Here is a 576,716-nt window from a genome sequence, read left to right on the forward strand (position 1 = left end):
AAATTATTGGGAATTGAAGTTGACAAATCTTCTGGACCTGATGTCCTGCATACTAGAGTTTTAAAAGAGGTGGCTACAGAGATTGTGTATGCATTGATTTTGAGCTTCCAGAGTTCCCTAGACTCTAGAACAGTTCCCATGGATTGGAAGGTAGAAAACATAACTCCACTATTCAAGAAAGGAGGGAGAAACAGGGAACTATAAGCCAGTTGGCCTGACATCAGTAGTAGAGAAAATGCTAGAATGTATGATTAGGCACATGGTAACAGAGGACTTGGAAAATCATAATATGATTAGGCAGAGTCAACACTGACTTATGAAAGGGAAATATTGTTCAACTAATCTATTAAGAGTTTTCTGAGGCTTGAACTGAATAAGGGGGAGCCAATGGATGTAGTGTATTTGGATTTTCAAACAGCAGTTAATAGGTGCCACACAAGAGGTTATTACACAAAATTAGGGCTCATGGGATCAGGGTAATTTATTAGCAAGGATTGAAGATTGGATAAGGGACAGAAAACAGAGCAGGAACAAAAATAAGTAGTTTTCCAGTTGGCAGGCTATAACTAGTGGGGTACTGCAAGGATGAGTAACTGGGCCTCAGCAATTTACAATCTATATGAATGACTTAGATGACAGCATCAAGTGTAAGGCATTCAAGTTTGCTGATGATACAAAGCTAGGTGAGAAAGTAAGCTGTGAGGAAGACGCAAAGAGACTGCAAAGAGATATTAAGTGAGTGGGCAAGAATATGCCAGATGCATTATAATGTGGGGAAGTGTGAAGTTATTCACTTTAGAAGGAAAAATAGAAAAGCAGAATTTTATTAAATGTGAGAAACTGGGAAAAGTTGGTATTCAGAGGGACCTGGGTGTCCTTGCACAAAAATCATAAAAAGTTAACATGCAGGTACAACAGCAATTAGGAAAGGAAATTGTATGTTCACCTTTATTACAAAGGGACTGAATTAAACAAGTGACAATGTCTTTCTGCAATTTTATAGGGCCTTGGTGAGACCACACCTAGAGTTGTGCATGTAGTTTTGGTCTCTTTACCTTTGGAAGGATATACTTGCTTTGGAGGGTGTGCAGTGAAGGTTCACGAGACTGATTTCTGGAATAAGGGGAGTGTGCTATGAGGAGAGATTGAGTAGACTAAGGTCTATATTCCCCAGAGTTTAGAAGAATGAGAGATGATTAATTGAAACATATAATATTCTTAGGGGCTTGAGAGTAGATGCTGGGAGGATGTTTCCTCTGGGCTAGAATCTAGTGGATCTAGAACACAAAATAAGGGGTCGGCCATTTAGGACTGAGATAAGGAGAAATTCTTTCACTCAAAGGGTTGTGGATCTTTGGAATTCTGTACCCTAGAGGATTCTGAATGCTCAGTCATTGAGCATATTCAAGACAGAGATCGATAGTTTTTTGGATACGAAGGGAATTATGGGATATGGTGATAGTGCAGGAAGGTTACAATATGGTTACAGCACAAAAGAGGTCCATTTGACCCATCGAGCCCATGCCGGCTCTCTGAAAGACCAATTTAGCTAGTCCCACTCCCCCGCCCCCTCCCTTTAGCCATGCAAATTCTTTTTCCTTCAGGTGCTTCTCCAATTCCCTTTTGAAAGCAATGATTAATATGCATCTACCACCTTTTCAGAAAGTGCATTCCAGATTGCAACCATTCACTGCATAAGGAGGTTTTCCCACATGCTGTCTTTAGTTCTTTTGCCATCACTTTAAATCTGTGTCCTCTGGTTCTCGAAGTTTCTCTCTATCTCCTTTCCTAATTGCTGTTGTACCTGCAAGGTAACTTTTTATGATTCATGTGCAAGGACACCCAGGTCCCTCTGAATACCAATTTTACCCAGTTTTTCACCATTTAATAAAATTCTACTTTTCTATTTTTCCTTCTAAAGTGAATAACTTCACACTTCCCCACATTATAATGCATCTGGCATAATCTTGCCCACTCATTCAACCTGTCTCATGATTTTGAACTTCTATCAAATCTCCTCTCAACCTCCTCTTCTCTGAGAATAACCCCAGCTTCTCCAGTCTATACACATAACTGAAGTCCCTCATCCCTGTAACCATTCTCGTAAATCTTTTCTGCTTCCTCTCTAAAGCCTTCACATCCTTCTTAAAGTGTGGTGCCAGAATTTTTTTTTTTTTTCTTGGGATGTGGGTGTTGCTGGTTGTGCCAGCATTTATTGCCCATCCCTAATTGCCTTGAGAAGGTGCTGGTGAGCTGCCTTCTTGAACTGCTGCAGTCCATGTGGTGCAGGTACACTCACAGTGCTGTTAGGAAGGGAGTTCCAGGATTTTGTCCCAGGAACGGTGATATAGTTCCAAGTCAGGATGATGTGTGGCTTGGAGGGGAATTTGCACGTGGTGGTGTTCCCATTCATCTGCTGCCCTTGTCCTTCTAGGTGTTAGAGGTTGCAGGTTTAGAAGATGCTGTCGAAGGAGTCTTGGTGAGTTCCTGCAGTGCATCTTGTAGATGGTACACACTGCTGCCACTGTGTGTCAGTGGTGGAGGGAGTAAATGTTGATGGTGGTGGATGGGGTGCCAGTCAAGTGGGCTGCTTTGTCCTGGATGGTGTCGAGCTTGTTGAGTATTGCTGGAGCTGCACTTCACACTTATCTGTGTTAAATTGCATCTGCCACATGTCTTGACCATTCCACCAGTCTATGTCCTCTTGAAGTCTATCACCATCCTCCTTAAATTTCACTATACTTCCAAATTTTGTGACATCTGCAGATTTTGAAACGGTGTCCTGTACACCCAAGTCTAGGCCATTAATATATATCAAGAAAAGCAGTGGATCTAGTACCGACCCCTGGGGCACAGCTTCCTCCAATCCAAAAAACAAACATTCACCACTAATCTCTGTTTTCTGTCCCTCAGCCAACTTCATATCCATTCTGCCATTTTCCTTTTTATTCCATAGACTTCAATTTTAGTGACAAACCTATTATGTGGCACTTTATCAAATGCCTTTTGGAAGTCCATATACACCACATTATTGGAGTGTGGAGTTTGCAAGTTCTCCCTGTGTCTGCGTGGGTTTCCTCCGGGTGCTCCGGTTTCCTCCCACATGCCAAAGACTTGCTGGTTGATAGGTAAATTGGCCATTATAAATTGCCCCAAGTATAGGTAGGTGGTAGGGAAATATAGGGACAGGTGGGGATGTGGTAGGAATATGGGATTAGTGTAGGATTAGTATAAATGGGTGGTTGATGGTCGGCACAGACTCGGTGGGCCGAAGGGCCTGTTTCAGTGCTGTATCTCTAAACTAAACTAAACTAAACATTATTATGGACAAGTGGTAAGTGGTTTGGATGGCTTCCACTATTCACCTCCCAACTGACTGCAGATAGTGTTTTGTTAAAAATTTTGCAATAGTCCCTGAATGTTTTTAGGGTCAAATAAACAGACAAATGACAGGTTTTCTCATATATTAAAAAAGAAAGATAACTGTTATTAAACAATTCCCAAAATTGTCGCAACCTCACCCACACACATACTCACACACACATGCATACACAAGAATAGATAGGTAGAGAGAAAAGGGTAGGATGCAATTAAAATCAAAATTACTGTTCAAGAGTCCGTTGCTTAAAGAACCTTCAGAGTTTCTTTCGGGAGGAACTTTTATAATGGTGTTGCAGGGATGAATGTTCTTTGTCTTGGAATTGCTGAAGTGTTGTAGTCTTCTGTGGTTAAAACTCAGCCCAAAGTTGCTGGTGTGAATCTGGTTTACTTTCACAGATGGCAGTCTCAAAGTCACCTTGCAATTTCTCTGCAGCAGTGGTTGTTCAAGTTGTTATTCAGCAGGATTCTTCTGCTTAGCTGGACTGTATCTCACAGCCTCTGGCTGGAACTGGCTTCCTGTGGTCCCTTCTCTAGAGAGCTACCTCTTGAGGTAAAAATCCATCACATTTGAATCTCTGTCAGGTGAAAAAAACACTCTCCCCTGATGTGACCACACAATGGTTCAGGATATGTTGGCATCTGGATAGGGACCATTCTGTTACAATGATGCTACTTCACACTTATTCATCTTGGTTTGGCCTGTGGAGTCAGTCTGTCCACAGAACCTTTGTTAGTTCATTCCTGTAGCTAGGAGTCATTAATATGTAATTGTCTCCTTTCAATTTCAATGGGTTCTCCCTAGAGCTAATTCAGACAAGGTTAACAAGTTTCATCCTCAACAGACAGATATGTTTATTGACAGTATAGGAGCTTTACTCAATTTTGTCTGCAGCACAAATGTGTTCATTTTCTTTTGGTTCAGTTCAATGGTTGACTTTTATTTCATAATTCCTACAGTTCAGTGTTTGTTCATCACGGCTCCTTCTCAGCATGACAATATCACCCACATTACCTTCATCAACCTTCTCTGCCACCTCATCAAAAACTCAATCAAGTTAGTTAAACACAATTTGCCTTTAACAAATCAATACTGGCTTTCCTTGATTGATCCACACTTATCCAAGAGATGGTTAATTTTGTCCCGAATTATTATTTCTAAAAGCTTTGCCACCACCAAGGTTAAACCGACTGGTCTGCAATTGCTGGGTTTATCACTGCTCCCTTTTTTGAACAGCTTTTCAGTCCTCTGGAACCACTCCCATATCTAAGGAGGATTGGAAGATTGTGGGCAGTGTGTTCTGTAATATCCACTTTTACTTCCTTCAGGATCCTAGGTTGCATCCCATCTAGTCCTGGTGGCTTATCAACTTTAAGTACAGCCAGTCTTTCTAGTACCTCCGCTTTATCCATTTTTAGCCCATCTAGTATCTCAACTATCTCCTCTTTCACAATGGTTTTGATAGCAGCTTCTTCCTTGGGAAAGACAGATGCAAAGTTCTTATTTAGTACCTCTGCCATGCCCTCTTCTTCCATGTGCAGGTCTGCTTTATGGTCCTTAATTGGTCCCACCCTTCCTGTTTCTACTCTTTATAAACCAATAGAAGACTTTTGGATTCCTTTTTATGTTAGCTGCCGGTATCTTTTCATACTCTCTTTTGCCCCTCATATTTCCTTTTTTGCTTCCCTTCTGAATTTTCAATATTCAGACTGGTTCTCACTTGTATAAACAACTGACATACACTCCCTTTTTCTGTTTCATCTTACTCTCCATCTTTATTGTCATCCAAAGAGCTCTGGTTTTGTTTGCCCAATGTTTCCCCCTCATTGGGATGTACCTTGACTGCACTTGAACCATCATGTCTTTAAAGGCAGCCCGTTGTTCGATTACAGTTTTGCCTGCTAATCTGTGATTCCAATTTACCCGGGACAGATCCATTCTCAACCCAATGAAATTGGCCCTCCTCCAATTAAATATTTTTTACTCCAGATTACTCCTTGTCCTTTTCCATCACTAATCTAAACCTTCTGATACAAAGGTTCTGTTCCCTAAATGTTCCCCAACTGACACTTAACCCACCTGAACCACCTCATTTCCCAGAACCAGATCCAGCAATGATGCCTCTCTTGGGCCAGCAATGGTACTACTCAAGGAAATTCTTCGAAATACACTTCAGAAACTCTTCCCTCTCTCCTCCCTTTACACTATTACTATCCCAATCTAAGTTAGAATAATTGAAGTCCCCCATTATCGCCACTGTATAATTCTTGCACCTCTCTAAGTTCCTTCCAAATTTGCTCCTCTATACCATTCCCAGTTGGTGACTTATAGAATACACCCAGTAGTGTAATGGCACTTCTATTGTTTCTGAACTCCAATGAAATAAATTCTATCTTCTCTCTCCAGCACAGTAATATTCTCCTTAATCAATACTACCATCCGTCTTCCTTTCTTACCTTTGCCATCATTCCTGAACACTTGTATCCAAGAATACTTAGTACTGCACTTCTTTTTAATCGAGGTCTTCATTATCACCACAACATCATGTTTCCATGTGGTTATGTGTGCCTGCAGCTCACCAACCCTATTTATCATATATTAACATAGACACACTGTAAACCAAATTCAGACCTTAATGCATTCCCTTTTACTCTGACCCCCTGCAATACCTTGCTATTTCTTACTCTAGTGCCCTTTGTTTCTTCCAATCCTTTGTGCACCTTTGTTTATGCTTTCTAATGCTACATTTCAGATCCCACCCCCTGCCAAATAGTTTAAACCCTCCCCAACAGCACTAGCAAACTGCTCCATGCAGATATCAGTCCCAGCTCTGTTGAGGCGCAATACATCCTGCTGGTATAGGTCCCACCTCCCTCAGAACTGTCCCAGGACTCAAAAGCACTCCCTCTTACACCATCTCTCCAGCCATGCATTCATCTCCTCAATCCTTCTATTTCCATACTCACTAGCATGGGAGTAATCTGGAAATTACTACTTTTAAGGTCTGATTATTTTGTTTCCTAGCTCCCTAAACTCTGCCTGTAGGACCTCATTCCTCTTTCTATGTATGCTGTTCATACCGATATGGACCATGACCTATGGCTGTACTTCCTCCCCCTCAAAATGTTCTGCCTTGGACCCTGGAACCAGGTGAATACCAGTTGGTGAGTGAGATGCACTCAGGGGACTACCTGCCTGGTCCTCCTTGATTGCCTGGCAGTCGCCAATTCCCTTTCTGTTTGCACACCGTTAAGCTGCAGGGTGATCACATCCAGAAATGTGCTATGCACATAGCTCTAAGCCTTACAGATGCACTACAGTGATACCAACTGCTGTTCAAACTCCAAAACCTGGTGCTCGAGCTGCTCCGGCTGTCGACATTTCCTGCACACGTGGTTATCCACGACATGAGAAGCTTCCTGGATTTCCCACATGGAACAATATGTGCACTCCATGGGACTGAGGTACCCTGTGATGCTTCTATTTATTAGACTAACAGAACAGAAATAAACTAAAGACTTCTTAAAGACTGATATAAAAAATCTCACCAGCTATTCACCAATCAGCACATTCCCTTGTGCTGATGTCACTTTTAGTTTTTTTAACCTTGCCCCCCAACTCTTGCATTCTCGCCCCTCTGCTGCTTCTCCCCCAAGTTCCTTCAGGTGTGCTCTTCTTACCTCCAGGCTCTTTGATCTTGTCAAAGAAAAAAAGAAAGAAATTGCTTCCCTGATTTACTTACCCTCAGAGCTTCACCTGTGTATTTGCTGTGACATCAATGTTGATGTCACTTTTTCAGAATTCAAGAACCTGACAGCTCCTCCCTCGATGCTCAGTGCTAACTGGGGATTCTCTCTACTGCCTCTCCTTTGTAAACTCACTGGGTTCCTCCCTACGTGCTGGGCACTGACTCTTAGTGGCGGCCAGCGTGCCGGTTTTCCGTCGCCATTCCTGCCACTGGCAAGTTTCATCAGGACATGGAAAAGCGAGCCCTGGAAACCTACCTGATTCAGGAATGAGGCCAAGTAAAGTAGTCAACAAACTCACTGAGAGCTCGTTGAAGGCTAGTTTGGGATTTTGGTGGGGGCACATTGTTGCACGCTGGGTCAAGAGCAGACCAGTTGCACGGAGGCGGCAACACAGTAGGGAGCCAGTCATGGCCACACCATTAACTTAGTTGGACCTATAAAAGGGAGCACAGCTGAGGGGGCACTCAGCCATTGGCACACAGGTGCCATCAGGTGTGCAGAGGTTGTGGGGAATGTTCTGTACATGCACAGGCAGTGCAAGGGGTCATCACCCTCCTGGCATCATAAGACAAGGGGCTAAGGCTTCCAGACATTATAGGGAGTTGACCTGAGTGCAAGAAAGGCAATAGCTGATAATGGGAGCACAACCCTCAGATATTGGGTCCAGTAGTGATGAGGAGCAATATCTTCATCAGGAGAGACAAAGCCCCAGGCATGAGGAGGGCAGTGGAAAGGAATGAGAGGTTGGAAGGCAATTGAGGCCATACCCTCAGCGTAGGATCTACCAGCGAAGGTGGAGCTACCTGGAGATGTCAGAGAACCAGTGATGCAGGCAGGTGGTCATTGATATTTGTGCCCTCATCATGAAAGGCCTCACCCCTAGCAGCACTGCTCACCATGCCTTGCCAGTAGCTGGTAAAATCATTGTGGTCTTGAACTTCTTCGCCTGCGGCTCCTTCCAAGGATCAGCAGTGGACCTTGGTGTTGTCTCGAAAATGGCTTCCCACCATTGCATCTCAGACCACTGATGCCACAGAGGCACTACAACCGAAGCCAACTACTCACAAGGACCACAATCGACTAGGCCATCTGGCTTCTGAAGATGTGGTTCTGGTGCCTGAACCAGTCGGCTTGCGCCCAGCAGTACACTCCTGCAAGGGTCTCAGGCATTGTGGGGGTCTGCTGTGCTCTCCATGACATAGCCCTCCAGAGAGGTGTGGACCTTGACGAGGGTGAGGCTCTTACAAACAACACAGCTTATCGGAGGAAAAGGAAGGGCAGGATGTAGAAGAGGAGGAGGAAGATGCAGAACACAGAGGTGTTCTGGCTGCATGGGAAGGTGGCTGGGTCTGGCGCAGGACTTGACTGTCTCATCAGGGTACCGTCAATGTCAGTGATCATCTAATCCAGGCACATTCCCTCTGAGTCCTTCTAACCCAGGAGGACAGCATGTTCTGGAACTCACTTTGATCTGCCTGTGAAAGGATGTCATTGAAGAAGCAGCCTGGAATAGATCCACTCTTACCGCCTGTCATATTACTTGTTCCATCTTAGGAAATACATTAAAAGGTATGACAGTACATAGGCAAGGGATAGCTCAAATTGGACAGGCTACACCTTAACAGGCCTGGAACTAATATCCTCACAGGGAGATTTGCTAGTGCTGTTGGTGAGGGTTTAAACTGGTTTGTCAGGGGGATGGGAACCTGAGGGATAGTCTTTAAAAAATTATTATATAGTTTAAAGCAACTGTACATTCCTTCAGGGCACAAAAGCCAAGAAGAAAAGTCAGTCAACTGTGGCTAACAAAGGAAGTTAAGGATTATATAAGATTAAAAGAAAAGGCCATTAAAGTTGCCAGAAATAGTAGTAAATCTGAGGATTGGGTGGATTTTAGAATGGCTGCATTGGCTGACAATGCAACCACTAGGTGGCGCTGCAGTGCACAAATGCAGCCTGTGCCACTAAAACTGTGATGTCAAGCAGCTGCCAGGACTAAAGATGGCGCTGCTCAAATAATCACACAAAGGCAACGAAAACACATGGCAGCAGACAATGGCCGAGGGAGAGAGCGAGCAGGCCGGGGAGGGAGCAGGCGGTGGGTTCGGGAAGGAGGAAAGTGCACCCGTCACCACCAAGGTCTTCGGCCCCGCTCTCCCTGCTCCCCCCCTCGCTTCCCCCACCCCTGCGCTCTCTCCGCTTCCCCAACCGCAGACGTCATCTGCGCGCGCACCAACTAGCAATGCGGAACGCAGCGCATGCGCAGAGGGCAGGAGCCAATCTGCACATGTGTGCAGATTGGCGCAGTCTGATGACGTCAGCTGCCGGCTGCGTTGTTAATAATCACTTCGTTTTAGAATACAGCAAAGAAGAACTAAGAAACTGATAAAGAAAGGAAGAATAGAATATGAATGTAAACTAGCAAAAATCATAAAACAGATTGTAAAAGCTTCCATAGGTATGTAAAAATGAAACATTTGGTTCAGACAAATGTGGGTCCACTACAGGCAGAGCCAGGAGAATTTATAATGGGGAATAGAGAAATGGCAGAGAAGTTAAATGATTACTTTGTGTCTGTCTTTACTGAGGAAGATACATGAAATCTCCCAGAATTAGAGATCCAAGGTACTAGGGAGAATGAGGAATTGAAGGAAATTAGTATTAGTAAGAAGGTTGTATTGGAGATATTAATAGGACTGAAGGTTGATAAGACCCGGAACCTGATATTCTACATCCCCGAGTGTTGAAAAAGGTAGCTATGGAGATAGTGGTGATCATCTTCCAAAATTCTATAGATTCTGGAATGGTTCCTGTAGATTGGAAGGTAGCAAATATCATCCCACTATTTAAGAAGGGAGGGAGAGAGAAAACAGGGAACTATAGACCTGTTAACCTTACATCAGTAGTAGGGAACATGCTAAAATCTATTCTAAAGGATGTAATAAATGAACACTTGGATAATAATGATCTGATTGGGCATAGTTAACATGGAGTTATGAATGGGAAATCATATTTGACAAACCCGTTGGAGTTTTTTTGAGGATGTTGCCTACAGAATTGATACAGGGGAGTCGGTGGGTGTACTATACTTAGATTTTGAGAAGGCATTTGATAAAATCCCCCACAGGAGGTTGGTTAGCAAAATTACAGCACATGGGATAGGAGGTAATATACTGGCATGGATTAAGGATTGGTTAACAGGCAGAAGACAGACAGTAGGAATAAATGGGTCATTCTCACGTTGGCAGGCTTTGATAAGTGGGATGCCACAAGGATCAGCAATTGGGCCCGAGTTGTTTATAATATATACCAATGATTTGGATGTGGAAACCAAATGTAATATTTCCAAGTTTGCAGCTGACACAAAATTAGGTGGGAATGTGTGTTGTGAGAAAGATGCAAAGCGGCTTCAAGGGGATTTGGACAGACTTAGTGAGTGGGCAAGAATGTGGCAGATAGAATATAATGTGGAAACATGTGAGGTTATCCACTTTGGTAGGAGGAATAGAGGTTTTAGATTAGATTAGATTAGAGATACAGCACTGAAACAGGCCCTTCGGCCCACCGAGTCTGTGCCGAACATCAACCACCCATTTATACTAATCCTACACTAATCCCATATTCCTACCAGACATCCCCACCTGTCCCTATATTTCCCTACCACCTACCTATACTAGTGACAATTTATAATGGCCAATTTACCTATCAACCTGCAAGTCTTTTGGCATGTGGGAGGAAACCGGAGCACCCGGAGAAAACCCACGCAGACACAGGGAGAACTTGCAAACTCCACACAGGCAGTACCCGGAATCGAACCCGGGTCCCTGGAGCTGTGAGGTGCAGAGTATTTCTTAAATGGTAAGAGATTAGAAAATGTAGATGAACAAAGGGACCTGGGTGTCCTCATCAATAAGTTATTGAAAGCTAACATGCAGGTGCAGCAAGCAATTGGGAAGGCTAATGGTATGTTAGCCTTTATCGCAAGAGGATTTGAATACAGGAGTAGCAAGGTCTTGCTTCAATTGTATAGAACCTTGGTTAGACTGCACCTGGAGTAGTGTGTGCAGTTTTGGTCCCCTTAGCTTAGGAAGGATATTATTACCATAGAGGGAGTGTTACGAAGATTCACCAGATTTGTTCCCGGGATGGCGGGACTGTCCTGTGAAGAGAAACTGGGGAAAGTGGGCATGTATTCTCTAGAGTTTCAAAAAATGAGAGGTGATCTCATTGAAACCTCCAAAATACTTAAAGGGATAGTCGGGGTAGATGCAGGTAAGATGTTTCCCCTGGTTGGGGAGTCTAGAACCAGGGGACACAATTTCAAAATAAGGGGGATGCCACTTAGGATCGAGATGAGGAGAAATTTCTTTACTAAGAGCGTTGTGAATCTTTGGAATTCTCTACCCAAGAGGATTGTGAAAGCTCAGAAATTGAGTATGTTTAAAGTAGAGACTGACAGATTTCTAAATATCAATGATATAACGGGATATGGGGATAGTGTGGGTAAAAGGCGTTGAAGTGGATGATCAGCCATAATCTTATTGAATAGAAGAGCAGGCTCGATGGGCTGAATGGTCTCCTCCTTCTCCTATGTTCCAAAGCTTATGTAGGTTTTTAGTATAACGTAACTGGAATACATACATATCTACAGCTATTACAGGAGCCACATCTACACACGTCTCACTCTGTCGGGATACACACACAACTCCCTGGTCATGAGTGACGCGACATCATTTCCTCCGGTAATCTTCACATACAGCCTCTTATGGTGGTCGTCTTTTAAGGTGGTCCCACAATATACCCCTTTTTTCCAACGATAGAAACATATGTGCAATATACAATGATGTTGTGGTTCAGACTAACTATACAAGATTAAAACAAAATGTTATTTACAAGTAAGCAAGTTTAACACTCTCTAAAAGTAGAGGAGGTTTGCTTATTTATCCCGATCTTGTTATTTTCAACCTCTTCTCAGATCTGAGCGCGTCTTGACGACTCCTCTGTGACTCAGAACTCTGGTTAGCGTGTTCTTCTTCTGTGCTCATAGCCTCTGTACGTTCATCTTCAGACTTTGTCTTTGAACGTGTCCACAATGCCACAGGGTTGTCACATTTAATGTTGTTGCACAGCTCTCTGAGTTAACTTTGTTTCCGTCTGAGAATCGCAACATTGGGTGTCTGGATCTCGTATGATCTGGGCTGGTCGCACATCCTAGCAACCTTTGCAGGATACTAAGTTCTTGATGCAGGATTGAGGAATCTGATCCTCTCTATTACTCACAATCGAGCTAACTCTAATCCTATGTGCCTGCCATATGATGCCCTCATTTTCCCTTGTTTGGAAAGCTTAGAAAAATGATGACTGGCAACTTCACCAATCACTGGCAAACCTTCTAGCCTCTGGGTACTTGCTGCAATGAACTGAAGCCTGAGGAGAGACTCCTGGTCATATCACCCTTTTGTGTCAAGACTCCCAGATTTTGTGTAATCATTTACATGGACCAACCCGATACACACCACCAGGATATTTTGTACCATCTTTGGTGCGTTATTGACATCATGTATCATAATAATTCCTAAACCTCGTCAGACTTGAAGTCTTGCGACAGCTGGTCCAGTTGTGTCTGCAATATAAAACATTTGTGGTAGCCATTCAGAGCTCCCATAGAGCACTGCAAGGTTATCACTCCAATGCACTTGATTAGAGAACGATTGTAGGCAGTCAGCCTAGCTGTGGTGGGTCATACCATAGATTCCCATTTCTTTAAATACATGTCCTTCAGTACAGATGGGCAGAATATTTGCACTTGTCCGTTGTTGATCTTTACTCTGAGCTTATGCTTGCCACTTTTCTGTGGACGTATAATCCTAATCATGGTGAAGACCTCAGATTGTGTAATAGCATTGGCATGTTGATCCAAATTAACTACGTGAAATGCTTACTCGCTGTAGGCACGAATGCATTCTTCATCTATGTCCTCCTGGCAATCTGTCTCTCTGCTGACCTGTTGGACCTGTTTGGGATTTTGTTGTCTGTTGGGATACCTTTTATTGCGTTTTCCATCCTATCTTGCAGCCAAGACTTGCAGGTGATAGGTAAATTGGCCATTGTAAATTGCCCCTAGTGTAGGTAGGTGATAGGGAATATGGGATTACTGTAGGGTTAGTATAAATGGGTGGTTGCTGGTCGGCACAGACTCGGTGGGCCGAAGGGCCTGTTTCAGTGCTGTATCTCTAAAAAAAAATGTTCTCTCTGCATGTGATCTGCCACCATTCCCTTGTGCAGTATCTGAGCTCGGCCTTCTACACTGCCTTGCCCAATGTCCTCGCCTGTCACAAGCTTTGTACTGGTCCTGGTACACCGGACAACTGTGAATTGAGTGAGTCAGGTCACATTTGCCACAAGACTTAGCAGACTTCTAATTTTGTTCCATCATTGAGTCGAGCATCTATGGTGTGCCCTTTCTTCTTTTCTAGCAGGTCTTTCTGGAAGGCCTCTGATGGGGTAGATGCGATTACTAGCTCTATAACCTGTTCCAACATTTCAATATCTGCAAATATCGCATTCTTAAGCTTTGTCTCAGCACCTTGCAACAAACTGGTCAATCGACTCATCTTGTCCTTGCCAGTAGGTCATAAGCTGTACTCGGAAACTGACCATCACCTTGAGTTACTCCTCCAGGAATATCTATACCTTGCTAGGGTCCTTCTGATCCTCAGCTGACAATCTGTTGCGTGCCTTCGTTGCCCAGTGCGATCTTGATTTTCACGGCTTGTTTCTCTGGTTTGCTCACTTCTTCATCCATTGGCAAAACAATTTAAATTCAGACACTATGTCCAATGCCTTCCAATCCATAATTGAATACCTGAAAGCCATCATCTGGCTGATCCTAACTAAAGACAAGAAATGCTGGAAATACTCAGCAGGTCTGGCAGCATCTGTGGAGAGAGAAGCAGAGTTAATGTTTCAGGTCAGTGACCCTTCTTCAGAACTGGCTGATCCTGCTTTTTTTTATATCGGACTTTTACAGGTTTTCTTTTTCACAGGCACACATATTTTACAGGCTCTCTGTTTTACAGGTTTTCTGTCTCAGAGGTATAGCTTCCTGTTTCTTTTTAGACAGGTTCATTTTTGCAGGCCTGCCCCTTCTAAGAGTGAGATGACAGCTGCTTTCTTTGTTTACACAGCTTGTTCGGTTTTTTAAAACTGAGAGAACAGTTTTTTTTCTGTGGAGTGCTGCAGCTTACAGCCTTTTACTTTCTGCTAGACCTCCAGAAGCTGCTGCACCAATGCAAGGGCAGCTAGGCCCTGTTGCACAGATGGGTCCTCCATCAGAGGGCCCAAGGTGTCTAATGATGATGTTGGTGTTCTATGAGGGGTGACACCCTCATCCTCTTTGGTGACAGCCTCAGCCCTTGGATGGCACTTGGATGGCTGGAGGGGAGCATCAGCTGGGGTGCAACTGGCATCCATTCCAAACATCTCTGCACCATCAGCGCCATTGACTGGTCAATGCTAGAGCGTGGCATGCATTCTGTGCTTGTAAGTATACTGCTCCTGCATCTACTCTGAGTGCTGCTGCATATTGGCTCTCCATGAGGTTGGCCACTCTCTCAATGGAGGAGCTCATGCGCAAAAGCCCTGAGCCATTATGGTGCTCATGAGCTGAATGGACTCCTCCATACTGAGTCTACAACCCCACACTGCCTCAGGACACTCTGACATCTGTTGCTACTGTCTAAGTAGTCTCCTTTCTTGTGACTCCCAAGACCCTGCATCTGTGCACAGCCAGGTAGGCTGTGTTTGTCCTCCATTCTCTGAGGGGGTCTGCCCTGAGCTGCCTCCTCCTCTATTACCACCTGCTGCTCACTCAAGACATGCCCTTCACTCAGTGCAACCTATCGAGTCGCGCAGTAGGACCCACTGATGTGAGTGCATCTGCGCTGGGGGAGGGTGCGCTTGTAAGATGTGATGGTACTTGGTCTGATGTTTTCGTTTCCAGAGCTTGACCCAGTGTCATCCCAGGGCTCTGTCATTGTCCCTCCACATTTGAGCCTGTGGAAGACACAAGAGATCACGAGAATTAGCTTTTCAGAGCAAAAGCCTCTGCAGTGCTGAGGCTTTAGAGCTATAGAGTCATAGAGTTATACAGCACAGAAACAGGCCCTTGCCCATCGTGTCTGTGCCGGCCATCAAGCACCTATCTATTCTAATTTTCCAACACTTGGCCCGTAGCCTTGTATGCTATGGCATTTCAAGTGCTCATCTAAACACTTCTTAAATGTTGTGAGGGTTCCTGCTTCGACCACCCCTTCAGGCAGTGTGTTCCAGATTCCAACCACCCTCTGTGTGAAAAAGTTTTCCTCAAATCCCCTCTAAACCACCTGCCCTTACCTTAAATCTATGTACCCTGGTTATTGACCCCTCTACTAAGGGAAAATGTTTCTTCCTATCTATCCTATCAATGCCCCTCATAATTTTGTATTTCCAATGCAGCTGAGTCTTTGGCATGCTGTCAGACGGGAAGGAGTGCACTGCAACTCTTCATCTACAGATTGCAATATATTTTCACCATTCCACCAGGAATGCCCAACTCACCTTCCCCAACTTGCTCCTCGGGGCTGGGGTGGTGGGGGGAGGGGGGGGGGGTGCGGGGTGTGGGGTGGTGATGCCACACTGGCAATCTCCATTAGGGTTAACCCTAACCCTCCATTGCAGTCACAATGTGGAGACAGAGCACTCCTTCTCCTGTCAGCACCCTTTTCTCCTGCAAGGACAAAAGAGAGATAAGGCAATGCTGGCCACTTTAGTCTATGCCAGGACTCATTGACATAGGAAGTTGCATGTCTCAGCGCAGGCAAACCCTCAACAGCGCGAGGGCTCTCAGCCTTGCAGAGGAGTCAGTAAGTTTCCTGGGCACACATTGCTCCCATGTTCAGCAGCAGCATGCATCCTCAGGCTCCCCCTCTGGTCTGGGGTCAGGACCCAGAAATGGTCCCGACATCAGTTTCCCGACCCCGGAAGGAAAATCAGGCCCCTAGTCTCACCATGTAACACAAGGCCCACATCCCTTGTGGCATTCTAGCAAATCTCTTCAATCTCTCTGAGTCCATATAGAGTCTTATAGTGCCCAGAATTGGACACAGTCCTCCAGCTGGGACCTAACCAAGGCTGCATATCACCAATTTGCATTTTTATAGCCCCTTTAACATAGTAAAATGACCCTTCATACCCTTGGCTCGCAAACATCTAAAGATTTCAGATTTAAAATCATGAATTGAGCTAGCATGTACTCTTTTTGTGGGAGAGATTTCCACACTTTTATGAACCTTTTCGTGAAGTTTTTTTTTAGCTTACTGAGTGGCCTGCCTCTGCTTTTAAGGTTATATCCCCATGTCCACGTCTCATCTGCAACTTTTGAAATTATGCTCTGTATACCCAAGTCCAGGTTGTTCTCTATTATTTGGGGAGGATGTCGGTGCACAGTAAACAACAGACTTGGAAATCCATTGCTGGCGCTACTCCCGGCACCTTTACCAGGTGTAAACAGCGGAGAGGCAACTAACTGAAAAACACATCTGTAATATTCATAAAGGCCTTGTCCAGTGAAAATGCGTGCAGAATTCCTGAAGGCCCGATATAAAGGAACTTCGCATTCTCTTTCACTCGTGGAACTTTTTTATGAATGTCCCTCTGGGACATTTGGGCCCGACGTTAACATGATGCCGGATCTCCAGTCATGCTCCAGCTTCTCAGTATTGTGGCAGTCTGCTATGCTCAGCCCGAACAGCTCATCCCGCTTGTCCAAAAATCATAAGGACTTTAAGATCCGAATTGCTAAATCGAGATTTGCGCAAAATTATGGCCAAACATTGCTTTGCTCAAATGCTTTCCCCGTGCACAGCTGGACTATGCTTTTTTTCCCTGTTTTGTAGCAGTTAAGCACTTTGAGAAGTGTGAAAATACTTTTCATTTCTGCTTCTGTCTGGCTGCTTTATGCCAGGCGCATAGAAAGAATTTGTAAATTACGAGCAAGGCGTGAGGAAAACATGGGAGCAAAATATTCAGAGGGCAACTACTCGTACTTCGTGGCACTAACCCGCTCTCCTTTGAATAAAACACTGGAGGACGCTGTTGTATCGCACACAACGAATTCTTAACTTTGCTGGGAAATGCCCCATTAACGGAAAGATATGCCGCATTGAATGACTTGCTAATTATCTCAATATGGTACTGTTATGTGTCAGAAAGTTGATGTTTCACAAAATCTATATTCTTTGCTGTGGCTTAAAACTTTTTCAGTGGTCAATGTCCTTATCGTTAAATATCGTTCGAAAGTAGCGAACTTGATCTTTTATTTACCTATTTTAAATGCGAGTTCAATATTTTTGTCTTTAATATTTGCAAAGGGGTGTATTCTGTAAAATTAAAAGTTGTGGAGGTTATTTATTTTTCGGGTAAAGCCTCATACGGACGTGAATGGGTAAAGAGTTCAAGACGAATACGATTGAAAGGCAGCTACGGGTCAACTCTCGACAGCTGGGAGTTTGACATCTTTCGTCGCTTAAAAAAAAACTATGTGAAGCCGTCTAAACCGTCCGACCTATCTATCAAAGTGGAAGACATCTTTCTGACCAACACATAACAGAAGTCGATCGTCATCGTACAGAGCGCTATTTACATTTATATTGGTACAGATTTAGAAATTCAACTTTCACTTTAAAAATATGTCCCTCCCCCTATGAAAATCTGGAGCAGTTCGCAAGCCCTGGACTGAAGCAAGTCGTGTACAGCCCATTGCCACACAAGCCAGAGCCGCAAATCCCTGGAGTTATTCCTGTAACCAGCTAACGGTTCCAAGCACACGGCCTCTTTTAGCCTCGCCCCCTTCCTCCTCATTTTTACCCCTCACCTCGCGTGTCGGCTCAACCGAGCTTCCCGGTGGGGTGGAGGAGTCAGCCGCCACTCATTGTGATTGACGGGCGCATTGACCACAGGGGGGACGAAGGCTGGGTGGGAGGGGGCGTGGCGACACGCGAGCGCCAGCCAATGAGAGGCGCGGTGGCGGTAAATTGGGGGGCGGGCGGAGTCTTCCTGTGCTCCGGAGTTTGGTTGCGTTGGGAGCGAGTGGGAGAGAAAGCAAGATCCCGGGGAATGACCAAAGCGAGTCATGTCTTCACTGTTGGCAGAGCAAAAGCGGCAGTGCGCCGAAACTGTATCCGAGCACCCTCTTCCACTACAAGCTGCGAGTTAAAACATAACAGAGGGGGGCAAGAGAAAAACTGCATTAAAAAAGTTGGACTGGGTTAAAAAAAAGTTTGCAGAAACTTTATGAAAACGCCAAAAGCAGCTTTGAAAAACTCTATGAAGAGAAGCGGTGGAAGCAAAACAAATTAGTATTCAAAAAAAGACGTGCTCCCCCCAAGGTAACCCTAACGGTACCTGAACTGGAATTCCCCCCCCCCCCCCCCCCCCCACCTACCTCCCCCGACCCGGCTTCACTCAGATTTGATGCATTTTTGGAAAAGGTGCACTTTGCTGGAAAGTTGGGATCAGAACATTTCCTTACCATGGCACCGTTAGGTCGAGGCTGCAACTGTTTCGCCGTTTTGCTGCTCTTGCTGAGCTTTTGCTGGGATGCCGCGTCCAACCAGCTCCGCCAAGTGTTTCAAATCGAGGAGGAGCAGCCGCCCGACACGGTGGTGGGCACCATCCTCACCAAGCCCGACTTCAGCTACCGTTTCAGCGAGAAGCACGCGTTGTTCGCCATCAACGCCACCACAGGTGTCATCTCCACCACCTCGGTGATCGATCGCGAAAGTTTGCCCAGCGACGTGATCAACATCGTGGTGCTCTCCAGTCAGCCCACCTACCCCACCGAGGTCCGGATCATCGTGCTGGACATCAATGACAACACGCCCGTCTTCCCCGAGGCCACCTTCGTGGTGACCTTTAAAGAGGACACCAGTGGCGGCAGGCAGGTGATCCTGGACACGGCCACCGATGCAGACACCGGCTCCAACGGAGTTGACCACCGCTCCTACCGGATTGTACAAGGGAACGAAGAAGGGAAATTCCGTTTGGATATCACAGTCAATCCGAGCGGGGAAGGCGCCTTCTTGCACCTTGTATCCACTGGCGGGCTGGACAGAGAGTCGGCACCTTTCCATCAACTGGTAGTGGAGGTGGAAGATCGAGGGATGCCCAAGAAATTCGGCTACCTGCAGGTTAATGTCACCGTGCAGGACACCAATGACAATTCTCCGAGCTTCTCCAAAGCTCACTACCACAGCAGTGTTTACGAGGACGTGGCCATCGGCTCGAGTGTCCTGCAAGTCACGGCCAGCGACCTGGACGAGGGCGTCAATGGAGACATCATGTACTCTTTGGACGAAGGCAGCCCTTTCCAGATCGAGCCGCACACCGGCATGGTGACCGTCAGGGAGAAGCTCAACTACGAGACCAAGAAGCAGTACTCGCTGGTCATCCGAGCCAGTGACGGCGGCAGCCCTTCCCTGACCGGCCGCACCGAGGCCACGGTCAAGCTGCTGGACGTCAACGACAACGAGCCGGTGGTCAAGTTCAGGTACCTACCGGCCGCCTCCAAGTTCGCGGCGGTGGATGAAAACGCCTCGATCGGCACCGTGGTGGCCCTGCTGACGGTCAGCGACGCCGATTCCTCGGCCAACGGCAACATCTCGGTCTCCATCCTGGGGGGGAACGAGCAGATGCACTTCGCCGTGCAGCAGTCGCCGGTGCCGGGGCTCAGCCTCATCAAGGTGGCCAGCGCCCTGGACCGGGAGCGGATCCCGGCTTACAACCTGACCGTCTCGGTGTCCGACAACGGGCTGCCTCTGGCCAGGTCCTCGCTGGCCAGCCTGCTCATCTTCGTCAACGACATCAACGATCACGCCCCGGTGTTTGACCGCCCGCTCTACCGGGTGCACATCGGCGAGGACGTGCCGGTGGGCAGCTACATCACGGGCATCTCGGCCACGGACGGCGACTCGGGGCTGAACGCCAAGCTCCGGTACTCGGTGGTGTCCGGGAACCGCCTGGGCTGGTTCAACATCAGCGAGGGCAGCGGGCTGATCACCAGCGCCGCCCCCCTGGACCGGGAGACCGTGTCCGAGGTCACCCTCAACATCAGCGCCCAGGACCAGGGGCTGCACCCGAGAACCTCCTACACCAGCCTCAGCATAACCATCAGCGACGTTAACGACCAGGCGCCTACTTTCACTCAGCACTCGTACCCTACCTCCATCCCCGAGAACTCGCCCCCCGGGACCCAGCTGGCCATCTTCACCGCCGTCGATAAGGATTTAGGCGCTAACGGCACGGTCCGCTTCCTCCTGGATCCCGAGAGCCCACCCCGTTATCTCCATCTCTTCCGCCTGGACCCCGTTTCCGGCCGTTTAACGTGTGTCACCGAGCTGGACCGGGAGGAGCAGGCGGAGTACACCTTGTTCGTTCAGGCCCGGGACAAAGGCAATCCTCCGCTCTCCTCCGTGGCCCAGGTGACTGTCACCCTGGAAGACATCAATGACAACAGCCCGACTTTCTACCCGGTGCAGTACTTTGCCAACATTAAAGAGAACGAGCCCCCCGGCACCGACATCAGCACCGTTTCTGCTGCCGATCCGGATTTGGGGAGAAATGGCACGGTCAGGTATTCCATCACAGCGGGGGATACCTTCAGCTTCCAGATCAACAGGAATACAGGGGTCATCTCCACCAGGCTTTCACTGGACAGAGAGGAGAAGACAGCTTATCAGTTACAGGTAGATCATTTATTTAAAAAAAAGATTTTCATTTTTTTTAATGTAAGTATGTAGTATAAGCATAAAAGTACAGAATATAACAACACACGAGTCACCAGTCTGATTGTACATAGTGCAAAGTGAAGCAATGAAAAGATATATATAGCACCAGGGTCAGTGCCAGCTCCCAAGGCTGGTGTCAATAGACATCCCAACTTTAGACGTCCAGTTTCAAGGACATACTGCCACAGCTGTTGTCCCTCCCCCACCACCACTTTTGGAAAAGCTCCAAACATATTTTCAAGGTATGTTTTTTCTGAGCATGTGCAGACCACTTTTTCATATTTTTCCATGGAGATTGGCCAGAAGCAGGCATGAACATTTTCACTGAATGTTACATCTTGTGCCAGAAACTGCTTCAGTCAGAGATATAACTGATCTAGCTGGGGATGAAGGACAGCCAGGAAGAAGGAGCTTGGAAATTCAGAGATGACTTCTGTGTTAATAATCTTACATTGGGAGAACTTGTAGTTTCCTCACTGTCTTTCGTGCTTGTACTGACTTTTGATCATCGGCCTTTTCCTATACCACACATATGCAGCTCCCACAAAGAGCTGCCATGGCTAGTTCTCCTGATTTTCATTCACCCCCCCCCCCCCCCCCCCCTATAGTGAAGAATCCTGTCTGGCTGAGATAGTGAGCTCGTATGAAGAATCATAGATCCTAGCAATCTGTAAGAAACAATATTAGTTTAACAATGCACTCAATCAATGGAGCATCAAGCAGCTTATTAACTTTGAAATTTACTTTGAAAGTCAAGATCACCAAAAAGACACATTTTTCTTGTGGTGCACACCATAATTTTGCCTGTTCCATCCTCAGTGATGACTCTGGGCCATGCACCATCTGAGAGGGGTCAGCCGATATCCTGCTTACAGACCACCACCAATGTTGATATTGGCCAGTCGCCAGGAAATAACTGCCTGCTGGTGACTCATCTGATTTTTCCAACCTTTCTCCAGAGAGGTGCTTCCACTTGGCTTCTTTCATGTAGACTGAACAAAATTGGAGGTGCTCAAAGGGTATTGGAAAGTTAAAACTCCAACCCTTCACTCCGTGGGACCACACTTGGTGCTCCCATGTTCAACACTGCTTTGCTCCTACCCACATAACTTTAACATGCCAAGTTAGAGTTTTGCCTTGTTGCATTTTCTTCATTAAATACTTAAAAGAATTCAGATCATTGATTAAATTAATAGCATTTGACCACCCTAGCTGGTTAAGACTTTATTTATGCTTTTCGTCCCTGCTTTTCCCTTCCTGCCTCCTTTTTTCTGGAAGGCAGTATGTTATATTAGGGTACAATTCTACAGTCAGTGGTGGCCCACTGATATCTCATCCAAATGAACAATTTTCCCAATTCATTGTTGAGAAATACTATGTATAAATGCAATACCTCAACTGATGCCCAACTGAGATTGGCTAGTTCAGCACAGGTAAGGGATGAAGCAGTTTGCATAACTCAGTAACAAACACATACACTGAGAGATGATAATTTTTTTTTACGTGGAGCAACTTAAGCAGGACTGTGATTTATTTTCACACCATACTGAATCTGATTATGATACACCAGTCTTGATATTCCTTCAGTTTTGGAAAGCAGGATTCTTCATTGTATATAAAAACAGAAAGTGCTGGAAATACTCAGCAGGACTGGCAGCATTTGTGGAGAGAGAAACAGTTAACGTTTCAGGTCTGTTCTCACTGACCTGAAACGTTAACTCTGCTTCTCTCGCCACAGATGCTGCCATACCTGCTGAGTATTTCCAGCACTTTCTGTTTTTATTTCAGATTTCCAGCATCTGCAGTATTTTGCTTTTATTCTTAGTTGTGGCTAAGCAGTCCTGTTAAACAAGTTCGTAACTTCCATAAATTGAGTATGTAGGATTTCATCTAAAATAAAAGCAAAATACTGCAGATGCTGGAAATCTGAAATAAAAACAAGAAATGCTGGAACCACTCAGCAGGTCTGGCAGCATCTGTGGAAAGAGAAGCAGAGTTAACGTTTCGGGTCAGTGACCCTTCTTCGGAAGAAGTGGTTCCAGCATTTCTTGTTTGCATTTTAGGATTTCATCTAGTTCTTTTGCTGTATTGCGTTTCTAAATATTTATTTCCAGAAGGGGAAACTTTTTATTGGACTATCAATGTACTTGGGAATGTAAAGGACTTGGCCTGATTCCTCATATTCTTCCAAGTTCCTGAAATCAAACGCAGTGCTGCGTAGAAGCATAGAGCGGAAATCAGGCACTTTCTCACAAGGAGATTGAAAGAATGTAGCAAAGCCACAGCTACACAGCTCCCAACATCTAACTAAGAATGAAATTGAAGTCGGCCTTGAGTAGCTTTCCCTCTTTGGATGCAGGAATTACATTGTCCAAAGAGGCCTACCCAGACAGGTGAAGAAAATAAAAGAGAGATCTCATGCATTCAAAAAATACATGTTTGTTGATCAGCATCATTTTTATCTTGTAGATTCCTTAGATAGTTCAGATTTTCTCAGTGAGTATTTCAAATTTAAGAATGAAAGGTGATAACTTTGGTTTTCACTTATTTTAGTGAAAAAGTCAGTGTGCATACAAAGTAGATTGTATGTTGCCTTGTTTTTAGGAAACATGCCAACTGAGTGAATAAATTACATCAGGAACTTTTTTTGTTTTAAAAACAATTGAAAATAGTCATTAACTAGATTGTCTAACTTGTCTGGAAAATCTATAGTCGTCAGTTTCTGAGGCCACGTGGTTGGAGGTAGATATGGCCTTGAATTCTCCCCCGTCCATTGTAATATTAGGCAGGGTTGGACTGATGTTTCCTATTCTGTGTTCTAACATGGATGAAGTAAACATTTAAACTACAGTCCTGTGATGTTATGCATGCTTCTGTAGTTCAAATTGTGCATACAGCACTGTTCCCAATCTCAAAACAATCATAATGTTTGTGGTAATTAAAAAATGCTTGATATGGAGGTCACTGAACATTTTTTTTTCATTTGTTCTTGGGATGTGAGCATTGCTGGCAAGGTCAGCATTTAATGCCCGTCCCTAATTGTCCTTGAGAAGATGCTGGTGAGCCGCCTTCTTGAACCGCTACAGTCCGTGTGGTGTAGGTACACCCACAGTGCTGTAGGTACACCCACAGTGCTGTTTGGGAGGGAGGTCCAGGATTTTGACCCAGCAATGGTGAAGGAACAGTGATTTAGTTCCAAGTCAGGATGGTGTGTGACTTGGAGGGGAACTTGCAGGTCGTGAATTTCCCATGCGTCTGCTGCCCTTGTTCCTCTAGGCAGTAGAGGTCGTGGGTTTGGAAGGTGTTTTTGAAGGAGCCTTGGCAAGTATGTATTTTTCTCCCTTGTACCCCCTCTTTTATCCATGTCTTTGCTGTCTTTTGATTTAAAAAGTAATTTTGACATTATTAGTGGCAATAAAATTATTCATCTTTTATGCCTTCCAATTTTTACACACATTCCTAAACAGAATGGCAGACATCAGAATAATGAATGACAATGGAATATATATATATAAATATACAAAAGTTGTGGTTACAATTTCAGGAAAGATGACATGGAAACAAGTAGTTTTTCACTGCCTAACGAGTCCCCTCTGCCTTATTGAAATGGTATTTTTTCAGCTCCACTGCAATTTTCCATGGTTTGTGCCTCAATTCTCTCCTATCTCAGCCTATCTGCTGCTGAAACCCTCATCCAAGTTTTTGTTATCTCCAGGATTACAATTCCAATGCTGTCCTGGCTGGCCTCCAATCTTTCAACCTTCATAAACTTGAGCTCATCCAAAACTCAACTACCCATACCCTAACCCACACAATTCCTGTTCACTTATCACCTCTGTACTTGCTGACCTACATTGGCTCCCGGTCTGCCAACGCTTTGATGGAATTGCCTCTCCCCATCTCTGAAACCTTCTCCAGCCCTACAACCTTCCAAAATCTTTGCATTTCTCGAGCTCTGGCCTCTTGCATATCTGCCAGTTTTTTCACATCACCACTGGTGGCCATGCCTTCATCTATCTAGGCCCTTAGCTTTGGCATTTGCTCTCTAAATCTCTCTGACTCCACCACTCTCTCCTTTAAGATACCGCTTAAAATCTACCTATTTAACTAAGCTTTTAGTCACCTGTCCTAATAGCTCCCTGGCTCTGTGTCAATTTTGTCAAATTAAGCTCCTACGAAATGCTGCGGGATGTTTTTACTATGTAAAGGCACTATATAAATGCAAGTTGTTGTTGGCACTGCAAGGAAGTGTCAAAAAAGGCCAGGTATTTTTTGATTGGAAAAAGAGCCACTTTCTTCTGCACTACTCTGCGCTGTCTTCTCATGACTGGTTTTGGAGGCCTGAAGCAGGTTCTTCTACCAGCAGATTTTAAAAAAAGTTATTAATTTAGAGGGAGAAAGAAATGTGTACAAGCAAGATTGATGATTAGAATATATAAGTAATTTGTTTATAGGTTATCTGCTGAGATTATTATTCTTGCACAACTGTCCCCAGTTAACTATGGTGCAAGGAGACATAAGAATAGGGAAAGAGGAAAAGAAAATCCCCAAAAAAGAGGCAATTTGACCAACAATTAAAAAGTAACCCTAAGGAAACTTAGTGGTACAATGGATTAGACTCTGGTCTTTCAACTTTGGCACCTAGATTCAGATCAAGACCAAATTGACAGGATGTTGACACTTCCCACAGTGACAAAACTGAGATTATGGAGAGCTGAGGTATCAAACTGTTCCCTACTTGTTTCTGGCAAAGTACACTATAGCTGACAAAATCCAATTTCAATACAATTGACAGGAATCATTAAGTACTAAAAAAAAGCATTGTTTCTATTCCATCTTTCCATTAATTGATGGGACAAGAGTCTTCTTTGCCCGCTTACTGTAAGGTTATGTAAAATGAGTTAATCTAGTTCCTAATAGGCATGGACCTAAACCACAAAACTGTCCCTAATTCAGAACTTGTCAGTCATGTTACTTTGACAGGCTTGATTGGTGTGGAAGTTTGAAAAATTGTCAAACTGGTACAGTAAGAGGTGCTTTTCGGAGGTTGTGGCTGGAATACAGTGTTGCGGCAGAGTAAAGGAAACTTTTCTCTGCATCTGGCTATGCAATTTCTGACTAGGGAGTCTAACATTGGGTGCCTGAAATGGCAACTGTTCCTTGCTCCATTAGCATGCAGAACCTTACAGTGGGAATGGGGTAGGGGAAGGAGAGGCATGGGATGGAGCAGAAATGCAGCTGCAGGCTTCAGAAAGTCTGGGACTGCAATTCCTACCTTATTTCAGTACTGCAGATACAGGCCCAGTTATATGCATTTGGGACCTTGGGGAAATCCTGATGCAGTACATTGGGCTGAAGACCTGATGCCACATCAGATAATCCATATTACTTTACAAATTCCAGTTATCAGCTCCATTTTATATGTTTCTTTATTCTTTTAATAAAATATAATGATTTGATTATTTCAAATAGAATTATTTTTTTCTTACTAATTACAAACCAGTTATAAAATCCTTTCTTATTTATTAAACTTTATCATTCAGCAATAAGTCACAATAAATGCTTGTCAGTTTAAATCATCCTCTTTTAATTTTTTTCTGTGTGATTTTTGGTTGCAGGTAATTGCCACTGATGGTGGAAATCTCCGCTCCGAGAGTCCAGCTATTGTAACCATCACAGTTATCGACACACAGGACACTCCTCCATCATTCAGCCAGAGCAGCTATAGTTTTGTTATTTTTGAAAACATTGCCATAGGTTCTCTTGTTGGCACTGTATCTGCATCTACACTTGATCTTAATACCAACATCACTTACCTTATCACTTCAGGAGACCAGAGGGGCATGTTTACCATCGGTGGATCGACAGGTCAAATTAATACTGCCAGCAGCATAGACAGAGAAGAACTAGCATTTTATCAGTTAAAAGTTGTGGCAAGTGGTGGTACTGTGACTGGGGAGACTTTAGTCAATATCACTGTCAAGGATCTGAATGATAATTCTCCACATTTCCCTCATGCAGTTGAAAATATTAATGCAGTTGAAAACTGGGGTTTGGGACACACAATTTTCCAGGCTGAAGTAAAGGATCCTGATGAAGGCATCAATGGCATGGTTTCATATTCCTTGCGACAGAATCCTAAAGATCTCTTCCACATTGATGAGAAAACTGGAATAGTAACTTTAAATGGACCTCTTGACATAAATGCAGGTTCATACCAGGTGGAGGCAGTAGCATCTGACATGGGTGTTCCTCAGCGTACATCTAGCTTAATCTTGACTGTCTACGTGCATGATGTGAATGATAACTCGCCTGTATTTGACCAGCTTTCATATGAGGTCACAATTTCGGAAGCGGAACCAGTAAACTCTAGGTTCTTCAAAGTCCAGGCTTCTGACAAAGATTCAGGAGTGAATGGGGAGATCACCTATGATATTGCACAAGGAAACAGAGAGAAGAAGTTTGGTATTTTTCCTGATGGGCAGTTATACATTAAGGCAGAATTGGATCGAGAATCTCAAAGCCATTATGTCCTGATGGTTATTGCTGCAGACAGAGCAGTGGAACCTTTGAGTGCAACTGTGAATGTGACAATAATACTAGAAGATGTAAATGACAATAGACCTTTATTCAACAGCACAAATTATGTATTTCATTTTGAAGAGGAACAGAAAGCTGGTTCAACAGTTGGTTATGTCAATGCTGCGGACAATGATTTTGGATTTAATGGCGAAGTGAGGTATACACTTGAAATGCCCCAACTTGATTTTGAGCTGAATGCAGTCACTGGTGAAATTACTAGTATACATCAGCTTGACAGAGAGGCTCTAATGAGGCAAAGAGGGGCTGCAGTTTTCAGTTTTACAGTAATTGCATCAGACCTAGGGTTGCCAAAATCTCTTCAGGACCATGCTACAGTACAGCTATATATCAAGGATGTGAATGATAATGTACCTAGATTCACTAAAGACCTATACCAGGCCACAATATCTGAAACAGCAGGAAATTTGACACAGGTACTTCGTGTCAGTGCTTCAGATGTTGATGAAGGAAATAATGCTTTGGTACATTACTATATCATTGAAGGGAATGAAGAAGAGCAGTTTACGATTCAAAGTGCCACAGGACAGGTGACATTGGTAGGAAAGCTGGACCATGAAGCTACCGCTTCCTATTCTTTGATTCTTCGAGCAGTGGACTTGGGAAGTGTACCTTTGAGCTCCACATGTACCTTAATCATCAGTGTGCTCGATGAAAATGACAACACTCCTTCATTTCCTAAGTCTGTGATGCACATTGATGCATTAGAAAATATGAGAGTTGGAGAGCTTGTAGGATCTGCGACTGCCACTGATTCAGATTCAGGGGACAATGCTGAGATCCATTACAGCATTACAGGAAGTAACAACCATGGAACATTTAGCATTAGTCATAATACAGGTAGCATCTTCCTTTCAAAAAAAATGGACTTTGAAACCCAATCTGTTTACCATTTGAACATAACAGCAAAGGATAATGGAAGGCCACCAAGATCCTCAACAATGTCAGTAGTGATTCAAGTTAGGGATTTTAATGATAATCCACCTAGTTTTCCTCCTGGCGATATTTTTAAATCTATTGTGGAAAATATTCCTATTGGTACATCTGTACTGACAGTAACTGCCCAGGACCCTGATGCCGATATTAATGGAGAGTTGCAATATTGCATAGCCCAGCAAATACCAAGAGGAAACCATTTTATAATCAGTGCTTCAGATGGGACACTGCGGACCAATGCAGACATTGACCGTGAATTTTCCAATCTGTTTGAGCTTACTATTAAAGCCATTGATCAGGCAGTTCCACTAGATTTCAGGCGTTTTGCTTTAAAGAATGTCACCATCTTAGTGACAGACCAGAATGATAATGCACCTGTATTTATATCACAGAATGCTCTAGTTGCAGATAGTGCTCTTGTGATGGGTTCCATTCTCACAACTATCAGGACTATAGACCTAGATGAAGGACCAAATGGAGAAGTTGAATATGAACTAGTCAATGGAGATAGTGACACCTTCATGATGGATCGATATAATGGAGATATTAGAGTAATAGCACCTTTAGTTCCTTCCAGACTCACATACCATCTTGTTGTGTCAGCTGTGGACTTTGGACCAGAAAGAAGAACAACCAGCACTGAGCTGACTGTTATTCTTCAGGGTGTAGATGGACCTGTCTTTACTCAGCCAAAATACATCACCATTTTACGTGAAGGAGAGCCTGTGGGTACCAGTGTGATCTCTTTAGAGGCATCAAGTCCAAGAGGTTCTTCTGCATTACTGGAATATTACATAGTTTCAGTTCGTTGTGGGGGGAAACCTGTTGGACGCCTTTTCACAATAGGACACCACAATGGTATCATCCAAACAGCTGCTGTGCTGGATCGAGAACGAGGTCCAAATCTATATCTTGTGGATGTTTACGCAGTTGAGAAATCTTCCAGTTTCCCCAGAACACAAAAAGCAGAGGTAAGTGAATATTATTTAAATTTACTTCCATAGGCATAATGGGTCATTCTGGACTGACATTTCTATTATCTGTGTTTGGCTGCCAATGACTAAATGGGTTTTCTGCATATTGAAATAAGTGGACTAATAGATACCATTTTAAGCACCATGGCAGAGGCGGCATTTTAGTTCTTTCACAGCATATATTTTCATATTGTAAGTCTGCCCTTTTAACAATGGGAGGGACACACTGACCAGTGCTACATGAGAGAGCTTTACAACTAAAGCTTACAGTAATATACATATTATAATTAATTGTTCCTTTTTGCTACCTTCACTCTTTGAAAGAACTAAGTTTTTATAAAACTGATTACTGTATCCCACTTTCTCACAAGTCATGAAATTTTCCAATACAAAACTATTATTTTATAATGATTGCATACTTGGAATTAAGCAGTACACTTTGGATAACCTAACAATCTGTATGACAGAAGGTTTTGTTTGTCAGTGAACATTTCCATTCATTTCATCAGGTTTGTATCTTTTTTTCCGGTAGCGCATTTTGTATTGATGCAAAAGGTTTAGCAGAGGATGATCTGAACTGTTGTTTTGCATATGAGTGCCCTGCTTCTTTGAATTGGAAACAGTGATATAAATAACCAGTAACTGGGAATGTCAAGGTTTGACATGGTGAAGAATATGAACCTAATTCTATCCCATGAGTAACATTGACCTTATAACCTACAAATGGCAAAGCCACAAGTGAACCATCAATGTCTTACTTCGCACCATGTAACATTAATTCAGTTTCTACTGTCCAACATTGTATATTCTATTTTCACCACAGTGAAAAAAATCAACAGAACCTAATTTTAAATGCATTAATAGGTTGCTTTTAGGTCTGTTGAACACCGATTGAAGACAATGCAGTAGCTTTTTGACATCAAAAGGCATGTTTGCAGTGTCAAGAGAGAACAATTTGACATCAGAGCAAATAGTGTGAAGTTTATAAAGGGATTTACACTTAAGAAATGTGCATGAACTGTCATACAAGTTACACAATGTAAAGAAACAGATGTCTGATGATAGAGAACAAACAATGGGACAGGAGCAGTGGTGCCAGACGTTTCACAGGAAGAGGTCTGAAGTTTTCTTCATAGCTTCTGAATTTAGTTTGTGCTTTCAGGCGTGATGTACATGAGAGGTGTGAATGGCATTATAACCTGTAAAAGCAAATCAGTCATCTGATTCCTGATGATGCTTTATCAGTTGAATACATACTTAATTAGTTTACATTATGGCTGCTCTTCTTTCCCATGTGGCTCTACATTAGAACAGGAGTGTTTTTTTTCAACAAATTTGCTGAAGTTTGTTTGTTTCATTAAGGTAAGGGCATTTTACTGATGTAATAATATTCTGATACATAACAGATATATAAAACATGGTGATCCCAATAATATGATGAGAAAGTGTTCGCAAGAACTCTCTATTCTGTACTGTAAAAGTGTACAAAGTGAATGTTTTTTCCAAAGACTGTCTCATGCCACTTCCTGTCACATGCTGTTATTTCACTGCCACAAAGGTATTTCTTGCTACTTGTGAGATATGATTTCAGGCACAACCCTACACCTCCTAGTCCAGGGGTCTGCAAACTGCAGTCCATTAAGAATTCCTGTGACTCCCGACCTTGATTGATCAAATCCAATTTGAGAGTAAATTTTTTTATTTGTTTGTGGGCTGTGGGCATCGCTGACTAGCCCAGCATGTATTGCCCATCCCTAATTGCCCTATAACTGCGTGGTTTGCTAGGCCATTTCAGAGGGAATTTAAGACTCACCCACATTGCTGTGGGTCTGGAGTCACATGTAGACCAGACCAGGTAAGCAGATTTCCTTCCCTAAAGGACATTAGTGAACCAGATGGGTTTTTACAAAAAGTGACCATAGTTTCATGGTCACCATTAGACTAGCTTTTTAATTCCAGATGTATTAATTGAACTCAAATTTCACCATCTGCCATGGTGGGATTCAAACCCATGCCCCCAGAGCATTAGCCAGGGCTCTAGACTCTAGTCTAGTGACATTACCACTACATCGTCACCTCCCCTAAATGGCTTGTTTTGTTTTTTTAAACTTTTATTAACATTATACTTGTGAGAAAGTATTTTTCAATTAACAGCTTTTTTGGAAAAACTTTTAAAACGATGTCAGCTGAAATTTTATGTTGGACGGGAGGCCTTGCCCACTGGCCAAAAAGTCAGGGGTGAGCCCACCTCCGCCAGGCCTGGGGAGCCACGCTGGGATTTTTTGCTCCCCAGGCCCTTAATTGGCTTTGGGCGAGACTTCCACCTCTCTGAGGCAAGAAGTCCTGCCTAATGGAGCTGCTGGCCGATCAGCGAGCCGGCAGCTCTCAGTCCCAGCAGCGCCACCAGGAGCGGACACTGGCAGCAAGAGGGATGATGGCCTGGAAAGAAGGTAGGTTTTTGGGGCCTCGCCATGGAATATTGGCCGGGCACTGGAGAGGCAAGTGCGGGGGGAGTGTTGTGCAGTGGGGGTGGTTGGGCCGTGGGAGGGGCGCCTTGGTTGGGCACAGGGTGCCTGAATAGGAGGACCCCCCCCCCCAGCCTGCAAGGGGGTCGCCAGATTTTACCTGGCGGCGTTCTGGGGGCCTTTGCTGGCCAGATGCCGCCGGTAAACTGCCAGCGGCAGCAGAAGGAGGCTCCTAAGTGGCAGTTAATTGGCCACTTAAGGGCCTTGATCAACCTGAGGCGGGCAGGCAGTTTGTCGCCGCCGCCAACCCATGTTAAATTGCAGCGGGTGTGGGAAGGCGTCGGGAACGCCACACCCCCACTCAATTTTACAGCCCCCACCCCCCCCCCCCCGCCACCTGCCCGCTTCTGTGGGTGGGGGGGCCGGGGAGGGGTTGCCGTAAAATTCCAGCTGTTGAAATGTGTCTTTATGTCTCTTTTTTCTTGATGTGAATATCAGCATTGCGGCTCTTAAGATATTGCATTTTAGACTAAATTTTAAAAATGGCTCTTCTTGTTCTTAAGGTTGCCGACCTCTGTTCTAGTCAGTAATTGGAGCGTTTAGCATGAAGAATAATGATAATTGAATTGTACATGCAAGACCTATTGACTATTAAAATGGTGGGTGGCTACAACATTGTGAACGTGTGCTTGTAAGTGATGCTATAAAGGGCATGTTATATGACCCATTAAGTACAGTGAGACTCATCTAATATTGCAAGATAGCCCCATTGTTCTCACCAGGATTTCATGCTGCATCTCAAATAATGTTGTAGGAACACCTTGGATAGTAATTCGACAAATTATTGGTACTTATTAACTCCTTATCAGCACCCAATGTTTTGATCATAAACATCACATCTGTACATCCAGTTACATAGTCTGTTGACCCAGTCTGTCTGCTGTTCCCGAATCCTCCTTAATTTCTCTCCACCCTTCCCTCTCCTTTTTTCTCATTTTCCAGCTGCTGTGGGCAAAATGTGCACATGTGACAAAGAGATTCATCACTGGAGTTGTAGTTTTAACTCCACTGGAACTACAGACAACACTGGGGCAATCAGGTGGAGCATTTACAAATAAAAGTTAGGAGGCATGAGCAGCAGGAAATTTCACAAGCAAGAAGCTTACAATTTTATCAGCATTTTAATACAAATTACACCATTCAGTGGAAATTCTGAGCCAATGGTATTGTTTAAATGCGGCTTTTTTTATCTTATTAAAGCAAACTGATGGTTTTCTGGGGCCCAGGGGGGAGCATTTTGATGATAACTTTAATGTTGCAACTGGAATCAGTCTATCAGACAGGGCTGAATCATGGCAAATGACCACCTGTTCAGGAGCTGATCACTGGAAACTAGACAGTGAGAAAAATGTCTCTGGTTTGTGCTACATTAGTAATAACTCCAGCAGGGATTACAGATCCATTGTGAGAAGTAAGGGGGTGGGTGGGGGTGGCGTGGTAGGAAACTGTCTATTATAATGTGAATAATCAAGAAAAAGAAGCAAAAGATAAAACAAAAAAGATACTTGCATCTTGTCCAAAGACTGTAAATGCATTTTGAGAGGTCAAGCAGAGATTCTGAGTTGTAAGAACAAGGAGTTTTTGTGAAGTAATAAGTAAATAGTGACAATAATTTTAACCAACCCATTCAGCAGGAAACTCATGGGTTTTATCGGTCACCCAATTTTACTTTCCATTAAGTGTGTGAGATGGGCAGCCAATCCAGTCCAAAACCACTGTGAGGATTGGGTTAAAATTACCCTCAGTGTAGCTTTATTTATAGCTTTCATCATAAGTAAGGTGTGCAATATTTTTAATCTTGTGTCAGTCACATGATGCATTGCTTTCGTAACTTTGTTGTGTGACTGTAATGGGTGAATTACTGACATATAGCAGAAGGGTGGCACAGTGGCGCAGTGGTTAGCACTACAGCCTCAGGGCAACACAGTGGCGCAGTGGTTAGCACTACAGCCTCAGAGCAGCACAGTGGTGCAGCGGGTAACACTGCAGCCTCACAGCTCCAGCGACCCGGGTTTGATTCTGGGTACTGCCTGTGTGGAGTTTGCAAGTTCTCCCTATGACCGCGTGGGTTTTTGCCGGGTGCTCCGGTTTCCTCCCACAGCCAAAGACTTGCAGGTTGATAGGTAAATTGGCCATTATAAATTGCCCCTAGTATAGGTAGGTGGTAGGGGAATTGAGGGAAGGTGGGGATGTGGTAGGAATATGGGATTAATGTAGGATTAATATAAATGGGTGGTTGATGGTCGGCACAGACTCGGTGGGCCGAAGGGCCTGTTTCAGTGCTCTATCTCTAAATAAATAAATAAAACTGCAATAACATCAAAAACAGCAGCTCCCAAATTACCTGGGAGCATTGCTGTGGGACATTGAAAAGACATAATAAGGATTCTCACCATTAACTTCTGCAGGGTTTCTCCAGATCATGTCTTAACTTTGGCAAAAGATTCATGGAAACCCCAGAAAATGGTGTCTGGGCTTTCCACTGATCTTCCGCTGGAGCTATGGGAGACAACTGGGAGAAACCTCACAGAAATTTTACCCCTTTCACTTCTTATTTTTTTCCTTGACTCCTTCATTATAAGCAGGCTAGAGCTGTGCAGGATTGCTGTCATGGTTATTCTGCTGACAACATAAGTTGCAATTTATATTGATTTTTATAAATAAAAGGTCTGTGTGACATTTTTCTCTCTACAACATGCAGATTGTTTGTTTATGCTCGGGTAAGATTACCAGTGGTGTGCCCTTTTCCTTAAACCAAATGTTTTTTATTACCACCGGTCTACATTTCCATACTCACAAACTCCTATCCTTCAGAAATCCTTGGTATTTCAATTCCCTTGAGTGTACTGTAGAAGGAAATTGGTAGTGAAAGATTTTGAAACGGGAAAGTAAAAGAGGCTTTTACATCTGGATTATGAGGCGTACATTGCCTAAGATTTTGGCTGATTATCCTCTGCTGTGAAGACCTATTGATTGTGTTAAGATATTACAAACTATATGTGGCACTAATTCAAAGTGTGGTTTTCACTAACACTCAGATGGTGTGCAAGTAGGGATCTGTCCACCTGAGATTCTCAATGTACAAGTAGCAGGGAAAAGATACAATGGGGATAATACAAAAATACAGGGTTCACTTTGATGGAGAGCAACTGCCGAGTAGCAACAAGGCTGCCAATGGCCAAGGAACAACACATTGTTTTTGTTTTTACTAGACCTTCCACGAAAGTGGGAAATGAGAGCACACAGGAATAAAAAGAGGCTTTACTTTTCTGTTTGAATGATAGTCTGATGGCACTTTTCCATTATTAAGAAGGCTCTGGAGGAATATTGCTCAATTAGAGACCCACAATCTCCTTGCACAGCACTCCTCATTCCATTCTTTTCCCTGACTCTGCCCTCAATCAGAAGTTAGTAAGACCCATCATTCCCATTGCTAAAAGAAGGGAATCTGATTCTCTGCTTGTGTTTGAAATGGAAACCAGACTGCAGCTTGTAAGACTCACAAATTTAGAGTTTCCTTGGTTGGTGGGTATCAAGAGGGTGGGTTCCTTACAGAGCCTGAGAGACCATGAGCTAACTGTCAATGGCACTACAATGTAAAATTGTCTTCAGAAACTCCTAGTTAAAATAGTGCAAAAATGCAGTGCTGGTTCCCTCCTCTTATGTTATTTGAACGTACGCCTAAAGTCAGCCTTAGAAAAGTACCCCATACTTTGAAACAAATTATAGGTTTGAGTTTTTGGTTTGTTCTGAAAAATCTTTTTGTGCACAGAGAATAGATTGCTTGGTGTGCCTTCAAAAAGAAGTTGTGATGACGTGGTGCAGCTGTATTTTACATTTATCACCACATCGTCTACAAACAAATCTGGTTTTATCAACTTCTTAACTGTAAGATAATATTTTATATTGAGCATATAACTGTATTCCGTGGATTAGAAACAATATAAGGAAAGGAGCATGCACCCAACCACATTTATCTGCCTATTAGAAAATCAGTTCAAAGTATGGTCAGTTAGCATGTTAATACATGGCACCAGTGCAAAGGTTGAGAAAGAAACCATAATTTTGAATCCTGATTCACAATTAACAGTGATTCTGTTTACAAGAAGTAAATTATCCCCCAAAATTATTTGCTTTAATAGCTGTTTAATTCGATAATGCAATGAGAAGGCAGAGGGTTTTTTTTCATTACTTAAATTTCAAGATGGTTTTGTTGAGAAACTTTAGTGAAATGCCAAAGCCACAATGCAGGATGCCACCACTACTGAAAAGAATAGGAGAGAATATAAAACAAGAAGTGTTAGAGATGAGTTGATCAGTGCTGTTTTTAAACACTTGCAGAGGAAGAGAAGACTGCAAGAGGTAAAGAGTTTTAAAGTTTTTAGGTGCTAGTAATTAATGAGTTAGGGCTGCAAATTTGGCTATGGGTCTGGATGCACCACTTGTATAACTGCCAGATGGAAATTGTATAGAACCTGGTTCCCTGTGATGAGGAAACTAGGGAATTTTGTTTGGGTGAAGGGAGAGAAGACGGTGGATATTCTGTCTGCTTCTCCTACCTCGAAGTGGAGGAGTTTCTGGGCTTTTGCAAGATATTCCACTCAGTACTGTATTGTTAAGCCCAATGGAGCCTACCCATTAGGGGACTAGAATTGGCCTGAGGAAAATACCTGTTCCCTATTTCTCCCTGGGCTTCCTGCACCATGTGGTTTCGACATGGAACCCTGTTAACTTTTGGGACATGGACTGCTGATGTGGTCATAGATGCATCCACTCCAGTCATGCTAATGACCACCACCTCTGCAATTTGGGATGACCCAGCATGCCTGGAAGTCAATGCGCTTCGGAGCTACTCCACCACTCTTCCACTGACAGAGCTGGGCCCTCAGAATTTTCACGATTTAGAGTAAGCAAGGCTACAGTAGTTCCTGGTTTCAACATAGTGAGAATGCAGGGTAATCTTGGTAATACTGGATAATTTGTAAAAAGATTATGAGAAACAATAATTATACTCTGCATTTTCCAATTTGTCAGCTGCTTCTGTTTACATGGTCAGATTTTCTTCCCAACAGCCGTTAGTCATTAGGGTATTATCTGGCTTGGCATGTACATCAGTCATCAAGAAATTCCAGAAATGATCAATATTTTCAGGCTTTGGCATCTGCTGTGAGTACTGAAGTTGGGATAAGACAATGCACGCAAAAAGGCTGCTATTATTCAGGTTTACACTTTACATGCTACCAATCATATCCAATGACCCATATACTGGAAAGGCTGCATTTGTGAATGTCAGGGCAGGTGGTCACTGTTAGGATGTTTATGGTAAAATAGCCTGCTGCCATTCACAGCCTGGTATCACACGCGAAGAATGGCTAATTTGGTTAAGCAGGCGAGGACAGCTGACGTGTATCTGCACTCCCAACAAAAGTCAGCACTTCAATTAGTAGGCGGAATAAAACATGTTTTAAAAAGAAAGGTCCAATGATAATATTAAACACCTTTTCCTTGTAAAAGAAAAATGTTGGACTATGACCCTGAGTTTTTTTTTGATGTTAATTACACCCTGGTTACACCACAGTTGAGCTGGAAATTTATGCTGTTCACCAGCAGAGGGAGTTACACGCAAGTTACTTGGGGGAAGTTAATTTAAATATTTCAGTTGCAGCTCTGAAGCAATATGCAACTTTGTGAGTTTCTGATTCCACCCTCCACCCTGCCCCCTGGAAGATGCTGAGCAACAACTTACCTCTTTAAGAGCATGTTTCATGCCCATTTAGGCACCACTTGTCCCCACAAGACACCAGGCCAGGGCAAGAGGCAGAAGAAGCTCTGATGAAGGCTTCCAAGTGGTACGAGATAGGAAATTCACACTCCTAGATATCTTCTCACTAAGCTAGACACAAACATCAGTTGTGCTGCCTGCATAGAACTATTACTGGCACTAATACCCAGCTCCCTTACACTCAGGACTGATCAACAGTGCAGAAAGAAATGAAAATTCTCCACAAGGGTAGTCGAGTTATCATGTCGCCATACTGTCCCCTTCCTCAAACCATTAGGTTCTGTACGCTCGTAAAGCGGCACTCACACTGCCAACTGTTTACACTACACTCTGAGTAAGGGTCCCTACAACTCCTGTAATACAAACTAACTGCTCCCAGTGGCACTACTGATAATGCTGATATGTCAGCCCTCTGATTTCTAAAGGGACGGAGATCCCAGCTCGTGAAATTTAGAAGTTAAAAGACCAGAGGATTGCTCTAGGGTGTGCGAAAAGGCCAAGGTGGGATTCCCCCTTTCTTTTGGCCCAGAGCCGGGAGCCCCGGCTCCAGCACAAAATCCAGCCCTTCACCTTTCCCATGATAATTGTTACACCCTCCTTAACTGACAGCCTTATGCTCACACATACAACCTTCTACTCCTCACTCTCACTTGGATTGCAGAAAAATAATTTTTTCCTTTGAAATACACTGGGCACCTGACCAGTTACTGATGAACATTATGGTAGGTAGATCATCATTCAGGAGGTTCAGACTTCTTCAGACAGGTGAGGATTTTTGGCAAGGTCTGCTTCAGTATCATCAGGAAGAGGTGCGTAGGAAAAGATAAGGCTGAGCTGCTGCCACTGCAGTTGATTAGTCAGTGAAGATGTTCTGCAGAATCCACCTAGCATGCACATGAGAACACCACCACCTGCAAGTTCCTCTCCAGATCAGACACCATCCTGACTTGGAAATATATCGCCATTCTTTCATCATCACTAGGCCAAAATCCTGGAACTCTATCCCTAATAGCATTGTGGGTGTACCCACACCACATGGACTGTAGCGTTTCCAAAAGGTAGCTCACCACCACCACATGGGCAATAAATGCTGACCTTGCCAGCGATGCCCACATCCCATGAGCAAATGTAATAAAAGTCTGCTCCCTGATGCCTCTTGCAGCAATGAGTGAGAATATATGCTGGTTTGCAGGAGAAACAAGCTGTATTTCCCTTCCTATTCACATACATCAGTGGCTGTTCGGTGGCCCCTTCAGTGCCATGTGCATGCGAGTATGAGAGCTTGCAGCTTGGGGAATTTAGCTATTGTGTAGGAGTCCCTGTCTCTGTACTTCTGCTGCCTGGTGCAAAGCTAAAATGGATGAATTCAACTGCTCACTGAAAGAGGGCATCAGTCACCTGCAGGATACATACCCTGGTTAATGTTGCACCAGTCTCCTGCGGCAGCCTGCAAAGAAGCAAACCTATTAAACATTTGGAATGCTGTATACTTTAATGGCCATGGACAGAGGTGGTGGTATTGGAGCGAGTATGCAAATCATTGTTATGAAGTTTGCACACTGCCCTTTAAACTCTCGGACTCAAATTTGAAACCATACTTATGGGCTGAAAGTCACTTTTCTCTTTGGTGGGTATTTCAGGAACCCATTTGAAATATGTTGGAACTCTATCAACTTAGTTCCTTGTGGGATAAAAACAAGAAATGCTGGAACCACTCAGCAGGTCTGGCAGCATCTGTGGAAAGAGAAGCAGAGTTAACGTTTTGGGTCAGTGACCCTTCCAGCATCCGCAGTATTTTGCTTTTATTTTAGTTCCTTGTGGGTATTGGTCCACAGTACAGAGTTGCTCCTAATATGGAATTCTGGGTAAAATCTTAATGACACTGTCATTTAGGAAGTTCAAGGAACTTCACTGAAAATTCTGCGCCATAATTGGAATAAAAAACCATCAAAATGGGACTATTTCATGGACACTTACCACACAAGAATTCTGAAGAATATGCTTTTGCAGTTGGAAATATGATTTCAGTGTCCCTGGAATGCAAAATAATTCCTTGAACTCACTAACTTGCTAAAAATTACAATCAAAAAATAACAAAATATGAGTCGTGAAGTATTAAGAACAAGCTAACGTTCTACTTTTAAAGAGTTTTTTTTGTTTTTAAGCATAGCTTGTAAATTTTTTTTTAAGTTGCGTTTTATAACATTTCCTAAAAGTAACATTTACATCCTGGTGCACAGATGTATTTGCAGAGTAATTGAGTAAGATTTATGTTCAACTTTTGCTCTTAGTCATCTGCAAAAAAAGAGACTATTATTAAAGGGCGGCACAGTGGCGCTGTGGTTAGCACTGCAGCCTCACAGCTCCAGGGACCCGGGTTCGATTCCGGGTACTGCCTGTGTGGAGTTTGCAAGTTCTCCCTTTGTCTGCATGGGTTTTCTCCGGGTGCTCCGGTTTCCTCCCACAAGCCAAAAGACTTGCAGGTTGATAGGTAAATTGGCCAGTATAAATTGTCACTAGTATAGGTAGGTGGTAGGGAAATATAGGGACAGGTGGGGATGTTTGGTAGGAATGTAGGATTAGTATAAATGGGTGGTTGATGTTCGGCACAGACTCGGTGGGCCGAAGGGCCTGTTTCAGTGCTGTATCTCTAATCTAATCTAAAAAAAAAACATTGCAATTAGAATAATGAAAGAACTAAGGAGGGGAAAAGCACAATGATTCAAAGATTGACTGTCAGTGTACAGCTGTGTACAGCTAAAGCTGAGAAATATATTTTCGCCTCCAGACTTCTCTTTTCAAACTTATTGCAGACTCTTTAATCTCAGGAGTTTTTTAAAAATTAGTTTTATGCCTGTTGTCATATCCAGATGTATGTAAAGAATCAGTTCAATTTTCAACCAAAGCAAAGTCTTTTAGGCCAACAATTTCCCATCGGTTAAAGTTGTTATGTGCTATATCTGTGATACCAGTATTAGAGTAATAGAGGATGAAAAATGCTACCCGGTTAACTCCCATTTATAGAGTAATGCAAGACATCTAGGAGTGAATTTTAACTCAGAGCATGTTTTTGGCTACCTGTAATCTTCCATTAGCAGGGAAAGGGGTTTTGGGAGCACCTTACGGGAAGGAAGGGGGGCCGTCTGGGGCAAGGGAGCCTGCAGCTTTCGTTATGGGCTTCGGTTCCATAAAGGAAAGATTTATTTACCTGAAGGGTCTTGCTGTCTGCAAATCAACTGTAGAGCTGCTTCTGCCAAGCAGGAAAACCACAACTTAACCCATATGGCCCCAGTTAAAATGCCACTGGGGTCTAGTGGACAACATAAGACTCCAATTAGCATTTATGCATGATGTTCCCGCCTGAGTTCAGCATGCAGACTCATCCAGCACCAAAACCAGCATGTTAAAATCAGGAATTGGCGGGAATGGAGCAGGAAATGGAACTGCTGCCATTTAACTTCTTGCCCACTTTTTTCCTGCTGAGTGGGGCAAGTAAAGGCTCCTCCCTAATGATTGATAATTTTCAGCTTGTTTCAGAGCGATCGAGGCAGGATTTTCATTTAATGACATTCCCAGTTATTTGACCATTTAACAACAATGTATGGTCTTTTCAGGGTGAAAGACAAGGAAGTGGAGTAAATTTGACATTGAAGGGTTGGCTTGTGTTTTAGGTTGACAAAGCTGTATACACCAGATAATGAAGGCTGCTACAGCCAGACTAAAAGGACACAGATGGTCAAAGCTGATAAAAATAATAAAATTGCTATTGTTTTCTTAGTTCAACATTCTGCAGACTCTACTGCCCCCCCTCCTCAGCCTTACCCATCACAGGAACGTATAGCAGAGACTCAATGAATAATAAACCACAAGCACTTTGATAGTTTTGATGGTTTTGTGGTCGGGAAGAAGTGCCAACAAATCACTTGGGTAGAAATAAACCTTGTCACAGATCTATATGGAAGCAAAAGATTCTTTAGCATTCAGAACAAAGCCTGTTTCATTTTCTTATTTTTACGTGAAAAGTAGGCTAATATAGCATTAAATATAGCATTATTATTAGCTACAGAATCTAAAGCAGCACTGGGGCATAGATTTAAGGTAAGGGGCAGGAGGTTTAGAGGGGATTTGAGGAAAAACATTTTCACCCAGAGGGTGGCTGGAATTTGGAACGCACTGCCTGAAGGGGTGGTAGAGACAGGAACCCTCACAACATTTAAGAAGTATTTAGATGAGCACTTGAAACACCATAGCATACAAGGCTACGGGCCAAGTGCTGGAAAATGTGATTAGAATAGAAGGGCTTGATAGGCCGGCATGGACACGGCGGGCTGAAGGGCCTGTTTCTATGCTGTATAACTCTGTGACTGTATAGGGCCTTTTGGATTATGCAGACCGGTTTCCACAACTGAAGTGTCAAATCTGCAGATATACTGTCAAGGGTATTGACAAGAGTAGGACCAGAATCATTTGGTATCAGTATTTGCAGCAGCAGTCTTCCAAGCAATGAAAATACTTATAGAAATCCTGCTAGGTCATGGTCCACAAAGAAACTACTCTTTTCAATTGATGTGCTCTTCCTGCAAAGCACCATACAGTTAATTGTTAGAAAAACAGTAACAAAGAAAGTTCTACATTGTGCTGAAAGAGATATGTGCATCAGCATCACTGGATAATGTGTCTTATGGTCAAATGACATGAATATCAATGCAACTAAACATTTGCGCGTGGGACTAATGCTAAAGAAAATAATAGCTGTGTCTAAAGCGGAATTCTTTATCCCTGGGGATCCACTACAGCGATTTGATGGAGAGTGCATGCCGGTTAGTAATAGGTTGTTAGCTTCTTAGTGTTGAGAATAGAAGCTGGGTATATCATTATTTTGTGGTAATTGGTCAGAAACTCAAACTAAAACATGAAACATTCTTGCCCCATGCTTTACAAAAGCTCTTTCAGTAGGCAAAATCCCACTAAGGTGAGCAAAGTCTGTTTATGTTCTATTGTTTTAATCTGTGTTTTAAGGGTAGTGCCAAAGTATGATAAGAATTTAGGTTGTTTGTGGCATTATCAAAAGTTACCAAGTACAAATGCTATGTTTCATGTAAATTTAGGATGAGAAACTGAGTAGCTGATCTGACTTTTTCCAGATTTTTGCCAGTTTCACTCGATACTTTCAGGAAAAGGACAGATTAATTAATTTTCCAACTTTCATCTCCCTTTCCACATGAAAATATTTTTTATTGAAAGATGGGCTAAGGTCTATTGTTTAAGGCACCAAGAACAAAACCAATAGGAATGATGAATTAAGGGTGATTGTTGACACTGAGCATGAGTTTTAAAAGCTTGGTTTCTACTTAGCATCTTCTATAATGGCATGTCTAATTTTGTGATCTTGCACTGGGGTAATCTTGGGGGAAGGTCAGACTGTGCCTTACTACTCAGGCACAGGGTCTGTAAGTATTAACGTGCTGTAGCACTCTTCCATTTTGTCAGTCTGTTGCTTTTATCTAGTGTCTTTGTAGAAACTGGCAACACTGGTTGTGTAGCGAAGATATAGAGACTTTGTGCTTTTCATTACTTTCTCTAAGCTGTTTCCTTTTACTTCAACTGAATAAAGATGGCAAAATGAATGAAATAGATTATAAAAAGTAAAGAAATGAGAAAACTGTGACTATTCACAAATAAGAAAAAGAAACTTGGATTGTTTGAAATTATTTATTTTAAAAAACAGTTGCACTTCATTTTGCATTTATTTTCTAACTCAACTAAAATCCTTTTGGGATGGCTAATGAAATAAAACTTACTGCTGTTCCTACTGTTTATTTTTGTTCCACACCAATTCACAGTACATTAATCTTTCTGGTCGACTTTTACATTTGTTTTAGGTTTCTTCATCCTTCTTAGTTTCCTCCACTGTTGCCTCCTGCCGCCACATTTCCTTTTTCATGGTGGGACTTTTTGTACCACGTACTTCATCATGGCCACCATGAATGCCATTTCATGATCCTGCTAGTTTTTCCTTCCCCTGCCCCAAGGTAAATCACTTCACTAGTATAAAAGCATTCTATTTAACTGCTTAGGTGAGAACTCCCAAAAGTAGCTTAAATAAAGGCTATTGGAATGACAGTGTAACCTGGAACTGGATTTCAGGCCTAAGGGTATGAGTCTAAAGCTGTACCAGTGCAACTTGATGAGATTATATTTCTCATATACGGTTCACTTGTATCTAATTCAGCAGATCTTAGTTTCAACATAGGAAAGGTGACAGTGAAAGCAATACTCTTAATTAATCTGTATCCTGCCCACATTTTGGAAAGCAATCACATCCTTAAATGTGCCTCGAAAAGTTGTGTTGTAACATCATCAGAATTCCAATACGAGTAACTTCATACTTCTATGTTCAGTAAAGGCCATGGACCTCCATAATATTGTTCACTAGTTAATTGTTTCATTGTGTTCCCTTTTACTCTGAGCATTTAGCTCTGTCTACAGCTCAGTTGGAAGTACAACATAAACAAAGTATAGGTATTTTGGTCTGTTCCATGGGTTCTGCCTCTATCATTGATAACATATTTCAGGAATCTAAAAGCACTACCTGTTTGTGGTGTCTGATATATCATTCATAACCAACAAACAATACATTCATATAAAAAAGAAAAATGTCCTGTCAATCTCTTGTTGCCTTGGGATGTATAGACTCTACATAATCTAGTGGATGTTTGCAAAAATAGATATAGAGACGACATTTTAGTAACATAAAATGAGAATAAAAACACTAATGAATTGAGAGGCGATGGCAGATGAGCATTGATCTCAGTTCCAACTGTTCCAAAGAAGTGCTCATACCTGTAATTCAGGACTTTGAGGTAGGAAGAGATAGATAATCACAATTCCTACAAAAGGCTTTAAACAGTGAATCAAGGAACAGCAGTATATTTTCTATTACAGTTAGATATGAGGATTGGCTATATTATGCCTCCCCATATCTTTTAGTTGTCAGATTTGCATTTACCCTTCCAATTCAAATATACCACTTTAGGTTTAATAAAATTGCATCTCTAAACAAAGATTCCAAGAAGCCAAAAAAGGTCAATCTCCAAAAGATTATGGAGCTAACCAGTATGTGGCTAAGCTATCAGCTCCATTGCAGAAAGCTTGTTGCTTGACTTTATACTTGAAAGTACACCCATACCAGCAGTTCTTTTCAGCCTCGTATGCCAAATAACTCCAGAGCACCAGGTCAGACATCCCCTCCACTGGACTGTGTCACAGGTATGCCCATAATTACAATTGCTTAGTGACTTGCAATTTATGTTTCCCAGAAAAAGTTAGTCAAGGATACTGCCTTCAGTTCAAGGACACTCATCTTTTCAGAAATTAGTTAGTTCAGATCGTTTGCAGAGGTTACCCTAGAATTTGAAATAGGCAATCTCCAGGCATTAGGAGCTATTGTGTGTATTCTTGCTGAACAATCAACCACAGGTTTTCAGTCCAGTTACTTCATAATACCCAAGAAATTATGAAACTTTTCCCCATTTTTTGATTACAGGAAACTGTCAGTTCCTATGCTAAGTCCCATTTTTCTAGGAATTAAGTTTTGTGCAGTCCAGAACATGGTTTTCTTATACTTGGACAGGTTTAAGGTGTTCTGGGTTCTCCAATCTTCCCTAGCGAAAGGTTCATATCTCACAGTTCAGGTTTAAGTATGCGTACTAGTACTAATGCCAGTGGCCATCTTCATGGTTTTCAATTTAACTTTTTTTATTAGAGCATTTCAGTTGAATCTGCTCTGATTGTGGTCTTCTCACAGATTTGCCTCTTCCTATCTAGTAGATGTAGGTAGACCATTAGTGCAGTTTCCGTTATGAGTTCCTGTTCAGCCAATCTGCCAGAAATGAGGATAATGATGGATATGTTTGGATTGGGTTGGAAAGCTCATCTCTGAAACTGGTACGATCAGGGGAAGTTTCACTGCCCAAATTCACAACACTGCTAGTGTTGTGCAGTTACCTCTTTAGTTACCTACACAAAACAAACCATTATTACAAGCAACAACATTAGAGAGTTATCAGCATTGATAAATGAGAATAAGACTAGGCTGAGTAGATAGGACATAAAGCTAGAGTAAGAAGTAGATGGCACAAAGAAGAAATAAGCTTTCAAGAGTGAAATGTGCAGAACAAATATAATATAAAGGATAAGATACAGTAGAGAAGACAGCAAAATATACGTCCAGAAAAAAGATGAAAACAGCATCAATCAAATTCATCAATATAAATAAAACAGGACCAATAAAGACATTAAAAATATGTTTATGAAATATTGAGGCCTTTTGACCAAATGATTGGAATTGATTGCTACCAGTTTGATCTTTAAATTAATTTTACTTTCTGAAAGGTTGAATGGCGGAAATGAAACTTTCAACTGTCGATAGTTTTACCAGCTAGTATCATAAAATATTATTGTTCAGATCACTCATCAAATTTGCAATAAAATTACAAAAATGTTGCTCCTATTTTCTGTAAAGCATAATGCAGGGCTGTGCTGATTTGAATTTTACATTTTGTTACCAAAAATAAAAAGGCTTATATTGACCATTCAACACAGTTGCATGCCAAATTCCTTTTGGGAAGTTTATTTTTAAATCATGGGTAACCTTACTTTCTAATGTGTTTCTGACTGTCAAGCCTCATTAGCAATCTATGAGTACACATATGGTTAGTGTACGTTATTACTGCTTGGTGCATATTTTCTTCTCTGCAGGTCACCTGTCTGTCAGGCATTGGTATGTGTTAATACAGAAATAAGACACCTATGGGGAAAATCAGCTTAGAACTGCTCATAATTTTTTTACTGAACTGTTTCTCTTTGATTTTCATTGTTGAGTTTAAATGTCCTCTGTGATTTTTAGAATGTAATTTTTTGGGGCGGGACGGAACTGAATGGCACAGAGGTTTTGTAAATGTACTTCCTCCTTTAGGACCAAGGTTCATGTCTAGCCTAGAGAAGTGCGATGAAGGATTCTTCTATAAGGTTGCCATGTGAAATGCATTGGGCAGTTTCACCTTAGTTGCTCATTGGCACATAAAACTGTTATAATTTGTGACTAAATGGTGCTAAATCTCACTCAAGAGATCATAAGGGCAGCTGGTATAGGAAATGGAAGTGCAGTAGGGAGTGTTATTCTGAGGTTGTTGGATTTAAGAGACATTATTGGAGGAGAGTCGAGGGAGCTTTCCTTCACATCTGACCTGTGCTGTCTTTGACCCGGGTGTGCTTCTTCCTGCGCAAAACCTGACCAAAACATTTAAGTGTAATCCATATAATATCGCTGGTATTCAGAAGAACCTTGTCCAAGGAAAGCTAAAACCCCAAAGTGTCATTCTTACATGTTTACATGGCACACAATCAATTCCATCATATGCTTGCGGAGCAGTATAACCATTCATGTTAATATACTTTTAAAATATATTTCAAAATATCAAATCTAACATTGTGGGATTGGTGTTAAACATTCTTTTTTTAAAAAGACAATGCAGAGGCACAACACATTGGAACACCAACATGTGATTCATGAGATACTAATAACAATGCTGTTATTAGGAGGGGCCTTGTAGAGGCCAAGTTCATCCTTATGAGGATAAATAATCATAGAGAATGAGTTATTATTCAGCTGTTATTGCTCACTGCAACCCTCTATGCTGCAAGAAGTGTATAGCTGGACCAGACCCTTGGGTAGAAAAAGAGAGAAGGGAGATAGATTTCAAATGCTCATTTAAAAAAAGACGGGACATTTTTGAAAAGTAATGACATTAGAATTGGTGATAGTGTGGTAACAGTATGTGCTGTAGCTAAGTAGTTACGTACACAAGCCACAATAGGTGTAATTGTGCTTGAAGGCCTCAGTGTGACTTCATGTCAGGGTATAGTAGCAAGTATAGCTTAGTCTAATGTTTGTATTTTGGCAAAGGAGTAACTTGATTCTAAGTTGTAAATTCTTGTTGCAAAATTCAGACTTAAATTTCTGCCCCCTCCAAAGCAGCTTCCTGTCTGCTGTTTTTCATTTTTCCTTCCTTTTGAGTCACTTCTCCTTTGAGAAAATAGTTTGCCTATAGATTTATACTCTTCATAGTTCCAGCTATAAATCTTTGTTTATGCACTGCTGGGAAACCTTATTGTTCACTTCCTCCCCAGTTTCTCCCTCTACAAATCCACAAATCTTTATCTTCAACACAAAATACAGAAATAATCCATGCTGAAACAGCTTGGTATATCAATTGTGTTCAGTTTTAAAGTAAATGGAGAATTAAGTCTGCTGAAGCAGGAGAAAGGGGCAGTTATCGTTGGTCGTACTCTATCAATTGAGTTTTGCAATGTATTATAAAATACAGTGTGTATTGCATATTATGAAAATGTAACTAAAGACTGTTGCTTGAGTTAATTAGAATCGACAAACACACTGATGCTGTGCATTTGAGGATTTATGAATCAAATATTACTGCTGCTAGTTGTGTGTGGATTATCAAGGCAACATTGTGCTGGGGAAGTGGAACTATGGGCTGGATTTTGTGTAGGAGGCAGGGCTCCCGATGCCGGGCCGAAAAGCTGAGAGGAACTCCACCTCTGCATTCTTCAGCCCCCCGGAGTGATCCTCCGGTCTTTTGCTGTCACAGTTTTAGGAGACGGGATCTCGTCCCTTTAAAGACTGAATAGAGACGGGGATCCTGTTCCCAAGAGGGCCAATCACTGCTGATACTGCAGAGGCCTCAGACCCAGGCCCAGCGCTGGCACCCCGAAGAATACTTAAAGTATAACTCCTGTAACTGGACCTGAAAACAATACAAAGAATTTACCTCAAGAAACAATTAAATCATTTGCTTGCAGCTTGAAGTAAAAGACATACTTCTTTCGGTGAGGCTCTGTCACTGAGGCCTGTCCGGAAGGCCCCGGTGAGAGGGGCTGCTGGGGGTGGGCGTTCCGTCCAGGGGAGAGGGGTCCCGGGTACAGTTGTTCGCAGTGGGGGTCCTTCGTGGGTCACGAGTTGCCCACGAAGGAGGTACCAATCCACACACCGCCACCCCCCCCCCCCCCCCCCCCCACCAATCATGCAGGGAGGGCATTTTGTTTTCCAAAGTGTCCTCCCTGCGCGGTGGAGGCCCCCCCACCTCCACCCCACAGCTGGTAAGATCGCAGCGATGGCAGGAAGAGGCCCTTATTTGGCCTCTGGGCAGGTAGGTTGTCGTTGGCCTATCCTGGCCCCAGGAGAATCGGCACCAGGATTCCCAGTGTCGGGCTCCATGGCAGGCGACTCTGCCCCGATTCTCCAGTCCCTCCTTACCACAAAACCCACTGTCAGCATGAGAACAAATTCTGGCCCTATGTATGTTCGAGGAGGGTAATATTTAAATGTAGTGGTTGATGAGAAGAAAGAGGAAATGTGCTAATGCAGTATATAGGATGGAGAGTAACATAGAAAAGAATATTTCAGAAGTATAAATAATAGGTTGGTATCATGTATTATAATCCTACCCTTGGCTCCAATCCAGCACAAGTGCAACTAAAATTACTCTGGCAACTGCTAATGCTGACGCCCAAGTTTATCAAGTGGAGGCCATCAGCCAGCAAAGAGCAAGTATACATCCCAGTACTTGAGTGGTAAACTTGAATGACACCTAAATTTATCTCTCCAAAAGCTGGGGTCTGCAAGACTTTTACTTGGAGCTGTATTGAACAAACTTTCAAGCAGTTATTATTTTTAAGCCCTGAAAATGAGCTTGAAATCAAATAGTTCTAAAGATCCTCGCAGAGCATTAAGTTAACAGCAAAGCCTGCCCACAATAGACCATTACAATTGAGGTTCATGAATGGTACAAAAACATAAATATAATATTTCACCTCAACTACAAATATTAAGGTAGATGAAAAGACATGTTTTATGATTTATTTGTTAGGCTGGAAAAAAATCAAACACACAACTGTACTTGGCTGTTGCCAACTAGTCATGTATCTTTAGCGATGAACCACCCTGATGTTTTACTTAAGTGGCGAGATGGCTATGGAAACATTTTTGCCTGGTTTATGGCATGTGTAGGCAAATGCTCTGATCTTGAATTCTTACAATGACAAGTATGATCAAAGTTCATTCCCTTTATGTCCGAAACACCTTTTAAAACTAATATTGTCCTGTGCTTAAAAAAAAAGGTAATGGCAGATGGATTGTTTGGTATAGCCTCAGTGAAAACATCTCTTTGTAATTTTTATGGATTAGACTTCCCTCTTGGTGATAATGCAAAATATTTTTTTTCCCCATTCCACGCTGCTGGCACCAATCTTGAAAAATGGCTGCCGCTCTGCCAGAAATCCCTTGGCATACATTAGATGTTAATTTATAGTGGTAACTGGCAGAATTGCAAAAGTGCTACTTTTCTGCTCAGGACTAAATCCCAGGGTGCACTAATCGTTCACATCTTTAGTGCTGGGTCCAGCAGCTATCGCGCAGCACATAAAAATGAAGAGTTACTGGTGTGAGACAGAGTTACATCATTGTTTCTCATCCTTCATTCCTCAATAGGATATGGTCAAAATGCATTTACTTTTTCTGGTGGGAATTGAAATGAAAAATTATTCTAAAAGTATTAACTGGTCTTTCATGGAAGACAGCTATGTCTTTTTAAAGGGAAATGCTTCGTATTTTATAGTTAAAATTTCAAAAAGAACAAAATAATCTCTAGAGTGATGGATATGAGTAGTTTGGGGCTTGCCAGTGTAATAACCATGTATTTTGGAAGGAATATTCTTCTTGGGAAAAACTTCTACTGGTGAAAATATATCACCCACTAAATAAAAGAGGTTCTTGAGAAATAAAGCCAACATTTTCTAATAGGGGAAGGACTTTGAATGCTAAGCATTTGCATATATTTAGTCTACAGTTATTTCAAAAGCAGTATTTTAAGGGTTGCTCTGCAGAGTCTGGAAGAGGATCCCTTTGGTATATTGAACGTCAAGCAATCATGCTGATGATGACAGTCAGGAATATCCCCATGGAATATGTTAGCCATCTAGAGTTGGTATCAAGTTGATCTCATTCTGGAGCAATTATCAGCCATCTTTGTTTTTTAATTAACTCAGGTCCTACTAAGACTTTTATGTGTTCCCCTAAAAAGACTTAGATAGGCAAGAAAAGATTGCCAGTGAAAGAGAGCACTCGGTCCTTAAGCATAGAGCTTGCAAGCCAACATTTAGGGCCAACTGAATAAAATGAATTCATGACACCATTAGTGACAGAACCAGCTGCTACAACCTAAGTCAGCTGAAGTCAGTGGCTTCACGGGTTGCTGGCAGTATGTAATAATAACTGTCCTCTCTTTGTTGAAACTTAATCATTTTTTCTTCCATACTTTACTTCTCTGTATTCTGCTTAATACTAACATCTTTATCCTGCTAACAGCAAGAAAAATACTTCAGATCAATGAGAGATCATACTGTTGTTAAAATGTAAGGCAGAAGCTTGGAAGTGAAGAATTTTTCTTGGTCCATATATAATAAATATGATTGTTTGTACAGTTGCTGCCTATGATGTCAAGGTTCTTCAAAATGTCAGCTGCTATCATCTCAACTTACCTTAACAATGTAGACAATTCAAAATTGTCCATGTGTCTTGAGTAAAAGACAAATGAGTTGTTTTAATAATTTCCTCAGCAGATTAACTATATGAATAGGAACTTATTGAAAGTTTTATTGCAGAGCACCAAACATGGTATGAACAGGTGTGATGTCAGTATGCTAAGGGGGAAAATACATTCACGTAATACTGCTCCAAATAGCGTTATGCAGACTACATCAACTCCCAGGGGGCAGACAGCGCTGCAGGCTGTTACTTGTGCAGCCCATGCAGGTTTCTTCATTGATATCATTGAAGAAACCCGTGCTAGCCATGCAAGTAGCGGCCTACGGCGCTGTCTGCTGCCGGGGAATTGATGTAGTCTTCATAGCGCCACTTCAAATAACACCATGCGAATGAATTATTCCCTCTAATTTTACACATGCTTTGACATTCCTGTCCAAACAGATATAGTCAGTGAATAGCTTCCACTAGTAAAATGCACGATACTCATTGTAACCAGGTAAACTGTTATCAAGCCTTTCTAATTAAGTGCCTACAAAAAAAACCTTTTTAAAAAAATTAGGAATACGTTTCTGTGCACAGTGTTACAAATGCTTTGTTTAAAAAATACAAGAGGTGTGTGCCTTTAAGACTGAGAAAAGGATTTCTCTGGGAACAGTGAATGCTGAACTGGGAAGGTCCATTGTAAGGTAATCTGTTTTTCCAAGCCACTCAGCAGGGAGAAATGACTGTCACATGACTGGCAGCTGGGGAGTTTTTAGTTTCTCTTTTGCAAGAAAAGACCAGTTTTGGCTGGAACCTGTTTTGAAGACCAGAGAAAGAGAACTGTCTCTGAAAGAAATCAAAAGACCAGTTTGCTGCTAGAACAGAGAGAGAAAGGGCCCAGGAAGAGGAGTTGCAACACTCTGTGGAGAATCACTGCTTTGGAGAAAGGGTCCTTTGCCGATAGAAAGCCTGCATTGCTGAAGGTAGTCTGCAGTCTCTGGAAAATCTCTACCTCAAGGGTGAGTCCTGTTGCATTGTTGTATATTCTGGAAGCTCCAGAAATCTCAAGAAAGTTTCTACTGTTAGACTGCTACTTAGAAATCCAAGTAGACCTTTTGCTGGGAGATCTGTGATGCCTGCTGCAGATGAATTGCCTTGAACATCTACCCATCACAGACTGTCTATCAAATTTGCCTGCAGAGATTTCGAGTTGCATCTGACTATTCGACTCTGGGACACCTCGCCACTCTGGAAATATTCTATCAGAAGTTACAACCCAGTTATTTTATTACACCTAAGAAATAATTCTAACTTAAACCAATCTTTTAAAACTGGTTAACCATTGGTTTTTGAATGTATGTGTGTGCATGAAGGTTAGGAAGAATAAGAAGTTATAAAATCTGTTCATACATATAGATTTATCTCATTATCGTTTAAAATTGGTTTATTAATTAATAAATAGCTAATTTGTTGTTGAAAGAAATCTGGTTTGGTGTTCTTTATTCTGGAAAATAAATATGGTGTTTAATTTGGCGAATTTCCACTAGGTGGGAAACTTTATTTGATATGCTATGACCTGTGGAGTAGTGGGACTGAATTCACAGTGCATTACTCCTACCTTGGTCGTAACATATTAATTGGGGGCTCTTGTCAAGATTCAAATCCAATGCTAATTACGTGAATTATAAGGGGAAGAATAATTTGAAAGAGAAAAAACCTGGTTTTTTGTATAAGGGTAGAGGCTATACCATCAGAATGACATTAGCAATTGCTGCAGCTTCTCTGGGAAAGGAGAATGTGTCCCTCAGTGACTTGAAAACTTTAACCAAGGTTAAATTGTTAGAATTGGCAGAAAAATTCAGGTTGAAATTGAAATCATGTGCTAAAAAAGCAGAAATAATTGACAAAATAGCCCAACGTTTAAAATTAGCAAAAGGACAAGAAGATAGCAAGTCAGAGGGTGATGCAGTGGAAGTGGCTAAGATTCGGTTAGAAATGGAAAAGCCTAGGTTTCAATAGGAAAAATAAATAGCAATAAGAAATCTTGAACTTCAGAAAGAAAGTAAAAGAGATGAGAGCGAATTTAGATTTAAAAAGATGGAACTAAGACAACGGGGTAGTCTTGACTAAGGAAAATTTTGTTCAAGAAGAATCTGAATCCAGCCCAGGAGCCAGCGAATAGCTGTTTAAATTTATGCAAGCTTTCCCTAGGTTTGAGGAAAGGGGTGTAGAGGCATTTTTCATATCTTTTGAAAAAATAGCCAAACAAATAAAATGGCCAAAGGAAAGCTGGACACTGCTTATGCAAAGCAGGTTGATGGGCAGAGCTCATGAAGTTCGTGCCATGCTTCCTGAAGAGTCTTCTGCAGATTATGAGATGGCAAAAAAGGCTATTCTCGCTGCATATGAGTTAATCCCTGAAGTTTACAGTCAGAAGTTTTGGAACTTATAGAGATTGGCTGGACAGACTTATGTAGAATTTGAGAGGGTGAAGCAAGTTAATTTTGATCGTTGGATAAGGGCAGTAAAGATGGAAACCAAAGAATGAGAACTTTAGAGAACTGATTCTCTTGGAAGAGTTTAAAAATTCAATCCCTCCAGTAGTGAGAACACATGTAAAGAACCTGAAAGTTTTAAAAGCCAGGCAAGCACTGGAAATTACTGATGATTTTGAGCTTGTAAATAAGCCAAAACCTTTTGTTCTTCACTCCCACAAAACTGAGAAGGACAGAAAGTGGGAGAGTGAAAGGAAGGCAAGTAGCTAGGGACAAGAAGGAACAGCTGGGAACTCCCCAGGATCCCCTCCTCAGGCCAGAAAGGAAAGTGCTAAGGGTAGAAGTGAGGTCCACAAGCCAAAGTGTTATCATTGCCACAAGGTGGGAGGTACACAAAGCTAATGCGGAGAAAGGAGCTCGGACTGAGGGTGCAACAGATCAAGCTGAAGCTTTAACAGCAGCTGTAAAACCAGACACAAAACCAGAGTGAGTGTAGATATTAAGAGTAAGATACATGAAAGTTATAATGAATTCTTGTCAAAGGGAAAAGTAGCTCCATATCCCTTAAGTGAGGCAGGAAAACCAATCATAGAAACATAGAAAATAGGCGCAGGAGTAGACCATTTGGCTCTTTGAGCCTGCTCCGCCATTCATTAGGATCATGGCTGATCATCCGACTCAGTAGCCTGTTCCGGCTTTCGCCCCATACTCTTTGATCCCTTTAGTCCCAAGAGCTATATCTAACTCCTTTTTGAAAACATTCAATGTTATGGCCTCAACTACTTTCTGTGGTAGCGAATTCCAGAGGCTCACCACTCTCTGGGTGAAGAAATTTCTCCTCATCTCAGTCCTGAAAGGTTTACCCCGTATCCTTAGACTATGACCCCTGGTTCTGGACTCCCCCACCATCGGGAACATCCTTCCTGCATCTACCCTGTCAAGTCCTGTTAGAATTTTATAGGTTTCTATGAGATCCCCCCTCACTCTTCTGAACTCCAGCGAATATAATCCTAACCGACTCAATCTCTCCTCATATGTCAGTCCCGCCATTCCAGGAATCAGTCTGGTAAACCTTTGCTACACTCCCTCTATAGCAAGAACATCCTTCCTCAGATAAGGAGACCAAAACTACACACAATATTCCAGGTGTGGCCTCACCAGGCCCTGTATAATTGCAGCAAAACATCCCTGCTTCTGTACTTGAATCCTCTCGCTATGAAGGCCAACATACCATTTGCCTTTTTTACCGCCTGTTCCACTTGCATTCTTACCTTCAGCGACTGGTGTACAAGAACACCCAGGTCTCGCTGCATATTCCTCTCTCTCAGTTTATAGCCATTCAGATAATAACCTGCCTTCCTGTTTTTACTATCAAAGTGGATGACCTCACATTTATCCACATTATACTGCAACTGCCATGCATTAGCCCACTCACTCAACTTGTCCAAATCACCCTGAAGCCTCTCTGCATCCTCTTCACAATTCACCCTCCCACCCAGTTTTGTGTCATCTGCAAATTTGGAGATATTACATTTAGTTCCCTCATCTAAATCATTAATGTATATTGTGAATAGCTGGGGTCCTAGCACCGATCCCTGCGGTACCCCACTAGTCACTGCCTGACATTCGGAAAAATACCCATTTATCCCTACTCTTTGTTTCCTGTCCGCCAACCAATTTTCTATCCATCGCAATACACTACCCCCAATCCCATGCGCTTTAATTTTACATACTAATCTCTTATGTGGGACTTTGTCGAAAGCCTTCTGAAAGTCCAAATAAACCACATCCACTGGCTTCCCCTCATCAACTCTACCAGTTGCATCCTCAAAGAATTCTAGTAGATTTGTCAAGCATGATTTCCTTTAGTAAATCCATGTTGACTCTGTCCGATTCTACCACTGTTCTCCAAGTGCTCTGCTATAAAATCTTTGATAATGGACTCTAGAATTTTCCCCACTACCGACGTCAGGCTGACTGGTCTATAATTCCCTGCTTTCTCTCTACCTCCCTTTTTAAATAGAGGGGTTACATTAGCTACCATCCAATCTGTAGGAACTGTTCCAGAGTCTATTGAATCTTGGAAGATGACCACCAATGCATCCACTATTTCAAGGGCCACTTCCTTAAGTACTCTGGGATGCATACCATCAGGTCCTGGGGATTTATCGGCCTTCAATCCCATCAATTTCTCCAACACCATTTCTCTACTAATACTGATTTCTTTCAGTTCCTCTCTCTCACTAAGCCCTGTGTTCCCCAACATTTCTGGTATGATATTTGTGTCCTCCTTTGTGAAGACAGAACCAAAGTATGCATTTGGTTGGCCAGCCATTTCTTTATTCCCCAATAAATTTCCCTGTTTCTGACTGTAAGGGACCTACATTTGTCTTCACCAATCTTTTTCTCTTCACATACCTTTTGCGCCAGACAGGGATAAACAATTGTTGCAGTTCATCCATGCACTCTTTAAATGTTTGCCATTGCCTATCCACCATCATCCCTTCAAGTAACGTTTCCCAATCCGTCATGGCCAACTCGCGCCTCATACCTTCGTAGTTTCCTTCACCAAGATTCAGACCCTTGTCTCAGAATCAACTACGTCACTCTCCATCTTGATGAAGAATTCTATCGTATTATGGTCGATCGTCCCCAAGGGGTCTCGCACCACTAGATTGTCAATTATTCTTCTCTCATTACACAGTACCCAGTCTAGGTGGCCTGTTCTCTAGTTGGTTCCTCAACATATTGGTTCTGAAAACCATCCCGTATACACGCCAAGAATTCCTCCTCTACGGTATTGTGACTAATTTGATTTGCCCAATCTGTATGCAGATTAATGTCACCCATAATTACAGATGTTCCTTTATCGCATGCATCTCTAATTTCCTGTTTAATGCCACTCCCAACATCACCACTATAGTTTGGGGGTCTATATACAATCCCCACAAATGTTTTTTGCCCCTTAGTGTTTCTCAGCTTTACCCATACAAATTCCACATCGTCAGAGCTAATATCTTTCCTCACTATTGCACTAATTTCCTCTTTAACCAGCAATGCAACTCCACCGCCTTTTGCATTTTGTCTGTCCTTCCTAAATACTGAATATCCCTGGATGTTCATTTCTCATCCCTGGTCACCTTGCAGCCATGTCTCCGTAATCCCGACTATATCATACCCATTTACATCTATTTGCGCAATTAATTCATCCACTTTATTGCGAATGCTCCACACGTAAAGGCACAAAGTCTTAAGACCTGTCTTTTTAACACTACTTGTCCTCTTCCCAATATTTTTCAGTGTCTCTGTTTGATTCTGGCCCTTGATTTCTCTGCCTATCACTTTTCTTATTCCCTTTACTGTCTTTTGTTCTTGTCTTTGATTCCCCCTTCTCTGACTCCTTGCAAAGGTTCCCATCCCCCTGCCATTTTAGTTTAAACCCTCCCCAACCACTCTAGCAAATACTCCCCCTAGGACATCAGTCCCGGTCCTGCCCAGGTGTAAACCGTCCAGTTTGTACTGGTCCCACCTCCCCCAGAACCGGTCCCAATGCCCCAGAAATCTAAAACCCTCCCCCTCACACCATCTCTTCAGCTACGTATTCATCTGATATATCCTGCGATTTCTACTCTGACTAGCACGTGGCATTGGTAGTAATCCTGAGATCACTACCTTTGAGGTCCTACTTTTCAATTTACTTCCTATCTCCCTATATTCTGCTTTTAGGACCTCATCCTTTTTTTTTACCTATGTCGTTTGTACCAATGTGTACCACGACCACTGGCTGTTCACCCTCCCCCTTCAGAATGTCCTGTAACCGCTCTGAGACATCCTTGACCCGAGCACCAGGGAGACAACATACCATCCTGGAGTCTCTTTTGCGGCCACAGAAATGTCTATCTGTTCCCCTTACAATTGAATCCCCTATAACTATTACATTCCCACATTTTTTTACTCCTCCCCTGTGCAGCAGAGCCAACCATGGTGCAACAAATTGGGCTGTTGCTGCTTTCCACTATCCCCTATTGTTATATTTAGGGATACAGGAGCAACCCAAACTCTTTTGCTAGGGAAAGGTATAAAATTTCCAACAGAGAGCGCACTGAATGCTAAAGTTTTAGTTAATGGTGTTGGCAGGGAGTATATACCTACAGTATGCACCTAGAGTGTGAACTAATATCTGGGATGGTAACTGTAGGAAAAGTCCATAGATTTCCAGTAGAGGGATTTGACCTACTCCTAGGGAAGGATTTGGCCGGAGCAAAAGTATCAGTTTCTGCTGTAGTCACAGAGAAACCAAGTGAAGTTAAAGAAATGGAACAATTACAGGAACAAGTTCCAGGAATATTTCCTGCATGTGTAGTAACCTGAGCAATGGCTAAACAGGTTCCATTGCCGGAGGTAAAATTGGCAGCACAGATAGCTGAGTATCTGAAACTTTATTTGGGGATTTGGATAATCCAGATGAGATGTTTAACAAATCTTCTATAATTGCAGCACAGCAAGCTGATCAGACTTACATAGAATAGCACAATCGGCTCTGACAGAAGCTGAGGCGAAAGGAGTTCCAGAAGGCTATTATATTGAAGACGGGGTTTTGAAGAGGAAATGGAGACCACCTCATAGACCTGCGGATGAAGACTGGACAGTTGTTCGACAGATAGTTGTACCACCTAAATATCACCAGGAATTATTAAGGTTAGCACATGACAGTCCTCTAGCAGGACATATGGGGATTCAGAAGACCAAACCACATTTCAGTCAACACTATTACTGGCCAAGCCTTACATAGGACATGAGGCAGTTTTGTAGGACATGCCATACGTGCCAAATGGTGGGAAAACCACAACCTACCATAAAACCGGCACCTCTAATTCTCTTACCAGTTATTGAGAAACCATTTAGTGCAATATTGGTAGACAGCATAGGACCCTTGCCAGAAACAAAAATGGGACATCAATATATACTCACTATCATGGATATGGCTACTCAGTTTCCAGAAGCCATTCCTTTGAGGGCAATTACTGCTAACGTAGTAGTAGAAAAGTTAACCCAATTCTTTACGAGATATGGATTACTACTTGAAGTTCAATCGGATCAAGGTTCTAATTTCGTGTCTTAAATATTTCAAGAAGTCATAGGTAATTTGGGAATCAGACAGTTGAAATCTTCAGCATATCACCCACTGACACAGAGAGCTTTAGCGAGGTACCATCAAGCACTCAAAACAATGATTCGAGCAAACAGTCACGAATATCCCCATGATTGGGATAAAGGGCTAGACTTTTTTATTTGCCACAAGAGATTCACCAAATGAGTCTACAGGTTTTAGTCCTTTCGAATTAGTTTACGGACATGAAATAAGAGGTCCTCTAAAACTCATCAAAGACAGATTCTTAGAGCAAAGGAATGAATTTTTGATACTAGACTATGTATCCGTGTTTCGGGAAAGGCTCATGAAAGCTTGCAAAGTGGCTCAGGAACACCTCAAGGCATCCCAAGCCAATGTGAAAAAATGGGCAGACAAGAACGCAAAGACCCGAACTTTTCAACCAGGGGATGAAGTATTGGTATTGTTACTGTTACGGGGTGAACCATTAAAAGCATGGTTCAGTGGTCCATATAAAGTGGTCAAAAGAGTGAGTAAAGTAAATTACTTGATTGACACCCCTGATTGCTGGAAAAAGAATCAGCTGTGTCATATCAATATGTTAAAGTAATATTATTGCTGGGAGGAGGATAAGCCAGTACAGGAATGTCAGGTAATGGGGACTGTTGAGAAGGAAAAGGATAGTGAGGATGAGGCAGAAGGAGATCTAGACAATTCTCAAATTGAACTTCTTACTATCCGGTTCGCAAATATAGAATGGCTAGGAAAATTGGACAACATGCTTTTGTACTTAAATGCAGGACAACGTGAAGACCTAACAAGGCTTCTCACAACATTTAGAAGAGTTTGTAGGGATAAGCCGGGATGTACAACCTTAGCCACACATGATGTGGATATAGGGGTATCCGTTCCTTTAAAACAACATCCTTACTGCTTAAGTTCAAACAAACAGGTCCAAGTAAAAGCAGAAATTCAATACATGCTGGAAAACAACTTAATTGAACCTAGTCAAAGCAGTTGTAGTTCATTAATAGTTTTAGTGCCTAAACCTGAAGGGTCAACTCGACTTTGCATAGACTACAGAAAGGTCAGTGCAGTAACGAAGGCAGCATCCTACCCAATTCCTTGCTTGGAAGACAGTATTGACAGAGTGGGCAGTACCATGTGTCTTACAGAAATAAGTTTGTTCAAAGGATACTGGCAAATTCCTTGAGCAGACCGAGCTAAGGAAGAATCCGTTTTTGTTACACTGGACGGGGTTTTTCACTATCAAGTGATACCACACAGGTTAATGGATACTCGAAAAACTTCTGATAGAATAGTGAACCCAGTAGTGGCCTGTGTTCCTAACTGTGCAGTTCACCTTCCTGAGGTGATGGGTGGAGGTGTTACAAATGCTTTGTTCTTTAAAAAAAAAAGAGATGTGTGCCTTTGAGACTGAGAAAAAGATTTCTTTGGGAACAGTGAATGCTGAACTGGGTGGGGCAGTTGCAAGGTAATCTGTTTTTCCAAGCCACTCAGCAGAGAGAAATTACTGTCACATGACTGGCAGCTGGGGAGTTTTTAGTTACTCTTTTGCAAGAAAAGACCAATTTTGGCTGGAAGTGTTTTGGAGACCAGAGAAAGAGAACTCTCTCTGAAAGAAATCAAAAGACCAGTTTGCTGCTAGAACGGAGAGAGAAAGGACCTAGGAAGAGGAGTTGCAACACTCCATGGAAAATCACGACTTTGGAGAAAGGGTCCTTTGCTGATAGGAAGCCTGCATTGCTGAAAGTAGTCTGCAGTCTCTGGAAAATCTCTACCTCAAGGGTGAGTCCTGTTGCATTGTTGTATATTCTGGAAGCTCTGAAAATCTCAAGAAAGTTTCTACTGTTAGACTGCTACTTGGAAATCCAAGTCGACCTGTTGTTACACTCTTTGTTGGGAGACCTGTGTGATGCCTGCTGCAGACAAATTGCCTTGAATGCCTACCCATCATAGACTGTTTATCAAATTTACCTGGAGAGACTTCGAGTTGCATCTCCCTATTCGTCTCTGGGCACACCTCACCAATCCGGAAACATTCTACCAAAAGTTACAACTTAGTTATTTTATTACTCCTAAGGAACAGTTCTAACTTAAACTAATCTTTTAAAACTGGTTAACCATTGGTTTTGGAATGTTTGTGTGTGCGTGAGGGTTAGGAAGAATAAGAAGTTATAAAATCTGTTCATACATACAGATTTATCTCATTATTGTTTAAAATTGATTTATTAATAAATAGTTAATTTGTTGTTGAAAGAAAACTGGTTTGGTGTGCTTTTTTCTGGGCAATAAATATGATGTTTAATTTTGCTAATTTCTGGTAAGTGAAAAACTTTATTTGATATGCTATGACCTGTGGAGTAGTGGGACTGAATTAACAGTGCATTACTCCCACCTTGGTCATAACAATAGGAACAGGAGTAGTCCGTTCAGCCCCACAAGCTTGCTCCACCATTCAGTTCGATCATGGCTGATCACTGCCTCATCTCCGTTTAACTACATTAACTCCATATCCTTTGCTATCCTTACCTAACACAATTGAGTAATCTCAGCCTTGAATATTTCAGTTGTCCATAGCATCCACATTTTGGGGGAGAGAATTCCAGGTTTCTACTAAATTTAGTGTGATAAAGTATTGTAAGGTTATTTCCCCTTGTCCTTGACTCCCCTACCATTGAAGTAGTTTCTATAGGCTGGATTTTACCAACCCTCTGAAGATGGGCAAGGAGACGGAAGGCCTCGTAAAAAGGCGGCGGAACACATCAGTAGGGGAGCCTGATGTCTTCCCGCTGCACGGGATATTCTGAATGGTAGGAATGGCAGCGGTGCAGCCACCCATTGAGAGGAGGCAGGCAGCCAGTTAAATTAATTAATAGGCCAATTAAGGGCCACTTCCTGCTCCCGCAGCCATTTTACCGGTGTTGGGACAGGCCCCCACACATGGAGATACAGTGAGGTAAACCATGGAGACGTCTCAGCAAGTTTGCAGGGTGGATGCCTTCCTTAATGGCCGCTCCATGGCTTGCAGAGGGACATTGCCGCTGGAGGGTTCACCCCTGCCACATTAAATAAAAAACTTACCTGTCCTTTGAGGGCAGCTGAACATGCAACTTCAGTAGTGGCCACTTCCTGTCGGTGGCGCTGCCTTGCAGCCGGCTCTCTGAGTGGGCTGGCACCTCTGAAAGGCGGGCTGCCATCCTCGATTGAACAGCAGTCCCGGTGGTGATCTCTTAATTGGCCACCACCGAAAATATACTGCCCAGGTTCCTGCCAGCCGTCTGCGCAGGTTCATGACCCATTTTCGGTCCCGGCAGCAGGAAAACCTTGTAGTCGAGAAAATTCCAATCTCTGTGTCTATTCTATCAATTTTTTTTAACATTTTAAACACCCAAATCAAATCACCCCTCAATCTTCTATACCCAGGGGAATAAAAGCTATATTTATGGAAGCTGTCCTCATAATCTAATCCTAAAACCTGGTGTCATTCTGGTGAATCTTTGCTGCACCTGCTCCAAGGTCAGTATATTCTTCCTGAGGTGTGGAGCGCTACACTGTATTCCAGGTGTGATCTGGCCAGGTCTCTATCATCATCATTGGCAATCCCTCGTGTTGAGGATGATTCTTCCTTGTGGATGTCTGGGTGCAAGTGAAATGTCAGTTTTGTGTTATGGGTTCGCAGATGACTTATGAGCCCTAACTTAGCCTTGCAGGATTTCCCACAGTGAGGACGCCAGTTGTCATCCATGGGAGGTGGTGACGGATTGTTGGCTCGAGCAGCTGCACTCTCTTTCTCTCTCTCTCCCTCTCTGTTGCTATTCTCTCTCAGTGGCTGCTCTTGTTGATTGGAAGGTCTTGACACTAATTTTGATGATGGATTGCCATTTTGATCATGATTGGGCATCTGCTTCCCATGTGTTGATGTTAATAGAGCAGACCTTCATAGAAGCTTTGAGATTGTTTTTGAGATGTTTCCTTTTGCTCCTGTGTAAATGGGCTCCCTGGCGCAATTCTGAGTAGTGCATCTGTTTGGGCAGTCTTGAGTTTGGCATTCTGACCACATGTCCTGTCCATCTCAGCTGATGTGAGATTATCATGGCCTCTATACTTGGCATATCTGTGTCTTCAAGAATGCTCATGTTTGTTCTTTTGTCCTCCCACTTAATTTTTAATATCCTTCTAAGACAGTGTTGATGCTGATGTTGTTCTGGGGCCTTTATATGGCCAAGACGCTATACAATTGAAGCAGGACTTCCTCCCCTTTGTAAGCCAGCCCCCTTGAGATAAAGGTCAATATTTCTTTTTGATTACTTTTTGTACCTGTCTATTGGCTTTAAATGATGGGTTGGATTTTGTGCAGGACGCCTGTCCCACCCCTGGGAAGATCAGGCATGGAAGATCGGAAGGTGAACTGAGCTGCCACTTAGAATTTCTTTGATTCCAGAACAGCTCCCAAGGACTGGAAGGTAGCAAACATAACCTGCTATTTAAGAAAGATCGATGAGAGAAAACAGGCAACTATAGGCCTGTTAGCCTAATATCAGTAGTAGGCAAAATCTATTACTGGGGATCTAGTAACAGGGCATTTAGAAAATCATATGAGTAAGCAGAGTCAACACAGTTTTATGAAAGGGAAATCATGTTTGACAAATGTGTTAGAATTTTTTGAGGATGTAACTAGTAAGATGGATAAGGGGGAATTAATGGATGTAGTGTATTTGGATTTTCAAAAAGCAAAGGTGCCACACAAGAGGCGACCACGCTCTGGAAGTGGTTCAAGAGTTCACCTAACTTGGCTCAACTATCACCAGTAACCTGTCTCTAGATGCAGAAATCAACAAGCGCATGGGAAAGGCTTCCACTGCAATGTCCAGACTGGCCAAGAGAGTGTGGGAAAATGGCGCACTGACATGGAACACAAAAGTCAGAGTGTATCAGGCCTCTGTCCTCAGTATCTTGCTCTATGGCAGCGAGGCCTAGACAACGTATGTCAGCCAAGAGCGACGTCTCAATTCATTCCATCTTCGCTGCCTCCGGAGAATACTTGGCATCAGGTGGCAGGACCGTATCTCCAACACACAAGTCCTCGAGGCGGCCAACATCCCCAGCTTGTACACACTACTGAGTCAGCGGCGCTTGAGATGGCTTGGCCATGTGAGCCGCATGGAAGATGGCAGGATCCCCAAAGACACATTGTACAGCGAGCTCGCCACTGGTATCAGACCCACTGGCCGTCCATGTCTCCGCTTTAAAGACATCTGCAAACGCGACATGAAGTCCTGTGACATTGATCACAAGTCGTGGGAGTCAGTTGCCAGCGTTCGCCAGAGCTGGCAGGCAGCCATAAAGACGGGGCTAAAATGTGGTGAGTCGAAGAGACTTAGTAGTTGGCAGGAAAAAAGACAGAGGCGCAAGGGGAGAGCCAACTGTGCAACAGCCCCGACAAACAAATTTCTCTGCAGCACCTGTGGAAGAGCCTGTCACTCTAGAATTGGCCTTTATAGCCACTCCAGGCGCTGCTTCTGACCACTGACCACCTCCAGGCGCGTATCCATTGTCTCTCAAGATAAGGAGGCCAAAGAAGAGTGTATTTGGATTTTCAAAAAGCAAAGGTGCCACACAAGAGGTTATCACACGAAATTAGGACTCATGGGATTAGCACTCATGGGAGAACTCTGGAAGATCAAAACCAATGCATTAATGAGTTGATTCACCATGCTTTCTTATAGATGCTCTGTTAGTAGCCACTAACCAATGGTTGGTATACCACCAAGAAACATTAAAAAACTATTTTTACATTGTGCAAGATCCATGCAAGTTCTGCCAGCTCCCAGACCTGTGGGTCTCATGTCATTGGCTGCAAGCTGAACTTAAAACTACCAAGATGCACTGCACCCAGCTGCCAGGAACACCGTCTTACCAAATCCAGCCAGTTTTACAGTCGGCTTGGAGCTGGCTGCATAAGGCCCCCACTTCTAGGAACTGGCAGCTATAGATTGAGTCTCTCAGTGCAAAAGCATACTGGAGAAAGAATTCCTCTTTGCCCTTTGGGTAATAAAATCATTAACCTGTTCTTTATAAATAGATTTACGATTTCATTATTATAGTATTATATTAGCATGGACTGAGGATTGGTTAATGGTCCGGAAACAGATAGTAGGAACATCTTGGGACATCATTGGTTTGGCGGGCTGTAACTAGTAGGGTGCCTTAATGATCAGTACTTGAACCTCAGCTACTTACAATCTATATTAATGACTTAGATGACGGGACTGAGCGTAATAAATCCAAGTTTGCTGATGATACAAAGATAGGTGGGAAAGTAAATGGTGAGGAGGGTGGAAAGAGGCTGCAGAGGGATATAGACAGGTTTGGGTGAGTGGGCAACTACATGGCAGATGGAATACAATGTGGTGAAGTGTGAAATTATCCACTTTGATGGGAAAAATAAAAAAGCAGAATAATTTTGAATGGTGAGAGATTGGGAAATGTTTGCGTTCACAGGGACCTGTGTGTCCGTGCTCATGAATCACAGAAGTTATCATGCAGATACAGCAAGTAATTAGCAAGGCAAATGGTATGTTAGCTGTTGTTACAAAGGGATTGGAGTATAAGGGTAAAGAAGTCTTAGCGCAATTATATACAGGGCATTGATGAGACCTCACCTGGAGTGCTGTGTGCAGCTTTAGTAAGGAAGGACATACTTGCCCTAGAGGGAGTGCAACAAAGATTCACTTGACTGGTTCCTGGGATGAGGGGATTGTCCTATGAGAAGAGACTGAGTAGGTTAGACCTGGAACTTAGAAGAATAAGAGGTGATCTCATGGAAACATAAAATTCTTAAAGGGCTTGACAGGGTAGGTGCTGAAGTTTTTTTTCCCTTGGCTGCGGAATCTAAAACACTGGGTTACAGTCTCATAATATGGGGTTTGCCATTTAGGACTGAGATGAGGAGACATTTCTTTACTTAAACGGCTGTGAATCTTTGAAATTATCTACCCCAGAGAGCAGTGGATGCTCAGTTGTTGAGTAAATTCAAGGCAAAGGTTGATAGAATTATGTGTGCGAAGAAAATCAAGGCATATTGAGATGGTGCAGGAAGGTGGAGTTGAGGTAGAAGATCAGCCACGATCTTGTTGAATGGTGGAGCAGGCTCAATGGGCCAAATGGCCTACTCCTGCTTCTTATGTTCTAATGTTCTTATGTTCATCAAGCCACTCCTACAGACCGTACGTGTCATTTTTAAAGAAGTACAAGGAACCTTCTGGAGAGGGGCTGGATTTACAATCTGTGTAGGCATTGTATAAATAGTAAACTGTATATTTTTAGGGGAATCGGGGATTAAGTGAATGCAGGCTGTCTGTACTATTGTGAATTACAACAGTTTTGGATGACACGTAGCAGTGATTTAGAATCCTAAACTGTGTGTTAGTTGTGACTGCATTACTTTGTGTGTTTATTGGGGGAGGTGTGAGTGAGATAATCACCATCATCTACTAAAGAAAATACAGTTATCTGTTTTCTTGACTACAGAACTGTGACCCTCTGAGTGCTCTCTGCCAAATGTTGTCTCTCGGGGAATGGGGCCTCCTGACTGAGAATAGTATCAAAATGTGTGTTATATTGTTCTTATTTTATATAAGAAAAGCTACTTTTGTAATGATACCCAAAATGATTTGGAAAAACACTGCAATGATTGGCGCACTGCCAAGTAAGACTAAGCACTCTTAAATCATATTACTTTTTAATCAGCATTTTTTGTGGGCCATTGCAGCTTTAATTTGTTCAACGTGTGCCTAATGAATATGGTTATAAATAATCTATTCAAGTTTATGCTCCTTAAAAAAGTTTGTAAGGTTTTTTTTAAAAGCAGCAATGGAGCACTCTCTTACAATAAAGAACTCGCACATTTACTTTTCTGTTTGTACACAAAATATATTAAGTACTCTAGCACAACACTTCTACTACTTATCATCTTTAATTTTTGGTTGTTAGTTGATGGACAACCAGGCTTCAAGCAATAAGCAGCTAGAAATGGTCTCTACAACCACAGTTCTGAGGTTTACCAGCAGCTAGTGCTCTAGACCATTGGGGTGACAGTTTACAACAAACACTGGTTTGAGACTAGTACTTTATTAGAATGATACAGGGCCAGCAGATAGAATGTATAGTGCATTGCTCTCTACTTTATTGAATTATGACAGTTTTGAATAACTCCTTGCAGTGAGTTAGAATCCTAAATTGTTTGTCAGTTGCTTATAGAGTTTGCAGATGGAGTGCTTCACTCGCAGGTATCTGTGAGCTCATTAAATTTAAATGTTTACAAGAAGCTAACAGCAGAAACAGCTCTTTGATAGTACACTTTTTTTTAATTTTAAAAGGTTCTTAGACTATCAATTGTAAAACCTTCATATGGGTTGCTGTTATGCTCCATTGTGTGACTATCAGTTGGAGGTTGTCTATCACTGCTTGACCAGATTTGATTACCATAACTTTACAATGTTACATTTTTGTCGATATAAAGATAAAATTGTTTTATAATTGCTGCAAACTGTGCAGTATAACTGGTCAATAAGACACTACTCCAGTGTACTGGTCATTAATTTCCTTGAGTATTTCAATATTTATAGTTCAGCAAATGCTATACTTTATATACTTTTTAAAAGATCACAGATACTAAAAAATAATGAAAGACCATTTGCCCCAGTATAATTCACTATGTAGAAAGACTACAGTTCCTCCACCCATACTACTGTATCAATTTTTTACCTCCTCCACTCTATCTGGAAATCCATTCCAAATTACTCTTAATTACTCTGTGGTTGAAGAAGAACTGCCTAATATCAGTCGTAAAATTACCTTGTACTAGTTTGAACTGTGCCCCCTTGCCCTGCTCTCACAGTTTAACTTAAATTAATGTCCCAGATTTACATTTTCTACTCTGTTTACGATCATATATACCTTGATAAGATCACCTCTTGCCTCCTTTCAAAATTGAAAAGCTCAAATTTCTGGAATCTTTCCTCATAATTCAGAATCTTGACACACGGGATCAGTTTCGTGCCTCCAGTAACTGAATGTTTACCATGCTTCTTGGCAAGTGGATCTGGACACAGTACTCAACATGCTGTCTGACCACAGCTCTATAAAGTTTGATTACTTTTATTCTACTGTTTTAGCTATGTAGTTCAACATCTTATTGGTTTTGTTGATTGATGCTTTGAATTGTTTGGAAAGATTGAGCATTGAGTGTGTTAAGACTCAGAGCTCTTTCATCTTCATCCTTTGCTGTTTCAGTGCCATTCACAGAGTGCATACATCACCCATTTTCTTTCCTGTTTGTAATAGTTTACACTTTTTTACATTAAATTTCAGCTATTGTTCTGCAACTGTAGAGGCCAAATTTTAAAAAGCCATCGATTACACTTACCTCGATGTTATTCCTCTTGTAGAGTGAATGCTTATGATTTTTTCATTTTTCTCTTGCTTTTAGCTAAACTATTGTTACACCCAGGTGAAAAAGGGGTATAGGGTTCCCTCTCAGCCTTCACCTGGTCTTACTTAACAGAGTTTAATTTTAAACACACCATTTTTTAAATGTTTTAAACTCCCCCTTAGTGAATCCTTGTTCACTAACTTCCAATTATAAGGCAAAGAAACTAGCCAAACAGGTTTTCTTAGGTTTAAAGAAAAAAGATTGAACTTTATTAAACTTAACTCTGATTCTGTTAATGCCTATGGATATGCGACGCACCCACGCTAGCATGCATACGTGTTACACACATGCAGATAGAGACAGAAGATAGCAGAAGAAATTAAGTGGAAAAGTTTGAGGCAATATCTGAAGATGGTTTTGGCTGCTGTTCTTTGAGCTTACTGTAAAGTCCTTGACTGTAGGTAGCTCTTGCTTTTTGTTGGGGCCTAGTATTCTTCTTAAACCTCGTTCGATGTAGGAGATTTTTACGTCTTGAAGTTCATGTGCCCTCATTGGGTCCAGAGACTTGTGAGAAAGAGATGGGAGAAGACAGGAGAGGTCTTCTCATTCCAGGAGCAAACAGTCTTTTTTTTCAAACTCATTGTACAATTCAGAAAAACTCAGGTTGCCAAGCAGGTTAGTCATGTGTCTAGCTGGTCTGACCACATAATTTTGTGGATTCTCGTGTCTTAGCTGACCCTGGAATGTCTCTTCTTACACACAACACCTGGTGCTCAAAGTCCATTGTGGGTTAAATTGAAGCAGGAACTAGCCCCTTTGTCCCTCCAAGCTTTGTCTGTTAGTATGCAAAAATGTTTTTCCGCCAAGTGTCTGGTAATTTTTTTTAACAAGTCCTTTCTTCACTCCAGTAACAGTTTAAAATCAATGTTCATATGACAACATTAATATGCCTCTTTTTTGGCAGGTGGGGGCCTGCATGACACTATGCTGGGAAATTCCTCGGAGTTGCTCCCACAACACTGGTGTTACTTCACTAGAAGTGCAGCAGAAACCACTTTAAAGGAGCAGAAGCAGTTTTAAGAAATTTCCGGGCCTAATTTCTTTTTAAAACATTGCACCCGATGCAGTTGTTCATACTGTGATGCTGCATATCATGCCATGGTCAAGTAGATACTGTTCCTTTAATTCTGCACTACTTCCTGCAACAATTTAATTTGAAAAGGAAGATTTTTCCTTGTCTCCTACAATCTCGCACTTGGATCTGGAGCCTGACTGTTTGATTATATAGATTAAAATTTTTATATCTAATCAGATCATGACACAAGTCTGCAATGTTAACCTGTTGCAGGATATGGTGGCTCTTTCAGTGAATGCTTCAGTCAGTGTTAGAATATGACTTATGAGATTCACAGTTCGATGGCCGGAATTTTATGTTGGGCCGGAGACCCCACCCACTGGCCGAAAAGTCCGCCTCCACTTGGTCTGGGGAGCCACAGCGGGATTTTCCACTCTTCAGGCTCTTAATTGGTCTTGGGCAGGACTTCCATTTCCTTGAAGCAGGAAGTCCCTCCTCATGGAGCTGCCCGGTCAATCAGTGGGCCCGCAGCTCTTAATCCCAGCAGCGCCACTGGGAGTTGTGGCCACTGCTGGAACTACACCCAGCCATCGGAGGCAAGAGGTCGGACAGCCCTGGAACTCAGATAAGTTTTTAGGGGGACAATCAACCAGGCCCTGGTGAGGTAAGGGGGGGTCGGTTGGGGGGGCGGGCGTGGGGAGTCTGGTGCGTTGGGAGCAGTTGGGGCTTCGGGGACAGCCCTCCGTGGAGCATAGTTCGATCAGGAGGGCCCCACACCCAGCCCGCAAGAGGGCCACCTGGTTTTACCAGGCGGGGTTCTTGGGGCCTTTGCCGTCCCACTGCCGAGGGCAAAATACCTGCAGCAGCGGGAGGAGGCTCTTAAGTGGCAGTTAATTGGCCACTTAAGGGCCTTGATTGGCCTAGGGTGGGTGGGCAGTTTCTTGCCACCGCCACCACCCCATGTAAAATTGCAGCGGGGGCGGGAGGGGGTTCGGAATGGCCTCTCCTGCCTCCCACTCAATTCTGTGCCCCCCCCCCCCCCAACCACCACCAGCCCACTTGTTGGGGGGCTGTAAAATACTGGCATTGTCTCAACTTTACCAGGCATCAATCTGTCACCTTAATTCAGCCTCAGTTTAATTCTGTTTGTGGATTTTACTGCTTTTGTAATCACAATTATGCCATTCACTAAAAGATGTGCTAGTCGGTGATTTGATTAGAACCCACCAGTCAGCACTTAAAACTGCACAGAAAATTTGTCGTGTCCGTGATGAAAGAACATTAGAAAATGCTTTTGAGAAAGTAGCAGCAAATGCCCCACAGCACTAATTCCAGGATTTGACACTCGTTGTACATGAAATTAGACAGTCATATGAAGGGCTAACAGCGGCAAATGTTTGCAGAATGCATGTTTACTTTGGTTGAACTGCTATACTGAATTTGCCATGAATGTATTTGTTTTAAACATAACTTCTCCAGATGGTTTTACTAGAAATCCAATGCTTGGCTTAAACCAGTATAAATCAATACCCAAAGTCACATATTAGCATACAAAACAATGACTTATAGTTAACATATGCCTGCTGTTTTCTAAACACAAAAGCTGGATTGGTAAAGGATAATTGGTTTCAGGATTATGTGACCATTTTACAGCTTATTATATTTAGGATATGTTGAAAAAAATTGTTAGGATTTCAGGATGGCACCTGGACTATTATTTTAAGTTAGACAATGATGTAATGTTTACAGGATGCATATCTATGGGCTGGATTTTAAGAGCACGCCGCTGATGCCTGCAGCGAGCTCACAAAATGCCAAAGGGCCTCCGCAGTTTCAAGCGAGGTGGCTCATTTAAATAGCCAGGGCAGCCTGCCCCCCCACAAGTCTTGTGGAGGGGGTGGACTGTCCATCTCCGACAATGGCGTCAGCTGCCTTTGCGCAGGTGCTGGTGCCATTTTTAAAGGGCAGCCAGCCCTGCCACCCAATTTAAATTTTTAAAGTCCTACCCACCAAAATTAAATAAATAAATTTCTAACCCCCCCCTTTTCCCACCCCACCAATAACAATTACAATAACTGTTTTCCCTTCCCCCCTAAAAAAACTTATCTTTTACATCTGACCTTTCCCTCTTAAACTGCACAAAGTTTCAGGTTCAACCCTTCCCACGATGCCCTCCACCCTTTATGTAACTTTGACCCTGATCCTCCCCCCCCCCCCTCCCCCGCCACCGCACTGACAAACCTACCTCCTCCCCCCTCCCCACCAGCGTGACGCTGCGTTTCCCCAGACGGGGATCTGAAGGCGCAGGAGTGCCGGCCACCATGTCGAAGATCATGGAGGGCCCTCAAGATCACAGGTAGGTCCATGTAAATTTATTTGTTTTATTAATTTGTGTATTTAAATTGTGGTCCCGTCGCCCAGCGATGTGGGGGCCGCCACAGAACCTAGCTGCCGCTGGGAGGATCGGGCTGGGTCCTCCCAGTCTCGAGTTCCGTGGCGGGCCTCATCGGAGCCATCTTCAGGCCCCCCCTGCCATGGAACCCAACACCTGTGGGAGAACAGAATCCAGCCCAAATGTGACTAAAACAGCTGCATATGCTTTTGCACTTCATTTGCACTCTGGGACACCTATGTCTGTCAGATGCTTAACAGTGCTCTCTTTTAACAGAAATCTTTTAAGCTCTGGTGTACATCCAGCACATTGCTTTTCATGAGTCCCCAGCCTAATTTCTATTTGATCAGGTTTCTTAGGTACTAATATGACCAACCCTGTATAAAACAAGACGGTACATTTAACTCTGGGTCCTCTGATTAATTGTTTCCAGTATTCCCTCTGAGGTGCGCATGTACGCAGCCATGCAGCAATCTGGAATGCACCATGCATTGAAATAAACGGGCCACTCACAACAGCGAGCTCGATTGGGGGCAGAGCTGAGCATCAAACCCAAAGGCAAAAGTGTGAACGGCTGTAAAGAGTAGGAAAAAGTGCAGCTGTGATTGGAGGAGGCATGAGCGCAGGGAAGAGGGAATTAGTGATTGGAGGAGCCATGAGCATGAGAGAAAGGGAATCCGTGATTGGAGCAGCAGAGCGCTTGAGTGGGGAGTGGAGCGGGAAGTGTATCTGGATGTGAACAGTGCGTGGTGAGAAGATGTCTAGCTTAATGGTTAATGGAAGGGTGATCAGATTATGTGAGTTTCATTTCATTGTTTGGAGAGATGGATGAATTTTTAAAGTTGTTTATGATCTAAACCGATACTTTCCAGCGGTGTACATCCTCCTTGCTCCTTTTGCATTTCATCTACTCTCCTTAAAGTGTGAACTCTTGTATCGGGAAAGGAGAGCTTACACGCTAGTTTTAGGATGTGTAATGGGAGGTAGAATGGGAGGGAAATGAGGATGGAAAGATTGAGATGTGTGAGGAGAGGGAGAACACAACCAGTGAGTAGAGAGTTAGAATTAGACGTGAGAGTCGAGGTAGAATGGGATGCCTGAGGAGAAGTAGAATGGGAAGTTTGAGCAGAGGCATATTGGGGTGTGTGTGATGTAGTAACATGCGACTTGGCAGGAGAGGGAGAATGGGATGTCTGTGAAGCAATAGATTAGGGCATGTGAGAAGAGCGAGAATGGGATGTCTGACGGGAGGGAGAATGGGATGTAAGGGAGGAGAGGGAGAATGAGCTGTGTGAATAGAGAGAGAATGGGGCCAGTGAGAAGACAAGTGGATTGTGACGTGTGAGAATAGAAGTATAATGTGACCTGTTAAAGGAGTGATGGATTGGGACTAGTAAGAGGTGGAGGTGGAATGGGACCTTCGAGGAGAAGAAGAATGGGACCAGTATGAGGAGAACAACGTTTCCTCTAATGTATGCATATGCAGGGTCGTGCAGCAGTCTGGATCATACCATATATTGAAATAAACAGGCTGTTCACAACTTTGTGAAATTTCAGTGACTTTTAAAATATAAGCTGCCCATGGACAAAACCATAGCGCTCAGAGGAGTTTGTAGCCCACCCATTACAAAGGAAATTTAGAGGGAACATTGGTTGCCTCCCTGAACGAGTGGAAAACGACAGTTGGCAAGTGGGCAGGAGCATAATTTTGAGTGGCAAGAAGTGACTGACCAGGACCGAAGGAACAGTCACCAACACTCAGGTCAGTCACGGAGAGGGACTTTTCAGGAATGACTCATGTTCAGGAAGCAGGAGGACCCAGGGCAGGTGAGGCCTCTACATACCATATTGGGCCTGGAGAAGCATTTCTGTTCTTCCTGGACACATAACGGAAATTTCAAAAAGTTTTTTAAAAAAACTACCTGTTTGAACCTCTTCTGGTCAGAACCTTCTTTATATCTTCACCTGCTGAGAAAGCCACAATGGCTTCCCGCTCAGCCCACCAGTTAAAATTGCAGTAGGGCCAACAACACATTCAAGTATTTTGGAGAGGGAAGACGGTTGAAGAGGGCACAGTAACTTATAGCAAAGGGGTGGGTTTTTTGATGAAGTGGGCAAATGATGACAATTTTGAAAGAGAGGGGGCAGGTCACTGAAGAGGGGAAACCATTTTTAATATAAGCGAGTAAGGGGTCAGGATGGAAAACTGGGTCATCACAGATTTAATAGGCGGATATGGGTAGTGTAGGATACCAGAAAATGGTTGGAGATGGCTTTGTCAGTTATCAAGACCACAGGAGTAGAAAGTCCCAATCCCTTGGACTCCACTCTCATGGTCAATTGTGTAATCCTCTATGCTAATAACTGTCTTTCAGCAAATATTTACTCACTTCACATGTTTACATACAGAAAAAGCCATTTACATTTGACTTCAGTGGAAACTAAACTGGAAAATAAGAGTCACATAGGCTTTAAGAGGATGGAAACATTTCCTTTTATAGAATAGCATGAGTTCAGTATAAATTTATCATAATTGGTTTTCTAAGGAATGTAAGTCTCTGGCATCCAATGGTGCAGTCTCACAAAATCTCCACGATATTTGTAGACTTTATATTCCAGAATCTCCTGCAAACCTGCAGCAACATAACTATTCATCCAGCAAGTGAACTTTGACAATGGCGATGTACTGCAGATGGCATGAGCGCTAAGCCCAAACTAATCTTCATTTCATGCATATTACATGCACTTTCCAGGAATAGACACTGAATAGGGTCAAGACACAAGAGCCCCTCCCTAGCACAGGATCATTGAGCCCAAAAGATTGGATTTTCCCAGTGAGTGCTACAGATACAGCACCCTGCTTGCCAGGAGCACATATTGAGAAATTGCGTCTGTGCTCTCAACAATGGAAAATCGCGTGGAGCACTGCCACAGTTTCTTGGTTGTGCCAAGGCTCCATGCAATAACATATGTTTGGAAAATCAGCCCATAAATGTTATGTATTCATTACCTCCCTGGTACGGGAAACCACCTCATATGCCCTCTTCCTTAGTCATGCTCATCTCTCCTGGGTAGAAAAAAAGAACAGAGGACCTACCCTTGGGCAGACGACCACCATAGCACGGCACCACCCTGGGGAGACCAGCTAAGGAAATTACCAGCAGATATTGAAACTGGAATTACTGCCACTGCATCAAATGATGTAATTGTTCACTTAGGAGCCCTGTGCAATTTGTGGCCTCTGCAGTACTAGCAGTGGCCACCATTCCTGGTGACACTGTCGATACTGCTGAACTGCCGGCCCTCCAAATGGCCGACAGCTCTTGGCGGTGGGATCCTCGTCTTTAAAGGGATGGGGATCCCGGCTCGTGAAACTTTGATTGAGAAAGACTGGAGGATCGTTCCAGGCTCCCCCCACCTTTTCGGGCCGGTGCCAGGAGCCCCGGCTCCAGCACAAAATCCCGCCCGAATAATGTTGGAAGACCTAGATCTGTTCCTTCAATCGGCTCAGTTCAGACTTTAATCGACACAACACTGAGATCATTGATATGGGTATCATTGCTGGGTTGCAATCTTATGTCACCTGCTCAAGTAAAATGGATATTATTTATTTATTTATTATTTAGAGATACAGCACTGAAACAGGCCCTTCGGCCCACCGAGTCTGTGCTGACCATCAACCACCCATTTATACTAATCCTACATTAATCCCATATTCCTATCACATCCCCACCTGTCCCTATATTTCCCTACCACCTACCTATACTAGGGGCAATTTATAATGGCCAATTTACCTATCAACCTGCAAGTCTTTGCATGTGGGAGGAAACCGGAGCACCCGGAGAAAACCCACGCAGACACAGGGAGAACTTGCAAACTCCGCACAGGCAGTACCCAGAATTGAACCCAGGTCCCTGGAGCTGTGAGGCTGCAGTGTTAACCACTGCGCCACTGTGCCGCCCCTGAAGCTGGAAGATACCTGGCCAACATAGGCATGAAACCTAGGAAGGATCCTGAAACATGGTGGTAAATTGAGGAAATACCCTTCATTGGAATAAAATGTTCATATTTCTTTTTCTGAATTTGCCCACTATGCTGTCATCAGTTTGGTAGGCATGGCTGCCCATTTTTTAGATTGGCTACTGCGTCAACGCATGGCATCTTGCATGGCTGTTCACTCTTCCTAGCCACAAATGCCATTTGTATTGATAAACTGGCCATCAGATTTTGTTCCTAATTCTTTGCCATTATGGCCATTAAATTAACAGCTGCACTATTGAAAATCTAAATGAAATGAGCTTTGGGAATTGAACTCAGATTCTAAAATTTGATTTCTATGAAAGTGACACTTACCCATTTATTCAAATACAGAGTTTTCTTTTGATGCTTTATCATTAGCTGGGCACCCACATAACAACCAAAGTATCCCACAAATGCATCTGAATTCCAGGTGCCCCTTTGCTTATGTAAACGATGAACATACTTACAAACTGTAATTCACTAAGTCCCCAGACTCGGCAAGACTACTGTTTCACACAGTTTCTTTCATTTTAGCAGAACCAAGCTATACATAGACAGATACAAGGTTTAACCCTGAGTGGACGGGAGCCAGCCACTGACTGAAAAGTCGTTGACGAACCCGCTTCCGCCTCACCTGGGGATCCGACCCTTATTTTGCGGGTCGCCGGCCTTCAGTTGGTGTGAGGCGGGACTTCCACCCGCTTGAGGTACAAAGTCCCGCCGAATAGAGCTGCCGGCCAATCAGCGGGCTGGCAGCTAACTGTCCCAGCAGCGCCACTGGGAGCAGTGGCAACTGCTGGTACTACAGCCCAGCTCGAAAAAGATTTTGGGGAGCCAGGAACAAAGGTAAGATTTGGTTGCCTCGCCGGGAGTAATCGTTCGGGCCCCAGTGAGGCAAGGGTGGTTGATTGGGGGGACAGGGGGGCGCGTTGGGTGGCTGGGGCAGCGGGGGTGGCCCTCCATCGGGCACAGTGTGCCCGATCATGAGGGTGCTCCCGGACCATCAGAGAGCCGCCTGCATTTGTCAGGCATAAAATCCGCATTGAGGTGGGCGAAAGCCCTTAAGTGGCCATTAACTGGCCACTTAAGGGCCTTGATTGGCCTGGGCGGGCAGGCCGTTTCGCGCCACTGCTGCCCTGTGTAAAGTGGTGGTGGAGGCTGGAGCGGGTCGGGAGGGGCACCTGGAGCCTCCTGTTCCATTTTACACCAGCCCCCCCTCGCCACTATCCCGCTCTTGGGGGGTGTAAAATTCAGCCCAAGGTCTATGTGGTTATACATGGATGCTGAAGATTGCCAATTCATTGGCAGGCAGAGACCATCATTTTACCGATTAGAGGTTTTCACAGTAGGCCTGCCTGGTGATCAAACACTACACAGCATTATTGATATTCCAAATGGGATATAAAAAAACAAGTTGTGTAACGTTATTTGGTCCCAGTACTCACCATTAGGAATATAAGTTATCAAGAGCATTGCAAATATGCTTAGCAGATTTATGTTGGCTTTTAGCTCTAAAAATTTTAAGGGGCCAAGAGCTAGCTGCCTGCTGAGAGACTGAAGCAGTGCCTAGGGTTGATTGTGGTTTGGAAACTAGTGAGTAGACTGCCTTGCTTCTTTCCAAAGAACTTCCAAGGCCAATTAATCAGTCACTTTATTTCTTGTAAAGCTAAGATTCCATTAACCCTTTTTTTGTTGTTATGATGTGAACGTATTAAAATGTTTTCATTTAAAAAGAGGATGTTATCACCTTAAGACGGTGTTTTTGATTAGGTTCAGGTCATGGAGCAGATGCTAGGCCACCTTGTTGGCCAAAGGGTAAATTATTGCTCCAGCAAGCATGATAGGGTAAATACTGTGAGGCTTTGCTGTTGGCACAGAGCTTGCGCAATGTGAACCTGGAACAAAGAATCTGCACCAACACAGGGGTCATGAAGATTCTGCTCCTGTATAATGACAGTGCAGAATTCTACAGCGCATTTTTCTACTTACATGTTAAATTTTGCTTTTTTAAAAAACAATTCTGCTGATCTTCTCTCCATCTAGATTTACTCTTCGGAAATGAAGCTAGGCAAGTGGATGAAGTAGCAGTGGGTGACCATTTTGGAGATAGTGACCATAATACAGTTTGTTTTAGCATAATTATGGATAGGACAGAGATAAAAAAGGAGTAAAAGTTTTGAATTGGGGGAAGGCAAATCTTACGAAGCTGAGAGGTGATCTGGCGAAAGTGGACTGGATACAGCTACTTGGAAGAAAATCAGTGGCAAACAGTGGGAGTCATTCAAAAGTGAGATTCTACAGGTACAGTGTGGACATGTCCCCACAAAGATAAAGGGTGGTACGGCCAAATCTAGAGCTCCCTGGTTATTTAGAAGCATACAGGGTAAGATAAAGCAGAAAAAGAAAGCTTAAGACGGTCACAAAACCTTAATACTTTAGAAAGTCTAGAGGAGTATAGAACGTGCAGGGGTGAAGTAATAAAGAAAATTAGGAAAGCAAAGAGAGAACATGAAAAATTATTGGCAGATAAAATCAAGGAAAACCCAAAGATGTTTGAACAGTACATTAAGAGCAAGAGGATAACTAAGGAAAGGGTAGGGCCTATCAGAGATGTACAAGGGAACTTATGTGTGGATGCAGAAGATGTAGCAGGGTTCTTAATGAGTTTTTTTTTGTCTCTGTCTTCATAAAGGAGAGGGATGATGCAGACATTGTAGTAAAAGTGGAGGAGTGTAAAATATTAGATATGATCAACATAATGAGAGAGGAAGTACTGGAGGGTCTGACATCCTTGAAAGTGGATAAATTGCCAGGGCCAGATGGATTGTATCCCGGATTGTTAAAGGAAGCCAGGGAGGAAATAACGGATTCTCGGAGGATCATCTACAAATCCTCACTAGATACAGGTGAGGTACCAGAGGTTTGGAGGTCTGCTAACGATGTACCATTGTTTAAAAAGGGTGCAAGGGATCGGCCAAATAATTATAGGCCGGTCAGTCTGACCTCAGCGATGGGTAAATTATTAGCATCAATTCTGAGAGATGGAATAGACTGCCACTTAGAAAGGCGGGGATTAATCAGGGATAGTCAACGTGGATTTGTTAGGGGAAGGTCGTGTCTTCCCAACTTAATTAAATTTTTTGAGGAAGTAACAAGGAGGATTGATGAGGGTAGTGTAGTGTATGTGGTCTACATGGATTTTAATAATACATTTGGCAAAGTCCCACATGGCAGACTGGTCAGAAAAATAAAAGCTCATGGGATACAGGGGAATGTGGCAAGTTGGATCCAGAATTAGCTCAGTAACAGGAAACAAAGGGTAGTAGTCAACGGATGTTTTGTGAATGGAAAGCAGTTTCTAGTGGCGTTCCACAGGGCTCAGTGTTGGGATCGTTGCTGTTTGTGGTATATATTTAATGATTTGGACTTAAATGTAGGGTCATAGAGTTATACAGCACAGAAACAGGCCCTTCAGCCCATCGTGTCTGTGCCGGCCATAAAGCACCTAACTATTGTAATCCCATTTTCCAGCACTTGGCCCGTAGCCTTGTAGGCTATGACGTTTCAAGTGCTGGTCTAAATACTTCTTAAATGTTGTGAGGGTTCCTGCCTCTACCACCCCTTCAGGCAGTGCATTCCAGTTTCCAACCACCCTCTGGGTGAATTTTTTTTTCCTCAGATCCCCTCTAAACCTCCTTCCCCTTACCTTAAATCTATGCCCCCTGGTTAGTGACCCCTTTACTAAGGGAAAAAGTCACTTCCTCTCTAACCTATCAATGCCCCTCATAATTTTGTATACCTCAATCATGACCCCCCTCAGCCTTCACTGCTGTATGGAAAACAACCCTTGCCTTTTCAGTCTCTCTTCATAGCTGAAATGCTCCAGCCCAGGCAACATCCTGGTGAATCTCCTCTACACCCTCTCCAGTGCAATCACATCCTTCCTATAATGTGGTGCCCGGTACTGTACACAATACTCCAGCTGTGGCCTAACTAACGTTCTATGCAGCTCCATCATAACCTCCCTGCTCTTATATTCTATGCCTCGGCTAATAAAGGCAAGTATCCCATATGCCTTCCTAACCACCTTATCTACCTGTGCTGCTGCCTTCAGTGATCTATGGACAAGTACACCAAGGTCCCTCTGACCTTCTGTACTTCCTAGGGCTCTACCATCCATTATATATTCCCTTGCCTTGTTAGTCCTCCCAAAATGCATCATCTCACACTTCTCAGGATTAAATTCCATTTGCCACAGCTCCGCCCATCTTACCAGCCCATCTATATCATCCTGTAATCTAAGGGTTTCCTCCTCACTATTTACGATACCACCAATTTTCGCGTCATCTGTGAACTTACTTATTATGCCTCCTAGTTTCACGTCTAAATTATTAATGTACATTACAAACAGCAAAGGTCCCAGCACCAATCCCTGTGGTACACCACTGATCACAGGCTTCCACTCGCAAAAACAAGCCTCGACCATTACCCTCTGTTTCCTGCCACTAAGACAATTTTGGATCCAATTTGCCAAATTGCCCTGGATCCAAGGTGGGAGGCATGATTGGGAAATTTGCAGATGACACAAAAATTGGGCGTGTCGTTGATAATGAAGAGGATAGCTGTAGAGTCCAGAATGATATCAATGGTTTGGTTGAGTGGGCAAAAAAGTGGCAAATGGAATTCAATCCAGAGAAGTGTGAGGTAATGCATTTGGGGCGGGCAAACAAAGCAAGGGAATACACAATAAACTGGAGGATATTGAGAGGGGCAGAAGAAGTGGAGTGCATGTCCACAGGTCCCTGAAGGTGGCAGGATAGATAGATAGTGGTGAAAAAGGCAGATGGAATGCTTTCCTTTATTGACCGAGGTATAAAATACAAAAACAGGGATGTAATGCTGAAACTGTATAAAACGCTGGTTAGGCCACAGCTGGAGCCAGAAAGGGGCTGTGTTGGTTGCCTCTTCCCTTCCTCCTCCTCCTCTTCCTGCTCCTCCACCTCTGCTGGTAACCATATAGCTGGTGGCAAGAATTGTGCCCTCGTGATGGTGAGATTGTGTAGCATGTGGCATACCATGACAAATCTTGACGCATGCTGTGCTGAGTACTGCAGAGCTCCTCTAGAGAGGTCCAAGCAGCGGAAGCATTGCTTAAGTACCCCAGTTGTCTGCTCGATCACATTTTATGTGGTAGCTTGGTTTTCATTCTATTAATGCTACCCACATATGTGTGGGTTGTGCATCAGAGTCATGAGTCATGTGGTCAGCAGATAGCTCTTACCCTGTACTCACCCTCAGGTATGTTGTGGTGTCTCAACTGCAGATGGAACTGCAAAATGAAGGGATTATGACTGCTGCCAGGATACTGAGCATTAACCTGCATGATAGCTGCGTTCAGTCGAACACCAGCTGGACATTGAGGGAGAATCCCTTATGGTTGCAGTACATCTCGGAATTGACACGTAGTGTCCGCAAAACGATGTGTGTGCTCCCAGTGGCACCTTGCACAATGGGAAAGCCAGTAATCCTCGTGAAACACTGTGCTCCCTCCACCTGCTTCTCTCTGGTAAGAGAGAATGAAATGTATTCAGCTCTCTTAGAATACAGAGCCTCAATGATCACTATGCAACAGTGGTTGGTGAACTGGGAGGTGTTGCAAATATCGCATATTCCACCTTGAAAGGAGCCAGGCACATAAAGGTTCATGGCTACAGTCACCTTTACAACGCTGGCTCTGCCATCCTCACTCTGCTCTGAGGCTGTAGTTGTGGCAGCAGCAGGTGGCAGATTCCAGTGAGGACCTCCAGAGTGAAGTGCAGCCATCTGACACACATTTCCTCACAGGTTCAGGTAGGAGAAATGCTCTCTGGAGAGCCCGAGCACATATGGCCACCTGCTGAGAGCCCTTTGCCCTCTCCTCCTCCTCTCTCTTCTAGCAGTTTGTACTGCTCTGTGTGCCTCTGCTCATTCTCCTTGTCATACTGTAGGCAAGTGGGCTGCAAACTGCTGCACCCATGTCTGCGAACAAGTGTTATGTGCAGAATCCTTGAAGTACACAGCCCTTTAGCACATGCTACACCACTCCCTGTAGAACTTAGCAACTTTATGCAACTCTGGAAACTACCAAGTATTCTCAAATTGCAGCAAGAGTCAGTGGAAATCAATTAGCAACTAATTTGAAAGTAGTTGATGATCCCTTTAGACATCTCTGGTGGGGAGTCCCTCATACTGCTGAATGCACGTTCAGTTGTGTGAATTAAGAGAGCGCATGAGCTGGAGCATTCAGCTCCAAAATTGCAATGCTGGTATCAGTCCGGCATTACACCCTGATTGATGCCATGACTTGCCTCCCCTGCATACTTCGGCGGATGCTTGCTGCACGAGGACTAACGCCGTCACCAAAATGCTATCCAGCAAGGCCAGGCCTGGAATTATCCACACGCACTGTGGACGCCATTTTGGAGACAAAACATTCCTTTAGCACCGAAAAAATGGCGATACATCTCTGAATTTTTGTGGCCTTTTTTTTATTTTTAACCTATCTTCAATTTGGAATATCAGCCAATTGGTAGAAAAATGTAATACTTGTGCCATTAAATATTTTTCAAAAAGACACCAACATTTCCAGTAGGTGAGAAAAGTTAGAATTTGGCAATATAATACAGGCTGTTAAACTGGTCACTGGAGAAGAGAGCTAATAAAAGGATGTGGCACAGGATATGCAATATTAAACTTTTTTGCCTGTTTGACGGCTACCTGTGGTTTATGAGCTGGAAAATCACTGTATTGTTCTTGTATCAGCTGCAAACATGACCTTAACCATGTTGGGTCAGGGCTGTTAAGAATCAGAGTGGAGCTTAGCTAATGTCCTAAGTGGGAAAACTATTTATCAATTTCAATTTGAAAAGATTGAATTTCAGTTACCAAAAAAAGCACAGTGCAATTTAACAGTTTGCTGAATGAATGGAGATTTTTTTTTTGCTCTCCAGAATGAATCATTGTTTTACCAGTTTAAATGCCTCTGGGAATTGTCCCTTATATTTGTTAGACCATTACCTTTTTTAATTTCTAAATTCCAGGATTCTCACAGTGGCAAATCTGTGAAGATAAACAAATGTTTGCTCACAGGTGGATGCGGGCACAGTATAAGACAAGGGTCAGAGCCAGCTGTTCCCATATCAAAAAATCATGTGTTTCGATTGAAAATCCCAATGGCACCTGGACTTTGGGAAAGAGATGACTTTTTCTGAGCCCATATTGTACATTGACTCATAACAACATATCATGAGAGGTAATTAGAACAATTTACTCACGATGCTAGTGCTTAATGTATGTTCAAAGCATTTTGGATGCTGTTACTGAAATTGTTTGCCGACTGTTTTCTGCTGCTGGCAAAGAGCATAACGTTGATCCAGATGGGGGAATCTGTTGCTGTCAAACTGCAATTCCTGTGAATCTGATCCAAGCCAGCTATAGGTCACAGCAGACTGGTACAACTGTCGAATTGGGTGAGGTTCACAAGCATGTACATTAGCACTGCTCACTTCATGAAACTGGTACCGGGACACAGCCAATTGCGACCCCTACCTTCAATAAGATAGCTACCAATCACATGGAGTCAAGTAGTAAGTGGCATTAGAAGGTCATAAAAGGATGCAATGGTTCAAGTGGCAATTTTAACCCTTCCCACCCAGTGGAAACTGAGCTGGCGGGCTGTTAAAAAAGGCTTGAGTGACTTGCTCGTATTGATCCCACTGTTAAAACTATTTAAAAAGTTATTGCAGCAAATTTTTGGACGACAAGAAAGCTTTTACAATTCTTGTCTATAAAACAGTAAGACTGAATTGCAGCTTCACAACATTTGTCCTTAATTTATTCCTATTTGACACTAATGAACATGTAGTTACTTTCTTGTGAATATACTTAAATGCTTGTCTACTAGAAAATTGAAGTCATGCAAATTGCAAACCTTTTGTAAATCTACAATTTAACATAAGCCTTCAGCTTGATCCCTGTCCACCCCCCACTGCACAAGATCTATGATGGACATAAATCTTTGATTTCTCTTCTCTTTCAATCTATATTGAAAATCAGTTGAGAAAGATTTGCCAGAGGTTGCACTAATTCTTTGTCAGATTAGTGTAAAATGTAATCTCTGTTGTTGTGACAATGTGTTTGTCCATGAGAGATCCACACTGGGGGTATGTGAAAGATCTTTTTTGTTTATTGGATTGGGTTGGTAATGTGTGGAGTTGTCTGATGTAAATCAACCTCTGCATCCATGAATGCTTTGCCACGAGAGTCATATAGTCCTTTTATAGACTAAAGAGACCTTTATAAAGGTTTCACTAGCAGTCTATGAATAATCCTTTAGCAACAAGTGCCTTGGCACTCATCTGCTTGTTGACGATGGAATTTGGTATCTCATTTAAACTATTAACTTTTCTCCAATTTTATATTAAGTAGCTGAAACATTGCTCTACTGTTAATACCAGACTGGCCTGTTAATATGAAAATTATCAGTAACTAAACCAAAACTATCTTTTACAAACAGTTGGGGTTGCTTCTTAATCTTTTATTACGACTGCTATACAATTACTTGAAGAGTCTTAAAGTCTTGAAATAATCTGATATGTGTGAAAACACTTGCTGTGCTTGTATAAAATTCTTTAATCCACTATTTTAACGAAGATATTAACTATTAAGTGATTGACATCTCTCGTAAAATAACAGGCAAAAGAATTTCTATTGGATCAGCACCAATCTGTCCCATTCCACCCTGTGTTTGGCAAGCTGCTTCACTTCTTTTCAGGTGATGCCAGCTGTATCATATTATAATAGCTTAATAGTTGCGTGAGCGCTGGCTGCGATAAAGCCAAGTTCACAATAATTATGTGATGCTGCTTTTTGGAGCCACCTGCTGAATAAGAGTGTTATAAAGGCTGTTGCAGGCAAGGTATTAATGGGAGGATGATATTGAATTGGCTGCCCACTATACATCTCTCCCGGTTTTCATTTCGATTGTCTTCCATGGAAAGTAAAGTCGGGAGAGTGTTTAATAGGTAGCTGATCGATATTGCCCATCTTACGCTGTTGACAAAATTTAAAATAACCCCCTATAGGGGTTATATCAGAGGTTGTGCTGTATCTGCAAGAGAGACAACTAAATTTGCACGCTGGTACAAACTTGTACCCATTGCATATAAATTATGCACAACTTATATGAATAGACAATATGAAAACACTGAAAGACAATGCCTTATTCTGTTACAGTCCCAAAATCCTTATTGTGAAAGATCATCTAAACAAAAAAAGAGCAAAAAGTCTGCTTTTTTTGTCTTGCAGCTTTCTGTAAGCCATTCTTTATTTTTTTTCCCTTTGAGCCCTAACATCTCTTTGTGTTTAAAGTCAGTAGTTCAACTGGATGCTTGTGATTTGTATAGGACTAATCTTGAGAGCGAGTAATGAGCATTTTTCATTTAGCGAGCTGTTGACAAGGCATTTAAACTAATGCTCTTAGAGGGTCATTAGCCTTTTCAGAGTTATTCTGATAGTTAGTGGAAACACTAAAACCCTGTGTCTTCAGGCCCTGATTAGTGACACTTTGATAAAGTCATCTGAAGTTCCTTGGACTGAATTTTCTACCTTTTCTGCTGTTTCTATGGTCACTGTGAAACGACCTGTATTCAAGCTTTTATGCGATCTTTTAAATGCAACTCGTTTAAAAATTCTGTGTAATTCTGTGCATAAGATTTCTCACTTGGCCTCAAAAAGTGTATTTATAAACAGCAACAACAGTGAGTTTTTCTTCCCCTTTGGTTTTCTTAAAGTGACAGAGATTGACGAAACAGCGCCTTTTAAATTGACAAAAGATTGAGAAAATCTTTACACTTTTTATTGCCGAAAGTTTCTTGAGGGCCAAAGGAAACAAAGATGTTTCTCTTCCACTCGATTTGATAGGAAGGCGAGGATAAAGTTTGAGGGCGAGATATATCTTAACATTCCCTGAATTTTTCTAAGCAGAAAAAAAACTATGGCTAATCAGTCACAATCAAATCATTCATGGCTATCTAAGATAGAAGAGATTAATGCATTATGTATTGGATAACGTGCAGGCTCAACATTTGAAACACGTGAGAACTCGGTAAAAAAATGACTGCTGGGAGTTGTTTCACAGGAGATGCGGAGTCAGGTCATTGACTTGATTTTCATGGGAAGACTAAGGACTGGGAGCTTTCAGAGTGTGAGTAGCACAGTATTGACAGCTGCAGTTTTGGGAGGGGAGCGTGCAGCATTGTGATATGGTTTGTTGAGAAAAAACAAGAGATGGTTTGAGACAAAGCAGTGAATGGAAACACTGGGTTCTGTGTCCCATCACTGACTGACTCCAACTTATTATTGCTTGATAAATCATTACTGCTCCAATATAAATCATTACGTAGTAGGGGCAGTAAAAAAAATAAACAAATGTTTGTCTATTTATACGAAAACAAATGCTCCTCTGTGCATACTTAAGAGAACTGCTTGAGTGCAAGCTGCTTCTTTTGTAGAAAAGTATTGTCAGAAGAAAAGCTTGTTTGAAAGTAACAGCTTGTTTTTGAAACTGTACCTATCTTCACAGATTGTGTTAACTGAAATTCACCTTGGCTATGAAGGAAGAAAGCTTTCTCATGTTTTGTTCATATTAATTTATATTTCTTTTTAAAGTTTTGCCACATAACTCATGCCTTTTGCGATAGAATGTTATCTCACGAAAGGAGTCCCAATTTGTACTTGACTTTGAAGAGCAAAGACGTTGATGTGGTTTCTTATTTTTGCTTTGAAATCGAAACTTTCTTTACAACTTTATTTTTGTCAAATTTCTGAAAATAAAAAGAAAAAGAAACATTCAGTGGAGCAATACTACTTCCAATGTGTTCAAAAATAGATTCAAATGGTGCATACAGCAGCACTGCCGATCACAAAAGGGACAGAAATGGCGAGAGATTTTCTCTGTGCAAATGTGACATAAAGGGACAAGTTAATTTTGTTTTATTCATTCACGAGATGTGGGCATTGCTGGCAAGACCAGCATTTATTTCCCATCCCTAATTGCCCCTGAGAAGGTGGTGGAGAGGTGCCTTCTTGAACTGCTCCAGGTGTAGGTACTCCCACAATGCTGGTCGGTAGGGAGTTCCAGGATTTTGACCCAATGACGATGAAGGAATGGTGGTATTCCCGTGTGCTTGCTGTTTTTGTCCTTCTAAGTGGGATCCAAACAGTTCACAGTTCGTTTGACCTGCAGTTTAGCAATAATTTAGTTTTTACTAGGATAGTTAAAAAGTGAAATATTTACAGTACTTTATTACAATATACTTTATTACCTCATACTAAGCTTATGTAGTGTCTTGAGATTGATATTCTGCTTTTGCATGGACTATTGACATATACGCCAGCCCTGGAAAATGTATTCTCCAACCCCTTTAGTCAACAAAATGCTGAAACTAGGTGGGCAATTGCACTAACAACATTGCCAAGGATTCTTTTCAGGTATGGTTTCCAAATAAGAAAATATGGTTCATGTTTGGCAGAAAATAATCTCAGCAGAATTCCAGACATTACCTAGGCTATATGAATGATTATGCTATACTTCTGAAAATGTTGTTTTCAATTATGTTACCTGTGTTCAGTATTAAAACAAACACATTATAATATAGAAACAAAATAACAAGAAATTTACCAAAGCAAATATATTTTGTAAATATTTTTTTCAAAACAGTATGGCTGATGAGACTTCAGTTTTAGTCAGGGGGAGTATTATGTTAGTATTCTCAAGGTCAGTGTTTTAGTTTATGAATAATTAGAAATATGGGAATTAGATGCTTAAGGCTTTATAGACTGCCCCTGACTTGGTTTTGATTCTACCTCAGAGAGATAGAGTGATGAGCGAAAGCATTCTTAAGACAGATATAGCATGGTTAGTTAGGACCAAGTGCAATGCATCCAAGTTTGATGATGATACAAAGTTAAGTGGGAAAGTAAACTGTGGACAGAAAGAGGCTGCAAAAGGATTTAGACAGGTTAAATGAGTGGGAAAGAATGTGGCAGATGGAATGTGATGTAGAGAATGTGAAATTATTCACTTTGGTACGAAAAATAGAAAAGCAGAATGTTTTTAAATGGTGAGAGACTGGAAAATATTGGTATTCAGAGGAACCTGGCTGTTCTTGTACATGAATAACAAGTATGTTAATCTTGGTGACACCACACCTGGAGTACTGTGTATAATTTTGATCTCCTTACCTAAGGAAGAATATACGTGCCTTAGTGGGAGTGCAACAAAAGTTCATTTGACTGATATCTGGGATGAGGCGATTATCCTATCAGAAGAGATTAAGTAGATTAAACCTATATTCCCTAGAGTTTATAAGAATGAGAGTTGATCTCATTGAAACGTATAAAATTCTTCAAGGACTTGAAAAGGTGGATGCTTGGAGGATGTTTCCCCTGGCTAGGGGAGTCTTAGAACTATAGGTCACAGTCTCAAGATAAAGGGTCAGCCATTTAGAACTGAGATGCAGAGAAATTTCTTCGTGCAAAGGGTTGTGAACCATTGGAATTCTTTACCTCAGAAAGCTGCAAATGCTCAGACATAGAGTATATTTCAGTCAGAATCAGTAGATTTTTGGATATCAAGGGAATCCAGGGATATGGGTACAGTGTGGGAGGTGTAGCTGAAGATCAGCCATGATCTTATTGAATGGCGGCACGGGCTCAAGGGGCCAAATGACCTGCTCCTGCTCCTATTTCTTGTGTTCTCATAGTGTCAAGCTCCTCTACGTCATCAAGTTTATCATGATCGTCATCATCACCATCAACAACAGCTTGTATTTATATAGCACCTCTCACAGAGAAATGCCCAAGACGCTTTATATTAGGAAAATGAACATTGAGCAAAAGACGGAGTTTGGGAATGGTGACCAAAAACCAGGTCAGCAGTGTGTGTGAATGAGGGCATTCAAGAAGAAGAGAGAGGTAGGAAGGCAGAAAGATCTTGAGAGGAAATTCAAGATTGTAGGACCTAGGCGGTTGAAGTTACTGCCACCAATGGTGGATGAAGGAGGCAAGGGATGTACAAGAAGCTGAGTCAGAGGCAGAAATAATTCAGGGGGTGGTGGTGGAGGTTGTGGTGGGAAAGAGATTTTCAATTATCAGCCTGGGCTAGATTTAACTCCAGGTGCCAGAGGTAGAAGTGTGGTGTCAAACCCACTGAACATCCATTGCCCAACTTAAAAACCTTTGATGGTCAAATTTGAATCGAGTGCTCACAAACACTCTTCAGCTAAGTGTCATTTTTTCACAGTAAGCTAATACATGTCTGTGCTTTGTCATTATAGTAATTCTGATACATACCACTTGTCTCACTTCTCTCTAATTTGCCCAATCTCACTAATTCACATAAATAGATTGTGGTTAGTAATTATGTGGTGCTATGTACTGCTTGAGAGCCCTTTTGTCTGATTAGAGTTGCTGTGGTCTGGTAAAGCAGTGTTAAAGTTCAATATCATTATTACGCAAACATCTAGGGCAGAATCATCCAACATTGTTTTTAAATGCGGGCTGGAACCATTTTCAGGTCCTGACCCTTCTGGGGTCTGCCTACCTGTGCGATCTTCATGGAGGCAGCCAATTAACAGGCTGCCCTACATTCGCTGTCCAATTAAGGATAAGCAGGCGGGCAGTGCAGGCGGGAGGCCAGTTGGAGCACCGGAGGCTGTACGCGGCTGGCAGCCCCACTAGGTGATGTGGGCACTGCCAATGTAATTGGGGAACTGTGAGGGTGCCTCAGGATGGAAATACCGTCTGAACACTTCTGAATTTTTAAATAGAGTGTCGCTACAGCTGTCAGGTCATCATTGTAGATGGAGAACCCCTCCACAGGATGGCTCATGGCTGCAGCTGTGGCCTTCTGAACCCTCTGGCTCTGGGGGGGAAGGGGAGGGTGTGGAATTAAAGAAGGCCTCACTTGGCCCCCAGTCTTCCACTGGGAGGTCACCACCAGATACCTGTCAGGCTTTGGCCTCAGCGGGGCGGCCCATCCGCCAATGGGAAGATCTCGCTGACATCACCAATTTGTCCCCAAGTGGGCACAATTGATTTTATTTGGCTACCCGCTGCCATCGCGTGGGTAGCCGGTGCCGGTCTGACCCTGCCTCTGGCAAGATCACTCGGAGGTGGGATCGCGTTGGGTAAATGATCTGATGAGCAACTTTCAGAAATTCCCTGCCCTCCTGCCTCCAAAGCTGCCTCCATGTGACTGATTAGATTTCGTCCCTAAACTGCTTCTCCCACTACCAAGCAGGCTATCAGATATTGACAGACATCATTGTGACTTCGGCCAGTACAACATTACCCCAATCTGGAGGGATGAATTAGTGATCTCGGCCTCCATCCACATTAGCCTTTGCATAGCAATTCTTGACCTCAAGCTTTTCTCGTATGACAGTTAGAAATCCAAACTACCTCTCTGCTGAACTCGCAATCCTGTTTGTCTCACGAGGAGCCTTCATAATCTCCCTGCCCTTGTTCCGCCATCACTGACACCTTCAGATGCACCTCACAATGCCTCTGTACTCTTATGTCTCTGTATTCAATCACCAAGCTCTATATTGTAGCAGTTTTTTTCACGTATTTCCTCTAACCTTGTCTCTCATTCCCCATGTGCACCTTGTTTCCCACACTTTGACCATGGTAACTGGTTCGATAATTGTTTTGTTTTTTTCAGACTTCTTTGAAACAACAATGCTGTGCAATATCCTGTTTCTATTTAGGTAACCCCACGATTTGGTATTCTTATTCATTATTTCCTTCCTCTATGTGAAGGTAGGTTGGCGATTAAATCTGAGGAAAATACTGAAAAATGGCAGTAACTTAGAAAATAACTTTTAAAAACAAATAGGTAAAATAATGATCATTGAATCAGAGCTGATGCTTCACTTACCGTTAATCTGTTAGCTGCATTGTCTCGCAGAGAAAAATATTTTAGTTATGCAAATATCTTAAAGTGGAGAAAAACATTTTAAAATATGTGACATTAAAACAAAATTACACACTTAAAGGGCTGAATTTTTAAAGCTCGGTGGCGGCGTGAGATGTGTGCCGCTGAGCCATCGTGATATTTAGCGCGGCAGCTCATTTACATGGAAGGGGCAGAACGCCGGCCCCAATAACGTAGAGGGGGTTGACACCCTGGCAACGGCGTCCATCACCACCGCGCAGGCGTCGGCGCCATTTTTAAAGGGCTTCAAGCCCTTACAAGTATTTTCAATTTTTAAAGTGAAATGCATGTTACAGTTTAATTTAAAAATTTAATAAAAGATCGAAGCCCCTCTCCCACCCAATAACCAAACGTTTTATTTATTTCCCTTTCTCCCCGCCCCCAAAAAAAAACTTTTGATCCGATCCTGAACTTTCCCCCCCAAACTTAATTAACTTTGACCATAAACCCCTTCCCACCATCCCGTCAACCAATAGTAAGAATTTCTCCTGCTCCCCCCGCCCTGAAAACGTCACTTCTCCCCCGTCCCAACCAGTGCTCCGCCTGGGATTTCCGAACGGAGATCGAAGGCACGGGAGTTCCAGCAGTCAGCTGGAATATCAGAGTGGGCCATCGTGAAAAGGTAAGTGTTTATTCATCTGCTTTAAATTGATTAACATATTTTAATTAGGTCCCTGACGCCGAGTGGCGGTGGGCCGCCACGAGGCCTCGCCACCGCCGGTAATATGGGGTGGGGCCTTCACAGCATCGAAGCCCATGGCAGGCCTCTCCCGGAGGTATCGTCCGGGTCCCCCCGCCATGACCCCCGACGTCGGGGTGCTGGTAAAATCCAGCCCTTAGTCAGATTCTGCTAACTCCAAATATGCTATGAGGGCACATAAATTACACATTCTCCCTATGTCTGGAGAATTTTAACAATTTAAAGGGTATATTACTCTGGAACTCAGAGGTTGCATGTGGATAGAATTTTTCAGTCAGAAGTTCTTCTTCAGTAACATCAAGAAATAGCTCCACTCATTCATGATGTCACAGTGGTAGAGCTTTCTAAAGAATATTTAAGTTGCATTCTGTAATGTGTACAATAAGGAAGAGGGAATAAGGAAGTGCCAGTGAGCAGTTCTCAATACCTGCAGAAATTGATTACTGTGCTTAAAACTCCCCAAACCAAAATACTGAGAAATCCAGATGGATTTATTGTTTGTCTCTTATGGACTACACATTCTCTTCCTATGTGCAGGTCAGCAAAAGGCAAAATTTAGGGACACTTAAGTGTACATCAGAGTACTGCTGGAGTTTAACTAGCTGAAACTGAACATCTTCACAATACAGAGCACAAAGCTTCCACTTCTTTTCCAGCTAGAATCACAGTTTTGTGTTACAGAATTATCTAGATGTGCAGAGTGACAGGTAAACACTTGCAGGGCTCATCAATGAGTGATGTTAATTGCTCAGTTATCAAAAGGTCATTTATTATTGCGTACTGCCTGTTGATGGAATCAGCCAAAGAATATCAACTTGTTTTCTTACCTTTCCATTGCCAGGCATGTTTGGAGTCAGTTCAACCCCATAAAGATCCCAGTTACAAACATCTTTCCAATATTTAGGGATACCTGGTAGTTTTATGTTATATATATATAATGCGTACATCTTGCATGCTCAGGTGTTTTTTTTGTCAGTGCAGTATTACTGAAATTCAAGTCTGAATTTTACCAGTTCCCGACTGGTTGGTGCAGAGGTGAGAGGGCCAGTAAAATGTGCGGGAGCGGAGATGGGCAGCTAATTGAAGCAATCAAGGCCCCAATTAGGGGCTATTAAGTAAGGCTACTGGTATTTTGTCAGCGATGGAGCAGCACCACCCGCCACGTGGGGAGGTCACCAGCTTCATGGGGGTGGCCGCCCTCCTGCGTGGCCTCCCTCCTGCAGCCGGAGGGGCCATTGGAGCCAGAGGGGGGGGGGCTGCCCCTGTAGTCCCAACATTTCCCCGGAGGGCATTCTCCTCTGATTGGTGGAGCCTACACCCTCGGCCACCTGATTTTTAACATTTGTAATTACCTGTCCGAGGGTGCCTCCATTTTGAGGTGCCCTCCCGTCTCTGTCCTGCCTCAGCGTGACCACCTCTCTCGAATGCACTCTTGAGGCTTCAGAGCTGCCAGCCAGCAGCTTGGAAAGCCCATCTGCCATCCTTAACTGGATGGTGGGCCTGGGGTGGGCTATTTATGAGGATGCCTCTGATAAAATGGCCAAGCTGGTTCCGCTGCCAGCCAGAGCAGGCTTGGGACTACCATTTAGTCCTGATGTTGGGCTCACGAAGCCCTTGGGAAAATTCAACTTTCAAAGTTAGAGAAAAAAGATAGGGTTCATAAGTCTCAGAAGTAAATCTATTGGATGTACCCACTTCCAGACCCAAACATATCATTATCCAACTATTTTCTTATCTCTCAGATCTTCCTCATCTTTATTCCCTGCTACCTAATCCTGGATAGTGTTTGAGGAAAAACAGGGATGATGTCATTTTGTGTCAATCAGCTTTTTATTTGCTGTACTAAAAAAACACACACAGAGATGGATCATAACAACATATACATGCTTAGATCTGGGAATGTATCATTGAACTGTTTTGCTTTTCAAGCCTTATTAGGGACCCATCTTTTATTTATTTATGACAATGAGGCAGTAATCATTAACATCAACCAACACTGCTCCTCTGTTTTAAATTTATTTTCATTTTTTATTAACTAATAAAGAAACCTCATCAGCATGCAGACTTTAAAGATAAAAAAAAAACAGAAAATGCAGCTAATAAATGAAAACAGAAAATGCTAGAAATGTGCAGCAGGCCCATCAACAGATGAATAGAGAAAAGAAAAGCTTAACATTTCATTTAACGCTAACCTGTCTTTTTATTTCTGCAGTTGCTCATAGGCCTGTTGCACATTTCCGTCATGTACTTTATTTTCCTTTTAAAATTGAAAACACTTGGTTGCCCTGAAGAGGAAACCATAAGTGTCCTAATTCAACTCAGATCCAGATAATTCTGCTCGCCTTCAACATGCTTTACTTTTCTGTTTCTGTTGTGTTTTATTTTGAATTTTGAAAATTCTTTCCCAATTCTGTCCCCTCCTCTTGAGTTAGCTGGTCTCAGCCAGGGACACAATTGCATGGGTACCAACTGCCATTTGGTACCTTGCTTATGCAGGAGTTCTCCATGGGCGAGCAGTGTTTGCCAACAAGCTGTTCCATCATAGCAGAACCCAATTTTGTCCTCATCCTATTTTCTCACACATGCATTTTCCAGCAGGGCTCACGTGTATATCGGTGAGGAATGGGAATCCAGCTGAGTTCTCCCTTTCAGACTCCAGAGATACACAAGTCAGCTGTGGCAAATTAATACTGTTCTGGCTGGGATCAGTTCAGGACCATGCTTTGTGTGTATTTCTACAATGCTTTTGTAAATGAATAACTGAAACTTTTTTTTTAAAGGAATAACAGAATCCAATCATGCGAGGCTGAATTAACTTACTCACAACTGGAATTTCACAGTTGCTGAAACGGTTAATGACCATAGTTACTGATGGGAGCTCAGCTAGCTCATACTTTTGGACATGTAAATTTTACTGAACAATTTACCTTGTTGATGTCATCAAATGTTTCCCAGAAACCAAAATATCAGAGCATCATTCAAAACCAATGAAAATGATTAGATACTTCTAATGCCTTGGTGGGTAATGCACTATGTATTGATATTTGGGGTTCTTAGCCATTGAGAGCAGGAAGTGCTAGGTTTGATTCTCTCTCTGTCTTCCATTAGTCAATTCCATTAGCTCCAGAGTGGTATGCACTGAAACTATTCCCAGTAGCCACAGGGAGAGGGAGAAGAAGAATCAGCCAGGGTTCTTCTTCGCATTTGCAAGTTTACTTGAGTGGAGCTCCGGTGAGAATGGAAGCAGACTTAGCAGTCATATGATGGTCTGCAAACAGCATTTAGGAAGAATGTGAAGACATAGGAGAGAGTGCAGAAAAGATTCACGAGAATGGTTCCAGGGATGAGGACCTTCAGTTTTGAAGATAGATTGGAGAAGTTGGGGGGCGGGGGCTGTTTTCCTTGGAGAAAAGAAGACTGAGAGGTGATTTGATAGAGGTATTCAAAATCGTGAGCGGTCTGGACAGAGTAGATAGAGAGAAACTGTTCCCACTCATGAAAAGATCGAGAACGAGAGGGCACAGAAAAGAAGCAAACGTGATATGAGGAAAAACTTTTTCAGGCAGCGAGTGGTTAAGGTCTGGAATGCACTGCCTGAGAGTGTGGTGGAGGTAGACTCAATTGAAGCATTCAAAAGGGAATTAGACTGTTATCTGAAAAGGAAAAATGTGCATGGTTACAGGGATAAGGCCGGGGAATGGCACTAAACTCCTGTACTGTAACAATTCTGTGATTCAGTGATTCAGTTATTGCCCAAGGCCACATAGACTGTGGGCATTTGGGCAAAATACCAAAGGGTCACTACCATCTCCACAATTGTACCTGATCTGATAACAGCTTCATTGTCCAACTACTTTCATTGAATGGTCAATAATCAGACTCAAATCCTTTTCCTTTTCTTGATCATGTCCATGTGGGAATTATCGTAGATTTAAAATTTAAATTAGTTTGCCATTTCTTAGTTTATCAACTGAAATAGCCCTGATCACTTTTAAGTGCCATTTCAGATATGATTGTACAAATGGCTGAGATTCAGCACTGATGATTTATTCTCTCACAAGCTGCTAATTCCAGAATGAAAAGTAAATTAATATAGACACAAATAATGTAAATGAATCCTGAAATTATAGACAGAACAATGCTTTTGACCTTTGTTAAAAAAGATGGTATTTCCTTTATAATAATCCTGCATGTTCCAAAAAGGCCAGAAACTGCTTCATTTTTCAGTGCAAGAGACAAAGCAATTTGAGGGAATTTGATGGTAGTAGATAGAAGAGGGAAAGTGGACTGCATAGAAATGTTCTTTATAGGATCGATTCCTACTAATCAGTATACTGTAACTGCTCAGAAATTGTGATGCAGAGAAGGCCTGTTTTCTGTGCAAACTCCACCCAACTCACAACTGTATGATCAGTATGACCAATATCAACAAAAATTCTAACAAAATAAAGATGGGTGCCTGAAGGCCTCAGAATTAAATTGGAATATGGGTGTGTGGGAAAAGAGGGTGAAAGTACTTGCAAGTTAATTTTCTCATCATTATGTACCTTCTGTATTCTGAGTTTGAAAACATCTCCCAGTGGTGTGAGTGCATTCATATTAGCAAACTGGTGATTCTCAGATGTTGGAAAAGCTGCATTTTATGAGGGATAAGGTGCAACTTTGACGTCATGGTTGGCTGAGAACACAGTAGAATTCATCCGGTACTGATTTCAAATGCCGAATGCGAGCTTCCCCTCAGCATAGAAGGATTGCACAGCATTGTTTTCTTGCCAAACCCCTTGTGTGATGCCATGTTTTCTCCTTTATAAAATTTATGGTTCCCCTGGTTCTCAAGGAGCAGGGATTTTCTGTGGTAGTATGGGCAGTATCTTTCTACCACTGGGAAAAAGTTGAATGCCTAGTCAGCTTTTCCCTTCAGTCCTTTTGCCTGGTTGTCCTGTTTTGATAAAGAGCCTTAAAAGTGCAGAGAAAATTCATTTTTAACAGGATGGGGCATAAAAAAATCGATTCCATCTTCAGCCACCCAAATACTTCTTTGTTACTTGCTTATGTCAAATAGGTGTTTAATGTATTCATTATTCATTAACAAGTAGCGGTTAATTAATGTAGTATTACTATTAAATAGGTTATCGTAAAGTATCATTAATTTGTAAATTAGCTTTGTGCTGCAATATACATGTTAGTTTCTCCTGTTGTGGTAAGTGCTTACAATAATGGGAAATAAGTTGCTTGTCTCAGAGAACAGGACTTTAAATAAATAATCAAGGACCAAGTCACAGCTTAAAACAAATTGACAAAAACCAATGTAAATAAATATGCCAACATCTCAAATGCTAGTGCAAGCCAGATGAAATGCATCTTCTGACAAGACTGACTGACCTCGATTACAAGTCGAGTTGAAATGAGAAGCAGCAGTTAGAATATCAATTACAAATAACAGCCCTGCATCTGGACAATTTATTAATTCTGAGCATTGCCCTGGGATAAGGACTTACAGAGAAGCTATCAGAGCTGGAACACATAAGCAACAAGATTTTCCAGCAGTGGATTCAAAAGCAGTAAACAACTTGCTTAAAATGCGACTTATGCACAGGAATCAGCTTGAAACTCTCACTGCCAGAGGCACCTACAAATTCCAGCAGAGTGGTTTGCATTATAGCCTCAGAAAAGCAAACCAAATGGTCGGAATCCAAGACAAGCAAAGGCCACAATAAAATCAGTTCAATCCAATTCAAAACAAAGTAAGAACAAAATGTGGAATCAAAATGGAAATACATTTAGAGAGACAGCAAAGCTTGACAGTAAGACAGTTCCACTGGAGAGCAGAGCCAACAGCTGACAAAGGTTTGCAGCAACAAAAATATTATAGCTCTGGTAATACCACATACCACAAGAAAACAGAACTTGCCAATTTCAGTCACTTTTGATAAAGTCAGCTGAAGAACGTACCTTTTTGTGCATGATCCAATGCAGTTAGCTCAGTTTAGTAGCAGAACATGTACACTGATCCATCAGACTTGCTGCATTCCCAAATACTAGTCTCCTGCTAAATTTACTGGTCATGCTCTAGTCAGCCTATATTAATTTCAAACCCTGAAACAGTTATTCAGAGAAAAACCTCTGGATTAGAATTTAGATCTTGTAGGGAGCAAGAGCTTCAGAGAGATCACACATGTGGATTTTCCTTTAATTACTTTAATTTACTTGTCGGCATCATGCATGTTTGGATCAGTTTGGGTGCAGGCTGCCACACTGCTAATCTGCACAGATGTTGTCCTCACTGCTAAATTTGTGGGACCCACATTTTAAGCATCCCAGCTCAGGCCTCTCTGCACAGTGCTGAATTTGGGCCCAAAGCTATTCCCAGTCCAATTTCTACCTCTGTATATACAATATTTTTAGTTTAATTTGAATTGAGTTTGTTTCAAAAGGTTTTCCATTAAATTCAACAGTTTATTTAACAGTAAATGATTAATTGGAATGCTATTTGAAATAGATATGATAGGCTGGATTTTAAGAGCCAGACGAGCCAGCCAAAGAGCTGCCACAATCTCCTGCCCATCGGCTCATTTAAATAGCTGGGCGGCTCGCTCCCCCTCCCCCACAATCACGTGGAGGGGGCGGGCTGTCTATCCCCGAAATGGCGTTAGCTGCATGTGCGCAGGGACTGGCGCTATTTTTAAAGGGCAGCCAGCTCTGCTGCCACATTTAAATGCTTAAAGAATTAACCCTCCCAAAATTAAGTAAATACATTTTTATCGCCCCTTTCCCACCCTCCCAATAACAATTATAATAACTATTTGCCCTTCCCCCTCCCCAAACACCTTTTACATCTGAGCTTCCCCCCAGACTGCACAAAGTTTAAGGTTCAGTCCTTTCCACCAACCCCTACACGCATTACGTTTATTTCATCCTGTTTCCCCCCCTGCCCCCCGCACTGACAAACTTACCTCCTCCCCCTCCCCACCAGTATGGTGCCGCATTTCCCCGGACGGGGATCTGAAGGCGTGGGAGAACCGGCTGCCGTGCCAAATATCGCGACGTGCCCTCGAGATTGCAGGTAAATCTATGTAAATGATTAATTTTATTAATTTGGATATTTAAATTCAGGTCCCGTCACCCAGCGGCGGGTGGGCTGCCACAGAGCCTCGGCACTGCCGGGAGAATCAGGCAGGGCTCTCCTCGCATTGAGGCCCGTGGCGGGCCTCATCCGGAGCCATTTTCAGGCCCCCTCACCGCCATGGAATCCGACGCCTGGGGGAGAACAAAATCTAGCCCAATATGTGAAAGCGCTTTCACTGTTACTTGCACATGCCAAGATATGGTAGGATGCAGGATCATGACTGATTCCCCACACACAATATTAACAATTTCATAAAAATCTTGGTGGGAGCAACCACACAGAGGTGAAGGCATCCCCACAAGGAAGAGAAATATCAGCTATGACTGTGATTACCCAGCCCATAGTACATTAACTTCCAGTCCAGTTACATGTGGTGAATGATTATTTGAGTACAATAGTAAAGATCAGCTGGAGGCAATTAAACCAGACCTCAGCAAGAGTCTGGGAGCAAGAAATTCAATCTGCAGTGGCGCTTCTACTGGGTTGCTACCTGCGCAGCCCGCATGGAGTCCCATCACTGATATGGGTACTTGCAGCTGCACCCCTGCGTGTGCCTTAACACGTGTAAGTGGCACTATCCTGACATCACGCGGTCCAACCCACTGATGTAACATCAGGATAATCAAAACTGGACAACAGAGGTCCTGGCAACACCTACGTTGTTCACTCTTAAAAACAGAAACACGAGGAAGCAAATTGGGCCCTGCAGTTGTGTGATGTCAAGATTCAAGCACCCTAACTGCAGGTAAGTAAAATTTATTGAACTTCTTCCACAGGAATGTGTCTGAAATTACTCGGGTTGGGCGGAGGGTGGTGTCTTTACAGGTATTTTGACATATTTGCCGAAGAGTGTTGCCACCTCATCACAGGGATAGCAGAGGAGTAGGTGACCTGTTCACACAAAGGGGGCAGCAGTGAGAGTGGGCTGGATTTTTCCATGGGCTTCAGAACCGCAATGTCAGGACCAAATGCGGGTCCAGAGCCCGCACTTCCTGACAGCGAGACAGGCATCACGATCTTCTGGGAGGCAGCCTCCTAATTGTCCGTCTCCGTGCTCGCCATCCTATTAAGGACAGCGGGCGGGCTCCTGGGGGCTGGCAGCTCTGGAGCCTTGGCAGCCCCAAATGGAGAGGTGGACGCTGCTGAGGCAGGTCAGGGACTCCCGAAGCCAGAAGGGACATTAGGATGGAGGGAAAACTCCTCCACAGGATCGGACGTGGCCACGGTTGTGACCTTTCATCTACATGGCCCTGTCATTGGGGCATGGAACCTTTGGCTTTGGTGGCCCCTTGGCCTGCCATGGGGAGGCCATCTCTATTAAGCTAGTGGTCTCTGCACGTGGTGTGGGGCTGCTCCGCCAGTGGGAAAGTTCCCCTACTTGCCTCCGCGGAGTGGGCAGCTGATCCTATCACCAGCCTAACCCTGGGAAAGTTCCCCAGCGGTGGAAGTGAGTCCGGGAGCCGTCCCAACATGGATCCCCACTGTTTTCCTGGCTTCCCTGTCTCCAAACCCATAAGGCCAGGAAAATCCAGCTCTGCGCCTCTTGGTCGGCAGGACGACAGGGAGATGGAGCAGAGACTGCAGAGAGAGCAAACTCTGTCCTCTGCCAAGTTGGAGGTGGGCTCCTCCATGCTCCTTGACAGTGACTGGAGGCTGTCTGGCAGGCCAGGCAATGTACCCAGCATCTCGGTGTGCATGCCCATTCAGAGCTCTCCTGTATGCCGCCCCACTGAGGTCCTCATCTGAATCCTCTGCAGCAGAACTTGTCTAGGTTTTTGCCGTCTGGAGGGCTCACCAACAAAACATTACCTACCCCTGGCCTGCTTGCCCAGATGACTCACCATGTGCTGATCCCAACTCACCGCCAAGGTATGTGCAGTGTCAGTATCTGCGTTGATGGCTGCAAGTGTCAGATCGCAGAATGGGGCTTCTTCATCAGTGCTGTGCTGTTGCGGTTCCTCTTCCTGATTGAGTTGCTGTGGCTGGGCAGGTGGCATTTCTTGGGTGTCTGAAAGCAGAAAACCAAAAGGGGAGGGTGTTGGGATAAGGGAAGTAGGGTGGGGTGGAAAGCAAGAGGTCCATGGTCACATCATCAGCAGCTTGCTCATCATGCCAGATAGCAGGATGAGGGGGAGCTGAAAGTTGAGAAGAGGCATAAGGCAGGAGCATACTGTCATCCTCAATGTTCCCAATGATGTTGGATGCTCTGTGCAGTCGGCCTCATGATGCTGAGAGCATTCTCCTCCATAGAGCTCAGGCGATGCAGGCGTCCTTATCCCCCTCTAGTTCTACTCTACTCCCTTCTATTGTGTGCCATTTTGTCCTGCAAGAGAGAGCAGAATGTCAGTGATTGTGTAGCATGGTGTTTGGGTGATGTGCCTGCCCTGGTTGAGTAGCTGGAGGACTGTGGAGGCAGCAAGGGATGGGTGTGAGACTGGCAGCATTGGTAGGTGTGTGAGGGTGATGTGGAGTATGTGGATTTTAGACTTGAGTCCTGAGTGCCAGTGAATGCTGCTGGGTGAGTGATGGGGGTGTGGTGCATTGTGCGGCGTGAGAGGTTGGAGGAGCAGAGGGTAGCAGATATGTGAAGATGCATTCACTGATGTTGACCTCCTGAGTGAGCTCATTAGACCTCTAGTGGCACTGCTGTCAGGTCCTCTGGTCCAACAGCAGGAGTTGACCTTCCTGAGCACCTGCTCACACTCCCTTCTGAAGGTGGCCTTTGAGGGTCTTCTAACTCCCCATGGAACCATTGCATCTCTCCTACTGCCCACCTGCAGCACTAATACTTCCAGCACTGCATCTGTCAGTCTGCGTGCCCTGGTGTTCATTTTTCAGGAATTTCCGGTGTGGCAATTTTTTTTCCATCTTCCCTTTAAGAGGTAGGCTTCCTTTAAGAAAAAACAGGCTGCCTATACCATGTGATCAGGAGCAATGATGCCAGTTATTTTCAGATCATGCCAGCAGAGTTGAAAGGAGAAGACCAATGCTGGAGGCTTAGATTCCTGCACTGAAATCATTTGGATGAGGTGGGTAGACCAATTTTGTGTCTTATCCAGCTCGATCTGAATGGGTGCGGGCACGCTGCGAACCTTGGTTCCCATGCTGAAAAGTTGAGACGATTGAATTTCACACCCACGGTCTTCAAGACAGAGGGGAAAATGCAAAACTGGAAAAATGGTGCCAAAATTCTGTCTACACTCAGCATCATGACCCTGAACTTTTGTGATTTACACTATTTCTCTGATGTTCGCTAATCTCCTGCTGGTTAATGACAGGAGATCGGGTGAGCTCCTGTGGCAATTCAGAGTTCATGTATTTCCAGTTCATGTGCAAAAAGGGCACACCCAAAATACAGTTAACACAGACAAAACATTGTGCATTGCCTGGGTGGAAGGCTGGTACGTTGAGTGGAGTACGAAGAGGAAAAGAATGCAATAATATGCCGAGGTTTCACTGTCACTGTGCATCCTCACAACAATTCTGACATCAGTTTGCTGAGGTTCAACAAGACTATTGGATAATTTAATAATCCAAAATGTTAAGTGTTAAGTTTTTGGTTGAATAAGTGGTAACTGTGTGAAATCCTTGGTAATGGTAAACACGGATCAAAGAATCAGGGATATAGACTTTCAGCCATATCTCTGACCTGTGCTCGCATCGAGCAAAATGATTGTAACAAAATGATTTTCTATACTGTCAATGGACCATCACCATTATTCCACATTCATAAAGCCAGTGATAGGTATCTTTGATCATTATGGTACATCAGATTTGCATTGCACTGATACTTTATTTTGTTTGCTGAGAGATAGAGGAGCCCACTTGTCTATCAATAATGCTAACAGTTGCATTGAAGTTGCTTTATGGTGCTGTTAAGTGCTGATTGTCTGGTGCTCATGGAAGTTTTGGGATTGTTTCACTGGAGTTCAATAAGAAGTATGTACAGCTCTGAAGATATCCTTGGAACAGTACCACAGCAGCTGTGTTGCAAATGGAAAAATGTTACATGCGAAGATTCATATCGCATTTCAGTATCTCGTTGAATAAAATAATACTGCATAAAATGAATATTTGCACGCAGGTATGTGAGTAATAGGATATCACAGCATATGCTACATATTAAGTCTTTTACTCGTAGAAATTAGGCTCCTGATCAGAATTAATTATTTAGTTTATTTAATTGGAATTTCAAATACGGAAAGGCTTGGATTTCGCAGTGAAGTCTGCAGTGAAGCGATGGCACTCGCTGCTAACCTTGAGAAAAGCTGTCCACAAAGATCTAGCGATCTCTGTGGCTTGGATTTACCCTTTCCCAATATCAGTTTGAATCAGGTGCCATGTCAAGGGGATCTCCAGGAATCCAGCAACACTGATGCCATCAAGCAGACTAAGCCAATCACAGTGAAGTATTCTCACAAACAACAAACCAGGAGGTAAAATGCACTGAAATAAAAGCAAAATACTGCGGATGCTGGAAATCTGAAATAAAAACAAGAAATGCTGGAACCACTCAGCAGGTCCGGCAGCATCTGTGGAAAGAAAAGTAGAGTTAACGTTACGAGTCAGTGACCCTACTTCGGAAGGGTCACTGACTTGAAATGTTAACTCTGCTTCTCTTTCCACAGATGCTGCCAGACCTGCTGAGTGGTTCCAGCATTTCTTGTTTTTATTATAGGTAAAATGCACTGGTTAGCCTTCATTTTAATTAAATTTTACAGAAAGTGAAATAAATGGTTGGGACATACACATGGGATTAAGGTAGAAGCTGAAATATCATAAACAATCTTTATTTTTTAAAGGTGTGAAATGATTTAACATTATGGAGAAATTTGACATTCTGCAAATATAAAATTAACTTTTCAGGGCAAGCAAGTTTTTTTTTAGCATTAATTATGAACTAGTATGCTGTCAAAAACCCAGTAAAAACACATTCAGCAAGATGTAACTTTTTCAAGGGTTTTTACAGCAAGACTAACAGTGTAAAAGCCAAGTTCCCATCAGTTCAGTGATTTCTACTAATTGCAGGCGAGAGGGAATTCAATAGGACACCGTATTGGGAAGCATAGAATCGTTGACAGCAACTTCTGGATTTCTGCATTTAACTGAACATGTACAGACTCCAGAAGTTGCTGTCAGTTTCAGAGGAGTATTGATGGTTAACACTGATAAATTTGCCATCATTACAACTGCAAATTCTGGGCCAAACACTCTGGGCTGGATTTTGTGCAGGAGGCAGGGCTCCCGCGACAGACCGAAAAGGCAGGGGGAACCCAGCCTCTGCAATTTTTCAGCCCCCCTGAAGCGATCCTCTGGTCTTTTGAGGTCAAAGTTTTAGGAGGCGGGATCCCTGTCCCTTTAAAGACTTTATAGGGAAATGGTATCCCGCCTCCATGATCTGCCGGCCCATCAGAGGGCCAGCAACTCAGCAGTATTGGCAGCGCCACTGGGAGTGTGTGGCTACTGCTGTTACTGCAGGGGCCTTGGACCCATGCCCAACGCTGGAGCCCCGGAACACTGGTAGGTGAGGCGGGGTTGCCGGGGCCAGTCCGGAAGGCCCTGGCACGGTGGAGTGGGGGTTGGTCATTTGGTTTGGGGGAGGAGGGTCCCAGGGGGTACAGTTCCCAGGGGTCATCCTCCATGGGCCACAAATTGCCCACGAAGGAGGACCCCCCCCCAACAAGCCCGCAGCAAGGGTGCCTCATTTTATAAGATGTCCTCCCCATGTGGTGGAGGCCCCCCCTGCAGCTGGTAAGATCCCAACAGCAGCGGGAAGAGGCCTTTACTTGGCTCTTAATAGGCCACTTAAGGGCCTCAAATGGCCTCTGGTTGTCGTTGGCCTATCCTGCCCCCGGGAAGATCAGAACCAGGAATCCCGGTGTCGGGTTCCGTGGTGGGCGGTTTCACTCCAAGTCTCTGGCACCCCCTGTCACAAAACCTAGCTTTCGGATGAGCACAAGATCCGGCTCTCTGTGTCCCTTATAAAACCTATCTTGCCATTTAATGTAATATTTTTCCAATCCATGTGCTATAAATGTACCTTGGGCAGCAGCAAAAAGTGGACAATAGCACATAGGCAGCCTGTATTACACACTGCCCAGGTTTCTTTTCCTTTGAAGTCCTAAGAACAGTTTGTGTTACTGCTCAAAACAAATTTCATCCCCAAGGTCTCTTCAACCAACTTTCCTGTCTTAACTCATTTCCCCTTTTTGTACTGTTAACCCACTCATCTCTGATCTATCATCTGGTACCCTTTACCATTGGTTTAGCATATATTGGTGACCTACCGACTCAGTTAACCACCACCACCACCTCCAACCCCTAGCACAACCCCCACCCTGTCCATCACCACCTACCTATCATAGTAGAAAAATATTTTTTTTTTTACTAAATCCAAGGGGGTGAAATTGGTTTATGCCAGCAGCCTGAAACAGGCTCATAGTGAATCGGCAGCTGATTTTTCATTGTGCCAGTTTTTATTTTCCAGTGACCTGGAAAATATTGCCAAGATTTTTAATTTCAAACGAAGTAAAAGCGACAGTGAGACTACGAAGTGAGTCTCCAAAAGGAATCTGAACTATCCTACTGTGAACTTCAGCAGAAAGAAGATTGGGCACAATGAAAAATTGGCTGCCGATTCGCTGTGAGCCTGTTTCATGCTGATGTAGTCCAATTTCACTCCCGAATTTCTAAAGTTTCTCACTCTTCGGTGTAATGCTTCTCTAAGTTAGTTGCTAGTATAACAACAAATTTTGAATTCTCTATTTAGCTAATTTGATTTCTTGTAAACTCATATATAGGTTGCACTTTTGTGCGTGTTTGTTTTCTTTATGTCATATTAATACAGGGAGAATGACTTTATGCTGTTATTTACCAAACTAATAAATGAATGTAAAATAGGGAAGCAAATTACCCACCAGATTTTATGGCATTTCCAAGTCAGAGTTTGCTTTTTGTAACTGGCATTTACAGATTTGGGGAACGTTCTTCTTAAATATTCCAAGCAGTGCAATTTGCAATCAGCTGGCAATGGATGATCATTTGATCGGTTGCACTTCAAGCTCAGTGACTGTGCTTAAGATTTGACGAGAACTTCAAGGCAAAGACAGTATCCGTTGGAAGTCCATAGCTGTTCCACATTACAACATTGCTGCATCAACATCTGCTAACCGATCTCACATATCTACTGCGCTCATCTTAATAGCTCCCTTGCTTCTTCTTTGATGTTCTCATCCCCAACAAGTCCCTAACTATCTCCAACTGCTCCATTCTCTGAATACTGTTCTTATCTTTGTGCCTTTAGAGCTGAGGGCTGGAATACACCTGGCACGAAACTGCTCTAATTTACACCACCAGATCTGGCTTGATCGTTTAAAGCATGTGGTGACAGCTTTTCCTCAGCCAAATCCAACCATCACCTCAGTTTTATTCTGGAGGGTAAAGGCAACTCTCGGATTCCCTTAGTGACAACTCTCTTTCTCTGCCTACTCCATCTACACTACCAGTACTAAATGTTGGAGCTTATGGATTCCTTCATTTGAAAAATTGAGACTCAGCAGTCACAACCTTTTTCATCTCTCTTTACTCCTCCTGTTCCTGCCACGCCCTTGCCTGTTTCGATTTTTTTTACAGTTCTTCCTCCATCTCCCCAGACCTTTAACAAAATCAACTCATGACACCCACTTCTGTCCCCTTAACCACTGCCCAAACCACCACCTCATTATACATTTGTCTGCTCAATCCAACACTTTCTAACATCATCAGTGACTCCCTCTTTCCAAGATCTGTCCCTCTATCTTTCAAAACTACCAGCATCAATCTTCTCATCAACTAGCATCCTGTCTCTAACCTCCCCTATCTCTCTAAAGTCCTCAAACATGTCATTACCACCCAACTCCATGCCTACCTCAGCTATCATTCCTTTTTTGAATTGATTCAGTCTAGTTGCCACTCTGCCCACAGAATTGATGCTGTCTTTTATGACTATGTGATATACCTCTTGACCCTCTAGCCTTTCTGTGCTAATCAACTCAGTTGACCATTCTGTCCTTCATTATCTCACCTCAACAATTCACCACTGTGAGACTGCCCTAGCTCCTACCTGTCCTAGTGCAGTCTGTGATGGTTTCTCCTCCCACCATCACACAGTGATGTTGAATATGCTAAAGGCTCCATCTTTTTCTCCCTACCCTTTCCTTGTCGATATTTTGCCACTTGGAGACATCATCCACAGACATGCACCAGCTTTCACATGCCTGCTGATGACAGTGAATTTCGCCCCTCTGCCACCTTGACTTTCTGATTGCCATTGTGTTGTCCAAATGCTTAGCTAGTATGAAGTACAATACAATCAAGAACTTTCTTCAGTTCAATAGTTATAAAAGCTGAGGCCATCTTGTTTGACTCCTGCCAAAAACTTTGCACCTTAGCACCTCCTCTTGCATTAATCATTTTTAATCAAACTGTGCCTTACAATGCACCACCTTAATGCCATGTTTGAGCCATGAGCTGAGCTTCAAACCTCAAATCCTAACCAAGATTATCTATTTTCACCTTCTGAATATTGCCCAGCTATGCCCTCGCCCAAAACTCACTGCCTCTGATATGGTTATCTGCACCTTTGTCACCTCCAGATGTGATTATTCCAGTGTCTTCCTTGCCAGTCTCCTCAGTTCTGCCCTTCACAAATTGCAGTTTATTCTAAAACTCCACCCACATCGTCTCCTGCTGTAATTTCCTTCCTCGTTATTGTGTGCTCACAAACTTCATCGGCTCCCTGTCCCCTTTTGCATCAAATTCAACATCTTTGTCTGCCGCTAAGCGCATTGCACTGTTGAACTACAAGAAAGTCCCCAGCGAGTTAACATCCGTAGCACTTAAAGCAGCCAGAAGCATTGCACAAAGAACAGCCAGGCGCTGCGCAAATGACTACTGGCAACACCTATGCAGTCATATTCAACTGGCCTCCGACACTGGAAACATCAGAGGAATGTATGATGGCATTAAGAGAGCTTTTGGGCCAACTATCAAGAAGAGCGCCCCCCTCAAATCTAAATCAGGGGATACAATCACTGACCAACACAAGCAAATGGACCGCTGGGTGGAGCACTAACTAGAACTGTACTCCAGGGAAAATGTTTTGACTGAGACCGCCCTAAATGCAGCCCAGTCTCTGCCAGTCATGGATGAGCTGGACGTACAGCTAACAAAATCGGAACTCAGTGTTGCCATTGATTCTATAGCCAGCGGAAAAGCCCTTGGTAAGGACGGCGTTACCCCTGAAATAATTATGAGTGCCAAGCCTGCTATACTTTCAGCACTCTACGAACTGCTTTGCCTGTGCTGCGACGAGGGAGCAGTACCACAGGGACATGGGCGATGCCAATATCATCACCCTCAATAAGAACAAAGGTGACCGCGGTGACTGCAACAACTATCGTGGAATCTCCCTGCTCAGCATAGTGGGGAAAGTCTTCGCTCGAGTCGCTTTAAACAGGCTCCAGAAGCTGGCTGAATGTATCTACCCTGAGACACAGTGTGGCTTTCGAGCAGAAAGATCCACCATTGACATGCTGTTCTCCCTTCGCCAGCTACAGGAGAAATGCCGCGAACAACAGATGCCCCTCTACGTTGCTTTCATTGATCTCACCAAAGCCTTTGACCTCGTCAGCAGACGTGGTCTCTTCAGACTACTAAAAAAGATTGGATGCCCACCAAAGCTACTAAGTACCATCACCTCATTCCATGACAATATGAAAGGCACAATTCAGCATAGCGGCGCCTCATCAGACCCCTTTACTATCCTGAGTGGCGTGATACAGGGCTGTGTTCTTGCACCTACACTGTTTGGGATCTTCTTCTCCCTGTTGCTCTCACATGCGTTCAAGTCTTCAGAAGAAGGAATTTTCCTCCACACAAGATCAGGTGGCAGGCTGTTCAACCTTGCCCGTCTAAGAGCGAAGACGAAAGTATGGAAAGTCCTCATCAGGGAACTTCTCTTTGCTGACGATGCTGCATTAACGTCTCACACTGAAGAGCGTCTGCAGAGACTCATCGACAGGATTATAACTGCCTGCAGCGAATTTGGCCTAACCATCAGCCTCAAGAAAACGAACATCATGGGATAGGACATCAGAAATGCTCCATCCATCAATATCGACGACCACACGCTGGAAGTGGTTCAAGAGTTCACCTACCGAGGCTCAACTATCACCAGTAACCTGTCTCTCGATGCAGAAATCAACAAGTGCATGGGAAAGGCTTCCACTGCTATGTCCAGACTGGCCAAGAGAGTGTGGGAAAATGGCGCACTGACACGGAACACAAAAGTCCAAGTGTATCAAGCCTGTGTCCTCAGTACCTTGCTCTATGGCAGCGAGGCCTGGTCAATGTATGTCAGCCAAGAGCGATGTCTCAATTCTTTCCATCTTCGCTGCCTCCGGAGAATCTTTGGCATCAGGTGGCAGGACCGTATCGCCAACACAGAAGTCCTTAAGGCGGCCAACATCCCCAGCATATACGCCCTACTGAGCCAGCGGCGCTTGAGATGGCTTGGCCATGTGAGCCGCATGGAAGATGGCAGGATTCCCAAGGACACATTGTACAGCAAGCTGGTCACTGGTATCAGACTCACTGGCCGCCCATGTCTCCGCTTTAAAGACGTCTGCAATCGCGACATGAAGTCATGTGACATTGATCACAAGTCGTGGGAGTCAGTTGCCAGTGATCGCCAGAGCTGGCGGGCAGCCATAAAGGCGGGGCTAAAGTGTGGCGAGTCGAAGAGACTTAGCAGTTGGCAGGAAAAAAGACAGAAGTGCAAGGAGAGAGCCAACTGTGTAACAGCCCCGACAACCAATTTTATCTGCAGCACCTGTGGAAGAGTCCGTCACTCTAGAATTGGCCTTTATAGCCACTCCAGGCGCTGCTTCACAAACCACTGACCACCTCCAGGCGCTTACGCATTGTCTCTCGAGATAAGGAGGCTAAAGAAGAAGAACAGATGTACATGTCCTTGCTGCTCCCTATCTTTGCTTCCTGGTCCATTCTCCATTTCTGATTTCCTTTGCAATTCCCCCCTCTCTGCTCTCTTCAGCCATACACCTGTCTTCTCTCTCTCTTCCTCTCTCAAAAAGCTCTTCAAACACACCTTATTGATCTAACCTGCAGTCATTTCCCCTAATTCCCCCATCACTATTTAATGACCACATATTTTTGCCTATGTGAAGCTATTTGGGATACTGTGTTGCATTAAAGATGCTAAATAAGTGCAAGTTACTGTTGTCAATTAATTGCTTAAATACAACAGTGTTCAGCCTATTCATGAACAAACAATTCTAGGAACAATTTTTGATGTGCCCTACTGTGTAAAGAGAATGTACTAGAAATGGAAAATATATATTTAAATCTTTGCATGTGTCAGGAAGTTCAGACACTAGTAAAAACTCCTTGGAAGTCTGAAAAACAAAAAGGTGCCAGAGGTTTGGATTTGGGCCTAAATTCAGTGTTTGTGCTTTCACCATCCTAACCAGTTCTCCTTAACTGTTGGAGAAGGGAAAACTCTTTGTGGTCTTTGACTTTGGTTTGTGCTGTTCGTCTGAATTTTGTTGTGATGATGAAACTATTTTGCATGTGCTGCAGAGCAGTTTTCAAAATTAAAAACATGAGTGACATTGACTTTAAGGATCCTTTTTACAGAATTCCATTGTGATTTATATCATATTTATGTTTCAAAGTGCATTATTTCTGTTCAGATTGATTTGACTCTCTTCATAGATTTATAATTTTTACACTGTACATAGGAACAGGATTAGGCCATTTAGCCTCTCACGCCTGTTCCATCATTCAATGAAATTATTGCTGATCTGTGATCTAACTCCATATCGCCTCATATCGCTTTATACCTTCAGAAAGCAAAGATCTATCAATCTCAGACTTAAATTTACAATTGATCTCGCTTCAATTGCTGTTTGTGTAAGAGAGTTTCAAACTTCTACCCCACTTTGTGTGTGGAAGTGTTTCCTAATTTCACTCCAGAAAGGTCTGGCTCTAATTTTTACACTATGCCCCCTAGTCCTAGACTCCCCAACCAGTGAAAATAGTTTCTCTCTTTCTACCCTATCTGGAAGATTCGATCAGATCACCTCTTAACCTTCTAAATTCCAGGAAGTATAACCCTAGTTTATATAATTTCTCCTCATAATGTAACCCTTGGAGACCAGGTATCATTCTGGTACATCTCTGCTGCACTCCCTCCAAGGACAGTATATCATTCCAAGATGTGGTGCCCAGAACTGCTCGCAGTGCTCCTGGTGTGTAGCATGACTTCTAGCCTCTTGTATTCTCATCCTCTTGATATAAAGTACAGCATTCCATTACAATTTTTGATTATTTTCGGGACCCATCCATGACATTTTAGTGATCTGTGTACCTGGACCTCCACTATTTCTAGCTTTTCGCCATTTAGAATGTACCCTATTCTATTCTTTTGAGGTCCAAAGTGGATGACTCACATTTGCCTACATAGAAATCCATTTGCCATACTTTTGTCCATTCGTTAATGTGTCAATATCTCTTTGTAATTTTATGCTTCAGTCAACAATGCTTACAATGCTGCCTATCTTTGCGTCACGGCAAATTTGGAGAGAATACAATTTGCACTAGGTCTGCACCCTTTGATGCTGTCACATGTTTCAAAGCATTGCTGTCAGTGAGCTTTACTGCCTGTTACCTAGTGGAACATTTTGATTGATTTCTGAGGGCTGGCATGGATTACTCTGGCTAAGATCAACAAACTGACATGAAGACGGGGACGTGTCAGCGGTGTCGCGATGTCTTGTACCAAAGCTGTATGACGTGGAGTTGACATTTACTAACCCGGTTAACCACGCAGTCAGTTTCCAGGCCAGCTGCTTGGCTGGTAGAGTTTAGGGAAGGAAGGGTGAGTCAGTTCGGATGTTGGCACACAAATCCCAGCAACCAGTAACAGACTGGTATTGGGAGAGGCCGACACACTTGCCAACCCGCTTTGTTAAGGAATGATGAAAGAGAGAGAAATAAAATTAAAAACAGCATTTTAAACCAAAAAATACTGCAAAATGTCCATAGATATAGAGGTAGTTTTTTTTTGTTGCTTCTTGGCCTTTCTACCAGGGAATTTCATGCGTCAGCTGCATAGTCACATATGATGTAAATTTGCAGCTGCAGCAAAAATGGGGCTTTACTGTGGTAATGAGAGCCCTCCTTAAACTTGGTTTGTTGGAGAAAGTCTTTGGATGTTATCATGAATCATTTTTGATGTAGTCAGCTTCTTCAGAACTGTGGCTGCCCTCATTTTTGAGCAGTGACTCTGATTTTTGAAAGATTATATGAAATAGATCATGAGTGACTGCAGACTTTCTTTTATTACTTCTGCATATTATTTTGAGAATTTACTCTCCATAGTCAGAATGATGTGGCAACGAACTCTTGGCACGGCAGTAAATCTGAACAATTTACTCTGGGCAATCAAAAACAAAAAAAAGCACTCCTCTCTACTTTTAAGTTATATATTTTTAAATTTATTTTATTTTATTTAGAGATACAGCACTGAAACAGGCCCTTCGGCCCACCAAGTCTGTGCCGACCATTAACCACCCATTTATACTAATCCTACACTAATCCCATATTCCTATCACATCCTCACCTGTCCCTATATTCCCCTACCACCTACCTATACTACTGGCAATTTATAATGGCCAATTTACCTATCAACCTGCAAGTCTTTTGGCTGTGGGAGGAAACCGGAGCACCCGGAGGAAACCCACGCAGACACGCTGACGCCATTTTTAAAGGGCTTTGATTACTGTTAATTTTAAATATTTAAAGCGCAAGGAAATAAAAATAAAGACATTTTTTGCCCCTCTTCCACCCCCAATAACAATTGAATTAATTACTTGCCCTTTCCCCCCAAAACACCTTGTCCACCTGATCTTCCCCCTCCCAAAGTGCATAAATGTCAACCTGAAAACCCTTTCCACCATCCTCTACACCAATGATGTTAATTTGACCCCATTCCCCCCCTCCTGCACTGAGAAACTTACCTCCTCCCCACAAGTTTTCCGCCTCGTTTTCCCCTGATGGGGATCCAAAGGCGCGGGACTGCCGGCCACCAGGCTGAAGATCGGAGCGTTGCACTCATTTACATTTATTTGAATATGCAAATGGGGGTCTCATCGCCGAGCGGCAGGGGCGGGTTGGGGGGGGGGTGGTGGGTGCCGCCATATCGGGCTAGGCCCTCCTGGCATCGGGTGCATGGTGGCCCTCTCCCACAGGCATTTTCCGGCCCCCTCCACCACGAAACCTGACATCGGGGTCTGTAAAATCCAGCCCTTCATGTATGTTAGGCAGATCACATGATTGCCTGTTGTTTGTTAGTACCACTCTGCAACTACAACACTGGCATCTACCCTGCAATGTTGAAAATTGCCCAGGTATGTCCTGTACACATAAAACAGGACAAGTCCAACCCGGCCAGTTACTGCCCCATCAGTCTACTCTCAAAATCATCAGTATGGCATCAAGGAGCCCCAGCAAAACTGGAGTCAATGGGAATCAGGGAGAAAACTCTCTGCTGGTTGGAGTCATACCTAGCGCAAAGGAAGATGGCTGTGGTTGTTGGAGGTCGATCATCTGAGCACCAGGGCATCACTGCAGGAGTTCCTCAGGGTAGTGTCCTAGTCCCAACCATCTTCAGCTGCTTCATCAATGACTTTCCTTCAATCATAAGGTCAGAAGTGGGGATGTTCGCTGATGATTGCACAATGTTCCGCACCATTCGCAACTCCTCAAATACTGAAGCAGTCCGTGCAGAAATGCAGCAAGACTTGGACAATATCCAGGCTTGGGCTGATAAGTGGCAAGTAACATTTGCGCCACACAAGTGCCAGGCAAAGACCATCTCCAACAAGAGAGAATCTAACCATCTCCCCTTAACATTCAATGGCATTACCATCACTGAATCCCCCACTATCAACATCCTAGGGGCTACCATTGACCAGAAACTGAACTGGAGTAGTCATATAAATACGGTGGCTCCAAGAGCAGGTCAGAGGCTAGGAATCCTGCGGCGAGTAACTCACCTCCTGACTCCCCAAAGCCTGTCCACCATCTACAAGGCACAAGTCAGGAGTGTGATGGAATACTCTCCACTTGCCTGGATGCGTGCAGCTCCAACAACACTCAAGAAGCTCGACACCATCCAGGACAAAGCAGCCCGCTTGATTGGCACGCCATCCACAAACATTCACTCCCTCCACCACCGTCGCACAGTGGCAGCAGTGTGTACCATCTACAAGATGCACTGCAGCAACGCACCAAGACTCCTTCGACAGCACCTTCCAAACCCGCGACCTCTACCAACTAGAAGGACAAGTGCAGCAGATGCATGGGAACATCACCACCTGCAAATTCCCATCCAAGTCACACACCATCCTGACTTGGAACTATATCGCCGTTCCTTCACTGTCGCTGGGTCAAAATCCTGGAACTCCCTTCCTAACAGCACTGTGGGTGTACCTACCTCACATGGACTGCAGCGGTTCAAGAAGGCAGCTCACCACCACCTTCTCAAGGGCAATTAGGGATGGGCAATAAATGCTGGCCTGGCCAGTGACGCCCACATCCCATGAATGAATAAAAAAGAAAACTGGCCACGGGAAAGTGCACAAGAGTGTTCTAGAGTTGCTCTCCCATATTTTTTCCTGTCCTGTGGAAAAAAATGCCAGGTTTCCATTTGTCACCTGCTTGTGATAACATGGATGAGATTAGGAATTTGCTGCATGGAAAATAATAAGTTCAAACACGATGCACTGGCATCGCAATGAAGTGCAATGTGCTGCCCTCACTACTCGTACTTTTTATCAAAACTGCCAATCCTCCTATAAGATTTAGACTCATGAAATTACATTCATCCTTAAAAATAGAAACTGATGTAACAATGGAACAATTAAGGATTAATTTTGAGAGGCCAACCTTGTTAGACAGGAGCATGGGCTAAAGCCTCTCAAGATTACTCTTTCAATGTTGGAGTAGCATTTTGATTGATCAAACCATAGCTCATTAGTGCTTGTGATAAGAAATTCAGAAATAATTAAATAGCCTTTAAGTCCAAAGATTAATTTTTGATTTTTGAAGAGCCAGAGCATATGTGCTCTAGCCATAGTCCCAAAGGACCATAGGCATCTCTCCCCATTAGAGTGACAATTGGTGATGTATAGCTTGATGGTCACCACTCCTTAAGCGTGGGGCAAGACGAGGAGGCAGACCTCCATGAACTACCAAAGCTGGTACGGGGATTGAACCCGCGCTGTTGACATCTTTCTGCATCATACACTAGCTGTCTAGCCAACTGAATATGTAAAAATGACCTAAGGACAGTCTATGGATTGCGAGTTTTTTTTTTACATTGACTGTAAGTGCCAAATTTGTATAGAAGAGAACTTCAGTAGCTTCCTTAAGATGTGGAACCGGCTGGAACAATGAGGTAATTTATTGCCAGCTGGAGATACCATTTTATCACCCCAGCTTGGTGTTCTTGTAATAGTTTTACACTGCTGCTGATCAGGTTCCCATACAACCTTGTAAAAAATGTCTCTATAAATGTTGTCATTTCCCACCACAGATATTTCTGCTTACGCTGTTAAATGCTCTGAGAATGCAGAATAATTCTTGTGTCTGCAGATTTCTGCTTTCAGGCATTAATAAACATTTTTTTCCATTTATTTCACAGAAATGCATTACATTTTCTTTCACTTTTTCCCTCTCTCCTACTCAGGAACAAGCATGCAAAAGACTGAGAACAAACATCAGTTCATAAATACAGCCTCAAAACTCCAGCATCTGCATTACTTTGCCAATTTGAAACACTGGACTTTTTATCTAGTGTAGGAATTTCCTATTATTTTGCTTAGATCCATACCTGTATGCCTTAATGAACTTGAATGAATAACCTAACTTCACATAGAGCAATGATATTGTTGTATGGAATAATGACACAGTGGTGTAATTAGCTGGAATGTTAATAATTTTTCCAACAGTGAACCAAGGACACAGACAAAATAAGTCATATAGAAAGAAAATGGAAGAGTGAAAGCCTATTGTCATTCTGCTTCCTTCTGCCAGACATCGGGGAAATATTTCCTTTGCGCAATATGTAACAATATCATAAACCCCTTCATAAAGATTATGTTTGTGATTTGGTTACACATAACAGAGTGGAAATCTGTACTTATTTAATCAGAGGAAAATGGAATGGCAGTACTTGATGCAGCATAAATTTACAAAATAGCTAAGTGTGTATGTTGTTGGTGCTGCTAGCCCACTTAAATATTAATCTAAGATTTTGAGGTGGTATCAGTTATGACATTATAGATCTTGTAGTCATAGAGGGATACAGCACCAAAACAGGCGCTTCGGCCCACCGAGTCTGTGCCGACCATCACCCCCCATTTATACTAATCCTACGTTAATGCCATTTTCCCTCTCACATCCTCTCAATTCTCCTACCACCTACCTACACTAGGGTCAATTTTTTTTTTTGCAATGGCCAATTTACCTATCAACCCATAAGTCTTTGGCATGTGGGAGGAAACCGGAGCACCCAAAGGAAACCCACGCGGTCACAGGGAGAACTTGCAAACTCTGCACAGGCAGTACCCAGAACTGAATGCGGGTCGCTGGAGCTGTGAGGCTGCAGTGCTAACCGCTGCGCCACTGTGCCACCCATATTATAATCAGGATTGTTTCTGTTCTGGGAGAACAGGGAAAATTTCGGTGATCATTTGGCTCATAAGATTATAAGGGCTAATAAAGCCAGACTGTGAAGTGGTTTTTAGCAGAGAATTCTTCTGTAATAACCTCATGAATGAGAACAATGTGCCACAGGCAAAAGTTGCCATCCATGATATTACCGGGACTTGAATTCGTAATATCACTGTAGGGAAACACCAAGGTGTTTGGTCCTGGCTGCCAATGATCAGCCATTTTCCAAGCATGTAACCAACTGCAAAGTTTACCAGTATCTCCCTGTATAATAGTTAGGACTGGATAACATTTCAGAGAAATACAATTTCTCTTGAATTTAAAAAAAAATATTTTATTTCTTGGTCACTAGGTCTGAACTGTTGATTCACCCAGAAACACAAGTCTGAGAAGACCTTGTAAAGTCTTTAGACCCTGTTTTTAAACTTGCAGAGAATCACACATGTTGCAGCTGCGGCCCTTGATTGGCAGAACAGTGTCCTTAAAGCAGTAGTCCTGCTGTTTTGAACTTGTTTTCTCTGCTGTCAGCAATGTATAGCAAGCGGTCTCTGCTGTGTATCCAGCAAACCTAAAGTGGGATAATAAAAGCTGTCTCGCCATTGAGTCGCTCTTTTGAAAGATTTGAAAGGGAAGTGGAAAGCAGCTGTGATAGCGTTCACACAAATCTAGCATGGTGGTCTGCCAGTAGAATTGACAGGACACTAAATAAAGGAGAAAATCATCAATATTTGTAATCTTGATTATTGATATTGACCCGTAAACTGAGTTCTTTCCACCAAATTATTAACCTTTGATATAGTGAGTTGATGCTGCATTTTCCTTAAATTATATCAAAAAGAGTACCATTTGCTAGTTATCACCAGGGATCGGACCTACAATTAAAGAAGCCAGAGTTCATGTCCTATAGATGTGTTTACTCACAAAGGGCACTGCCCCACAACTCAGGGGGTTGTCACTTAAAATAGATGCAGCTGTGGATTGGTGTGAGATAATGAGTGTCAGACATTGTTTGTAAAAAGCCATAAATTAATGAAGTGACAGAGCTGGGAACTTCCTATCCATAGCAGTACTGGACTCCTCAGCATATTTCTAGGATTATAGTTTTCATTCATAATAGTTACAAGAATGCTTATGAAGTCAGTTAATCTTTGCATTTGACAGATCATAAACGTTTCTAAGTGGATCGTTAGAAAAGCACTGAAAACCATGTAACTTCAAAGATATGGAAATAACCGACATTCCTTTTTGTAATCACAGGTCAGTGAAAGGAAAATGAAATGTAATCAGAACATAACTTTGGGAAAAGGTCCTGCGTTGTCAGGAATTTCTAGTTTACAAGGCAGAAAATTCTGATTACAAACCATGAGATATCAGAATGTCAGTGATCTCTTTGTAACTTTCTGCCACTGGCATTCTGTGTTGCAGCAAGGGAGGTTTAAACTAATTTTAAAAGAATGACTATCCCATGAAAAATTTTAAATCAAAGTAGCAATTTTGAACTGATTTAAAAATCTTTTTGCAATACAATATATGGTACTTTCAAATGTTGTACTCAATCTTGAGCTTGATGCTCCAGATCATGCCACAAAAATTGTTGTTAAATTAACAACTTCAGCTATTCCAATTTGTTATCTGATGTCCTCGGCTGTTATCTGAATGTGGCTGCTGCCTGCCTTGTTTCCCCTGAAGGAAACACAAAGATTTTAAGCCCTAGCCACATTGTCACTCACTTTCATGGTTAATCACTCCTAGATCTCACCCTCTGTTTAACCAGTCGAAATAATCAATTCAAGCTTTTCTCTTATTTGCCTGTAGTTTATCAGAATGTTTAGTTTTGAATAGTTTAGCACTGTTAGGTTGGACTTTTCAGACCTCTATTGGTCTGATGAATCTCAGATGGATTGAATTGTTGTATCTGATTCAGACCAACGCAAGTAACCAGCAGCTGCAAGTTGTCATCCTGACTGAACTCAAAACATTTGAAGCATTCATTCAAGGAACAGAGTCCTTTTCGCAGGCCTGTGCAATTTTCATATCAAACTAATACTGTACAAATAAGATCAATATAGACCCCTCTAGTGTGGCACATTACCCCAGCTGGACAGATTTCCATCTGTTTTTGTTTATTTTTCTTTTCATTTTAATCTTTGCTTTGTTTTGGATTAGTGTTGCTATCCCAACATAGGAGACGCCTGCACTTGAAAATCATGATTAGCCTAAACATCATGATCATAATAGCATGGCCAAGTCATTACAGAATGGCTCACTGTCTCACTCAAAAGATGATTCAAGCAGCTTTTGTAGCCATCAGCTTAATGGTATGGATAAACAGGACATTTGTCTTTAAAAAATGAAGAAAATATCCATCAATATATTGGGGTGAGGTTAGAATTCAATTCATTTCCAAAACTAAGGCACTATGCATTATAATGTTGGCCAATCCTATTAAAGTAATTAACTAATATTGTGTATTGGTGCAAAATATCCCACGGCGCACACATGCCACCATGTTGCATTATTCACAGTAAGTTTCTGTGCATTACAGCTCAGTGAAAAAATATGATCAGTGGCTAGTGCCACAGTAACAAAGTTTGCTGCCATATTTTATTTCCGTTTTCCCAAATTGAGAAAAGCAAAATCTTTACTATTACATGTCAGCTGGTGGTCTGGTGTATGTGTATGAAGGAAGTCACATTCCTTGAACATTAGTACGTAGTAGAAGATAAAAGAATTTTTAGGAATCGGAAAAAATTGTTAGACCCAACAAACCTTCTCATCTGACTTTCTAAATCCATTCTCTGTCCAGTAACACATTTAAGCATTATACCATCCACTTCAGTCCCAGTCCCTGATCAGGCAATCTCATGCTTACAGGGCCCACTGTTTGGGAAATCAGCAACTCATATCCCTCGGTTTTCTGTCCAGTAATTTAAATGGACAAAAAGTCATGGGCTGTTGATCTACAATTACCCAACAAGCACTCTCTGTGAAAGCTGCTTCTCAGTGCGAGTATTTGGTGAGAGAATTAGCCCTTTATTCCATAAGAATCAGCCTTTTAGTCAACAAGTAAGTTTCATCTATGCTCAAGCCATGGTTACGAATCTGTGTTATTTAATTTGTGTGACATGATGTGAATATTTGGATATTTGGGTTTAAATTTGGCTTTGTGAACAACCTCTAATACTGAATTTGATGTGCAAGTCCAGATTAATGCCAAATCCTGATTTCCATCGAGCCGTTTCTAATTATATAACACATAATGGGCAAGAACTTAATCTCTGTAGCACTGCTTGAAGTGGCGCTAGAGAGGCCTAGTGCTGTTTTGCTAGGGCCTGTTGCACTTCCAACCGTTTCCAATGTGGCTCGCGCAGTGTGCCCTCTTGAGAAAGGCACCCGTGCAAATGTCCCCAGCATGTGCCGGAAGCCTGTGAAGGAGCACTATCCTGAAGTCACAGAGCGTTACTGGCTAATGCAAGGCCAGGATACCTAATTTGGGCCACAAATTCACCTGTCACTATGCAAACAACAAGTGCTAAGCTGCAAGATGGACTCTACACTAGTTTTTAAAGGGCCAGGCAACCAACACACAGGTAAGGTAATTTATAAAAGCTTCTGCTATTGCAGAGTATCTGAAAGTAGTCTGGAGTGTTGTGATATTGTGAGATCCTGTATTTGTCGGAGAGTGTTTCATGCATCCTCACAGGAAGGGCAAAGGATTAGGTGAACGGCAATAGGTATTGGGGCAGCAGTGGCAGTGCCTCTGGGTCTGTAGCACGACAGTGCAGAAGCTGCAGAGAGAGCCAGCTCAGCCAACTTGGAGCCAGACTCCTCTATGCTCCTTGACAGTGACAGGAGGAAGCCTGGCAGACCAGGCAATGCACCATCATCTCAGTATGAATGCCCACCAGCATTCTTGTGCATGCCAGCTCATCAATGTCCTCATCCGAGCCCTCTGCAGCAGAACTGGTCTGCGACTCACCTTTCAGTGAGCTGGCAAATGAATCATCCTTTCCTCCTGTCCTTGCTGCAGCCCATTCACCACAAGCTGATCCCAACTCTTTACTTGCCTCCAAGGTACATGCAGTGCCAGTATTTGAGCTGGTGGCTGCGAGTATCTGATCAAGTGATGGAGCTTCTTTATTATTGCTTTGCAATTGCTTTCTCTCTCTTCCTTGGGTTGTAGTGGCTGGACAGTTGGCAGTTCTTGGGTGTGTGAAAGCAGGAACTCAGAAGGGGAAGGCTGAGGGAAAGGTGTGGGGTGGGAAGCAAGAAGCCCATGGTCACACCAGCTCGCTCATCATGCCAGATCTCAGGATGAGGATGAACTGGGAGTTGAGAAGGGGCACAAGACAGGAACATACTGTCATCTTCAATGTTATCAGTGATGCTGGATGACACAGGTCCTGTCACGGTCAGCCCCATGATGCTGAGAGCCATCTCCTCTGTCGAACTCAGGAAATGCAGGTATCCCTCGCTGGTTCTGCTCTGCTCCCTTCTATTGTGTGCAAGAGAGAGGGAAGAATGCAAGTAATTGTGCAGCACTGTGTGTGAATGATGTGCCTGCTGTAACTGAAATGTCTATGGAGGTAGTAAGAGGTGGGTATGAGGCTGGTAGCATTGGTAGGTGTGTGAGGGTGAGGTGGAGTGTCTGGATGTTCGGCTTGAGTGCTGAATGCCAGGGACTGCAGATGGGTGAGTAATGATTGTGTGGTGCATTTTGTAGCATGAGTGATTGGTGATGTGGTGGGTAGCAGATGTCATGTGACGATGCATTCACTGACCTTGACCACCCACGTGAGGTCATTAGCCTCTTGTGGCACTGCTGCCAGATCCACTGGTGCAGACACTGGAGTTTTCCTCCCTGGCCCCATGCTCCCACTGCCTTCTGAGGGTTCTCCTTGAGGGCCTTCTGGCCGCCTGTGGAACCATGGTGCTGTTGTCTTGTTCACCTCTCTATCCTGGTGTGCCATTTTTCATGTTTCAAATTCCAGCAACATTATTCAGTACCGCTTCCCTTTAAGAGGTGTAACCTACCTTTAAGAAGAGCAGACTGGCTGCATCACATGCTCTCAGCACTACGCTGATCAGCCCCCTGCTGAGCACAGAGGCAGCTGGCAGTGTGAAGAGGAAGCCAGCGATGAGGAACCCACTGAGCGCCACAATACAATCATGGCAATAAGGTGGGAGCACCAAATGTGTGCGCTGCCCACCTCCAACAGAACTGGCTTGGGCAGGTCGCAAATTGCAATTTTTTTGCTAAAAAAGAGGGGAAATGAAGTTTTAGTCCAAAGCCTATATCAAAGAGATTAGAATTTGCAACCACCAAGGAGATAATTTGTTTCATGTTTCTTTCCTTATTCAGCGAAAGAATTTGCTTTTACATAGCACATTTCACAACTATAGTACATTTCCTCCTAAACAATGTTCCCTCTAAGCTGCGCGCCCACGCAACATCCAGTCCATACGGGAGTCCCCACGTAGGTCATGCACAAGTTGGTCACTTTACCTCACATGCGCGGTGCACAAGAAAATTTAAAGGGGTCGTGCGTTTAAATAAATCGCCCACACACGCCAGAAAATATTAAAGGCACATCGCAGCCAAATAAGTAATTTGAAACAAAACCAGAAAATGATGGAATTTCTGTTTTTGTTTCAGATTTCCAGCATCTGCACTAGTTTGTTTTTGTATAAGTATTTTGAAGTGATAATTGTTATAACTTGTAATATATGTAAATACAGCAAGGTCTCACAAACAGCAATGAAATAAATGACCCATATTATCTTGATTTTTAGTATTGGTTGACGGATAAATGTTGGCCAAGACACCAGGAAAATGCCCCTGCCAGGGGATCTTTTACATCCACCTGAAAGGGCAAATAGGGTCTTCATTTAATGTCTCATCTGAGAGACCGCACTTCCAACTGTGCGGTACTCCCTCAGTACAGCACTGAAGTGTCAGCCTAGATTATGTGCTTAAGTCTTTGGCGTGGGACTTGAACCCACAATCTTCTGACTCCAAGGGAGCATGCTTCCACTGAGCCAGTGCTGGCACCATCAACCAAGGCTGACATTTTAGAATGACATATGGAAATTATTTATATAAAAATTAAAGACAGCAGTGTAAACTTAAATATATGATTGGCACATCTTTTGTTAAAAGATACTTGTGAGTATGTTAGGCACGGCCATCTTCAGATAATTAGCATTATGATACCATGATGATAATGACACCACTGTATTTCATGGCTGGGAATTTTCTTGGAGCTGCTCCTGCTGCTCCAGCATAATTTCATTGGCAATGCGACAGAAATCTCTTTTACATAGGTAAATGAGGTTTTCAGCAAAGTGATGGCAGTGGAGCGGGAGCAGCTCCAAGGAAATTCCCAGCTTATTACTTATATAGCAATAGCTTGCTTGTTCAATATGGCAGGGAATTAAAGTAGATTGCCTGGGCAGCCCAGTTACTGAAGTTACTAAGCTGGCTGTCTGGATATTTCAAAAATGTACACTGGACACTAAAATTTTATTTTAAAAAATGCAACTCAATTCTTTCCACTTATTTTGCATCTTGAGGCGTGGAGACGTAAGTTAGCAAGATTAATAATGTTTTTAGGAAATGTTCAAAGCAAACTTCAGGGAGGATAAGTTGAACAGCCCTCAAATGGGGTTCACAGTGTGCGATTATCACACTGCCGTTCAATGGGATGCCAATTTGGCACTGCCTGCTCATTACCATGATTGAGGCAGGCATCCAGCCCTAACCACGCTGTTGAGCGGCTTCATCCCTCATCAGGGGCCCAAAAGTATGAGAGGCGAATGCGAGTCAAAGCTAGTTTGCATTACTTAAAGCCAGGCTGTGCGTCTTAAAGGGGAGGTAGATTGTGGCTGGAGCAGGTGGTGGAAGTCCTTGCACAAGTCCCTCTGATGTCGAAAAAGATTAAACAATGGCACAAATAGGAAAAGCTTGCTTCAAGGTTCTTCAGTGCTGTACTGGAGGCCTTGGTGCAGGAGGTGCAATGGGGTGGGCTACAGAAGAGGCCTGAACGGTATGCACAATGAAACACTTGATGCCCTGGCAGGCCTTCCAGAAGGTCTGCGTGCAATATCAAGAAACAAGGAGGAGTCAGACACCAACTTTGATCAGAGCTTGAAGGCCAACCTTTCTAGAATGGAAGTGGTGGACCACACCATGAGCACACTTCTGGACCCAACTATGATGCAGCATCTGATAGCCTACGTCTTAGTTCCTGTTGCAGCACAAACAGAAGTCACCCAACATCTGAGTGCTGTGGTGGAAGCTCAGACGCTGTCAGGCAAAGTCAGCCTGCTCCCATGCAAGCTTAGTCTGTAACCATCATGACTGGATTACAGTATTTTAAGGGTAGAGGGTGTCACTGCGGTCTAACAGTCTGTCCTCCAACCAGGCGATAGGCAGGAGCTCTATGGAGCACACCCTGCTTTCTTTTGTCAGAAAGGACCCATTGCACCTCCTACACCAGGGCCACCAGTAGAGCACTGAAGCATGCTTTTCTTATTTTTGTGCCATTGTTCAATCTTTTATCGACATCAGAGGGACTTGTACAAGGACTTCCACCACCTGCTGCAGTCACAATCCACCTTCCCTTTAAGATGCACAGCCTAGCTTTAAGTAATGCAAACTAGCTTTAACTCGCGTTAGCCTCTCACGCTTTTGGGCCCCCTGATGAGGGATGCAGCTGCTCAACAGCATGGTTAGGGCAATCATAGTAATGAGCAGGCAGCGCCAAATTAGCATCCTATTGAATGGGAGTGTGACAATCGCACACTGTGAATCCCGATTGAGGACTTATCCTCCCTAAAGTTTGCTTTAAACATTTCCTAAAAACATGATTAATCTTGATGACTTACGTCTGCAAGCCTCAAGTTGCAAAATAAGTGGAAAGAACTGAGTTGCATTTTTTAAAATAAAATTTTAGTTTCCAGTGTACATTTTTGAAATATCCAGACAGCCAACTTAGTAACTGTTCGGTTGTCTATACTGGCAACTCCCCAGTATCTAAGGACTATTAGAGGATTATAGCAAGCCCTTCCACTACCTCAACCCCCACATCCTTTAGCAACCTGTGATGCAAGCCATTGCTGGGGTGGGAGGGAGCGGTGCTTCAGGCTGACTCCACAGTCCAATGCCAATGAAGGAAAGGCATAAAAGAAAATGGATCCAGCTTCTCCAAGCTTTGTCCAACCAGCGATGAGGAGTAGCATCTGCCAGAGCAGAGGCAGACCCCAGGGCAGCAAGGGCGCAGGGGTGAGGAAGGAGGGGCAGGAAGACTCCAGAGTCTGCACCTAACAAAATCTACACCAACACATGCCATCACTCTGCTAATCCTCACTTCCCATTCTCCTGTTTCACCAACATGAAAGGGAAACACCCAAGTCAGCCTTAGCAACAACTTTCCCAGTACTTTACTGCTTAACAGTTAACTATTATTTACATCATAAACACCCACAAAGTGGCATTACCAACATGGTAACGTCTCTGTTAATAGAAATTCCTTTGAGGGTGTTCCCCCTGTGGCTGAGAATGAGGTGGAGGCAGGCTGCTCACCTGTGCCGGTCTGAGACTGAGATGCTCTTGGCGGCTGACCTCGTCATGGAGGTACTGGGGGTGTACTTCCAAAGGCTGCTGCACTGCAATGCTGCAGGGGCAGTCTCTGTCACAGGGTGTGACTCCACAGTTGCTTTGTCTGTTGGTAGGGTCATGGGGGAGGATGATGATGACAGAGCCCCATGAGCGGTGGGCCCCTTGATCACTATTCTTCGCCTTCTCAGCCCTTTAATGTGCCCTTGATTACTAAAGGGGACCATCAGCTGGAGTGCAGCTGGCATCCACTCCATGCTTCTCTGAGCCATTTGCACCACTTACTGGTCAATGGTACTGAGTCTGGCACGCATCCTGTGCATATCAGTACACTGTTCCTGCACTCACTCTGAGTGATGCCACATGTGTCTCTCCAAGAGGTTGGCCACTCTGTCAAGGGAAGAGCACACGCACTCAAAGCACTGAGTCATTGTGGAGCACATGAGATGAATGGACTTTGCAGAGCTTCAGGTAACCGACATGTGGGCACACATCTTATGATGGTTCTCCAGGTAGAGCCGTCTGTTTCGTGACTCCAGAGGCGATGCATTTCAACCCTGCCGAGGGAGTACTGGCTACAGCTGACTCTGCCTCCCTGGCATTCTCCTGCTCTGAAGTAGCATGTGCTTTACTCTGTGCCACCTTCTCTAATAATGTGTGAGGACCCACCCAAGGTACAAGTGCCTGCGCTGGTGGAGGGTACGCTGGTAATATGTGACAGTGCCGGCTCTGAGGCTTCTTCCTCCTCTGATCCTCGGGAACTTGTTCTCTGAGTGTGAATTCCTGAAGCTAGCTCTGTGAAATACATAACAGAAGATGGTGATGAGCGATCGGGACAGTCAACAGATGTTTCTGTTGCTTAAAATAAAAAGATGACAGCTTATGCACTGATAACACATGATTCGGGGAGCATTGGCATGCGTCCCCCAAACATGGAGTTGTTGAGATCTTTTCACCTTGTTTACAGCGGACTCCTGCTTCTCCATCCCCAGCATCCCTGTGGCTGGACACTCTGGCTACATCAAAGGCCTGCTGCTTGAATCGCATCAGTACTGCGAGCTGGGGCACCCCATCGTCTAGGTGTTCCCTCTCATTTTCCCAAGCGTTCAACTCTCTTTTGGTCTGCAAGGTGAAGAACAATGCAGTTATGACAATGCCTCCCTCCCTCACCATTTGCAGCTTCTCATTCGCAGATGATACTGCAGTCTGCACTCCAGTCTCCTGACCGGCAGTGCTAGGGCTCTGATCGATGCTTATGGGTCAACAAGGCGCCTGGGCACACTCCTGTTCCATGGTGCGGAGAACTCTAAGCTCCCTCAGGATGCCCCTCTCTTTTGTGCTCTGGTGACTGCTTACCAGGAAGCATACCATCTGCGTCTCTCTTGGCACACTTTGCCAGACCTAAGAAGGTATTGCATTTTGGGCACTGCACCCAATTCTTCCTCACCACTCCTTTGCTGATGACCATGTGTTCCACCTCCAGCCATGCCGTCTTGGTGAGTCTTGTGGGCTTTCTGATGACACTGGCAGGGAAGAGAATGTTCCTGTGCACAGTCACCACCTCCAGTAGCACCTCCAGTGAGTTGTCAGCAAAACTGGGGGGCTGCCCTGGCATGGGAGCCCTCCCTGCCCACTGCCCTCTGGTCAGGTTGTACTTCCATTCTTTTAATGAACCGCAGCCTCAGCAGTGGCTGCCCCTGCCCTTTAAATCGGGCCCACTGTCTCAGCCCCACTTCTTTCCTGTGTCTGTTGCTGCTATTGGGTGCAAACGCAATTTCAGGCCGATTAAGCGCTTTCTGATTAAAAACTATGTGCGTGCGCATCTCGGTGTCAGTGCAGGCTTGGACTCGGAAGTCATTGCAACGTTGGTGTTCCGACCTGTGATTTGAAATCCCGCCCAACATTGTCAGTGGAATGCCCTTGCCACCCAGTAGCAACCCTTTGGTTTGGTGTGTTGGCTGAAATGCAGATGGTCCAGGGAACAGCTGCAGAATGAAGGTATTATGACTGCTGCTAAGATACCAGACATTGATTTACATGGTTCACTGCATATAGTCACACAACAGCAAAATGTTGAGGAAGTGGAATCACTCCAGTTGTGGTACATCTCAAGAGTTGCTATGCGGTACCTGCAACGCAATGTGTGTGAAATCAATGGCACCCTGCAGCATGGTGAAGCCTGCAGTCCTCACAAAGCCACAAGCTCACTTCTGCTTCTCCCTTGCAAAAGAGAATGAAATGTAGTTAGCTTTCTGAATATAGAAACTCAGCGACCTTATGCAACAGTGGATGGCAAACTGTGAGATATATTGCAAATATCTCCAGCTCCAGCCTGCAAGAAGCCTGGTGCATAAAAGTTCATGGCCATGGTCACCTTCATAGCCATTAGCAATGTTTTCTGCTCTGAGGTTGCAGCTGTGGCCACAGCAGGTGCAGATTTCAGTGAGGATATCCTTACAGAAGTTCCTCACTGAGGTTCAGGTAGGAGAACTTTTCCCTGAACACCCTCAGTGGTTATGGCCTCTTTCTGAGAACTCTTCTACTCCACCCCCTACTCCTCCCCCTTCTAGCAGTTTACACTGATTTGCGTGGCCTCTGTTCATTCTCCCAGTCATGTTGTATTCCAAGGAGAAGATCTACTACTTCACCATGTCTGGGATCAACTGGTTTGTGCAGAAGCCTTGAAGCCAGGGCGAAGTCCTTCAGCACCTGCCATACGACTTTCTGTAGACTTGTGCAACTTTAAAGAACTCTAGGAAGCTCCAAACACTTGTAGAATCGAAATGATAGCCAGTAGAAATCAATCTGCAGAAATCTGAAAGTAGTTGATGATCCCTTTAAATAGGGCTGGTAGGGGTCCTTCCTGCTGCTGAACACGTGTTCAGCCATGCGTGATTAAGAGAGGCTGTTAGCTGGAGTGTTGAGCTCCAAAATAGCAGCGCTGCATCAAATCATTTTTTCATGGTCTGCCTACTCTGCATATTTCTGGTGGACGCTAACTGTGTGCAAGGTAATGCCCTCACAAGTATAGCATCCGCTGGACTTACACCCGAATTGTGTGTGCTGCAGATGCCTTTTTGGGCCTCTAAGGGCCCGTGTGCACTATGGATTTGAATTTTGCACTACAGAACTTAGTTTTCCCCTATCTTGCACGATGTCTCCTTTTGGGTTGGCATAAAGTGACAAGCCTAGTCAAAGTATAAGGACTACGGCCCATGCTCAATTTCCTGCTATGTTGAAGTACATGTTTTTGCTATTTGATCGTACTCAGAAAATCTGGGAGAAAGTTTGTTTTGTTGATGTTGAAAGAAAAATATGTTTACAATTGTCATCTAAAAACAGAACCGTTTGCATTTATATGCCGAGTTTCATGACTTCAGAATGTCTTAAAGTGCTTCACAGCCAAAAAGCACTTTTGAAATGTTGCCAATGTTGGAGTATAAAACAGCCAATTTGCACATAGTAAGATCCCAAAAAACAGCAATGAGATAAAAGACTCAGATCATTTTTTTTAACTGATGATGAATGAAGGATAAATGCCAGCCAGAGCACTGGGAGAACGCACTTGCCCTTCTTTAACTAGTGCTATGGGATCTTTTACAGCCAGCTGAGAGGGCAGATGGGATACTGAAACTATTGGTAATAGATGGCTAATCTTGCTCAGAAGTACCATAGGATGGGCTGGTGTTGGAAGTGAAAAGACTTTGCTCTTATGCAATAAGACTGTTTTCTGAGTGTGGGATAGAGTACAGAAATGTTATCCTGCATTTGGTTGTGTTGTACTTAACCTTGAGAATGCTTGATTTTCACTCTAGGAGATATAAATGTTAAATATTTCATTCCTAGCACTGATATCCATCACCTTCATGAGCAGAAAAATAGAAACAGAAACTTGACTCAGTTGACTTCACCCAGAGAGTGGTGAGCCTGTGGAATTCGTTACCATAGAAAGTAGTTGAGACCAAAAACATTGTATGTTTTCAAGAAGGAGTTAATATAGCTCTTGGGGCGAAAGGGATCAAAGGATATGGGGGGAAACTGGGAACAGGCTACTGAGTTGGATGATCAGCCATGATCATAATGAATGGCGGAGCAGGCTCAAAGGGCCAAATTGCCTACTCCTGCTCCTATTTATGTTTCTATGACTCAGAGCATGGCAGCGTGCAGCCAATCTGGTAAGAATATCCTCAATCATATCAAGTGGTCCTCTTTTACGTGAGGGAACTTATAATAAGGCTACTTACAACATCTACAATTAAATCTGAAATTGTGGTTGGGAGCCAGTTAGTAATCATGATTGAATCAAATCTTGGTTACATTTTGGTGAAAATTTAGGTCCAGATGCAAGCACAGTCCATCAAGCTCTGTCTGCTTTCTTTTCTATCTCATAAAATGTTATTTTCTAACTATCACATTGAATAGTAATTTACATACCAACTAGGGCTATGTGCATTAAACTGGTACTTGCTTATGAGATCTAAACCTTGATTCTAAATTCAGCATAGGAATGATTTAAAAAAGATATGTCATTTTTATTGCTCAGTAATTATTTCCAGAGATCTGCCAATGAGCCTGAAGGATGCCACTTGCATCTGCAAGTATGCATATTGCTGCTTTGCTTCTTGAGTATCAGTGGGAGCTCTGTTGTGTAAGCGACCCAGAGAAAGGAAGGATTGTGGTTTCAATATATGTTTAAAGCATATCAGCGACCACTTATTTACCAGTATTATGCCAATGATTGAACTTTGTTTTTACATAAGTGACTGAGAGGAATGCCTCATCTTTCTGATGTGGCTTACATCAGCCCAACTGAAATTTTAAAATTATTTCAGATTTGTAAGCTCTCTACCAGTGACATGGTTTGAGGATTAATTTGTAATGAATGAAGATGCAGAGATATGCCAATAGCAGTTCCAGTTACCAAATTTTACACAATAAGAACTTTTTTTTAAAGCAATCTCTGAATTGAGGGAGCTAAGTGAAAAAAAAAATCATGCTCTGTAAAGTATCTGGCCTGATAAACACTAAGGATCATTGGGAAGTGAACTTTGTAGCAACCTTTTGGCATTAAACAGGAAGCAATGTTCTTGCAACAGGTTTCCAGTTTCTTTTGTTTTAGACTCATGTTTGAGTTTTCTTGCTGTGCTGCAAAGGCAGAGCTGCTACTGATCCGCTCCAGTATTGTTGTCTGATACACTTCATTATGATTCCTGAAAGGAAAGCATGGCCACTCTTACAGCATATATGCTATTTCTTTCTCCGTTGTATTATCTTTAAGTGCCTTTTTCTTAAATGCCTTCCCTTTGAGCTTTCTTTCTGTTAATTCTCTTCTGCTTTTCTTTTTTTTATATGTGATCTACATGTTTTGTTTCTTTTTCTTTTCTACTTTTTTGCCTTCCACCTTCCCCTGATAGTCGGATGTCCCTGGTGTCTCAGAATGCTTTGCCATTTCAGTCTGTCTCTATTAATGTCTTTCGGTCGCTGTATTGATGTTTTCCTTCCTCTTTTTGCACAGAAATGAACCAAGGGAAAGCTGGCAGCAAAAGAATTACACAAAATAAAGTTGGAATGAAAGATTTAAAAAATGGGAAGTGAGATATAGCTATAAATTAATGATGGGATGAAGAGAGTAATGAAGGTTGCACATATAGGGCTGAATTTTATGAGCCCTCTGGCGTCGGGGGGCGTGGTGGGGGTGGCCAGAAAATTCTACCGGGAGAGACCTGTCATGACCCCCTACACCAAGAAGGCCACACCGCATTTTACCGGCGGCGGCAAGGCCTCGGTGGGGCCTTCATTTCGATATTAAAATTATGTTAAAATCATTCAAATGAACCGACCTTGACCCAGTGGCCGCTGGCCCGAATCCCCGTGCTTTCGGAACTATTTTTGGAGTTCCAAGGTGTGGCACTGGTGGGGAGTGGGGTGGAGTGAAATCTTCAGGTTTGAGGTGAGTGGGGAAAACCGCTCTGAATGGTTGTGGAGATGGTGGGCAGGGGTTGAGGATCAAATGTTCTGAAGGTTGGGGGGGGGGGGTTAAAGCTCGGCATTTTTATAAGTTTTTTGGGGGGGAAATGTCAATTTATTAAATGAGAACTCGTGGGGGGGGGTTTGGGGGAGAGGGGAATGAAAGATAAATTAAAATTTTCTGCACTTTCTACCAAAACGACACCTTTAAACATGTCAATGAAAGTGAAGGGCCTAAAGCCCTTTAAAAATGGCGCCGGCCATGGTGGTCGCTCCACCCCCTCCATTTAAATGAGCTCCCGCGCAAAATATCACGGGGGATCAGCAACGGTAGATCCGTGTGAGCGGGCCGCCGAGATTAGAGCGCACCGCCGTGATTTGCAGCGTGCTCATAAAATTCAGCCCATAGTTTCATTTGGAGATAAACAATAACCTTACAAGGAAGCACCAAGTTGAATTAAAAAGTGACAAAGAAACAGCAGTAAAAAAGAGAAAAAAAGAACATTGGAGGAATTTTTAAAATATGGCTAAGAAGGAACAATGATAAAGAGGTTTGAAAAGATTTTAAAAAATGGAAATCGGGGTTTACAGGAAAAGAAATAAACAAGGGAAAAATAAAATGAATCCATAATTTAAATAAAAGGGAACCTGACTGAAATGAGTACCTGCAATGTACTTTATGCAATGCTCAATAGGCAAAGTAAACAATTTATCCCTTGTGCTAGTGTACTTTGTTACACAGTAGTGGTGTTTTAATGGTGAGACCACCAGAGGCATCTCTGAAAGTATACTTCCAAATACTAGCTGGATAGTGATGTGTCATAAATAATTGGAATAATTAATCTTAATTTAAAAAAAAAATTTCTGTCCTTTTTTGGATGGTGGAAAATGTTTATTCAGCAGAAAATGCTTATCCTGTGACTAATTAACATGGAAGTGTTATTTATTTATTTATTTTTAGAGATACAGCACTGAAACAGGCCCTTCGGCCCACCGAGTCTGTGCCGACCAACAACCACCCATTTATACTAACCCTACAGTAATCCCATATTCCCTATCACCTACCTACACTAGGGGCAATTTACAATGGCCAATTTACCTATCACCTGTAAGTCTTTGGCTGTGGGAGGAAACCGGAGCACCCGGGGAAAACCCACGCAGACACAGGGAGAACTTGCAAACTCCACACAGGCAGTACCCAGAATCGAACCCGGGTTCCTGGAGCTGTGAGGCCGCGGTGCTAACCACTGCGCCACTGTGCCACCCCTATTGAGTCCTACTGTATGAAAGAGCTGAGTGAATTTAAATCATTGAAACTACACCACTACAGATTAAGCCAGGCTCCACTGAGATTAATTCAGCTTTATCATCCTGTTGAGTTCTTTGTTCCTCCAAGCCATTAACACCATTGGTGCCATCCACATTATTAAACAATAGGAAACATATATAAAAAAAGATTCATAGGAAGTGTTTATAACTGATAATGGCATCCACTTTTTGAACTTGTTATACGTAATCAGTTTAATTGGAGTGAAGGGCTTGTTAATTAGATATCTCTGCTGTAATCTTGCTGTTGTTACATGGCAGTGCATTAATGTTTTTTGCAGTCCCAAGTAATGTTTTCAATGTTATTTATTAACTGTATTCGTGAAGTGAATGATTTTATTTACTCAGTGTTCCAGTTTCACTACAGCCTGGAACCGTACTTGCTCACTGCTTGCTCCACAGAATTAAGCTTAAGGTTGTCGCAAAAATTAAATAATTCAGAAAAAACACAAAATTGATTACAGGAACATGATGCTTGAAAAGAAAATACGGGTTTCAGAGTGAATCTTGCTCATTATGTGTTCTGAGTGAAAAGTTTTGAATCGGTTATGTTCACCGCACCCACACATTTCACTTTGAAGCTGTTCTAAGTTTTTATACATATGTGATGGACCTGGTCTGTCTGCAGATCTGTTATGACATTTTAGATAACTGTTTTTGATTTACTTTACTAAGCCAAGGGAAATAGTTCATTCATTTGATTTATTTTCCTAACTCTACATTATTCAGGATCATTGTTCACATTGCTTAGTTACATGGTTGTATAATACTCCTAAGTACCACCATTATCAAAAACAGGATTAGTTTCATGTTTGGTTTGAAAGATTATCGGAATGAGATGGATACTTGCCAAAATTCACTTTTCTTGGGGTATTTGGCTTAAGATTGCCTCTGTTGACAGTGATTCGAGATAAGAGTCCAGTCAGTATTTGAACTCTTCCCTGCAAAATCAATATTTCTGTCTAATGAGTCTAACTACAAGTTCAAGATGAAGATGACTTCAGTATGAAACTAATTCTACCCTGTCAAGGAACCAGAAACTAATGTCACTCAAACTTGCCATTTAGAGATTTAGGAATCCAAATTTATACTCACTCAAAAGAAAATCGAATCAATTCCTGATCCGGTAAAGAGATATAAAAAGATGAAAATTTGTTACAGAATGACAGAGAGATAGTGAAGGCTAAATAGATGCTCCTTGTTCCAACATTCCTCAAACAATATAAGCTGCAGAGTAAAGCTTCCTCCACTCTGCCTAACAATGTTTCAGAATCTCAACCTCAGATGAACGCAGCCGAAGTGAAAAGAAAAGGTTAATCCTAAGCACTGTTTCAACTTGGATAAAAGGGAAGCTTAGCAAGTTGAATTCATACAGCACTACTTATGTGGAAGGAGATGTTCCAGAATACTGTACAATAAGGAAGAAAGGGATACAATGGACACAAAGTATAGAGAAAAAGTGGAGAGGCCAGGATGAGAACCAAAGGCATGGTCGAAGAGGTGATTTTGAGGAGGCCTTTGAAAGCAGGTTTTGAAGGAGCAAGGGGAGGGTGAATCCCAGAGGGCAATAGCATGGTAGTTGTTCAGGACTGATGTCAGGAAGTACTTCTTTGTGTAGTAATTAGAACTTGGAATGGTCTTCCAGGTGGGGTAGTGTCCACAGATACTGTGGAGTTATTCAGAGGTAGTTGGATGTTGTAAGGGGTATTTCCGTGGTAGCGGAGCTTCATGGGCCAAATGGTTTGCTCATCTGTACTTATATTTGTGACTTTTATACCATGAGCTGCATACGCAGCGATGTCCCATTGGTGAAACAATATTGACCAAACTCATCTCAATGGTTATGCCACCATGATTTAATCTCAAACATATTGTGAAGTTGATTGAGAGAAACTTACTTTTTTTTGGTTAATCTGAACTTCAGATAAAAGTGGCACCGACAGAAGTAGAAAGGCCAAATTCATCCAAGAATTAGCTAATTTACCATTTAAGCTTGGCATATGTTAATATTATCATCTTGCAATGGCATGTTAGACAAAAAAGCTTAATGGGTTTTCCAGCCAACAGGAATGTTGCAGCTAATCTAAGATTAATTTTCTGCCAATAACTCTTATCTGCACTCTGAACAGTAGGGTGAAGGGAAGGATAGGGAAGAAAGGTAAGAAGTATCTACAGAAACACAACACAGGTTGATGCTCTAAAGCAGCTGTATTTCATAATATGCATTTTGCAAAAACAATAGTAATTGAAACATAGTACACCAATAGTAATCTCCTGGGAAAAAGTGGCTTCATAATTACTTCAATTTTCCAGTCATTTTAATTTAATTTTTTCCTACAGGACATTCTGACACACGATACAAATGTTTCTGTATGCTTTTCCTTCTCATGTCAATCTGTAACTTGCCCTAATGTTCTATTCTGTCTATCATCATTTGAGTTATATTTTCAGACTAGAGTTGATGGTTTCTTTAAGTTGATGCCAGAGCTGAACTGATATCCCAACAGTACTGTGTCAGGTTACTTTATTGCTGGAGACAGAGAACGCTGCCATTTTTATATAAATAATAATGGTACAGTCCAAGCATATGTGTTTTCTTTGGTCGGATGAAACACAAATGAACACTGCTTGTAGTTCACTGTTTTAAAATGAATTGTTTTTACAAAACAATGAAACAGAGCAAAGAAATTAGTTCTCATTCATCCTTTGGAAAGTAATCTTTTAAGCTACAGCCATTGAACATTTTCTAGGATCTTTCAGGAAAGATCAACTTCATTGCCCTAGCTCCAGTTATCCTGAATCTTTAGTCCTGCTGTTTCTACAAAGCTTAATGTCTCTTTGTCACATTGACTGGTTGTTCCTGCACCTGACAATTTTCATATCATTTAAATGGTCCATCACATAATCTGCTGAAATTTGTGAAGTTGGTGGAATTAAAGATTTAATTACTTTACATTCAAGAAAGGGGGCAAAAATTTTGTATTCCCTAGTATTTCTTTCCCCGTTAGATAATAATTATTATGAATTAAGAATTAAGAAGTTAATATCTAGGAATTTGGAATTTCCCAACTACAATTGACCTTTGAATTGTAACCCTTCATTTGTAATTAAAAGTGAAGAATAAGATTATTCAAGAAATCCCAAGTTAGAACAGTCCACTAGTTCCATAAAGATGAGTAATCATTCCATTCATATTTGAGAGCGTATTGCTTTGATTGGCTTTGAGGTAAGTTTACATACTGGGCCAGATTTTGGTGAAAACAATAACTGCATCTGAACTGCGTAAATCGGTCCACAAATTGTAATGAAAAAGAGATACACCACGAATTGTGAATTGCCCACAAATTGCTGACTCATTTGTGCCACTCTGCCATAAGCTTTGCAAAAAAAATCTCAGTCTTAACCTCCTGTGAACTTCATGAAGTTGCTGAATTTTCACATTAATTGCCCATTACCCTTGCCACAGAAAGTTGTCTTTAACAGTGTCATTTTACCAATATCATTATTGTTAATAGCCAATAAACCTCTCATGCCCAGAAGGTAAAAAAATTATAAGTGTGAAGTCTCATTCCTTCAGGTTGTGAATTGTTTTCGGAGATTTTAAGAATACTATTTTTTTTCTTATATTTTTCCTGTCAGTCTCTTTTCTCTCTTTTAATCCAATCTTTTCCTCTCCAATACAAAAGCAAAATACTGTGGATCCTGGAAATCTTTTTCTTTTTTTTCCTCACTTCATTTCTTTTTCTGTACCTGATATAACATCGAATTCACCCAGTCTAATTCACCTTCTTTCTCAGTCCTTCCTCTGTTTATTTCCCAATCCTTCAATCTCATTAAGGAGATACACTGTTAGTCTCATTGTTCCATCATGTTCCAGATGCCCAGTTTTCCTTGCTGCACTATTATCAAGTCGAACTAAGATGGCCCACTCCAGCAAAATCTGGCCCATTAAGATTTGGAATGATAAATTTTCCTGCATAACCAAATTGTATTTGTTTGTTCAAATTGAAACAAAATGATTTTATAATTCTTGAAATGCCTGTTTGCAGGCTACCTCTTGTAGCCTTCATGTCTGATAAACCTAGCTTAAACAGGATTGAATATTTTGCTGGTGTGTAATTCATTCATGGTGCAAATAGAATAGACAGTATTGGCATTTGTTACTCAATCTTAACTGAAATAGAAAAATAGCACAGTATAGCTGATTGAGAAAATTAAATTTTTGTGTTACTTAATACACAGTAAATTCAAGAAGAAAGTTTTTTTTACAGCAGCCCTATAGTTTTAACAGTCATGGACCATTAGACCTCCAGCACCTACTGTTATTTCCATTTCCCTACTATCATTGGGTGAGTTCTGGCAATTGTTGGTCAGACCAGTAGATGGAGCACTGCACAATCATAGAAAAATACATCTCAAGAGGGAGATAAAACTGGCAGGACTGCCTTTGTCCTGCTGACAATACAAAGATAGGTAGGAAAGCAAGTTGTGAGGAGGGCACAGAATTTGCAAAGGGATATAGATAGATTAAAGAAAGTGGGCAAAAATTTGGCAGATGGAGTATAATGTAGAAAAATATGAGGTTATCCCCTTTGGTAGGAAGAATGGAAAAGCAGCACATTGCTTATGTGGAGAGAGACTGCAGAATGCTTCGTACAAAGGGATCTGGGTGTCCTTGTACGTGAATCACGAAGAGTTAGCATACAGGTACAGCAGGTAATTAGGAAGGCAAATGGAATGTTGACCTTTATTACGGGGGAATGGAGTATAAAAGTAGGGAGGTCTTGCTACAACTGTACAGGGCATTGGTGAGACTGCACCTAGAGTATAGCGTACAATTTTGGTTGTCTTACTTTAGGAGGGATATACTTGCATTGAAAGCAGTTCAGAAAAGATTCACTCGGCTGATTCCTGGGACGAATGCGTTGTTTTATGAGGAAAGGTTGGGCCTATACTCATTGAAGTTTAAAGAATGAGAGATGATCTTATAGAAACATATAAGATTCTGAGGGGGCTTGACAGGTTAGATGTTGAAATGATGTTTCCCCTCGTGGAGGATTCTACAACTAGGGGGAACAGTTTAAAAATAAGGGGTTTCCAATTTAGGCTGGAGATGTGGAGGAATTTCTACTCTCAGAGGGTTGTTAATTTTTGGAATTCTCTTCCCCAGAGAGCAGTGGAGGCTGGGTCATTGAATATATTCAATGCTGAGTTAAACAGATGTTTTGCTCTACAAAAGAGTCAAGGGTTATGGGGGCAGGCAGGACAGTGGACTATCAGATCAGTGATAATCTTATTGAGTGGCAAAGAGAATGGCTTACTCTCCTATTTCTTATGATCATATGAAGGGCAACTCAGATGGGCTGACCACAACACAACATTAAATGTGAGCATGGAGGAGTTCATGCCCAGAATATCAAATGTTTCTAGTTGCAGGAGAAATGATCTTCAGCAATGGTAGACCTTAAGGAAGGAAAGAAATGAAAGGCTGAGAATTTTCTGTGTATGTGCACCTGCTCAAGAGAGCAAAATGAAACTTTTGAAACTTTTGTTCTTTGTTCTATACACTTCAGAAAGTATGTTAAACTGTGAGAAAGAGTGGGGGTAATTTTACGTTTGGCCATGAACAGAAGACTTGCAGCTGTACACCCTGCCCAATTTTCCTTTCCATTGACCGTTTTAATTTGAAAGCCAACAAAGCCTCCTGAAAGAAATGGGAAGGACAGATGGGTAAAGATGCCGCCCCTCCAGGATTGTCCTGGAGTTTCATGAATTAAACATTCTCCTGGGCACCACTGCAGCAATCCAGGAGAAAAATAATAGAAGAGGAAGATCCACTAAAAAATATTAAAAGTCTTGGGTACAGTGCAGACTTTGCCATCACACTGTTGCTATAAAATAGTGTATCCTCTGATTCACCATAACCAATGCCAAAGGAGATTTTCTAGAATGTGTATATATAAAATTATTTTGGTTTAATCATTTTTCAGACTTCCTTGCAACTTATGGCTTTACTTGATGTAGACACTCTTCATTTTGTGTAGTGGTGTCCAATTACAGCTTTACTTCTGGAATATATTTGGCTACTGTTTGATTAGTTCTCCAGCAATAGCTGGACTATTTCTGAAAATTTCCATTCTTCTTATTCATCATTGTCATCCTTTTACCAAATCTTCACTATAGGTAATAAGATCAACTCTAATATTAAATTATAGTGCACAAACATCGCAAAATAATTTGCAACACAGTCAGGGGGCTGCTATTTTACATGGAATTACACTATCACACAAGCTTCCGAGTAGTGTTTTATAGTGACATCCTATTGTCAAGGTCAAGTGTATAGAACAATGCCACATAACAATTTGCTGCAATATGTTTAAAGCTTTCAGCAGGCACATCTTGTTGACGAATTAGCCCATCTTGTATTGACTTTTAATTTGATAATACATAAAATCACAGCATGTTATAACACACAGTCATCACCCTGGGTTGACACTGCAGAGTTACGTAGAACCTCTTTCAACTGTTACTGTTGAGCAGAACTATCTTTTTTTTAAAGCATACAGCTTTTCATTTTATGTAGATTTCTGAGTTTTAAGAGAATGAGGCCAGCCAGGCTACAGATATATTTTAGCCTATCTGCACAATGTAGATGCGTAACATTGTAAGCTCAGAGGCACTATTGTTTCAATGTTAGTCACTCAATTGTACCCGTGTGTTTTTAAGTATATCATTTTTTTGTGGCAGTGATAAAGGGAGCAGACGGTTCTGCAAAACGCATTTCATCTTTCACCTCTCAATACTAAGTCTACTCTTCAACTTTTAAGTCCAACTTACTCAACTGCACAAATGATTTATAAATCTGAACACCATAAAGTGGAGTTAGTAAAATGAAGATTTCTTAGTTCACTGCTATTTTCTTGAAGTGCTGTAATTGCATTGTATTTTATTTGGCACATGAATGCTACTGCAGCTGGATGAATTTTACATGTTTAGAAGGTAACTATATGTATTCAACATGTTTGACTTTTGCTGTGAAACATATGAGCTCATCATATTCATATGCTCATGACAAGTAATTTGCTGTGTCATTATACTAGAACCTTATGCTGCTTTTATACTGCCTCTCGGATTGGTAGAGCATTGTTATGGGCACTGATCCAGCACCAGAAGCGCAGGATAAAACGAGCAAATCGATGTCTGCTACCAAAATTGCTTGGAAAAACAGCCACGTACAACATTCTAGCATAAATGTGAATTTCTCGCAAATTCTTACTTTAAGATCGTATTATGTCAATCTGCTATATAGCCATTCGTACTTGAAATATGGAAAAGCATTAATAATGTATTAGCCTTTACAACCATTAGAGATTTTACTGTTTCTACCTGTGGATTGGAAGAAGAAAATAAAGTGGGTTTTGTTTTAGTGGCCAGTATTAGGTTTAAATAGGAAACCATTTCTGCAGTGCTGATTTTCTGCCACTAGGTGTGGCTAGTGACACTCTATTAGACGTTTACAAAAGGCCAGATTTTGCTGTAGCAGGGCATCTAATGGCATCTGCCGTTAATTAGAATTGTCTTGCACCCTTTGGCTTAAAAAAAGCCTCAAAGTTACTGAGGGCTAGATTTTGTTGTGGTGGCGGGGCTCCCGATACCGGGCCGAAAAGGTGAGGGGAACCCAGCCTCGGCCTTTTGGAGGCCCTCCCCTGATGCGATTTAACAGCACTCAGAACTTCTGATTGGCTGGCAGCTCAGTAGTATCGGTAACACCACTGGGAGTCATGGGCACTGCCTGTACTACAAAAGGCCTTGGACTCAGGCCCAGCACTGGAGCCCTGACCCAGGCTAAGTGAGGCGGGGTCGCTGGGGTCAGACTGGCAGGCCCCAGCAAGGGTGGGCGTTTAGTGCAAGGGGAGGGGGTTCACATAGGTGGAGTGTTTCCCGGCGGGAGCCCTCTTTGAGTCACAGATTGCACATGGAGGAGGTCCCTCTCCCCCCCGCCTCCCCCCCCAAGCCCACAGGGAGGTCGCCTCATTTTACTGGATGGCCTTCCCGTGTGGCGGAGCCCTCCCTCTGCTGGTTAAATCCCAGCAGTGCCAGGAAGAGGCCCTTAAGGTCCTCAACCTGCCTCTGGGCGAGAAGGCCATCATTGGCCTATCCCACCGCCTACTAAATTCCAATGCGACAGGAAGGTGATGGACCCTCCATACCCTGCCTCATGTCATAATTCTATGGGACCCCCCCACCTCCAAACCCATCTCCGGGGCGGCCTGTTAAATTCTGCCCTGAGAGTGTGAGCAAGGGAAACTGGGCATCTGGGACTGGAATGAATAGAGCAAGCCAATGAAGTTTAAGGATTGGGAAATAAATGGAGGAAGGACTGAGAAGGAGGGTGAACTAAAGAGGATTAATTAAATGTCAAACCAAGGACAAAAAGAGTGGGAGAGAAAGATTAGAATAAGAGAGAGGGGAAAAAAGAGACAGCAAGGAAGAGTAAGAAAAAAAAATTAAATTTGACATTTTTAAAGTCTCCCTAAAAATAAAAAAAATCCTGAAGGAATGAAACTCCACACTCGTACCAGTTAATGTTTGGTGCCAGAGAGGTTGAGTGGAAGTAATTAACACACATCACATTGTTAAAAGGATAATTCCACAGGAGGACCAAAGGATCCCTAACTTAAAAGACCTTAGTTATTCAGAGAGGCTATTCTCTGTAGAAGTGAGTAAACTACACGGTGGTTTTATCAAGGCTACAAATTTTAAAGGGCTTGATTATGCCTTCCTTAAGAGACTACTTCAAATAGATAGGTTGCGGAAGACCACAGATCATTTGTATAAGCTACCTAAGAATAGGGAGAGGTTAAGTATGAGATGGTTCCTCTTTTTCCAGAGGTTTGTACACCTGTGGAACAAATTACTGGCTCACTTGTCAGTTCTACTCATTGGGAGTAATTTTGATTTCGGTTGATAACGTAAAATGGGTGATGGCAATTCAGTCAGCCAATCAATGAAATCACTGGAAATTAAAATTAGCTAAGATGTACAATGGGTGGCTAATCCAATATCGCCTATTTTATTCTATCACTCAAAGTAAAATTAGCCCCTCTGTGCATTCAAAAGAACACTGGCTAAGTTCCTGATTGGAAAGAAGATGATAACATCAGTTAGATCAAATACCACATGGCATAGACATGGTCTGTTTCACCTCTTGGAGTAGTTCAGATTGTCTAAGGTGGTTGAAGAGGAATTTCCCAGCTTGTTTTTTTTCCATGATTGGTCTTGGGTTATTTATCTGTTTTTTGCTTCTCTCATGAGATTACATGACTGATGGACGGCACGTGAATATGTGTGCTAGTGGGTATGGGTGCCTAATCATGATTCTCCAGGTATCACAGTTGTGTGGGGGCAGGCTTGATGAAACAGCAGCTTCTTTCCTTTTCGTCAGTTTTGCATGTTCGTGGATGGTATTATCAATCAAACCAATCATTTCAGGAAAATCAATTCCAATAAAAAGCACAAGACAGCCATATTATTCTCCATTCCCCTGCTCATTGCCTGGGCCTTCCACTCCCTGACCAGCTTCAGCCCGCGCCTCCTGCTCTCTCTCCATCATGTCTCACAGCTGCTCTCTTGCATGCTCCCAGACTGCCGCTCGCTCCACATGTATTGGGGAGGCGGTGGCGTAGTGGTAATGTCACTAGACTGGTATTCCAGAGGCCCAGGCTAAAGCCTTGGGGACATGGGTTCAAATCCCACCACAGCAGATGGTGAAATTTGAATTCAATTCATAAAACAAAATCTGGAATTAAAAAGCTAGTCTAATGGTGACCATGAAACCATTGTCGATTGTTTTAAAAACCCATCTGGTTCACTAAGGTCCTTTAAGGAGGGAAATCTGCTGTCCTTACCTGGTCTGGCTTACATATGACTCCCATACCCACAGCAACGTGGTTGACTCCTAACTGCCCTCTGAAATGGCCGAGCAAGCCACTCAGTTTCTCTAGAGCAATTAGGGATGGGCCATAAATGCTGGCCTAGCCAGTGACGCCCAGATCCCTTGAACGAATAATAAAATATATATAAATAGAACTTGAGTATTGCTGAAAATAGAGACATGTTGTCGAAGCTTTTCATCTTGCACTCATCAGGACAATCCGCAAGAATACCAAAGTAAGGGAAAACAACAACTTTATACTGTATGAGAAGAGAGTGATGATTGGTTGGCAAGTGAACACTGATTGGTAGAGGCATTGCCATAGAGAATGCACCAGTTTATGGTGACTGACAGTTAACTGCCAAGCTTTGTTTGAAATTTAAACCAGGGAGCTTGACTCTTATTGGTCAAGGCATTGCCCTGAGGAATGAACCAGCGAATGGCTGTCACTTATTTTGTTTAGGTGAAACAGGCTCAATGTTTGCACATGTTCTTTCTGTCTGCAATATGAAGTGGAGAAAAAAGCACGAAGACAGTCCCTTTTTGTCCAGACTCCACATGATCAGATTATTCATTCGCGAGAGCATTAACTTCAACCACAACTCCGCATTCACCATCAGTCTCACAATCTTGATCTTTCCCCTATCGCTAACCATCACATTGTCCTCTTTCTGACAACACAAAGGTAAACACTACCAGAAAATGTACATTCCAATCCAATTTTATAAATTCATTCATGACATAATGCATACTAAATTAAACTAATCACATTTGTGTATTCTCTTAGTGTCTGTGTTCTGTGTGTCAATGAGATGCTTCTGCTGTGGCTGCAGCATGTGTGGTGTAAGGCTGTTGACCTTCAATTGAGGAGGCTGCGGATTACTGTGGAGGATGATTGCGAGTAGCTCTGGGACTTCAAGGCCCGACTTCAGACTGCACCATCTTGGCCTGGATGTAGCAGTCTGGGCAGGCTGGCTGGCTGGCATTACAAGGGCATTGGTGGAATGGCAGGGGTGGGAGCAGGCATGTTCTCATCCTGAGAGAGGACAGCAGTATTCCACTGCCACTCTACTGGGGCAGGGAGAGATTGCATGGAGCTGGGTGGGGTGGGGGGTGGGGGGGGGTCCTCACTGATCTGTTGGAAAACAGATTGATGGATTGCCGTGACACTCTGAAAGCCTGTTTAAACAGTAGTATCCAGAGCCATGATGACAGCAATCTGAGCTTTCACTGCAGCATTCAGGCCTTTGCTGGAAGCTGTTTGTGCTGCAGTAGAAACTGTGATATAGGCCATCGGACATTGTATTGTGCTAGGTTCCATGGGTGTGCTGATGGCAGTGACCACCCAGTTCATGTTGGAAAGCCCTGCAAAAAGCCCTCTGCCAGGTTAGTGCTGGACTCCATGCTGCTTGACATTGAAGCAAACTTTCTGACAGGCTTTCCAGTGCACTAAGAATTTGGGTGTCTATGCCCAATAGCCATTTTCTGTACGCTATCCCATTAGAATCCTCATTGGACTCCTTTGCAGCAGAACAAGTGTGCTACTTTGCCCTCCAGTGAGCTGGCATCTACACTATCCTTTCCCCCAGCCCTCACTCCTGCACACTTGTGCTGGTGTCTCATCTCATGCAGATCTCACCTCTATCTTAGCCTCTAAGATACAGTCAGTGCCTATCGCTGAGCTGGTGGCTGCGAGTGTAATATCAGGTGGTACTTTCTCCTTAGCTTCCATGTTTGCTTCCTCTTCCCTCCCTGATTGGGAAGGTTCCTGTTCTTGGATATCTGAAATGAAAAAGGGACAAGCGTTGGGTTGTGGTGAGGAAGAGGAGAAAGTAAGAAGTACTTATACCATCTGCAGCTTGTGAGAAGAGATTGTGCTGTAAGGGTGAAGGAGGATTTGGTAGACAAATACCCTCATCATCAATCTCCCAGCACTGCTAGTGAGCACAGCCTCTATGGGGGTCAAAACACACAGGCGCTCTGGTTCTCCTCCAGTTTGTTACTGCTGCCTCCTGTTATGTACAATTTTCTCCTGCAAGAAAGAGGGAAGTGTGTCAGTGAGTGTCCTGCAATATGTTTGGGTGATGTGGTCAAATAACTACTACTGTGTGTGAGCTGTAAGTTGTGGATCAGAGGCTTGTAATAGTGATAGGTGTGTGAGGATGAAGTAAAGCATATGAACTAAGGATTAAATACTGATTAATAGAGATTATTCGTGGGTGGATGATGGGGATGTAGTGAATTGAGCAATGGATGATGCTAGTGGTTCAGTTGATAGAATATGGCATTTGAAGATAGATTCACCTTGACAACTTTTGTCAGATTGTTAAACTTCATGCTGAACTGCATTCCTGTTTTTGGAGATACACTCCTGGTATTGTCCTCTGCTGCTGCTTGTTCCTACTACCTCCTGATCATAGGTCTGGAAGGCCTCCTGTCACCTCTGTAGATACAGAATGTCTCTTCTTCTTTCCACTTCTTCCACGAAAACCTCTGGTGCATTGTCTGAAAATCTTGATGCACATTTTCTGGCACATTATTGTAAAATCATCGAATGTGAATGTTCAGCCATAACTCAAAGTATCACAGTACCGATTCACTTTTCAAAGGACTCCCACCAATTCTTGCAACCACTCTGTGCTGTCTTTAAGTAGCACTAGCCAGTTGTGATATCCGGCCCTCTGCTGATGCATGCAGCCAATGAGCAGCACATTACAAGCAGAAATCATGTAAAACAGCAGGCAGCACCAATTTAATATGTTGCCTGCATTACAATAAACAGGCATGGGTTAATTGTATACCGCGAACCCCACACTTGGTTTCAGGGGTTATTCAATTTCACCGCCTTTTTTTCAAAGAAAAATACTTCAGTTCTCTGGAAACAGGATATTAAATCTTATTTTGAAAAAATTAATCGGCATGGAAAATCTTCCAGTAATGTACAGTCTCTAGCAAGTAAATGTGGAATGTGATCGTAAGTCGCCTTAAGTTAAAGGTACAGTGTAAAAATATGATCTTAAGTAGAATTACTGCGTCATTATAAAATGATTCAAACATAACATGGGGCGGCACAGTGGCGCAGTGGTTAGCACCGCAGCCTCACAGCTCCAGCGACCCGGGTTCAATTCTGGGTACTGCCTGTGTGGAGTTTGCAAGTTCTCCCTGTGTCTGCGTGGGTTTCCTCCGGGTGCTCCGGTTTCCTCCCACAGCCAAAAGACTTGCAGGTTGATAGGTAAATTGGCCATTATAACTTGCCCCTAGTATAGGTAGGTGGTAGGGGAATATAGGGACAGGTGAGGATGTGGTAGAAATATGGGATTAGTGTCGGATTAGTATAAATGGGTGGTTAATGGTCGGCACAGACTCGGTGGGCCGAAGGGCCTGTTTCAGTGCTGTATCTCTAAATCTAAATCATAACATTTGACCTATAGTGAAGGAATGGAGAAGGGGAGGAGTTTTTAATAATCGTTTCATTTGGAACAGATTAAAAATAACAACATTTAGCTAATCTGGTAGCAAAATTGCACATACAGATATTCTGTTCAACTGGAGAATGACAGGATCGGCAGTACTACTGTAGCCCTTTGGTTTTGACCCAGTGTCACCAGCTAACAGATGGAAATGTTTGCTTTTCAGTCAGTGCAATTCTGAGCTGTTTTCGAACGCCTTTTTAATATATGCTTCTAGGTGCCCAGACAGGAAGTGTGGCTAAGGGTGTGCACAGGAAGGCCATTCCAAATGAACACAAGCAAACATTAAATAAACTGATGTTGTAATTACTTCAGGTAATGGTAACAATGGGCTGTTTTGCTTTGGTCTTTGAAGCCAGGTTTCAAGCAGGTTACAGTGGGTGGGGTGGGGGAATGACCGCAATGCCTGAGGAGCCAGAGAGGAGCACCGCTGCACAAGAAGGACTTTCTATAAAACGTTTTGTAAACTTAACTGTAATCGGCAGCTGCTGAAGACCTTTATAGAGAAGTCCTTAAACAGAGACCTCTCATTTACATATTGGAGGGACTAAATGCTAGTTTTTGGCGAAAGCCTTAAAAAAGGGCCCCACAAGTTTATCAGTGGGACCAATGGTTGTTCAGATTGGGAGTAGGCCATTCCACAGCTAAATTAGTGTGCTTTGTGTCTGCTTTTTGGGCATAAAAAGGGCACAACAATTTCTAACCCATGCGGTCTAAAGGAAAAAAAAATATCCTTATACCATTGTTTTTTCCCCGAATCTAATTATTAGGTTTGTAAATAATCCTAGACTGTAACAACACAGTCAGCGAAATGTAATTTGCTGTGATTTACTCAGCATGTACTGAGTGACTAAATGCAGGTTTGCAAGATTTATCAGTGTCTGATGTGTGAGTTTAAACAAAATGAAGAAAATGTTGGAAATGAGGACTAAAATAATGTTATATTTACACAATGAAGAATCTGTTTTTGATAATTATTACCATTTAAATACGCTGTCCCGAATATTCTTCTGGGAGAGACCCGCCATGACTCCTGGCGCCGGGAAGGTTCCGCTGCATTTTACCTGAGACAGTAAGGCCTTGGGGCCTTAATCTCAATATGCTAATGACATTCAAATAAATGAATAATCACTGTCCCACGCCGATATTCCGGCCGGTGGCCGGAACTCCCGCGCCGTCGGATCTCCATTTGGAGATCCGAGGTGTGGCATTCGTGGGAAGCGGGAAGGAATGAACCAGGAAAAATCCTTCGATGAGCTGAGGGGATGGTGGGAAAGGGTTGAAGGGCAAAGGTAACCAAGCTCAGGGTCAAGGTTGGTGATGGGAAGAAAAGTTTTTGCTGGGTGTAAAACACATTAAATGGTCATGGGGGGGCTGGGAGAGAGGCTTTGATTGGTTAATAAAGTTTAAACTTCTAATTTGCCCTCCATGTGAGGGCTTCAAGCCCTTTAAAAATTTACATTGCCGGAAGGGCTTCAAGCCCTTTAAAAATGGCATCTGCGTGGTGGTGCCGGTCTCTATTACGAGGGACAAAGTGGCCGTCTACAGCATCGGGGGCAGCTGTTCCGCCCCCTCCATTTAAATAAGCCCTACGCAAAATATTACAGGGGCTCATCGGCGCACAAGTTGCGCGTGTGCCAGGCCTTCTTTCAAGCTTTCTGCCGTCAAACAGTTAAGATAAATGGCTGAAAGATTGTATAATGGTCTCTTGGCTGTGGCCCTGATCTGTTGTTGCACATGGAGATAGGGAGGAAACATGACTCCAGCAGTACAGTGTCATAATTTTTTTTTTATTCGTTCATAGGATGTGGGCGTCGCTGGCTAGACCAGCATTTATTGACCATCCCTAATTGCCCATGAGAAGGTGGTGGTGAGCTGCCTTCTTGAACTGCTGCAGTCCATGTGGATTGGTACACCCACAGTTGTGTTAGGAAGGGAGTTCCAGGATTTTGACCCAGTGATAGTGAACAGCAATATTGCTCCAGGTCAGGATGGTGTGTGGCTTGGAGGGGAACTTGCAGGTAATGTTCCCATGCATCTGCTGCCGTTGTCCTTCTAGGTGGTAGAGTCGTGGGTTTGGAAGGTGCTGTCTAAGGAGCCTTGGTCCGTTGTTGCAGTACATCTTGAAGATGGTACACACTGCTGCCACTGTGCATCAGTAGTGGAGGGTGTGAATGTTTGTTGTCATGCAGGCCCCCACGTGCCAAGAAGGAGACACATTAATTTCACCTTATGGACATTAAACTTCAAATTGTTGCTGGGAAGAAAAGAAGGTCTGTTGCAAGGAATTGCCAGGCCCCTTAGCCGGAAAGACATTTTTGCATACTAGCGGACAGTGTTGGAACAAAGGAACCAGTCCCTGCTCCCAATACACAGAACGGACATGGTCAGACCAGTTTAGTCACATGACTAACTGGCTGTTGCAGCGTTTTGAACTGTGAGTTTTAAATTGGAGAAACAGTGTTTGAAGACAGAACGCTCCTGGCTCCTGGATTGAGAACACCTCTCTTCTGTCTTCTCCCATCTCTTTATCACCAGCTTCGGAATCCATTGAAGACACAGGAACCCCAAGAGAGAAAAGTCTCCTACATTGAACAAGGTTTAAGAAGAATACTGGGCCCCAACAAAAAGCAAGAATTACCTGCAAGCAAGAACTATCTACAAAAGGACTCTACAGTGAGCTTGAAGCACAGTAACAAGAAACTCTTCAGATATTGCCTCAAACCTCTCCACTTTATTTTTCTTCTGCTCTTTTCTGTCCTATCTGCATGTGTATATCGTGTATGCATGCTAGCGTGGGCGCGTCGTGTATCCCTAGGCATGAACCGAATTAGAATTTAAGTTTTAATAAATTTCACTTTTCTTCTTTAAACCTAAGAAAGCCTGTTTGTGCTCATTTCCTTGCCTTATAATTAGAAAGCGGTGAACAAGGATTCACCAAGGGGGAGCTCAAAACATAGTGTGTTTAAAAATAAAACCCTGTTACAGTAAGACCAGGTGAAGGCTGAAAGGGACCCCTTGACACCTCACCTGGTCGTAACATTGTGGATGGGGTGCTGATCAAGCAGGCTGCTTTGTCCTCGATAGTGTCGAGCTTCTTGGAGTGTTGTTGGAGCTGCACCCATCCAGGCAAGTGGAGAGTATTCCATCACACTCCTGACTTGTGCCTCATAGATGGTGGACAAGCTTTGGGGAATCAGAAAGTGAGTTACCCGCCACAGGATTCCTAGCCTCTGACCTGCTGTTGTAGCCACACTATTTACATGGCTACTCCAGTTCAGTTTCTGGTCAATGGTAACCCCCAGGATGTCAGTAGTGGGGGATTCAGTGATGATAAGGCCATTGAATGTCAAGGGGAGATGGTTAGATTCTCTCTTGTTGGAGATGGTCATTGCATGGTACTTGTGTGGCGCAAATGTTACTTGCCACTTATCAGCCCAAGCCTGGATATTGTCCAGGTCTTGTTGCATTTCTACACAGACTGCTTCTATATCTGAGGAGTCATGAATGGTGCTGAACATTGTGCAATCATCAGCGAACATCCCCACTTCTGATCTTATGATTGAAGGAAGGTCATTGATGAAGCAGCTGAAGATGGTTGGGCCTAGGACACTACCCTGAGGAACTCCTGCAGTGATGTCCTGGAGCTGAGGTGATTGCCCTCATACCTCTATGACTATAACCACAACCGTCTTCCTTTGTGCGAGGTACTTCTCCAACCAGGGGACAGTTTGCCCCCGATTCCCATTGACTCCAGTTTTGCTAGCGTTCCTTGATGCCATAATTGGTCAAATGCTGACTTGGTGTCCAGGGCAGTCACTGTCACCTCACCTCTTGAGTTCAGCTCTTTTGTCCATGTTTGAACCAAGGCTGTAATGAGGTCAGAAGCTGAGTGGCCCTGGCAGAACCCAAACTGAGTGTTACTGAGCAGGTTATTGCTAAGCAAGTGCCGCTTGATAGCACTGTTGACGACACCTTCCATCGCTTTGCTGATGATTGAAGGTAGACTGATTGGGCAGTAATTGGCCGGCTTGCATTTGCCCTGCTTTTTGTGTACAGGACATACCTGGACAATTTTCCACATTGCTGGGTAGATGCCATTGTTGTAGCTGTACTGGAACAGCTTGGCTAGGGGCACGGCTAGTTCTGGAGCACAGGTCCTCGGTACTATTGCCGGAATGTTGTCAGGGTCCATAGCCTTTGCAGTATCCAGTGCCAATTCTGTCCTGCCTCCACTATGCATTGTCTGACATGATGATTTTGTAGCTTAACTACTCCCCAGACAGCAGAGCTATTTACTTGAAAACAAATGACAGGAAAGCAGCACCATTCATTCTATCCATGCATTCCCATATGGAGATGCTGCAGCTTGGTTGTTATCTCCCATACAATGTCGACCACTTCCTCCACCCCCTACCTTTTGATGGGACAGTAGACATGAATGTGACTCCAGAAGTTATCCTTTGTTGCATTATCTTGTAATCTCAGTTTTGACTGCTTTAATTTCCTTAGTTTAATTTTTTTTATTTACAGTCACTTCTCCCCCCCTTCTGATTCTCTCCTTGGTCTCCCACTAACTTCCAACCACCAAACAGATCAAAAAACAAATAAGACACAGTTCTGAAAAAAAGTGACTTAGTAACTTCGAGGCATTCCAGACAATCAGAAATGTTTTATTTTATTTGGAATTCAGAAACTGTGTGGATTAAATCCATGTTATTAGTCATAGTAGCATTTCCTGTAACAGCAGGAAGTAGGAAGGACGTACCCTGAAGCATGGCAAACATGCCTAATCCTTTGAGTCTTCACTTCCGTGGAAACATGCCAAATTTTCTTTCGGTGTTAATTATAATAAAATGTTACTCAAATGTGCATGTAAATTTTCCTGGAAAAATATTATCAACAAACCTGCTTTATGATTAATATAAATTATGGAGATATCACAATACGATAATTCCTCCCAACCCCTTCATTTCATTTATTGGTTAAAGCACAGTAAGTTCATTTTACTTTCTGGGGCCTTGCCAAAGGTAATATAACATTCAGAGTGTGGTAATAATGAGCTGTTTACATTTATCTGTAAGGAGAGTCTTTTCTGTCGTACAGTGAGCTTCACTATCAATAGCCAACATTAGGACACTTTTATTTTGATTTTATAACTGTAGTAATAATATTTAAAGTTTCTTTTTTGTTTATGAACGTTTAATTCACTTGAGTTCCATCTGAATTTATAGAATCATTCAGCCACGGGAAGTTTGCAATATATATAGCTATCAAGGATGTGGAAGCTTTGGAAAGGGTGCAGAGGAGATTTACTAGGATGTTGCCTGGTATGGAGGGAAGGTCTTACGAGGAAAGGCTGAGGGACTTGAGGTTGTTTTCGTTGGAGAGAAGGAGGAGGAGAGGTGACTTAATAGAGACATATAAGATAATCAGAGGGTTAGATAGGGTGGATAGTGAGAGTCTTTTTCCTCGGATGGTGATGGCAAACACAAGGGGACATAGCTTTAAGTTGAGGGGTGATAGATATAGGACAGATGTTAGAGGTAGTTTCTTTACTCAGAGAGTAGTAGGGGCGTGGAACGCCCTGCCTGCAACAGTAGTAGACTCGCCAACTTTAAGGGCATTTAAGTGGTCATTGGATAGACATATGGATGAAAATAGAATAGTGTAGGTCAGATGGTTTCACAGGTCGGCGCAACATCGAGGGCCGAAGGGCCTGTACTGCGCTGTAATGTTCTAATTATACAATGCAAATAACTGAGAATAAGATTTTCTGGAGGGAAGAACAAAGTTACTTGCGTTTCAGTCAAGTTTTGTAAAGTGGCAGGTACATATTCTTACAAATATTATACCCGTGAGTGCTGTGAGCCCTGTGCCTTTGATTATTGGTAAAATGTGCATGCTTTTATTTCATGCCAGTCATGTGCTGTATTGCTTCAGTGGTATGCTGTAACAAGTGACCACTCTCAAGAACAGCCTGTTTCATACCATACTCCAGCTCCAGGCTTTTTTTTAGAATTAATTCTTAGGATGTGGATATTGCTGGCAAGGCCAACATTTATTGCCCATCCTAGCTATCCTGAGGAGGTACTAGTGGGTCTTCTTGAACCGCTGCTCGGGGTTTGATATAATCAAATAATTTGCTGAGTCACTTCAGAGGGCAGTTAAGAGTCAACCAGGTTGGTGAGGGACTGGAGTCACATCTACGACAGACTGGCTAAGAACAGCAGGTTTTCTTCCCTAAATAAAATTAGTGAACCAGTTGGGTTTTTAAGACAATCCAGCAGCTTCATCATTACTTTTACTGACCCCAACGTTTTATTTATAGATTTAAAAATAAATCAAACTGCCACGGTGGGATTTGAACTCAGGTTCTCTGGATTGCTAGTACAGTAACCATATCAGTATACTGTTGTACCACAGTCAGCAGTCCTAGTGATGATATTTTGGTGGTGTCCAGTATAAGAGCATTATATCTCAGATACTACTTCCATAATTAATATGTTACATTATATGAAGCTGTGGTGTTGTGATGGGCTAACTCCATTGGAACTTATTTTCCAGCCAGTGGGATTGCTTCTGCCAGTGTAATTTAGACATATGTTGAACGGGACACCCCATGACCTTGCTTTGCTCTCACTGGAAGACTTCCACATACGATTTTGCTGTCAGGCTATGTTACTCTTGCACAGATGTGAGAGCTTCATTAAACATATACCTGCCTACAAGTAATGGCTTCAAAAATATCCTTGATTTATGTGTAAAAGTCATGTCCATTTAAACTGGGCATTAAAGGTAAGAAAAGAAAGAAAAACTTGAATTTATGTAGCGTTTTCCAAGCCTCAGGACATTCCATCGAGCTTCTTGGCTAATGAAGTATTTCATAGCATAGTTACCGTTGTAGGGAAAAGAAGTAACTGATTTGCACACGGTAAGGCCCCACAAACAACAACAAGATAAATGACCAGATATCTGTTTTAGGAATGTTGATTGAGGCATAAAAGTTGACCAAGAAACCAGGAAAACACTCTGCTCTTCATTGAATAGAGCCATTGGATCGTTTACGTCCACCTGAGATAGCGGATGAGGCCTTAACATGTCATCCAAAAAACGGGACTTCCAACAATGTTACACTCCCTCAGTCCTGCTCTAGATTATGTGCTAAAAATTTGGATTGGGGTTGAACCTACATTCTTCTGGCTAAGAGGAGAGAGTGCTGCTCCTGAGCCAAGCTTGACACTTTTCTTAGACCTTGGGTTGGATTTTACCAAGCCCTCGACGTGATCCGTGGCAGGGGGCTGCCTGAAGATGGCTCCAGATGAGGCCCGCCACAGACCTTGGCGCTGGCAGGGTCCAGCCCTATCCTCCAGGCAGTGACAAGGCTCTGTGGTGGCCCCCACCCCCACCGCTGGGTGACTGGACCACAATTTAAATATGCAAATCAATAAAATTAATAAATTTGAATACACTTACCTGCAATCTTGAGGGCCCGCCGCGATCTTCGGCACAGCGACCGGCACTCCCGTGTCTTCAGATCCCAATCCGGGGAAACAGTGCCACACTGGTGGGGAGGGGGGAGGAGGTATGATTTTCAGTACAGGGGTGGGTGGGGGGGACGGGGTCTAATATACGTAATAGGTGTAGGGGATGGTGGGAAGGTTTGAACCTTAAACTTTGTGCAGTTTGCGGGGGCGGGGGGGTGGCACGGAAAGGTCACGTAAAATGTGTTTTTGAGGGAAAGGGCCAATAGTTATTGAAATTGTTATTGGGGGGTGGGAAAGGGGCATAAAAATGTATTTATTTAATTTTGGGGGGATACTTCTTTAATAATTAAAAAAAGCCGGCAGGGCTGGCTATCCATTAAAAATGGCGCTCGCGCTGCACTCAGGGAGCTGATGTCATTGGCCGGAGATGGACAGCCTGCCCCCTCCACGTAATTGTGGTGGGGGGGTGGTGTGGTGCGGGCTGCCTGGCTATTTAATTGAGCCTCCGCGCTTGATATTGCAGTGGCTGTTTGGCGTGTGGTCCATTCGGGTGGGCTGCCATTTTTTGAGCTCACCGCCAAAATCCAGCTGCTTGATTCTGTGAGCTCTATACCGAATAAAAGAGGAACAGTTTTTTTTTCTGAATGTCCAGTTGCTCTTTTTCTTTTGTTGTTATTTGCCTTTCTGGAACTTTCTTCTGCTTTTTAGAATTCCTTTTGTTTTAGCTTTATATCGATATAAAATATTTATATTAAAGATATTTTTCCATAATCTCTGTTTTGTATAAATTCTTCATGAGATCTAATTGGCTACAGAATGTGGACACAGATAATTTTGCCAGGTTTAGTGCCAACAAGTAATGCTTATCCAGCAACTTCTGTCAAGTGTCCATGCTCAACAGCCTCTTCATTTTTTGTAGCTTGGAGTTATTAAATAAAATGAAAATTGTCATGCAACTGTAAATGTTAAGTACCTCCACTCTGTTCAGTCAAAGCACTTGAAGTACTGAACACCTGCTGTTTTTATAGTGCCAGCCTGTTAGAGGGCCAAGCGCACATCATTATGGCATTTTTAAAAATTGAGATATAGTGCTAAAATGAGAAATCCATTTATTTGAACCTCACAGACATTCCTAATTACTACCATAATAATATAATAAAAGCAAAATACTGCGGATGCTGGAAATCTGAAACAAAAACAAGAAATGCTGGAATCACTCAGCAGGTCAGGCAGCATCTGTGGAAAGAGAAGCAGAGTTAACGTTTCAGGTCAGTGACCCTTCTTCGGAACAGACAAATATTAGAAAGGTCACAGATTATAAATAAGTGAGGTGGGGGTGGGGCAAGAGATAACAAAGGAGAAGGTGAAGATTGGACCAGGCCACATAGCTGACCAAAAGGTCACGGAGAAAAGGCAAACAATATGTTAATGGTGTGTTGAAAGACAAAGCATTAGTACAGATTAGGTGTGAATACACTGAATATTGAACAGCAGCAAGTGCAAACCTGAAGAAAAACAACCTGAAAAAAACAGTGGGTAAGCAAACTGAACAAACTAAGATGAAATGAAATAAATGCAAAAAAAGATTGTAAAAAATGTAAAAAGGAATGTAAAAAAAAGGAAGAAAAAATAACTAAAAATGAAAGTAAAATGGGGGCTGTCATACTCTGAAATTATTGAACTCAATGTTCAGTCCGGCAGGCTGTAGTGTGCCTAATTGGTAGATGAGATGCTCTTCCTCGAGCTTGCGTTGATGTTCACTGGAACACTGCAGCAATCCCAGGACAGAGATGTGAGCATGAGAGCAGGGGGGAGTGTTGAAATGGCAAGCAACCGGAAGCTCAGGGTCGTGCTTGCAGACTGAGCGGAGGTGTTCCGCAAAGCGGTCACCCAGTCTGCGCTTGGTCTCCCCAATGTAGAGGATTACTAATTACTACCATGCTGTATGTTTTTACACAGCATCCAAACAAGATTACATGCAGAATTAATTTGCAAATGTTCCATAGTAACGAACAAATTATTTTGTCTACCGATTCTAATCCTTGAGTAATGAAAGCAGAGGATAACTACGGCAGACTGGTTGGCCCCGATTTTGCAGTAAAAATAATGGTGAGATGAGTAAATCTGACAGCAACTTCCAGCGACTGCACACGCGCAAGTTAAATGTAGAAATCAGGAGGTTACTGTCCAAATTGTCCTGCTCCTCCAAAAACTTTGCTACGCTGATACCTTGTGGAGAGACTCTGCATTGAAACACATTAAAGGGTGTAAAGTTGCAATACTTAAGTGATAGATTTGCACTAAAGACCCCAAAAATAGTTAGATCTTGTCCATTCCAGTATAAGTAAATTCTTAATGGCGTGATAAATCTTAATTACTACCAATCTATCTTTCTGGCATTGAAAATTAACTTTTACAAGTCTGGAGTCTCATGCCTTCAGATTTTAATCATTGGAGATTTTTAAAAATTATTTAATTTTTTCTTTCTCTTTTAAATCTCTCTCTCTCAATACTGTATTTCTTTCCTTCTCTTTATTTTGCTTTCTATACATGGTTTGGCATTGAATTAAATATTCTAACTGACAAACTCTGTGCACCTCATTAACATTTCTGATTGATTAAGGAGTACACTGTTGCTTGCCCTGTTCACACAGGTCCCAGATCCCCTGTGGAGGGTCCCATGCTGTTTTAGATTCCTAATCACCTTTAGCTTCAGTGCAAAAGCTGATAGAAAATCTGTGGGCAAGTGTATTTGTAGTGAATGGCTGGTGCCGTTCGTTCACTGCTGCCCACAAAATCCAGGCTGTGAAAGCCATTTATTTTACATCACAGAGGGGCAAACTCAAACCACTTCCAATACATTCAGAGCTGTTTTGAACAAACCTTGTCACATTAATTAGAGAGGTCTCCCCAATACTTCATAAACATAACTGCCAACTCCTTAGCCTCAGGCTCCATGGACCTGGTGTTGCAACCTAGCTCTCTGCTCTGTATTGCAGTTACTGTGGAAAAATGTAACACCATTTTCAGTATTTGGCCAACCAGCAAATCTAAATCTTTTCCTTATTTAACAGTGTGCAATCATTTTGTTAGCATTGATGCGCATTTCCTAGCATTTCTCAATATTTGCCATTTGTCTGTAAATCTCTATCAGAGGTAATCCTTTTCTTTGGAACATTCAGCTTTCCCACAGAACTGATTGTGGTTTGCAGACTTGTACATTCTAATTACTTTCCTTGGGACTATTAAAAAATGGAATGTATCACAACAGTATTTAGCTTATGGATAATAGGTATGAAAACTACATCTTGGCCAATTCTTCAATACTTGGGGCTAGATTTTGTAGCAAAAATGCCAGTGCTGCCGGAAGCAGGTACATGACATATTGGAGGCAGGCGTGACTAGCCGCATGCTATACAGCGGCAGCTGGCCAATTAAGGGCCTTGAGGTGCGGGACCCCACCAATTGCGTGGTCAGAGTTGGGTTCAGAGGCGGAGAGTCTGACATCAGCTGATGCCTCGGCAGGTGCTGGCACCACTTTTAAAGGGATGCCAGCCTGACACTTAATCTTGCTGTCTGGAGGCATAGGAGAGGCAGTGTTCAGTGCGGCTGCAGAGTGATGGCAGAGAGTAGACCCCAGGCAGCCCCACACTTCACTGATGTCTCCCTCCAGGTGCTCCTACAAGCTGCCAGGGAAAGGAGGGACATTCTATTCCCAAGGGACAGGAGGAGGACACCTGGCAGCCTGACCAAACAGGTCTGGCTGCAGATAGCTGATGAAGTCAGCAGCTGTGGGGTAACACCAAGGATTGGGTACAGTGCTGCAAGTGGCTCAGTGACCTCAATGGGCAGCGAAAGTGCCTCTTCATGCAGATGTGGGCAAAGGGTCGGGGGTACATACAAACTGTGCCATGGCGAAGTGTCCCTGAAAGGAGGCTGTTTGTCATTGCAGACCCTCGCAAGGTGCCTGGATTGGGGCCGCATGAAGGAGGCATCTGTGTGTTCCCATTAGTGGCAGCTGGACTACCAACAGCCTATGTCTTGGGATTGTTCTCACTGGGGACCCAACAGCTTCCATCCTTCTCTGCAGGCGAGGATTGCACACAATCAGAGCAAATGGGCCCAGACAGGCGGTGGGCTACCCATACCCCATGTCTTGACCCCAACGGAAGAGGAGGCCATGGAGCTGGCTGGATCTCAGGACGGATGAAGCGTTACAGACATTGTGACAGGGCATCTTCCCAAAACAGTGAGTAAGGTCATCATGGGCAATAAGGATGGATTTGCAGCAACGGAGCCATGCTGCTCATCAGGCAGGCAGTGCCTACAGGGATCTGCAACATAGGGGTGTGTGCTATGTCAGGAGGGGAGGCCCTTGACCCTTCAATGTCTCTGTTCTTTCATGCAAGTCAAATGTTGTCTACTCAAGGAGCCTCTGAGACTGCAGGAGAGCCTGCCACCTCTGAGGGGGTGAACGGTTCCTCAGAGGGTCCAGCATCACCTTGTACCCTTGCACCCTCCACCAGCACAGATACTCTCACGTTGGTGGATTTGCGCTCGCAGTTAGATTTAGGCAGAACCTGCTGAGCACAGCACTAACACACCCAAACAGCTGATGGAGGCTCTGACAGCCCAGGTCTCTGACAGTCGGAGGACTGTGGGAGGCCAGGCCAATGCTGAGCCCCAGGCTCATGATATGCCTCTGATATCGGAAGCATCATGGGAAATGCTACAGCTGCAGTGAGAGGCCTGTCAGATATGCCAGAGGTTATGCGCACCCAAGTGCGGACAATCGAGGAGTCCATCCAGGCCTTGAGCTCAGCATTGTCTTTGACTGGTACGCAAAAGGCATCTTCCATTGAGTAACTGGGGGCTCAGATGGAGATCCACATCCAGCAGTGCACTCAATGTCTGCAGACCTGCGTACCCTTGTCGGTTTGGAGTCACCAGCAGGTCCTCTACTCTCTCAGGTCAGCAGGGAGGCAGATGTCTACCTGCAAAGGAGGAGGAGCTCCTCCCTCCCGCAGCTGGGGACTCCTGTCAGGCTATTCCTGGCATGAGCAGCTGCTCCTCTTCCCCTCTGCCAGTGACTCCAGATCCTGCTTCATTCCTGCTGTCAGAGGGTGGTACTGCTTCTGTGCAGGAGGCCCTCTGGATGACGGGGCCCTCCAGGCCTAAAGCATGCAGTGGACAACCACCAAGGTAATATAGCCAAGAGACAGCAAAGTCAGCACCCTGCATCCACTTCAGCTGATAGCGCAGTAGGAGTACTTCATAGGAGTTCATGCAAAAGAATAAGGAAGAACATCTAGGTTCACAGGGTTATCACAGGTGATTGTGTGCTCTCCATGCAAAGAGTAGGGACTGCTGTAAAGTTGAATAAATCCTTTCTTTAAAGCATAGATGACCTCCCTCCTCTGTCAGACCTTTGGCTCTTCATTGAAACCCAGCTTCTATAAAGGGGCTGGAGGCAAAACATCGCTGCGAGGAGTCAATTCTGGAGCCTGGCCAGCTCTGTGCTGTGTGAATGATCAATGAGCAAGTGCTTCCTGAAGGAAGGAAGGCGGCAATAGGACTACATCAAGGTAAGCCTTTATTGGTGAAGATACAACTGACAGTGAGGATCAAAGGAAAGGTGAATGCATAAGGGCGTTGTGAGCCTCTTTTGCACTATCTCATGCCCACTATCCTGTTGTCCCTGGAGTACTTCATTTGGTGTTGCTTGCTCTTCTTCCCCTCCGCCTCCTCATCGTCTGAGGAGGCAGTCCACCTGTCGCTTTCCATGTTGCTCATCAGCTCCAACCTCTGCAGCGCCAGGTTGTACAGAGTACAGCACACCATCACGGTATGTGAGACCCACGCCAGGGCATACTGAAAGGCTCCACCGGACTTATCTATGCACCTGAATCTCATCTTCAGCAAACCAATGGTCTGCTGTATGGTTGCTTGTGTCGTCCTGTGACAGGTGTTGTACCTGTGCATGGGTTCCTCATGGGCATTAGTAGCCATGTCTTCAGTGGGTGGCCCTTGTCTCCAAGGATCCATCCCTGAAAGTGGGAGAGAGGTCGGAAAAGCTCTGGCACCTGGAACTGTCATCGTGACAACTTCCCGGGAAGTGTACACAGACCTACAGGGTCTGTTTACAGTGGTCACAGACCAGTTGTAAATTGACGGAGTTGAAGCCATTCCTGTTGATGAAGGCCATTGGCTGGTGTTCAGGAGCCTTGATGGCCACGTGTATGCAGTTGATGCCACCCTGCACCTGGGGGAATCCAGCAATGGCCCCAAATCTTATAGCTGTTTCAGCCTGAGAGTTGAAATCTGTGTGCAAGTGCACATAGTTGTAGCACTCCTGAAAAGGGTATTGGTGACCTCCTTGATGTACGAAGGGTTGCTGACTGTGAGATCCCACACATGTCCCCAGTGGATCCCTGGAATGATCCAGAGGCGTATAAGTTCAGTGCCATCTTCAGGGCCACTGGCATTGGATTTCTACCAAGTCCCCTGGGGCACAGCTTGTCCTGCATCACGGTGCAAAGGTCAATAACAGCCTCCCTGGAAATGCGGAGTCTTTGTTGGCACTGCCTCTCGGACATCTGCAGGTAGTTGAGCCTTGACCTGTAGACCCTTTCTGGAGGGTATCTCCTGTGTGGGGGAATCACCTCTCTTTCTCCTCTGTTCCCTTCTGAACCATCTGGAGGCCACGGCTGACCCTCCTGTGCATTCATAGGTCATTGTGGTGCGGCGCAGGTGCTTGGCCCTTCCTTCCACTCGGTCGCACCTCCTCTTCAACCAGGTCCCCGAAGCCTGGATGAATGAGGTCTCTCTCTAAATGCTAGTCCTTCTCTGCCAGCGGTCCCCCGTTCTCCCCCTCCCCACTTTTCACCTCTGATGAGATGGCTTGCCCGTTGCCCTTCGTGAAGTGGTCCCACCTGCAGTTCTGAGACCCTTATCCTCATTCCTCATACGATGCCCGATGCCCTCCCTTCATCAACCTGGCTGAAAGTTGATGTTTCCTCTCCTGATGGCTTCCCCTTCTTGCCAGCTATGATCTTCCACCTCTATGTTGCCTCCTTGAAGGAGTTGAGCCTCTGAAGCTCATGAATCCTGTGCACTGTTTACAAAATTCAAACCCAGCAAAATATCACTTTCAGTTGGCCTCTTAACTATCTTAATTACCTGCCCACACATCGCCGTACAAACTCCGCTCTCCATCTTTGCCGCCATCGGTAAAATCAGGATGATGTCTCCTGTCCCCTACTTAAAATTCTGCCCTTTGAGGAGTAGCACTATGTCGGAGTATAATAGCGAGTCAGAAGGGCTATCTGGAGCCTTTATACAAAACAGTTCACTTCATTTGTGTTTTGAAAACTAGAGCTGAATTTTACTGACCCCCGACATTGGGGGTCGTGGCGGGGGGCCCGGAAAATCCTTCAAGGAGAGGCCGTCACGGGCCTCAATGCCAGGAAGGCCTGCCTCATTTTACCGGCACTGGCAAGGCCTTGGGGCGGCCACCCCGCCACACGGCAAAAAAACCTAATTTACATATGTTAATAAAGCTTAATGAATACAAATTAACCTACCTTTCAACGACGGTCGTCTCACACCCATATTCCAACCAGTTGCTGGAAGTCCCATGCCTTCTGATCTCCGTTCGGTGATCCGAGGCGAAACATTGATGGGGAGGGGGGAGAAGTGAAGTTTTCAGGGGTGGGGGGGGGGAGGGGGAAACACTGTTACCCTTGGCTGAGGGGATGGTGGGAAGGGGTTGAAGGGCAAAGATAATAAAGTTCAGGGGGTGAAAGGTCGGGACTGGCAAAAAAGTTTTTTCGGGCGGCGTAGAGGGAAATAAATATCTTGTTTGGTCATTGGGAGGTGGAAGAGGGGCTTCAGTCTTTAATTGACTGATTAAATTTAAATGACAAGTGCAGTACTCTTTAAACATTTAAATTAGATGTCAGGGCTTGAAGCCCTTTAAAAAGCCCTGCAAGGTGGCGCCGGATGCTGTTGCCCCATCTATGTCATCAGGGGTGGGCACTCCGCCCATTCTATGTTAATGAGCCACCACACAAAATATCATGGTGGCACTACGGTGCACGTCTCGCGCGTGCACCGTGCACTTTTTGAAGTTTGCTGCCGAGAATGGGGGCGAACTAATAAAATTCAGCCCCTATTGTTTGCAAAAGCTTATTTCCCACGTTTCTACTGGCTTGACAATAATCCTTTAATAACATGAGCGCCAGTAAATGCCAGAAGGAAATAAATGACAGTACATCATTGGGCTGTCTCCAGCTCTGTTCATTTTGTTTCTCCAAAGACACTAAGGAAGAAATTAAACTCACCGCCACCCGTTTTGTAAAACAAAATCAGTGGGAAAAACTCTGAATTTGTGGCTCCAGAATTGCACCAGACACCACATTGGCTTGGCTGACTTTTAGGTGTTTAGTTATGCAAACACAAGAACACAAGAAATAGGAACAGGAGTAGACCAGATGGCCCGTCGAGCCTACTCCGCCATTCAAAATGATCATGGCTGATCTTAGGATTCAACTCCACTTTCCTCCACTTGCCATACCCCTTGATTCACTGAGAGACCAAGAATCTGTCTATCCCAGCCTTAAATGTATTCAATGATGGAGCATCCACAACCCTCTGGGATAGAGAATTCCAAAGATTCACAACCCTTTGAATGAAGTAACTTCTCCTCATCTCAGTCCTAAATGATAGGTCCCTTATCTTGAGACTGTGCCCCTCCGTGTTTTAGATTCCCCGACCAGCGGAAATAATCTCTCCCTGTCTACCCTATCCAGCCTCTTTAGACTCTTATGTTTCAATGAGATCAACTCTCATTCTTTTAAACTCCAGTGAATACAGGCCCAGTTTAGTTAGTCTCTCATCATAGGACAACCCCCTCATCCAGGGACCAATCTAGCAAAACCTTTGCTGCACTGCCTCCAATGCAAGTATATCCTTTCTTAAATGTGGAGACCAAATCTGCACACAGTATTCCAGATGTGGTCTCACCAAAACCCTACAAAATGGGTTATAGGACCTAAAATGCAAAATTCAGGGACAATGGGTGAAACTTGCATGATCTGTGTTTCTCCTAGTTGTATCAGGAGAGGAGCAGCCTAATCTTAAAGGGATTGCTGGAGGCTGTTCAAAAAATAGCCCAGCAAATTTTCAGTTCGTTTTTTGGGCCTAGGTGAAGTCAGAGTGATCCTCCAACCCTCATAAAAAACTCCTGCCCACTGCCTGTGCATTTGAGGCCCCAGCCCTTCCCTGATCAAATTGCTCTGCCTTTCATGACCAGTGTGCCACAGCACATACCCATTTGGTGCCCTTGGCCCTTTACCAAGGTTCTAAATAACAAAAAACTATTTCAAAAGTTAGATTTTTTCCTGAATGAACAAGATTTCAGGAGTTTGTCCGCTGCAAGTGGACAAAAAGTGAACTGAACAACTTCTAGTCAGAAGGATTATCTTGCAACCTTAGTAGAATTGTTAGCTTCTGTCGCTTTTTAATTGAGGACAAAGATACTGAGCAAGGTTTTCCGTTTTGGGCCAGAACCGCGAGGCTGACATCAAATGCTGGTCCCGACCCCACACCGTTTCAGGAGCAGTGACCCCACAGTGAATTATTTTCTTAATTGGCCAATTAGTGACCAGAGGCCATGCTCACCATTCAATTAAGGATGGCAGATGGGCTCTCAAAGCTGGATGGTCAATAGAAGACCCTCCAGCACAGAGGGAGCTGCAACCTGCAGTTCAGGTAAGAGAGACAAAGGGTGCCTCCATTTTGAGACACTCTCTCAGCACTGTTTAACTTATTTGAAATTAAAAATGGCCAGAGCTGCAGGTCCACCAGTGTGAAGGGGAATCCCTCTACAGGGCAGCCAGCGGCCTCAGTTGTGGCCAGGTAGGTATGGTGGCTGTGGTTGGGGGCCGAGGGGAGCCTAAAAGTGATCCTGGAGTGTTGGCCCCCAGTCTGCTGCCAGGAGGCAGCCTCCAGGTATCAGCCATGCTCCTGATGTGGCAAGGCCCCATAGGCCAGCTGGAAAATTCCAGCCAGCCTCTGGTCATTGGCCTTAGTTGGACTTTTAATTGTCTTAACAAGCTACACACCACTTGCGGGTGTGTAGTCATTCTTCACCCGATCCGGCCTCTGGCAAAATGGCTGGGATTTGAGACCATGGCTTGGAACTGACATGCCGGGCAGCATCAGGAAATCCCATGCCTGCCCACCTCCATTTCTGCCCCCATCTCGGGGCCAAAATCATGTCCACTGTTTCCACTGTGAAGTAACTGTTTAAAGAGAAAGGATAATGACTAAGCTATGTGAAAAATTAATGACTCCCAACAATGATATGATATTGGCTTGGGTTGCACAAATGCACTAAGTCTGTTAAAAAACCATAAATTTTAGTGGTATATCATTGAGGAATCATAATACCTTGAGCTGCGGCATAAAACATAGGAATATTTGAGAGGAAAGACAAGCACAAAGATGTTTACTTATAAAGAATGAACATTATTGATCTGAGGATCTAAAGCCACAATCCCCAAATGGTGCAAGCAACAGTTGTTTTGCTGTTAACTATTGGATTTCAATAGAGATAGGTAGATTTACTGGCAAGAGTATTTGAAAATGCATGAGTAACATTTGTGTTACAACAGACATAGAGCAGGGTTAGTGAGCCACAACTATTTTAGAATAGATGACTTTTTAGTGAGGTGATTGCATTTTAGCCTCACTGATGTTTCTTTTTACTCTCCTATCCATGACAGTATGTTCCGTACAGTTATGAAAAAACATAGGCTTAGAAATCGGATGCAGGGATTGTACAGGCACACCTGATATTGGGCTCTGGACCTCATTTACATATGACTGGTGAGCTGTAGCTGCCTGCAGGGTTTAGGCAGGAAGCTTGGTGGTGAAGTGGATCTCAATTTTGGGTAACTGCATCACTGGTAGCAGACTTCAGAGCTATTTTGGGAGAGGTGAGTAATTGGGGGCTAGTAATGATCTTCAACCCAGACCCAACTGCGTTCAGGGCAGTCCAATTTGGCAAAGGAGGCTTCAAACAGGAGTTATGCTATTTGCTTATGCAAAGACCATAATACCTTTTTCTTATGTGGGCGGTGGATCCCTCTTTTTCTGCCTTTGTCAATAAGGGATGTACCAAACTTCTGGCACAGCATATTGGATACTTAAACAACTATATTTCACATGAAAAACAGGTGTAGTGCCGTTGACTTTCAAGATCATTGTATAGGGGCTGAATATGTATTAGATCAATGTCATAACATAGGGTAGAATTTCCTTGAGGTTTTGCAATCTCCATTCATGACCTTGGTGGAAACTTTAGAGAATCAGTGGAAACGGCTTTACACCTTTTCTGCAAAGTTTTCACCAATTTCCTGGCAAAGATATGGTGTTAAATTGAAAGAGCTCTGTGGAAATTCTAGATGCATTTGCTCTTCTAGAACATTGGAAAACCGCAGCTGGTGCTCGGTGGAACTGGTGATATTGTGACGTAAGCAAGATAGGAAAGGCATTAGCCTGGATTTTGCTGTAGGTATAACAGTGAGGCTATCAGCGTTACCGTTATTATGGAGCAAATCATACAAAAAATTCCAGCGTCCATACATGCACAGTTAAAGATGAAAATTAAGAAGTTGCAGTCCAAGTTGCCTTGCTCCTCCAGAAGCGTCACTACACTGGTACCTCTCTAAAAGATTCAGTATTCAAAAAAAAGACTTGCATTTATGTAGCACTTTTCATGACTATCGGACATCTCAAAGCACTTTACAGCCAGTGAAGTACTTTTGAAGTGTAGTCACTTTTGTAATGTAGGAAATGCAGCAGCCAATTTGGACACAGAAACTCCCACAAACAGCAATGTAATAATGACACAGTAAGCTGTTTTTATGATGTTGACTGAGGGTTAAGTATTGGCCAGGACACCAGGGATAACTCCCCTGCTGTTCATCGAAATAGTGCCATAGGATCTTTTACATCCACCTGCGAGGGCAGACAGGGCCTCGGTTTAACATCTCATCTGAAAGAAGGCACCTCTGACAGTGCAGCACTCACTCAACACTGCACTGGAGTGTCAGCTTTGATTTTTGTTCTTAAGTGCTGCTGTGGGACTTAAACCTAGAACCTTGGGACTCAGATGAGAATACCACCAACTGAACCACGGATGATACATTCAAGCAGATGATGGGCATAAACATCTCTGGCAATAAAAATTTATTTTTGTGTGGAGTCTCATTCATTCAGTTTTTAATTATTGTTGGAGACTGTTAAAAAAAGTTAAAATAATTTGTTTTTACTTTTTCTTTCGGTCTCTTATCTCTCCCTCTCTTTATCCATTCTTGCTTTCCCTCTTATCTCTGTACATGATTTTACATTGAAATAAATATTCTAACTTATACTTTCTGCAGAACAAGGGACGAGTAATCAACCTGCTCCCAGCAAGCGGGTTGGCCAACTGAATATTTTATTGAGGTTGACAGCCTCTGATTTAACTTGACTTCCAGCTACATATCACTTGGTGACAAAATTGATGAAAGTTTTATAGCAGTGACATCCTTCATATTGATGAGCACAAGATTCACCCAAAACATTAAAGAGTATTAAAAGAAATAACTCTCGTGACTTTGAATAAGATAAATGTATAGCGCAACTGCAAAATAGCTTGATCGAGATAAGTATTTTTTTGAACAAAGTATTGATTGGCTTAGTGCAGCATCGACAAACTGAAATCATAACTTGCAGAATTTATTTCAGACGATGGTCTTCTTTCACATGTAAGTTAAAAGGGTTTCTGCATGTAGCAAGTGCAAGCTGGGAACAACTGTAATATCAGATGAAACATCTCCACAGAATCTGAGTTTGCATCAATGTTTCATAAGTTTTTCTGAGTAATTGGCCCTGGAAATAATTCTATTCTCATTGGCCATGCTGCTGATCTTATTCGACATTGTTTTGTAACTATGGCTTAAATTTATAAGATTTATTGTTCCAGCCTAAAGCAATAAATTAAAACTGTAAGGCACATAGTTCACTAAACCACAGACTTTACTGGATATTTTGCCTCGAGTTTTTGACCCTTGCTTGGCTGTTGCAGAAATTTAATGGCCAATAATTCTGGACTTTTATTGCCGAAACACATAAATATTTGGCAAATAATTGGCAAGAGCATGTGGAATGTGTTTTCAATAAATGCAGGCTGAAGAAGAATAACATATTGTCGTCCCAGTGTTGTGAATCACACGTGTTAACAGTTGTCTGCCATTAGTGCTGCAGCCCTCACTCTTTATGTGTTTTTCTTTTGTGGTTTGTTAATTGACCTCCCTGGATAAAATTTGTATAAATGAGGTGAAAACTAACATTTATCTGAAGCATACAAGGTATCCAAAGTGTGCAAGGAGACTGATGGCTCCCGCGCTAATTAAATGGCGAGACATTTAATCAAAACTGTGGGATTGTTTTTGCTGACAACCAATTGAGCCTGTTGCAATGATGCTGTGTTTCAATAAAAATTTGTATGGTAAATTATTGGAGTAAGACGTTTGCACACATCATGTACAGATTAAGGGATGACCGTGGGGTAAATTGCAAAAGTGCTTACAGACCCAAGTTGGATGAAAATCAGAAGGCAACTTAATACACATCAGTAATTAATGTTTCTCATCCAGCTAACAATCCTTTATTTAATCTTCAGACGTTGTATTTCCCTTCTTCCCCACACTCATATATCTTCCAAATTATTACCATTACATCTGGGTCAATTAGCTTCATGATATCAGAGATGTAAAACTATGAAGGATTTACAAATACGAATGTAAAAAATAGAGGAAAATAACATGCATTTTCTGATACTATATTGTACAAAACATACATTTTGCTCCTGGAATATCCTAATGAAGTAGCTCTTTGCTTGGTTTCCCTTTTTCTTGACAGTGGATGTCATTGATTTGGTGAAAATGCCCTCACTTGAATTCCAAGTTTTTAGTGAGATTAATTTTCATTCATCACTTTTGAAAGTAAATTTTGACAGCCTTGTGGTGATTTGCCCAGCTGAGTAATGGAAACTGACTGTTGGCAGAAGACGTAACTGCACCATTAAATGTACCTGCTGGGTTGAACAATAAATGAGATTAATGATGTCTGTGGAGCTAAATGGAGCCTTGACTGCCCTTCTCAATTGAAGAAGATAATAGTGGTAGAGGTTAAGTTTAAAATAAAGGTTTTTAAAGCTATTTTTATGAAATAATCTTTAAATTTTTAATTTTTTTTTATTTAGAGATACAGCACTGAAACAATTGTTTATTTTTCTCACCTTTAAATTGATTTATAGCCTACTTGTTTTGGTAGCTTGATTTCTTATAATAGCTTCTTTTAGTTGTGAGATATCCATCCATAAAATTTAAAGTTTTCAATCTAATGTACATCAGGAAGGAGGAGACAGTGTCCATCACATTTCAAAATACTGCACTTGCTAAGTGCTCATCACTTTTGAAATCCTGGTTCGTTCAAGTACATTAGAAACATAGAAAATAGGAGCAGGAGTAGGCCATGCGGCCCTTCGAGCCTGCTCTGCCATTCATTATGGTCATGGCTGATCATCCAACTCAGTAACCATTTCCCACTTTCCCCCCATATCCTTTGATCCCTTTCACCCCAAGAGCTATATCTAACTCCTTCTTGAAAACATACAATGTTTTGGCCTCAACTGCTTTCTATGGTAGCAAATTCCACAGGCTCACCACTCGGTGGGTGAAGAAATTTCTCCTCATCTCAGTCCTGAAAGGTTTACCCCGTATCCTTAGACTATGACCCCTGGTTCTGAACTCCTCCATCATCGGGAACATCCTTCCTTCATCTACCCTGTCAAGTCCTGTTAGAATTTTATAGGTTTCTATGAGATCCCCCCTCACTCTTCTGAACTCCAGCGAATATAATCGTAACCGACTCAATCTCTCCTCATATTCATATAAAAACTACTGAACAATGCTGATTGCTTCAAATATGACAAAACAATTAGGAGCATCACCAATTAGAAAGCAGCGAATATTAGGATAGCTATCAATGATCATTTTTCAAAAGACCATCCAGATACAGGTCTGTAGCTCAGGATCCACTCCTGCCTCATAGGGCGGTCCCTGGTGCGCCATACTCTTCATCCAAGCCGAAGCCCCAGAGTATGATTTGTTTTACATCCGTGCATGTTGCAGCACTGGTTAAATAATCTCTGCCTGCCACACCAGTGGTTTATTGGTAGCATGGTGGAGTACAATAATGGAAAATCAAACCTCCGGCACTATCGAGTGGCAAGACAGATGCTCATGCTTGCAGTTACCTGGTCAGAAATTCCAGTCTTAGCTTATTATGTGGTGAGGGGAGAGGTGGAAATGTATACTTACAGCAGCTGCAGCTTGAAAGTTAGATGAGATTGAGGGATGAGGGAGAAGTGGGGTGAGAGGAGGAGAATTTGGTATGCGAATACCCTCATCATCGATTCCTTCAGCCCCCCAGCCAATAATGCTCCTTCCCATAATGACTCTGGCTCCTCACTCGTGTGTTCAGCCATTACTTAAAATATTGCAGCCCAGACTGACTTTTGAACAAAGACCCACCACTTTTTGCAGACACAGTGCACCTCCCCTTTAAAAATTGCCCCTAGTGTAGGTAGGTGGTAGGAGAATTCAGGGAAGGTGGGGATGTGAGAGGGAAAAGGGATTAATGTAGGATTAGTATAAATGGGTAGTTGATGGTCGGTACGGACTCGGTAGGCCGAAGGGCCTGTTTCGGTGCTGTATCTCTCTGTGACTCTAAGATGAGTACTAGGAGGAGAACCATCCTCATCATCTCTTGGCACATTTCTGAGCAAATTGTTTGAAACAGTATTGTCAGTGATCTGTGGACAGGCCAGCTACCCGCTCTCTCATGTGCAACTGGTTAATGGCCTGGGGACACAGTAAAAGAAACACTTGCCTTCCCACACAGATTTTTTTTTAAGTTCCTTGCATTACATTTGTTTTGCATGCTTTGTTTTTATTTCGGGTCAAAAAACAAGCACACACATTTTAACTTGTAGAAAAATACGTAGGTAGATTAGGCATGTCTTGTTACCTGAGTATTAATTCTGTGAGATTATCCATCTGAAAGGGAAATAGACCTGAGTATTAAATCTGTTTTATAGCCCTAACAATATTTCAATAGGTATATCAACAGAACATGTGGAGTCGGAACATGTGGAAGGCTGGCTATAAAACAAAGCAGAGAGTAGGGATTAAAGGTAGTTACTCAGACTGACAAAAGGTGGGAAGTGGTGTTCCACAAGGATCAGTGCTGGGACCACTGTTGTTCATTATTTACATAAATGATTTGGACTCAGGAATCGTAAGTGCAATTCCAAAATTTGCAGATGGCACAAAGTTTGGAGAATAGTTAATACTGAGGAGAACTGTGACAAAATACAAGAAGGCACTAATAAATTTACAGACTAGGCATATAATTGGCAATTGAACTTCGATATAGATAACTGAGAGGTAGTACACTTTGGTAGGAAGAATAAGGAGGCCATATAGTCTTTGGAAAATAAATGTTTAAATGGAGTAAAGAAGCATGATCTGGGATACAATTAGTAAAAATAGTAATTGAGGTTATTAAGGCCATAAAAAGCAAACAAAGCACTGGGGTTCATTTCTAGAGGGATGGAACTGAAAAGCAGAGAAGTTATGTTAAACATGTATAAAATCTTGGTTGGACCACACTTAAAATACTGTGAACCGTTCTGATCTCCATATTATAAAAAGGATAAAGAGACAATGAGGAAGCTGCAAAAAAGATTTACTAGAACGATACTAGAACTGAGAGGTTATACCTATCATGAATGATTGAACAGACTGGGGCTCTTTTCTCTAGAAAAGAGAAGAATGAGAGGTGACCTGATAAAGGTCGTTAAGATTATGAAAAGGTTTACTAGGGTAGCTGTAGAGAAGATGTTTCTACTTGCAGGGTAGATCAGAACTAGGGGCCCTAAGTATACAATAGTGTTACTGATCAGGTGAGGAGGGGACGAAAGGCTCCCCTCTTGTCCCTCTCTTTGACTGCAACAGGGTTTATTTCTTTTAAACAGTGGATGTGCTTACCAATTCAGTGACTGTTTAACCCTTCAGTTGCTATGATCATAAAAGAACCAATTGGACAGGTTTTCTTGAGTTTAAACAGAAAGAGGTTTGTTTATTGTACTTAAAATCAAAACCCAATCTAAGTAAAATAATAAACTATGCTCTGACTTTCATGCACACACACACACACACACACACAGATAGGTTACAGAGTGAAGAAGGATAGTTTGGATTAGAGTCAAGAACAAATAAAATAATATACAATCTGTGGAGTCTACTGTCTTCTGACTAAATTCATGGTCCTGAAGTTCCTGGCTGGTAGAGGTGGCCACTTGGTTCAGGGTTTTCTTGGAGATATGATGTAGTTGGGTTTCTCCCTGGAGTCTCTGCCTGCAGAAATAATAGGCTTGGATATTTTGTAGCCCACAGATAGGGTTTGAAATGACAGTGTTGCCTGGAGAGAGAGAGAGACTGACAGACAGACCCACTTGGGTCCTGTACTGGTTAAAACCCAGAAGCTTGTCTGATGTGTCCAAAAGAAACCTCAAGTTTTCACACAGATGGAGAGACTGTCACATGATTGGCCCAGTGTATCCTCTTTTGCACTTTAAGAGATCCAAGTCTAAAAGTTCCAATCTCTCTCAGGTCTTATTGTTTCATTGTTTACCCCCTTGAGGTTCATCTCCACTAGTGTTAATGTTCCAATATGGCTTTGAATTTCTTGCTAACGAAGGCGATACCCAGTAGCTCATTCAAATAGCTCAAGCCATTGTTCTGGATGAGAGCTATTCAGACATATGTCTCCACCTCGTTATCTTGGAATGTGAGGTATTTCAATGCAAGTTGTGGTGCCCTCTTAGCTGCTTTCTTTTTAAAAGGTCAATTTGGTTTCTAACTGATGAATTAAAAATCATCATTCGGCCTAGCACATTCATGACAATAGTCACTAATAAATCCAATAAGGAGTTCAGGAGAAACTTCTTTATCCAGATGTGGTTAGAATGTAGAACTCTACCGCATGGAGTAGTTGAGATTACGGGCATTATGCATTTAAGGGGAAGCTAAATAAACACATGAGGGAGAAAGGAATAGAAGGATTTATTGATGTCGTTAGATGAAACAGGGTGGAAGGAGGCTCGTCTGGAGCATAAATAACTGCCTGGGGCTGTTGAGCAGAATTACTTGTTTCTGTGCTCTAAGTACTATCTAATACAATGTAATCCTTCTAGCAAATTAAGAAATTTCTAATTTAGTTTGTAAAACAAATGCGAACATGCATTTTTATGCCTGATTTCAATTCCTGTGAATTGGGCTTTAGAACAAAAAATTTGTGCTGGAGGCAGAGCTGCCAGTGCCGGACTACAAAGGCGGGGGAATCCCTGCCTCTGCCCTTGCTTGCCCACTCCCCCGCCCCACAGAGTGATCATCTGGTCTTTTGAATCAAAGTTTTAGTTTTAAAAGGACGGTGATTCCGCCTCCAAGAGCTGCTGGCCAATCAGAGGACCGGCAGCTCAGCAGTATCAGCAGCATCACTGGGACCAGTGGCTACTGTTGGTACTACAGAGGCCTTGGACGCAAGCCCATTGGTGGAAATCTGGAACAGAGGTAGGCGAGGCGGAATTTCTGGGGCCAGTCTGGAAGGCCCAGGCGAGCGGGCTGGGGGGTGGCCGTGCAGTCCAGCGGGAGGGGGTTCCTGGGGGGTAAAGTTGTTCCTGGTGGGGGTCCTCCGTGGGCCGCAAATTGCCCACAAATGAGGGACCCACTCCCCCACCCCCCCTCCACAAGCCCGCAGGGAGGTTGCCTCGTTTTACAAGGCGTTCTCTTGGGTGGCAGAGGCCCACTACCCGCCCCCCTGCCACTGGTAAGATCCCAGTGGCGGCAGGACGAGGCCCTTAATTGGCCGTTAATGGGTCACTTAAGAGCCTCAATTTGCCTCTGGGCTGGATGGCAGTCGTCGGCCTATCCTGCCCCCGGGAAGATCACTGGGCGACAGGGAGACGACAGGCTCTCGGCGCCCCCACCATTCGTCCTGATACTCCCCACCCCCCCCCCCCCCCCACCCCACTCCGATCTTGGCTCGGGGGGCCCGTAAAATCCCGGCTAACCTGTTTTGTGTTATTTTTGAAAGATATCACAGTTAAAAACTACAGAAATATGTGCCAGAGTGGAAGTAAAGAATAGTTGAAGTTGACAAACTGAAGGGATTTTTAAATGTTTATTCACATAAATTAATTGATCGAAAGAGGCATCTTGTGATTGATGCTGTCTTTTGGAGGAAACCAAAGCAAATTCAGTGGCAGCTTGCCCACTTCTTCAAGGTTGAACCATTAGGAAGAGGAAGGTGAGGGAAGGCAGCACCAAACCCTGCTTCCCAACTGCTTAGAAGGGCATTCTTTCCTCTGAGATGACATTGCAGACCATTCTTCCAGTTTACCAGATACTGCACACTGGCTTCAGGTTGAAGACCACTGGTATCAGTAAAGTTGAAGATATTGAATGCCAAGAGACCGTTCTCCCTTACACCCTGTTTTTAAATAGTAATTACTGGCTGGTTACCGAGGAGCAAATCACAGAAACAGACTGCTTTGTATCTTGGATGTGACTGTATCTTGACATGATGTAACATTAAATTAAAACAAGACAGACACTTTTGAGAAAGGGAATGGATGTATCAGCCTTGTTGATGTTAATCATCTGTATGCATGATATATAAATAAGGATCAACTTGAGGCAAACAATTGCAATGTGCCAAACCAAGTGAGGTGAAGCAAAATGTTTGGATATGAGCCTTTAAGAAGCTTGGCTTTACAGAAAACAGCATACCATATTGATTGATATAGATATATAGATGTTCATACATAAATAGAATGTTTAAAAATAGAGCTCTGTGAGCGAATCCTTTTGAAATAAGCAGTGAACATTTTCTTAATGGGGCATAGGTTTATCAAAAGCTGAAGTCACAAGATAAACAATGAGTCAGGACTGGTTTTGCTCATTTTCTTGAGGAAGCTTTTGAATAAGTGCCAATCTGTAAAATAAGAAATATGTATAAAACTAAGTAAACTGCCCTGAGTATCATTTTAAATGCCAGATTTTGTCAGTCTAGAAGAATCCGTGTTGTAAACCACTTTCTAAATCTCCAGTGTCCTAAGAGTTCATAACCAACATTTTGTTTTGCCTCACTAGGTTTAGCACACCCAAAAATGTTTGCATTGAGCTGATCTTTATTTATATATCGTGCACACAAACAATTAGCATAAACAAGACTGATTCATTCATCCATCTCGCAAAACAGCACAGCTTTATTCAATATTACATTGGTTGTATTTATTTTGCCCTCTTAAAATGCAATAGCCCATCCATTGTAACATCATAATAGTATGTTACATCAGGTGTGTGGCATCCTGGATACAATAACAAGCTGAGATGGTGGGACTTTATTCAATCACATTACATTGAATGTACAGTATCCTGTACCAAGCTGAGAAGGAGTCTTGTGACAGAGAGGTTGAGCTGAATGGTTATGATCATTTAAATTCTTTAGCTATTTTAATATAAAATGACAACAATCAGAAGAAATGGATTAATTGTTAACATCTAGACTGAGATTAGGTAATACTTTAAAAGGTGGCGAGGGATGGTGGAGATGGTCTCAAATGGTCTCAGTTAGTGACACAGATGAGCAGAGACCTTTAGTTTCCGCCTCAGCATGTTTATTTCCAAGAGAATCGCAACAAAATTAAGAGCAATGTAAGCTCTCCCAATTCAGAACTGATGAAAGGTCACAGACCTAATACGTTTACTCTGCTTCTCTCTCCACAGATGCTGCCAGAATGCTGAACATTTCCAGCACTTTCTGTTTTTATTTCAGATTTTCAGCATCTGCAGTATTTTGCTTTTATTCTAGTTGGTAGAGAACTTCACAGCATGATTGATAGGGAAAAAGTGGATATGTGTGTTTGTTTATCTAGAAGCCTGGGCAGAAGTGCTATAAGCATTTCCCAAATTTTTTTCATATAGACTGAGTTAAAAGGAAATTTCTGTCCATTGGTCTTATCCAAAGAACGATTGAAGATGTATGGTGTTACAGTCAAGTGAGGAGGGGTTGAAGAGCTTCCTTCTTTTCCCTCTCCTTGTTTGACCACAACAGGTTTAATACTTTCTTAAAGTGGATGTATTGGCCAATTCCGAATGGCAGGCAGTGACTAGTGGGGTACCGCAGTGATCGGTGCTCGGACCCCAGCTATTCACAATATATATTAATGATTTAGATGAGGGAACTAAATGTAATATCTCCAAATTTGCAGATGACACAAAACTGGGTGGGAGGGTGAGTTGTGAAGAGGATGCAGAGAGGCTTCAGGGTGATTTGGACAAGTTGAGTGAGTGGGCAAATGCATGGCAGGTGCAGTATAAAGTGGATAAATGTGAGGTTATCCACTTTGATAGCAAAAACAGGAAGGCAGATTATTATCTGAACGGCTATAAACTGAGAGAGGGGAATATGCAAAGAGACCTGAGTGTTCTTGTGCACCAGTCGCTGAAGGTAAGCATGCAGGTGCAACAGGCGGTAAAAAAGGCACATGGTGTGTTGACCTTCACAGCGAGAGGATTCGAGTACAGGAGCAGGGATATCTTGCTGCAATTATCGAGGGCCTTGGTGAGGCCACACCTGGAATATTGTGTGTAGTTTTGGTCTCCTTATCTGAGGAAGGATGTTCTTGCTATAGAGGGAGTGCAGCAAAGGTTTACCAGACTGATTCCTGGAATGGCGGGACTGACATATGAGGAGAGATTGAGTCGGTTAGGATTATATTCGCTGGAGTTCAGAAGAGTGAGGGGGGAATCTCATATAAACCTAGAAAATTCTAACAGGACTTGACAGGATGGATGCAGGAAGGATGTTCCCAATGGTGGGGGAGTCCAGAACCAGGGGTCATAGTCTAAGGATACGGAGTAAACTATTCAGGACTGAGATGAGAAATTCCTTCACCCAGAGAGTGGTGAACCTGTGGAATTCACTACCACAAAAAGCAGTTGAGGCCAAAACATTGTATGTTTTCAAGAAGGAGTTAGATATAGCTGTTGGGTTTAAAGGGATCAAAGGATATGGGGCGAAAGCGGGAACAGGTTACTGAGTTGAATGATGAGCCATGATCATAATGAATGGCGGAGCAAGCTCGAAGGGCCGAATGGCCTACTCCTGCTCCTATTTTCTGTGTTTCTAATTCAGTGGGTGTTTGATTACTTACTTTCTATGATCATATCAAGAACCAATTGGACAGATTTTCTTGAGTTAACAAAGAGGTTAACTTTATTGTACCAAAACCGAACTATTAAAATAATAAACAATGCGGCAACTTTCACTCACACACATTTTGGAGGTTTACACACACACCCAAATAGGTTAGAGTGGTGAAAAGGTAGATTGGTTGAGTTAGAGTCCATAAAAAAGATATACAGTCCATGGCGTTTGGTGATTCGGCTGGCTTTTAGCTGAATTCGGTGGTTCTGAGGCTTTTAGTTTGAAGACTTGTTCTTGTTCGGTGGGTGTCTTGGAGATAGTGATGTGGATGATTTCCTCCAACGGGGTTTCTGATTGTAGCTGGAGTATGCAAAGGTGGTCAGTCAACAAGCAGGATTTGAAAGCTTTCAAGCTGAAATGGGGAGAGAGAGAGGGAGATAGGGACCCCCACTTAGGATCTGCTCCAGTTGCTTCTCCTTTGCTCCAGAGAAAACACAAGCTTAAAACCACAGATAGGGAGGGGCTTGTCACATGACTGTCACTCAGTCATTCAAACATAGCAGTTAGTAGTATTTCTCTGCTTGCTAAGAGAACAGGTAGTTCCTTTAAACTTTCTGGGTCTTGGTTTTTGCTGCGGTCTGAGCAAACATTTTGTCTCTCTCCTAACAGTCCTTTGCAATGTAGGATACAGTGTAGCAAACTAGGAAATCACCTTAAGCTGAAAGGATGACTATGTTGGCAGCTCTTCTTTTTAAATATCTTATAAAAAATACAAAATTCAAATCTCCAGCCAGTGGATTTAAAAAAATTGTCATTCAACAAAGCACATTGGCATAACAATGGAATACAGACAAATGGAGAGATGCAGAGTTGATAGCTAGGAAAAATTGTGAGAGCCACACAGAAAGAAAGTGGAAGATAGGCTGTAAGACAGAGAAGGCTATTTACAAAAAAAGTGAGGCAGGAAGTTTTTTTTACTACTATCTATGAGCATGGGAGGTCAATTACCAGCCTAAAAACACTTAATACTTAATTTGTTCTGTAAAATAACATGTGACTCGGCAGATTAGCAGCTGTTTTAATACCAAAGGTTTTATTTAATGTAAGGGAACAGAGTTAGAGTTGGTATTCCTCAATGGAAATAGGATGATAAGACTCAGAACTCCAGGTCTATTGAGGGCATTCTCTCTCTCTAGTTCATCAGTGCTTAGAACCGCTGTAAAGAGCAAATAACTGTGCCAGAAATTTGCATACCCACTAAGGTTTATAAGAAAACAGTGTCCTTTAAAATGAAGCATTAGGTTATTACTGCGTGAGACACAAACTAGTCTGTCAAATTGATGATTATGTTTAAGGCAAAAAATTCCTAACAATTTTAAAAAACATTAAGCTGCACTTTCGGTGATCTGCCAGGGGCACCGTTTGTTTTGTGAACCTTGTGAGGGACTGTGGCTGTATATTTCTACCTCCTCAGAGTCTTAATTTCCTCAGCAATGTATGATGGTGGATTTGACCTGGAAACAAGATGGGCAGAGGTAAGCAACTATTTGGGTAAAGCTGCTGGAACCATTTTCAAAAACTTTAAAAGCTTTAAAAAGTGAAATATCTTTTTAGATTTGATAAAAATAGATAAAGCACGATGCTCTTTCAGATAAAAATAGCTTGTAGGGAGTTATTTGCCTACATAACTACCTCTGTCCCTACACTGCTGAAACTCTTATTCATGCCTTGTGCTTGATGACTGTATTCATGCTGCGATCGCAACTTTCTGTCTGTCCAATTCCCCATTCACTGTAATGCTATAACAGTGCATGTGTTTCATAAGAACATTCCTTGAGATTGATCTGGCAAGAGCCTTAATGATACCTCCCCAATGGGCTAATAAAAGTTGGAAGAAGAATCTTTAATAATGATCAGTAATGTGAAGCAAAGATATACTTGAGACATTCTGGAACAATTCCAGTGACATAATATAATTATATCTTGGAACAATTACTTAAATTGATAACAAAATGCTGGATTTTTGGGGATATATAGCTAAAATGTATGCAGTCAGGTAGTGCTGAGAAATTTTGGCAGAGCTTCTGGTTGCAAATTCCTCCCCTCCCCCCACACATAAAAAGAACCTCATCCATTAAATTACATCTTTCGGGAGGGTACTTTGCTGACAGATTGTGTGCAGACGTACCATAAAAGAAATGCATCACTCTGCAATAAAGGACTTATTTCTTGGTGTGTCTTATGGAAAGAAAGTTTCTTCTGGTTGCCATGTGTCATAAACCTAACAGGACAATTTCCTATGTTTGCCACTTCAAGTGAAATTATATAAGAACATTTAAAGAATGTGATTATTATTTCAGCAAAAGCAGAGATCAGAGAAACTCTTCTTGGTCTGCTTACAATATTGTGAACACTTGGTACTGCATTGTTGAAATATTGTTGGGTTGAAATTGCGCTGTGAAGTATGAGTGACAAAGTCGTTTATATGAACTTACTTTAATTACTATTTTAATGCAAGTGCTGATGTTTTTACAGTAAATTACAGGAACAGAGGCAAACATCAGGTGAGAGATAGGAAAGCACTGGTGGGGCTGGGGTGGGAGATCAAATACACATGTGGTTGATGAAAATGGATTTCAGACTGCTTTGAAAAAAGAGAGGTAGCAAGAAAACTTGTTTTGGGAAAGAGTTTCAAAAGAGCAGTGCACAATGACTGCAAACTAGGCCTTTGCTGCTAGAGTGGAGAAGACAGGGAATGAGCAGTAATCTGAAAAAAGAAGAACAAGTTCAGGTTGGAACATATGGCTGGAGACAATCACAGAGATATGGTTGGGAAGAGTGGAGAAGGATTTGAAAACAAAGTGAAATCGTTATCCTGAAGCCAGGAAGTCCTGTAGCCTTGTAATGGGTATTCTGGAATTTGGGGGAGAGAGCTCAAGTCACGGAGTTCTGCATTAACTACACATCAAGTAGGATGGAAGTAGGAGTGGTGGGTGAGGAGAGCGTTAGAAAAACCTAGACTTGAAATGAACTACGCAAAAATCAGCATTCTTACTGCACCCAGAATTTTTCATGTAAAATTGTGGAACTCAGCACTGTGGGATGTTATGTTACCTCGGATCACTTGCTCTAACTCTGTTGTGCATAATTCACTACCATGACTCAGAGGTTCCTCAATCCCACGTACACCAAAATTTGCATTGGTTTGTTGTCAATGGAAACTTACATGCAAATTTCCTGCAAAGCTCCTTTGCCAATACTGAAATGTAAAAACCAATGTTTAACCAACACAAATACAGTGTCACCAATGTGCAACATAGTAGGGCTTCCATCTTCTGCCATGGCGCCTCACTCACAGAACCTCTTACGTCTGCTGCTCCTCTTCTATTATTATGCAGAAAAGGAGTACGTCCATTGGGAAATGTTTTAATTTATTCATTCATGAGATATAGGTATCACTGGCAAGGCCTGTATTTATTGCCCGCCCCTAGTTATCCTTGAGAAGGTGATGGTGAGCTGCCTCTTTGAACTGGTATAGTCCGTGTGGTGAAGGTACTCCTACAGTTCTGGTAGGTAGGGAACGCCAGGAGTTTGACTCACTGACAATGAAGGAATGGTGATATATGTCCTAAATCAGGATGGTGTGTTACATGGAGGGGAATTTGCAGCTGGTGGTGTTCCTGTATGTCTGTGCCCTTGTCTTTCTAGGTAGTGGAGGTCATTTGGGAGTTGCTGTCGAAGAAGCCTGGGTGAAATGCTGCAGTGCATCTTGTAGATGGTACAAACAGCAGACACATTGCATCAATGGTGGAGGGAGTGAATGTTTAAGGCAGTGAATGGTGTTTTGATGAAGCGGAATGCTTTGTCTTGGATTGTGTTGAGCTTTGGGTGTTATTGGAGCTGCACTTATCCAGGCAAGTGGTAAATATTCCATCACACTCCAGACTTCTGCCTTGTAGGTAGTGTTTGGAGTGTTTGGAGATGAGTCACTTACCACTCATTACCCAGCTTCTGACCTGCTCTTATAGCCATAGTATTTATGTGGCTTCTCCAATAAAATTTCTGGTCAATTGTATGATGACATTGATGATGGTGATTCAGTAATACAAATGCCATTGAATGTCAAGGGAAGGTGGTTAGACTCCCTCTTATTGGACATGGTCATTGGTTGACCCGTATGTGGCGCGAATGTTACTTGCCACTTATCAAACCGAGTCTGAATATTGTCCAGGTCTTGCTGCATGCAGCCATGGACTACTTCATGTTCTGAGGAATTGCAAATAGCACTGGACATTGTGCAATCATCAGCAAACATCCCCACTTCTGACCTTCTGATGGAGTGAAGTGTGATAGAGTCCATGGGCTGAATTTTGTGGGCCCTCTGGAGATGGATTCAGAGGATGGGGTGGGGGCTCATAGAATTGGGGTGGAGGACCCATTGCCTTCCCATCGCACTGGAATTTAGTTAGGGGTGGGATAGGCCGATGATGGCCTTCCCGCCCGAGGCCAGATGAGGCCCTTAAGTGGCCTATTACCAGCCATTTAGGGGCCTCTTCTTGCCCCCGCTGGGGTTTAACCAGCGGCGATGGGGGCAGCCTCCGCCACATGGGGAGGTCACTCAGTAAAACAAAGCAACCACCCTGCTGGCTTGGAGGGTGGGCCCTCCTCAGTGGGCAATCCGTGGCCCACTGAGGACTCCGGCTGGGAAAAAAGTCCACCTACGCTAACCCTCCCTTCCCCTGCACTGAATGTCCCAATTTCGCCCCACCCCTTTCGTCAGGACCTGATGGTCATGTCCCATGACCCTACCTAACTTACCTTGGGTCCAGGCTCCAGCACCGGCCCTGGGTTGCAGCCCTCTTGCAGTACCGACAGTGGTCACCGCTCCCGGTCACATTGCCGATACTACTGAGCTTGGAGGCAGGATCCCCATTTTTAAAGGGATGGGAATCCCATCACCGGGCACTTATGTGCCTGAGTGCTGTTAGATCCCGTCGTGGAAGCTCTGAAAGGCCAAGGCGGGGTTCCCCTCACCTTTTTGGCCTGGTGCGAGAGCCCCGCTGATGCTGCAAAATACAGCCGCTCGTGTGCAGACTGTGTTCTGTGCAGCTCACGTGTTAGGTGCTGTGACTTTGTGTTTTTGTGAGACAGTCCCTGATTTGAAAATGAAGCTAAAAGCTTCAATGTTCTGGACGGCCAGAATCAGGTTAACAAAACAGTTTTCTTTTTAACCAGAGGCAAGTGATTAAAGTTTAGGTTTCATTTTTCACAAGAAGACTAAAAGCTGGGTGTTCTTTTTAAAAGCTTCCCAGAACTGTTTCTTTTAAAAATAGACAAGTCTTTGAATTGGAGCCTGATTTCTGGGAGCTGACCCTTGGAAGATACAAGTTGCTACCGTTGTTTTCAGTGTCTTGAAGAGTTACGTAAGGCGGGACCAGTGAGGCTACACCACCAGGACTGGTGGGAGCAAAACTATGGTAGTTCCGGAAGGCTGCGCAGTATGGTGGATACAGTATGGTGGGTGCAATTGGGATTGCAGAGAAACTGCCATCGAGTGGAAACCGGCATTTGGAAACTTGGGAGATGGGAATCTGGAGATCTACTTGAAAAGTTCAAAGACCTGAAGTACTTTGTGATAGTTCAGCATCATCCTCCTGATAGGACTGCCAAAGGACTTATGAGATGCATCCTTGTTGCATCTGATAGTTAATGTGTAACCTTTAAAATAGATATACATTGATCGTGGTTTAACTGTTAGTTCATGTTTAACTTATGTTGATTTTGGTTTGAGCATTAAAGTAAAATTTATAAAAGTAAAATCTTGTCTGTTTGGCTTTTCTTCCCTAAATTGGGGTCAGTCAGTGGATTTGATTCATTTGGTTTGTTGGTGGTCTCCACGGGGATCATAACAAAGGTAATGTTGAAGCAGCTGAAGTTGTGGGCCTAGGACACAGTCCTACTGCAGCCATATCTTGGGTTTGAGCTGGCTGACCTCCAACAATTATAATTATCTTCCATTGTGTTAGGTCTGATTCCAGCTCGTAGAAGGTGATGCCCATTAACTTCAATTTTACTAGGGCTCCATGGTACCACACTCAGTCAAATGTTGCTTTGATGTCAAGGGCAGTCACTGTCAGGTTGCCTCTGGAACTCATCTCTTTTCTCCATGTTTACACTATGGCTGCAATGAATTCTGGAACCAAGTGGTCCTGGCAGAACCCAAACTGAGCATCAGGGAGCAAGTTATTGGCGAGTAAGTGCCACTTGATAGCACAGTTGACAACACCTTGCATCACTTTGCTGATGATTGGGAGTCGGCTTATGAGATGGTAATTGGCTGGATTTGATTTGTCGTGCATTTTGTTGACAGGACATATCTGGGCTGTTTTCCACTTTATTGGTTAGATGCCTGTGTTGTAGCTGTACTGGAACAACTTAGCTAGAAGCGTGGCTAGTTCTGGAGCACAGGTCTTCAGCACTATAGTCAGGATGTTGTCAGGGCCCGTAGCCTTTGTTGTATCCAGTGCGCTTAGCTGTTTTTGATATCACCTGGAGTGAATCAAATTGTCTGAAGACTGGCATCTGTGATGGTGGGGGCGTCAGAAGGCAGCCAAGATGGTAGCAGCTTGTTCCTTCTGAAAGGTGGTGGTGGGGGCATGGTGGTGTGTGGTCTGAAAAATTTCAGTTCCATTGAGACTAACAGCACTTTGTTAATCAATAGTGCAGATCGCAGTCAATTAAAAAAAAGTGAACAAACTACGGAAATCTCAGTAAACATTGTTGTCAGGTGAATTTAGCCCTTCCTTTGCCGAAATATATGGGTATAAATCTGCACTAGTGCATTACTGGTGTAAATGGAGGGAACTCACGGGAGCTGCTGTTTTGCACAGTGTGGTGGCAGAGATATGTAAGTCAGTGGCAGAGGGTTTCAGCAGAAGTATCACTGAAACACTTGGAAGAGGAAATTTGCACATACCAACGTTTCAGTGTAAAACTGACATAAAGCACAAATTTAGCTGCAAAAATTGTAATCTTAAGCTCGATATACCCTCTAAGCTGCGTGGCCACATAGCGACCTGAAAGTTCTTGTGCATGTTGTGCACAAGCCATCTGATTTAAGAAAAGGTGCGTGTGCGGCCTTGCAAAATATTTAAAAGGGCGAATTGGCCACTCACTACAAAAAAAAGAGGGCGCATTGCTTATGCCATAGTTACATCGAAATGTTCCATGAAATTCTGGGCTCATCTATAGATAACTTACTACTACCCACCTGTTATCCTTGACATAAATTACTGTTCCTCATTCGTTACTGTAGATTTTGTTTCATTTTGTCAGTGATTGCTATTATTGGTGAATTTTCTACTTTTAAATGTGAACAGCTGACACAAAGTAATACATCATCCTGATCAAAGGTCAAGGATGCTAAGGAATCCCAAACAGCAGTGGAGATGAAACTAAATGCCAGCAACTTCTCCTTACCACCTCCCAACTGAACAAACAAATCTACCACAGGTCAAGTCCATAGCAGAATTTGTATCTCCATCCCACTCATTTATTTTTCAGGCTTGTTTCTCAGCAGTATGGCTGTTCATGCCCTCTTGTTCTTTCTGGCTTTTAACACACACACTTAAAACTCTTCTGAGGTACAATTTGTCATAAGTATCCATCCAAGATGCAAATTAATTTTGGCACCAACAAGTGGAACCATACCATACACTTAATTTGAAAATTAATGAAAACAACAGTAAGAAAGTACACAAGACGTTGAAACCAGTCAGTGAAAAAGCAGGAGAGTGAAAGAATTTGCTGATTTTTAAGCTTCCAGATGTTTTGAGTTCACAGTTTTGGGACATTTTGCTATGTTGAAGATGCTGTATAACTGCAAGTTGTTTTATGAACAAAAATAATAATTGCATTGCATATATGGTGATTATCTGAAGTTTCTCATTTTTTTGAGACAAATAAACTGTACCTTGTGAACTCATGGTGGGAATTTGATTATACATGGTCTCGTAAGCTCATATTCAATTCACTGTTCCTGGCTCTGTGCCACCTTGGCAAAAGATTGAATTGGTTAACACTATTGATGTGAGTAAATAGAGTAACAGACAGACAAAGCCTCTGCTACAGGTTGGTGTGTAAAATCATTAATAAACGTGGATATTTTTTGTCCTTTTTCTTGCTCATTTTTGGAAAAATGTAAACTTGTGTTGAAAAACCCCCTGGGTGGAATTTTATGCCCTCCCCACGGCGAGTTTGGAGGTGGGGAGAGCATAAAGTCAGGTGATGGCGGGGGGTGGGGGTGGGCACCACCATCCCGCCTCTGCCGAAATTTAGGCTGGGGCGGGAAGGCCTGTGAATGGCCTTCCCGTCCCGCCGCCAATTGAGGCCCTTAACTGGGTAATTAATCCCTAATTAAGGGCCTCTTACCTCTGTAGCCACAATTACCTGTGTGGCAAGTGGCTCTGCCGTTGCAGGGGAAGCACAACACGAAAAACCGTGCAGGCTGCTTCCCGGCTTTGGGGGTCGGCGGAGTGTGTGTCCCTTGTTCAAAGGCCTGAACAAGGGACCCGGCATCAGGAAAGGGGGGGCCCATTGAGGGCCACCCCCCTGCCCTTGCTGCCGATAGCCTCCCCTGCGACCCCCACACTGCAAGAACCCCCCGCACTCCACACCCTGGCCTACCTTAAGCCTGGCTCCAGCACAGCTCCTCAGTGTCTGGTCACTGCAGCTACAGCAGCAGCCACCAACTCCCAGGTGGCGCTGCAGCTGCCAGCCTCTGATTGGCCGGCTTCTTTGCAAGGCCAGGACTTCTGGCAATGGGGTCCTAAATCTTACAGAAGGACTGCCGCTGTCCAGTTAAGTGCCTAATTTGTACTAAATTCGGCAGGCCTTCCATAGAAGAGATGACGCAGGGATCTTGGCATCAGTTTCCCCTGACGTCGAGAACCCCGCTGCCAGCATAAAACTCCCTCTCCTTGTTTCAACGAACAATGGGGAAGGTTTGCTCTGGTTGCTCTGTATAGTGACATCATAATATATGAAAAAACATGGTCACTATGCAACGACCAAAGCAGTTCTTCACATGAGTTAGCTTTGATCCTGATTGTTGAAAACTCGTTACTTGGTTATAATAAACCTGCATGGCAGCCATTTTAATGTAATCTGCCTTTTCTTTCAACCTTGGTAAATCACACTGTTGTCAAAAAAAGTCTTAGCACTTTGTGTTCTCTCCCATTCAAAAAGTGAGCTATTAATGATGGACCTCCTTTTTAAAAGACTAGGAACACTTAATCGTCAATGTGCACGTGCCACATTGCCTTGTATTCAACAAAAGTCAACAATATTCTTAATTTACACTCAACTCCAATGGTGATACTGATTGATATCCTATCCCTTTCCTGTCACCTTCTGTTTGTGATCATTCTATGATTCTAACAAAAAATGTTTCTGATGGGTGTGATTCTATGGGGAAAGAGCAAGGGATTGGGACTGATTGGATAGCTCTATCAAAGAGGTGGCACAGACACTGATTGGATAGCTCTATCAAAGAGGTGGCACAGACACTGATTGGATAGCTCTATCAAAGAGGTGTCACAGACAGAATGGGCCAAATGGCCTCCCTCCTGTGCTCTATCATTCTATGATTCTATGAAATGTTGCTTTTGTTCATACTTGCAAACTTTACAATTTGCTTATTGTGTTGCAGTTTACATCTCTATCTCAGTTTATCCCCCTGATGCTTACAGGCACTGTATTACATAGAATGACCAACATAACCCATGAGTACTACACCAGATTGGAATAGAATTCAACTGATTGCACTGAAAGAAAGATACTAACAACCAAGATACTAATTAGCTTTAGCCTTGAACAGATGATTACCTGTTATTTCTATATTGAGAAATCAAGATGTAGGCTAAAACCCAGTGGTGAACATTACCCACAGCAGAAAAAGTCAAAGCAAAAACTAAATCAATCAGAAAGTAGGATTAACTGACGCCACACTTGAGTTTTAAAAGCCTGAAGATTGTAAATTGTAGGGATTAAAGGACAGAATTCTCATTTTTACAAGAGTTTAATAGTAACTTTACCCATCAATTTACAGTTTGATGAAAACTCAAAAGGTTACCACTGAATCTTGTCTATCCCTCTAAGCCAAGGCAGTTCTAGGCCATGGGCATCTAAAATATCATCTTAGTGGCTCCTCGAGACTCCTGGTAGAAGACAAATGGCTAATGCTGGAAGGTCTGCTCTCAATTGAAGGGTGAGAAACTGGGCTCTGTAACCTCCATTTTTAGGCACTATGCAGCCTCCTAATGTTTACAAATGGAGTCCAGAATGCACGCAAACACTCCTGATGGGAAGTGCGCTGGAAACCATCTTGGTAAACGGGTTTGAGTGTAAGCACCTAACCACTCCGGCAGAATGCAGAACAGGCAGATGATGGTGTCAATCAATGTGCAATGCTGATTTGACACCAGCGCTGCCATTTTTAAACTCTACATTCTGGTCTATGCCCTGCCTTAACCTCGCACAGTTGAACACGTGTTAAACGAAAAGAAGGATGCTGCCCCTCATCCACCCCCAGCACTATTTAAAGGGATCATGAACCACTTGCAGATTAGTTGCTGGATTATTTCTTCTGGCTGCTAATGCAATTTTATGTGCTTTTGGAGCTTTCTCCTACTTGGCTAAAGTTTGAATAAGCTACAGGGAATGGCCTGGCTGATTTTGAAATAGTGTTTTCATCATTTAAAATCTTGTGCTTCCATCTATGGATGGTCTGGTAGGGCTTCGTCTGCGAATTGAGCATGGCTGAGATAATAAAGAGAGGACAAGCTGCTAGAAGAGGGAGGAGGACGAGGGGGTGAAGGGCAGCAGGAATGAATATCCACCAAAGGTCTTCAAGATGCAATTCACTTTCCAGATATTCAGTGAGGACCCATGCTAGGGATGTCTTTACTTCACAAATGATGTCTTGACTGAAATCTGTCAACTGCTGTATCCACAACTGCAACCTCAAAGCAGAGCAAGGACGGCATTGCCTGTGGCTGTCAAAATGACTGTGGTTCTTAGCTTTTATGCATCTGGCATCTTCCAGGCTGCTGCTGGCAAGCTTTCACCTGTGCTTTCCTTTTCCCCAGCCCTGACTACAGCACATTTATGCTCAGTGTCTCACCACGTACAGATCTCTCCTCTATCCTAGTCTCTAATATAGCTGCAGTGTCTCTGTCTGAGCTGCTGGCTCTGATTTTAAGATCAAGTGACTGTGTCTTTTCATCTTTATTCTCTTCTTCCTTTTCCTCCAGTGACTGGGAAGGTTCCAGTTCTTGAGTATTTGAAATGATAAAGGGCAGAGTTGTGGTGAGGGGAAAGGTGAAAATGAATACTTACAGCAGCTGCAGCTTGAAAGTTCGATGAGATTGAGGGATGAGGAAGAAGTGGGATGAGAGGAGGAGAATTTGGTATGCGAATACCCTCATCATCGATTCCTTCAGCCCCCCAGCCAGTAATGCTCCTTCCCATGATGACTCTGGCTCCTCACTCGTGTGTTCAGCCATCACTTAAAATATTGCAGCCCAGACTGACTTTTGAACAAAGACCCACCACTTTTTGCAAAGTGCACCTCCCCTTTAAAAATTGACCCTAGTGTAGATAGGTGGGAGGAGAATTCAGGGAAGGTGGGGATGTGAGAGGGAAAATGGGATTAATGTAGGATTAGTATAAATAGGTGGTTGATGGTCGGTGCGGACTCGGTGGGCCGAAGGGCCTGTTTCGGTGCTGTATCTCTGTATGACTCTATGCTCTATGTAGGTTGCCTTTAAGTAGTACTAACTGCTTGTGAAATCAGGCCCCCTGCTGATGTGTGGAGCTGATGAACAGCATGAGAAGCACTGGATGCATGCAGCAATCATTTAAAAGAACAGGCAGCCCCAATTTAATGTGCTGCCTGCAATGCAATGAAGGAACGATGGTTAATCACGTACCTCGATCCCCACACTCGTTTTTAGGTGTTAGTCAATTTCTCCCTCTCTTTTTTACAAACAGGTAGGCATAGCTGATTAAAACTCGCCCTCTAGGGGGATTCCCAGTGATCACTGGTTGAAACTGTTACTTGAGCATTGTATTGTAAGCCCATCATTTAAGTGCTTTTGCTACAAGCATCTCTAACTTGAAACTTTTATAGATCATAAGATAGTGTAAATAACTTTGGTTTTAAGTAACAAAGGTGTAAAATGCATGCAGACTGAAGTGGCTCAATATTTTAACTGCATACAGGGTTCCCCTATGTCTGTGAAGCAGACAATGGTAGGAAAGAAATGCTTCTGTTAACTAGACAACTGGTTTATCTCGAGATTTTTGTTTTTAATCAGCATTCCCTGGATAAGAATGTGCACAGAAGTATCAGTATGTATTATTTATGTCAGAGTTTCCGCTGCATCTAAATTTAAAGTTAAATGGGAGTGAAATTGGTCAATGCCAGTAGTGGAACAAAGGCGTATAGCAAATCCACAGCCTGTTTTATACAGTGTCCAATCTTCTTTTCCATTGACTTCATGAAAAAAAAATTGAACACGATGTAAAACAGACAATTTGCTGTCACCCCTTTTTATGCTGCAGGCATTGACCATTTTCACCCCCAGTATGTCATGGTGGGATTTTAAAAAGTAGATCAAGTGCAGCAGCTATGCACACAGTGATGCAGAATGGATAGTAGCTGTATTTTTATCTCAAAACTAAAGTATTTGCTTATTTGCTATTTGCATATTTTAAGTGGAATTGACTGTAAGACCTAAGGCATTCTGCATGATATAATGAATGCTGACTCATAATGGAGTAGCACATTGAAAAGAATGCAGTCTATGGCACCAGAGAGCAAAGTTTTTTTTTCAAGAAATTTGGGTAAAGAATCAAAATCTATAATGTGAGACATCACAAAGATATTATAGAACAATAAGGAAATCTTGCTATGATATAGGAAAGATCTGTGATGTCATTGATTATACAGACTGGGTAGCGATTACCAAAGGTAATAAATTCAGTTCTGTTGGGAGGGAAATTGTCTTATAATTGTTTCTATATGGGTGTCACACTGTGAAGAACTATCCTTTGTCATTTTTCCTGTGAAGAGTGGAAAAACCATTGCCACACATATAATACAATTGAGGCATCAAGGCTCTAAATAAAAGAACAACCTACAATTCTGCTACAACTGTCTTAATAGTTTCTAATTTTAAGAAAAATGGTGTCCCTTTTATACTGCCTCACAGAAGCTGTCAAAACCCAAATCGACATTATGCCCATTATTCTCTGAACAGGCTACATACAATCTATCAACAGTTTATTTATAGTCACATTATAAAAGTTGGTGCAGAATTGGATGAAAAATAACAAATGGAAGAGTTTTTTTTGTCTCACTGATCTACAAAAGCTATGGCATGAAAGAAAGGCCAATGAGATTGATGATGACCTTCAACCCTGCTAAACTTTCCATGGGTGAGTGCATAATTAGATGGATTTAAATTGGCATTCTTTGATATGTGTGGAAGAAATAGAACACGTTTTACTAATACCTCCTGTGAGAACATATTGCAGATGGTGTAAATGAGTTGCCTTTCTTGGTCATTTGAGGTATTGCGACAAGTTTTCCTCATTAAATGGTATCTAATATTTTGAATATCCAGACAAATCGTTTGAAATAGATTCTACTTTTTGCTAAAATCTTCCTCCCACTGGTTTCAATTTATTAAGGGGTAAATGCAAAGTGTAGCTGTGATAATTTGTTGAAGTAAAATTCTGGGGTTTATTTTCATTGTCGCTGATATTTAACCTTGAAAGGGTGTAACTGAAAACTGACTTCATCCCACAGTACATTAGCACTGACTCATCTCCAACATCAGTGAATTTTGTCCATCAAATACTACATGCATGGAAATCTTTAGTCGCTGTCAGTGTTGGGAATGAAAGACTTGTAGAGCAAATCTGTAAATAAACTGGTCATATTTTATAGGTTTAAATGACCAATTGTCCCAGATTGTGGGATTATCAGTGTTCGTGACTTCGGGTAAATGTTTTCAGAGACGATGTATGTCTTTGCTTTTAATACTTCTTCCTATATATCATATTTATAATGAATTTAATTGTGATTTCCCCAGAAGTTGTAGGCATTTCAATCTAACCATCTTTTTCTGCCCTGGTGTAACAAGAATCATTTGCCTCATATGCTTCCAATCATTTCTTTAGGGAAAAACAAAAATAGAAGGTGGCTATTGCATGACATTACACATTTGCAATATCCATTTCTCCTTTCAAAATTTCAGAAGGAATTTTTAGATATCCATTTTCTTTATTCATTCAACCCCCTCTCTCCCATGCATGTTGTTAGCATGAAACCTAAAGAACAAAATTGCAGCATTGCACTTTAAAAAAAAATTAATTGCCAGGCTTGACTGTCATTTGGTATCATAATAACTGCACGATAACTGAATGTGCTTTTTGGGATATCAGTTTATTTTTTAAAGCCATTTTGGCAAACAGTTATATCCCAGTCTTTTTCTTATTATTAGTTTTAAATTTAGCTTTCATCATGAGCAGCAACAGTAATGTTGCCATCAATTTAGTGTTCCATGCATGAAGCAATGTGCTAACACTTTATAATAAGCATTGCCCAACTTTTCACTTCATTTAACATGTTAATCACTTGGCACGATTCCAGTTGCCCTATTCTGTGTCTCTGGACAGTGATTGAAAGTATGGTCTGGAATTTGGCAAAGAACCTACCAACTGACTTTTTAAAGCTACAGTAATATATTTACTATATCCTTTGAACTGACGAAGAAGGTGTAAGATTTCTGTTTTGACTTTTGTCATGGTGAGACTTATAAAATGCAATCTTACAATGAACAAGCTGAAAATCAATTCCAGTAGTCTGAGGTGTAGGTGACCAAGACAGAATTATACATTTGTGTCAGAAGTGATTTGATTTTTCATTGATATTTCAGCACTAAAGAGGGCTTCATCGGAACAAATGATTTACCTAGAGGCCGTAACTCTATTGTTACACTTCACTAATGCATGTGAAATAGAGACAAAATAATTGTTGGAATTTTTTTTTTGAAGTCACAAAGTACATGTGATAATAACACAGCCTACTGAGAAGCTTCAGATATCTGTGTGCATGCTATTTAAAACACAGTTGTTAAGAGTCATTTGCTAGAATGAACCAGACTTTGTGGATTATATCAAGCCAGACAAAAATAATAATGTATTTTATATCACCTCCCTCATCAGTTTTTCACAATAGGTGGATTGTACTAACTGCAAACTGGGGCAAGAAGCTAACATTTTAAAGGTTTTCATTAGATGCAGAATCAGATGATTCAGACTACTCAAATTCCTTCTTTTAAAACGACCACTGATTTTTCCCTTGTGTGCCGTAACTAAATCAATATCAAATGTAATGGTATCTTTCCTCTTTGTGATATTTTGCCTCCAACTATCAGTCATAGACAGGTTTTAGAATATAACTTTTAGACTTTCAAACAGCCAGCATTTTTACTGAACGCTGGGTGATGTGTTGCATTTCTCCTTTGCTTAATGTAGACTGTTTGCTTCGCTCATTGCCTCAGTGAAAGTCTAGACAGAATGCTCAAGAATAATTGTTTTCTGACATACTGCAGAACATGAACATGGAAACCCACAGTCCATTTCTGTGGTTTAATTAAAATGTTTAACTACTAACTGAAGTCACTTTGCCTATCTATTTGTCAGATTTCAAGGATATAAAGCTGCCTTACCTGTGGTAAACTCACCTTTGTGCTTAGATATATTGGCAAAGTTTGAGATCTTTCTCCCTGTTGTAATTTTTTCTTTCCCCCGACCTCCAACCCCAACTTCATCATAAGTCTTACACCTTGCTGTGTTTGCATTCAAGACTTCCTAGGTACACTGTCAGCTGTTAACTACACAAAATAGGAAGCTCAGCACATTTATGTTGTTATTCTAGATAACTGAAACAAAATATGCATTATTCCACTTTCTAACATTCGCAATGATTTATTGTACTACTGCACTGAGACCAATACACTAATAAAACGCATGTCATATTTCAAGCTAGGAGAAAAAATATATTTAAAAGTGATCAGCAGAAGATGACTTCTTGTGGTCAACAAGCTTCCAAAAGAGACTGTCTAGACAGTATCAGGAATGAGGCATTATTGAGAAATGAAATAAATCATGGTGGGAATTTTAACCTAAAAATTGAGTGCATTTGGGTCAGGTGGGGGTTTCAAATATGAGAACTCAGTTTCCCAATCCACATATGCCCCTCAGGCCTCTAATTCTCCTCCCCCTTAACTATGCGATTTTCCCCTCACCCCCACCACGAGACCTCCAACCTCCACCCATTCTCCTGGCCCCAACCTTGCCCCTCCTGGGATTGGCTGGCCACCCTCATGTCCACCTCCCAACACTTTGATCAAGACCCGCTCTTTTCCCCCATCCTCCCGATCAACCTCCTCACTCCTCCCTCCCAATCAACGTCCCCCCTTCCCTCCCAATAAGCCCTACCTCATCTTCCATTCCGCCACCCCCCCCCCCACCCCCAGTCAATTCCCTCTAATCACCACTCCCCAGCCCGCCTTTGCAATCTTCACCGCCACCACCTTCCCCCCATCCCTGGCCTGGGTTTACCTGCTCCTGCAGCCTTTACCCACTGGCTGCCCACCAGACTGGAGGCCAAGCCTGTCAATCTGGCCTCTGGGCAGGGCACCAATTGGTGACATCATGGATATGCTGTGGGGGTAAAACTCCAGAGTCTGTGGGGAAAATCATGAATTGTGGGTTCCCCTTGACTTTCTGATTGACCTACTCCCTGTGGATTAGATAAATAAAAATTCCTCCTTGTGTTTTGCTTTCTTTTTCAACACTGGTAAGGAGATTTTATTAACACTCCCATATTTATTTATTTGGTATAATTTACCCGCTCCATTTGTTTCTGTAATTTGGTACTTTCCAGTAGCAGAGCTGATTTATGTAATTTTGTTCTATGTTGTAAATTGCTCTAGCCATAGTCCCAATGGACCATAGGAATCTCTCCCCATTAGAGAGACAGCTGGTGATGTATAGCTTGAAGGTCACCACTCCTCAAGCATGGGGCAAGGCGAGATGTTGTAACTAGTTGCATTTATATCATGTACGTCTTTTGGAAATTTGTTTTTTCCTTCAAACCGCCAAAGCTACAAAGTAGGTTGAATGAATCATGAATATTACCAACATACATATGTCTGCAGATAATTCAGCATCAGTCCAGAATTTTATTAGCCAAAAAGGGAAGGTAACAAGGAAGAATAAAACAATCCACCTCAACAGAATTTACTCACAGAAGAGTCCAGCTGAAAAATAAGAAAACAGTATTACAAGTTCCCAGTGAAGATTCTTGGCCTTTGACATTCTTGTGAGATTTCCCACTTTCTCTTCTACTGATACCACATTGCAGGATGTGTTTCTCACAGTTTTCATTTTCTATACCCGTTTCACAGTTATTTATTCCAAGCAAAAGATAAGAGTTGCTGCTGGGGCAAGGTTTTTGGGACCATGGGAAGTGAATGTGTGCCAAACACAATTCCAAATCTGTAGTTTTACACAACTGCGGTGAGCACAGTCAAACGGCCTGAAAATGAGGAAACATTCCCAGTGAAAAGAAGCAAAAGCCTTTTCAAGTATTTGTTATTTATGACTGTCTGACAGCAATTGCAGCTTCCATTGTTTAAATTTTATAAACAATGATTGATTTTAGGAGAGATGAGGACAACAGAATATTTACTGCATGTTTTTGTCCAGATTTTTGTTGTCACTATTTTAAAAGTGATCAAATAAATTGCCATTAGTGTTCAGGGAGCTGGAAGTCATTTATTTTCTTTTTACTGTTTCTGATCATTGTTGAAATAGAACTTACTTAAAATGTGAATGACTTCCATTGTAATACAGCTATAGTGAATTGAGAAACTGCCCCTTTTTCGTAGCTGGAATACTGCTAAAGTCCTAAATACTGCTGCAGTTTAAGGCGTAATATGCTGCATAACCAGGACCTCTGAATAGTTCATGCAAAAAACACAGTGGGTAAAAAATTAACTGCCAAACGGGGGTCGGTTTGGGTGCAGGTGGGGGGTGGGGGAGGGCGTTAAATCTTCGAAAGATATTAGTGTGTCAGAAACCCAACATGATCCTGCTCACTTCCGACTTTTACCGGGACACTTTTGGAGATGTGCAGGAAATCCCCGTGAATGGTTGGGAACCAAAAACAGGGCTCCTTGAATGACGAGAGAGATAGAGATTATGAGGAAACAAATAAAAAGAGGGTGTATGATACCTGTCAGGTGAATTCTTCAAGCAAGAACCAGGCCAAATACAATAAGTTGAGAGGGGAGGTGAAGAGGAACATAACACAGGCAAAGAGAGACTATGAGAATAGACTGGAAGTCAACATAAAAAGGAACCCAAAAATCTTCCACTGGCATGTAAGTAGTAAGAGGTGGAGAGGGGCCCATTTAGGACAAAGAGGTTGGTATATACTTAAAGGCAGAGGGCAAGGCTAGAATACTTAATGAGTACTTTGTATCAGTGTTTATTAAGGAAGAGCAATCTGACAACATATCAGTAGAAGATGAGAGAGTAGAGGCAATGGAGAGGATAAAAATTGAAAGGGTGGTGGTACTGGAAAGGCTGGCTATGCTTAGGGTAGATAAGTCACCTGCTTGCATCTCAGGTTACTAAAGGAAGTTGGGATGGAGATAGCGGAAGGGCTTGCCACAATCTTCAAATCTTCTGTAGATATGGGGGAGGTGGCAGAGGATTGGAAAGTGCCACATGTAACACCCTTATTCAAGATAGGGTGTAAGGACAGCCCTAGCAACTACAGGTCAGTTGGTTTAACATCAGTGATGGATAAGGTTTTAGAAACAACAATCGGGAAAAAAAAATCAACAGAAACTTGGAGAGGTTTGAGTTAATTAAGGAGAGCCAGCAGAGATTTGTAAAAGGCAGATTGTGCTTGACTAATCTTATTGAATTTTTGATGAAGTAACAGAGAAGGTTGATGAAGGGAATGTGGTGGATGTTGTGTATCTGGATTTTAAGAAAGCATTTGATAAAGGACCACATAAAAAAGCTGGTTAACAAAACTGAGGTCCATGGAATCGGAAGGTCAGTGTCCAATTGAATAAAAAGTTGGCTTAAGGACAGAAAACAGCGAATTGTGGTAAATGGTTGTTTTTCAGATTGTAGGTTGGTAGACAGTGGTGTTCTCCAAGGGTCAGTGCTAGGAGTACTGTTCTTTTGCTACATATAAATGACTTGGATCTTGAAATACAGAGTAGAATTTCAAAATGTGGCCAATGGTACCAAACTTGGAGGAGTGGCAAACAGTGAGGATATAAACCGCCTGCCACATGACGTAGATAGGCTAGCAGAATGGGCAGACAAGTGGCAGATGGAATTTAATATAGATAAGTGTGAGGTGATGCAATAAAAACGGAAAGTGCTGGAAATACTCAGCAGGTCAGGCAGCATCTGTGGAGAGAGAAGCAGAGTTAACGTTTCAGGTCTGTGACCTTTCATCAGAACTGTGAGGTGATGCATTTTGGGATCGTATGAGGCAATATAGACTTCATGGCACAGTTTGAAAGAGTGTGCAGGAACAGAGGGAGCTGTGGATGCATGTACATTATTCTTTGAAGGTGGCAGGAGATATTGAGAGATTGATTAGAAAAGCCCATGGGATCTTGGGCTTCATAAATAGAGGCACTGAGTACAAAAGCAGGGAAATTATGCTGAACCTTTATAAAGCTCTGGTTAGGCCCCAGCTGGAGTATTGCATCCAGTTCTGGTCAATACACTTTAGGAAGGATTTGAGGGTCCTTGAGAGCTTGCAGAGGAGATTTACCAGAATGATTCCTGGGATGGGGGGATTTAAGTTACAGCGTTAGGTTGGAAAAGTTGAGGTTGTTCTCTCTGGAGCGAAGGAGATTGAGGGGAGATGCAGGGGGAATGTGACGAAGAATTTTTTTCCGTAGCGATTGGTAATTTCCTGGAACTCGCTTTCCATGAGTGTGGTGGAAACGGAGACAATCAATGATTTCAAAAGGAAATCGGATGGACATTTGAAGGAAATAAACTTGCAGGATTGAACGGGAGAGTGGTTCTGACTGGATTGCTCTGCGGAGAGCTGGCATGGACCTGATGGGCTGAATGGCCTCCTTCTATGCCGGATATGACTCTATGACCCTAAGAGATGTCAAGCCTCTAATTTAAATGTGTAAAGAGGCAATTACTTCTGTGTTTAACCTAGCATTCTGGCTTCAATAGCCAACGCATGGGTTTCCTGAATTGTGTGGCACTTGCCAGGGTCAACAAGGTGAGAGCACAGCGGGGACTCATTGATCAATGAAACTGACAGGCTGGGAAGCCTTTAAAGAGTGAAACTGCATAGCTGCTGCCCTGCCTATGGGAAAGGCTTGTGCTCACAGGTCTTCTGAGAGTGTGCTTTTACTGCTGGACAGGTGATTTCCAAATTTTTGGAAGTTATTTGCACCTATCTTGGACTTTGTGCATTTTGATCTGCACGTCCCTGCTATCAGCATTTACTGCAGCTTATGCAGATACACCATTGACCTCATGAGGAAGAAGAGGAGCAGCCACACAACACCAACACCAGCAGCAGTTGCTTTCTCCACTGCCACATGCTGCTCCACAAGACAGAGGAGATGGACACAGCACTCCAGCTCAAAGACGGCAATACCGCAGCATAAAGTACAGGCAGAGGATCAGCTTCCTTGGCATGATGGAGCAACAGTGCCTCAGAAGTCTCAGGCTTTCACTGATGGCTGTTACTGACATCTCCTCAAACAAGACCTCTTTCCAAGAGGGATAGGTGGGCATGCATTGCTGTGGTTATCAAGGTCATTCCTTTCAGGGATCTGCTGGTGCCATCTGCAGGATTTTGCAATCTGCTGCCATGTGATGTGCTCATAAAGGCATGGTTCAGATAACCTAAGTGTGTAAAGCCATAAGGCACTCCAATGTTAAACCCACTGCTCCCTCATCCTGCCAACACAAATTATTCCCACAGAAAAGCTCTTCATCAAATTCACACACTTTGCTTGTCTTCCGCTCTGGTCATACTATTCTCCAGAAGTCTAATGCCCATTTGAAATTGAGGAGGGAACAATGGAGATGGCAAGGCAATGGAAACTTCAGATAAAGTGCTTGATTCATTGAAATGTTCATGTACATAACAACATTGACATTGTGATAAACAAACATCTGAATCCCCTTGTGAAATTAAGAAGTCTTCTTCCACTTTCCATTCCTTCTATGTGGCTTCAACAGCGCTAAAGGCAGGCTGCTTATTTTCCTGCTCTGCTGGCTGAGATGCCCGTGTTAGACATTCTCAGGGTTTTCGAGCCCTTAAGGGTCCCACCAAAGACTGTAACTGTGTAGGGCCAGGCTCAGTCATTGACGCAGGAGGCACCATGTGGAGCGTGGTTGGGGGGGGCGGTGTTGGGGGGGGGTGGGGGATGGTGGTGCATGGGATCCGACGTGGGAGCACTTTGAAAAGAGTTCCCACTTCGAAAAGAGTCCCCACTTCCATGTGCCCTTTATACATCTTCCCTTCATGTTCCAGTTACACTTCCCTGCTAGTCAAGAGCTGGAGAACACTTTGCTGCACTTCAGTGAGGCGTTGAACGGCCGAAGCGAGGCTTTTCTCCAACCTATTTCAAGTGACAGACTGAGTGTGTAGGCCAGTGTTTTGAAATGCTGACAGAAGCACATTCAACTCCTGTTGCTTCTCCAGACGTGTCCTTTTCATGGATGACTCCTGAGACTCAGCATCTGAGTCCACCTGAGCATTGCATGGAGTATTCTTCATTTTTCAACAGGGACTTTCCATAGTGTCCCTGTCTCAGCACCTGCTCTTGCTGAAAGGGCAGGAGTCAAGCTCGCCACACTCAGGATTTTTTTCTCCAAAAATATACTTTATTCATAAAATTTGTAAATTACATTACATAATTCAGACTGGAAATTACATCAAGTGCTGTACAGAACAGTTTCTTTCATTACAGTACATGAGGTGCTTCACCACATTTGCCATTTCAAGTTATATTTACAATGTACATTTGCTTGCCAGTCTCAGGATTCTTCAGCACCCCTTGGCTACCTGTGACAGGTAAGTTGAACAACCCCATCTGTGAAGCCTGGTGGGGATGGAGTGCTCCTGCTCCACAGTAGTTGTGACCACCCCCTTCCACCCAGTAGCCCTCTCCAATCCATCCAATCTGTTATTACCTGAGTGCCACTGCCAACAAGGCAAGTTGCCCAACATTGATGTCTCTGATTCACCAAAGTGCCTGTTGAGGCTGAAATGTTAACGGGCCCCAAGGACCAATTGCTATCAATCCTTAGACCACTCTGTTCAGGCATGCACTGGTCATGCAGCACCATGTCCGGACCTGAAAACGAGCCCAGACTAATTTCGAAGCTATATTTTCTAGCGCTTTAAGGATTGGGTTAAACAGAGAAATGTTCTTATCTATTCCGCATTCCTAATTTCTCCTCAGTACATTTATTGCTTCATGTTGTGCACTAAAACCTGAGTTTTGGAGGCGGGGCTGATTTAGGAAATTATCTGCCCAATTATTCTGATTAATTCCTGTTTTTTGGTACTGTATCCAGAAGCATTCTAACACAGCCAGAAAACAAGGAACAATTACATTATAAGCAGGCAGTAAAATAATTTTGCATTGTCCTATTTTTGTACATAGGCCTGACTGGAGAATGACTTCTTTTCACCTTCTGTTTTATTTCATGGTTTGTAAATTTCTACGTATTCTGGTTTAATGATTTTGTGGCAGGGGAGGGAGACAAACCTTGTAATTGAAACATGCCACTCACAGCACTGTGGACTGTAAATTATTGTTTATGTTAGTCTATTTAGTTATTTCTCCTTTTTTGAGATGCAAATACTTAACTCAGGTACTAGGCTATATCGTATAGAAATGATTTTTTTTACATGTATTTTACGCTTAATCTTGCAACTTTCTCATGAAGAGCTTTGAAACACTAATGCCTGTTCCCTCTCCAGCACTTGCTTCCACACATTCCAATGGTATGAGTGTCCTGGTCTACGAGACAGCATATGTAAACTATGGCTAAACACAAAGTAACTTGAATTCCATACAGGATAACAGAAATCTTATATTGCAAGATGTATGTACAGTGCAGGAATTTTGAACAAATGGCAATTAATGACCAGCTTAGATCATTGGAAAAGACCCCTGATAATGGCAAAGCTAGATTGCTGAACTGGGATATTCCCATTCCATATTCATTCTTCTGTTGCAATCTGATCTCGTAGTGTACACAAGTACTATTGACGCCAACAATCTCTTACTGTAATACATCTGCAGGACGTTCCTAATAAAAGCATTGGTTGGCATCCTTCCATCTGCAAAAGATGATGGACACGCAGCAAACAATCCATGTAAGTGGGGCATCTTCTCTTGGTGCAATTTTGCTGATGACTGTGAAAGGCAATCCTTGAGAGGCAGGTTCTGCCACAAGTGCTGCACATGAAGCTGCCAAGTGACGCTGTGAGTTATTGTTTTTTGACGTTGGTGCCTGTTGCCAAGCTGCTGTAGCAACTCGTCATCGTAATAGTGCACACCAATCCACAGGATGTGGGGTAATTTCCCTCTTTTGCCAGCTAGTGACTCCCAAGTGTGATAGTCGACATTTAGGGCCTTCATGTCACGCTTGCAAGCATCCCTGAAGTGGAGCTTTGGGAGCCCCACTGGTAGTCTGGCCCTGGCTACCTCACCATACAGAAGGTCCTTGGGTGTGCGACCATCTTCCATCCTGCAGACGTGTCCGATCCACCAAAACCACCGCTGTTTGATTAGTGCCAACATACTTGGGAGCTCTGCCTTTGAGAAGACTGCCACATTTGTGATTTTATCCTGCCAGGATATACCCATAATGCGCCGCAGACAGCAAAGACGGAATGAGCTTCTTTTCCTGATAGCATTGAGATTCAAGAACACACCAGAAAACAAATGTGTAGATTGTACTGAATACTTTAACACTGCACTGGAATATCTTTGATGTGACGAAGAGCGGAAATATTACAAAGTTATGATGTGACAAATTGAAAATTAAAATGTTCTGTCATGGAATGGTTGAGAAATTCTTACTGGACGAACATCAGGATTTCCCAGCCTGGCTCACTTGCAAAGCTGGAACATTTGTTTTATGCGCAGTTCACCAACGTGATGTGACCTGAGCCATAAATCCCTATTTTGGCCTGTATAATCTGCAATACTGACTGAACAGGTTAATCCCTTTTGCTTGCTTTGTAAAGCCAGTTAATGTAGTTCATGGTTTCTGCTGTAGTTGGGTATGTAGGCAGTAACCTTATATGGATAGAATATCACCCATCTTTGCTTCCAATCCTTTGATATTTCACTTCCACTATCATCTTAGATGTTCTTGCTCTTTCTTCATGTGTATGGGAATGTTTAAGCAACTTCCAGCTCAAAAAATGTTGACAAGAAAGATGTAAAAAAAGAAAAATTTGAAAGAGCACATTCCTATTGGCAGAGTTCAAATAAGGATATTTTTGGAAGAATCACTGACAAAAAATGTGCTGTGCTAGAAAAGTAATCATACAACATACAAGGAATTCAATAGTTTGGCTCACAATATTAGAAAATCTGTTGGAAGATAGTTATTTTCTGGAGTGATCTTTTAACATCTATGATTGAAGAGAAATCAAGCACAAAAAAATAATACTCTAGAAGTTTTTGTTTTCTCCTTTCTTTGCTGCAGTGTATGTTCTGTCTTTCAAAATGAAGAAGGATGACATCAAGAACAGGTTATGACCTAGTAAAATTGCACATGATAGTTTGCACTGCAGCAATGCCAAAATTCAGTGCATCACTGTCAAATTCATTGAATTCAAATTGTCCTGTGCTAATTAAATAACATTGATAATCCTGCGTTAACTGAAGCAAAATCATACCTGGCATTCAAATATTAAAATTAATTCAAAAAGAACAGGAGATCTTCAGAACCACTCAATTAACTAATGTTAGAAGAGAGATGACTGTTTGAATTTTTGCTAGCAGTCAGAGGCAACTGAACAGAGCCCTCTGCATTCTTCTAAGTCCACTGATGCAGAGCTTTCCCCTGTTTGATCGTGGTGCAAACAGCTACTAGTAACTGCACTTCCCTGCAAACACTGATCTCAGCAATGGTCCTGATTCCAATCTGATTTTTTTTGTAGATATAGCAATCATCCTTAATAACACTTTGCTGTTCCATTTTATACTGCAAATTGTGCATCCTTTTGTTAATTTAATCTGATTTACATCTGATGGCTCAAATGCCAGGAATTTCCATACAGTAAATTCTTTCATAACCACCAACATTGATGCTCTGCCGCAAATCCATTTAAAAAAAAAACAGAATCATTCAGGATCAGCGGCAGGGCCTGGCAGTATAGACAGGGCAGGAATGAATTGACCTATTTAGGTCCAAATAAGGGCAATTCCACACTTGGGATTCACTTTCCATGAACTGGATAAAAGTCAAAAAAATCTTACTCTGTTTAGGATTCTTATCAGCTGTAGGAGATAGGAGGTCTTATCCTCTTCAGTCTGGGTTGGTTTAGAACATAGATCCCAGAGATGAAAGAACAAGTTTCTTACCCATTGCCGCAGAATCTCAAGCAATTCTTCCTAAAAAGTTTATTCCACCTCAATCTCTGCCCTATCCCAACCATTTTGGAATATAGCACTACCTCTTCCGTAGGACTGAAAGATATTCTACTTGACCATATTATGTGTGAAATTGCATCTTCATCGATTTGGGTGGTACACCGATGTTATAGAAACCGTTTCTTTAACAGGTAGGCAAAAAGCCCCACTGATTTATCATCCAAGTGAAGGAAGATGAAAATTGCCCTCTAATGTGTAAACTAATGTGAAATACTTAGAAACCCCAAAATTGCAATGTTAGCAATTTCAGGGTTGCGCCAGCAGGGAAGGAAGGCTTCACCAAAAACTGAGTGGGAAGCCCCTCCCCTTGCTAATTATAGTCGGCTCCCGGTGCTTGGAAAACAGTTTCCAGCAATCAAGAATACTATAGGAAACTAAAGTAATAGGCACAAATTGTAGCTTCCAAGTTAAAGTAATGTAATGCAGGGGAGCAGAATGCAAGTAAATAATATTTGCTCCTGTCAAAACAAGCACAACTTTTCAGTATATATTCATAACAGAAAGGTAGCATTGAGGATTCAACTGTAGCAGGCCAGGATATTGGCTTATCAATTTTCCCATTCTTTATGGGCATGAGGAGTTCTATATAAATTTCAGCAAGGCACTTCATTGACAGAACCCCCCCACCTTCAGAAGAAGGTTGATTCTGACCATTAGCACAGTCTCCCTTTGTCCAACTTTTTCTCTGCCACAGATTGCAGAGCACAGTGATTTGGGTATGCACTCACCCACACACTTACAATGTTACAGCAGCCGCTTATTATACAAGTGAGCAACGTTAGTCTATTGCAGTAAAGAAAATGCAATTCAGCCCAAATTATGAAATAGTCTATGCTATGAATTCGTTTTCAGGAAACATTTTTGGAAGAAACTTTGCTCTGGACTATTAACTGGTGATTATTTAGTTTTTATTTTCAGCGCAATAATCCTCATGTTTTGAGCCACAAAATAATGATTGGGACAAAATAACTTTTCAGCTCAACCATCTTGTCTTATTTAGATCTAAATATAGGATCAACTAAAGCCATTTCAAATCTCTCTGGATTCCTCCATTGTCTCGTTACTCACCTTGCCAATTTTCTCTCTTTCCTTTTTGGAAAGCATTGTCTTTTCCCTGGGATATGTTCTATAGATGCAGGTTATTCTCTGATACTATCCAAGAAGCCATTCATCACATGTGAGCCTTGACAATGAATGTCGTCAGTCTTTTCAGCAAAGCTGAGCATCACATTGAAGGCCAAAACTGTCCTCACTTAGCATCCATATTCCTCAAAGGGTCAGCAGATCGTCATCAGGAACAGGAAACCAGCATATATTTTTTTCCCTTCTTAAATCAGGGACACTGAACACAACTGTAGTGTGACCTAGCCTCACCCCCATTTAAGAGTACCGAACTGATCATAGTCACCGAATCAAACTTAGGACCTTCCTATTCCAAGTAACACAGCTGCTCACAATCAAACCATCAGGGGAGCACATCCATATTCTGTTTGATCAGGAATTTATCTTTTAGTTGCTTCAACCATCTCCCCATTCAGTGCAGTGGTATCTTCCTTTAAGTTAACAATTCTTAAATTAGCAAAAATTACTGTTTTAGTTTTCTTTAATTTTAAGTTTACATTGACTTGTAATATATCACTTATTAAACTCACATGGTTTAGCTGAAGCAATTTTGTTTATGCTAGTATAATGAATTTCTGTGTGATGTTAAAAACCTTGATTATGTGCTCTCCCAGAATAGTCAATGCCCAGAGAACAAATATTTTGATTTAATGGAAATAGTAAAGTACTCACTTTGAAAAGTGTCTCGTGTTTAAATATTCACAACTTGGAGTGGTTTGCAAACATTTGTTAAAACAAATCAATCATCAGTTTGGCTGAGCTTCACCTGAAAATGGATACTTTAAATGTTTCTAATTCTGCTAATTCTCGTTGCTTTTTCACTATATCATTAATAGTATTATCCTGGGGAAAACAATAGTGTCCAGAAAATCAGCCACCAATTGATAGAAGCCGAAGCTCTTCTTTCTGAAATGCATGCAGTTACATGCTTGCTAACCTTACAAATTGAATTGTTTTACCATATTTTGCTGTTTTCACCTCAGCAATTCAATGCTGCCACACATTTGACCCAAAACACATAATCTTCTTTGGCCTCCTTATCTCGAGAGACAGTGGATAAGCGCCTGGAGGTGGTCAGTAGTTTGTGAAGCAGCGCCTGGAGTGGCTATAAAGGCCAATTCTAGAGTGACAGGCTCTTCCACAGGTGCTGCAGAGAAATTTGTTTGTCGGGGCTGTTACACAGTTGGCTCTCCCCTTGCGCCTCTGTCTTTTTTCCTGCCAACTACTAAGTCTCTTCGACTCGCCACACTTTAGCCCCGTCTTTATGGCTGCCCGCCAGCTCTGGCGAACGCTGGCAACTGACTCCCACGACTTGTCATCAATGTCACAGGATTTCATGTCGCGTTTGCAGACGTCTTTAAAGCGGAGACATGGACGGCCGGTGGGTCTGATACCAGTGGCGAGCTCGCTGTACAATGTGTCTTTGGGGATCCTGCCATCTTCCATGCGGCTCACATGGCCAAGCCATCTCAAGCGCCGCTGACTCAGTAGTGTGTACAAGCTGGGGATGTTGGCCGCCTCGAGGACTTGTGTGTTGGAGATGCGGTCCTGCCACCTGATGCCAAGTATTCTCCGGAGGCAGCGAAGATGGAATGAATTGAGACGTCGCTCTTGGCTGACATACGTTGTCCAGGCCTCGCTGCCATAGAGCAAGGTACTGAGGACACAGGCCTGATACACTCGGACTTTTGTGTTCCGTGTCAGTGCGCCATTTTCCCACACCTCTTGGCCAGTCTGGACATAGCAGTGGAAGCCTTTCCCATGCACATAACATAAAACACATAATAGGCCATAACTTAACTGTCAGAATAATGGCAAGGTTAATGGTGCTCACTGCTATTTATGCACAAATGCTACAGCATTTTCAGGCAAAGGGAAGATGCGTGGTTAAATGCAGGAATTCAAACGTTGCTGTCTGAGTTGTTCTGCTGCACTGTTAGCTTCGCAAAATTGGCATCAGGTTGCCAGCCTCACCATTGAAATGCACTGAACAGTGTGAAGTTGTGTTTGCATATTAGATACGAACTAAAAAGTCACCACAAAAAGTTAAATTTTGTCCATTTCATTCTAAGTACCCATTTAATGATGTAAGAAGTATTAATTACTGCCTGTCAACCACTCTGGTACTGAAAATTAACCGTTACAGGTGCGGAGTCTCATTCCTTCAGATTTTAATTGTTGGAGATTTAAAAATGTAATTTTTTTTTACTTTTCATTTCTCTCCTTTTTTTGCTTCTCTTAATCCAGTCTTTCTTTCACTCTTTATTTTTCTGTATCTTATTTGACATTGAATTAACCCACTCTAATTTACATTTCCTTCTCAATCCGTGCATTGCTAATTTCTCAATTCTTCAATCTGATTGGTTAAGGAGATACACAGTTGCTTGCCCTGTTTACTCAGGTCCGAGATGTCTGATTTTCCTTGCTGCAGCAATTATCAGCTCGCACTTTCAGCAACTTGCAATGCAAAACTTTTAAAATTGAAATGTGCATGAACAAGTCTAACTAATGGCAAATGCTGTTCGATGGCCTGTTACAACAAAATATGCTCCAATATAACAAATCTGTATTTTTACCCCAAAATATTGATGGTGGTCTTGACTCATGTGACCCAACTCAATTGATGCTAACAGTAATGCTTCTAGATTACAAAATAAACTTCAAATGCCCCATTTCAATTCACAGTGGTATAAATGAAGTTCACAACCATGGATAAGCAGCTAATGGCCTATTAACCACCCTTCCCACCCCACCCCACAACAGAAGGGAGTACATACAAAAGTTTCTTTGTTGGAAGAAAAGTTGATTTTTCTCTTTTCAAAATGTCATAAGCATACAGTTTTGGGGAGTACTTCTTTATGCATAGTGACAAAATTATAAGATTAAATGGAGCACCATAAAAGGTTTTATCAATTCAGTAATGTGGTTTTCTTGTTCCTTTTTTGCAAGACACTATCTTTGTTAATGGAAATTCAGAAGAACCAAAACAACCGCGCATCCTTTCTGTAATGTGCAAATGACACTGAGCTTTTCACAATGCAGTGTTGTTGCAAGCAGTGTTTCACAAGCAAACAAAGGACTACCAAATACTGTCTGATGAAGACTATGCCCCTTTAAGCAATCCCTGCCTAGCAACTGTTGCATTTTCAATTTGACTGGATTCTGAGTGGCCTGTCAATCTGGGTGCATGTTTGCTAGTAATTAGTTTATGAATTGCTATCTGAATGCTTGATCCTTAGAGTATCACATTTCAAACAATCATTAATTTTCTTCTGTATAACATATTACTATTCTCTCTTTGGCCTCCTTATCTCGAGAGACAATGGGTAAGCTTATTACTATTAGAAAACCATTATCTCCTTGGATGCAACAGGAGATTCTGTGCCATATATGTTAAAGGTTGTTTCACCTAATATTACCCAGGATGTTACTCATGAGGATAAAAATGACTTCTAGGCCTGACAATACAGGTTGGTGATTTTCCAAATGAAAATAATGGTCAAATATTATTGGTGGTGATCATTTTTATTTCAGCATATAATGTCTGTCATTAATGCTTGTGTGTAAAAAGCATGAGAAATAGATAGTTTGGGCTGAATTTTACCAGCCCCTTGACGTTGTAGGTTGTGGGGGGTGGGGGGGGGGTGTTGGGGAGCCTGTAAAATGCTTGCAGGAGAGGCCCGCCACGACTCACAACGCCGAGAAAGCCCCGTCGCATTTTACTGGTGGCAGCGAGGCCTCGGTGCAGTGGCGGGGCCTTCATTTACATATTTAAATTAATGAAAACAAAATTCTAATTAACTTGCATGGTCCCGGTGGCCATCCCATGCTGATTTTACGGCCGCCAGCCACAACTCGTGCGCCTTTGGAACTCCGTTCGGAATTCCAAGGCGAGACACTGTTGGGGAGGGGGGAGGACTGAAATTATCAGGGTGAGGGAGGGTGGAGCGGGAAAAACAATTCTTATTGGCTGTGAGGATGGTGGGAAGGCATTGAAGGGAAAATGTGAAGAGATTTAGGGGAAAGTTCAGGTTGGGACTGAACTACATTTTATTCATATCAGCCAATAAAAAAAAACATTGTGGGGGTTGGGAAAGGGCCTCCAGCTTTTCACAAGTTTTTTAAATAAAATGACCAGTGTTAAACCTTTAAAAACTCAAATCTTTGCTAAGGGCTTGAAGCCCGTTAAAAATGGCACGGCGCCTGCACAGTGGTGCTGGACGCCATTGCTGGGGACGGAGCAGCTGCCCCCTCTATGTCATCGGGGGCGGTGGCCCCCTCCATTTAAATAAGCCCCCGCGCTAAATATTGTGGAGGCTCAGTGACGGCGCTTCCACGCCTGAAGGCCGCCAAGTTCAAAGCCAACTGCCGCAATGTGCGGCGCGCCAATAAATTTCAGCCCTTTATGTCTGAATCATTTGCTTATTTTTGTGCACTTCTATTTGCCCTATGAAATAGACAGCTGAAACTGTGTGTGGAGCTATACGCCTGACCCACCAAGCCCTGGAATGCTTGCAGCAACATGACTATAAATCTTTCATGCAGTCATTTGACAAAGCATTTAAACATTTGAGTAAGTTATGAAAAATATGGGAAATAGAGTACCCAAAGCACTGAGTGTCATTGTTTTAGGTCTATAAACCATTAAAATCTAATATATACACTCTTATCTAGCTATACCCCTAGCTTTAGCAGGATTGCAGTGCTTATTGTGACATTCAATTTACAATTCCCTTGTCAAAACAATAACATGCTTTAGTGATACTTCCACATATGTTTTTGTTTCCTTAAACTCTTTTTAAAATAAAATTTGATCTGCATTTTATCTAGAAGGACTTGCACGTATTGTCTGTGCACATCGATGTGTATTCAGAATAGGTGACATTCTGTGCCTTGTTAATGGAATGCAGATATAGCAGAAGACTGCATAACCCATGGGTCATGCTAACCAATTGATTAAAGTAATGAAAGCCATTGTTTTGCAGAGAAACTCCCCTGCCACTCCCAGAAAAAAAATCAGTATTCTGTAAGCACCATTAAACAAAGGAAATTATGAATTCAGTCATTTTTTTTTATATAGTTACCATTCACAAGCTTTTAGAGTAAGTGAAAAAGTGTTAACCAGATGAAACAAATACTTGGAGAAGTGCTCATGGGTTCTGCATAAAATAGCTTGTAAAACAGGAAATTTTTGCTGCAGTCACGCATATAAATTATCATATAGCTATAGCTACTGCATCTCAAAGTAGTTCATTGTATATGAGACACCTTAGGGCCTTTCTACAAGACATAACAAGACACTACATAAATGTAAGTCTTTCTTAAACATACTATGAAGTCAAGTGTATTGTATTTACCTCATTTACCACAAAGGTATTAGTAAGTTTAATTTTACAAAAAAGTGTAACAATCTTGCAAATATTCTTTGCACTGATATTTCCTGATTTGCAGTTGTTCTTTGAATATTGGTCCAATTATTCCACTAACTGGTGATCACACTGTACAGCTTCTGTAATATTACATGCTGACTATGGACTAGAATTGTAGCTTAATATATCAAATTTAAAGGGGGAGCCATTATGATACCGTTCAGTTACTTTTAGTAAAAGGTTTAGTGTGGTGATCTGATGCTTTGCCCCACAATTATTCCCACCACACAATCTGTACTCCCCCCTTGGCAATCTCTCCACTCCATCGATCTCACCTCTATGATCTTCTCTCCCCCAGCAATACTAGTTAACTCCTCTAATATAGACAATGTCAGAACATTTTAACAATATTTCATGCAAAATTATAATTAAGAGTGGAGAAATTATTGTGCAGTGGAATATATCACAGAAGATGTGCTCACTTTGCACACTAAAGTCGATCATAAAATAACCATACAATGGAACAAACCACGTCAAAGAAAAAATGCATTAAATTGACTCCAGAAATCTTTTAAGTAAATTAAACTAGAAATTCAAATTCTGTTGTGATTCATTTGAAGATTTACTTTTTCTTTTGAGTGGGTTAGAATCTAATACCCAGCAAGGCAAGTTATTCTTTTGGCTTCAATTCCAAATATAGTTCTGTGTGTACAATTTTTTATAAACAGCTCTGTGGTATGTACATAATTCCTGGTAGACATTTATTGTGTATTAACCCTCAATTTTTTTAAGAACAAAAAAATGCTTTTCCAGCAGTAAAGAATCCTTGGTTCTAAGCCTTTGTTTGCTCTTTTAAACAAAACATCAGTCATGGTTAATTTTGATTGTACAGAGAAAGGACTAGAATGAGTGAGACAGACCATTCTAAGTATGAAGGGACAAAATTGGGTTCAAGTGGAATACTGTAACCTGGGTATCAGAAGAACAAGATCATTATTGGTAAGGGTAGTGGATCATGGCTGGTAGTGGCATATTAGCAAGGGTGTTTGATTACATCTTGTAGTGATATTCATTTAGCATGTGTATGCTTACAATGGGAGTTAGATAAAACTTTCAAGATTTACAAGCACAACAGAAGCCATGATACTTTGCAAAAATTTGCTAAAACTTTATAAAAACTTGTGTTTATGTGTTATCTTTGTCTTAAATCATGTTCATGTGGGAAAATTGTACTAACTGCAAAAAATTGTGATAGCCAATGAACAAACTGCCAGCTCAGCAGTGAGAAATGCAACATAAATCAGCAGAAAACAACTGCTTGCATTATTTTCTTTAATCTACTGAGTAATTCATTTGTAAAGTGGACTCAGTGTTGTGACTGCTATTCTTCCAACTGGGAAAAGCTAATCCAGTTAGTAAGTGGTTCTGATTGACAGAAAGCATGGATGGAATAAGGGAATACAGCATTCTTTTAGTGAACTCTGCTTTCCTGTGCCTAGGGATTGAGCAAAAAGCAATTGCCCCCAATGGCACCATTGCTGCTGCCATTGCTCTCTTTTGTTGGACATAAGGCTTGTACCTCATCCTCTCAGCTACTTCCAGCATCCTAAACTTGATTACTTGATGCTTGCTTGATTACATTTGTGTGTCAAGATCTCACATTTCAGTTGGAATGCTGACTGAGGGAAATAATTTTACTGCTTGTCAAGGCAAAAATGGACAGCATATGAACCAAATCATATAGTACTTCAGTGTGCCAAGTTAAGATAACAGAGTGAATAACACAGCATATCATTCATTCCTGCTTTTAAATTAGCACTTACTGGAATTATGTCAACATGAATTTTGAAGTTACTTATTACTTTGTTTACCTTTGCTCTGAATGTGATCAGCTGCATTTCACTGCAAAGTTATGTAAGAAATTTTCTATTTGCCTAATCTTTGCTGGGTATCTGTTGTAAAATATTGCCTGGAAAAAAATTGCCTTTGTGGATTTTGAATTCATTCATCAGCTCAATTGCCCAGTTGAAAGGGTAGCATAACCAGACAAGTGATCTGCTGTGCTAGGGCTGCTTCAGTAAGATAACAAATATGTAAAAGATTCTTTTTAGTAATGCAATCTTTATTGGTTAGCTTATTTATTTCAGAAGAAAGTGACCACGGAAATCATTTTCAGGAGGCTGAGATTTATGCATTAAAGGGGAACTGAAATTGTTAACAGAGGAATGATAACATTTTCATTTATTTTAAACTTATTGTTACAGAACTACTATATTCTTCATGATAATTTGAAACAATATAGCCTCTTGCCAATTATCACAATGCACACTTACCCTCTTCAAAATTTGTTAGCTGGGAATGGATGGAACACTGGTGTAGGCACTGCCTTTCACCTCTGGGCCTGAGTTTGAACAAAGCCCAGAATGATAGGTAAAAATCTCAACAGTCAATTGGCTGTAAGGGCACTGTGAGTAATGGATTTGGGCTTGGACACACAGCAAAAAGACAGCCTTTACATTGGCACTAATTGGAAAATTCACTCAGTGAGGCCAAAGGATGGATGGAGCAGGATATGGAGGAATAAAAACTTAAAAACTATCATATTAGGGCAATGGAAGGCATTTGTGAGTTTGGAAATTAGATGAAATTTTAAGCAAGATAATGGAACTTGTAGGCTCTCACATTGTAGATCTGCTGTTGTAAATCTCTAAATAAGAAACACACGGTACTACCTTTTGGATTCCTGCTGTAAACTGAAACTTTATTAATAATCAACTCCGTCTAGTGGCACACTGCACATGCTAAACCAAGCATGTACAGTGGCCTCAAATGAGCAATACATGAACAATACACTACATCCCTCCCCTTCTTGGTAAATGAGATTTTCAATGCTTCTCTTACATTGTTCTGTTTGGAAATTACTTCACTTTGTAACATATCGCTTAAGTATGGCAGAAGTTTCCACTCATGAGTAGGATATTGACGTGTGGCATCAGGTACTGTCTCATTTAACTCATGTGCTTCATCTGAAGTGTTGATGTCTGTGTCTGACGCAATGCTTGCGGATGGTGTTTGCAACACTTTGAAGAATGATACATGTGTGATGACTTGCGAACCAAGGTTAGCAGTGATCAGTGATCCGTTTGTGTTGGTCACAACAAATGGCTGGATGTCATAGGGTTTATTTTTACTTCCCAACATAACAATCACGTTTTACAAGCACTATCTCTTGGTTTTAGCAGGGTAGTTCTGAATTTTATGTTTTGCGCTGCGTTTGCTTTCATGTGATCTTTCTGTTCTCAATCATGCTCGCGTAGGTGTTGATCATTAGTTTTGCAGGGTAGTTCAGGAAGACATGCGCATAGGAGTGCGAAGATGAACATAGATGGAGGCTTTCCAGTGGTCAAGTGGGGAGTCACTCTGTAATTGCGAAGAAAACAATACAGTTCCTGCTTCCACGACTTGGTCAGCAGTCTATATGGATCATTTTTTTCATGGTACACATGAATCTCTAAACTTCTCCATTAGCTCTTGGCCAACAGGGTGTGATTTTTCAGTGAGTGAAACCCAGGTAGTTTGCAAATATACTGAACTCATCGCTAGTTAAGATGACGTTCAGTAGTCTGTTCTTCACAACTACTAAGACTGATTGTTAGCAAAGGATGGCGAAAGGTAGTCCGCTGGGTTAGGCTTGCCTGACTAATAGTTAACACAAAACTCGTACTCTTGTAGTTTGAGTATCCAGCTCTCTATTCAAGTAGGTGATTTGCTATGCAAATTGTCAAACAGGCTCACTGGAGGTCTATGATCAGTTATCACTTCAAACTCACTTCCATACAAGTAGAGATGAAAGTGTAGGATACTCCATATGATTCAGAGAGCTTCTTTCACTGTGAATATCGCTGTTCTATGTGCGTTAACAATTTGCTTTCCATCACGACGATTGATGGGTGACCTGCTTTGTCTTTCTGCATAAGAACTGCACCTAAAGCAATGGCTCGCATCCACGACCAGCTGGGTGGTTTTCTTGGAGTTGAAGTAGGCATTTGTGTATCTTGTTGACAGCTGTTGTTTGATTTAGTGTGCAGCTTGTTTGTGCAATTTAGTCCACTCCCACTCTGTGGTCTCTTTTGTCAGATCACGTAGGGGGAAGACAACATTGCGAGCACAGGAATGAAACAACTGCAGTATGGGATGAGTCCAAGTAGACTCTGGACTTCATGCACATTCGTAGGATCTGCAACATTTGCAATGACTTCGACTTTCCGCGGGTCAGGTGATACTCTTTCACCACTGAATACATGAGCGAATAATTCGATTCTGTTTTCATTGAACAGGCACTTGTCTTTGTTTAGGGTGAGATTGTATTTTCTAAGACATTATAGGCATGGGTGTAGGCATATCTGAAGTTCACTTTCAGTGTGACCATCGATGAGAATGTCATTGTTGGTATTCAGTGTGCCATCAAGTCCTTGCTGTGCAGACTGAATCATGTGCTGAAATACCTCAGCTGCTGAATTGATTGCAAAGTTGAGCCCCTTGTATTAAAAGAGCCCATTGTGAGTGGAGAACACTATAAGATACCACAATTCTTCTGCAAGTTCGATTTGTTGGTAGCCTGCATCAAGATCAAGTTTAGCAAAACATTTGGCACCAGTCACGTTCTCTATGAAATCATCAATTGTCGGTGTCAAATGTCTTTCTCATTGTATTGCTTGGTTTGGTGATTGCATATCAACACAGATTTTGATCTTGTTATCGCGCTTGGGTTTCTTGACAACTTGTATGGGTGAGACCCAAGGGATTGGGTTCATGGCTAACATTCTCAATGATGTCAAGATAAAGCAAGCGCTGAAGTTTCTTCGCTGTCTGCTTTCTGACATGGAACGGTAGTCGTCTAGGTTGACGCACGACAATGCACCCTGGAAACTACATGCAGCTTGCATGCAGCACCCTTCAGTTTGCCGCTACCTGGGAAGTAGTCAGCATACAGTTTAAGAAAGTTCTTGGTACGCGTTGGAACTGCGTCTGTGACTCCAATTATATGAAGATTTGTTTCTGTGTGGAAACTGATGAGCGTGTCACTTTCTTCAGATATAACAGAATAAAGCATTCATTCTGGTGTCTTTGGATGTGACTGGCATTCCAAAAGTCCCAAGACCTTTCAATTGTTTGTTACTGTTGTAGGGAAGATTTTTGTATTCCCTGGTTTTCAAAGAATGGGGATTCCTGAAGTTTGTTGAACATTTTATCTCCCATGATGTTGGCAGATGCTACTATATATTTATTTATTTAGAGATACAGCACTGAAACAGGCCCTACGGCCCACCGAGTCTGTGCCGACCAAGAACCACCCATTTATACTAACCCTACAGTAATCCCATATTCCCTACCACGTACCTACACTAGGGGCAATTTACAATGGTCAACTTACCTATCACCTGCAAGTCTTTGGCAGTGGGAGGAAACCGGAGCACCCGGCGAAAGCCCATACGGTCACAGGGAGAACTTGCAAACTCCGCACAGGCAGTACCCAGAATTGAACTGGGGTCCCTGGAGCTGTGAGGCTGCGATGCTAACCACTGCATCACTGTGCCACCCTATAAGAGCATCTACTTTCCAGAAGCCAATGGTCACTGTCACACATAGTTGGTTGCTGTGTTCAGAAGAGAGCACAAAAGTATATTCAGGATCATCTGTCTCTATATTAGTTGCATTCTCTCACCCTTTTGGGGTGGTACGTGTATGTGGCACCCTATTGGTAGCATTAGACTTAACAGTTGATTTTGTTGATGAGCAACAAACGCGAGAAAAATGGTTGGCTTCCCACAAACTTTACACTGCTTGCCAGCAGCAGGGCATATTGTCTGGTGGATAAGCACCATCACAGTGGACGCATTGCTTGAACAAGTCATGATCCTGTTTTCTAGACTGCAGTCATTGCTTTTCAGGTGTTTGCCTGGCACATGAAGCTGAACACTGTTTACAGGAGTTGAGCTTGAAGTGTGGCAGTTGCTGTTGGCAGCCTCAACTTCAGCAGCTCTGGACTCTGAAAGGGATTGTGATCTTGCTAACCCTAGCAGCTCTGACAGCTTTCTGTCTTTCTTGAGAGCTTTTCTGCATATTTGACTAAGGCAACCTTCAATTATTTGTATAAACAAAAGTGAAATACTGCAGATGCTGGAAATCTGAAATAAAAACAAGACATGCTGGAAATACTCAGCAGTTCTGGCAGCATCTTTGGAGAGAGAGAAGCAGAGTTAACATTTCATGTCAGTGACCCTTCATCAGAACACACAGAGCATCACAAGTTGTTTCACACTGAGGAAAACATTGCAATTTTTAAATTTAAAATGCTTCAGTACCACAGAGTGGTCGGGATTAGGTATGGTTTCATGATTCACTGCACAGTGAGTTCTTCACTGCTGCCATGTAGAGCATTTACAGGTTCTTAGGAGTAGATGCGAGTCAAAAAGGTGCATAGTAAATTTGGGACTGAAACTGTGGAAAAAAAGAAGCATGCGGCAGACATTAAAATGCTGCACAGAGGAGGAACACTGAAAGGGAATGGACCATAAAAACAAAACAGCATTTAAAGTGAAAAGCTGTAGCATATTGCAAAAAAAGTTGCTTGAATTGCAAAACTGTTGCTGATAAAATATTCATTTTTGTGTGATATACTGAGGGACTATACAAGAGTATGTTTTGACCTACAGATCCAAATACTGGAAAGCCATTGTCTGTTTCCATCTGTATTGACCATTCATTACCCAGTTGTGAGTTTTTAATGTCAACCCTCTCTTTGCCTTGAAAGGTGAATACAATTTAATGAATGTATAGTTTTATTTCTTATATTACAACAGTGATTACACTTCAAAAGTACTGTATTGGCTGTAAAGCGCTTTGCAACATCCTGAAATTGTGAATGGAATTATATAAATGCAAGTTTAATAATTTTTTAAATACTGAAGAATGAAAAAGTCAATAGGACTGGATAATATAAATTTATACAATGAGGAAGGTGGCACAATATGGTATGGTGAATGTGGACATGGGACCAAAGTGTGAAATTATGTTTGTGGAGCACAAAAAATCCAAACAGTACAAATAGGTGCCCGAACCCATGGACGAATAATAATAACGATGTATATTACTCTGTGTTGCTAGACCTTATTAAAATAATATAGACCAATACAGTGTTACATACAGGGATAGGCACCAACATGTTGCACCATGGATATTTGACAAAATTATTGACTCAGCCACAGACATGGGTGAAATTAATCTGTATGCAAAGTGTATAGGCAACATAATGCCATTAAATTACAGTTCGATTTAAAACACTTTTCTCCCTATTTAGTAAAATACCTGGCATTGTTTTTTCTTCCACAAGTAGTCAATGTCTGCCCACACACTTGATGTAGTGATGCAGCGAATTTGCATAAATGCCCATCTCTCAGGAGTGATCTTGATCTCTTTCTCTCTGTCCATCCCTCTCCCCTTTGTGTCCCCCTCTCTCTTCCCCTGGGTCCCACACTCTCTACCTCCTCTCTGTCCCCTCTGTGTTCTCTCTCCCTCTGTGTCCCTCCCTTTCTCTCCCCCTGTCCCTCTCCCTCTCCCCTGTGGCCCCTCTCTCACCCCCCAACTTTGTCCCAGCCCCTCCCCCGTATCCCACTCTCTCTCCCCCTGTGTCCCTCTCCACTCTGTGTCTCTCCCCGCTCCCCTCTGTGTCCACCTCGCCTCCTCTGTCCCCTATGGCCCTGCCCCCTCTACCACTCCCTGTTCCCTCCCTTGTCGCCCTCCCTCTCCCCCCTCTGCCCTCCTTCTTCCCTCCCCCTTCCCTCTCTCCTCCCCCCCCCTCTTTCCCCCCTCTCCCCTGCCCCCTCCCTCTTCCGGCTCCATCTCCCCCCTCCCTCCCTTGTCCCCACACCTCTCCCTTCCTCCACTGCTCCCTTCCCCCTCCACTCTCTGTCCCCCCTCTCTTCCCCCTCTATGTCACTCTCTTTTCCCGTCTCTCTGACTCCCTCTCTATCCCCTCTCTCTTCCCCTCTCTTTCCTCCTTCTCTCCCTCTCCCCTCTCTATCTTCCCACACTCTCTCCCCCACTCTCTCCCCCCCTCATCTCTCTCCCTCTCTCCACCCCCATCGCCACCCCGCCCCGACTGTGCACCAGGAGTGGAAACACATTACCATGGCACCAGCCAGGGCCTTTCAGGAGCTGAGAAAGTGTACTGTCTGCCTATAACAAAAAAGCTTGCTTTGGCTAAAAGAAATTTTCCAGTTCAATCATTGCTTTCCTTTGCATTATCCTATCTATTCTCCTCACACCAATGTTCTCCATGACTAATTCTCCTGGTCAGACAAGGGCAGGGAGCAGCTGATTGACAGCTCCACCAGCACCACCCCCTGCCCCACACCCATTTGTCAGCGCACCCTGGTTGATGTCACCAGTCTTCCCAGAAAGTCCACTTCCCCTGTGCTCCTATTCGACGGAGGCCCACACTCAGGCAAACCATTCGCACTTTTGTGTGGTGGATTGGTGAGCCAAACTTTGGCAGATAGTTCCCCAATGCCCCGATGACCTTGATCCTTTGTAATTACTTTCACTGCTGACAATTTTAAATGTCTTGCTCCAAGTCTTTAAACTTGTGTTTTAAAATTACAAGTTTAAAGTCTTGGAGCAAGGCATTTAAAATTATCACAGACCTCAATTTTTACCACGGGCACTGGTGTCCATGTATGAACATATTGTCGACCCCTGGTTACATGCCAGTACATCATGATTTCCTCAACAGCGAAGTTTTAGTTTGCATTCGCCTCAGGAAATTGAAAAACAGAGAATTCAATAAATCACATTCTAAAGCTCATTGTATTTTCAGATGCATCCATTCAGGGCCTTATGTCTTGGAGCAACAAATTGGTGTAAGGATGTGTTTCCCTGCTTATAAAAGTAGCAGCGCCTGTAAAATAGGTCACAGTGGAAAATAAAACTGCACAAGGTAAAATCAGAAAACAGTCCTTTGCCTACATTTATGAGAAAACATATGTGAAGAGAGAAAGACTAAAATGTTTTACATCATGAGAAAGGATGTACAGTCAGAATGAATTTCTAACTCCATCTAAGCAGCAAGTCTGACTCTCTTCAGTAACAGATTAAATATAGCTCTCATTGAAAAGTTTCTTCATGAAGGCTGCAATATTTTCTTTTGAAAAGAACATTTTTGAAAAGAGGGTGATGAACTTATAATTTCCCACCATCTTGGCTGTTGCCATTAGAGTTGGTAGTTGGCTCAGCATTGTTTTAATTCTATAGGCCAAGAATTTAGAACGCGTTCATTATGGGGTGGGGGTGGTGAGGGGGGGGGTGGAGGTTGGGGGTGCAGGGTGGTGGTGCGGCACCAGGATCAATCCCTGCCCTCAATGGTGCACTCGATATTGGGCCTCAGACGTCATTACCATCGAGCTAACAAGATACAGACAGTAGCAGGCAGCTCAACGGCAAAGTGGGATGGAAGATCGGGCCCTTAGATAAATGATTAAAGGGGACTGCAGAGGGGTAACAGGGAAGGTGGGGTGACCAGTGTGACCAAGTGAGGAGGTAGCAGTGGTTGCAGGGAGATAGCAGCACTGATCAGGATGATGACTGAGGCAGAGGTGTTGGTGGGGAGGGGGTGGTGCAGTGGTGCTGTGGGGGGGTTGGTGCAGCTGGGTGGGAATGAATGGTGGCCAGCAGCAACCTGCATTCTTTGAAGGGTCTATGCTCAGGTAAGTAAATTATAAAAACGTAGTTTGTTGATTGCAGCCTAATAGGTGGTCTCTTGTTGAGTCACCTGTAGGCCCGTTTTTCTTGGGACCAAAAAGAAACGACAAGAAAGGTTTTTAACAGACGTAATCCACTTAGCTGGAAAATGTGTAGACCTTTTAATTGCCTTCCCAACTGAAAGTCCATCTGAGGTCTTGGCCACAAGCACATTTCAATGGCGTACTGGAAATATGGCAAACAGCATACTTCTAAGCCTAAAAATGGCTTGAATCCGTTCCATGGCCTCTTTTTTATATGATAAATTCTTGTCTGTTTCTTCTTCTTCTTTGGCCTCCTTGTCATAGAAACAGGAGTCGGCCATTCAGTTCCTTCAGCCTGTTCCACAATTCAGTTAGATCATGGTTGGTCTTTATCTCAACCCTGTGAACGCACCTTTGCTTCTTACAACTTGATACCCGAACAAAAACATACCCTTATTACCTGTAATTGGGGCGGTAACAAGATGAAAACTCCCTTTTTGGTTCTGCATCTGGTTATGCTATGCCTGACTTAGAATTGCATGTTGCTGATAGTGATTACCTGAGAGTATCACTTGTCGAGCTGAACACAAAATATTACTAAACAAAACAGTGCCTTAAATGTTTTAATTAGATTGTTATGGTTTATATGGCCTAATTTTATAGGATAACTGGTCATTCATCTCATTGCTGTTTATGAAGCCTGGCTAATTGCAAAATGGCTGCTGCATTTGCCTACATAACAAACCCTGCAAAGTAATTAATTGTATGTGAAATGCTATTGGCATTTATGAAAGACATGATTAGATACAAAAAGGTGTTCTTTTATTTTTTTCTATTACTAATAACCTTTTCTCTCTTTGGTTCAGTTCACCAAAAATGTGTGACAGAAGCTAGTTTGGCTGCATCACTGAGCCATTTGATTTCTATTAGATGTACTCATGAAAACAAAGCCATCCAAATGCATGAGAAAGCAGCCTAGTAGTAACGCCATTTCCTAAAACAGGCATGCTGGATCAAACACTGCGTGATATGTACAACTTTTAACAAGCTTACCCGCCACCACGTCCGAAAGGAGCGGTTTGAAAATTGCTTGACTGGCGCATCGCATCATCTTTGAATCGCCACAATGTCTGCTGTTCTGTCATAAAAAGATATTGAGTTTGTTCATTCTAACCATAGTTGAACAACTTTCCCAGTTGTGTAACCTTTCATAATTTATAAATATTTACTAGGTTCACTTCATATTAAAAAATGCAGCAATCAGCTTTCCTATGTTTTCCAAGTTCACTGTTTGTTTGGCTTTTGGGCTGAACCAATTTAACTTTGACTTGGCTGGGAAAGTTGAAGTTGTAAAACACATAGGATTTATAATACATTAAGTGGAATATTTAGAAATAGCAGAACTAAATCAATCTGGTAAACTTCTGATCTTAGTTTTATTAGCAGTTAGATGAATGCTCGTCTAATGCTTGGTTATAAAAGTGCATTTTCTTCCTGCTTGGTGGTCTTTGATGTTGGAACATTTCTGAGACTCATGGGAAAACCCCTGTGTCAAAGTATTGTCAAGCTGGAGAGAGGACAGCTGCTGTCTTTAACATAAGAAATAGGAACAGGAGTAGGCCATTCGGCCTCTCGTGCCTGCTCTGCCATTTAATAGGTTCATGGCTAGTCTGATTGTGGCCTTAACTCCACTTTCCTGTCTGCCCCCCATAACCCTTTACTCCCTTGTAGATCAAAAATCTGTTCCGCTCAGCCTTGAATATATTCAATGACCAAGCCTCCACTGCTTTCTGGAGAAGAGAATTTCAAAGATGAATGAACCTCGGAGAGACAAAATTCTTCCTCATCTCTGTCTTAAATGGGAGTCCCTTATTTTGAAACTGTGCCCTCTAGTTCTAGATTCCCCCACAAGGGGAAACTTCCACTTAGCATCTACCCTGTCAAGCCCCCTCAGAATTTTATGTGTTTCAAAAACACCACCTCTCATTCTTCTAAATTCCAATGAGTATATGCCCAACCTGCTGAACCTTTAATCATAAGACCCTTCATCCCAGGAATCAGCCTAGTGGACCTTCTCTCAACTGCTTCCAAAGCAAGTATGTCCCTCCTTAATAAGGAGACCAAAGCTGTACGCAGTACTCTAAGTGCAGTCTCACCAATGCCCTGTACAGTTGTCGCAAGACTTCCCTACTTTTTTACTCCATCTCCCTTGCAATAAATGCCAACATTCCACTTGCTTTCCAAATTACTTGTTATACCTGCATGCTAACTTTTGTGATTCATGTAAAAGGACACCCAGATCCCTCTGTACTGCAGCATTCTGCAGTTTCTCTCCATGTAAATAATATTCTGCTTTTCTATTCTTCCCTCCAAAGTGGACAACCTAACATTTTCCTACATTTTACTCCATCTGCCAAATTTTCTGCACACTCACTTAACCTATCTATATCTCTTTACAGACACTTTGAGCTGAATTTTATGAGAACTCTGGCATCAGGTGTCATGGCGAGGGGCCATGAAAATTATTCCAGGAGAGGCCTGCCACAACACCCGACGAGAAGGCCTGCCAGATTTTACCGGCAGCGGCGAGGCCTTCATTTCAATAATAAAAATATAAAAATGATGTTAAAAACATTCAAATGAACCTACCTTGTCCCGGCGGCCATTCCATGCCAATATTCTGGCCGTTGGCCAAAACTCCGTTCGGGGAGGAGGGAGCAGTGAAATCTTCAGGTCAGGAGGGGTGTGGGAGCAGGGAAAACTGCTCCAATTGGCTGTGGGGATGGTGGGAAGGGATTGAGGGTCAAATGTTCTGAAGGTGGGGGAGGTGGTTAAAGCTGGTCATTTAACAAATTGGTTTTCCAGGGGTATAGGTAATTTCATTTATTGAGAACTCATTGGGGAAGTGGGAGAGGGGATGCAAAGTTTGAATAAAATTTTATTTCTAATATTAGTGCAGCGGGACCTTTAAACATTTAAATTTACCGGAAGGGCTTGAAGCCCTTTAAAAATGGTGCCAGCGCCGGCACGGTGGTGCCGGACGCCGTTGCCAGGGGCGGCAGCTCCACCTTCTCCATTTAAATGAGCCCCTGTGCGAAATATCGCAGGGGCTCAGCGACGGCGCATCTGCGCTGGAAGACCACCGAGATTAGAGCGCGCCGCCGCAATTTGCGGCGTGCTCACAAAATTCAGCCCTTTGTGTCTTCCTCACAACTTGCTTTCCTACCTATCTTTGTATCATCCACCATTTTGGCTACAATATGCTTGGTTCCTTGATCCAAGTTATTAATATAGATCATAAATTGTTGAGTCCCCGGCAGAGCCCCTGTGGCACTCCACTAGTTACAGTTTGCCAACCTGAAAATGCCCCATTTTCCCTGACTCTGTTTCCTGTTAGTTATGCAGTTCTCTATCCATGCTCATATATTACCCCCAACACTATGAGCTCTTATCTTGTGTAGTAACCTTTTATGTGGCATCTTATCGAATGTCTTTTGGAAATTTAAATACACTACATCCACTGGTTCCCCTTTATCCATCCTGCTTGTTACTTCCTCAAAGAACTCTAATAAATTTGTCAAACATGATTTCCCTTTCATTAAACTATGTTGACTCTGCCTGATTGCGTTATGATTTTTTAAACATCCTACTAATTACTTCCTTAATAATGGATTCCAGCATTTTCACAATGACAGATATTAGGCTAACTGGCCTTTAGTTTCCTGCTGTCATCCCCTTTCTTGAATAGAGGTGTTACATTTACGGTTTTCCAATCCCCTGGGTCATGCCCAGAATCTAGGGAATTTTGGGCATTACAATCAATGCTTCCACGATCTCTGCAGCCACTTCTTTTAAGACCCTAGGATGAAGGCCATCAGGTCCAGGGTACTTGTCAGCCTTTAGTCCCATTAGGTTTCCTCGTACTTTTTCTCTAGTGATAGTGATTGTTTTAAATTCCTCCCTTCCTTTTGCCTCTTGATTTTCTGCTATTCTTGTGATGCTTTTTGTGTTTTCCACTGTGAAGACAGATACAAAATACCAACACATACTTTAGCTACTCTCTTCATTTTTATATATATGTGGCAGCTTTTACTGTCTCTCTTTATATATCTTGCTAGTTTACTCTCATAGTCTGAGTTCTCCCTCTTTATTATTTTTAGTCACCCGTTGCTGGTTTCTAAAGTTTTCCCAATCTTCTGGCCTGCCACTAATCTTTGCAGAATTGTATGCCTTTTCTTTCAATTTGATACCATCATTAACTTCCTTAGTTAGCCATGGATGGTGTATCCTTCTCAAAGAGTCTTTCTCAATGGAACATATCTTTGTTGAGAGTTGTGCAATATCTCCTTAAAAAGAAGTGAGGACTGCTTGCCTTAGGGAAGAGAAGGTTGAGAAGGTGATTTGATAGAAGTATTCAAAATCATGAGGGGTTTGGCCAGAGTAGATAGGGAGAAACTGTTCCCACTCATGAAAGGATCAAGAATGAGAGGGTGAAGATTTAAAGTAATTGGTAAAAGAAGCAAACGCGACATGAGGAAAAACTTTTCAAGCAGCGAGAGGTTAAGGTCTGGAATGCACTGCCTGAGAGTAGGCAGGTTCAATCGAGGCATTCAAAAGGGAATTAGACTGTTATCTAAAAAGGAAGAATGTGCAGGGTTACGAGAAGGCAGGGAAATGGTACTAGGTGAATTGCTGATTCGGAGAGCCGGTGTAGACACGATAGGCTGAATGGCCTCCTTCTGTTCTGTAATAATTCTGTGAAATGTCTGCCAACAGTTCTCTACTGTGACCTTTTAACTTATTTTCCCAGTCCACTTTAGCCAATTCTGTCTTCATACCCATGTAATTGCCTTTATTTAACTTTAGGACACTAGTTTCAAATTGAATGTGAAATTCTAACAAGTTATGATCACTCTTACCTAGAGGATTCTTTACAATGAGGTCTCATTGCACATTATCAGGTCTAAAATAGTCTGCTTCCAGGTTGGTTCCAGAATGTATTGTTCTAAGAAACATCCCTAATACATTTTATGAACTCAGCATGCAGGCTACCTTTACCAATTTGATTAGACCAGTCTATATGAAGATTAAAATCGCCCGCAATTATTGATGTATCTTTCCTACAAGCCCTTATTATTTCTTGATTTATATTCTGTAGTTACTGTTAGGCCTATAAACTACTCCCATCAATGACTTCTTTCCTTTGCTATTTCTAATCTTCACCCAAACTGATTCTTTATCTTGATCTTCCGAGCTAAGATCATTTCTCACTACGGTACTCTCGCATCCTTTACTAACAGAGCTACCCCACCTCTCTGCCTTTCTTCCTACCCTTCTGAACTGTCTTGAATTTTTAATTCTCACCTTGCAACCACATCTCTGTAATGGCTAGCATATCATACCCATTTATTTCCAGTTGTGCTATCAATTCATCCATCTTTATTACGAATGCTGCATGCATTCAGATAAAGAGCCTTTCATTCTGTCTTTTTACCATTTTTTCCTGCTCTGACCTTATTTGCTGGTCCACTCTTATGTTTGTACACTCTGTCCCTTCCTGTCACACTCTGGTTATCATTACCTGTATCACTATCCTGCACTATTGCCTTACCCTTACTTGTTAAGTTTCCAGATTTCCCCTCACCTGAGCCCTACCCCCCACTATTTAATTTAAAGCCCTCGCAACTGCTCTAGTTGTATGATTCACCAGGACACTGGCTCCTGTGCGGTTCCAGTGAAAGCCGTCGCAACGATACAGCTCCCTCTTGTCCCAGTACTGGTACCAGTGCCTCAAGAATTGAAACCCATTTCTCCCACACCAGTCTTTGAGCGAAGCTTTCAACTCTCTGATCTTATTTACCCTCTGCCATGTGGAATTTGCCATAGTTGAAGACCAGAGCAGCTCACTGAAGACCTGGGGTCCGTGGCGGGGGGAGCCTGAGGATCTTCCAAGAGAGGGCCGCCACACAACCTGATGCTGGGAGGGCCCCGCCCGCTATTGCCAGCGGCAGCGAGGCCACTTGGCAGCCCCCCAGCCGTTCGGCAATTTAAATAAATTAAAATTAATAAATTAAATATACTTACACCGCCAACTTCCATCCTGCTCTGATCATTGGCCGGGTGGCTGGCACTCCCGTGCCTTCGGATCCATGTCCAAGGAAATGAGGCACCACACTGGTGGGGAGGGAGAAGAAGGTAAGTTTATCAGTGCAGGAGGGGGTGGCGGAACTGGAGACAAAGTATTATTGGTGAGGGGATGGTGGGAATTTTTGGAGATTAAAGTTTATGCAGTTTGGTGGGGGGAAGGTGAGATTGTACAGGTAAATGTTTTGGGGGCGAAGCGAAAATGTATAACTTAATGGTTATTGTGGGGTGGGAGAGGGGCAAAATAAATGTATAAAATTTTTTTCAAATCACTTCATCGTTAAATAATTAAATCTGCCGGTAAGGCTGAGAGCCCTTTAAAAATGGGTCAGCACCGGCACACAGGCAGCTGACGTCATTGCCAGGTGTGGACAGGCTGCCCCTTCCATGTGATCGGTGGAGGGGGTGGGGGGTGGGCGGCCCGCCCCGGCTATTCAAATGAGCCGGCGCATGGAAGATTGCGGCGGCTCTGCAACAGGCGGCCAGTGCAGGCGAGCCATGTTTTTTTCACCCACCGTCGACCTCAGCAGCGGGCACTGAAGATTCAGCCCCAGGTTTCCAAGAGTTTGCCAGATCTGAACTACACATTTACTATGATATGAGAAAATAGAAATCCGAGCTAACACCAGTCATCTCTGTTTAAATTTTAACTTTACTCTGCCCATTTATCTTCCAAGGTCTGTAAATACAAAGGCGTCAGAAAAAAAAGGCTGTTTAGGTTTTGAGATTGGATTTGGCATTACACAGTCTTACTCAGAGTCCATCAACATTTTATGGGAATGTGATATAACTTTTTTTTAAAGCAGTAAGGATATTAAACAAAGAAACTTAAAAATGACCCAGTAATTTGAGTAAATTAAACAGTAAAATGACATTAACTGCCAAAATCCATGTATTTCTGGGGTGGTGTCCCACCAGTGTATTTACATACATATGAGATTTCATGGTCCTGATTTTCAGCACATGCTCGACAACACTATACTAGAGGCTAGAATCCAAGAATTGCATAGGTATTAGATTACTGGGATAGGTTCAAGTTAAAACTGGGCACAGTCCATTAAGCATGGTCATTGTAACATTTGGTTTCAGATTAACATTTACAATCTTCAGGTTTCTTTAATGCTGTGTTGCAAAGCTGCTGTTGGTTATAGCTTATGATCCACCCAGTAGCTGCTGGCATTTCACTGCAATATAACTTCTGGGAGATTAGATGACTTGTATATTGAATATTGCCTTTGAGTGTTTTGCATAAAAAGCAAAAAGACTGTTCTCTGTCAGCTGTTGAGAACAGCGGGATGTGAAATTAGCCCGAGCAGGCTGAGTTCAGTTTCTAGTAGATGTGAAATCATATCTCTCAACTGTCCTCAAATCTAGCACATAATCTATGAAAGCTTGTTACATTAAAGAACATAAGAAATTTGGAATAAGAACAGTCCATTCAGTCCATCCAGCTGTCAAGCTGTCATTTAAATCCATGTTTAGGAATCTGCAGAGCCCATTTTACGAGAGAGAAAAATGTTGGTGTGGGGTTAGAGGAAACAGGTGTTCTTCTAAAATTTGGAGTCAAAGGTCATATTCAGGATAATATAAAGGAGCTAAGCATTCCATCAGCTTTGTACCATACTTGACCCAAGTTGCCTGATGCTGTTAACGAGTGTAATGTGGAACTGCAACAGTTGGCCTGACAGCTCAGAGTTCCCACATATATTAGCCATCATGACTCTAGCCACTGGCCCTGCTAACCCTGCTCCTTCATCACTCCAACTACAAAAGTGAACACGAAAATCAATATTCATTCAACTCTAACAATCTGGTTAACATACCCTACTGGAACTGTTCTATGCGCAGCTAACTTTAAATATACATACACTACATTGATTTGAGACTTTCCTGTGTTGGTTACTGTAGTAGCTGAAGTTATATTGAGTACCAACTCACGTATTGTAGAGTGTTTAATTAGACGGGGGGATCTTTAACTTGCCCACCCGAGGCCGAAACCAGGCTGTTAAAATGGAATGGATTATTTATTAGCTCCTTTCTTATCTTAATCTGGACAAATGCAATTTTAAATCCTGGCTGACAAGGACACCCAAAGCCACTGAGGTCCTCTTTAAATATGCAGCTAGGGCTCTGATGGCCTCATTGGTGCTTGATCTGTTGCTCTAACCTGTTGCCTGAGCAGGGAAGTAATGGTGGTCTCCCTGCCAGGCCAAACCTGCCGAAAACAGACGAGGTACGTTTTTGCATTTTTTTTTTGTTTTCCACTGGACCAGGAGCACCATAAACACTTCTCTGAGCCCCACAACGAAATCTTGGGCTCCCCCATAACCCCGACTGCGATGTCCCTCCAACAGGCTTACCTTTTGCCAAAGACTGTTCACACAGGTCTGTTGTGGTGGGCTCCGAGCCACATGATTTCAGCGGCCTGGCAGCCCCACTTGTGGCCAACCTCTCAGCCTTTTTGGTTAGGAAGTCAGGAAGCTGCATGCTGATGAAGCCAGATCACTTCCTCACCTCCGCCTTTGATCCCCTTGATCCTTACCCTTTAAAGCAAAACCTTTACCCTCTCCCATCTTGCTACTTTCCCTAGTATGGCACCCATCTTCGCTCCCTGAACTCCATAGGGTGCAGGCTTGCGCATATCTGCTACACAATGGCTTTCACCATCAACCACCATGTCTGGCTGGAACACATCAAGTGCTACTGGGCCTCACTCTCCTCTGCTAAACTGGCCATTACTCCAGAATCATCCTGAAAAGCAAAAACAGCTCGTGATTTCTTTTCTCCATTATGAGCCATTTCCTTAAATTCTTCTCACCTTTCCCGTCCAAACTCATGGCCAACATCAAATGCAGGGAACTCATGGATTTCCTGGTCGCTAAGTTTGAGACCATCCATTCAGCTAAGCTGTCCTTCTCCTTGTCCACCAAGGCAATCTTCCTCCAGGCTCCCCCTTCCTAGCTGTGTACCTGTGTCTTGGGCCATTTTCTCTCCTAACTCACCTCATGCCCATTCAGGAAACTATAGGCCAGTTAGCTTAATATCTGTCTGAGGGAAAATGTTAGAAGCTATTATTAAAGATGTTATAGCAGGGCATTTAGAAAAATTCAAGGTAATCAGGCAGAGTCAACATGGTTTTGTGAAAGGGAAATTATGTTTAACCAATTTATTGGAGTTCTTTGAGAGAGTTACATGTGCTATGGATAAAGGGGATCCGGTGGATGTATTGTACTTAGATTTCCAGAAGGCATTTGATAAGGTGCCACATCAAAGGTTATTGCAGAAGATTGGCTAACTAACAGGAAACAGAGACTAGGCATTTTCTGGTTGGCAAGATGTAACAAGTGGTGTGCCACAGGGATCTGTGCTGAGGCCTCAACTTTTTACAATTTATATAATTGACTTAGATGAAGGGACCAAAGGTATGGTTGCTAAATTTGCTGATGACACAAAGATAGGTAGGAAAGTAACTTGTGAAGAGGACATAAGGGGACTACAAAGGGATATAGATAGCTTAAGTGAGTGGGCAAAGACCTGACAAATGGAGTATAATGTGGGAAAGTGGGAAATTGTTCACTTTGGCAGGAAGAATAAAAAAGAAGCATATTATCTAAATGGTGAGAGATTGCAGAGCTCTGAACTGCAGAGGGTTCTGGGTGTCCTAGTGCATGAATCGCTAAAGATTAGCATGCAGGTACAGCACGTAATTAGGAAACTTAATGGAATGTTATTGTTTATCGCGAGGGTAATTGAATACAAAAGTAGGGAGGTTATGCTTCAGCTATACAGGGCATTGGTGAGACCGCATCTGGAGTACTGTGTACAGTACTGGTCTCCTTATTTAAGGAAGGATATAAATGCGTTGGAGGCAGTACAGAGAAGATTTACTAGACTAATACCTGGAATGGGCGGGCTCTCTTCCGAAGAAAGATTGGACAGGCTAGGCTTGTATCTGCTGGAATTTAGAAGAGTAAGAGGTGACTTCATTGAAACGTATAAGATCCTGAGGCGACTTGCCAGGGTGGATGTGGAAAGGATGTTTCTCCTTGTGGGAGAATCTAAAACTAGGAGTCACTGTTTAAAAATAAGGGTTTGCCCATTTAAGACAGAGATGAGGAGAAAATGTTTCTCTCAGAGGGTCGTGAGTCTTTGGAATTCTCTTCCTCAAAAGGTGGTGGAAGCAGAGTCTTTGAATATTTTTAAGGCAGAGGTAGATAGATTCTTGATAAGCAAGGGGGTGAAAGGTTATCGGGGGTCGGTGGAAATGTGGAGTAATCAGTTTAGCCATGAACTTATTGAATGGCGGAGCAGGCCCGAAGAGCTGAGTGGCCTACTCCTGCTCCTAATTCGTATGTTTGTATGTTTCCAAGCTTACTTTGTCCATTAAACCCACCTTCTTGCTTCCATGACTGCATTCCCACTAAACTGTTGACAACCCAGCTTCACTTCCTGGCTCCTATGCTAAATGACATTGTAAATGATTCCCCCTCCCTTGCAAAAAACCCCATCATCATCCTCTCCTCAAAAAAAACAACCCAACCCCTGTCAACAAATATCTTCTCGATCTATGGCAGGTCTGATGTCTGGAGTCGGAGGAAGCTGTGAAGATGTCACATTATGGGCGGCACAGTGGCGCAGTGGTTAGTACCGCGGCCTCACAGCTCCAGGGACCCGGGTTCGATTCTGGGTACTGCCTGTGCGGAGTTTGTAAGTTCTCCCTGTGTCTGCGTGGGTTTTCGCTGGGTGCTCCGGTTTCCTCCCACAGCCAAAGACTTGCAGGTGATAGGTAAATTGGCCATTGTAAATTGCCCCTAGTGTAGGTAGGTGATAGGGAATATAAGATTACTGTTCTTTCTTTCTTTTGGGCCTCCTTATCTCGAGAGACAATGGATACGCGCCTGGAGGTGGTCAGTGGTTTGTGAAGCAGCGCCTGGAGTGGCTATAAAGGCCAATTCTGGAGTGACAGGCTCTTCCACAGGTGCTGCAGAGAAATTTGTTTGTTGGGGCTGTTGCACAGTTGGCTCTCCCCTTGCGCCTCTGTCTTTTTTCCTGCCAACTACTAAGTCTCTTCGACTCGCCACAATTTAGCCCTGTCTTTATGGCTGCCCGCCAGCTCTGGCGAATGCTGGCAACTGACTCCCACGACTTGTGATCAATGTCACACGATTTCATGTCGCGTTTGCAGACGTCTTTATAACGGAGACATGGACGGCCGGTGGGTCTGATACCAGTGGCGAGCTCACTGTACAATGTGTCTTTGGGGATCCTGCCATCTTCCATGCGGCTCACATGGCCAAGCCATCTCAAGCGCCGCTGACTCAGTAGTGTGTATAAGCTGGGGATGTTGGCCGCTTCAAGGACTTCTGTGTTGGAGATATAGTCCTGCCACCTGATGCCAAGTATTCTCCGAAGGCAGCGAAGATGGAATGAATTGAGACGTCGCTCTTGGCTGGCATACGTTGTCCAGGCCTCGCTGCCGTAGAGCAAGGTACTGAGGACACAGGCCTGATACACTCGGACTTTTGTGTTCCGTGTCAGTGCGCCATTTTCCCACACTCTCTTGGCCAGTCTGGACATAGCAGTGGAAGCCTTACCCATGCGCTTGTTGATTTCTGCATCTAGAGACAGGTTACTGGTGATAGTTGAGCCTAGGTAGGTGAACTCTTGAACCACTTCCAGAGCGTGGTCGCCAATATTGATGGATGGAGCATTTCTGACATCCTGCCCCATGATGTTCGTTTTCTTGAGGCTGATGGTTAGGCCAAATTCATTGCAGGCAGACGCAAACCTGTCGATGAGACTCTGCAGGCATTCTTCAGTGTGAGATGTTAAAGCAGCATCGTCAGCAAAGAGGAGTTCTCTGATGAGGACTTTCCGTACTTTGGACTTCGCTCTTAGACGGGCAAGGTTGAACAACCTGCCCCCTGATCTTGTGTGGAGGAAAATTCCTTCTTCAGAGGATTTGAAGATTACTGTAGGGTTAGTATAAATGGGTGGTTGTTGGTCGGCACAGACTCAGTGGGCCGAAGGGCCTGTTTCAGTGCTGTATTTCTAAATAAAAATAAAATAAATTAAGGGCGACAGCTCATTCAAAGACCAGAGCAATAATCAACAACATCACATTGGGACTCTCAGCTTATTCCCTAATTTCTGTTATCCATCCCTATATCATGACCATCTAAATGGCAGATTAACTGTGCCCCACTTAAAGGAATTGGTTTTGGAAGAGACTTCTTGAATTATCTATTTTCAAACCAGATCCTTACTTGGTAAACAAGACCCTCTTCCCCATCGTTACTATAGTTCTATATACCTTTCCATTTTTTCTCACTTCTAGTAGCCAATATGCTTCAAGACATCAATCCACTAGGCTGACCTAGAAATAGGCTTTGAGAGTTGTGCAATATTAAATTGATCTTCATATATCATCAACTCCTCCAGTGGTGTGCTAACAGATTCTTTTTGTTTTTCAGGTGGAAATAACACTGCAGGATATCAATGACAATCCCCCTGTGTTTCCTACTGATGCATTGGATGTCATCATCGAAGAAAATATTGGGGATGGGTTTCGAATATTACAACTGACAGCAACAGATGCAGATGAGGTAGGTACTGGGTCACTTGATTTAATATCTGTTTTCCACACAAAAAAATAGTCCCATATAGATACATCTTTAACTTTTGTCTTTTCCATTGAGTTTCTCATGAACATTTGGTGAGGGGCTGAGGCCCATACTGCAGGACAGCACCAAAGTTAAGAAGAGTGGGAAAGAAGACCAGTTCAATCAAAAAGTAGCGATTTGCTGACAGCAAGTTCAGGTTTAGGAATGTCTGAATGCACTCTGGGTTGGCAATAAATCTATGATATATAAAGACCTAAAAATGACAAAAAAAGATGGAGGACAAAGTTAAGTGAGAGAACAGTTTGACACTTTGTAAGTTTTAAAAAGATCAGAGGTTCTGGTATTAAAAAGGATGTCTAAGTTGTTTTTCATAATTTTCCATCAGTTTGAACACTTTCCATCCTTCAGGCTCGTTAACATTTTGGTGGAAAATTAAGTGAAAGTATTTTTCAGTGAGCAATGAATATAGAATGTTATCAGTATCCATTCACTTCATGCAAAAGCCCTAAAATGTTGAGTTTTGGACTCACATTCCAGGTTTCTAGAATTCCACATTTATGAAATATTGTGCAATATTCAACTGACAGCCAGTAAACATGGCTTCAGTCCATTTCATTTCTAATATTTTTGGGAGCGTGATTTATTTGGTACTAGTGCTATCACACTGTACAGATATCATCAGTTCTAACATCTCCAGTGTGATGTTATTCTTAGGCCGGAATCTTATGTTCCCCCCCAAAGAGCGGGATGGTGCCCGGGGGGGCATAAAATGGAGTCGGAGGCTCGAGGGGCCCTTCCCGACCCGCTCCCGCCTCCGCCGCCATTTTACGTGGGGCGGGGCGAAAACTGGTCCGCCCACCCCATGCCAATCCGTCCACCGCCACGGGTATTTTACCATTGGCAGGCAGACAGCCCAGGCCCGAGAAAAGCCGCCTGTTAAAAGTAGGCAGCTTTCCTACTGCCTGGGGGGGGGGTGACCATGATCGGGCACCTTATGCCCGATAGAGAGCCGCTCCCGATGCCCCAACCAACCCCAACGCCCAACACACCCCCCCATCCCTGTTAGTGGGGATCATTCGACCACCCTTGCCTCGCTGGGGCACGATTGATCACCCCCGCAAGACCCAAAAAACTTAGCTTTTCCCGGGGCCATCCTTCCTCTTCAGTCTTCAGCTGGGTTGCAGTCCCAGCAGTGGCCACCGCTCCCGATGGCACTGCTGGGACTAAGAGCTGCCAGCCAATCAGATAAAATGGAGGGCCCTGAGTTGAACATCTTCCCTAAAAGATAACAGGGTAGAAATTGGTATATATTTTGCTTGATTTTTGGGGAGATCCCGGACAGATGCCGAAAACAAGCGCGGACCTGTTCCACTTAGGATTGTTCCGCAGGCTCCACTGTAATTCTGCTCTTGGGTTAAATCAACCATTTGCTGTTCAGTTGCACTCAAACCAAATGGTTCACTTTTGTGTACAAAAGGCATTTAAAATTGCATGTTCAGAAAGAATCCTAATTGTTAATGCATGTGGCCTCGCACATACACTGTTGTGTGTTTTTATATAGAAGAGAATAGATTTAAAGTAATCTGGAAAAGTTCAATGCCCTCCATTTCTCTTTCACCTCCTCCATCACCCACATATTTAGATGAACTCAGATTCTGGCTTTGTACTAATCCCATGTAATACTTTTAGTGACACAAAAGATTGGCATATAATAACTATGCCCTGAAGTTACATCGTGGGATACCAGCATATTAGTGCAAAAGTCATTAATTTAAAATGCTTCTCCCTGCTATTTTAGTGGAGACATTATCAATGAATATGAAATGAATTTAAATATTGGAGAAAGGAATTTCATATAAACATGTGGTCCTGGTATTTCTCTCCTATTGACCTGGGAAATGCTCAGTTACTAGCGGTAAAGGAGAGGAAAAAGAGGTGAAGGCCATGATACTGGGTCTTCACCCTTTACTCCATCCCTGGATTTCTTAGGCTTTCTACATTGTGGGGTGGGGTGAGCGGGAGGAGGGGGGTGCAATGATGGGATGCTGGTGCCTATGTCATGTGCAGGGAAAAAGTAGGTGTGCATATGGGGGGGCAAGGGGCAAACATAACCTTCCTCTCTCATTTTCCTTGAAGTTTGTTAAAAGGGGCACCTGAAAAAGCTGTCACTAGCTCTTGGTGCTGCCCCCCCACCCTTCAACAAGACAAAGAAGGCCTAGAAAGGTAAGTGGCCTTGACAGAAACGCTTCGAGTTCTGGGGCTGGACATCTTCTGGCTGATATTTCTTGATCACAGCCAGAAGGTCCTGCAGCTGATGGCCATTATTGCTGCAGGAGTCACGGGGGCTGGCTTTCTGCCTTCAATTCTGGATGCAGAGTCCTGCCAGAGGATAGGCCCATACTGAGGGCATCCTAATGACCTGAACCGACGAATCCAGGCAGGTTCGGATCAGGTCAGCCGCAATGCACTTCAGATGCACTAGGCTTCTAACTAACGCCTGGGCAAACTGGGGGGAGGAATTTGGGACAGTTGTGTGTTCATACACAAGTATCCCATGGTGTAATTTTTAGGCCCGGTGAATACGATCTAATTGGCTATTCTTATCTCATTATTGTGTCACTGAGTTTCATTCTAGATCAACAATGATACATTTTAGTGCATTATGACTAAGGGCCAAAGGTCTGGTCATTTATTTAAGCTCCTGATTTACATGGCTTCAAGTATATTCTTTCTGAAAATTATCTTCACTGGGAATTTCCTTAGGGGTTCACCCGATCTGTTGCTGTAACTTCAGTGGAAAATCAGCAGAAACCCAATTAACACAGTGCCCCCCCACCTTCCCCCACACCATTCTCCCCCACCAAAGAAATTCTTGGCAATTGCATATTGTTATTCAGTGGAAGGGAGAACATTCCCAATCACCTGTAGTTCTAAATGTGTTGAAAAATCAATTGCTGTATTTTTAGCTGATTTACGTAAAATGTTCCCTTGCTTCAAATGATATTCCTTGCACCAAAATAATACCCCTCAGGATTCTTATACTTACACGATGCAAATCTGCTTATATAGCTGGTGTTCATTATGAAAAAGATGAAATCAACGAAGTCTGAGCTGAGGCATTAAAGCCTGTGGTAAAAATAAATGCCCAGAAACTCCTTGTTCAGACCTTTCACTGCCTGTACTATGACAAGTAAGGATTTCAATAAGCAGAGGCACCTGTATATACAAGCCCTAGAACGAACATAATGCTGCTGGGTAAAAACACTGGAAAAGTATACAAGAGAAATTATAGCTGACATGAAAATGTTCGACTGCACATGTTACTGGTTAGAAAAAGAACTTTACAGCAGTGCAAGTCACTTTTTAAGTATGAAGTGGTGGGTAAGTTTGCCACATGTTGATGTACAGTCCCTTTTATTTAAAGACAGTTCCTAATACTGTGGTTCGACTGTGTAGTTTCATATTTTATTTTTCTTTCATCAGTATCACACCACCTCTACTGCACTCATTGCTCCAACTAGGTTTGGCACTTTATTATTTATTTTATTTTATTTAGAGATACAGCACTGAAACAGGCCACGCGGTCACAGGGAGAACTTGCAAACTCCGCATAGGCAGTACCCAGAATTGAACCCGGTCCCTGGAGCTGTGAGGCTGCGGTTTGCCAGGTTTTTAGTTGGGCAGGCAGTTTTTTGAACAGGCTTCTGAGTTTTTTTGATATAAACAGGACCGTAAATATCTAATTTTCTGGATCTTTGTTCTTAGTCAGTTTTCAACGGATTTCTTTTGGTTTGTGTTGTGGGGTTTAGAGTACAGTATTAACAATGGACGATTCAAGCTGTTCCTGTGGTTGTATGTCAGAATGCAGTTCAGCTCCATCAGGCAGAAGAAAGGATGCCAGACCCAAAAGCTAATGGCACTACATCTAAATCTGCAGCATCTAAACACACAGCTGGAAAACAGATATAATCTAAGAAATCCTGCAAAAAAGTAAGAGATGAAACTGAAATAAATATACCCTACACCAGATGAATATTGATGCAACAGAACAGTTTTAGATTTTTTAGATTTAGAGATACAGCACTGAAACAGGCCCTTCGGCCCACCGAGTCTGTGCCGACCATTAACCACCCATTTATACTAATCCTACACTAATCCCATATTCCTACCACATCCTCACCTGTCCCTATATTCCCCTACCACCTACCCATACTAGGGGCAATTTATAATGGCCAATTTACCTATCAACCTGCAAGTCTTTTGGCTGTGGGAGGAAACCGGAGCACCCGGAGGAAACCCACGCAGACACAGGGAGAACTTGCAAACTCCACACAGGCAGTACCCAGAATTGAACCCGGGTCGCTGGAGCTGTGAGGCTGCGGTGCTAACCACTGCGCCACTGTGCCGCCCCTTTTTTAAAATTTTTTTAATAGTGCAACTCCCCCTCCTCTCTTACCTCCACCTCTGTCACGCAAACAGTTTATTTAACAACTATAAAAAAATTATTTTCCCGAAAACAGGCTCCTGGCCCTCCTTAACTCTGCCTTCTGCCCAGTTTTGGACTTCGAAGAGGTCACTGCCTTACTTCCCAACATATCTATTAAAAGCTTTAAGAATGTCCAACACACTTCACATGTCACAGTTCAAAGTGTCAAAAGCATACAGAAAGAATAAAAAGAAAGGATTCCATGCTGAAGTTATGTAGTGGTGCACCCAAGTCACATCTTGGCCTCCACTCTTTCTTCTAAGAAATGAAAGGAAAACTTCCATATATATCGTACCTTTCATGTCCTCATACATCCCAAAGCAGCAATTTTGAAATCGAACTCACAGTTGTAATGCAGGAAACATGGTAGCCAATTTGCATGCAGCAAACTCTCACAAATAGCAATGAGATATGACCAGAAAATCAGCTTTAGTGATGTGGGTTGAGGGGCTCTGGGGAGAACTCTCCTGTTCTTCTTCAAAATAGTGCCGTGGGATCTTTTACATCTACCTGAGAGGGCAGATGGGGCCTCAGTTTAATATCTCATCCAGTTGTGGAAAAGCCTCTGGAAAGGATGGCATTACCCCTGAAATAATCAAGAGTGCCAAGCCTGCTATACTCTCAGCACTGCATGAACTGCTTTGCCTGTGCTGGGATGAGGGAGCAGTACCACAGGACATGCGCGATGCCAATATCATCACCCTGTATAAGAACAAGGGTGACCGCGGTGACTGCAACAACTACCGTGGAATCTCCCTGCTCAGCATAGTGGGGAAAGTCTTTGCTCGAGTAGTTTTAAACAGGCTCCAGAAGCTGGCTGATCGTGTCTACCCTGAGACACAGTGCGGCTTTCGAGCAGAGAGATCCACCATTGACATGCTGTTCTCCCTTCGCCAGCTACAGGAGAAATGCCGTGAACAACAGATTGCCCCTCTACGTTGCTTTCATTGACCTCACCAAAACCTTTGACCTCGTCAGCAGACGTGGTCTCTTCAGACTTCTGAAAAAGATCGGATGTCCACCAAAGCTACGAAGTATCATCACCTCATTCCATGACAATATGAAAGGCACAATTCAGTATAGCGGTGCTTCATCAGACCCCTTTCCTATCCTGAGTGGCGTGAAACAGGGCTGTGTTCTCGCACCTACACTGATCTTCTTCTCACTGCTGCTCTCACATACGTTCAAGTCTTCAGAAGAAGGAATTTTCCTCCGCACAAGATCAGATGGCAGGTTGTTCAGCCTTGCCCGTCTTAAAGCGAAGACTAAAGTACGGAAAGTCGTCATCAGGGAACTCCTCTTTGCTGATGATGCTGCATTGACATCCCACGCAGAAGAGTGTCTGAAGAGATTCATCGACAGAATTGCAACTGCCTGCAATGAATTTGGCCTAACCATCAGCCTCAAGAAAATGAACACCATGGGTCAGGATGTCAGAAATGCTCCATCCATCAATATCGGCGACCACACTCTGGAAGTGGTTCAAGAGTTCACCTACCTAGGCTCAACTATCACCAGTAACCTGTCTCTCGATGCAGAAATCAACAAGCGCGTGGGAAAGGCGTCCGCTGCTATGTCCAGACTGGCCAAGAGGGTGTGGGAAAATGGCGCACTGACACGGAACACAAAAGTCCGAGTGTTTCAAGCCTGTGTCCTCAGTACCTTGCTCTACGGCAGCGAGGCCTGGACAACGTATGTCAGCCAAGAGTGACGTCTCAACTCATTCCATCTTCACTGCCTACTGAGAATCCTTGTCATCAGGTGGCAGGACCGTATCTCCAACGCAGAATACTCGAGGCGGCCAATATCCCCAGCATATACACCCTACTGAGCCAGCAACTCTTGAGTTGGCTTGGCCGATGTGAGCTGCATGGAAGATGGCGGGATCCCCAAGGACACATTGTACAGCGAGCTTGTCACTGATATCAGACCCACCTGCCGTCCATGTCTCCGCTTTAAAGACGTCTGCAGACGCGACATGAAGTCCTGTGACATTGATCACAAGTCGTGGGAGTCAGTTGCCAGTGATCGCCGGAGCTGGCGGACAGCCGTAAAGGCGGGGCTAAAGTGTGGCGAATCGAAGAGGCTTAGCATTTGGCAGGAAAAAAGACAGAAGTGCAAGGAGAGAGCCAACTGTGTAACAGCCCCGATAACCAATTTTATCTGCAGCGCCTGTGGAAGAGTCTTTTACTCTAGAATTGGCCTTTACAGCCACTCCAGGCGCTGCTCCACAAACCACTGACCACCTCTTGGCGCTTATCCATTGTCTCTCAAGACAAGGAGGCCAAAGAAGAAGAAGAAGATGGCATCTCTGGCAGCACAGCATTCCTTCCGTAATGAACTGGAGTGGCAGCCTAAATTTTGGGCTCAAGCATCTGGAGTGGGACTTGAACTCACAAACCTCTGATCCGGGGTGAGAGTGCTAGCAGTGAGCCATGGCTAGTATGTTACCCTGTTCCATACTTCCCATTTCACATTTAAAATCCTTGTGTACCCAACTCCTACACCAACCTCCTCATTGTTATGCCCTCCCTTTCCTTGCCACTTAGCCTCTGCACTAAGCATTTTGGTGACTTCAACCTACACCTCTCCACTAACTTCTCTATCTCCTATCCTCACCCAATTTCAGTCCTATCCTCACTCAATTTCAGTCCAAATCTAAACCCTTGCACCCGTACCCATGGTCACCTATCAACCTTTCCATCTCCAGTGGCTTTGCTGTCCTCAAGATTTCAATCTCCAGCAAGGATGTCTAAGACCATTTCCTCATCTCCGTTACCATTCACAACACTTTATCTCTCTCCACGCTCACTAATGCTAGCCACCCAAATTTCTTCTTTGCCACCCTTCTTTGTTCGTTCACATGAAATTCTCGATGACATTCTCTGTAGCATGGGATTAGCTTTCACTTATATGCTCCTGATGCCCACCTCTACCTATCCACAATCTCACTTGACTCTATGCTATCAAACTACCAGTCCAACATTATTCATGGACTGAGTCACAGCTTCCTCCAACTTATCAGGAAGGGTGAAGTCATAATTTTCACACCCTGTTGTAAACTATTTTCCCTTGCCACTGATTCCATACCCTTGCCTACCTACATGATGAGACTGAACCAGTACATCTAAAATTTTTCTGCCTTGTTTGGTCCAGAAATGAGCTTCAAGCACACATCAATTCATCACCAAGATTACATTTTTTCTCTCATACAACTTTAACTGCCTCAGCTTCATTATCAGTGAAACTGTTCTTCATGATTGGATTATTCAGTTCCCCTGCAGATGTGTTTCAGGATTTTCAACCATTTTACCTTCTAAAACAAAATTCAGTTCAACAATAATTTTCTGGTTCCTTTCACTGAAGTGTTCAGTTCAACAGTAATTTTCTGGTTCATTTCACTAAAGTGTTACCAAATCCTTCTTTTGAAAGATTGGAGAAGCACCATGTAGGCTCACACAAGTTTATGATATCCAATTCTTATAACCAGGGGTTCTGATTATTGTCGTCCCCACTTCATTCTATTGTAGCGGCTGTAAAGTTTAAACTCCTGATCATAATGCACAAAGTCTAGGTTATCCAGAATGTGTCTACCAGCATGAGCTCCCACTCACCCTTTACCTGCACCCTTCATAACCTACACTGAATCCCAAAGTGTTAAGTTTAGACACATTTTCAAATCTCTCCACAGCCTTCCTCAATTTTAGTAACCTCTTCCAGCTTTATAACTCTTTCCACTGGCTCTGAAATTATATCTAACCCCCTTTCCATTTGTCTTAGCAATAGTGGCAAAGCCTTCAGCTCTTCGCCCTACTGTCTGTATCGGATTTCACTCTAATGTCTATAGAAATTAAATTTAAACCCAGAGGGAAGATCAGTCACAGGTACCAGTCAACAAATTGGTAAAAACAAGAATGCTTTATTACTATACAAGTTCGTCAATAAACAATTAACAATACAACCTTAAAGGAGAGTCTGTTCAATGCCCAAAACAAAGTGTTTATCATCTCCTTGTCTTAGGGTAGACTTTGAAGTTTTTTTTCTTCTTGAATAGTGAACTTCTACCAGGCTGACTGTAGAATTTTATCTTCTTCCTTTAGAGGGTTAAACTTTCCTGTATATCATGGTTGCTTGTAAAAAAAAACTTCGTAATTTTTCATCCTCCCTCTCTGATGCAGAATCAGTTTTCCAATGTTTCCACAGTCACTTAAGGTCCAGTCGAGCAGTTATCTTCTTCAGCCTTGACCCTTATCTCCATGAAATTGCACCATCTCATTCAGCCTTCTAAGCAGTCAGGTTAACAATTCTGTGCAGTATCTTTTGTTGTTAATATTTTTAACAATATTCTGCTTTGTGAGCAATCAGAGGTTTCTTTTTAGTTTCCTTAAAACTGGCTTTAAAAGGTTCATTATCTTTCACTGGAGCTTCCTAAATCTCACAGCCTCTCTACTTTTTTCTCCACCTGTTAATATAATCTCAATACCTATCTTTACATCCAGGTGGGAGGTAGTGGCGTTGTGTGTAGTGGTATTGTCACTGGATTAGTAAGTTAGAGACCCAGAGTATTGTTCTGGGGACATGGGTTCGAATCCCACCACAGCAAAAGGTGCAATTTGAATTTGAGTAATAAATCTGGGATTTAAAGCTAGTCTAATGATAGCCATGAAACTATTCTCGATTGGTGTAAAAACCCATCTGGTTCACTAATGCCCCGATAGGGAAGGCAGTCTGCTGTCCTTACCTGGTCTGGCCTACATGTGACTCCAGACCCACAGCAATGTGGTTGACTCTCACATGCCGTCTGAAATGGCCTAGCAAGCCACTCAGTTGTATCAAACCGCGACAAAGTCTACAAAAACAAAAACCAGACGGACCACCTAGCATCGACTTAGATCCTGCAAAGTCCTCCTTACAAACATCTGAGAGCCTATGCCAAGTCGAAGAACTGTCCCACTGGCAGGACAGACCCAGCAGAGGTGGCAGCACAGTGGTATACAGTCGAGAGGGAGTTGCCCTTAGAGTCATCAACATTGACTCTGGACCCCATGAAGTCTCATGGCATTAGGTCAAATATGGACAAGGGAACCTCCTACTGATTACCCCCTACTGCCCTCCCTCAGCTGATGAGTCTACTCCTCCATATTGAACATCACTTGGAGGAAGCACTGAGGGTGGCAAGGGTGCAGAATGTACTTTGGGTGGGGGGCGTCAACATCCATCACCAAGAGTGGCTCGGTAGCACCACTGCTGGCTGAGTCCTAAAGGATTTAGCTGCTAGACTGGGTTTGTGGCAGGTGGTGAGGGAACCAACGAGAGAAAAACCTATATAAGCTCGTCCTCACCAATCTGCCTACAGCAGATGCATCTGTCCATGACGGTATTGGTAAGAGTGACCAGCACACAATCCTTGTGGAGATAAAGTCCCACCTTCACATTGAGGATACCCTCCATCGTGTTGTGTGGCACTACCACCATGCCAAATGGGATAGATTTCGAACAGATCTAGCAATGCAAAACTGGGCATCCATGAGGCGCTGTGGGCCATCAGCAGCAGCAGAATTGTATTCAACCACAATCTGTAACCTTATGGCCTGGCATATCCCCGACTCTACCATTGCTATCGAGCCAGGAGACCAACCCTGGTTCAATGAAGAGTGCAGGAGGGCATGCCAGGAGCAGCACCAGGCATACCACAAAATGAGGTGTCAACCTGGTGAAGCTACAACACAGGACTATTTGTGTGTCAAACTGCATAAGCAGCATGCGATAGATGAAGCTAAGTAAGCCCATAACCAATGGATCAGATCTAAGCTCTGCAGTCTTGCCACGTCCAGCCATAAATGGTGGTGGACAATTAAACAATTGACTGGAAGAGGTGGCTCCACAAATATCCCCATCCTGAATGATGTGGGAGCCCAGCACATCAGTGCAAAAGAAAAGGCTGAAGCATTTGTAACAATCTTCAGTCAGAAGTGCCAAGTTGCTGATCCATCCCGGCCTCCTCCCCAGCATCACAGATGCCAGACTTGAGCCAATTCGATTCACTCCACGTGGTATCAAGAAAGGACTGAAGGCACTGGATACTGCAAAGGCTATGGGCCCTGACAATATTCCGGCAATAGTACTGAAGACCTGTGCTCCAGAACTTGCTCCGCCCTTAGCCAAGCTGATCTGGTACAGCTACAACACTGGCATCTACCGTGCAATGTGGAAAACTACCCAGGTATGTCCTGTACACAAAAAGCAGGACAAGTCCAACCCAGCCAATTACCACCCCATCAGTCTACTCTCAATCATCAGTAAAGTGATGGAAGGTGTCTTTGACAGTGCCATCAAGTGGCACTTGCTTTGCAATAACCTGCTCAGTGACGCTCAGTTTGGGTTCCGCCAGGGCCACTCAGCTCCTGACCTCATTACAGCCTTGGTTCAAACATGGACAAAAGAGCTGAACTCAAGAAGTGAGCTGAGAGTGACTGCCCTTGATATCAAGGCAGCAATTGACCGAGTATGGCATCAAGGAGCCCAAGCAAAACTGAAGTCAATGGGAATCAGGGGGAAAACTCTCTTCTGGTTGGAGTCATACTTAGTGCAAAGGAAGATGGCTGTGGTTGTTTGAGGTCAATCATCTGAGCTCCAGGACATCACTGCAGGTGTTCCTCAGGGTAGTGTCCTAGGCCCAACCATCTTCAGCTGCTTCATCAATGACTTTCCTTCAATCATAAGGTCAGAATTGGGGATGTTCATTGATGATTGCACCATGTTCAGCACTATTCACGACTCCTCAGATACTGAAGCAGTCCATGTAGAAATGCAGCAAGACCTGGACAATATCCAGGCTTGGGCTGATAAGTGCAAGTAACATTCGCGCCACACAAGTGCCAGGCAATGACCATCTCCAACAAGAGAGAATCTAACCATCTCCCCCTGACATTCAATGGCATTACCATCGCTGAATCCCCCACTATCAACATCCTAGGGGCTACCATTGACCAAAAACTGGAGTAGCCATATAAATACGGTGGCTCCAAGAGTAGGTCAGAGGCTAGGAATCCTGCGGCGAGTAACTCACCTCCTGACTCCCCAAAGCCTGTCCACCATCTACAAGGCACAAGTCAGGAGTGTGATGAAATACTTTCCACTTGCTTGGATGAGTGTCGCTCCAACAAAGCTCAAGAAGCTCGACACCGCCCAGGACAAAGCAGCCCGCTTGATTGGCACCCCATCCACAAACATTCACTCCCTCCACTACCAATGCACAGTGGCAGCAGTATGTACCATATACAAGATCCATTGCAGCAACGAACCAAGGCTCCTTAAACAGCACCTTCCAAACCCGCGACCTCTACCAACCAGAAGGACAAGGGCAGCTAATGCATGGGAACACCACTTGCAAGTTCCCCTCCAAGTCACCATACCATCCTGACTTGGAACTATGTCGCTGTTCCTTCACTGTCGCTGGGTCAAAATCCTGGAACTCCCCTCCTAACAGCACGGTGGGTTACCTACCTCACATGGACTGCAGCAGTTCAAGAAGGTGGCTCACACCACCTTCTCAAGGGCAATTAGGAATGGGCAATAAATGCTGGCCTAGCCAGCGATGCCCACTTCCCATGAATGAATTTTTAAAAAAGGGTTAACTTACCTTTCCATGGCTAGATGTACATTTTCTAGTCTATTTCCATTTCCAAAACAGTGTAGGGTCTTTTTCTGCGTTAAAGTTGCTGTTATCGTCATTGTCATTATAGGTTAATCCACATTCTTTCACGGGATGGTGATGGTGAGCTGTCTTCTTGAACCGCTGCAGTCCGTGTGTGTAGGTACACCCATAGTCCTGTTAGGGAGGGAGTTCCAGGATTTTGACCCAGTGACAGTGAAGGAACGGCAATATAGTTCCAAGTCAGGATGGTGTGTGACTTGAAGGGGATCTTGCAGTTGGTGGTGTCCCCATGCATCTACTGCCCTTGTCCTTCTAGGTGGAAGAGGTCACGGGTTTGGAAGGTGCTGCCAAAGGAGCCTTGGTGAGTTGCTGCAGTGCATCTTGTAGATGATACACACTACTGCCACTGTTGGTGGTGGAAGGAGTGAATGTTGAAGGTGGTCGATGATGGCGATGAGTGAAGTTTGCAGATTGACCAAAAAACAGAAATCTATAAGCAGCTGGAATTCTGCAAACTTCTCTCAGTAGCAGTATTTAATCTGTATTTGATCACAAGACATGTTTAGACAATTTCCCCACAAGGCGAATATGAAGACTGGCCTCTTAGGGGCAGGCCACATTAGCAGCTGAAAATCACCAAGAAGTACTGAGGTATAAAGTATTGCATGCATGGACCTTATGCAAGAAAATTGGGCATGGAAGCCCAGAATACAGCCTACCTGATTTTCTATCCATCTAAATTAATCGAAGGAATATATATTTTATGCTGATGTTTGTGAATACAGCAATACAGCCTATCAGCTGCAAGGTAACAAGACTACAGGCTACATTTTGGTCTGGCGATGGGGGACACCCTGCCTTGCTCCTCCGTCAGACTGCCGAAACCATGCAGTATCAAGGAGAGAGAAGTCCCGGCAACAGGTGAGTGGTGGGGGCGGAGGGGGGTGCGGGCGTTGGTGGTTGGTTTTGCAGAGTGGGGTATCTTCCCGGGGAGGCAACAGTTGCTACCGGCGGTCCTTCCAGGGACCCTGGATTGCCCCCAAAGGAAGGACCTACCCTCCCCCCATCCACGACTCCACGATGAGGCCGCCTGGTGGCATCTCCATGCAGCAGTGGGCCCCTTCGCCTTCAACAAAATTGAGGTGGAGGCAGGAAGAGGCCCTTAAGTGGTCATTAATTGACCACTTAAGGGCCTCAATTGGCTTAGGCAGGTTGTCCATGGCCATCCCAGCCCTAGACAAAATGGCAGGGAACCCAGACAATGTCAGGAATGGGACCCCCTGCCATTTTATTTTCCCCTCTGCCTCCGTGCTCGCCTCCAAAACAACATTTTGTTTTACAATCGTCCTTCTTGTGCCAATTCATAATATTGAATCGAACATTGCATTTGAGCTACTGCTAAGTGCTGTCCAGTACAGTAGATCTCATTCAAAATTTAGCCAGTATTGCTTCTACTACCCCATTAACAACAGCTTGTGTTTAATGAATACCTTTAACATCATAAAATGTCCCAAAGTGCTTCACAGGAGCATTATAAAGAAAAATTTGCCATGAGCTACATAAGAAGATATTAAGGCAAAAAGACTAAAAGCTTGGTTAAAAAGGTATGTTTTAAGGAACATCTTAAAGGAGGAAAGAGAAGTAGAGAGTCAGAGAAATTTTGAAAGGGAATTCCAGAACTTCGGGCCAAGACAGCTGAAGGCACAGCCGCCAACGGTGGAGCAATTAAAATCAGGGATGCTCAAGAGGCCAGATACCCAGGAAGGTTGTGAAGTTGGAGGAGATTACAGAGATAGGGAGGGGCGAGGTGTTGAAAGGATTTGAAAACAAGGATGATAATTTTAAAATCAAGACATTGCTTAACCAGTGTAGGTAAACCAGCACAATGGGTTAACGGGACTTGGTGTGAGTAAGGATAGCAGAGTTTTGGGTGGCCTCAAGTTTATGGAGGGTAGAATGTTGGATGCCGGCCAAGAGTGCATTGGAATAGTCAAGCCTATTGGTAACAAAGGCATAGATGAGAGTTTCAGCAGCAGATGTGCTGAAGCAGAGATGGAGTTGGGTAATGTTACAGAGGTGGAAATAGGCAGTCTTAGTGATGGCACAGATATCTGGTCAGAAGCTCATCTCAGCTCCAGATAATACACCAAGTTTGCATACAGTCTAGTTCCACCTCAAGACAATTGCCAGGGAGAGGGATGGAGTCAGTGACTAGGAAGCGGAGCTTGTTTCGGGGACCGAAGACAATGGCTTTTGTTTTCCCAATATTTAGCTGGAGGCAATTTCTGCTTAAGAAGTGAGGAGTCGAGAGAGGTGGTAGTGAGGTAGAGCTGGTTGTTTACAGTGAACATGTGAAAACTAATGCTGTGTTTTTGAGTGATGGCCCGAGTGGCAGCATGTAGATGAGGAATAGGAGAGGACCAAAGATACTTGGGGAACACAGAGGTAACAGCGTGCGTGTGGGAAGAGAAACCATAGCAGGTGATTCTCTGGTTATGATTAAGATAGATACGAATGGAATCAGGCAAGTGCAATCCCACCCAGCTGGACGATGGTGGAGAGACCTTCAAGGAGAATGGTGTGGTCAACCATGTCAAAGGCTGCAGACAGATCAGGAAGGACAAGGATGATAGTTCACATAGGATGTCATTTGTGACTTCGATATGAACAGTTTTGGTACTGTGGTAGGGACAGGAACCTGATTGGGGGGATTCAAACATGGAGTTTCAGGAAAGATGGGCACAGATTTGGAAGGCGACAATCTTTTCAAGGACTTTGGAGGGGAAGCAGAAGTTGCAGATTGGACACTAGTTTTCAAGGCCAGTAGGGTGAATACGACAGACTTAGAGGAAAGAGGGACAGTACCTGAAGAGAATGAGCTGTTTAAAAGTATCAGCTAACATAGGAAACAGGAAGGGAAGTTGGGTGGTCAGCTGTTTAATGGGAATCAGGTAGAGGGAGCAGGAGGTGGGTCTCATGGACAGATGATCTTGGCGTGTGTGAGGGAAGATAGGAGAGAAACTAGACAAGGATGCAAGCTCAGGGATATGGCTTGGGAACTTTTAGGGGAAGTTTGACTCGGTGGGCTTGGGGAAGGGATGGAAATGGTAAAGGTCTCAATCTGGGAAGCAAAGAAGTCCATGAGCTCCTCGCACTTTTTGTTGGAGGTGAGGGGGGAGGGGTCTGAGAAGATGGTTTGCAATAGAGGAACGAAGCTAAGACTTGTTGAACCATTCCTGACAGATGCAAAATAATTGGTGCCAAAATTCACCTACAGCTGCATGGCCAGTTAATATCTAATAATAAAGATGAAAATCCACCATAGATATTCAGCCCCATCCTTCCCGGCCCCATTTCTCAGTTACTATCATCTAAACTCTAATGTCTAGGACTTGCAGGTGCTGCTGGTGATATTGTGTGGATGTAATAGAACTTCAGTTTACTGGTGAGCATGTTGTATAAAGAAGAATACAACAATGATAAGTCTTCAGCTCACATTTCCAGTTCATTAATTTCCATAAAGCTACGACTGCTCAGCAGTAATATTGTGCAGACTCAATTGACACCAGTGGTGTCAGCTAGTAAGTTGGAGGTATTCAGGACTTACCACAACTCACAGGATGAACAGTCTATTTTACAGCCAACAGAGTCTATATGAACAGGCACTGCAGTGCACAATCTACAGAGTCTACTTAAAAAAAGAGTCTTTGGGAACGAGAGGAAACCGAACACTTGACCGGAAATATGACAAATTCTCCTGACAAAATTTCTCCACCAAATATCAGTGAGTAGAGGATAGTTACATAGAAATTATACAACAGTGCAGTGTCCAGGAGCGATTGACAGGGGAATTACCCAATTATCTCCATTCTGGACAGGAATAGTCATGTCACTATATGCAATCTGATCGCAAAGCTGTAATTTAGTGAGGGGTTTCAGTAGTTTTATATACCTGGGAACAATTAAAAGGCAATAATTCAATCCAATGGTTCAAACTACTTCATAAACCACTACAGTGACCTTGGATTCATTTTGAACCCAGATTACTAGAAACTAGATTACTAGATTACTACAGATTACTAGGACTAGAAATCACTCTATACTGCTTATCGTTGTTTGTAACGTACCCCATTGTTGTGCAAGGATCATGTTGCTCTTGATCAGATTTTGTACCAGCAGCAACAGATGTCAGCTTGGACAGTGAGGTCTGGATCATCTTCTGGCCAGTGGAGGATTGGGATGGGACTTGCACCACCTCTCCCAAGCCTATCATTGCCATGGCCTACTTGCCTGGTTTGGGGATTATTACCTATTTGGGGTGAGCTCCCAGCAGTATCCCACGACCAAGAAGGGAGCCAGCAATTACTGTGGATGACATTGTGGCTATGCTACAGTGGCAGCAGCACCAGATGACGAGGGAACAAATTTAAAGGGTGCTGAAGAGCTTGAAGAGGTGACAGCAGAATTATTTTGGGGGTTTGGACTGGGCACAAGCCTAATAAAATATTTTTTTTGGCCAGAGGAGAGTGAGCAGTGCCCACTACTGCGACCTCTTCCTCTAAAACCAGAATCAGCAGGCCTTCCAATTCTGCAGCAAGATCTACTGCTACCCTTTCCTATAATCTTTGGGATCAGCAGTATCAAAAGAAACCAACAAGGAAATTGGATGGATTGCTAGGCCCTGCTTTCATGCTGGGGCCTGTTCTTCCTGCTGTCATTTACATGTGGTTGGCAGTGAATGGGCAGGCAACAGCCTTCCCTCCTGGTGCAGGAGAGGAAAATCTTGCTTGCCGTCAATTTTGCCTTCACTATACTGCCTGAAATTGAGCAGCATAGGTTTGCAAAATCCAGCCTTTACTGTTTGGTGCATTGCACATCCTGGCTGCAAGAATGCATTTATAGGGAGGAACTAACAATCATGGCATCATTACTGCAATCTAAGGAGTAAGTTGCAGGTAATATCTGAAACATATTATCTAATATGAAAATACTTCAACAATCTTCATTTCAAAACATGAAAAAGCAACTTGATGCTAAACTGAAAAAATGTCTCAGCTATGCTTCATTGAAGATGTTGGCATGATGCATGAAGATCACAGAATTTTATTATTACTAAATTTGGAATTTATCAGACTTTTTTCCCCTTAAATTAGGGTCCAAATGCCCTTGTGACATACACCATTATTAGCGGAGCGGACAACAGTTTCCGTATCGATCCAGAATCCGGAGATCTTCTAGCCACTAAGCGTTTGGATCGAGAGCGTCGTTCCAAATATTCCTTGCTGGTCCGAGCCGATGATGGTCTACAATCTTCAGATATGAGAATCAACATCACTGTCAGTGACGTTAATGATCACACACCCAAGTTCTCCAGGGATGTGTATTCATTTGACATACCAGAAGACACTGCACCAGGTAAGACTAGAAACTAAAGCAAACCTCAGATCTTAATAGAATAATAGCAAATTAACAGTCACCTTGTCAGGGCAGCCACTTTAGGAGCAGTTCGTATGATCCCTTTCACTGTTTACTAATAAGAAGAAATCCTAAGTTTTCGTCTGTTGTAAGGCCATGGTAACCAATCATATGATTTGAATAGCCTATTGATTATCTGGGTGACTATCATTAAGTGCCATACTTCCTGGCTACTTGTATATTTCAGGCCTAAGAAAATAATGTACTGGCGTCATGCTGAACACGATTCATAGCAACATAGGAAATATGAGTAGGAGTAGGCCATTTGGCCCCTCAGGTCTGCTCCACCATTCAACTAGATCATGGCTGATCTTCTACCTCAATGCCATTTTTCCGCACTATCCCCATATCCCTTGATATCTTTAATATTTAGAAATGTATCCATCTCTATCCTGAGCATGCTAACGCTAACCCTAACCCTAGCCCTCCACAGCCCTCTAGGGTAGAGAATTCCAAAGATTCACCACTCTCTGAGTGAAATCATTCATCCTTCAGTGACTGCAATTCCTCATCTCAGTCCCAAATGGCCTTCCTTTTATTCTGAAACTCTATGTGCGGTCTCACCAAGGCTCTATCTAATTACAGAAAGACTTCTTTACTCCTGTACTCAAATCCTCGCAATAAAAGTAACCATACCATTTGCCTTCCTAATTGCTTGCTGCACCTGCATGTTAGCTTTCAGTGATTTATGAGCAAGGACACCCAGGTCCCTTTGGACATCAACACTCCCCAATCAATCACCATTTAAGAAATACTCTGCATGTCTGTTTTTCTACCAAACTGGATAACTTCACATTTTTCCACATTATATTCCATCTGCCATGTTCTTGCTCAATCAGTAGGAGAGCATTTCGGGAACAGTGACCATAATTCCATACGTTTTAAGGTACTTGTGGATAAGGATAAGAGTAGTCCTCGGGTGAAGGTGCTAAATTGGGGGAAGGCTAATTATAACAATATTAGGCAGGAACTGAATAATTTAGATTGGGGGCGGCTGTTTGAGGGTAAATCAACATCTGACATGTGGGAGTCTTTCAAATGTCAGTTGATTAGAATCCAGGACCAGCACGTTCCTGTGAGGAAGAAGGATAAGTTTGGCAAGTTTCGGGAACCTTGGATAACGTGGGATATTGAGAGCCTAGTCAAAAGGAAAAAGGAAGCATTCGTAAGGGTTGGAAGGCTAGGAACAGACGAATCCCTTGAGGAATATAAAGACAGTAGAAAGGAACTTAAGTAAGGAGTCAGGAGGGATAAAAGGGGTCATGAAAAGTCACTGGCAAACAGGATTAAGGATAGTCCCAAGGCTTTTTATACATATATAAAGAGCAAGAGGGTAACTAGGGAAAGGGTTGGCCCGCTCAAGGACAGAGAAGGGAATCTATGTGTGGAGCCAGAGGAAATGGGCGAGGTACTAAGTGAGTACTTTGCATCAGTATTCACCAAAGAGAAGGACTTGGTGGATGATGAGCTGAGGGAAGGGAGTGTAGATAGTCTCAGTCATCTCATTATCAAAAAGGAGGAGGTGTTGGGTGTCTTGCAAAGCATTAAGGTAGATAAGTCCCCAGGGCCTGATGGGATCTACCCCAGAATACTAAGGGAGGCAAGGGAAGAAATTTGTGGGGCCTTGACAGAAATCGTTGCATCCTCATTGGCTACAGGTGAGATCCCAGAGGACTGGAGAATAGCCAATGTTGTTCCTTTGTTTAAGAAGGGTAGCAAGGATAATCCAGGAAATTATAGGCCGGTGAGCCTTATGTCAGTGGTAGGGAAATTATTAGAGAGGATTCTTCGGGACAGGATTTACTCCCATTTGGAAACAAACAAACTTATTAGCAAGCGGCAGCATGGTTTTGTCAAGGGGAGGTCGTGTCTCACTAATTTGATTGAGTTTTTTGAGGAAGTGACAAACATGACTGATGAGGGAAGGGCAGTGGATGTTATCTATATGGACTTCAGTAAAGCCTTTGACAAGGTCCCTCATGGCAGACTGGTACAAAAGGTGAAATCACACGGGATCAGAGGTGAGCTGGCAAGATGGATACAGAACTGGCTCTGTCATGGAAGACAGAGGGTAGCAGTGGAAGGGTGCTTTTCTGAATGGAGGGATGTGACTAGTGGTCTTCCGCAGGGATCAGTGCTGGGACCTTTGCTCTTTGCAGAAAATATAAATGATTTGGAGGAAAATGTAGCTGGTCTGATTAGTAAGTTTGCGGACGACACAAAGGTTGGTGGAGTTGGTGGATAATGATGAGGATTGTCAGAGGATACAGCAGGATATAGATCGATTGGAGACTTGGGCAGAGAAATGGCAGATGGAGTTTAATCCGGACAAATGTGAGGTAATGTATTTTGGAAGATCTAATGCAGGTGGGAAGTATACAGTAAATGGCAGAACCCTTAGGTGTATTGACAGGCAGAGAGATCTGGGCGTACAGGTCCACAGGTCACTGAAAGTGGCAACGCAGGTGGATAAGGTAGTCAAGAAGACATACGGCATGCTTGCCTTCATCGTTCGGGGCATAGAGTATAAAATTGGCAAGTCATGCTGCAGCTGTACAGAACTTTAGTTAGGCCACACTTAGAATATTGCGTGCAATTCTGGTTGCCACACTACCAGAAGGACGTGGAGGCTTTGGAGAGGGTACAGGAGAGGTTTACCAGGATGTTGCCTGGTCTGGAGGGCATTAGCTATGAGGAGAGGTTGGATAAACTCGGATTGTTTTCACTGGAACGACGGAGGTGGAGGGGTGACATGATAGAGGTTTACAAAGTTACGAGCGGCATGGACAGAGTGGATAGTCAGAAGCTTTTTCCCAGGGTGGAAGTGTCAGTTACTAGGGGACATAGGTTTAAGGTGAGAGGCAAGTTCTTTACACAGAGGGTGGTGAGTGTCTGGAACTTGCTGTCAGGGGAGGTGGTGGAAGCAGGTACGATAGCGATGTTTAAGAGGCATCTTGACAAATACATGAATAGGATGGGAATAGAGGGATACGGACCCCGGAAGTGCAGAAGGTTTTAGTTTAGGCAGGCATCAAGAACGGCGCAGGCTTGGAGGGCGGAATGGCCTGTCTAAATCCCCTTGAAGCTTCTTTGCATCCTTCTCACATCACACATTCACACCTAGTTTTGTATTTTCAGCAAACTTGGACATATTACATTTGGTCCCAACATCCAAATGATTGATGTAGGATCAGGGTTGTCCAACCTTTTCACATGGGGGGCCACATTACAATTTTTGTCCTCCATAGGGGGCTGGTGAGACAGTTTTGGAAAGATAAAGGCATTCAAAATTTACCTTACTATTAAAACAACAACAAATGTGCATTTTTGTGAAGAAGCTTTAAATGAGAAAACTAATTTATTGACTGACTTTCTCATCACTATGTTGGACACCGATTTAGAGAGATACCTGGCATTTTTCTGCTTGCACAAGTAGTCCATGTTTGCCCCCATATTTGTTGTAGGGATGTGGAGTATTCGGATAGATGTCCATATGTCAGGAGTAACCTTGATCACTCTCTCTCCCACTCTTTCTCTCTCCATCTCTGTTTCCCCCTCTCTCTGTCCCCCCTCTCTCTCTGTCCCTCTCACTCTGACTCTCTTCTCTATCTCTGTCCTCCCTGACCCCTCTCTCTCTGCCCCCCTCTCTCTATCCCTCTGTCCCCTCCCTCTCTGTCCCGCACTCTCTCCCTGTCCCCCTCTCTTTCTGTGTTCACCCTCTCTCTATCTCTCTCTCTCTGACTCCTCTCTCTCCATCTCTCTGTCCCTCTATCTCTCTGTGACCCCCCTATCTCTGACCTCCCTCTCTCTGCCTCCCCACTCTCTCTCTGCCTCCCCTCTCTCTCTCTCTGCCCCCTCTCTCTCTCTGTCCCCTCTCTCTGTCCCTCTCTCTCTCTGTCTCTCTCTCTGACCCCTCTTTCTCTCTGTCCCCCTTGCACTCTCTGTGCCTTCCTCTCTCCTTGTCCCCCTCCCTCTCTGTTCCCTATCTCTCTCTTTGTCCCTCTCTCTTTCTCTCTCTATGTTCCCCTCTGTCCCCCCTCTCTCTGTCCCCTAATCCTCTGTTCCCCCTCTTTCTGTCTCTCTCTCTCTTTCTCTGACCCCCTCCCTCTCTCTGTTCCTCTCTTTCTCTGTCCCCGCCTCTCTCTCTGTCCCCCTCTCTCTGACCTCCCTCTCTCTCTGCCCCCCCTCTCTCTCTGCCCCCTCTCTCTGTCTCTGCTCCCTCTATTTCGATGTCTCTCTGTCCCTCCCTCGCTCTCTCTCTCTGCACCTCTCTCTCTCTCTTCCTCGTCTCTCTCTCTCTCTGTCCCCCCTTTCTGTCCCTCTCTCTTTCTCTATGTCCCTCTCTCTTTCTGCCCCCCTTCTCTCTCTGTCCCCGCTCTCTCTCTGATCCCCCCGAACTCCCTCTCTCTCTGTCACCCTCTGTCTCTCTCTGCCCCCTCTTTCTCTGTCTCCTCTCTCTCAATGTCCCTCTCTCTCTGTCCCTCTCTCTCTCTGTTCCTCCTCACTCTTTGTTCCCCCCTCTCTCTCTGTCCCTCTGTCCCCTGTCTCTCTGTCCCTTCCTCTCTCTCTCTCTGCTCCCTCTCTCTGTTCCACACCTGTTTCTCTCTCTGTCCCCCCCTCTCTTTCTGTCCCTGCCTCTTTCTGTCCCTCCTCTTTCTCTGTGACCCCCCCCTTTCTCTGTGCACTCCTCCCTCTCTCTGTGCGCCCCTCTCTGTGTGCACGCACCCCCCTCTCTCTGACAGCTGCAGGGAGTGGGAGTGCTCAGCACAGCAGCTTTGTGGTTGGTCAGTTTTTTTTTAAATCGCACTGTCAGTTTCACAGCTGACAGGTTCTGACATCAGGAACAGCGGTTTCCCAACTTCAGACAGATTCGGGGTTTTCCAGCGGGCTTTTAAAAAGAAGCCGAAACCCACTTAAAACCCCGAATCTGTCCAAAGTTGGAAAAACGCTGTTCCCAATGTAAGAACCTGTCAGCTGAGAAACTGACTTGCAATATTTTTAAAAGGCGGTCTGGAAGAAAAAGACAATGGAAAAAAGACAATGGAAAATTTCTCATCTCTTAAGTTCATCTGCGGGTCAGATGGAAACCTTCGACAGGCTGGATCCTGGCCCGTGGGCCGTATGTTGAACAACCTTGATCTAGATTGTGAATAGCTTGGGCCCAAGCACTGATCCTTGCAGTATCCCACTAGTTACAGCTTGCCAACCTAAAATAACCTGTTTATTCCTACTCTCTGTTTTCTGTCTATTAACCAATTCTTAATCCATGCCAGTATATTACCCCCAATTCCATGTGTTCTAATTTTGCTTACTAACCTCTTGTGTAGGACCTTATCGAAAGCCTTCTGAAAATCCAAATACATCACATCCACTGGTTCCCCCTTATCTATTCTGATAGTTACATCCTCAAAAACTCTAACAGCTTTGTCAAACATGATTTCCCTTTCATAAATCCATGTTGACTCTGCCCAATTCTACCATTATTTTCTAAGTATCCAGTTATCACATCCTTTATAATACATTCTAGCATTTTTCCTACTACTGATGTCAGGCTAACAGGTCTGTAGTTCGCTGTTTTCTCTCTCCCTCCTTTCTTAAATAGTGGGGTTACATTTGCCACCTTCCAATCTGCAGGACCTACTCCAGAATCTGTAGAATTTTGGAGGATGATCACCAATGCATCCACTATCTCTGCAGCTACTTCTTTCAACACTCTGGGATGTGGATCATCAGCTCCAGGGGATTTATCAACTTAGAGTCCCAATACTTTCTCCAGTACTACTTTTTTATTAATACTAACTTCCTTTAGTTCCTTATTCTCGCTAGTCCCTTGGTTCTCTTGTATTTCTGGGATTTTTTTGTATCTTCCTGCATGAAGACAGACACAAAGTATTTGTTTGGGTTCTTTGCCATTTCCTTATTCCCCATTATAAATTCTGTTGTCTCTGCCAGTAATGGGCCTACTTTTGTCTTTGCTTATCTTTTCCCTTTTGCATACCTATAGAAGCTTTTACAGTCCGTTTTTATGTTTCTTGATAGTTTACTTTCATATTATATTTTCTCTTGCTTTATCAGTTTCTTGGTTCTTATTTGCTGAATTCTAAAATGTTCCCAATCCTCAGGCTTATTACTTTTATTGCCAACTTTATAAGCCTCTTCCATTGATCTAATACAATCTTTAACTTCTCTTGTTAGCCATGGTTGCAACACCTTTCCTGCTGGGTTTTTGTGCCTCAAAGGAATGTAAATTGTTGTAAACCATGTATTAATGCTTTAAATGCTAGCCATTGCCTGTCTACTGTCATACCTACTGTAATTTCCCAATCTACCACAGCCAACTTGCCATTTATACCTTCATAGTTTCCTTTGTTTAGATTTAAGACCCTAATTTCAGATTGAACTACATCACTTTCAAACTGAAAGTAAAATTCCATCTTATTATGGTCACTGTTCCCTAAAATTCCCTTTACAACGAGATTATTAATTAACCCTTTCTCATTGCACAATACCAGATCTAAAATAGCCCATTCTCTTGTTGGTTCCTCAACATACTGTTCCAGAAAACCATCTCATATACATTCCAGGAATTCGTCCTCCACAGCATTAGTGCTAATTAGGTTTACCCAGTCTATATGTAGATTGAATTCCTCCATGATTCTATTACCCTTGTTACATGCACCTCTAATTTCCTGATTTATACCATGCCCTACATTACCACTGCTATTTGGTGGCCTAGAAACAACTGCTATCAATGTTTGCTGCCCCTTGCTGTTTCTGAGCTCTGCTCTGATTCTGCATCTTGATCTTTTGAACTGGATCCTCCCTCGCTAATGTACTGATCATCCTTTATTAACAGTGCTACCCACCTCCTTTTTCTTTCTGCCCAGCCTTCCTAAATATCAAATACTCCAGTCAACTCAGATCAAGTTCCATAGTTAATATGTCATTGTTAGTTACTTGACTGCAAAATAAGAGGCCAAATGCTAAGGGATTCCATATGTTATAAACTATCCCAAGCTGATCTGCACTGTATCTTCTCTGTCTCTGGCCTGGATTCTGCTGTCAGCTGCCCTTGAGCAGGAATGCATAGTAAACAAGCTGTGCGGCTTAACTAGAATATCCTGTATAAATATATCTTTGATAAATAAATACATAGGAGTGTTTTGAAATAATACCTTCCATAAATAATGATCAAGAAGTTTCAATTTTACATTCTTCAAAGAGGAGTCATTGGCTTGGATTGTCCTTGGAGGTGCTCCCACGCCACCGCTTAACTTTGCCAGTGGTGATAGTAAACAAGAGTCTCAATATTAATGGGGAGGGAACAAAGGCATCCTACAGACTAGTCAAGCAACAGCCTAATATAGTCATCCTCACCAAATCATAGTCCAGCAAACCCAGAAATACCAGGAACAAAGTTGTCCTGCCGAATTGAACAGAAGGACCTCATTAGAATTTTCTTACTCCTTTTGCTGCCTGGCCGTTGGCTACGTTGAAGGATGGCCAGCTGCCAGGTGTGAAAGCCTGCAGTAGAAGGCCACAGCAGGGGACCACTGGGGATGGACCCCGGCAATTTGAGAAGATTAGGGGTTGGTAGAGGGACTCAAAGTGCACCAGAGGGATCGCAGGGAGGAAGGGATCATGGAAATGGGTGAGAGATTGCAAAGAGGGGTAGATAGTGGGGGGAGGGAGCGATTGCGGAGAGAGAGATTGTGAAAAGATATCGGTGGGAGAAGAGATAGCAGGAGAAGGGAGGGGGTCGATTGATCACAGAGAGGGAAAGATCGTGGTGGTAGGTTTACATGAGGGGCTGGGCAGAAGCATTTCTGCTGCTGCTGACTCACAAGCAGTGCTGGAAAAGTACTTAGTTGCTGTATCTGCCAACTCCTGCCTCCTGTCAGCTGCTGTTCAATTCAAATGGCTTACATAATCTGAGGCAGAGTCTCATTTACATATTAAATTATTGACCTGTCTCTTCAGAGAGAATTATTTGGACAATCTAAAACACACTGTGGTTAAACTGGAAGTAGGCATGTTTCCAGCTGATGAGGGTCGTGGGGTGAGGGGTTGGAGGTGGGTGGTGGTGAAGTTAAATTTATCGCGAATGTTTCCATTGCATTCCAAGGAAAGCAACAGCAGGAGCAGCTGGAAAAAAATTTCTAGCCATGCTGTCTGTTTATTTACTTCTTCTTCCTATAAGGAAACAGTGTTACTTAGCATCATTTTCACTTTTTTGTGAAATTTGTAAAGGTAGTATGATTGCATTGTCAAAGTGGAAAAGACAAAGGGATCAAAATATTTAAAAGGTTAGTTCCTAAAAGAGAATGTGAACATTTTAGGACCTTTAAAGCACCTGGTCATTTACTGGCTGTTGACTGCACAAGACTGTGATAACAAAACCAAATATGTACAGGTTTATATCATAGTCCTAAACAGTCTGCCGATTAATTGATTGTGTTATATTAACATTAGTAACTAATCGCTAGTGAACTGAAATGTGTGTAATATTATTAAGTAGATATTTTGGAAAAACAGAAAGTACTTATTAAGCACAAGCAAATTCAGACATGACAAAGGCATACCCAGTCCAGTTGACCCTACAAAACCCTCCTCACTAACATCTGAGGACTTATGCCAAAATTGGGAGAGCGCCCCACAGACTAGTCAAGCAACAGCCTAATATAGTCATCCTCACCAAATCATACCATTCAGCCAATGTCCCAGGTTCCTCCATCACCATCCCTAGGTATTGCTCTATCCTACCAGCAGGACAGATCCACAAGAGGTGGCAGCACAGTGGTATACCATCCTCAACATTGACTTAGGACCCCATGAAGTCTCATGGCATTAGATCAACATGGACAAGGAAACCTCCTGCTGATTACCTCCTACTGCCCTCTCTCAGCTGGTAAATTAGTTGAACACTCCATGTTGAACACCACTTGGAAAAAACACTGAAGGGCAGCAACTGCACAGAATGTACTCTGGGTGGGTGACTTCAGTGTCCATCATGAAGAATGGCTCAGTAACACCACTTCTGGTCAAGCTGGCTGAGTCCTGACGGGCATAGCTGCGAGACTGGGCTTGCGACAGGTGGTGAGAGAACCAATCTGAGGGAAAAGCCTACCTGACCTCATCCTTACCAATCCACCTGTAGAAGATTCATCTGTCCATGAAAGTATTGCTAGAGGTCACCACTGTACAGTAGTTGTGAAGACGAAGCCCCATCTTCCCACTGAGTGTAGCATGAACACCGTGCTAAATGGTATAGATTCAGAACAGAACTAACAGCTCAAAGCAGGGCATCCATGAAGTGCTATGAGCAGAGCAGGCTCGAGAGGCCAAATGCCTACTTCTGCTCCTAATTCTTGTGATCATCAGCAGCAGAATTGCCTTCCACCACAATCTGTAACCATATGGCTTAGCATTTCACACAGTACCATTACCATCTAGCCAGCAGATCACCCCTGGTTCAATGAGGCGTGTAGAAGAGCATGCCAGCAGCAGCACCAGGCATATCTAAAAATAAGGTGCCAATCTGGAGAAGCTGCAACACAGGACTACATGCATGCTAAACAGCAGAAGCAGCATTCTATAGACAGAGCTAAGCGATCCCACAACCAATGGATAATTTCAAAGCTCTGCTGCATCTAGCTGTGAATGGTGGTAAACAATTAATGGGGGAGGAGACTCCATGAACATCCCTACCCTCAATGATGGTGGTGCCCACCACATGAGTGCAAAAGACAAGACAGAAGACTTTGCTAAGTTCTTCATCCAGAAGTACCAAGTGGATGATCCATCTTGGCTTAATCCTGAGTTCCCTACCATCACAAAAGTCAGTTTTGAGACAAATTGATTCACTCCATGTGATATTCTCTGGAATTCTGAGAATGAGAGGTGATCTCATTGAAGTATATAAAATTCTTTAGGGATTTGATAGGTTAGATGCTGAGGTGATGTTTCCCCTGGCTGGACATCTGGAACTAAGGGGGTCACAGTTTTAACATAAGGGGTTGGTCATTTAGAACTGAGATGAGGAGAAATTGGTTGTGGATTTTTAGAATTCTCAATCCCAGAGTGCTGTGGATGCTCAGTCATTGAATATATTCAAGACAGAGATCAATAGATTTTTGGATACTGAGAGGATATGGGCATACTGCAGGAAGATGGAATTGAGGAAGAAGATAAGCCATGATAGTATTGAATGGCAGAGAAGGCTTGAAGGGCCAAATGGCCTACTTCTGCTCCTGTTCCTTAAGTTCCTACATCAAGAAAAAGTTGAGTGCCCTGGATAGGGCAAAGGCAACAGGCCCCAACAACATCCCAGCTACACTGCTGAAGACCTGTGCACCAGAACTAGCTGTGCTATCAGCCAAGCTATTCCAGTACAGCGACCTGGCAAAATAGAATATTGCCCAGCTATGTCCCATCCACAAAAAGCAGGACAAATCCAATCCAGCCAATGACCACCCCATCAATCTACTTTCAGTCAGCAGCAAAGTGATGGAAGATGACCTTGACAGTGCAATCAAGCAGCACCTACCCACCAATAACCTGCTACCATGCTCACTTTGGATTCTGCCAGGACCAGTCGGCTCCAGACCTCATTACATCCTTCGTCTAAAATGGACAAAAGAGCTGAATTCCACAGGAGAGGTGAGAGTGACTGCCCTTGGCATCAAGGCAGCATTTGACCGAGTGTGGTAGCAAGCAGCCCTAGCAAAATTGAAGTCAATGGGAATCAAGAAACAAACTTTCCACTCGCTGGAGTCATGCCTAACACATAGGAAAATGATTGTGATTGTTGGAAACCAATAATTTTAGCCTCAGGACATTTCTGCAGGAGTTCCTCAAGGCAGTGTTTTAGGCCCAAATGCTTCATCAATAATCTTCCCTCCATCATAATGCCAGAAGTGGGTATGTTTGCACAGTGTTCAGTTCCATTTGCAACTCCACAGATAATGAAACAATCTGTGCCCACATGCAGCAAGATCTGGACAACAGTCAGGCTTGAGCTGATAAGTGGCAAGTAACATTCATGCCACACAAATGCCAGGCAATGACCATCTCCAATAAGAGAGAAGAGAGAGTCTAACCAACTCCCCCTGATATTCAATATCATCATCATCGAATTTCCCACCATCAACATCCTGGAGGGGTCATCATTAACCAGAAATTCACTAGATCAGCCAAATAATTACTGTGCTTACAAGAGCAGGCAAAAAGCTGGGTATTCTGTGATGTATAACTCACCTTCTGACTCCCCAAAGACTTTCCACTGTCTACAAGGCACAAGTCAGGAGTCTAATGGAATACTGTCCACTTGCCTGGATGAATCCAGTTCTAACAACACTCAACAAGCTCAACACCATTGAGGTTAAAACAGCCTGCTTGTTTGACACCCCATCAACCACCTTAAACATTCACTCCCTCCACCACCAGCGCACAGTGGCAACAGTGTGTAGTAGCGACAAGATGCACTGCAGCAACTCGCCAAGGCTTCTTTGACAACACCTCCCAAACCCACAATTTCTACCACCTAGAGGGACAAGGACAGCAAGCACATGGGAACACCATCATCTCCAAGTCACACACCAACCTGACTTGGAAATATATCACTGTTCCTTTACCGTCACTGGGTCAAAGTCCTGGAACACCCTCCCTAACAGCACTGTGGAAGTACCTATAAAACATGGACTGCAGTTGTTCACAAAGGTGGCTTGCCACGATCTTCCCAAGGACAGTTAAGGATGGGCAATAAATACTGGCCCTGCTAGTGACGCCCACATTCTGCAAATGAATAAGAAGAAGTAATATTGTGAAATGTATTCTGCAGAATGCTTTAGTACAAATGATTGACGAATGCAGTGTAGAAATGGAGTAAACTGCTTATTTTACTTAGTGCACACCATAATCTTGTAGGTTTTGGTATTTTGATTTTAATACTTAATAAATTGTACAGATGAAAATTGTTTTGAAACAGGGCAGCTACAAGAGTATTGATAGAAACAAGATGTTACTGATGCTTTTGAAATTGTTATGACCAGGTGAGAAAGAGGTCTAGGGTTCCCTTTCAGCCTTCACCTGGTCTTACTGTAACAGGGTTTAATTTTAAACACCCTGTGTTTTTAGCTCCCCCTTGGTGAATCCTTGTTCACCGCTTTCCAATTACAAGGCAAAGAAACCAGCACAAACGGGCTTTCTTAGATTTAAAGGAGAAAAGTTGAAATTTATCAAACTTGAACTTAAACTCTAATTCGGTTAACACCTACGGATACATAACGCACCCATGCTAGCATACATACGCGATACACGCATGCAAATAGAGACAGAAAAGAGCAGAAGAAAAAATAAAGTGGAAAAGTTTGAGACAATATCTGAACAGTTGTTGTTACGGTTCTTGGAGCTCACTGTAGAGTCCTTGATTGTATGTAGATCTTGCTTTTCGATGGGGCCCAGTATTCTTCTTAAACCTTGTTCGCTATAAGAGACTTTTCTCTCTTGGGGTTCATGTGTCTTCAGCGGATTCAAAGGCTTGTGACAAAGAGATGGGAGCATACAGGAAAGAGATCTTCTCAGTCCAGGAGCAAACAGACATTCTGCCCAAACTGTTTGTACAAATTCAAAAAACCCAGGTTGCCCAGCAGGTTAGTCATATGACTAGCTGGTTTGACCATGTCCGTTTGTGTATTCGGCCATCTTATCAGTCAGCCTGGAATGTGAGCTCCCCCACCTTCAACGAATTTCAACGGTGATCAAAAGTCCATTGTGGGTTGAATGTCGGGGAATGGCTGCTTTGCCCTTCCAAGCACTGTCTGCTAATATGCAAATATCTTTTCTAGCCACGGCTAATCTGTTTAACAAGTCCTTTCTCCACTCCAGTAACAGTTTAAAATCAATGTTCATGACAAAATTAATGTGCCTCATTCTTGGCAGGTGGGGGCCTAGCATGACAAAATGAAACTTGTTCACGGAAGATAAGTAGTTCCTTCCCTTTTCAAAAAGCAAATAAGGAAATAGCTGTAAATGGGAAAAGGTTCTTAGATTCTTCAATGAAGAATCAAGATGTGCTACCATTTTTAAAATATTGCTCCAGATTTTTAAGATGTTTTTTATTATTTATTTCAATGTTTTAGGCTCCATTGTGGCAGCCACCTTGGCCAGTGATGCAGATTCTGGCGCTAATGGGGAAATCACGTACATGGTAGAAGAGGATAATGAAGAATCGTTTTTCCTCAATTCTGTGACTGGCGTTTTCAATCTAACTCAAACACTGGATTATGAGAAGCAACCATATTATATTCTGACTGTGCGAGCAGAAGATGGCGGAGGACAGTTCAGCACCGTGAGAGTTTACTTCAATGTGCTGGATGTGAATGATAATCCTCCCATTTTCAACCCTTCAACTTATAGCACTTCAGCAATGGAAAACCTTTCCCCTGGAGTAAGCATCCTAACCATAAAAGCAACTGATGCAGATGATGGTATGTATTATAGAAAGTTTATGAATAAATTGTGGTTATATTAGTAACAACCAGTATTGTAATAGGTGCTTCATCTCTGAAAGATATTAAAGTCAGTTTTCAGACAGTAATTTCATTTTCCCTGTAGAGTGAAATGCCATTTCTTTTAACCCTATTTAGTGGCACATCAATAGTTTCTGCTACACATGTGCTATGCCATTTCTTATTTGCTACTGTTGATAAATTCTGAAAGTTAGAGTTTCCAAACATTAGAACTAACTTGTCACTTTAAAAAAAAGTCAGTGGTCTTCCAGGGAGCAGAGTTTCCATTTCTCTCTATATCATAGAACAAGAAGGAAAGAACTTGCATTTATATAATAACTGTCATGATCCCAGAGCATCCCTGAGCACTTCACAGACAACAAAGTATTTTAGAAGGATAGTCACCATTGTAATGTAGGGACATGTATTAACTAATTTGTACACTAGGTCCCACAAACAGCAGTGAGATAAATGACTAGCTCATCTATTTTAGTGATGGTTAAAAGATAAATGTTGGCCAGGACATCAGGCGAACTCCCCTGCTTTTCTTTGAATGGTGCCATGGGATCTTTTAACATCCATCGAAGAGGGTACATAGGACCTTGGTTTAGTATCTCATCTGAAAGATGGCAGATCTGACCGTGCAGCACTTCTTCTGCACTGCATTGAAGTGTACAATTATTAATGTGTATTCTGTTGAATATTCTATTGGGAGATTCTAAAAGTTGAAGTATGAATTCTTCATTCATAGGGTTGATATTGTCAATCGTTTATTACGTTAATAACTGACACTACAACCTATATTTTTTCTTTATATTGGATAACACATTTGGTTAGTTTTGTTTAATACTTCTGAGAGATGTGTATTTTCAGAATGTTGCATGTGAACTTTATTCAACTCAGGCTGCAGTCATACACATACATCATTATGTACATACTTTCTATATGACCTCTACAGCTATTGGCTGCATTTAAGCAAAAGCAGTCTCTTCAGTTATAATCACAGACATATGTTTATTTAATTCTTGTCATAATTCATAAAAAGAAATCATAGTTTGTTAGCACACACAAAAAATTATGTAAAAATTAAGTATTGGCAAGTCAGTGGATTTCAGTTGTTATTACTTAGTTTGCCGCACCAGGGTGTGACAGTAAGCATGAGTGACAATCACAGTGTTCTATTACCTTGTGATGCTATACCCTTGAGAGTATCATTCAGTTTGTTTGCACTGGAAGTCCGTTTCACACTTCTCCACTACAATTTTAACTGTGAAAATGTTACAAGAAGGAAAGTTGGCAATAGGCAGGAGTTGACTGTAAACAAGTGGATTTTATCAGAGGCAGGTTTATTAGGAATTTATTGTGAAGAAATGAAAATTTCGAGATAAAAATATAACATGAGGAAAAATAAAAAAAACTGTAAAAATGCAAATTATTTGCAGTATTTACCAACCAAACTATCTTCTTTCTGTGTCTTACTTTTTTTTGTTTTACTATTTTTTATTGCCTTTCCACTTGTACAAAGTTCTCCTCCTTTGAGAATCAGGCCTGTCTGAGGTACTTATTTCTCCACATCTATTACCAAAACCATTTCTTTTGACTGACATGAAGGTAATGTTTGATGAACTAGGCAGCACCCAACTTAGCAGCAGCATGTTCGATGACCTTCAGATATATTGTTGGGAGCTGTACAAAAAGCAAATCATAATGCAAGAAGATGGGGGGGAGGTGGCGGGTGGGTGTAACTGGTCAAAGGAGGTGTAATCAAAGGATGTATCCAAAGTCAAAGGATTGGATATTAACTCAGATGGAGGGAGCACGGGCTATTTTGAGGTCAGGAAATCAGGAAGGACGGGTTTCCCTCAGGTCCTGCCAAATTCAATAACAGGTGTTAATTAATATTTTTTTGTCTCCACTTGCCAGCTGCAGCCAGCTAGATGAGAGGATGGCTGGCTATTGGGCAGGTAGGCCTCTGGCATCAGGCCGCAGTTGGGAAGGGGAGAAAATTGAAGGAAATATCGGAGGCCTTGTGTGGTGGTGCGATTGGAGGCCTCGGGATGGTGAGAGGGACATGGGAAGGATCGTGGGGGGATATTGGAAGGGCCTCAGGTGGAGGAGATCGGAAATGCCTCAGTGGGAGATTGGAAGGATCGGGGGAGAGACAGGAATGGCCTCAGTGGGGAGATTGGAAAAGTTGGTGTCGGGGGAGATTGGCAATCACGAGGCAGGGTACAGGGTGAAATGGCACTAATCGTCTGGGTCCAGCAGTCCTCACCTCCATTTAGCTTCTGGGTCCGGGTTAAATCTAAAATGGTGGTTAATTATAAGCATACAACCTCATCATTTGAATAGACAACCTGCCTCCTGGGAGTGAGTTGGTTACCCACCTTCCCTTCCACCCGCCACCCCCACCCCTGCATCCCCCTCCCCGCTATTGCACCTTTGTTAAAACCAGAAGTGGGCAGGTTGAAGGTGGGTTGAGGAGCAGGATTCAGATTTTTAACATTTTTACATCCCACCCAACATAAATGCACCCGTTTTGGAGGTTAAAATACCCCCTAAAGGTTTCTGACAAATTTAACCGGGGATCCTACTAACATTCAAACCAAATTATCCTAACTGCTAACGCATGTTCCAGTAACCTGGATTCAGAGCTCATGTTTAACTCAACACCTGAACCTCTGCAAAGAAGGAGCAAAGCCACTGACATTGAAAAAGATCCAAGAGCAGCAGAAACAGTGTCAGTTACTATTGCTCTTGGTATTCCTTGAGGAATGTTTGGCTTGACACAGAATGTTGAGGTGCAGCTGGAACAGCTCTCGTGTTTCTGGCATAAACATAAGGCGCCTGTCTTAAGCACTTGTAGTTGTAGTTGTGCTGTTCCGGTCATGATCTATAAATGTAAATATTTTATTTGGCTTGTCTATCTGTGTGGGAACCACAAACAATACAGGTTGGACCAGTTGTTGTAGTATATTGCATCATTATAGTAAGGGATGTATTGCTAATGTCGTCCACTTATTGGTACTGTATTATCATTTGAAGAATTGTAGAATACCTATTAACTGTTAACATGATTACAGATTGCTAATTCTCACTGCCAAGCCATTGTTCCCAAACTACTCATGTAAAAATCTATGGTATTTTCTTCATGTTAAATTTTCACACATAGCTACTTTCTTAGGTGCCAATGAAAATAAAGGCAGCTTGGCTCCAAGTCAAATAATAATGTTACATATTGATTTTGTACATGTCCAAAGTATATAGCTTTTCCTTGTTATTGAAAATATCAGTGTGTGGAATCCTGCATCCCACTAATGAATACATTCAAAGTTTGTTCAAAACAAAATAATAACCCACTTTAGTGTTATCAAATCTGCAAAATTAGAAGAAAGTAATATATTCAAAAATTATATATTTTAATTTTCTATACCAACACATGTACACACCTGCAAACATCTATGTATTCCAATTCCTGTCAATACTAGCAGGTATTGCCAGTTATTTGTTCATATCAAGCTATTATAGTGGCTCCAAAAGCATTATTGTTTCTCCTGCCCTCCTTGCATCTTAACCTTAGCTGCACTCCAAAATGGCTCTGCTATGATTTATGTGTTACAGTGAAAAGATAAAGATCTCAAAGGTCACTGCTGTTTATTTGTGTAAATTGGAACTCCAACTGGAAAAAATTGGTTAGCATATTCAACTCTAATGATCCAGTTAGGCTAATTAGTCAGTGTTAAATGCAGCATTAGACTTAAGAAACAATGATCGATTGGCAACGGGCACTGTAGCTCACAAAGTGCACATTTCAAGTATTTCTGCTGTTCACTTGTACACAGTCAATTCTTTACTGAGGCAAATCAGAGGTGGATACAGTTCAAAAGCAATCTTGGTAATGTGTGTCTTTTCTGCTCAGATTTGAAAGCTTAACTTCCTTATTGTAATTTAGGGCCTTTATTAGATAGCAGTGTAAATGAGTGCCTAATCTGCCATTGGAGTGAGCCTTTGATTTTCCATCCACTTATCTCTTGGCAACAAAATAACATATTTGCACCATTGCCTACAGCAATGTGAATACTGAGAATCTAATACCATATTTATATTGCAGTTTCTACTTTAAGTAGTTCCACAACATGGGCTGCCGCTGGGAAGATCGAGCCCAGCAATCCCAGTGTCGGGCTCAGTGGTGGGCCGCCGCCACACTTATCTTCGGCCTCCCTCGCCACGGAGCCCAATGTCTGGAGCTCAACAAAATTCAGCCCCTATGTTTCAACTTGGTTTGCTCTGAATTTATCTCATTTAACTATAGAGGAACTCAAACGTCAGCAGTGACAGGAAAATAACTGCATACATAGGTGTTGATAAGTTAGAGAAGGTAACACCTTGGGACATTTTGCGACATTAAAGTCACTATATAAGTGCACGCTGTTGTTCCTGGTGAATGTTGTTGCATAAAGATGGCTTGATCACCTAGTAATTGACAGAGAATCTGAAGCCTGTTTTACATCTCTCCCAAATTTTTATTTCCAATAAAGTGAGAGATGTAAAACAGACTAACATTTGGCTATCAGCTACTTTACACAATTGCATAAAATCAAATTTGCTCCCACTGTGTCTTCAGCTAAAAGGAGCTCATAGTAGCTTGCTGCTGCAAAGGTTGCCATTTATGTTTGCATAAGCCGCATGGGAAGAAACCACCTAAGGGTGTATGTAACTAAAGGCACTAGCAGTGCTTTGTATGACAGCATGGTTGCTAGACAGTTCTGTAATATAAATGCAGTGTCAGGCTTGATCAGTGGCCTTTGATCCTGTTCCAGGTAAGTTTTGAGCAAAATGGCTGTAACCAATTCTAGAGCTTCAGGCCAGGGAGTGCGTAACACCATTGGGGTGGTGGTGAAGGATAATGAAGGGGGTGCACTGGTTGACCGTACCTTCTTCATTCAGAAAATCCTTATTGATTGCTGTGGATTCCAAGCTGCAGACATCTTCTGCCTGCAGGACTTCCCCGGCAGTGGATATTTCGACCTGACGTTCAAGAATGTGGCGGGATGCATCAAGTTTCTGAATGTGTTCAAGGGGAGGGGAGACCAGGCGCTGCTGTCGATCCTCACATTGGAGCCACTCTTCACGCTACTGTCACAACGCAACTGGGTGGTGACAATCCACCTCTACAACCTCATGTTCCCTGTCGTGAATGTACTCACTTTCCTCACCAGGTACGTCGAGGTGGCCGACAGCAGCACTGATGTCAAGGACCCGCTTGGGATTTGGACCAGAAAGCAGCAGGTCAAGGTGACCTTGAAGGTCGATGCCACTGGAGCCATCGTCCATTCCCCCTCCAGCTTCACTATTGGGTGAAGTCGAGGCTTCTTGGTCTGTGTGGGGCAACCCAGGGTTTGTCGTACCTGTGGCAAATCTGGTCATGTGGCAGCCAACTGCAGCACAGTCATCTGCAAGAACTGCAAGAAGGAAGGCCATCAGACCAAGGTCTGTAAACAGAGTAAGTGTTGCAACCTGTGCGGTGGGGCAGGCCACCTCGACAAAACCTGCCCCAAATGCTGCCTCAGTTATGCACAGGCGGCAAGGTCCAAGGAAAGGCTGGGGGAAGGAACGGTGAACGCGTCTGGTGCTGGGAAGGAGACAGGAAATCCTCCCCTTCGCAAGGAAAGTCTATTTGAGAAGGAGAAGAAAGGGGACGCAGCTGCAACCAGCAACCCAACATCTACCCCACGCCCGAAAACAACTCCTCTACAGACAGAAGCAATGGAGGAAGAGGTAGCAGATGGACAAACTGGTCAGTGGCAAGTGGTAAAAAGGAAAACTGTAAAGAAGAAGCCTCCAAAAAAGGAACAGGTCACCAGCCAAATCAGTGGCACGAGGAGGCTCCCTGCAGGTGAACGCAGCATAGATACATCTAGTCAAGACCGGATGTGTCTGCCCATTCTAGGATTGACTTCCTGTTTGTGTCCCTTGCTTTCACGGTCAGATCCATCGACATCAAGCCAGTGTTCTCCTCTGACCACTGCCTCTTACTGGCCCACTGTCACTTACAGGACGACCAGCGGGTTGGCAGGGGGACATGGAAACTAAATGTTACACTGCTAACCCCAGAGAACATTGAGGAACTCAAAAGGGATTACAAAGGTTGGAGAACCGTGAAACCTTCTTTGAGTCTCCGATGCTCTGGTAGGAAGCGATGAAGGCGAACATCAAGAGGTTCTTTATCTTCAAAGGTGTTCAGAGGGCGAGGGAGAGACAGAGGGAAATGTCACGACTCCAGAAAAGAATGCAAAATCTGCTCTGGCTGCAGTCGATGGGAGTTGCGGTCAAAGAGAATCTCCAAGAGGTGAAGAGCCTGCAAGCCTCGTTCTTTGCCACGGAGGCCTCCAAGGTCATCTTCCGGTCCAGAGTCCGCTCCATTGAGCAGGATGAGATGTGCTTGTGTTTCTTCTTCCAAAAGGTACACAGAGAGAGCTCTGTGATCAGCAGCCTGAAGGAAGAGGATGGCTCGCTAACGTCTTCGCAGTCTGACATACTAAGGATTAGCAAATCCTTTTATGCTGGGCTGCACAACGTGAAGCCCATGGACAGCACGGCCTCCCAGTCCTATCTGTCATCTATCACAGAGGTCTTAGATGACAGCATGCAGGAGAGTCTGGACAAACCGCTAACTCTGGACAAGCTGACAAAGGCCGTCAAGTTTGTCGAGACAAAATAAAACTCCCGGAAGCGAGGGCTTACCGGTTGAGTTGTATTCAGCTCTGTGGGACTGGATCGGCCCAGACCTGCTGGAAGTGTACGAGAGTATGCATCTGGCCGGCAGCATGTCAGAATCCATGAGGAAAGGCATTATCACCCTCATCGACAAACGGAAGGGGGAGAGGGCGGAAATCAGAAATTGGCGGCCCCTCTCGCTACGTAATGTAGACTGCAAGATTCTGTCCAAAGTCATCACCAGTCAGGTCAAGTCTGCTCTGGAATTGGTGATTCACACCGACCACACCTGTATTGTACCTGGCAGGAAGATCTCTGATAGCTTCGCGCTGCTCAGGGATACAAGCGCCTATGTACAGGACAGGGGTGTGGACACCTGCCTCATCAGCCTGGACCGGGAGAAGGCTTTTGACAGGATAAAGCACACATATATGATGGACGTGCTCTCCAAAATGGGGTTTGGGGAAGGAATCCGCAATTGGATAAAACTGCACTACACAAACATCAATAGTGCAGTCTTAATCAATGGGTGGGAATCAGAAAGTTTCCCGATCAAATCTGGAGTCAGACAGGGCTGTCCTCTCTCCCCTGTCTTGTTTGTTTGCTGTATCAAACCCTCTGCTGAGTCCATTAGGAGGGATGCGGGCATTAAAGGAGTAGCAATCCCCGGCAGTGGAAGCACTCAGGTCAAAGCCTCCCCGTACATGGACAACGTCAGCGTCTTCTGCTTGAATCTGCTCTCCTTTCGCAGACTGATGAGCATCTGCGACCAGTTCGAACTGGCCTTGGGAGCCAAAGTAAATCATGGCAAGAGCGAGGCCATGTTCTTTGGGAATTGGGCCAAACGATCCCTTGTCCCCTTCACCATTAGGTCAGACTACCTGAAAGTGCTGGGGATATGGTTCAGAAGAGCCGGGGCATGTGCCAAAACCTGGAAGGAGCGAGTAGCCATGGTACACCGTAAACTGAGCAGGTGGGAACAGCATTCTCTCTCCATTGTGGGTAAGAACCTGGTCATCAGGTGCGAGACGCTGATGTTGTTGTTGTGTGTGACGCAGGTCTGACCCATACCCCGCTCCTGTGCTGTGGTGATCAATCAAGCCATTTTTCGCTTTATCTGGAGATGCAAAATGGGCTGGGTCCGGAGGGACACAATGTTCAAACCTCTAAATAAAGGCTGAAAAAAAAGTACTCAACGTTTCCCTCATCCTGATGACCACCTTCATATGCAGCTGCCTCAAGCTGTACATAGAGCCCCAGTACGCAAACACCAAGTGTCACTACGTGCTGAGGTTCTATCTGTCCCCAGTGTTGCGGAGGGTGGGTCTGGCCACATTGCCGCGGAACGCTTCATCCAGTAGGACCGTGCCATACCACCTATCCTTCATGGAAATGTTTGTGCAGAAAAACACCTTTGACCACCAATCCATCAGGCAGTGGTCTGCATGGAATGTCCTCAAAGCCCTACGGGAAAAAGAGATGGTGGATCCTGTCGGATGGTTCCCCGAGCAGTCTGCCAAAGTCATTTGGCAGAATGCTTCATCACCAGAACCTTCAAACAAGCACCAAGGCGTCACCAAGGTGGTGAGAAAGGCCCTCCCCATCAGATCCTTCCTGCGCGCCCGGAATCTCGCTGTCTCCACACGGTGCCCTCGAGGTGGCTGTGGTGGGAAGCAACTGCTGCTGGAGGACCATCAATTAGGTGAAAGACACTCTTTGGTCTGCCCAGAACTTGCTGGTCTTCCAGTGCAAATAGTTGTCCACGACCGAGTGTTGCAGCCTGGCACATTCCAAGGTCCAGGACTACGTGCTGAGGGACGCACTAAAGCTTGGGGCATCCGCCCCAAAGACCACTGTGTACGGTCCTCCCACCATAGTGAACCGAGGGGCTGGACCCACGGAAAACCCCTCGGGCTGTATACACCAAATATAATTTTGCTTTCCTTTGCACTTTCTGGAATGTCAACTTGGTACTGTTTTGAAATGTATTTTTTTTTAACAGATTTTTATGAATAAAGTATATTTTTGGGGAAAAAAAGTCATGCTTCTCAAGTGATACACAGTGGTGGGGGTAAATCTTCCTCTGCACTGCATGCTTAATAATCTGGAGGTGTAGATCACAGCCCATTACAGAAGCCATCTGATTTTCATTCTGTTATATTATAGAACTTAATGAGTGGGTGATCTGCTCTGCCAGATTATTGTCCATGTGGTGAGGATGAACATTTACCCTGTAGAGTGCTCACATTCCCAGAAGATATTTTGCATTCGCAATCACCCCACCTCCACCTCTATGCATGCCTTTGAATATCAGGTTTGTTTATTTTGATCATTCATAGTAATTGGTCAAAAATTCAGATCAACATCATCTCTTGACTTTTTTCACCCAAGATTTTTTTTGAATGATTTCAAATCGCGGATTTAGAATGAAATAAAATTAGAAAATGTAAGCCCATTAACATCTGAGAAAAGATTGACATTTTGGGTATAAACACTTAGGGACTGGAAGAAAAGCTAACACTTCAATAGGATGCAGCAAAATGAAGGGTAAAGTCAAGAATCAAGTTTGTAGCAAATAACAAAATAGCTCGTTAGTGGCTTTAATAGCCTGTGTTATAAAAGACTGGAGAGAGGTCATAAAGTTCTGAAAAACACACAAGGTTTATCTCAGTCAGACAAGGAAGAGCATTAGAATGATAAAAGGGGAGTTAAACGACTTTAAAATGCATGGGGATGAAGTGGAATAAATGGGAAATCAGGCAGAAAAATGGAGTGACAAGTAATGTCTTAAATTCTAAAGTTTATGTTCGGACTGCAATTCGGCCAGAAAGAAAATGACATACTGCTACTAAAGTTTGCACTGGTTTGGAAAAATACAAGAAGGCAAGGATAGACAGATGTGTGTGGGAATGAGAGAGAATTAAAGTGGTAGAGTCACAGAGGTCAAAATCATGCTTGTGAAGGCTTTCAGCAAAGTTTTCATCTAAATTGAATTTGGTGCCCGCAATGTAGAAGAGAACAAGGTGAGCCGAAAATACACAATACAAACTGGAGTAAGTGCATGTAAACTGCTGTTTCACGTGGAAGAAGTGTTTGGGTCCCCAGACAGTGGTGGGTGAAGAGGCAAATAAACACTTGTTGCATTTGCCGTGGTTACATGTGAATATCAGGATAAGAATGGCCAGATGTTAGTTTGCTGCAACAGCTGATAAGAGCATCACAAAGTGATGGTCCATCCACAAAGTAGAGCGGGGGAGGAGAGAATTAAATTAGTGTCACGTTGTAGAAATGACAGATAATGATTTGGCCAATGTAATATACTAGGATGGAAGAAGGGGACAGCCTATCATCATTGTTACAGGAGGAAGGAGATTGCAGCTGGAAGTATGGAAAACCAAATAGACATGGTCAAGGGCACTGTTGATCAAAAACAATGGAAAATCTTCACTGAGAAAAATGGAGTCTTTTTCCAAAGCTTTGCTGCGAGAATAAAGAAGTGGCTCCTGTCATTAGCCTTGAATAGCCTAGCTCTAATTTTAAGTTTAGTCCCCCTTGTTCTGGTCTCCCCCACCAGACAGGAAATAATTTCTCTCAATCTACTCTATCAACTCCTTCAATCATTTTAAATGCTTCAATTAGATTGCCTCTTAAACCTCTATGCTCAAGGGAATACAAGCCGAGTCTACTCAACCTGTCCTCATAATTTAGTTTTCTGACCTGATGGAAAAGGACCAAATATCTGCAGCAAGTTAGGAAAAATCATGATGTACGGAGTCTGTCAGCTCCTGTTGGGGTACAGTTTGTTACATAATAGCAATTATCTGGTACCTTCACTCGTTCTTTCCATGTGAGCCAAAGCAATGATTGCTGGCAGTCTATTTAACTGTGAAAGGTATTATGGCTGATTCTGATTCTGTCCTGACGTTATGCCCACACAGACACACGCTTTTTAGTAAAAGCTGCTAGATGGTAATCAAAAGTGAGAACCTTGGCTGATTTTCCCATTCCCTCACTCAAAGTTAGACCAATTCTCGTGTACCAAAGACTCTAATTAAATGTAAAAAAGTTTTTAAAAATCAAAACATGTCAATTTTTGTTTTGAACAGACTTCAGGTAGGTAGTGCGGGAAAGTAATCTCTTCCTATGTATATGTTTTAATGAGGCTTCCCCTGGTTCAATCCCACTTAAAATTTGCATCGGTGGCATGATAGCAATAAGATTTTATTTACATTTTTGTCCAACAATCACCCCATTACTGCTGAAAACGGGGCAATAGTGAGATGAAGATCATCCCCATGCTGATTAACACGATTTACCTTTATCTAATTCACTCCACATAGTTAAGCTTGAACTGAATTACCTCTGAAGAAATATACTTAAACCCTGTTGGGGTATGCAGCACTATCCAAGCAATTAGACTGTAATTATGATGACGGCTAGATAGAAAGCTAGAAAGCTCACTTTCTGTTATGCGCAGTGTTGTTTCTTTTTGCCCAGTAACATTGCCAACACCAGTAATTATAACATATATGACTACATTTTTCTTTGTAAGGCTTGAATGAATCTACTTTTTTAGGCTTTTTTCATTTCGTGAATAATCATTACAATAATAAACTCTTGAAAAGTAGCAATGGCCAAAACCATGGCAGAAAGGCTTACAGCAGGAAGTGTTTTTTCAGCTCATCTGTTATTATGGTGTAATCCTGGTTAATGTTCCCTGAGCATATGTGTTAACATTGAAAAGACATTTTAGTTATACTGATAGACCATTGGTTCACTGAGCACAACAGAAGATTGTACAGTAGGGATAAATACGGGGATAAATTCATTTTTTGCAGTCAGAATTTGTCTTGGGGTGAGGGCAGGGTCCTCTGATCCAAAACTGATGTCTGAGTTTTAATTCAACTACTCAAGTGCCAAATAGCAGTGGCTGTTATCAATGTTTGTTAGCATAAGGGAATTTGGCCTTCAGAGTTATAAAACTGATATACTTGGGAGGCCCTATCATTGGAGCATTAATACTCAGTACCAAAGAGTGGGAGGTTGCAGCTTTCAACCCTTACCTCTTAGTTCCCAATCTAGGCCATGTGGAATAAAAGCGACAGCACCTTGCTATAATGGGGAGGGGAAAACAAATGGAGTACTCAAGCCTCCTCAATAATTTGTGCCTCTTAACAAGCAGCCAAAAAAGGAAATGTACCGTCTCTCAGCAAGAAAAGACCTTAGAGTTTAAGGAACTAATGAATATGGATAACTTACTTTAAAAATTGCACCAATATAAGGTAATTAAAACATCAGCTGTTTCACCTCCACTGCGATGGTCCCATTTTGACCTGTGTATCACAGAGGTACATCATGGCGAGTTACAGGAAAATAATTCAACTCAGGGCATTGAAAGCTGTTGAATCTTCGAATAGCATTCAATGAATTATCTCCCATATCTCACCAATTTATGGTAGCAGTTCTGTTTCTTTTGCCATGTGTGGTACAGAAATAAATATTGAATTTTGCAATAAAACATTTTGGTGGCAGTCATGACCCTAAATAGTCCAAGAACATAAGCATTACTTCTGGTTACAAAATAAACAACTGTAAATAACGTGCTGGATCTCAGATTACACATGTGGTACAACTGCTGAAAAAACACACTTGGCAAGAGTAGACGATTCCTATTGTCACTCAAGCTTGAGATTCAGACTTACAACCCCCATGTGGAATCAGTTCTGGACCTTACCAGGCTGCTAAGTAAAGAACTGTATAGAATACATCTCAGAGTAGAGAGATTTTTGGTATATCATATACAGTCTGCTTAATGTGTTAGTATCATAGAATTTGACCATATTGAAGCCTCGTCATTGAAACTATGTAACAGTTAAATGCAAAAATGAAATATCTAAAAGGAAATCCTAGTTATAACCATTAATGCGAGAGCATTTGTTTTTTAATAGAATTGCAACACACGAAGCCAAGAAGGGCAGGGAAAGGTCAGCTAAACTTTTAAAGGTGGTTTTATGCTATTTTAATTGTTTAACTAGTCAGCCAACCACTGGAGCAGAAAGCAAGAAAAAGATAACTGAGATCCCCTTGGAGATGCCTTATCTTTACTTTTATAGCATGTGTTCATGTAATGGTCCCAATCTGATCTCAGCTTATTTACTTCATCAGAGGATTTTTTTACGATGGCTTTTCTTTTTCTCTGCATTGTCTGATTGTTCAGCATCCAAGATTAGACCCAATGTGTTAACCAAGTGGTTCTTTGGCAGCATGTAATTGAAGTAGGCTTGGAAAGCAGACACCCAGAGCAGTTTGATCTATTGCTGTTTAAGTCCCTGAGTTAGTTGTAATTTTGCAAGGTCTTTAGTAGGAATTTGATGTTGAACAGTATTGGTGAGAGTGATAATTATTCCTTAATCACCCAGGGCAGCTGCACAATAAAGCAAGCTCACTTACAGTATTCGAGTGGATGCTGATGGATAACATTTCAAAAGTGTTTCTTTTTAGGGGGTTTGCTGTTTAGGGAAAGGCCTGAAGAGAAAAAAAAATCTTCAATTCCAATTTGACTTTTGAAGAAAAGCTGTTTTTTTCTCTGCTAGTTGTAGGCTTTGGTATGCCAGCATTAATTTTCTAGACTTGTAGCATGCACAGTGCAAACTGTAAGTCATGCATTATTTAATGTGGTACAATCATTTGTCCTGTCAAAATGCGATAGTCTTTGCTTTTACAATAAATGCTGACGATGGAGAATTTAAGACCATGGTATTCCAGTGATTTGTGTACATACCAGTTAAGCATATAATTTGGTGCCTGTGCCTGTTATAATCAACAAGGATTATGTTTGATTCTGTTAGGTGTATAAGTTTAACCAAGTGCTTCAATTCAGACACTTTCATAATAGCTCTAAACAGGCCATTAGTGGTTATGCAGTTTTGTATAATTGGCCAGATGAAAACTTACATACCTTTGCCTTGCATTGAAAAACAGAAGTGCTCTTCGACAATGGAACTTCCATTCTGACATTAGAAGGGTGAAGCAATGTTTTCTATTCCAATTAGGCACCAAGTAAAGGGTTCAATTGACAGCCTGTTCATGTGTTAAAATCCATACAACTGATATGGTATGGCACAGCATAGCATCACATCCCATGACAAAACCCAGTGATTTCTGAGTACCACGATTTGCTGTCTGAGTTTGGCAAATTAACATAAAAAGACCTGGAGGCAGTGACAATGGCAGCTTATGAGTGGATCTGAGTAGTTGCAAACCATTTGCTGCAACAAATCACTTGCCGTAATTAAAACTAATGGTTGGTGTAGTATTGGTGGTCTAATAACTAAAGCCTAGACATTTATGCTGAGTGATGTTGGCATCCGTGATACATTCAAATCCAGTTCTTCTGTCCATTAAAATAGTGGACAAAGGAATTTGATGCAGGCTCTGATAATACCACACCACATAAGTTCTAGATATATATCTCAGAAGAACACACAGCTTACTAACATAGGAAAACATTCTAAGACGCTTTGCAGAAGTGTATTCAGACAAAAATTAACACCAAGCCAAAGAAGAAGTTATTAGGAAGGGTGACTAAAAGTTTGGTTCAAAGAGATAGGTTTTAAGAAGGACCTTACAGGAGAGAAAGAGGTTAAGGGGTGGAATTCCAGGGTTTTGACATTCAAAAGCCATTACTGGACTCTTATTACAGCTAATGGTGTTTGGGACAGATCAGATGACATGTTATTGCATTTTTTAGTTACAAGTGTGCCTAGTGATTTGCACTTTCAGTACCAGTGTATAATAAATGACCTAGTTATAGACAAGTTATGTTGTTTCATGGCTAACAATAGATAATTTTTTTAAAGTGCTTTCATCATTAAAATGACCTATTCAAAATGTTCTACATAATTTCATTGCAGCCCACCACTTTGATTCAAAATGTACAAAACAGAAGTCTATTTCTAGTACTATAATTCTTTTAATGAAAAACATTCCAAACTTTTTATACAAAATTGTATGTTTGCAGTGGTAAAGTTATTAAGTAGTGTGAAAGTATAAATATATTATCTGCAGGTAGACCTTTCGAGGAAAGAAAGAGATTTAAAAAAGAAAATTAAATGTTACCCGCTACTTATTGTTTACCTACAAAACGAGGGTCACTGTACTTCAAAGCAATTCATTATAGGTGAAGATGTTACTATGAGACGAGATAAAGTACTATATAAATGCATGTCATTTATTCTTTCAACTTAAAAGAAAAAGGGAACACATTGAAAATGTCTAGAAGGACAGTCAGCACCTGAAACAGAAAAAAAGACTTTCAGATTTTTTTTTGATCTGCTTTATTCCAGTGTACATTTATCTGATTTAAGGTGGACTACAGAATATCCTTCTGTTTTTTAAGAGCTTGGTGTGCTCATCATATTTTCTGGCTTTTTGTTTCCAGGTCCCAATTCCCAGTTGGCATACAACATCGCATCTGGAGATTCACTGCAACATTTTGACATAGACGATAATGGCATTCTGAGTGTCAAGCAACAGCTGGATCGGGAAAGCCAGTCATTCTACAACTTGCTGATTAGGGCTCATGATTTATCTTTGTTCCCTGCAAGTCGGCTTACAAGCACAGCGCAAGTCTCTGTTATTCTGCTGGATGTCAATGACAGCCCACCGAGGTTTATTTCATCTAAGATGGCCTACATGCAGGAAAACTCTCCAATGAACACCGTTGTCTATAAAGCACAAGCCACTGATCCTGACAGTGGACCAAACAGTTATGTTGAGTACACACTACTGAGCCACTCAGGAAACAAGTTCAATATCGGAACAATAGATGGAGAGCTACAACTAACTGGTGAACTTGACAGGGAAGAGGTGTCAAATTATACATTGACTGTGATTGCCACAGACAAGGGTGAGCCTCCACTCTCATCATCAATGGACATTACTGTGATTGTGCTTGATGTGAATGATAACACTCCCATCTTTCAGCAACTTCTCTATGAAGTTGAAATTAGTGAAAACACACTTAGTGGCATTGATCTCATCCAGCTTACTGCCACTGATTTAGATGAAGGAGCTAATGGGCAGGTCCGCTATCACATCGCCCATGGCAATCTGAACAATGATTTTCGAATTGACTCTGTTACTGGTGTAGTATCAGTAGCCAAGCAACTTGATCGTGAAACAAGACCCTCGTATTCTCTGATTGTCCAAGCAGCTGATCGTGGAAGCAGCCCACAGACTGCCACGGCTGTAGTAAACATAAATCTCACAGATATGAATGACTTTATACCAATCTTTGAACTATCGCCCTACATTTTACATGTACAGGAAGATGCACAGAATCTGCCAATGTCCATCTTGCAGGTTTGTAGTGTAAAGAGTTTCTTTGTTTTTGTTATGATAGAGGCGGGAGGAACACACTGTTTATTCTAGTTCCACCTCTCCACAGATCACAACATATATGTAAATTTTCCCCACTTATCAATACGGTCAATCATACACTCTATTTTAATCTCAGAATAAAACACACCAACCAGATTTCTTTAATAAACAACAAAATTATCAGTTAATTAGAAAACAAGTCTTAACCAGTAATGTAGCAAAGCATAAACACACAGACTGAAATATAAATGTTAACTTTTTACCTTCGTCTCACACACACATACACCGGATAACAGAAAAAAAGGGATTTACTCTTTTGAGCTCAAGTACCAAAAGCAAAAAAATACATTGGCCAAAATACTTGCTAAATCTTGAAGAAAAAAGAGAAGATACGAAAAGATGTCAGAAGTCCTTTTCTGGTTTGGCATCCCAAATACATATAGATGGCTGTCACTAGGATCTTCCTAGAATAGTTCCTGACAGGTGACGTTGAAGATCAGTTTGGGCAGGCTTTCCAGGAAAAATGCAGTAACAGGAGTTTCAGGCAGTTTCTTACAATTGCTTCTCAGCTTCTCAAGAAATGGAAAATTGGCAGGCTTTTTCAAAGAACTGGAACAGACTGAACTGGGTAAATAAAAGCAAAATACTGCAGATGCTAGAAATCTGAAATAAAAACAAGAAATGCTGGAAATACTCAGCAGGTCTGGCAGCATCTGTGGCAAGAGAAGCAGAGTTAACGTTTCAGATCAGTGACCCTTAATCAGAACTGGCAGTTATTAGAAATGTAAAATGTTTTAAGCAAGTAAATCAGGGGTGGGGTAAGAGATAACAAAAGAGAAGGTGTTGATAGGACAAGGTCACAGAGAATAACTGATCAGAAGGTTATGGAGCAAAGGCAAACGGTATGCTAATGGTGTGCTGAAAGACTGTTAGTACAGAGATGGTAACAGCCTGGCCCCAAGCACAAACATGAAAAAAACAGTGGGTAGGCACAGTAGAAACAAACTAAACAAACTAAAATAAAATAAACACATAAAAAAAGCAAAAATAACTAAAAATAAAAAGGGGGGCCCGTCATGCTATGAAATTATTGAACTCATTGTTCAGTCCTGCAGGCTGTAATGTGCCTAATCGATAAATGAGGTACTGTTCCTTGAGCTTGTGTTGATGTTCACTTGAACACTGCAGCAATCCCAGGACAGAGATATGGGCATGCGAGCAGGGGGGAGTGTTGAAATGGCCAGCAACCGGAGGCTCAGGGTCATGCTTTCGGACTGAGTGGAGGTGTTAGAGTCATTGAGAGATACAGCACCAAACAGGCCCTTCGCCCAATGAGTCCACGCTGACCATCAACCACCTATTTATACTAATCCTACATTAATCCCATTTTCCCTCTAACATCCCGACCTTCCCTCAATTCTCCTACCACCTACCTACACTAGGGGCAATTTTTTTTTTTACAATGGCCAATTTACTTATCAACCCACAAGTTTTTGGCATGTGGGAGGAAACTGGAGCACCTGGAGTAAACCCACACATTCATAGGAAGAACTGAACCTTGGTTGCTGGAGCTGTGAAATTGCAGTGCTAGCCACTGCGCCACCTGCAAAGCGGTCACCCAATCTGCATTTGGTCTCCCCAATGTAGAGGAGACCACATTGTGAGCAGCGAATACAGTATACTAAATTGAAAGAAGTACAAGTAAATCGCTGCTTCACCTGAAAGGAGTGTTTGGGGCCTTGGACAGTGAGGAGAGAGGAGGTAAATGGGCAGGTATTACACGTCCTGCGATTGCAGGGGAAGGTGCCGTGGGAAGGGGACGAGGTGGTGGGGGTAATGGGAGGAGTGGACCAGGGTAACGCGGAGGGAACGATCCCTTCGGAATGCTGACAGGGGAGGGGAAGGGAAGATACGTTTGGTAGTGGCATCACGCTGGAGGTTGCGGAAATGGTGGAAGATGATCCTTTGGATGTAGATGCTGGTGGGGTGGAAAGTGAGGGTAAGGGGAACCCTGTCGCGGTTCTGGGAGGGAGGGGCAGCACAGTGGCGCAGCGGTTAGCACCGCAGCCTCACAGCTCCAGCGCGTACTATCACGGGGGCTATGCGGCGGCACATCCATGTCAGAAGGCCACTGACTTCACAGCGTGCCGCCGCGGAGCACAGCGCGCTGATAAAATTCAGCCCTACTTTCAACTGATGCAAAAACCCATTAGCAGTCCCAGTACCCCAACAATACCTGGATGAGTAGACTTGTTCACAGTGTTGTATGGTGTAATGGAACATAAATGTGTCTTGAAAAATTAACAGAACCCTAAATTTGCAATAGAATACACTAAAGTTCACGAATGGATCAGATTCAGAATCTGAATCCTAATCTGAAATTGTTTTGTTTTTCAGTTTGCTCAGAGTGCTGAAGCTGAAATTTTCTCATTGGAAATCAGAAGGATTACATTTTGAACCATCTGATGTCTAAGTTTTGAAAGTCTATTCCTGTCTGTTGCCTTAGGTACCTGGTTTCTAAGTTCCATAACACCATCACGTAACAGTGTGATGTAATGATAACACTCATTGGCTATTGCTGGAATCTGTGATAAAATCACAACAAGTCTTGCCTTTTGTGTGAGGCAACATTAAATCTATTCTGAAAATATCTCGTACTTCAATAGTTCAGTTGTTATAAATGCACCAAGGGGTGCTAGATGGACCAAAGGCCTTCTCCCTGAAACAATTATTATGTAGCTGAGTTCATCTGGAATGAGCCAAATGGGGCTTAGAAATTCTAAGCAGTTGATCAAAAAGATTGGCTCACTTTGTCACAGATAAAGCTGTTGTACATGGCTCACACTGGTTTCATACAGATCATTGAAGCTAAAGAAATTAAAATCTAGGATAACAAATACCGGTTATACTGGCAATTAGTGACAAGGGAGTAATTCAGTTGAATGGTCTGATGTACTAAAATCTGGAAACAAAGCTGTAATTATTCTCCAACATCATCATTGAATTTTGGGTTGGAGTTCATTGTCTGGTTTTTATTATATTTTATAATAATATATATTTAGTTGGTTTTTGAAACGTATTTCTGTTTTTAAAAAAAATAAAGAGGCATATGTGATCAACACAGTCAAGGCAGTAAAAGTGAAAGGACAAACAGAAGTGAGGTAGGAGCTGAAGACACTTGGCATCTTAAGGCTGATTTGCCTGCCCCTGCATCATCCCCATCCCCCCTGATCCCAATAAAGGATGTCCAGCAGCATAACGGGGAAGTAGAATCTTGCATTGGCGGCTATGATTTTTGTTGCTCCCAAATCCCCTGCACTCACACATTGCAGACCTACTATAGCCAAGACTTTATTTCCATTGGTCATTCTAATGACCTATAAGTACAAGGTCAGCAAGCTGTAATTTCCTGGTTGCACCTTTAATCTACAATTTCAAAGTGGGGCATCAGCTCAGATTAGTCCAAGAAAGTAAAACAGAAGCTGTTGTTATGCCACTTCCATATTATTTTAAATGGGTGCCCAGCCCCATACATTTGACCCCCAGAAATGCGCGTCATTCATAAAATGGGTAATGATTACCTATATTCACCTCTGTTTGTTGTCCAGAACAACCTGGGAACTGGTGCATGCAGAGTGTTATGGACAGCAAATGTCACAATGCAGTTTTAGTTAAAAAAATAGACTGTGCAAAGACAATTAGCATATCTGTGGAAAATAATAATCATATCTACTCCTCTGTTGGGTAATTATTGCTGGTTTAATTGTAGGCTCATGTTAACTTAACTTAATTTCAGTTGGGGCAGTGGGTGCTGCTGCTATTGGCCTCAGTGGCATTTCATTTTGGAGAAAAATAATAAACAGTATTCCTGTTACTGGGAAGTAAAACTATATAAGGTGTGGGTAAGGACAAGATGAACCTTGGTTATGGTGTTCACCTCGAGGAATCATGTCCTGCTGTCCTTCACCATATGTGCTCAGACATATAAAGAGTAACCACTTGAATTAGGTACCTGGGAACTGATGGTTACCCATGGAACTGTATCCGACCCAGAATCGTCAGCTCCAGGAGAGGAGTGTAGAAAATTGGGGGAAAAATAATACTATTGAATAAGTTTGGTTGAATGTGTAAACGAAATCTTGTACAGAGGGATAGAATTGCCTATTTTTACACTGTATTTGTAATTTACCTGGATATTGCACACCAGATTATAATGGTATTAAATCTTGAATATAAGCACAAAAGAATGAAAGAATAATAAAAGACCACTCAAAATCCACCTCACTTTGTCAGGATCCGATTTGAGAAATTTTGATCCATTTCTGATCACAAACTCACGTACCTCCCTTCCCTGTTGAATCAAGACTCGATCCAATTTCCTTTCAGTGCTTCATCTGAAATGGGTACCCACTATGTGTAAAAAAATTTTCCCTTATGCTATTCTTTTTCCGAACTCCCTCAGTTTATTTGATTTTGATATGAACGGTGGTGAAATGCCTGCAGTAGTGGATCGGCTGCCCATTATACACCCCGCCCAACTTTCCTTTCCGTCAGCATCAATGGAATAAGGTCAATCGCTAACGCCAGTTTTCTACCCACGTCTAAAGTGAAAAGGACCCCATCCTGTATTTCCTCTATTAAACTTTGCACAAAATACCTCTCTATATTACCTTTTTAATTCAAATGATATTGTTATAGACAATGGTGGAAGATACCCTCCCCATATTTTTGTAAATGAGTATCAGTGTAACTTCCATAGGCTGTGTTTATAAGTGAGGAGACGAAACCCTAACATCAGCTTTGATGTCCTTTTAATATTTTCCATTGCCTCCGACTAGTTGGTCTAGATTTTAGCCTGGAGGCGACTTATGGTGGGGGGTGTAGTAGTGCTGTTGTAAGGTCAGGGAACCCAAAGGACAGGGTTTCTCAAATGTTCTTCAGAACTTAACTGATCAACACGGGTCCTGATAGAGGGGTTCAATTATGGGGAAGGGGTGGGGTGAAGCAGTCAGGTTCTGGTGGGGGTTTCGTGGGTAATTTGTTGGGCCTGGAGGAAACACTGATGCTCCTCTTGGCCCACAAGCAGTGTTATAAAGGCCTCATGGATTCAGCCCCTCTTGCCTCCTGTGGCTAAAATGGAATGACTGCTAAAATGAAGGCATGCAGCATCATTAGAATATTTAAATGACTAACTCATTTCCTGCAAGCGGATTGGTTGCTCAGCCTTTGTTCCACCGCTATTAAAACTAGAAATTGGCAGAATCAAGGCAGGTTTTTTCCCTGTTCTAGATTTTTTGCATTTTATCTTCTGACATGACCCCAACCCAAATGTTTTTGGGATTGAAGATACAGCTCTATCGTTTTGTAAGTACAGTGACCGTAGCTGGCAGAGTACTTTACATGTGGTCTCATAAATTGAGTATTACTGTCACTTCCTTGGACTTACATATCCTGTGGATTTATTCTGTAGGTTGTAGCTCGCGATGATGACCAAGGGCTAAATGGTCAGCTGACTTACGCAATTGTTGGTGGGAATGAAGAAGGAGCTTTTAGCCTGACACCCAGTGGGCAGCTAAGCCTGGTCATGAGCCTGGATCGTGAAACAACAGCGCAGTTTATCCTGTCAGTCATTGCTATGGATGCAGGTAAAAGCAAAATCTGCATTTTGAAAAAGTTCACTTGTTAACTTGGAGCATGTTGAATTTTATGAGGTTACATTTCCACTCCTGATGAGAGTATAGATTGAAGAATCAGACACAGAGGTCAGCAAGCCCAATTTGCAGAACTCTGAATTTTCCAGTCATTAATTTTAAACACTGGGAAAATTGGGAGCACTATAATTCAGGTACACTAATCCCCGCTGCTCGATTCTCCTGATCAGTGCTCTCGGCAAGCAAAGCATCTGCCAGAAGCACAACCTTGTAAAATCTACCCTATAAAATAGTGAAAGCTTCAAAGTTGCCTTCCTTCTGGAACATTTTATACTAAAATCCTACTGAGAACAATTTTTTACTGTCTCTGTTTTAAATGTAACCATGTGACTGACAGTCATTAAACTGACTTGGTAGTTACGCTAAGGTTCCCCTGACTTACTCCAATCAAGCATGTTGCACAGAGGGCTGGATTTTATCGAGGATGCACGGCTCCCAGCTCCAAGCTGAAAAGACGAGGGAAACCTACCTCGGCTTTTTCGCTTGCCCCCGGCGCAACATTGTTCCGGAGGCAATGTTTCCAGTGCCAGGATCCCCGTTCCTTTAAAGACGATGGAACCCCCGATCTCAGGTAAGTGAGGCGGGATCGCCTCGGCCAGTTTGGAAGGCCCTGGCAAGTAGGGTGAGAGGGTGGGCGTGAGGTCCAGGGGGAGGGGTGTCCATGGTGGTGAAGGTTTTGCCGGTGAGGGTCCTCTGTGGGCTACAGATTGCCCACGAAGGAGGGATCCCTTCCCCCAAGCCTGCAGGGAGGCCGTCTTGTTTTACAAGGCACCCTCCCCACGTGGCGGAGGCACCCCAGCTCCTCCCCCCACCCCCCCCCGGCTCACTGGTTAGATCCCAGCGGCGGCAGGAACAGGCCCTTAAGTGGCCATTAATAGGTCACTTAATCAGTTGGCGACAGGGCAGTGACGGGGATGCGATTGGTCCTCCGCCCCGGCCATCCATCATGATTCTAATGGCCACCCCCACCTCCGACTCCACGTCAGGGAGCCCATAAAATCCAGCCCAGAGTGTTTCCTTCACTCTGCTTATTTCACTTTGCTTTACTATGACAACAGCAAATGCACTCTCTATTGACATTGCGGGGGTAATTTTCCAGGTCCGTGCTGCAGTGGGGAAATTCATCTGCCAGTATCACTGTCAGGCAAACACCCCACCTGCCAAGACTGAAGCACCCATTATTTTGCCACATGAACAAAAACTTAAAATTGCAAGCCCTGACTGGGAGGACATTTGCATAGTACCAGACAACGTTGAAAAAATGGGGAGCCAGCAGTTGCTTCCCCAAAACACAGAAGTGGTCAGACCAGATTTATTTTTACTTTATTTATTTTTTATTTAGAGATACAGCACTGAAACAGGCCCTTTGGCCCAACGAGTCTGTACCGACCAACAACCACCCATTTATACTAACCCAACAGTAATCCCACATTCCCTACCACCTACCTACACTAGGGGTAATTTACAATGGCCAACTTACCAATCACCTGCAAGTCTTTGGCTGTGGGAGGAAACCGGAGCACCCGGCAAAAACCCACACGGTCACAGGGAGAACTTGTAAACTCCACACAGACAGTACCCAAATTCGAACCTGGGTCCCTGGAGCTGTGAGGCTGTGGTACTTACCACTGCACCGCTAACCACTGCGCCATTATGCAGCCTTTAGTTACATGACTAACTGGCTGTTGCAGAGAATTTGAACTTCCAACAAAGGATTTTGAAGAGATTGTTCCATATAAGGAGCTAGTAACATGAGTAACCTGCTGGGCAATCTGGGAGTTTTTTTTGAATTTGAACTCCCAACAAAGAATTGGAGCAGAACGCCATGTGCTCATTGACTGAGAACATCTCCTCTTCTGTCTGTCTGCCTCCATCTCTTCCCACGGAACTGAATCTTGTGAAAACACATGAAACTCAAAGAGAGAAAGGTTTCCAATGTGAACAAGGTTTTAATAAGACTACTGGGCCCCAATGAAACACAAGACCATATCTTCAATCAAGGACTACAGCAAGCTCAAGAAACAGTAACAAGATATTGCCTCAAACTGTTTTGCTTATCTTTTCCTCTGCTCTTTTCTGTCCTTATGTGCATGTTTAGATCACGTGTGCATGCTAACGTGGGCGCGTCATATATCCGTAGGCGTGAACCGTATTAGAGTTTAAGTTTAGGGTTTAATAAATTTCATCTTTCTTCTTTAAACCACAGAAAGCCTGTTTGTGCTCATTTCTTTGCCCTATAATTGGAAAGTTGTGAATGAGGATTCACAAAAGGGGAGCTCAAAACACAGTGTGTTTAAAATTAAACCCTGTTACAAGACCAGGTAAAGACAGCAAAAGACCCCTCGATATATTTCTCACCTGGTCATAACAGAAATTGGGTGCTAGCGTCTGGATTGTTACCCACAGATGAACGTGTTAAATTGAAGTGAGAAGCCAGATTGTTCCCAATCAAAAAAAGCAAATCAATACAGGTTTCCTTGTGGTCGTGTTTGCTTGAATACTAACATGTCTGCAACTGAGGCGAGTAGCTCTCCAAGCCAGGGTGAAGTAACTTGGGATAAGTTAAAACTGTCTATGGAGGAGCTGAGCAAAATGGCTGAGCAGTGTGGGATCATTGTACGTGGCAAGGTTAGGAAGTCTGAACTCCTAAGGCTAGTGGACAATCATTTTCCCTTGAATCTGAAGAGGCAGAAACAATGTTAGAAGCAGAAACTGACAGGGTATTGTTAGCAAAGATACAATTGGAACAGAGGAAACTTGAATTTGAGGAAAGGGAGAGGGAGAAAGAGACAGCCTTCCAGAAGGAACGGGAAGAGAGTGAGGGCCTTCCAAAAGGAACATGAAGAAAATGAAAGGCAGGAGAGAGAGAGAGAGAAAGACAGGAGCAGGTAAGAGAGAGAGAGAGAGAGAAAGAGTATTCCGGAAAGAATCCGGAGAGTGAGAGCTGAAGCGGCTTGAATTAGCAGGGGCGACAGAGTAACCCTAGTAAAAGCATGGCCAGTATGGAGGATCAGAATTCAGGACTGGATACAAGATTGCTAAACCTCGCCCAACTAATTCCAAAATTCAATGAGGAAGATGTGTAAGTGTTTTTCGTGTCCTTTGAGAAACTGGCAAGGCAGCTAAAATGGCCAGCTGAGACCTGGTCTCTGTTACTGCAAAGCAAACTAACTGAAAAAGCCCATGAGCTTTATTCCTTGTTGCCAGATGAGAGTTCATGAAATTATGAACTGACCAAAAATGCTATCTATCCTTGGGACATATGAATTAGTACCCGGAGCCTTCCATCAAAAGTTTAGAACCCTCAAGAAGCAAGCTAATCAAACTTATCTGGAGTTTGAAAGAAGCAAGCAGCTGGCTTTTGACCAGTGGCTGAGGGCTTTAAAAATACAACTCAGCTATGAGACTCTTAGAGAAGTAATCCTGTTAGAGGAATTTAAAAACTCTCTCCCATTCTCAATGAAAATTCATGTCGAGGAGCAGCAGGTTCAGGGACCCCGGCAAGCAGCCGTTCTGGCTGATGAGTTTGCTTTAATTCGGTTTCCCAGGGGAGAACCTTTCCTAATCACCCCCATAAATCCGAAAAGGACAAAGGGTGGGAAGGTGATAGAAGCCCAGACAGTCCTGGAAGAGAAAGGAAAGCAGAAGACACAGGGGGCTCACCTCCAGCCAAAAAGGAAGGTGCTGTGAATGAGACCCGGAGACCTGTGTGCTTCCATTGTAACAAGGCAGAGCATTTAAAAGCTGACTGCTGGAAACTAAAGGGGAAACCGGTAGGGTTAATCAGGGCACACCCGCTCAGTGAAGACGAGGCCCTGATGGAAAACACAAAACGGGCTGTGGCTTTGACTGCAGTAAGGGTGCAACCCAGGAAGCTTACTACAGCCAGTGCAGGAAAAGCTAACAGCATTCCTGAAGGTGATCAGGGTTTTGTATCTGAAGGGAAAGTAACCCCATATTGCTCGAATGGGGCAAGCAAGCCCATAATGATTCTCAGGGACATGGGGGCCACTAGATCCCTTTTACTCGGAATAGGCCTGACCTTTCCCCCAGAGAGTGCTTTGAACACCAAAATGGTGGTGAATGATATTGGAGGGCAGTATATGCCTGTACCTGAACACCGGGTGCATCTGGGGTGTGACCTAGTTTCGGGACCGGTGAAGGTAGGGATTGTTCCTAGTTTGGCTGTGGACGGGATTGACCTGCTCCTAGGTAATGATCTGGCACGGTTGAAGATGGTTGCCCACCCCCCCCCAGTAGTGAAAGAAAGATCTCAGGAGGTCAGAGAGACAGGACGGTGGTAGGAGACGGTCTCCTGCAGAGTCCCTGAATGTGTAGTGGGTCAGGCCATGATCAAACCGGCTCCCCCAGAGGAGACTGCATTGACACTGGGGCAGATGACCATGAGGTCTGCCTATCTGAGACTTTCTTTGGAAAGTTAGGAGACCCAGGTAATGAATTAAATGTATTTTCCCTAGCTGAGGCTCAGCGAACCATCCCAGCATTGCGAGAGTTATCACAGGCTGCCCAGCCTGTAAGTGAAGCAGAGGGAGTCCCTGATTGCTACTTTTTAAAGAATGAGGTACTAATGAGGAAATGGAGTTCTCCTCACAGACCTGAGAGCAAGGAGTAGACAGTAGTTCACCAGTTAGTGGTGCCACAGAGGTATCAGGGAGAAATATTAAGAAAGGCCCACGAGACTACAGTGGCTATACATGCCGGTATACGAAAGACCAAAACCCGCATAAGGCAGCAGTTTGGCTGGCCAAAACTCCACAAAGATGTGGTGGAGTACTGCAGGATTTGCCACATGTGCCAGGTTGAGGGGAAACCCCAACCTACAGTGAAACCTGCACCCCTAAGTCCTGTTAGGAGGACCATCCAGCATCAGGCTGGTGAACTGTAAGGGACCCCCAAAGAGAACAAAAGGGGACAGGTAGGCACATGGCTGGCAAAGGTTTAGAAAGAGAAGGGGAAAAAGTGACCCAGAGGGCAGGTTCAAGGAAGTCTGGGAAGAATCCCGGATGAAAGCCCCTACTGCCCGGTTAATCAACCCCGGAAAATGTGAAAAGTTAGACCCCACATTCTCCTATGTGACTGCAGACTCTAGTAGCACCCCACCAGAGTTACTAACAGTATTTACAGGAACCTGCAGAGACAAAGAGAGACCTCTAGGGGGCAGAGAAACTGTGAGGGTGATGCCTCACCTAGTCGAATTGTCATAGGAGAATGCAGTTAAGTCTGCACAAATACCTGCAGGTAGGAGTGTCCCAGTGACAGTTTGAGGAAAAGGGAACCACCCATCCCCTGAAGCCAAAAGTCTTTGTATGAATCAGGAAGTTCAAGATAGACCTGCCCCCTACTAACTCTCCTGAGAAAAAAAGGGGGAAGTTAAAGCAACCCTGACACCAAGAACAGACCATTTTAATGAGCTTCAAGATTAGTGAATGAATGGAAATGAATGAGAGAAATGCATGGTTTCTTTCTGTATCTTGTATTTCTCTCAAACTCTGCAATGAAATGCGCCATTTTCTTCAAATCACATTTCATTCCCCTGGGTGTGGAGGTGTCAGGCAAAGCTCCTGCCTGCCAAGACTGAGGCAGACATTATTTCGCAACATTAACAAAAACTTAAAATTGCAAGCCCTGACTGGAAGGACATTTGCATAGTACCAGACAATGTTGAAACAATGAGGATCCAGCAGTTGCTTCCCCAATACACAGAAGTGGTCAGACCAATTTTATTCACATGACTAGCTGGCTGTTGCAGAGAATTTGAACTTTCAATAAAGGATTTTGAAGAGATTATTCCATATAAGGAGCTAGTCACATGACTAACCTGCTGGGCAATCTGGGAGTTTTTTTGAATTTGAACTCCCAACAAAGGAATTGGAGCAGAATGTCGTGTGCTCATGGACTGAGAACATCTCTTCTCCTGTCTGCCTGCCTCTATCGCTTCCCACAGAACTGAATCTTGTGAAAACACATGAAACTCAAAGAGAGAAAGGTTTTCTACGTGAACAAGGTTTGAAGAAGACTACTGGTCCCCAATGAAATGCAAGACCATATCTTCAATCAAGGACTACAGCGAGCTCAAGAAACCGTAACATGATATTGCCTCAAACTGTTCTATGTATCTTTTCCTCGCTCTTTTCTGTCCCTATCTGCATGTTTATATCACGTGTGCATGCTAACTTGGGCGCGTCATATATCCGTAGACGTGAACCATATTCGAGTTCAAGTTTAGGGTTTAATAAATTTCATCTTTAAACCACAGAAAGCCTGTATGTGCTCATTTCTTTGCCTTGTAATTGGAAAGTTGTGAACGAGGATTCACAAAGGGGGAGCTCAAAATACAGTGTGTTTAAAATTAAATCCTGTTACAATAAGACCAGGTAAAGACAGCAAAAGACCCCTCGACACATTTCTCACCTGGTCGTAACAAATTTCGAATTCAGGCAGGCACTGCTCACAATTTTCTGGCCAATCATTTTAACAGATGGGAAAATGTGAGCATGTTACGTCCAGATTTATGATTTCTACTGCGGTAGGCTAGGTACCCTAATGGCAGTGTGGGCACCATATATCCGTACAGCTGATGAGAAGCAAAACTGCTTGGTATAAATGTGTCCTCATATATTGAGTCATGGGTACTAATAAGTACAATGTGGATGCATGACACTGATAATAAGAAATGTATAATAAAAACAAGAAATGCTGGAAATACTCAGCAGGTCTGGTAGCCTCTGTGGAGAGAGAAGCAGAGTTAACGTTTCAGATCACTGACCCTTCATCAGAACAGGGTTACTGATTTCATAATTTATTTAATTTTCTTACCTTTTCCCTCCATGGTGTTTACTCGCACTGCACAACTTCTTCAAGCAGGAACAATACTGACATATAAACTTGCCATGGCTGAAAGGAAAATTCTTTCAACAAGTTAAAAAAGCATATGGGATCCTTGACTTTTATTAATAGAGAAATAGAGCATGTAAACAACCCTATATAAAACACTGGTTAGACCTTAGCTGGATAATTGTGTTATTTCTGGGCACAACACTTTAGAAAGGATGTCAAGGCCTGAAAGAGGGTGTAGGAGATTTACTAGAATGCTACCAGGGCTGAGAGACTTCAGTTCTGTCAAGAGATTGGAGAAACTGGGGTTGTTCTCATTAGAGCAGAGGAGGTTAAGAGGCTATATGTTAGAGATGTTCAAAATCATTAAAGGATTTGGTAGATTAAGTACAGAGAAATTGTTTCTAGTGACAGAAGGGTTGGTCACTTTTTTGCCATTTTTAGATTCTCTACCACCCCACCACCAACACCACACCATTCCACCCCCCAAGCCCAACCTCTTTCAGTTTGTCTCTACTGTCTTCAGCTTGGAGTCTTGGATAGGTGATCTGCTACCAGTCTCTCAATATGGTTCTGTAACTGCTTGGAATTACCTAACAACAGTCTAAGCTAATTGAGAATTAAAGAATGATACGGCATAGAAGGAAGGCCAATGGGGTGGCAGAGAATTCAAAAATGACCCCCAAAAAAGTGGCAATGATTGGAGCTGCACTTTTTCTACTGAACATTTGAACATTTAGCTACATTTCAAAGTATCTCGAAGGAATGTGGATGAAATTTCGTGGAAATGGCAAGAGAAACTCAAATAGTAATTATAGTAAAGAATTTTTGAGTAGATTGCTATATTCCCAAAATATTAACAAATTGGAGTTGGATGAGCTGAGCTGTTTTTCTTGTAGCCCAAACAAATCACAGTATTTTACATTCACTTGATAATTATAATATTGTAAAGGTTGGTTACAGCCACTCGTGGTCCAGCTGGTTACAGTCTTCAACAGTCAGTTATCGTTCTCAAAGGTTGGTTACGATCTCTGACAGTCTGTTATAAGCTTTGGCAGGTGGTCACTATCTACTTCAGTCTGTTACATTATTTCATAGCTGTACAATCTCCAATATCCAGTTACAATCTCTGACAGTTAATCATGCTCTCTGAATACCAGTGATACTAACAATGTTAAATCCTACAGCAGGTTTTCTGTAGTAGGTTATGATCTCTGCTTGCAATTGCAGCTCTGATAGTCTGTTATCCTGCTTGAAGTTGGCAAGGTGTACAATGATAGATGCCTGATTACCTGGCTTAATTACAGCAAGTCTCTCTTGCCTCAGTCATTTTCAATAAATTTGAGTGGCTGGAAAAGGCTTGATAATCATGCAGCTGCTTCTCGCAAGAAAAAAGTATTTCAACGGAAAATACAAGGTCACATTGAATTTGTACATCTGTATGAGCAGACAATATCCACAGTGTCTATGTGCATGAGAATGGGTGTTTATTATGAGAATAATTGTAAACCATATTTTCAGGGGTTTCTACCATCCCTCATGACCTACTCTGTGTAAAGTTGATCCTCTCCCATTGCAGAATCTGATAGGTCATGGGATCAGTAAACACCAGATCTGGCAACCTGACAGGAGCCCTTCAATCTCCCTCATTTTTTTTTTATTGCTAAGCAAATATGTTTGTATTCCAGATCCAATCAGTATTTTATTTATTGGCTGTGGCCTAGAGTAATGCGGCAGTATAGTCTGTAAATTGTATTTTGACTATCTTATTATAAAATGATCGTAGTCTGTTACTTTTAACTCCTTAGAATGCTTTTTTGTCCCAAGTGTTACGACCCGGTGAGAAAGAGGTCTAGGGTTCCCTTTCAGCCTTCACCTGTAACAGGGTTTAATTTTAAACACACCGTGTTTTTAGCTCCCCCTTGGTGAATCCTTGTTCACTGCTTTCCAATTATAAGGCAAAGAAACCAGCACAAACAGGTTTTCTTAGGGTTTAAAGAAGAAAAGTTGAAATTTATTAAACTTGAACTTAAACTCTAATTCAGTTGATGCCTACGGAGACACGATGTGCCCACGCTGGCATGCATACGCGATACACACATGCAAATAGAGACAGGAAAGAGCAGAAGAAAAATAAGGTGGAAACATTTGAAGCCATATCTGAGGACTTTTTGTTACAGTTCTTCGAGCTCACTGTAGAATCCTTGATTGTAAGCAGTTCTTGCTTTTCGTTGGGGCCCAGTATTCTTCTTAAACCTTGTTCACTGCAGGAGACTTTTCTCTCTTGGGGTTCATGTGTCTTCATTGGATTCAGAGGCTTGTGAGAAAGAGATGGAGCAGACAGAAGAGGTCTTCTCAGTCCAGAAGCAAACAGACAATCTGAGTTCAAACTGTTTGTACAATTCAGAAAAACCCAGGTTGACAAACAGGTTAGTCAAGTGACTAACTGGTCTGACCACGTCTTGGATTGTATCACCTTAGCAGTTTCTGGAATGCTCCTCTTACACACAATACCTGGTGATTAAGGTCCATTGTGGGTTGAATGGCTCAGGGAATGGTCTTTTGTCCTTCCAAGCACCGTCTGTTAATATGCAAATATCATTTCCAGCCACAGCTGATCTGTTTAACAAATTCTTTCTTCACTCCAGTAACAGTTTAAAATCAATGTCTTGACAAAATTAATGTGCCTCATTCTTGGCAGGTGGGGGCCTAGCATGACAAGAGAGAATTCAGTAATTGATGTTGAAGGATAGGTTCCAGCTGTGATAAATACAGCGCACACTGAGTAAAATGATGGCTGCAGTTATACATGTCCTGACTGTATAGTTGCTTTACATATTAGGTTGTCAATACCTCGCTCTAAACTAAGCAGATGGTATTTCCACATGTAGCAGAAAAGCCAGCAACAGGACAGTCTGTCTTGCTGGTGAATAACCTGATCTTATTTAGTTTATTCAGTATTGTAGAAGCTAGAAAAGAGGTGTGTTTTCAAAATAAGTGTTACATGACATTAGAATAAAGTATGGGGCAAGAAAAGGCCGTTTGACCCATCAAGTCTACTTCTTCCACAACTTATACATAATTCACCCTCACCTGTTGTATATCCTGAGGGAACGATCTGCAGCATGTCTAATTCAACCAGGTCTTATCAGATGTGGTACATCTCCTCTGCAAACACATATGATTCACCTCACCTTTTGTACTGTGTGTACAATGTAGCTTTTTTGTATTACATTAAAAATCTTACCTTCTGTAGCTAAACTCCACAATTTTCAATGCTTTTCTATCTGACACTTGACAATAATTTCATTTCTCGCATGTTGCTTAGACAATTGTTTCAGTTATAATAACGCGTAGACACTTCAGAGAGAAAAATGCCCTTGCAAGTGCAATTTGTCTTTGAGATTGTCTGAAGGGATTGTACATCAGACATTGAGAAGTGCAAAGAAATCTCAAACACATGCTTCATTGACAAAAGGTTGAAGACAAGCCAGAATGCTGCGAAGTTCATTGTTCTGAGTTTCAACATTAAAGAATGTAAACGGTTTTAGAAACTGCAGTAAAGAAGTTGACAGTACCAAGTGACATGTGCTTCCAAGTTTTGTGTACCAATCTGTTAAACTGGTTGTGTCCATTTCCAGCAGCAATTTTGCACATAACATTATTTTTTCCAAAAATGCAAATTAGAAGAGCACAACTTTTCTTTTGTTCTGCACATTAAAGACATAAATTGTTGCTACAGATGTTAGAACATAGGCACAGTCACACTTGCAAGCTGCAGTATTTCCATTAGTTTTCAACTGTGATGGAAAAAATATTTTCATCAGTTTCAGCACAATTTCCTGCCAGTGAACATCCATTATTTTAATGCTTGAATTTATCCATTTTTTTCTCCATTGATACTACATTCAGAAAGGCTGTGATTTATCAGTAGTCATCCTCTGTTTTAATGCAATATTAATGTGAAAAAAACTAACTACATCTCTGGGGTCCAGCAGTATTGTCCTGAAAGTTGCAGTCAGGACTGAAAGTAAAATTCATTTTTTAACAAAAAATGATGCATCCCTCTGTAGTTTGCAACATGCTAATTAAATTTTGGGATTGCATCTTTGAAATGTGCAACTTTTGAGAAGGCCATTAGTTACAGAGACAGGCTGGCATTCCCGCACAATTTAAAAGGAATTTCATTCAGAGCTTGCTCGGATTGGGATATTAATACACAATTGAGATTATTTCTGTAACTTGCGTTTGCCGATTTTAGCCTGAAAACTGAAGCAGCTATCTTCTTTGGAGCTACTTTATACACTTTTCTAAATGAACTGCTTGTACTTGTTTATCAGTTAGGCCCTTTTGTATTCACGAAATTTTCTAAACACCAAAGGCTCACATGGTGCACACTCCAAGCAGTTCTGACCTAAAATGGCAATCTGGGTCCCAGACCATGATTTGCATATTAAAAGGGCAAGCATTTCAGGCACCCAGCAGTAGGCTCCTTTCGAAATGTCATCAGGTTCCTGGTTGGTATTAAGATTACCAACCACATTTTGAGGCCATTACCATTAACACTGGGTGATAGAAGTAAAAATTGACCTCGATAACTTTTAGTATTATGGGTCAAAAAGTTGAGTGCTATGTTTATGCCCTGCCCATTCACACTTGTCTGCACACACTGTGCACATATCTTGAGATGGCATTAAATTTTTATAATTACTGGCAAATATCAATTCCTTTATATTTTCAAATCTACTAAGCCCAAAGGAGCTGTCTAGGTTGCCTCCTTCCTCCCCCTCCTGCTGCTCAGCTGGTTGCCATATAGCTGGTAGCAAGGGTTGTACCCTCATGATGGCGAGATTGTGTAGCATGCAACAGCTGATGACAAATCTTGATGGATCTACCGAATATTGGAGAGCTTCTCCAAAGCGGTCCAGGAAGTGGAAGCCTTGTTTCCACACAACAATCATCTGCTCTGTCACATTTCATGTGGCAGCATGGCTTTCCTTGTACGCATGCTGCCCAATTGTGCGTAGGTTGCACACCGGAGATATAAGCCATGTCATCAGCAGCTAGCCCTTGTCACCCAGTAGCCACTCTTTGGTTTGTTGTGGTGGCTCAAATGCAGTTGGTACAGTGAATGATGGCATCATGACTGCTGCCAGGATACTGGGCATTGATGCGCTAGGTATGGTCGCACAACAGCTGCATGTTGAGGGAATGGAGCCCCTTTGGGTTGTGATACGTCTCAGAGTTGACATTTGGAACCCACAAAGCAGTGTGCATGCATTCAATGGAATCCTGCACCAAGCGGAAGCCTGCAATCCTTGTGAAGCTCCATGCACGGTCTGCCTGCTTCTCTCCGGCAACAGAGAATTAAATGTATTCAGTTCTCTTGGAATAGAGAGCCTCAGTGACCTTACGCAACAGTGGACAGCAAACTGGGAGATGTTGTAAATATCGCCTGCTCCGTCATGGAAAGAGCCTGTGCATAAAAGTTCATGGTCACCTTCACAGCCACTGGCAATACCATCCTGGCCCTGCTCTCAGGTTGCAGCAGGTGCCAATTCAGTGAGCACCTCCTCACTGAAGCTCAGACATCTGCCACACTGTCCTTCCTGAGGTTCATGTAAGTGAATTGCTTCCTGAACACCTTGGGCAGATAGAGCTTCCTACTGAAGGTCCTTCTCCCATTCCTTCTAACTTTTCCAGCAGCTTTTCCTGCTTTGCATCACCTTTGCTCAGTCTTCCTGTTATGCTGTAGTCCAAGGGTATGCATATCACTGCACCCTAGTCTGGGATCAACTGGTTAATGCAGAATCCTTGAATTTGGGAAAAAGGCCTTCAGCATGTGCCACAGCACTCTCTGTAGCTTTTAACAATGTTAAATAACTCTGGAAACCACCAAACACTTCTCCAATCACAGTAACAGACAGCAGAAATTAATCAACAGCTAACCTGTAAGTAGTGTATGATGCCTTTTAATCAGTAGTTCTCAAACCTTTTTGGTTGAAGGACCCCTTTTCAAATGGCTTAGTAATCATGGATATCCTCACCCCCTCCCAGTTAAATTGTAACACCATCTAATACTCATCAAACGAAAGTGTTGCATGTACAGAGTGTTTTAATAATGCTTTTAAGAAAGCAGGTATTTACTTACAGATATTGGTGGGATGGGTGCTCTCACTGCAGAGTCTGACTATCCTTGGCAGGAGCATAGAAAGAGGTCAAGAGCCCAGAGAGAACAGAAGCAGAGGGAGAGTAGAACACATAGAAAGAATAAAAGGACTAGGAGGAGAGGAGGAGCAATGGGGAAGCACACCATGGTGAGAGCAGAAGCATGTGGAGAGCAGAGCACAGAGAAGACAGAAATCCTGAGAGAGCAGGAGCCCGGAGAGAGCAGAAACCTGGAAATGCAGGAACCCGGAGAGAACAGGAGTAGAAGAAAGCAGAAGCTGAAGAGAGCAGAAGCCCAGATTGAGGAGGAGCACAGAGAGAGCAGGAACCCAGAGAGAACAGGAGCAGGGGGAGAGAAGAAGCATGGAGCGAGCAGGAGCACGGGGCTAGCAGAGCATGCGTCCGGCTGTTGCTCACTCTTGATCATGGCGCCCTGGGAGGTCGCCCACGTCACAGATCCCCAGAAGGTTTCTGCAGACTCCAGTTTGTGAATAACTGCATTAAATAGCACTGGTGGTGGGGTCCTATCTGCTGCTGAAAGTGTGTGCATGTTTAATAGACAGTGTAAACCGGAGCATAGAGTTCCAAACTGGCAGTACTGGTGTCAAGTTAGCAGTACATGCTGATTGATGTCACAATCTGCTTACTGTGCTCCAGCAGATGAACCCTGCATACGCATGGAGGCCAAAATGCCGTCTGGGGTGGCTCACGCCAGCAGTGTGTACGCATGCTGCAGACACCGTTTTGGAGCCAAAACAGCACTCCAAGCACCCAAACAAACGGGTGCTAAGGAGTCAAATTTTGCAGCCAAACTTTGTTGGAAACTATACTTTGGAATTTAAATATCTTTAGATTTTTTTTATTATGCATTAAAAGTGATCTTTGAGATGCAATTGGGTTATTTTCTGTTTTAAATCTAGCAACAAAATCTCTCAAATGACATATAATCTCAGGTGGATATATATAACTAGTAGCCAGAATCACTGACATTACATAGATATGAGGCAATGCTGTTTCTTAGTTTGAGTGACTTGTTTAAAATCCACTGAGAATTTCAGTAAATACCTTTTTCATTTCTTTTTCAAGTAAAGTTAAATATAATGTCAGACTTATAATTTTTGTAACATGGGAAGTGGCACTCTATTGTAATGTCTCCAGGATGACCCAGTGCAACTTGCATGCACTGTGGAAATGGGATGAACATTTTGATCCTGAAATTCTTGGAACTAGAAAATACAGAAAGTCCTGATTCCAACCCCTAGGGAAGGTGGCCAGGAATTTGAGACAGATCCTGTTTTTTCCAGGATTCCACCCCATTTTTTGTGATCCTTTAAATTCAGTGGATACTAATGATATTAAGAGATATGGGGATAGTGCGGGAAAGTGGCTTTGAGGTAGATGATCAGCCATGATGATCTAATTGAATGGTGGTGCAGGCTTGACGGGCTGAATGGCCTATTTTTGCTCCTGTCTTCCTATGTTCCTACCATACACCAATCTTTTGCCTGCCCTCAGTACATCAAGGGGATGTGTCTGGGTAAGTTCCTGGGAATTTCACCTTTTGCGTTCTCTGGAACATTCAGCATAACTCACCGAGAGCTTTTAGGGGCCCACTTTTCTTTAGGGTCTTGCTGGACCTCAACCCTGCTATTGGAGCTGTATGATTCTGCTTGCCATTGGTTTTTTCAGCAGACAGTACTGATGCGCCAACCCTGGCCCTTCCCCTGGGATTTGCAATAGGATTTCCAGCCTAGGGCTAGGGTGGATGGAAATTCCACTCCGCTGCACTTGTGCCCCTGGAGCAGACTCCCAGAAATTTCAGTTCCCTTTTATCTATTGGCTTTAAGGGTTTGTACAAAAATGAGAACTGAGCATGTTCTGGTCTGAAGCACAAGCCTTCAGGGGACCGCTGAAGGCTACTCAAGGATTGGGGGTCAAATATATTTTTAACTTTTGTTTTTGTGGGGCCAGAAAAGTAAGAGTGCTCCTCTTGGGCCCACAAAAATACTCCAACCTGCTCCAAGCCTGTGTAATTGGTTTAATGTGATTCAGAGTAAAGGAAGCAGCATCAAAGTATTAAAAGAAAATCAAAAAAATTGTGTAAAGCTTCAGAGAAAATTTAATTCAAATGAATTGCATTGGAGAAACAAATAAAATAGGTGAAGGAGTTCCACTTAACTCAATTTTGCTATAGCTTAGTCTTATACTGAAAAGCATTAGCCTCTCAAAAGAAATGGTAGAATATTTTCTGAAGTACAGTTGTGAATGGATGGTGTACCAAGTCTCCTTGAAATGATCAGCAGAACATTGTATTAAACGTTACAAGCAAGCTATAAAGTCATTTAAAGGTAAACTATCACATGGAAACATTTTCACATATCATTTAAAAGCCAATTCAAACAATATTTACACAATAAAACATATCTATTTACTGCAAGAAGTAAGCACTAACTTTATTTATACTTCCATCATGCAACAAACAGGAAACTGTCCATTAAGACATCTGTTGATAATGCACAGCTGTTATTGGGTTTGAAATCTAATATTAACAATTAAATGGGAGGTCATTCGCTCTCTAAACAGACTAGATTGTATTTGAATATCAACAATCAGCTTGAAAAGTAAGTTCCACTTGTCTCAGATCTATCTAATGCAACTCTGTATTTGCTTCACTGTATTAAATAACAGGAAAATGTTATTGGACCCACGTAAAATCATTTCTATTTCATGCACATTGTCACAACAGTTTTGCCCAAGTATATTGCTAAACAAGTATAGGAAGATGAGTATTGGCATTAGGTTTTAAGAGGAAAGAGAATTATAGATTTGGCATAATATATGAAGAAACTAAAATATTTGTATAATTTCCTTCCACTTCTCTTTGATTTCTGATGACTGAAGATCTTACGAAGTGGGGGAACAGGAAAGATTTCCTTCACCTTGTCACTCAATGATTTCAATTGGTCACATTTCTCGGATTAACAAAATCTTAGCTTTAAAGAGCAACTCTCAATATCATTTAAAACAAGTAAACAATTACAAAGAATTATCATTAACTTTAACATTCTTTGATATGCTACCCAGTGTGCTACTGACTGACAATAGCAAGTTTGATTCATCGCCTTTTCTGGGTCAACAAATCTCAGCCAGGGTAGCAATGCAGGTGCAGCAATGGAGTCATACCTAGTACAAAGGAAGATGATTGTGATTGTTGGAGGCCAATCATCTCAACTCCAGTCCATTGTTGAAGGGCATCTTCAGGGAAGTGTCCTTTACCCAACCATCTTCACTACTTCACCAATGACTTTTCCTCCATCATAATGCACAAGTATTTAGTTCCATTCGCCACTCCTCAAATAGTGAAGCAGTCTGTGCCTGCATGCAGCAAGACCGGGACGACATTCCAGCTTACACTGATAACTGACAAGTAACATTTGCCAAGTGCCAGGCAATGACTATCTCCAACAAGAGAAAGTTAGAACACCTCACCTTGACATTAAATGGCATTACCGTCTCCAAATCTCCCACCATCAACATACTTGCGTCATCATTGACCAGAAATATAACTAGTCCAGCCACATACATACAGTGGCTACAAGAGCAGGTCATATGCTAGGTATTCTGCAGCAAATAACCCACCTCCTGACTCACCAAAACCTTTCCGCTGGATTTGAGATACAGGTCAGGAGTGTGTTGGAATACTCTTCATTTGCCTGGATGAGTGCAACTCCCAACAATACTCAAGAAGCTCGACACCGTCCAGGACAAAGCAGCCTGCTTGATCGGCACCCTATCCACCTCCTTAAATATTCACTCCCTCCATTACTGGCACATCATGTCTACAGTATTTACCATCTACAAGAGGCACTGCAGCAACTTGCCAAGACTTGTTTGACAGCATCTCCCAAACCCGTGAGCTCCAACACCTAGAAGGGCAAGGGTAGCAGATGCTTGGAAACACCAACACCTGAAAGTTCACCTCCAAGTCAGCATCCTGACTTGGAAATATAATGCTGTTCCTTCATCATTGCTGGGTAAAAATCTTGGAATTCCTTCCCAGCATCACTGTGAGAGGTACTCCCACCACAGGACTGCAGCTGTTCAAGATGACTGCTCAACACCACCTTCTCAAAGGCAATTTGTGATGGGCAATAAATGCTGGCCTGGCCAGTGACACTCACAACTCATGAATGAATTTTTAAAAAGTGGCCATTTGATCTTCCAGAATTCAGAGGAGATAGTTAACCAGAATTCCTGAAAGAAAGTGTATCACTGAATGTAGATTGAGTAAAGGATTTATTCACCTGTCTATCATTTTAACAGAGAAGCTGCTGCGGCGGAAAGGCCTAGAAAAGATAAGTTCAATAATACAGAATAATTATTCCGTTAATACGGCCCAGAGAAGTGTATTCATTATTTTTTATCAAGGTGCCAATCATGGCTCAGTGGTAACACTCTCATTTCTGGGTCAGAAGATTGTGGGTTCAAGTCCCACTCCAGAGAAGTGCATAGATAATCTAGGCTGACATTACTGAGGGAGTGCTGCACTGTTGGAGGTGCCATTTTCAGATAAGACATTATACTAAGGCCCTGTCTTCTCTCCCAGGTGGATGCAAATAATTCAACGGCACTATCTTGATAAATAGTAGGGGAGTTCTCCATGATACCTTGATCAATATTTATCCCTCAAGCAACATCACTTAAAAACAGATAGTCTTGTCATTATCTCATTGCTGTTTGTGGGACCTTGCTGTGTACAAATTGGTGCCGCATTTCCTATGTTACAACAGTGACTATGCTTCAAAAATACTGATTGGCTGTAAAGTGCTTTGGGATGCCCTGGAGGGTGTTATTTAAATACAAATTTTTCTTTTATAAAGATAAGATATTCAGACTTCTTATGACAGTGACTGATGCTATAGAATCTGAAAAAATATTTACAGCAGACCCAACTTCCTAACAGGGATTTTAAGGGTTGACGGGGTAGGGACTGTCCTGATCCAATTCCTGAGTCATTGCCAATTGGTCTGTCTGATATTTCTCTTATTATTCTGTTTTGTTGTGATCATTTTACAATTGAGCGGATTGCTAGGCCACTTCAGAAGGCATTAATAATCAACCACAGAGTGCGATACTGACATTGCATGTAAACCAGACTGGGTAAGTATGGTCAGTTAAGCCAACCATTTGCCATTTTAGGACAATCTGGCAACTTCCTGTAAACCTATAAATTACTAGATTTGTTGAATTCAGTTTCACATTTCATGACCTGAACTCACGACCCCTAGGTTGCCATATTCTCGAGGCTATTGTAACCTCCTCACATGCAACACAGTTTGTACTTCAGTGCTGTCACCGGTCTGCAGATTCACACCTGGATATCTTACCTTCCTTGTAGCTTATGATGTATCAATCTCCTCCTATTTCAGGCTTAGTAAAAAGCTGCTAATAGGTTGAGATATGTTGAATGCTGTCCAGAAGCTTTCTGAATTTTTGTCATCCTCTTTATGATACTCCCATTTAATTTCTGTTACTCCTCTCCCTTTAATTTTGATATACACTCAATTTTCCTGTTCTAACAGTGGTGTCACTCCTAGACGCATAAGCAAATGAGCTTAGAGCAGAAAATTGAGTGCTATTTGCACCTGAGATTCAAACCACCTTCGAATTGACATAAACTTGTTGACGAACATCGGACTAACAACGTGTGATGTAAAATGGTGCCTGACATTTTGAGTTATTTGCAACTGTGAGGGCCTATTAACCCAGTTCTGTATCTTTGAGCAGCCTTTTCATTATGGCTCCTGAACCTGTTTAAAGTCAACTACAAAAAAATACTTTTCATAAAAACAAATCTTATTTGGGTAACATGAACCTGGACGAAGGAAACATGAAACTGCAATTCCTACGTGTTCCTCCGGTCTTCCACTGTAACCCCATTTGAAGTCCAGCAGGAACTCTATGGAAATGGCCATTTCTACCTTTCCACAGATGTTCCACCAGTCCCCCGCCGGAGTTAAAATGGAAGACCAGTGAAACCTGCACAGAAATTCAACATGTTGTGGTTCGAACCATTGGTTGTTTTTCTTCACCAAAACTTTCAAGTTACTTCTGATATCTGTGCATCGGGGGAGGGGGTAGAGAGGGAAATATATTGAGGCCAACTGAACAAAGCTTGCAAGTGGAGCCAATGTATTCGATGCATGAGCAAACATAGGACTTAAGGGAGCATAGTCAAGGCTAGTATCTTTGATCCTTCTATTTTAATTTTGAGTACAAGACAAAACAGACTAAACCTTTATGTTTTACTCTGTTTCCTCTGAGCTTGATGGTCATTGTTTTCAATTTTTCGTTGAGAATACTTTGACCATATCTTACATTTATACTCAATCAAATGTAAAACATTTTCTCCAGTACTTCAGTTGAAAGGCTTTTGTGGAAGCAAAACATTTTCCGTTGTTTTAGATTCAGCTGTCTAATCAGGCTACCAGAGAGGAATGTTGAAAGCTCTCTCTCTAATATGTTATTCATTACCATGCAGCCCAAGTATTGTGCTAACGTTTACCCCCTTGTTTATACAAGGACTTTAACTGCTTGTTTTGAATTCATTCAGCTGAATTTTAAATAAGAACAACTGGAATGAGAAGGTGCGCTGTAATAAAATGATGGATGTGTGCACTAGCTTTTTATTTCTCATTCTTGACTTTTCAATATAAATCTAATCCTCTAACCTTAACTTCCCAAGAATTGCCCCTCAATATTTCACAATCAAATGTCAAAAAAATTGCCCATGTAAGAATGGTTTTCTGTAAACAGGGCTTACAGTTTAAAACATCAATAAATACATTGGAAATGTTTTTGTAGTGCTTCATGATACCATCTGAATTTATAGAATAAGACTATCACAATGGAAATTAGGTTTGTAGATCAGACTATACAAGAAATTATTAAGATTGAAATGTGATATACACAAATGATAGTACAAAGCCTACACTATTTGTAATTTTCTCTCTGGTCTTTATTGTAGTTGACTCAGACCAGGAGGTTTAGAAGCCATGTATAAAGGCTTTTCCAAGGCACAGGACTGAGCATGCGCCACAAAGCAATTTAATCTTTTTTTCTCATAGCTCAACCTCCGTGGGAGAAAGCTGTACTTATTTCATTAAATTTGGCACTCTAATACTGTAAGCACACAGACTTCATCCACCACACAGATCCATTCATTCAGTAGTTAATCATAGCATCAAAACTGGCTTTGTTACGTGGCAACGCAGTCTCATCAGTAAACATCCCATAAGTCCATCTGATTACTTGTCATCTAGAATAATAAACCAAAAAATGTGTTTAACCACCATGTAATTTAAAGGGGAATTTATTTTCTTCAGGGACTGTTTAACCTTCACATAGTTGTGGTGTTGTGGTACATTGCTGTAGCACAATGTTACCCGCTAACTTTTTTTTGAGAACCACAAACCTTAGCAGTGGTTTGCTTGAGGGCAGTGTTCCAGCATGGTGGACCAGAGAGACATGAAATACATCCGGATTTCAACTGTTCCCACAGTAGACATTTGCCAAGTGGCCTTTTCACTTCTGCTGTATTTGGTGGGATAATCCCAGCTCCTGATAGCTTTCCCTTGTTTTCTATTGGTGGGGAACATGTTAAAAAAAATTCCAACCTCAGTGACAGGCAAGTGGGCTGCAAATAGAGACCAAAAGACACATGAATTTGATAGTCTTCATAGAGCCATAGGGGACAGGGTGGGCTACATGGGGCATTCTGTACGGATGGTTTTGACCTTGCCCACAAGGTGGAAACCAAATGGAAGGACAGGTAAAATGGGACTTGCCCGCTGAGGGCCTGCTTTCTTCCCATAGTTTCTGATTTTAACCTGCTTATGTGGTGAGATCCTTTAAATGTCCAGGTCAGGCTGCAATGATATCATCAAGGATCTGACTGCTATTCTCAATATAGGCCTCTTCATCGAAGCCTTTGTGGCTTACCTATCAGGCCATCCTAGTATTGAGAGGATGCAGAAACAGAAGAGGTCCAAGCAGGTAAGTTCCATTTTTTAACTTTCCTTGTGGGGTCTAGAGTGCTCCTCTGGCCCCACAAAGAAATTTTAGGCCTCCCTTCCAGACTCCTGCTCCTGATGCCCAACATTCCCCTCTCACTCACCGGCCAGCTGCATCTTCCAGTTGGTTTTGAGCAGGAACCTGACTGGGCCTATGCAGGTAAAGTACAGGAGCTAAAATCCCCTAAGCTTCATGCTGCCGAGGTTGGGATGGTTTGCCATTAGCTTCAACCCCTATCCACAGGACTGCTGCCTGAGCTAAAATCAGAATTTATAAATATATTATTGTAAGCAGTAGTACACTTCAATTTACCACCACATAGATCTATGTATTCTTCCATTCACTAATTTTAGTGATAAAATTAACATCAGTATAAAGTAAGGACAATTAGTGAAAAAGGAAAAATATCATCTTGTTGACTTATTAATATCAGCTGGAACATCTGAGGGAGGCTAATTAATTCCTTAGGTAGAGAGGGAGAGAGAAAATGAGTTAACCAGTAAGCCCAAGTTACTTTAATGCTTCACCTAGCAGAAAACTGGTAGGAGTCCAGGAACAACCCGTTTGATTTCCTGACTAGGGAATAGTGTAAAGAGGGTATTTTTTAAAGGAGGGTTAATGTAGTCACATTGCCCTCCAAACTGATTAACTGTGGTTCAAACCATGTTGATGTTCTCACTCCATTGTCTCCACAGCACTCAGTTTCAGTGTATTTTTAAGTTCATCCATCTTTGTGCCAATAAACTGGAAGGTGTCACCTGAGTTTTGTTAGTTAGCACAAAGCTAATGATTTAATTTTGGTAGCAATTCAGGCATGTAAAGTCATTTGTAGAAGTGTATAAAAGAATATGGGCTCCTCTGCAGTGTAAACAGGATTTTGTAATGGGGTTGTCAGTCAGATACGGCAGTATTTCTTTGCTGATTACCAAGGTTGCACTAGACTTTATGAAAGTTGCTGTCAACCCCACTTCCTGCTTTATAAACACCTAGGCCAGGAATTTCATTGGAGCTGCTCCCTCTCCACCATTGCAACTTTGCCCGAAGTGGAGTTGGTGCAGCTCTGAGGAAATTGCTGGCCATAGTTTATAATTGTAATGTGTGCTCATTGAAAAGAAACCAGTTATGATTAGTCACCAATGCTTTGTAACGATGGGTGAAATAATCATTAATATTCTTAAGTTTCCTGTGGCAATACAAGTCAAACATGCGAATTAGGAGCAGGAGTAAGCCACTGTGCCCTTTGAGCCTGATCCGCCATTTAATAACTTCATGGCTGAACTGATTACTTCACATTACCACCTACCCCTTATAATCTTTCACCCCCTTGCTTATCAAAAATCTATCTACCTTTGCCTTAAACATATTCAAAGACTCTGCTTCCACCACCTTTTGAGGAAGAGAGTTCTAAAGACCCTCTGAGAGAAAAAATTTCTCCTCATCTTTGTCTTAAATGGACGACCCTTTATTTTTAAACAGTGACCCCTGGTTCTAGATTCTCCCACAAGGGGAAACATCCTTTCCGCATCCACCCTGACAACACTGCTCAGGATTTTATATGTTTCAATCAAGTCACCTCTTACTCTTCTAAATTCCAGTGGATACAAGCCTAGCCTGTCCAATCTTTCTTCATAAGATAGCCCACCCATTCCAGGTATTAGTCTTGTAACCCTTCTCTGAACTGTTTCCAAAGCATTTACATCTTTCCTTAAATAAGGAGACCAATACTGTACACAGTACTCCAGATGTGGTCTCACCAATGCCCTGTATAGCTGAAGCATGACCTTCCTACTTTTGTATTCAATTCCCCTCGCGATAAACGATAACATTCTATTAGCTTTCCTAATTACGGTTGTACATGCATACTAACCTTTTGTGATTCATGCACTAGGACACCCAGATCCCTCTGCATCTCAGAGCTCTGCAATCTCTCACCATTTAGATAATATGCTTCTTTGTTTTACTTCCTGCCAAAATGGACAACTTTGCATTTTCCCACATTATACTCCAGCTGCCAGATTTTTACCCACTCACTTAACCTACCTATATCCCTTTGTAGCCTCCTTATGCCCTCTTCACAACCTACTTTCCTACCTATCTTTGTGTCATCAGCAAATTTGGCAACCGTACTTTCGGTCCCTTCATCTAAATCATTTATATAAATTGTAAAAAGTTGAGGTCCCAGCACTGATCCCTGTGGCACACCACTCGTTACATCTTGCCAACCAGAAAATGACCCATTTATGCCTACTCTTTGTTTCCTGTTAGCTAACCAATCTTCTATCCATGCCAATATGTTACCCCCAGCACCATGAACTTTTATTTTTCGCAATAACCTTTGATGTAGCATCTTATCAAGTGCCTTCTGGAAATCTAAGTACAATACATCCACCGGTTCCCCTTCATCCACAGCACATGTAACTCCCTCAAAGAACTCCAATAAATTGGTTAAACATGATTTCCCTTTCACAAAACCATGTTGACTCTGCCTGATTACCTTGAATTTTTCTATGTGCCCTGCTATAACGTCATTAATAATAGCTTCTAACATTTTCCCTATGACAGATGTTAAGCTAACAGGCCTGTAGTTTCCTGCTTTCTGTCTCCCTTCCTTTTTGAATAAAGGAGTTACATTCGCTAATTTCCAGTCTAGCGGAACTTTCCCTGAATCTAGGGAATTTTGGAAAATTAAAACTAGCGCATCAATTATCTCACCAGCCATTTCTTTTAAGACCCTACGATGAAGTCCATCAGAACCTGGGGACTTGTCAGCTTGCAGCTCTAACAATTTGTTCAGTACTCCTTCCCTGGTGATGGTAATTTTCTTGAGTTCCTGCCTCCCTTCCATTTCCTGACTTACAGCTTATTCTGGGATGTTACTTGTATCCTCTATAGTGAAAATCCCTGTTCAATTCATCTGCCATCTCCTTATTATCCTTTATTCATTCCCCAGACTCACTTGCTATCGGACCAATGTTCACTTTATTAATTCTTTTCATTATTAAATATCTATAGAAACTCATTATCTGTCTTTATATTTCTAGCTAGCTTTCTCTCGTACTCTAATTTTACCTTCCTTTTAGTCAATCTTTGCTGTTTTTTATATTCTGTCTAATCTTCTGACCTGTCACCCATCTTTGCGCAATTATATGTTTTTTCTTTAAGTGTGATACTATCTTTAACTGTTTCAGTTAACCACAGATGGCAGGTCTCCCCTTGGAATTTTTCTTTCTCGTTGAAATATATCTATTCTGTGTATTTTGAATTATCCTCGTAAATGTCTGCCAGTGCATCTCTATTGACCTATCCCTTAACCTAATTTGCCAGTTTACTTTAGCTTGCTCTGCTTTCATGCCCTCATAATTGCCCTTATTTAGGTTTAAAGTACTAGTCTTAGACCCACTCTTCACTCCTTTAAATTGAATATAAAATTCAATCATATTGTGCTCGCTGCTACCCTTGGGGCACCTTAACTATGAGGTCATTAATTAATACTATCTCGTTGCACAATACCAGGTCTAGTATAGCTTGCTCTTTGGTTGGCTCCAGAACGTACTGTTCCAAGAAATTATCCCAAAAACATTCCATGTACTCCTCATCTAGGCTACCTCTGCCCATCTGATTTTTCCGATCTATATGTAGGTTAAAATCCCCCATGATTATCACCATACCTTTCTAACAGGTTGCCATTATTTTTTCCTTATACCCCGTCCTACAGTGCAGTTAACATTAGGTGGCCTGTACACCACTCCCACAAGTGACTTCTTGCCTTTATGATTTCTCATCTCTACCCAAACTGCTTCTACATCCTGGTTTCCAGAACTTAGGTCATCCCTCTCTATTGCGCCAATACCATCATTAATTAACAGAGCCACCCATCCATCTTTTCCTAGCTTCCTGTCCTTCCTAAATGCCATGTACCCTTCAATATTTAAGTCCCAATCCATGTCATCATGCAGCCATGTCTCTATAATAGCTATCAGATCGTACTTATTTATTTCTATTTGCACTCTCAGTTTATCTGTTTTGTTTCGAATGCTACATGCATTCAGATACAGAGCCTTTAGTTTTGTCCTTTTATTATTTTTGTAACCCTTAGCCTTATCTGTTGATTTACTCTTAGATTTGTACGCTCTGTCCCTTCCTGTCACAGTCTGTTTATCATTTCCCATATTAATACCTTGCTGTCTTGCATTTTCTCTACTCCTCGACTTACCATATCTTCCTAATTTGATCCCTTGCCCCCACTATTCAGTTTAAAACCCTCTCTCCTTCCCTAGTTATGCGGCTCGCTAGAACACTGGCCCCAGCACAGTTCAGGTGTAGACCGTCCCAACGGTCAAGATGCACTAATTTATTTTTGGATTCTCTAGGAGCATTGCTGGATTTCTAGCAATCTTCATTTAAGCCTCTTGTATCTTTGTTGTACAGTTTGTTTGTACCTATACTCACTCTGAAAATACAGTGCTCTGACAGGGGTATATGTTATTCCCAGACACTAGCTGATATAGGGGATTCCACTGGGTTAGATAAATACCCTTGTGCAGGTGTTGAAAATGGTCGATGGGTAACAGGTGCTGACAATGACAAACAGATGCCTGCCTCATATGAACTGACCGTTTTAAAAAAAAAACATGGAAATGAGTCAGAGGAGCCACCTGCTTCAAATAGTAGAACTATTGCTATTCAAATTAGCTACAGGTGGGATGTGGAAAGATGACATCTTAGATCATGTTTTAAAATTAATTTCTACAAAGCAAATCAGTGAGGGAAATGTTGAGCCTCAGGTTAATTATTGTAAATTGCAGAATATGATGTTTAATTCGTTACCTGGTGTATGATTTTCAATAATGCCTCAAGCTGTCACAAAAGGACAAAAAAAGAGTGTTTGCAATCAACTTTATCCCTTCTCAAAGCAAGTGGATGAGGTGCAATACACTTGTCACACAGATGAGAAACAGGGCAATATGTAAACTATTCCCATTGCAAAATGTGCTTTAATGGAGCAGCTGGCCTTTCCCTGTCTGACATTTTTTGTATATTTGTATGTTCATCTCAGTGCTGCTTGTGGGACATAGTTGCTGTGGAGGCCCACGTAACAGCACACAGCACTCCAAAAAGTAATAATGTGAAGTGTTGTGACAAGGTGATAAGGAATTATATAAATGCAAATTTTTTTTTAACTACTACAGTCGCAGGTGGGACATTTCTGATAGCACTTTAGTCAAGTGACATGATTAGGGATTTTTTGACCATTTTCCGCAAAGAATTTTGGAAAAGAAAGACATTGAAGTGTTGCAGTATCAAACAAATTGAATTTGTACAGGTTTCAAAAGGAAGGCCTTTTTATTCTTCCAGGAGAACTGGGTTCAAGGTTAATGGGAATTAAGACTCCTCTACTAGTAAGAATCCTGTGTGAAATGAGTTGATGGAGTCACGACCCAGTTCCTACTCTGCATGAGCCCAGAGTTCAAAACAGTCTCTAATGCAATACTAATTGTCAATCTGCCTCAGAGAGGCGATAGGATGACTGAGGCGGGAAATGAAAATATTGTCACTCTGGTCCAGTAGAAGATGCTGCTCTGAGGCTGGGCTGAGACACAATGTCCTAACAGAGTAGAGGGAGTTGTACGGTACATCTGGTTGACCAATGGTGCTTGATGGTGATGCAACGTGGCTGAATAGGGAAGAGTTCCATATTCCAGCATTAATGCTCCTCACATGGATAAGCAAAAATTTAAAAAAGTAAGTAGCAATTGATAAACAAAATCCAAAATTCTTCAAAAGCGTTCTTCCATTCTGCTGGTGTAAAAAAGAAGTGCAGATTTTTGTTGCGTAGTCTTCATCTTGGGGCGATCAGTCAAAATAGCTGCTTATGAAATGCAGCAAATGTGGTTATGAACCAAAGATAACCAATTAAATGAGTTTTTAATCCTCCAAAAAGGCAGAATGCCAGATGGATGTAAGTCCAGTAATTTTCCTCAGAGCTTGTGTGAAGACTGTGGGTTTTTTAACAGTTCTTTTGTAGTGGAGAATGACTGGGATTCCTTCCAGCTAGTCATCAGTAAATGTGATTTGTTCTTTCATTGGCTTAATTGTGGAAAATAATTGTAGATTAGAATGTCTGTTTCTATAATAGAAATGTTTGTGAAGGTCAGCAGTTGGTACAATAAAAAACGAGGAGGAGGGGGAGTGCGTTACTTTTAACTTTTGGGTGGCCAGTTGGCAGAGCATGCCAGTTTGAGGCCCCGACTTTATTTAAATTGAACCAGCTTTTTTTTTTAAAAATATACTTTATTCACAAAAATTTGCAAAAATGCATTACAAAACAGTTCAGAACAGTTCAAATTTCACATTCCGGAAAGTTACAATAGAGATCAGATTTCTTCGATACAGAAAAACATGAAGTGCCTCACAATTCTTGCCACTCCATTTTAAATGCAATGTACATTGGCATGACATAGCAAAAACCTTTTGGTTCATACAGCCCGAGGGGTTTTACACAGGATCCAGTCCCTCGGTTCACAATGGCGGGAGGACCTTACATAGTGGCCTTTCCCAATTGAGCCTTGCGGCGGCTGCTCCAAGCTTTAGTGCGTCCCTCAGAACGTAGGCCTGGATCTTGGAATGCACCAGTCTGCAACACTCGGTCATGGACAACTCTTTGCACTGGAAAACCAGCACGTTTCGGGCAGACCAAAGAGTGTCTTTCACCGCGTTGATGGTCCTCCAGCAGCAGTTGATGTTTATCTCGGTGTACGTCCCTGGGAACAAACCATAGAGCACAGACTCCTGTGTTACGGAACTGCTCGGGATGAACCTTGACAGAAACCACTGCATCTCTTTCCACACCTGCTTTGCAAAGGCACTCTCCAGAAGGAGGTGGGCAACTGTCTTTTCCCCACCACAGCCACCTCAGGGCAGCGTGCGGAGGCGGTGAGATTTTGGGCGTGCAGGAAGGATCTGATGGGGAGGGCTCTTCTCACCACCAGCCAAGCTACGTCTTGGTGCTTGTTTGAAAGTTCTGGTGATGAGGCATCCTGCCAAATGACTTTGGCAGTCTGCTTGGGGAACCATCCAACAGGATCCACCATCTCCTTTTCCCTTAGGGCCGTGCAGACCACTGCCTGATGAATTTGTGGTCGAAGGTGTTTTTCTGCACAAACTTTTCCATGAAGGATCGGGGTACGGCATGGTCCAACTGGATGGAGCGTTCCGCGGCAATGTGGCCAGACCCATCTTCCGCAACACCGGGGACAGATAGAACCTCAGCATGTAGTGACACTTGGTGTTTGCATACTGGGATTCTACGCACAGCTTGATGCAGCCGCACACAAAGGTGGCCATCAGGATGAGGGCGACGTTGGGTACATTTTTCCCCCTTTATCTATAGGTTTGAACATCGTGTCCATCCGGATATGGTCCATTTTGGACCTCCAGATAAAGTGGAAGATGGCTCGAGTGACCACCACAGCGCAGGACTGTGGTTATGGGCCAGACCTGTGCTACATTCAGTAACAACGTGAGCACCTCACACCTGATGACCAGGTTCTTACCCACAATGGAGAGTGAACGTTGCTCTCACATGCTCAGTTTATGGTTTACCATGGCTATTCTCTCCTTCTAGGTTTTGATGCACGCCCCAGCCCCTTTTAAATCTTATGATTGCCATTGATTCTTGTTAGCCAAAAAACCTGACAACATGAACTCTAAACTAGAATAAACCCAGCTAACCAAATTTAGCCGAAATATATTACACAGTAAAAATATGGGCTGATGTGCAAATTGCAAGGATTTCGCATATATCAGGGTTGAGATGATTAGCAAATCATCACCATCTGAAATTCTCCATGCATTAGTGCCTCCCATACATCTGTACATATTAAAAAATTGAATTATTCAATAATTTAAATTAAGCAATGTAAATAACATAGCAAAGTGGGAATTTAGTGTTTAAAAAAGTTGAATCATCAGATAATGTGAATAGATTGACTTTTGAATTAAGAGGATTAGACTGTAATAATATAAATGCTTCAGATATGGTGTGCCCTTTTGTACACATTCAACAAACTTCCTGTCATTTTTTGTTCACACCTATATTTCTATCATGATTATATATGCCAGCAGCAGCTGTCACAACTTATCACTTAGGATATGTTGATTATTTTCAATACGTTTTACAACTTGTATAAAAACCTATGTGCTCATTTTCTGAGCTGAATTTTACCAGCCCCTCGACGCCATGGATCACGGCAGGGGGGGGCCCGTAAAATTCAGCGGGGAGAAGCCTACCTCGACCCCTGATGTCGAGAAGGGCCCGTGCATATTACCAGCAGCGGGGAGACCTCGGTGCGGTGCGGAGTCTTCATCTAAATATTTAAATGGAGTATAAAAAGATGTATATTAACTTACCTGCAGGCGGCGGCCATCCCAAGCCAATTTTTAACTCCCGAATGCAGCTCGCGCATCTTCAGAACTCAGAGTTCCGAGGTGAGACACTGGTGGAGAGGGGGGAGGATTAAAATGTTCAGGTGGGAGGGGTGGGGGAGCGGGAAAAACAATTTTCATTGGCTGTGGGGATGGTTGGGAAGGTATTGAAGGTGTTAGAAGGTTGGGGGGATGTTCGGATAGAGAATAAAGTAAGTTTTGTTAATATCGGGCAATGAAAAGACCATGGGGGGTTTGGGGAAGGGCCTCCAACTCCTAATTATTTATTTAAAAAATATCACCCATACTGTACCTTTAAAAATTAAAATCTCTGCTAAGGGCTTAAAGCCTTTCAAAAGTGGCGCCGGTGCCTGCGCGGTGGCGCCAGACGCCATTGCCGGGGACACGGCTGCCACCCCCTCTATATCATACGGACGGCCACTCCGCCCCTTCTATTGAAATCGTGTGGGGGCTGTGCGGCAGAAACTCCATATTGGAAGGCTGCCGCTCTCACAGAGCGCTGCCTTGGAGCACGGCGCGCTGATAAAATTCAGCCCTTTGTTTCTGTCTACATTGGTAAGTTCATACGAACATACGAACCTGCTCTGCTGTTCAACAAAATCATGGCTGGTCTGATTGTAACCTCAACTCCACATTCCTGCTCATTCCCAATAACCTTTCACCCCCTTGCTTATCAAGAATCTATCTACCTCTGCCTTAAAAATATTCAAAGACTCTGTTTCCACCTCCTTTTGAAGAAGAGTTCCAAAGACTCACGACCCTCTGAGAGAGAAAACCTTATTTTAAACAGTGACCCCTAGTTCTAGATTCTCCCACAAGAGGAAACGTCCTTTCCACATCTATCCTGTCAAGACCCATCAGGACCTTATATGTTTCAATCAAGTCGCCTCTTACTCTGCTAAATTCCAGCAGATATGAGCCTAGCCTCTCTAATCTCTCCTCATAAGATAGCCCACCCATTCCAGGTATCAGTCTAGTAAACCTTCTCTGAACTGCTTCCAATGCATTTACGTTGTTCCTTAACTAAGGAGACCAGTACTGTACACAGTACTCCAGATGTGGTCTGACCAATGCCCTGTACACCTGAAGCATAATGTCCCGACTTTTGTATTCAATTCCCCTCACAATAAACAATAATATTCTAATAGCTTTCCTAATTACTTGCTGTACCTGCTTACTAACCTTTTGCGATTCATGCACTAGGACACCCAGATCCCTCTGCATATCAGAACTCTGCAATCTCTTACCATTTAGATAATATGCTTCTTTTTTATTTTTCCTGCCAAAATGGATAATTTCTCATTTTCCCACTTTATACTCCATTTGCCGGATCTTTGCCCACTCACTTAACCTATCTAAATCACTTTGTAGCCCCCTTATATCCTCTTCACAACTTAGCTTCCTACCTATCTTTGTGTCATCAGCAAATTTGGCAACCATACCTTCGGTCCCTTCATCTAATTCATTTATATAAATTGTAAAAAGTTGAGGCCCCAGCACTGATGCCTGTGGCATACCACTTGTTAGATCTTGCCAACCAAATAGTGACCCATTTATGCCTACTGTCTCTTTCCTGTTAGCTAGCCAATCTTCTACTCATGCCGATATGTTACCCCCTACACTATGAGCTTCTATTTTCGACAATAACCTTTGATGTAGCACCTTATCAAACACCTTCTGGAAATCTAAGTACAGTACATCCACCGGTTCCCCTTTATCCACAGCACATGTTACTTCTTCAGAGAACTCCAGTAAATTGGTTATGTATGATTTCCCTTTCACAAAACCATGTTGACTCTGCCTGATTACCTTGAATTTTTCTACGTGCTCTGCTATAACGTCTTTAATAATAGCTTCTAACATTTTCCCTATGACAGATGCTACACTAACTGGCCTGTAGTTTCCTGCTTTCTGTCTCCCTCCCTTTTTGAATAAAAGAGTTACATTGGCTATTTTCCGATTTAATGAAAACTTCCCTGAATCTATGGAATTTTGGAAAATTAAAACCAACACATCAACTATCTCATTAGCCACTTCTTTTAAGACCCGAGGATGAAGTCCATCAGGACCCAGGGACTTGTCAGCCCGCAGCTCCAACAATTTGCACAGTGGCGCAGTGTTTAGCACCGCAGCCTCACAGCTCCAGCGACCCGGGTTCAATTCTGGGTACTGCCTGTGTGGAGTTTGCAGGTTCTCCCTGTGTCTGCGTGGGTTTCCTCCAGGTGCGCCGGTTTCCACCCACATGCCAAAGACTTGCAGGTTGATAGGTTAATTGGCCATTATAAATTGCCCCTAGTATAGGTAGGTGGTAGGGAAATATAGGGACAGGTGGGGATGTGGTAGGAATATGGGATTAGTGTAGGATTAGTATAAATGGGTGGTTGATGGTCGGCACAGACTCGGTGGGCCAAAGGGCGTTTCAGTGCTGTATCTCTAAACTAAACTAAACTAAACTACTTCCCTGGTGATTGTAATTTTCTTGAGTTCCTCCCTCCCTTCCAGTTCCTGATTTACTGCTATTTTTAGGATGTTACTTGTATCCTCTATAGTGAAAACCCAATGCAAAATACCTGTTCAATTCATCTGCCATCACCTTATTTTCCTTTATCAATTCCCCAGACTCACTTTCATTTGGACCAATGCTCACTTTGTTAACTCTTCTTTTTTAAATATCTATAGAAACTCTTACACTCTTTTTATATTTCTAGCCACCTTTCTCTCGTACTCTAATTTTTCCCTCCTTATTAATCTTTTAGTCGTTTTTTTGCTGCTTTTTTATTTCCGTCCAATCTTCTGACCTGCCACCCATCTTTGCGCAATTATATGCTTTTTCTTTAAGTTTGATACTATCTTTAACTTTTTTAGCTAACCATGGATAGTGGGTCTCCCCTTGGAATTTTTCTCTCTTGTTGGAATGTATCTATTCTGTGTATTCTGAAATATCCCCTTAACTATCTGCCACTGCATCTCTATTGACCTATTCCTTAACCTACTTTGCCAGTTCACTTTTGCTAGCTCTGCTTTCATGCCCTCATAATTGCCCTTATTTAAGTTTAAAATATTAGTCTTAGATCCACTCTTCTCTCCCTCAAACTGAATGTAAAATTCAATCATATTATGATCACTGGATGCCTAGGGGCGCCTTCACCATGAGGTCATCAATTAATCCTATCTCGTTGCACAATACCAGGTCTAGTATAGCCTGTTCTCAGGTTGGCTCTAGAACATGCTGTTCTAAGAAATTACTTCATCGTCTGAATTATATCCCCTAGCTCCTATCACAACTGCCTCTGGTAAACTCAACTGAGCACATCAACTGTCAGGTATTTTATGGAAGGTGATGGGGTCTCGGCCGCCGGCTGGAGTGCTGGTGAGAGACCCGCGTTGCCTGTTCTGGGGAGGACCCGCAGTAAGACAAGCCAGTCAGGTACTTGAGAGGCCACCAGCGGGCCTGTCCCGAGATCAGGACCCCAGGTGCGGGAAGTTCTGCCCGATGAAAGCTGCGGACCAATTAAAGGCCCGCAGCTCTTTTGCTCGGCCGCGTCACTTGGGTGGAGGGTGGGGGGAGGTGGTGACTGCTGCCAGAAGGACACTCACTGGAGGCCCAGGATCCCAGGATCTTGGAACAACCCAGATTAGAGGTAAGTAATGGCAGGAGGCATTTCACGGGGTGGGTGGCACAGGGGAGAGGGTGTAGGGGGGTCGGCAGCAGGGCAGAGTGGTGGCTCACAGCAGGTCATCCCCCCACTTCCCAATGGCGGGTCCTTTGATCAGGCACTATGTCTTTGAATGAGGGACCCCACTGGGAGACCATAAGCAATCCTGCATGGGGTTGCGTGTCGTGCTCCCGTTTGGCGACAGGCCCAGCCACCACTGGGTTAATTACCCTTTAAGTGCCTCAGTTTGCAGTGGGGCAGGAAGGCCGACCATGGGCCTTCCCGCCACAGACTTAATTGGGATGGAGGCGGGAAGGTGGCAGGGTCCCTACCCTCCACCATCCCGCCCGATTAAATGCCCTCCCCGCCTCCAAACGCACCACGGGGGAGAGCTAAAATACTGCCCATACATTCCCTTTGTTAGTTATCAATGGATTTTGTACCTCAGCTCACAATTTGGGAGCAGCTAGTTGAACCTAACTAACTGTAAATACAGGGGGCTGAATTGGGCCTTATAGTGCCTGCTTCTTGGATGCTACATGATTCAAAAGTGGGGCCCGAGTTTTACACTCACACTTCACACAGGAGATGTGCAGGACACAATCATGATAAAGGAATGTATGAACATGTGCCTAACAATCACTGGCAACATGCAGAGCAGCATCAGAGTGCAATACTAATTTGAAATCACCACTGCCACTTTGCAACTCTACACTTCAGTCAATGCCATTTCTTGACCTCGCAAAGCTGAACATGAAACTAAACAGAATGAAGGACTCTCATCACCTTTATTTGAAAGGCCCATGAAGTATTTGCAGCTTACTTGCTGGTATAATTTTATGTGCTTTTGGAGGTTTCCTGTGTTTGGCTGTCTCCCATGTTCAGCCATTCTTCACTATATTGCAGCACAGATTCATTTAACAAAGAACTTCCACCATTTCTTGCAGCTATAAGGCACCTCCCCTTTAAGCAAAGGTTGCCTTTAAGTTCTGCAAGCCATTTGCGATATCTTTCTCACTGCTGATGCGTGCCACCCATGAACAGTACAGAAGTGTTTTCTGCACTCAGCAAACATGTTAAACACCAAGCAGCACAAATTTAATATGCTGCCTGTATCACAATGAATGGGTACAGGTTAAACACGTGCTACGACCCCCATGCCCATTTTCAGGGGTTATCCAATGTTTTTTTATTCATTCATGGGATGTGGGCATCACTGGCCAGGCCAGCATTTATTGCCCATCCAAAATTGCCCTTGAGAAGGTGGTGGTGAGCTGCCTTCTTGAACCGCTGCAATCCATTTGGGGTAGGTATACCCACAGTGCTGTTAGGAAGGGAGTTCCAGGATTTTGACTCAGCGACAGTGAAGGAACGGCGATATAGTTCCAAGTCAGGATGGTGTGTGACTTGGAGGGGAACTTGCAGGTGGTGGTGTTCCCATGTATTTGCTGCCCTTGTCCTTGCAGTTGGTCGAGGTCGCGAGTTTGGAAGATGCTGTCTAAGGAGCCTTGGTGCATTGCTGCAGTGCATCTTGTAGATGGTACACACTGCTGCCACTGTGCGTCGGTGGTGGAGGGAGTGAATGTTTGTAGATGGGGTGCTAATCAAGCGGGCTGCTTTGTCCTGGACGGTGTCGAGCTTCTTGAGTGTTGTTGGAGCTGCACCCATCCAGGCAAGTGGAGAGTATTCCATCGCACTCCTGACTTGTGCCTTGTAGATGGTGGACAGGCTTTGGGGAGTCAGGAGGTGAGTTACTCACCTCAGGATTCCTACCCTCTGACCTGCTCTTGTAGCCATGGTAATAATATGGCTACTCCAGTTCAGTTTCTGGTCAATGGTAGCCCCTATGATGTTGATAGTGGGGGATTCAGCGATGGTAATGCCGTTGAATGTCAAGGGGCGATGGTTAGATTCTCTCTTATTGGAGATGGTCATTGCCTGGCACTTGTGTGGCGCGAATGTTAATTGCCACTTATCAGCCCAAGCCTGGATATTGTCCAGATCGTGATGCATTTCTGCACGGACTGCTTCAGTATCTGAGGAATCACGAATGGTGCTGAACATTGTGCAATCATCATCGAACATCCCCACTTCTGACCTTATGATCCAATTTAACCCCAGTTATCTCTTCCATGGCTTCTGGCTTCCTCCATATGAGGAAAGACTAAGCATACGAGCTGTCTTAATTTCTTCCAGGGGAAACAGCAGGCTCATTGTTATCCTTTCATACTGCTTGCATCCAGTTACAAATTATGTAATAATGCTGAACCGTGAAGGACCGTGTTGTTATTCATGGTGATTAATCCCCAGGCTAGAACTCAAGCACCTCTGTAGAAAGAGATAGATAGATAGATATGAGCTGTCAGTCTTGAAATATTTGATGACTGAGGAAAGTGGCAAAAGGCAGCCTATCTTTGAGAACAGCGCATTTTGAAAACCTAAAAGAAATTGTGCCTTGGCGTATAAAATGGCAGTATATATTGTGAAAGTAACTGCAGTTGTGTCAGCTGTTGTGGAAAAGTATAAAATACAGTCCTGAAATATTTTCCTCCTATGTTTTAAATTACACATATGTCTGACTCAATTGAGAAACCACTGAGCATATCTGTATTTGGAATATGCCAGAATTGTCTGCTGCTTTTATTTTTTTTCAATTTCACACACGTGGTTATTCCTTCAGCTTTTTCAGTGGAATTTCTTGTGCCGATGATACAGTGAAACCTGTTTTTGGACCACCTATTTAGAATATCCGCAGCTTTGTAAAGATGTCCACTACGTAGGCCTGAAGATACAAAACACAAATTGGGAATGGGCAAAATATGTCTTAGTGAGCTTTTTCATTGAGCTGCTTATAGCCAGTTTAACCATTTTCAAATATACTACTTCTATATTTTTAAACGTATATTCATTATACCAGCAAACCTAAACAATTAATTTAAAATGAACACAGATATTTTGCATCATAAGTCCTGAAAACATTGAAAGTTGTTTTGCAGGATTCAATTAAATTCCCAGTTGTACCAGTTGATAAGCACTGTTGAAAATCAGAAGGGAAGCTTTGGGCACAGATTAAATATTAAATGCAAGCAATATATTCATGTTGGCAAGTTTTAAACAAAACTATGTAATTTTAGTCCAAATTTAATCTGAATTCTAAAGAACAATGCAGGCAGTTGCGAATTACTTCACAAAGCTCATTTTTAAAGAAAATTATTATCTTAAGGAAAACTACATAAAAGAGACCAAATTATTGGAAGATACAGAAAGTGGTGTATTGTCATTCATAGCATGGTAACTTAAATTACGTATTAAATGAAAGTTCTGAGTCCCAAAGCAATGGTGCAGAATTGTATCCAAAAACAAATGCAAGACTAGAGCCATCCATGTTCTTCAGCATACATAGCGGAGAACATATTCCACATGGTGTCGTTCTTGTTCGCGATAGTCAGCATTGTGGTTTTGAGCAATAGTATTTTAGAAGAAAGTTCTTGATGAAAAACACATTGGCAACACAGAAAATGAAAAAACTTTGTTGTATGTTTAATTTGTTTTTTGTTTGCTTGACTCATAGTTTAAATTTATTTTAAAGAGCTCCTTTAATAGCTTAGGGTGTAAAATAGCCACCCAGTGTCAAAAGACCCAGATATGAAGCTGGTCATTGGTGAGGTAGCTGATCTAGCATTACAAATACCATCACCAACCTTAACATATCTGGACTAAAAAGGGAAAGAAAACATTTTTTTCTGTTTGCTGTCCAGTGACAATCACTATACATGTTCACACATGAAAAATGGCCATCTTAGGAGAGATGCCAGAGGGTGGTTAGTATTTATGAACTCCCAGCAGGAATTGTCAGATTGAGGGAAGGAATTGGAGAGATTTAAAAAACTTAAAAATAATACTTGCTCCCTGAGTCTAGGGATGAGTTACGTTGATGGGAAATAATTCATCTTAAATGCAAAACTCCCAGAATAATTCTATCTGCAATAAAAATGTGCAGTTTGGCATGTCAATGAGGAAGATGGATAATAGACTTTTGGAAAATGCTTTAGACTTAAAAACAACAACTCGCAAAATAGAGGCAGAGTTTTATAAACTCATCAGCAAATCTGAAACATTTTATTTCTCTCAGGATATTTAGGTTCTTATTTAGACCCTGTTCAACATGCTTACAAAGTTGAGAACAATGGCTACTACATCTTTCGGAGACATGCAGCCAAGTCCAGTCATTTTCAATCAATCTTTTTTCCCACTGCTGTGTAAGCTTGATAGCAAAAGGGTTTGGTACTTGTTTCCTGTTAATCAAGCACAGATAAAAATTTAATTCAACATAATACAACTTTTCAGCTGAAATTACATCTTGTATCCCTTTTGCTATGTTCACAATTGCATTTTCTGAGTATCTGAATCCATTGTACGGTGCCTAGATATTTTCTTTGGTAAGATTCCCACATCTACAATCTCCATATGAAAAACTGGCTGAAATCAATGCTATGTGATGCTCTTAGTGCATTGTTCAGTATGCAAGTGGTTGTTACTGACATGCAAGGTGGCACACACATAAAGCTTTTGAAAGGAGGACCCATTTTAACTCTTCAGTGACTGGAGCAGTGACCTAGGATGAAAGAGAGTCATTGGTAAAGTTCTAAAAAATAAAAACAATTTTTAAACACTGGAAGTACCAGGTTCAGTTTTTGTTTCATTACTCTGTGTGTTTATGTGTATACTTGCACACTTGCATTATAGGGGAGGAATTCATTTTATTCGGATGATTAAGAGTTAATTCTTACTATAGTTAACAAATTACAAATGCTTAATGGTATTATTTGGTTCCTCAATTCTGCCATATAATATTCAACTATAAAAATTTACTGAATATCATTTTTTACAGATGTTCTGTGATCAGAACCACATGCACATTTTCAAAATGGCAAGCAAAATCTAGAGCTCAAGGATTTAAAACTAGGCAGTGGGAGAGAAGGATTGCCTGAGAGAAACTGATTTATGCTAATAAGACCTTGACTAAACTAATAATTGTGGCTGATAACTTAAGAACGTACTTGCAGCCTGTAGTTTATGTGGAATGTTTTGGTTGGAGCTGACTATTAAAATGACTTTTGACCATGTTAAAACACAGTAAGGTTTGTCTCAGAGCTGTAGTCATTGAGTCTGCAGTAACGAAAGTAACAGATGGGCAGTCAGAAGCGATTTACAATTTATAGGACAGTAATATATTCAAGAGTTCACCTGATATTGCAAAGCAAGACAGCCAAGCTCAAAGAGGGAGGATTACTGTCTGAAATTTAAATCATTCCAAAAAATGATGATGAGTTTTAAATTTGCATTTGCTTTTTTTTTAGTGTCATTTTGTGTTCATACAGAGAATTGGTAGAGCTGGCCACAGATGGTACATCAGGAGTTTTCTTTGCTGTGAAACGGTGGGGATATTAATGACTTGGGTATTTTAATAACACTGTCGTCCGTAGAATCAATCTGAATTCATGAAACACATGTTCCAGTGAGAGCAAAGTCAAAAATATGTTAGATACCAAAAGGAGAATGAAAGAATACTTTTTTCACACATTTCAATGAAAAAAATGAATAACTGGAAAATTGGGAGGGCTGCAGATTGATCGACCTGACTGCCGTTCCCAGTTGTCCAATTTGCTTTCCCATTAGGAGAGACTTCACAATGGCAGCATTAACTTGTAAAAGTTACTTTGAAGGTTTAAGTTGATGCCTTAGCTGGTGGAGATTAGCAAGGACAAGATGATGGGAGCATGCGACTTTGTGCTTCAAGAATGCCCCATTGGCTCTCTTGAGAACAAAAGATATATAAAATGTAAAAGCAAAATACTACGGATGCTGGAAATCTGAAGTAGAAACAGAAAATACTGTAAATACTCAGCAGGTCAGGCAGCATCTGTGGAGAAAGAAACCAAGTTAACATTTCAGGTCGATGACCTTTCATCAGTTCTGAGTTGTTCTTGCAGAGAGCTAGCACGGACATGACGGGCTGAATAGTCTCCTTCAGTGCTGTAACCATTTTGTGATACGATGATTGAAAGTGTCAAGTGCTGCTTTGACTTTTTCATCAGTGGTTTAGGACAGATGGCACTAATGTGCTGCCCCAATATGCATATGATTCGCTTTGTAATTTACCTCCTTTTTTAGGCACATCTGTTGGTGGAACAAGCCGATCGGAATTTCAGGGCTTTTCACTCCTAGCTGTAACTCTGGTTGATCTTTATCACGGATATTATGCTGTGTCCAAAAATCTGTTTAGACTCAATTTGTGACACTGAATCGTAAACGTCTTTCGACCTTGGTTGAGATTTGGCAGGTCACTGGCCCATTTTGTGGCCACATGAGCTACTCATAGAATTACTCATGCAGCCGGAATACTCAGAACTGTGCCTGACCATGGAAATGACCTTCCACACCTCAAACACAGCCTCTGTATATAGAATGGTTACAGCACTGAAGGAGACTATTCAGTCCGTCATGTCCCTGCAGATGTAAAGTGCCAACAGACTTCATTTTTCCCGGAATCCTTGATGGGGTTCTTAAAGTTGTTTGGCTGTTGAAGTGCTGCACCAGTTTAGTCACATGCATCTATCTGCTCTATGTTCACTGAAGTTTGAGAGTGTTCATTTAAGAATGAGCTGGAAAAATAATCCTTAATTTGCATATTTAGTCAAACTGCCCTGTATGTATAATGTTTCATTTGGTAGTGTTTTATGGTTTTGATCCACTTACAGCTGAGGGTAATTTATGAAGCTGGGGCCCAATTTCAAATCTTAAACCCAAATGGAAATTTCAGAGAATATTGCTGTACCATTGTTGAAAAATAATCATTGTTATTTTGTTAATTCACTCTATTAAAGATGATTTTAACAGTTTACAAGGTCGTTACATATAGCGCTAGTCTGGGAAAAATTGGTTGATTTGAGGCAGAGTCCTGGGAAATAAAATACTTTTTAATTCTAAAATAAGGAGTGCTTTCCATCTGAGGCCAGGTAACAATCAGGCACAATTTTGGAGATGGTAGAGAGCACTTGTGTTATAAATACCTGCCTCAGCTAGTGACGTCCTGCACACCATCTCATGAATTTTTGGTGTGCAGGATATTGTTTTTATTTCATGCTATTTGAAGTGGGTTAAAAGATTTTCTGTAATTTTTTATCAGTTTTTCTCTTATTTCTTTACTGCTTTTCTTTTTATCTGTCAAGATATTTAGGTTGCATGAGACTTTGTACCAATTCTATTTTGTGTTGCCTAGTCAGCTTCATCACCAGTGGGAATCCCTCTAACCTTTGCATTTGGGAAAATGGGAGAAACAACAGAAACGTGCCAAGCATGTCAGGCTGTTCATTGAGTGCTGTGTGCCCACCTGTTGGTACCCACATCTGTGAACAGACGGGGACATACCTTGCTTTGGCAGATGATTAGTGTGGTTAGAGCCTTCTCTTGCAGAGGAAGATGATTGGGGTGGGTGGACTCTCCTCTTCCCAAACAAAGTTGATTAAGGTAGATGATTCCCAGAGGAAGATGATTGGGTCGATGGAGCCTCCTTTTCCCAAAGGAAAATGGAACAGATGACCTGATGGCCCACCTAACCTATTTGAATATCTAGCTAATCATGATGTTGGATGCTTCCTTGGAGCAATCCAATCATGGTATGTCATGCTTGCAGTGACATTGCATGAAAGGAAGGTATATCAGGGAGAACAACAGCCAGTATTATCTGATTGGTGGCACCCACCAAGACATTGTCAAACATAACTGCAAGCTGTGATCTACCTGGCAACAACCATGGTAAACTGTCACATTCTTTCTAAATGTTTACAAAATCTTTTCCTTGTTGTGTCACTCCTTTAATTGTGCCTATCTCTTTAAATGATAACTTAAACACAATGTTCTGCTCCAACGACCACAATGCTTTCTGCATAATCCAAATATACTTTTGCAGATCTGCATAATTGTGATAATGAGCTGACTCTGAAAATTAGGTGCAAATAACAGTGACAATTTTGCCATCGCATTTTGTTGGTTGGCTCTAAGTTAAACAGCAGCAAAGCCAGACGTGAAGGGCTAGGAACTTACAAAATCAACAACAAATGAAATGGCTAGAAAACTTCCAATGATAAGCCCCTAAGGACTTTGAAAACAACCAACGCTCAATGATTGATCAGGAGAACCTGCCAGTTATAAAATGATGGCACAATTGATCATTCAGAACACTTTCTGAAAATATATATTATTTTTTCCTAAGTGGAAATTTGTAATGTTCAAAATAAGTGGGGCTGATCAACAAAATAAGTTGTCACCATGGGAATAGCTGCTAAAAGAGCGACTGGTCAGTGCAGTTTTTCTTGCCTTGTTTGCTACACTTTCGCTGGCAAAATATTTTTGCTAGTTGAGAATTTTGGTGTGTATTTACTCATCTCTGTAGAAAAGTTGTGTAGGATTTTATAATCTCGATTAATGACTTAAACGTAGCTGGAAGATGAATATGAATTATTAGACTTCTGATTAACTGCTTTTCTTCGCTTTAGCTCAAAATTCGGTTAAATAATGGTTCTCTTCTGAAAAAGACAGTATACTATTTTTGGAGTTTGTTGGTAGACTTTTTTTGTATAACAACAGCATAAACTATGGCCCTGAAATTCTGGGGAGAGGTTCCTCCTGTCACCCACTATAACACTAGAGGGAGACCAGGGAAACGACAGAGACCTGGTTAGATCAGGTCTTTTCAGTTTCTGACAGGTTCCTCAGTGCCTTGTAACAGACAGAAGTACCATCCACCCCAGCAAGGAAAATGACAGGTGAAGATTTCCTAAACTGGAGTTACCCATCCTGCTTCTCAGTCAGTGCCTGTGATTTGTGTGACATTTAGAACTCTTAGGTGAGTGGAAGTGTTCATGGCTGCTTGCTTTGCCTGGACCTCAAACAGATTTTTTTTAAAAATTGGGACAGAGTGGGCACTTGGTGAATGTGGGAGGGTAGGAATAGTTGGAGATTGCGACGGGGTGGGGGAGTCAGAGTTTGGCGGTTGAGCACTTGGAGAAGGATGAGGTAGTGGGGAGGAAGCTAAGCAAGTGCCCTCCCCACCCTTCCAAAGACGTAAGCAAACCAAAGTTTCCATGTTCAAGCGGCAGTCAGGTGTCAAAAATATGACCAAAATGGCATTTGTGCCACCCTGCCTATGCTAATAAAAGTGCCCTTCCACTGGCCCTGTATCCTCCAGCTCGGTCAGTGCTCTAGAGCTGCCAGTCACAATCCAAGCATGAACTACAGGATTTTTGAACTTTTGAGCATTTTATGAGGTAATTTTTAAATTAATTTATTAATTTATTGATGTTTCAATTTAGCAATTGCTGTATTATTTGGCAAATAAGTGTATTGAGGCAAGAATCAGCTGACGATTGGAAGGTGATAGGTGGGAATGTCAAATGGAGTTGTGGACAGGCTGGTGAAAGAGCTGATAAACAGGAATGTAAAGGAGAGGGAATGCTAACCCAGAAGGATAGGTGAGTTGGGGGCAGTGAGAAGTTTAAAAAAAAAGTAAATCCCAAACCTGACCCCAACCCACTCATCTTTAACAGTGGTTGATCGGGGATGGGGCAACCAACTTACTCTCAGGAGGTTTTTATCAGGATTTCTATTATTAACCAATGGATCTGGGTTTCCGAGAGCTCAGGAATCCTGGCAGGTAAAAGGAGGCAAGGAAGGCCAGATCCATAGGATAAGTGCACTTATAACACTGCTTGTGGGCCAGGAGGAGCAGAGATGATACCCCCAGCTCCCCCAGCCTAGTTCTTTAAAGACTCTTCAATGAGATCCTGGGATCTCCAATTCCTTCAACCCACCCCAAGACCACTGAGTACTCACACCCTTGCAATCTTTGACTCCCCCACCACCTCACAATCTCCAAGTGTTCAACCCCCAACCACCGACTCCCCCACCCTGCTGCGATCTCTGACTATCCCCACCCTTTTGCATTCACTAGTTGCCCACCCTGATCTCCAATTCGCCTATGGGGCTGGATTTTATCCTGCCCTTGTAGACGGGAACGAGATGGAAGAGGGCACACAAAATGGCATGATGTGGCATCAGGTGGTGTGCCTAACATTGTCCTGCCCCCATGCCATTTTGTTCATGGCAGGGAAATTGGAGGATGGCCCTCCCGCCCAAGATCAATTTAGCCATTTAAGTGGCCAATTAAGGACCACTTAAGGGCAGCTTCCTACATCCGCTCCCATTTCACAAACATTGGAGGGACCCATCGCCATGTGGTGACACTGCTAAGTGAGACCTGGTGGCCTCCTAATGGGCTCAAGTGGGAGGGGCCCTCCTCTGAGGGCAATCCATGGCCCACAGAGGGCCCCCCCCCAGTGGCTATGTCTGCCACCGTGGCAAGACTCCACCCCCACCACTCCCAACCCACTTTCCCGGGCATGTTTTACCTGTGTCCCGGGGTCTCCTCCATCTTCACCACTGCAAGCCTCCTGCAGTACCAGCAGTGGCCACCGCTCCTAGTGACACTGCCGGTACTGCTGAGCTGCCAGCCCTCTGATTAGCTGGCAGCTCCGGAGGGGCAGCTTGTCCCTTAAAGGGACAACAGAGGGCCAAGGCGGAGTTGCCCCACACAACTACTGGCCTGCTGCCGGGACCCCTGTTACCAGGATAAAATTCCGGCCAAGGACTCCGACTCCTCCACCTCCAGTGATCTCAAAGTGCTTACCCACCGATCTCTAACTAGCCCACTCCCCGCAACATCCAACTTCCTGCAACAATCTCCAAGTGTTTGCCTCTGATCGCCAGCTTCCGCCAACCAAACAGTCTGAATGTTCATTCCCAGACTCCGACTCCCCCACCTCCACACAACCTCAGAGTGATCACCCCTGATGTGCAATTCCTCCTATCCCTTGTAATCTCCAAGTGCTCACCACCAAACTCTGAATGCTCACTCCTGGATCTCCAACTCCCCCCACCCGCCGATCTCTGACTCCCCCCAATCCCATCCCGTTCTCCTACTTAACTGCATCTAATCCTTGGCTGCTTTCCTGCTCGACTGGCAATTATGCTGTCATTGAGACTGTCAGGCAGGAAGCCTATTGACAAAGTTTAATTTCAGCAGGATGTCCAGGAAACCCATGCTTCCAGGCTTCCCGTCTGCGAATCCTCTCCTCCACTCTTTGCTGTCACGAACAAATATCAGGGCTGGGGTATACCAGTGGTCCAACAGAGGATAAATTATCAGTTCAGAACTATTTTCCTGGTCTCACCCCAGATTGCTTAGCAAAAAAGATTGGAAAATGTTGTCGCATTATGGTAGGACTCAGCCAGGTGACAGCAGATTTTTAGGGCCATCCTATTTAGCAGTACAGGGAAGGGGAATATATTTTAGGTGCACTGGCATTAGTCCTGGTCTTTGGTAGCATTAGGGGAATGGTACAGGGGGTTTGGTGGAATTGCAGTGGGAGTCCTAGAGTTTGGTAGCACCGGGATACGGGTGCTGTGATTTGTCAATGTGGAATGAGTTCCTGTGACCACAGTGCAGGGGAATCTGAGGTTTGGCAGAATTGAGGGCTGGAATGTAATGTTTGGCTCTTGTTTGGCCCTGTCTATCTGTCTCACACTCTCAGCTGGTAAGATGGGCGGAGCTGTGGCAAATGGAATATAATCCTGAGAAGTGTGAGGTGATGCATTTTGGGAGGACGAACAAGGCAAGGGAATATACAATGGATGGTAGGACCCTAGGAAGTACAGAAGGTCAGAGGGACATTGGTGCACTTGTTCATAGATCACTGAAGGCAGCAGCACAGATAGATAAGGTGGTTAGGAAGGCATATGAGATACTTGTCTTTATTAGCTGAGGCATAGAATATAAGAGCAGGGAGGTTATGATGGAGCTGTATAAAACACTAGGTAGGCCACAGCTGGAGTACTGTGTACAGTTCTGGGCACCACACTATAGGAAGGATGCAATTGCCTTGGAGAGGGTGCAGAGGAGATTCACCAGGATGTTGCCTGGGCTGGAGCATTCCAGCTATGAAGAGAGACTGAAAAGGCTAGGGTAGTTTTCCTTAGAGCAGAGAAGCGCTGAGGGGGGACCTGATTGAGGTATACAAAATTATGAGTGACATTGATAGGTTAGAAACTTTTTCCTTTAGTGGAGGAGTCAATAACCAGGGCCAGGAGGTTTAGAGGGGATTTGAGGGAAAAAAATTCACCCAGAGGGTGGTTGGAATCTGGAATACACTGCCTGAAGTGGTGGTAGAGGCAGGAACCCTCACAACATTTAAGAAGTATTTAGATGAGCACTTGAAACACCATAGCATACAAGGCTACAGGCCAAGTGCTAGAAAATGGGACTCGAATAGTTAGGTGCTTGATGGCCAGCACAGACACGATGGGCCGAAGGGCCTGTTTCTGTGCTGCATAACTCTATGACTCAGCTGTCAGCAATTTGGATATTTGCAATTTTTATCCATCCACAAAACACAACTGATGCTAATCAGAGATGTAATTTGGCATTATAGAATTTCACAGCAGAGAAGGCCATTCGGCCCACTGCACCTGTGCCAACTCTTCAAAGAGCTATCCACTTCGTCCCTGCTCTTTCCCCATAACTTATAAAATTTTGCTTTTGTAAATGTTTCTCCCTTTTAAATGATGGTGTGAATTTTTCTTCCACCGATATTTGTGCAAGAGCATTCCACATCCTAACAGCGCTCTGTATTGAAAAAAAATTCTCCTAATTGCTCCCATTGATCTTTGGATGATGATTTTAAATTTATGCCAAGTTACAAACTCACCCAGCAGTGGAAAAAACTATATCCGGTTTACCTTATCAAATTCCTTCATAATTTTAAACATATCTATCAATCTCCTCTTAACCTTCACTGTTGCAATAAAAAGAGCTCAAGTCTCTCTCATCTCTCTTCATAAATAAAGTTTCTCGGCCCTGATAACATGTTAATGAGCCTCTCCTGCAATTTCTTCATCCTTCCAAAGTAAGGTGCCCAAAATCAGACAATATTCTAACCACAACGCACTCGTTGATCAGTATTGGTTTAACATTATAATTTTCCATTTTTTTACTTGATGGCTCTACTTATAAAACCTGGGACTGAATTTTCATCGCTCGCTGCTGTTCAAAAAATGCACGGCGCACGTGCGATTTGTGCACTGCAGAACCACCGCGATATTTCGCGTGGCGGCTCATTAGCATGGAAGGAGCAGACCGCCCACCACCGATGACGTAAGAGGGGGCGGGCATTTCGTCCCTGGCAATGGCATCCGGCGCCACTGCTCAGACGTCAGCGCCATTTTTAAAGGGCTTCAAGCCCTGACAGGTCATTTAAATTTTTAAAGGTCCCGGTGTGCGAAAACTTAAAATAAAATTCAACATCACTTTGAATCCCCTCTCCCAGCACCCCATTGCCTAATCAATATATAAATTGCCCTATCCCCCCAAAACAAACTTTTATTCCGATGCCGAACTTTCCCCCAGAACTTCATTTTCTTTGACCGTCAACCCCTTCTCACCAGCCCTTCTGCCAATATTAAGTGTTTTACCCGAACGGAGATCCAAAGGTATGGGACATCCGGCAACCAGCCAGAATATCGGTGTGGGATAGCTATCGGGACAAGGTATTTATTCATTGATTTACATTTATTTAAATATTTAAATGAAGGCTCCGCTGCCAAGCGACGGCGGGCCACCCCGAGGCCTCACTGCTGCCAGTAAAATAGGACGGGGCCTTCCCGGCGTCGAGGCCCGTGTGGCCTCTCTCAGAAGTATTTTCTGGGCCCCCCACCACGACCCCTGACGTCGGGGGGATTATAAATTGCAACCCCTAGGGTCACATATACTTTCTTCAAAATTTTCTTTTGAGTGCAGTTGACCTATGTGCCCTGTCTTAGTGCTTCTGGGATCCTTCCATGCCACTGCTGCCTGATCCTTAGATGCACCCATGAACACCCCCCCTCCCCACAAACCCTTCCTCTTGCTACCAGATCCTGTGATCTCCTACCTGTCCAGCCAGAACCTTGTGTTCCCAGTGCGTAGACATTGCACGCACCTTACCCTCAGTTCTGACACATCAAGACACCCCAGTGTTCCAAGCCCTTGTATCCTCATCAGTGCTGCCACATTTTAAGACTTCAGAACCTATTTCTTGAAAACCCCGAGGGCCATTCCCAGTACTGCCATATCCCAGGAATCCCTCTAATAAACCTAACCCTACATCCCTCTCTCCCCAGAGACATCAAATCTCATGCTTTCCCTTCATGGGACTGCCACATCCTATTACTATCAAAGTCAATCAAAAATACCCCTAAACAACTCTACATAAGATTCAGAGCCCTGCCAAAGCCTATGTGCCTATCCCCAGTTGATTTCCCAATAACTACTATTCCCATTTGTGCATGAACCTATCTTAAAAAAAAAGAAATAAAATTGAAATATATCGGCACAAATATAAGAGCAGATTTACTGATGAAATTTTGATCTTCACAGCACCAGTAAAAATCTCTGAATGCAATGTTATGCAGATGGAAATTAACTTTCCCAGGCACAGTAAATCAAGTGTCTATTATTATATTGTGAGGTGTATGGTATAATATCCCTAAAACATGAATAAAAAGCAGTATCCTAGCCTGCATAATTCAGGTGTCACAGTTTGCCAAAGATGTAGATCTATTTTAAAACTGATGGATTTTAACTGAAATCTTACATTGACATACTAATCCGCACCAGAGCAAACAATTCTTATATTCTGAAGAAGGGTCACTGACCCGAAACGTTAACTCTGCTTCTCTTTCCACAGATGCTGCCAGACCTGCTGAGTGATACCAGCATTTCTTGTTTTTATATCTTATATTCTGAGGCTTTGTTTACTTAACAATGGTTAGGCTTTGTGGCTTAAAAGAAAATGACCCAGAATTTACTGGGAAAGTAGCAGTGGCCAGAATTTTTCATATATTTCAGCAAAGATGCATTCCAGTGAGAAAGACTCTCGGTGAATCCGTGGCTAACTAAGGAAGTTAAAGATAGTATCAAATTGAAAGAAAAAGCGTACAATTCAATGAAGAGTAGTGGTAGATAAGGAGATTGGACAGAATATTTTAAAAAAGCAAAGAATGACTAAAAGAATAATGAGAGAGAAATTAGAGTATGAGAGAAAGCTAGCTAGAAATATAAAAATGGATAGTAAGTGTTTCGACAGGTATTTAAAAAGGAAAAGAGTAAATAATGTGAGTGTTGATCTTCTGGTGAGTGAGTCTGGCGAGTTAATAATGAAAAGTGAAGAAATGGCGGAGGAATTGAGCAGATTTTTTGCATCTGTTTTCTGTAGAGCATACAAATAACATCCTAGAACTAATTGTGAATCAAGAGTTGAAAGGGAGGGAGGAACTTGAAACAATTACCATCACCAAGGAAAGGGTACTGAGATAATTATTTGTACTAAAAGCTGATAAGTCCCCAGATCCTGATGGACTTCATCCTTGGGTCTTAAAAGAAGTGGCTGCTGAGATAGTGGATGCATTGGTTTTAATTTTCCAAAATTTCCTAGATTCTGGAAAGGTCCCATCAGATTGGAAAATGGCGAATGTAACTTTGCTATTCAAGAAAGGACGAAGACAGAAAGCAGGAAACTACAGGCCAGTTAGCTCAACATCTGTCACAGGGAAAATGCTGGAATCTTATTATTAAGGAGGTTAGAGCAGGTCATTTAGAAAATCTCAGTGCAATCAGGCAGAGTCAACATGGTTTTGTGAAAGGAAAATCGTGTTTGGCTAATTTATTAGAGTTCTTTGAGGAAATGACCATCAGTGTGGATAAAGGGGAACCTGCAGATGTAGTGTACTTGGATTTCCAGAAGGCATTTGACAAGGTGCCACATCAATGGTTACAAAACAAAATAATAGCCCATGGTGTAAGGGGATTGGCTAGCGAAAAGGAAACAGAGAGTACAGATAAATGGGTCATTTTTGGGTTGGCAAGCCACAGTGGAGTGCCACAGGGATGAGTGCTGGAGCCTCAAATATTTACAATCTATATCAATGACTTGGATGAAGGAACAGAATGCATGGTTGCTAAATTTTCTGATGAGACCAAGATAGGTAGGAGAGTAAGTTGTGAAGAGGACATATTGGGCTGCATTTTAAGACTCCGTCGCCGAAATGTGCTGCAGGCGTAAAAAAATGTGTTCTCACGCACGGGACCACATCGCAGAGCAGCTGCGATTTCAAACACGATGGCTCATTTCCATGGCCGCACCGCCCGCCCCCCGCGATGATGCCAATACGCAGGCCATTTTTAAAGGGCTTACAGCCCTCAATGAGCATTTAGATTTTTAAAGGGCCGTTTACTGTAAAGTTTAAAAAATGAATAAAATAACCTTTCCATTCACTCTCGCACCCCCCATGGCATATCATAACATTTCTGCCCTTCCACCAACGCCCCCACACCCCCAGAATTCCTAACATGAAAATTTGACCTCCCCCCAACCCCCCCTCGCCCACAAAGTTAGGAACCTTTGTCCTTTACTCCTTCTCATCACCGCCCCCCACCCCCCGCCCCGACCAATCCGAGGCTTCTATCCCCATTCCCCACCTCTCCTGCACAGAGAAAAACACCTCCTCCCCCCTCTCTACAGGTGTCGCACCAGGTTTCTCCAAACGGGATTCAAAGGCGTGGCATTGCTGGCCGACAGAATAAAGATTGAAACCTGCTGGCAGAATCGCTGTGGCCTGCATGTTAAGTAGGCAGTAACATATTTTAATGCGGGTCCTGTAGCTGAGCAGCGGGGCGGCTGCCATGAGACCTCGCCGCCGCTGCTGAGTGGGCCTCCTCCGTACCGATCTTCGTTGCCCCCCCACCACCGTTCCTGGCGGCGTAGAGGCTTTAAAATCCAGCCCAATGAGTCCACAAAAGGGATATAGACAGGTTAAGTAATTGGGCAAAGATTTGGCAGATGGAGAATAATGTGGGAAAGTGTGAACTTGTCCATTTTTGGCCAGAAATATAGAAAAGTAACATATTATTTTAATGGAGAGAGTTTGCAGAACTCAGATGCAAAGGGATCTGGGTGTCCTAGTACATGAAACACAAAAAGTTAGTATGCAGCTACAACAAGTGATTAAATGCAATGTTGTCATTTATTGCAAGGGGAATAGAATATAAAAGTAGAGATGTTTTGCTATAATTGTACAGGGCATTGGTGAGATCACACCTAGAATATTGTATACAGTTTTGGTCTCCTTATTTAAGAAAGGATATAATTGCATTGGAAGCAGTTCAGAGAAGGTTCACTCGACTGATTTCTGGGATGGGAGGGTTATCTTATGAGGAAATGTTAAATTGATTGGGTCTGCATTGTTACGACTGAGGCGGGAGGAGTGCACTATCTTTTCTAGTTCCACTTCTCCACAGGTCACCGTATATATTTTCAATGTTTACCCAGTTAACGATATGGTCAATCATATACTCTACTCTTTATCCCAGAATTAAATACACCAACCAGCTTTATTTAATCAACAACACAATTATCATTTTATTATAAAACAAGACTTATCCAGTAACAAAGCAAAGCATTAACACACAGATTGAAATATCAAAGTTCCATTTTTAAATACCCCTCACATACACACTGAAAAAAATAAAGAAATTCTGCAGAGGTTTTTTTTTTATTCATTCACGGGATACCGGCATCGTGGCTAGTGCAGCATTTATTGCCCATTCCTAATTGCCCTTGAGAAGGTGATGGTAAGCTGCCTTCTTGAACCGCTGCAGTCCGTGGGGTGTAGGTACACCAACAGTGCTGTTAGGAAGGGAGTTCCAGGATTTTGACCCAGCAACAATGAAGAAACACTGATACAGCTCCAAATCAGGATGATGTGTGACTTGAAGGGGAACTTGCAAGTGGTGCTATTCCCATGCATCTGCTACCTTTGTCCTTCTAGATGGTAGAGGTCGCGAATTTGGAAGGTGCTGTCAAAGGAGCCTTTGTGAGTTGTTGCAGTGTATCTTGTATATGGTACATACTGCTGCCACTGTGCGTCGGTAGTGGAGGGAGTGAGTGTTGCGAATGGGGTGCCAGTCAAGTGGGCTGCTTTGTCCTGGTTGCTGTTGAGTTTCTTGAGCGTTGTTGGAGCTGCACCCATCCAGGCAAGTGGAGAGTATTCCACCACACTCCTGATTTGTGGATTGGCATTGGGAGTCAGGAGGTGAGTTACTCACGACAAGATTCCTAGCCTCTGGCCTGCTCTTGTAGCCACGGTATTTATATGGCTACTCCAGTTCAGTTTCTGGTCAATGGTAACCCCCAGGATGTTGAGAGTGGGGGATTCAGCGATGGTAATGCCATTAAATATCAAGGGGAGATGGTTAGATTCTCTCTTGTTTGGGATAGTTATTGCCTGGCACTTGTGTGGCACGAATGTTACTTTAACAAAAAAAGACAAAAAAGGAATACTTTAGCCAAATACTTGCTAATTCCTGAGAGAAAAAAGAAAAGATATGGATGGATGTCTGTTGTCCCTTTTGGTCTGGCGTCTGGGTGTACGGAGACAGGTCACTGGGATCTTTTCATAAGCAGTTCATTCTGGAGATGTCGAGAAATAGTCTGGTAGGCTTTCCAGGAGAAATGTGGCATCAGGGCTTTCAGTTATCACACTCTGGATTTGCAGAGTTTTTTCAAAGAGGTAGACCTGACATTCTGGCTTTCTCAGGGTCTCTTAGAGAGGTGTCAGGAAGATGAGCTGGGGGGTTTCTTTTCAGCAGGCTAATTTTCAGTACTGTCCACACCCTAACTGAACAAAAACAATATCTCAGAAGCAAAACCAATTCCCGACCCTCATAAATCTTGACATGTCACTTCTCTGTAAACATCTCCCCCAAGTTACCAAGGTTTCTGTTGTTTATTTATGTTAAGGCATGTGATAACCAGTAAAGGTTTTTTCCAAACACAATGGGATGAATTTTATTAGCGCACCGCAAATCGCGGCGGCCCGCTTTGAAGTTGGCAGCCTTCAGGCGCGAATGCGCTGTTGCTGAGCCCCATGATATTGCGCACGGGGCTCATTTAAATGGAGGGGGCGGAGCGGTGTAGAGGGGGCAAAAAGGGAGTCCCTGATGGTGTAGAGGGGGCAGCCATTCCATCCCCAGCAACGGAGTCTGGCGCCACCACGCAGGCGTCGGCGCCATTTTTAAAAGGCTTCAAGGCCTTCAGTGCCATTTAAATGTTTAAAGAGACAGGGTTGTTACAAAATAGAAGTAAAATTTTATTAACACTTCCAATCCCCTCTCCCACACCCACCATGAATAATCTGTTGATTTTTTTGTCCTATTCCTCCCAAAAAAGTGAGTTTTCACTCACGACCTTTCACCCACGAACTTTATTCCCTTTGACCCTATGCCCCTTCCCACCATTCCCACAACCAATCTGAGCAGTCTTCCCAACTCCTCTCCCCCTCCCTGCCCTGAAACTTTCTCTCCTTCCCCCCTGTCCACCAGTGTCACGCCTCGGAACGCCAAATGGAATTCCGAAGGCATGTGAGTTGCGGCCTGGCAACTGGAGTATCGCGTGGGACGTCCGCCATGACAAGGCAGGTTAATTTGCATTTATTTTACTTCATTTTAATATTTAAATGAAGGCCCGCACCAAAAGGCGTGAGGGGGTGCGGTGCTGCGTCAAAGGCGTGCCGCTGCCAGTAAAATGCAGCGGGGCCTTCTCGGCATTGGGGATCGTCGTGACAGGCCGCTCCCGGAGGAGTTTCCTGGCCCCCCCCCCCCCGCCTCCCACCTTGCCACGACCCCCAACGCCAGAGGCCTAATAAAATTCAGCTAAACATCTCAAGTGTCCTTTCAGTGAACTTTCAACAACAAAACAAAGTCCAGCATCTATGAAATCTTCAGCCTTCCAAAATGAATCCATTTCCACAATTTAAATATGAGTCCTCAAAAAAATATTTAACAAAAAATGGAAGCACTTTCATAACAGTATTCATTGGAGTTTAGAAGGATGAGGGGTGATCTTATTGAAACATATAAGATCCCGAGGGGACTTGAATGGGTGAATGTTGAAAGGATGTTTCCTCTTGTGGGAGAGACTAAAACTAGGAGGCATCGTTTAAAAATAATGGGTTACCCATTTATTTATTTTGAGATACAGCACTGAAACAGGCCCTTCAGCCCACTGAGTCTGTGCCAACCACCAACCACCCATTTATACTAATCCTACACTAATCCCATATTCCTACCACATCCCCACCTTCCTTATATTCCCCTACCACCTGTCAATACTAGGGGCGATTTATAATGGCCAATTTACTTATCAACCTGCAAGTCTTTGGCTGTGGGAGGAAACCGGAGGACCCGGCGAAAACCCACGTGGTCACAGGGAGAACTTGCAAACACCGCACAGGCAATACCCAGAATTGAACCCAAGTTGCTGGAGCTGTGAAGCTAACCACTGCGCCACTGTGCCGCCAGAGATGAGGAGAAAACTTTTCTCTCAAAGGCTGGTGAGTCTGTGGAACTCTCTTCCTTGGAGAGCGGTGGAAGCAGGGTTATTGAATCTTTTTAAGGCAGAAGTAGACAGATTCTTGACAAACAAGGGAGTCAAAGGGTAGGCAGGAAAGTGGAGTTGAGTCCACAGATAGATCGGCCAGCATCTTATAGAATGGCGGAGCAGGCTTGAGGGGCCGAATGGCCTACTCCTGCTCCTAGTTCATACATTCGTATGTTCGTATTACCTGAGCTCATCTATGGAATACATAGAACCTATACTAATGCTATAACTCAAAAATACAAGACACAAAACACAGGATGGTTGCCAGTAAATCGTGCAGCAGAAGTGCAGACAAAAGGTTCTCGTGACATTGTAAACTATGAGAATGAAGTTTAGTCAACAGAACCTTGAAGGTCAACTACTGCTTGTCGTCCTCTGACATATACTTCCTACTTTTTTATGTTCTCGATTTTATTTTAATTGCTGGCATTATTTATGTCAGGTTAGGGCTGAATCATATAAGACTTCAGGTTAAAGGTCACAGACCTGAAACATTAACTCTGCTTCTCTCTCTGTAGATACTGCCAGACCTGCTGAGTATTTCCAGCACTTATTGTTTTTATTTCAGGTTAATGTAAAATGTAGAAAAATTCAACAATGTCTTTTTAATATAAATGAATACTAATTCCATGATCATCAATGCACTTTTATTGTTGCTCACTATATTTGTGCTGATCTTCCATTTTAATTTTAATCCCATTGGTTATTTTGGGGAAAAGAATATCTTAATTGAGCACAGTATTTTTGAGAAATGGGGCAACCTGTTGCACATTAAATGTTTTTTCCTGATATTCTTTATAGTCGTCATTTATGTGACATATTGAGAAATCTATCACCACTTTTAAGATCCTCTCAACCAATCAAGATTAAGATGTAGAATCAGTTTGTATGGAGCTAAGAAATAGCAAGGGCAGCAAGCATTGGTAGGTCTTGTTCATAAGCCACCAAACAGTAGTGGTAGTGTAGGGCATGGTATAATCAGGAAATTAGAGATGCATGTAACAAGGGTAATACAGTAATCATGGGGGACGTAAATCTGCATATAGCCTGGGTAAACCTAATTAGCACTAATGTTGTGGAGGACGAATTCCTGGAATGTATTGGAGATGGTTTTCTAGAACAGTATGTCGAGGAACCAACAAGAGAATGGACTATTTTAGATCTAGTATTGTGCAATGAGAAAGGGCTAATTAATAATCTTGTTTTAAAGGAGCCTGTAGGGAAGAGTGACCATAATATGATAGAATTTTACATTACGTTTCAGAGTGATGTACTTCAATTCGAAACTAGGGTCTTAAATCTGAAGGAAACTACAATGTTATGAGGGGCAAATTGGCTGGGTAGATTAGGAAACTATATTAAAAGGTATGACAATAGACAAGCAATGGCTAATATTTTTTTAAAATACATGGTTTACAACAAATTTATATTCACAATCTGTATCAAATATTTGGATGTGGGAACCAAGTGTACTACTTCTAAGTTTGCTGATGACACAAAACTAGGTGGGAATGTGAATTGTGAGGAGGATGCAAGGAGGCTTCAAGGGGATGTAGACAGGCTAAGTTGGTGGACAAGAACATGGCAGATAGAATATAATGTGGAAAAGTGTGAAGTTATCCACTTTGGTAGGAAAAACAAAAATTTCTAAAATGTTAAGAGATTGGGAAGTGTTGATGTCTAAAGGGACCTGAGTGTCCTTGTTCATAAGTCACTGAAAGCTAACATGCAGATGCAGCAAGCAATTAGGAAAGTAAATAGTAGGTTGGCCTCTATTGCAAGAGGAATTGTATAGAGCCTTGATGAGACTGCACCTGGAGAACTGTGTACAGTTTTGGTCTCCTTACCTAAGGAAGGCTATACTTGCCATAGAGGGAGTGCAACGAAGGTTCACCAGACTGATGCCTGGGATGGTGGGTTTGTCCTGTGAGAAGAGATTGACGAGATTGTGTCTATATAGTCTAGAGCTTAGAAGAATGAGAGGTGATCTCATTGAGGCATACAAAATTCTTACAGAGCTCGACAGGAAGGATGTTTCCTCTGGCTGGGGGGAGTCTAGAATCAGGGGACACAGTCTCAGATTAAGAGGTAGGCCATTTAAGACTGAGATGAGGAGGAATTTCTTCACTCATTGGGTGGTGAATCTTTGGAATTCACTACTCCAGAGGGCTGTGGAGGGTCAGTCATTGAGTATATTCAAGACAGAGATCAGTAGATTTCTAGATATTAAAGATATCAAGGGATATGGGGATAGTGTGGGAAAATGGCATTGAGGTGGAAGATCAGCCATGATCTATTTGAATGACAGAGCAGGATTGAGGGGCTCAATGGCCGACTCCTGCTCCTATTTCCTATGATCCTATGTTCTAATCTACTAAGAGATCCACAAATGTAGAGTTCCTGCTTGTCTTCACAAGGAGTACATAGTCTCCCCATAAGAACACAACCCATTTACCTAAATCCTGGGATCTCATCTATAGATAGGCTTGAGCCAAAGGTTAGTAACCTCCAGTTATGCACACGGGTACTGCTGGACTCTTAACCAACTAAAAGCACATAGCGTAACAGGGCTGAACACTAATAACTTTTCAGCTACTTATTCAGCCAACCTACATATTAGGGATTTAGCTTATCTGAGCTGAGTGGGAAGAATCTGAACCGCCTGTGACAGGTTTAGCCCACAAACCCTTATTATTGAGCCAGTCTCACTGCTTATCCAATGAATTACACTGGTGCATTCCCCTGGTGTACAGCCACTCAGATTGCAGAGACTACCAGGGACTGCTGACTCGGTTCCAATCCTCTTATCACCTGGGGTATCATTTTGTTCATTAAATAATTGATTAACACAGCTTTGACCCCTTTCTAGATGAACAGCAGTGCCCACAAGCAGGATATGGCACCACAGAAATAATTGTGAAATGTGTGAGTGCATTGGCACCATCCTTCCGACCACAGCATGGACTCATTGACCAGGGACTCCACAAATTGGATATGTGGAGCTTCAGCAATTGTTGCTTGCCAGACTGCACACTAATCATAATAGGCACCAGACCTTGGACATATGAGCTCATGCTCCCATGTCAGGCCCCAGATATTGCCTCCCAAGTGTCTCAAGTCTCATCATTTCCTCTTCAGCTATACAGTGGACATTCTCCTTCTGTTTGATGATGGGCCTATACACAATAGCTTGTAATCTGCGAGCCACTATCTGGTTCTGTACATTCAAGTCCAATACTGCATACCATGTACACTTGTTATCAACTGCTTAATACAGATCTTTACATGACAGGCTTTGGCAAAATCTACCCAACATAAGGCTAACTTGCTGAGTGACAGGTCCGTGTAGGCCAGAGCCCTTCCTCTCTCCAAGTGCATTCCCCTTCCAGAGCATCAGAAGCATATGTTGGTGAGCAGCCAGAGAGATTCAGGTCCAATCAAGAATTACAGGTGGAATGATTGGGGAGGACCATTTTTCAATCAATTTCAAAATCTGGATCATTAAAGTCAGTAGCATTTAATTGCAGTGACACAGTTAGGATTCAGATGCTGGTTTGAAATATAAGATCAAAGCTCAAGCAGTCGATCTGAACCCCAAGAGTGTGTTTGAACCTTGAACACGCTTGGGCCCTGACATTGACAGGGGTGAATTTTCTAAGCTGGTGCAGAGAGGGAGTCTGGGTTTCCGTGCATGCTGTGGAGTTTTGACTCCATGGCATGCATCTTTTCCCTTGACAGGATCCCACCAAGAAGTCATCCTGATGAACAGGCTTGGCTCCCAGTAGGGCAGGAAGCAGGCCCCAGGAACAGGTAGGGAGCCTGCAGCTGCTAATGGGATAGTGGGAGTGTTGGGGGGGGAATGTCTGATCCCTGACCCAGGGAGGGGTGGGAGTGAGGAACATCCAATGGCAAGGAAGCACAAGGAGAACTGTAAAGGCACTTGGCTTTCCTCAAAGCCATCTTTTCCTACCTTGAGTTGCCTGGTTTCATGAGGCCTGGAAAAACTGACAGGCCAAGGTTTAATCTGTATGGAAGGTTAAATGTTTATTTTCTAGCCTCATTTTTACATCTAATTGGCCAACCCTCTTCCTGGCAGTGCATCATTGCATGGGGTTGCCTCTGTCACAGGGCCATGCAACACTGATGGTTGCTGAGTCAGAGAGGTTGAGGCACCGAAGGGTGAAGCTGTGCCCTCTGAGAGGCCCCTTCATCTGCTGCTTCAACTGTCTCAGCCCTTTCCTGGCGCTGTTGGATGGTGGATAAAGCCACTAACTGGGATGCAGCTGGCATCCACTCTGAGCATCTCAGTGCCATCAGCAACATTTAGCAGTCTATGCTACAGAGTCTCACTCTTTCTGTGAATGTCAGTGCACTGCTCCTGCATCCACTCAGAGTGGTGCTGCATATGGCTCTCCAAGACGTTTCCCAGTCTCTCAATTGAGAAGCTCATGTGATCAAATCCCTGAGTCATGACAGAGAACACTGCACTGCAAGGACTCCTCCATTGCCTGCCCATATCTTCTCAAGGCCTCAGGGACCTCCCACAAATGGGGACTTACCTGCTGCTGGTTCTTGTTTGTGACACCTGAGGCCCAGCATCCTCGCCCAGCGAAGCATTGCTGTGTCTGTCCCCCAGTGGGGACTGCCCACAGCTGTCACTAGCTCACCCTCCTCCTGCTCAAATGTAATGTGACGTTCACCCAGTGCTCCCCGTTCTACGTTACTCTGGGGCCCAACTGAAGTGAGTGTGTTTGCGCTGGTGGAAGGTGCCGAGGTATGATGTGACGGTGTTGAATCAGCTGAGTCTCCCTGTGCCGAGGATGGCGGCACCGATTGTGCTTGTACACTCTGGCCCCCCTCTACAGCTGGCCCTGTGAGAACATGGAAATGAGAACTTGTCCTACTCAATAAGTACTGTTCATGGCTTCCTGTCTCGCTATCCCCCGTGGACTGACTCATGGGAACCTTGGCGATCTCCAGCTCCTCCTCCTCCATTGGGGTTAGAGTGTGGAGCTGGGTCACTCTACCACCCGCTCGAGTTATTTACCATACGTTGTAGACTCTCTTTTCATTCAGGATGAGGGGAGAAGAGTAGGCTGCCCTTCCTCATCTTTTCTAACATGACATAAATATGAGCTGATGTGCCCATCAGTGATGGCCCCTCTGAATAACGGCCCTTATGTGAAGGTAGCTGCCATTTCAGTGACCATAAGAATATGAAATAGGAGCAGGAGCAGGCCCTTGTGCCTGCTCTGCCATTCAGTAAGATCATGGCTGATCTGATTGTGGCCTTAACTCCACTTTCTGACCTGCCCCCCATAACCCTTAACTTTTTACCAGCCCTCTGAGAGAAGAAATTCCTTCTCATCTCTGTCTTAAATGGGATACCCCTTACGTTGAAATTGTGTCCCCTAGTTCTAGGTTTCCCCATGAGGGAAACATCTGTCCTGTCAAGCCCCCTCAGAATCTGATATGTTTCAATATCTCATTCTTCTAAACTCCTGCTCATCCTTTCCTCATAAGGCAGCCCCTTCATCCCAGGAATCAGCCTAGTGAACCTTCTCTGAACTGCTTCCAATGCAAGTATATCTCTCCTTAATAAGGAAACCAAAACTGTATGCAGTCTGTGCAGTCTCACCAATGCCCTGTACAGTTGTAGCAAGACCTCCCTACTTTTATACACCATCCCCCTTGCAAAAAATGCCAACATTCCATTTGCCTTCCTTATTAATTGCTGTACCTGCATCCTAACTTTTTGTGATTCATGTACAAGGACACCCAGATCTCTCTGTACCGCAGCATTCTGTAGTCTCTCTCCATGTAAATAATGTTCAGCTTTTCTATTCTTCCCACCTCACATTTTCCCACATTATACTCCATCTGCCAAATTTTTTGCCCACTCACTTAACTTACCTATATCTCTTTATAGACACTTTGTGTCCTCCTCACAACTTGCTTTCGTAACTATCTTTGTATGATCCACAAATTTGGCTACAATACACTCGGGTCCCTTGATCCAAGTGATTAATACAGATCATAAATAGTTGTGGCACTCCACAGTTACAGTTTGCCAATCTGAAAATGCTCCATTTATTATGACTCTCTGTTTCCTGTTAGTTAGCCAATCCTCTATCCATGCTAATATACTACCCCCAACACGATGAACTCTTATCTGTATAGTAACCTTTTATGTGGCACCTTATTGAATGCCTTTTGGAAATCCAAATACACTGGCCTGGATTTTACATTGCGGCGGCGGCCATAAACTATGGCAGTCCGAGTTCAACATGGAGCCTCCGCAATATTAAACGCAGCAGCTCATTTAAATGGCTAGGGCGGACCGCACCCCGCCTATGACGTGGAGGGGGTGGGCGGTCCGTCCCCGGCAACAGCATCCGGCACCATTTTTAAAAGGCTTCCAGCTCTTGCATTTAATTCAAATTTTTAAAGGAATAGGTACTTCAGATTTAATTTAAAAAACTAAAGAAATGTTTCTATCCCCTCTCCCACTCCCTCAATATGCATTTAGTTCATTCCTTGCCTTCTCACCCCGCAAAATACTTACCTTGGGTACCTGACCTTTCCCCCATCCTCTCCACCAATCAGAATAGTTTTACCCCACACCACCCCCCCCCCCCCCACCGCATTGAAATGCTTACCTGCTCCCTCCTCCCCACCCATGTCCCACATCCGATCTCTGAATAGAGATCCAAAGGCGCGGGAGTGCCAGCCACCACCACCAATATGGCAACAGAACGGACAGCGGAAGTATTTAATTCATTCATTTGCATTTTTTTGACAATGTTAATGTTGGTCCCGTCGCCGAGTGCCGGGGTGGGCGGGGCGGGGGGGGGGGTGCCGCCACAAAGCCTTGCCGCCACCAGCAATATATGCCGGAGGCATTTTCCAGGCCCTCGTGCCACAACCCTTGACGTTGGGGGGGCCTGTAAAATGCAGCCTACTACATCTACTGGTTCCCCTTTATCCACCCTGCTTGTTACATCCTCAAAGAATGCTAGTACATTTGTCAAACGCGATTTCCCTTTGATAAAGTCATGTTGACTCTGCCTGATTGCTTTATGATTTTCTAAACATCCTGCAACTACTTCCTTAATAATGGATTCTAGCATTTTCCTAATGTCAGATGTCAGGCTAAATGGCCTATCGTTTCTTTTTTCTTTCTCCCTCCTTTCCTGAAAGAGAGGTATTACATTTACGCTTTTCCAATCCACTGGAATCTTTCCTGAATTTAGGGAGTTGTGGAAGATTACAACCAATGCATCCACTATCTCTGCAGCCACTTCTTTTAAGACTCCAGGATTCAGGCCATCAGGTCCAGGGGACTTGATCTGACAATGTTAGGGAGAACTATGGACATTCTGTGGGGTCAGCTCATATGCATGCTGATGTTTCCAGAGTTGGTGACCTGTCACCCAGGTGTCACTTGCCACTCACCTGAACAGACATTATCAGGTCATTGAATTGCTTTCTGCACTGGACCCATGTCTTTCTGATGACTCCCTGGCAACTAACCTCCATCTCAACCTCCATCCATGTCCTCTTTGTTTCTCTCAGTCGATTTCTCCTTCCGGACACAAGGAGCAAAACATCTCTCTTGTCTGCCACTGTATCTGTTAACGCCTCAAGGAAGGCATCTGAAGATTGTGGTGCCACCCAGGGATGCCTGCGCATGCCAGCGCTGACACTCTGAGGTCCCTGCTGCTCCATTGCTTCATAGAACGGCAACCCAATCATGGCTGCCGTTCCCCTTTTCGAAGAGCCCTCTGTTTCTGGGTCGTGCCTCCAGACTGCTGCCAACACCGCTAGTTGGGCGTCAAACTAACCCCCGAGCCAGTTAGGTCCTTTGTACTTGAAAATCGCATTGCGGCATGGGGTCAGGACCCGGGAATTAAAATTCAGCCCATGGTCTCTGAAGGTGTGGATTATTAGATGAATGAGTAGAAGTAAGTACAAGTTTTTGTTTTTATGGCGCCAATGTATAGGAATATATAGGTAGTATAAAATAGGTAGTTCCTATCTCTTGGAAAGCACTCTTCCCCCCCAGTCAATTACAGCTGCACTTTCTAACTCCAAACTGCCTAACCTTTGACCTTCCATTTTCAAAAATAATTTTGCGGCTGCACCTATTCCCTTAGATCAGTTTTAATAACCCTGTTGCCAGCAAAACCTTTAGGCTTGGATTTTACCGGTCCCCGGGAGGCAGGTTGGGAGGTGGCGGGAAGGCTGGTAAAATTGCAGATAGCCACGTCAGGTCATCCATCTCCTTCATGTGGTCCCCACCACCAGGGTATTTTATCAGCAGCGGGACTGAATGTAGAGAGACAGTCTGCTCCAAGGAGGTGGGCAGCTGATTAGCATAATTACAGAAGTAACCAGGAGCCATTTTATGGGGCTGTCAACATTTTGCCAAAGGCAGGGGGATGCCCTGCTGCATGGGGAGGCCGCTGGCTAAATGGAGGTGCCCTCCCTGCGGCAGCCCTGGGGGCCATTGGGGGCAGACGCCAAACACTCCATGAAGGACAACATTTGTGTATGGTGACTGTGAGGCATGGATGTGAGAGGGCAATAGGTTGAGGGTCATTTTGAGTGTTGGCTGCTCAGATGGACATGTGAGGTGCCTGCACAGAGAGGAATGATTGGAGCTGGAAGGTGTCTTGACCTGAGACATGCTGTGCAGGAGAATGCTGGAGAAGTCAGAGTGTGGGGCTTGGCACCTGACAATATCATGCCACTAACTGTCATGGCTTCCGGAGCTCCTGGATTCCCTTGGTCCACTGTCTCCAGGTTAGAAGTGTCAAACTGCTACTGATTACTTCCTCAGCCACTTCCAACCATGCCTGCTTGGTTGAAGAGGTGCCCTCTGCTTCCTCCGTTTAGGAGAGCTCACCTCACTGTAGCCCCTCAGCTCCCTCAGGTGGACCACCAGGTAAAAGTGGGATATCCATGGGTCAGCCTTCCCAGTCTCCTCACCATTCCTGTGGATGCTGCAGCCTAAAAAATGCCATGTCCCAGTGAGCTTCTCTGAAGCATTCTGTGGTCCCTCTCATTAGAAACCTTTCCTCTGTCAAAATGGTCACATTAGCCTCCCCACCCTCCCAGAGGCAGGCTTTTAATTGGTTTGCTCTGGCAAAGAGCAACCAGGAGGCCTGCTACACCAGTGATCGGGTACACAATCTGAAAATGGTCCTGACGTCCAAAACTAAACAAAGTCGGGAAAGTTCAGCCCAGTCCAAATGTGCACTTTGTTTGAGATGCAGAATGATCTTATTATGATTTTGATTTTTTGATTTGATTTAGAGATACAGCACTGAAACAGGCCCTTCGGCCCACCGAGTCTGTGCTGACCATTAACCACCCATTTATACTAATCCTACACTAATCCCATATTCCTACCACATCCTCACCCGTCCCTATATTCCCCTACCACCTACCTATACTAGGGGCAATTTATAATGGCCAATTTACCTATCAACCTGCAAGTCTTTTGGCTGTGGGAGGAAACCGGAGCACCCGGAGGAAACCCACGCAGACACAGGGAGAACTTGCAAACTCCACACAGGCAGTACCCAGAATTGAACCCGGGTCACTGGAGCTGTGAGGCTGCGGTGCTAACCACTATGTTGATCTGTGATATGGCCTGCAACTGACATGCACATTCCGATCTGCAATGTACCCTGACCTAAAAGCAAAAGTCTGAGTGGCTGTAAGCTGTTTTCATATAACAATTAGACATTTGACCTTAATAGGACGGGACTGTTTATACACAGCTTGGCCAGCAGGATAATACATTGTACAATTCACGGTATTAGAAAACAGTGATTCATGCAATTGATCATGAGCAACAGCACAGAAGTGCTAGCATGTATTATATTCCCATAATTGAATGTAAGATCCCAGAAATGTGCAATTTTTCTATGAAAATTGGTGGACAGCTTCCAAACGCTTTTGACTGAAATGTGATTTGTGGCACAAAAGACTCGCTGCAGCATTGTATATGATCAGAACAACTATTCTGAGCTTGGTGTTGCTATCCATGGAGACAGATCTTCCAGGTATTTGAAGTAATTAAATTGCCCGACATCCAGCCCTACTCACCACAATCAAACTTATGCGATGGACACTGAAACAGATGGTAGGCCCCTCATTTTTGGCCCATTGTTTCCGTGCCAGCCATCAAGCACCTATCTATTCTAATCCCATTTTCTAGCACTTGACCCGTAGCCTTGTATGCCATGGCGTTTCAAATGCTCATCTAAATACTTTTTAAATGTTGTAAGGGTTCTTGCCTCTACCACCCCTTCAGACAGTGTGTTCCAGATTCCAACCACCCTCTGGGTGAAAACATTTTTCCTCAAATCCCCTCTAAACTTCCTGCCCCTTACCTTAGTTCTATGCCCCCGGTTATTGACATCTCCGCTAAGGGAATAAGTTGCTTCCTATCTACCCTATCAATGCCCCTCATAATTTTGTATACCTCAATCAGGTCCCCCCTCAGAACTTCTCTGCTCCAAGGAAAGCAGCCCGAGTCTATCCAGTCTCTCCTCATAGCTGAAATACTCCAGCCCAGGCAACATCCTGGTGAATCTCCTCTGCACCCTCTGCAGTGCAATCACATCCTTCCTATAGTGTGGTGACCAGAACTGTACACAGTAGTCCAGCTGTGGCCTAACTAGCATTTTATACAGCTCCATCGTAACCTCCCTGCTCTTATATACTATGCCTTGGCTAATAAAGGCAAGTATCCCATATGCCTTCCTAACCACCTTATCTACCGGTGCTGCTGCCTTCAGTGATCTGTGGACAAGTATATGAAGGTCCCTCTGACCCTCTGTACTTCCTAGGATCCTACCATCCATTGTATATTCCTTTGACTTGTTAGTCCTCCCAAAATGCATCACCTCACACTTCTCAGAATTAAATTCCATTTGCCACTGCTCTGCCCATCTTACCAGCCCATCTATATCGTCCTGTAATCTAAAACTTTCCTCCTCACTATTTACGGCACCACCAATTTTCATGTCATCTGCGAACTTACTGATCATACCTCCTATATTCACCTCTAAATCATTAATGTACACTACAAACAGCAGGAGTCCCAGCACTAATCCCTGCGGTACACAGGTCACAGGCTTCCAATCGCAAAAACAACCCTCAACCATCACCCTCTGCCTCCTGCCACTAAGCCAATTTTGGATCCAATTTGCCAAATTGCCCTGGATCCCATGGGCTCTTATCTTCTTGACGAATATCCCAAGCGGGACCTTATCAAAAGCCTTACTGAAGTCCAGGTAGACTACATCAACTGCTTTACCGGCATCTACACACCTAGTCACCTCCTTGCAACATTCAATCAAATTTGTTAGACATGATCTCCCCCTGTCAAAGCCTTGCTGACTATCCTTGATTAATCCTTGGCACTCCAAGTGGAGCTTAATCCTGTCCCTCAGAATTTTTTCCAATAGTTTCCCTACCACTGATGTTAGACTCACTTGCCTGTAATTACCTAGTTTATCTCTGCTACCCTTCTTGAATAATGGTATCACATTCGCTGTCCTCCAGTCCTCTGGCACCTCTCCTGTGCCCAGAGAGGCTTTGAAAATTTGTGTGAGAGCCCCTGCTATCTCCTCCCTTGCCTCACCTAGCAGCCTGGGATACATCTCATCTGGGTCTGGGGATTTATCCACTTTTAAGACCACTAAAATCGCTAATACCTCCTCCCTTTCAATGCTAATTTGTTCAAGTGGCAACTCATGTTTTTGTAACATTCTTTGTTTCTATTTAAAATGCAAAATGCCTCGATGAAAATAGTGGACAGAGAGATGTCATTGAAATCTGTCAGTCCAATTTCTACCTCTGGTTTCTTATTCCACCTATAGCATAGAATTATTAAGCATTCTATATCTATTTTAACAAACTTGAACATCAAATTCTCATGTTTTATCCATGGTTTTCCCCAATTAACAGATATTTCAGAAGCATTTACAGTTATACCTGCTGTAACAAGTTCTTCTGAGCCGTGTTTTGTGTATGAGTATTTAGGGTCTAAAGATTGCCTCTTACTTCATAGAAAGGGTTATAGTATTCATAGTCCATCAAAATTTTACATATGTACTTTAATTATTTTATGTACTTATTTTGTTCTGTATCCTTTCACGTTAGAGAGGAACAGCTCTGAACTGAAGCTTTGCACCCTGTTACATCACGCGAATGAATAATGCTAATGAGAGATCTTTATTTGCACTTACCTAATGTATTCTTAATTAAATAAACCTAATTTTAACAAAACCTGGAACAGCTTCAGCATAATGGCTTCTTATTATTGCAATAATCTGAGACTCACAACAGCTTCAGACTCGTATTTATGCAGCAGTAGTTTTGCTCCTTCAAATTCATCCATTTGAAACTAAGATTTATTTTAAAAGCAAGAGTTGAAACAAAACTTCTCCCTACAAATATTCCCTCTTGTCAAAATTTCTGAAATTATGCAACACCATGTATAGCTGGTGACCTTAACATAGTAAAACATCCCAAGGTACTTCACAGGTATGCTATCACCAAAATTTGACACCAAGCCACAGAAGGAGATATTAGAGCAGAAGAGAGAGATTGTACGGAGTGTCATAAAGGAAAAAAATGAAGTGGAGAAATTTACTGAGGGAATTCCAGAGCACGGGGACTTGGCAGCCGAAGGTACGGCTCGGAATGTAAAGTGATTGGGCTGAATTTTACCAGCTACAAAAATGGCGGTCCGCCCGTGCGGACTGCCCGTTGTGGAACCGCCGCGATATTATACGCAGCGGCTCATTTACATAGCTGGAGCGGACTGCCCACCCCACCTCCCCATTGACTTGGAGGGGACAGGCAATTCGTCCTAAGCAACGGCGTCCGGCACCACTGTGCAGGCACCAGTGCCATTTTTAAAGGGCTTCCAGTCTTTCAATGTAATTTAAATTTTTAAAGATGCAGGCAGTATAAATTTAATGTAAAAAATGTAATATAAGATTCCAAGCCCCTCTCTCACCTCCCCCCCCCCCCATGACTAAACAATTTGTTACTTGCCCTCTCCTCCAGACAAAACTTACCTTGCGATCCCAACCCTCCCCCACCCTCCAAAGTTTATAAACTGTGAACTTTACCCCTTCCCACCACCCCCGAGACCAATCGAAAATGTTTACACCCGCACCCCCCCACCTCCCACCCTGAAAACCTACCTGCTCCCCCCTTCCAACCAGTCTTCTGCCTCGGATCTCCGAATGGCAACCTACCTCAATATCACAGGAGGACGGCTGGTGGGAGCAGGTAAGTTATTAATTCAGTAATTTTAATTAATGAATATATTTAAATCCAGCTCCTGTTGCCGAGCGGCACGGGGGCTGCCACGAGGCCTCGCTGCCGCCGGCAATATGGGGCCTGGCCTTCTCGGTGTGGAGGCTTGTGACGGGCCTCTCCTGGAGGCATTTTCCAGGACCCCCCACCACGACCCAGATATCGGGGTACCAGTAAAATCTAGCCCATTAAAATCAGAGATGCTGAAGAGTTCAGAATTAGAGGAGTGTAGATATCTCAGAGGGTTGTGGGGCTGGGGGAGATTACAGAGATAGGGATAGGTTGGGCCATAGAGCAACTTAAAAACAAGGATGAGAATTTTATAATCCAGGCGTTGCTGGACCAGGATCCAGTGTTGGTCAGCAAGCACAGTGGGATGGGTGAAAAGGGCTTGATGTGAGTTAGGACATAGCAACAGAGGTTTGGATGACCTCAAGTTTACGGAGGGTAGAACGTGGGAGGCTGGCCAAGAGTGCATTGGAATAGTCAGGACTAGAGGTAACAAAGGCTCGACAAACATGAAAGTTTCAACAGGAGATGAGCTGAGGCAGGACGGAGTCAGGCAATGTTATGGAGGTGCAAATAGGTGGTCTTAGCAATGGCACAGATATGTGCTCGGGGTGAAATATGACACCAAGGTTGTGGACAATCTGATTCAGGCTCAGCCAGTTTCCAGGGAGAGGATGGAGTCAATGGCTAGGGAACAGAGTTTGTGGTGGGGACCAAAAACAAAGACTTTGGTATTCCGAATAATTAGTTGTAGGAGTTAACATGCTCATCCAGTACTGAATGTCAGACAAGCAGTTTGGCAATTGATGAGCACAAAATAAGGTCATATGAAGGGTGGTAAGTTAAAAAAAACTGTACATTGTGACTCCCTGCATTATGCAAAGTTGTCACTAACTAATTTAATCATAATTCACAGTGGGGAGTTAGAAAGATTTTATTAAGGTATTAGAACTGACTTAGAGGGCTGACTTTTACCAGACCTCTGGGGGTTGTGGCAGGGGGGCCCGGAAAATTCTTCCTGGAGAGGCCCGCCACGACCCCGGCGCCAGGAAGGCCTCGCCGCATTTTACCGGCAGCGGCGAGGCCTCGGTTGCAGCCCTATTTCAATATTAAAATCAATTGAAACACATGCAAATTAACCTACCTGAATGCGGCAGCCGTCCCACGCTGATGTTCTGGCCAGTGGCCGGAGCTCCTGCATCTTCGGAACTCCATTCCAAATGGAGTTCTGAGGTATGACACTGGTGGGGAGGGGGCAGGAGTGAAATTTTCAGGGCGGGTGGGGAGTGGGGAAAACTCTTACCATTTGCTGAGGCGATGATGGCAAGGGGTTGAAGGGCAAAGGTAATGCAGCTCGGGGGAGGGGGAGTTTGGGTTGGGACGAAAGGTTTCTTCGGGGGGAAGAGGGCAGTAAATAAATTGTGTGGTCAGTGGGGGGGGGGGGTGGGAGAGGGGCTTTGATCTTTCATTGACGTTTTATATGTCACTTTCACATACATTTCTCTTTAAAAATTGAAATGAATTGTAAGGGCTTGAAGCCCTTTAAAAATGGCACCGGCGCCTGCGCGGTGGCGCCAGATGCCATTGCTGGGGATGAAGCGGCTGCCCCCTATATGTCATCGGGCTCAGCAACAGCGCATCCGCGCGGGCAGACTGCCAACTTCAAAATGCGTTGCCACGATTTGTGCTGCGCTCGTAAAATTCAGCCCAGAGTATCTGGAATTGAATTCCTTTCATGATTAACTCTTTCATGATTGTAGTAGCAATTATGTGCTCTAGTGAGAATGTTCCCTCAGGATAAGGAGGTCCAAAAACCAATCAATATCACCAGGCAGCAATTCAAATAATAGCTTACTCGAGAGACCTCAAAAATTTCAATTCATTATTTCAAAGGTGATTAGTCCAGTTGGTCTTCTCTAGTTTCATAGTTGCTCACAAGTTCCTTTTTATTTGCTGAGGTTGTGTTGCCATGGTACTGAAGTGAAGGTTACAGAATAGTTAACCATCATATCTTAGGGTACAGCAGCATGAAACCAGACATAGTTTATAATCACTCCAACACGTAAAGATACCCATTCAGGATTCTGTTTATAATCTGAGAGAAAGAACAGATTTATTTCCAAACACATCTGTTATAAATATTGTTCAAAGTTAATTGGAACCATACACCAATGGTTTTAACTGAACTTTTAAGTAGTCCCCATAATGTAGCACATCAGAAAAAAAATTAATCTAAACATTGTGTTCTTAAATTCTTCATACCAAAATCACTAACGCTGTGTGAAATGCATGCTTTTTAAAGGACTGCCTACAGCCTAGCAAGTTGACAATTCTCATGTTGGAAAAATGCTAGTCAGCAGGATTTGCTTTTGATAATTTGTGGCATTATCTCCCAGGGAGATTGATTAGCTCTGGAATTGCCAAAATCAGTCCAAGACTGTGTATGAGCTGCCAACATTTGTACGTGTGTGTGTGTGTGTCATTTTTATGGTGCTGTATAATGTTTCTGTTTTAAACAGACCCTTCAACTCCTGAATGCTCCACTTTATCTTTCCTAAAATGGAATATGTTAATACTTTAAAATGCATAAATAAGATAGTCATGATCAACTTCAGTGATTAAGTGTTCGTCGTAATTTAGTGGGTTTTCTATACGTAGCACTAAGAGTGAGGTCGCTTACACATAGTCATCATTGTGGTGGATTCACTCAGTGCCAAATGTAATTTTAAGATTTTTGTTGGCCAGTTTCATTTGACCCTGTGAAGCCTGTCCCTCTGTGCATATACACACATATGTTATTGTGCCTATAATTGAACATGATGACAGCCATAATCACTCTTGAACATATATGAGATTTGGTGCAATGTTGGATAAATGCAAACCCTTTTGGAATTTCTGTTGATCTAATTTGAGAAACATTCAAATTATAAGTTATTATGATACAATTGGCTCAGCCACTGGGAATAACCAATTATAACATCATTTCTTTGGCTCACAGATTGGCGTAATATGACACCATCATATTAGAATCAATAGTGAACCAATTATGACACATTGCTGGCTTAGAAAGCACAAAAGCCAAAATTATATAAATTGTAAATTGGCACTAGATCTACTTCTTTTCACTTTTAATGTTTCCTTTGATGGACAATCTACTGGAACAAGTTCTATCAGATACGTTTAGAAAGGGGAAGAGGGATAAACCCGGCAACTGCAGACCCTTATATCAGTGCTGGGGAAACCTTTAGAGATATTAAATCAGGACAAAATTAAATGACACGTGGAAAAATATGGGTTAGTAAATGTGAGCCAGCACAGATTTGTTAAAGGAAAATTCTGCTTGACGATCCCGATTGAGTTCTTGATGAATCAACGAAGAGGGTTGATGAGGGTTGTGTGGTTGATGTTGTGCATATGGACATCTAAAAGGTGTTTAATAAAGTACAACATAATAGACTTGTGAACAAAATTGAAGCCCATAGGATTAAATGAGCAGTGGCTGCATGGATACAAAATTGCTTAAGGGACAGAAAGCAGAGAGTCGTGGTGAATGTTTTTTCAGACTATGGGGAAGTGTACAATGTTGTTCCCCAGGGGTTGGTGTTGGGACCACTGCTCTTTTTGATATATATTAATGACCTGGACTTGGGTATAGAGGGCATTCAAAGTTTCAAAGTTTACAGGTGACACTAAACTTGGAAATATAGGGTTGAATTTTCGAGCTCGCTGCCGATCTTGGCGGCGAGCTTCTAAGATGGCAGCCCCCATGATGTGGAAGGGCTGGCAAACCATCCCCAGCAATGGCGTCCGGCATCACTGCGCTAGTGCCGCGCATTTTTAAAAGGCTTCAAATCCTTCCATTGTAGGTCAGAAACTAGGAATCCTGTGGCAAGTAAGTCACCTCCTGACTCCCCAAAGCCTATCCACCATCTACAAGGCACAAGTCAGGAGTGTGATGGAATACTCTCCACTTGCCTGGATGGGTGCAGCTCCAACAACACTCAAGAAGCTCGACACCATCCAGGACAAAGCAGCCTGCTTGATTGGCACCCCATCCACAACACTCACTCCCTCCACCACTGACGCACAGTGGCAGCAGTGTGTACCATCTACAAGATGCACTGCAGCAATGCACCAAGGCTCCTTAGACAGCACCTTCTAAACCCGCGACCTCTGCCAACTAGAAGGACAAGGACAGAAAATGCGTGGGAACGCCACCACCTGCAAGTTCCCATCCAAGTCACACACCATCCTGACTTGGAACTATATCGCCGTTCCTTCACTGTCGCTGGGTCAAAATCCTGGAATTCCCTAACAGGTGTACCTACCTCACATGGACTGCAGCGGTTTAAGAAGGCAGATCACCACCACCTTCTCAAGGGTAATTAGAGATGGGCAATAAATGTTGGCCTAGCCAGCGATGCCCACATCCCATGAATGAATAAAAAAAACCCGCATGCACGGCTTTTACTCCGCGGAGCTGCTGTGAAATTAGACGTGGCGGCTCATTTACATGGACGGGGTGGACGACCCCTCCCCCCTTCCCCCATGAAGTGGAAGGGCTGGCGAACCATCCCCAGCAATGGCGTCTGGCATCACTGCGCCAGTGCTGCGCCATTTTTAAAAGTCTTCAAATCCTTCCACTGCAGTTGAATTTTTAAAGATGTATACATGATACAATTAAAGTTATAAATTTAATGAAAGAATCAAGCCCCTCTCCCACCCCCAAATAACTAAATAATGTATTACTTGCCCTCTCCCACCCCATAAAAACTCGCAATCCCGACCTCCCCCCCACCCCTCGAACTTTATTAACTTTCACCTTCGAGCCCTTCCCACCATCCCCTCCACCAATCGCATTAGTTTTCCCCGAGCCCTTCCCCGCCAGCCCTGAAAGCTTCTTCTCCCCCCTCACCACCAGTGTCCTGTCATGCTCCACTGCTCAGGGATTGGACGGCACGGGAGTGATGGCAACCGACCGTAATATGAGAGCGGGACGGCCGATGCGACGAGGTAAGTAATTATACTTTCATTAGCATCATTAGAATATTTAAATTTCGGCCCCATTGCTGAGTGGTGTGGGTGGGTGCTGCCACGAGGTCCCACCACCACTGGTAATATGGGGCGGGCCCTTCCTGGCATCGAGGTCAGTGGAGGTCCTCTCCCGGAGGCATTTTCTGGGCCCCCCCCGCCCCCACCGCCACGACCCCCGACATCAGGAGGCCGATAAAATTCAGCCCATAGTAAAGAGTATGTCGGATAATAGCAGACTTCAGGAGACATAGATTGGTGAAATGGGCAGACACATGGCAGATGAAATTTAATGCAGAGAGATGTGAAGTGATTTATTTGGTAGGAAGAATGAGAAGAGACAATATAAACTAAATGGTACAATTTAAAGGGGATGCAAGAACAGAGAGACCTCGGTGTCTATATACAAGTATTTGAAGGTGGTAGGGCAAATTGAGAAGGCTGTTTAAAAGGCAAATGGGATTTTTGGCTTTTCATTGGAGGTATAGAGTACCTTCAAAGACTTGTATCGATACACGCCAGGTCTCTCCAAGACACAGATATCCCAAGTATAGAGGCCATGATCACACATCAGCTGAGATGGATGGGACCATGTGGTCAGAATGCCCGACTCAAGACTGCATAAACAGGTGTTCTGCTCAGAGCTACGCCAGGGAGCCCGTTCGCATGGGAGCTAAAGGGAACCTTTTGAAGACAATCTCAAAGCCTCCATGAAGGTCTGCTCTATTAGCATCAACACATGGGAAGCAGATGCCCAATTGCGACCAAAATGGCAATCCATCATCAAAAATGGTGTCAAGACCATCCCATCAACAAGACCAGCCACTGAGAGAGACCTCCGAGAGAGAGACAGAAAGAAAGTGCAACTGCATGAGAACAATCCGCCAGCACATCTACCAGATGACAACTAATATCCTCACTGTAGGAGAGCCTGCCAGGCTAAGATACGCTCGTAAGCCAAGAGCAAACCCATAGCCAACAGTGGTATCTCACTTTCACCCAGCTGTCCGCAACAAAGAATTATCCTTGATATGTGGGATTGCCAATTAAATAGAGAGAGAATACAAAAGCAAGTAAGTTAGGTGAAACCTTTTTGCAACAATGGTTAGATACCAGATGGAGTATTGTGGCCAATTTTGAGCACCTCACTTTAAGAAGGATGTCAATTTCTCAGGGAGGGAGCAGAGAAGATTTACTAGAATGATACCAGAAATTAAAGACTTCAGTCATGTGGAGAGACTAGAGAAACTGAGGTGGTTCTCATTTGAATATAGAAGGTTAAAGGGAGATTTGATGGAGGTGTTCAAAATCATAAATTGTTATGATAGAGTAAATAAAGAGAAACTGTTTTCAGCGGCAGAAGATTAGGGTAATTGGCAAAAGAACCAGAGGTGGTTTCAGGAAAAAGAAATTTACAGATTGAGTTGTTACGATCTGGAATGTACTGCCTGAAAGATGTGGAAGCAGATTCAATAATAACTTTCAAAAAAGAATTAAATAAATACTTAAGTGGAAAAATTTACAGGTCTATGGGGAACGAGCAGCGGCTAGTCAGATAGCTCTTCCAAAGAATGGTCTCTTTTTGTGCTGTATCGTTCTGTGGCTGTAAAAAGGAATAAACTGTGGACAACTCCACAACAGTTAACATTAGTTTCTAATATTGTCTCAGTGAATTCTTCATGGGATAGTCTTTTGCCTGGGCCCATTTTCAGGCCCAATCTAGATGCTGCATGACCAACGCACCTGAACTGAAAAACTGAAGGAAATTGGTCCTCGGTCCTCAACACCATTCTCAGGGTGAGCTGCCAGCACTGGTCACGCCACCACAGGCAGCTCACTTAAATAAAGATATCTATGTCGGCCACCTGCTGCAGCCCTCAGGTAAGTCCTGGAATGGGGGTATTGGAGAAGGCAATGGGGGAGGGGGGGGGGAAACGTGACTCCAATGGAGTTGGGGGAGCACTCCTACTCCAGCTCCACAGGAACATTTTTTTTTACATTTCACCCACCTTTTTCTGGTGGCCACTGAGGCTGGCAGATCTCTTGATGGGGTCCCAATGGCATTCATCATCTTGAATATTATCTGTCATGTCCATGTTTATAACTTTAAGGGCCACAAATGTTTATAATACATTTACTTCTGAAAAACGTTTTAATTTAGAAGCACCCCGATAGCTAGGTTGCATAGACAACTATGGCCCATTGTGACCTAAAGCATCTCTGTACTGTTGATAATATATCATATGGCACAAAAGCATAGGGTTACCAACTCTCCCGGATTGTTCTGAACTGTACTGGAATGGAAAATGAATCTCATAGCCACTGCTACCAATAACCTGGGAAAAAATAAACCTGTGGCCTTTAAACTTCCCTTCACAACAGTAACATACCATGATGTCCTGCTGCTGCTTTCAAATTGGAAGGCCTCTGATTGGCGTTCCAGCTTCGAGAGCCCACCTGCCATTCTTAATTGGACAGCAAGCCCATCCTCTGACCATTAATTGGCTGCTCCGGGGAAAAGCAGAATGAGTGTCTGTTTCCCACGCAGTGCACGCTTCTGACTCACGTGAGCCTGACGGCAGGCTTCAGAAGCCCGCAGGGAAAATCCTACCTCTTGGGTCTGGACAGGATCTGATTCAGTTTTGATTTTCCCCAGTATTTTATAGTCTGTGACAATAGTCTAGGTTCCTAAATGAATAATGGTCACTTGGGTCAGATGCGAGAATGCTGCTGGTTCCATATTTCAGCAAAAGTAATCTTCAAGAAAGGAGAAAAAAGAATAGACGTTGGTAATTATATGATAGTCAAATGAATAGTAACAGTATCATGATATTGCTCTTTATCTGTGTTGATACTTATCTGAAACCTGATTAGACAGCAATGGGAGGATTGTCTGTTTACATCAGTCTCTGTTTAGATATCAATAAACTTGAATCCACAGGCAAAGAGAATGAAGTCTGGTAGACAGACACAGCTTTGAGAAACCCAAGTTCGGAATGGAATTGTAGCTTTGAACAGGAGAGTGGTTGTTCCCACAACAGAAGTTGCATTATTGTAATTGGCACAGTGCCCAGGGTATTTGGGCACAGAGTGTTTGAGACTGTCACCAGCTGCAGTGAAAAAAAAGGTGTCCATTCCTTTGGGTGTACATACTCTTGTAATGATCTCTGAACTAAATGAAAGACAGACTTCCTCGTTCTCGAGAGTTCTGGAAGAATTGAGAGCTGTGCTGAGTGTGTGCACTCAATTAGTCAACTTGAAGACATTGGCCTAGATTTTCCAATTGGCAGTGGCTTTTAAGTAGATTTAATATATTTTGAGGCAGATTGATTTTTCCAGTAAACATGATCACCACAAAAGTCATTAAAATCCAATTAAACCAATAATTATGTGGGACAAAATGTACCCAGTTCCAATTTTCAAACACAAATATCAGTATTAAGCAACTAATTTGGACTTGTTCTTAATAGTAACAAAGGGCTATAGAAGTCTATTCAAAAACATATTTCATTGTGCCAACTGCACAATAAATCAGCAGTTACCTCTAAATAGCCCCTTAACAGCCACAAAGTGCAATGCCCAGGCCATAGTCACCTATCTCCATGTTAAGTCTTTCATTTTTGAAATAGTTAACAGGTGAGAGAGTTGTTCATGTGCAGCTGTTCATAGAAGGAGGTCCAAAGTATATTTGAAGTAGCACAGTTGTGTTTTTTTCCTTTAATTTGCTTACGTTAATGAAAAAGTCAGCACAAGTATAAAGTGGGGACACTTTACACTCACAAACTTTATCGCTTGTATTAGAAAATGAATAGTGCATGATATAAAGTTTAATTTGTTATACACAAACATTCTCAATTAAAATTCCTAGAACTTCATTGATTGTTGTGGTTTTGCTTCATATTAAACAAAATGTGCTGGGTTGATCCTAAATGTGGTCTGACCTCTTAATCTGTGTAGAAGCCATATCATCTGACTTAAGAGCAGCGATTCATCCAACAGCGACTTCATACAGTTTTGGTTTAGAGGAATAACATTGTTTTAAATAAAAGCTGTTCCTTTGATTGGTTTCCTCATACTATTATATTCCATGTTGAAATTGCATGTAATGTATTAGAAGTTGGTTTTTTTTTTGCTTTTCTTTCTGAGAGATCGGAATGTCTATAGGAAATGTGATAATATAATTACAAATGTCACAATAGTTATGTTGATGTATTCTTTTTTTCTCAATACTCCACTCTCCTCGCAGGATCTCCAGTCCTTACTGGCACAGGCACCATCACCCTGATTGTAGATGACGTCAATGACAATGTTCCAGCATTCGCTTTCAAAACCTACCATGCCACCATCCCCGAGGATGTTTCGACGGGGACTGATGTTTTGCTTGTAAATGCCACAGATGCTGATGAAGGTTCCAATGCAGTCATTAGGTAAAGGCATTTTTTGCTCTGCATATTTTCTGCTCTGTGGTGGCACAGCATGAACATTGAACAGTAATTCTTTGATATACCCTGTGTTCTAATGTAACACATTGGCCTAGAAATTGGATCACACCACCCTGTTTTTCAGGCATGAAACTGGCACCTAAAAGTCCATATGGCAGGCGGCATATACACATGCATGTCGGAAGTACACCACCTGCCATGTTGGATTGGGCACATACAGAGTGCACTCATTTTTAGACACAGTGAATTTCTAAATCATTGCATTTACATCTCTCACTACTACAAGGACCAGGTAAAACACTTTGTCAATGATACACCTCCTGATATAAAATGTTTTCTGTATGGGTTCAAATGACTGCTTCTTGTGGTAAGTCTGCTGTAGTGTCTTTATTGTGCCATGTGAGTGAATTCCCTAGACTGGACAAAAAAATCCCACTATTAAACTCTCTAATTCCCAATTTAGCCAGACAAAAGTAATGATGATGGTAAGCGGTGGTGACATGTTGTCTACAGCACCACTTGACGGGGGTTAGAATATTTTTGCAGATGCAGAATTCTCTAAGCTTCTTCATGCTATTCAGGTCAATTTCATAAATTAATCTGTTCAGTGAAATTTTCCTGCCTCTGTAAATAATGCCCCAGACAGGAGATTCACACCAGGTAGATGGAAGCAAGGTTTTTTTACACATTGTTTTGTTTCATTTTCCATGTCACACTTTAATGCAGTGTTACATTTTTCCTTTGAAGAAATTAATTTGTTTATACATGAAAAAATGTAATGCAGTTTGGGGAGATATTGAATCACATGTCTATGCAACATATGAATGGAATCAAAAACAGCCAAGTATTCATGGCTGATCAACAGTTAATATGCAAGCTCTTTGTGTTTTTTAATTATTAAATATTAAAATCTCCTGGAGGGGCAGAGGAGAGTTGCAACATCCATATGAAAATACATTGAAACATTCTGTCCTGTGCCAATGAGGAAATATATTGCAACAGCATCACCTGCTATACCTGTTTTGCCTGTAGGTGGCAATGATCTATTTCCATTGTAGAACTTCTATTGTGACATTAGGTGGTTTAGCAACAGTTGAAACGTGAATTACAGCTTTTTAAGCCTCCTGCACTTGCCACGAATGAAGAAGTTGTGGTTTTGTAATAGACAATCAGCACAAGCAGCCAATGTAAAAATTCCAATTACCCTATGCTATTCTGTTCCAAATCTCAAAAATATGCAACCAGACTGACATGCAGCTCAGATACAATTCCCTCCCCCATCACTACACCATCTCGCCTCCACTCATCTGATGAATATAATTGGCCTGGAATTTCTTGCATTGAGTTACAGTGTTACTTATGCAGCTTTTTACACCGATCTTGCTGGCAGGAAGTAATATAGAATATGTAACACAGAAACAGGTCATTCAGCCCAACATGTGTTTGTGCTCTGCAAGAGCCTCTTAGCACCCCTCATCGTGGCCAAATTTTCTGAAAATTGTATTAGCATACGCCTAAATGTAAAATCTGCATAAAACCAACGGAAATAATAGAGGCCCAAGGAAAACGTGGAACATACGCCATCTTCCATCTTTAGTCCCTCTTTTATCTTATTGATACTATGAAAATTAAAGTTTGAAGCGAACAAGCCTTTCTTTATGCACATTAAGCATAACATATATAAAGAACATGCCATTGTGCTAGCTTTTCTCTTTTTAGTGTAACAGATTTTAATGCCATAAAAAATGCTTTCAAAAGAAAAAATACTGTGCAGCTCTCGGGATAGAGAAATTTTTAAAAAACCTATAAAAAACAAAAATAGTGTCTTTGGGTCCTGTTACACCTTGGATTTGTTGGAAGTTACTTGGGAGCAATGCAAATGATCGAGAAAATTCACATGTAGCGATGTTTCAGGACAAAACTGGCCTTAATCATCTATGTGCAAATTTCCTCAGAAAACGTTGTTGCAACTCCACATTTGCACCATATTTAAGTCAAACTTTCCAGGAGATTCCGGGCTACTGTCTTCACTGAGAGTGGAACCACCATACAACCAATTCACCCATTGTATTTCTTTACCTCACAAAACCCCATTACCCATCAACGAGTGTAACATGTTCAACAAACCTGCAGTTGGCCCCCATCTGAGAATAAAATTATAAAATTGATGCTGGGGGAGGAAAGGACAGTCCATTCTTCTCTCCCCCCTGCCACACTCAGGTGAAAATCTGGGCTATTCTTCCCTACTGAGCTAGTTCCTTTGCCTTTCTGTCCCACATGCTCCTTCTCTCTCTCTCTCTTTCCCTCACCATTCCTTCATTGTCCATTCTTCTCCTTTGTCTCGTCTTCTCTTCCTCGTCCTCCCTCCTCATCCATCGCTCTCCCCTCCTCATCTCCTCATTCCATTCTTTTCTCCCCTCCTCACTGCTGTCCCACCTCCCTCTTCACCTATGCCTGAGTTAATTTAATACCCCCACCATGTAACCCTGCTTGACGTGAGTATTCTTTTGACTTGGGCTCCCCCTGAGTAACATCACAGGAGACTGACAAGTTAGAAAAGAGAACCAAAGGGATTTAAATGGCACAGCAGGTTTAAATATGCATGCCATCTCTGGGAAATGGATTGTAATCCACCTCAGAATAGTGTGGTGAAAGTTTCACACTATCCAAAAGCTCAGACAGTCTCGTGAAATTAAGCAGTTTCAGCCAAGTTTATGATGGACATATCACCACAAAACTGCACTTAATTTGGCAACAGTTGGCAGAGTGAAAGACATTGTAGACAAGTAGACAGTAAAATTGAGAAGTACTAAACAATTAAAGGTGATTCATTTGCTCTTTTCTTATTCTAGAATTTTTGTGTGCAAGGGTGCAAGTATTTAATTTTAATGAGGAGTATTTGGCAGGAGTATAACATTAACGGTTGGCAGGACGTTTGTTTCCTGCATTGTTAAAGCATATACAGATAAGGAATATAAGATATTTTTGAAACCTAATTAACATTAACTCAAAATAAACTCAATAACCTAATAAACATTAAATAAGTTGAAATGTGATGTAGCTTCTTGGCAGATACTTACCTCTGGTAAAAGGAGGCCACTAACCTTGCTTGAAGACAGATTAGGAAATTGCGACATGAATCTTGTCACACTAGAAGCAGAGATGTTGCTATCATTTTCTAAACATTCCTTCAGTGTATTATGGATGTGGTGAGTTGGAGTGGAGGTGATTAACTCCAAAAAATGAATTTAGATGCCAGGAAAATTGTGTCAAGTTTGGCTATGTGCCCATCATCAGTGATCTTTTGGTTCACATCATGTTTCTGGTTTAGCTCAATTCAAGGATCTGCTTATGGTAATAGGAGGCAATTGGAATGCTGTGATGGGCTATTGTAATTCTTCAGTGTGAACAAAACATCATTGCCCCATAGCAGCAGTGAGATGGGGAAATTGAAAAAGAGATGGGCCTGTTTGATCTATGAAGGCTACTGCATTCAATAGATGTTAGGCATTTTGTTTCTGTTTTGCAGAATGTGCATTATGTGAATTATTTTCATCTGTCAGACTTGTACCAAATTTTTTGTTGCTAATTTTATCTCTCCTTCCGCTCTTCATTCATCTAATAAAGGCCATGACTGCTTTCTGGTTTAGGGTTCCACGGGTCCCAAGCACTCCCTGTTAACTCACTCAATTGGCCATTCTTCATGTGCAAGCCTTCGTGTTTCAACAGCTATTCAGCCACAAGTCCAGTTTTGTCCTCTCAAATGCATACTTCCAATTTAGGAATGGAAACAGTGGCCCATTTACCCTCCGCATCCCAAAGATTGTGGTGCCTCTTATAGCTGCATAGTTGAGATCAACAAACTCAGCACATATCAGTCATATGTCTTGATTGCATGGTTCAGCTATGCACTGAGTAAACTTACTGGGGGGGAGAAATTCAACTCAGAGCTGTCCACCTTTCTGGTGTAAATTCAGCTTAAAGCCTCCAAATTTTGTGTTGTGACCCATCACATCCGAGCTCTGCTGGAATTACACTGGATGCCATGTTGGTGCAGTTAAATTTTAGTCATCCGGCACATCTGCCTGAAAGAGGCATTAAACTCCTTGAATATACAGATATTTAAATAATATTAAATTCAGGCACAAAGGGCTGGAACTTAGGCTGTGCAAGCTGCGCCTAGTAGTATTCGGCATTGAGTGGCCTAACTATTGGTCTGTGAAGGCAGGAGGACTCAAAAAAGCAGCTGAAGAAATTTTCAGTTTTTATTTTTATGAGCCCAGGAGAATCTAAGCACACAAAAAAACCTCCAGCCTGTCCATACAATAATACCACCACCACATTACCTGAATCCTTCCCTGCCCCTAAAACCAGCCTCCCATCCGTGATGATGAGTTGCAACAGGGTGCTGATTTGACGTCTGCAGCTCGCCAACAAAACTCAAATAACACCCGCTGCCTACTTCAGCTCGGCCATCAGGTCTGCAGGGGCAGAGTGAGCAGACTCATCACTCTCTGATTTTATGCCCATTTTGGGTGCAAGTTGAATTTCTCAGTATCAGAGTCATCGGGGGAATTATATATAGCAAAAGTAATTTTGTCTTTCCACTCAACTTAGGTCTTTACATTAGAAAACTAATAGGAACCTCTAACAAGGTGCTAATTTAACTATACATATAACAAAAACTACAACTACTGAAAATTTAAAATGCAAACAAAATATTCTGAAAATGCATAGTTCTATCAGCATCTGACACCAGTCTTTTATCAGATACTAAGGGTCTTGCTCTGCATTTCCAGTAGTTTCTGTTTTTATTTCTAATGTCATTCATTATATGCAGGATGAGATAGATAACTTTTGAATAACATCCATGAAGCTACAGTGAGTTTGGAATGTGGCAGAAGCTTTCATTTGTGTTTGAGGATTTAAGAGAAAAGGAGTAGAAGTGAGAGCTCTCAGCTGCATTATTAGAACTTTAATGATGAGGACTGGGATTCTCCTTTGTGATTCTGCCGACATCAGGGTGGAGAATGATTCAGTCAACTGCTGCCTCACCCAGCAATCAGGTTTTAGTGCCCCTGCCAGCATTGCAGTGCCGGTGCCTGTTGAAGTTCCCTCATGCCACCACTTTCTGGGATCACCTTGGAGAAGGTGGCAGTGTGTCCTGGGTAGTGGCAGTATCAACCCTGAGGTCCCCACATGAAGGAAAAGGCATTACAGTGATCTCCACTGCTTCCAATCAAGTTCTCACTTAACTTGTGTAGGAACTGTTCATTGCAAACCTTCAAGATATACTGATCTTCTCATCTGTGGGGCCCTACTGTCCATTTAAATGCCCAGACTCTTATTGTGGTATTGCAATGGCATTCTACTAGTATTTTGTGACTGGGCAAATGTGGGCTCCTTTTTGAGGGCAAGGGCCCCACCAGGAGCTCGCCATGCATTCAGGATGAACCCGAATTCAGTTTCCTGCCTGAACATTGTCATTGGGAAAGCAATGCCATGATCTCGGTAGCATTACTTTATGAGCATAGTGCTCATGCAGGCCAACTTTTTCATTTAATACTGCTTCAACAGATGAGACCACTGACCTGTGTATTTGTAACCTTCTGGCTCAGTGATAGCACTCTTGTCTCTGAGTCAGAAAGTTGTGGGATCAAGCACCACATTGAGCTCAAAATCTCGGCTCACACCCTAATGCAATGCTGAGGGAGTGCTGCACTGTCAGGGGTTATGTCTATCAGTTGAGATGTTAAACCAAGGCTCCGTCTGGTCCCTCAGTTGGCTGGAAAAGATTTTATGACACTTTTTCAACAAAGAGGAGGGGAATTCTTCACAATTCCTGGTCAATATTTATCCCTCAACCAACATCATTAAAACAGATTATCTAATCATTATCACATTCCTGTTTATGGGAGCTAGCTGTGTGCAATTGGCTGTCGTGTTTCCTAAATTACAAGACTTCAAAAGTATTTCATTGGTTATAAAGTGCTATGGGATGTTCTGAGGTCATGAAGGTGCTATATGTCTTTCTGTTTTAATGTGTAGAAAATAATTCCGATTAATCTGGGTCTATTGAATGTATATTTTTGTCCATTTGTGGGAAGATTCAAATATAAAAATATGGTGGAGGACTTGAACAGTATTATCAAGGCCTTAAACTTGTTTACATGTAAGTCCAAGTGGCCATTATTCAGCAAGTTAAATGCTTTGGTTAACTCATAATTAAAGGCAGGACCAAAGTAAAAAAAGAAATTGCATTTAACTGAATCTAATACCACAGGTTTTGAAACAGCCTATGAATTTCACTTTCTACTTTATATTAATCCAGTGAAGTCTCAACAATTTTACAGAAGCTTCAAATAAATCATAAAATGCTTTAATATTCTTCGTATTGATTTTAGTAAAACGTTATGTTTTGTTTAACTTTTGTCAAGTCCTTAATTAAGGGTTAACTGATGCACACACCTTGCTTCCCAATCAAAGCACTTCTAGTTGATTACTTGCATTCAACCTTGATGCCAAGGAGTCTAACATTAGCCATTCTGTTTTCACATGCTTAATATTTTATTTGCTTTCAATCAGTAAAGCACATGCCCCCAAACGAGTCTGCTTTCTCAGGAAATGATGTGCAGAGTTTTCATGGTTGATTAAGCACTCACTTGGCTCTGAATCACAGTTTTGAATTCAATATTTGATATTATTTAACATCTGGAGATTTATACATTATTAGACTTTAGTGACGATGGGTGGAGAGTGGCTGGAGTCAGTGCAGGTTAAATTAATCCTTCAATGAGGTGTATAAAAGCAGCTCATCTAATGTAAACGGAAAAGTAGTCAGTGTCTATTATCCTGTGTACTTAACTGAACTAGACACACATGTGTGCTCAACACTTAGTAGGGGTAGATAGTTATAGGAATTACTTTGGATACTGAAGAACAGAGAGCAGATCCAACATGCATAGAGAAGTTTCCCAATGAGGAAATACGATCCTGAGCTGTACAGCACTGGAAGATTGTCCTTTTGGTTTCTGGTCTGTGCTGAATTGGTAGATCCAGGGTAGGAATTGGGCTGGCTACAACTGGCCAGGATTAGAGAGAAGGTTCTGATTAGAGAGAATGTCCTGATCCAGTGACCTGAGCTGGAGGGGTTTTATGTGAATATTGGGTAAAGAGCAGTGGAGTAGCCCTGTTTATACTTGCTATCTAAGTTTTCACTTGAAGAACTGCCACTTTGGTGAGTTACAATAAGAACCTGCACCTGTCAGTCTTATTCTAGCATAGAAAGATGGTACAGTAAACCAGTTAATTTTATCTTGACATTGTTTACTTCACATGTTCTCTTTACTGAGGCTGTTGAGTGTGAATTAATCCAAATGCACTGATTGCGTTTCTTTTATTTTCCTTCCTTGAACAGCTACAGCCTGGTTGGCGGTAACTCCCAGTTTTCCATTAATCCATCTACCGGACAAATTATCACAAGTGCTCTGCTGAACAGAGAGAGCAAAGAAATGTACAGTTTTGTAGTGGTAGCTACTGATGGAGGCATACCTCAAGCCCTGTCCAGTTCAGCCACCATGTTTCTAACTGTTTCAGACATCAATGACAACCCTCCCAGGTTTCGTCATTTCCCATATGTTACACATATCCCAGCACCCACAAATGCAGGTAAGCAACTTTATCAAAACCATGCCAAGGAAAAAGGAAGACATTTTGGAAACTCTAGTATGGCAGGTAGCATTGTCAGAACAGATGAGACAGACAAATGGAAAGAATGAAATAGGGTCCTTAGAGGAAGTGGGTGGGGAGGAAATACAATCAAGGTAGCTGTGGGCACCAATGGGTTTGTTGTAGACATTGGTGAACAGCCTATCCCCAGAAATGGTGACTGGAGAGGTTGAAGAAGGGAAGGAAAAAGGCAGAGATGGACCATGTCAAAGTATAGTTTGTTATCATTTCTCCAAATTAAAAAAAAAATGTTCAAATTAACAGATATTAAATAATGTAGCACAGATTACAAGGAAACCTCGCAGAAGTTTGACTCTCCATTAAGTAATGAAAATGCAAATAAATGCACATTATAAGGATAAATGAAATATAAATCATGAGCGCAGTGTTCAGTGAATGATCTTTGAAAGAATTTTAGCATAGAGAGATAAATCTGCTGACTAAAAGCAGTCCAAAAACACTTGTAGTGTACTATATTTTGACATATTAGTGCATGCATATTTCGCATCTCCCTGCTGTCAGGTTTTTAAAATTATTGATGGCAAAGGATGGGCAGCAGGATTTGTGCTTTGAATTAGTTCTGGATAATGAAACAAGTTGATTTAATTGTCATTGTTTTATGTGTACCGTCCTTCTTTAGTGATTTGTTTTTTTTATTCGGGATGGAACAGAATTTAAATTGTTGGCCACCAGCCAAATTAATTCACTGTGATGTATTGCTGACGTATAACTATATATCAATGATATTACCACAGAATTTCCTTCAACTGAACAAAACCATTTTTAGCTGTGAATCTCGTTTCATATTTAATTTATGTCAGCTCACTACTTCAAAATGACAATTTTAAAGCAACAACACTTTCTGCTCAAACTAACTAATAATATGTAATAAGCCCTTATTATTTGTTCAAGAACTGTAAAATCGGTATTTACTAACTTCTATTGCTTCCTGAGAATTTACTTTTGATTGTCTCCAACAAACATTTCAAGAAAGAGCTTACAGTTAGGTAACACTTTTCATGACCTCCGAATTACTGAAAGCATATCAGTCAACAAAGCTCTTTCTTTCATCAAAAGGGTCGAGAGAAAAATGTTCCTAATGAGGTCTGAAAAGGGGGATGGGTGGTTTCTGTTTGGTTCTGACTGTGGGGGAGGATTCTTTACTAATCTCCCCTTTGTCCCAGAGGACACTCCTGCCTGCAGTTATTTGTACAGACTCTACTGCACTTCCCACTTGGCACTTCGACTAGGTGAGGCAACACCCTCACGATTTCTCTGCCCCCTAGAGGTTTCTCTTTGTCTCTGCAGGTTTCTGTAAATGCTCTTAGCAACTCTAGTGGAGTGCTTCTAGTGTCTGCATTTACATAGGAGGATGTGGGGTCTAACTTTACACATTTTTCGGGGTTGGCTGACCGGACAGTAGGGATTTTCATCCGGAATTCCTCCTAGACTTCCTTTAACTTGCCCTCTTGGTTACTTTTTCCCCTTCCCTGTCTAACGTTTTGCCCGCCTTGTGCCTGCCTGTCCTTTTTCGTTCTTGGCTGGGGTCCCTTACAGTTCACCAGCCCGATGCTGGAGGGTCCTCCTAACACCGGTACAGGACTTAGGGGTGCAAGTTTCACTGTAGGTTGGGGTTCCCCCTCAACCTGGCACATGTGGCAACTCCTGCAGTACTCCACCAGGTCTATGTAGAGTTTTGGGCAGTTAAACTGCTCTCTTAAGTGAGCTTTGCTCTTTCGTATACCGGCATGTACAGCTACTGTCTTCTCGTGGGCCCTTCTTAATATTTCTCTCCGGTACCTCTGCAGCACCCCTAACTGGTGAACTACTGTCCACTCCTTGCTTTCAGGTCTGTGAGGAGAACTCCATTTCCTCATCAGTACCCCATAGCAATAGTAGCAATCGGGGACTCCCTCTGCTTCAGTTTCAGACTGGGCAACCTGTGTTAACTCTCGCAATACTGGGTTGGCTCGTTGACCCTCATCTAGGGAAAATCCATTTAATTCATTCACTGGGTCTCCTAACTATCCAAAGAATGTCTCAGACAGACCTGGTCATCTGCCTGCAGTGCCAGTTCAGTCTCCTCTGGGGGAGCTGGTTTGATCATGACCTGATCCATTACACATTCAGGGAAACATCAGGGGTCCGTCTCCTGCCACTGCCCTGTCTCTCTGACATCCTGCGGTCTTTCTTTCACTACTGGGTGTGCTACCACCTTCAACCCCGCCAGATCATTACCTAGGAGCAGGTTAACCCCGTCCACAGGCAAACTAGGGACAATCCCTATGGTCACTGGTCCCAAAACTAGGTCACACTCCAGGTGCACCCGGTGTACAGGTACAGGCATACACTGCCCTCCAATGCCATTCACCACCATACTGGTGTTCACTGCACTCTCTCGGGGAAAGGTCAGGCCTTTTCCGAGTAAAAGGGATCTAGTGGCCCCTGTGTCCCTGAGAATCACTCTGAGCTTGCCTGTCCCACCCGAGGGGTATGGGGTTACTTTCCCTTCAGACACAAAACTCTGATAACCTTCAGGAATCCTATTGAATTTTCCTGCACTTGCAGCTGTCAGCTTCCTGGGTCTCTTTACTGCAGTTAAAGCCATAGGTTGTTCTGTTGGGCTTTCCATCAGGATTCCTTCTTCACCGAATGGGTGTGCCCTGATTAACCCTACATGTTTTCCCTTTAGTTTCCAGCAGTCAGCTTTTAAATGCCCTTCTTTATTACAATGGAAGCACACAGGTCTCTGGGTCTCAATCTTGCTCACAGCACCTTCCTATTTAGCTAGAAGAGCCCTGTGACTCCTGCTTTTCTTTCTCTCCCAGGATTGCTTGGGCTCCTATCAGCTTTCCACCCTTTGTCCTTTTCGGATTTGTGGGGGTGACTAGGAAAGGTTCTCCCCTGGGAAACCGACTTATAAATTAAAGCAAACTCATCAGCCAGAAATGCTGCTTGCCGCGCTCTCTCGACCCGCTGCTCCTCTACACGGGTCTTCATGGAGAGTGGCAGAGAGTGTTTAAATTCTTCTAACAGAATTACTTCTCTGAGATTCTCATAGCTGAGCTGTACTTTAGGACCCCTCAGTCACTGGTCAAAAGCCAGCTGCTTACCTCTTTCAAACTCCAGATAAGATTGATTATCTTGCTTTTTGAGGGTTCTAAACATTTGGCGATAGGCTTCAGGTGCTAATTCATATGCCCAAGGATAGGATTTTTTGACTGTTCATATTTAATGAACTCTCATCTGGCGACAGGGAATAAATCTCATGGGCTTTTCCAGTTAGCTTACTTAGCAGTAAAAGAGGCCAGGTCTGAGCTGGCCATTTTATCTGCATTGCCAATTTCTCAAAGGACAAAATAGTTCTTCTGCATCTTCCTCATTGAATTTTGGAATTAATTGAGCTAGTTTTAACAATTATGTACCCGGCCCTGAATTATGCTCCTTCATATTGGCCATGCTTTGACTGGGGTTACTCTGTCGCCCCCTAGTTAACTCAAACCGCTTCAACCCTCTCTCTTTGCATTCTTTCTGGAAGGTTCTTTCTCTCTCCTCTCTCTCTTTTTCTTCATGTTCCTCCTGGAAGGCTCTTTCTTTCTCCCTCTCCTGCCTCACTCTCTCTTTTTCCTGTCTCTCCCTTTCTCTATCCCTGTCTCCTAATTCAAGTTTCCTTTGTTCCAATTGTATCTTTACTAGCAGTACCCTGTCTGGTTCTACTTCTAACACTGCTTCTGCTTCTTCAGATTCAAGGAAAAAATGTTTGGCCACTAGCCTTAGGAGTTCCTAGCCTTGCCACGTACAGTGATCCCACACTGCTTAGCCATTTTCCTCAACTCCTCCATAGACAGTGATTTGAACTTATCCCAAATTTCTTCACCCTGGCTTGGAGAGCTACTAGTTTCAGTTGCAGACATGTTAGTATTCAAGCGCACACAACCACAAGAAAACCTGTATTGAAATCTTACTCTTTTTTGATTGCGAACAATTTGGCTGCCCACTTGCAATTTCTCTCGTTTGTCTGTGGGTCAATTCCGGATGCTAGCAACCAAATTTCTGTTATGTCATGCTGGCCCCCATCTGCCAAGCATGAGGCATATTAATTTCGCCAAATGGACATTAAATTTCAGATTGTTGTTGAAGTGAAGAAAGGACTTGCTTTGAAACAGTTGCCATATCTTGGTTGGAAATACATTTGCATATTAACAGACAGTGTTTGGAAGGACAAAGCAGCCATTCCTTGACACATTCAACCCACAATGGACTTTTGAACACCAGACATTGAAGGTAGTGGAGCTCGCATTCCTGGTTGACTGCTAAGATGGCCGAATACACAAACGGACATGGTCAAACCAGCTAGTCACATGACTAACCTGCTGGGCAACCTGAGATTTTTGCATTTGTACAAACAGTTGGGCAGAATGCTCCTGGACTGAGAAGATCTCTCCTGGCTGGCTCACCGCAGCCTCTCCTGTCTGCCTCCTCCCATCTCTTTCTCACAAGCCTCTAAATCCACTGAGGACACATGAATCCTAAGAGAGAAAAGTCTCCGACAGCGAATAAGGTTTAAGAAGAATACTGGGCCCCAACCTATAATTAAGGACTCTACAGTGAGCTTGAAGAACCATAACAAAAACTCTTCAGATATTGCCTCAAACCTTTCCACTTTATTTTTCTTCTTTTCTGTCTCTATTTGCATGTGTGTTTCACATATGCATGCTAGCGTGAGTGCGTCGTGTATCCATGGGCATTAACCGAATTAGAGTTTAACTTTTCTTCTTTCAACCTAAGAAAGCCTGTTTGCGCTGGTTTATTTGCCTTATCATTGGAAAGCGGTGAACAAGGATTCACCAAGGGGGAGGTAAAAACACAGTGTGTTTAAAATTAAACCCTGTTACAGTAAAACCAGGTGAAGGCTGAGAGGGACCCCGAGACAAACCTTTCTCTTTGTCCTTGAACCACAGGAATGTATGGAACCAGCAACCACTATTGTGGTCCATCTGACCAGTTCCAGTGTCTTGGAAATATATCTGTTCTCCACTGGTCGTCAGCATTCTCACAGACTGTTTTTCTAAGCATGTTAGCTCGTGAGGCTTGTCTTGTTTTTAACCAATTTTATGGGTTACCAGATTGTCTCTAGCTTTAAAACTGAGAGTGGCTACATAAGAAGACTGAAAATATGCGGGATTTTCCACTGCAGTCATGAACCCAGTATACTATACTTAATTCTTGTATTCTAATAGCAGGTCTTAATGTTATTCACAAAGAACAGGGCACTTTGCATTGTTGGACTGCAGTTTATGGCATTGTATCCTTCACTTATTGTGCACGTGAATAAAAGTTTTGAGTTCAAGAGCAGGAACTATAAAACAAAATATTAAGAATTTATCACCAGCTCTCATCACCTTAAATATCCTATTAGAGGAGATTATTATTTCCATTTTCTGTGACTAACTGGCTGCTCTCACTCGTAAGTTTAACATGCCTCAGTCAACAATTGATTTCATGCTCCATCCTGTTAATTAAAAGCATGCTGGAAAGAGACATGGTATTAATCACATTGTCACTGTCATCGCTGTTTGTGGTAGGAATTAGGAGTGAATAAGTGGAATTAATTTATTCTGCTTCGATGGCTTCAAAGTTTGAACTCTGTATTCCGAAAATGTCGACTTATATTTTTCTTTCATATGCAGATGAACCTCTCTTTTATTTCCAGCTTTTGTTCAATGAGTATTGTTCTAATGGTTTTACAAATAGTTGATTGTTCAAAAATTAATTTAGGTCTCCAAGAACTTCGGGTGTCTATTGTGTTTGTAAACCAAGATCTCCTCTGTCAGCATTTGGACCACGAACCCAGTCAGTGTGAGGATTAATTGACTATTTCCAAACCTTATTCTTTTGAGCTGAGGCATTTTTCACTGCTGTGCTACAATGAACTTAATGAACTAAGTAACCAGCCTGTAAGACCAAGAACGTAAGCAAATAGTGACTTGACTGTGCTAATGATCAGGATATATATAGAAAGTAATTGGTAGTTCCTCTCATTTAATGCACCACCACCAGAAAGATAACTGATATTAGCTGTTGAGATATATATCACTTTCTAATACAATCTATTCAAAATAGCTGATAGGATTGGTATTTCTTTGTAATGTTTTGTAGCAGATCTACTTGAATTGTGTGCACAAAAACAGTCTCCGAATAAGTTTCCTTTTCCTCCTGTATGCAGGTTCATTCGTGTTTGCTGTGACAGTCTCTGATGCTGATGAAGGCCTGAATGCAGAACTCCAGTATTCCTTGACGGGAAGAAATGTGGAAAAATTCCAGATTGATCCAAGCCGCGGTGCTATCATGGCTGCCCAAAAGTTAACTGGAGGCATTGACATAACTGTTACTGTTAATGTTAAAGACAGTGGAACGTATCCAATGTCAGACTCCACCACTGTGACAGTGAGATTTGGAAATGAGGCTGATTTTCCTCAAATCAATGCAGGGCAACAGACTTTTATATTTCCGGAAGACCAGAAGATTGGTACCTATATTACAACAGTGTCAGCCTCTTCCACAAGGAGTCACGTAAGGGGGTCATTATCCTATTATATAGCCAATGGTAACCTTGGTGATGTCTTCCACATTGATCAGCTTACAGGGAAACTTGTTCTCACGAAGCCGTTAGATTTTGAAGCTGTTCAGAATTATGTGCTGTGGATCGAAGCCAGAGATATGGGGTTTCCTCCCTACTCTTCCTATAAGCAATTGGATATAGCTGTGCTAGATGTCAATGACAATGCACCAGTTTTTAAGCAGGATCCTTTCACGGCACATGTAATGGAGAATACCTTCTCACAGAAAATAATCACAGTTGTAGCAGAAGATAAGGACAATGGTCCTAATGGTCAAATAGAATATACCATAGTGGATGGTAACAAAGGCAATAATTTCAACATCAACAGAGAAACTGGTGATATCAGGAATACTAGACAATTGGACAGAGAAAAGAATGCCCAGTACAAGTTAACTGTACAAGCAACTGATAAAGGAGCTTCTTCAAGGAGCTCTTTGTGTCATGTCATTATCAACGTCTTGGATGAAAATGACAATGCTCCAAGATTCTCACAGATATTTAGTGCTCAAGTACCTGAAAATGCTGCTATTGGCTACACTGTGACACGTGTTACTACTTCAGATGAGGACACTGGAGTGAATGCTGTTAGTCGGTACTCTATAACAGATGTAAGTCTTCCCTTCTCCATAAATCCAAAGACCGGAGATATCACAGTCAGCAGGCCTCTGAATCGAGAAGATGTGGAACGCTACACAGTCAAAGTTTATGCCCACGATTCTGGATGGACAGTGAATACAGACATTACTGTTTTTGTGACAGATGTAAATGATAACGCCCCACGATTTACTCATCCTTCATACTACCTAGATTACCCAGAGCTCACAGAGATTGGCTCCAGAGTTACTCAGGTAGTAGCTACTGATCCTGACAGTGGCCTTAATGGTCAAGTATTTTACTTCATTAAATCCCAGTCAGAATTCTTTCGAATAAATTCCAGCACAGGAGAGATCTGTACCAAACAATATGTAAAATATCACAATTCCACAGGTTCGAACAATCTAAATATAAACAGGCACAGTTTTATTGTAACGGCCTCAGACCGAGGTAGAATTCCCTTGATGAGTGAAACCACAGTCATTATCAACATTGTGGACAGTAATGACAATGCACCACAGTTTGAATCTGAAAAATACTTCACTCCTGTTACTAAGAATGTCAAGGTTGGTACAAGGTTAATCAAAGTCACTGCAGTGGATGACAAAGATTACAACCTGAATTCAGAAATAGAGTATCACATTACTGGTGGAAACAGTTCAAATCAATTTGCACTGAACAAGAATAATGGTTGGGTGTCTGTTGCTTCCTCTCTGAGAGTCAGTGTGAATAAAGTGTTTTTAATCATAATTACAGCAATGGATAAAGGTAATCCTCCCCTGTCCACAAGATCCACTGTTCGCATTTTGGTAACTGAAGAGAATCTGCACACACCTGAGTTCTCTCAGAGCCACATTAGCATCACAGTTCCTGAGAGCCTCGCCACTGGAACAGTCATTAGAACTGTTTCAGCCAGAGATAAAGATGCTGATATGAATGGGTTAATCAGATATAACATTTCTAAAGGAAATGAGGCACGATTGTTCTCTATTTTTAATTCAACTGGTGCTATTTCTCTAGCTGGACATCTGGATTATGAGTCTCAGCAAATGCATGAACTGACCATAAGTGCTGAAGATGGTGGTTGGGTGAAAAGAACTGGCTACCTTATCATTACTATTCATGTGACTGATTCAAATGATAATGCACCACTGTTCAGTCCAGATGAGTACTTCCCAATTATATCAGAAAATGCTCCAAGTGGTACAACAGTAGTTCAACTAAATGCCACAGATGCAGATTCTGGAGGTAATGCTGTGATAGCCTATGCAATTGAGACAACTGACAGCGATCTTTTTGTCATTAATCCAAACACTGGAGTCATCACGACTCAAGGATTTTTGGACTTTGAAACAAAACAGAGTTATCATCTATATGTGAAAGCCTTTAACATCCCGGATGAGGACCGCTTTAGCTTTGCCAATGTTTATGTGCAGCTCAGTGGTGTGAATGAATATGTCCCACGGTTTGTGTCCAGACAGTATAGTTTTGAGATCTCAGAAGCTGCTTCGAAAGGAACCACTGTTGGGGAAGTATTTGCAAGTGATCGAGATCTTGGGAATGATGGAGTAGTCAGTTACCTACTTTTTGGTAAAAGCAGAAAAAAAGGGTTCAGGATTGATGAAAAGACTGGACAAATTTTTGTATCAGGGCAGCTTGATCGGGAAAAGGAAGAAAAAATTTCTTTGAGGGTTCTGGCTAAGAATGCTGGAAGCATCCGTGGATTTGATGTTGATGAAGTCTTTGTGAATATTACTGTACTGGATGCCAATGATCCTCCTGTTTTTACATCTGAGGAGTACTCTGTACAGACTAATGAGGGGACTGCACCAGAAGCTCATGTCATTTTTGTAAGTGCCTTTGACTCTGATTCAGTTCCCAGCTGGAGCAGATTCACTTATCGCATTGGAGCTGGAAATGAAAAGGGTGCCTTTTCTATTGACTCACAGTCTGGCCAGGTTTCAGTGGCAGCAGAACTGGATCGTGAGTCCATACCTGTATACAACCTCTCTATTTTAGCTATTGATTCAGGAGTGCCTCCAGCCACAGGTAGCACCTATTTACTTGTCAGCCTGGAGGATATTAATGACAACGGGCCTACTTTAACATCCATGAGCGGAGAAGTTGTAGAGAACCAACGTGCAGGGGTTATAGTGATGACACTTAATGCCACTGATCCAGACCTTCCACCAAACCAAGGTCCATTCACCTACCATTTGCTCAGTACAGGCCCTGCTACCAGCTACTTCAGTCTTAGCTCCGAAGGGATCCTTACTACAACTAGAGAAATTGACAGAGAGCAGATCAGCGATTTCTACTTGACAGTGGTCACTCGTGATTCTGGCACTCCACAGATGTCTTCCACAGGAACTGTGCATGTCACCATACATGATCAGAATGATAATCCATCTGAGCACAGAACAGTAGAGATATTTGTTCACTATTTTGGAAACCTATTTCCCGGTGGGGTTTTGGCCAGTGTGAAGCCCCAAGATCCAGATATTTTGGATACTTTCCGCTGTACTCTGACTATGGGGTCTACAACTCTTTTTAGCATCCCTAAAGGTACATGCAATCTAAATTCCCAGCCAAGGTCAACAGATGGAACTTTTGATCTGATTGTCCGTAGTAGTGACGGGTTACACAGTGCTGTAAACAATAATGTCCATGTTTTCTTCACGGGATTCAATAACGTGACCATAGACAACAGTGTCCTTCTTCGCCTGAATATTGCATCTGTCGAAGATTTTCTTACCAACCACTACCTTCACTTCCTACGAATTGTTAACTCTCAGCTCGCAGGGATGGGAACTGCAGTGCAGATCTATGGTTTTTATGAACAAGATGACAAAACATACATAATGGCAGCTGTGAAACGATTTAGCAATCAGTATGTAAGCTCCAGTGGGGTTGCCACTTTTTTTGAGACCATCAAGGAAACCTTACACAGACAGAGTGGAGTACGAATAGACTCAGTGGACCATGACCCTTGCACAAACAACCCATGTCGGAATGGTGGAAGCTGCGTGAAAAGGCTTGCCGTTGGTCCGTCATTACAAAGTGAAGAAAGCATCCCAGTGGTCGTTGTGGCCAATACAGCTCTACAACCATTCGTCTGTCGATGTCTGCCAGGATATTCTGGACATGCCTGCGAAACTGACATAGATGAATGTGTTCCATTCCCTTGCCACAATGGTGGAATTTGCCACAATTTAATAAGTAGATTTTCTTGTACCTGCCCTGAAGGATTCATGGGCACTGCTTGTGAAAGAGACATCAATGAATGTCAGTCAAATCCCTGCAAAAGTGGTGGAACTTGCCAGAACTTCCCAGGAGGTTTTAGCTGTGCTTGTAAAGCCGGATATACAGGTATTTACTCTGGGAATCCTCTTTTTAATTCTTTATTCAGTAATAGTTATTACAAAATACATTCATTACTTTTTGTCTAAATTGTTTTTTTTTGTGGATATTTTGTGTTTAAAATAACAATAACCTTGAGAAATAACTTTTTAGGCAGTTGATGGTGCCATTGTGCTGTGCAAGTCCTTGGAGTTGAATGTCCACATGGTTAATTCCTCAACTCTGAGAGGCCAGTAAAGGAATGTAGCAAACATAAACAAGGTTTTCCTCCCCCACCCCTCCCCCCATCCCAAGGTAGTGAGGGAAAATCAGAGAAAGCACCAATTCGGGCCACCCTTACATGCTTCCTGAGGGTGGTCACTGAGTGACAATCACAGAATACCAGTAGCAGGTCGTCTGCTCATTCTTTATCCTGAAGGCTAGCACATGGGGCAGGAAGCCTCGAGAGGGTATAAAAGAATGCATGACAGGGAAGATAAACTAAAATCTCTCAATGTGCTGATGCACTAAGATACTGGTCAAATATGTTTGAAGAGAAAGTTACTTAAGTTATCTAAATTGAGCAATTGTGGTTGCCATTGGGTGTTGAGATACCCACCAGTCTCCACTTAGCGGGTTGGATTTTATGGAGCCTTCGACGTCGGGATGCGTGGTGGGGGGGAGCCTGAAGATGGCCCCGGATGAGGCCTGCCATGGACTTCGACACTGGCAGGGCCCGGCCCGATATTACTGACGGCGGCGAAGCCTCATGGGGGCCCCCCGCTGCTCAGCAACAGGACCATAATTTGAATATTTAAATCAATTAAAATAATTAATTGAAATAAACTTACATTGCCTCCCGATGTCCCTCTGTGATCTTTGGTCTGGCGGCCAGGACTCCCGGTCCGAGGAAACGAGGTGCAACACTGGTGGGGAGGGGGGGAGGAAGTTGGTTTCTCAGTGCAGAAGATGGGGGACGGGGTCAAATTAACGTCATGGGTGTAGAGGATTGTATGAAGGGTTGTAGCTTAAAGTTTGAGCAGTTTGGGGGGGGCAAGGTCAGATGGAAAAGGTAAGTGTTTTGAGGGGGTAAGGGCAAATCATTTAATTGTTATTGGGGGGGGTGGGAGAGGGGCAAAAGAGATGTATTTATTTAATTTCATTAAATGTTTCTCAAAATATTTAAATCTGCCATTAGGGCTAACAGTCCTTTAAAAATGGTGTCAATGCCTGCAAATCGGCAGCTAATGCCATTGTGGGGCCGGACTTCCCACCCCATCCACGTGATCGGGGGTGCGGCCTGCCCCAGCTATTTAAATGAGCCATCGCGCTTGGAATCGCAGCAGCTGTTTGGCATGCGGCCTGCACGGGCGGGCCGCCATGTTCTTCGCCGGGCTTATAAAATTCACCCCAGTGAGTTTCCATTTACACTGTAGTTTTACTCTGTAGGCAAAGATGGAAGTAAACAGGAATGAAGGAATGATGGTCACCTCAGGTTGTTCTGACATTCCTTCTTGTAGCTGGTCCTAAAAAAAATTAACAAAAGAGTTGGGAGCCAAGATACAGTGCACAAGAAAGAGATAGAGTAATCTTAACAATGGCTAAAGTGAGACACTTCTAATGTAGTGAGGTGAATATAGCCTTTTGAATTAAATCAAGTTGATTTAAATACCCTAGATAATTTTAAATGTTTGGTTCAACAATTCCTTTTTGTACTGAAATAATAATTTTCTAGAGATTGATAGTAAGGAATTGATTTTTCAAACTGTCACCATAAATCTATTTATACACGTGATTATACTCGTCACGTCATTTTAGAATACTTTTATTTTTATTGCTTTTATTGAGCACCTCAAAAATTTCACAATTTAAATAATCAAGTAGATATTATTTCATTTTAAACCTTTGCAGTGCCTCTAAAAGAAAATAATTTTCAAAAGTTAAAGGGATGAGGGTCTTCAAAAAACCTGGGTCCTGAATTCTCCAGACATCGCATAGTTGGTATTGGAAGTAATTGGTGTAAAACAAGATGTTCTGTTTCCCCCCCAAAAAAGTTGACATATTTTCAGTACAAGAATACATCTGGCAATGTACAATTGCACAATTTGCAGCATTTGTACCAGTAAGCCATCATTTATCAAGTGCAATTTTCCAGTCTTCCTGTAAATGTCTGAAATGTACAGAAAAGTAGTAAAATTGCATTTTTGTGCAAACATGACAGACCAAGTAATCAGTATTAACATCACTTGTATCCAAGAATTTTCTAATTTTATTACCTCTTGTGGATGTATATTATGATTTTTTGAATGAATCATTCACTTTTTTAATGATGGTAAGTGTGCACATGCATATAAATATTTTCATATTTTAAACCATCAGCTACAGACCGAAACAATGTGCCTTTCATCACAGTCCAGCAAATCTACCTCTTATTATGATGGATTATATTTTGCCAGCTGGATTGTGCCTCATTTTAGTTAACTTATTCTACTTTCTTAGGCTGAGGATAATCAAAAGAGATTATCACAGCCCAATGTCATATTAAATTTTAAATCCGTATGCCCTAGAGTTGAGTTAGTCAATGATGTTTTAGGACATTTTGTCTTCTGTTTAAAAAATAGTGCACAGTGGTGCAGTGGTTAGCACCGCAGCCTCACAGCTCCAGCGATCCGGGTTCAATTCTGGGTACTGCCTGTGTGGAGTTTGCAAGTTCTCCCTGTGTCTGCGTGGGTTTCCTCCGGGTGCTCCGGTTTCCTCCCACATGCTAAAGACTTGCTGGTTGATAGGTTAATTGGCCATTATAAATTGCCCCTAGTATAGGTAGGTGGTAGGGACAGGTGGGGATTTGGTAGGAATATGGAATTAGTGTAGGATGAGTATAAATGGGTGGTTGATGGTCGGCACAGACTCGGTGGGCCGAAGGGCCTGTTTCAGTGCTGTATCTCTAAACTAAACTAAACTAAACAGGAGTTGGTGTTCATTTTTCTGTTCTGCCTTTTCTGGAATGATTGTTTCCTGTTTCATATGCTTTATTACAGTAAAGGAATGCATTTTCGTTAAATTGTTTGTTTTCACATTAAGAAACCAGACTTACATATTTGAATATATAAACTTCAGCTTATCACTTTTAGGGGCAATCGGCAGCCCGTGTAGGGCCCCCAGCAGCAAAGGCCACCCCTGCGCCACCACCGCCACCTCACTCCTCCCGCACCCCGCCCCCCCCCCACACCGGCGCCTCCATCAACAAACCCCACCCCCTCGCCGGGGCCTGCCTGACTGTCCCCAGCAAGCCCGCCCCACCTACCTGCATTCCAGGCCTCCACCGCTCTTCCTGGGCCTGGGCCTATACTAGCAGTGGCTATTGGTCCTGGTGGTGCTGCTGAGCTACCATGCCTCGGATTGGCCGTCAGTTCTTAGAGGTGAGATCCTCATCCTTAAAGGGTTGGGGACCCCGCCGCCAGGCAGTTAACTAACTGAGTACCGTAAAATATCCCCCAAACGGAGGAGGCAGGGTTTTATAGCCATCCATTTGTCTACTTGGTCCATATGTTGACACTTACATTCATATTTTTAAAATTTAATTTTAGAATATTTATTAATTGTGCCTCAATACAGGGAGCTGAATTTTCGCTATGGAGGCAGGAAGCAGGAGCCGGGTTTGTTTTCAGGTCGGAAACCCGCCTCTGGAGGAAAATTGATTAAAGTTAAGATTTTCAAGTGGGTGAGCCCTTAATTGGCGTGGAAATTGGTTTCCTGTCCAATTAAGGGTGGTGGGCAGGCTCTCGAAGCTGAAGGGCCAATCAGAGGCCTTCCAGCTTCAGAGAAGTACATGGTTAGTAACCGGGAAGGCGCTTCAACAAGAAGGTGCAATCTCAGCCACCTTTTAAACAAAAACAGAAGAAGCAACCAGGCTACTGTTGTGTGCTTTGTTAGTCTAGCTAGAAGAGATTAGTGAGTCTTCGGTAAGTTTTGAACAATAACTAGTTTATTACATATTAAAGAACTACATACAGCTTTACTGAAGTATGTCTCACTCCTCTGATGCCATGCTGCTTCTTCTCTTCAAATCTCTCTCTCCATGTGATGTCTTACATCATTGTAGGAGGAGGTGTTACTCACACCGTCCCAGACAGTAACCCTTTTCAAACGCTTATACTAAGTGCTGAATTTTGCCAGCCCCTCAACGTTGGGGGTCATGGCGGGGGTGGGGGGCCCGTAAAATTCTGCCGGGAGAGGCCCGCCTCGACCCCTGACACCGAAAAGGCCCCATTGCATTTTACTGGCAGCAGCGGGACCTCGGTGCGGTCCCCCCGCCGCTGAGCAGTGGGGCTTTCATTTAAATATTTACGTTAATGAAAACAAAATGCTAATTAACTTACCTAGTCCCAGCAGCCGTCCAAGCCGATTTTAGGGCTGCCAGCTGCAACTCGTATGCCTTCGGAACTCCGTTCAGAGTTCTGAGGCGAGACACTGGTGGGGAGGGGGGAGGATTGAAATTATCAGGGCGGGGGGAAAGGTGGGTAGGCGGGAAAAACAACTCATATTGGCTGTGGGGATGGTGGGAAGGGGTTGAAGGGCAAATCTGAAGAGTGTGGGGGGGCGGAGGAAGTTCAAGTTGGGACTGAACTAGATTTTATTCATATCAGCCAATAAAAAAAACACTGGGGGGGTTGGGAAAGGACCTCCAGCTTTTAATATTTTTTTAATAAAATGACCAGTGTTAACCTTTAAAAATACAAATCTATGCTACGGGCTTGAAGCCCTTTAAAAACGGCGTCGGCGCCTGCACGGTGGCGCCGGATGCCATTACTGGGGATGGAGCTGCCGCCCCCTCTATGTCATCGGGGGCAGCCGCTCCGCCCTCTCCATTTAAATGAGCCCCCGCGTGAAGTAACGCGTGGGCTCAGTGACGGCGCTTCTGTGCCTGAAGGCCGCCGAGTTCAAAGTGTGCTGATGCGATGTGCAGTGCACCAATAAAATTCAGCCCTAGATCTCCTCCCGAGTCTTTGTCCATATATTTTTTGTGCATTCATTTCTACTTTTACATACTACCCCATTTCCCCTAAGTCTCTGGCATCACAGATTCAATTTGTCAGGAGACTTCATAACTCTCCCTGATCATGTTGTTGTCAGGCTCGGAAGATCAGTAGTCTTTCTCTTAACTCTTGTCTTTTGACTTGGATGGCCTTCATTGAGATTTGTAGTATCCGGTGCTATCTGGTTCAACATCTAGTTCATCCAAATGTATGGTTGATGTCTTTGATGAATAGAAATAAGATTTCTCCTGTTTCTTCTTATAGTACCGTCACACACATCAAAATTGCGATGATACACCATTCACGGGCTAACTCTGAAGAGTTATGAAAAAATAGACCTTGTCTTTAAAAAATGAACCTTTGTTTTAAAAAGTGAACTATGGTCCAAAATGACCGCTGAAGAATAAAGGGGTTTAGCCTTTGTGTATTCAAACAGTCTGACAAAGCCAAAAGATGTAAATAAACCCCATCTTACACCTATCCTAACAAATTCCAGAATTGAATGTCTTCTTCTAAAACAAAGGAGGTGTGAAATAGTCACATCCTGCGCCATTGTGCGATCACCTTGGGGAGAAATCAGAATGTCTCCTAACAGGAGGTGAGAAGTGACACAGTTTTACCTTAATAAAAGACAGCCAGAGACAGAGAGAGACTGACACAGAGGGTGAAGCTACTTCTAACAGCTGACATTCCAGAAAGCCAGAAAGCATATGCCCTGCTGAAAAATTCTGACATCTACAGTAGGCAGCAATGAGAGTGGAAGTGACCCACCATCTTCAACAGAACCTTCAATCAAGAGAAATCTACAATCATTTCAGGCCTGCAACCATCTAGAACTTGTGTCTCAAGAGAATTCGACAGGTTTATCGTAACCTTTCTCCCCCTTGAAAAAAACCTTCCTCTTTCCCTTCTCTATCTGTTTCTTTGTGTGTGTGTGTGTGTGTGTGTGTGTGTGTGTGTGTGTGTGTGTGTGTGTGTGTGTGTGTGTGTGTGTGTGTGTGTGTGTGTGTGTGTGTGTGTGTGTGTGTGTGTGCGTGTGTGTGCATGCGTGAATGCGATTGCAACAGTTTTGGGATAGGGTGTACTGATCAATAAACAATTGACTCTTCTGTTTTAAAACCTCCAAGACAACCTGTCACTGTCTGATTATTTGAAAAATAAAACACCAAGGGGCTAAACTCTAATACAAATACACTCGCTGCAATTCAGGTGGGGCGTGGAACTGTAGGAACCATCCACGTCACACAAATGGGCATGACAGTACCTTCTGAAGTATGTACTAAATAAGATCTCTGTTAATTATTATTTCGCTGGATCCTTCTCTGCCTTGGTCTCGTACCCATACCTTTTCTCCTTCCATCAACTAAGGTAGGTTCCTGGTATGATATCTCCTGTTACAGTTATTAGAACATTACAGCGCAGTACAGGCCCTTCGGCCCTCGATGTTGCGCCGACCTGTGAAACCATCTGACCTACACTATTCCATATTCATCCATATGTCTATCCAATGACCACTTAAATGCCCTTAAAGTTGGAGAGTCTACTACTGTTGCAGGCAGGGCGTTCCACGCCCCTACTACTCTCTGAGTAAAGAAACTACCTCTAACATCTGTCCTATATCTATCACCCCTCAACTTAAAGCTATGTCCCCTCGTGTTTGCCATCACCATCCGAGGAAAAAGACTCTCACTATCCACCCTATCTAACCCTCTGATTATCTTATATGTCTCTATTAAGTCACCTCTCCTCCTCCTTCTCTCCAACGAAAACAACCTCAAGTCCCTCAGCCTTTCCTCGTAAGACCTTCCCTCCATACCAGGCAACATCCTAGTAAATCTCCTCTGCACCCTTTCCAAAGCTTCCACATCCTTCCTATAATGCGGTGACCAGAACTGCACGCAATACTCCAGGTGCGGTCTCACCAGAGTTTTGTACAGCTGCAGCATGACCTCGTGGCTCCGAAACTCGATCCCCCTACTAATAAAAGCTAACACACCATATGCCTTCTTAACAGCCCTATTAACCTGGGTAGCAACTTTCAGGGATTTATGTACCTGGACACCAAGATCTCTCTGTTCATCTACACTACCAAGAATCTTCCCATTAGCCCAGTACTCTGCATTCCTGTTACTCCTTCCAAAGTGAATCACCTCACACTTTTCCGCATTAAACTCCATTTGCCATCTCTCAGCCCAGCTCTGCAGCCTATCTATGTCCCTCTGTACCCCACAACATCCTTCGGCACTATCCATATCTCCACCTACCTTCGTGTCATCCGCAAATTTACTAACCCACCCTTCTACACCCTCTTCCAGGTCATTTATAAAAATGACAAACAGCAGTGGCCCCAAAACAGATCCTTGCGGTACACCACTAGTAACTAAACTCCAGGATGAACATTTGCCATCAACCACCACCCTCTGTCTTCTTTCAGCTAGCCAATTTCTGATCCAAAGCTCTAAATCACCTTCAACCCCATACTTCCGTATTTTCTGCAATAGCCTACCGTGGGGAACCTTATCAAACGCCTTACTGAAATCCATATACACCACATCCACTGCTTTACCCTCAGATGCTAAAGCTTGTTGTTTTCAAAAAGACTTTTCTCTATCTTGAACTCTCTGATATTTCTAGCTCTGGAAGCATTTTTTTGGGTAGGATGGGAAGTTTTGTTTTGAGTGTCCTTTCCATCAACAATTCTGATGGTGCTAATCCACATAACAATGGAGATCTGTTGTTTAGGAGTGCTGTTTGAAAATCTTCATTCTTGCTTAACAGTGCTTTGATAGTTCTGACTCCTCGTTCAGATACAACAGCAGATTGAGGATATCGAGGAGAACTTGTAAGATGGACAAATTCACATTTTTCTGCAAAGCGCAAGTAGTCGTTTGCAAATTGTGGACCATTATCGGAGACAACCTGGTCAAGAATGCCATGTGTTGCAAAGATCTCCGTTAAAGCTTGAATGACTTCTCAGTAGTCATTGTATACAAAAGTTTGGCTTCAGTCCACCTGGAAAAATAATGACAATCAGGTAGGATTTCCCATTAAACTTGAATAGATCCATCCCCAAAAGTTCCCACAGTCTGTTTGGAAATTGGGCCAAGATAAGGGGTTCCTTCTGGTCTGGTCTGTGCACTGCACATGCCCTGGCAATTAGAAATCATTTCTTCTATATCTCTCATGGACAACTGAGCCCGTGCTCTGTATTTCGTGATACCCATGTGGCCCTGGTTTATTTTCTCCAAAATGTCTGCCCGGAATGAGACCAGAATCACCAGCCTCTCGTCATATACCAGCAAATCATCCACAATAGTAAAGTGCTTTCTGTACTCGAAGAAGATTTTCATCACCATAACATAGGGACACTGCTGTGGCCAACCTTGCATGCAATATTGGCCGATACAGATGCATTCCTCGTCTTGCTTCTAAGAATGACGAATTTCTTGGAGCTTTTTTGAGCTTGCCGACCATTGTGATGCAGTGAACTGAGAATATGACTCAATCTCATTCATGAAGTTAACATCCTGTTGTGTAGGATGGTCAACGTTAGCTCTGGACAATGCTTCTGCTTCCACTTTCCTGATAAGATTAAGGTCTATACAAGTTCTTCTACTTAAAAGAGAAATGCTTGATTCTGTAGAACATGCGGTGCTTCCAATATCTGCTTTCCCTTTTACTGGAGTGTTGCCTGTAGCTTTCCCTTGACTTTCAGTTCAATTCCTCCTGGACCATGTAACTGAGTTTCTGCTGGTTGCAGGCAATGCATTGATAACCATAGTTCGTTGTCATAGGGTTGGATTATACAAAGTCCATGACACCGGGCTCTGTGGCGGGGGGTGCCGGAAGATGGTTGTGGCAGAAGCCCGCCTCGGAGGCAGACTCCGGGAGGGACCAGCCCAATCCTCCCGACGTTGGCGAGGCTCTGCTTTTTATTGGGAGGTTGGAAAGGGGCATTACAATTTTCTTTTGTAAATTTTGCAGGGGGGCTCAACTTTAGAATTTGCCAGCAGGACTGGCTGCCCTTTAAAAAATAGCGCCAGTGCCTGCATGGAGACTGTCAACGCCATTGCCCAAGTCAGACAGCCCGTCCCCTCCATGTGACTGGGGGGGTTTGGGCCGCCCCGGCCACTTAAATGAGCCATTGCGCTGAAGATTGCGGAGGCTCTAGCTCACCGCCGAGAGCGCCGGTGGGCTCTTACAATCCAGCCCATAGAGTCATGTACAGCACAGAAGGAGGCCATTCAACCCATCACGTCCATGCCAGCTCTCCACAAAACTATCCAGTCAGTCTCACTCCCCCACTCGATCCCACATAGCCCTGCAAGTCTGTTTCCTTGTGTGTGCAAAATCCTTTCTCTCTGTTATCCAATTTTTTCTCCTCCCTGTTCGTTTTCTTTCCAAGGCCACTGCTTCTATCCCTTTCCCTTCATATGTGAAAACATATGTCAATCATACTAGGCAAAAACCTGCATCAGAGCACTCTGACACAACATATTTGGTCCATCGGGATACCACTCACTCAGAGCTGTTTTTAAAAGGATAGAGTTTAATGTTTCATAATCATACATATGAACAGAGGAAAAGGGCAAGAAAAAATCATCAGACTCAACACTGTTCTAACACTGGACAATACAACTTCATAGTATCACAGTCAAATACAGAACAGAAGGGTGCCATTTGGCCCATCACAACTGTGCAGGCTCCTTGGCAAAGCCATCAAATTAGTCCCAAACCTCTGCTGTTACCCTATGGCCCTGTAAATTTTCCCTTCAAGTTTATGAACTACTGTCTCCAATCTCCTGGAGAGGCAAAAAAGAGAAAAAAATGGACTACTTCAGGAAAACATCTAGGAAATTAATGCCCGACTCCCTAAGGCAATCAAATAAACTCCAGGAGACAATGGTTTCCCAGCACATATCACGAAATATAATTAACTTACCTCCTCTTCTCCCACCTGCACTTCGTTATCTCATGCAAGTGGCCATTATTTATAGGCTGCATTTGCTGACAACGCTACCGCTAGGTGACGCTGCTGTGGCACATGCGCAAATGCAGTATGTGCTACTAAAACGTCACAGTCTGCGACTTTAGGCAGCTGCCAGGACTAAAGATGGCGCTGCTCAAATAATCACACGGAGGCAACCTGGCAGCACACACATGGCCGGAGTGAGAGCGCAAGTGAACAGGCCGGGGGGGAGGGGGGGAGCGGAGCGGGCCGGGGAGAGGGGGGCGGGGAGCGGAGTGGCCGGGGTGTGGGCGAGCGAACGGGCTGGGGAGGAGTGGAATGGCCGGAGAGAGCAGCGGTGGGGGTAGAGGGGGAGAGCGGAGCGGCCGGAGAGAGGCGGGAGAGGGAGGAGGAGTGCGTTTTTCTGCGCACGCGCCATAAACTTGCAACAGCAAAAGACATACCGGCCGGTCCCCCACCCGGCGACACCAAGGTCTTCGGCCGCTTGCTCCCCACGGCTCTCTATGGCCTCTCACTTCCGGCCCCCACCATCCAGCCGTTCCCTCCAGCTGCAGATCCCCCATCCAGCCATTCTCTCCCCTACTTCTCAACTGTACTGCAGGCATTGCAGTTGTCTGGTCCCTGTCTTTTGCATCCCCCTCTTCAGGCACTTCTGAATTTTACTCCCTCCCACTACACCCCTACCCCCCTCTCTACCTCCCACCCCCTACCTCCCCCCCTCTCCCCCCACACCCCAGTCCTCCTCTCTACCTCCCACCCCCTACCTACCCCCTCTCCCCCAGCCCACCATCCCCCCCTCCCCCTCTCCCCCCACCTCCCCGACTCCCCACAACCCCCCACCCCAGATAATGGAAAGGATTTTAATGCAGTGCAGTGGACTGGAGCACATGCAGTGCCCCAGACAATGGAAATGTTTTCAGAGCAACTTACGACAGGGACTGGAGCACATGCAGTGCCCCAGACAATGGAAATGTTTTCAGAGCAACTTACAACAGGGACTAGAGCACATGTAGTGTTCCAGACAATGGAAATGTTTTCAGAGCAACTTACCTTGGAGCAATCTCCTCTTTGTAATAAAAATGAAGCAGACTGAAATCTCCAAAACGACTAAATAATTGCGATAAAATGCCCGACGAAACCTCTCCTCCTTCCACTTTCAGAAATTTGCGGCGAAGGTTGATGCATGCGTGATTATCCGAAGGTTGATGCATGCATGATTATCCGAAGGTTGACGCATGCGTAAATATCTGAAGGTTGACCCATGCGTGAATATCCGTTGGCGTTGCATAAAGCACATGCGCAGAGGCCGACCAGGCGCATTGCCTGAAGATGCACACGTCCCGCGATGACGTCATCGGCACATGCGCTAACCAGTCCTGGCAAGTCGGAACGCAGTGCATGCGCAGAGAGCAGGAGCCCGTCTGCGCATGTGCGCACCGCGCCGCAGCCTGATGACGTCAGTAGCGGCCAGCATTGTCAGGAATCACTTTGTTATTTATTTATTTTATTTATTTAGAGATACAGCACCGAAACAAGCCCTTTGGCCCACCGAGTCTGTGCCGACCAACAATCACCCATTTATACTAATCCTACATTAACCCCATATTCTCTATCACATCCCCACCATTCTCCTACCATCTACCTACACTAGGGGCAATTTTATAATGGCCAATTTATCTATCAACCTGCAAGTCTTTGGCTGTGGGAGGAAACCGGAGCACCCGGAGGAAACCCACGCAAACACAGGGAGAACTTGCAAACTCAACACAGGCAGTACCCAGAATTGAACCCGGGTCGCTGGAGCTGTGAGGCTGCAGTGCTAATTTCTATGCAGCCAACAATTTGATCACATAGCACATCACAGTCAAGCTATTCCTGTCATCGCTCAGCTTCCACACATATGTTTTCAAGCCCAGTAAATCAGGAGCAAGTACACTGCCCAATTTTTTCTTCTGTAAACCAAAGATTCAAAGGCCTGATAAAACTGTTAGACTTGCTCCAGTGTCTATTTTAAAATTGGTGATATGTCCGTTGACATATATATATCTGCAGTCCAGAATGCATGATTAGGGTCATTGATCTCACCAGGGAAGTTTTCTGATTTCCCTTTTGATGCAGAATGTTCAACTCCATTAATAGCTCTTTGCATGAAAACTTTTCCTCTAGAAGCTCTGAAAGTAGAGGTTTTACTTTGGCACATCTTCCCAACATGGCCAACTTTCTTGCAGTGAAAGCATTCTGCTTTAATTGCAGGACACTGTTTGTGCCTGTGAGTCTTTTTGGTACCACAGCGCTGGCATGGTGTTTTGCACTTTCCCTCCCAAGTATACCTTCTTTTCTGGTGCTTCTTATATAGTCCTATGCTTAAGGAACTGTATGGTCATCAGAGGTTTCCTGAACCAAGGTTTTTCTTCTCCTCTCAGTATTGCTCTGTTCTGCTTATGGACCTCTGTTTGTCTCACTAGCTGTATTGCTTTTTTTAGGGTCAGGTCTTCCTTTAAACTGCAATAAATCTGGGAAAGATTCATCAATATTACCCACTACAATGCAGTCTCGTATTAATTCTGATTTTAGGTCTCCACATTTGCATCCTTCAACTCACCTGTAAAGGTCATTAATAGAAGCATCTACCGATTCACCGTTTCTGGACCCGTCTGTTGAATTTGGCCCTTGCTAGAATCTTCTTGTTCCTCAAGTTGAAATAATTATCAAAAGCTTTTAAGACTTCGTCAAATTTATCTGATGTCTCATTAATACTTTGTTGTGCAATAACATTGTCTGCTGTTGCTCCTATGGAATAAAATAGTGTGCTGACTTGTTCTGCTTCAGACTTGCTGTCTAATTTTGAAGCCATTCTGTACCTCTAAAATTGTTTTCTCCAAAGTGACCAGTTTTGAGCTTGATTTGGTTGTCTATGTGTCCAAACCTCTCTGGTATTGTGTATTTAAGATCCATGGCTTTTCTAAATTTTCCAGGTAGTTTACTTGCTGTTTTAAATTTTCCTTCCATTATTGGAAGTTTTCCCGCGCTGCTCAGCCACGCACTGATTTTGCCTGTGGTCACTGTCTTTCCCTGGGAAATCTCTTTGCTAGTCTAGGTATTTATTTCTTGAATGTAGCTTTGCAGTGTTATTTCAATAATCCCTTCACTCCCTTCACCTGGAGTATCAAGTATTTGTAGCCACTCTTTTTTTTCTCATGCTGCTCCACAGTTGCCACATGTAATGGCACAGACCTCAGATTCACCCTTGCTAGGGATTTAGTTTTCCCAGTGTTGCCTGTCTAGTGTGCAGTTAAAAACAATTTAAGCCCTTTTTTAGGGTTCCTCACCAGATCCCCAGCCATTGCTTGGTTCTCCAACTCGAAGCCTGTGATTGCTGGACAGGGATTTTTTTTTCAGACTACTACGCCTCTGTGGTGCAGCCTGAATGCCTCTGCAAGCTGACTGCCCTGACTGTCCGTGCCTCCACTTGGTCCATGGAACAGCTCTGGAGCTCCTTACAGCCTTCTCTCAAGTTCTGCAATTTTGGCGCCACTTTTTTAGGTCTGACTTTTCAACCTTCTTTAAAGTTGTCTTTCAAAATTTTCTGGGTGTTGTATGGCAACCACCACCGATGTTCACCATATTGTATGTTTGGTTAGTCTAGCTAGAAGAGATTACTGAGTCTTCAGTAAGTTTTAACAATAACTAGTTTATTACCTATTAAAGAACTATATGTAGCTTTACTGAAGTATGTCTAACTCCTCTGATGCGATGCTGCTTCATCTCTTCAAGTCTCTCTCTCATGTTATCTCTTACATCATCATAGTGGGAGGTGTTGCACTGTCCCAGACATTAACCCTTTCAAGCCCTTATACTTCAGCCAGCACTGTAGGGTGGGGATGGGGAGGTAGGAATCCCTCTACGGGATGGTCTTTGGCTGTACCCCACCCAGACATGAAGGCAGGGCCTGTAGGCCTGCCAGGAGTGCTGGCACCCCAGCCTACCTCCAGGCAGTTGATCTGCTCTGAATCATGTTGGGAAACTGGAGGCTGACTATAAAATCCCAGTCGGCCTCCTAAAATCACCTTTAGCCAGGCTCTTAATGAACCTAATTGCCTACCCACCTCATGGGGGCTGGTGGTGTTTCTGGGCCCCGAATTCATCTCTCCCAAATGGCCAGTGCGACAAATGGCATCTTCCAAGTGATATGCCGGCCAGCACCAGTATTTTCAGGGGGCCCCCACCTCCGTTCCCACCTTCAGCTGGCCCCAAATATTCAGCCCCAGAACTTTGTTGCCTGCTACATCATAATGCATGCATCTCCATTTATTTTGATGATCTTACATTCTTTTTTGAGGGAAAGTTATATATACACAGCGAGATTGTAAAATACCGCACATTGTTTATCTATAACATCTATCAAAAATGTTATTTCCACATATTTCCTGTCAAATAACACCTCCCTGTCATACTCTTTCCATTAGATAATTTCCATCATAACCTGTCTGTCATGATAAAAGTATTAATCTTACTAAAATAAAACAGAAAATTGCTTGAAATGCAGAGCAACTAAATCAGCACATGTAAAGAAGAAAGGCAACTTTTGACATTCCAGTTGTGTTTGTGCACCAGCACTGAGTGCTGTTGGAGGGAACAGAGTGTGAAGAAGGGAGTTTGTTAAGTGAGTGGATTATAAGGGTTAATCTCTCTAAAGTCTAGTTTTTATTTTGTTTACATTTAGCAATTAGTTGAAATTCTTCTTTAAGTTAAGAGGTAAGTTAGGCTTCTTACAGTTTAAACAGGGGTATACAAGCTCTCTGAGAGTAGCTGCAGCTAGTTAATTAGGTAGCTAGCTTAAACTGGTTTCTGAGCTCTAGCAGAGCTGACATAGCATTGTTTTCAGAGTATAAATTCAGGGGACTCTCAGTGCTGCTTGTCTGCACTGAGTGCTCTTGGAGGGCACAGAGTGTGAAGAAGGGAGTTTGATAAGTGAGGGAGTTCGGGAGGGAGGGGAGCTATAAATTAATTAAGAAAAAGTAAATTTGACTGCACTCAGTCGGAACAGTGCAAATTAGCGAGACCAACGGGGCTATAAACAGCGTGAATCAGCAGGGTTCACTGTCGCTTATAACCAGTCGGAGCTTGCATTCGGAAACAGAAGAAAGAGGTGTGATATCACAGGGAAGCAGATAGGTGATTGGCTGGTGAGTATTGCAGTTTAGGGACCCCGTCTCAACAACTGGCAGACTAAAAATGAGAAAAAAAATTACACATTTATAATAAGGAACAAGTGAGTAGCTGATGAGTATTATCTTTTTTTGAGTACGGTTTATTTTAACTGGTGAACTGTATTGATTAGTAGTAGGATTTATCAGTACCAGTAAGGTTTTATTAATAGTTCTTAGGTGTTTTAGTACTGGTAACTTTATTTTTTACTGGCAGCAACGAGTCAATTAATAAATAAAGCTATGGCAGGGTTGATACAACCTCGGGAGTGCACCTCCTGTGCTATGTGGGAGCTCAAAGATGCTTCCGTATCCTGGATAACCATTTGAGCAGTAAGTGTCGTCAATTGAAGCAGCTTGAGCTCCTGTTTCTGGAACCTGAGCAGCAGCTGGCAACACTACGGTGCATTGATGAGGATGAGAGCTAAGTGGATAGCACATTTATAGATGTGGTCACCCCACAGCTTAAGATTATGCAGGGAGAGCGGGAATGGGTGACCGCCAGGCAGTCAAAAAGAAACGTGCAGGTGGTGCAGGAGACCCTTGGTTCCATCTCACTCTCCAACAGGCATTCAGTTCTGAATGCTGATGAGAGTGATGGTTCATCTGGGGAGTGCAGCCAGAGCCAAGTCCATGGCACCAAGGGTGGCTCAGCTGCACAGTGGGGTACAGGGAAGACCAGAAAAGCCATAGTGATAGGTGATTCAATAGTCAGGGGAACACACAAGCGTTTCTGTAGCCACAGACATGAATCCAGCATGGTGTGTTGTTTCCCTGGTGCCAAGGTCAAAGATGTCACTGAGCGGCTGCAGAGCATCCTGAAGGGGGAGGGTGAACAGCCAGCAGTTGTGGTCCACATCGGAATCAACGACATAGGGAGAAAGAGGGTCCTGCAGTCAGAATTTAGGGAGCTAGGTAAGAAATTAGCAAGCAGGACCTCAAAAGTAGTAATCTCTGGATTATTCCCAGTGCCATGGGCAAGTGAGTACAGGAAGAGAAGAATAAGCCAGATGAATGCGTGGCTGGAAAGATGGTGCAGGAGGGAGGGCTTTAGATTCTTGGAACTTTGGGATTGGCTCGGGGGGAGATGGGACTTGTACAGGCTGGACAGGTTGCACCTGAACAGAGCCGGGACTGAATTCCTTGCGGTATGTTTTGCTAGTGCTGTTGGCGAGGGTTTCAGCTAGTTTGGCAGGGGGATGGGGACCTGAGGGTAGACTCAGTTGGGACAAAATCTGAAATGAAAATGGAAGGCAGAAAATTAATGGATGTCTGGAAGACAGAGGAAACAAAGGTTAGAAAATTTAAAAAAATAATTTGGCTGTGCTCAAGGATATCTATTTCAATGCAAGGAGTATAGCAAATAAAACAGATGAGCTGAGGGCATAGATAGACACGTGGCAGTATGATATCATAGCGATTACAGAAACATGGCTTCAGGAGGGACAGGAATAGCAGCTCAACTTTCCCGGGTTTTCAGACGCAATAGCGAGGGGGAAAGAAAGGAGGGGGAGTAGCTATTTTGGTCAAAGAATCTATTACAGCTGTGAGAAGGGATGATATGGTAGAAGGGTCAACAAATGAGGCCATATGGAGGCCTCAAATGTAGGCAAATCTCTGAGAAGTGCAAGAACAATAGGGCAGTAATAGTAGGGGATTTTAACTACCCCAATATTAACTGGGATAGTTTTTGTGTGAAAGGAATTGAGGGAGCAGAATTTTTGAGGTGCATTCAGGAGAACTTTTTTGGCCAGGATGTAGCGTCCAACAAGAGTGGGTACAGTTTTAGACTTCGTTTTAGGAAATGAAGATGGGCAGGTGGAAGGAGTGGCAGTAGGAAAGCATTTTGGTGGTAGTGATCATAATTCAGTTAGTTTTAACATAATTATGGAAAAGGACAAGAATAGAACAGGAGTTAAAGTTCTCAATTGGGGCACGGCCAATTTTACTAAGCTGAGGAGTGATTTAGCGAAAGTAGACTGGAAACAGCTACTTGAAGGCAAATCAGTGTCAGAGCAATGGGAGGCATTCAAAGGGGAGATTCAGGGGGTTCAGAGTAAACATGTTCCCACAAAGAAAAAGGGTGGGATGGCCAAATCTAGACACCCATGGATGTCAAGGAGCTTACAGGGTAAGATAAGGCAGAAAAGGAAAGCTTATGCCCAACACAGAGAACTCAACACAACAGAAAGCAGAGAGGAATATAGAAAGTGAAGGGATGAAATAAAAAAGGAAATTAGGAAAGCTAAGAGAGGGCTTGAAAGAATATTGGCAAGCAAAATCAAGGTGAACCCACAGATGTTTTATCAATACATTAACAGTAAGAAGACAACTAAGGAAAGAGTAGGACCCATAAAAGATCAAAAAGGTAACCTATGTATAGGGGCGGAAGATGTTGGTATTGTTCTTAATGAATACATTGCGCCTGTCTTCACAAAAGAGAGGAATAATGCAAATGTTGTAGTTAAGGAAGAAGGGTGTGAAGTAGTGGATGTGATCAACATAGGGAGCGAGGACGTAATAGTAGAATTCGTCTCCTTGAAAGCTGATAAATCACTGGGGCTGGATGAAATGTACCACAGGCTGTTAAAAGAAGGAAGAGAGGAAATAGCAGAAGGTCTGACCATCATTTTCCAGTCCTCACTGGATACAGGTGTGATGCCGGAGGATTGGAGGACTGTTAATGTTGTACCTCCGTTTAAAAAGGGAGAGAGCGATAGACCGAATAATTACAGGCCAGTTAATCTAACCTCAGTAGTGTGCAAGTTATTGGAATCTATTCTGAAAGACAGGATAAACAGTCACTTAGAAAGGCACAGATTAATCAAGGATAGTCAGCATGGATTTGTTAAGCGAAGATCTTGTTTGACCAACTTGATCAAATTTTTTGAAGAAGTAGCAAGGAAGATAGATGAGGGTAGTGCAGTTGATGTGGTCTACATGGATTTTAGCAAGGCTTTTGATTAGGTCCCACATGACTGGTTAAAAAAATAAAATCCCATGGGATCCAGGGAAATGCAGCAAGGTGGATACAAAATTGGCTCAGTGGCAGGAAACAAAGGGTAATTGTTGATGGGTGTTTTTGCGACTGGCGGGCTGTTTCCAGTGGCGTTCCACAGGGTTCAGTACTGAGTTCTCTGCTTTTTGTGGTATATATTAACGATTCGGACATAAATGTTGGGGGCATGATCAAAAAGTTTGCAGACGACACAAAGATTGGCTGTGTGGTAGATAGCGAGGAGGATAGCTGTAGGCTGCAGGAAAATAGTGATGGTCTGGTCAGATGGACAGAAAAGTGGCAAATGGAATTCAACTCGGAGAAGTGTGGGGTGATGCAGACTTCTTTTGAATGAGTTGAGGGTTTCTGCCTCAACTACCCTTTCAGGCGGTGAGTTCCAAACCCCCACCACCCTCTGAGTGAAAAAGTTTTTCCTCATTAGAGGGGAGATGAGGCAAAGGAATACAAGATTAATAGGAAAACACTAAGAGTTGTAGAGGCAGTGAGGGTCCTTAGAGTAAATGCCCACAGATCCCTGAAGGTAGCAGGACAGGTCGATAAGGTGGTTCAGAAGACATATGGAATCCTTTCCATTATTAGCTGAGGTATAGAATATAAGAGCAGGGAGGTTATGCTGGAACTGCATAAATCATTGGTTAGGCCACAACTTGAGTACTGTGTGCAGTTTTGGTCACTTCATTACAGAAAGGATGTAATTGCACTAGAGAGGGTACAGAGGAGATGTATGAGGTTGTTGCTTGAACTGGAAAAATCCAGCTGTGAGGAAAGATTGGATAGGCTGGGGTTGTTCCCCTTGGAACAGAGAAGGCTGAGGGGAGATTTGATTGAAATATACAATTGCCTGGATAGAGTTGATGTGAAGGGCCTATTTATCTTAGCAGAGAGGTCAGTGACTAGGGGGCATAGATTTAAAGTGATTGGTAGAAGGATTAGAGGGGAGATGAGGAAAACCTTTTCACTCAGAGGGTGGTGGGGGTCTGGAGCTCACTGCCTGAAAGGGTAATTGAGGCAGAAACCCTCAACTCATTCAAAAAAAGTCTGGATATGCACCTCAAGTGTCGTAATCTACAGGGCTATGGACCAAATACTGGAAGGTGGGATTAGAATGGGTGAAACATTTCTTGGCTGGCACAGACACGATGGGCCATGTGGCCTCTTTCTGTGCCATAAGCCTTCTGATTCTATTATCTTGCCTCTGAGTCTTTGAAGCTTAACCTTCAAGATGGGTGGCTGTATTCCTTAATTATCACTGAAACTTCCCAGCTGGATGTTCAATGTAGTTAGTACTTTTCTTCACAGTGCCATCTATGTTGGAACTGGAAGGTTGAAAATCTGGCCTCCAGTTGCTGGCTGCCAGCTCCCCCTGACATAGTTCATGGCTGCTACCGCCCCACCCCCACACCCATAATGACCGATGCCCCAACATATTTTCTCACCCAAATCTTCAGCAGCTGGCACTGTCAACTGGTAACTGATCCTCATTACCACCACCATCACAACTCCTGATCCAAATTGGTAAAGACTGATTTTATAAGCACTTGAGAAACTTTGCTGGTTTCTCTGGAAGCATGGTGTTTGCCGCAACAAGGAAGTCTGGTGAAGTGAGGGGGGCAGTATGAAGAAGAGGGATCAGGGCTTTTGTTGAATGGATTTCCCCAGCAGTGAGTATTATTTGAAATAAGTATTCTGTCATGCAGACCTCCCACCTGCCAAGACTGAGGCACATTAATTTTGTCATATGAACATTGATTTGAAAACTGTTGCTGAAGTGAAGAAAGGACTTGTTTAAAAAAAAATCACTGGGCCTTTGGTTGGAAAGATATTTGCATATTAACAGACAGTGCTTGTGGAAACAAAGGAGTTACTTCCCTTATCCAATTTAACCCACAATGGACTTTGAGCACCAGACATTGAAGGTGAGGGAGCTCAAATTTCAGGATGACTGCTGGGATGGCCGAATCCACAAACAGACATGGTCACACCAGCTGGTCGCATGACTAGCCTGCTTGGCAACCTAGTTTTTCTGAATTGTACAAATAGGTTTGAACCAAAAGACTGCAGTTTGCTCCTGGAGTGAGAAGACCTCTCCTGTCTGCTCCCATCTGTTTTTCACAAAGCCTCTGGACCAACTGAGGACACATGAACTTTAAGAGAGAAAAGTCTCCTACATCGAACAAGGTTTAAGAAGAATACTGAGCCCCAAAAAAATGCAATACCTCCCTACAATCAAGGACTTTACAGAGAATTTGAAGAACTGTAACTCAAACCATCTTCAGATATTGCCTCAAACTTTTCAACTTTATTTCTTCAGTTCTTTTCTGTCTCTATCTGCATGTGTGTATTGCATATGCATGCTAGCGTGGGCGCATCGCGTATTCATCGACGTTAACCGAGTTAGAGATTAAGTTTAATAAAGTTCAGCCTTTTTTCTTGAAACCTAAGAAAGCCTGTTTGGCTTGTTTCTTTGCATTATAATTGGAAGTTAGTGAACAAGGATTCATTAAGGGAGAGCTAAAAAAAAGGGTGTGATTAAAATTAAACCCTGTTACGGTAAGACCAGGTGAAGGCTGAGAGGGAACCCTAGACTCCTTTCTCACCTGGTCTTAACAATTCATTTGAATTAAAAACACATTTTCCCACAGCTTTTAAGAATTCTCTTCTTCCTCACCCCCCACCTCAACCAGACCCCTATCATCACTGGTGTCCAGTCATGGCAAAGGAAGGGAGTGAACTGGAGCAGTCTATATTGTGTATAAAATGAATACTCAACTTTATTTCAGATAGTGCAGATGTTCCCAAGCCATTACAATACATTGTATTAAAGTCACAATCAATCAATTTTATATATGTTACATTACATTGCATAACATGTATCCTCCAATTCACTGTAAATGCAGTGTGGGAGATTTATTAGTATATAATTTAAAGTCATGTACTTGACGAATTAAATCTACGGGGGTACATGATATCTGTAGTAAAAAGAAAACTCAAGTGTCATGCCCTCCTAATTGGTTCAAATAAGCAATATAACCATGCAGATTTACTGAAATGAAGATCAACAAAGAGCCTACAGACACATACAGAACAGCAACCACTTGAAAAGCTTTCAGACCACTGCGTTTATTTTTTCAAATTTATTTTAGCCGTTATTATTATTTCCAGTCCAGTTGAATATATAAATAACATGAATAAAATTAATTAAAAATAAGAAGGCTATACTTTTGAAATAAACATAAAATCAGTGACGGTATTTTAGAAATGCCTCCAAGGAGTTCCCCCTGCCCAAGTCGACCTTTGTTTCTGAAAGCTAAAACTTGATTTTTGCTGCATTCCCTAGATTACATTGTCTATCTGAGTCTTAACTAAATGAGGATGCACAAATGATTAGCATACTCCCAGATTACACCAAGATCACTTTATATATAGCACATAGGTAGCACACCCTCCCAGAATGCACTGGTGTCAATTTGAGTGTCGTTGGTAGACTACAACACCCAGAAGGCATGTTGATGTTAATAAAGTATAATAAAGCATTAAATAGTAAGATTGGACTTACTTATCATGGCATGCTCTATGCATAACCATTTTTGCTGTTGAACAAAAAATATTCTGATGCTTTAGATACGTCAGTTTTCTGGTGGGACAAGTAACGAAAATCACTGACATAACAGGCCACAAAAGTGGCAGCAAAACAGTGTTAGACGCTGAATGCGTCACAATCTGCATGCTCTGCATGCTTCCGGTGCAGCCTGCACAGCAATCTAACACTGGTTTGGTGCCTGACCTGCCATTTTTGGCCCTTGCAGGTCGTTCCCGTTAACGCCCTCTCTTAAACACTATCAGCTGAACAGGCAGCTACAATTTACCGACGAAGTGGTCACTGAACTGTGCCACCTCCTCCAGATGGATCTACAGCTGTACCGCAGGGCAAGGACAGGGCTTCCAGGAGCAATGAAGATCACTGTAGCCCTAAATTTCTACGCCTCAAGATCCTTCCAGACTGGAACCAGCAACATTGCCAACGTCTCACAGTTCACTGTACATCACTACATCAGGGAACTAACAGAGGCCCTGTACACCAGAAGAGGAGGCTTCATAGTTTTCAGTCTAACCAGTGTTATGGTTGAGGTGGGAGGAGTGCACTGTCTTTTCTAGTTCCACTTCTACATAGTTCACAACATCTATTTAAATGTTTACCTGGTAACTGATACAAGCCAATGATGTACTCTATTTTTTTCCCAGAATAAAATACACCAACCAGTTTTCTATAATAAACAACAAAATTATCAGTTTATTATAAAACAAGACTTAACCAGTAATGAAGCAAAGCATTAACACACCGATTAAAATATGAAAGTTCTTTTTTTTTAAATTCCACAACTACACTCACACGCACACACTGGAAAGAATATAGTAATTCACTCTGTAGAGTCAGTTACAAAAAAAGCCAAAAAAAAAACTTATTTGGCCAAATGCTTGCAAATTCCTAATGGAAAAAAAAAGATATGGAAGGAAGTCAGTTGTCCCTTTTTTGGTCTGGCATCCGGGTATCTGGGTATACCAGGATCGTCTCAGAAGTAGTCCATTCTGGAGATGTCGAAAATTATTCTAGTAGGCTTTCTAGGAGAAATGTGGCATCAAGGCTATTCCACCAGCACACACTTGAATTGCAAGATTTTTTTTTCAGCTCCTCAGGAGCTATATGACACCAGGGATTTTCTTTTCCATACTGGATCTTGGCAGCATTTCTTCAAAAAGATAGAGAAGGAGGTGAGCTGGTGGTTTCTATTTCCCTGGCAGGAAAACACCAACTGTCTTCAAATAGTGCACACCACAACTAAACCTGAAAACCATGTTCAAACTCCAAACAGTGAGTCAACCTCCTGACCTCCATAAACCTTGACATGTGGCTTCTCCGTAACCATTTCCCCCCAAGTCAGCAAGTTTTTTTCCCCCAAAGTTTTCTGAGCCCAAATCACAGGTGGCCTCCAGCATGGGTGGCTTTCAACAACATCTTGTCCTGTTGGTGAACTTGGTAAAAAAAACCACATTCATGGAATCTTTCCAGTTTTAACACAAGTTCTCAAAAAATAAAAATATTAAAAATAATGGAAGGGCTTTCATAACACCAGAGAGAAGCAGGCGGAGTACCAGTATCTGAGCTAGTGGCTGCGAGTGTCTCATCAAGCGGCAGTATGTCTTCCTCCTCAGTTTGTTCTCCCTCTAGGCATCAGACTCTCACAGCACTGGCTGGCCAGACAGCAGTTCTTCAGTGTCTGAAAGCATAAATGCACACGAGCAAAGTTGGGGTAAAGGAAAGGAGTGGAAAGCTAGAGGTGCATGTTTACACCGTCTGCAGCTGATATATCACAACAGGGCAGAGGGTAATCACGCATCGCACTCCCCAGGCCCACTAAGAAACCTAATCAAATTTTTAGCCCACAGACTTGTAATTAGAAATCATATTCAAGAAAAAATAATTTTTTCACAAACATTTGCCATGTCCATGTTACTGCTGCTTCTCTATAAGCTTCAATATTCAAAGTTAGTATTCTGGTCCACTACCTCGGTCCCTGACAATGCCTCACTTTCCAGTTCAGAATGGGGCAATACTAACCATCACTGTGGGCTGAAATTTATGAGCATGCCCCAAGTCGCGGCGGCATGCTCTAATATCGGCGGTCTTCAGGTACGGATGCGCCATCGCTGATCCCCCGCGATATTTCACGTGGGTGTTCTTTTAAACAGAGGGGGAGAAGCAGCTGCCCCCGATGACGCAGAAGAAGCGACGCTCCGTCCCTCGAATGGCGCCGGTGCCACCGTGCAGGCACCGGTGCCATTTTTAAAGGGCTTCAAGCCCTTCAGGTAAATTTAAATGTTTAAAGGTCCCGCTGCATTAATATAAATAAAATGTTATTCAAACTTTGTATCCCATCTCCCACTCCCCCAGAGAGTTCTCAATAAATAAAATTACCTATACTTCTGGAAAACCAATTTTTTAAATGCCGAACTTTAACCCCCACCCCACCTTCAGATATTTCACCCTCAACCCCTTCCCACCATCCCACAACTAATGAGTGGTTTTCCCCTCTCCCACACCCCTTCTCACCTGAAGATTTCACTGCACCCGCCCCCCCCCCCACCCCACCCCCCACCACCAGTGTCACGCCTCGGAACTCCAAACAGACTTCCGAAGGCGCAGGAGGTCCTGCCGGTGGCCATAATGTCATCATGGGACAGCCCTCAGGACAAGGTTGGTAAAGTTGAATGTTTTTAACATCATTTCAATATTGAAATGAAGGCCCCACCGCCGAGCCCCGGGGGACGGAGAGGGGGGTGCTGCACCGAATCCTCACCGCCGCCTGTAAAATGCGGCGGTGCCTTACTGGAAGAATTTTCTGGGCCCCCCTGCCACAACCCCCAACACTGGAGGCCTCATAAAATTTAGCCTTCCGTGTGTTCCACGCCCGAGACTACCCATAGTCTATTCAGACAGGAGATGTCCATTTAGCCCCTCGAGCCTGTATCTTGACTCCAACTATCTCTCTTGGCTCCGTATCCTTTAATACCCTTGGTACCATAAGCAATATGATGAGAAATCAACTAGTGTGTACAGGTATTCTATAATTTTATTCACTTTTTGAAGGCGTACCAGACATCAGACTCATTTATTTGGATTAGCTGCAACTTATTGGCTCCAATACGACACTTAAGATGGAATAAACAATTTAGAAGATAATGTTTAGACTGGATAGACTCTAGAAGAATGATGAGCAGCATGGTCAATTATCTGGCGAGAACTACATAATTGGGCACAAGCATAGAGACTGAGAGGGGCTCACAATGCAGCTGGGTCTTATTGTATTCACTTTCCAGAACAGGCATCCAAGGAAAGATAAAAAAAAAAACAAAGGTTTGAAAATCTCAGTATTTTAAGAGTGGTGTGCACACTTTGAACAGTTCTTCAATAGGATAAGCCGTGTAACATTGAATTTGTGATTTCCTTTGTTGCAGGTAAAATATGTGACTCTACCATTAACTACTGCGAATGCAACCCCTGTTTTAATGGAGGAACCTGCCAGAATCAAGCTGATGGTTATTACTGTCACTGTCCATTTGGTAAGGAATAACAGCATGCATGTATGTATATACACAACTAGACCGTACAGTCTGTTTACAATAGATTTAGGATGTGCATATATATTTTACGTGTGTTACAACCGAGGTGGGAGGAGTGTACTGTCTTTTCTAGTTCCACTTCTGCACAGGTCACAGCATATATTTAAATGTTTACCCAGTTACCAATCCGGTCAATCATAGACTCTTTATCCTAGAATAAAATACACGAACCAGGTTTCTTTAATAAACACCAACATTATCAGTTTTTCTCAATTTTATTCGCAATATTACATGCAGGGGCTCATTGAAATAGAGGGGGTGGAGTGGCCGCCCCCGATGACGTGTGGGGGGTAGTCGCCACATCCCCAGCAACAGTGTGGGGCACCACCGCACAAGCGCCAGTGCCATTTTTAAAGGGCTTTAAGCCCTTAGAATTAATTTTAAATTTTACAGGTACAGTAATCGAGATGTTTTATTTACAATTAATAAAGATGTTGAGGCCCTTCCCCAACCCCCACGATGGTCATTTAAGTGGCACTTACTGTCAAAAAATACTTTATTCCCTTCCCGAATTTTCCCCCCCAAACTTGTAACATTTGGCCTCTAACCCCTTCCCACCATCTCCACATCCAATAACAATTGATTTCCCCGCTCCTCCACCCCTCCCGCCCTGAAATTTTTTTTCCTCCCCCCCTCCCCACCAGGTTCTCACCTCGGAACTCCGTACGGAGTTCCAAAGGCATGTGAAGCACGAACGGCGGCCGTAATATTGGCATGGGACGGCCACCGCCTGCAGGTAAGTTTATTTACATATGATTAATGTCAATTTGCATTTGCTGATGAAGGGCCCGCTGCCAGGCGGCGGGGGGGGCCGCACTGAGGTCCCCCCGTCGCTGGTAATATGCGGCAGGCTCTTCTCAATGTTGCGGGTTGCTCCCCGCAGAATTTAACCGGCCCCTGCGCCGCGATGCGCGGCGTCAAGAGGCCGGTAAAATTCAGCCCATACGCTGAAAAAAATGCAGAAATTCTCTTGGCAGAGGTCTGTTTAAAAAAAAGGCAATAAAAGAATACTTTGGTCAAATACTTGCTAATTGGTGTCCGGGTAGGAACATAGTAACATAGGAGCAGGAGTAGGGCTATTCAGCCTATCGAGCCTGCCCCGCCATTCAATATGATCATGGCTGATCATCCACTTCAATGCCTTTTCCCCACACTATCTTCATATCCCCTTATGTCATTTGTATTTAGAAATCTGTCAATCTCTGCTTTAAACATACTCAATGACTGAGCTTCCACAGCCTTCTGGGGTAGAGAATTCCAAAGATTCACAACCCTCTGAGTAATGAAATTTCTCCTCATCTCTGTCCTTAGTGGCTTCTCCCTTATTTTGAAATTGTGTCCCCTGGTTCTAGACTCCCCAACCAGGAGAAACATCTTAACTGCATCTACCTTGTCTATCCCTTTAAGTATTTTGTAGGTTTCAAGGAGATCACCTCTCATTCTTCGAAACTCTAGAGAATACAGGCCCAGTTTCCCCAATCTCTCTTCATAGGACAGTCCCGCCATCCCGGGAACAAGTCTGGTGAACCTTTGTTACATGCTGTCTATGGCAATAATATCCATCCGAAGGTAAGGGGACCAAAACTGCACACAGTACTCCAGGTGCGGTCAAACTGAGGTTCTATACGATTGAAGCAAGACTTCGCTACTCCTGTACTGAAATCCTCTTGTGATAAAGGCTAACATACCATTCGCCATCCCAACTGCCTGCATGTTTGCTTTCAGTGACTTATTGACAAGGACACCTAGGTCCCTTTGTACATCTACACTTTCTAATCTCTTACCATCTAGGAAATACTCTGCACACCTGTTCCTCCTACCAAAGTGGATAACCTCACATTTTTCCACATTATATTCCATCTGTCACATTCTTGCCCACTCACTAAGTTTGTCCAAATCCCCTTGAAGCCACTTTGCATCTTCCTCACAACACACATTCCCACCTAGTTTTGTGTCATCCGTGAACTTGAAAATACTACATTTTGTCCCGACATTCAAATATATATTGTGAACAGCTGGGGCCCAAGCACTGATCCCTGCGGTACCTCACGAGTCACAGCCTACCAACGCGAGAATGACCTGTTTATTCCTACTCTTTAATTTCTGCCTGTTAACCAATCCTTAATCCATGCCAGTATATTACCTCCTATCCCATGTGCTTTAACTTTGCTTGCTAACCTTTGGGGGATTTTAACAAAAGCCTTCTGAAAATCCAGAGAGACGGAGATGAGTCACTGGGATCTTTTCTCAAGCAGTTCTTTTCAGACGGCATGGAGAATTTATCTGGCAGGTTTTTCCAGCTTCTCAAGAAAGATACAGCATCAGGGATTTTAGCTCTCCCACACTGGATCTTTGCAGGGTTCCTTTGAAGAGGTAGAGAAAGAGGTGAGCTGGATGGTTTTTCCTTGGCAAGTTGATCTCCAACTGTCTTCAAAACAGTTTACACCCCAAACAGAAAGTCAACCTTCTGACCTGCATAAACCTTGACATGTGGCTTCCCCGTAAACATCTTCCCTAGGTCAACAAGGCTTCTGTTGTTTATTGAGCCAAAGCACATGTCCCCCAATTTACATTTGCTTTTGCTAAAAATAGTAACTTTGAAAATTAATCCATTAATTTTGCTGCTTTAAACAAGAATTTGCCTTAATTACCTGCCTAAATCATTTTACATTGGTAACATTTGAATAAGGTTTCTTTTAATAAATTGTTCTGATAGTTTCTATGATGGTTACTTCATTCCAACCAGCAATTCAGACTGATTCATGCGTAATTGAGAATAAGTGGTTGAAGTGCTGTTGCTTTATATTGTAAAGCCATACGACTTCCCCTCACTGTGGTTATTACAGTTTACTGTAGGGCTCCAACTAGTTTCAGGAAACATTGGTTATGTATAATACATAAACTTACTCCAAGTTTAATTTACAACATGTAATTTAATGTGCAAAACAAACAAGGTTTGCGCATTGCATCAGTTGAACAACTGCCAGAATGGCTTACTAGATCATATAACCGTAACTAAATTTCAGAAGTACTTCATTGGCTGTAAGGCACTTTGAGATGTCCTGAGGTTGTGAAAGGCGCTATATAAATTAAAGTAATTTCATTCTTTGTTCCCTTTTCTTTCTTGCTTGCTCCCTATACATGATGGTTCTTCCATAATTAAAATCATATGAAAGACAGCGACTTTCAGACTCATCAGCCACAGTTATGGATTAGTATTTCCATCAGATTGAATTTGCAGCCAGTCTGAAGTCATATCAAGACTGTAACCAGAGAGAAACCTAATTGTAGGTGACATAGAGTGTAAATTGTTTTAAGATTGTTTCTACAGTTGTCAGAGAGAGCCTGTCTCGTTCCTCCTGCCTCCAGTTTATTCTGATACTCTTTTTTTCCCTCTTTCCTCTAATTCATGCTTATGATTTTCTCCCCATCCCTAGTAACACAGGTACCCTACCCCCCTCCTCCTGCTCACCCCAGTTCTTGCTTCCACTTCTCCTTTCTTCCCCAAGTTTACATTAGCATTCCTCTATATATGACCAGAATTTACACTGGCACTTTACTCCTCTTCCAGCATATGTTGGCATTCTTATCCCACCTCCTCTTGTTCACACTGGTACACTTCTTCCCCCTCATCTGCAACTCCAAATCACTTTGCTGAGGATAAGAAATCCTTTACAAAGTCACCTAATATGGGTCCAGGAAGACAAGTTGGGTCATTAGCAGTTTAGTGGGAATGGGGTTGAGGTTGGTATTGTGGATGAGATAAGCTTGGAGAAGGTATAAGGGGAGATGGTAGAGAAACTAGAAAAAGATGTGCGTCCAGGGCACGGACTTGGTGGAGTTTTGGGGGAGATTTTGCATATCGGCAGGGGAAGAGAAAGAAGCAGTAGTGGCAGCTGAATGGACGGTCACAAACCATAATAAGAAAGAGGTCCATCCTGGCACTAATTGCAGGGGACAGGAGAGTAAAGATACTGTTGGTCGCGGAGATAAAAAGCCAGAGGTTGTGTTTGCTTTCCAGGATGATCCTGGAGCAATGAACAGTTTTGGCACAGGTGAGTGAGAGCTAACAGTGCTACTGGTAACAATCTTTAGTCCTAATGGGGCCCTCATTGCCATTCCATCAGCTACTTGCTACTGCTGCTCTGGAAGAGTAAAGATTGTTGCACACTATGGGCAGGATTTATTGGCGAGGCTCCCAGTGTTGGGCCGAAAAAGTGGTGGGAACCCCGCCTCAGCCATTCGGAGCGCCAGGCCAATTAACAGCCCGGCAGCGGGATCCCCATCCCTTTAAAGAGGGGGATCCTGCCTCCAAGAGCTGCCAGCCAAGCGAGGCAGCCACTGCTGGTACAACAAGAGGCCTTGGGACGAGGTCCAGTGCGAGAGACACGGACCAGAGGTAAGTGAGGCGGGGTTGCCGGAGCCAGTCCAGCAGGCCCTGGCGATGGGGGGAGGGATGGTGGGCGTTGAGTGCAGGGGGAGGGGGTCCAGAGCGGTGGGTGGTTTTCTGCCAGTGGCCCTCGTCCCACCCCCCCCCACCCCACCCCGCAAACCCACAGGGAGGTTTTACTGGGCGACCTCCCCACATGGCGGAGGGAGCATTTCTCCACCCCCTTCGTCCCCTCCAGCCCCCGTCGCTGTCTTAATTCCAGTAGCAGTTGCAAAAGGTCCTTAAAAGGCTGATAATAAGCCTCTTAAGAACCTCAATTGGCCTCTGGGTAGGAAGGCTGTCATCAATCTATCCCACCCCTGATTAAATTCCAGTGCAATGGGAAGGCGACTGGCCCTCCGCCACCCATCGCAATTATATGGCCCCCACCTCCTAGCCCGTCTCCAGGGGGCCCCTTAAATTCAGCCCTATAGTGGAGGTTCTTATTTCACAAAACTGTCAAAATTGCAGGTGTCAATAAAGTTTATTTTATAATCTGATGCATGTGGATAGGCCACTACCCTTCAATGTTACATCGAGTTGCCATCTTTATATCAGTGTGCAGCAAAGTTTTGAGTCCCTGAGGAAGGCAACAGAAGCTTATAAGGTCGGAATTGAGAAGCTAGGAGTGGACCAAAACTGCTATAACTGAGCCAAATTGGCTCCTGGATGATTTAGTGAAGGAAAGGAAATTTGAATGTTTGTTGGCATCTGATCACAAGCAGATATTGGATCTAGAACGTGAATGTATAGCACTCTATTTACCCCTCAGAGTTCCGTCACGGCAGCTTGTTTTCAATTTTGATGATGAAAACATGCTGGCAGTTCAAGAAAGCCAGGCTAGAATTCCTTCCTCATCCCCATTCATTCTTAATGGTAGAAAATGGAGCCCAAAATCACATGGCCAAGAATGTACTCTGCTGGATGTCAGTAAATAAATTCCCTGCTACCAAGGGAAGTGAGTATAATGTCTGAGCAGCACAACACTGATCCATCACCCACTCTCCAAGATGCTAATGTGATTCTGAAGTAGATACAGTGAACCACAGCATTAAGTTTAGTTGAGGAGAATTCATTCAAAATGAAACCCTTTCTGCAAGATAAATGGGCCATTTTCTGTGACTCAGCATGTGAAGTCCAGTCACTTTGATTGGAACTACATTATACCACAGTCTAACTCTTCTAATCAGAGCAGAAATTCCAAGGCTTTTCACTAGCCAACTCAGTTCAGCACTCTCCTATTGTAAATTACAATTGGAAGTATAGTCTCTACAACATCTGGAAAAATGTTCCTAATCATTCCGTTTGCTAACTTGTACAAAAACTATTGCCATCATTCATTAAAATGAAGTATTAAGGGTTGAAATCATTGCCAGTAAGTGTTATGGCAGACCACCAGCAAAAAATTAAGGTGATTCAAACCACATTGGACGCTGCTACATATTAAATGCTGAGAACTGTTACTCCTTACTGTCATTTTATTTAAGACAAATCTCAATTATCCCTTCACCTTATTCATACTTATACAAAGTTTTTGTAAGCACTGGCTTATAGAACAGCAGTCTGCTGATAATGCCATGTCATCACATTGAAGGCTGGAACATAAACTGGGTACACCAGATAGTTTATACAAACAGATTCCGAGCAGTTGTTTTATTAAACAGATATGGTTGACAAAATGTGTTGTGAACTCAACTTTAGACATTTATTGAAATGGTGACCCTTTAAAGTTGCTGCATTCTGTAATAAATTTTCAGTCTCTATGTATTGAGGGATAAAAGAAAACCTTCAGAAATACTAGTAATCCTATAAATTGCTGTGACAAGGCCTGGGGTGCTGAGTGGGGCGATCACTTTGTGCACTGTCCTTTCACTTCAAAGGCCTAGGTTTTAATCTAGTCCACACATATGGTGAAATTCACTTCTTTTAACAGTCTTTAAGAGCCCAATGTGAAATGTGTATGATCAGTTTCAACCTAGTTCCTAACTGGTGATAGTTCACTGCATAAAACTTTTATTAATTTAGCACTAAACTGGCAAATTTACTCAGATGCCACAAGGGTGGCTAGTGTGGGAAGTGGACATAAAAACCCATTCACCTACGCAGAGTTAAAATTGGTCCCATTAACACTAGGGATTGCTCTGAAGTTTGGATCAAATAGTGTTGTTGAAGATATGTGAAGGAAACTCTTCTTAGCATCTAACCCAAGGTACATACAATACTGGTACTGATGTAAAAATTAGGAAGTGCCCCATTCCACAGTGCTGACATCCTTTATCTTGACGAACATGCAAAAAAAACTAAATAAGCAGTCGTAGGTTCTTGTGCTCTTTCCAATTTCTTTATTAATTATGGAAGGAATAAATAATGACAGGCAGAATGCATTAAGATCTGTTGCATAAAAGGTTTTCACGAATCAAAAGAGCAAAGGGTAAATAGCTCATAAAAAAATTTGTCTAAGTTTATGCCTCATTGATGCTGTGGCCAAAATTAAGATCGGGGGGGGTTGCTGGGGACCAAATCAGTTTCAGCCTGTCCCTGCCTCCAAGTCCATTTCTGGCATTGGGGCACATCTGGGGGTGTTTCCTGGGCTCTTTGTAGATCAACGGATGTGGATGCCTCTTGATATGGCTTTCAGTCCTGGACTTTTCTAAAGTTGCAAATTTGTAGAGGTCGAAAGTAGTGGATCTTAGGTGGGACCAATTTACTTTAGAAAGATGGCCTTGGTTTCCCTTCAGGGAAAAATTTAAAAATGACTTTTAGCTCAGAGAATGTTTCTGTCATTGTTGAATCTAGAACCAGGGACACAGTTTTAAAATAAGGGGTATCCCATTTAAAATGGAGATAAAGAGGAATTTCTTCTCTCAGAGAATTGTGAATCTTTGGAATTCTCTACCCCAGAGAGCAGTGGAAGGCTGGGTCATTGAAAATATTCAAGGCTGAGCTAGACAGGTTTTTGATCTACAAGGGAGTTAAGCGTTATGGAGGGGGCAGGCAGGAAAGTGGAGTTAAAGCCGCAATCAGATCAGCCATGCTCAAGGTATCAAATGGCCCACTCCTGCTCCTATTTCTTATGTCCTTATGTTGGTCAATCTATTAAATCCAGGGATCTCTGGCTTCTCCTATCAGGGAGGGTGCCATTCTGATTTTTCAGCAGTTTATTGGGGTAGGCACCTTTGTTGAGCTTCTACTAATGCTGACCATCAGCTCCTATTATTAAAATTAATTCATCCCTGTGATTAGGGATATCATCAACATTCTCTCCAGTAGACAGCTCCCACTTTCACTCCGCCACACTTCCAGCAGCAGAGCGAGGGCCCTGGAATCTTGGACCCATAGACTTCTTTTTCAGTTTGTTGCATTTTCCCATTCAGATTTTGCTATTCACATTTATATCTTGCATTTACACTGGGAATTGTTTTTATTGTCCTTAAAAGAATTTGTGGAATGCAGATTTTTATTGTATGACAGGAACGAAGAGTTTTGCTTCAAAATATTTTAATGTATATTAGCAGGAAATTAACTATCTTGTTCGTGTCATAATAATGATCATGATTGTAGTAAACATTACTTATGAAAACAGATGATACAATTAACCAGGGATTTGTATGCCATTATATATTGTTCATTTTTGGGAGGTTAAAATTCCATGTTACCCTTCCACCAACAAAAACAACTTGCATTTATGGAGCACCTTCAATATGAGAAGTGTCACAAGAACTTCACAAATGGGCTTAAAGAAAACCCTCAATTCTTTTTGTGGAAAAATGGTCCTAACAACCTGAATGGAGTCATAAGACTGATAAATTGTGCATACTTTGTTAACATAGTAAGTAGCAATTTTAAAAGCTCAAACACCTACTGACCGGAATGGGGCATATGCAAGTTATCATTCGCCTCATTTCTTTTGACATAAATGGGGGTTAAGTTTGACTTCAGTGGTAGCACAGCATAGGCAACAGCAAACTGGTGTTACTGGAAATAATTGAGCAGGATGTAAAACAGGTGCCGATTCCCAACTGCCAGTTTGACTTCGCCCAAACTGAACATTACCCCTGAAGTGCATGCAATAGTAAGATGTTGAGTACATTTCTAGTCAGACTCTTGAAGCTTTGCACATAGGGAATCATGACCTAGTGCAGTATTCATCTCGAGTAGGGTTAGAGAGTGGGTGGGAAAATTGGACCAAGCTGGAGGAGGGGGAGGAATGAATGGGGTTGAGGGAGAGGCAAGGAGAGGAGGAGCAGGAATGAAAGGAGGGAAAGAGTGAACACATGGAGATGAGAGAAGGGGCAGGGAAGAGGAAGGGGGAAACAAAGTAGATGAGAATGGGATGAGTAGGAGGAGATGGAAAAAAGGATTGCAAGGAGGAAGAATAGGAGGACAAGGCAGATGGAGGAGTTGGGATCAGGAGGAGGAGGAGTGGAATGAGCTGTATAAGATGGGGGTGGTTCAATATTATCTGCCAATGGTGGGGGAGGTTTACAGGCTAGAAAGGGCTATTAATGGGGTAAAGGGACTGAAATGTCTTCAAGGAGGGGAAGGTTAGCCCAGAAAGATTATTGGCAGCAGAGAGGAAGGAAGCCCAAGAAGAAGAAGGTCTTCTGTCAGGCAGGCATGTTACAAACCTCAAAAAATGTTTTTGAACAACACCAGAAGGGTCCTTCAGAGGAGCAGGGCGTGAGTTGCAACACACTAATAGTCCAACAGGAATTAGAGTACCCAAATGATTGATGGCCAGGGGGTGAGGGACAGGGACCAAAGAACTGGGGTTTCTTTGGGGGTTGGAGGTTGGTTTTAGATTAAGATAAAGTTCACTTGGTTGCATTCTTTCAAAGGCCCGTTAAAACTGAGTGATCCTCAAGGTACACAGCCCTGTCTCTTTAGTTTCAAGGTAGGGGTCTGGCTCATACAGCTTTCTCTCAAACTTTCATTGCATAATGTTACTTTTTTTTAAAGAGTTCCTCAACATTTTCTGACCAAGTGAAATATTTTAATTACACTATAGGACTCCAGGCAGTTTGGTAGATGACTGAGAGGGCCTCAGCGGTTCTTCCTTTCGTTATAAAGTGCCAAATCGAATCATAACCACAGATTTTGAGTTTGTTGTTGTGATTGCTGCCACCTCGTGAAGTAGATAATTAAAAACAGCAGTGTCAGAGAAATAGACAGCTGTGTTCTGCCCTTTTCACTACCACTGTATGCAAGCAAAACTTTTATGAAATAATTTCCAGAAACATTTCAGACAGTTAAACATTATTTTTTGGCAGCCTGTGCACTGGAGTGTCACAAGGGCAATGCATTATATTACAGTTTCCACATGAGGAAAGGGAGGCTGCGGCAGGACAGAGCTTTCTCTTACCTTCTCTAAATCTACAATTCAGAGATGAAACATTACAATACTTAAAGAAGTATTCTCTTAATTATTTGAGAGGTGGAGAAATGGACAGCCTTTTGTCATATCAGTGTGATGTGCAGGAGTGCAATACAATATTCCATGATTTAGCAACATTCTATTCCAGTGCTTGTCAAAAACAACACTTTTGCTGGACACATTTTTTGAAGGAATGAAGCCATTTATAGGGAAACTCCCAACAACAGCATCTCTTGAGAGTCAAACTGTTAAAAAGCTTGACCATCCTATTTGTTTTCTCTACCGACTGACATTTTTAATGATTTTCATTCAAACTATGTATGTTGATGACATGATGAATGGACTGACTAGAGTGAGTTACTGTAGGTGGGAACTGAATGAATATCAGTTGCTGTCATTGGCTCAGGATGTTTTAGCAAGCTTAACATTTCAAACTTAGTTTGTTAATGCAACTCCTTCATATTGTCAAACTTGGTAGTTTATCCAAACTGCTTCTCCAATGATAACTGACTAAAAAAAATATGGAACCAAGAACTCTGGGCACTCTATGTACCAATATTATAACCTTGTTCATGTGGATTTCCTCTGCTTGAAATTTCTAGTGAAATTGTAAACACATGCTTTTAGAATGTCTATAATTTTGCTAGAAAAATCAAGGAGAAGCATCTATAAGACCTGTACACATAGCAAACAGAACAATTCCTATCAACCTTGTTTGCTTTTTCAAAATCAATGAAATAAAGATGAAGACCCACTAAAGTTAACCGTAATTCTTTCCAAGTGTTTACTTTTTAAAAGGGTACTGAGGGTGAGACTAGCACTAATATTTCCCTGCTTTTCCTGGCAGAATGCTTGATAAATCACTTTGCCCACTCTGAAGATCTCATTTGCTGCAATCTGTTTTGTACAATATAAACAACTCTTACACACAAACGTCTTATTGCTTTCACCTCACAGCAACACAGAGGCCGCAAAACTTGGCTCCGTAAGGGCTGTAGTTTTGGCACCATGAGGGCCAGTTTCAGGAGAAAAATGATGTCCATGCATGTCCTGCTCACTTATGATGCAATTTTCACCAAATACCCTGTTGTTGAGTGGGTTAGTGCTGGCTTAATGTGCATGTGCTAGCAATGTACAAAGTAGGCAGATTGTGACATCAGTCAGCGTCTAACACTGATTTGATGCCCAACCTGCCATTTTCAACCTCACCACTCTAGTTTACACACTCTCCACTCTCTTAAGCATGCACAGCTGAACATGCACTCAGCAGAACAAGGGACCATTCCACCCCCCACCACCACCACCCCCCGCACAACCCCCAACCAATGCTAATTAAAGGCAGCATTATCCAACTTGCAGGTTAATTGCTGTCACGCTTATGAGAAATATGGCGATGAAAAATTATGGACTAAAACTGAAGAGTTATAAAAATTGACTTTGCCTTTGTAAGAAAATGGACAATGCTGCAAAAGATGGCCACCTATACATTCAAACTATCTGCTCGCTGGTATAAACAAAAGCTAAAAGGTGTCAATTGCACCCATCCTAAATCGATGCTGAAACATAACTGAATTGAATGGGTTGATTTTGATTTTTTTTGATTTAGAGATACAGTACTAAAACAGGCCCTTCAGCCCACCGAGTCTATGCTGACCATTAACCACCCATTTATACTAATCCTACACTAATCCCATATTCCTACCACATCCTCACCTGTCCCTATATTCCCCTACCACCTACCTATACTAGGGGCAATTTATAATGGCCAATTTACCTATCAACCTGCAAGTCTTTTGGCTGTGGGAGGAAACCGGAGCACCTAGAGGAAACCCACGCAGACACAGGGAGAACTTGCAAACTCCACACAGGCAGCACCCAGAATTGAACCCGGGTCGCTGGAGCTGTGAGGCTGCGGTGCTAACCACTGCACCACTATGCCGCCCTATTCTATTGAAACAAAGAAAGTATGAAGTGAAAACATCATAAACTGTTTACTCTCATCCTGGGCCATTGTGTGTTCACCATCGGGGAGAGACCAAAGTGTCTCCTACCAGAAAATTATGTGATAAACGTTTTACCTTAAAAAGGCAGCCTGAGAGAGCGAGAGAGAGACCCAGAAAGAAGCAGCACCAAACAGCTTGTGCAGCTAATAGCTGGGAGAAAATCCAGCAAGCCAGAAGGGAGGCGCACTGCTGTAAATTTTACATTTTTAACTTACGTGGCAATGAAGTTGGAAGTGATCCTCTGTCTTCAAACTAAACTTTCAACCGAGAGAGCAATCCACAAACACCGCAGGCCTACAACCAATGAGAACTTGACTTCTAAGAGAATTCAACAGGTTTACTGTAAACCCCGGAACCCTACCTCACCTGAAACCAATTAATTACTCCTTTTCCACCATCAGCCTGTTCGTGTGTGCGTGCCTGCGTGCGCGAGTGAATGCTTGAGTGGATGTGGTTGTGACAATTTTGGGATAAGGCGTATTGCTCAATAAATAATTAATCTTCTGTATTAAACCTGTATTTTTTGTGCAAGGGCAGCGGGGGGGTGGTGCCCTCTGTGGGCCACAGTGCCCGATCATGAGTGCCCCGTGAAGTCCACAAGAAGGTTGCCAGGGTCTACCTGGCAGTGTCTCCACATGGCAGAGGGACCCCCTGCCACTGGTAAAATGCCAACAGCGGATGGGAGGAAGCCCATAGGTGGCCCTTAATTGGCCATTTAAGGGTCTCAATTCGCCTCTGGCAGGAAGGCCGTGCTCCACCTTCCCCGCCATTGACAAATTCCACGGTGTTGAGGAAGCTATGGGCATTCCAACACCCCCCCCCCCCTTCTCCCCCACAATCTACCTTTGCTATTTTACAGCCAACCCCCCCCCCCCCCCCAACCGCCTCCAAGCATGACCCTAGAGGGCTAGTAAAATTCAGTCCTAGGTGTTTGGAAAAGTTCATAAAATTTGGTAAATTCTGTCGGGAGTGGCACTGGACACTAGGATGCTGCTGCAAGACTGCTGAGTGCACCATTCTCTCCTATTCATGGTTGCAGTCCCCCTTGGGCAGCAGCATCAGAGGGAGATGGCGCAGAGGCAACAAAGAAGACAAGCGGTTTGCAGAGGGAGGAGGAGGAGGGCTGTCAGCAGGAGGCCTTATCCACCTGTGTAGTCTTCAGGGAGCACCCAAGCCAGGAGCAGTGTGTTTGGTGGCTGCACTTCACTAAGGAGGTGGTCACAGAACTGTACCACTTCTTGGCAGCTGATCTGCTGTCTCAAAGCAGGGCTAGTGGCCATCAAGGTGACCGTGGTCCTGAATGTTTTCACCATTGGATCCTTCCGGGCTGGAACTGACAAAATAGCAACCACCTCGCAGCTTGCCGGCCATCGCTGCATCCAGGAGCTCGCAGAGGCTCTGTATGACAGGAGGGGGGGGGCCCTTCATTCTCTTCTGTCTAAATATAGAGAGGCAGGATAAGCACACGGATGTCTTTGCCAGGATAACCAGCCTCCTCATTGTGCAAGGTGCCATCAACTGCACAATGGGCTTTTTGGGCACGACATTTCAATGCTGGGATGTATACCAAAACCACAAAGGGTACCACTCACTCACTAACTGTGAAACCTCACCTAGAATATCTTGCTGATGAATGCCCACTATTCTGGCAACAATCATGATTGGTTCATGATTGATAACTCCCCTCTGCAACCCAGCTACACGTGACCAGCACTGATATAATGAAAGCAATGAAGCCACAGGGAACATCATCGAGCAGGCCATCAGGATGCTGAAGCAATGATTCCACTGACTCAAATGCTCAGGAGGAGCCTTTCAGTACTCGCTGTTCCCAATTTATGGTGGGTCTGTTGCATCCTTCACCACCAGGCCATCATGAGGGCACAGTCCTGGCCACCATGAGCTCAGCGAGCACCTCAGGAGGAAGAAGAGGAGGAAAAAGGGAGGACGCAGCAGCATATCTACATTCCAGATGAGCTGTCCATGAGTGCATCATCAGACTCTGGTTCCCCTGAATGGCACCCCAGATCCCCACTGTTCAGTAATTCCCCAGCTTACTATCCCTCTGTGACAGACCATCACAGTATCCTCTTGGCCACAATCCTGAAATGGAAGCCACCACAAAGCAACCATTCCATACCAACTTTATCCAACAACATTTCCAATACTCCATACAATACTCAACTAATCACGCTTGTGCATTCCCGTAGTGCCTGACTTGTGGGTACCTTTCCCTGGCCTGGTGCTCTTATGCAGTGCTACTTCAGTGGCTGCAGCATGGCTAATGAAAGACTTCTCAGATGATCTTGCTGGACACCCTCCAGCATCTCTACGCCTTGAAGTCCCAGCTATGGACTGCACCACCATGGCATGGGTTGCAGCAGTCTGGGCTGGCTGGCTGACGGTCAAGAGCAAGTGTACTGGTGGAATGACAATGGCAAGAGCACGAATGCTGTCATCCTGAGAGAGGACAGCAGGTTCATGTTCCACAGAGGCACTGCCACTCCCCTGGGTCAGCACCTCAGCAGTCCTACAGCTGCATGGCAGCAAGCATGGATTTCATGACATCAGTCTGAGCTTCCACTGCAGCATTGAGATCTTGGGTGGCCTCCTCCTGTGGTGCAGTGGAAGCTGAACATTGTCCAGATGCTGTATGACAGTTGGGTGTGCAAGTGCTCTCATGGAGTTGGCCACCACTCAAAGGATGGGATTCAAGCTCTGCACGAAGCACTGTGCCAGTTGGAGCCGATCTCCATGCTCCTTCAGAGTGAAAATAGGCTCTCTCGCAGGAATGCCAGTGCACCAAGCATTTCTGTGGACGTGTCGATCGGCTATTTTCTATAGATGGCCCCATGAAAGCCCTCATCCGAGTCCTCTGCAGCAGAACTCATATACGACTTCGCCATCCAGGGTGCTGGAACCTGCACGATCTTTCCCCCTGACCTGGCTGCAACCCACCGATGCCTGGTGACTCACCACGTGCAGTTTTCCTTCTCTGCTACTCTGTTAAGGTTCACGCAATGACAGTAATTGAACTTGTGGCTGTGAATGTCACATCAAGTGACGATGTTTCTTCCTCATCAGTCCTCTTCTTCATCCAGGCCTTAATCTCCCGCACCACTGGCTGTCTAGTCGACTGTTTTTGGGTATCTGAAAGCTTATGAAGAAGGGCAGTGTTGGGGTGAGGGATGTTGGGAGACACAAGAAAGGAATGGTTACACCATCTGCAGCTTGTACATCATAACAGATTGCAGGATGAGGGTGAAGTTGCATTTGAAAAGGTGCATTAGGCAATGAACATACCATCATCCTCGATGGTTTCAACGATGCTGCTGGCCACAGCTTCTGTGGCGGACGCTCCAATTATTCCCAGCACCATGGGGTTGAGCACTTGCAGCTCTGCCTGTCCCCCACTGTTTAGTTGCTGTTGTTGTCTATAATGGGTCACCTTGACCTGCAAAAGAGATGGAAGCATGTCATTGAGTCTGGTGTGATATGTTTGGGAGATGTGCCTACCACAGTTGAATAGCTGGCAATGTATGCAAGCAGTGAGATGTGAGTGTGCAGCTTCCAGCAGTGCTAAGTGTGTGAGAGTGAGGTGAAGCATTTGAATGTGAGGTTTGAATTGTAATTGATATAGATTGTTGGTAGGTGAGTGATGGGGATGTCGTGAATGGAACAGTGTGTGAGGCAGTGTGATGTGCAGTTGGTATATAGTCATGTAAGGATGCATTCCCTGACCTTGACCACTCATGTGAGGTCAGTAAACTTCTTGCAGCACTGCATCCAGGTCCTCAGGGCTAGCCTGCTGACATTATTCACCACAGCCACCTGCTCCCACTGCCTTCTCTGCACCTGTCTGGAGGGCCTCCTGGGCCCCTGAGTGAAGAGAAGTTCACTCCTCTTCTTGAGCTCCTGCACCTGTACTTCCAGCACAGCATCCAAGAACCTTAGGGCATGCTGTCTGGCCTGTTGCACCATTTCCGTTGCTTCCTGCAAGCCTTCCACTCTTCCTCAAGCAGTTTCAGCCCCTGCTGCAAACGGAATGTACCTCACCTTTAAGAGGTGCAGTCTGGCTTTCAACAACACAGGCTAGCTTTAAGTGGTGCTGGCCTCACACAAACTTGGGCTCCCCGCTGAAGCATGCAACTGCGGAGCAGCACATTCACCGCTGGGCTCGATGCCACAATCATTTAAATTAGCAGGCACATAAAGTTTGCATGCTGCCTGCATCATTTTGAACAAACACAGGGTAATCGTGCATTGCAATCCCTCACACCTGATTGTAGGGCTATCCAATTTAGCCCACAAAATAATTTATTCTTGTACAACTTCATTTGATGAGGTACCTTTATAAATGTTCAATGTGAGATGGGGTATAAATAAAATGAAATAAAAACAGAAAGTGTTGGAAATATTCAGCAGACCTGGTGGCATTTGTGGAGAGAGAAACAGAGTTAATGTATCAGGTTCGTCACCTTACATCAGAAAGATTGAGAAACATGCACGAACATTATCAAAAGCGTATTTCAATCCTTTTTTTAATCTTATTGGTGCTATGAAAATTAGAGTTTGCAGCCATCAAACCATTACTTATGCACATTGGCCACACCATGTTTAAGAAAATGCAATTATAGAAGTTTTTCTCTTTTTAATGTTACTGGTTCTAAGCATTCAAAACTATATATAAAAAAAACTACAGTGCAGATCTTAGGGAGAAGAAATGGAAAAAAAAAATCACTATATAAACCAGAAATATTGGCTTTGGGTGTCAAAACTGACATAAATGTAGGAAACCTGCATTCTCTATTCTTATGCATGGAGGCAAAGCTTTGTGAATGGCCTAAATTAATGAATTTCAGGTTAGTTTACAAACATCCAACTTTTGCCCAATCTAGTTCAGTTCAGGTTCAAGGTTGGCCATTTAAAATGGTAGTGCAAGTGCAAAAAAGGCAGAGTGACATTTTGTGACTTCCAAAGCTCATGCAAAGTTACCAGCAATACGATTCCTTGTTTTAATTTTTTGAATAATTCAAGTGTATGAAAATCTATTAATAAAAGAGGGAAATAGCTGAATCAGTTACACATTGATTATTTTGTTGTTTCAGGTGTCTTTGGGAAGCACTGTGAATTGAACAGTTACGGGTTTGAAGAGCTGTCATACATGGAGTTTCCTAGTCTGGATCCAAACAACAATTACATCTATATCAAATTTTCCACCATTAAAGAAAACTCCTTGTTAATGTATAACTATGACAATCAGACAGGAAACAAGGCCGAGTTCCTGGCCCTGGAAATAGTGGAAGGCAAGATGAAATTCTCATTCAACCTTGGAAGTGGGGCACACAGACTGATGACGACCAAAAGGGTCTCTGATGGACAGTTTCACACTGTGGTTGCCAGAAGGGCTGGACTGGTAAGTAGCAACCTCACTGAACTGGATGCCATGGTGACTTCTGGAGTTTACTTTGTTCCTAGTGCACTATATGTACATTAAATCAGAGTTACATTTTCACTTGTTTAGTGAACTCACAGATTGCACATACTTGGAATTTAGGCCTATTACCTCTAATACATAACAGAACAGCCAATCAGAAAATAACTTACAATAATGGTGCTGAGTTACTCTTTAAACCATTGGGAACTACAAAACATTTTCAGTGTCAATGCAACTACCATGCACCATTTGAAGCACTGATGGACAGGGTAATGCACAAAAAGGTCTCCTTTATTCATGAGGCTTAGATTATTGTGTAGCCTGTGGGAGGACTGAGAAAGGGTCAGAAGGCAATCCACATATCTGGAGGTCCAGGAGATATGGGAAGCAATCATATGAGATCAGTGCACTCTGCAAAACTTGCTGCACTTAGAGAGAGATGTACAAAACAAATTGCACAATTTAAAGAAAAGTGCCAAAGGTTAAGTACTGAGTAACACTGTTAGCTGTATTATGTTGGTATATTTGGATATGACACTCCATTATTTTTATTGTTAATGTGGGACTGAGTGTCAGTTATCTTATTTGAAATCTCTCTTGTGCAAGTGCCTGTCGAAGGAGACACCAAGAGCCCCGCCATAGTCTGCTGCTGCGCTCTTTCTATCCAAAACACACAATGTTCACCAAAACATTCCTCTTTTATGTGCTGCTCTGCTCACCACCAGAATCCTGCTGTTTTCCTTTGGTGCCATATGCCAACTTTAAATGGAAGAAGTGAACAATGCATGGAAATTATGAATTTGCATGTTTCAAATTAATTGTTTAATGAGCAGTTAATGACCACAAGAAAAACTTAGCCTGGCTTTGTGAATTAACCAGAATTACAAATAGGTACTTCCAGGAATAAGTCTTAAAGCACTAATGACCACGAGATATTGAGTTGCAGTGCACACTGAGTAAAAGTTGATTGTATATATGCATTCTCCCACTGTATGGGTTATTTTCTCATATTGAGAAGTATATACGTGTGCTATAAACAGCACGACATTTTAAACCAATTCTAGCAGATGTTCTCAGATTTGAGCGTGTTTTTGATGATGGTACAGCCAATACACATTTATCGCATCTCTCCTTCAGTAGATTGTAGGAACAAGTTTCTTTGCAGTATTTGGGCACATAATCTAGACTAACACTTCAATACAGTACTGAGTGTGTGCTTCATTGTTCTTTAGTGAGATGTCAAACCAAAGTCTGCAAATTCAGAGGGATGTAAAACAATGCCATGGCACTATTCAAAGTAGAGCAGGGAGTTTTTCCATTATTCTGACCAATATTCCATTATTCTGATATTAATTCAACACGTTACTGCATGGAACCTAGCTACCAAAATGGCTACTGCTTTTGCCTGTATAAGAAAAGTGACTTTTCATCAAAATTCATTGGATGTGAAGCGCCTTGAGATGTCCTGAGATAATAAGATGTGATGTAAATATGAGACTGTACTTCAATCCTTTTTACACTCAACCCTTGAACTTCTATCTTTGTTTCATCCTTTTTTTGTTTGTTTCTTGATCTTACTATAATTTTTATTTCTTTGAACTTTACTAAACTCTGCATTTGCCACGCCACATACTCTCTCTTACCGGAACCCTGACTATGCTGATGTCAAGATTCACTTCATTCATTTCCTACTTGCAACTTTGCTGGCATCCGGTACTTTGGGTATAAGCCCTATATTTAGGTTTCTCAATACCCAAAATCACACACATCTCGCATATCAGTTTTATTTATTTCCTGGACATCGTTTCAAGCTCCTGCATTAATCACACACAAGTGTCAGCTTTATACATAATACATTGTGTCCACTGTAGCTAGTATTGCAGCTGTTTGCTGTATTGTTGAATACATTTTTTTGTGTACTAAGTTAAATAACTCTTTAGGAAACAGTGCTGCCTTGCAATTAGAAGATGTGCTAAAAATAATCATTGTTCAGTCTGGAATCATTGTGTCAAAGGTGAGTCAAAGAAGAAACAAAGAATAATGCTACAAAAACGTACATCTGAAATGTAATTGGAGAAATAGTTCCGAATCTAGTAACATAAAGATTACCAGTTTTCACCGCTAAGGACCAGGACTCAGTGGCGTAGTGGTTAGCACCGCAGCCTCATAGCTCCAGCGACCTGGGTTCAGTTCCGGGTTTCTGCCGGATGCTCCGGTTTCCTCCCACAGCCAAAGACTTGCAGGTTGATAGGTAAATTGGCCATTATAAATTGCTCCTAGTGTAGGTAGGTGGTGGGGATGTGGTAGGAATATGGGATTAATGTAGGATTAGTATAAATGGGTGGTTGTTGGTCGGCACAGACTCGGTGGGCTGAAGGGCCTGTTTCAGTGCTGTATCTCTCTATGACTCTGGGCTGCAAAATTGCTTGGAATTTTTTGTGTCAGAGGGTAGACACCATATTAGCATGAGATAGTTGGGACTTAGCACCACTTTCAATCGATCTCTTGTGCTATCTGTCCACAGCCCATGCAATTTTTCCTCTCCAGCCCTACCCCAATGTGGCATAGTGCAATTAGCCCCCAAATGTTTTGAAATTATGAAATGTTTAGTAAACCTTTTGGCACTGCTTCAGGCCACTTTCCGAGTCTGGACTCAACCAGGAGGGCCTACATCTGGAGACCAGTATGCCTTCAGTCACTGGGCATCACAAAAATACCAGCTCTCAAATGTGGAGCAAGAGTAGAACACCCCCACTGCCCCACCTCTGCATAGCCCTCTACCTGCAGGGTAGCCCACATTTCCACTGAGGAAGCTCCCAGAAATTGCAGAGACTCTGGCTGGTTTTCTGCCATTTCCCTGGGGATAGTACAGGCTACTGTCAGAGGTACAATGACAAAATCGGCACGGAATTTCAGGGCCCGAGCAATTACAAACTTTCAGCACAGTTTTAAAAAATGAACAGGAGGAGCCTTGCTATTGGAGGGGTAAAAGTCTAATTTAAATGCTTAGTTTGGAAAATAGATCCTCTTAATTCACTCTGTTTTCTTATATGTAATTAAACGTAAAACAATATGATTGTTGTTGCAGTCCCTACTTATGAAATGTCATATATACTGCAGGAATATCTACAAAATGTCGGCACAGAACAGTATCCTACAATCTGAACTCACATTTTCAAAGTTTAGATTGCAAGTTTAACTCTTAGCCTGCCAGCAAGTCCCAGAAACTTAGTGTTTCTCAACTTGGCCGATAGTACATGGAAAATAATTCCAGTATTACATTAATTAAGCTGCTCAAGCTTTCTGACTAGCATTTTTACTGCAATATTAACCTTAAGGGACACAAATCAGGAGTGTGATGTAATACTCTCCACTTGCCTGGATGAGTGCAGTTCCAACAACACTCAAGAAGTTTGACACCCTCCAGGAAAAAGAAGGCTACTTGATTGGAACCCTCTCCACCACCTTAATTATTCACTCCCTCCACCATATTGCAATAAAAATGCTATTCATGATACTTGAGCAGCTTATTTACTGTAATATTGGAATTATTTTCCATGTACTATCGCCTGAGCTGAGAAATAGAAAGTTCCTTCAACTTGGTAGCCTAAGAGTGCACAGTGGCAGCAGTGTATACCATATACAAGATGGCCTGCAGCAACTCGCCAAGGCTCCTTCAACAACACCTTCCAAACCCACAACCTCTACCGCCTAGAAGAATAACTACGGCAGACACATGGGAACCCCCATCTCCTGCAAGTTCCCCTCTAAGTCACAAACCATCCTTACTTGGAATTATATCACTGTTCCTTCACTGTCGCTGGGTCAAAATCCTGGAACTCCTTCTGTTACAGCACTGTGGGTGTACCTACACCACTAGGGCTGCAGCGGTTCAAAGAGGCAGTTCACCATCTCCTTCTCGACGGCAATTAGGGATGAGCAATAAATGCTGGCCTTATTAGTGATACACGCATCCCATGAACAAATAAAAACTCATATGTTCTTAGAACACATCCTCCTTAAACTTAGGTTCATCCAATACTCTTCGTCCAAATCCTAACCACTACCAAGTCCTGTTCGTGACCCCTGAACTCACTGATCTTCATTGGCTCCAGGTCCACCAACATTTTGATTTTAACATTCACATTCTCATGTTCAAATACCTCCATGGCCTAATCCCTCCCTATCTCTGCGACCTGCCTGACAGTTCTTCAAGAACTCTGCATTCCTCAAATTCCAACCTCTTGTGCTTCACCCACTCCCTTCTCCTTGCAATTGGCTGCTATGTTTCCAGCCATTTAGGTTAAAGCTATGGAATTCCCTCTTTAAACTACTCTGCCTCCCAACTTTTCTTCCTCGCCACCTCTTTTTTCTCCTTTAAGAGCCTCCTTAAAACCTACCTCTTTAACCATGCTTTTGTCAACCATCCTCATATCACCTTCTTTTGCTCATGTCAATTTTTGTTTGATTAAGCATCTGTAAATCGCCTTGGGATATGTTTCTATGTAAAAGGTGCAATATAAATGCAAGTTGATGTTGTTAAAATGCACCTTTAACAAAAATGTAAAAAAATACATTTAATTGTGACCAGCCAACCTATTCCTGATGGTCTCTTCTTTCCCATTCTCTATTTCATTTTAATCTTTTTCCTTTAATCTAACATATGCTATCTGTATTTAATTTGAATATTTCTACCTAATTTAACACATGCAGTTTTTTTTTTCCAAACTTAAACCTTACTTGAGAAACTCTTTACCTTGTTCCTTCTGTTGCTGACTCCTGGGGATAGAAATTGGGCATCATTGCAGACAGAAAATGGGGAGCAATGAATAATTTTGTGGGTCTATGTCCAGGGCAGCCTCCTAAATTACACATTAGCCCCTTGCATATGATAATGAGAGGTGTAGCGCCTGTTTTAGGATTCCCTTGAAAAATGTGGCTACCTTGAGCAGAGCAGCTGTCAGGCCTGCACTGCACAGGTTTCCCTGCCAAAAGGTTAAGTATTAATATATTTTTCAGATGCACAGCACTCCTGCTGACCATGATCATTCCCCCCTTCAGCTATCCTCCTCCTCCCCTGTCCCACATGCCCACCACCCCCCACACCCACCCCACTCCCTTGTTACTTTCCTGAGGCCAAAATTTCATACCTGCACAACGATGAGTCGCCAGGCAGCAGGCGCTGACAACTCCTCCAGATTATTTAGGTGAGGCCCAATTTTCAGTCGCGTGTTATAACCGAATCTCTGCCTTTACACCTGAAACCAAACGCTAACAATTTTCTATCCCCACTGTCCACTGTGGAGATGGAAGCATATTTAGATAAATTGGTTGTAAAGGCTGATGTTGTAGCCAATTCAAAGCCCAGATTATTTTGACTAAATCAATTCTTGATTTAACTTTACCACTCATACCAGGGTCAAACCCTCGAACTCTACAGAGGAGAAATTTAATCGTGTAGCGCCACTTCTAGCTTCAATTATATCATTGAAGAATGCAGCCTGGGCCATGCAGGTAGTGACCCACGGCATTGCCTGCTCACCGGAAATCGAGGCAAGTCTTCTAACACAGCTAGAAGCAGTGCTATACGAATGACTTTCTCCACTATAAATGTACAATTGGGGATCTAATTGACCAGATGGCACTGCCTTAACCAACAAGCCTGTGTCAATTTTTTTTTGGAGAGGGAAGAATACTGTTTTTATAACGATGATGTCATATTAAACAGGACAATGATGCATTTTGACACAATTTACATTGTCGCATTGTGTGTTTGCAAAGGAAGGAAAGAACATCTGCCAAGCATTTCCTCACAAAGATGGAGCCCTTTTAAGTTTCCCTTTAATACTTTGATAGTCCTGTCCTGAGTTTGATTATGCAAACTAGGAAATGTTGTCTGATTAGGCTCCTGTGAAGTGCCTTGGTATGTTTTCCTACATCACGGGGGCTATATAAAGAGAATTATCTCTGAGATGCATATAAATCATGCATTTGTAGGGTCCATTTAGCCAAGCAGGATAAAATCTGCCATGCTGTGCGATAGATGTGATTTTAAGAGTGTTAGGAAATAATTTCCTGAATCCCTCAACGCTATTTTGAAATATAATTTTAAAGCTGTTGTGAAAGAGCCATTTGGTTAGGTTAATCAGCCATGTGTGTCTTCAGTGTGCAGACACAAAGGAAATATATTGCCCAGATGTCACACCGCTTATAGTAAAACCACTAGAATTTCAATGCTTTCATATGGGAATTTTTATGGAAAGATGGGAAGAGCATTAAACTGTCAATTTTGAAAAATGAGTGAGTTACAGCATCCCAAAGCATCAAAAGAGCAGAGGCAAGGAGCATCAGTACATACTGTGCTCAGATCCCACCACAGCAAACAGTGTTGTGTGTCCAGTAAGTGGAATTGTGACTGCAGGTGAATTCTTTTGCAGATAGCTCTCAACAGTGATGTAAATATTTCTGCCCTGGGCATAATCAGGAATTTGCGTTGGTTAGGTTTCATGAGCCAGCACAATCGGGCAGCGTAATAGAATGGTAATTTTTGTTCCATTAAACTGTATTCATTGGTGTTCTTAAGAGTGGGAACCTGATGCAGATTTATTAATAGAGCTGGATATCAGTTAATCACAAAAAGTAAGCATTTTTAAATAAGTCTGTGAGTACCCTGATTTAAAATCACTGAAAATAATTTTGTAAAAAATCTGTAATAAACCATTTACTACTTTCATTGCTGTACCCTAGTCCGTTTCTTAGTAAATGAAATACTTTTTGAAAGGAAAAAATCTTTTAAAATGCACCCACTAGTACTTGTACGCCAAAAAGAATGAGTGCATTTTGAAGAGCCTTTACTAATCAGCACAATCGGCAGAACCTTGTAATATCAACCTGGGGGCTTTGCCAGTTTTGTGGGCCAGTCCTGATCTAGCAGACTGAACCTTAAACCAGTGTTAAAGATCACAGGAAATTTAAGTGGTTTTGGGTATAACTCACTTGCATTTAATATTCCCTGATCTTTTGCACTAGTTCAGCCGATTCCACCCAGATTGCAGCGCCATTACTGGCAACATTTGACCTTTCTGTGTTGAGTGCTGCCACAGCCAGTGCAATTCTCTATTCTGTAATTAGTGCATTTATTATGGAGGGCAGTAAACATCCATGATTATTGTGATGGAATTCGTGGTTGCAAAGCTTGTTTTTCTTTAGACCCTAACTGAGAGGGAAACTAGAACTGAAACAGAAACGGAAACCAAAACTGAAACAAAAACTGGAAAACAACTTCAGGTTTCCAGGGAAACGGACACTGGTTAGAACCAGATAAAAAGAGACAAAGGCCTCCCCAGATCAGGCAGACCAGGCAGGAGTGGAGCGCTGGCAAGCTGAAGAAAGTGACTTAACGTAGCTGACTAACCGGACCCGGCCATACAGTGCACAGATTATCTCTGAGGGACTCAGATAAAAGGAAAGACTGGTAAATCCATGCCATCAAGACTGTGGTGTGCAGAGCTGAGGAAGTTCTGGAGAAGTGCACCTCGTGGTGAAGACCACACCCGTGGAGTTCAGATTGAGAGGAACTGCTGTCGGAAGAAGAATAGCAGCTAAATCCTTGAAGAAAGAAGCTGAAAATCTGCTTGAGGAACTTCAAAGTTGTGAAGAACTGTGTGACTGTAATAGTTGCCATATATGCTGGGTGGACTGTCCAGTGAAACTGTGAGCCCCATCTCTGTTGTATCTGATAGTTAAGGTGTAATTTGTAATATATATATTGACCGTATTGTGTCTGTTGCTTCATGTTTAAGTTACATAGATTTTGATTTGAGTGTTAAAGTAAAATTTATAAAAGTAAAATTTTGGTTGTTTGGTTTGGTTTCCTAAATTGGGGTCAGTCAGTGGATTTGATTTGTTTTGTTTGGTGGTCTCCATGGGGATCATAACATCATGCACTCCATTTTCAAAGTTATTTAAATGTGCCATTTTCGATGTCCATTAGTCTGAGTTAGATCTATGATGGAGACCACCCGGAATGGTCCAATCCTCCAATTGTTTGTTTCTATTGGTTGACTCTTAAATATTCACCTTTTATTCAAAACTCAGTCCCATTTCCAACGTACATAGTTTTAACCCGGGTTTTTAGAGCTGTGTAATATTCATACCCACAGTAACTGAGATACTGAGGGTTTTATGTACACTTCCTGGTATATTTTATGGTGTTTGTTAAGGAACACTACAAGTGACAAAAGAACCCCCAATCTTACCTTGTACTTGAGCAGATTGAGGATAACAATGAATGATAATTGTGTTGCACATGAGCAAATCATGAACTATCCAATCACATTTCTGCAAACCGTAGAAAATTTAATCCACAACACTGAAAATCAGTAATGGGATTAAATGGCACAATGGATTAACAGATTGTCCTTGCACAGCTGGCATCTGAGCTTGTGGCCAACTCAGAGCGTTGGAAGGAAAATCTCCAACGTCATGTACTCACGTGCGCAGTAGAAAGGAATGTGAGTAGTTATCTTCATATCTAATAAAAACCAAATCCATTCAAAGGTTGATTACGGAACTAGTCTGATGGGTAGAAAGCCCATTTCTTATTTTATGTTGATTTTTTGCAGACTAAAATTGCCACAGGTACAGATTATCTCCAGTTTTGGTAAGCAGAGAAATACAACAATTCACTAACTTGCAAGTAAAGCAGCTGTGTTTATTCCTACTGCTCCAGCTTGTTCTTTTTCTTTCTTTTTATATTTGTTTGTGATTGATTACTCCATAGCCCACACCAAATAGCTCCTTCCAAACCCACAATCTCTCACACCTTGAAGACCAAGAGCAAGGACAGCAGGCGTGTGGGAACACCACAACCTGCAAGTGCGCCTCCAAGTCACACACCATCTTGACTTGGAATTGTATCACTGTTCCTTCATAGTCCCTGGATCAAAATCCTGGAATTCCGTACCTATCAGCATGGTGGGTGTACCTACACCACACGGACTGCATTGGTTCAAGAAGACGACCAATTACCACCTTCAAGAGAAATTAGGGATGGGCAATTATTGCTGGCCTTGCCAGCGATGTCCACAGCCCATGGCAGTGGTTAGCACCGCAGCCTCACAGCTCCAGCGATCCGGGTTCAATTCTGGGTACTGCCTGTGTGGAGTTTGCAAGTTCTCCCTGTGTCTGCGTGGGTTTCCTCCGGGTGCTCCGGTTTCCTCCCACAAGCCAAAAGACTTGCAGGTTGGTAGGTAAATTGGCCATTATAAATTGCCACTAGTATAGGTAAGTGGTAGGGAAATATAGGGACAGGTGGGGATGTTTGGTAGGAATATGGGATTAGTGTAGGATTAGTATAAATGGGCGGTTGATGGTCGGCACAGACTCAGTGGGCCGAAGGGCCTGTTTCAGTGCTGTATCTCTAAACTAAACTATGAACGAATAAAAAAAATATACATTTTGTTCCTATTCAGGATTTTTCTTTTCTGATTATATTTTGAGTAATGGTTCTTCACCGATGAAGTTATTTTAGCCAAATTTCAACGTTAACAGGCAGCATGCAAATTTAAGAATGTTTTTCAGTATTGACTCAGGCATGCTTTTCTATTGCATATTAAATTTTGTGTAAATTACGATGTGAAAAATCTGTTAAATCCAGAAATGGGATGGGATGGATAAGAACAGTAAATATCAAAAGGGGGGTACATTGAATGTGTATAAATGATAACCAATTTATATACAAAATAAAATGTCAGCCACAGAATTTCAGTTTATTTTTAAATTTAAGTAAAAGATTGAAAACAGAGGATACCTGGGAAATGGTGACCAAAGCTTCATGTGAGTATAGTTTGAAGTATTTACATCCATGTTTTAAACAAAATCTAAAATTCCCCAACCGAATAATGTCAGGTGCTAGACTGATTATCACACAGTTGTAAACATATACTGCTTAACCACTTCCAGATGCTGCAGACTTCCAGCATCATTCTTTCCGCCTTCATTGCCCATCTTTATAATATAACCGATAGCATTTGTAGAGTGCAATTGAATTTATAATTTATTTGAAGAGCCTGGAATGCAATTCCTCCCAAAACTGACACTTTAATCATATAGACATTTATCCCTACAGTTTCACCTTTAGTGTCCTGCCTTTTGAGGGGGGGGGGGGGGTGGTGTTGGGGGGCAGGGGAAACATCATGTGCAGTTGGCACCACAACTCCAATAGCAGAACAATACATAAATAAAAAGTGAAGGGGCTAGATAAGAGGTATTTGAACCAGTGGCTGCATATTCACAGAACTATGCACAGAAATATGAAAGAGTATCTGGAATTTGAATTGGTATAAAATTAAAGTTTCACCATAGCAAAACACATTGCAAATCCATGGGTTGAATTTTTGTTCTGGGGCAGGAAACAGGAGCTGGGACTGTTTCCGGGTCCTGAACCCAGCCCCTGGGGGAAAACAGTTACTCCTTGGAATTTTGACTGGGATGCCCCTTAATTGGCATGGAGACAGCTTCCCTGTCCAATTAAGAGTGGCAGGCAAGCTCTCAAAACTGAGGGCCAATCAAAGACCTTCCAACGTCAGAGGAACACCCAGCTGCAATGATTGGTAAGTAATTGAGAGGGTGCTTCAACATGAACGTGCCCTATGGGCGGCACAGTGGTTAGCACCGCAGCCTCACAGCTCCAGTGACCCGGGTTCAATTCTGGGTACTGCCTGTGTGGAGTTTGCAAGTTCTCCCTGTGTCTGCGTGGGTTTTCTCCGGGTGCTCCGGTTTCCTCCCACCACCAAAAGACTTGCAGGTTGATAGGTAAATTGGCCATTATAAATTGCCCCTGGTATAGGTAGGTGGTAGGAGAATATAGGGACAGGTGGGCATGTGGTAGGAATGTAGGATTCGTCTTAATGGGAGGTTGATGGTCAGCACAGACTCGGTGGGCCGAAGGACCTGTTTCAGTGCTGTATCTCTAAATAAATCAGCCACTTGTTTACAAATATAATTAAAAATTAGAGAAAGCAGCCCGGCCACTACAGTGTGGGGGGAAGTGAGGGCGTCCTTTGGCTGCACCTCCCCCCCACCCCCTCCCCCCCCGCCCACCCAGGCAGGTAGGGAAGTCCTGTAGGCCTGTCTGGAGCATTGTCACCCTGGCCTGCCGCTGGGTGCCGGCCTCCAGGCAGTTGACCTGCCCGCGACCCCCACACCCCCCACCCTGCCGCGTTGCATCGGGAAACTGGAGGTCTCCTTAAGTTTCCTTTAACAAAGCTCTTAGTGAGCCTAATTGGCTGGAGGTGGGCAGCCCTGCCGGCCCCAAACCCGCCTTGTTCAAAATGGCTGACGTCAGGAATGGGGTATGGAAACCGGCATGCCAGCCGGTTCTGGTATTTTTGGGCCCTGTCTGCCTCCATTCCTGACCTCGGTGGGGCTCGAGAATCCTGCCCCATGTTTTCAAAACAGAATGGGAGAGCGGTGAAATAAGGTTACCATAAACACAACAATACCTGGTGCTACAACTTTTGTTTTAATCTTATTTTTAAGTGCAAAATTAAAACCTGAACATAAGAAATAGGAGCAGGAGTAGACAATGTGTTCCCTTGTGCCTGCTCCACCATTCAATACGATTATGGCTGATCTTCTGCCTCAGCTCCACTTTCTCCCCATATCCCTCGATTCCCTGAGAGATCAAAAATCTATCCCAACCTTGAATATACTCAACAATTGAGCATCTACAACCCTCTGGGGTAGAGAATTCCAAAGATTCACAACGCTCTGAGTGAAGAAATTTCTCTTCATCTCAGTCCTAAATAATCGGTCCCGTTGAGAGTGCTGTCGACGACACCTTCCATCACTTTGCTGATGATTGAGAGTAGACTGATAGAGCGGTAATTGGCTGAATTGGATTTGTCCTGCTCTTTGTGGACAGGACACACCTAGGCAATTTTCCACATTGTTGAGCAGAGGCCAGTGTTGTAGCTGAACTGGAACAGCTTGATTAGGGCCGCGGTTACTTCTGTAGCACAAAACCTCAGGATGTTATCATGGCCCAGAGCCTTTACTGTGAACAGTGCCTTTTACATTCCTTGGTATCATGTCAAGTGAATCGACTTGGCTGAAGATTGGCATCTGTGATGCTGCGGAACTCAGTGGAGGCCTGGATGGATCATTCACTTAGCACTTCTGGCTGAAGATGATTGCAAATGTTTCACATTGTCTTTTGCACTGATATGCTGGGCTCCCCCTCATTGGGGATGCATATGTTTGTGGAGCCTTCTGCTCCGGTTAGTTTTTTAATTGCCGACAACTATTCACGACTGGATGTGGCAGGACTGCAGAGCTTAAATCTGATACGTTGGTTGTGGGATCGCTTTGCTCTATCGCATGCTGCTTCCGCTGATTAGTGTGCATCTAATCCTGTGTTGTAGCTTCACCAGGTTAGCACCTCAGTTTTAGGTATGCCTAGTGCTGCTCCTGTATGACACTAATGTGCTGGATATTTTAGATCTTGACTTTTCGAAAGCAATTGTTGAGAAATCTTTTATTTCAGGCAAATACTTTTAGGATAAAGGAGGATGTTGTAAACTAGGCAATAAAGTGACTAAATAATGAGAAACGAAGCAAACAATCAAAGCTATTCATTCTAATTGGACAGCTCTGATGACCAGAGTATCTCAGTGATCAGTGCTGGGACTGCTACCATATTAAAGGTAGAATGACTTTGTTTCCACATGGTATCAATTTGTGTTAGAGGCAGGCTATTTAGTGAAAAGGGCTAAAATTCAAAGAGGTAACTAGAGACAGTAACTGAGCAGAGAAATTGCAAAATGAATATTTAGAAATGTAAAGTAATGCATATTAATGCTACAAGTATCAGATACAATTACAAAGTGGAGGTATATTTATTATTAAATAAGATACATCAAGAAAAAGGCCCTAGATGTAGCTGTGAACTTGTGGAATAGTTTGACATTATCTCTAATAAACGTTGATCTAGTTGATGCATTGAAAAGGGAACTGGATCAATTCATGTCAGTGACGAAGGCAGTAATATGGGTGTGGGGATGGAAAAAGAAAAGATGGTTAGGAAATGTGAGTTGGATAATGAACTGAACAAAGTGGGTTGAATGGCTTTTGTTCACCCTGACTTGCTTATGTCAAATATAGTGAAACTGCAATTTAACTGAAAATCCTTCCATTTACGCCAGCCCTCCTCTCTCCCCTTCTCCAAAAAGAAACTGGTTCACTGAATCTTTTATTCATAGCTTTTCTACTGCATAAAGCTTGCCTCATAATTTACCAAGTTTACCAGGCTGAATTTCAATTTATAATGCCACTGGATCTATCTACATGGTTTGAAAGCCTGCTTTCATTTGTTTAGTAGAAAGTACGTGAGAAATAGACTTGAAGAGACAAATGTACAAAAAGGGAATGAACCTTCACAGTTAAACTTGACTTTACACTGCTGAAGCCCTAAATCAGTAACAGGCTGCCAATCAAGGTGACATTAACATCGCTTCATCTAAGTTAGAGAACACTTAATATGTTCCTGCGCTGAAAGAATTAAAAGAAACTCAAGAGTGTAAAAAAGAGTTACAATAATAGAATGTCTGTTATTCAGTATGCAGACTTGTTTGAGCGAACAAAATATGTCAGCAAATGGTATGTAATGGGAAATAAACTGTAGAGATTGTACAGGGAACTTAAACAGCTTTCTATTATAAGTGCTGAGAGAAATCAGTTTTAAGCATAGAAAGTTCTTGAGATCTATCAATAATATAAAACTCATGTTAATAGTTTTCACTGTTTATGCAATTCTTTAAATGCTAAACAAACACAACTAAAGGCTTCAGTCATAGCCAGTTTCTTGAGCAAAGACCAGCTGATTTCAATTAAATCCTCAGCACACATTATGGGCTGGATTTTAAGAGCCCGCCGCGAGCTCAAAAAATGCGGACCATGCACCAAAGAGCCACTGTGATCTCCCACGCAGGGGCTCATGTAAATAGCCTGGGCGGCCTGTCCCACCCCCAATCACTCAGAGGGGACAGGCTGTCCGAAGCCAACAACGGCGTCAGCTGCCTGTGCGCAGGTGCTGGTGCATTTTTAAAGGACAGCCAGCTGTGCCAGTCAATTTAAATTTTTAAAACAGCACCCCCCCCCCCCCCAAAATTTATACAATAAATTTCTAATACCCCTTTTATACCCCCCCCCAATAACAATTACATTAACTATTTGCCCTTCCTCTCCAAAAAGCTTTCCTTTTAAATCTGAGCTTCCCCCCCCCCCCCCAATTCCCACCACCAGACTGCACAAAGTTTAAAGTTCACCACTTACCACCATCCCCTACACCTACTAAATTTATTTGACCCCGTTTTCCCCCCCCCCACCCCCTCCTCCCGGCACTGAAAATAGTAACTCCTCCCCCTCCCCGCCAGTGTCATGCCGGCTTTCCCCAGGGGAAAGCCGGCATGACACTGGTGGGGAGGGGAGGCGGAGGTCAGATTCTCAGTGCAGCGGTGTGGGGAATGGAGTCATATGCATGTAATGGGTGTAGGGGATGGTGGGAAGGGTTGAACTTCAAACTTGGTGCAGTTTGGGGGGTAAAGGTCAGATGTAAAAGGTAAGTGTTTGGGGAGGAAGGGCAAATAGTTAATATAATCGTGATTGGGGAGTGAGAAAGGGGCATAAGAAATGTATTTATTTAATTTTTGGGGGCGTTTGTTTTAAAATTTAAATTAGGCAGCAGGACTGGCTGCTCTTTAAAAATGGCGCCAGCGCCCACACACAGGCAGCTGACGCCATTGCCGAGGACAAACAGCTTGAGATTGCGATGGCTCTTGGCCGCGGGCTGCCATTTTTTGAGCTCGCCTCCGAGATCGGCAGCAGACACTTAAAATCCAGCCCATAATGTTTCATCTCTGAATTTTGGATTTAGGGAAGATAGGCAAAAGCTCTGTCCTGTCGCAGCCTCCCTTTCCTCATGTGGAAACTGTAATATAATGCATTGCACTTGTGACACTCCAGTGCACAGGCTGCCAAAAAATAATGTTTAACTGTCTCAAATATTTCTGGAAATTATTTCATAAAAGATCAGCTTGCACACTGTGGTAGTGAAAAGGGCAGAACACAGCTGTCTATTTCTCTGACCTGCATGAATTTAAATCAACTTACCTTAAATCTTCCGGGCCAGCACTCCTGCGCCAAAGATCACAGTGGGCCCGCAAGATTTAAGGTACGTTAAATTTATGCATGTCAGTAACTTAAATATTTAAATCCAGGTCCATCACCCAGCGGTGGGGGGCCACCACGAGGATTGGACTGGGCCCTCCTGGTGTCGGCCTCCGTGGCGGGCCTCTGCCGGAACAATCTTCCGCCACCCCCCCACCTCCATGGAGCCCGACTTTGTGGGCTTGGTAAAATCCAACCCTGTGTATTTCACCAGAACTGGATAGGCTTCTTAGATTGAACCAGATGACTTTTTTTGTCTTTATAGTCAGTAGATCTCAAATGTGTAGTGTTTGGGTTAGATTTTATTTTCAAATAGTTATATATTTATTGGCAGTAGGGAACTATCCCTAGTTCTCAGTCAAAGGATGATATTATTTAACATTAGCAATATTACAACATGGAGTAAAATCTGCACCATTTCTAGTAATCCTTAAAGACACTGCAAAGGTGACCAGGATCTAAGGCCAGGATTTCACCCTAGACGGACGGGAACCGGCCACCGACTGAAAAGTTGATGGCGAACCCACTTCCGCCTTGTCTGGGCATCTGACCCATATTTTGTGGGTCGCCGGACTTCAATTGATGTGAGGCGGGACTTCCACCCGCTTGAGGTAGGAAGTCCTGCCGAATAGAGCTGCCGGCGAATCAGCGGTCCGGCAGCTCTTAGCCCCAGCAGCGCCACCGGGAGCGGTGGCCACTGCTGGGACTACAGTCCAGCTCGAAGTCCAGATGCTGTGAAGCCTGGGCAGCAGGTAAGTTTTGGTTGCCTCGCCAGGGATAATCCATCAGCCCCCGGCGAGGCAAGGGTGGTTGGTTGGGGGGACGGGTGAGCGTGATGGGTGTTGCGGGTGGTTGGGGTAGTGGGGGTGGCCCTCCCTCGGGCACAGGGTGCCCAATCATGTGGGCACCCTCCCCCCCCCCCACCCCACCCCACCCCGAGACGTTGGAGACTACCTGGATTTGTCAGACAGCTTCTTTCGGGTCTAGGACGCCCTCTTGCTATACATAAAATCCGCGCGGAGGCGGGCGGGCCATTTTCGACACCGCCACCCTGCGTAAAGTTGCAGCGGGAGTGGGTCGGGAAGGTCTCCCGGAACCACCCACTCCATTTTACGCCACCCCCCCACCACCATCCTGCTCGTCGGGATGGCATAAAATTCAGCCCTAAGTGTCAAAAATGTATTTTTATTTAAAAATGGTACAGCTACAGCAACAAAACCCTTTTCAAAAATATTGTATGTACTGCAGTATAAAATACTACGAGGGTTGACGTTTCATTTAGGGACATTAAGAAACTGTTCAAGATGTATTTTTTCAGTTTGATATCACCATTTTCTATTCCAGCTGAATTACAATCGCTGCTCATCATTCATTATTTTATAAATAATTTATAAAACACATTTTATAATATGTCTAATTTTAGTGTTTTATATCAATTATAAAGGTAAACGGAAGGCATGGGCCTTCTTCATGGCCCTTTTTCATAACAGTGAATTTTTGATATGCAACTATATGTAATGATTTGAGTTACTGAAATTAATTGGGGTGGAATTGGTCTTTACCAGTCCTGTGAAATGGGCCTGTAGTGAATCGGCTATCTGTTTTACATTACACACAATTTTCATTGTATGCAGTGTAAAATTGCCTGCTAAATCACTATGAGCCCGTTTTGCACCACGTGCATAGTCCAGTTTCACCCCCATTGTTTCAAATTTCCCGTGCACACTTAACAAGAAATGTTACGAGAATTCAAAGCATTGCAAACATCGAAACTTCTGGAATGGCTTCTATGGAAAATGGTTAAGAATATTGTCAAGCTACATGAAACTAAACTAAATAATATCTCTTTCGACCAGGTGGCATCTCTCACAGTGGACTCATGCTCTGAAGATCAAGAAGCTGGTTACTGCACAGCTACCAGCTTGACATCAGCAACCGATTGGTAAGAATTCCTCTTGCAGACCCCTGCAAGATCAGTCATTCTACTTGTCATAAATACGATAAGGTTGCAGGGACCATAATATCACTATGCTCTCAGTGTTACTTACAAAACTTATATTTTCATCCAGTATTGGCACATAATAATTAATCTGTAACAGTGATATTGGCCATGATTTTTTTCAGGGAGACCAGAACGGTACGTGGAGCCAGGTAGTGGGGACAAACTCAGCAAGGTCGGGGACAGAAAGACCCTATCAAAACAGCAGGGCCTCATTTGAATAAATATTTACAGAGTCTCACATTGACTTCTGACCAGCGATGGGGGTTGAGAATATGGTGGTAGAAGCCCATAGCTGGGAACCCAGCAGTCTCAGTGGGTGGAGGGGATTCCCTCATATTGCATTGGGAGGGTCAGGCCAGCATTTCCTCTTGATTGAAAATGGGATTCCAGGGTTTTCTCTTAGTGAGAAATGGTGGGAATCCCCAACGATCTTGGGGATGCCGATACAGGGGATTCCCTGAAGATGATACTGGTGCTGGGGCCTCCCTCAATGATGGGCAGGATGCCGGTACTTAGAATTCTGCAAAGATTATGGGGATGCCTGTGCTGGGAATTCCTCAGGGAACGTCAGTGCTGAAGATCAGGGAAATGTCAAGACTTGGGATTTCCCGAAATCAGCAGAATATCAAGACTTGGGAGGCCCAAGGATCCCTTTAGGCACCTGGAGTAAACATTCTACTCCTCCCAGACCCACAAGGAGTTCAAAGCCAGTTCAAGTTCAAAAACTTACCTGTGCCTCTTCTGGCCAGTCACCACCTCCTCCTGCCTTTTTGCTGCTGCCAGACAGTAGACAGCAAGGAACCCCCTGTGTGGGGCTTAAAATTACATTGCAGTGCCAATGACATCATCAGGTCACAACTTTTGAAATTTAAGTAGGCTCCGGTCTGCTTTTAGCGGAAGCCTTGTCCAGGGCCTGAATCTTTTCCATTAATATTATGGTGCTGGAACACAGAGACTTGAGGTGAGATCTCGACTTTGAGGATTTTAACCCCTCACCTGACCCTTTGCTGCCTGTTCAGTTTAGTCAGGGAAGTGTTAAAGTCAGGACTATTCGGTCAGTACAGCAAGCTTGCAGCTATGTTTAGCTCCGTGGGAATTAGTACTCATGACACAGCAATTGAAATGTCTAAACTAATTGCTAATTTCTTATTGGTTTTTTGAGAGTAGTGCAGAGTGAAACCATTTTTTTGATGTTTTATAATACATTTAAAAATTAATTTTGTCAGGAATCTGGGAATTTCTTACGAGAAGAAACATTTGGAATACCACTAGAAAGTGAGGATAAACATGTACTTTCCCACAATAGGCAGACCGTCAAATTATCTGGAGAGCTGCAAGTACATTATCCTGATGGCTAGTTATGCTGTGAGACCTAGGTTTGCACTGAGTTCATTCTGATGGGATCAAAGTCTTCTTTCTCTGGCAGTTGTTTAGAGTTCTAAATCAAACAATGTTTGACAGTCAAAATGTTGTTCCTAGTAGAGCCAAGCTTACAAAATAAAACTGCCTCTAACTCATCACTAATTGATAATAATTCACCTATTTCATTCAGTGGTCAGCCTAATGAATATTTTCTTATTGTTGAAATTAGAAATGTGATACTGGTGCAATAAAGGGATCAACTTTGAGACACATTGCTAGGCGAGAGTTGTCCATTACATCCAGACCATATGAAGCCTTATGTTGTTACTGGACTGCACCTTTATGATCATAAACGCTTAATGTCTGTTGATAGGATAATATATTGAGATAGCTTTCAATCAGTAATGTGACTCCTGCTAATTTTATTTCCGATGAATACGATATCAACAACATAAATGGAATTAGATTCTCACAGAACTCCTGTATCTAAATCAATTTGTCAGATTTGCTGCCACCTGAATTATTCATACTGATACTTTATGTTGCGACTCACTAAAAATCCACAAGATTGAGGCAAAAGGTACATAATTAACACCTAATGTGCTTTTTCAAAATGAAGAACTGTGTAGAGACACAACAAACAACTTGCTTTTATACAGTGCCTTTAATATAGTAAAACATCTCAAGGCACTTCACAGGAAGAGAATCAAACAAAACAATTAGCACCTAGCCAGAGGAGACGTAGAGGGAATTTTATGCTGGTGACAGGGGTCTTAATGTCAGGGGAAACTGATGCCGAGATCCCCGCATCGCCTCTTTTCTGGAAGGCCCGCCGAATTTAGTGCCAATCAGGCACTTAAGTGGAAAGCAGCGGGTCTTCCAGAGGATTTAGGAACCCATTGCCAGAAGTCCTGCCCTTAGAGGGCAGCCGACCAGTCAGAGGCCAGCAGTTGAAGCGCCACCGCGGAGGTGATGGCTGCTGCTGGAGGTGACCGTCCTGGAGGCTGAGGAGCATTGCTGGAGCCAGGCCTCAGGTAGGACTGGATGGGAGGGGTCTCGTGGGGTGGGGGTCTTAGGGAGTGGGGGAATGGGGGTCAGCTGAAAGGGAAGGGGGGTGGCCCACAGCAGGCACCCAGCTTCCCGATACCGGGTCCCTCGTTCAGGCACTAAATGCATTTCAACAAGGGACAACCACCCCCCCCCCCACCCCCACCCCCTGGAGTGGCGAAGCAGCCTGCATAATTTTTCCTACAATGCTTCTCGTGCACCGACAGGGTAGCCTGCCACGTGAGTAATTGCGGCTGTGGCAGGAAGAGGCCCATAATTGGGGATTAGTTACTCGGTCAAAGACCTCAAATGGTGGCGGAGCAGGATGGGCGTCACAGGTCTCCCCACCCCAGATTTAAGTTCGGCGCAGGCGGGTTGGTGGTAGCAACCAGCACCACTACCACCCTCCCCTCCCCCCGCCCCCCCCCGCTCCCAGTGCTACCATCCCACGCGATTTTATCTCCCTGCCTCTAGACCCACCATGGGGGAGAGCATAAAATTCCACCCATAAAGTCAGGTGACAAAAAGTTTGATCAACGAGGTAAGTTTTAAGGAGGAGTGAGAAGTTGAGACACAGAGAGGCTTAGAAAGGGAATTTCAAGATTTGGGGCTGAGATAGGTGAAGGGTACTGCCACCAAATGGTGGAACAAAATAAGTCGGGGATGCTTAAGAGGCTGAGAATTCTCAGTGGGTTGTAGGGTTGGAAGAGGTACAGGTGGGCTGAGGCCATGGAGGATTTGGATACTCGGATGAAAATTTCAAAATCAAGGTGTTCGGAGACTGGGCGCCATTGTAGATCAGCGAGCACAGAGGTGCTGGCTTAACAGGACTTGGTGCCAGACGTGATACAGACAGCAAGGGTTTGGATGAAAACAACAACTAATTGCCTACTATAAAGTCCAAAGACTACAGAATATTTCGTGGTTGCTCCATCATGAAGGCACCCAGTTTGTTTTTGGTGCATTTGTAAATGTGATACTACAAAGAACTCTGCTGCAGTGCTTCTATCCAAATATTTTTATTATACAGCACCTGTACCAGCTGCAATTTCACAGAATCGCAGAATCGTTACGGTGCAGAAGGATGCCATTCGGCCCATCGTGCCCGCACTGGCTTTCCGAAAGAGCAATTCCCTCAGTTCCATTCCCCTGCCTTCTCCCCATAACTCTGCACATTCTTCCTTTTCATATAACTGTCAAATTCCCTCTTGAATGCTTCAGTTGAACCTGCCTCAACCACATTCTCAGGCAGCACATTCCAGAACGTAACGACTCGCTGCATGAAAAAGTTTTTCCTCATGTCACTTTTGCTTTTCTTACCAAATACTTTAAATCTGTGCCCTCTCGTTCTCAATCCTTTCATGAGCGGGAACAGTTTCTCGCTATCTACTCTGACCAGACCCCTCATGATTTTGAATACCTCTGTCAAATCACCTCTCAGACTTCTCATCTCCAAGGAAAACAGTCCTAACTTCTCCAATCTATCTTCATAACTGAAATTCCTCAACCCTGGAACCATTCTCGTGAATAATTTCTGTTCTCTCTCCAGTGCTCTCACGTCTTTCCGAAAGTGCAGCGACCAGAACTGAACGCAATACTCCAGCTGAGGCCAAACTAGTGTCTTATATAAGTTCAACATAACTTCCTTGCTCTTGTACTCTATACCCCTATTAATAAAGCCCAGGATACCGAATGCCTTATTAACTGCTCTCTCAACCTGTCCTGCCACCTTCAATGACTTATGCACATATACACCTAGGTCCCTCTGCTCCTGCACCCTCTTTAGAATAGTACCCTTTATTCTATATTGTCTCTCCATGTTCTTCCTACCAAAATGAATCACTTCACATTTCTCTGCATTGAACTTCATCTGCCACCTGCCAGCCCATTCCACCAACTTGTCTATGTCCTTTTGAAGTTCTTCACTATCCTCCTCACAGTTCACAATGCTTCCAAGTTTTGTATCATCTACAACCTTTGAAATTGTGCCCTATACAAGGTCTAGGTCATTAATATATATCAGGAAAAGCAAGGGCCCCAACACTAATCCCTGGGGAACTCCACTACAAACCTTCCTCCAGCCCGAAAAACATCCATTAACTCTTTGCTTCCTGTCACTCAGCCAATTTCGTATCCATGTTGCTAATGTGTCTTTTATTCCATGAGCTACAAGTTTGCTCACAAGTCTGTTGTGTGGCACCATGTCAAATGTCTTTTGAAAGTTGATGTACACCACATCAACAGCATTGCCCTCATCAACCCTCTCTGTTACCTCCTCAAAAACTCCAGCAAGTTAGTTAAACATGATTTTTCCTTAGGAAATCCATGCTGGCTTTCCTTAATTAACTCGCATTTGTGACTATCACTATTGATTTTGTCCCAAATTATTTTTTCTATAAGTTTTTCCACCATCGAAGTTAAACTGACTGGCCTGTAGTTGCTGGGCTTATCTTTACACCCATTTTTGAAGAAGGGTGTAACGTTTGCAATTCTCCAGTCCTCTGGGACCACCCCAGAGTCTAAGGATGACTGAAAAATTTCTCAACTATATCATTAACATTTGTTCGTCCTTTACTAATTTCAGGGAATTTTGATTTCAGCAATTATTTACATTTACTTTGTTTCCTTTCCAATTATCTACCTGAAGATACTGATCTATGCTGGTATGCAGTTCCATAAGTGTCAGCAGCTCTCTGGTACCTCAACCAAGTACCCTTCATGAATAAGCCCAGGCAGCCCATTTCTCTTTTCAGTAATTCCCTGCTAACGCCATTTCCTACAATAATTAATGTAGAACAGTAGTGGCTCGCAGTGGTTGCGAGTTTACCTTGCTCACTTTCTTTGGCAACTGGAGAATCCACACTCCCTTTACAGTTGACACAGTAATTAGACATGTGACAATCAGCATCATTTTTTGTACCAGTAGTGCATCAGGCAAGTTCACAAGCTAGTGTTGAGCTGTTGGCTGAACAATAAAATGAAATCTGTAAACACTGGAGATGTGTGACAAATCTACAAACATCCCAAAGAAAGTTAACAATTTAGGTATAGACATTTGGTCAGAACTGTTTGCAGTTGAATTGTTTTCTACTTCACCAAGAGTGTTAATACATGAAGTTTTGTTTCAACAAATCAAATCATATGTTAACAGCATTCCACTGTGTAATTTTCTATTTGTGGATACAGCTCACACTGCTTATGGGTAAGCTGCATGGAGTGTTAAATGAGCATGACTGGAGCAATTTGGATCTTTGCACACCTGTAGCTCAGCTGTGTAGTATGTCACTTTTAAAGTTACAATATCATTTCTGAAGGCTTACAGAAACAATAGTAAAACAAATCATTAATTGCAGTTCAACATATCTTTGTCTCTTTATAAACATTTCATTTTTGTAACTTTCCATGCAGCTCACTCATAAAGGACTCGCCTCTGAGTCAGCAGGTCATGGGTTTGAGTCCTGCAACAGAGACTTGGACTGGAATTTTACGCCCCGGTCCTCCCCACAAGAGCAGGCTGGTGGCAGGGGCATCGTAAAAGTGAGTGGGAGGCGGAGGGTCCCTTTCCCAAATCCTTGCCGGCCCCGCTGCAATTTTGCGTGAGCTGGTGGCGGTCCACCTCAGTCCAATCAATGCCCTTAATTGGCTAATTAACTGCCACTTAAGAGCTTCCTCCCGCCATCGCTGTTATTTTACCAGCAACCAGCATGCACCTTAGACCCCACAGAAGGCCACCAGGTAAAACCTCCAAATTGAGCACCCTGTGCCCCAAGGAGGGGCCCCCCCCAAAGCCCCAACTGTTCCCCCCCCCCAACCAACCCCCCTTGTCTCGCCAATTGTCCCCGGTGAGGTCCCTAAACTTTCCTGTCTTCCGAGGCCAACGTCCACGATCCTGCTGTTGGCTGGGTGCAGTCCCAGCAGTGGCCACTGGTCCTGGTGGTGCTGCTGGGACTGTGAGCTGCCAGCCCACTGATTGGCCAGCAGCTCCATTAGGTGGGACTTCCTGCTTCCGAGAGGTGGACGTCCCGCCCAAGTCCAATTAAGGGCCTGGGCCACGTACAACCCAGGCCAACTTTTTTGGCTGGTCCCGCCCACCGTAAAATTCCGGCCATGAGCACAAAATCTAGGCTGTCACTTCACAGCAGTACTGAGAGAGTGCTGCACTGTCAGAGGTGCTGTCTTTTGGATGAGTCATTGAATTGAGGCCCTGTCTACCTTCTTGGGTGGACATAAAAGATCCCATGGCACTATTTCAAAGAAGAAGAGGAGTGGTCTTCCTGGTGTCCTGGCCAATATTTAGCCCTCAACCAACAAATTATCTGGTCATTATCACATTGCTGTTTCTGGGACTTTGCTGTATTTCCTACATTACAACAGTGACTGAAGTACTTCCAAAGTACCTTATTGGCTGTAACACTCTTTGGGGCATCTAAGGTCATGAAAGGCACTAAGTAAACTGAAGATCTTTCTTTAACTGTTTTTGGAGGCTGGAGAAATCTATTGCTCTGATGTTCCCATCTTCTCCTGTACCCTTCAACTGAAAATATTTTTGTGCTGTATCTTGCTCGAAATGCAAGCTGCTAATGGCGAGGTGAGGGCAATGGGGCATCTGGAACTTTAGTGAACAGTGAGATTTGAGGATTGGGATAGAGACAGAGGAACAACAGAGAAGGAAGGTGAATTAAATTGGGGGAATTAGAGTTAAATCAGGTACACAAAGAGAAATAAACAGAGGGAAAGAAAGAGATTGAAAAAAGGGACAGGAAGGAAAAGTAAGAAAAATATTTTAAAATGCGAAGTTTGACAATTTGAAGGCATTACCATGTGCTGAAAAGAGATTGAACAGTTTAAGTTGGTCCCTTTCTGGGCCAGAGAGATTGATTGGCACTGAATTAACAATTATTACATCATTAAAAGAGTACTTGCACTCTTAATCATCAGCCCTAACTTTCTGTGACAAGTTTAATGGGCATCTAATGTGAAAATCCAGCAAGTTCTTAAAAATAATGGGGAGGCTAAAATGGAAGTTTTACCTGTGCAATGCAAACGGAGCAGCATAAGTCGAACAGCAAGTTCTGGAGATTCACAACTCATCGTGCATCTCTTAATCCCCTGAATTTGCTTGCCAGTTTGTGCATTGATACTGGGTACTTCATTAACATGCCATTATTTTTCCAGCAAGATTTAGCCCAGTGTAGTTCTTTCAAAAACAGTAAAGGGCAAAAAGAAATTCTTGCAATTAAACAGTGCCAAACTTCTTATGCAATAAGTTACTTTGAAGTGCAGCAACTCTTGTCATGTAGGCAGAGTTAGATCTGCTGGCAAATGACATTTAGATTTTGGCGTTGATTATTGTTTCACCGACTATTCACAATTCTACTCAAAAGGTATGAAGTTACTTATACATGATTTGTTCAGTACCAGTTAGAATATCACACTAAAATACCAGTATTAGGTATTACAACCTAAAGTTTGATTTATGGACATTTAGAGAAGCTGAATTTCTGCCCTTTGATAATTTTAAAGAAAAAAAACAGATTTTTTGTTTATTTTATACAAAAGGTAACAACAGTGAGATTCAATGCAGTAATTTCATGAACTTCTTAATAACATGGACCATGAGAATGAATGCCAGTAGGATTCTGAGATTGAATTACTGCCAAAAAGTCAGTATGCACTGGCCAGAAAGTTGCTGGGGTTCTCCTGATCTCACACTGTAAATTCGTCAAAAAACCAGCAGAACCTCCCTGCCCCCAGAGAAACATAAATGGCTGTTCTCTACCATTTAAATAGTTTCTTCAGGGGCTTCACTAATCTACCACCAAAGTGACAGTGAGAGATTGAGAAGGACTCCTGTGCAATTTCATGGCTTATCTGTTTATTTTATAGCAAAGGTTCCCAAACTGAGGGTGGTCTCACCCAGGGAATGCATTTAATAAACTGCTGACCCGCAACCAGGAATGATCGCAATCCACTGAAGGATAAACCTTAAATAAAAGTAAAATACTGCGGATGCTGAAAATTTGAAATAAAAACAGAAAGTCCAGGAAATACTCAGCAGGCTGAATTTTACCGGCCCCCTTGACGCCACAAGTCGTGGCGCGGGGGCTGGTAAAAGGCTGTGGGGAGAGGCTTGCCTCGACCCGCAACGTCAAGAAGGGCCTGCCGCATATTACCCATGAAGGTGGGACCTTGATGCGGCACCCCCGCCACCAGCAGATGGCCCTTCATCTCCATATTAAAATGAGGCCGAATGAAATTCAAATTAACCTACCTGAAAGCCAATATTATGGCTGCCGTTCGTGCTCTGCGCACCTTCGGATCTCTGCACGTAGTTCCGGGCGAGAACCTGGTAGGGAGGGGGGGAGCAATAGAATTTTTAGGGCGGGAGGAGTGGAGGAGTGGGGAAGTCAATTTTAATTGGATGTGGGGATGGTGGGAAGGGGTTGAGGGTCAAAGAGAACTAATTTCGGGGGGGAAAGTTCTGGATCCTAATAAAAGTTTATTATGGGGGGAGAGGGCAATTAATATATAAATTACCTATGGGGTGGTGGGAGATGGGATTTAGAGTTGAAATTTCAATTTATTTTCATCGGGACCGTTAAATTTTAAAATATTACGGAAGGGTTTGAAGCCCTTAAAAACGTACGCTTGCGTGGTGGCGCCGGATGCCTTTGCTGGGGACACGGCGGCCGCCCTTAATGGGGCGGCCGCTCCGCCCCCTCTATTTAAATGAGCCCCTGCGCAAAATGTAGTGGGGGCTCCTCAGCAGCCACTGAATGTGGGCATCGCACTGAGTTTAAAGGGCACCGCCGCGGAGCATGGTGCCCGCATAAAATTCAGCCCAGCAAGTCTGCCAGCCTCTGGAGAGAGAAACAGAATTAACGTTTCAGGTCTGTGACCTTTCATCAGATCCTTGTTACTGTTTTCCTGCAGCTGGGGCACACTGTCAGTGGATGCCACATGCAGTCATTGGGGCTAGTGTTCCAGTGGCAGCAGTTACCAGGGACAAGCTGGAGATCAAGCTGGTGCCACTGTGTACGGATCCTCAGTGCCAAGTCATGAATGGCCAAGCTTCCTCCTCTTCTGCTGGAGAGAATGATCACAGCAATGGCTGAAATAGCAGTCACAAATCAAGGCACCCGCAAACAAAAGACCAGATAGTATGAAGGCTTTTGGAGAGATGCCAGCAGTGGCATTGTTCCTGCTGATGTGTGTCGACTTGCTGCTGCTCTAGGACTCATTCAGCCCTCGCTGCAGCAGCTGGTGGAGGGGCCCACTCACCAGCAGGACTGCTTTAATGCGTGCAGAACAAGGCAATAATTAACCTCAATGAATGTCTCAGTACAATTAGATCTAGGGCATAGATGTTAAGCCAAATTTGGTGATTGTTATTGCAGGCCAGGGTTATTTTTACTAATAATGTCTAATTTATTGTGCCATAACTATCTTCCCACAGACTGAGCCTTATCTAGTCCTGTGAAATTGTTACCATTATCGCTGTATATGTTACATTAGATGTGAAATTAAAACTCTCTCCCGTACAAAAATACTGTGCAGAACTGTCAACTTTGGGAGAGGGTACAAAACTGGCAGTATGCAGATCGACCGGTTGTTATACATCTTGCCTGTTCTGCTTTTCAATTGAAGTCAGTGGAGAGCAAAATTGGCCGAGGTGTCAAACAGGTGGCTGATCATCTTACATAATCACCAAAGTTGAAAATTCCAGGCACTGTTTATAAGACAAAACAGAATAGGGCACTAACATGGGACACGTATCCCTGAAGGAGGGCGCAGTAAACACTTCGAGAAAAGCTCTGCTTTATTGTTATGTGCACTATATGCAATTTAAAGGAAATAACAGAGCCAGCATGATACCTGGAGTCCAAGGGTTAGATTACGAGGAGAGATTAAACAAACGAGGGTTGTATTCTATGGCATTTAAAAGGTTTGAGGGATGATTTGATCCAAATTTTCAAGATATTAAGGGGAGCAGATGGGGTCTATTGGGAGAAGCTTTTTCTGCTAGTTCAGGAGACTAGGATAGGGGGATATGTTCTAAAACTTGGAGCCAGACCTTTCAGGAGTGAAATAAGGAAACACTTCTTCACACAAAGGGTGGTAGAACTTTGGAACTCTTGTCCGCAGATGGCATTTGATGCTAGGTCGATTGTTAATTTTAATCTGAGGTTAATACATTTTTGTTAGCCAAAGTTACTAAGGGATATGGGGCAAAGGCAGGTATATGAAGTTTGGTAACAGATCAGGCATGATCTCATTGAATGGTGGAAGGCCCGAGGGGCTAAATGACCAACTCTTGTTCCAATGACGAAATAATAGGGTCCTATAAATATAATGTTATTGTTGTTTGCAGTTTACATCCCCAAGTTTAATGTTAAAGTCTTCAATAAAGTGCCATTGCAGCAGCTTGTGAGTATTTACAGAGGAGTTAGTTGTCAATCGCTCATGCACCATGTAGTCAACCAGCCGCACCCTGGGTCTCAGAGTTCCTGCAGCAGGAGCTTATGTTCCAATATTATTTGATAGAAGACACTGTCTACGACATGATAAAAATCTTGCATTACATTGTATTTACAGCACAGAAACAGGCCATTAGACCCAACAGGTCAATGCTGGTGTTGCAAATGAGCTTCCTCCAACCCTTCATCTAACCCCATCAACATATCCTTCTGTTCTTTTCTCCCTTGTGTTTGTTTAGCTTCTCTTTAAATGCATTTATGCTATTCACATGAACTACTCTTTGTGTTAACGAGTTCAACTTTCTGACCACTCTGAGTAAATAGGTTTCTCTTGAACTCCTCGGGCTGAATTTTTAGGCCCTGATATGGGCGAGCACAGAGGTGGATGAGCATGGAATTTCACACCACCAGCCTGCGTGCTGATTCCCTAGCACTATGCCCTCACCCCCCCCCCCCCCCCCCCCCCACGGAGGCGGGATGGTGGGGGGAGTGGGGGGGGCGGGTGATAGGGCTACCTGGCGGCAAGTGATGCTAGCCAATTAAGGCTGTTGAAAGGCCTATTAAGACCTATTGCCAGAGACCCATTGGAATTTCCCAGTCATCCTCCAGGCACCCGGAACAGCCCAGCTCGTCAGCAGACAGGGGGGAGCAATGCTGCAGACAGGCTTTGGGCCCTTCTCCACCTGCCTGGCTTCAGCTGCAGGCCTCCCTGTGGACGGGCTCCTGCTCCGCAGTGGTGGCCTGGTTGCTGATTTCTATTTTTGACTGATCAGTTTCAAAAGTTGGAGAGAGAATGCCTCAAAATGGAGGTGCCCTCTCTCTTACATACTTGAAAAGGAAGCCTGCTGCTTCAGGGCTGTTGGGCCTCCTATTGGCTCTCCTGCTTCAAAAGCCTGCCCACAGTCCTTACTTGGATGGCGAGCCCACTCTCTGGCCACTAACTGGTCAATTTGGGGAAAATCACAGCTGGGTGATGGTTCCGTACAGGGAAGGGCTTCTGTCCCCCATTTGACCCTGACTATCTTATATGGCCCTAGTTATGGTGTTACCCGCAATTGGAAACTTTTTCTCTACATTTATGTTTCCTTATCAAACCATTTTATAATCTTAAAGAGCTTTATTTGACTTCTCTTTTCTAAAGAAAATAGCCTCAGCCTGCTCAATCTTTCATGATAGGTAAAACCTCTCGGTTCTGTTATCATCTTAATACACCTTTGTTGTACCTTATCCAGTGCCTCTATATCCAGTTTATTATATGGATAGCAGAACTAATCGCAGAACTCCAAGTATGGTCTAACCATGATTCAGTATAAGTTTAACATAATTTCACTGCTTTTCAATTCTATGCCACTAGAAATTAACTCCACTGCTTTCTTTGCTTTTTATGGCCTTATTAACCTGTGTCACTAGTTTTAGTGTTTTGTGTACTTGTACCCCCAGGTCCTTGGGCTGGATTGTACCAACCCCCTGACGCAGGGGTCGTGGTGGGGGGCCTGGAAAATGGCTCTGGGAGAGGACCACCAAGGGCCGCTGGAAAGGCCCTGCCCCATATTGCCGGCAGCGGCAAGGCCTCGTGGCAGCCCCAGGAAGGCCCTGCCACCCAGCGGCGGTACCACAATTTGAATATGTTAATGTATTTAAACTAATTAATTAAAGACTTAGCTGCTCCCTCGGAGATCCGAGGCGGAACTCTGGTTGGGAGGGGGGAGGAGGTAAGTTTTCAGGGTGGTTGGTGGAGGGGAAGCAGGTTAAACATTTTTGATTGGTCTCAGGTGTGGTAGGAAGGGATTAAGTTCATAGTTTATGAACTTTGTGGGGGGTAAGGTCGGGAGCACAAGCTAAGTTTTTTGGGCCGGTAGACGGCAAGTAAAAAATTTGATGGTAATTGGGGGGGATGGGAGAGGGTGGGGATAACTTTATTTAATTTTTAACAATCATGTATCTTTAAAAATTTAAATTACATTGAAGGGCTGGTAGCCCTTTAAAAATGGCATTGGCGCCTGCGCAATGGCGCCGGATGCCCCCTCCTGCATCATCGGGGTGGCGGTCCACCCGGCCATGTAAATGAGCCGTTGCGTTTAATATCGCGGCTGCTTCGCGGAGTAAATCCCATGCGTGTGCCTCACCATCTTTGAAGCTCGCTGCACATTCAGTCCCTTGTGTTCCTCTACTCCGTTTAGACTTTCCAATAGGTATGTGGTCTCCTTACTCTTCCTACCAAAGTCTACCACTTCACACTTACCCATGTTGAAGTTCATTTGCCAATTCCACAACCATTCTGCATGTTTATTAATGTCTTCCTATAGCTTTTTTTGGTAGTGTTACTCTGTATTAACCAATTCCCCACTTTGGTGTCACATGCAAATTTTGAAATTGTACTTCCAATTCACAAGTCCAAATTGTTTATGTAAATGTGATCAACAGTGCTCCTAGCACCATTCCTTGTCGAACACCACTTCCCATCTTTTCCCAGTTTGAGTATCTACAATTAAACCTCTACTCTGTTTTCTGTTTTGAAGCCAGCTTGCTATCCCTTCTGCTACTTGACCCCTGACTCCACATGGTCTGACTGTAGTAATGATTATACCATGCAGCACCTTATTGAAGGCCTTTTGAAAATCCAAATATATTACATCTACTGAATTACCCTTGTCTATCCGTCCTGCTACTTCAAAGAATTCAAGCATGACCTTTTGAAATTTGTGCTGAATATCCTTTATCATATTTTCATTTCCCAGATGTTTCTGTATCACATCTTTGAGTAAGGATTCCATTATCTTTCCTACCACCAACATTAAGCTAATTGATCTATAGTTCTCTGGATTTGTTCTATCTCTCTTTTTAAATATAGGAATCACGTTAGTTGTCTGACAGTTCTCTGAAGCTATTCCTTTTTCTAATGTATTTTTATATATGTGTATGTATTGGTGCTTCTGCTAATGCTTCCCTGACTTCTTTCAATATACATGGATGCAATCCATCCAGACCTCACTACGTTTGATTAGTTTATCAATTATCTCCCACTTTTCTATCTTAAGTGTCTTTATATCTTTTGTGATCTCCTCTTCTAGTGTCATGCTCACCATGCTTCCTGGTAAATATTGAGGCAAAGTAATTATTTAATATTTCTACCATTTCACTGTCCTTACCTGCAAGTTTATCATGTATGGCCCTATACATTTCCTGAATTTTCTTTTGTTATTTATGTGTCTATAGAATGCTTTACTTTTTTTTACTTCTTCCCAAAACTTTTCATATTCCCTTTTGTCAATCTCTTATTTGTTGTCTATGTATTTACTGTGTGCCGTTTTCTTCAGTTTCAATTTTGTCCTTATTTCTTTATTCACCCATGGTGTGTTATTACTGACTAGTTTTGTTCTTGCTTTTTAGTGGGCTATATTTCTTTTGGACTGTATTGATTATTGTCATAAATGTTTCCTACTGCTGTTCTGTTTCTCTGTCAGTAATTTCTTCCAGTTTATTTTCCCCAGTTCCATTCCCCTCCCCTTTAAAATCAGTTTTCCCCCAATTTATTGCTTTGTTCTTTATTTTATTTATGTCCTTAACAAGCTTTATTTTTGCCTTTATTATGGTATGATCACTATTGTTTTGATATGCCCCTAAGCTTACTTCTCTTATCTATCCTAGTTAATTTCCCATTATGCTTCAATATTTGAAATGTTAGCACCTTGAAGTTAGGTTAGCATTTGTTCATCACCCAGTATTGCTACGAACTATTCCAACTGAATGAAAAGTAGCAGACACAGAAAACACTTCACACTTCCTTATGTAAGCTGATTAGGATGTTCAACTTATTTCAATAGGCATCGAATTAAATCGAATCTCAAATATTAAACAAATTTACCTTCAACTGTCCTTGGTAGCATAAAACAAGTCTAGTTTGGACTTTAATATTGCCACTCTCCAAATTGTTGATTGTCCTTGTCAAGTGTGAATGGTTGGTATTTATATGGCTATGCCAAGATGGAAGCCTTGGGAGCAGGTTTCCCACTCCTTTGCTATTGACAGTGCATGGTTGTGTGTTGCTAGGCGGACTGAGGAGAAAAGGAGAGGGTGTTTTGTATCCCTGAAGACCTAAAAGGATTGTGACAGAAGAGCTGATGAGGTAGAGATGTTAGAGCTATATGTTGGTGAATCCATTTAGATAAGTCATGTCTATGTTAGAGTTTAATATGGTCCAAATAAAGTTATGTTTTTAGTTTGTGCATGTATAACTTGACTCTTCATTTATCTACTTGATGTTGCAGGACCTTAGAAGTGCAACCGAACAGATTAACAGTAGGAGGAATCAGATCAATAGAACCGATTCTTCAAAGGAAAGGCCAGGTGCTCACCCATGATTTTGTTGGATGTGTGATGGAATTTGCTGTCAATGGTCGTCCATTGGAACCCAGTCAAGCTCTGGCAAACCATGGAATTCTGGACAGGTCTGGCATTTGAGAATTTTTTTTTTCTTTCAAATCAAGTACAGTGTGTAGAGTATCTACTGTGTTGATATGTTCTGTATCTACTGTTTTAACAGAATTAATAGGTTTATGATTCTGTTGAATAGCAGAGAGCAATGCTGTACCATTGTACTATGTTTTTTTCCCATAAACACCTCCAATAGTAATTTAGAGAGTTTTTTGCTGGCAATTTATGAATTTGAAAAAAGTAACTGGAACTTAAAATATTTTTTTTTCGTTCGTCACTTTTATAAATATGTTAACATTAAAGATTTGTCCTATGTTGTGGTTGGCCCTGTTTTCGTTGGTACAATTGAAAGATTGAAGTTTGGATGTTGAGCAAAAGATGTAAGAACAGTGAAATAGCAAGTTTTATATTTTATCCTTTTTATCTTTTGCCTTTTTAACATATATGACCTTTTTAAAATATGTTTCACCTTTTCTACCCTTTAAAAATAAATCTGCAATTGGTAATACATAATTCAGTTTTACTGTCAGTATTGAGCAATGTATTTTTGGTTGGCCACACTCAAATAAATTAGAAAAAAATAATGCCTGAAATCCAGTTTGCCAGGGACAAAAATCAATTTATTTCAAAAACAATGTAGTATTTATATTTTAGGCCTTGATGCTAATATTATTATTATAATATTAAGAAGATTCCAGCTATTAAGAGGATTCAGTTTTGCATTATTCTATTGGAGAAAAATCAAGGAATTCAGTGAAACAAGAGCCAATCTGCTTCTCTCATTACCATCCTGTTCCCTGCTGCTTCCCCTGACATGTCAACAGGCTCCACATGGTTGCCACTAATGGAGAGGTGAAAGTCCTTTATGGTATGTTGGGGAAAGTCCAATAATCCATAGTATTGGCATGGTAGCAATGATGTTGTGCGTGCTTGAAAACTTTGCCCACAGTATATATGTGGCAATTGGAATTTGTGGTCATTGCGATGTTCATTTTAAATAAGTTTGGCTCTGTTGCCTGTTAAATTAATTTACTACTTGAAATGTTATTTTATTTCAGGTGTCTTCGAGTGGAAGGAGTTTGTCTAAATAGCCCCTGCCAACATGACAGCTCATGCGTGGATTACTGGTCATGGCAGCAATGTAATTGCAAGCATGGATTTACAGGAAAATATTGTGAAAAATGTAAGGCTTGAAGTTAAAGAAAATCTTATGTATTCATCCATCGGGCTGAATTTTATTATCCTGCCGTCGGGAGCGGCAGCGATGTGCAAAATGGTGGCAGTCTTGCCTGTGACGTCAGTGGCCGCGCCCTGTCGATTGCGCAGCAGGTGGCCATTTAACATAATGACAGCGCCCGTCTACCTCCAATCACGTGGCAGAGGTGGCAATGAGGACACTGTTCATGGTATCACCTGATGATGGAGCAGGTTCTGGCACCATCTTTAAAAGGCTGCCGCCCTACCTTTACGCTAGTGTGAAGCCCTGAGGCTTCACTTCTGTGTTGTTTAAAAAAATGTTTGTCCTCTGCAGGCAGCCTGGACTCCTCACCGCTCTTCACAGACAAACTACTTCCAGAGTTCTCCCCCTCCCAATAAACAATCCACTTGCCGAGTTCCACCCACACCCCCCACCCCGCCTTCACAGACAAACCACTTGCAGAGTTTCCCCACCCATCCACTTCCGCTAGATAGCACCAGTAAAGTTACTTATCTTGTTGAGTCACTGAGGACTCTCGCCTCGGTGGCGCAGCTTTTTAAAGACATGAAACTGAAGACACATGAGTGCCACCCATCCCACACATGATGGCGAACACCTGATAAGGTTGCAATGAATGACCTTCAAATATATGCTAAATTGTATTTAACAGATGGAAATGATCATGCCGTCGTGTCGGGGCAGAAGTGTCGCCATGGCATTTCGCCGCCTCCGACAGAATCGGGAAGTAGCATTATGGCATCAGGTTCCATGGTGGACGTTTCCACGCAGAATCTCCGCCCCCCCCCCCTCCCCCCACCTGAAATCCCGCCTTCCAGAGGACCATAAAATCCAGCCCATAATGTGTGATGTTCCATTACTTCATCAGCTCAAACAAGAAAAGCAGTGTTCAGGGAGAGAGGGGAAAAGATGGAGTGCTTCTTAATGGGAGCAGTGGGCATTCCAATACTAGAGGTTTTTGATAAGATAGCAGTTGCGATTTTTAATACTGTGAAGAATATAATTAACTCTGACTATTTAATTAAACTTGGCATCAAGAATTCTGGGTTGCTGGTCTGAATTAGAAATGAAGAAGCTGTTCATTATTGCAAAGCAGTGTGTTTTCACAGAGGGACAGTTAAATCTCTAATATTTTATCAACCTCAAAGAAAAACATTGGTGATAGAGCCTCATTTCTACAGCATAAGGCTTTGGCAGTCAATCAAGCTGGTTTCAATGTCCCAGAAGGCTGGGGACCTTCCCACTCAGTGTCTCACTGTGAATTGACACGTTTCTTATCACATGCCTTACTACACTTGAACCTAACAATTGGTACAAATTGACCCAGTAATCCAAAACGTTTGGCGATGTATGATAGAAGGCTGTGTGGCTCCAATGTTACCATTCGCTTCATAAGATGACAATAATAAGCTAAAATGTTTCATCACCATTGTATGTTTTTGTTGAGGGGTTCTAGATTACTCAAAATGAGAACTTCTATTCAGGTTCAACAAATAAATGCAGATTGGGGATAATATAGGAGCCATCGTGAGAACTGATCATGTAAAGTTATTAAGAGTAACACTAGTTTATAATCTAATTTTCATCAGATTATAAAGTATTTGCTTTTAATTATTTACTTTCTGCGCTTTTAGTTCAGTCTTGTCACAGTATGCAGAATGTCGGGCTGAAAGTGAAGGCAGATGACCTGCCCAGGAGTTCACCAGTTCCCCTCTGAAACTAACTAATAAGCATTATTGACTGTCCCTACAACTTTCTTTCCAATGTGAACTCTGAGGTTGTCACATAGTAAAGTGACTGGCAGTGAAGTAGATCAACAGAAATTTCAGCGCAGAGCACGCAGCCCATCATAACTGTGCTAGTACCAGCTGCACACCATAGCTAACTACTCTAATCCTATTTCCCTTCTCTTTATCCATACCTTTTTATTTTTCCTTTTCATGTATTCTCTCTTAAATGTCATGATTGGCTATTGAATCTGAGTCATTCATAATACTATGTTTCTTATTTTAGTAGCTATTTTCATGAATCAATCTCTTCTAATTGTCCCCTTTATGCTTTTATAAATTTATTCTTATAACCTCTTGCTGCCAATTCACCAACCAATGAAAAAGACCTTCACTATTTGTCCTTTCAAACTCTTTCAAAATCTGGAATAGTTCTGTTAGGTAACCCTTTAACTTTCTCTGCTCTGGTGAAAACAAAATTAATATTGCCTGTTGCAGTGCATATTTTGGTATATTTAAACATAATTACCAAATCCACATCATTGACAATTAACTTATTGAAATATGAGCTGTGTAAGCTCTTTGCAAATGTTTCAAAGTTGATGTTCATTGTGCTCAAAAATGTGGTTCTTCTAGTGGTCAACGTGGACACTGCATTGTCATTGGATGGTAGGGGACGCCTTGACTATACGATTAATCAGAATCGGAAGCGGGATTATTTAATAAAGCAGAGTTTGAAAGGACAGCCTCCAGATCCTGTGAGTGCAAGCAGCCTGGACGTAAAGTTCAGAACAAGAAGCAAAAATGGCATTTTAATTCATGTCCAGGAAAACAGCAATTATACTACTGTGAAGGTAAGATTAAAGCTAGTTTTAGATGATTTGATTAGACTGTATGCACTGCTATGGTTTTAATCATTGTTCCCATCACCCATGTCCTTTCTTCATAAAGTATTGGTCACACTGCTGGGAGGTTTTAACTAGCACTAGGCATTGTGCCAGAAGCATTCTTCATCTTAACTCTTGCAAACCAGTGGCAGGGTCGATGATGTACTCCCCAGTCTTAAGCTCCATAAACCATGACTGCATGCAAAGTGATAAGGAATGGGAGAATAGTGCATTTTGTTTCTAACATCTACACCATAGCTAAAAGCCATAAAAAAACAAACCAAAAAAACCTGCAAAAATTGTGCATTTTTTAAAAAAATAAATAATGTTTAACAGTTGAAATATCAAGTAAGCAAACTCATTTGCAATAGATCCCTCCTTCATTCAGGGGGATTCACTAAAGACAGGTGAATGCTGTAAACCTGAATAAAAGCAGAAATTCTAGAAATATACAGTTCGATCAGCAACTGTAAAGACAAAAGACAGATTAATGGTGGAAACCTGATGAAGGATTACGCATTTTCAACATTGTTTTCTCTATAAAAATCTTTCCCAGGTATATTTATGTTTGGTAGTAATTTTCAGAATATCGGGCTAGATTTTACTAGCCTTCCGGCATCAGGGATCGTAGCGGGGAGGTCCAGAAAATTCCTCCGAGAGACGTCCATCACAACGCCGATGCCGAGAAGGCCTCAGTGCAACCCCCTGGCTGCACGGTGGCGGGGCCTTCATTTCAATATGTTAATGAAGGTTAATGCATGCAGTGAAATTCTCAGGATGGGGGGTGGGGGGGAGTGCAGGGTGGTAGTGGTGAAAACTGATACAATTGACTGAGGCGATGGTGGTAAGGGATTGAAGACTGAAGAGTGCAAAGTTTGGGATGAAAGGTCAGGTCCGGCAAAAATGGTTTTTCAGGGGTGAGAGGGAAATAAATATATTGTTTCATCATTGCGGGGGTGGAAGAGGGGCTTTGATGTGTAATGAAATGATTTTATTGAAATAAAAGGTGATGGTGGCTTTAAAAATGCAAATAATCCATCAGGGCTTGAAGCCCTTTAAAAATGGCGTCTGCAAGGTCGTGCCGAATGCCATTGCCGGGGACGGAGCGACAACCTCCTCTACGTCATCGGGGGCTGCCGCTCTGCCCTCTCCATTTAAATGAGGCCCCGCGCTCATAAAATTCAGCCCATCTTCTTGAATTTTGCAGCTTTTGAACGTCTCACACATCTCATTCCTTTATTATTGAAGCATTCACCCTAGTATGATGGATAAAGTACAGAGCTCCAGTTACGAATACTGGAACCAGTTACCTTTTATGGGGTTATCTGTAATGATTGTTCATGTAATGTACGTTAAATAATATAAATTTTTGTGATGAAAATAGACTTGTTATTCCTTGTATAAAAAGAACAAAGATGTTACAGCTGTTTTTGTCCAGAAATCTTTCTGAATAAGACAGTTTCATTTTTCAATGACAAAGGTCACATTGTATGCGAGGTACCGCATATACATTTGGAGTAACCCAAGGAGTCAAATGGCCCTTCAGATACATGTAAATGATACGGCTAGCCAGTCAGTGAGATGGTTATTAATGAAGACAGGCTGGTGTACAAAGGGAACCTGATATCAGAACATTCAGGGAGGTTGCATACCATCACTCTGTGTCAGACAAAAGTAAATGATGAAATTTGACGTATTTGTTTTTCTATAGAGTGATCTGACCCAACACCACTTAAAAACTGCATGTTGCAAATCATATGAAAACTTCTGCATATTTGACATAGCAGTTTGACTTAATAGGTATTCAGTTTTTAAAAAAAAATTTGGAAATGGCATAATTCCAAATAGTCAAATCATGTATTTGCTTTTGAAGAATTTAACTGTATTTCATATTGCAGTTGTATAACACATATGGTTTTCATACTATGGATATTTATTGTATTATGAGAAAGTGATTTAAAGGGATTTGCAATGTGCGCAAGAATCTCATTGTCGAATTAGCTAGTGAATCTGACATCCTAATGAGCACCAAAATGATCATTTGAACTCAGCAGCTTTTGTTGTAAGTCAGCCTCTGCCATCATTTGTTTAAATATAATGAACTAACAGTTACGTGCATTTTCTTTTCCTATAGGTGAAAAATGGGAAGGTACATTATACCTCTGATGCTGGAGTTGGTGGAAAAGTCGAAAGAAATATTCCTGAGATTTCTGTATCGGATGGCCAGTGGCATACTATCGTGATTGTGAAAAACAGATCCATTACCACCTTTTCAATCGACAGGATATATACTAGAGAAATCCTTCATAACACACAGGATTTTGGAGGATTGAACATCCTCACTGTTTCCCTTGGAGGCATACCTCCAGGACTGAATTACCAAAGCACTGATCCAGGTGGGTAACTATGTACTTGAGTTATTAGTCAACCATCAAAGAGTCTTCTGGATGAGTATGAAACATTATTACGGACTAATTTTTCATACACCAAAGACTCAGGGACTGAGAATGAATAGCGGAGACACATGGCTGGATAGATATTATAGAATTCAGCTTGGGTGCTTATAAGGACTGGGGACTCTTTAAGCAGAACTTTCCCTCAAGAGATTAAAAGCTTGGCCATAGGGGGATAGTATGTGCTTGATTTATAGAAGGAACCAGTTTGATAAGCTGTTTCTCATTCACGATTTCTTAAGTTCTTAATAAGTATGGCAGTCAGCTTAAAAAACCCAATGCCATATATGCACAATGAAAGTCAATCTCTCCTTGTGTTGGAGTCAAAACAAAGTGCAGACTCCAGTTGAAACAGTGTTAGAGTGTGGGGGATAGTGGGACCAACATGTGGAGACATAATAAAGTGCCATTTTAAAATCATGCATTTTTCCCTTATTTCTACATAATACTTTGGCTTTACAGTATTTCTAGTTGGTCTCCTGTGGCATTGCACATGAGTAGTCAAAACAGATTAGCTGGTCAATGATCTCATTGTTTTTTTCGGGATCTTGCTGTGTGTAACTTTAGCAGTAGCATTTGCCTGTATTGCAACAGCGACTACACTACAAAAATACTTGGTTGGTCATGAAGTGTTTTGGGATGTCTGGAGGTCATGAAGGCCCGATATAAATGCAATTTTTATTTCATTATGAGAAGAAGAGTGAGATATTGGAACTATTTTCACTGAAGCAGAGAAGGTCAAGAGGAGATTTAATAGAGGCTTTTAAAAACACCAAGAGCTTTGATAGAATGAATAGGAAAAGACATCTTCCTCTGATTATCCAATCAGTGGCAAGGGGTCATCAATTAAAATTGTCACGAAGAGATGGAAGAGAGATTAAGAGAAATGTCTCGATACATAACGTTGTTGGAGCAGGGCCTGCTTTACAAGGAATGGTTGAGGCAGAGACAATTTTGTCACGGAGATGTGAAGAGTTTTAGAAAAGAAATATCAGAGGGTCGGACCTAGTGGCTGAAGGGCGCAGAAAGCCAGAGTTGAAGAAATGGAGACCAGGGTTGTCGAGCTGAAGGAGGTTGCAGATATTGGGAGGGGCAAGACACTAAAAGGATTTAAACGTGAGGATGAGAATTTTTGATTTGAGGCATTAGAGGACTGGGAGCCAATGTAGTTTAGTAAAGACAGGCAGATGAATGAGCAGGACATAGTGCAGGCTAGGACACAGGCAGCAGAGTTTTGGATGAGCTGAAAGGCAATGGCAGGGAGGATGACCAGGAGGGCACTTGAATAGCAGTTACTTGTGCAATACTAGACCTATGAGTGCTTGATGCTGACACTGCATAACTAAAATGGAGCAGGAATCATGGTAGGGTGCAATTCCACTGCCTGTCCAGTATCTGTCACTATGATTATTTTCCACAAGTGCTGGACAATTAATATAATGGGCAGAATTTGTGTTGCGCTCCTGGCCTTCAGAATTGCTGAGGAGGTGGGGATCCAAAATAAAAGGATCGCCTTGCTTAGCAGTCAGTTGTCATCTGGTTCACAGGGCAATGCAGGAGATCGGTATGATAAGCCAACAACACTACTCTCCAGCAGGAGCCACAGCTATTTTCCTCACTTCATCCAGAAATACTGTAGGAAGCCTGCCACCAATATTGAGAGTAGCCTGACCCCACAAGATCCTCAAGGAACAAAGCAGGCTGAAGTTCCACTCCAGCACACTTCTAGTGGGAGCTTCACCATCAATAAAAGTCTCGGCTCATGTTTCCTATGATCTGGACAATAATTATCAAGCAACACTTCCAAAAACAGAATAACTGGTTATTTTTAGGACATCAATGTGTGCAAATTGGTTTTTGCCTAGTAAACAATGATGAATACATTTTGAAAGCTCTTCATTGGCTTTAAATCACGTGTGATGTCCTGTGAGCTTGAAAGACATTATATAAATAGAAGTTCGTCACTACAAAACCTGCACCTCATCAGTAGGGAATTGTGTGCAATGAAATTAACAATTGCCAATTAACTACAGAATATATTGCACCAGAGATCACATGGAATATCCAAAAGAGTCTCCCATCTACTCCAAAAAGCAACAAATACCACAGTGTCAGACCCTTATGTTCAGGCTAAAATTTGTAGTTTAGATATATTTACAAAAATAATTGCACAAGAACTGTAAAACAACTATACATTGAAAGTACAATGCTAGACTTACCTGATGGATATTAAAATGGAAAATGACTCACGTGGTGTGTGATTGCCTTAAGAGTGATGTCACTTTAAGATCTCAGTATGATAATGAGCTGAGTACCAGGATGTAGTAATGTGACTCGAAGCTAGAATCACTGCAACTGTAACACCCAGATGAAGGCTTTGTAAATAGTTTTCTCTGTACTGTATGTAATAGTTTAGTTGTTAATAAACCTGTTTGAGATCATCAGCAAACTGGACTCCACTATGTTGCACCAGACAACATAAAGAACTTATTACAATGGAGCTCCTTTTTAACCCCTCACTGGGTTGAGGCAGTACAAAGCAGGGAACTGAAAACCAGAAAAGGACCATAAATTATACTCGTTGACCTTTATATAATATAATGGCAGGGCCCTTATTGTCTGTTTACTGTTGACAACTGCTGGTCATTTAAATTACATCTTGTTCAATTCTGGCACATCTGTTAATGCTTTTTAAACAATATACAACCTGAACTCCTTTTAGAACAAAGCTTCCTTGATGGTTCAGCCATTTAGGATGTGATGTATTCATCTGTAATCTTGCATTATGCAACACTTGCTAACAATTGAAACCATTCCTATGTCTGACTGGTAGAAGCTGGAGACTGTAGGCTTGATTTTCCTCATCAGTAGATTTACTGCATTAAACTGTTCTTTAATCTGCCGGTGTTAAACTACCAAAAACCAGACTGGTTTTCTTCAAGGAGCTCCAGATGCTATTTGTATCCAGTAGGCAGTGCACATTGTGAGCCAGGGGAGAGAACAAAATACTGTTCTGCAGTTGAATGGAGGTCATTTTGTTTCTGTAACATTGCTGAGGCTGGGGCTTCTTAAGGGAACAAAGCCCACAAATGTGAAGGGAGTTAAATTGGACAGCCCTCGAGAAAGGGTGCGGTCGTGCAATGCACTGCCCATTGTTTCTGATGCAGACAGCATGCCAACTTTGTGCTGCTTGCTGATTTGCATGATTATTGCATGCAGCCAGTGCAAAATGCACTGTTGAGTGGCTGCACAGGTCAGCAGTGAGCCCAATTTTGGGTGAGGCTAGCACAACTTAAGGTTAGCCTGCATTACTTAAAGTCAGCCTGCACCTCCTTCAAAGGAGCTGCATTCTGGTCAGAGAAGGTGCTGGAACTGTTTGTGGAAAGCATGAGACAGAGCAGATGCGAGTACAGACAATCCTCAAACTTCCAACTCCCCCTATCACAAGATACTAAGGCTCTGAGATCATTTTTGGGCCTTGTTGAGTATCGCAGGAACCTTACTGATAGATTTGACTTAAAGCCAGCCCCTTTATATAATATCCTGCAAAGAACTACTATATGCCTGGCGGACAATTTAATCTGCTGAGTATTTCCAGCATTTCTTCTTTTTGTTTCGGATTTTCAGCATCTGCAGTATTTTGCTTTTACTTTAGTGGACAATTTAATCTACCAGGTGTGTCACATTTTGACAGCAAAGGCCCTACAGGGACCTTTTGTGTCAAAATCATTGGGGGGTGTGCAAGGGAAGGAGCCAGAAATCAAACCAGCACTCAAAATTTATTAAACGGACAACAAGCTCCAATCAGCACGGTTAACCCCACATCCGAATTACTAAGGAGTAAGGTTACGACCCAACAGCCACAAGTGACTGGTCTCCCTTGCCTGGCCTTGACTACAGGACCAGAAAATGGACTTGCAATAATAAAAAGTAATAAAATTGTATATGATAATATAAAGCTTGAGTTGGTACCGGTAATATTGAATATCTCAGATATCCAGCTACCTGACTGGTGCCCTGAGAAGATCCAAGAGTATTGCTGCAACAAAATTGTTGAGACAGGAATTTGGTAATGAAAAAATAATAAAGGGAAAGAGCCATAAACGTAGTTTAGTGAATGACGCAGCCACAGTCCTTATTACAGGAACTTCAATTGTCAATACTATAGATTTGGAAAATGTGGGCCAGAAGGTTAGAACTTTCAGTCAGCTAGTAAAGGATATTTTAAAAAAAGGAACAAAAGGCACAGAAGTGGTGTAGCTAAAGTAGGACAGGAGGTAAAGGAGGTCCACGACATTTCAAATAATGAAAGTGTTTGTAGTACATATGGTCTGTGGATGTTAGAACAAACGAAGGAAAATTGGAGGCAAATTGATGCAGGACAGGTACCAGTTTGGATCAATTACACCCAGTTGGAGGACTTAGCTAGTCACACAAATGATAAAATTATCAGGTGCCAACTCAGAAAACTTAAGGTATGGAAAGGTCAGGAATGTGTAAATACAGGATCTATGAGTATTGGAGTAGTGTTGGGAATACCTGTAATTCTGAGAGATAAGTTAGGGATACAATTACATGAAGTAGAAAATATAGGGGTGATAAGGGGAAAAGATTACATAGAATACCATGATATTTTACCCTACGTTATGGAAATTGGAAAAGAGGTAGTTGGAACAACATTGTCTGAGTGTAGTCTGGAAAACCTGGTGGTCATATGTCCTCATCCTATATATAAAACGGCAGAATCAAAATGTGGGTTTAATGCCACTGTAAATTACACCATGCAGACTAGGAAAGCATTGTCAGGGCTAACCCATGTGGCCTTTATGGGAAAGGGAAGATATTGCTTAACCACCACAACGAAGGAGTACTAGTATGGACATAACCGGACTTGTCCGGTGAACAACAGTATGTTTTGTTTCAACCCACAAATACCAACCAGGGTGGGGAAGATGGAGTTGGTAGACATACAAAAACGAAAGACAGAAAGTATTGAGGGTTTGACAAATTACCTCCAGTAAAATAAATATACTATTGCGCAATTGCCCACACGCTTGGGTAAAGAGAGACAGCAGCTAGAAGTCATTGGTGTAGTGTACTACAATCTGGAACAACAGTTGAAGAAGCTACAAGATGAGATTGACGAGATAAACGATTCAACCTGGTGGGAGGACTTATGGAACTGGGGGTCAAACGTGCAGATGCACCCCTGGTTTAGAATTATCTCCCATGTCCTGATAGTGGTTTTGGGTATCATGGTGTTATATGTGACATACTTAATTTGGAAACTTAAAAAATTAATTAGGCGATGTGAGAGGATGTATGAATACAGGATGGACAGCTACCTTAAAGACAATCAGTTTTCAAACTTGCTCTATAAAAGATAGACAATTAGCTATGCCACACAAGGGTGATTATGTAACCGATACGCAAATACTTAAAATGAATTAATGAATGGTCAATTTGCTCTAAGAATGAAATTGCGGCTATATTATGTTCGCACGATTGATTATGTAATGGTGATGATACAAATGCGTAAATGTATGGGATACAACTATGTGCTGCTATTACTGTAGCCAAGTTACTGTTACGTGAATATGGGCCTAGATTTGGAATCCCTGAAATCATATCTAGCGACAATGGCCCTTCACTTCTTGCTGGCGGCACAAGGGTGGGGGGGGTTCTGTGCAGCTCATCCAACTCTTCCTTTGTTGCATCCGCTCCATTTGCCGGTCACAGAATCTCCAGGGTCCTGGTGGCAATCCAACAACTCATCTCCTCCCTCTCCTTCTGAATCATGACCCCACTAAGGATAAAGCCCAACGGCTAGTAAATATAGAACTTGAGTGAGACCTGGCAGTTGTCCTTCCAGGACAAAAGGGGGGAAGTATGGAACCTGAGGTGAGCCATCCTTGGACTGGGGGTGTGAGTTTGCTTGGTCAGTATGTTTCTCACGCAAACTGCTCCTTAGGAATATGCCATGTCTGGCTGATGAGATAAGAAGAGTGTTGTTGAAGCCTGATGTCTCTTTCTGTTGTTGCGCTGTACCAGCTGCAAAGCCAATGGTGAGATAGATATGTAAACGAAGGATTGAAAATTACTGTATCTTATTCGTTTAGAGCAAGAATTAAATTGTAATATTATTGGTGCTTTCGAATGCAAATTAAGGATTGAAATATTGTTATAAAATTATTGGTTGCAGAATAGTATAATTGCCACTGTTTGACTGTAATTCTTTAGAACATCGCACTGAGTCTCAATGTGAGCTCTACTGTGTTTGTTCTCCTTGTGCACAAGTTAATAAAGTAGTTTGCGAGTACTCATCCGAGGAAGTTTGATTTATTTTGCTCGAGTTTCTTCAACACTTGGCACAGGGCTTTGCGCGAACTTGAAGCCCATCTTTTTCAGCGTACAAGTGTTAGCCAACTCCATTAGCACACTTGAGGACCCAACCATGATGTAGCGTTTGATGGCCGATGCCTCAGCTTCCATTGCAGCACAAGCAGAGGCCACCCAATGTCTGGGTGCTGCATTGGAAGCTCAGACTGAAGTCATGCAGCTCAGCATGCTGTCATGGAAGCTCAGAATGCTTTCCTGTAAGCTAAGCCTGCCGACAGGCAAGCTCAGACTGCTGCCATTATGGTTGCAGATACCAGTGCCCAAAGGGGCCTGCAGGGTGTCACAGCAGTCCACAATCTGTCCTCCAGCAGATTATTAGGATTGCTGAGGCACTACCCACAGGATTAGCAGTGACTCCATGGAGCATGAACCTTCTGTCCTCTCTCAGCCTGGCAGTATTCATCCTCCCACCACTGCCACTCCACCTGTGTCCTTGCTGTTGCCAATCTGCCAGCCAGCCAGCCTAGACTGCTGCTGCCCATGCCAAGATGATGCAGTCTGAAGCTGGAACTTGTAGAGCCAAAGCTACTGATGTCATCCTGCAAGGCCATCTGCAATCCCCCACACTGAAAGTCAGCAGCCTTCCATGAGCTATGCTGCAGCCACTGGGGTAGCACTGCATAGGGGCAGTCAGACAGGCAAAGGCACACAGAAGACAGGCAATGAGGGAATGCACCTGGGTGACTAGTTGACCTTTTGTATGCAATATTGGATGGTTTGATGTGTAAATTTGGTTTGGAATGTTTGTTTTGTGGTGGTTTTATTTCTGTAATTGCCAAGCAGGCACTGTGATGGTCAGTAACATGGGGAAGGTAAGATGTGGGGGACTGTTGGTGAATGGGAAATTGGGACTGTGGTTACAGGTATTTCCCTTGGATGATCACAGACAGCCCGTCCTGAAAGCGGATGTATTGGTTGCCTCCTCCATTCCTCTTCCTCCTCCTTCTCCTCTCAGCTGGTCACCATATAGCTGGTGACAGGTAGCTGGTGGCAAGACCTGTGCCCTCATAATGCGAGGTTGTGCAGCATGTGGCAGACCACCACAAATCTTGACACGTGTTCTGCTGAGTATTGCAGAGCTCCTCCAGAATGGTCCAGGTAGTCCAAGTGTTGTTTCAGCATCCCAGTTGTCTGTTCTACTATATTTTATGTGGCAACATGGCTTTCATTGTATGCATGCAGTCCACCTGTGCATAGGTTATGCATCAGTGCCATAAACTAAAAATAACCCTCGTCGCTGAGTAATCACCCTCTGGTTTGGCATGGTGGCTCTAATGCAGATGGCATAGTGGAATGCCACAGAATGAAGGTATCGTGACTGCTGCAGGATACCAGGCATTGACCTGCATATGGTCACACACCACGCCAATTGGACATTGAGGGAGTGGAATCCCTTTTGGTTGCGGTACATTTCAGAGTTAACATGCGGGCAGTCAGTGGCACCCTGTACCATGGGGAAGCTTGCAAACCTTGCAAAGTCATATACTCGTTCTGCCTGTTTCTCTAGCAAGAGGGAATGAGATCTAATCAGCTTTCTTGGAATATAAAGCCTCAATGACCTCCCTTATGTAACAGTGGACGGCAAACTGGGGATGTTGCAAATATTGCCAGCTCCAGCCTGGAAGGAGCCTGACCCATAAAAGTTCACAGCCACAGTCACTTTCACAGCCACTGGTAATGCCATCTCCACCATGCTGTGAGGTTTCAGTTCTGGCTGCAGCATGATCCTCAGTGAGGATCATGTTACACCAATGTGTTTTATTGAATGATAATTTTCTTCGGTCCACTGACTGGACATCTGACTTTATATTTTTTGAAGAAATTTGAAAATAACATTTAAAAAAGGATGACTGCTGGCAGCTTAAGATGATCATCTAGTTTGCAACACTATCCTACATTGCAAAGGACTCTGAGGAGGGAGATGAAATGACTGCATTTCCCAGCAAGGACCAAGACCCAGGAAGTTTAAAGGAACTACCTGTTCTTTCAGCAAGCAGAGAAATACTGATAATTGCTATGTTTGAATCACTGAATGACTGTCATATGACAAGCCCCTCCCCATCTGTGGTTTTATGCTGGTATTATCTCTGTAGGAGAGGAGAAGCAACAGGACTCTGACATGAGCAGACCTAAGTGGGGGTCCCCCACTCTCTCTCCATTCGAGCTAGAAAGCTTTCAGATCCTACTTGTTGACTGACCACTTTTGCATACTCTGGCGACAGTCAGAAACCCCGTTGGGGGAAATTATCGGCATTGCTACCTCCGAGGGACCCACCGAACCCGTTATCTACCTCTGAAAACTAAAAGTCTCAGGACCACCAAATTCAGCTGGAAGTCAGCCAAATCACCAAACCCCACAGACTGTATACCCTTTTGTTTTATGGACTCTGACTCAACCAATCTATCTACCTTTCCCCCACTCTGTAAACTATTTGTGTGTGTGTAAACTTCTAATGTTTGTGTGAGAGTGAAAGTTGGTGCATTGTTTATTAATTTGGTTTAGATACAATAAAGTTAACCTCTTTCTTTGTTAACTCAAGAAAACCTGTCTGATTACTTATTGTTATGATCATAACAAGAACCAATCAAACACCTACTGAATTGGTCACTTTTAAGAAAGAATTAAATCCATTGTGATCAAACAGGGAGGGTAAAGAGGGAAGCTCTTCGATCCCTTCTCATTTGACCATAACAATAGCTATAGTGAAGCACAGATGTCTGATACACTCGCTGAGGTTCAGGTAGGAACACCCTGGGTGTATATGGCCTCCTGCTGAGAGCCCTTCTCCCATCCTCCTCCTCCCTATTCTGGCAGCTTGTCCGGCTCTGCATTCCCTCTGCTCATTCTCCCAGTCATCCAGTATTCCAAGCAGAATGTCTGCTACTGCACTCATGTCTGGGAGTAGGTGGTTTGTGCAGACGCCTTGAAGTCAGGACAAAGTCCTTCAACATTTCCCAAACCACACCTTGTGGACTTTAGTAACTTTAAAGAACTCTAGAAACTAGAAAACACTTCTACAATCACAGCAACAGCCAGTAGAAATCAATGAGCAACTATCCTGAAAGGACTCAATCATCCCTTTACATTGCACTGCTGGGGTGTCCCTCCTGCTGCTGAACGTGTGTTCAGTTGTGCGTGTTTAACTGATGGCGTTAGCTGGAGCATTGAGCTCCATCATTGCAGGACTGCCGTTAAATCCATATTATGAACTGATTGAGGTACAATCTGCCTACTTTGTAGACTTTTGGTGGATGATCCCTGCACGCATGCTAATGCCCTCCTCAAACAGACAATTGGTATGACTCTCAGCAGAGGTGTGTGCATCCGCGGCAGACTCCATTTTAGTGCCAAATCGACACTTGTAGCACTGAGAACCTAGACTCTAAGGAGCCTAATCTTGGGCCCAAAGACTCTTCAGTTGAAATGTTACTGTCTGTGATACAGCAAAAGATGACCCAACTATTAAGGAAGGAGCACCATGGTGGAATGATCTGGACTCAGGTCTGGACAGTGAGTGCTAATTCCAGCATCCCACTGCACGTCCATTTAATACCAGAGGTTCACTGAACTTTCCAAGACTAGGAAGGTAACAGGACGCAGTGCACTGTAGTAAACGTGTTTCACAGTTAATATCCTTCACATCTGTCACTTTCCTGAAAGTATTCCTTTACTTATAGCTGACAACATAGGAAATTAGTGGAAAATTCATCCAATAGTTATTTCATTGTCAGCACCTGTGGCTGTTGCCATTAAGCATACCTTCCGAAACTTAGGTTGCATTCTATTTGATTGGATAGACAGTACCATCATCTCTATTTTTTTCTCACAGAGAAGTGGACCACAACCAGAAATAAATAATTCTACCTCAATTCCTTCCTGCTGCTATACATTAGTCGTGGAGAATAGCTCAAGCAAGCAACTGAGTTGATTTTGCTGCCAGAAGGGAACCATAATGGCAAGACTCATTTGGCAGTGGATTCAAATCTTAATCAGCTCAAGGTCTCCTTTATGAGCTGTATTCACATCTGTCTGATAGCTGGTACAACTCAGTAATTGTTCCATGAGCAAAGCGCAGCCTTCTCATTGCTGAAGAGTCACAGTGAGATAGCTCTTCCTGCATCTGCAGGTAGGGAGGCGTGTTTAATGGCAGGAGCCAGAGGTTGTGAAGCCTGCCACCCTCTGGTCATCCTCCTGAACCTACTTCCTCTTCCACCTCAAAGCAGAGGAACAGGGCAGGTCAAATAATGATTCCATTGGTTCTCTGATTCCATTGGTTCTCGAGGCCCACTCTACAAGCTGAAAGTAAAAAAAAAAGTTAAAATACTAAGAGAAAGTTTTTTACATATACCTTTAACATACTTAAGGAACCTTCATAAAACTTAAAGTACCATTAAAAAACTTGTTCAAAAAATTAAAAGAAAATTGCAAAAGACTCTTTGAAAACCTGAAAAATAAAAATCTGTGGTAAACTTGAAGAAAGTCCATTTAGGTTACTCCAGATCCCTTATGGCCTTCAACAGTGGAGCCCTCTGCCAGCAGGTCCACAGCACCTCTTCCCCAGAGCCATTCCTTTGTGCCACTGGAGGGTAAATGATGAAAGTCTGGTCCTGCATGAAACCTGTCCTGCCACCACCATTCACGCACGCACAGAGTAAGAATTCAGTGGCCAAATATGTCTCCCCTCAGCAGGGACAGAGGATGTTTTTGCTGGGATGGTTGTAGATTAGACCTCCCCACCCCCACCAACTTTTTTTATGTTGACCACCTTAGTTGCACCCGAAAATGAGTGGCCAAATGGAGAAAAATTCAGACTCACATATAAAATACCCACTGTCCTTCAAACAACCAATAATTTTGTTAGCATCGAGGTTCACAATACTGCATTGAGGCTCATCTGCCTACATTCTCACAGACAGCCGGACTCTATTTTGAGGTGTGGTCAATAGGAGACAGCTTCCATCTTAAGTTCAGAATTTCAGAATTGAAAAGTATAAAATAAATACTTTGAGGGTAATTGTGGCATTATGTGATGCTTTAAAATGGGTGACAGTGAATCGGCAGCCTATTTTGCATCTCTCCCGCTTTTGGAAATAAAAATCTGGAGAGATGTGAAATGTCTGCTGATTCGCTACCGCCCATTTTACATTATTGCACAAAATTACCCCCATTTTCCCTCATTTCTCCCAGCATAAAAAACTTTACTTTCAGCACATTTGGAACAGTCTGCCCAGGGAAACAGTGGTAACAGATAGTGTTGGCACATTCAGTATGCACCAGCAACTTCAGCACTCTCCTGGCACATTTTGAGGACACACTGAGAGCGGCATGCACAGGTGTACACAACACCTAGTGTAATAGTCTCATCAGTGCTTCTATTGCACATCAGCCCCCATCTGGAAAGTATGGGTGGCACAGTGGCGCAGTGGTTAGCACCGCAGCTTCACAGCTCCAGGGAACCGGGTTCAAATCTGGGTACTGCCTGTGCGGAGTTTGCAAGTTCTCCCTGTGACCGCGTGGGTTTTCGCCGGGTGCTCCGGTTTCCTCCCACAGCCAAAGACTTGCAGATGATAGGTAAATTGGTCATTGTAAATTGCCCCTAGTGTAGGTAGGTGGTAGGGAATATGGAATTACTGTAGAGTTAGTATAAATGGGTGGTTGTTGGTCGGCACAGACTCGGTGGACTGAAGGGCCTGTTTCTAAATAAAATAAATAAGTCCTGACTGTATTTGCATATTTACCATTAATTGCTGTTTATTAAGCATAAAAAATGAATACCAGGTGAATGTGTTGGTGTGCTGCACCTGTTTACTCCCAGGAACAATTTTTGAAGTGTGGGTGAAAGTTTATTTTATTAGTGCTAATGAACACAATTATTACACTATAGCATAAAATTAGTATATGTACTAGCTTTAATTCGCAGAACCAAGTATGCTCCCAAAGATTTGGTCCTAAAATCCAGCCTCAATTATATATCCCAAAAACTTTACCATTGTTCTTCCTGGGATTACACTGTCTATGCAAAAATGATAGGGAAGAGGAAAAAAAGTGCTGGAAATCGGGAACAAAAGTCGAAAATGACAGGGATACACACAGTGGGTCAATCAGCATCTGAAAAGATAAAGTTTTGTGCACCCACTCTTTGTCAGAACTGGAAACGGAAAAATAAGCAAGCTCGGTTAGAGATGACGGTGATGAGTTTCACAGTCATAATCTGGCTCCAGGAATGGGGAGTGTATAGGCTGGATGGACCAGTAGATCTTTTTCTGTCCATCATAAGAGGTGATAAGGGAAAGAGGTGAAAAAACGATGAATAATTTACCCAGATGATCTCAATGGAGCAATGAAAAGTATTATAAAGACAAAAAGGAAGTTAAAAAAGCTCCAAAATGGAAGGGAATGAAGTGGAAATTGGGGGGGAGAAACAGGCACGGAAATGGGGAAGACAGTTAAGTTGCCAAAGTCAGTGTTCATGCTGGAGGGTTGTTGTTTTGAGGGAACCCCTTTTATTCAATGAGTGATACCTCCTGTTGTTTTTCTCCTATTAAAATGTGCTTTGATCTTTCTTGTCGACATACAAATTGTTCTGTTATAAATAAATGAAATACTTCATTCACTAAAACTTTAAAGTATTAATAGTTTCCATAGCAGCGATTGAATATTGTTGGCATATTTTCAACAGCTGTTTTTATTTTATTTTAAAATACAACATTTTTGTGTCTTATTTCATGAGCTAGCATGGTATAGGTTGCCAGATATTTAATTTTTTTAGATGGTTCTTTTCTCTTTGGGGCTATAGTGTTGTCATTGGAGTAGGCCTCTGGGAGGTGATTAGGGTATAAATACAATATTAATGTTTTAGTTCCAGAATTTTCTGTTATATGTAAAAGTTTTAAACCTATAGTAATTGCAGACATAAATAAACCCCTCTAAAAATATGTAATGGCTGCGTCCAAACCTGTACCGCTCATGTTTCTTGGACGTATTGAGGAAGTAGCGTGGCAGCGCTGATTAATATGCAAATTATGTTCAAGGCCCTGACATCAGTTGACTTCTGTTTGAATATTTTATCAAGGTTCTAACCTATTTCCAGCAGGAATGATGGCTGTGTAAATTGAGCTCCAGGTATAAGACAAAATCAGTCCCATGATCTCAGGCCAGTTGGGGTCATGATCACTGTCACCCTTTTAAGCAGTTTTTTGATGATGCTGGTTTCAAGTCATCTGACAGGACTACCAGCAAAAGAAGGAACCAGGCCTGAGCATTATGATGGGAACTAAATAACTCACAAGTTTGAATATTAATGGTGGCATAGTTTCTAGCGACACTCACTGGTTTATACATAAGTGAAGCACCTCTCCCTATCATGGATCCTCGGTATATATTAGGTATTTTAAGTATAGGAAACCCTGTTGGTACTCTACTGTAAAGCTCAGGGTCACCAGCCCAGGAAATCTAAGACTGGTAATATTCTATAGCAAACAGAAAAAAGATTTAAATAATTTTTGTATAAATTTGACTGGAAAGTTTTTGTGACAGATATGTTTTATTGTTTTCCAGACTTTGACGGGTGTATCTCTTACTTAACATACAACGGAGAAACACTGCCCTTCACTGGACAGCACAGGGATGTTACAATATCAAAAAGCGATCCTTCTATTAAAATAGGATGTAGAGGTCCTAATGTATGTGCAAGTAACCCATGTTTGGGTGGACTAATGTGTGTGAACCAGTGGTATGCATACAATTGTGTCCCACCTGGAGAATGTGCTTCCAGTCCTTGTCAGAATGGAGGGAGCTGCGAGCCTCATCCAAAATCTGGATTTACCTGCACGTGTCCAGAACTCTACACTGGTAAAACATGTGAGACTGTGGTGGTGTGTGTCAGTGTTCAATGTCCCCAAGGAACTATTTGCAAAGCTGGAGTGGATAAAGGATACACCTGCAGTCCAAAGCCGCAAGAAGAGGACCTTTCTTTGCCACTCTGGGCTGTCCCTGCGATTGTTGGCAGCTGTGCCACATTCCTTGCTGTCATTGTTCTTAGTCTGATCGTCTGTAACCAGTGCAGAGGCAGAAAGGCAAAAGTACAAAAAGATGGGAAGACAAAGAAGAAGAAAGAAAAGAAGAAAAAAGGGAGTGAGAATGAAGGATTTGATGATCCAGATAACCTTCCTCCATATGATGAGGAACTGACTGTGAGAAAGCAGCCTGAGGGAGTTCCAAAACCTGATATAATTGAAAGGGAAAATCCCTACTTGATCTTTGATGAGACAGACATCCCACACGCAACAGATACATTGCCAAGTGGGCAACCCTGTATAGGGCCTGAAACAGAACTTGAGCATTATGACATAGAAAATGCCAGCAGTATTGCTCCTTCAGATGCAGACATTATACAGCATTATAAGCATTTTCGTAGTCACACCCCTAAGTTTTCCATACAAAGACACAGTCCACTGGGATTTGCTCGACAGTCTCCTCTCCCACTAGGAGCAAGCAGTTTAAGCTATCAGCCTTCGTATAGTCAAGGATTGAGAACAACACCACTGAGTCACAACACGTGCCAGAATCCTAACCCACTCTCTCGACATAGTCCCGCCCCATTTTCAAAGCCAGGAACTTTCTACCGAAATAGTCCAGCAAGAGATCTGCACCTCGCAAGGAGGGAAGGAAGCCCTATTGATATACATTCGGATGTTTGCCAGCCTGGCATCTTTAATTATGCTTCACGACTTGGAAGAAGAAGTAAAAGCCCCCAGACCATGACAGGTCATAGTCATGGCTCAAGGCCAGGCAGCCGCCTAAAACAGCCTATTGAGCAGATCCCGCTGGAGGCCACACCTCCAGTAGGATTGTCCATAGAGGAGGTTGAAAGACTCAATACCCCTCGCCCTAGGAACCCTAGTATCTGTAGTGCAGATCATGGACGATCATCCTCAGATGATGACTGTAGAAGACCTCTTTCCAGAGTGAGAAACCCAGCTGACGGTACCCCTGCCCCTGAATCATCTTCAGATAGTGACTCACATGAGTCTTTCACCTGCTCTGAGTTTGAATATGACAGGGACAAACCTGCAGTGTACACTTCACGAATGCCAAAACTGTCCCAAGTCAACGAATCTGATGCAGATGATGAAGACAATTATGGTGGCAAACTGAAGCCACGGAGATATCATGGTCGTAGGGCTGAAGGAAACCCTGCAGTCCTACAGGCAAGTCATGAAGACTATAAGACACCACCCAAGCTTGGACCACATGGAGCTGTAACAGGAGCCTTTAACTGGGACAGTCTATTAAATTGGGGCCCCGGTTTTGGGAATTATGTAGATGTTTTCAAAGATCTCGCATCACTTCCAGAAAATGCAACAACAGAGGCAAATGAAGAAGCATTGAACAATGTTGCACAAACTGCAGCTACTTCTAATGATGCAGAAGCAGAAGAATATGTATAGATATAATTTATATAGACTGTTAACTTTAATACATTAATATCTGCAATTCACTGTCAGTGAAAAGCTGTGTAATGGAACCCTCTCAAAATCATGTCCTGCTCTCGTCAACCATTGCCAGATGCTGTAATCCATAATTCCTGCTTATGAAGAATTTTGTCTTAAATGAACATTGTCTTTCAGGGTTCTATTGCATTTGCAGCAAATGAAGAACTATTGCATAAAAGCACATAAGGATCACAGTGATGTATGTGTTCCGCAGTTGCAGAATAATTTTCCTGACTTTCTTTTCAGAACTGAAAACATATGTGTTTGATCTATTTGAACACAGTGTGTTTATTATTCAGCCATTGGCACTAAAGCAGCACACAAGTTGGCCAGCAATTTAAACAGTTGTGCCAATGTTGGGAGAGTGCTTCAGAACAGCCCTGGTGTAGATTTCCTTCTCCCTTCCTCTCACCCTCCACTATAAGTTAGTGTGTTTTTTCAACAAGGGTGCAATTTATTCTGCCATAAGTAAATGTATCAGCACCCAATGGAACTATGTGAACTGTTCAGTCTAACATTGGAGAAAGACTCAGTTTATTATGTTATCATTAGAATGTATTGTTCTCACTTGCTTGAAAAGCAGTGTTACCCTTCATTGTTTGATATGGGGCCAATATGAGGGAAAACTGAAAATAAGAGATATCTGGCCTAGTCTGGCATAGAGCTAACCCTCGAAATTCTGGTGCAAACTTTAAATTTTTTTCTATGTCCTATTTCCAGGATTCTTACTTTTATACCATTTTAGTAACTTTTAAAAAAAAGACAGCTCTGTTTGTTACTGATGATATTTTCTGATGATGTTTAAAAAATTGATTTGTTCATGTTTCTTACTTTCAGGGAAGGTAAGATTGAGTACTTTTTTGCATTTGTTACTTATGTAACATCAGTATTTTTTTCATTTTTGATATAAGTGTAACATACTGTATCCTTTGTACACATAAATGCCAAATATAGAAATAAACTATTTATTTACAAAAGACTTTGTTATTCTTCCATAAAGATTTAGTCTAAGCACCTTTTTTAGCAAGGTGATGTATTGATTTTTAAATACTCTCCTTCAGTAACAGTTACCTGAGTTAAGTGAAATCTAGAGACTTGCATTTAGCATATTGCCCTTTCACCTCTGAGCTTCAACCTGCCAAATTGGAGCTGTACTAACTCTGTGTAATCTAAAGTGAAATCAATTTGGTTAATCTCAGTTTCTAGACAAAACTGCCCAGAATTTGACACTAATTGCCACTAATCTCGGAGTCTCAGTCAGAGAAGTCTCAAGGGTGGCTAATGTGGGAAATGGAAGTGTCACATTGATGCAGTAAGAGTACTTGTCTGAGGATGGACAAGGCCTTTGTTGAATCAGAAGGCACATTATTTAGCACCTAACCAGTGCTTTATCCAACCTAAGAATGTTTTATACTGATACTTGTTGAAATGGGTAAAAATTGTTAGATTTCCTGATTCAGCACAAAAGTTTGCAGATGATCATTTTAAATTTCATGTTTTTTCTTCTAAGAACCAGCTGTCAACCCATACAGAATTCCCTTTTCACTAGCCAGAGAGCCATGCAGAAATGGCAGTGTTACTCACAGACACAGCAGTCTGAGCAAGTTCCAGTTCAAACAGATATTTGTAGGATCAGTGCACCCGTGTAAGAGCATCAGGTAGAGGATGAATAGCAGAGAGTTGTTATTTATAAGTAATTATGCACCAGTTTTTATCCCATCCTAGTTGCCCTGAGAAGGTAGTGATGGGCCTTCTGTTTAAACCACTGAAGTCTATGAATCAGCGTTTCTACACAGATGGTGTTGTATTAGTGTTTTTTTTATTTTAGTGGAGTAAGAATTGCTCTTGTCACTGCAGCCTCAATTTTATGGCTCTGCACCAAATGACTGGGTTAAAATGAGAAGGATCCAGGGCGAAATGAGAGCTGGGAAAGTTAAAAATTTTTTGGAATTATATTCTTTTTGTTTCATTTTTCAATAAGGAACAGAATAGCCACTTTTGGATAGCTCCATTATCAAACTATCACTGAACGTATTCTTCAGACTTACAACCAGAAAAATATGACATGCAAAAGGCATATTAGCACCTTCTTCAAATCGGGGACTAATTCCTTGGCCACCCTTCAGTACCCTGCTGCCACGTAATTTCCTGCACCTGCCCTCATCTTCCACGCCATTCCTGTTGGGTTCAGGCAGAGGGTGGGCCTACTGATAATGAGGCCCAGGAGTCAAAATGGCCCAGGCATCATGTTGGCAAGTTGGGGTGACCCTGCTGCTTGTCCTGCCAGTCAAGCTGACCCTTGACCTCAAGTTAAAATCGGGGAGAGTTTTATGCTCTCCACCGCGTTGGGTTTGGAGGTGGGGAAAGCATATAATTGGGCAAGATGGTGGCATGGGGGAACCTGCCATTTCCCCACCTCCACCCGAATTAAGTCCGGGGCAGGAGGGCCTGTGAACACCCTTCCTGCCCCACTACCAATTGAGACCCTTAAGTGGGCAATTAATGCCCAATTGAGGGCCTCATCCCGCCATCACCAGAATTAGCCGAGCGGCGAGGGGGTCTGTCAGATGCCCAGGGAGCACAACAAGCAAACCCATGCAAGTTGCTTGCCAGCTCCGGGGGAGTGGGTGGAACTTCGTTAAAAGGCACTTAGTGCCTGAATGAGGGACCGGACATCAGGAAGGGGGGCCCACTGACAGCTACCCCTGCCCTTGCTGCTGACCCTCCTTACACCCCCTTTCCCGCAACTTTCACCCCGCGAAATCCCTCCCACTGATACTTAGCTGTGGCCTGGGTCCAGGGCCTCAGGTGAGTGCTCTACCAGCAGCTGCTCAGTTAAAAAGCTGCCGGGCTCTGATTGGCCAGCAGCTCTCAGCAGGCTGGACTTCCACCGCCGGGGTCCTTGATCCTGGGTATGGCCCGCCGCTGTCCACTTAAGTGCCTAATTGGCAATTGATCTGCCGGGCCTTCCCAAGTGGAGGCAATGCAGGCCTCTCACCGGTGCTTTTGCTGGTGGTCAAGACCCTCCTGTCACCCTGATAAAATCCCAGCCAATATGTTTGTAAAGATTCCCTCTGCTCTGTGTTTCCAGAGATACCACAGACACATTCTAAAACAACTTGTGATTTTGATAGAAGGAAGATAACTGTACAAATCCATTCATAATGTCACTACACGCAACACGATACTTAATCCTATAAAAATCCTGGTAATAGATTGTGCAAAAAATCAGAATATCTGACAGAGGTTTTGAATTGATTTTCCGATCTGTTAAGATCAATAAAAAACATGGAATTCAAAAAAAATGTACTGCCAATTTATACTGTTACAAGGTATATAAGGGTAAAACTGGAATAGGAAGGCCTTTTTTCACAGTAGAGAGATTAGCAGTGTTACAATAAAGGTTCAACACTCTAAGAGGTATTTCTTTAAAAAGCACTGCAATATAATACAAATATCTGAGACTAGGATTAATATTTTATGTCAATTATCAGGTAATGGATGCAAGGTTTTTGACACAGACATGGATGAAGCTCATCATGAACAGTGCAGATTACTGCTGGTACTGATTCTGCCTGCTTACTGCTGATGCCAACCCGGTTGTATTCTGGCTGAACTATGGCCATCACTGTTGATACATAGGCGGTAATATTAGAACGAATTCAGGTATGAAAATAGAAAAAATTGTTCTTAATTCTATGCAATTCCATGTACAGTATCCAGCTTGATTAGCGTCTGGGGAAATTGCATACTAATACTAACATTAATTGGGATAGTCATCGTGTTAAGGGCTTAGATGGAGTGGAGTTCTTAAAATGTATACAGGAGAACTTTTTAGCTCAATATGTAGAGGATCCAACAAGGGAGGGTGCAGTGCTGGACCTAATTCTGGGGAATGAAGCCGGACAGGTGGTTGATGTGTTGGTGGGGGAGCATTTTGGTGATATAACATGGTACAATTGAAGCTTGTTATGGAGAAAGAAATAGATAAGTTGCAAAAAAAGATTTTGGATTGGGGGGGGGAGTGAAATTTAGTAAAATAAGGCAGGATCTGGCCAAGGTAGACTGGAAAGAGTTACTTGTTGGGAAATCTACAGAAGAGCAGTGGGGGGCATTCAAAAAGGAAATGGGGAGGGTACAGGCCCAACATGTTCCCTCTAGGGTAATAGGTAGGAGCACCAAGCCCAGAGAACCATGGATGACCAGAAACATTCAGGGTATGATGAGAAGGAAAAGAGAGGCTTTTAGTAAATACAAGGAGAGCAAATCAATGGAAGCATTAGTGGAATACAGAAAGTGTAGGATGGTGCTGAAGAAAGCAATTAGGAGAGCAAAGAGGGGATATGAGAAAGCTCTGGCTGGTAAAAGTAGGGAAAATCCCAAGATATTCTATAAGTCTTTCAATGGGAAGAGGATAACCAGGGAAAGAGTAGGACCCATTAGGGACCAAGGGGGAAATTTGTGGGTGGAGCCCGAGGACATTGGTAGGGTGTTGAATGAATACTTCACATCTGTCTTCACCCAAGAGAATGAAGATGTAGATATGGAACTTAGAGAGACTGTGAGGTTCTTGAGCAAATTGTCATCAGGAGTGACAAGGTATTGGAGGTTTTGGAAGGCTTAAAAGTGGACAAATCTCCAGGTCCGGACGATTTGTGTCCCAGGATGCTGTGGGGGGGTGAGGGTGGAGATTGCAGGGGCTCTGACCCTAATTTTTAATTCCTGTCTGGCCAAAGGGGAGGTGCCAGAGGACTGGAGAACAGCTAATGTGGTCGCACTATTTAAGAAAGGTTGTAGAGATAAGCCAGGGAAATACAGACCAGTGAGTCTCACGTCAGTGGCAGGAAAACTATTGGAAAAAATTCTGAAGGAGACAATCTATCTCCACTTGGAGAGGCAAAATTTGATTAGGAATAGTCAGCATGGTTTTGTCAGAGGGAGGTCATGCCTAACAAATTTGATTGAATTTTTTGAGCATGTGACCAGGTGTGTTGATGAGGGTAGTGCAGTTGATGTAGTTTACATGGATTTCAGCAAAGCCTTTGACACGGTCCCACATGGGAGTCTTATCAAGAAAGCAAGTGCACATGGGATACAAGGTAACTTGATAAGGTGGATTCAAAATTGGCTTAGCTGTAGGAGACAGAGAGTGATGACAGACAGCTGTTTTAGTGACTGGAAGCCAGTGTCCAGTGGCGTACCACAGGGATCTGTGCTGGGTCCCCTATTGTTTGTCATTTATATAAACGACATAGATGACTATGTGGGGGGTAGGATCAGTAAGTTCGCGGATGACACAAAGATTGGCCGAGTGGTTAACAGTGAGGTGGAGTGTCTTAGGTTACAGGAAGATATAGACGGGATGGTCAAATGGGCAGAAAAGTGGCAGATGGAATTTAACACTGAAAAGTGTGAGGTGATACACTTTGGAAGGAGTAATGTGACACAGAAGTATTCAATGAATGGCCTAACACTGGGAAGGTCCGAGGAACAAAGGGACCTTGGTGTGTTTGTCCATAGATCTCTGAAGGCAGAAAGGCAGGTTAATAGGGTGGTGAAAAAGGCATATGGGACACTTGCATTTATCAATTGAGGCATAGATTACAAAAGCAGGGAGGTCATGTTGGAGTTGTACAGAACTTTGGTAAGGCCACAGCTGGAGTACTGTGTGAAATTCTGGTCGCCACATTATAGGAAGGATGTGATTGCATTGGAGGGGGTGCAGAGGCGATTCACCAGGATGTTGCCTGGGTTGGAACATTTAAGCTATGAAGAGAGGTTGGATAGGCTTGGGTTGTTTTCACTGGAGCAGAGAAGACTGAGGGATGACCTGATCGAGGTGTACAAGATTATGAGGGGCATGGACAGGGTGGATAGGGAGCAGCTGTTCCCCTTAGTTGTAGGGTCAGTTACGAGGGGTCACAAGTTTAAGGTGAGGGGCGGGAGGTTTCAGGGGGACTTGAAGAAGAACATTTTTACTCAGAGGGTGGTGACAGTCTGGAATGCCCTGCCTGGGAGGGTGGTAGATGCAGGTTGCCTCACATCCTTTAAAAAGTACCTGGATGAGCACTTGGCACGTCATAACATTCAAGGCTATGGGCCAAGTGCTGGCAAATGGGATCAGGTAGACAGGTCGGGTATTTTAATGCATCGGTGCAGACTCGATGGGCCGAAGGGCCTCTTCTGCACTGTATTATTCTGTGATTCTGTGAAGATGCAAACATTATGGCTTTCCAAATAGATGGTGTCTCTATCCTGAATCTTATAAAATGCTAAGAACTTGTTCTAATGCACCAGTTTATTTTATCTCTCTAGAGATTCTTTGCACTTTATATGGAATCTCTCATCATCAAAGAAGACAAGAGCATTAGCATACAAAGGGATGGAGCCACAAATTTGAAGCTTAAATCCAGTGCAGAGTGCGTGCCTCAGCTTGGCTGTAGTTTTAAAGTACACCCTTTGGCACTGACCCACACGATACTTTGCCTGCATGAAATCAAACATCAGTTCTTCCTTAGTTAGATCAGTATGTCAGCACTGACTTATGCCAAGGGCATTAAATACTGTACATTCACAGTAGCTGTATAAAATGTTCGAACGTGATACCAGAATTTGAGAAATTTGCAGCAGGTACGTCATGTTGCCCACATCACTCAAAAGGAGAAAATTAAGTACAGTTTACCTAAGAAATGACCAGTGTCTCTGGAATCACTGGGGATGTTGGCCTGAGAGAGGACACTGATATTGGAATGCTGTCCTGCCATTGAATTTGCAGAATCTTAAGGAGGCTTTGAGATGTCTGCTGTACAGTGTCCTTGTTTCCGATGCATACAGGAGGGCAAGTAACACTGCAGCCCCCTGTAGACTATGAGTTTGGTGACTCAAAATTCAGTGGCAGGACAGGCGCTCCAGTTTCAGTGTCCACTCTCAGGCCAACATCCCCAGTATCAAGACATTGGTCATGGCTAGTCAATTATGTTGGGCGGGCCACATCGTCCCATGCCTGATGCAAGACTCCCAAAAAAAGCTTTCTACTCTGAGCTCCGTCACGGCAAGAGGCTACCAGGAGGGCAGAGGAAACGCTACATGCATGTCCTTAAAGTCTCCCTAAAAAAATGTGACATCTCCACTGATTCACGGGAATCTTTTGCCCGCGTCCGCCCAAAATGGAGAAGAAGCATCCACGAAGGTATCAACCAGTTCTAACAATGTTGACATGCCCAGGCAGCTACCAAGTTCAAACAGCAGATGAAGCATTCAGAGATTCGAGCATCCCATTCACTCGCCTCAACAAACACCACCTGCCCCACCTGTGGCAGAGTCTGCGGGTCCAGAATTGGACTATTCAGTCACCTAAGGACCCACAACCCTGGAGTGGAAGGAAGTCACCCTTGTTCCCGAGGGGCTGCCTTAGAAGAAGGACCCAAGAAATCCAGCCACTCCCAATTGGGCATTAGAAAACACACATTGGCACTGTTGGAACCCATCCTCTGTAAAGATCAGGCAGTTTTCAAGGAATTGCTAAACTAATTCCAAAATAGTATAAGCACTGGAGTCCACCAAGACTCAGAATACCTTATATGGTGTGCCAATTGAAGACTGGCCAGTCTTACTTCAGATATTAAATGAATGCTTTGCATCTGTCTTTACCAAGGAAGAAGATGCAACCCAGGCAATGGTGAAAGAGGAGGTAATTGAGACACTAGAAGAGTTTAAAATTGATAAGGAGGAGGTATTGGATAGGTTGTCTGTTTGTAAAGTTGATAAAGCACCAGGGCCGTATGAGATGCATCCAAGGATACTGAGGAAAGTGAAAATGGAAATTGCGGAGGCACTAGCCATAATTTTTCAGTCTTCCTTAGCCTCAGAAATGGTGCCAAAGGACCGTAGAATTGCAAATGTTACACCCTTGGTCAAAAAAGGGTGTAAAGATAAGACCAGCAACTACAAGCCAGTCAATTTAACTTTGGTGGTGGGGAAACTTCTAGAAACAATAATTCGGGACAAAATTAATAGTCACATGGACAAATGTGGTTAATTAAGGAAGCCAGTATGGAATTCTGAATGGAAAACCATGTTTAAATAACTTGCTGGAGTTTTTTGGAGAGGCAACAGAGAGGGTTGATGAGGACAATGCAGTTGATGTGGTGGACATGGACTTCCTAAAGGTGTTTGATACAGTGCCACACAACAGACTTGTGAGCAAAGTTATAGCACATGGAATAAAAGGGACAGTAGCAACATGGATATGGAATTGGTTGAGTGACAGGAAACAAAGAGTAGTGGTTAATGGATGTTTGTTGGGCTGGAGGAAGGTTTGTAGTGGAGTTCCTCAGGGGTCAGTGTTGGGAACCTTGCTTTTCCTGTTATATATGAATCACCAAGACCTTGGTGTACAGGACACAATTTCAAAATTTGCAGATGATACAAAACTTGGAAGCATTATGAACTGAGAGGAGGATAGTGTAGAACTTCAAAAGGACATAGACAAGTTGGTGGAATGGGTGGACAGGTGGCAGATGAATTCAATGCAGAGAAATGTGAAGTGATTCATGTTGGTAGGAAGAACATGGAGAGACAATATAAACAAAAGGGTACAATTCAATGCAGGAGCAGAGGGAACTGGGTGTATATGCGCATAAGTCATTGAAGGTGGTTGAGTGACAGGAAACAAAGAGTTGACAGGTTAATAAATTAGTCAAATTCCAATACTTTTGTCCCACCATTTGCTATGATACTTCTGGAATTGTTGATTTGTTCAACTACTCCCTCATCTCCACCTACAATGCACTCATCCAGAGCAAGAAATTCATTTATTCCAGTTCCGAAGAGTCACCGACCTGAAACATTAACTCTGCTTCTCTCTCCACAGATGCTGCCAGACCTGCTGAGTATTTCCAACATTTCTTGTTTTTATTCCAAGAACTTAATTATCTCTGTTTATTTCTGTAGTTTGCCTGATACAACATTTGCTCACTCGAGTTCAAAAAATACAAATTTGAGTGTACCTGATGCACAACAAGCGTAACCATTCTTCATCAGATCAGGGTCAACCACATTAAGTTTTACTGAGCCTTACTTTCCACTACCAAAACTGGCCAGTGCTCTGGATCATCCTGGAGGACCCAGGTAACAATTGTTTTTTTAAAGTCACTTTCCCCTGCTCTTTCCATCCTCATCATTGACACAAAGTGTGAGCTGCTCACAGACTATTCTTTCAGCTACCATTCCTTAGAAGTCAATTTATACCCCACTCTAACCCCATCCTACCTACTGCTAAACCCCCATCTCCAATTTGTTCCCCAAGCACTCCCAAAGCTCATCTTAAATATTAGACCTACCTTCTGCACCCTTAACCCCATTTCTATAAACTCCTGACCAACCAACTCGCCTTCCTTTCCCACATGCTAGCTGATATTGTAAAGCTGGGGCTGTTCTCCTTGGAGAAGAGAAGGTTGTGAGGAGATTTGATAGAGGTATTTAAAAATGACGTGCCTGGACAGACTAGATAGGGAGAAATTGTTCCCATTGGTAGAAGGGGTGAGAACCAGAGGGCACTGAGTTAAGGTGATTGGCAAAAGAAGCAACAGCGACATAAGGAAAATCTTTTTTTTATGTGGCAAGTGGTTAGGACCTGAATGCACTGCCTGAGAGTATGATGGTGGCAGATTCAATCATGCTTTCAAAAGGGAATTCAATAATTATCTGAAGAGAAAAAAAATGCAGGGCTATGGGGAAAAGGCAGGGGAGTGAGACTAGCTGAGTAGCTCTTACAGAGAGCCGGTACGGACATGACAAGCCAAATGGTCTTCTTCTATGCTGTAACCATTCTTTGATTCTATGATTTTATTGTAAATATTTGCATTCCTTCAGGTACAGTTCCCATCCTTTTTAAAACCATCATCATCCCCCCTCTTCAAAAATCCACACAGCTTCTCTGACCTCGCTAAATACTGTTTCATCTCCACTGCCTTTCCTTTCCAAGGGCTTTGAACATGTCGGCTCCCAGACCTGTGTCCACCTCTTCTGCAAATGCCTGCTGAATCCTTCAAATCAGAATTGCACCTTTCCTACTGCACTAAAACGTCTCTAAGCAAAATCAAAATACATCCTCTGTGACTGTAACCTTGGTGCATTGTGCCTCCTCATGCTACAAGCTCTGCAGCCTACAAAATAGTCAATCACACCATCCTTGTCCAATGTATCTCTTCTGATGCCCAGCTCTGCAGGATTGCTTCTTCTTGGTTTCATTTTACCTATCCATTATAGCCAGAGAGTCTCTACGAATGGCTTGTCTGCCCACACCATCACTTCGGGAGTCCCAGAAGTATCAATTCTTATCCATAAGCCACCCCTTGGCAACATCATCTCCAGATTATGTGTCCACTCACACCTTTACACTGATGTCACCCAACTTAACCTCCTCACCACCGCTCTCGACCACTATACTGCCTCTGTGTTGTCAGACTGCTTTTCCGACATCCAGCCTTGGATGACCTAGCTAAACAATTTGAAGACCGCTGCCTTCTCTGATTCCAGCTCCCTCCCTGAGCACTCTCTCAGGTTGAACCAGACTGCAGCCTTAGCATCCTGTTTGACCCAGTTTCTGTCCATTTCAAAGACTGCCAAAGCCACCTCAATAAAGTCATCCGCCTCAGTTCCTATCTCAGCCAATCTGCTGTTAGCACCCTCATTCATACCTTTGTCACCTATGGACTCAATTATTCCAATGCTCCCCTGACTAACTTCCCATCCTTCAGACTCCATAAATTTCAGCTCATACCACATGAAGTCCCACTCATCACCTCGCTGACTCTCAGTTGCCCAATGCCTTAAATTTAAAAATCTCATTATTTAAATCTCTCCTTGGTCTCACCCCTCCTTGTCTCCATTGTAGCCCTATAACCTCAGCCAATCACTCACAAACTCTCCATTCCTCTGACTCTGGCCTTTTGTGATCGATTCACCTTCACTTCACTGTTGGTAGTTATGCAATCTGCCACCTAGACCTTAAGCTCTGGAGTTCCCTCCCTAAACCCTTTTGCTTCTACAACTTCCTCTCCTCCTTTACGATGCTCATTAAAACTCATCCCTTTGATCTTGCTAGTTGTCATTCATTCTAATGTCTCCTTCTTCAGTTTGGCATCCCTTTTTATAATGCCTAGGACATTTTTCTATTTTAAAGCCTTTTAATCAGCATAAGTTTTTATTGCTCTGCAGTCTTATATGACTGCACTTATTGTCAGTCCCACATAAGGTTTAGCTCTTACAAATATCATTAGATTAAAGGAAGAGGCTTATAAAGTTGCCAAAAAAAGTAATAAGCCTGAAAATTGGGAGCATTTTAGAATTCAGCAAAGGAGGACCAAGAAACTGATAAAGAAAGAGAAAACAGAATATGAAAGTAAACTAGCAAGAAACATAAAAATGGACTGTAAAAGCTTCCATAGGTATGTAAAATGGAAAAGATTACAGACAGAGACAGGGGAATTTATAATGGGGAATAAGGAAATGGCAGAAATGTAAAATACTTTATACTGGCTCCTCGACACCGTGGGTCACGGTGCGGGCGCTGGTAAAATTCTGCAGGGAGAGGCCCACCTTGACCCGTGACGTTGAGAAGAGCCCACTGCAAATTACCTCGGTGCAGCCCCCCCACCGCTCTGTAGATTATGCAGCCTGCCGCCTCTCCATGCACACTTCCTCATTTTATGTAGAACGGGTGGCCATCACGTGCCGTCCCGTTCACGATTAGAAAAGACAGCAGGTCATGAGAAGCAAAAGGTTCTGCTACGGAAGGTAAGTTCTGATATTCAGGGGTCTCACTCTGCATACTGGAAGGGAGGAGGGAGGGGGACATATTCAGGGGTCTCATTCTGCATACTGGAAGGGAGGAGGGAGGGGGGCATATTCAGTGGTCTCACTCTGCATACTGGAAGGGAGGGGGGGAATTACAGGGGTCTCACTTTGCATACTGGAAGGGAGGAGGGAGGAAGAATTACAGGGGTCTCACTCTGCATACTGGAAGGGAGGAGGGAGGGAGGATTACAGGGGTCTCACTCTGCATACTGGAAGGGAGGAGGGAGGGGGGGAATTACAAGGGTCTCACGCTACATTCTTAAAGGGAGGAGGGAGGAGGTCTGGGATTACTGGAGGGAAAGTTCTGAAGGCATGAAGGGAGGTACTGTGTACCCTCCCTCTGTAAACAGTGTATGTTCTGCATTTGTTTGTGTGTGAAGGAGCAATGGCATGCTAGGCACCCTGTATGTGGGGAGGGTGTCAGAAAGGGCAGGAGCGTTAAGGTTATGTGGATGGTGGGGGCAATCGATTCAGCTGGTAGGATCTTGATGTGGACATGCTGTGCCTCCCTGAGTGTTGGCCAAGATGGGCAATGCCATGCCACGCCACATAGTTGATCCATGAAAGCACCTGTTGTACCCGTCAACACCACAATCCCTGTCCTGTTAGGAGCCTTCGAATAAATGAAGGGTTCAACTTTATTTATCACATGGAAATAGAGATGGCTCATTGTGTGATCCTCTGTTCCTGAGGATCAGTATGGAGTTAAAATCAACAGGAAGGTGCAATCCACGTTGAGGTGCCCTATCGTGAGCAGCAGCCCCCAAGGGGAGCTCGCCATTACGGTCGCTGTGCATCTACAGACCCCACATGACATGTCATCGCATGTCAGAGCACCAGCATCAGAGGTGATTGCACATGTAGGGAGGGTGGTGACACCTCCCTGCGCTCTGCTCAAAGATGACCTGCAGCCCATGGGCTTCAGTGGACATCCTATGCCTGCAGTCCTCATAGTGGCATCGGTTCTCAAGCTTGACACATATGCAGCTTTTCAGGGGGCCCATCAGAAATCTTTGTGGGGTCACACAGTCAGCAGTGCACCACTACATCAGGGAGGTCAACGATGTCCTGCACCGGAGGGCCAGTGAGGATGTCCGCTTCAGGATGGATCCTCACAGCCAGGCCCAGAGGGCCATCGGTTTCGGCACCATTGCCGGAAAACCATAGGTTTTAATGTTCATAGACTGCACCCATGTGGCCATCAGGCCTCCTGCCAGGTTACCACCTGCAGATGTCACCATTGAAGGAATCTTCTCAATCCAGGTAAATCTGGTATGTGATCACCGGAGATGCTTCATGCAAATCTGTGCCTGTTTCTCAGGCAGATGCCATGACACCTGGGACCTGCGCCAATCCCAGCTGCCACCGCTGTTCACTGAACTGGCTCAGATGGAGGGGTGGCTTCTTGGAGATAAGGGCTATCCCTTTCAGATATGGCTCCTGACACCAGTGAGAGATCCCATCACTGCTGCAGAGGAGAGATACAATGCCAGCCACTGAGCTACAAGAGCCACCACTGAGCAGGAGATCGGTATGCCTAAAGAGCACTTCGAATACCTGGCTCGATAGGATGATGCCCTGTACTCCGGCCCGAAAAGGCCAGCTCCTTTCTTTGCTGCTCGCTGTGCTCTGCACATCTATGTACACAATGGAGGCCAGGTCTGGCATGATGAGGAGAGATGTCAACTGGATTCCTCCTCAGACTATGAGGACGATGAGGACCTACAACATGGATAGGCAGATGGCAGGCACCCAGGCTCTGCATGCAGGGCTAGCAGTGAGCTAGGGATGTATGGCAGTGGTTTATCGGACAAAGGCTCTCTGCTCCATAGGACCCGACATGAGCTCTGCAAGCCACACATCACCCTCGCTCACCTGCTGTGCACCAGTCCACATCTGCAGCATCCCTGTGTAAACCATTAGAGGCAGCAGCTGACTGAGCCAATGCCCATGTCACTGAGACCATGGAGATGCTCATGAGTAATGGTGACATGGCAATAATGTTATTGTGTGCGTTGGCTCTCTGGAAGGGCCAATGGTGCAAATGGATGTGACATTGGTGCCACATGCTGGCACACAACATTCACACAGAGAAAAGGACACACATGTATGTGAGGAACATTTATTGAAAGATGTATTTACATTGCTGTGACACCCGTGCATTCCCATTTGTGTCAGTGTGTTCTCTGTAAACGCTTGCAACTGCCCTTCTTGGTGCAACCTCTGCTCTAGCAGCCTGACTGGAGGAAGGCTGCTGATCTGATTGCCCTTTGGCTGTGGATGACTTCAGCACCCGTACCCTATGCGCACGAGGCCTAGAGGGCCCCGGCTGGCTGGGGGAGTGCTCGTTCCTTCCCTTCCGGCATTGGACCCTTTGACGCCGGATGGCCCCATGGCTATTCACCTCCTTTGCTATCTCCAGCCAGACTGCCTTGTTCAGGCGGGAGGGCCTCTTCTTACTGTCATTGGTGAAAAGGACCTCCCGCCTTGCCCGCACAGCCTGGAGGACAGTGAGCAGGGAGGCTTCCCTGCACTATAGGGCCACCCTACAGCACCCCTCTTGGTGTGGTCCTTTAAATGCAAAGGTGACTCCTCCATGTAACTGCTCTAACTTCTGGCTGCAAGATTTGTCTTGCCATGTTTGAAAACCAATGCAGGACTAGTGAGGAAATCTGTACTGTTGTCATAGTTTTTCAACTATTACACATCGACACATGTTCACGTACACTTTGCTTCTGCAGCAGCTGATCATATTTATTGGTGTAATATTTCTAGTTGGCAATGCAGCTAAAATATGAACATATTTCCCTGTTTTTTAACAAAGATCATTTCATTGCAGTTACATGTATTTTCACTTAACAGTTAGCAGAGAAATGAACACAGATTCCAAATGCATATTAGTCTGTGGCTTTTCAGTATGTCGATATTCTTCAATTATGGTTTATTTCTGTTGTGTATTTGCCATTTATGGTACATTTAAGTCTCATGTCCTGGAATGTGCAAAATTAAGATTATTCACCCAGGTGCAGCACGCCTACAAGAAGCATATAACACTTGAGTGGAAGAAGAGGATCGCAACTTCATAGGACACTAGGACACAGCAGGGTAAATATGTTGCAGCAAAGCAGAAAGTGCCGGGGAAACTCAGCAGATCTGGCAGCATCTATGGAGCAAGCAGCATTAACTTTCAGGTCTGTGAACTTGGTCAAGTTAACGCTGCTTCTCTCTCCACAGATGCTGCCTGAGCTGCTGAGTTTCTCCAGTACTTTCTGCTTTGCTGCCAGATTGTCAGCATCCCCACTCTTCAACAGTGAGGTAAGTATTCTTTGGCAGCTGTCAGGAAGCAGGTGCTCTGGTGCTTAAAATAGGGCCCCAGCACCTGCTACACAGCTGTCAAATGGTTCCTCACTGCGCCAGATGTTCCACCTCTCCTCATGTAATATGTGAGGGGGGGGCTCGGCACAGTGATGCTAATGAGCTCCCATGCATAATATCGCGGGGGCTCGGCAGCGGCCACTGAATGCGGACATCCAGCCGAGTTCAAAGGGCGTGAATGCGCAGCGCGGCGCCCGAATAAAATTCAGCCCTTCTTGTCTGTCTTCATGGAAGAAGATACAGAAAATCTCCCAGAAATACTAAAGAACCAAGGGACTTGCGAGAATGAGGAACTGAAAGAAATTAGTATGAGTAAAAAAGTAGTACTGGAGAAATTAATGGGACTGCAAGTTGATAATTCTCCTGAACAACATGATTTACATCCCAGAGTGTTGAAAGAGGTGGCTGTAGAGATAGTGGATCCGTTGGTGATCATCTTCCAAAATTCTATAGATTCTGAAGCAGTTCCTGAAGATTGGAAGGTAGCAAATGTAACCCCACAAAATAAGTAAGGAGGGAAAGATAAAATGGGGAACTATGCACCTGTTAGCCCAACATCAGTAATCAGGAAAATGCTAGAATCTGTTATGAAGGATGAGATAACTGGACACTTAGAAAATAATGGTAGAATTGGGCAGAGTCCACATGGATTTATGAAAGGGAAATCATGTTTGCCAAACCTGTTAGAGTTTTTTGAAGATGTAACTAGCAGAATAGATAAGGGGAAACTAGTAAATATGATGTATTTGGATTTTCAGAAGGCTTTCAATAACGTCCCACACAGGAGGTTAGTAAGCAAAATTAGAGCACGTGGGATTGGGGGTAAAATACTGGCATGGATTGGGAATTGGTTAACGGACAGAAAACAGAGAGAAGGAATTCTCAGGTTGGCAGATTGTGACTAGTGGGGTACCGCAAGGATCAGTGCTTGAGCCCAACTATTCACAATCTCTATCAATGATTTGGATGTGGGGACCAAATGTAATATTTCCAAGTCGGATGCAAAGAGACTTCAAGGGATTTAAACAGGCTAGGTGAATGGGAAAGAACATGGCAGATGGAATATAATGTGGAAAAATGTGAAGTTATCCACTTTGGTAGGGAAAACAGAAATGCAGAGTATTTCTTAAATGGTGACAGATTGGGAAGTGTTGATGTCCAAAGGGACCTGTGGGGTCCTTGTTCATAAGTCACTGAAAGCTAACATGAAGATGCAGCAAGCAATTAGGAAGGCAAATGGTATGTTGGCCTTCATTGCAAGAGGATTTGAGTACAGGAGTAAAGAAGTTTTTCTGCAATTGCAGGGTTCATCCCAAAGTCCTAGCCAGTCATGACCAAGACTTGCAAACAATATTTACACATGGAAAACTCCCATCAAGGATCCTTCTGCAGACTGGGGCCATCTCAGGCTTGGCAGACATTCCTTTCTTTCATACAGTCCAATCAGAGGGATGCCTGCAGGCATTCAGACCCATTCAGAGAAGCATATACAGATGCCTGTATTCTCAGAACTATCATAGAGAGAGTTATCCTTTTCAATTTTTAAGGGTGTCTCTGAGAATCCAAGGGATGATTATAATTGACTACTTGCAGGTTTCTATTTTGGCATTACTTTTAGTTAGCACAAACCATCAGTACCAGGAAAAATAAGAAGCGCTAATCCAGACAATAGTTTTTTAATTCCAAAAATTTCCAAAAATATAGGAGGCCAACACAACTTAGTCCCAAACAAAGGAGTTACTCTTTCTTTATCCACCTTATAAAAACACTTCTTAATCAGGAAAATTACTATTAAATGTCCTCTTAGCTTCCTCTTTTGCAATGAAAATAACCCAGTATCTCAAGTTTCTCCCCAAAATTATAAGCCCCAATTTTAACTTAATACACTTGGACGGATTGGGGTAAGCTTGGATCATTATCACCACCATTGTTTAACTATTGCTGTGAGTTAGTCCAGCCATGCCATGCATAATCTCTACTCAAGGCACAGATAATTTCTTCAGTTTTCCATGCATCACCTAAATACCTTTCTGCCTATCAAGGCATTTTGTAGTATTTTCCTACTTCACTTTCATTAAGGGACAGTGTTCCCATTAACTGATGATACAAGGACTAGAGGACACAAATTGGAGGTTTGGGGCAAAAGATGCAGGGGAATGTAAGGAAAAATATTTTTATGCAGCAAGTAGTAATGACTTGGAACTCGCTGCCCACAAGGGTGGTGGAAGTGGAGACAATCAATGATTTGGAAAGGAAATTGGATGGGCATTTGAAGGAAATAAAATTGCAGGACTACGGGGATCAAGCCGGAGAGTGGGACTGGCTGGGTTGCTCTGCGGAGAGCTGGCATGGACTTGATGGGCTGAATGGTCTCCTTCTATGCCGTAAATGACTATGAGATGCCCTCTTTATACCTTGTCCAATTTTGCTTGCCATTAACTTTTATGGAAAGTAAAATTGGGTGGATGTAAAACAGGTGCCCCAACTGAGTCTGTCCCATTCCCGCTAAGTGGGTTATGTTAAAATCAGGGCTTATAATTCCTTCTCCTTGGTATTTCAAACTTACATATATGAAAGTGCAATTGAAAATTGTAATGAGTAAGTTTAGCTATAATTTAGCATTGTTGGCATATTTATAAAGGCTGGAATTCTGTTAGCAAAACAACAAGTAAAATATATATATTTTGAGTTGTTTTAAGTTAGCTAATTGTATAGCAGGGCTCCTGCTGTGTTGGCAGGGCCAGGATTTTCAGTATATTCATCCTGGAGGATAAGTACAATTCCAGATTCTGCCTTGCCACATTTCTTCCTGATTTTAGAAGTCATCTCAAAGTCTATCTTTTGGGCCATGCTTTCAGCCAACTTCCCAAACTCTTTTACTACTCTTCAACTGTTCAGCATCATCTTCCCTTTGTGAAATGTCTTGGGACGTTTTCCATGTTAAAGATGATATATAAGTTTGTTATTATTGTAGCTGATTGTAGGACACTATTTATGATGTCTTTGGGATTGGAGTGAGGGTTTAGCCTGGTTTGGTGTAAGATATGTGACACTGAGACTGCAGGCTGCTGAACACAAAGGCTTCTTCTTTATTCTGTTTTACTTTCCCTTTGCTAGCATATGTGTTCTACAGCAGCTTTTAGTGTACACAGTGCACAATGCAATTGAAATTTCAAAACACTACAACACTACAATATTGAGCATGATAATCAAAAGCCTTGCTTGCAAATTACACCAATTAATTCAATTTGTCTGTCCGGTGCATTTTGTTCAACATTTACCTTACTTAGAAGATATTACCTCTTTAATAGCATTATATTAGGACTGATGACTTTGATACATGGTTAAACAAGTTAAAGGAGCTTCACTGAAATGAGCGCAGTTTTGTTATCTCATTATGATCCTTTCACAGAAATATGTACATCTTTGTAGTACCAATACAGAATATGGGGAAATTCTACACATATTGAAACATTGAAAAATTATTTCAACAGAGTTTCCTTGACTAAATACAGGAAAAATTTGAGCTTTAACTGTGAACTGACAGCTGATGGTTACAAATAGGAGAGTGTGTATTGACGCCATTATGTCAACCAATGAGTTGTGCTGGATCAGGCATAATTGATGGAGGAATTACGCATTCATCTTCATTCTATAGTAATGTCACTATATGCAGCCAACAAATAGTCCCTTATTATTGCATAAACATTAGCCTCAGATACTGAGAATCTCAAACTCACAGATCTGCTCTAATGAACTTATCTACATGACAGTAAGTAACCACCCTGGGAGATTCCCTCACAGAAGTCTCTTCCTAGCAGTGCTTTTGAACCTTTCATCTAATTATTGATTTTCCGAATCTTCAAGGACTTTAGTCCAAGCAAAACTTGACGGGATAAATTTAATTAATTAAAAGCAAACATAATTTAATTTCAAAAACTACAACCTTTCTGGTCGAAACTGAATGCTTGGGTGGTAAGTTGTAAAATGCCAAAATTATTCCATGAAGTCAGGCATGATGTGTACGCAGCAGTTTACACTGAATACCCACAATAATTATTTGCTTTATTAGACGTTTTTGCAATTAAGTGGATTATGGAACTGAACATTGGGAGTGAGAGGCACCATGATGGATTTTTCAAGCAGTCGACATTTACAGTTAAAATATATACACAGGTATTTAAAAAGCTGACATAGATTCACTTTTTTCAGGTATGACATTCTACCTTTTCTATCATTTTAATCTTTGTAACATTATTTTCACCCATTCCCAAGATCTCACAACTGAGCCACGCCTGACTTGTCTATCAGGTGAAGTGACAGATGTGAAGAATGAGCTGATCATGTCTGGCCATGTATCACATCCCACTTCAGAAAAAGGGCCAGACCATTCCTGAGTGAGACCGAAACCACTGCAGTTCACCTTTCACTTTAAGTTCTGGAAACTTTGTGAATGAGCATGAATCTAATCTAATGGGAACTGGGTTGCCTGGATTAGATTGGGCCAATTCCAAGACTTGCTAGGCCAGGCCTGGTTTAGATTCGAAAGGGAGTTTTAAAGCAACTTGAAGAAGAATTTGCACACTTTCAATTGAAAATTTATTTCCGAACTAAAGAATATACACTGATGTCACATAGAAGTAGCAAATTCTGGAACTACACAACAGGGTAAATTCCTGCAGCTTTTTCACACTCTCCTAGCCATAAATTCAGTGGAAGATTGATGGGAACTTTTGAGAAACAATGTAAATGGCCATATATGCCATTTCACCAAGGTTTCTGCTAAAGATTCAGTGGAAAATCAGCAGAGGGCCCACATTTTGATGAAGGATATATACTCAATGTGTTAACTTTTCCTTTTGGCTTTACAGATGATGACCTGCTGTGTATTCTCAGCCTTTTCTGTTTTTATTTTAGATTTCCTGTATTTGGTATTTATTGTCCTTTAATTTATATATTGATCTCCTTTTTTCATGCCTGTTGGATAACACTCGAAGGTCCGCTGTTCTTACCCATTACTAGATGCCCCAAGAAGGTGGTGGTGGGACACCTTCTACTTGTGTCCTAATGGTGATGCTGCTCGTTTCTGGGATGAAGGAATTGTCTTATGAGGAAAGATTGAGCAGGTTGGGCCAATGCTCATTGTAACTTAGAAGATTAAGAGGTGATATTATTGAAACATAGAAGATTCTGAGGGGGCTTGACAGGGTAGCTGCTGAGAGGTGTTTCCCCTCATGGGGGAATCTAGAATTAGAGGGCACAGTTTCAAAATAAGGATGGAGATGAGGAGGTATTTCTCCTCTTGGAGGGTGTTAATCTTTGTAATTCTCTTCTCCAGAGAGCAGTGGAGGTTGGGTTGTTGAATATATTCAAGGCTGAGTTAGAGAGATTTTTGATCTACAAGGGAGTCAAGGGTTCTGGGGAGCAGGCAGCAAAGTGGAGTTAAAACCACAATCCGATCAGCTGTGATCTTACTGAATGGCAGAGAGGCTTGAAGGGCCAAATGGCCCACTCCTGCTTCTATTTCCTATGTTCTTATGTGTTGGATGGATATTCTTGAACAGCAAGGAATTGCAACTTCAGCTACAGACATGCTTTCATTTGTCAGATCCAACAATCTATCAGTTAATAGGATTATTACAGGAGTATTGCAGGCAACCATACCAGTATGGTGAAAGCTAGGCATGAAGATGGCAGCACTTACAACACAGTATGTTGCAGAATACTGTTCAGTAAATCAGCAGTTAACCTATTGCCATTGTGTCTCTGGATACTTCCATCACCCGAGGCAAGTTGCAGGAATACGTTTGTCAAATGGAACTTCACACCTCTTCTGCTGCAGTACATGTGGAGCAAAACAAGGTCCTACATGCCAAAGTTATTGACCACAAAATTAAACACTTTTCATTTATTGCAGGTGGTCTGTGATTGAGGTATAAACTAGTTGGCTGAGACGATTAAACAGGTCACTCGGGAAGCAAGCTGCTATTTTACCTCCCTGAGCCAAGTCATTGTAATTTTGTGCATGGTGTATTGTTTCAGAAATAAATGGTCTGAGGTCTTGACGAAGAACAATTTTAGAATATTTTTTTTCTGGGACCCTGAAGATCACTTAACTCTGTCTCCTAAGGTGAGAAGTATGCCTGTGCAACATTACTCAATGCTTCATCCTACGTGGAAACTTCTGACTTTATTAGGGGTCTTCAAACTATCCAGATTTCTTGGATACATAATACTGAAAGGAAAATTAGCCAGGTTGTAATATGGTCATACTTTACCTGGAGGAGACATTGAGAACTACTAGGCTGATCAGCTCTTCAAAAGAAGTTTTAAGAGGTTATGTAAGTGATTGTTACTCATACTGCCCCGGAGTTCCCATGCTGTCCTCACTGCACTCTGTTATTTAATATAATTAGTACAAGAGAGAATATAGTGCAAGCTCATTGGCACAAACTATGCCCTGATGAAGAAGATGAGCTATTATTCCTCATAGGCAACTTACTCACAGTCAGTCATGACATTGGAGTTACAGCTCAGTTGCCTGAGTTAAAGGAGTATGCCCTGTCAGCTGGTGCCTTCATGAATTCATTTTTATGTGGCTATATTCCAATTGATTTAAAGATCCATTGTTGAATACATTTAAGGCTGGGATAGACAGAGTTTTGGTCTCTCAAGGAATCAAAGGATATGACGAGCGGGTGGGAAAGTGGAGTTGAATCCCAAGATGAGCCATGATTGTTTTGAATGGTGGAGCAGGCTTGATGGGTCATATGGCCAACTCTTGTTCCAATTTCTTGTCTTCTTGTACACTCCAATTTTGTTGCTGTGATTTTATATATTTATTTACAATGAAAAGAGACCATTTCCAATAAACCACAGTGAGTTCTCTGGCTAAAAGATTGTGGAGAAACAAAGAGCAAAGTACTACAGAAGTGTTATGTGAAGTATTGTGTTATAACAGTGCTTCTTTTTTTTTTGAGGACTCGTATTTTAGAATTATGGACATTGTGTTTTATTTGGGAAAACTGAAAAGGATTCCATGGATGTTTTTTCACTGAGGTCATCGGAGGGTCTTTTGCAATTGGTTTGTAAACAACCCTTACTGGAGGTCACCTGTCTTCATATAAATACCCACTAGGGGCTTTTTGACTTGGGGAGATTTTTACGGAGAAGTGACAGGTCAAAATTTATAGGAGTCAGGAGGTGTGACTCTTGAGATTATTTTTTGTTTAGCTTTTGACAGTCAGTTGTGGTTTGGAAAGTGTTTTGAAAGGGGTTTATGAACCAACCTGCCAAGGACAAAACCCCAACTCAGCCTTTTCCATCTCTTTGAAAAGCTTAAAATAAAAGCAAAATATTGCAGATGCTGGAAATCTGAAATAAAAACAAAAAAGTGCTGGAAATACTCATGGGTCTGGCAACATCTGTGGAGAGAGAAGCAAAGTTAATGTTTCAGGTCTGTGACCTCTCATCAGAACTTTTGTCAAGTATTTCCAGCACTTTTTGTTTTTATTATCTTTGAAAAACCTGCCAGCATTTTTATCTCTTTGAGAAGCTCTTAGAAGCAAGTGTAAGAAATAGGGAAATTGATGCTGCATTCCTCCTGAAAGGCCTGCCAGAAACCCCTGTTGCTGCATTTCTCCTGGAAAACCTGCCAAACTGATCTTCAATGTCGCCTGAAAAGAACTGTTCTAGAGAGATCCCAGTGACAGCTGTCTACACGTATTTGGGACACCAAACCTAAAAAGGGACAACTGACATCTTTCCATATCTTCTCTTTTTTCTTCAAGAATTAGCAAGTATTTTGGCCAAACTATTCTTTTTTGTCTTTTTTCTTTGTAACAGAGCTCTAAAGAGAAAATCTCTATTTTTTCAGTTAACAGGTGTGTGTGTGTGAGGGGCTAAGGTAAAAGGGAACTTTCACATTTCACCCTGTGTGTTAATGCTTTGCTTCATTACTGGTTATGTCTTGTTTTACAATAAACTGATAATTCTGTTGTTTATTAAAGAAACCTGGTTGGTGTATTTTATTCTGGGATAAAGAGTAGAGTATTTGATTGACCATATCAGTAACTGGGTAAACATTTAAATATATGTTGTGACCTGTGGAGAAGTGGAACTAGAAAAGACAGTGTGCTCCTTCCACCTTGGTAGTACCAATTGTTACAGGAAATGTCATGTAGGCCCCCACCTGTCAAGAATGAGGCACATTGCTTTTGTCATATGAACATTGATTTTTAACTGTTGCTGGAGCAAGCAAATGACTTGTTGAACAGATCAGCCATGGCTGGAAAAACATTTGCATACTAACAGACGGTGCTCGTGTAGACAAAGGACCATTCCCTGACACATTCAACCCACAATGGATGTTGATCACCGGACAGTTGAGGGGGTGGGGAAGTGCATTCCAGGGCCTGCTGGGGTGATGTATTCCACAGGGGCCAGGACTGGTTAGACCAGCTGGTCACATTACTAACTGGCTGTTCCAGGGAACTAGCCACAGAGAGTTTGAGCAGAAAGTCTGTTTGCTCCTGGATTGAGATCTCTCTCCAGTCTGCTCCCATCTCTTTCTCACAAGCCTCTGAATCCACTGAAGACAGATGAACCCCAAGAGAGAAAAGTCTCCTACAGTGAACAAGGTTTAAGAAGAATACTGAGCTCCAACGAAAAGCAAGATCTACTTACAATCAAGCACTCTACAGTGAGCTCGAAGAACCATAACAAAAACTCTTCAGATATTGCCTCAAACCTTTCCATTTTATTTTTCTTCTGCTCTTTTCTCTCTCTATTTGCATGTATGTATTGTGTATGCATGATAGCGTGGGCACATTGTGTATCTGTAGGTGTCAACCGAATTAGAGTTTAAGTTTAATAAATTTCAACTTTTCTTCTTTAAACCTAAGAAAATCTGTTTGTGCTGGTTTCTTTGCCTTATAATTGAAAAGCAGTGAACCAAGGGGGAGCTAAAAACATATAGTGTGTTTAAAAATAAAACCATATTATGGTAAGACCAGGTAAGGGCTGAGAGGGACCCCTGGACACCTTTCTCACCTGGTCGTAACAGAAAGCATTCAAGATGTGTCTGCACAGCCTATGCTAATTCCCCTAAACTAAAACAAAACAAATCTATATCCAATATATAATTATATGAGGGCAGCATTGTAATTCTGCTCATTTATACATTTAAGCTGATGAGTATGTCTCTGTAAACTGTAAGGTCTGTGGGTATGGTCTTTTGTTGTAAGTTTTCCAAGCGTGACAAAAGTCTGGAGAATGAGGCAAACAAACTGGATGATCAATAAACAACTTACACGCTTTAAAATACATAATCCAATCCTTTCACGATGTAAAGTTATATCTTCACATTAAATCCCATTCTTGTCACTGCTGCTGTTGCCCTATACAATGTGCAATTATCATGTACCAAAAGCTTTTTTAAGCACATGGCCTTCCAACTTTGATATCCTGTTTCAGGTGGGAACAATTTTTTAGTTTAACAACAAAAGCAACATACTGCAGATGCTGGAAACCTGAAATAAAAACTAGAAATGCTGGAAATACTCAGCAGATCCGGCAGCAGCTGTGGAGAGAGAAGCAGAGTTAATGTTTCAGGTCAGTGACCCTTCATCAGAACTGGCAAAGTTGGGAAATGTAATAGGTTTTAAGCAAATAAAGCAGGGGTGGGGCAAGAGGTAACAAAAGGCAAGGTGTTGATAGGACAGGGTCACCGAGAATAACTGACCAGAAAAAAGGTCATGGAACAAAGGCAAACAATATGTCAATGATGTGCTGAAAGACAAAGCGTTAGTGCAGAGAGGGTGTTAATGGACGGAAAAATGAACAGCCCTGGCCCGAAGCACAAACATAAGAATAACAGTGGGCAGGCACATGGTAAGAAAAATGAATGATGAAACAAACTAATATAAAATAAAAAGAAAAAAGAAAAATGAAAAAAGTTAAAAAGAAAAAAAAAACTGAAAATAAAAAGATTGGGGGGGTTGCCGTCATGCTCTGAAGTGATTGAACTCAATGTTCAGTCCGGCAGGCTGTAGTGTGCCTTATTGGTAAATGAGATGCTGTTCCTCGAGCTTGCGTCGATGTTCACTGGAACACTGCAGCAGCCCAGGACAGAGATGTGAGCATGAGAGCAGGGGGGGTGTGTTGAAATGGCAAGCAATCGGAAGCTCAGGGTCATGCTTTCAGACTGAGTGGAGATGTTCCGCAAAGTGGTCACCCAATCTGCGTTTGGTCTCCCCAGTGTAGAGGAGACCACATTGTGAGCAGCAAATACAGTATACTAAATTAAAAGAAGTACAAGTAAATCGCTGCTTCACCTGAAAGGAGTGTTTGGGGCCTTGGAAAGTGAGGAGAGAGGAGGTAAAAGTGCAGGTTTTTTAGTTTATTTGTCTTTGTTTACTGAGGAAACCAAGCTGACAGCAAGAGGTTATACTGTACATAGTATAATGCATACACAATAAACTGCAGATATACCAGCTATTGTTGCCAAACAGCTGCTAGTTGGCACAATTATTCCAGTTTTAATGCTCAGTCTGATTGGGGAACTGCCAGCTATAGTCGCAGCAGGAAGAATGTTCAACTCATTTGTCCCACACGGCAGGAAGAAAATCTGAGCATATTGAGCTTTTAACACTTGGAAACACTCCAGCAAACTGGCTCTGCAGCTCTCTACATCCACTGTAGTGACAGTCAAACCTCAATAGTTATCTTTTCAAGACATGGGCCCCAATATTTATGAGAGGGGGAAGTAGAGAGGGTGTGGGGAAGACTAAAAATGGCTGAAGAACCCTGCAGGTCTAGGGACATGGAGATCCTGCCAAACCTAACAGCCAGGATCTCATAACCTCTTTGCTGCATTTTCCGCCCTGCAGCTGGCCAAACTTACAGCCCGGCCGACGGCCAAGAGAGTAAACCAGTGGCAGGAGGTTGGATTCTCGGACCCTTGGGGATGGTCCCTAGTCATCAGAAAGGGAAAGGACAGCCATTGCAGCAGGGTTGGGGTGCTTAGAAGAAAGTACATCACAGCAGGGTTGGGGCTGAGATGTTGGCAATGAAGAAGGGAAGAGAGAGCTCATAATTGGCAGAAGGGAGGTTGAAGTCTTCTCTGAGGGGTCCTGCTCCTCTTGGCCCACAAGGAGTGCGAGAAAAGGTATTTACCTTGGGGATCTGGTAGCTCTCGACTCCATTTCACTGCTTGGTTTCCTGACCCCTGGGAAACATGTGCAGCAGCAGTGAATGTCAAATTGGGCTCCCAGTTGCGCAGTGGCAACCTATTTTAAAAATGTTAATTAAGTGTCCTATCTCTTCATGGATGACACTCGGATGCCACAAAATCCAGCTGCATAACAACAGCACTGGGTTGCATTTCAAGCAGTTGCTAGTTTAACTCCTCTACTGCCTGCCTGGCTTGTTAATATCAAGGCCATGATCGCAATAAAACAAGTGGTTTCGCACTGCAATCGCATTTCAGCACATGGAATCTGTGAGAGCTAATGGCTGCAATAAGCAAGCTCCCAGTAGTGAAAGGTACAACCCTGTGCAGATAATTCATTCTGAATATTAAATGATTTTTGTTCCAAAGTGCATTCTTTAAAAAGAACTTTGCATTCGTGAGCCAATATATCCAGAATTGGACTCTATGCAGAGGTGCCAAATTCAAATCGCATTGTCAAGGATTTTTATGAAAGATCTACTTCAAAGAACCCTGAGTGGCACCATAATTGTCACTGCACTGTACTTTCCCCTCTCGCCCCTGGATTAAATCCAGCCCAGATTGATAGCATGAAAGATCTTCTGACTGCCAACTCCAAGGCTACATTTAAACTGCAGCTTCCAATCTGCAACTAGTAATTGCAGTTTGGGTTTCAGTTTGTTCACAATGCTTGGCTGACAGTTCAATTCTGTCACCCAGGACAAAGTGCTGCCTATGCATGATTATACCCATGTGCATTACGCCCAGAAGTGCTTAGAGTGTATATCCACATTGTCTAAACTTTAAAATGAATTGGAGGTGGGTTTAAAAAGGAAATCCCTGGGCCATTTTGTAAACTTGATTTGACACTACACTTCAGTTAAACTCCACTCTGGGTTAAATGGAATTGCATTCACCAGGGAATCTCACACAGTTTCTCTCTATTGTCAAGTCGGGTCCTGATTCTGCATTTAAATGAAAGCTTTAGCATTGATTTGAAACAGAAACCAATTTGCACCAATGCTGCAGTTGTCCATTCTCCAAAAGGCCTACCAAGACACTCATCGCTGCCTCCTTAGGAACAGAAACCCCAACTCATCCTACTCTCACTGAATTTCCCACCCAACGTGACCACTTCAGGGACCATCTCACCAACCTCTTTCCACTGCTAATCCAGTGTCGGCTGGTCAACAATTACCTCCCCTCACTGCGTCTATCCTGGAATCCACTGCCTTATTGCGTGATTAAATTGACATTGTTGCGGGGAGGGTGGGTGGGTGGGGATTTTTAACCTCCTGAAACAGGTGCATTTGGATTGGGTGGGATGTTAACAATTTTTAAATCTTAAACCGAAACTCAACCCTCCTCGAACGCACTCACTTCTGGTTTTAATGCAGGTGGGACAAGGGCGGTCAGCAGCAGAAAGAATCCAGCAGCAGCGCTATTTAAAGGGATCATCAATTACTTTCAGGTTAGTTGTTGATCGATTTCTCTGGGCTCTTGCTGTGATTGTCGAAGTGTTTGGTGGTTTTCAGAGTTGTTTAAAGTTGTTGAGGTCTGCAGGGAGTGGCCTGACGCATGGGCTGGAATTTTATGCCCCGCCAAGAGCAGGCTGGTGGCAGAGGATGGTGGGGGGCAGCGTAAAATGGAGTGGGAGGCTCAGAGGGCCCTTCCTGCTCCCGCCTCCTCTGCCATTTTACGCGGGGTGGGGTGGCGAAAACTGGCCCACCTGCCCAGGCCAATCAAGGCCCTTAAGTGGCCAGTTAATGGCCACTTAAGCGCCTTCACCCACTGCCACGGGGATTTTACCCTTGACACAGTCAGGTGGCCTAGGCCTGAGAAAAGCCTCCTGACAAAACCAAGTGGCTTTCTGAAGGCCTGGGGGGTGCCCTCATGATTAGGCACCCTGTACCAGACGGAGGGCCGCCCCGATGTCCCAACCACCATCAACGCCTAACTTGCCACCATGCCCCCAATCAACCACCCTTGCCTCACCGGGGCCCGGCCGATCACCCTGGCAAGGCCCCAAAAGCTTACCTTTTCCCAGGGCGTCCTTCTTCTTCTTCTTCTTCTTCTTCTTCTTCTTGATGCTGGGTTGCAGTCCCAGCAATAGCCACCACTCCCAGTGGTGCTGCTGGGACTAAGAGCTGCCACCCTGCTGATTCACCAGCAACTCCATTAGGCGGGACTTCCTGCCTCAATGAGGTGGAACTCCCACCTCAGATCAATTAAGGGCCTGGGGACTGTAAAATGCCATCTGGATCCCCAGGCCAGGTGGAGGCAGGATCCCCACTGACTTTTCAATCGGTGGACGCTCCCGTCCAATGAAAGTAAAATTCCAGCCAAGCTGAAGGAATTTGTCCTGACTGTGTACGAAATGCCTGTCTAATTACCTTATTAAATCTTAAGAAAATGAATTGACTATTATAGAAATCTCTCTCTCTCTCCCATTAAGATTCTATAGCAGTTAACCAGCCCTTGATAGACACAGGACAGCGTAGGTATGTTATCCCTGCCAACAATATGACTCTAAAACAGGCTCTAAAACAAGACATTCCTAAAGCTGATAAGATGGAGCCTTGTACCCTCTCCACACAAGTGTCCGGCAGAAGTTTAAAAACGATACCAAGCACGAGATAAGGTGAAAGGTGACTTCCGGAGGGAAGAGTGATCGCCAGGGGAGGCATTTACTTTTAGTCCCTGTCCCTTGGTGATTAGGCAATTGGAATCTTGGGCAATTGGGCCTAGGGTAAACTACCAGCCCCTAGAAATAAAATATATAAACGGGTGCTCAGAAGGGAAATAGTCTTCTTTGGACAGAGGAGAAGAGAGCTTCCTGAAGTGCAGTCTACGTTAGGTTTTGGCCTAACACTTTGGTTTGCTCAGGAAGACTGAGGACCTCGAGAACCGAAGAGACCACTACCACCTCGCCTGCCTCATCAGTGACGGAGACTGCCAACACTGTTCTGCCTCACCGCATGATCTGGGATCAGTAAACCATTCACTCTGTTACAGGTCTTATGTCTTTTCTGTCTATTTAGTTTATGCATCATCATATTTAAACGACTGCTTCTTAATACACATTATATTTAAGCTGCTGTTTCTTAACAAACTACTTTAAAAACCACCTATAACTTCGACCACCCCCCTTCTTTGAGTATCTGTGACTCCTGAACCCAACAACTGCGAGTATTTTACACAAACTACTTCATCCCAGACATGCAACAGTTTGCAACCCCTTAACCAACAGCGTAGCGGGGAAAAAGTGCAGTGACAACACAGAGCAGGACAAGCTGCTAACAATTGGAGAAAGAAGAGGGAGAGATGGGCTCTCAGCAGGAGGCTATATCTGCCAGGGTGTTCAGGCAGAAATTCTCCGACCTAAACCTCAGCAAGGAATGGTGTGCGAGCTATCTTCACTTCACCATGGACATCCTCACTGAAATCTGCCAACTGCTGCAGCCACAGACGCAGCTGCAGAGCAGGGTGAGGGTAGCACTGTGACAGGCTGTGAAGGTGACTGTGACCATTAACTTTTATGCATCGGCTCCTTCCAGGCTGGAGCAGTTGGTATTTGCAATATCTCACAGTTTGCTGTCCACTGTTGCATAATAAGGTAGGATACTGAGGCTCTGTATTCTAAGAGAGCTGAATACATTTAATTCACTCTTTCCAGAAAGAAGCAGGTGGTGCAAGCACGAAACTTCACAAGGATTGCAGGCATCCCCATGGTGCAGGTTGCCATCGACTGCACACACATCACTTTGTGAGCCTTGCATGCCAATTGCAATTGAAAGAGATTCCACTCCCTCAACATCCAGCAGGTGTGACCATACGCAGTGTACAATGCAGGATAATGCTTGGTATCCTTGCAGCAGCAATGCTGCCATCATTCTGCAACAGTCCGCTATGCCATCTTCATTTGATCCACCACAACAAATCAGAAGATTGCTACTGGACAACAATGGATACCCTTTAATGCCATGGCTCATGACTTTGGTGCACGGCCCAAGCACATATTGCAACACGCATGCAACGAAAGCCGTGCTGTCACACAGAGAGCCAGATTTTGTTCTCATCCCGATGGTGGGTTTTATGGAAGAGGGGGCCGGACAATCAGGGCAGAATTGCCTGTCACAGAACCCAATACTGGGAATCCCGGTTCCGATTCTCCCAAGGGTGGGATAGGCTTATGACGACTTTCCCGCTCAGAGGCCAAATAAGGGCCTCTTCCCACTGCCGCTGGGATCTTACCAGCAGTGGGGAGGATGGTGGGGGGGGCTCCGCTGTGCAGGGAGGACACCTGGAAAATGAGGCCCCCCCCACCCCTGCAGGCTTTGTGGGGTCCCTCTTTCATGGGCAATTTGTGGCCCACAGAGAAACCCCCACCGGGAACAACTGTACCCCCATCCCCCTGAATGCCCACACCCCAACCCCCTTGCCAGGATCTTCCGGACTGGCCCCGGCTGCCCCGCATCACCTACCTCTTCTCTGGGGTTCCAGCTCAGGGCATGGGTCTGAGAACTCTGCAGTATTGACAGTGGCCACCACTCCTGGTGGCGCTGCCGATACTGCTCAGCTGCCAGCCCTGGGATTGGCTGGCAGCTCTTGGAGGCGTGATCCCCGTCCCTTTAAAGTCTTTAAAGGGACGGGGATTATGCCTTCTTCAACTTTGACCCCAAAAGACCGGAGGATCGCTCCCGGGGGCTGAAAAAATGCAGAGGTGGGGTTCCCCCTGACCTTTTAGCCCAGCATCGGGAGCCCTGCCTCTTGACAAAATCCAGCCCAAACGATGATCAAGCAGAGATCTGGGATGCTTAAGCAACGCTTTTGCTGCCTGGTCTGCTCTGGAGGAGCCCCATAGTACTCGGCAGAGCTGGTGTCAAGATTCATTGTGCTCTGCGGCATGTTGCAAAACCTCACCACTGTGAGGACACAGCCCTGCCACCATAAGGTGATGAGCTGAGGAGGAGGAAGAGGAGGAAGAGGCAGAAGCGAAAAGTAGGAGACAACCTACACAGACCATCTCTGGCCGAGCTGTTCGTGATTGATTCATCAGAGTATGGTACTAATGAATGCAACTCCAATTCCCCATTTACCAACAATCCCATACCTTACCTTTCCTCGATTACTGACTATCACAGTGTCCCCTTATCTCCAATGCAAAACAATAGCCTCCACAAAAAAAACATTCCAAATATAAATCAAACCATGCTATATTGCATACAGATGTCAACCAATCACACTTCTGAACTCCCTTAGTGTTTGTCTTCCATGTGACGTCGCCTGTCCTATTGCTCCTAGGCAGTATTCCCATAATGGCAGCAGCAAGTGTGGTGGAGGGCTGCTAACTTTTAGTGCTGGAGACTGCAGATGACCTTCCAGGAAGACATCGAGAGGTTGTGGCCCTTGAAGACCTGGATTCAAATTGGCCTTGTTACGACCAGGTGAAAAAGGTGTCTAGGGGTCCCTCTCAGCCCTCACCTTGTCTTACCATAACAGAGTTTAATTTTAAACACACCATGTTTTTAGCTCCCCCTTGGTGAATCCTTGTTCACTGCTTTCCAATTATAAGGCAAAGAAACCAGCACAAACAGGCTTTCTTAGGTTGAAAGAAAAAAAGTTGAAATTGATTAAACTTAAACTCTAATTCGGTTAACGCCTATGGATACACGCCGCGCCTACGCTAACATGCATACACAATACACACATGCAAATAGAGAGAGAGAAAAGAGCAGAAAAAAAATAAAGTGGAAAGGTTTGAGGCAATATCTGAAGAGTTGTTGTTACAGTTCTTCAAACTCACAGCAGAGTCCTTGATTGTAGGTGGATCTTGCTTTTTGTTGGAGCCCAGTATTCTCCTTAAACCTTGTTCACTGTAGGAGACTTTTCTCTCTTGGAGTTCATGTGTCTTTAGTGGATTCAGAGGCTTGTGAGAAAGAGATGGGAGCAGACAGGAGACAGATCTCAGTCCAGGAGCAAACAGACTTTCTGCCCAAACCATTTGCACAAATTCAAAAAACTCAGGTTGTCCAGCAGGTTAGTCATGTGACTACCTGGTTTGACCATGTCTGTTTGTGTATTTGGCCATCTTAGCAGTCAGCCTGGAATGTGAACTCCCCCATCTTCAAAGCCTGGTGATCAAAAGTCCATTGTGGGTTGAATGTGTCAGGGAACGGCTGCTTTGTCCTTCCAAATGCTGTCTGTTAATATGCAAATATCTTTTCCAGCCACGGCTGTTCTGTTTAACAAGTCCTTTCTTCACTCCAGTAACAGTTTAAAATCAATGTTCATGACAAAATTAATGTGCCTCATTCTTGTCAGATGGGGCCCTAGCATGACAGCATGGGCAGCAGCAGTCTGGGCTGGCTGACTGAAAGACAAGAGCAAAGGTACAGATGGGGTGGCAATGGTTGGAGGAGGAATGCTGTCATCCTGAGAGAGGCCAGAAGGTTTGTGCTCCACCGTGACACTGCCACTCCCCTGGGGTGGTGCCTCAGCAATCTTAGCAATGTGGCGGAGAACAGATTGCTGGACTGCTGTGAGACCCTGCCATCCCCTTTGGGCACTGGTATCCACAGTTATGATGGCAGCAGTCTGACCTTGCGTGACTTCAGTATGAGCTTCCTCTGCAGCACCCTGGCTTATCCTTGGGCTGCAATGGAAGCTGAGACATAGCCATCAGATGCTGTATCATGGTTAGTCAGCAAGTGTTCTAATTGAGTTGGCCATCATTTCCACACTGGAAAGGTTAGCCTCTAAGCTCTGTATTAGTTCCTGTGCAAAGTTGGTGCCGGACACCTCCAATGCTCCTTAAGATTGACCACAGGCTTTCTGGCAGGCCTGCCAATGCACCAAGCGTTGTGCATATCCATCAGCCTTCTTCTGTATGCCACCTTTCAAAGTGCTCATGTGAGTCTTCTGCAGCAGAACCCTTGTGCAACTTCACCTACTGACAAGCTGGCATCCATGTTACCCTTGTCCCCTGCCCTGGCTGCAGGCCACTCATGCCAGTGATTCACCACATGCAGATCCTGCCTTTAAGCTATCTTCTAATGTATCTGAGCTGGTGGCTGCAAGTGTGAGAGCAAGTGGCAGTGTTTCTTCATCTTCATTGTTTTCCTGCTGTTCCACACCTGCCTGGCCAGGTTGCAGCACTTGGGCGTCAGAATGGAGAAAGGCACAAGGATAGGGTTGTGATGAGGGGATTGGGGGTAAAGCAAGATGTACAGGCTTACACCTTCTGCAGCTTGTAAATCAGAAGAGATTGTAGGATAAGGGGGACGTGGGATTTGAGAAGGAGGATTATGAGCATACCATCATCTTCGATGGTTTCAGCCTCGCCACTGGCCACAGCCTCAGTCATGGCCACTCCAATCATGGCGAGCACCGTCTCCTCCATGGGCGTAAGGACAGGCAGCCGTGACTGTCCCCAACGGTTAGGTACTGCTGCTTCTGGTCATGCAGCACCTTGTCCTTAAACAGAGAAGGAAGTGTGTCATTGGCTGTGGTGCAATGTTTTTGGGTGATGTGATTGTTATGGTTGAATAGCTGGCAGTGTGAGATGTGGATGTGAGGCTTACAGTTGTGCTAAATGTGTGAGGGTGAGGTGAAGCTACAATTGTTTGGCATGAATTGTGATGATCAAGATTGCTGGTATTTGAGTGATGGGGGTGTGGTGCATTGAACAGTGCATGTGGTGCAGTTGGAAGAATATCACATTTGAAGATCCATTCACAGACCTTGACCACTCGTGTGAGGTCATTGAACTTCTTGTGGCACCATATCCAGGTGCTTGGGTTTGACTCTTGGCATCAACCACCATGTATATCTGGTTCCACTGTCTTTGCAGAGTTAATCTGGAGGACCTCTGTGGATAGAGCACATCTCTCCTCCTCTCCACTTGTTGCACTTTAAGGCCTCCCGCACAGCGTTGGAACATCTTGGAGCCCACTCTCTGCTATATTGTGCTATTCTTGAGTCTTTCCCAGGTCAAACTTACTTTTGGAATAGCTTCCAGCCCTGCACCTCCCCTTTAAGTGGTGCAGGCTGGCTTTAAGTAATGCAGGCTAGCTCTGTTAAGATTTTGCACCCCTGCTCAGGAATGCAGTGCACCTCACTCTGGCTGCACGCTACATTCATTCAAATAAACAGATAGCACGATGTTGGTGTACTGACTGCATTGGAAGCAACAGTAAACAATATTCATAATCCATGTGCCCATTTTGGGGTTATCAGATTTTGTGGTCCATACGTTTACCATGACAGCATATGTTGATGTGGTTTCCACATTGACGATTTTACTGTACTCCAATGCATGCAAACACCATCCATTTTTACTCAGGAAATATTCACCCACCTGGTAAATGCGGGCTACAATTTGTGTTTTAACATTCATAGTGCACATAAATGGCTTGATGTGACACAGATGCCATCTGTTCACATGCACATTTCATCAGCTTTGGGCCTGCTCCTGTTATCTGATTTATCACAGACCCCTGTAAACTCTGCTCAGTGCACAGTGACAACGTGTTGACTTTACAGTGATGCTGGCACATGTATTTTGTGAAAACATACAAGTTGTCAGAGATTGCACCAACCTAAAATGTTTGACAGCAGAATCCTGTTAAAGGATTTCCTCACAGCTACATATTTTCTGGACTATTAACATGCATAATTTTTGCTGATTTTTTGTATTCGTTGAGGTAACAAATGTTAGAGCACTTCCCATTTTTTTCACCCAGCATCAGTAACAGGGTCTCTCAGTTTAAGTAAAGCATGAGATGGATATAAAGTGCTTTCTCCACTGTACCAACAGTTGCCTCAATACGAAGGGGAGGTCGGGAGGGTGAATGGGAAACCAATGAGGTAAGGAACGTAGAGTTCCTGCAGATTTTAATGGCAGGACCTGATTATAATTTTTTCTACTGTTTCCTGCCTGGCAATGCTGCTGGCCAAATTGACAGCCTAGTGGGAAAACCAGCAGCAGGAGGCTGAAAACGGGGACCCTTGTGGAAGATCCCCAGTAATTGTGATCACGGGACAGGCTGCAGATCAGGGCTTGGGGAGTGAGGGGGGAGGTTGTCCCTTATGATAAGGGTAGAGAGAGGCTGAAGGCTTTGTTGAGGGGAGAGCACTCCTGGTCTACATTGAGTGGTGTGAAAGGCACTGCATTTGTGGAGCCAGCAGCTCCGTTTGACTGTCAGGTTTCCAGAACGCAGGAAAACACAACCGGCAAAGGGTCAAGTTAAACCAGCCGTCAAATTGTACTGTGGGATCCTAATTTCAATATGTCACTGAGGTTACCCACCTCTCCAAGGCATGAATTGCGCACGACATGAAACCTGCGCCAGTAAAAACAACAACAGCCAAGTGCACATTGGGTTGGGGACATGTACCCTGTTTTTTAGGGTTTACCCCACCCCCAGCCTCCTCCTACCCATTGTGTGGGTGGGGGATAATATCGAGGCCAATGTCTTGAATGAGTACTCCAGAAAACAAACCCATCTAATGTTCAAGTGTTTCTTCACAAAATTACACTCCCGTATGGAGTTTTGTTTCTTTTTAAAGAAAACTTGTTCAGAAGCTAAAAATAATTGAAAATTTTACATTTTACTTTGTTTGTAATAGCCATTTTTGAGCTTTCTGTTTAGGGGCTCAGAGATGTGTATGTCAATACTCAGTTTCAACCTTTCCTTTCCTTGCCAACTAAATCAATGAGATGCCTCAGCAGGAGGAATCCAGATAGATAACATCTTTGGCCAGAATTTTTCATTGGGTGGGAGGCCCCGTCCACCAGCCGAAAAGTCGGCGGCGAGCCCATTTCCGCCAGGCCTGGGGAGCCAGGTTGGGATTTTTTGCTCCCCAGGCCTTTAATTGGTGTTGGGCGGGTCTTCCACCTCCTTGATGCAGGAGGTCCCATCTAATGGAGCTGCCGGCCAATTCGTGGGCCAGCAACTCTTAGTCCCAGCAGTGCCACTGAGACCGGTGGCCACTGCCGGGACTACACCCAGCCATCGGAAGCAACAGGAAGGACGGCCCGGAAAAAAGGTTACGTTTTTAGGGCCTCGCCGGGGACAATCGGTCGGACCCTGGAGAGCCAAGGTGGGTTGGTTAGGGAGGGCATGGAGAGTGTTGTGCATTGGGGGCAGTTGGGACTTTGGGGGTGGCCCTCTGTGCGGCACAAGGTGCCCAATCAGGAGGGCCCCCTCACCAGCCTGCAAGAAGGCTGCCTGCTTTCACCAGGTGGGTTTATGGAAGGCTCAGCTACCTGACAGCGAAGGGTAAAATACCCGTGGCGGTGGGCGGAGGCCCTTCAGTGCCAGTTAATTGGCCACTTAAGGGCCTTGATGGGCCTGGGGCGGGCGGGCCGTTTCTTGCCACTGCCGCCCCATGTAAAATTGCAACAGAGGTGGGAGGGTGTCGGGAACGGCAACCCCCTCGCCTCCCACTCAATTTTACGCCCTTCCCCACTATCAGCCTGCTCGTTTTGGGGGCATAAAATTCCGGCTTTAGTACTGAAACACTGGTCCCGATATGAACTTTGAGGTGTGTTGAAAGCTGATGGAGACAGAGGGTTGTAGGGTCCAATATCCCATCCGAAAGTTGGAAGGAATTTCAGTGCATCTGTCTCTGGCTTTTGAATGCAGCCACCTTTCAGGGAGGTTTAGATTTAGGGAGGGAATTCCAGAGCTTAGGGCGTAGGCAGCTGAAGGCATAAGCACCAATGGTGGAGCAATTAAAACCAGATGCTCAAGAAGCCAGAATTAGATAAATGTAGGTATCTTACAAGCACACCCATCCTCTTTTTATGTACTTTCTCACGTTCTTACCTAATCATCCAACATTGCCACACACTCTCATCCTTATGCAATAAGATGCTTTTCCATAATAGTCACCCGCATCAAAAACACTGCATCCATCGGATGAAAACATGCCATTACACTCACTCATAGATCTGTTCTTTACCTCGTTGCAGAAGCAGAGTGAGCAAATCATCAGAGAGAATGAGAAAAGCGGAGGTGGGCCTCCACAGATCATGCAGCTCACAGCTGTGGAGGAAAAATATTGGAGATCAGTGGTATCCCAGCATGCCTGCCCATCAGAGGTGGAGAGAAGGGGACCTCCCAGATACCTGGTGACACAACAAAATATCATCAACCCACATGGCATGCAACACTCAGACTTGATTTTAGTAGCAAGTGAAATATGATCAACTCAATATTGATAAGTTTTTAAGAATTCTTTCAAGGGATGAGTGCATCATTGGCAAGGCCAGCATTTATTGCCCATCCCTAATTGCCTTTCTGAAGGTGGTGGTGAGCCGCCTTTTTGAACTGCTGCAGTCCATGTGAGGTAGGTACACCCATAGTGCTGTTAAGAAGGGAGTTCCAGGATTTTGACCCAGCAACAGTGAAGGAACGGCTATTTAGTTCCAACTCAGGATAGTGTGTGGCTTGGGGGGGAACTTGCAGGCGGTGATGTTCCCACACACCTGCTGCCCTTGTCCTTCTAGGTGGTAGAGGTTGCCGGTTTGGAAGGTGCTGTCGAAGGGTTTGGAAGGTGCTGTCGAAGGAGCCTTGGTGAGTTGCTGCAGTGCATCTTGTAGATGGCACACACTGCTGCCACTGTGCGTCAGTGGAGGGGGGAATGAAGGTTGAAGGTGCTGGTTGGGGTGCCAATCAAGCGGGCTGCTTGGCCCTAGATGGTATCGAGCTTTTTGAGTGTTGAAGCTGCACCCATCCAGGCAATTGGAGAGAATTCCATCACACTCCTGACTTGTGCCTTGAAGATGGTGGACAGGCTTTGGGGAGTCAGGAGATGAGTTACTTGCCGCAGAATTTCCAGCCTCTGACCTGCTCTTGTAGCCACAGTATTAGAATTAGAATTAGAATTAGAATTAGAACATTACAGCGCAGTACAGGCCCTTCGGCCCTCGATGTTGCGCCGACCTGTGAAACCATCTGACCTACACTATTCCATTTTCATCCATATGTCTATCCAATGACCACTTAAATGCCCTTAAAGTTGGTGAGTCTACTACTGTTGCAGGCAGGGCGTTCCACGCCCCTACTACTCTCTGAGTAAAGAAACTACCTCTAACATCTGTCCTATATCTATCACCCCTCAACTTAAAGCTATGTCCCCTCGTGTTTGCCATCACCATCCGAGGAAAAAGACTCTCACTATCCACCCTATCTAACCCTCTGATTATCTTATATGTCTCTTTTAAGTCACCTCTCTTCCTCCTTCTCTCCAACGAAAACAACCTCAAGTCCCTCAGCCTTTCCTCGTAAGACCTTCCCTCCATACCAGGCAACATCCTAGTAAATCTCCTCTGCACCCTTTCCAAAGCTTCCACATCCTTCCTGTAATGCGGTGACCAGAACTGCACGCAATACTCCAGGTGCGGTCTCACCAGAGCTTTGTACAGCTGCAGCATGACTTCGTGGCTCCGAAACTCGATCCCCCTACTAATAAAAGCTAACACACCATATGCCTTCTTAACAGCCCTATTAACCTGGGTAGCAACTTTCAGGGATTTACGTACCTGGGCACCAAGATCTCTCTGTTCATCTACACTACCAAGAATCTTCCCATTAGCCCAGTACTCTGCATTCCTGTTACTCCTACCAAAGTGAATCACATCACACTTTTCCGCATTAAACTCCATTTGCCATCTCTCAGCCCAGCTCTGCAGCCTATCTATGTCCCTCTGTACCCTACAACATCCTTCGGCACTATCCACAACTCCACCGACCTTCGTGTCATGTGTACTTACATGGCTGGTCCAGTTCAGTTTCTGGTCAATGGTAACCCGAGGATATTGATAGTGGGAGATTCAGCGATGCTAATGCCATTGAATGTCAAGGGGAGATGGTTAGATTCTCTCTTTTCGGAGATGGTCATTGCCTGGCACTTGTGCGGTGCGAATGTTACTTGCCGCTTATCAGTCCAAACCTGAATGCTGTCCAGGTCTTGCTGCATATGGATGCCGACTGTTTCAGTATCTGAGGAGACACGAATGGTGCTGAACATTATGCAATCATCAGCAAACAACCCCACTTCTTACCTTCTGATGGAAGGAAGGTCATTGATGAAGCAGCTGAAGATGGTTGCGCCTAGGACACTACCCCGAGGAAATCCTGCAGTCATCTCCTGAGACTGAAATGATTGACCTCCAGCAACCACAATCATCTTCCTTTGTGCTAGGTATGACTCCAACCAACAGAGAGTTTTCCCCCTGATTCCCATTGACTCCAGTTTTGCTCGGGTTCCTTGATGCCCCACATGGTTAAATGCTGACTTGATATCAAGGCCAGTCATGCTCACCTCATAAGTTGCAACAATCTTAACTTGCCAGCAATAATTCACATCTTTTCTATCTGCCAGGGCCATCAAGTGTCCAGCAGGTGGACCTTCTGGATAAGCAATTCTCAAAGGAGCTGATTTCTTCTAAGGGTGCACCATCATAGGACTCATGCTTACTGTGCACCAGTGCACATTATTGCACTTCGGTGGGTTCAGTTAGGCAGTTGAGTTTTCATTGTGACTCACACTTCAGAAGTAAGCAAGAGCAGATGGTGGTGGTAGGAACAGCTGTGGAGAGTCTGTCTCGGAAGGCACAGCCTTCACCAAACTCTGCTCAGCTGGGCACAGATCTGTAACCGGGGGGCCATTGATGAAAAGAATAATCATTGAGGGGCGGCAGAAATATATTTAACATACTAACAGGCCTTTCATGTACACTGTCCACAATTACAGAGAAAATGGAGGAGTCCACCTCAAGCATGAGTGGGTTGATGTTGCAGGACATTGTGGGGATGTCTCCCTGCATGAATAGAGTGGCTGACCTTGTAGATCATCAAATGTGGCAATCAGTATTGCATGCAGTTGAGGTAACTAGCAACCAGATGTGACTTGGGTGATGTTGAACATGTCAAATGAAAAATAAAAGCACAAATAATTTAAGGCTGTCTCTCCAGTCAACTACACCAAAAGCATTTGAGAAATGCAGGAAGCTGTCAGAGCTGTTGGAGTTAGCAAGATCACTATCGCCCTTAGAGTCCAGAGTTACTGAAGTTGAGGCTGCTAACAGTGCTAACAGTAACTGCTACACTCCAAGTTCAACTTCTGTGAACATTATTTATCGCTCACATGCCAGGAAACCAACTGCAAAGTCACAACAGCCATCTCACAAACAGAGCTGCAACCTGTCCAAAAAATGTTTCCACTGTGGAGGTGCTTATCCACACCAGATGGAGTGTCCTGCTACTGGTAAACAGTGTAAAACCTGCAGAAAACCCAACCACTTTGCTCCTGTTTGTCGCTCATCAGCAAAATCAACTACTAAGACCAATACCAACATGACTCTATGACTATGACTCTATGACTCTAAGGTGTCGCATATGGGTATCACAGAAAAAAGGTGACATTTTGTAGCTAATGTAGAACATACTTTTGAGCTCTCTCTCAGACACAGCAAATGGTCTAATGTGCTCCCAGTTGCTCATCAATGCGACAAATACCATTTCATGTCAGGAAACAGACATGAAATGCCTCCTTGACCTGGACATTATTGAGAAAGTTGGGGATGAGCCTAACCCCTTAGGTCTCACCCATACGAGTCATCAAGAAACCCAAGAGCGAGAACCAGATTAGAATCTGCATTGATATGTGATCACCAAACCAAGCCATACAACGAGAAATACACTCTCCACCGACAATCGATGATATCATAGAGGAAGTGAATGGTGCTAAACACTTCACTAAATTTGACCTTGATGCAGACTACTATTAAATCAAGCTTGCAGAAGAATGGAGATATCTTACTGTATTCTCTACCCACATCAAACTTTTCCGATACAAGAGGATCAACTTTGGAGTCAGCTCAGCAGCTGATGTATTTCAGCACTTGATTCAATCTGCACTTCAAGGACTTGAAGGCATGCTGAACAATAGGGACGACATTCTCATTTACGGTCACACTGAAAGTGAACTGGAGATGGCCTACAACGTATCAGAGAATATGACCTCATGTTGAACAAAACCAAGTGCTTGTTTAATGAAAGCAGAATTTAATTATTCAGTCATGTGTTCAATGGTGAATCACCTGATCCACGGAAAATTGAAGCCATTGCAAATGCTGCGGATCCTACAAATGTGCAAGTAGTTTGGAGTCTGGTAGGACTCGTCATATACTGTAGTCGTTTCATTCCTGACCTTGCTACACTATCTGCCCCCTTCACGATTTGACAAATGAGACTACCAAGTGAGAATGGACGAAGTCACACCAACAGACACTACACCAGATCAAATGATGTTTGTCAGCAAGTTGCACAAATGCCTATTTTAACCCTGAGAAAACCACCCAGCTGGATGTGGATGCAAGCCCAGTTGGCTCAGGTGCAGATCTCAGACAGGAAGACAAGACAAGTAACCCATCAATCATTGTGATGGCAAGAAGATCATTAATGCCTGTACAGCAAAGTTATTTGCAAACAGAGAGAGAAGTGTTCTCAATCACATCGGGTATCTTACACTTTCATCTCTGCTAATATGGAAGCAAATTTAAAGTAATAACCGATCGTAGACCAGTGGTGATCTTGCTCAACAATCCACATAGCAAACCACCCACTCAAATAGAATGCTGGATATTCAAACTACAAGAGTACGAGTTCCATGTTGAGTATCAGCCAGGCAAGCTTAACCCAGTGGATTACCTTTCGCAACATCCGCTGCTGACAATTGGTCCTATCAGTCGTGAGGAAAAGGTTGCTGAACAAAATCTTAACTACGTAAACATAAATGCAGTGCCAAAGTCGACATCAAAGCAGCAACAAAACAAGATGAGGCTTTGCAACTATGTATGAATGCTATAGACTCACGAAACAGGAAAGATGTGATCGAGCAAACGTCTACAAGTGAAATAATTCACACACTACAAGGTCTTCACAATGTTCGAAGTGAGCTCACCATTACAACCACAACTGATCTCATATTATGCAACAACTGCATTGTCATTTCACACTCATTGAGGGTATGTGTTGTAGCACATGAAGAACTAAACAGAGTTTTCAAAACCAAACAACTCATTAGGGAAAAGGTACGGTTCCCAGGAATTGACCAAATGGTAGAGCATAATGTCAATCCATGTTGGCCATGTCAAGCAACCACAATGTCAAATCTTCATGATCCGCTTAAGATGTCCGAACTACCTCGAGGACCATGGATTAAAGTTAGCGTTGACTTCACATTTGAACACCTGCTTGTTGCCATTGACGACTATGGGAGATTCCCAATCATGGAATTAGTTATGCCAACTTCAGCAAAAGCAGTCATCACAAAGTTTGACCAGATCTTTGCCTTGTTTGGAATCCATTAAACAGTAAGAAGTGACAATAGACCAACATTAAACAACAATGAGTTCAGCAAATTTGCAAACTACTTAGGGTTCACTCTTTGGAAAATCATGCCTCATCGGCCAAGAGATAGTGGAGAAGTCAAAAGATTTATGCAAACCTTGAAAAAAGTGACACATACAGCTACAGCCGAGAGCAAGTCATGGAAGCAAGAGCTATATCACTTTCTTAATAATTACAGAGCAACACCTCATTCGACAACTGAAAACCCCCCAGTTACACTCATCGTTGCACTTCCTATACGCTCACCTACCCTGTGAAGTTAATGATCAACATATATGCAAATGTGATCGAGAACAGAAGGATCTAATGAAAGTAAATGTAGAGGGAAACATGAAACTTAGAGCTACACTGCTAAAGCTAGGAAATACTCTCCACTTGCCTGGATGGGTGCAGCTTCAACAACATACAAGAAGCTCGACACCATGCAGGACAAAGCAGCCCGCTTGATTGGCACCCCATCTACAAACATTCACTCCCTCCACCACCGACGCACAGTGGCAGCAGTGTGTACCATTTACAAGATGCACTGCAGCAACACACCAAGGCTCCTTAGACAGCACCTTCCAAACCTGCAACCTCTACCAATTAGAAGGACAAGGGCAGCAAATGCATGGAAACACCACCACCTGCAAGTTCCCCTCCAAGTCACACACCATCCTGACTTGAACTATACCACCGTTCCTTCACTGTCGCTGGGTCAAAATCCTGGAACTCCCTTCTTAACAGCACTGTGGGTGTACCTACCCCACATGGACTGCAGCGGTTCAAAAAGGCAGCTCACCACCACCTTCTCAAGGGTAATAAGGGTTGGGCAATAAATGCTGGCCTGGCCAGTGACGCCCACATCCATGAATGAATAAAATAAATCTTTTTTTTCCAAAAGCTCCACGTAAAAAAAAAAATGGGGAAGACCCGGCTCCTTTCTTAAGCTGATCAAGGTTGGCAGCATTACAGGAGGCGTCCATTAGAAAAAATGCTGGAAAACCCAGATCATTGCAGAGCCTTCATCAACGCAGCCAAAGTTTAAAAAACACATAAAGCTACTTGAGCATGAATAAGAGCTTCCATTCATGAAGCCACAGTAAAAAAACTAATAAAACCACTCCAGTGTGAACTACATAAACAAACTCTCGCAAAAAATACCCATTGAATTGCCTTTGAACAGCTATGTAAACAGAACAGGCTTAAGTGCTGGAAGCAAGATAAACACACAACATTAGCAAATACCTGCTCCTGTTAATCAAAGCAGCTGGTGTAAATAATAGGGGAAACAGTGCAGTCACAGACAAGTCTTAAAACAAGTTTTAAGCAAAGGAAGATGGATACCAAATTTCCCAACATGAACTGGAAAGCCTTGGATATCCTATCCGAGTTCCAACTGTTCAAACAAAGAATGCAGTTATTCGTTACAGATGAAGTAATTGTAGAACCAGTAAAACAGGCTGTAAAAATATTAACAGGAGTTGAAAATGAGCGATTACACAGAATCAATACCTCTGACAGATCTGAAGAGGACCAGAAAGATCCTGCAAAGATATGGAAAGTGCTAGAGGATCAATTCCGCTTAAGAGTGAATTTTTGAATTCACAGCCTGGAATTGATGTCCGACAGGCAGCAACTACAGGAATCAATAGACCAGTTCATCAGTAGATGCCGTAGTAAGGGCAATGAATGTGACTTCTCAGAAACTGAGCTGTCGGACCAAATAATGGAGCTGGCGATTGCATCAACACCCATTGAAACGTTTCAGAAAGACCTCTTGGGGGGAAAAGAAAGGTGATTGTGCTGCGAGAAGATGGCAGGATATACAAAGTCATTGTAGTTGGGCAATAGCACCTGCAAACACTAGGTACAGCCAACAGCCTTGGTACCATAACCCAGGTCGAAAAGAGCAAGGAAGCTATGTGGTAAGTGCGGTCTATGCCACTCACAGTGAAATTGCCCTGCATTTCCTGACCTGTGCAAGGCATGCGATGCAAAAGACATCGGGCTCACCTATGCAAGGAATCTGGCTCCAAAGATGAAGCCAGAAGCTGTAGCAGGACACAGACAAATGGAAGACAGGTGCAGCAAATGGACAACAGCAGCAAGGAGAGCGCCATAGAACTGAGTAAATGTAAGCCGATACACGAAGGCCACAGCGAAACAGACCTGAGACAAGACTCAACGAGGAGTAATTCTCAGCCAGAAGATGAACAGGCGTTTCACATTGTGAACCTGACATATCACGTTGATGAAGTCCAACAACCGGAAGCTTACATCACTATCAACATCATGTGCCCAAAGAAAGCTGGCAAACAAACACTCAGGGTTAAGATTGACACCAGAGCAAGTGAAAATATCCTACCAGTCCGAATCCTGAAGGATATGTACTGGAGTCATTGGAAATCAATGATACAACTAACAACTGCCAAGTTATCTGCATATAATGGGTCACCCATCCCTTGCACTGGTATATTGATGATGCATTGTAGGCAAGGCAAGTCAGCATGTAAACCACGAACATTCTACCTAGTAGACATGAGCGGACCAGCAGTGGCAGGACTACCAGTGTGTAAGGACCTCAACGTCATAACCATCCATGAGGTCACCAAGGTGCCCATTACAGCAGAAGAGACCAAGGAGAAATCTCCAAGGACCGGAACCTGCTCACAGATTCTGGCCAGCATCAAATGATGCAGTCTGGAAACCCAGCAACAACACAACTATGCCGCGCATTCAATTCTGCTCTCCAGAGAACTACCAGCACCACAACAAGCCAGAATGGACAGGTATCTCCAGGAGATCAAGTACTCCTCCCCCAACAATTCCTGACCTTGAGCCGCAAGCCTTCAGATGCAGAGGATGAGGAGAGATGATGGGCACACAATGTCCTGAGGAGGCAGAGGAGGAAAGAGTTGAAGCATTGTCTGTTGCATCTTTGAGATGAGGTGCCAGAACAATCCAAGAATGACAAGGCCTCAAAAGTGGTCATCTTGAGAAAAGCAACAGAGTACGTTAGCAGGCTAAAGGCAGAGCAACAGAAACTGAATGCAGAGAGGGAGAAACCTCAGAAAAAACAGCAACAGATGAGACCCAAATTCCCAGAGCAAGACTTGTCAAACCACCAAAACAATGTATGGACTTTGAAGCCTCTACACTTGTAAACTTCATAATCCCTATTCTTGTCCCTGTAAATGTTATAGTCTCTACCCTGTATAACAGGGTTGTCCAACATACAGCCCACAGGCCAGCATCCAGCCCACCAAAAGTTTCCATCTGGCCCGGGGATGTAAACTGTACCCGGGGCCGTTCATCATCCTCGCCAGGACTCCGTGACTGGAGATGGGAAATTTCCCATTGTCTTCTTCTTGCAGACCGACCTTTTTAAAAACATCGTGCTGTCAGTTTCACAGCTGACAGTTGCTGAAGCAGGAACGCCCTTCCCAACTTAAGACAAATTCGGGGGTTTCTGACTTTTTTAAAAAGCCCGCTGGAAAGCCCTGAATCTTTCCGATGTTGGGAAGCAAGTTCCTGCTTCAGCAACTGTCAGCTGTGAAACTAACAATGCGATGTTTTTAAACAAGCTGACCAACTGCAAAGCTGCAATGCTGAGTGCTCACCTTCACTACAACTGTCAGACAGAAAGAGAGGGGGGAAACAAAAAGAGAGAGAGAGGGGAAGAGAGAGAGAGAGAGAGGAGGGGAAACAAAAAGAGAGAGGGGGGAAAAGACAGAGATAGGGCAGAGAGAGGGGGGACAGAGAGGGGGAGGGACAGAGAGGGGGAGGGACAGAGGGGGGGAGGGACAGAGGGGGGGAGGGACAGGGGGGGGGAGGGACAGAAGGGGGGAGGGGCAGAGGGGGGAGGGACAGAAGGGGGACAGAGAACGAGAGACAGATAGAGGGGGCACAGAGAGTGAGGATGACACAGAGAGGGGCAGAACAACACAGAGAGGGGGAACACAGGGAGAGAGAGAGAGAGACAGGGACAGAGAGAAAGATCAAGATCACTCCTGACAGATGGATATCTATCCGGAATACTCCGCACCGCTACAAGAAGTGTACAGGCAGACAATGATTACTTGTGCAAGCAAAAAATGCCAGGTATCTCATTAAATCAGTGTCCAACATAGTGACAAGAAAGTAAGTCAATAAATTAATCTTCTCATTGAAAGCTTCTTCTCAAAAATGTACATTTATTGTTGTTTTGATCAATAGTAAGATACATTTTTAATGCCTTTATTTTTCTGAAATTGCCTCACCAGCCCCCCATGTAAGACAAAACTTATAATGTGCCCCCCACCCCCCGCATGTGAAAAGGTTGGACATCCCTGCTGTATAACTACTTTTGATGTTATCTAATGTTGTGTTTTTTTATTGGAGCATGAGAGACTTATCTTTGGAAAGAAGGGGGATGTTGTATGATTGCCTTTAAGAGTGATGCCCCTTTAAGATCTTAGTATGCTAATGAGCTAAGTACCAGGACGTAGTCATGTGACTCGAAGCCAGATTCACTCTGCAACTGTACCACCCAGAGTAAGGTTTTGTAAATAGTTAGCTCTGTACACTATATAATATTTCAGCTGTAATAAACCTGTTTGAGATCTTCAACCAACTGGACTCCATGCATCTCATTTATGCTGCATCATATAACATAAAAGATCTCATTACAGTGTCTAACCACGCAGCTTTGAAAACAGTAAGAAAGTGACCTGTATTTTTAAGAAAAATCATCTTTCTCTCCCTCTCTTCTGATGATCCTGACACTTTACCGAAGTGGAGTTGCACAGATGCTGCCAGACTCTCGTGTTTCATCGAAGTGGCTATTCCTTATGCATGAGTCGGAAAAATGATTGTCAATAGCCTATTTGACTATGGTGAGCATCGCAGTGCTCACAATTGTCAAAGCAATTCACTGGGTAGCAAAAAGGAGGAGGAACTCTAGCTAATTTAGGCAGTTCCACTAAAGAGAACATCTGTGTTGAGATTAACTCATTTAGTACAGTTTAAATATTCTGGTTTGGTTCTTGAATTGTGCTGAAGGCTAAGGTCAAAATGGAATCTTTATCTCATCAGCCACCTTTAGCTAGTTTGAATGCAATTATTAGTCCCTTACGATAGAAATATTATGCTTCTGGGAATTAGGCTGAGGTTGCTCCAGACTATTTCATTTGGGATCCTTAGGCTCTATTTACACCGCAACAATAACAAAAACAAAAATAACTTGCATTTATATAGCACCTTTAAAGTAATTAAACATCCCAAGTGCCTTAAGAAGGACATAATCAGACAAAAATTGACAATGAGTCAATGCACAAATGCAATTTCTGCCAATATGGCATCAGATGGGAGAAGCCCTCAGGAAATTCACTTCCAGATAGTAAGCATTGACCTGCTTACAGGGTAGGACAATTGGCATGGCAGCAGCAACGGAAAGCTTGCAGAGCAGCTATTTAAAGGAGAGGTCATTTGTGAGGGAAAAAACAAATTATTGCCCAACTGCATCTACCTGATTTGCTGATAATGCAGGAGAGAGTTGATGCACACGTGCTCTAAAATTCTTCGATGTATTTTTGGTAGTCTTACTCCGGGATTCCATCTACACGGGAGAGCAGGATGAAGTGCCTGCCAACGGGTAGCGCCGCATATTAATGCACAGAGAAACACCCAGAGAACTGGTTTAGCGATCTTACCAAGTCAGCTAAAGTAGGCTCACTACATGGTATATAAAGTTGGTCTGCAAACTATGCATGCTAAAGTCTTTACTCCCCATCATACAGTACTTTCAATGATTACCATGCAGGCACATTAAGCACCAGCACTTAATACTTATAATTCCTATTTCACTCACATCCGTAAGGATTCACTTTCAAACACTCTTCATCTCAATGTTGCTGCAAATTGTGTGCACATGTGTGCATACCAACTAGCGAAGCTGCATTAGCTCTCACTGTGTGTTGCTTCAGCAAATCAGAACTTCACACATCTTATTCTCTGTTAATAGGCAACTGCACATAGCAGGCAGGAATAAAATCAGTGACTGGAGGCCCCAGGGATGTGTGAGCACTGACAGATTTTGAAAAGCCTATTCATTCACCAGCAAGACTTTGAGGTGTGAGGGTAGAGTGGAGAGAAGTGGGAGGCCTCTCCCAGGAACAGAGTTGTAGAGGACTGGATGCCAAGTAAAAGGGTGATGGTGCACGGGGTGTTGGTCAGAGACCACAGAGAGATGGGGAGAGGGAGGTGGGAGAACATAGGTGTGTCGGAGATAGCGGAGGGGAGTAGGAGATTACGGGGGATACATAGATAAGCTTGTTAATCCTCGAAGAAACATTCCTGCTCTTCCTGGCCCACAGGCAGTGCTGAAAATGCACTTTATGAACCCAGTCCTTTTCGCCTCTTTTTAACTGCGGGGAATCCCAAACCTCAGGAAATCCTGCCACTGTATTTGTTTAAAACTTGTTACATCTGTACCTTTTTCCAGTTCCATTGAAATCCAGCCAGTATAAGTTAAAAATAAATAAAACTATTAAAATGAGGCATACGGCCTCCTTAAAAGATTTCAGTGGCCAACCAGCTGCTTGAGAGCAGATTGGTTACCAAACTCCACTAAAACCGGAAGTGGACGAGTTAGATTTGCGTTCAAATTTTTTAAATTTCCCTACTTCCCATCAAACCCAAACACACCCATTCTTGGGGATTAAAATTACCCACAATGGGCTGAATGGCCTCCTCGATATTCCAAATATCAATAGTTCTACGTAAGCTATAATTGAAGGTATATAATGCTGACAGCATTATAATATTTGCTGCTCTTCTATTGGTGAACTCCAGGAAAGTGCTGTAGGCCCCACAAGCCATGAAATGCCTGGAACTACACAACGTCCACCATCACTCATTCTAACCCTAGCAAGTACTATCTCAAACAGCCAAGCCACAGAACTACAATGTGATGAGTCACTGAAGAGTATACCAAAGTGATGCACAGAGGACAGCTGAACAAGAACAGGTAGTGGGTACAGGGGAGGAACAGGAACCTGCTATTCAGAGTGCCAACTGCCATCCATTCACAACTGAATAAGCAAAGAAATCATAGAGTCTCCTCTGCTGGCTCAGACTGTTGCCTTGGAAACTTTGGGCTTCATTGTGCAACGAGATCTTCTTTGACTTTGTCATGCAGATTGCTTGATAATGCTGGTACGCCCTATGATACCCTGGAATGTACCATAAAAGCTAAGAACTATGATAACATTCACAGGGTGAAGTTTGACTGAAGCTCATGTTCCAGTATGTATTTGGTAAATCACAGGTTATGAAAACAGAGACCCTCTGACACAGAAAATCCTCCTCTGACTTTGTATCTGAGTCCTAGGCTTGTGGCAGGTGCAGGCTGTCTGCCTCTGGTGCACCCTCACCTGTCTGGCATCCTTACTTTGCTTATTCTCTTGAACCTGCAAATTACATAAAGATGTTCCCATAGGAAAACCAATGGTTTGGATTTCAATTGTAGAAATAATTGGCACAAACAATATGAAAATAAAGTGAGCCTTCCCCTTTCCAACTCCTGCAATAAAATTCTATGTTATTCTTCTTCGACAGGCTTGAAATATCAATACAAATGGTCACTTTTTAAAAGTTGACTTCTGAAAGTCGGAAATATAAACAGAAAATGCTGGAAATACCTAGCAGGTCAAGCAGAACCTGTGTAGAGAGAGACAAAGTTAATGTTTCAGGTTAATGAATTTTCATTGGAACTGTAAAAAGTTGGAGATGTAACAGGTTTTAAGCAAATGCAGTGGCAGGGAAAGGGAGAAGGAGAGGAAAGAACAAAAGGGAAGGTCTGTGATGGGGTGAAAGGCAGGAGAGATTAAATGACAAAGGGGATGATGGTGCCTTGATACTATATACTGTTCAATGACAGGCTGCAGAGCAGAGAATCCTTGATCCATGACATACCGAGTAGCAACTGTTACAATCTCAGTTCTACAGGATGGTCTTCACGCAACTACAATGTGACATTATAATTGAACAACACAGGAGCATGTTCTTCTCTTTCAGCTTGTGCATCATGCATACTGGCTACAGCTATCTAGTCAACCATCTCTATTATGGCCTCCTTGATTGGGTGAGAGGTGTTATTTACTGCTAGCCACTGCCCATTTGGTATAGCACCCTTTATCGGTAAGAAGAATGTTCTGAATTAGCAAATAGACTGTGCTGTGCATTGCAAACAGCAGTATGATTGCATGGCCTTAGTCATAACTGGCATAAATATATAGTTCCTTGGCTGCAGAATACTTGAGAGTTAATGGGATTGCATAGTAGTTATAAGTTTCTGTGTGAATAATAATAATCAGTCTTTCTCATCAATATCTTCGGTTTTTTTGGCATGCTCTACCACCTCTTAATTATCTTCATAACTTTCTTTTGTGTTCCAATTTCAGTAGGTTATTGGATATAGTACAGTAAGTTAGGAGAGGACATCTTTAGCTTGTGAGTAGTCATTGAAAGATACCTGGAAGTGCAAAAACCTGTGTATGTATGCTGTATAGACTATAGGAACGCATTTGATAGAAAATAATGGAGTGCTTAAACAAATCAGAAACTGGCAGAAATTATAACAGGATAATTCAATATCTATTTTGGAATCAGTCAACTGTGATGGGATTTGATAGCGGTTGTCAGACAGTTTCCCCAATCAAAAGAAGAGCGTGTCAGGGATGTGGTATGTCCCCAAAACTATTCAACCTGTACACTAAAACTATCTTCAGAGACAAAGAACATCTACCATGTCACAATATTGGTGGGTTGAACATTAACAACTTGAGATACGCAGATGACACTGTATTGATTGTAGAGTCAGAAGAGCCTCTTCTGAAGAGGCACTACAGGAAATTGTGAACAAAGTGAATGCAAGGAGTGTGGAACATGGATTAAGAATGAAAGTGAAGAAAACCAAGACAATGGTGATAAGCAGAGACCTAACCCCGGAAGTGAAAATTGAAGTAAATGGCCAAGTCTTGGAACATGCGAAAAGGTTCACATACCTTGGGCAGATTATTACAGACGATGGGAGATCTGACTGTGAGATCCAAAGCAGAATTGAGATAGCCAAGAATGTGTTAACATCAAAGAAACTGAACCTGATTCTTAGGAAAAGAATGCTGAGGTGCTATATTTTGTCATCTATGTTATTTGCCTTGGAGACATGGATAACAAACAAAGTAACTATTAAGAAGCTGAATGCATTGAAGATGTGAACATATAGGAGGATGTTCCACATATCCTACACAGACAGAAAGACTAATGAGGAAGTGCTGGAAATCGCTGGAGAAAAGAGGAAATTAGTGCGTAACATCAAAGAGAGAAAGATACAATATTTCAGTCACATCATTAGAGCAGAAGGTAGACAGAGACAATTATTGGAAGGAAAGATCGATGGAAAACGTAGAAGAAAGAAGCAGAGGAGAAAATGGATAATTAATATAATAGACTGGATGCAGTTAACCTATTTCTTTCTTTCTTTCTTTTCTTTTGGGCCTCCTTATCTCGAGAGACAATGGATACGCGCCTGGAGGTGGTCAGTGGTTTGTGAAGCAGCGCCTGGAGTGGCTAGAAAGGCCAATTCTAGAGTGACAGGCTCTTCCACAGGTGCTGCAGAGAAATTTGTTTGTCGGGGCTGTTGCACAGTTGGCTCTCCCCTTGCGCCTCTGTCTTTTTTCCTGCCAACGACTAAGTCTCTTCGACTCGCCACATTTTAGCCCCGTCTTTATGGCTGCCCGCCAGCTCTGGCGAACACTGGCAACTGACTCCCACGACTTGTGATCAATGTCACAGGATTTCATGTCGCGTTTGCAGACGTCTTTATAGCGGAGACATGGACGGCCGGTGGGTCTGATACCAGTGGCGAGCTCGCTGTACAATGTGTCTTTGGGGATCCTGCCATCTTCCATGCGGCTCACATGGCCAAGCCATCTCAAGCGCCGCTGATTCAGTAGTGTGTACAAGCTAGGGATGTTGGCCGCCTTGAGGACTTCTGTGTTGGAGATACGGTCCTGCCACCTGATGCCAAGTATTCTCCGGAGGCAGCGAAGATGGTATGAATTGAGACGTCGCTCTTGGCTGACATACGTTGTCCAGGCCTCGCTGCCATAGAGCAAGGTACTGAGGACACAGGCCTGATACACTCGGACTTTTGTGTTCCGTGTCAGTGCGCCATTTTCCCACACTCTCTTGGCCAGTCTGGACATAGCAGTGGAAGCCTTTCCCATGCACTTGTTGATTTCTGCATCTAGAGACAGGTTACTGGTGATAGTTGAGCCTAGGTAGGTGAACTCTTGAACCACTTCCAGAGCGTGGTTGCCAATATTGATGGATGGAGCATTTCTGACATCCTGCCCCATGATGTTCGTTTTCTTGAGGCTGATGGTTAGGCCAAATTCATTGCAGGCAGCCGCAAACCTGTCGATGAGACTCTGCAGGCACTCTTCAGTGTGAGATGTTAAAGCAGCATCGTCAGCAAAGAGGAGTTCCCTGATGAGGACTTTCCGTACTTTGGACTTCGCTCTTAGACGGGCAAGATTGAACAACCTGACCCCTGATCTTGTGTGGAGGAAAATTCCTTCTTCAGAGGACTTCAGAGGACTAATCAAGAGTGCCAAGCCTGCTATACTCTCAGCACTACATGAACTGCTATGCCTGTGCTGGGACGAGCAAGCAGTACCCCAGGACATGCGCGATGCCAATATCATCACCCTCTATAAAAACAAAGGTGACCGCGGTGACTGCACAACTACCGTGGAATCTCCCTGCTCAGCATAGTGGGGAAAGTCTTTGCTCGAGTCGCTGTGAACAGGCTCCAGAAGCTGGCCGAGCGCGTCTACCCTGAGGCACAGTGTGGCTTTCGTGCAGAGAGATCGACCGTTGACATGCTGTTCTCCCTTCGTCAGATACAGGAGAAATGCCGTGAACAACAGATGCCCCTCTACATTGCTTTCATTGATCTCACCAAGGCCTTTGACCTCGTCAGCAGACGTGGTCTCTTCAGACTACTAGAAAAGATTGGATGCCCACCAAAGCTACTAAGTATCATCACCTCATTCCATGACAACATGAAAGGCACAATTCAACATGGTGGCTCCTCATCAGAGCCCTTTCCTATCCTGAGTGGCGTGAAACAGTTAACCTATGCAGAATATGTAAGGGCAGCACAGGACAGACAGAGGTGGAGATCCACGGCAGTCAACCTTCTGGGAAGAGATGACATGAATAAACGAACAGTAAGTTACTCCAGCAAACACATACAGCACAATTTATAGCTTCCTCTATGTAGAAAGCCTATATTTTATTATGATTATATGATTGCTCACCCAAGCACCATTCTTCACATTAGGCAATGGGACAGAAATTTGTCTTGTGCGATTGGCCGCCTGATGAAGCAGAAACAGCTAAAATACGGGGACAGGTAGGCCAATCTATGTCAAGCCATGAGTTCTGAATGGTGGCATGTTGGAATTAAACAAAAGGTCACAAATTGACATCCAGTTCAAAGATACAAATACAGTGCTGTCCTGGTCTGGCACCAAGAGCACAATTCACCAGAATTCCTAAACAAACAGTCATGTCTGCACCATGTCTCCAAATAAATGTTGTAATAATCCTTCTTCAGACCCAGCACATGCTCAAATAGAAACCTCGGGTTAGTCCAATCAGACACACAGGGCTGGATTTTGTGCTGGAGGCAGGGCTCCTGGCACTGGGCAGAAAAGGCTGGGGGCGGGGGCTGCGGGGGGAACCCCGCCTCTGCCTTTTCATGTCCCCCCGGAGCAATCCTTCGGTTGTTTCGAATCAAAGTTTTAGGAGGCAGGATCCTCATCCCTTTAAAGACTTTAAAGAGATGGGGAAGCTGCCTCCAAGAGCTGCCGGCCAATCAGAGGGCCGGCAGCTCAGCCGCATTGTCCGTGCCACCAGGAGCGGTGACCACTGCTGGTACTGCAGAAGCCCTGGACCCAGGCCCAGCATTGGAACCCCGGAACAGAGGTAGGTGAGGATGGATTGCCAGGGCCTTTCAGAAGTCCCAGGGGGTAAAGTTGTTCCCGGTTGGGGTCCTCCTTGACTACAAAATGCCCATGAAGGAGGGAACACCCCCAAGGTAAAATTCCAGTGGCAGCAGGAAGAGGCCCTTAATTGGCCGTTAATATGTCACCTAAGGGCTTCAATCAGCCTCTGTGCGGGAAGGCCGTCGTCGACCTATCCCACCCTTGGGAAGATTGCTGGGCAATGGGGAGGCAACGAACCCTCTGCCCTGTTGCCCCCCCGCCACCCGTTGCGATACTCCATGCCTCCCCCACCTCTGACCCTGCCTCGGTCGGCCACACAAAATCCTAGCTGCGCCTCAGATTCCAGTTTTCCTTTTCCTCTGTGCTTGCCGCACCAGGAATAAAATTTCAACTCCTTAATTCCCATATTTAAGACTATCTGTATTTGAGAAAAATTTCACTGCCTTTTGAGTCTTCACCATTTCAAAGCAATGTTCCATGATCTACTTCACTTCTTCTGCAATAGCGGTTACTGTAAACAGACAACTTTGCAAATATGGGAATGCAGTCATATATTACAATTGTCATCCTCTGTTGACAATAGTTCACTGAAATAAATGTCAGATGCTAAAGTTATTGCCCGATTAAAATAAATACAATAAAATGGTTGTCACCTGATGCTTTACGTATGGCAGACCACACTGTCTGTGGGTAAATAGTCAGTCAATTGAGACTGAAAATATAATACAGCTGTATGTAGGCTCTACTTGAGGGCATGTGAATGTACAGATATTTAGCTTTGTGTATTTGTGCTGGTTTTAAATGAGTTGATTTGTCACACAGCTGCTAAAGAGAGGAACTACAGAGGGCATATTTAACAAAGTGGAATGTCTGTATGAATAAGTTATCTTGCATGTCTTTGGGTAATTTAGGAGTGAAAGTAGATGGATATAAATGGCCCACAGTTCTTAGTCTACATTTTCGTGTGGATTTCAACTGAGTTTGTACTCTAGAGTGTGGCAGAGATATCCTGACATAAATTGGTGTGGATTGAAACATGCATAAACCATCCAAGATGTGAAAGACCCAGTAAAAGAGTATGTGGTATTGAAGTGTATTTAAAAATGAACCCAAAGAGATGTTGAACCTACAAGCTATGGGATCCATAGATTCTCGAAGTGAAAGAAGAATGAGTCACGCCGATTTGAAATTCTAAATGAAATGAATTCAGAGATCAATCATTCTGTAAAAGGCTTCATTCTGTAGCATTCATAGGCAATTTACTGTTATGGTTTGGGGTTTCTCTCAGTACTTTTCACTTACATTCAGGCAAAATGTCAGTTTTCATAAGAAGACTGAATTTCTTATGAACTAAAACCTGAACTAAAAGTGGCATAAGAGTAACCCTTAACTATGGAATGCATGTGAGTTGGCTGCAATATTCTCACATCTATCCTGAAAGTTAGTAAATGATATTATTAGTTTCAAACTAAACAGTGTAAGATTTATTTACAAGAAAGATATTAAATAAAGAAACCAAATACTGATGGTATACACTTAAAAATACAATAAAGACAAGCAATCTTGTGAAAATGAACTTTTCTAGAAATGTATGTCTTATACAGCTTATTAATTGATATGGCCTTGTAATGAAACAGTTTTCTGCAAGCCTTCAATTTCACAAATTTGAACATGGGTGATATGATTCCTAGACTACCATATCAAACCCAAAACCAGTTCCAAAAACTGAACTGATGATTACTGTAAGAATCTATAGTTCTGTGTTATGACCAGGTGAGGAAGGGGTCTAGAGCTCCCCTCTCGGCCTCTTCCTGATTTGGCCGTAACAGGGTTTAACTTTTAAAACACTGTGTTTTTAGCTTCCCCTCAGTGAGTCCTTGCTCACTGCTCTCTAATTGTAATTGCAAAGCAATCAACCAGACAGGTTTTCTCAAATTTAAACAAGAAAGGTGTAAGTTTATTAACCTTAAAACTCTAACTCAGTTAAAACTACAAAAAATACGCGACGTGACCACGATAATCACACATGCAAATAGAGACAGAGGAGGAGAAAGAGTTAAAGAGGAAAGGTTTGAAGAAATAGTTGGAGTTCAGTTACTGTTTTTGGTTGGATATAAAGCCTTTGATTGAAGCTAAGTCTTGCAGTTTTTGTTGGGGCCGAGTGTACACTTTCAAACTTGTTTTGCTGGTATTCTGTCTTGAGGCTTAAGTTACTTCGGTGGGTCCCTGGAACATTACGTGAGACAGAGAGGGGGAGACCTTCCTCCTTGAAATTCAATTGCAGTCTCCTCCAAAAACTGAGCACAATTCAAGTAACCCCAGGCTGGCCAGCAGGTTAGTCATGTGACTAACTCCTTGCTTGGAACAGCCTCACCTGCGAGGTTTGTGGATTCCTCCAAGCTTACCAGACACTCTCAGTGGGGGAGGGGTGGGTGGTGGAATGCTGGCTCTTAATGACTCTCAATGTCTCTTGCTCATCACTATTGACAAAACCCAACTGGCTAATTGAATCAGGGAGTACTCCCATTGTCTCTCCATGCAACTGTCTTTTAGAATGCAAATATGCAGCCACTGTTCTGTGGTCTTTTCAAAACAAGTTATGTTCAATGTCCAATAAGCATTCAAATAATGCTCCATATGACGAAATTTATGTATTTCCATCTGGCAGGTGTGGTTTCTGTTAGATCTGGTATAATTTCCAAGTGTCCGAGGAAATAGGAAAAATGGGAAATAGGTATAAGAGTAGGCCATTTGGCTATTTGGCCTCTCGGGCCTGCTCTGCCATTCAACTAGATCATGGCTGATCTTCTACCTCAATGCCATTTTCCTGCACTGTCCCCATAATCCCTTGATATCTTCAATATTTCAAAATCTATCAATCTCTGTCTTGAACATACTCAATGAATGAGCCTCCACAGCCCACTGAGGTAGAGAATTCCACAGATTCAGCACCCACTGAGTGAAAAAACATCCTCCTTATCCCAGTCCTAAATGTTTTATTCTGAGACTGTGTCCCTAGATTCCTTCCTGCATCAACCCTGTTGAGCCCTGTAAGAATTTTGTATGCTTCAATGAGATCACCTCTCATTCTTTTAAACTCTACAGAATACAGGCCCAGTCTCTTCAACTCTTCTCATGGTACAATCCCAGCATCCAAGGAATCAGTCTGGTGAGCCTTGGTTGTACTCCCTTGATAGCAAGTACATCCTTTCTTAGGTAAGAACCAAAACATTTTAAAAATTCTTTCACGGGGTGTGGCCATCACTGGCTAGACCAGCATTTATTGCCCATCCTTTCTTTTGGGCCTCCTTATCTCGAGAGACAATGGATACGCGCCTGGAGGTGGTCAGTGGTTTGTGAAGCAGCGCCTGGAGTGGCTATAAAGGCCAATTCTGGAGTGACAGGCTCTTCCACAGGTGCTGCAGAGAAATTTGTTTGTTGGGGCTGTTGCACAGTTGGCTCTCCCCTTGCGCCTCTGTCTTTTTTCCTGCCAACTACTAAGTCTCTTCGACTCGCCACAATTTAGCCCTGTCTTTATGGCTGCCCGCCAGCTCTGGCGAATGCTGGCAACTGACTCCCACGACTTGTGATCAATGTCACACGATTTCATGTCGCGTTTGCAGACGTCTTTATAACGGAGACATGGACGGCCGGTGGGTCTGATACCAGTGGCGAGCTCGCTGTACAATGTGTCTTTGGGGATCCTGCCATCTTCCATGCGGCTCACATGGCCAAGCCATCTCAAGCGCCGCTGACTCAGTAGTGTGTATAAGCTGGGGATGTTGGCCGCTTCAAGGACTTCTGTGTTGGAGATATAGTCCTGCCACCTGATGCCAAGTATTCTCCGAAGGCAGCGAAGATGGAATGAATTGAGACGTCGCTCTTGGCTGGCATACGTTGTCCAGGCCTCGCTGCCGTAGAGCAAGGTACTGAGGACACAGGCCTGATACACTCGGACTTTTGTGTTCCGTGTCAGTGCGCCATTTTCCCACACTCTCTTGGCCAGTCTGAACATAGCAGTGGAAGCCTTACCCATGCGCTTGTTGATTTCTGCATCTAGAGACAGGTTACTGGTGATAGTTGAGCCTAGGTAGGTGAACTCTTGAACCACTTCCAGAGCGTGGTCGCCAATATTGATGGATGGAGCATTTCTGACATCCTGCCCCATGATGTTCGTTTTCTTGAGGCTGATGGTTAGGCCAAATTCATTGCAGGCAGACGCAAACCTGTCGATGAGACTCTGCAGGCATTCTTCAGTGTGAGATGTTAAAGCAGCATCGTCAGCAAAGAGGAGTTCTCTGATGAGGACTTTCCGTACTTTGGACTTCGCTCTTAGACGGGCAAGGTTGAACAACCTGCCCCCTGATCTTGTGTGGAGGAAAATTCCTTCTTCAGAGGATTTGAACGCATGTGAAAGCAGCAGGGAGAAGAAAATCCCAAAAAGTGTGGGTGCGAGAACACAGCCCTGTTTCACACCACTCAGGATAGGAAAGGGCTCTGATGAGGAGCCACCATGTTGAATTGTGCCTTTCATATTGTCATGGAATGAGGTGATGATACTTAGTAGCTTTGGTGGACATCCGATCTTTTCTAGTAGTCTGAAGAGACCACGTCTGCTGACGAGGTCAAAGGCTTTGGTGAGATCAATGAAAGCAATGTAGAGGGGCATCTGTTGTTCACGGCATTTCTCCTGTATCTGACGAAGGGAGAACAGCATGTCAATAGTCGATCTCTCTGCACGAAAGCCACACTGTGCCTCAGGGTAGACGCGCTCGGCCAGCTTCTGGAGCCTGTTCAGAGTGACTCGGGCAAAGACTTTCCCCACTATGCTGAGCAGGGAGATTCCACGGTAGTTGTTGCAGTCACCGCGGTCACCTTTGTTTTTATAGAGGGTGATGATGTTGGCATCGCGCATGTCCTGGGGTACTGCTCCCTCGTCCCAGCACAGGCATAGCAGTTCATGTAGTGCTGAGAGTATAGCAGGCTTGGCACTCTTGATTATTTCAGGGGTAATGCTGTCCTTCCCAGGGGCTTTTCCGCTGGCTAGGGAATCAATGGCATCACTGAGTTCCGATTTGGTTGGCTGTATGTCCAGCTCATCCATGACTGGTAGAGGCTGGGCTGCATTGAGGGCAGTCTCAGTGACAGCATTCTCCCTGGAGTACAGTTCTAGGTAGTGCTCAACCCAGCGGTCCATCTGTTTGCGTTGGTCAGTGATTATGTCCCCCGATTTAGATTTGAGGGGGGTGATCTTCTTGATGGTTGGCCAAAGAGCTCTCTTCATGCCATCATACATTCCTCTGATGTTTCCGGTGTCTGAGGCCAGCTGAATATGACTGCATAGGTGTTGCCAGTAGTCGTTTGCGCAACGCCTAGCTGTTCTTTGTGCAGTACTTCTGGCTGCTTTAAGTGCTGCGGATGTTAAATCGCTGGGGGCTTTCTTGTAGTTCAAAAGTGCAATGCGCTTAGCGGCTATGACAGGTTCCAGCTCTTCATTATGAGATTGAAACCAGTCTGCATTTCTCTTCGCACTTTTGCCGTAGGTGGTCAAAGCTGACTCATAGATGGCGTCTCTGATGTGGGCCCACTTGGTCTCAGCATCCCCTGTGGGAGTGTTTTGAAGGGCTGTTACAAGTGAATTTAGAAATTTTTGTAACAGCTGTGGGTGAGAAATTCTGCTCGTGTTGATGCGCGGGTGGCCCTTCTGCTTGGAATGATGCAACTTCTTTGGTCTGAGTCTAACCTTGCTGCACACCAGGGAGTGGTCGGTGTCGCAGTCCGCACTGTGGAAGCTGCGTGTGATTTGAACACTGTTTAAGGCGGCTCGCCTTGTGACAATGAGGTCTAGCTGGTGCCAACGACGTGATCTTGGGTGCCTCCATGAAACCTGGTGACAGGGTTTAGTGTGAAAGAACGAGTTGGTGATGCAGAGGTTATGATAGGTACACAACTCGAGCAGTCTCTGCCCGTTCTCATTCATCCTTCCAACGCCATAGTGCCCAAGGCAGGAGGGCCATGAGTCATGGTCGGCCCCAACCCTGGCATTAAAGTCCCCCAGCAGGAATAGGTGTTCGGTGTTGGGGATGCTGCTAATGATGTTATGGAGTTGTTCATAGAACTGGTCTTTAGCTTCAGGTGCGGAACAGAGTGTTGGAGCATAGATGCTGAGTAGGTGTACTGGACCAGAGGTGGTGAGCAGTCGGATGGACAGTATGCGTTCCGAGCCATTTGAGGGAGGCTCTATCATGCTGAGCAAGGAGTTTCTGATGGCGAAGCCCACTCCATGCTGTCTTGGTTCTTCAGGATCCCTGCCCTGCCAGAAGAAGGTGTAGTCTTGCTCTGCTAGAGAGCCACTCGCGGGGAGGCGAGTCTCCTGAAGTGCTGCAATGTCCACATTGAGTCTACTGAGCTCGTTGTTAATGATGGCGGTCTTCCGAGAATCGTTGATTTGTGTAAGGTCTTCCGACAGGCCAGGACACATAGTTCTGACGTTCCAGCTTGCAAAGCGAAGGGCTGGTACCTTCTTTCCTTTTTTCATGTTGTTTGGTGCGGTGTATCAGTCCACCTTTCGGGCAATGACCCTGAGCTCCAAGCACCCATTGAAGCAGGCAGACTGTGGCGGGACAGAACCTTATTGACCGGGGGCTGCCCGGTTTGAGGCGGGCGGTAGCTGTCCAGTGAGGTGCAATGACCTCTCCCACCGACAAAGGCAACCCGTGGCGCCCAGTTTCTACGCCAATTTATCTGGACTTATAACCCGTAACTGCTGCCTTCTGTGTTGTTTCAGTCGCTGTGAGGCAACTATGGAGTGACCTCTCCATGGCGCATGCCTGGGCAAATTTATGGAGGTTGAGAGTTGCCCAGTCGTCAAAACCCCCCTCTCGGCCTTTCTGGTGGGGTCCAAAGGAGTGCAGGACACGACGTTTGGCACCAGTATGGCTGCAGGAACTGCCGGAAACATGCCAAAGGTGACACATGACCGCCTACGGGGTTCCGCTCCGGATTTTCTGTTAGGGTTTACTCCCTTAGCCTTGGTCTCTCCCGAGACGCCCACAAGGCAGTGGGGTTGTTGGGGCCCCTACACAGGTGTAGGATGGTGCCGGTGGGAGGAGGGGATGCAAGGGGGAGGGGTAGAGGGAGGGGGTGGGGGGGGTGCAGGGGAAGGGGGTGCGGGGTGAAGATGGTGCGAGGGGGGGGCGGGCTGGGACGGGGTTGTGAGGGGGTGAGCTGAGAGGGTGGAGCAGGGAAGGGGACGGGGGTGGGGGGGGGGTGGAAGGGGGGTAAAGGGGGGGGAGGGGGGGTGGAATCTGGTGCAGGTAATAAGCCATTTCCTCAATGCCCACCATCGACGTCCGGAAAGCTCATCCACGTCCTTCGGGAGGTGAAGCATCATTTGGCAGACTTAGAGGTGATTACATTTGCTAAGGGTTTTTTTTTGCAGTGGTTTAAATAAAGGCATGCAGCATTGCCGACAGTGCGCTGCAGATGCTCTCCGAGCCATCTCCCGCGGGCGCTTTGAAGTTGCGGCCGGGGGGGCCGTTCGTGGATGTTTTGGGTGTTCGGGGCACCTTTTCACAGGACTTCTCTCGGGTCCCGCAGCTCCTTCTTCACCTCAATGGACTTACCGCATGCCGTGGCTGCAGACACTCTGGACTGTGAAGACAGCAGGATCGGAGATTAAAGTATCGGCAGCTGTTCTCGTCAGTTTCATCCGGATCAATTTCATTGAGAAAACAAAGAGCAGGTGTGGCTGGGGGAGGGCAGTGGGCCCAGGTAAAATACACCAAACTAACTGTTAACTTTTAGATAGGGCTAAAATGAACTGATTTAAAGAGCCAGGGGAATTTAAACAGTTTAAGAGGGCAGATTGGGGGAGAAAACGTTAGGGATGGGAGCAGATGGCCATGGATAGAGTTGAACAGCAAGGGAGCTTCCAGCCCAGGAGCCATCTTGAAAGCCCATCCTTATTGCCCTGAGAAGGTGGTGATAAGCTACCTTCTTGAATTGCTGCAGTCTATGTTGGGTACGTACACTCACAGTGTTGTTAGGAAGGGAGTTCCAGGATTTCCAGAGATAGTGAAGGAATGGCGATATAGTTCCAAATCAGGATGGCGTGTGGCTTGGAGGGAAATTTGCAGATGGTGGTGTTCCCATGCATCTGCTGCCCTTGTTCTTCTAGGTGGTGGAGGTAGAGGAAAGTTCTGTTCTGAAGGAGCCTTGGTGAGTTGCCGCAGTGCATCTTGTAGATGGTACACATTGCTGCCACTGTGTGTCAGTGGTGGAAGGAATGAATGTTGAAGGTGGTGGATGGGGTGCCAATCAAGTGGGCTGCTTTGTCCTGAATGGTGTCAAGCTTCTTGAATGTTGTTGGAGCTGCACTCATCCAGGCAAGTGGACAGCATTTCATCACACTCCTGACTTGTGCCTTGTAAATGGTGGATAGGCTTTGGGGAGTTAGGAGGTGAGTTACTCGCCACAGAATTCCCAGCCTCTGACCTGCTCTTGTAGCCACAGTACTTATTTGGTGACTCTAGTTCATTTTCTGGTCAATGGTAACCCCCAGGATGTTGATAGGGGGATTCAGCGATGGCAATGCCATTGAATGTCAAGGGGAAATAGTTGGATTCTCTCTTATTTGAGATGGTCATTGCCTGGCACTTATGTGATGCGAATGTTACTTGCCACTGATCAACGCAAGACTGAATGTTGTCCAGGTCTTGCTGCATATGGAACACAGACTGCTTTAGTATCTGAGGATTGCGAATGGTGCTGAACATTGTGCAATCATCAGTGAATATCCTCAGTTCTGACCTTATGACAGAGGGAAGGTCATTAGTGAAGTAGCTGAGTATGGTTGGGCCTAGGACAATACCCAGACGAACTCCTGCAGTGATGTCCTGGGACTGAGATGATTGACCTCCAACAACCACAACAATATTCCTTTGTGCTAGGTATGACTCCAACCAGTGGAGAGTTTTCCCCTTGATTCCCATTGACTCCAGTTTTACTAGGGCTCCGCACAGTCCTTATGGAGACAAAATCGCATCTTCACATTGAGGATATCCTCCATCGTGTTGTGTGGCACTACCACCGTGCTCAATGGAATAGATTTCAAACAGATCTAGCAATGAAAAACTGGGCATCCCTTAGGCGCTGTGGATCATCATCAGCAGCAGAATTGCACTCAACCACAACCTGTGACCTCATGGCCCAGCATATCCCCCACTCTGCCATTACCAACAAGCCGGGGGATCAACCCTGGTTCAATGAAGAGTGCAGGAGGGCATGCCAGGAGCAGCACCAGGCATAACACAAAATGAGGTGTCAGCCTGGTGAAGCTAAAACCCAGGACGACTTGCATGACAAACAGCCTAAGCAGCATGCAATAGACAGAACTAAGCGATCCACAACCAACGGATCACATCTAAGCGTTGCATTCCTGCCACATCCAGTCATGAATGGTGATGGACAATTAAATAACTAACAGGAGGAGTTGGTTCCAAAAATATCCCCATCCTCAATGATGGGGGAGCTGAGCACATCAGTGCAAAAGATAAAGCTGAAGCATTTGCATCAATCGTCAGCCAGAAGTGCCGAGTTGATGATCCATCTTGGCCTCCTCCTGAAGTCCCCAGCATCACAGTTGTCAGTCTTCAGCCAGTACGATTCATCCCACGTGATAGCAAGAAATGACTGAAGGCACTGGATACTGCAAAGGCTACAGGCCCTGACAACACTCCGGCAATAGTACTGAAGACCTGTACTCCAGAACCTGCCGTGCCCCTAGCCAAGCTGTTCCAGTATAGCTACAACACTGGCATCTACCTGATAATGTGGGAAATTGCACAGATATATCTTGTACACAAAAAGCAGGACAAGTCCAACCCCGCCAATTACTGCCCTAGCAGTCTACTCTCAATCGTCAGTAAAGTGATGGAAGGTGTCATTGATAGTGCTCTCAAGATGCATTTGCTTAGCAATAACCTGCTCAGTGATGATCAGTTTGGGTTCCGCCAGGACCACTCAGCTCCTAATCTCATTACAGACTTGCTTCAAACATGGATAAAAGAGCTGAACTCAAAAGGTAAGGTGAGAGTGACTGCCCTTGACATCAAGGCAGCATTTGACCAAGTATGGCATCAAGGAACCCTAGCAAAACTGGAGTCATTGGGAATCAGGGGGGAAACTCTCCGCTGGTTGGAATCATACCGAGCGCAAAGGAAGATGGTTGTGGTTGTTGGAGGTCAATCATCTCAGCTACAGAACATCACTGCAGGAGTTCCTTAGGGTAGTGTCCTAGGCCCAACCATCTTCAGCTGCTTCATCAATGACATTCCTTCAAGGTCAGAAGCGGGGATGTTCGTTTATGATTGCACACTTTTCAGCACCATTCGTGACTCCTCAAATACTGAAGCAGTCCATGTAGAAATGCAACAAGACCTGGAAAATATCCAGGCTTGGGCTGATAAGTGGCAAGTGACATTTAGAGTCACAGAGTCATAGAGTTATACAACACAGAAACAGGCCCTTCGGCCCATCGTATCCATGCCAGCCATCAAGCACCTATCTATTCTAATCCCACTTTCCAGCACTTGTCCCGTAGCCTTGTATGCTATGGCATTTCAAGTGCTCATCTAAATACTTCTTAAATGTTGTGAGGGTTACTGCCTCTTCCACCACTGCAGGCAGTTTATTCCAGATTCTTTGCAAATCAGGAGTGTGATGGAATACTCTCCACTTGCCTGGATAGGTGCAGCTCCAACAACACTCAAGAAGCTCAACACCATCTAGGACAAAGAAACCCATTTGATTGGCACTCCGTCCTCAAACATTCACTCCCTCCACCACCGACGCACAATGGCAACAGTGTGGACCATGTACAAGACGTACTGCAGTAACGCACCAAGACTACTCAGGCAGCACCTTCCAAACCCGTGCCCTCCACCACCTAGAAGGATAATGTTTTTAGTTTTAGAGATACAGCACTGGAACAGGCCCTTCGGCCCACCAAGTCTGTGCCGACCATCAACCACCCATTTATACTAATCCTACACTAATTCCATATTCCTACCGCATCCCCACCTGTCCCTGTATTTCCCTACCACTCACCTGTACTAGCGGCAATTTTATAATGGCCAATTTACCTATCAACCTGCAAGTCTTTGGCATGTGGGAGGAAACCGGAGCACCCGGAGGAAACCCACGCAGACACAGGGAGAACTTGCAAACTCCACACAGGCAGCAGATGCTTGGAAACACCACCACCTGCAAGTTCCACTCCAAGCCACACACCATCCTGACTTGGAACTATCTCGCCGTTCCTTCACTGTCGCTGTGTCAAATTCCTGGAACTTCCTTCCTAATAGCACTGTGGGTGTACCTACCCCACATGGACTGCAGCAGTTCAGGAAGGCAGCTCACCACCACCTTCTCATGGGCAAGAAATGCTGGTCTGGCCAGCGATGCCCAAATTCCATGAAATGAATTTTAAAAATGCCACACTCAGTCAAATACTGCTTTGACATCAAGGGCAGTCACTCTCACCTCATCTCTTGAGTTCTGCTCTTTTGTCCATGTTTGAACCAAGGCTGTAATGAGATCAGGAGCTGAGTTGCCCTGGCGGAACCCAAACTGAGTATCACTGAGCAGGTTATTGCTGAGCAAATGCCGCTTGAGAGCACTGTCAATGACACCTTCCATCACTTTACTGATGATCAAGAGTAGACTGATGGGGTGGTAATTGACCAGGTTGGATTTGTCCTGCTTTTTGTGTACAGGACATACCTGAGCAATTTTCCACAGCTTGTCTAGGTGCACGGCCAGTTCTGGAACACAAGTCTTCAGTACTATGGTTGGAATATTGTCAGGGCCCATAGCCTTTGCAGTATCCAGTGCCTTCAGTCGTTCATTGATACCACGTGGAGTGAATTGAATTGGCTGAAGACTGGCAACTGTGATACTGGGGACCTTAGGAGGAGGCCGAGATAGATTATCCACTCAGCACTACCGGCTGAAGATTGTTGCAAATGCTTCAGCCTTGTCTTTTGCATTGATGTGCTGGGCTCTCCCATCATTGAGGATGGGGTTATTTGTGGAGCCTCCTCCTCCTGCTAGTTGTTTAATTGTCCACCACCATTCACGACTGGATGTGGCTGGACTGTAGAGCTTAGATGTGATCCTTTGGTTGTGGGATCGCTTAGCTCTGTTTATCGCATGCTGTGCACAATACTCCAGGTATGGTCTCACCAAGGCGCTATAAAATTGCAGCAAGAATTCTTTACTCCTGTTCTCAAATCCTCGTGCAATAAAGGCTAACATACCATTTGCCTTTCTAGTTGCTTGCTGCACCTGCATTTTAGCTTTCAGTAACTCATGAACAAGGACACCCTGGTCCCTTTGGAGATCAACACTTCCCAATCTCTCACCATTTAAGAAATACTCTGCATTTCTGATTTTCCTTTCAAAGTGGATAACGTCATATTTTTCCACATTATATTCCATCCGCCATGTTCTTGCCCACTCACTTAGCCTGTCTAAATCCTCTTGAAGCCTCTTTGCATCCTCCTCACAACTCACCTTCCCACCTAGTTCTGTGTCATCAGCAAACTTGGAAATATTAACATTTGGTCCCCACATCCAAATCATTGATATAGATTGTGAATCGCTGGGGCCCAAGCACTAATCCTTGTGTTACATCACTCATCACAACCTTCCAGCCTGACAATGACCTGTTTATTCCTACTCTCTGTTTTCTGGCTGTTAATCATTTCTCAGTCCTTACCAGTATATTCCCCCCATTCCCATGTGCTCTAATTTTGTTTATTAACCTCCTGTGTGGAACCTTATTGAAAGCCTTCTGAAAATCCAAATGCACCACATTCACTGGTTCCCCTTTAACTATTCTGCTAGTTACATCCTCAAAAACTCCAATAGGTTTGTCAAATGTGATTTTCCTTTCATAAATCCATGTTGACTCTACACAATCCTATCATTATTTTCTAAGTGTCCAGTTATAGCATCCTTTATAATAGATTCTAGCTTTTTCCCTACTAGTGATGTCAAGCTAAAAGGTCTGTAGTTTCCTGTTTTCTCTCTCCCTCTTTTCTTAAATAGTGGGGTTACATTTGCTCTCTTCCAAACTTCAGGAATCACTCCAGAATTTATAGAATTTTGGAAGATGATCACCAATGCATCCACTATCTCTGCAGCCACTGCTTTCAACACTCTGTGATGTAGATCATCAAGTCCAGGGAATTTATCAATTTTCAGTCCCATTAATTTCTCCAGTACTACTATTTACTGATACTAATTTCACTACATTCGCTGCAGTTTAGAAGAATGGGAGGCGATCTAATTGAGACATACAAGATTTTGAAAGGGCTTGATAGGGTAGAAGCTGAGGGATTGTTCCCACTGGTCAGGGAATCTAGAACACAGGGACACAGTCTCAGAATAAAAGGTCAATCATTCAGGACTGAGATGAGGAGAAATTACTTCACTCAAAAAGTTGTGAATCTTTCGAATTCTCTACCCCAGAGGGTTGTGGATGCTCCATCACTGAATACATTTAAGGCTGGGATAGATAGATTTTGGTCTTGCAGGGAATCAAGGGATATGGGGAGCTGGTAGGTAGGTGGAATTGAAGCCCAAGATCAGCCATGATTGCCTTGAATGGTGGAGCAGGCTTGATGGGCCATATGGTCTACTTCTCCTATTTCTTGTGTTCTTGTGTTCTCTCAGTTCCTCATTCTCGCTTGTCCCTTGGTTCTTTACTATTTCTAGGAGGTTTTTCGTATCCTCCTCCGTTAAGATAGACATAGAATATTTATTTAATTTCTCTGCCATTTCCTTTTTCCCCATTATAAATTCCCCTGTCTCTGTCTGTAATGGGCCCACATTTGTCTTTGCTAATCTTTATCTTTTTACATACCTATAGAAGCTTTTCCAGTCTATTTTTATGTTTCTCACTAGTTTTCTTTCATATCCTATTTTCTCTTTCTTTTTCAGTTTCTTGGTCCTCCTTTGCTGAATTCTGAAATGCTCCCAATCCTCAGGCTTACTACCTTTTTTTTGGCAACTTTATAAGCTTCTTCCTTTGACCTAATACAATCTTTAACTTCTCTTGTTAGTCATCTTTCCTGTTGGGTTTTTGTGCCTAAAGGAATGTCTCCAAAGACAGGCTAATTTTTTGATTTGGTGCTGTTGGCAGAAAGCCTGATACATTGGCTGTGCATTTCAGGAATCATGAGCATGCTGCCCATGTTTTCTGTCCATGGATAGAAAATTGAGTACATCACAGCCATAATTTCCCAGACTGTTAATCCAGCAGGCAAGGCTCCCGCTGACAGTATGAACTCAGAAAATTGGCCTTCTGTTTTAGACATTTATGCATGATATACTAGTGTTCAATTTGATACACATCATCTGTGTCTCACATCTGCATAGTCCTTAAAGAATGTACATTTTAAACTTCTCCCATCGGCAGCTTTATTGAAGTCTCCATTTTGAAGCTTCGGAAAGAATATTTCCATTTTAAATCTGGTCATTTCAAAACAATGGGGTAGATCCTTCACGGTTGTGCTTCAAGAGCTAGAACACTGCACAACAGGTTATGCAACAACCCTCTAACTATGCTTTGAAAATTGTTTGGTTGTAGCAACTAAAAATATATCCCATCACTTTTATAAGGTATCGCTTTCTGAAAGGCCAGAGTGTAGCTGGACTTTAATACATTGCATGCTTGCAGGATGAGTACATCATACAATCCATGTGTGAAAAACAGTATTTTACATAAAGGTTCAATATTTCCAATTTAAATGAAATTTACTATTTAAATTAAGCCCTTGCACAATCTGTGATAATCGCTCCTGTGAAGCATCTTGGTATGCTTTACTACATGAAAGGCACTATCTAAATGCAAAAAAGTTGTTGTTGTTACGATCAGTCAGGTAGAAAAATCATGCATTGCACAAAATCCGCGGAGAGCTGACAAATTCAAATAGTGTGGCATATCCCAGCTCCTGCAAGCAATGTTCTTGCTGTTTACAAATTCTGGCTCAGTATAACATAAAATATAGACTTTGTCCCTTTTGGACACATGATGAAAACTCGATTTTGGTAACAGCCACAGCCAACAGTGTGAGTTGATTAGTATCTCCATAAATGAGGCTAACCAGATAGCAGATGAGCAGCAAGGTCCCAAACAATTATGGTCAGTTTCACATCTGGAGTTATTTATAATGTAACACTTCTGACCATGTCATGCTCTATTTATGGTTTGCTTTCGATTTAGAATCAATTTAAATGAGAATTTCTGAGTCACTTTTTCCCTGTATGGAAATCAAAATGAACCATCTGATGATGTTAATTGTCATTTTCGTATTATACCAGTGGAAATATATGAACATAGGAAAAGCAGGATGAGAAAAGACAGTCAGATTCTCAATGCTCAACCTTATGCACCAACCGTCTGTAAACACAAGCAATGCCAGCTACTGGGGAGGCACAATCTCAGAGAGAAAGTGAAGTGTAGCCAAATTTGGGAAACACTTTAGAACTTTGCAGCATCTTATTGGGCAGAATTTTAACTGCCAAGGGGAAGTGGGTTTGGGTGTGGGTGGGAGTTTAAAGCCCTGAAAAGTGGCGTCGGATCTGGAACCTAACGTGATCCTGCCCACTTCTGCGTTTAACCCAGGTGGGTTTGCAGACGGGCTGGGAACCCCTGTGCAGTTGTCGGGCAAGTAATTCCTATATATAAATCCCCAGTCAACTCAGAATTAACCCAGCATTCTGGCTTAAACAGCCAGTGCATGGGTTTCCCGAGCTATGTGAAACACGCCAGGATCAACGAGGCAAGAGCACAGCGGGGTCTCATTGAACAATGAAACTGGCAGGCTGGGAAACCTTTAAAGAGTGAAATTGCAGAGCTTGTGGCCAGACTCTGTGGAAGATATGCAGGATTTGTTCTGAGAGCCTGAATTCATGACTTTGAGACACATTTCCAACTTTTTGGAAGTACTTTCAACTGCCTTGGAATATAGTCGCCTTCATCTCAACTTCCTTGCTGTCAGCCTGTAGTATGGGAGCAACTTATGCAGCAGTAGCCTGGACCTCTGATCAGCACCAGCAGCAGCATCCACACCAACAGAATCTGCCTTCTCTGCAGTCACATAGAGGATGAAGTGCCTCAACATGATGGAGCAATAATGTCTCAGGAGGCTTGGCTTTTGTGGCAGGTCATTGGTGATATCTACAGCATCTTGGAAGAAGACCTTCTTTCCAGTGGACCAGGTGGGCAGGTCTTACCAGCAGCCATCAAGGTTACCACAGCTCTGAATTTCTTTGCTTCTATCTGCTGGTGACAGCTCCAGGAACTCCAAATCTGTTGCCCAAAAGTGCACACCCAGGTCACCGATGTCATGTTTGCTGTAATCTTGGTACTTGAGTGAGGATTAGCTGAGTTTAGTATAAGGTATGAGGCAAAGACAGAGAGACAAAGACTGTAGCAGCTGCACACAAAGGTGTCTCATTTTATTCTGTCTTCGTTTCATTTCTCTTTGCTATCATGTGTTCTACAGCAGCGTCTAGCGTATACAATGCACAATGCAATTTCAAAACACTACAACACTACATTTGCCAAGGCCGACACTTATGTGCATTTTGCCATGGATGAGGCCAGTCAAACACTTGGATGAATGTACTCTGGGAGGGGGACTTCAACGCCCATCACTAAAAGTGGCTCAGTATACGACTACTGATTGAGCTGGCCGAGTTCCAAAGGACTAATCTGCCAGCACAGATACCACCGCACAGTCCTTGTGGAGCTGAAGTTCCATCTTCACAGAGAGGACACCCTCCATCATGTTGTGTGGCACTACCACCATGCTAAAGGGGAAAGATTCGGAACATATCTAGCGGATCAAAACTAGGCCTCTGACAGATGACAAGAGAACCAACAGGAAGGAAAAACCTACTTGGCCTTGCCCTCCCCAATCTACCTGTTGCAGATGCAACTGTCCATGACAGAGCTACCACCGTACAGTCCTTGTGAGATGAAGTTCCATCTTCACATGGAGGATACCCTCCATCATGTGTGACACTACCACTGTGCTAAATGGGATAGAGTCACAGTCATAGAGTTATACAGCACAGAAACAAGCCCTTCGGCCCATCATGTCCATGCCAGCCATCAAGCACCTAACTATTCTAATCCCATTTTCCAGCACTTGGCCCATAGCCTTCTATGCTATGGCATTTCAAGTGCTCATCTAAATACTTCTTAAATGTTGTGAGGGTTCCTGCCTCTACCACCCCTTCAGGCAGTGTATTCCAGATTCCAACCACCCTCTGGGTGAAATTTGTTTCCTCAAATCCCCTCCAAACCTCCTGCCCCTTACCTTAAATCTATGAGCCCTGGTTATTGACCCCTCTGCCAAGGGAAACATTTTCTTCCTATCTAACCTATCAATGCCCCTTATAATTTTGTATACCTCAATCATGTCCCCCCTCAGCCTTCCCTGTTCTAAGGAAAACAACCCTAGCCTTTTCAGTCTCTCTTCATCGCTGAAATGCTCCAGCCCAGGCAACATCCTGGTGAATCTCCTCTGCACCCTCTCCAGTGCAATCACATTCTTCCTATGGTGTGGTGGCCAGAACTGTACACAGTACTCCAACTATGGCCTAACTAGAGTTTTATACAGCTCCAATGTAACTTCCTTGCTGTTGTATTCTATGCCTCGGCTGATAAAGGCAAGTATCCCATATGCCTTCCTAACCACCTTATCTACCTGTGCTGCTGCCTTCAGTGATCTATGGACAAGTTCCGAAGAAGGGTCACTGACCTGAAACATTAACTCTGCTTCTCTTTCCACAGATGCTGCCAGACCTGCTGAGTGGTTCCAGCATTTCTTGTTTTTATTTCAGATTTCCAGCATCCGCAGTATTTTGCTTTCATTATACCAAGATTCCTCTGACCTTCTGTACTTCCTAGGGTCCATTGTATATTCCCTTGCCTTGTTAGTCCTCCCAAAATGCATCACCTCACACTTCTCAGGATTAAATTCCATTTGCCACTGCTCTGCCCATCTTACCAGCCCATCTATATCGTCCTGTAATCTAAGGCTTTCCTCCTCACTATTTATGACACCATCAATTTTCGTGTCATCTGCAAACTTACTTATTAAACCTCCTGTATTCACATCTAAATCATTAATGTACGCTACAAACAGCAAGGGTCCTAGCACCGATCCCTGCAGTATACCAATGGTCACAGGCTTCCACTCACAAAAACAACCCTTGACCATCACCCTCTGCCTCCTGCCACTAAGCCAATTTCAGATCCATTTTGCCAAATTGCCCTGGATCCCATGGGCTCTTACATTCTTAACCAATCTCCCATGTGGGACCTTATCAAAAGCCTTACTGACGTCCATGTAGACTACATCAACTGCCTTACCCTCATCTACACATCTAGTCACCTCCTCGAAAAATTCAATCAAGTTTGTTCGACACGATCTCCCCCTGACAAAGCCATGATGACTATATCTGATTAATTCCTGCCTCTCCAAGTGGAATTTTTTCCCAATATTTTCCTAACCAGTGATGTTAGACTTACTGGCCTGGTTTATCTCTGCTACCCTTCTTGAATAATGACACCACATTCGCTGTTCTCCAGTCCTCTGGTACCTCTCCTGTGGCCAGAGAGGATTTGAAAATTTGTGTCAGAGCCCCTGCTATCTCCTCCCTTGCCTCACATAACAGCCTGGGATACATCTCATCTGGGCCTGGGATTTATCCCCTTATAAGCCCGCTAAAACAGCTAATACCTCCTCCCTTTCAATGCTAATATGTTCAGGTATATCACAATCCCACTCCCTAATCTCTACACCTACATCGTCCTTCTCCATAGTGAACACAGATGTTCTATTCTCCTAATTCTACACTCACTAGTGCATAGCATCAGGAGTAACCTGGAGATTACTACCTCTGAGGTCCTGCTTGCTAGTTTCTTTTCTAGCTGCCTGCAGGACCTTATCCCTTTTTCTATCCCTATGTTGTTGGTACAGAAATGGACCACAACTGCCAGCTGTTCACCCTCCCCCCCTCAGAGTGCTCTACAGCTGTTCAATGACATCCTTGACTTTGCCACCAGGGTGGCATCATACCATTCTGGATTCACATCTGCAGCCACAGAAATGCCTGTCTGTTCCCCTAACTATAGAATCCCTTATCACTATTTCTTTCTCCTGCCACCCCCCACCCTGCCCCACCACACCTGTACAGCTAAGCCTGCTGTGGTGCCGTGGACTGGCTGTGACTACACTCCCCAGATGAAACATCACTCTCACCAGTATTCAGAATCAAACACTGGTTGGATAGTGAAATGCACTCAGAGGACTCCTGTACTACCTGCCTGGTCCTCCTTGACTGCCTGGCAGTCACCCATTCCCTCTCTGCCTGCATATCCTGAAGGTGTGTTGTGATCACTTCTAGAAATGTGTTATCCATGAAACTCTAAACTTCATGGATATGCTACAGTGACGTCAGCTGCTGTTCAAACTCTGAAACCCAGAGCTTGAGCTGCTCCAGCTGACAACACTTCCTGCACATGCGGTCGTCCGGGACATGAGAAGCATCTCTGAGTTCCCACATGGAACGGGATGTGCACTGCATGGGAATGAGATGCCCTGCCACACCTCTATTTATTAACTGACTTAACAGAAACAAAATTAATAATTAAATAAATAAAGACTCACCAGCTACTCACCAATCAGCTACTTCCCTTATGTCACCTTATTTAGTAGAGTTAACTCAAATGTTTTACTTAACTCTTAGAACCCTTCAGTGTTGCTATTCCTTTCTGTTTAATTTTAACTTTATCCCTAGATTTGATTAATTAATTGAACACTGATTACATTTATATGATAAATTATCAAATTGGGTATAGTTTTGATAGCAATTTGCTGATCTTGTCTTCTATTATAGTCGATTAATTTAATATAGATTACAAGCTTACTGGTATACGCACCCCACCTGTCCTGTAACATCACTTCATTGTATTTTTTCCTCCCATTTGGTTCCGACTCAGTCTGATCAGAGATCATCGCCTTCTCTGCTCTGATCGTAATGCAGCCTCCATTACACTGCTCCGCTCCACTCCAATCTGACCCCGTCCTCCTTTATGCTGCTCCGCTCTCACCCTCTTTTTATGCTGCTCCCAAAACAACAGCTTATGCAGGATTTGAACCCAGGAGCTCATACAGACTTGAAGCAATAACTCCAAGGTAAGAATCATACCCCTAGACTAACAAGCCTGGTTACTAACCTTAGTGCAGCACAGCTCCCATGCCCTCTGGGCTGGACTCTGGGAATTCACCTTCCTGCCACCAGCTCCCATTCCCTTCTGAGGGTTTGCCTTTTGGGCTTCCTGGCTCCCTGCAGGAACATTGGGTGGGTTTGGGAGCGAGTCGGGCAGGAAAGTCTCAGAAAAGAACATTGGGTCATGATCCCAATGCAATCCTGCCCATTTCCGGCTGTCCCCAGGGTGGCTTGCAAATCCAGTGGGGAACCCCCCGTGGGTCAGGCAGGAAAACAAATGTGGTAATTTAAAAGATAATTAAGAGCCTTTTTAAGCATGGTATCTCTCTTTGACAACAGTGCATTGGTCACACACTATGAGTGCAACTTGCCAGGTTGGAGAAGGAGAGTGCACAACGGGAAGTGATTGTATAGTGAAACTGACCTGATATAAGCAGTATAAAGGGTGGAACTGGAAAGCCTGTGGCCAGCCACAGTGAAAGGCTTGTGCTGACAGGAGAAGTTCCTTCAATCTAAAATCACGGATTTTTTTGGGAACAGCAACTTTGCACAACTGATTGTAATTGCCTTGGCTACCTCTCAGGGCATTCTCACCTTCGTGCCTGTGAGACCTCCCTGTGACATGGGGTCTACAAATCTGCAGTTGGTTGGACCACTGAGCAGGTGATGCAGTTTGCTCCAGCTCAGCAGCCACAGCAACAGGGTCAGCAACGCCAGCAGCTGCTTTCTCCACAGCCACATGCAGCTGGACCGAACAGAAGGGATGGAGACAGAGCTGCACCTTGAAGGAGGCGATAACCTCAACACAAGGTCTATATGCCAAGGGTTAGCTTCCTCACCCTCTCTGAACAGCAGTGCCTCCAAAGGCTCAGGCTCTCACAGCAATTGGTCACAGACATATGTAGCCTCTAGGAAGAAGATCTCCACCCCAGAGGAGCAGGGCCACCCATTGCCCGTGGCGGTTAAGATGAGCACAGCCCTCAATGTTTTTACATCTGGGTCCTTTCGGGGCTTAGTTGCTGTCACAAGTTGGGTGTTGGAATCTGCAGTCCACTACTGCATAAGCCACGTCACTGATGCCTTGTTTGCAAGGGCTTCAACTATATCAGTTTTGAGATGAATGAGGCCAGCCAAACCCATGGGGCTGTTGGCTTTGCTCTGCTCATGGGTTTTCCACAGGTTGAGGGGGTTGTAGACTGCACCCATGTGGCAATGGAGTTACCATCAGAAGAGCCAGATGTATTTGTCAATCGGAATGGCTTCCATTCCCTAATGTGCAGCTGGTATGTGACAACTGCAGGAGGATAATGCAAGTGTGCTTCAAGTATCTAGGCAGTTGCTGTGACTCATTCATTCTGCTGCAGTCTCAGGTTCTGCAGCTCCTCTCCCCACCAGACAGCCTCAGCGGTTGCTCCTAGGTGACAAGGGATAATCATCCAAGACTTGGTTGATGACCCCAGTGAAGAATGCCACCACAGAGGCACAGGTGAAATATAACCAAAGTCATATTACCACCAGGCTCACAATACAGCAAGCCATTGGCTTGTTTAAAATGAGGTTCCAATGCCTTGACCAGTCTGCAGGTGCCTTTCAAATTCTCTCAGCAAGGCTCTCCCGGTTAGTAGTGGTGTGCCGCACCCTGCAAAACATGTGCTGTAGAGAGGACTGGAGCTGGTGCCAGAGGAAGGTACAACCTGCCTGGTATCCTCAGAGGAGGAGGAGGAGCATCCTGAAGTGCCGTTGCTGCCTGCAGCTGCAGACCTCCCTGCTTGAGATGCCCACGTCACTCTCATCCAGGCACATTTCACTTCAGAAGTATGCTTGCAACATTGAAAGCTTCCCATCACGACCCCTGTGCAAACCCCCCCTACACCACCTCCCCCCTCGCCCCCGCATATCAGCAAATCTCCTCTCTACAGACATGCCTCCACCCATCACATTCATAGCCCTATCCTCTCATCAAGCAGCTCATGCTATTCGTCAGAATTAAACTGACCAGGATCATTGGAGGATTCGACAAAGCAGACTCTATGCCAATAATTAGTTCAAAAAAACTCATATTTTCATTCATGTTAAGAGTATCAATGGAACGCTAATGAGGTAATACGCACCCAAGTGATTTCCTTTGTGCAACTAAGAACTTTTCCTTGTACGTTTTCTATTATTTCTACGTGGTGCTACCCCTATGCCTTCAGCAGAGCTAGAGGCAGGCAACTCATTCCCCTGCACTGACTTAAGATACCTGAGATGGACGTCCTCCTAGGTTTTGGACCAAAGACCTCTCCACTTGCTCCTGTGCAGTTGTAGACTCAGTCATTAGAGCAGGACACAGGGCGTAAGAAGGAGCGAGGGCAAGAGCCCTGAAGTTGGAGCACCTTGGGAAGAGCTCCCACTGGTATCCGCACTGTCTCCATCTTCACTCTCAGAGCCCACTTGCACTTCCCTGCTAACCAAGAGCAGGAGAGCGCTTGGCTGCTTGTGAGTGTGGCATCAGCCATCAAGATGATACTTTGATTGATGTTGTGCAAAGTAGCAACCATAGGGCTGCCTTTACTGTTCCAGTCATGGCTTCCGGCAGTGGAGATGGAAGTGGGTGCCAGCGCTGCTCATCATGTCTGTGGGCCGGCCTACCGCTATCCACGCAGTGGGTGGCCAGTTATAATAATGGAGGCTTGGGGTCCAGACAATTACGTGACGGGGGGCGGTATTTGATGCGCCGAATGTAGTGTCAGATTACTCTGGAGCATGTGCTGGCACCATATTTAGTCCTGCATTCATTACTGCTTTTGCGTTATTTGCTGTTTACTGCTGAGACTGGACCCCTGGACCCCTCACCACCCTGACAAGGATGCCACAGGATGGCAGAGGCAAGACACACGGTGTCCCCATGGTTAGTGATGCTCCACTTGAGATTCTCCCCAGGCAGCAATGGAAAGGCGGGAGATCCTCTTCCCCAGCGATCAAAAGATGTCTCTCTGCCTGGATGGAGATCACAGAGAAGGTCAGCAGCCGAACATGGGTGCAGTGCAGGTAGAGAGTCAATGACCTTGTTTGCTCTGCCAAGGTGAGTGCTACTTACCACTCCTTTATGGGGATTGCATGTGGCTATGCGGGAGGCTGCATGACATAGGGAGGGAGACACTACAAAGGCAATGGCAAAGGGCTTGAATCATCACCACATCCTGCCAAATGTATGGTTGCATCCTGGCCACAGGCCACTATGTTAAGAAGTGCACCCCCATTACCTTCCCTGAGAGCTGAGGTGGGATGAGCCATTTATCAAACCCCAGCAGGGGACGAGGAGTTGTCACTAGCACACCTATCCTATAGCTCTTCCTGTGAAGTATGACTATCTCCTTCTTTCCACATGCAGAACAAGCGGGCCCATGAAAACAGGGAGACCTCGTGGACTGGCGGAGGAATTGCAGACATATGGCCTCTTTCAGCAGCTGAGACTAAAGCACTGGAGTTAGTGGGGACATAGCACTGCCGCTCAATAACAGATAGTGAAACTGTAGTTTCTACAAAAGAAAGTGGAGATTGTCTTCCAACACACCTTTGGAGATCCACATCACACATGGATATCATGACAAGATCTGAAATGCTTAACCCACACATGTTTGTGTTCTTTCATGCAGGTTGGCGTCCGTAGGGGACTCAATCAAAAGGGGGACAGCAGTCAACCTCTGATGAGGAGCAGTCAGAGAATGCACTATTAAATGACCAGCCAGAGGACTGCTGCTGAAATCATCACATGCCAAGGGGCAGCCTGATCAGCAGCCTGCCTCCAACCCAGCTGCTAGCACAGGGGTCATAGCTCGTAGAAGCACTTGTAAATATATAAAGAAAACCACCTAGACACACTTGGGTTTCACGGGTGTTTGAAATTTGCTATTTGTTTTCTGTCATAAAGTTGTTTTGCTTTTGAATTTAACATTCATTGTGGAAAATGCTTATTCCTTCATGCCTTAATTGTGAGATGCTGCCTTCAACCATCTCCCTTAGTGGGCTGCCAGTGTAGGTACAGCCCTACTTTGGTAAGCATCTCTGGTGTGCCAAAGCGTTTGGTTAAGCTGGTCCACTAGGCACAGAACCCAAATAGAAAGGTGACAGACTGAATGCTATTAGGTAAATCTTTGTTGCTTTCACTCTGAGAGGCTATCATGGTGGGTGTAAGTTGGCAACTATGAGACTGTCTCTTGTCTACTGGCCCTCCCTTCATCAGAGGCACTGCCTCACGCCATGCGGGGGGTGGGGGCCACAAAGCCAGGGTGTATGAGACCCATGCCAGTGATCAGTGGGCCTCAACAGTGCTGTCCTTGCAGTGAAGAAGTTCCCTTGGCAGCTTTCCCTTTGCTACTCCTCTCGGCTTACGCGCTGATGTCCCTCAGTGCCCACTGTTGTTGATAGCCAACCCTCTCACAAAGCAGTAGGGCCACCAGTGCATACCACTCGAGACCAGGTCCACCCGTGCCGATCACCCGAGACCAAGCCCACTCGTGCCGACCACCCGAGACCAAGCCTACCTGTGCCGACCACCTGAGATCAAGCCCTGTGCAGAGTGCACAGCACTGCAGGCCAACAATGACTTCTGCACCCCCATCATTCCCTATCCAGTGCTGTTCATGGCTGCCTTCCCACTTTCAGCGGTTGGGGATCTGAAGGCCCGTTGTCCACTTCATGGGATGTGGGCATCGCTGGCTAGGCCAGCATTTATTGCCCATCCCTAATTGAGAAGGTGGGCAATAATAAAAAGGAATAATAAAAAAAGTTCCAAGCCCGCCATTGAATCGCTTTCAATTACATGCAAATGTATTGAAACTAACTGTTCTACAATTCAAATGGCGATGCCGGCTTGGTGCTTTCCCATCGCTGGCTAAATCCAGAGCTGATATCACAACATTAGATTTCCGGGTGGACATGTCCAATGCTATTCTCCAGTCCTCCTCACGTCCATTCCCACTCCAAACGGCCTCACTAAATTCTGCCCATAGTGTGCAGACCATTGGTGTGGACCAGCATGCATTTGGTGCCCTGCCACGTTTGACTCTGAATGAGGTTGGCCACTCTTTCAATGGAAGTAGTCATCAGCACAAATACTTGTGACTGAGGCTCTCAGTAATTGAAAATCTTCAACCCTTGTTTAAAAAAGAGTGAAAGGATAAACCCAGCAACTACAGGCATCTTAACTTTGGTGGTGGGAAAGCTTTTAGAACGGTAATCCAGGACAAAATGAATAGCCACTAGGGCAAGTATAGATTAATTAAGAAAAGCCAGCACAGATAAAGGCAAATTGTGTATAACTAACTTGATTGAGCTTTTGATGGGGGAACAGAAAGGATTAATTAGGGTAACGTGGTTGATGTGGTGTACATGTATTTCCAAAAGGTATTTGATAAAGTGCTACATAACAGGCTTGTCAGCAAAGTTGAAGCCCATGGGATAAAAGGGACAGTGTCAGCCTGGATACAAAATTGTTTGGGTGACAGGAAACAGAGAGTAATGGTGAACTGTTGTTTTTCCAACTGGAGGAAGGTATATAGTGGGGTTCCCAGTGGGTTTCTTGATATATATAAATGACATAGATTTGGGTGTACAGGGCACAATTTCAAAATTTGCAGATGACACAAAACTCAGAAGTATTGTGAACTGTAAGGCGTGATAGACTTCAGGAGTACATAGACAGGCTGGTAGAATGAGTGGACATATGGCAGATGACATTTAATGCAGAGAAGTGTGAAGTGATGCAAATTGGTAGGAAGAATGAGGAGAGACAATATAAAGCAAGGGATAAAGTTCTAAAGGAGGTGCAGGAACAGAGAGACCTTGTGGGAAAACCAGGAGGCTGCAGTCAGGAACACATGTGGACAACCCCGGCAATCGGGAAGAGAGAGCTTTGGTGTACAGGGCCTGGGGAGGATGTCAGTCCTCACAGGGGGTGGGGATTGATGATCACAGCATGGAGAAATTAGTGTTTGGGGCTTTGGGGGGGCAGGCTGGCAAATGACAGTGGGGAGAGAGAGACCGTGATCAGCAGGGGGGAGGTGGAATGCATTCTTGAGATGTTGGGGATGCACTTCTGCTCCTCCTGGCCCACAAAGAGTGCTGAAAAAGGTAATTAGCTTGTGGAGCTGGTAGGTTCCACCTCCCTTTCACTGGGAAACCCAAATGGCAGCTGCAAAATTAAAAATTGAGCTTCAAATTTTACTTTGGGAGCCAGATTTAAATATGCTCATGAAGTGTAATGCCTTTCTATGGCAGGACACTTGGAATCCTTGAAACTTGCTACTGTAAAAACAACAGGCACATACTGGCTGTGTTGGGGGGACAATCTGCATTTTTTTCATTTTTATCACTCCTGCCCGACTGTTTCCTGCCATCATCGAGTGCTATTATCAAGATCAGTGTGTCTCCTTTTCCAGGAAGTCTACTAATCATAACAAAAACCAAAGCAGAAGTTCTCATTTTAAGACTCACTGGAAACTAATGTAGAGAATCAAGATTTGTAACAATGAAAATTGGTGCCATGGCCTAGGAATAGATGGGATGTTCTGATTCGCCCACATACAGCATTGATTTCTCAACCAGCGGACAGTTTCCACTGTAATGTTCGATTTCCAAGAGACTTCCCTGAGTTTGAGTATACATATCTCTTGTGAATGTAGTGAAGAAAGGAGGAAGAGAACTATTCCTTCTTCCAGTGTCAGCATAATGAGCAACGACTGAGAATAAAAACATCTCACCAGCCTGAGAGTTTTCAGTACAATTGTGGTGCCTGGGAGAGATAAATTATTATTTTCTTGGTAAAATTCCACTGACAGAAATATTAATAAAACAGTTTGAACCAACTCTGGAAGGTTATATCTCAAAGCAGGTGTAGTAGAACTACCAGTGGTGTTGGACTACATGTCTACAATGTTAATTAAAGAGAGATGGAAATGCATCCAATCTTGAAAGTTCTGATGGAATGAAAGCTGGTGGTCAGATAAATAACTGATTGATGTTGATAGTGAATAAGGAAAGGAAAGTTCATGATTTCACAAGAGGACTAGATATCAAGGCTGTATAAAGCCACTTTTTATGATGTTAATGCCCAAAACACAGCGAGTACCTAGTTTTAGTTTAGTTTTAGAGATAGAGCACCAAAACAGGCCCTTCGGCCCACCGAGTCTGTGTCGACCATCAACCACCCATTTATACTAATCCTACACTAATTCCATATTCTTACCACATCCCCATCTGTCCCTATATTTCCCTACCACCTACCTGTACTAGGGGCAATTGCTAATGGCCAATTTACCTATCAACCTGCAAGTCTTTGGCATGTGGGAGGAAACCGGAGCACCCGGAGGAAACCCACGCAGACACAGGGAGAACTTGCAAACTCCACACAGGCAGTACCCAGAATTGAACCCGGGTCGCTAGAGCTGTGAGGCTGCGGTGCTAACCAGTGCGCCACTGTGCCACCCCTGATGAGATGTATCAGCATTTATGGAAATACTGGCACTCGTAGCCCACAACAACCACTGAAGTCCACGTTAAGCATAAATAATACACATTTGAGAATTGACTGCAGGAACAGCTTGGAAATACTGTGGAGGATGAAACATTTGCTAAAATAAAAATTGAATGAAAGGAATAAAATAACAAAGAAAATAAAGAAAAACCCTTGAGAGAAACAGAATCGACTCTTTGAGCAGATCCATCAAGATCGAAAGACAAAGTGTGAAAGGGAAGTCCAAAGCAACAGGAGGGAAAGAAAAACAGTGGTATGAGTGTAGGGTGAAAGGAAATAAGTAAATTTGGAACTTCCCTGTGGATAGAGGGTAAGAATGGAATTAGAAAGAGCAACAGGTGAGGTGTTATGCTAGTGCTGGGTTTTAGAACCCAGTGTGAAAAAATGCTTGTTCAATCCCTGCTCAGTTCCCTGTCTGGTTTGTGACTAGTGGTAATGGTTCTTCCAACTTCCACCTAGTCCAAAACTCTGCAGACGCAAGGTTCATAAACAGGAAGTCCCAACATGCTCTGTCAATAGCGACACTTAGGATTTTAACTCACTCAAAACCCATTCACTTACACAGACTTAATATATGTCTTTTTTTAAAAAGATGATTTGAGGAGCTTGTTATGCCTGTTTTTTTTACCTTACTGAATCTGAGTGAGGGAGCAGCTATTGATTGTATGTGAATGTGTGGCTTGGCTGATTGGACTAAGCACTTCAGAAAACTAAACTGATATGCAAGGGGAAGGCTCCAACCAGTTCCAACCTAAAATAGCGATCAGGGTCCTATTTATGTCAGAGAATCCCAATTTCCATTTCTGAAGGGACATATCACCTGTACCAGTTGGGTGCTTTGGTCAACCGTTGGTAGGCCGATTTCAAAATGGATTCGACACATCACCAGTGTTGCCAATACCGTAAGGTGACCAATCCCATTTGGAAGCTGGTATTGCTCCGCTAACCAAGCGAAGGCTGTCAAAATTGCCTTCAGTGACTAATGCCGTGTTCAGACGGGAGTCAAGCCTGAATATTAAAATGAGGCCCAGGAACTAAAATCTCTTTGGGCCTCGACATACGAACTTGTTGCTGGCCCAGGCCCCTCCCACTGAGTTAAAATCGAAGTCTTAGTGACCATAATACACTATGCTGGCAAGCTCAAAACAACGAGTTAAAAAGTCAGCCTCTGATCTTATTTGGAATAGTGACTGTTAGGAACTAGTGTAATTGAACCTGAAGTAAAATTAGAATATTTTCTCTCGGCATGTCACAAATCAGAGAGAACCAGAGCGCAGTGTGTGTTTGTTTAATCAGGTTATCCTAAGTGGCCTCTGGTTACACACAACACCATAATTGTATGCTTCTAAAGCATCACAAAAATATTTTCCACATGTACACTTGTAAGGCAAGCAGTTCAAAAGTTGCGTACACTGTGCAGTATCATTTATCAAAAAAATATTTGGAAAACAATGCTTGGCTTTGTAAACACTGTTCAGCCAGCTATCATTTAAATGGAGCAAAAGTATGATATAAGAATGTTAGGGGCAAATGTACATTATAAACTGTTTTATCTCTGAACAAAAAAAGTTATCATCAATGTATCATAAAATGTATGAGAATTAATTCTGAAGTGACTGATGTAAACAGGCATGAGAGAGACACACAAAGCATTTACAATGGACTATGCTCCATTAACAACTATTGGGTTGGAGACACTTTGATCTTCTCATTGGAGGGCAGCTGAAAGAACTCTAAAGGCACAGAACAAAAAAATAACCTAATCAACATTTCACATGCTCACTATTATTAGACTGTTAATGGAGGAATCATTAAAACAAATTGCTTCCATGTAAAGTTTTGTGTGTGTGCACATACCTAGATTACATGGTTACGTGTAGATCGGTATGATTTAGTTTTTGCATTAATTACACTTGATCGTATTAAAACATAGCCTTGTGTGCACAGTCCAGTTAAACTTTGAGCACTTCCTGTTTAGCCGATTTCAGCATAATCTATGATCTAATAATTAGGTGAATTTTTAGGGATCCTTCTCCATTCCATTTATGTGTAATGGAAACATCTGTTTTGCATTACAAAGAAAGTACCACACTCAGAAAACACTTCATCTCCTCTAAAAATCGATTTAGCTTGGCTGAATTCTACTGTTTGTAGCATTACAGCAGTGTATATTACTTATTGCAGCTGTTTGCTTCAGAATTTCATTGTCATTTTTTATAGTTTGGAGACAGGAGAGGAATGGCATCCCTCTGTGATTGTTAACATAGCGCTTCCTTTAAAAATCGGGTTTGATTATTTCCTCCTCATGTCCTTAGTTTCACCTCAACATCCGCACATTTTGTTTTTTTTTAGAAGCTCTGTTGCAGAATATCGCCCAGCCTTCTGATTGAACGCTTACCCGTGATTTCTGTTTGTGGTGGATGTGTGCAAGGAAGTCAGGTGAGAAAGGTGAACTCCGTGGTCGTCGTGAAGAGTGGTATCTTTCGGGAGATGCTGAATGGCAACTGTCGTCCAGGAACTGTACCCCAATAGAAGACTGCACCTTCAAAGGGGGAGGCAGAGAAAAAGCAGGGAAAAATAGAAAAGACACAAAACAAAACAAAAAAATGGCTGATTATATGAAGGATAATGATTTAAATTAAAGATTTTTATGTTAAAAATGTTTGTTCTTATCTTTATGTTGACTATTAGATGAAAGGCTTAAAATTTCAGAATGCGTGGAGACTGTTCAAGGGAGATTTTCAAGACTTCCAATTATGAACCCTTGATGACATATATGTCTTTGGACACATTTTATCAAACCATGGGCACTGCTGTGTGGACAACTGCTATTAATGGCAAAGAAATGCTTGTGCTTGTATCTACTCTGAAGTTTGGATGACTCAGCATCATTTTTCAGTTAATAGTTGAGTCATATGAATTATCATGTTTTGATTTCAGCTTGTACTTGTGTGCCTTTTTTGAAAAACTTTGTAAGAGGTATGATGTTTGTTCTTTAAAACCATTTTTTTCTTTCAAAAAGTATTTGATTGTAATTTCTTCTGATTCGGCAGACTATCGGCTACTTAGCAAAGTCTAGACGCTGTCACTCATCTGATAACCCATGGTGGTGTTAAGACCATGGCCACAGCTCCCATGAGTGGGTTCCCAACAAAACTAATCAAGAACATGATCACCTTTCTAGCGCTGGGCCTGTTGTAATACTTAAGTCATAAAGAATACTCTCCTATGTATTGTACTGGGGAATTGAATGCAAGTGGTAAGATTGAAAACTGAAGGGAAAGTCCTTCAATTGAAGTCACTGGACTCATATTCCCAGTAAAGTACACAGGGGAAGTTCTTTATTGCTATTAGATCACAGTTAAAGGACTTGGACTTGTACCTAGGCTCAACTATCACCAGTAACCTGTCTCTCAATGCAGAAATCAACAAGCGCATGGGAAAGGCTTCCACTGCTATGTCCAGACTGGCCAAGAGAGTGTGGGGAAAATGGCGCACTGACATGGAACACAAAAGTCCGAGTGTATCAAGCCTGTGTCCTCAGTACCTTGCTCTACGGCAGCGAGGTCTGGACAACGGATGTCAGCCAAGACCGACGTCTCAATTCATTCCATCTTTGCTGCCTCCAGAGAATCCTTGGCATCAGGTGGCAGGACCGTATCTCCAACACAGAAGTCCTCGAGGCGGCCAACATCCCCGGCTTAGTCAACTACTGAGTCAGCGGCACTTGAGATGGCTTGGCCATGTGAGCCGCATGGAAGATGGCAGGATCCCCAAGGACACATTGTATAGCGAGCTCGCCACTGGTATCAGACCTATCGGCCGTCCATGTCTCCGCTATAAAGACGTCTGCAAACGGGACATGAAGTCCTGTAACATTGATCACAAGTTGTGGGAATCAGTTGCCAGTGATCGCCAGAGCTGGCGGGCAGCCATAAAGGTGGGGCTAAAGTGTGGCGAGTCGAAGAGACTTAGCAGTTGGCAGGAAAAGAGACAGAGGCGCAAGGGGAGAGCCAACTGTGTAACAGCCCCGACAACCAATTTTTTCTGCAGCACCTGTGGAAGAGTCTGTCACTCTAGTATTGGCCTTCATAGCCACTCCAGGCGCTACTCCACAAACCACTGACCACCTCCAGGCACTTACCCATTGTCTCCTGAGACAAGGAGGCCAAAGAAGAAAGGACTTGGAACAATTTTAAGTTAATTCCTTTGGGGCGAGGAGTTCCTCTGAATATGAAAGAGTTGGTGAATTTCTAGGATCATTAGTGGGGATGCCCTATTACCACTAATGTGCAGGCAGTCGGGCAGATTGCTTAACATCACTGGACGTTGGCTGAGAATTTCTGTTGTTTGTCTTTATTAACAATGTTACAATTGGAAGATTTACACTGCTTCCTACACCCCTGATCCACTGGTAAAGCTGTTGGGGGAAATTTTAACTCCAAGAACGGTTGGGTTGGGAGAGGGTGTGGGTAAAACTGATTGATTTCCAGAGCAGGTGCACAACTCGGGTCCACTTCTGAGTGTAATGGAGGTGAGTTTGGATGTGGAAAGAAACTACTCCCCAATGTCAGGGTTTCCCAATTGGATGCAGGTTATTGGTACAATTAATGTCCTTAGGAGATGTTAATGAGGTATTTTTAAATTGTTAACTTGTTTCCAAATTTTCTTGAGCAGCATGGCTTTCCCAGGGTATAGGAGACTGACCAGAGAAATGGAAGTAAGACTGAGCGACAGTTCAGGTGGCTATTTAAACTTGTCATTGTCCTATCACATTGCAGCTGCTAGCTCAGTTCCCTCCTGCAAATGCTTGGAAGAGAGTGCTTGTGTAGATACAGCTTTTTTTTAATCATTGAGGATTTCAAATTGACAAGATCAGAATGGGAGGTGCGTTGGATGTGTTTGACAGCACATCAGAAGAGGAAGACCACCATCATTTGCAGTAGTGATGACATGCTGTGGTAGGATCAGCATATGCACAGGAGAGAGGTTTGCAGGTGGAGAAGGATGGAGGGGCTCATCACTCACCTTTGGATGAGAAGAACATAGAGGAAGAACAGGAAGAGGAGGTGGATGAAGATGGGGAACGCATCGCCAGACTAGCTGTTTACAATGCTGCCTGGCATAGCAGGTATGCCCTAATATCGTGATGGTCCACTTACTGTGAAATATAGCAAATGCAACCTTGCAGTCCCCTCCCAGCACCAACACCAACCCCACATCGCCTGCAATCTGCCTTTGCACTAAACAGTCCTCAAACCACTGATACATCCATTACACATTTGCCCAATGGGTTCTGTCATGTATTAACATTCATCATTAAACAGATGAAACTGTGAGTTGGCTCTCAGGATAAAATAATAAGCAAGATATGGAAGTGATGCAAATGATTAAATTTTATGTAGCATTATCAATAAAAAGGAAACTTAGCAACGTACCATTTCGTCAAAACCCAATGTACATACCCTTGGTGAATTACAAATTCTTCAACATATGCTTCCTATTGTTTCTATGTGGTGCATCCCATGTGGTTTCAGTAGAGGTAGAGGCAGACTGCTCAGATCCCTGCCCTGAATGCTGAGATGCTTTTGTCCTGCAACCTCTGGGTTTCAGAGCCGCTGATGGCCCTGCCAAAGACTGCTCCACCTGCACCTCTGCCATTGTCATCTTGGGTACTAGCTGAGGAAGGGGGGAAAATGGGTGAGAATTGGGAGAGCTTTGAGTGGAGTTCCCATTTCCATATCCCGTTTCACCATTCCTCTTCTGGGTTGGTATCCCATCACTCCTACCACTTTGCTGCACACCAGCTTGGTGGAGATCAATGACGCAGTGTAAGGGCATGGAAATGTATCTGGAATCCTGTCTAAGATGGCAGACAAGTTGGCATTCAAAGTCTGCGTGGCTGTGGTCATGGCCTACATGGACTCATTTGAGAGTCTTGCTTGAAACTCCATGGGGGCAAACAATCTCGTACTTCCCAGTATCACCTATGCACTAGCAATTAAGTTGGACCCTTTCATTCTCTCCTCTATTGGCACATGGCATGTTTGTCAGTACCTGGCAAAGTTACTGATGCAGCTCTAGCATTCTCTTTTTCAACAACGGTGCCCACACCCCCTGCCCCCCACCCTGACCCAAACCCCGGGGTTCAGCATTTGTGTCCAGGGGCGGCACAGTGGCGCAGTGGTTAGCACCGCAGCCTCACAACTCCAGGGACCCGGGTTCGATTCCGGGTACTGCCTGTGTGGAGTTTGCAAGTTCTCCCTGTGTCTGCGTGGGTTTTCTCCGGGTGCTCCGGTTTCCTCCCACAAGCCAAAAGACTTGCAGGTTGATAGGTAAATTGGACATTATAAATTGTCACTAGTATAGGTAGGTGGTAGGGAAATACAGGGACAGGTGGGGATGTTTGGTAGGAATATGGGATTAGTGTAGGATTAGTATAAATGGGTGGTTGATGTTCGGCACAGACTCGGTGGGCCGAAGGGCCTGTTTCAGTGCTGTATCTCTAATCTAATATAATTCACTGTTATTATCACTGCAAAAATGAGTCACAATCTTCTGGCATTTATCTGAAAAATAAACTCAAACTTATTGTGACAGTGAGAATTCCTGATAGATTATATAAATCATGAGGATTGTTTTTGGGAGCAATTGATGTAAAAAGAGCTTTACATCTATAAAACAGATAGTTATTATTCTCAAATAAAGCTCGCAGCATTCACCGTTGTAACAGATTAAATTCTGGAGAGAATTGCATTTCCGGGTACAGTCTCTCCACGGCTGTCCCTGTCACCAGTGTCGGTTTGTGCGAGGTGTGAGTCACCAGCTGAAAACCCAACTAACTCTCTAAGTGGACCACCGAAGTGAATGTATCTGCGTGGTTGCACTTCCTGTGATGAGCACTTTCAGAAGGAATGAGGTCCTGTCAGGAATCATCCTTATGGATGCCCTGTGACATTTGCTGTATGAGTGAAGGCCCTGGAAGACAAAAAAGGGATATGATTTCATCGTGGCAAAGTCACAGTCTTGACAATCTGAGTCTCTTGGTAGTTTGGTCATTGATAAAATAAAGTCAGCATTTATGTGTCAGAGACTTTTGTAATTCTGTAACCAGCTATCTATGAGTTCCCTGTCTCTTTATCCAGGGATGCAGATGAGTCACTTATCTTCAGTGTGTCCTCTTCTGAATCTATGGACTACACTATTTGAGGTGGCTCACCTCCAGTCCTGCCCCTCTCCCTTGTGTTTCACACCCTCTTCTCCGACAGTGGCGAAAATCAGACCTGTGAGTGAATGAAGAAAGAGGAGGTATTCACCCAATGGATGCAGTGTGTTTGGTGAGGGTAAATTTGAGACACATACATCACATTGCACAAGGATTGTGTGAGTGTCAATGGTGAATTGGGTAACTGGGAAGGTGATGAAGTGTGTAGAAAGTGAAGCCTGGATACTGCAGAAAGTTGAGTGGTGCAAGGATTGATGTGATGGAAAATACTTAGCAAGACTGAGTGAAAGGAAGAGGCTGGGGCTTAAACCTCAGGATCTATTTGTATCAGCAAATGTACTTAGTTTTCCAGACCTGGTTAGCTCATTAAATCCTACATTGCATCCATGACCTGGGCACACTGCTCCTGCTGTTCACCTCCTCAGCTACCTCCAACCACACCTTCTTGCCAAAGCAAAAGGTTTCTTTGACCCGTTGCTGGGGAAAAGTATGTAGCACCTCCTCACATCTGCACCCAGTAGTAATTCCAGTGAGGCATCATTAAATCTGGGTGCTGCCCTTGCTCTCTGTCCACCATCCATCCTGAACACCTTCATTTTCATTTGTGTTTTTGTTCCTTTAAATATAGCTGAGATTGCATCATGTGGGTGCGCATCACACCTGCTGTGTAGGTTGGAGACATAAAACCCAGAAGTCAAAATTAATCAGTACAACTGAGTTGAGACTGCAGTTTCCAACACATTGAATGGACTTCCAGTCTTCCCCCATGCAATTCCACCCCCACCTCCCTGGTTGGAAGCTGCTTCAGATTCAAATTGGAGCCACTGAATTCTCAAAACTGAGTTTTGCAAACAATCCAATCTTTCTTTATCTATATTCTTTTCAAGCTTAGTGATTCGTGGTGATGGGATTATATGGGGGAAAAGGCTGGGATTTTATGGACTAGAATATTTTAACATCATAGTGGTTATGGTGATATCACCCCAAATATTCAAAACCTACACGTTCAAATGTCGGGTCTAAGCAGATTAAATTATCAGGGCAGGCTGCATAGACCAGGATTGTATTACCTTGAATATAAAAGATTAAAGAGTAATCTAATTGATGAATTTAAGACGATTAAAGGATTTGATAGTGTCAAGAGAGAAAAATTATTTCCTCTGCTGGGAGAATCCAGAATAAGGGGCATAACCTTAAAATTAGAGTTAGGCCGTTTAGGGGCGATGTCAGGAAGCACTTTTTCACACAAATGGTAGTGAAAATCATCGAATCATAGAATGATTATAGCACAGAAGTAGGCCATTCAGCCCATTGTGGCCATGCTGGCTCTCTGCAAGAGCAACTCAGCTAGTTTCAGTCCATCACCCTTTTCCCATAGCCCTACAATTTTCTTTCTCTTCAGATAATTATCCGATTCTCATTTGAAAGCCATGATTGAATCTGCCTCCACCACACTCTCAGGCAGTTCATTCCAGATCCTAACCATTCACTGTGTAAAATAAGTTTTCCTCATGCCACCTCTGGTTCTTTTGCCAATCACCTGAAGTAGGTGCCTTCTGGTTATTGACCTTTCCAGCAATGGGAACAGTTTCTCTCTACCAACTCTCTTCAGACCCCTCATGATTTTGAACACCTTCACCAAATCTCCTCTCAACTTCATCTTCTCCAAGGAGAACAGCCTCAGCTTTGCCAATCTACCCATGTAACTGAAATCTCTCATATCCAGAACCATTGTCTTGAATCTTTTCTGCACCCTCTCCAATGTCTTAACATCCTTGCTAAAGTGTAGTGCCCAGAATTGGATATAACACTCCAGTTGAGGCCGAAACAGTGTTTTATAAAGATTCATCAGAACTTCCTTGCTTTTGTACTCTGTGCCTCTATTCATAAAGATCAAGCTTCCTCAACCATATTTCTTTGCATTCAAATTCATCTGCCACTTGTCTATTCATTCCACCAGCTTGTCTATGTCCTCTTGAAGTTTATCACTATCCTTCTCACAGTTTGCAATGCTTCCAAGTTTTGTGTCATCTGCAAAATTGAAATTGTGCGCTGCACACCCAAGTCTATGTCATTAATATGGATGAAGAAAAGCAGTGGTCCTAATACTGACCCCTGCAGAACCTCACTACATATCTTCCTTGAGTCTGAAACAGGAGGAGGAGCATGAGGAAGAGATTTGGATTACAGTGTGTGAAGGGGCTTGAACAGTGTCCACAGCAGTCTGTGCCGAGATGGTGCAGTTTGCAACTGGGCTTCCTAGGCCCAGAGCTGCTCAAGGTCATCCTCCAACACCATCTGCACTTTCCTCCATTGGAAGTCAGAAGCTTTCCACCATCCAATGCTGCAGCCACTGGGGTAGCACTGCGTAGGAGCACTAGGAGAGGCAAAAGCACACGATGGCAGGCACTAAGGGAATGTACAAGTGTGATTAATTAACTTTTATACTTGGCCATGTGAGCCGCATGGAAGATGGCAGGATCCCCAAAGACACATTGTACAGCGAGCTCGCCACTGGTATCAGACCCACCGGTCGTCCATGTCTCCGCTTTAAAGACATCTGCAAACGCAACATGAAGTCCTGTGACATTGATCACAAGTCGTGGGAGTCAGTTGCCAGCGTTCACCAGAGCTGACGGGCAGCCATAAAGGCGGGGCTAAAGTGTGGCGAGTCAAAGAGACTTAGCAGTTGGCAGGAAAAAAGACAGAGGCGCAAGGAGAGAGCCAACTGTATAACAGCCCCGACAAACAAATTTTTCTGCAGCACCTGTGGAAGAGCCTGTCACTCTAGAATTGGCCTTTATAGCCACTCCAGGCGCTGCTCCACACACCACTGACCACCTCCAGGTGCTTACCCATTGTCTCTCGAGACAAGGAGGCCAAAGAATTCATATGTAATATGAAATTATTCGATTTATAAATTTGGATTGGAATGTTTATTTTGTGCGGCCTTTTATATTTGCATTGTGACCAAGAAGATGGTCAGTGACAGAGGGAAAGTATGATTTGGGACTGTTGGTAAATGGGGAATTCGGGTTGTGTTTAATGCTATTGCATTAAGATGATGTGCCCATTCAGACAGGTCTGTCTCAAGTAGCCTTCTCTCTTCCTTTTGCTCCTCCTCCTATTCCTCGTTCCCCTGCTCCTGAACTGCTCTGTGTATAGCTGGTGGCAAGGGCTGTCCTCTCATGGTGAGGTTGTGCAGCATGCAGCAGACCACAACAAATCCTGACACCCACTCTTCCAAATACTGAAGGGCTACTCCAGAGCTGTCCAGGCAGCAGAAGCTTGTTTCAGCACATCAATGTTCTGCTCTACCACATTTTATGTGGCAGTATGGCTTTCATTGTCTGCATGCTGTGTACTTGCATGTGGGTTACACACCGGAGTCATCAGCCATGTCATCAGCGAATAGCCCTTGTCTCCCACTAGCCACCTTTGGTTTGAGTGTATTCTTTTTATTTGTTCATGGATGTGAGCATTATTGGCAAGGTCAGCATTTATTGCCCATCCATAATTGCTCTTGAGAAGGTGGTGGTGAGCCACCTTTTTAAACCACTGCAATCCATCTGGTGTAGGTACACCCACAGTGCTATTAAGGAGGGAATTCCAGGATTTTAACACAGCGATAATGAAGGAGCGACAATATATTCCAAGTCAGGATGGTGTGTGACTTGGAGGGGAGCTTGCAGCTGGTGGTATTCTCATGTACCTGCTGCCCTGTTCTTCTATTTGGTAGAGATCATGGGTTTGGAAGGTGCTGTCAAAAGAGCTTTGATGATTTGCTGCAGTGCATCTTATAGATAGTATACACTGCTGCCACTGTGCGCCGGTGGTGGACGGAGTGAATGTTTAAAGTGGTGGTTGGGTTGCCAATCAAGTGGGCTGGCTGCTTTGTCCTGGCTGGTGTCAAGCTTCTTCAGTGTTCAAGCTGCACTCATCCACGCAAGTGGGAGTATTCCATCACACCCCTGACTTGTGCAAGGTAAATGGTGGACAGGCTTTGGGGTGTTAGGAAGTGAGTTACTTGCCACAGAATTCCCAGTCTCTGACACTTTTGAGCCACAGTATTTATATGGCTGGTCCAGTTAAGTTTCTGGTCAATGGTAAACCCCAGGATGTTGATAGTGAGGGATTCAGCAATGGTAATGCCATCGAATGTCAAGGGGTGATGGTTAGAATCTCTCTTGTTGGATATGGTCATTGCCTGGCACTTGTGTGATGCAAATGTTATTTGCCAGTTATCAACCCAGCCTGAATCTTATCCAGGTCATGTTACATGTGGGCATGGACTACTTCATCATCTGAGGAGTTACAAATGGGACTGAATACTGTGAATCATCAGTGAACATCTCCATTTCTGACCTTATGTTGAAGGGAAGGTCATTGATGAAGCAGCTGAAGGTGGTTAGGCCTATGACACTTCCCTGAGGAATTCATGCAGTGATGAACTGGGGCTGAGATGATTGACCTCCAACAACCACAACCATCTTCCGTTGCGCTAGATATGACTCCAGCCAATGAAGAGTTTTCCCCTATTTTCCATTGACTTCAATTTTGCTCGGCTCCTTGATGCCACACTTGGTCAAATGCTGCCATAATGTCAAGGGCAGTCACTCTCACCTCACCTCTGGAATTCAGCTATTTTGTCCTTGTTTGGATCAAGACTGTAATGTGATCTGGAACTGAGTGGCCCGAGTGGAATCTGGTGGTTCAAATTCAATTGACACCGTAAACTGCCACAGAACAAAGGCATCATGACTGCTTCCAGGATGCTGGCCATTTAACTGCATGATTCTCTGCTTATGGTCACAAAACAGCTTGGTGTTAAGGAATTGGAATCTCTTTTGGTTGCAATAGAGGGCAAAGTTGACATGTGGCATCCACAAAGCGATGTATTGCAATTCAATGGCACTCTGCACTATGGGAGAGCATACAATCCGAATGAAGTCATGCACCTGCTCTGCCTGCTTCTCTCTGGCAAGAGAGAGTGAAAGTAGTTAGCTCTCATTGAACACAGAGCCTCAATTACCTCCCTTACACAACAGTGGATAACAAGCTGCGAGATGTTGCAAGTATCTCCAGCTCCAGCATGGAAGGAGCCAGATACGTAGAAGTTCATTGCCATGGCCACCTTCATAGCTACTGGCAATACAGTCCTTGCTCTGCTCTAAGATTTCAGTTATGGCTGCAGCAGGTGGCAGATTTCAGTGAGGATATCCTTACTGAAGTGCAAACATCGAGGTGAATTGCTCCTTGAATACTTTGGCCAGATATGGCCTTCTGCTGAGAGCCCATCTCCCCCACATCCTCCTCCTCCTTCCAGCAGCTAAATAGTTGATGATTCCTTTAAGTGACACAGGTGAAGGGTTCTTCCTGCTGCTGAGCCAGTGTTCAGCTGTGCACAGTTAAGAGATGGCATTAGCTGGAGCTCCAAAATGGCACTACTGTCATCAAATCAGTGTCGCACACTGATTGACATCATGATCTGCCTTTTTTTATTCTTTCATGGGATGTGAGCATAGCTGGCTAGGCCAGCATTTATTGCCCATCCCTAATTGCCCTTGAGAAGGAGATGATGAGCTGCATTCTTGAACTGCTGCAGTCCATGTAGTGTAGGTACTCCCAGAGTGTTGTTAGGAAGGAAGTTCCAGGTTTTCGACCCAGCGACAGTGAAGGAATGGCAATATAATTCCAAGTCAGGATGGTGTATGGTTTGGAGGTGAACTCCATGCATCTGCTGCCTTTGTTGTTCTAGGTGGTGAAGGACACGGGTTTGGAAGGTGCTGTTGAAGGAGCCTTGATGAGTTGCTGCAGTGCATCTTGTATATGGTACCACTGTGCATCGGTGATGGAGCCAGTGAATGTTTAAGATGGTGGATCGAGTGCCGATCAAGTGGGCTTGGATTGTGTCAAGCTTCTTGAGTGCTGTTGGAGTTGCTCATCCAGGCAAGTGGAGAGTATTCCATCACACGCCTGACATACGCCTTGTAGAAGTTGGGCAGGCTTTGGGGAATCAGGAGGTGAGTTACTCACTGCAGAATTCCCAGCCTCTGACCTGCTCTTGTAACAACAGTATTTATATGGCTGGTCCAGTTAAGCTCCTGGTCAATGGTAACTCCAGAATGTTGATGGTAATACCATTGAATGTCAAGGGGAGATGGTTAGATTCTCTTTTGTTGGAGATGGCCATTGCCTGGCACTTGCGTGGCATGAATGTTACTTGCCACTCATCAGTCAAGTATGCTCTGCATACTTCTGTCAGTCATTCACGGCACTTGCGCTAACGCGTCCGCTGCAACTTGCCCCAAAAATGCGCATATGCACCACAGATACCAATTTGGCTACTAAAAGGTGCCTGTAGCACCCAAACAATGGGTGCCATCGATCTAAATTTCATTCCATTTATGTTTTCCGTGGCTGTGAGATTGGTGAGGGCAGCAGTGACTCTTTAACGATACAGAGATACTGGATAAAGTAATTTTTTCAACTTTATATATTGTGTCACTGATGTGGATCCCCTGGTTAGCTCAATGACGGCAACTAAGGATGGGCAATAAACAAAGTCTTGCTCACATCCTCAGTGTAAATAAATAAATCTCAGCAGCAATTGGGGCACTACAATTGACCTCTGTGCCCAGTGTCTCTGGGGAGAAAAAGTCAATCCTAAGGAGGAAAGATCACAATCTGGTGTACACATATACACATCGAATGAGGGCATGGTTGAGGTCAGTTTTAATGGCTACTTTGCCAATCAGGCTGCCGTCCATGTGCGGACCTACATGTGAAGAATGGTTACTTGGGAAAAGTACTTGAGGGCTGTCTGAGCAATGGAGCCATATTCCAGTGGGAGTTGCTGCTCTCAGTAGCAGTGGGATAATTGGATAAAAATCAGAGAGAAAAAATAAACATAAAAAATGTAATGCGATATGAATGTCAAAAATTAATTACATCTTATATGAGTCCATTGCCTTCTTTCATCTTCATTCCAATTAGTTTTGATTCGAGTTTTGTTAATAATTGTTGTGATAATCAGATAAATTCAATGATCTCATGCTCCCAGCAGTCAGCTCTGCTAAAAGGTACCGGGGGTTAGATTGTAGCCCTATTGACCCATGCTCCCTTTGGGCACTGGGAAAGCAGGATTGTTGAATTTACCTCCGTAATTTATTTTAATGTATTAATAAATCATTCCCAGAATTGTAGGCCAGCATTATGCTGTCCCGCCTTCCCTTAGTTTTGTGCTCTGTAAGTTCAAAACCAGATTCAAGTGCTGATTGTGCCCTTTACCACTCCAAGAAGGGGGAGGAGCATATCATCTCTGTTATGATTTTAACCACATTGCTGGCATTTTATTTTGGAATTTGAATTAAGATGAAATTTTGCAAAGATTCTGTGCAGATGTAATACTTTGACTGGTACTTTTTTGTTTAATAAAAACAATGTCAGTTTTGTAAAAGTCCAGAAAACGTTGAAGATAATTTAGGGGAAATAAATTTGCTGGCAGCTTTATTTATAGAACAGCCAATGATCAGGTTTCAGAAAACTTTCAAAACCTCCAGGTCTGTTCTTTTGCAGAGACCAGGGGTTTGAATGAGGGATCCATGTAATAGGTAACTTACAGGGGAATCCAATTAAAGTGGCAGTATTAATTACATTTTACAGAAACCAAAAGAGAAAGTTTACACTTATGTATAAACCTAGGCTTATGGACTCCATTTATGGCTAAGGGGTTTTAGGCAGTGAGCAATTAAACCATTGAACCATACTTCTAGGTTTGTACTGAGTTAGCTGATCATAGCTGATATGATGTTTGAGGTGCTACAATTGGCTTCTGTGTCTCTGAGTTAGGGAGAAAAAAATTAACAAGGGTTCCTACTCCTGACTATGATCCAAAAACATCTTCTGGAAGTGCATTTGTGTGGTTGAGAACAGGATTAGGTGAATCTGCCAATATTCGCTGATGAGAGTCATATGGGAACAATAGCCTTTGGGGAAGTACTGGAGGGAGTCCAGCAAGGAGAGGAGAGGAGAAAATTAGCATAAGAATATTGGCAAGAAAAACTACCTGGATTTTCTGCAGGTTACACAAAGGAATCATTTAAGATTTTCTTTCTATGAGCACAGTTGCCCTGTTAAATGATGAACCATAGGACAGAATCTTCAGCCTTTTGAAAAACTTTAGGTGTCGAGACCACTTCCAGGTCCCGACCACGCATGTATCAGAGGTGCAACAACAGGGCAATGGATGAGAATTTCGACAGAGTTGCCCCAGCTTCTTTTTAACTTTACCAAAGGTGTGGCGGAAACCCCCCAGACCATATAAAGACGTTCTCCGCTGTACCTTGAGCAAAGTGACAGGCAGCGGAACAGGAGCATCTCCAAGGAACTTAGAATATGAACTAGTCTAATGAGGATTGATATCCACATTGTGCAGGTCTGATGGAGGAGAAAAAACATCAGAACTTAGAAGGAACGAGAGATGAAAGTTCAGAAGAGTACTGAAGCAAGGAGTATCAATAAAATAGAGAAGAGCATGTTGCATCGGAGAGATTGGAGACTAGAGATGGGAGAGAAATCTTGGGAGCATTTTTATCTTGGGATGGGATCAATATATGTGGGCATCGGAACAAGTAGAAAGTTCCCTGGCCCTCTGCAGCATGAGGCCTAGAAGGTTTTACTTGGAGCTTGTCAGCTTCCCAGCTGAATCTACAATGGACCAGTTTGTGGGGATGGGATTTCAGGTGGCAGGAGGCAGCCTCTGGGGACTACGAGAATTGTCCTTGATGCAAACATAAGTTACTTGAAGGGGACACGGGGGTGAATCATCGGGTGATTGCAGTTGGGGTAGGGGAGGCCCAAGATTTACTTGTGGGACCCAGAGAAGCACTCCTGCTCTTCCTAGCCCACAAGGAAACTTCAAATAAATTTTTAAAACTTACTTCACTGGGGTTCTTCTGACTTTCAATGCAACTTCTGTTACAACCCAGATAGCCAGGTGGTGAAGGATAGAACTGGAGCCTGGTCTTTATACAATTACAAGCTTTTATTTACAGACACACACATTACATATCATGCACCACTAATTTAACATCCACAGTTTCAGCCTGCTCCTATATATCTGAACAGTTAATGCCCTGAATACAATTAGATGCCAAATTGATAGATAGCAATTTCCGATTGCTTTGACCTGGCAGGAAAATCCCTGCTGCTGATTTGCTCAGGCCTCAAGTAAAAATAGCAGCTGTAACCACAGTGACATCAGAGTTTGATTTGCATATTTAAAGTAGCATTCAGTCGGTTCCCATGGGTGACCTTGCCGGCTGCAATTTAAAATTACAGTCAACCAGATCGCTAGCAGGAAACAAGGGGGTAAGTTCCCCACTCCAATTAACTGCTGACCCCCACGCATCACTCCCCCCCCACCCTCAACATCCGCCCAAACAGTTTCCAGAGCAATATTCATGTCTTACTTGTACTTGGGCTTAACAGAGAGTCAAAAGATGCTCAGCAGAAAGGAAATGTGGCATGATAGATACATTTTCAACTTCCTTGATGCAGCATCAGCGATACCCAGTTGTGGGAATTACTCGTGAGCTTGATTGCAAATGAAATAAAAATCCATCAATACACTTTTACTATTTTGTGAATTGAAAATAAATCATAGAATCTAAGAATAATAGAATGGTTGCAGCGTAGAAGGAGGCCATTTGGCCCGTCATGTCTGCAAGAGCTACTCACCGAGTCCCGCTCACCCACTTTTTCCCCATTGCCCTAAGTTAATTATCCAGTTCTCTTTAGAAGATCTTGATTGAATCTGCCTCCACCACACTCTCAGGCAGAGCATTCCAGATCCTATCCAATTACTGCTTAAAGAAGTTTTTCTTCATATCGCCGTTGCTCCTTTTGCCAATCACCTTAAATTGGTGTCCTCTGATTCTTGACCCTTCTGCCAATGGGAACAATGGGAAGTAGCTAAAAATGGCTGTGAATTCGCACAGGAAATGGAACTCCTTTATTATTCTGGAAAGCAAAGGAATTATGAGTTCTTGCTAACTTTGGGCCTGCCTCTAGATATTCTCTTACAATAGTGTTATTGATCTCTTCCATAAGCAAACCCACACAAGAAATGTAGTTTCATTACCCAACATCTGGACATATACTAGCATAACTCTGTTACATGAACTGGATATCACGATTCTTGCTCATGCTTTATCTTGCAGTTGCTAAATGAATGCAAGAGTAAAAATTATAGGAAATCTCACCGTATTTCAAATTAAACCCTCTGTGGTAAGAAAGAAAGTAACAAAATGCACCACACTGCTCTGATTTGTTGTCTTATGGTCAGTCCTATTTTGGATCAGAACAAACCTTATCTGGCACGGTTTAACTCCCTTCTTAAGGTAGACTAGCCTAGGCCTTCCTGTGTCTCTTAGAAAATCTTAAAAACTGATCTTGCAATGAGTTTCTCTCCTTTGTGGCTTTTGAGCACAGGAAATTGAGGGCTCCAATTCCCTCTTCTTTGCTGTTCAGGAACTATGAATTTATGTTAACTTTAATGCCACGCTTAAATATAAATTATACCCAAATCCTTCCTTGGTAAAATGGTTGAAAATCCCAGAATGCAACATGAGTACTTGTGGTTTTTTAAGAGAAGAACTATTGATGTCATGTCCTTGCATTGTAGTTTCGCTGTTACTTCTCTATGTTAACATTATTGCTGGAGAATATGGCATGAAGGTAGATAGAATATGATTTATCCTTCTTGTGTTGGGTAGCCTGCAAATGAAAATATTTTAAAAATGGGCCTCTGTTAAACCATAAAGAGCTCAGAATCTCTTATTACATATGGATAGAGTTAAGGAATAGGAAGGGCAATAGTGCAATTCTCATTG

At 43.2% G+C, this 576,716-nt stretch overlaps 1 protein-coding gene across 1 annotated transcript; it reads left to right on the top strand.

Moving 5' to 3' along the window:
• The first annotated feature begins 18,628 nt into the window (after window positions 1-18,628).
• fat4 (FAT atypical cadherin 4) lies at window positions 18,629-476,707 on the top strand. Its single transcript, XM_068042747.1, has 18 exons — window positions 18,629-20,909; window positions 26,570-29,458; window positions 230,498-230,629; window positions 247,944-248,205; window positions 261,405-261,752; window positions 276,931-277,853; window positions 283,342-283,516; window positions 360,001-360,181; window positions 367,614-367,864; window positions 374,151-378,509; window positions 403,725-403,829; window positions 420,804-421,111; window positions 438,217-438,302; window positions 453,517-453,696; window positions 454,741-454,865; window positions 457,262-457,479; window positions 459,647-459,908; window positions 473,923-476,707. Exons 1-18 carry the CDS (start codon window positions 18,699-18,701, stop codon window positions 475,812-475,814), a joined length of 14,907 nt encoding a protein of 4,968 aa, XP_067898848.1. The 5' UTR covers window positions 18,629-18,698; the 3' UTR covers window positions 475,815-476,707.
• The last annotated feature ends 100,009 nt before the right edge of the window (window positions 476,708-576,716 follow it).

This window comes from Heterodontus francisci, chromosome 1 (genome assembly GCF_036365525.1).
Source record: "Heterodontus francisci isolate sHetFra1 chromosome 1, sHetFra1.hap1, whole genome shotgun sequence".
In the NCBI taxonomy this organism is placed as follows: domain Eukaryota; kingdom Metazoa; phylum Chordata; class Chondrichthyes; order Heterodontiformes; family Heterodontidae; genus Heterodontus; species Heterodontus francisci.

Coding starts and splice junctions, on each gene's coding strand:
- fat4 (XM_068042747.1), top strand. CDS start 18,699: ATGGCACCGTTAGGTCGAGGCTGCAACTGTTTCGCCGTTTTGCTGCTC. Junction 20,910..26,569: donor AGACAGCTTATCAGTTACAG/GTAGATCATTTA, acceptor TTTTGGTTGCAG/GTAATTGCCACTGATGGTGG. Junction 360,182..367,613: donor GGTTCCAATGCAGTCATTAG/GTAAAGGCATTT, acceptor TTCCTTGAACAG/CTACAGCCTGGTTGGCGGTA.